Here is a 564,364-nt window from a genome sequence, read left to right as displayed (position 1 = left end):
GAGTAGTACTAGTGATAGGGATCCTTCTCCTGGTCTCAGTCAGGGGGTGCTAGGGATAGCAGCGGTGGAAGATCTGGGAATGATTTCCCAGCCAATTGTAGGTCCCTGATATCCATAAGCTCCATACTAGCTGATGCAGGCATTTGCCCACTGTGTCATCAATGGAGCCACCCTTATCACAGTTGCTGGAGCTGCTGTGCTGCTCATCTCTTCAAATAGCCAGTTCCACCATTTCCTGTGTACTGCTGAAAACATTTGCCCTGATGGAGAGGCTGGGCAGGGTGTTGCTGTGGGCCAGTGCAGGTTGGGCACAGCTGCCACATTGTATCCCATCATGTTGGTGGCACCAAGCCTCTTTGTGTAGGGTGGTTCCAATTTGTGGTACCCCTTCAGCCCCAAGACATTCAGCTATGGATGTTCCAGCAAGCTGACAAAGTATAATTGTGGCACCAGGTCCAGGTCCAACTCACATGCTGGCTGCTGCTGTATAGCATCCTCATCTAGATGACCACCAAGGACTACAGCATGATCCAGAGAGAGGTAGATTCAAGGATGCAGGGACAAGTACAGGTGTGTGGTCTGGGGAAGTAGCAAAGAAGACCCTCCTGGAGCACCTGGGCCTTTGTCGTTTAGCTCAGATCTGGACTCCCTCACTTCATCTTCACCTTCCTTCATCATGGTTAAAGCTCACTCCCCTCCTAACAAGCTCTAAGGATAGGGAAGAAATAAGGACCCCAAGAGAAAAAATCTACCTGTGAAGGGAACCACAGGCAAGAGGGAAGATCTTTTCATTTCCAGCCAGCAAAAATGGTCAAGGTGTTGGCAAACTGCACAACAGATCCCACAGCAAATAATCCACTTGATTTTTTTTTTTTTAATGTGCTGGATTTTTGGTCTTGTGGGGAGAGAGATGGTGGTGACAAAAAAAATTAAACTTTTTAGATTATGGTATAATAAGACTCTAGAAGGAGACTCCCTAGGTGGATGAAGGAGAGTTGCTGCCCCTTTATGTCTATGTACCTCACAGCTCACCATGGGTTTCCCTGCTCTGGTTTCTCTTGCCATCCTTCAACTCATTTCCTCATCCCCTCCTAAGAAGCCATCTGACACACACCCTGTTCTCTTCCTTCTGTTTGCCTTAGCACACAGCTGGGGCACACTGACCTTCATGGAGTTTTGCCAAAAAGCCAAAGGAAAGTAAAAAGGAATTTATTATTGAAAGTACAAAATGATTAAATACAGTGATGTTTCCAGAATTCAGTTTTCTGATCTTGCTGGGACTTCATCCCCATCAAACCAAAGATAACCTCCAGTCCCAGTATCCCCCCTCTTCCCATTCTTAAAGACTCTACTGTAGCTTCTGATCAACTTTTGGAATTCCTTTTAAGAAAACTCTTGTCTACAAATACTCTAGTATTTTATGAACTTGGAAGCTGGTTTATAAGTTACTTACTATGGACAGATCCTGTGTGAAGGGCATTAACACAGTAGGGCCGGTGATACCACTAGCTATAGTGTACCAATGAGGAAACACTGTTTGAAAAGTGAAATGATGCATACGTCTAATCCCAGCTTGGGAGGCTAAGGCAGGAGGATCATAAGTTCAAAGCTAGCCTCAGTAATTTAGCAAGACCCTAAAAAACGTATTGAGACCCTGTCTCAAAATAAAAAGGGCTGGGAACGTGGCTCAGTGGTAAAGCACCTCTGGGTTCAATCCTAGGTACAAAAAGAAAAAAAGATGAAATGACTTGTTCAAGGCCCATTTATGGGAGACAGAAGAGTGATGACTTGAACTTAGTGCTCTGCCTAGAAGCCAATCCATGGCAGTTTCTTTTTTATTGAGACAGTTCTAGCTTCATTGCCCAGGTTGGCCTTGAACTCATGATCCTTCTGCCTCAGAATCCTAAGTAACTGGAATTATAAGTATGAGTCACCAGGCCTGGCTCCTAAGGACAGTTTCTAAATTCTTGCCCATCTGAAGCACCCCTCTCAAGACACACACATGAATCTCAGCATGCAGGATTTATAAGCCTACCCATTTACATTTAAAAACAACATAAGCATAACATGCATGATAACTACTAGTCCAAATTCAGCAAGAAGAGAGTCAATCACATGAAAATTCCTTCAACAATTGAATCCCTCACTTCTCACTTTTGAAGGCATTCTGTGCCTTCTGTCCCTTTCCTTATCTTGCAAGCCAGTGGAGACTTCAGTAGGATGGCTGTATACCTCTGAGCTGTGGAGCCAGAGGAGAGCCTCTGCCCATCACTGCCCTTAGAGTCCTCTGCCCTGGGAGAAGGAGGGAGGGATGTGGGAAGATCCACACCTGCACTTGGAAGTAAGGAAGAGATGGAGACACCAGGACCACCTACCCTTGGCACACTAAAAAGCTGGCATGCATGGGCATCAGCCTTCTCTGGAAACAGTCAAAGGTGAAGATCTTTTTGGTCTCAACAACAACAAAAAAAATGCCATGGGAATGGCTTATAGGCAGAGCACTAAGTTCAAATCATCACTCTTCTATCTCCTTGAACAAGTCATTTCCATTCCCCCCCCCCCCACCTGGGGAATGGAGACTAGCCATTAGTGTAGTGGAGTGGCTGGCAAATGGAATCTAGAACATGCTTGCAGGGAGAGTTCAGCAGAAGGAAGATGTCCAGGCCTGGGGTTGGGGAGAACTCCATGATGTTCATATGGTTCAGGATGTAAAGGGGGAGAGGATAAGGAAGGAGTTGTGCTAAAGAGGAGAGGGAACTGGGCTGGAGGTATAGCTTAGTAGTAAAACACTTGCCTAGCATGTGCAAGGCTCTGGATTGGAGGTCCAGCAAGGCAAAGTTTAAAAAATAAAAAATAAAGGGAAGAAACAGACAGACAGATGAGTATATAAAGAAAGAACAGTATTGCAGGTCTTTCAATCTTTGCCAGGTGGCTTTGTCCAGCTGCCCTGGTCGTGTGTGTGTATATGCCAGCCCCACTGATACTACCTAGGATGTGTGCCCTCTGGTCTGAAAAGAACAGCAAGCCTCCTTCACTTACCCCTCCCATCCCCCAAAAAGGCTGATGGACTGATGGTCCAGTTCTTTATTTAGAAACCTGATTGTTGAAGAACAAGGTGGGTGGTTCCACACCCCACCCTCTTTGCTGGGATTGTGTCCGAGGTGATGTGCAATGGTCTCCCATTTCCTCAGCGACAGAGGTGAAGGCTCCTGGACTCAGAAGCACAGATTGTAGACGACAGTGGGAACAGGGAAAGGGGAAAGGAAATCCCAATTCAATCCAAGAGATGGGGGGAAAAGAAACTCCACACAGCAACAGGGTAGGGGTGGGCAGCTACTTTCTTACAGCCTGCTAAACTGCCCTCCTATTTCAAAAGATCTCACTAGGTAGGAGGAGGGAAAAAAACAAGTTGGAAAATGATAGCAAGGAAAGCTGAGGAGGTAAGGTATGTGGGGGAGCCTGGGAGAGCAAAATCCCAGGCCTGGTGAGGTGTGAGGCAGCTGGGTAGCTCCAGCAGCACTCACCCCACGCCCTCCACACCCCAGAGCTGGGGGCTCAGACATCCACAGCTCAGCTCCTCTTCACCGTTTTGCCTTCAGGGCCCCAGGGGTGGGGAGATGAGGAGACAGGGCCACTCAGGAAGACTCTGCACTCTTTGGAGGGTCATGTGGTGGTAGTTTCAGAAGTCAAACTCGTCAAGGTCCCCTGTGCCTTCTCCACCTTGAGAGCTCCACACACGGCGATAGTTGCTCTCCAGCTCTTTCTGCCGCTGGCGCTCTTTATGGGCTTCTTCAGCTCCCTGCACCTGGCGAGAGGGTAGGGGTGAGCAGGAGATACTGTCTGCGAACCAAGGGAAGTGCTGGGTGCTTCAGGATCCAGAAAGGTCCTAAGACTGGCAGTGATGGAGGCAGGGACTGGGAACAGACTCCTAAGGGACTATTCCTGAATGGCAGGCAGCTCATAAGCAGCCAGAACATTAGCTCAGCATGAGGCAAGATTGGGACATTCCAGTGTGACTCTAAACCATACTCTCAGCAGCACAATGTGCTAGGAGAGGGAAGGCTGGAGTTGGGGACTTTGGGGTAGAATGCCTCACCAAGATATTGAAGAAAATCTCCTTGAGGTTTTTTGTGTCCTCATCAGTTAGCCAACGTGCATCCTCCTCAGTCCCTTCAGCCCCAGGGCGGACAATTTTGATCTCAATTTTCCCTGTAGAGGAGCAGTATGGGTAGTGAGGAGGGAAGGCTGGGAGCCTAAGGGCAGGTCTCCTGCCCTTAGGTTCCCAGCTGAGGTTTCCAGTCCACCTTGACCCAGCCCCTCCACTTCAGTGGCAAGCCCTTCCAACAGCTCTTAATCAGCCCGCCCTCCAGGGCCCACCTTCAGCTGTGAGTCCCTCCCTCTCCAGCAGTTCTTTCACCAGCCCCTCGATTTGTTTCAGCTGTGGGTTTTCCCGTTTCATCTCGAGGACAGTCAGATCCTGATTGGGGCCTCCGTGACGGAGCTTGGTGACCCGGACCCGGACTCTGTGCTCAGGATCCTCCTCTTAGAGGGGGAGACACACAGGGAGACACAAAGCAGAGCCGTGACTCCAGGGTTAGGGGCTACGGTGGTCACCTCTTCCTAAGCCATGAATTGGTTTTTGTGGCTATTATATCTCAACATGTAAGTGAGCCAGGGCTCAAAAAAAAAAAGTGTCCCCCAACCCCCACCCTGGTCATCACTGCAGCCTTCTTTCTTCCCAACCCAGCCAGTAATTCTGCCCATCATCTATAGGAAAATGTCTTGTGTTTTCTGAAAGCAAATATCAGGCTACCTGCACCAACAAAGAAGTTTCATATTAAGGAGCAGGTTGGAAAAATGTAGTTTGGTTCTCCACATTCTGGGACTTTAAAGACCTTTCAATGTTTACAGAGTGGGGAAGGTCTGAAACTAGAATGTTCCACTTGAAATGTTTGATCTCCACACCTACAGAACCTGTGGAATGGACACAAGGGGATACGAGAAGGAAAAACTTAAAAGTGTGTACAGCCTGGTGGCTTGTGTGCCATTGGACTTGCCTATTCATACCCTGACAGCTGGGGCCTCTTCTAGTGTAATCCTAAAGTTAACAGGCTTCACAGATTGTGGTTTTTAGCATTTAGGCTCATAGCCATGCAGGTAATATCTATGTGCCAGCCAGAGTGGTAGGCTCTGGATGCACAGGATGCACTAGAAATCAAGACAGACATGCTTAAAGGTTGCTTTCCAAAAGCATGACTAGGAGGTAACCATGCAAAGGGAGGATGGTGGTAGGAAGAAGGCAATAGTGCAAACAGGGTTCCAGAAAGTAGGAAGACAATGTGCACCCTCAGAAGGGAAAGAACATGGTGTCCCTTCAGGAACAGCACCAGCTGAGGGATAGAGATAGCCAACCCAGCTGCTCCTTCTTGTCTGACAGCTCTCACCTGTAGGGTGGGGTGATGGTGGAGGCTTTTTTGGGACAACTCTCCTTTTCTTGTACTTCTTCACCAGTTCTGGACTCTGTTTTTCCTCCAGCTTTTTGATGAGTTTGTTGAGTGTGGATGTCAGAGCCAGCATTGCCCGATCTCGTTCTGACTCCTTCTTCAGCCCTTCTGGGTCCAGCTCCTTTTCTGTCTGAAATGCCCAAGAGAGGGCAGAGAGTTAAGGGTCTGGGGAGTTGAGGACAGTGAGTCTCCCTTCTGCAGGAGATTCTAATAACTGGGTCTCATCCCTTTCTCTAGTATCTCTTCCCTATCACCCCCTTTTAATTAAGTAAACAACCATCATGTTGAAGTTCCCTGTCCCATGCCCTGAGCTGCACTCGGTGTCGTGCTATCCTGCCCCACAGGAGCTGGCAATTGTGAAAGCCTCAGGAATAAGAGCTGGACTTGCCTCCTGGATGATATTCTCCAGCTCCCGCTCCATGCCAGCCTTCACCTCTGAACGGAGCCGCTCTCGGTCTGATGGGAGCAGTATCCCCTCCAGTTCCTTCTCAAATTCTCCTAGTAGCTGCCTTTCATCCTCATCCTCATCTTCATCTTCATCATTATCCTCCTCTTCTGCCTCACCCTGATGTTCTGTGTCACCCTTTCCTTTCACTTCAGGTTCCCGTTGAGGGGCTTCCAAAGCATCATCCACAGGCTGCTCTTGGCCTGCATTTGGTTTCCCCTGAGTGGGGAGAAGGAAATAAGACAGTTTTGGGGTTTCAGTAGCAAATCATAGGGGAGACAGACAGTGGTGGGTGTGGTTGTGGGGGACTCAGGAAGAGGGAAGTACAGCAGTCAGCTCTGTTAGGCCCAATTCAGGTCCAGATTGCAGGAAGGGGATGTCTTCAAATGTTCCTGACCAAAAGGTAGGGTCCACCTCTTCATTAAGCAGGTGCCATACCTTTTTTGTTCCACCTTTCAGCTCCTCTATCAATCGAATCAAGTCTGCAGGACTCCGAATAACTTTGACCTGTACGTTGTTCTGAAAATCTGAGATGAGAGAATATGTATGGACCTGTTGTGTTTTAAATTCTCTTTTGATTCCTAAGGAGAGTCAATGACAGACTAAAAAGAGAGGGGCATAGTGTCTGCCTCTGAGTGCTACCTGTCTGATAATTAAGATGGCGCAACACACCCTACAGGGAGTACTGACCTAAGATGGGCTCAGCAGGGAGATGGATACTAACAAGTTCCTAAGTCCCCAGCTCTTCCACAAATTTCTGAGGTCCTTTTGTGAAAACTCTGGCTTTTAGGACTATAGAAGAGTTTCTGGGGCTTAAGGGCTCTTCTTCCCTGGACCTTTCTCTCTCTCCTTTCCACAAATATTAACCATTATCTGTTCAGTTCTAGGCATTCTATTATGAATTACAGATCCAGGTCAAAGTCAATGAGTGGTGGAGCCTCTGAGCTTTGCTATCTCCTTCAAACAATATTGCTGTCCACAACAAGTACTAACTCAGGTACAGGTGAATTCCCTGGGGCTGGAAGTAGTTCAGTGATAGAACACCAGCTTAGCATGTTTGAGGGCTTGGGTTTTAATCCCAACAGCACCCCCGCACCCCCAATTCTTTTTTCCTGCTGGCCTGCCTGTCCAACCTCCCTCCAGGGGTTTAGCTGTATCTTCCACTCCCCACCCTTAGTCCTGTCAATCCTACATTACACTCAAGCATAAGCTGGGTTGACTCACCATCAGGAGGGCCTGGAGCTGGATCCACTGCAGCCTCAAGGTTCAGGTCTTGCTCCTGTTGATGAGAAAGATCTGATTCAATCACAAAAGCTAGTTTTGCCTAGCATGTTCTTCAGGCAATGGTTCTGAGGCTATCCTTACATCCCTGGACAGATGTAGGTCACCTCATTATGATCTCCTCTCAAGGGACCCTCCCCATCCCAAAGCCTAGGTTCAGGCTCATAAAAGAAGTAGTTGGGAAGCTGGCTCTCACCTCTGCCTGCACCTCTTCCCCTCCTGGGGCTGAGTCCTCTGATTCATGAAGCATCTTCCAAAAATCAGATTCCTTACTGTCATCCTTGGTTGGGCTTGTACCTGGGGTACAGAGAACAGGAGGAAATCTGAAAGGAGGGGAAAAAGGAAGGGAGAAAATAGGATGGGGTATGTTCCCTCCTCAATTGCCAAGGGGTTAGAACCCATGATAATCTTTTAACCCAGCCCCATCAGTCAATACAGGTCAGTAAGGTTACAGGAAAGGAAGAAGTAGAGGTCAGTTTCATGGAACAGGTAAAATCAGGTCTTACCTGCTTTATTTGAGGGCACCACCTCAGACTTGGACTCACTCCACATTTGGGAGTCCAAGTCTTGCAGCTCCTCTGTATTTTTATCTTCATATTGCTTTGAGTCTACCAAAACACAACATGCAATGGATAGGGACACATTCTTATCTTCTGCCTGACCCTCCCTACATCTCTTTCCTCTTCCAATCACTCACCAGCTTGTCTCTGAAGGTAGGCCATATACTCCTCAGGTTGCAGGGAGGGATGACAGAGAATGGCCTGTGGAGCAGCACTGGGTGGAGGACGGAGGAGAGGGTGGGGGCAGAGCCGAGGAGTCCGAATGGTTAGCACGTAAGAGCAGGACAAGGGCTCATCCACACGATCGATGTAGTCCCCAGAGATACTTGCACCCTCATCACAGAGGAACTACCAGGACAGAAGGGAAAATATATTGTAATTACTGCCAATAAATGGCTTGTCCTTGGAGTAGCTATCTTTTATTAAATGCTTCTTATGTGTCAGGCACTGTGCATACATTGTGTATGTGGCACTTTACATAGATTAACTCATTTAATTGTCACAAAAACCCAGTGAGGCAGGTATTAGTATCAACTTTGTAGCTTAAGAAGCAGATTTGATGTGGGGAAGAAACTTGTTCAGATTGGCTGGTAAATGGTAAAATGGGAATTGAATTCAGGCAGCTTAACTATAGATAACCAACCAATTTTTGTTTTGCTTTCTTTACATAAACATATAGAGAAGGGCAGGCACGTGCACACACGTGCGGGTGCATGCACACACACACACACACACAAAAGGAATTGAACCCAGGGTGCTTTATCACTAAGTTACATCCCCACCCCGAGACCCCCTTCCCCTGCCTTTTTTTTTTTTTTTTTGAGACAGGGATTTGCTAAGTTGCTGAGGCTGACCTCAGACTTGCGATCCTCCTGCCACAGCCTCCTGTGTCACTGGGATTACAGTTATGCCGCACTGTGCCTGCCCTGCTCTTTTCCTTTTTATATTATTTAATTTTTTTTTTATTTTTACAGACTGCATTTTGATTCATTGTACACAAATGGGGTACAATTTTTCATTTCTAAAGTTGTACACAATGTAGATTCACACCATTCATGTAATCATACATGTACACAGGGTAATACTGTCTGTCTCATTCTTTCTTTACTTTTAATAGTTACTTAAAAAAATTACAATGGCCATGCCAGGGTGGGTGTGGTGGCACATGCTATAATCCCAGTGGCTGGGGAGGCTGAGGCAAGGGAATGGAAAGTTTGAGGACCATCTAGGCAATTTAGTGAGACACTGTTTCAAAATTAAAAAGTAAAAATGCTGGGAATGTAAGTTAGTAGTAGATTACCCTTAGCTTCAATCCCCAGAACACCACCCCCCACCCCCGTGCAAAAAATTGTAAAATTGCTGTCCTAATTCTGCAATGGCAGCATAAGGGGCTATTCAGTCCTGCTTCCTAGTGAAACTTCAAAACTGATAAAAATGTAAAACACAAAACAAAACATCTCAAGTCCTTGGAGATTTCCCTAAGGACATACAACAAATGATGAAATGTTTTAAAAAATCTACTGAATCTTTAACAGTAGGAGTTTGTGGCACTTAAGCCATGATCTATTCCTTCCCTACCTCACAGCTCGGTCTAATAGAAGCTCCACTCCAAGTGAGTATGGTCAGAAGAATGACACCTCCTATTTCTTCCACATCCAGTAATGGATGTGGTATTTCACCAGGAGGCATAGGCTGCCAATATTTCTCAAATCCTCACCAGATTCAAGTTGCAGCGACTAAATTCCTGGCAAAAGTGGTCCAGAGATCAAGGGTTTCCTTCCTCCACCAAGCTCCACTCTTAGAGCAGAGGTTTTATCTCAAGTGCAAGAGGATAAGAAGCCGAGGACCCTGATTACATTCACTTGAGCTCACTCATAGGGTGAAGGTTTCATAAAAGAAGATGCAAACTGAAAGGAACACAGGCTCTCATACCTGCCCAGTTCCTTTCTCATAAAGCAGGAATGTCACTCCAAGAGAAGCAAACTACTGACCCTGACACCAGCTCCATAGCATGGTCTCAGATTTTGCCCAGGGAGAGAAGCAGATCACAAGAACAGGGAGCTCTAAATCTGTCCAAAGGACTGAACTTTAAGTGAAAAAGAATAGGAAAATTCAAGGTTGCCAAGATAATTCAATGGGATTAATCTTTTGAACAAATGGTGCTGGATCAACTGCATATCTGCATGTAAAAGAAGGAAGGTGGGCCCCTATATAATACTACATGCAGGGGCTGGGGCTGGGGCTCAGTGGTAAAGCATTTGCCTAGCATATATGAGGTAATGGGCTCTATTCTCAGCATCACATAAAAATAAATAAATGAAATAAAGGCCCACTGACAACTAAAAAAAAATATTTTAAAAAAGAAACCTCTTTTCTTAAAAAAATTCTACATGCAAAAATTAAATGGATGGAAGATGTAAAATTTAAAACTCTAAGATGAAAACATAAGTGTAAGTCTTCATGACTTTAGATGACACTAAGGTTGAAAAGAGACAATGTCAAAAGCACAAGAAACAAAAGAAATAAGTAGATAAACTGGAATTCATCAAAATCTAAAGATTTAGAGGCTGGGGTTGTGGCTCAGTTGTAGAGCCCTTGCCTGGCATGTGTAAGGCACTGGGTTCAATTCTTGGCACCACATATAAATAAATAAATAAAATAAAGGTCTACCAAAAACTAAAAAAATTTTTAAATTTTTAAATAAAAAATGTTAAAAATTAAATTTTAATTTTTAATTAACATTTTAAATTAAAATTAATTTTTAATTTAAAAAATTTTTTAAATCTAAAATTTTGTGGTACAGAGGGTACCATGTGAATTTAGACAAGGTATGGTGGTACACACATATAATCCCAGGGGCTCGGTAGACTGAGGCAGGAGAATCTCGAGTTCAAAGCCAGCCTCAACAAAAGCAAGGTGCTAAGCAAGTCAGTGAGACACTGTCTCTAAATAAAAACAAAATAGGTCTGGGGATGTGGCTCAATGGGGGTCCAGTGCCCCTGAGTTCAATTCCTGGTAACTCCCCGCCCCAAAAAAGGATATGAGTTTATAACCCACAGAATGGGAGAAAATATCTGAAAATCACCTATCTGATAAAGAACTTGAATCAAGATATAAAGAATGCTTACACCTCAATAACAAAGAGACAAATACTCAAATTAAAAAATAGCCAAATTATCTGATTAGACCAAACAGTAACTCATTGAAAGCTGTTAAAATATATTAATATCACATAAGAGACTTTCAAAAATTACTAAAGGAGGTACTTTATAATGTTAAAAGTTTCAACTTTGGAAGAAGTTAATTTTAAAATTGTATGTAATTCTTTATCTTGTTCTTGTCTGTCTCTCTCAATTTACAGTAGGTATTTTTTTCTGTTTTGTTTACTGAAATATTCCTAGCAACTAGAACAGTGCCTGTCAGAGAGAAGCACTTCATAAATACTTGTTGAATAAATAGCCCAAAGACACAAAGAACAATTGGCAGTGTAAGAAGGAATAACTGAACGACTAATAAGGAATAATGCACAAATCCATAATTATATCAGAAGACCAATAAAGATACAAAAGATTTGAGCAGTGCAATTACCAATTAACAATTATGATCTATTAAAATGCACAGCCTACACAGTAGCCAACATTAGAGTACATATTCTTTTCAAGCACAAGAAACATTCACAGAAATTGATGTATATTACACTGTACTACAAATCACAACAAATTTAAAAGGACTCAAGTTAAATGGTACAACTTATCTGATCACAATGTAATTTAGAAAGAAAGCAATAAAATATAATTAGAATAAACCCAACTATTCAGAGAAGAAACTTATACAAAATTCACAGTTCAAAGAAAGCAGGGGTGGGGATGTATGTAGCTCAATAGCAGAGTGCTTACAAGCCTAGTATGCACCAGTCCTGGATGTGATCCCCAGCACCACAGAGGAAATAACAAAAGTAAAAATAATACATCAACTTTTAGAATTTAAAAATTACTGTTCATCAAAGCTAGGGAACCAAAAAGAGAAAGAAAAAGAAAGATATCTAAAATCTGATCAAGACCCCAGATCTACCAATTTACAGAAAACAACAGGAAGACTGAAAAATATGTTAAAAGAAATTCTGAGGATACAACCAGCAAAACCAGACTATGGAAAATTACTGTATTTCACCATGTAATTGTCACCAATTTTTATTTTGAAAAAAAAAAAAAAAAAGGAATGCAACCATAATTATATGGTGCTTTTTGTGAGAAAAAAAAAAAAAAAAAACCTTTTTCTCCTCCTGAAAACTCTTTCTTCAGCTCTGTTTTTATGATCTTTAAGTGAATACAATCACTTTCTACTTCAAGCCACAGAATAGTCTTTATATTTAAAATCAGAAAGAAATGCTTTGCACATTAATGTATTGCTGGCAGATGAACTGGAGAGTTTAGCCATTGTGGGAAGATGCGAGTCTCACCATGTCATGCAACTTATGCATGGCAGCTTTGCCTGCCCACCTGCTCCCTTTGCACCTATCTCCACTTGAGCCTACAGCTCTTCATTAGGTTGGGTGACAATACTGTTGGTATTCCAGTGCTCTAAACCACCTAAGATAGCTTTCGCAAATGCACTTAGACTGTGCATCCACTAAGAAGACAAATGCACATCCATATGCCACTGGTGAATACATTGCTGCTCTGTTTACCTTTTAAGTGGCTGTCAAACAAACACACCATGCCATGGTTATGCAATTAAGGGTTATAAAACAATTTTTTGGACTGAAAAAACAGTGCTACGATTATGTGGTAAAATACGGTATAGGGCAAAATTTCTTCAACAAACTGTGAGGAAATAAGAAAAGATGGAGGTGCTATCAAGATATAAAAGGAGACTTAAAAGTCATAAGCACCCAATATATTAAATGGACCTTATCTCAGTTGTGAGTCAAAGAAGCCTACCAACCTATATGAGATAATTAAAGAAACTTAGAAATATCACATATTTGATGATTGTAAGAAATTATTAATTTAAAAAATCTTTTCTTTGTATTTTTAGTTTTTTAGTATGATATGGCATGTACTTAAGTTTTCAAGAGTTCTTAAGTAGCTGAGACATAGGTACATGCCATCATTCCTGGTTTTATTTTCTATATTTTTTTTCTTTAATTCTTCTTCTTTTTCTTCTTTGTGGTACTAGAGATAAAACCACAGGGCCATGCACATGCTAGGCAAGTGCTTTACCACTGAGCTACATCCCCAGCATTTCTATAGTGGTTTAGAAACACAAGCTTTAAATATACATAACCTACATCCAGAAATAATACTTAGGATATTTACACATGCACAGATATGCCATATAATGTTTTTTGTTTTTGTTTTTGTTTTTTTTTTTGGTGCCAGGAATTGAACCCAAAGGCACTTAACCACTGAGCCACATCCCAGCCCTTTTTATTTTTTGATTAATATTATTTAAAAAAAATTTTTTGTTGTCCATGGACACAATACCTTTATTTTTATGTGGTGCTGAGGATAGAACCCAGTGCCTCCCACGTGTGAGGCAAACACTCTACCACTGAGCTATAACACCAGACCCCCCCCCAGCCCTTTTTAATATTTTATTTATAGACAGGGTCTTGCTGAGTTGCTTAAGGTCTCACTAAGTTGCTAAGGCTGGCTTTGAACTTGCAATCCTCCCGCCTCAGCCTTCCAAGTCATAGGAATTATAGGCATGTGCCATTGTGCACGGCCAAACATTTAGTTTATACAATAATCTTTGTGATAACAAAAGATTGGAGGAAAAACTATTTCAATTAGTACAGTAACAGTGACAGGACAATGTAACATGTAATGGAATATTATGCAGTTGTTAAAACAAATAAGAAAGCATTAGATGTATTGCTCTTGAAAGAGCTCTAAGAATTATCATCAAGGGAAATAAAAACAAGGAAAAGAATAGTGTATTTATTATATTTGTGTGTAAAGAGAGGGAAAGGAAATCAGAATCTTTATTAATAACCACTTAGAAGCAGCCAAAAAGAGGCTAGAAGATGACATGAAGAACTAAGAGCAGGGGTTCCCATGTGGCAAAGGCAGGCTGGGAAATAAGCAGATGAGAGGTAAGTCTGGGCAGGATACTTTTCACTCTATGTATCTTTTTTATACTTTCTGGGTTTTATATTATGGGAAAATAATATCTACTTAATAATTAGATGAGGAATTTGAAATAGCCACAAAAACTTGTCAAGAGATACATAGGTAGTACTTGGAGAAAATTTTATAAGAGAGTTATTAGAAAAGAAAAGCTAAAATTGAATAAGCTAGACATTTCAAAAAGTTAAAAAACAGCAAAAATAAAGTAAAAGGAAAGAATATAAAGATTAGAGTGGGGGCTGAAGGTGTAGCTTGGTGACAGAATGCTTGCCTAACCTGTACAAGGCCCTGGGTTCAATCCCCAGCACCACAAAGGAAAATAAAAGAAGGATCAGAGTAGAAATTCATAAAATAGAAAGGAAATACAACAGAGAAGTTCAACAGAGCCAAAAGTTGTTTTGTTTTTTGCTCTTGGGGGGTGAGGGGTGGGTACCAGTGAACGAACCTAAGGATGCTCAACCTCTGAGCCACATCTCCACCCCTTTTTGTTTTTTATTTTGAGACAGAGTTGGAACTCGTGATCCTCCTGCCTCAGCCTCCTGGTCACTGGGATTACAGGCATGTGACATCCACCACACCCAGCTGAAAAGCTGGTTCTTTGAAGAGACTAATATAACTGACTAAACTTCAGAGGTTAACCAATAACAAATGAGCAAGGCAAAAATTATCCATGAGGAATGAAAAGAGGAACCTAATAATAGATGCTATAGAGGTTAAAAGATAATAGATGGATATTACAAAAGTTTTATGTTAATAAATATGAAAAATCAGATGAAAAAGACAAAAGTCCTAAAAAATTTAACTTATTAAAACTGGCCTAAGAAGAAATAGGAAACTTTGAATGTTTCTAAAACTACTAAAGAAAACGAATCAGGCACTTCAGGAAGCTGAGGTAGGAGGATTCCAAGTTCAAGGCCACCTCAGCAACTTAGCGAGACCCTCAGTATTTTAGTGACTCTTTCTCAAAAGAAAAAAGAAAAAAATGTTAGGGATGTAGCTCAGTGGTAAAGTGCCCCTCAATTCACAAAGAAAGCACAGGCGATGACTTTACAGGTGAATTGTAGCAAATATTCCAAGAATAAAAAGTTATAATCTTACAGTCTTCAGAGCATAGAAAAAGTGCAAATGTTTTTAAATTTACTTTTTAAGGCTACCATGACAATGCTTACCAAACATTTGGTGTTTTATTTATTTATTTATTTATTTTTTGGTTTTGTTTTTTTTGGTGCTGGGGATTGAACCCAGGGCCCTGTGCTTGCAAGGCAAGCACTCTACCAACTGAGCTATATCTCCAGTCCCTTACCAAACATTTGAAGAAGAGTATTAAGAAGGAAAATTATAGGTCAATATCGCTCATGTGCTTATATATAAAAGTTTGTGTTTTGTTTTGTTTTGTTTTGTTTTGTGTTTGTTTTGGTACTGAAGATTAAACCCAGGGGCACTCAACCACTGAGTCACATCTCCAGCTCTTTTATTTTATTTTACTTTATTTAGCGACATGGTCTCACTGAATTGTTTTGAACTTGTGATCCTCCTGCCTCAACCTCCTGAGCTGCTAGGATTGGTACAGGCATGTGACACCATGCCCGGCATAAAAATCCTTTTAAAAATTAGCAAATTGAAGGGCTTGGGTTGTGGCTTAGTGGTAGAGTGCTTGTCTAGCACGATGTGTGAGGCACTGGCTTCAATCCTCAGCACCACATTAAAAAAAAAAAAAAGAATAAATAAAATAAAGGTATTGTGTCCGTCTACAACTTAAAAAAAAAAAAAAAAAGCAACTAAGCTGGCACAGTAATCCCAGAGACTCAGGAGGCTGAGGCAAGAGAATTCCAAGTTCAAAGCTGACCTCAGCAAATTAGTGAAGACCTGTCTCAAAAACAAAAAGGTCTGGGGATATGTCTCAGTGGTTGAGCACCCCTGGGTTCAATCCCCAATACCAAAATTTTTTAAAAATTAGCAGATTGAATCCTGGGAAATAGGAAAAGAATAATCAAGGATACTATATATGACCAAGTTGGGTCCATCTCAAGAATGAACATTATAAAACCTATAAATCATTTAACTTCAAATTAAAATAGGCTCAAAACGTGGAGGAAAAATTAACAAAACTGCCAAATCCACCATTATAGTGCAAATATCATCATACCCCTTCCAATAATGTTTGACCAATTCAACAAAAAATTAGTAGAAAATTTGAACAATATGATAGCATCATTTGTTTGTTTTGAGACAGGGTTTTGCCATATTTCCCAGTCTGGTCTCAAACTTCGAGGCTCAAGAGATTCTCTGCTTCAGTCTCCCAAGTAATTGGGACCACAGGTCACTGCACCCAGCACTGATTAGAATCTTGAACTGAATTAGAAAAAACACATGCTTTCAAGCAAGAACACAACATTTTAAAAAATTCATCACAAAAAAAGTTTCAACAATCATCAAAGAATCATTGACAAAATGGCATAACATTATAAAATCAATAGCAATCTTATAAAAATAACAAAAACAAAACATATTTGTTTAGAAATATAATAAGCATAATTCTAAATAAATTCTGATCAAGGTCAAGATGAAAATGGAAGTATCACATGTCAAAATTTGAGAGCTGCAACCAAGAGAGTACTTAGAGTGAAATGCATAGCTATAAATGTATAATTAAGAAAGACTAAAACTAGAGAGTTGAGCATCCTGCTCAAGAAGTTACAGGAATAGGGGCTGAGAGTATAGCTCCGTGGTGGTGGGATGCGTGCTTAGCATTTGCCCAGCCCTGAGTTCAATTCCCAGTGCTTGAGCTTTGCAAGTGCGCGTGCACGCACGCACACACACACACACACACACACACACACACACAGTTACAAGACTAGTTGCAACTCATAATACAGACAAAAGAATGATCTCTATGATGCATAAAGAGTCTATAAATTGAGAAGGAAAAGATCAATAAACCATTAGGAAAATAAGCAAAGAACATCGATGGTTGAAAGAAAGGAATAAAGGGGAGAGAGACAAATAGCTCTTAAACATGAGTAAGATCACATCTTTTCATAAGAGAAATGCATATTAAAACCACACTAAGAAATAATCATCTTATATCTAACTGATGATTGGCCAAAATCCAAAAATTTAAAAATATACTAGGTTGGCATGGTTATACAGAAATTGGCATTCTCATACATTGCTAGAAGGACAGTAATTACCTAAGCAGGGAAATTTGGCAGGATATATCAAAATTACACAAGTCTACTTCCAGGAATTTAAACTACATATATTCTGTAAGTAAAGGATTATTCGCTGAAGCACTTTTGTGTTAATAAAAGATTTAAAACAACTTAAATGTCCATCAAAAGGGAACTAAAGATAAATGAAGGTACAGATGTATAACAGAATAGCAACAACTGAATAAAAGAACAAGGAAGGTTTTTATATATTGATCTAGAAAGAGCTCAAGAAATGCTTGTAAGTACACCTTAAAAAATCTCTAAGAATAGAAAAGGAAACTAGCAATGGGAGCTGGGGAAGTAGCTCAGTGGGACAGCATAAATTCAGCATGCATGAGGCCCTGGGTTCAATCCCTCGAAATACACACACACAAACCTACAATGGTAATCCTTCTTATGAGGATGAGAATAGGCTGATGGAGTCAAGGGATGTTGAGATTTTTCTCTGTATACTTTTAAAGTATTTTTACATTTGAGCTATGTGAATGTCATACCTATTTTAAAAATTAAATATGAAATTTTTAATTGTTAAAAAATTTAAAAAGCTAGAAAGAGAACAAAATACACAGAAAAAGGAAGGAAATAAATATAAAATAGTGAAGACATTAATATAGTAATAAAGAGACAACAGAAAGGATAAACAAAATCAAAACTGGTTCTTGGACTAATAGAAAGTTACAAAGAGTAACAAAAGGAAAAAAGGTAAAGTCGACATTAGGAATGAAAAAGTGGAAATAGCTGTAAGAACAAATTTTTAAAAAATAAAATTACTATAATTTTATGCTAATACCTTTGAAAATTTAGGCAAATAATGACTTTTGAAATTATAAAAAGCTTCATGATATAGCAAACCTAAAAAGCCTTCATCATTAAATAAATAAGTAGTAAAAATTATATACAATATAATAGTTCTGTTGTATACTGTGGGGATGGGGCAACCTTAAAAGAGTTCTATAAGACTCTGAAGGAATACATTAATCTCTGCCTTAGCAAACTATTCTCGAGAATTGAAAAGGAGAAAGTTCCTCAAGGTATTTTATGAAGTTAATATAACCCGATACTAAAACAAATAGGATAATATAAGAAGAGAAAATTACAGACGAAATTTACTTATGAAAATATCCATAAAAGCCAATTACAATATTAGGACACTGAATATAATGTCTATTAAAAATATTTCATGACACCAAACTAAAAAGCTTCTGCAAAGGAAAAAGAGTCTCTCCAGAATGGGAGAAAATATTCTAAAACTATACATTTGACAGGGGGTTAATATCCAGAATATATAAGGAACTCAGACAACACCAAATTTTTAAAAAAGCAAATAATATGATTAAAAATAGGCAACAGACCTAAATAGACTTCTCAAAGAAAGACACTCAGGGCCAACAAGTGTATGAACAAATGATCAGCATCACTAATTAACTGGGAAATGCAAATCACAATGAGGTATCACTTCTCTCCAAATAAAAGTTATTATCAAGTTGGGCATACTGGCATGTGCACATGTGAGCCTGGATGACTTAGCAAGACCCAGTCTCAAAATTTAAAAAACAAAACCAAAAAAACAGGTTAGGGATGTAGCTCAGCTATAGAGCACTTGAGTAGCATTTGCAAGGCTCTGGGTTCAATACCCAGTACCAAAAAACAAAACAAACAAAAAAACCCCAATAAGGTACCTATAGGTTTGAAACATTTATGTACATATACAAGACACAAATAAACAAAAGCTATAAGATATCTAGGACTAATCTTGCATAAGATGTACGAGAGATTTGTTTTTATTAAAATAATCCCTTGCCTTTACTCTATGTACAAACAGAGAAACAACATGTATCCCATTTGTTTACAATAAAAATAAAAAATAAATAAAAAATAAAAAAAATTAAAAAAAAAATAATCCCTACCATCACCCCCATATTAATATACTCCTCTGTGATATGTACTTAACCTGTTAGAGTGTTTATCCTGTTTGTTGTATTGTTTACTTAACATCTATCTCCTGAGGGCAGGACCAAGTCTCTCAGTCATCCTTTTATCTCCAGAAATTCAACCATCTTTTCATTCTTTTTTTTGTGGGACAGGGGGACAGGATACCAGGGATTAAACCCTGGGGTAGTCAACTAGTAGCCACACACCTAGTCCTTTTTATTTTTCATTTTGAGACAGGGTCTCACTAAATTGTTTAGGCCTAAATGGCTGAGGCTGGCCTTGAACTTGTAGATCCTCCTGCCTCAGCCTCCTGAGTCACTGGGATTATAGGCAAGCACCACCACAGCCAGCTCATAAGCAGTTTTCAATCCTCCTCTTCCTTGAAAGTTCAGAGCCGTCAATACCATGTATCTTTCTGAGGTATGTCCTATCTGGGTCCCATGTCACCATAGTGTCCTCTTCTTGGAGAAGCTCTTTTATGCCAATGCTTTCTATGATGGATTCCTTAAAAATTCTGTCCCACTTTCCTTTTCCATTTTCTTGAAGGATTTCATGGATATCCATAGCTAACATCACAATTGAGATGATGATGACTCCCAGTTTCTGGCCTCTCTCTTAAGCTCCAGATCCTGAAGATTCAGTTTTCTCAGAAACCTCTACTTGGATGACTGACGGTCACTAGAAGTATCACATTCAAAACCAAAGTCACCTTGTTCCTTTTACCAAACATACTCCTCACTACAGCTATCTCAGTAAGAGGAATCTATCCAGGAATCATTCTTGACTCCTCCCTTTTTTCTTTTTTTTGGGTGGTGGAGTACTAGGAATTGAATTCAGGGGTACTAAACCACTGAGCCACATCCCCAGATGTATTTTGTATTTTTATTTAGAAACAGGGTCTCACTGAGTTGCTTAGTATCTCACTTTTACGAGGCTGGCTTTGAACTTGAGATCCTCCTGCCTCAGCCTCCTGAGCTGCTGGGATTATAGGCATGCACCACCATGCCCAGCTTGGCTCTTCCCTCTAATGCTATTGATCTCCTCTCTCCCCAACAAATCTCTCTCTAGAAATTCACTTCTTCATTCCCAAACTACCTTTATTTCTCACCTGGATTACTATAGTGTCTATAACTAACCTATCAATCATTTGCTAATACTCCATCTAGAGTGAGTCTTCAAAACCAAAACTGAATATGTCATCATTAGGTTTACAATACTTTATTGGCTCTCCACTGTCTCGTGGATATCCAAATTTCAGCTACAGAGCCCCCATGATCTATGACCTGTCCCCTAACGAGTGTCCAGACTCATTTTCTACATCTCCTTCCTGTGATTATCCCTTCTGTGGACTCCTGGGACAGGCCACTGGCTCCTGCCCCCTAGGCCTTTTGCACTTACTGTACCTTTCACCTGGAAATCTTCTTACCCTCTTTTGCCCCATTACATCTGCTGGGTTAACTTCTCATTCTTCAGTTATCAGTTCAAAAGTCATTTCCCCACAAAGACTTCCCTTTACCCTAGACTCAGTTCTTCTATTGTATGCTCCCTCGATGTGCATTTCACTGGTCACAATGTTTATCCTGCTTAATTGAGATGGAAGCCATGGGTATAGATGAAATCCTTCAAAGAAACAGTATGTGGTAAGGAAAGGGGGACAAAACTTTGAGGAAGCCATTATAGAAAGCATAGGCAGAAGGGAGCTTCACCAAAAAGACAATACTACAATGATATGGGGTCCAAAAGGACATATCTCAAGGACACACAGGACCATGATATTGATCTTTCTCCTAAAGACAGGACTAGGGCTCTCAGTGAACAGGGTATGTGTTCAATAGATACAAGAAGATATGGTATTTGGCCTCAGTTACCAGCCTACCAAAAATATAAACACTGAAAGAACTCATTAGAATGCAATGAAGTTAAGTGATATGACAGTCATGTACATGTGTGGATGCTGGCAAGTATATAGATGTGGATGTCTATATGGGAAGCAACTAAGGAACATGGCTTTCTGGGTTAGTCAAGAAAGGTGACATATGAACTAACTTACCACTTATTCCATTCAATCAATGGAAAAGTGGACACTACTTGGTGTGCGGCACCACTGCAGACACTGAGGATATAGCAGAAAATAAGAAACTGTCCCTTCCTTCCTGGACCTTATTTTAGTAGGGCTATGCAGAGACAGATATTAAACAATTTCAGGTAATGATACGTGCCTTGAAACATTATCATTGTAAAACACTGTAGCTGCTTACCAGGATAGGAGTTTAAGTGTGTGTGTGTCTATCAGATCCCCCTGTACAGACGTCATTTAATTATATCCTGAACGAGGGGTTGGAGCTAGCCTTTGGAAGATTTGTGGGATGACTGTTCCAGGCAGAGAGAATAATGAGACACATTGGTTCAAAGGACAGAAATAAGGCCAGTGTGGCAGAAACACAATGAGTATTTTTATCTCCAGCCTATATCTTATCCCTGAATTCCAGAGCTGCAGGGCTAACTGCCAACTGAAAATCACTACTGGGATGTCTAACAGGCATCTTGACCTTCATACGTCCAAAGCTTAACCTAATTTTCTTTCCTCAACCTGCTCCTTCACACTTCAATAAGAGAGAATTCTATCATTTCACTTGCTCAGGTTAAAAACCTGGGAAATCATCCTTAACTCTGTCCCACAGTCAACCCATCAACAAATTTTATTGGCTCTACCTTCAAAATACATCTAGAATCTGTTTCCCATCATTTCCACCACTGCTACTACCCCAGTCAATGCTAAAGCAGTTGGATATTATCCTTTGTACAAAGTGGAATCACTGAAGGTTTGTAGGACTGAGTAGAGAACAGACAAGTGCTTCTAGCAATATGTGAAGAGTTAAGAGCCAAGTGATAAATTTTTGCAAATATTACACGATGGATGATATCACATTGATAGGGGAGAAAATTTATACCACAGATACTGGCAAAAGCTGCAAATCAGGGCTTCTCCCCAACTCGAGGATCTGGGTGTTCAACACTTGCCAGTTCATAATTGCCTGTTCAAATCTGTATTACAGAAAATGATTGGTGACACGAGGCTCTCTACAGGTGTGAATGTTTGTGACTATATTATAATCACCTGAACTTTTTCCACCATATAGCTGCTTGACGGCCCGACCTGCCTGCCTCCACTCAGTTAAGGACCACCAGAGTAGAACTGCTTGTTACGAGGTTACTGATAGTGATACAGGTGAGAAATGAAGACACCAATCATAAGAGAAGAGAATTTTAAGAAATACCTAGTCAATACCATGAAAGGGCTTTGTTATCCACTCTGAGAGAACCAGATTCCTTTCTTTCATCTTACTTCTTAGTTTGTAATTACAGACACCAGCACATAATTGCTTGTGCAAAGCAAAAGACTGACTGTTTTGTTAGCCATCTGTCTTCCCCTCTAGACAGTACATTCCATGAGGGCAGGGGTCTTGCCACTGAATCCTCATAGCTGAGACCAATGCCTCAATGCCCAGGTACACAATAAAACTTCTGTGAAGAGTTGTTAAATGAAATTCAGGCCAATGAAGCCAAGCAAGATGGTGCAGGCCTGTAATCCCAGTGATTCCAGTAATTCTGGTAGGCTGAGGCAGAAAGATCGCAAATTTAAGGCCAGTCTCAGTAACTTAGTGAGACCCTGCCTTAAAAATTAAAAATAAAAAGGACTAGGGATATAGCTCAGTGACAAAGTGCCCCTAGATTCAATCCCTGGTACAAAAAAAAAAAAAAAAAAAGCAGAGGACAATGAAAGAGGAAGTGTCAGGACTGACATTCAGATTTACAGTTGATGTGACAAAAAGAAGGAATGTGGTTGAGGGTACATTAAGAAGAGGAGAGGATCTGGAAAATGTTGACTTGAAGTACCTCTGAATAGACAGACAATGGCCTCTAGCTAGCAAGAAAATGAGTCTTAAACTTTGGTTTCAATCTCTAAGAGAGACCTTCTCAACTCAAGATGTAACAACACCTCCCTCCCTTAGAATGTGGATTGTCAAAGAGGGAGAATCAATTTCCCTCTCTCAAGACTCACCCGAACCTCAGCCTCCCTGGGCCTTCCATTGAGGTCACACTTGGACCCATTACCATAGGTCTGGCTGTGGTAGCGTTTCAGTCGATGCTGCTTGGAGGCCTGGAGAAGACATCAGGCAGGAGGGAGGGGACATGAGAAAGTCAGCAAGGTGGAAAATGGCACTGTGCCCCCACAGGGACTTTGAGAATCCAGGCCCCAGGGAACTTTGTCCTGATGGCCACTAAGCCCCAAGATATACATCCTCCCCTTCTTGTCCCAGTTCTCAGTCTGCAGCCAGACCCATTTCTCTCCCAACCCCACACTCCTGCCACCTTGGCTGTCTCATCATCCCAGTCGAAGGCCGATTGGTAATAGCCGAGATAGAGGACATCACCTTTGATCTCTGAATCTGCAAGAGAAACCACAATGAAGTGTGTCATTTTATTTCTTTTTCTCTTTCTTTCTCTCTCTCTCTCTCTCTCTCTCTCTCTCTCTCTCTCTCTCGTACTGGGGATCAAACTCAGGGCCTCATGCAAGCCAGGCAAATACTCTACCACTGAGCCACATCCCCAGGCCCACGCCATTTTCTCTTAAGAGGATTAGAAAAAACACAGTCAGCCTCAAAATAACTTGGTGAGTGGTCAACAGAATAGGAAACAGTATTCTGAGAACCCAGATGAACACAGGCCTCAACTGTATGAGTTTTTCAAAGCATAGAAATTAAAAGTACTGTTAAATATCAGCATATGTTTAAGGATCTTATCCTTAGTAAATCTTTGATAAAAATGAATGGAAAAAAAAAAAAGACTAGAAGAGAAGGGAACTGGGGAGGCAGGTCACTTTCCACATTAGGGTGCTGAGGACTTAGGGAAAATATAGGAGTGAGTCACCTTCCATGTGATACTGCTGGATGTGGCGTCCATAACAGAATTCATACGTCCACCAGTCCTTGGTCTGACAATTAAAAAATGAACAATCAGGGAGACAGAGTGCAGATGCCTTCTTGGAACCAGAGTCTCCTGGCTGATCTACTTCTCATCTCCCTCTACTTCCCATACTCATTTTCTAGACTCTCAGTGAGCCAGGAAAGCTGTTTTCTTTCCATGGTTGGAGACATACCTCTAAAATCTATTTTCTACCTATAGTCTTTCCATTTCCATTCTTCTGTTTTAAATATTTTTTTAAAAAAATATTTACCCCTCCTCATAAAATAAGAAATTATGGTATCCTTGAAGCATTCAGACCAGGGAAACAGAAAAAGCCCCCAAATCAAGTATTACTTGAACTTCTACCACATTTCTTGCACTATTTTAGCTACTGGGGACACAGCTTTGACAAGATAAATTCTCTGATCTCATTAGTGCTAGTTTTCAGACCAACAATAAACAAACTGATGCACCTAATAAGATGATTTTGGATAATGAAGAGTGATATGATGAAAATAAAGTAGGACACTGGGGCACAGGGTAATAGGACTGGTGGTAACTTTACCACTGGGTTCTCTAATGAAGGGCCTGCCCCTCCTATACACACTGACACTCTTTAGGCACCTCAATCTTGGTTTAACCTATATTGAGATATTTTATCCTAACTCCTATATTTGGCAAAGTGTCATCAGTGATTATGGAATCTTTGCTTCTTTCTTGTCTGTATTACTATGTCTAGTCTGACAAAAGCCTCTTAACTCCTACAGGTCCCTTAGAGCCGGCTACACTGTTCTCGGATGGGCTGTTAATTCCCAAGCCCTCATTCCATTCATCTCAATTTCTTTCACCTTCAGCAGGCAGGGAGCATCTCTCATTGGGTTCAACAACTCAGGGATCCCAGGCCCTTGGTAGGCAGGTGCCTCCTCCTCCCTTTCACGCTGGAAGTGAATAGCTCCAGCTGGCAGGCGACACTCATAGCGTTGTTTGTACTTAGAAGAAACAATCACCACGTCCGAAGCTTGGCTCTGGGAAAGAAGGGAGGGTCGCGGGGCAGGGAGGCAAAGAGAGGCTGGGATCAGAGAGAACAACGAGATCCCTCTTCAGACCCTGGGGAAGAGCCCAGTCGAAGACAAATCCTCCATTTGTACTGGTGTGGGTGTGGGGTGTGTGTGTGTGTGTGTGTGTGTGTGTGTGTGTGTGTGTGTGTGTGTTGTGTGTGTGTGTGCGTGTTTTGGAGGCGGAAGGGGGTACTCCCACTTATCCACCTGGGCGGAGTCTCAGTGTTTTCTTGAGGAACTGGAACCTGAGGCCCACAGAGGGAAGCCCCACCCCTCCCAGTGTTGGGTCCCCGGGGGAATGGGTCTGCTTGAGATCCCCAAGTGCCACCGTAAAAGCCCTACCTACGTTTCCTGACTCCTTTAGTCTCCTACTCCATACTCCACAGTTGCCATTCCTCCTCTACCTTTCCCCCTCTTCCACTTCTGCTCAGGACCCTCGCCCCTTCTACGTCTCCTCACCTGCCCTCCCATGACAGGCAACGGCAGGATCTCTATTCCATATCGCATTTCACTCAGTTCTTCCAGGTTCAGGCTCCCAACACCGCTGGTCAGACTTGCTGGTAATAGGAGACCCAGAAACAGCAGCCCCAACAGACTGGACAGCAGCATTTCCGCCGCCATCTTTCGTTCCCGTTCTTATCCCAGTCACTCCTTCCGCCCTAAACCTGGCAGCAGCTTCACCACGCCCATTGGCGTTGCAAGCTCTCATTGGCTGTATGTTCTGTCCCTCTTATGAACCCTATTCCCATTTGTAAACGTGGCCTCAAACCCTTGCGGGGAGGTGGATCGCGACGATTAGCAAAATCAATTGCTGCGCGTGATTGGTCAGAGAGATCAACCAATCATCAACGAGGTTAAACCCCCACCCTCTCAATCGGTTTCAGAGAGGCGTGGTCTATGCTCTGGGTTCTTTTAAGCAATTTTTCTCTGGCCTCGCCCAGCTGTCATGCGCATTTCTTCTTAGTTTTTCAGACTTTTCTTGCAATGTATTCCTCCCCCGCCGGGCGGAGTATTGAGGCGGATGGCGGGGGATGTGGAACACCCCTGAAAATTAGTTAATCTTTTGCAAGTCAATTACTATACAAAGCATACCATTTTTCATATATACATATTACTTTAGGGCAATCAGATAATTTGTGTCAACACCTTTCTACACTATCCTGCAGTTGTCCTCCAATAAAATTATCTTAAAGAAATAATGGAGCTTCCAGGTAGAGAGGGTGTGGGGGTTAGGGCCTGGATAGTGTGGGCGAATGCACCTATTATTATCCAGGCCACAAGGTAGAAACCTGCAAGAATGAGGAGGAAAAGGAGTAACAGCAGCAACATTTTGGAAACTGTAAAGCAAACAGGAGTGGTAACTGGTTTAGCAAACCCGAGAAAATGGATTCCTAAAAAACGATTTAAAAGAGTATGAATATAACTTTGGAAAACCTTCTCTGGGGAATCTCACCAGCCCAAGAGAAAAATTCCAAAGATACTCTTATGAGGATTTTCTTAATGAAATAGACAATGAATCCTACCATTAAGCCCTTGGCTTTTATGCCACAGACCTCACATAGACTTTCCGATCAGTTTTTTTGTATGTTTGTTTGTTTGTTTGTTTGGTACTGGGGTGCTTCACCACTGAGCCATATCCTCAGCCCTATTTTGTATTTTATGTTGAGACAGGGTATCGTTGAGTTGCTTAGTGCCTCACTTTTGCTGAGGCTGGCTTTGAATTCGAGATCCTCCTGCCTCAGCCTCACGAGTCCCTGGGATTACAGGCATGCATCAATACGCACAGCTCCAATCAGCTCCAATAATTTATAAATTTAATCTCCCTTACCTGAAATGCTCAGGATCTTCAAAAATATTTCAGATGATGGGGTTTTTTTTTCAGATTCTGGAATATTTTCAAATCCATAATGAGATATCTAGGGAATGGGATACAAGTCTAAAAATGAAATTCTTTGTTTCATATACAATATATAAAATTACCTTAAACACATAGCCTGAAGGTAATTTTCTTTTCTTTTTTTATGTATATGTATATTCAGGTGGACACAATACCTTAATTTTTAAATTTTTATGTGGTGCTGAGGATAGAACCCAGAGCCTTATGCATGCTAGGCGAGTGCTCTACCACTGAACCACAACCCTAGCCCACTGAAGGCAATTTTCTACAAATATTTTTACTGCATCTACATTTTGATTGCAACCTGTCATATGAAGTCAGGTGTGGAATTTTCCATTGTGACATTATCTTGGCACTCAAAAAGGTTTGGATTTTGGAACATTTCAGATTTTGGATTTTGAGATTAGTCATGTTCAAACTGTAATGTCATCATTTTACAATTCTAATGGAATAAATGATCTAGGCAGCAGTTTTCAATAATGCCAAAAACATTAGGTAAGAGACTTAAGGGTGAATCAAGCTGACACTATGTGGATACACTGATAAAACTTAACATTGTGAAAGGAGAAAACCAGTGCTTCTTGATGTAATACATTAGAAAGTATAGTGGATATTGTGATGCATTCTTGTAATCCCAGCAACTAGGGAGGCCAAAATGAGAAGATCATGAGTTCAAGGCCAACCTGGGCAATATGGCAGGACCCCATTTCAAAATGAAACAAAACAAAAAACAGTAGGAAGTACATACCATTATCTATGAAGGACTCTTGTCAAAAAACCAAGACTAATATAACCACCAGTTTACAGGAAATATGAGAAACAGGAGATTGTGTTAAATGACACCACAGAATGTAATAAGGAGTAGGATCAGTGTCCCAGTTTCTTCAATAAATATATTGCAAAGAAACAAAAAAGGGAGGAGAATTATTATGCATTAAAAGAGAATAAACTAATACAACATATAGGTTTGTTTTGACCCTAAGTCACACTATTTATAAAGAGACTTTGAAGAATCTGGGTGTAGGTCAATGGTAGAGCACTTACCTAGCATACGCAAGACCCTGAGTTCAATCCCCAGTGCTCACACCCCCCCCACACACACACCCATACACAATTTACTTTCATGAATCAATTAGGGAAATTTGGACACTGGATACTATGTGATTTAAATAAATTAACACCCATACACAATTTACTTTCATGAATCAATTAGGGAAATTTGGACACTGGATACTATGTGATTTAAATAAATTATTAAATTTTGTTAGCTGTAATAATGGTTATTAAGGTTATGCTTTTTGAAATGATCCTTAACTCTTAGAGATACAAATTAATGTCTGTCAATAGAATGGTATAATGGCTGGGATTTTTATTAAAATAATCCTGTGGGAGTCTAAGGGGAAGTTTTGAGGTATAAATAAGACAAAATTAAACATGTTTTATCATGGTTGAAGCAGTGGACAGGTGCATAGGAGGTTCATTATACTTTTAACTATGTCTGAATTGTTCCGTTTGATTTTTTTTCTCCAGTACTAGGGATTAAATCCAGTGCCTCACTCAAGCTACACAAGAACTCTACCACTATTATAGTTTAGATCTAGAATGTTCCCCAAAGGTTCATGTGCAGCAGTGTTCAAGGGTTAGGCTCTTGGGAAGGGATTGGCTCATGAGGGCTCTGATCTCAATAGTGGATTAAACTGTTGGTGAATTCATATTTGATGGCATTATTGGAAGATTGTGGAAACTGTAGGTGTGCCTAGTAGAAGGGAATGGGTCCTTGGGGGCCTGCCCTTGGAGACTACATCTTGTCCCCAACTCAAATCTCTCTCTCTCTCTCTCTCTCTCTCTCTCTCTCTCTCTCTCTCTCTCTCTCTCTCTCTCTTTCTCTCTCTCTCTCCATCTCTCTCTCTATCTCTATCTCTCTGCTTTCTGGATGCCATGAAGTAAACAATTCTGCTCCATCATGCTCTTTCAGTCTCTGCCATGATGCTCTTCCTTAAAACAGCCTCACAGAGCCTGCTGACCATGGTTTCAAACTTCTGAAAATGTGAGCCAAAAATAAATCTTTCCTCCTTTAAGTTATTTTTTTCCAGGTATCTTCATAACAGAAACAACAAACAGACTAACATGGAACTATACCCCCAGTCCTTTTTATTTTATTTTGAGACAAGATATCCTAAACTGCCCAGGTTGGCCACAAACTTGTGATCATCCTGCCTGAGCCTCCCAAGTAGCTGGGAATACAAGTGTGTACCACTACACCTGGCTTAAATTTTCTTTTAAAAATCTCAAAGAAGGACTGGAGGTCATAGCTCAGTGGTAGAGCACTTGCCTAGCATGCCCAAGGTCCTGGGTTGGATCCCCAGCACCACAAAACAAAGAAACAAAAACCTCAAAAAGTAGTTTAAATTTAGTTCAAGATAAGATTAATGAAGTCAAAGATTGATCAGAAGAAACTATCCAAAATGAAACACAGAACAACAAAGAATGAAAGAGAGAATAAGATATATGAAGAGAAAAGTGAAAAACCTAACCTAATAAGAGTTCCAGAAAGAGAATAGAGCAAAGATAATAGCTGAATATTTTCCAGAAATAATGAAAGATACAAATCAACACAGATTCAAGAAGTGTAATAAATTTCAAGCAAGGTAAGTATTTTTTAAAGTCTGTATAGGGCTGGGGTATTATAACTCAGTGATAAAATGCTTGATAAGCATGCACAAGACCCTGGGTTCAATTCCTTAGCGTGTGCGCACACACACACACACACACACACACACACACACACAAATATATATATAGACAGAGCACAGTGAAACTGAATAATACTAAAGGACACCAGCAGATCTTAGAAGCAGCCAGAGTGTGGGTTACATGGGCATATGACATATATCAAAATTTCAATGATACATCTAATTTCAGGTGTGTTAAAATATGAAAAAGTCCATATATTTGAATCAATGATATATATGCAACTTACAAAGAAGAACACCTAAAGGAGAAGAATACAGAAAGACTAAAAAGGTAAAAAATATAATATAAAAATATAATACCATACAAACTATAAATACAAAGAATTTGGGTTTTTTTTTTCATTTTTTATTTGTTTGTTTTGTTTTGTGGCAGAGACAATGCAATGTTTTACCAAACTAATTCTATGGTCTCCTGATCACACAGATAAACTATCTTGACCAACATTTCAGCCGTTTCTTGGGGCCACGTGATTGAGTTGAGTTCTGGGCAATAAAATGTGAACAGAAATGAAGGATATTGCTTCCAGGCCTGCCTTCTAAAATACTCTGAACATTCTTCCACATTCTCTTCATCTCCTACCTGTAGGCAACTCCCAAAGACATTTTGGCAGTTACATTTTGAAGATGGTGGATGTTTGTCAATCTAGTCCCTAAATGAATGCATGGAGCAGGGCACACCAACACTTTCACTTCCTACACGTACCAGACTCTGTAATGAGAAACGAAAAAACCCCTGTGTTAATTCACTGAGTGTGGGATCTGTGATTACCATTTCTAACCCTAACAAATATAGATATTGATAAAGGAAGTGGAATACTGCTGTAACAACAGCATTAGCTTAGCATCCAGGTGGCTGGAAATGATAACATGGAGATTCCAGGGTTGTCAATCAATTTGTGTCAATAAACGAAATTTGTGTTAGGAAAACAGAAACATTTCTATGTATTTCAAATATAGGGAATGTAATACAGATAGTCATTTCAGAAAGGGTCACAAAGGATGGAGCCGTTAAGATGACTTTAAAAATTAGTAAAACAGGAAGTCACAAACATAAGAGAGCAAAAGGGGAAATGGTGTTAAACCAAGTTCAAGATGACTATGCTGCTGAGGCTGCTACTGCTTTTAAACTAAGTTTCCTGAACAGAAGCCCAGGAGTTCCTTGTCAATGTCACACCACGGCAGCTGCAGTAACTTAACAGGACTTAAAAGGAAATTGGACAGGAAGACAGAGAAAATTTCTTACCAGACAGTGGGGAAGATGTAATGAAAGAATAAATGTTGAACTGACAGACCACAGACTCTTTCTGGAACATCATGTTATGCAAGGACAAAATATTTAGTAAGCTGGTGCCTGTAGTAACACAAAAAGCACACCATATGCTCTTGAGCCTAGAGCTCTAGGGGAATGGGTTGGAAAGAATCAAATGGATAGCATGTATCAGCAAATAATGGCTGCATTACAGACAAAAAGATGAGCTTAGGAGGGAACTGGCCTTTTCCCTTCCAGCAAAAATAAATCACATATCCAGAAACTTTGGACCTTGAAGTATTGGAAATGCAATTGTTTTAAGATCCAAAATAGTGGGGGAAGAAAATCAAAAAAGCCTTTAACCAAAAAGGCTTACCCAAATTCGACCTTGTAGCAAAAGATAGATTGCAAATGTGTCTTCTCTTAAGAGAGAACAGCATAGAAGTGGGGAAGCAAAGAAATAAGGCAGATTCAAGAACTATTCATAGGAAAGAGCTCTGGATGTTATTATTATTAGCAGTAAGTGGAACTGATTCAAAGTAAGTAGCTCAGAAACTAGAAAATTTTTTGTTTGTTTTAACAATCTTATACAGGTATAGTTGACTTAAAACACACATGTTTAATGATTACCATTTGAGTCTAAATATATGTATACACTCATGGAATAGTCACCAAGAACAAGTTAAGGAAAACATCTATCCCTCCTGAAAGTTTCCTATAATTTTTAAAGTATTTTTTTAGTTATAGATGGACACAATACCTTAATTTTATTTATTTATTTATTTATTTTATGTGGTGCTGAGAATTGAACCCAATGCCTCACACATGCTAGGCAAGTGCTCTACCACTAAGCCACAACTCCAGCTCATCCAATAAGTTTTTGAAGCATTGTATTGCAAAAATGTACAAGTTAGTACTAAGAATGTCTTTGACAGTTCAAATGTAAAACAAGCACAATGCTTCATGATGGTTAATTTTTGCAGTACTCAGGATGGAACACAGCCTTGTGCATGGCAGACAAATGTTTTACCAATAAGTTACACCCCTAGTCCTGTGACTGTTTATTTTGTGTCAACTTGATAGATCTGGGGGTTGCCAGAAGCTGGAAAAACATTATTCTTAGGTGCAGGAGTGTTTTTGGAAAACATTTGCATTTAAAATGGTGACTGAGACATCGACTGACTGTTCCCTGCCACCAGGACCCCCAGACCAACTGACTGCACCCTATCACCGGAACCCCAGACCGATTGATTGCAACTGGCCTCCAGGATCCCACAACCACACCAAACACACCCGACCTCCAGGACCCCTGCCTGACCACAGCCACACCCTGAGCTGCAGCTCCCCATTTGCCAACACATTTCGAAGCCAGAGCGGCCATCTTGGATAATCCTGGAAGCTGTAGCTCTGATCTTTAGGTGGGGCAAAACCCATCCTGAGACGCCTGCTGGAGGCTTGAAGCTTATTGTCAGGTACTTCTCATGCACCAGGCCACTGAACTCTGGGAGGTTTCATTACTATATGACTGTTATACTGTCGATTTTCTTTTTTCTCCTTATTGAAAAATTTTAAGTTTTTATTTCTTTACTGTTCTTGCTCTATTTTCCTTTTGTTTACCTGTCCCCTCAGGTCTCTCTCTCTCTTTTTGGCATGCTAACATCCAATTTCTTTTGATTACACACTCACCTTTTCTATTATCTAGAACTTCCGTATATCCTCTTCTTATCCCATTAACAGCCACATTCTACATCCCTCTGCATCCTCTTTGTCCTCCATTTGAAACTGCAGACCTTATTGCAAATGTGTTTGTTTTACTGAAGATAATATTTGAACTCATTGTGTTTATTATGACAATTTTGTTATTGTCCTCATAGGGGCTATTTGGTCTAGGATTGCATAGTGTCTGAATTGGACACTGCTAATATTGATCTCCCCTTAAAGAAAGGGTTTTGGAAATGTATAGGGCCACTATAAGACTTTAGGAGGAAATCTGCAATACCCCAGATCTGCACTGCTAGAGGGGAAGATACATGAACAACATGAAAAAACAAGGGAAGAAAATGATCCAAACAAATCTAGATTCTATATTAATAGAATCCAATGACAGTATGGTAGAAGAAATGTCAGAAAAGAATTTCAGATTATACATGATTAAGATGATTCATGAAGCAAAGGATGAGATAAGAGAAGCAAATGCAGGCAATGAATGATAATACCAATAAGCTGAAAGAGCACCTACAGGAAGCAAAAGATCATTTCAACAAAGAGATAGAGATTCTCAAAAAAAAAAAATGGAAATCCTTGAAATGAAGGAAACAATAAACCAAATAAAAATCTCAATGGAAAGCATCACCAAAAGACTAGACCACTTGGAAGACAGAACCTCAGACAATGAAGATAAAATATTTAATCTTGAAAATAAAGTTGCCCAAATGGAGAAGATGGTAAGAAATCATGAACAGAATCTCCAAGAACTATGGGACATCATGAAAAGACCAAATTTAAGAATTATTGGGATTGAGGAAGGCACACAGATACAAACCAAAGGAATGAACAACCTAGTCAATGAAATAATATCAGAAAGTTTCCCAAGCCTGAAGAATGAAATGGAAAATCAAATCAAGAGGCTTAAAGAACACCAAATGCACAAAATCACAACAGATCCACACCAAGGCACATTATAATGAAAATGCCTAACATTCAAAATAAAGATAGGATTTTGAAGGCCACGAGAGAAAAACATCAGATTACATATAGGGGGAGACCAATACAGATAGCAGTCGACTTCTCAACCCAGACTCTAAAAGCTAGAAGGGCCTGGAACAACGTATTTCAATCTCTGAAAGAACATGGTTGCCAACCAAGAATCCTATACCCAGCAAAACTTACCTTCAGATTTGAAGATGAAATAAAATCCTTCCACGATAAACAAAAGTTAAAACAATTTACAAATAGAAAGCCTGCGCTACAGAATGTTCTCAACAAAATATTCCATGAGGAGGAAATGAAAAACAAAAATGTAGGTCAGCAAAGGGAGGAACTACCTTAGAGAAAAACCACTCAAAGGAGAAACCAAGCCAACTTAAAAACCAAAAACAAGCCAAATGACTGGGAATACAAATCATATCTCAATAATAACCCTGAATGTTATTATTGGCCTAAACTCCTCAATCAAAAGACATAGAGTGGCAGAATGGATTAAAAAGAAAGACCTAACAATATGCTGCCTGCAAGAGACTCATCTCTTAGAAAAAGACATCCACAGACTAAAGGTGAAAGGATGGGAAAAAACCTACCATGCACATGAACTCAGTAAAAAAGTGGGGGTTTCCATCCTTATATCAGATAAAATGGACTTCAAGCCAAAGTTAGTCAGAAGGGATAAAGAAGGACATTTCATACTGCTTAAGGGAACCATAAATCAGGAAGACATAACAATAGTAAATATTTGTGCCCCAAACAATGGTGCATCCCTGTACATCAAACAAATCCTTCTCAATTTCAGGAATCACATAGACCACAACACAATAATTCTGAGTGACTCTGATGCATCGCTGTCACCACTAGATAGATCTTCCAAACAAAAACCAACCAAAAAAACCATAGAACTCAATAACACAATCAATAACCTAGACTTAATAGACATATATAGAATATTCCATCCATCAACAAGTGGATTCACTTTCTTCTCAGCAGCACACGGAACCTTCTCGAAAATAGACCATATGTTATGCCACAAAGCAGCACTTAGGAAATGCAAAAAATAGAGATACTGCCTTGTGTTCTATCAGATCATAATGGACTGAGAATAGAAATCAATGATAAAATAAAAAACAGAAATTACTCCAACACCTGGAGACTAAATAATATGCTATTGAATGAAACATGGATAACAGAAAACATCAGGGAGGAGATAAAAAAATTCTTAGAGGTCAATGAGAATGACGATACAACATATCAAAATCTCTGGGATACTATGAAAGTGGTACTAAGAGGAAAATTCATTGCATGGAGTGCATTCCAGAAAAGAATGAAAAGTCAACAACTAAATGACCTAACATTACAGCTCAAAGTCCTAGAAAAAGAAGAATAGAATAACAGCAAAAGTAGTAGAAGACAGGAAATAATTAAAATCAGAGCTGAAATCAATGAAATTGAAACAAAAGAAACAATTCAAAAAATTGACAAAACAAAAAGTTGGTTCTTTGAGAAAGTAAACAAAATAGACAAACCCTTAGCCACACTAACAAAGAGAAGGAGAGAGAAAACTCAAATTACTAAAATTCGTGATGAAAAAGGAAATATCACGACATAAACCACTGAGATATAGAACATAATGAGAAGCTACTTTGAAAATCTGTATTCCAACAAAATAGAAACTACTGAAGGCATTGACAAATTTCTAGAGACATATGCTCCTCCCAAACTGAACCAGGAGGACATACACAATTTAAACAGATCAATATCAAGCAATGAAATAGAAGAAGCCATTAAAAATCTACCATCCAAGAAAAGACCAGGACCAGACGGATTCTCAGTCGAGTTCTACAAGACCTTCAAAGAAGAACTCATTCTAATACTTCTCAAAGTATTCCAGGAAATAGAAAAGGAGGGTACCCTACCAAACTCATTCTATGAAGCTAATATCACCTTCATACCCAAACCAGAAAAAGACACACCAAGGAAAGAAAATTTTAGACCAATATCCTTGATGAATATAGATGCAAAGATCCTTAACAAAATATTGGCAAACCATATCCAAAAACATATTAAGAAAATTGTGCACCACAATCAAGTGGGGTTCATCCCTGGAATGCAAGGATGGTTTAACATCTGTAAATCAATGAACATAATCCATCATGTCAATAGATTTAAGGATAAGAATCATATGGTTATATCAATTGACACAGAAAAAGCGTTCTACAAAATACAACACCCCTTTATGCTCAAAACACTAAAAAAATAGGGATAGTAGGAACATACCTGAACAATGTAAAGGCTATTTATGCTAAGGCCATGGCCAACATCATTCTTAATGGAGAAAAACTGAAACCATTTTTAAAGGGAACTGAAACTTGTTCCCTTTAAAAATGGGAATAAGACAGGGATGTCCTCTTTCACCACTTCTATTCAACATTGTCCTTGAAACTCTAGCCAGAGCAATTAGGCAGACTAAAGAAATTAAAGGGATATGAATAGGAAAAGAGGAACTTAAGCTGTCACTGTTTGCTGATGACATGATTCTATATTTAGAGGATCCAAAAACCTCCTCCAGAAAACTTCGAGACCTCATCAATGAATTCAGCAAAATAGCAGGTTATAAAATCAACACACATAAATCTAAAGCATTTTTATATGCAAGCAACAAAACAGCTGAAAGGGAAGTGAGGAAAACAACTCCATTTGCATTACCCTCAAAAAAAAAAATAAAATACTTGGGAATCAATCTAACCAAAGAGGTAAAAGATCTCTACAATGAAAACTACAAAACATTGAAGAAAGAAATTGAGGAAGAACTTAGAAGATGGAAAGATCTCCCATGTTCTTGGATAGGCAGAATAATATTGTCAAAATGGTCATACTACCAAAAGTGCTATACAGATTCAATGCAATTCCAATTAAAATCCCAATGATATACTTTACAGAAATAGAGAAAGCAATCATGAAATTCATCTGGAAGAATAAGAAACCCAGAATAGCTAAAGCAATCCTTAGCAGGAAGAATGAAACAGGGGGTATTGCAATACCAGAAATTCAACTATACTACAAAGCAATAGTAACAAAAATGGCATGGTATTGGCACCAAAATAGACAGGTAGATCAATGGTACAGAATAGAGGACATGAACACAAACCCAAATAAATACAATTTTCTCGTAATAGACAAAGGTGCCAAAAATATGCAATGGAGAAAAGATAGCCTCTTCAACAAATGGTGCTGGGAAAACTGGAAATCTATATGCAACAGAATGAAAATAAACCCCTATCTCTCACCCTGCACAAAAATCAACTCAAAATGGATCAAGGACCTTGGAATCAGACCAGAGACCCTGCATCTTATAGAAGAAAAAGTAGGTCCAAATCTTCAACTTGTTGGCTTAGGACCAGACTTCCTTAACAGGACTCAACATAACACAAGAAATAAAAGCAAGAATCAATAACTGAGATAGATTCAAACTAAATAGCTTTTTCTCAGCAAAGGAAACTATCAGCAATGCGAAGAGAGAGCCTACAGAGTGGGAGAAAATCTTTGCCACTCATACTTCAGATACAGCACTAATTCCCAGGATATATAAAGAGCTCAAAAACCTCTATATGAAGAATACATATAACCCAATCAACAAATGGGTTAAGGATATGAACAGACATGTCACAGAAGAAGATCTACAAGCAATCAACAAACATGAAAAAATGTTCACCATCTTTAGTAATAAGAGAAATGCAAATCAAAACCACCCTAAGATTCCATCTCACCCCAATTAGAATGGTGATTATCAAGAATACAAACAACAATAGGTGTTGGTGAGGATGTGGGGAAAAAGGTACACTCATACATTGCTGGTGGGGCTGCAAATTAGTGCAGCCACTCTGGAAAGCAGTGTGGAGATTCCTTAGAAAACTTGGAATGGAACCACCATTTGACCCAGCTATCCCACTCCTTGGCCTATACCCAAAGGACTTAAAATCAGCATACTACAGAGATACCGCCACATCAATGTTCATAGCTGCTCAATTCACAATAGCCAGACTGTGGAACCAACCTAGATGTCCTTCAATTGATGAATGGATAAAGAAACTGTGGTATATATATATACAATGGAATATTACTCAGCTATAAAGAATAATAAAATTATGGCATTTGCAGGTAAATGGATGAAATTGGAGAACATCATGCTAAGTGAGATAAGCCAATCTCAAAAATCCAAAAGACGAATGATCTCACTGATAAGCAGATGATGACACATAATGGGGGGTGGGAGGGGTGCAAGAATGGAGGAAGGTGGGTGGGACTGTATAGTGGGAAAAGAGGGGTGGGAGGGGTGGGGGGAAGGAAAAAAATACCAGAATGATTCAAACATCATTACTCTATGTAAATGTATCATTACGCAAATGGTATGCTGTTATTCCAAGTACAAACAGAAACAACAAATGTATCCCATTTGTTTACAATAAAAATAAATTTAAAAATAAAAAAATAAATTGGTGACTGAGTAAAGCAGATGTCCCTCACCAAAGTGGGTGAGCATCATTCAGTCCCCTGAGCAACTGAATACAGTGAAAAGGTGGCAGAAGGGTAAATTTGCTCTCTCTTCTTGAACTGGAATATCTTTCTTCTCCTGCTCTGATACATGAGTGCTCCTAGTTCTTGGGCCTCTAGTCTCAGACCAGGACTTACACAATTGGCTCACCTCATTCTCAGGCCTTTGGGCTCAGAATGGAACTATACCAATGATTTTCCTGGGTTTTCATCCTATAGGTGACATATTGTGGGATTTGTGAACCGCAATAATCATGTAAGCCAATCCTTCATAATAAATCTTTCTATTATCTCTACATGTGCTATTGGTTCTGTTTCTCTGGAGAATCCTAATACAGCTCCCAAATTTCCACATACAGGAAGTAGGCTCTAAAACTTCTATGGCCCCTGAGGAGGGAACATTCTCTAGTTCACTTGAGATGTGACTATGGAGATTAGTGACTAAGGAAGCCTCTACCCACACCAGGAGTGGATCCATGGGTTATAGGGAAAACAGACAACAATGTTTATTCAAATAACAAAAACAGAGTTTAATGAGAGAAGTTAAACCATAGCAGGGAAGGCTTTGAGTCAGTTTGGGCCCAAACACTCCCCCTGACCTCCCCACTCCAGTTTATACTGTGACACCAAAAAGAAATTTTATGTCATCCAGGTATGGTGGTGCATGCCTGTAATCCCAGCAACTCAGGAGGCTGAGGCAGGAGGATCAATAGTTCAAAACCAGCCTCACCAAAAGTGAGGTGCTAAGCAACTCAGTGAGACCCTGTCTCTAAATAAAATACAAAATAGGGTTGGGGATGTGACTCAGTGGTTGAGTGCCCCTGAGTTCAATCCCTGGGACTGCACCCACCCCCAAAAAAGAAAACACAAAGTAAAATAGCAAAGATAAATCTTACTAAATCAATAGCAACACTAAATGGGAACAGATTAAACAATCTAATCAAAAGGCAAAAATTGTTAGAGTGGATTCAAAAAATCCAAAATCCAAATACATCCCAGAGACACTTTAGATTCAATGATACATGTAGATTGAAAGAAAAAGGATGGAAAAATATATCATGCAAGAAGCAGCATCAAAAATCTGTAGTGTCACAGAATGGAAGAAAATCTTTGCCACCTGCACCTCAGAGCATTAATGACCAGGATATATGAAGAACTCAAAACTTAACACCAAAAAAAAAAAAAAAACCAAATAACCCGATCAATAAACGGGCAAAGGAACTGAACAGGCACTTAACAAAGAAGAAATACAATTAGTCAACAAATAAATGAAAAAATAGTCAACATCTCTAGCAATTAGAGAAACGCAAGTTAAAACTACACTGAGATTCCATCTCAATCCAGTTAGAATGGTAATTATCAAGAATACAAGTAACAAAAAATATTGGCAAGGATGTGGGGAAAAAGGTACACTCATATATTGTTGGTGGAATTGCAAATTGGTGCAACCACTTTGGAAAGCAGTATGGAGATTCCTAAGAAAACTTGAAATTGAACCACCATTTGACCTAATTATCCCACTGTTGGTTTATACTCAAAGGACTTAAAATAAGCATACTACAGTGACACATTTACATCAATGTTTATAGCAGCTCAATTCACAATAGCTAAGCTATGGAACCAACCTAGATGCCCTTCAAAGGATGAATGGATAAAGAAAATGTGGTATATACACACAAATTAATGTTACTCAGCCATAAAAAAGAATGACTTTTATGACTTTTGTCAGTAAATGTATGAATCTGGAGACTATCATGCTAAGTGAAATAAACCAGTCCCAAAAAACCAAAGGCTGAATGTTCTCTCTGATTAGTGGATGCTAACACACAATGGGGGGTAGAGGATAATAGAAGTTAAATGGATTAGACAAAAGAGAATGAAGGGAGGGAGGGAGGGGATAGGAATAGGAAAGATAATAGAATGAATCAGACATAACTTTCCTATGTTAATACATAAATCCAAGATGGTGGACTAGAGGGAGGCTGCATTTCTTGTGCCTCAGTAACTTGGGATTCAAGCAGAGGAAATATTTCTCTGCAAGACAGTCATCGCTGCCCACAGATTCCCTGCTCTTTACCACATTAGTCCACCACAATCACCTGCCATCTGCCAGCATATCACCTGCCTTTTGAGTGCAGTTCACTCACTGACTGTCATCTGCCTGTCATCTGCCATTTGCTCATTTGCCTACCTCTTGCCTGTCCATCACCTGCCTTTCATCTACCTATCCCTCACTGGCCAATGACCACCCACCAATCGCCCGCTGTTAGCCTGTAGACTGCCCACCAGCAGATCACCTGCTGACAACTGTTACCTAGAAGTCCATTGTCACAGTACCCACAGGTTTGGTTACACATAGCTGCCACCATCTTGGGACTGTTGTCCCAAGGTCTGGGGACTCAGGCCAGGGCCTGGAAAAATATTGGGGTACCTTCAGGTCTGGATGCACCTGAGGTCTTTAGCTTGTTGTGGTCGTGGCTGCCATCTGGCTGCCTATTTGCAGGGTTGCTCCTTTGTGTGAACGCATCCTTGGTGGTCTCTCTGCAAGTTAAAAGGACATTGAGATATTGGGACTGCAGCAAGACAGAGCCTGGGGAAGCTGAAGCCCAGGTCCATCAAATCACAGCTGGTTGTGAGGGCCAGTCTGTGTCTGGCAAACCTGTAGAAAGCTGGAAACTAGCGGCAGTTCCCTGTGGGGAGCAGAGGTTGAAGAAACTGTAGAAAACTGGGCTCTCTCCAGTTCAGTGAGTCCTAAGGTATGCAGGAATGGAAGGGGCCAGCTATAATGGGTGGGAAGACTATAAGAGGGTGTAAGGGCATCTTGCTATCGGCTCATCCACCCAACAGGTCTGGTGCCCACTGGACGGGAGCTAACATCGAACTTCAGACAATACCACCTATTGGTGGAGAAGGGAAGCTGAGAAAATTTTTGAAAACCAATGGAAGCAATCCAAATATTTTTTATGCATCAATTTATTGAGAAATGGGATGTCTGAATAGTATATGACAGTTTGTTGTGTATTCTTATGTTTTTACTTTTAAAAAAAATCTGTGCTTTTTTTTTCTCTCACCTACCTTCTCCCTGGATTCTTTCCCACTTCTCTCATACTAACAGCCAACCTCTATTAATTCCTCCCTCACTCTTACTATAAATTTTTACCTCTCCCTCTTCTCGCTCTCCTTCATAAACATCACATCTTACATCTTACTCTACTTCTGTTCTCTCATTGTCCAACATTTGAAATGGTAAAAGTTCAGTAAGTTTGCTAAGAATAGGGGAAAACCAATTCAGATCTCAGCTGATTTCTCAACTTACTGTTTATATTGTAGACAATAATTGAACACTTCACTTTTGTCTACTGTGACAAAACTGTAAATGCCTTAATAGGAACCATTTGGTTTAAGGAGGTGTATCATTTGCATTGTATGCTGTTAATATTGATCTCCCCCTTAAAGGTGAGATACTGGTAGCCTTCAGGGACACTATACAACTACAGGGTAGAAACTATACTGCCTCAGATCCATAGATGAAAAGACACACAAATAGCATGAAAAAAACAAGGGGAAAAAGGTGCCTCAAACAAACCAAGATGTTCCAATAATAGAATCCATAGGCAACAAAGTAGAATAAATGTCAAACAAGAAGTTTAGAAAATGCATAGATTGATCTTTGAAATAAAGACTGGTATTGGAGAGAAAACACAGAAGTGAAAGATCACTTCAATAAAGAGGCAGAGATTATAAAAAGGAATCAAGCAAAAATCCTCAAAATGAAGGAAACAATAAACCAAATTAAAAATTCAATGGAAAGTATCACCATCAGACTAGACCACTTGGAAGACAGAACAATGAAGATAAAATGTATACTCTTGAAAATAAAGTTACTGCACAGAGTAGATGATAAGAAACCATGAACAGAACTGTCAAGAAATATGGGATAACATGAAAAGACCAAATTTAAGATTTATCAGAATTGATGAAGGCATGGAGATACAAACCAAAGGAATGCACAATCCTTTCAATGACATAATATCAGAAAATTTCCCAAATCTAAGAATACAATGGAAAATCAACTACAAGAGGCCTACAGGACCCCAAATGTGCAAAATTACAGCAGACGCACACCAAGGCACATTATAATAAGAATGACTAACATACAGAATAAAGATAGAATTTTAAAGGCAACAAGAGAAAAAAATCAAATTACATATAGGGGGAAACCAATTCGGATCTCAGCTGATCTCTCAACCTAGACCCTCATCTCCAGGAGGTCCTAGAATAACATATATCAAGCTCTGAAAGAAAATGAAGCCAACCAAGAATTTTATATCCAGCAAAATTAAGCTTCAAATTTGAAGATGAAATTAAAAACCTTCCATGATTAACAAAAGTTAAAAGAATTCACAACTAGAAAACCTGTACTACAGGATATTCTAAGCAAAATATTCCATGAGGAGGAAATGAAAAACAACAATGAAAGTCAGCAAGGGGTGGAACTACACTAAAGGGAAGGTCAATCAAAGGAGAAACTAAGTCAAGTTAAAAACAAAAAATTAACTGAAATGACTGGGAATATAAATCAAATCTCCATAATAATCCTGAATGTTAATGGCCTAAACTCATCAGTCAAAATACATAGACTGGTAGATTGGATTTTTTAAAAATAGACCCAACAATATGCTGTCTTCAAGAGACTCACCTCCTAGGAAAAGACTTCCACAAACTGAAGGTGAAAAGTTGGGGAAAAACATATCTCTCACATGGACTTCATAAACAAGCAGGGGTTTCCATCCTCATATCAGACAAAGTGGACTTCAGACCAAAGTTAGTCAGAAGGGATGAAGAAGGACATTTCATATTGCTTAAGAGAATCTTACACCAACAAGACATAATAAACATAAATATATATGCCTTAACAATGGAACAACTACATATATCAAACAAACTCTTCTCAATTTCAAGAATCAAATAGACCACAACACAATAATAGTGGGTGACTTTAACACACCTCTCTCACCCCTGGATAGATCTTTGAAACAAAAACTAAACAAAGAAACTATAGAATTAAATAATACAATTATGATTTAGATTTAATGGACATATATAGTATATTTCATCCATCATGGAGTGAATACACTTTCTTCTCAGCAGCACATGGATTCTTTTCTAACATAAACATATGTTATGCCACAAAGCAACTCTCAGCAAATACAAAAAAAATAAAAATACTACCCTGCATTCTATCAGGTCATAACAGAATGAAACTAAAAATCAACAATAAAATATAAAATAGAATCTACTCCAATACCTGGGAACTAAATAGCATGCTATTGGATGATGAATGGATAAAAGAAGAAATCAAAGAGGAAATAAAAAATACTTAGAAGTAAATGACAACACTGATACAACATATCAAAATCTCTGGGACACTGTGAAGGCAGTGCTAAGAGGAAAGTTCATTGAATTGAGCTCATTCATTAAAAGAATAAAAAGTCAACAAATAAATGACCTAACATTACATTTCAAAGTCCTGGAAAAAGAAGAACATATCAATGCCAAAAGCAGCAGAAGACAGGAAATAATTAAAATCAGAGCTGAAATTAATGAAATTGAAACAAAAGAAATAATTGAAAAAATTGACAAAACAAAAAGTTGGTTCTTTGAAAAAATAAATAAAATCAATAAACCCTTAGCCACACTAAAAAATATACAGAGAGAACTCAAATTACTAAAATTCATGATGAAAAATGAAATATCACGATGGATATTTCTGAAATACAGGAGATAATTAAAAACTATTTTGAAAATTTATACTCAAATAAAATAGAAAAACTTGAAGACATCAACAAATTTCTAGAGACATAATCTACCCATACTGATGCAGGAGAACATACACAATTTAAACAGATCAATTTCAATCAATGAAATAGAAGACCCCATCAAAAACCTACCAACCAAGAAAAGCCCAGAACCAGATGGATTTTCAGACAAGTACTGTAAGACCTTCAAAGAAGAATTAACACCAGTACTCCTCAAATTATTTCATGAAATAGAAAAAGAGGGAACTCTTCCAAACTCATTCTATGATGTTGGTATCACCATTATATCAAACCAGACAAAGACACATCAAGGAAAGAAAACTTCAAACCAATATCCTTCATGAACATAGATGCAAAAATTCTCAGTAAAATTCTTTATGAAAATCACATACAAAAACATATTAAAAAGATAGTGCGGGATTCCGCCTTTGGGTCCCCTTCTTCCACCCGGGAGAAGTCTGCTTTTCCTTTTCTTTAATAAAGCTGCATTTTCCACTCTACATTTGCCTCGGCGTGCTTCTCCGGCGTTATACTTCAACACCTGAGGAAGCAGGACTCGTCACCGGGTAAAAAGCGGTATCAGATTTGGAGGTTCCACCGAGATCTACGCCGAGGTAAGTGAGCTTTTCTCTTCACGCACCCCAATCTGTCCGAGGTGCATCTTTCTGTCTCTTTCTTTCTGGAGGGCAAAATGGGCACCCGTCGGCTACTTAAATGCAACTAGTGCAGCCGCCATTCTTAAGACTCGGGTGAGAGGTTTCTCGGCTCAGGCAAGTTTCCAATCCCCTGCTCTGCAGGCATGTTGGGGCTTTGCTGAAGCCGTTTCCTACTTTTCTGTCCAGGCCCGGAGCGCAATTGCCGTGAGTACACAGTGTCCCTAGTCCTGATCTGCCCAGGATGCGTGGAGGCGGAGGAAAGGTTGGAGCAACTGCGGGGTTCTCGGCCCGGGCTACTCTCGGGTGGATCCCAAAGGTTCCTTCTCTGGACTCCCCCTCCCGACAGCCCTAAGGGGTATCCAAGGTGATCAGTAGACAAACGGCACCGAGGGAAAGCGCCAATTACATTTGCCTCCGTATGGGCCGCGCAGCACACCGCACACATCCATTCCCTCCTGGATGTTTTCCCTTCGCTCGCCGATCAGACATTAAACATTCAGATAGTAGGATCATAGGAAAATCAATAGGAAAGTACTCAGGTTATCTTTGTTTGCATATTTAACCTTTGTTAGTTTGTTTAAAGTTTTCCTGTGCTTAAAGGTGCTCAGTGTGTTCTAAGCTGCAAGGAGGATGTATACTTTAATTCAACCCCTCCCTTGAATCCCTCAGAGAACAGGATATTATATGTCTAACAATCAATAGGTGTCCCCCTCACCCTTTGGAGATCCCTTTAGTCTACAAAATAGGCAAGAAGATGTACAATTCTTCTTTTGTTGTAGGAATTTATAGTGGCAGGGAGGAAAGCAGTAATGCCCTTAAGTCTGAATCCTCCAAGGGTCTCTAGCACAGGGCAAACTAGAGCCCCAGCACTTTGCCAAAGGAGGCCAGAAATACTTTGGCAAAGCCAGGTAGTGAGAGACGGGTTTTCTGGACCGGATTGAAGCTCAAACTTAGGGAGACGTCCCTGCACATAGTCTCCGGCGCGGGCGCCTGAGGTCTATTTTTCTTTTCTTCCACTTAGATGGGAGCTTCACTCTCAACAGTATTGCCAGGTTCACCACTAGCCTGCATACTGAAAAACTGGGACAAATTTCACCCACAGACACTCAAGAAAAAGCGCCTCATTTTCTTCTGCCGCCAGTCCTGGCCTCAATACAAACTCTCTGATGGAGAATCTTGGCCGCCAGAGGGAAGTACAAATTTTAATACCATTTTACAGCTTGATAGATTTTGCAAAAGGGAAGGAAAATGGTGTGAGGTACCTTATGTTCAAATCTTCTTTATTCTAAGGGAAAACCCCAAATTATGCCAACAATGTAAAATAGATTCAGCCAGAACCACTACTCTAAAGGAAGAAAGCCTTAAAGAGTCACCTACTGAGGGAAAGGAATTTTCTGCTAAAGTCCATCAGCAGGCCTCCTGTCCTCCATACCCTGGTCCTTCTCCATCTGCCCCAATGGACAGATCAAATGTACTACCTCTCCAGGAGATGCTGGGAGGAGAATTTGGACCAATTAAAGTATACAACCCCTTCTCCCTCCAAGACCTAAGACAGATAAAAACAGACCTAGGGAAATTTTCAGAAGATCCAGATAAATATATTGAGGTGTTTCAAAACCTATGCCAGGTGTTTGACCTCACCTGGAAAGATATTATCCTGTTACTTAACCAGACTTTAACCTCCAATGAGAAGGAAGCCACCCTGAAAGCAGCTGAACAATTTGGGGATGACCTACACCTTGCTTATGCCCCAGGAGCCCAAACTAGATCTAAACCCAACTATCCATCGGGAGCACAGGCAGTTCCAAGAAATGACCCCGACTGGGACCCAAACGATGAACAGGATGCTTGGAAGATCAGACACTTCCAGATGTTAGTCCTTGAGACCCTTAGGAGAATCAAACAGAAGCCTATTAACTATTCTAAGATTTCTGAAATTACACAAGGTCCCGAAGAAAGCCCGGCTATTTTCATGGAGAAACTCAGGGAGGCAATGAGAAAACACACCACCGTGGATCCTGAATCCACAGAGGGCCATTTACTTTTAAAGGACAAATTTATCATTCAGTCGGCCCCAGACATTCGGAGGAAATTACAAAAATTGGCATATGGCCCTGATCAATCCTTAGATGATATCCTCCGACTTGCAACTTCGGTTTTTTATAATCGAGATGTAGAGGAAAAGAAGGAAAGAGAGTGTAGAGACAGAAGAAAAACTGAAGCGCTGGTCTTAGCCCTAAGAGGAGTTAGCTTCCCGGGTGATGAAGAAAGAAAACGGAATGTACCTCAGGCCACAAGAGGGATTTGTTTCCGTTGTGGAAAGGAGGGACATTTCAGACAGGAATGTCCCCAAGCCAAACGGCCACCACCAAAGCCCTGCCCCAAGTGTCAAGGCAACCATTGGAAAAGTGACTGTCCTCAGGGGCGTAGGTCCTTGAGACCAGACTCTTCCACACAGGCCTGACGGGGCCCGGGGCCAATTCTAATGGCTCCCATAACTCCTATCACTACGCATGAGCCCCGGGTATGCTTCTCCGTAGGGAGCCAAGAGGTCAACTTCCTCTTAGATACTGGCGCTAGTTTTTCAGTGCTCACCTCTTATCCTGGACCTCTTTCCTCTAATACTATAACGGTGCAAGGGGTGTCTGGACGGCCTATTACCAGAAAGTTTACTCCCTCACTGAGTTGTGAGTGGGATGGGATGATGTTTTCTCATGCATTCCTGATAGTGCCAGAATGCCCTACCCCTCTATTGGGAAGGGATTTACTTTCAAAACTTCAGACTTCCATTACAATGAATTTGGGACCACAAGGATCATTATGTTTACCTCTACTAGAATGTGATATAAACCCTGAGGTATGGGCCACTGAAGGCAAGATTGGACGGGCAAAAAGAGCAATCCCAGTTAAAATAGTCTTAAAGGATCCCTGTGTCTTTCCACATCAGAGACAATACCCGCTACGCCCAGAAGCAAAAAAGGGTTTATTAAAAATCATCCAGAACCTCAAACAGCAGAAACTTTTAGTACCTTGTAACAGCCCATGCAATACACCAATTTTGGGAGTTCAAAAATCAAATGGGGAATGGCGTTTAGTCCAAGACCTCAGAATAATTAATGAAGCAGTTGTTCCCCTCCACCCAGTAGTTCCTAATCCATATACTCTGCTATCTGAGATTCCAGCAACTGCCGCTTGGTTTACTGTGTTAGATTTAAAAGATGCCTTCTTTTGCATACCTCTGGATTCTCAGTCTCAGTATCTGTTTGCCTTTGAGGAACCAGATAGTGGATCTCAACTAACCTGGTCAGTACTCCCCCAAGGATTTAGAGATAGCCCCCACCTATTTGGACAAACTCTAGCTAAGGACTTAGCAGAATTCAAAGATAAGAAGTGTAATGTGGCATGTGGAGACCCTAAACAATTATACCCAAACCGCCCTCCATGATGTTGGAGAAAGCATTTCTCTCCTTAATACAGAAGTGACACTCATGAGGAAAGCTGTCTTACAAAACCGGATGGCTTTAGACATCCTCACTGCAGCCCAAGGCGGTACTTGTGCTATTGTTAGAACTGAATGCTGTGTTTACATCCCTGACAACTCTAACAATGTAACTAACATCCTTAAAGATTTACATTCTCAGATAGAGGCCATGTCCTCTCCAGACTCATCATGGGAACAAATTCTTAGTTCCTGGTTCTCTGGTACCTCCTGGTGGAAAACATTATTAGTCTCTATAATCATCATCATACTCATTGGTGTGTTCCTATGTTGTGGCATTTACTGTTGCATTAATCTTATCCCGGTACTCATAACTTCTTGTTTCTCTTATAGACCGCCCATCTCTCAAATGACCCTCCAGCCTATTACTCTTCAACCAGACTTTTACCATGGACCCCTCGATCGACCCGATTTCTAAAAAGGAACTCCAAGCTGCTTGCCCCTCGCCGTCCACTTTCAGCTCGAAGAAGTCAGAGCGGTCATCGACCCCCTTCCCCAGCAGCATGGAGTTCCTAAAATTAGAGGGGGGAATGAAGCCAGAATTGGGGACAGGTAGTTAGTGTAGAAATAGGAAATCGGGTCAGATCAAGAAAATGGAGGCCATAAAGTCATCTGCCCCTGGAAGAATGGAATGTCAAGGATCTCCGGAGCCCATTGATTACCAAATTTACCTGCCCTTGTCAGAGACAACAGGCAGGAAGATGCTAATTAATGCCCCCTGGGCCCTTGCCCATCTGGGTCACCTTGACCCTCCCTCTGCCCCATCCGCTTTTCGCTTTTTACATTTCAAAACCAGGCCTAATCCGGTAGGCAGGAAGGGAGGAGACAAGGGGGAAAGAATGGGAGAATGAAACCCATAAAAAGAACGAGATTTGCTCATCCCACGGATTCCGCCTTTGGGTCCCCTTCTTCCACCCGGGAGAAGTCTGCTTTTCCTTTTCTTTAATAAAGCTGCATTTTCCACTCTAAAAAAAAAAAAAAAAAAAAAAAAAAAGATAGTGCACCACAATCAAGGGGTTCATCCCTAGAATGCAAGGTTGATTCAACATATGGAAATCAATAAATGTAACACATCACATCAACAGACTTAAAGACAAGAATCATGATTATCTCAATAGACACAGAAAAAGCATTTGACAAAATACAGCATCTCTTCATGTTTAAAACACTAGAAAAACTAGGGATAGTAGAAACATATTTCAACATTGTAAAAACTATCTATTTTAAGCCCGTGGACAACAACATCCTAAATGAAAAAAAATTGAAAGCATTCCCTCTAAAAACTGGAACAAGACAGGAATGCCCTCTTCTACCACATGTATTCAACATCGTTCTTGAAACTCTAGTCAGAGTAATCAGACAAAAGAAATTTAAAGGGATACCAATAGAAAAAGAAGAACACAAACTATCACTGTTTGCTGATGACATGATTCTATATTTAAAAGATCAAAAAATTCCACCAGAAAACTTCTAGAACTCATAAATGAATTCAGCAAAGTAGCAGGATATAAAATCAATACCCATAAATCAAATGTATTTTATACATAAGCAACAAATCCACTGTAAGAGAAATTAGGAAAACTACCCCATTCACAATAGCCTCAACAACAAAAAAAAATACTTGGGAATCAATCTAACAAAAGAGGTAAAAGACCTCTATAGCAAAAACTACAGAAATTATCTCCTGAAATACAGGAGATAATTAAAAACTATTTTGAAAATTTATACTCAAATAAAATAGAAAAACTTGAAGACATCAACAAATTTCTAGAGACATGATCTACCCATACTGATGCAGGAGAACATACACAATTTAAACAGATCAATTTCAATCAATGAAATAGAAGACCCCATCAAAAAGAAAAAAATTAAAGAAGACCTTAGAGGATGGAAAGATCTTCCATGTTCTTTGATAGGCAGAATTAATATTGTCAAAATAGCCATACTACCAAAAGTTTTATACAAATTCAATGCAATTCCTATTAAAATCCCAATGACATTCTTCATAGAAACAGAAAAGGCAATTATGAAATTAATTTGGAAAAAATAAGAGACCCAGAATAGCCAAGGCAATCCTTAATAAGAGTGAAGCAGAAGGCATCACATCACCAGACCTTAATACTATAGAACAATAGTAACAAAAACAGCATGGCACTGCACAAAAATTGACAGGAAGACCAATCGTACAAAATAGAAGACACAGAGACAAACTCACATAAATATGGTTATGGTTACACTAGGCAAAGCTGTCAAAAATATACATTGGAGAAAAGATAGCCTATTCAACAAAAGGTGCCGGGGAAACTGGAAATCCATATATAACAAAATGAAATTAAACCTCTATATCTCACCCTGCACAAAAATCAACTGAAAGTGGATCAAAGATTTAGGCACTAGAACAGAGACTCTATACCTAATAGAAGAAAAAATAGGCCCAAATCTTCATCATGTCAGCTTAGGACCAGACTTCCTTAACAAGACTTCTAAAGCACAAGAAGTATAATCAAGAATCAATAAGGGATGGATTCAAACTAAAAGTTTCTTCTCAGCAAAGCAAACAATCAATAATGTGATGAAAGAACCTACAGAATGGGAAAAAAGCCTTTACCACATGCACCTCAGATAGATAACTAATCTCCAGGCTATATAAAGAACTCAAAACACTTAACACCAAAAAAACAAATAACCCAATCAATAAATGGGCTAAGGAACTGAACAGACACTTCACAAAAGAAGAAATACAACTGATCAACAAACATTTGAAAAAAGGTTCATCATCTCTTGCAATTAGAGAAATGCAAATCAAAACTACTCTAAGATTTCATCTCATGCTAGTCAGAATGACAATTATCAAGAATACAAACAACAGTAAATGTTGGCAAGAATGTGAGGATAAAGGTACACTCATACATTGTTGGTAGAACTGCAGATTTGTGCAACCACTTGGGAAAGCAGTTTGGAGATTCCTAAGAAAACTTAGAATGGATTCACCATTTCACCCAGCTATCCCACTCCTCCGTTTATACCCAAAGGACTTAAAATCAGCCTACTACAGTGCTGTAGCCACATCAATGTTTATAGCAGCTCAGTTCATGATAGCTAAACTATGGAACCAACCTAGGTGCCCTTCAATAGATGAAGAAATGTGGTACATGTACACAATGGAATATTACTCAGCCTTAAAGAAGAATGAAATCATGGTATTTGCAGGTAAATGGATGGAACTAGAGAATATCATGCTAAGTGAAATAAGTCAATCCCAAAAAACTAAAGGTCAAATGTTTTCTCTGATAAGCAGATGCTAATCCACAGTGGGGGGTGGGTTGGGAAGATTGAAGGAATTTTGGATTACACAGAAGAGAGTTGTAGGGGATGCACCCTGATGGCGGCTACACCCTCGTGACAACCTCTTCCTCATACGTGGCACTGCCTGATCCACCAACAGTTTACCAGGACTTCTTTGTACTGCCACTCTCCCCCGGAAACTGAAAATGTGTTCTTACCCAGCAACTCCCTGATTGGCCTGCTCATCTCCAACCCCTACTGTCTGGGATTGGTTAGCAGCAGTTCCGTGAACGTGATCAACTCTTGCTTGCCATTTAGTCCTTTGGGACTCTCTCCCTCATGAATTCCCTGTGCCTTGCTGACCTTTAAGCTGATTGGTTCCCATCTAGCCCCCACCCTGTATAAAAGCTGTGTAACTTCCTCAATAAACGAGTTCCTGCTGTGCTTCCTGCGCTGACAGACCTCCGGGCTCTGGTGGGTTTCCATTGCCGCCGACACTCATCATCCTGCTCCGCCCCGTATTCTCCTCAGGCGGGCCCTGAGGAGATACATCGGACCTTGTTGCTCGACAGGGAGCAACAGAGAGTGAGGGGAGTGGTAGGGTGGTGGGGATGAAAAGTACAGTAGAATGAGACAGACATTATTACCCTATATACATGTATAAAAAAATTAAAAATAAATTAATTAAAAGAAAGAATGTAAAAAAAAATTATATAAATACACCACCAGTGAAACTGCACATCATGTTTAACCTCAAGAATGGGATCCTGGGGCTGGGGAGATAGCTCAGACGGTAGAGTGCTTGCCTTGTAAGCACAAGGCCCTGGGTTCGATCCCCTGCACCAAAAAAAAAAAAAAAAAAAAAAAAAAGAATGGGATCCTAATTAGAATAAGTTATACTCCATGTATGTATAATATGTCCAAATGCACTGTCTTGTCATGTATATTTTAAAATAACAACTTTTTAAAAATAAATCTGAAGTGTCTATATTAATGCCAGATAAAATAGACTTAAAAACCAAATGCATGACTAGAAATAAAGAGGCACATTTTATAATGATAAAAGGGTTAATCCTTCAGTAATATGTAAACATATATATCTAACAACAGAGTTTCAAAATGCATGAAGCAAAAACAGACAGAATTGAAACAAAAAATAGACAATTCAAAAACAAGTTTGGAGATATAAATACTCAACTTGCAGTAATGGATAGGAGAGAAAGGCAGAAGATCAAGAAGCAAACAAAAGACTTAAACAACATAATCCAGCTAGACTTCACAGCTACATGTATAACATTTGACAACAGCAGAATACGTACATTATTCTTCAGTGTACATGGCATATTTTCCAAGATAGATCATAAGCTAGACCAAAAAACAAGCTTCGATGCATTTTATTATTAGTAGTAGTAGGAGGAGGAGGAGGAGGAGTAGAAATAGTAGTACTACTACTGGGGATTGAATCTAGGGGTGCCTAACCACTGAGCCACATCCCCAGCCCTTTTATATTTACTTTGAGACAGCATCTCCCTAAGTTGCTTTGGGCCTCACTAAGTTGCTGAGGCTAGTTTCAAACTTGGAATCCTTCTGCTAAAACCAGCTTTCAATACATTTAAAATACTCAAAGAATACTTCAATATTTGAGAGAATATATGTCATTAGACAATAATGGAATGAAACTAGATATTAATAACAGAAAAATTGGGCAGAATCACAAATGTGGAAATTAAATAACACACTCCTAAATAAACACGGGTAACAGAATTACTTGAAAATACTTTGCAATCAATGAAAGTGAAGACACAACACACAAAAACTTAAGAAATGCAGCTAATGCGGTGCTTAGAGGTAAATTTATAGATGTAAAAAACAATACTAAAAAAAAGAAAGAACTCAGAGCAATAACCTAACCTATTAATAAACTAGAAAAAGAAGAGTAAACTAAATCCAAAACAAGAAATAAGAATATAATAAAGATTAGAGCAGAAGTAAATGAAATGGAGAAAAATAAAACCCAAAGAGTTGAATCTGGGGCTAGGGATGTAGCTCAGTGGTAGAGCACTTGCCTAGCATGTGCAAGGCCCTGGGTTCCATCCCCAGTACTGCAAAGGGTGGGAGAGCTAGATCAGAGGTTCATTCTGTGAGGTTAAAAAAAAAAAAGAAAGAAAGAAAATCCTTTGACTAGATTTATTGTTTGGATGTCACCTCCAAAACTCATGTTTGAAGTTTAATTGCCACTGTAATGGTATTAACAGTGGGAGATTTAGGAGGTGATTACATCACAAGGGCTGTGCCTTCACGGAGGGATTAATGCTGTTAATGGTGGGAGTGGGTTAGTTATTGTGGGCATGGGTTCCTGTTAAAAAATAATGACTAGGACTTGATTTCCTCTCCTTGTCTTGTATTGTTGCTTGCCCTTCCACCATGCTTTGAGGAATCATGGAGCCCCTTGCCAGATGCTGATGCCTGTTCTTAGACTTCTCAGCCTCCAAAATGGTGAGAAAAATAAACTTCTGTTGTTTATAAATCACCCAGTCTGTTACAGCAGCAGAAAACAGACAGATATTTGCCATGAAAGAGAGAGAGAGAGAGAGAGAGAGAGAGAGAGAGAGAGAGAGAGAGAAAAGACTCAAATTGCTATACTCAGGAATGAAAGAGGGAATATTACTACCACTTTTACAGAAATAAAAAGGATTAAAAAGAGTAACTTGGGAGGCTGAGGTGGGAGGATCATAAGTTAGAGGCTAGTCTAGGCAACTTAGCAAGACCCTGTCTCAAAATAAAAAAATTAAAAGGAATGGGTCTTTGGGTTGTTGTTCAGTGGTAGAGTGCCCCTGGGCTCAATCCCCAGCACCAGAAACAAAAAACAACAACAACAAATATTTATATATATATATATATATATATATATATATATATATATATTACTAAATACTACCAAAATAGATAACCCAGATAAAATGTACAAATCTCTAGAAAGATGCAAACTGCCAAAATTGCCTCAAGAAGAAATAGAAAATCTCAGTAGACATAATGTGCAAAAACATTGAAATATTAACCAGAAACTTCCATGAAGAAAATTCCAGGCCATATGGTTTCTCTGATGAAGTCTATGTGACTGTTTTAATTATTTTTTTAAAAAACACCATTTCTTGGGTCTAGGGTTGTGGCTCAGTGGTAGAGTGCTTATCTAGCATGTGGGAGGCACTGGGTTTGATTCTCAGAACCATATATAAGTAAATGAATAAAATAAAGGTCTATCAACATCTAAAAAATATTTTAAATAAAAAAACACCATTTCTTTGCAAGCTTTTTAAATAAATAGAAGAGGGAACTCTTTCAAACCAATTTTTATGAAGCTAACACCACCCTTGTTATTGTTTAGATATGAAGTGTCCCCCAAAAACTCATGTGTAAGACAATTCAAGAAAGTTTAGAGGTGAAACAATTGGGTCTTTAGAGCTTTAACCTAATCTGTCCATTAATCAACTGATAGGATTGAGTGGGTGGTAACTGTAGGCAGGAAGGGTGTGACTAAAGGAGGTAGGTCACTGGGGACATGCCTTTAGGGTTTATATTTTGTCCTTGGTGAGGAGAGTACTCTCTCTGCTTCCTGGTGGCTGTGTACTGAGCAGCTTTCATTCACCACACCTTTCTGCCATGATGCTTACTTCACTTTGGGACCAGAGAAATGGAGTCACCCATCTATGGACTGAGACCTCTGAAACTGTGAACCAAACACACTTTTCCTTCTCTAATTGTTCTTGTCAGGTCTTTTGGTCACCGCAGGGGGAAGAAAAAAAAAAAAACTGACTAAAACAACCCTGATGCCAAAACCAGATAAACACAACATAAGAAAACTATAGACTAATCCTTTTATGAATACAGATCCCCACAAATCCTCCAAAAAATACTGTGAATCCAACAATATATGAAAAGGGTTATATAGCATGACCAAAAGTGACTTATGTCAAGAGTGCAAGGTTGGGTTAGCATAAAAAACAAATTAACATAATACATGATCTCCATGGAAAAAGGAACAAAAATACACAATCATCTCAGTAGATAAAAAAAGAAATTGACAAAATTCGATACTTCCTCATGATGAAAACATTTAAGAAACTAAGAATAGGAAGGTATCTAATTAAGCTGATAAAAGTCATCAGGCTCCTCCTACTAAACCCACAACTAAAATTAGACCTAATGGTAAAAGAAAAAACTGGTATTCCCCTACTGTCAGGAGCAAGATAAGAACTTCTGCTTTCATCAGTTTTTTCAATATGGTAATGAAGAGTCTAACCAGGGCAATTAGACAAGAAAAAGTCATACAAGTCATATAGATTGGAAATGAAAAATTTATAAACTATCTTTATTTGCAGATGACCTGATCTGATTTGTATAAAATCCTAAAGAATACACTAAAAAATTCTATTAGAACTAATAAATAAGTCTGACAAGGTTGCAGAATACAGAAATCAATTATAGTTCCATACACTTGGCAATGAACAATCAAAACATGAAAGTAAAAAAATAATTCCAAACAAATGGGCCTAACAGACATTTACAGAACATTTCATCCAATAATTGCAGAACACACATTCTTCTCATTAGCACATGGAACATTCTCCAGGATAGACCATATGTTAGGACACAAAGCAAGTCTCAACAGTTTTTTTAAAAAATCAAAATCAGCGCACACCTGTTATCCCAACCACTCAGGAGGTTGAGACAGGAGGATCACAAGTTTAGGACCAGTCTCAGCAACTTAAGGAGATCATCTCAAAATGAAAAGGAGCTAGGCATGGTGGTACATGTCTGCAATCCCAGCGACTCAGGAGAGTAAAGCAGGAGCATTACAAGTTCAAGACCAGACTGGGCAACTTAGTGAGACCTGTTTCAAAATAAAAACTAAAAAGGGCTGGGATGCCACTCAGTGGATTTGATCCCCAGTATGCAAAAATAAATAAATTAAAAGGGCTGGGAGTGTAGCTCAGAGGTAGAGAGCCCCTAGGTTCAATCTCCAGTACCAAAAACATTTTTCAAGATCAGTATGTGTATTCTCTGACCACAATGTAATAAAACTATCATCAACAAAAGGAACTTATAAGTTGTACAAATACATGAAAATTAAACATTTTCTTGAATGACCAGTGCATCAAGGAAGAAATCAAAGGGGAAATTTTAAAAATTCTTGAAACAAATGACAATGAAAACACAACATACTAAAACCTGGGGAAAAGTAACAGGTGCCTACATTAAAAAAGAAAAAGAGTGGGGGGGTGGAGCAAGAGAAAAATGGAGGAACTTTGAATTATGTAGAGGGAAATGAGAGGCAGGAGTAGGAGTGGGTAGGAAGATGGTGGAATGAAACAGACATCATTATCCTGTGTACATGTCTGATTACACGAATGGTATGAATCTACATCGTGCACAACCAGAGAAATGAAAAGTTTTACCCCATTTGTGTACAATGAATCAAAATGCAGTCTGTAAAAATAAAAAAAAAATTTAACTGTTTTGAAAATTTTAAAAAAGAAAAAGAAGTGTAATGTACAAAGCTGCTCCCCGCACCCTTTCTGTTGCAGTCATTTCCCGGCCTCCGGAATTCAATTGCTTCACTTACCTTGCCATCTTTTCTCATGCTTTTCTCTCCCCCTGACTCACTTTCTTTCTCCTCCTTTCTTTTCCACTCTCTCTAGCCCACGCCCTCTTTCCTTTCTCTTTTCCTCTCATTTTCTCTCTTATCCTGCAGGGAGACATTCTGTTTGCTTAATAAACTCCCTTTTGTGATTTCCCGAGTCCAGCGTGGTTTTCGTGGGATTCCTTACAAGAAGAAAATCTGCAAATAACTAATGGTGCAACTCAAGGAATTAGAAAAGCAAGAATAAGCCAAACCCCAAAACACTAGAAGGAAGAAATAATAAAGGTCAAAGTAAAAATAAAATAGAGACTAAAAAAAATACAAGAGGTCAGCAAAAAAAAAGGGTTTTAAAAATTTTTTTTAGTTTTAGATGGACACAATATTTTTATTTATTTTTATGTGGTGCTGAGGATTGAACTCAGTGCCTCACATGTGTGAAGCATGCACTCTACTACTGAGCTACAGTCCCAGTCCCCAAAAGGGTTTTTATTTTTTTAAGATAAAATTGGCAAAATTTGAGCTGGGGTTATGACCCAGTGGTAGAGCTCTTGCCTAGCACATGTGAGGCACTGGGTTTGATCCTCAGTATCACACAAAAACATACACATATAAAAAATAAAATTTTAAAAATGTTCCTGTTTTAAAAAATTTGGCAAAATGTAGCTACACTAACCAATAAAAAAGACAATAAATAAAAGCAGAGATTAGAAAATGAGTCATTACAACTGATACCACAGAAATACAAAAGATCATTAGGGACAGCTATATACCAAAAAATTGGAAAACCTAGAAGAAATGAACAAATGCACAAAACTCTGGACACTTATGAGCTATCAGAATTTAACCATGAGGACATAAAAGAATCTGAATAGACCAATAACAATGAACAAGATTGTATCAGTAATAAAACCTCCCAACAAAGAAAATCCCAGGACTGGATGGCAACACTGTTGAAGGGCAATTCTTCTCAAACCACTCCAAAAAAATTGAAAGGGTGGACTCTTCCAAACTCATTCTACAAGCCATTATTACCCTGCTAACAAGACTAGACCAAGAACATGACAAAAAAAGAAAACTGCAGACCAATATCCCTGATGAACATAGATGTAAATATTCTCAACAAAATACTAGGAAATCAAATTCAACAGCACATAAAAAAGATCATATGTAATGAGCAACTGGGGTTTATCCCAGGGATGCAAATGTAGCTTAAAATACCCAAATGAATAAATACAACATATCACATCAACAGAACAAAGTACAAAAACTACACAATTATCTTAATAGACACAGGAAAAAAAACATTTGACATCTTTTCAGGATAAAATTTCTTAAAAAATAAGTATAGGAGGAACATACTTAAACACAATAAAGGGCATATACGAAAAACCCACAGCCAACATCATAATCAATGGGTAAAAGTTAAAAGCATTTCCTCTAAAATTAGAAAGAAGACAAGGTTGTTTTCTCTCACCACTCTTACTCAATATATTATTGGAGGTCTTAACCAGAGCAATAAGGCAAGAGAAAAGATAGTGGGGTATCCAAATAGTAAAGAAGGAGATCAAATTATACCTGTTTGCAGATGACATGTTTATTTGTTTCAGACTGAGTCTTGCTACATTCCCTATGTTGCCCAGGCTCACCTCAAACATGAGTCTCCTGCCCCAACCTTCGGACTAGTAGGTAATACAGGCATATACCACCATACCCCACTTGATGACATGAATGTATATGAAGAAAAACCTAAAGAATCCACCAGAAGACTGTTAGAACTTACAAATGAATCTGATAAGGTTGTAGGATATAAAATCAACATACAAAAATCATTAGATTTTTTTTAACACACCAGTAATGAAATCGCTGAGGAAGAAATGAAGAAAAGCAATTCAATCCACACATAAATTTATCCAAGGAACTGGATAACCTCTACAATGAAAATTATAAACACTGGGGCTGGGGTGATAGCTCAATCGGTAGAGTGCTTGTGTTGCGACCACAAGTCCCTGAGTTCGATCCCCAGCACTGCAAAAAAAAAAAAAAAAAAAAAAAAAAAAAAATTATAAACACTGATGAAAGAAAGTGAAGAAGACACCAAAAAATGGAAAAGAAATGTTTACAGGGTTGGGGATATAGCTCAGTTGGTAGAGTGCTTGCCTCGCAAGCACAAGGCCCTGGGTTCAAATCCCCAGCATTGCAAAACAAACAAAAAAAAAAATGTTCACAAATTGGAAGAATTAATATTGTTAAAAAGTTCATACTACCCAAAGCAATTTAAGGATTTGATGTAATTCCTATAAAAATACCAATGACATCTTCAAAGAAATAGAAAAAAAATCACAAAATTCACATGGAACCACAAAAGACCCCTAACAACCCATGCAATCCTGAGCAAAAAGAACAAAGCTGGAGGCAATTACTATACCTGACTTCATACATCAAACAAAACATCACACTGTATCCCACAAATATATATAATTGTTATCTGTCAAATAAAAATAAAACCTTTTAAAAATATAACAAAGTGATAATAATCAAACCAGCATGGTACTGGCATAAAAATGGTCACATAAACCAATGAAACAGAATCAAGAACACAGAAATTAATCCATGTATTTTTAACAAATTGATTTTTGACAAAGGCAGCAAGAACATTAGAAAATGAAAAGTCTCTTCAATAAATGATGCTGGGGAAACTGGATATCCATATGCAGAAGGAAAATACTAGATCCCTATCTCTCACTTTGTAGAAGAAATCAGCTCAAAATGGATCAAATAATTAAATGAAAGACCTGAAACTACTAAAATAAAACTTAGGGGAAATGCTTCAGGATATTGATCTGGATACAGATTTTTTTGGATATAACCCTAAATGCACAGGCAACAAAAGCAAAATTTGACAAATGAAAGTACATCAAACTAAAAACCTTCTATACAGCAAAGGGAGCAATCAGCAGAAATAAGAGAGAATCTACAGAATTTAAGACAGTAGTTTCCATTCATCCAACAAAGGACTAATTTCTAAAATTCATAAGGAATCAAATCAAATGAAATAATAATAATAATAATAATAATCCAATTTTTAAATGGTTGAATAATCTGAATATACATCTTGAAAGAAGATAAGCAAATGGATAATTAGTATATGAAAAAATGTTCAATATCACTACTCAACAGGGAAATTCAAATCAAAACCACAGGGAAATATTATCTCACCCAAGTTAGAATGGCCTTTATCAAAAAGACAAAAAATAATAAAATTCTGGGGCTGGTAGAGCATGTGCAAGGTCTTGGATTTGATCCCAACATTGAAGGGAAAAAAAATAGCAAAAACAATAGCAAACAAAAACAAATCCTGGCAAGGATGTGAAGAAAGAACTTTCATATACTGTAGTTGTGAATGTAAACTAGTACACGTATTATGGAAAACAACATGGAGGCTCCTGAAAATAACAAGAGCTAGAACTAGAATATGATTCAATAATCTCACTACGGGGTATGTATCCAAGGGAACTGAAGATATATTCAAGAAATATCTGCATTCACATGTCTCTTCAATATAATAACTTCAGTTCCATTGGAGAACTATTCATTATAGCCAAGATCTAAAGTCAACCAAGTGTCCATTGACAGATGAATGAAGAAAATGTGATACACACACACACATACACATACACACATTGGAATACTATTTAGCCATAAGAAGAATGAAATTTTGTCAGTTGCAGTAATATGGATGGAACTGAAAGACATTATGTTAAATGAAATAGGTCAGACACAGAATAACAAATACCACATATTCTCACTCATATTTAGAGGCTAAAAAGATGATCTCACAGAAGTAGAGAATAGGATAGTGGTTACCAGAACCTGGGAAGGGTGTGTGTGAGGAGAGCGAATGTTTAAGAAGCACAGGGAGCAGTTGGATAGCAAGAATAACTTTGTACATTCTATATAGCACAGTAGGATAATTATGGTTAACAAGAATTAATTGAATATTTCAAGATAGCTAGTAGAGAGGATTTTGAATGTTTCCATCACAAAGAAATGATGTTTGAGGTGCTAAATATGCCAATAACCCTGATTTGATCATATACAATGTATATACACATAACGAAATGTCACACTGTTCTCCATATTATATACAAGTAGTATGTATCGATTAAAACAATTTTAAACAAAAAGCAAAAATATAGAAAGTTGAAAGGAGTTGGGAGTGTGGTGCATGCCTGTAATCCTAGCAACTTGGAAGCTGAGACAGGAGGATTACAAGTTCAAAGCCATTCTCAGCAACTTAACAAGGTCCTAAGCAACTTAGTGAGGTCCTGCATCAAAATAAAAAAATAGAAAGAACTGGGGATGTAGCTCAATGGTTCAATACATGGTATAAAAAATAAAGAAATAAAATAAAGTTGAAAGGAAAAGGATGTAAAAACATTTAAAATAATAATAATTAAATATAAACTGTTATGGCAATATTAACATCACATGAATTGAGTATACATTAGGCAGGACATGGTGGCACATGCCTATAATCCTAGCTACCTGGGAGGCTGAGGCAGAGAACTACAAGTTCCAGGCCTGCCTGATCAGTTTAAAACCTGTCTCAAAATGAAAATGAAAGGAATTACAATGTAGCTCAATGATAGTATGTTCATGGATTCACTCTCAAGTACTGCAAAAAAATCAGATTATACATAAAAAATTATTAAATACATAAAGGTTACTTCATGATATTCAAAGCTTCCTTTTAAAAAAAAAGATAATTTCAAAACTGAATGCAATTATTTATATTGCTTATCTGACTTTCCCAATTACTGCAGGAACTTTTGTGTTTGGTTCACTGCTGTATCCCCTGGCAACTGGAACAGTGTCTGACACATAGAAGGCACTCAATAAATATGTGTTGAATAAATTAATAAGTAGCTCCAATACATAAAGCAGCAAGTGACAGAATAATAAAGCATATGCACAAATCCATAATTATAGTGGGAGACATAAATTTGTAAGGATACAGAATATTTGAATAGCATGTTTAACAATCATGACCTAAGGGACATACAGAAAGCATGGTAACCAACAATAGAATACACAATCTTTTCAAGCATAGTTGTGGCTCAGTGGTAGAGTGCTTGCCTAGCATGTGTCTCAGCACCACATATAAATAAATGAATAAAATAAAGGTCTATCAACATCTAAAAAAATTTTTTAAAAAAGAAATAGTCAAGAAATGACATATACTGAACCATACATGAAGTCTCAACAGATTTAAAAAGATTCAAATCAAATGTAACGAGTTAGTCATAACTTAATTAAGTTAGAGTCATAACAAAGAGATAACTAAAATAAATGCAAATGATCAGAAAAGAAGAAATTTCTAAAACCCAATTGGTTCAAAGTAGAATCATAACATAATTAGAACATATACATAATAACAGAATAATATTCCATTGTCTAGATGGAAAGACTTATTTATCCATTTACCCACAGAAGGGCATTTGATTGTGTTCAAGTGTTGGCAATTAATCCCAAATTTTCTATAAATGTGGAGTCTTTTGTGTGAACATAAGTTTCAACTCTTTTGGATTATATGGGAAGATTACTGGATTATATGGGAAGAGTATTATTAGTTTGGTATGAAATCACCAAATTATCTTCCAAAGGAGCTGTATCATTTTGTAATGAAAGGGAGTTCTTGCTCTATAGCCTGGTCCACACTTGATGCTGTCAGTGTTTTGGATTTTGCTCATCCTAATAGGTGAAGAGTGATATTGTTATTTTAATTTGCAGTTCCTTAAATATATATGATGTAGAGCATCTTTTAAAAATACTCCCTGTATATCTTTTAAAATGTGGTTACTTGTTTTCTTACCTTTCAGTTTTAAGTATTCTTTGTGTATTTTGGATACCAGTTCTTTATCAAATATACCTTTTCAAATATTTTCTCCCATTCTGTGGCTTGTCTTCTCATCCTCTTGAAGGACTTAGTATTCTTGAATAGAAAATACTCCCTATACTGAGTTGTGGTATAGATTCAATGCAATCCATATCCAAATCCCAAAAGGAACTTTTGAGGAAATTAACAAGACTATCCTAAAATTTATATGGAAATGCAAAGTTCTCTTAATAGCCAATCTTGTGGGAGGCAGTTACTAGGGATTGAACCCAGGGGCACTCTACCACTGAAGTACATCTTCAGCCCTTTTTATTTTTTATTTTGAGACAGGGTCTCACTAAGTTGCTGAGGCTGACCTGGAACTTGTGATCCTCCTGCCTCAGCCTCCCAAATTGCTGGGATTACAGCAGCACTTGGCTTGGTCAAAATAATTTTTATTTTTTAAATTTTTTTCCAAAATAATTTTTAAAAGGAATAAATTCAGAGGATTTACCCCAACCCATTTCACAACTTAGTATAAAACCTCAATCATCAAAATTGTCACCAGGGACTGGGCATGGTGGTGCATGCCTGTAATCCCAGAGGCTCAGGAAGCTGAAGCAGGAGGATGGTAAATTCAAAGCCAACCTCAGCTACTTAGATTGTAAGCAACCTAGGGAGAACCTGTCTTAAAATAAAAAGGGCTGTGACTGGGGCTCAGGGGTTTAGGACCATTGGGTTCAATCCCTGGTCACCCCCCTAAAAAAAAATTGTCATCCACGTGGCTGGGCATGGTGGCACAGGCCCATAATGCCATCAACTCAGGACACTAAGGCAGGAGGACCACAAATTTGAGGTCACCTTCAGCAACTTAGCAAGAACTTCTCCCAAAATAAAAAATAAAAAGGACAAGGAATTAGCTCAGTGGTAAAGCACCCCGGGTGTTTCATCCACAGAACCAAGAAAAAAAGTTGTCATCAACTTGTATCCACACAAAAACCTCCACATGGATATTGATAGAAATTTTATGCTTAGTGCCCAAGACTTGAAAGCAATCAAGATGCCTTTCTGTGGGTGAATGGATAAATAAGGTATAGAACATCCAGACAATGGAATATTATTCCATTTTTGTGTATATGTTCTAATTATTCTATGATTTCTACTTTGAACCAATTAGGTCTTGTGAAATGTATTCTTTTCTAAATATTTGTGTTTATTCTGTGGGCGCCTGGGAGTATAGTTCAGTGGTAAAGCACTGGCCTATCATGCAGGAGGCCTTGCATTTGATTCCCAGTACCAACCCACAAAACACACACATACACACACACACACACACACACACACACACACACACAAACTACAGCACTGGGGTAATACAGGCATACATACAGATAAATGAAATAGATTTGCAAGTCCAAAATAAATCTTCAATTGATTTTTGGCAAAGATGCCAAGGTAATTCAATGGAAGAAAGGGTAGACTTATTAACAAAAGATACTGGGATAATGAGATATTCACAAGCAAACTTTTCATACTTGACACACACAAAAGTTAAAACAGATCACAGACCTAAAAATACAAGGTAAAACTGTAAAACTTCTGCCAGGCATAGTGGCACACTTCTATTATCCCAGCAACTCGGAAGGCTAAGGCAGGAAGATCACAAGTTCAAGGTCAGTCTCAGCAATGTAGTGAGATCTTAAGCAACTTAATGAGACCCTGTCTCGAAATCAAATATAAAAAGGGCTGGGGATGTGACTCGGTGGTAAAGTGCCCCTGGGTTCAATCCCTGGTACCAAAAACAAACAAATAAAACTATAAAAATTCTAGGAAAAGTTCTCCATGTCTTGGGTTAGGTAAAGATTTATAGATATGACATGGAAATACGACTCATACAATTAAAAATTCTTAAACTGGACTACATAAAGATTTAACCTTTTTGTGGAGAACAGTTCTTTCCCTTTTCTATCACTTTCTTGTAATTATCAAGAGTAACAGAAGAATGTGCTTGGAATACAGTATCTTGAGATAGGGAGGGATTGCTTGCCTGAAACAGTCAGGCCTTGTTCCTGTCCTGCCTGGAAAATGTAGTATTTTGAGATAAGGAAGAACTGCCTGGGATAGCCCAGGCTTTATTTCTACCTCCCTTGGAAGCAGGACATCCTTCGAAACCTTGCCAGGTAAGTCACATGGACCCTGAGGTATATATAGCACAGGTGGGTTACCTTTCCAGGTCCTTCAGCTGTGGTGTCAATGGGGATGCATACAATCAAGGTTTCCTCAGCACCTGATACCTTTTTTTTTTCTTTTTCTTTTTCTGCAGTTTTGCTGTTCTGGGTTTGAACCCAGAGCCTCTCAAGCTAGGCAAATGCTCTACCACTGAGTTACAGCCCCAGTCTCTGGCAGCTTTCTTGAGTCTTTTTCTAAAAATTTTTTTTTCATTTCACTGTTTTTCCATCCCCACCCCCTCCCACCCCTTTTTCCTCTGCACCATCCAAAATTCCTTCATTCTTCTCTTCGTCCCATCACCCCACATTGTTATATTTTGTCATACACTTACCAGAGAAAACATTTGGCCTTTGGTTTTGTGGGCTTGGCCTATTTCACTCAGCATGGTATTTTCCAACTTCATCCATTTACCAGCATATGCCATAATTTTATTCTTCTTTATGGCTGAGTAATATTCCATTGTGTAAATATACCACAGTTTCTTTATCCATTCGTCAATTGAAGGGCATCTAGGTTGGTTCCACAATCTAGCTATTGTGAATTGAGCTACTATGAACATTGATATGGCTGCATCACTGTAGTATGCTGATTTTAAGTTCTTTGGGTATAAACCGAGGAGTGGGATAGCTGGGTCAAATGGTGGTTCCATTCCAAGTTTTCTGAGGAATCTCTACACTGCTTTCCAGAGTGGAGCACCAATTTGCAACTCCACCAGCAATGTATGAGTGTGCCTTTTCCCCCACATCCACGCGAACACTTATTATTGCTTGTGTTCTTGATAATAGCCATTCTAATTGGAGTTAGATGAAATCTTAGGGTGGTTTTAATTTGCGTTTCTCTACTTACTAGGGATGATGAACACTTTTTCATATATTTGATCACCTGTATATCTTCTTCTGTGAAGTGTCTGCCCATTTCCTTAGCCAATTTATTGATTGGGTTCTTTGTATTTTGGGTGTAAAGTTTTTTAAGTTCTTTATAAACTTGGGAGATGAGTGCTCTGTCTGAAGTGTGTGTGGAAAAGATTTTCTCCCACTCTGTAAGCTCTCTTTTCACATTTTTAATTGTTTCCTGTGCTGAGAAAAAACTTTTTAGTTTGAATCTATCCCATTTATTGATTCTTGCTTTTATTTCTTGCGCTATAGAGGTCTTGTTAAGGAAGTCTGGTCCTAAGCCAACATGATGGAGATTTGGGCCTACTTTTTCTTCTATTTGGTGAAGGGTCTTGGGTCTAATTCCTGGATCCTTGATCCATTTTGAGTTGAGTTTTGTACAGGGTGAGAGATAGGGGTTTAATTTCATTTTACTGCATATGGATTTCCAGTTTTCCCAGTACCATTTGTTAAACAGGCTATCTTTTCTCCATTGTAAGTTTTTGGCACCCTTGTCTAGTATGAGGTTACTGTACTTATGTGGGTATGTCTCCATGTCTTCTATCCAGTACCATTGATCTACCTGTCTATTTTGGTGCCAGTACCATGCCATTTTTGTTACTATTGCTCTATAATAGAGTTTAAGGTCTGGTACTGTGCTACCTCCTGCATCACCTTCCTGCCCAGGATTGCTTTGGCTATTCTGGGTCTTTTATTCTTCCAGATGAATTTCATGATTGCTTTTTCTGTTTCTATGAGAAATATCATAGGAATTTTAATTGGCATTGCATTAAATCTGTATAGCACCTTTGGAAGTATGGCCATTTTGATAATATTAATTCTGCCTATCCAAGAACATGGGAGATCTTTCCATCTTCTAAGGTCTTCCTCAATTTCTTTCTTCAGTGTTTTGTAGTTTTCATTGTAGAGATCTTTCACCTCTTTGGTTATATTGATTCCCAAGTATTTTATTTTTTTTGAGGCTATTGCAAATGGAGTTGTTTTCCTCATTTCCCTTTCAGATGTTTTATCGCTTATGTATAAAAATGCTTTAGATTTATGCGTGTTGATTTTATATCCTGCTATGTTGCTGAATTCATTGATGAGGTCTAGAAGTTTTCTGGAGGAGTTTTTTGGATTCTCTAAAGAGAGAATCATGTCATCAGCAAACAGTGACAGCTTAAGTTCCTCTTTTCCTGTTCATATCTCTTTAATTTCTTTAGTCTGTCTAATTGCTCTGGCTAGTATTTCAAGTATGATGTTGAATAGAAGTGGTAAAAGAGGGCATCCCTGTCTTGTTCCCATTTTTAAAGGGAATGGTTTCAGTTTTTTTCCATTAAGAATGATGTTGGCCATGGGCTTAGCATAAATAGCCTTTACAATGTTCAGGTATGTTCCTACTATCCCTATTTTTTCTAGTGTTTTGAGCATGAAGGGTGTTGTATTTTGTCAAATGCTTTTTCTGCATCAATTGAAATAAGCATATGATTCTTATCCTTAAGTCTATTGACATGTTGGATTACAGTTATTGATTTATGGATGTTGAATAAACCTCGCATTCCTGTCTAAAATATTTTTTGTCAATGGACCTTTATTTTATTTATTAATATGCAATACTGAGGATTGAACCCAGGGCCTCACACATACCAGGCAAGCACTCTATCACTGAGTCACAACCCCAATCCAGCTTTCTTGAGTCTTGGGAGACTCACTCACAATGGATCTTAGGCTTCTGTTGTCCCTTGCTGTCTATGAGAAGTAATAAGCCTGCTCCAGGTAACTTGTTGAATATGAGTGTCCTGTCTAATTAAACTGAGTCACCCTTGTACCCAGTGCATGGAGAGCCTGCTTCACAAAATTGGCATAGCTTTCTCTGCTTGTGCTGGTTGGGAAGGCAGCAGCCTCAGACTCAACATGGAGAACGACCCCAATTGATATCATGGACCTGTCCTTGCTACGAAGTTTTGCCAGTAACCACATCATTGGTGACAAGAACCACGTGTCCATCCAAATGAACATGGCCAAGGTTGACAAAGTTATGTGCAGGTTTAACTGCCAGTTTAATATGTAAGCTATCTCTGGAGTTATTGGCAGGATGAGTAAGTCAGATGACTCCATTCATTCAGGCCAGTAGCATCATCTCAAAGAACTTCTGACTAGAGAGAATTGTGAATGTGGAATATTTGTCATAAATAAATAGAAACAAAACAAACAAACAAACTTTGGCACAGTGAACAGGGAGGGTCTGACAGACTGTAGCTTACAATCAAAGAGGAGGCAGTCACTAATTATCTACTAGTACCTGGCCTAGGATAGAGTCCTCAGCCTGGGGGCACAGGGCTAGACAAGCAGTTAGATGATTGATGAGAAGGAAGGGTGATAAGTGGGACATAGGTCATAAACCCAGACATACTCCTGCAGATGTGGGTGAGCTGAGTGGGCCAGAAAGAAAGCAATGCTGGATTCCCTGTTGGGTATTTTCATGATTGCTCATTGCAAGAGCTGAGAACTTGGAAAGTGAGCACTCAGATAGATCCTGAGTTATGGGAAAGAGGGACTCAAATGGACTTTGGGACATTTGAGAGGGAACTAACCCACACAATGTGGATCTTTACAAAAGGATACTCACTATCCAAATGAGGGACATGGAAGCAGGCCAGGGAAGCCTGACTGGTGTATTTGTTTGATAAAGGAACATTGCAGATCCAAATGCATCTGTCTCAATGGTGCAAATAGGAATGCGGCCAAGGTCTTTGGGTCCTCACTGGAGGACAATGGCCCTATACTTCTATCAAAATAAAGAGGAAATAAAAGGTGAATTCAGATTTTTCTGAGATTCTTAGATACTGGAGTCCACATGAGAGTATTTCCATTTCCCTTAGGAGAAAAAATAAACTGAAGACGGTGACAAGTTTTGGAATGGATGTGGTGACTAACACATGATGCTTATCTGGCTATTGACCTTATCTGCTTATTGGTGGGGCCCTGTGGGCCATTCTGGGTGCCAGTGACTGAGATTTCCACCACTGACAGCATTATAGACGTTGAAATTTTGGCTGCGTGTGACACAGGACATAAACACCACTTGAGGGGTATGCTTCTTACAGCTAAGAACACAAGCCACAGTAGTGGCATGTATCCTCTCCTGTTTGCGCCTAAGCTAACCAAGCACTTGTGTGTTATTCAACAAAGGCAGTATTGAAAGCAGATCCTTAGCAGGATGTGGTGGCGCACGCCCGTAATTCCAGTGGCTATAGAGGCTGAGGCAGGAGGATCTCAAGTTCAAACCCAACCTTAGCAAAAGGGAGGCACTAAGGAACTCAATGAGACCCTGTCTCTAAATAAAATACAAAATAGGACCAGGGATGTGGCTCAGTGGTCAAGTGCCCCTGAGTTCAATCCCCAATACAAAAAAAAAAAAAAAGCAGATCCTTCAGCTGCTTTTAATTTTAGTTTTTTGAGATAGGGTCTTGTTATGTTGTTGAGGCTGGCCCCAAGTTCCTGAGCTCCAGTGATCCTTCCACCTCAGCCTCTCAAGTATCTCAAGGACTGTGCTACTACCCACAACTGATACTCCCTTTTTGAATGGCAGGCCCTTGCTTGCTGGTCAGGCTCAACAGAACTCTATAATCAAATGGAAACAGTACATTCAAGATGGGACCTTAGCTGGGCATGGTGGTGCAAGCCTATAATCCCAGCTATAGGGAGACTGAGATAGGAGAATTGCAAGTTTGAAGCCAGCCTGGGCAACTTAGTAAGACCCAGCCTCAAAATAAAATAAAAAATGGCTGGGGATGTACCTTTGTGGGAAAACATCCCTGGGTTTAATGCCTAGTACCACACACACACACACACAAAAAGATGGGACTCAGCCAGGACTGCAAGGGACTAGTAGTCTCCATAAACAAATGACTAGCTTACCAGGAGGGATGAAGCAACCCATAGGGATGATCTGGCTCCTTCTGTGACTACCTGGAGTCTAAGATTCAGAGTCATGTCTACCAGAATGTAACATGGTTTACTCATGACTTTGCAAAACAATTAACAGATGAGGTTCACCAGCTGGGGCTGCCATCTGACCAGTGACTAGTCATTTTTTTTGTTTATTTGTTTGTTTGTTTGCAGTGCTGGGGATTGAACCCCGGGCCTCATGCTTGCAAGGCAAGCACTCTACCAACTGAGCTATATCCCCAGCAACCAGTCATTTTTTGACACTGGACACAGATATTTTGCACAATGGAAGAACTACATGTCAAACTACGTATAGTGATGATGGCCATGCAGGCAAACTTTAGCACCACATTTTGCCAACAGCCTAGCCATCTGGTCAGAAGAATGGCAACTGAATGACTGGAATACTAAAGGTCCCCTGTTGAGGGCCATCTTGGACAAGATGGCACCTGGCAGTGAGACAAAGGGCGCTGGCTACCAAAATAAGGTAGTACCCAAAAAAGGCTGCTTGCTGTTACTAGTTCCTTGGAGACTTATGACATGTTAACACCAGGCTCAAGGATTGGCTATCTAATATCAGGCCATGCATGGACAGCTCATGATTTATATAGTGTTATGCTGGCATTCCTCTGCATGCTCTCCTGCATGAGAGAAAGCTTTGTTATAATTGGCTGATGAGTTAGGAGCCTGGGGGAGGAGAGAGGGAGAGAGGAGGAGAAGGAAGATAGTAGAGAACAAAGGAGACAGAGAAACAGGGAGGACGCAATAAATCTCGTCAAACTAAAGATTAGTGGTGTCTCCTTTCTCCACGCCGGTTCCGCTGGATGGAACAAGTGGTGGCCTGTACAGGGAACTTCTTTCTCCTTCTGCATCCTCCCAGGTAAGTAACTTAAGGTAAGCTATAGGAAAACTAAGTAACTTAAGGTAAGCTATAGGAAACTAAGTAACTTAGGGTAAGCTATAGGAAACTAAGTAACTTAAGGTAAGCTACAGGAAAACTGTAGGACAGCCTCCCGGAAATCTCTAGACAGAATGTATAAGGGGGAGGCCACATAGCCCTGGTAAAGGAGGCCACATAACCCTGGTAAAGGGAGGCCACATAACCCCAGTAAAGGGAGGTCACATAACCCCGGTAAAGGGAGGTCTCATAACTCCAGAATGGGGTCTCAAGTGTCAAAGAATCAAATGATAAGAATCATACAAGATGTACTTAAGGCTAATGGGACTGCCGTACTGCCGTAAAATGATCTACTGTAACAGCATATGTAACCACACTGGCCAAGGTTAGTCCTTGGTTTTTGGAAGAGGGAGTCCTAAATATTCCACAATGGGAACATCATAAAGAGGATCTTATCAAAGCAGAAAAGCAATCCCCGTTACCTAGAGGTACTTTTCCCATGTGGCAGCTCATTAAGGAATGTCTAACATCTGAGAAAGGCAGAATAAAAACTTTAGTAGAAGAAGGAAATATGTGTCTGGAAGAGATAAAGGAACAACTAAGTGTAACTTCTCATAAAGAGGAAGAAGAGGAGGAGGGGCTTACCAGGGAGGAATTAGAAAGAGCATCAGGGACACGGTCGCCCCCATGAGTTATGTCAGGAAGGAACACCAATCCCTTCCTGGAGGCAGCAGCTCCCCCCCAAGCAGCCTGTCCCCTATATCCCCCAAAGTATCCTTGGGAGGAGTTAGCTCATGCTATAAATCAGATGGGTTTTTCACCATGGGGAGAAGAAACCCCCATTAAAGAAAACTCAGCAGTCTCACAATTCTTCCCTGTGCTAGAGACCAAAATAGACAAAGATTCCACCAACCTCTGGATTTCAAAACAGTAAAAAATTTTAAAGAAGCAGTAGTTGGGGCTGGGGTTGTGGCTCAGTGGTAGAGCACTTGCCTGGCACGTGTGAGGCACTGGGTTCAATCCTCAGCACCACATAAAAATAAATAAATAAAATAAAGGTGTTGTGTCCATCTTAAAAAAAAAGAAGCAGTAGCTACGTACAGTCCTCAGGCCCCATTTACAATTAGTTTGTTGAAATCAGTATTGGGACTAAATCTAGTGCCGGAAGACTGGAAAAGGACTAGGCAAAAATTTACCAGGTGTTACCTGCCCCATTCAAGCTGAAGGACAAACGGGGACTAAGGAACTGGGTTTTTTGGAGGGGCCACTGAACCATTAAAGATAACATGGAAATCCAATAATCCTATCTGGGTCCCCCAGTGGCCCCTTTCTAAAGAAAAAATAGGGGCAGCCCAGGAAATAGTTAGTCAACAATTAAAGGAAAACCATATCATTTCCTTCCACTTCCCCTTGGAATACACCCATTTTTGTCATAAAAAAGAAGTCTGGGAAATGGTGACTCTTGCAAGATCTGAGAGTCATAAATTCCAGTATGCGAATTATGGGCCCAGTGCAACTGGGTCTCCCCTCATTAGCTGCTGTTCCAAAACATTATCATATCATCTCTATAGACATAAAAGATTGTTTCTTTTCCATTCCTGTTCATCCCAAGGATAGCCCTCGATTTGCCTTTTCTGTTCCTTCTTTAAATAATGAAGGGCCTAATACTAGATACCAATGGGTGGTCCTTCCCCAGGGAATGGCAAATAATCCCACTATGTGTCAAATTTATGTTGGCCAGGCTATATCACAGATTAGGCAGAGTTGTGAAGAACTTTATTGTCTCCATTATATGGATGATATTCTTTTGGTTCATAGGGAACAGGAGACTTTATTAGGGGTATTTGACAATATTATTGAAACATAGGAAAATGGGGTTACATGTGGCCCCAGAAAAGGTGCAAACCCACAGCCCTATTACCTTTCTAGGACATCAAATATTAGATACCTGTGTTAGGCCACAAAAAATTCAATTAGCCACGGAATAGCTTAAGACTCTAAATGATTTCCAAAAATTATTAGGTGATATAAATTGGATAAGACCAAATTTGGGAATCACCACTGGTCAACTTAAGCCTCTGTTTGATATTCTCCAAGGAGATTCAGACCCTACATCCCCCAGAAATTTAACTCCTGAAGGTAGAAAAGCCTTGAGGTTAGTAGAACAAGCTTTAAAAAAAATGTTCATAGTGATAGAGTTGATCTATCCTTGCCTTTTAGCCTCATAGTATTAGATTCTGAATATACTCCTACAGGTCTATTGTGGCAGACTAGACCCCTGATATGGATCCATTTGCCAGTGTCCCCCAAAAATGTTGTTTCCTTGTATCCTGTGATGGTGGCAAATCTAGTTGCATTAGGACTTAAGACAGCCCTTCAAGTTTTTGGAGTTCATCCTCAGACAGTTATTGTCCCATACACAGCAAAACAGATTGAAATACTAGTTAACAATAATGAAGATTGGGCAATTGTCTATTGTTCCACCATGGCCACATTTGATAATCACTTGCCAACTTCACCTATTGTCAGCTTCTTCAAAAGACATCCTGTTATTTTCCCTCAGGTTGTTAAGTTTCAACCTATCCCAGCAGCAAAAACAATCTTTACAGATGGCTCCTCCTCCAGTACAGCTACAGTAGTTTCTGATAAAGTAGAGACTATTATTACTTCTCATAAGTCTGCTCAATAAACTTAACTAGAAGCAATAATAACTGCCTTACAAACATTTCCTGAGGAACCTTTAAATATTTATACTGACAGTCTCTATATTGCCCAGCCTGTGCCACAGCTTGAGTCAGTTGGACCCATTAGTCCTCAATCTACCTTACAACAATGCTTTTACCAAGTACAATCTCTTCTGTGGGCTTGCAAAGAACCTTTATATATAGGCCATATCAGAGCACATTCAGGCTTACCTGGGCCTTTAGCTCAAGGAAATTCTACTGCAGACTCAGCTACTCGAGATCCTCATGTATTTAATATTGTAGAAGAAGCAATTTCCATAAAGATTTTCATGTCAATGCTACTACTCTCAAAATAAAATATAACATTACAAAAGAACAAGCCAGAAATATAGTAAAACAGTGTCCTGCCTATGCGCCTCATTTATGTGTTCCTCATTTTGGAGTCAACCCTAGAGGACTCCTTCCAAATCATCTATGGCAGATGGATGTCACCCATATCCCCGAATTTGGTACTTTAAGATTTGTACATGTAACTATAGATACCTACTCAATATATATATTTGCTACCCCCATGATACAGGGAGGCAATCTCTCTCTCATTCAACTAAGGTGCAGTCAAAAGCAAGCCTATATAGAGGGAAGTAATACACCTGTTTATAGTTACACAGGGTGCGAGGCCAATTTCACTTCCTTTTATCAATCTTTCCCCCCTACTCCTGTATGTGTCATGTCTCTGTTTGTGTTCATTCTGTCTAACAGTTCTAAGTTTAATATTAACATTACTAATAACAATGATAATGATACTGAGGTCCTTAACTGCGCTAACCAAGAGTGTTATGTATCTAGTTGTTGAAATGCTTCATTGTTTCTTCTGGCTGTGATTGCCAGGATTCCTAAATTTATTCCAGTCCCAGTGACCTTAAATCATAATGAGTGGAATTTTCTACCCGTGAGAGCAAAAAGAGACTTTGGTATCTCAGCTATTATAGCCATCGCTGTTGCTGCGGCGGCTACTGCGGCTGCTGCCACTGCTGCTGGACTTGCCCTAGGAACTGCTATTCCTACTGCTCACGCACTCAACAACTGGTCATGAGCCACTGCCGAAGCATTGACAGCCCAGGAAAACATCAGTACACATCTCACCACGGGAATCCTGATTCTAACCAAAGAGTGGACTTACTACAAGAACAAGAGAACATGTTGACTGTTATCACACAGAATGGCTGTCTAGTGCATGCCCAAGCATTATGTGTTACCCCTATACTCTATTCTAATATTACTGCTGCTGCAAATCTGTCCAAACAGCTTGAAAGCATGCTTAATGGAACATGGACTAAAGAGTTTACTAATTTGACTACTCTATTAAGAAATTCTATATTTGTGATAAATAGTACTCAGGTCAAGGTCCCGGGTATGCCAGAAGCCATTAGTTTCTTACAGTCAGCATTACAATTTGGAAAACTAAAGATGGGAAGTTTTGCTCTGATGGAATTGTTGTTCTTGCTTTTATTATTGCTGCTCAGATATCTGTTGTCTCTAAGGAGTCATGAAAGACAGCAAGCCTTAGTGGTACGGCAAGCCCTTATGGCCATGGACCAAGACTCTGATCCACAGATTTGGTTCTCCCAATTACAGGGCTGGTAGTCAAAGACGGGTAAACACAGGGTAGACTTTATACCAACCTAAGACAGGGATCAAAGCATGCCAACAGCTCTTTGACTCCCAATGATGGGTAAGGATAAAGTCTGACTCTGGCACCTAAGACAGACACAGTCACTCTCCTTTTCTTTTAATAAAATAAAGGGGGAGCTGTTGAGGGCCATCTTGGACAAGATGGCACCTGGCAGTGAGACAAAGGGCGCTGGCTACCAAAATAAGGTAGTACCCAAAAAAGGCTGCTTGCTGTTACTAGTTCCTTGAAGACTTATGACATGTTAATGCCAGGCTCAAGGATTGGCTATCTAATATCATGCCGCGCGTGGACAGCTCGTGATCCATATAGTGCTATGCTGACATTCCTCTGCATGCTCTTCTGCGTGAGAGAAAGCTTTGCTATAATTGGCTGATGAGCTAGGAGCCTGGGGGAGGAGAAAGGGAGAGAGAAGAAGAAGGAAGATAGAGAGAGAACAAAGGAGACAGAGAAACAGGGAGGACGCAATAAATCTCGTCAAACTAAAGATTAGTGGTGCCTCCTTTCTCCGCGCCAGTTCCGCTGGACAGAACAGACCCCCTGTGTGGAGACAAGGACTATTGTAACAGCTTACTACCTGAAAAGGACAAAATGTGTCACTCATATGGATGCAGAGGCTGAAATGACAATGAGAGAAACATGTTATATTTTTGGATATCCCATGAGATTTCACTCTGACCAAAAAACATCCTTCACTGTCCAAACAACATGACAATGGGCACACTGTCATGGAAATGTGATACATTATACCCTGTCATCTGAAGGTCAATGGAGTTTTGAATGATGGAACATCCATCACATAGCAACTGAAGAAAGAACATCAAATGGCCTTGTGGTGGAGTGGGACACCTGTATGATGAGGGCAGTATGGACATTAAGTACTTATCTTCAATGCAAGGGAAATACAACCCTGCAGTGCATGGTGAGAAATACTGAACTTGGTGGGGATTGAGGTGGACCAACCGATTAAACCACACCTTCAAAATTCCAGTATCCCCAACCATTCTTTCTTTCTTTTTGCTCTTTGGAATGTATGCTCTCAGGGTGGTTTGCAGTTTAGGTCACCATAGTACCCCAGACATAGGCTTTCAACTCTAATCTGAATATGATGCTTCCCACCCCCTCACTGTGGCTTCCTTCCATGGGATCTTTCAGGGTGGGAATTGGGACCAAGGAATATTAGGGTGCTGGAGTCCCTTTAATGGTACCAAGGACATCTGATCCTTCCATTACCAGATACATCAGGTTTGTACAGGTTGAGAGCTCTTTTCCTGAACTGAATGACTGAGTCTAAACAGTCTGGGTCAAGAAACAAGGACAATGGATGCCCACGGGCAGTAGCTTCAGACAGGAGCAGACAGGCTGGGTCACTACACCATTGCAGCCCAACCCCTATCTAATAGGTAAGAAATACCTGAGACCCGCGGAGGACAGGTGAGGCATAACCTATCAATCTGCTTCTTTGTCAAGGATGAAGCAGCAGAGGCGTGAAAGCATAATGCTCTCATTAAGTTCTCCCAAGCTGTGACCACCTGATGAAGTAAGTGCTGGATTTGCCATCCCAGAACCAGAGTGTTCTTCTCTTCGTGCCAATAGTAAACCACATCAGTATTCCTAATACCACAATGCTTCTCAACAGAACCCAGGCCCTGGATTACTGAGTAAAGATCTGGCACCCAGTGTGTGGGACAGAGCTAAAAGTGCCCTGTTATAATTTAATCAATTCTGTGGCAGTGTCGCAACCACAACTTCCTGTTTGGGGCAGTTCCTTCTCATTTCAGGATATTACTTTCCCAGTCCATTCTATAGTTATTCTTGAGAACTACAAGCAAGATATGGAAGAAGACTGGGCAGGTTCAAGGCTACCTGGAGAACTGTCCTTCAGACCACTCCCCACCCAGACATCCCCCTTAGCAAAGCTAGTCCATTTCATATGCCCATAGATCACCCCAATTCTGAAGGCAGAGGTTTGTCTTCTCAAATCCTTGTGACACCTTCACTGACATAGTCTCAAGGGAGTACAAATAAGTCATAGCCAGAATACATTTCACAGTCCCAGGAGAACCAAGTAGTACTAATACCACCAGCAGGTCAGCCAGACCTACCCGAAGTTGTGGCCTAGCCCAGGTTCTAGTGATTCTGTGAAAAGGTAGGTTAATTAAGTGGTCCAGGTGGAACAAAAGATGGAGGAAGGAAGAAGCCACAGGGTGTACAAACTCGACTCTTCTGGAGCAGTTGAATATATTGCTGCCACTATCACCAGGGGATATCAAACTCCCACTCCTTTACTCTTCCAATGTGGAAGCCATTCTCCAGGGAGTTTCCAGGTCTTCAGTGTTGGACTTGGGCTGCATCAGGTCAAAGGATCCTTCAGGCACCCACTCCCACCTCATCTACGCCTGTGGGCCTTCTTTCAGAACACTCCGTGTCTCAACAATGCTTGAGGTATTGCTAGGCATGGTGGTGCATGCCTGTAATCCCAGCAACTTTGAAGGCTGAGGTAAGAGGATCATAAATTCAAGGCCAGCCTGTGCAAATTAGCAAGACTCCCAGCAACTTAGCAAGACTGTCTCAAAATAAAAAATGAGAAGTACTGGGGGTGTCGCTCAGTGATAAAGTTCCCCTGGATTCAATTCTGAGTACTGAAACAAACAAATAAAACAGTGCTTGAGGAGTTTATACAGGTACAACAGGTGTTGACAATCCTACATACTCCCTCCCAGAAAGTCTAGAGCAATTCTGTTGTTTGGAGCAATGTTCCCGAGGGTGTTAAGGGATTTCTGCTGGAGTGCCAAGGCAGCGGCAGTGAGGCAGTGGGCACTGGCTCCTATGTGTGGTAACAAAGATCTCATAAAGGACAGAAGCCCAATCAGTTAACACCTTCTGTCAGGACCCAGGAAAGTCTTTTGTACAGCCACAGACTGCTAACCCAGCGAAACTTCTCACTCCCATGCTCCTATCTAGGGACTTTTCCAGTGAGTCTGCTTCACGTTTTGCATTTCAAAAGTCACCATTAAGAAAATGAAACAAGGGCTGGGGAGATAGCTCAGTTGGTAGAGTGCTTGTCTTGCAAGCACAAGGCCCTGGGGTCAATCCCCAGCACCGCAAAAAAATATATAAAAAAATTTAAAAAATAAAACAAGGGGCTGGGGCTGTAGCTCAGTGGTAGAGCACTTGCCTAGCATGTGTGAGGCACTGGTTTGATCCTCAGCACCACATAAATAAATAAAATAAAGGTATTGTGTCCATCTACAACTAAAAAAGAAAGGAAAGAAAATGAAAAGAACTGTATGGTGGCCCCTGTCTGTAATCCCAGCTACTTAGGAACCTGAGGCAGGAGGATTCAGAGAGTTGAGAATTTGGGGCCAGCCTAGGCAATTTAGCAAGACCTTGTCTCAAAAGAAAAGAAAGAAAAAGGACTAAATATGTAGCTCAGAGGTAGAACATTTACCAAGCATGTGCAAGGCCCTGAGTCCAAACCCTGACCCAGTGCCCTTTCTCCCATGGGGGAGAAAAAAGAAAAGAAAAGAAAAGAAAAGAAAACACAAAAAAACCAGATGCAAAAGAATGCATATTTCATGACTTGGTTTCCACAAAATATCCGGGAAAAAGCAAATGTTCAGAGAAAGAAAGCAGATCACAGTTTGGCTGGGCAGGGAGTGGGAGTGGCTGTTGACTGAAAATGGGCACCAGGAAAACTTTTGTGGCAAAAAATGTTCTAAAATTGTATTGTCGTGATAGATGCACAAGTGCACATCAAATAAAAACCATAAACTCACCCTATGTGCATATATGACTACACTACCAACCAGTGTAATTCTACATCCTGTACAATGAGAATGAGAAATTATGCTCCATTTATGCCTGAGGCGTCAAAGTGTATTCTACTGTCATGTGTAACTAATTAGAACCAAAAAACTCATACCCATTTCAAGGGAGAACTTTATAGCTTGTAAATTATATCTCCATACAATTATAAAAAATATTTGCCAATAAAAGATTTTGAAATAGAGGTGGGGAAAGGAACGATAGTAGAATGAGACAGACAGTATTACCTTATGTATGTGTATGATTAAATGAATGGTGTGAAACTACATTGTGCACAACCATAGAAATGAAAAGTTACAACCCATTTGTGTACAATGAATCAAAATGCAGTCCATAAAAATAAAAATTTAAATAAGAAAAAGATTTTGAAATAAAAGATGAAAACTAAAACTAAGTCTTAGGCAAGTCTATAAGCATCTAGGAACTCACATTTGGAAATTTAAACTATAGAAAATGTAAGAAATAGCCAAGCAAGATGGTGCATGCCTGTAATCCCAGCAGCTCAGGAGGCTGAGGCAGGAGGATCAATAGTTCAAAGCCAGCTTCAGTAAAAGTGAGGCACTAAGCAACTCAATGAGACCCTGTCTCTAAATAAAATATAAAAAGGACTGGAGATATTACTAAGTGGGTGAGTGCCCCTGAGTTCAATCCCCAGTACCCAAGGAAAAAAAAGAAAGAAAATGTAAGAAGTGATTAGTACAAAGCTAGAAAAATGGTCAGTCTGGGGGGGAGAGCAGGGCTAAGACTGGAACAAGGCATGTGGATGGATTTATGGAGTGGCTGGCAAAGTCCTGTCTTTTAACTTGGATAATGATTCTTGGAATAACTCAGGAAGTTCTACATGTGATTTGAGTTTATTCTTTTTGTAAGGAATCCCACAAAAACCACACCGGACATGGGAAATCACATAAGGGAGTTTATTAAGCAAACAGAGCGTCTCCCTGCAGAGTATGAGAGGAAAAGAGAAAGGAAAGAGAAAGGGCGTGTGCAAGAAAGAGTGTGAAAGGCGAGGAGGAGAAAGAAAGTGAGTGGGGGGGGGGGTAGAAAGCAAGAGAGAAGACGGAGGTGAAGTTATCTTTAAGAATCCCTCCGGGCTAACAGGGGACGAATAACGGAGAAGGATACTTGCAAGCTGACTGATGAACCAATAGCTAGCTAGGATGTTCACAGACTGACAGTAGTTGGGAGGCGGGGAAATGGCTGCAACGGAAAGGGTGGGGAGAGCAGCTGTGTACATAACACTTTTTTTTTTATTATTATTTTTAATTTGTGTGCGCGTGTGTGTTGCTGGGGATTGAACCCAGGACCCTGTGCATGTGAGGCAAGCACTCTACCAACTGAGCTATATCCCCATCCCTGTGTTTATTCTTTTAGAGTTACATTTTTAAATTCATAAAAAGATTAAAGGAGGCTTTATTTAAGCTGCTAGATGCAAAACCGATGTAACAAAATCAATCACATTTCCACATACCAGCAAGAAATTATGAAATTAAATACTTAAAGAGATATTAGCTGGGTGTGGTGGTGCATGTCTTATATTCCCAGCTACTCAGAAGGCTAAGGCAGAGGATTTCAACTTCAAGGTCAACCTGGGCAATTTAGCAAGACCCTATCTCAAAATAAAAATTTTTAATAAAAGGGCTGAGGATCATAGCTCAATGGTAGAGTACTTACCTAGCATTTGCAAATTCCTGGATTCATTCTCAGTACTGGGGGGTAGGGGGGAAAAGATGTTATTTACAAAGGCATTCAGTAAATAATCACAAAGACATAAAGAATCCTGTAAATCTATCAAAACTGTGTAAGATTTCTGGGGAGAAAACTGTAAAACTTTATTTTCAGTCATTAACAAGATCTACAAAAAAACCCAGGCATGGTGGCACACACCTGTAATCCCAGCAGATTGGGAAGCTGAGGCAGGAGGATCCTGAGTTCAAGGTCAGCATCAGCAACTCAGCGAGCCTCTGTCTCTAAATAAATATAAAAAAGGGCTGAAGCCGTGGCTCAGTGGTTACGTGCCCCTGGTTTCAATCTCCAGAACCAAAAAAAAAAAAAAAAAAAAAAAAAAAAAAAAAAAAAAAAACTACAAAAAGTAAAAAGAAAGTGAAAAGATACTAACTTCTTCTTTGACTTTTGAGTTACTATATCAAAATTTCCAAAGGTATGATTATTTTGTTAGGCTATTTTTGTTATTGATTTATAATAATATCAATAATTTACACTATCAAAGTTGGTTAGAGTATGTGGCTTTCTATGGTATTAATCATTCGTTTATGTTCATGAATTGGAAGATTAAATACTTTAAATACTAAGAATATATTAGTTCTGCACAAATTGAACTATTGACTAAAGTGAAATCCCAATTAAGTTCTAAATTATTTTGGTTGATCCTAGCAAATCAATTTTAAGATACATGTGGCCAAAAATGCCATGAAGATGAAGGACAAGATGAAAGAACTTACCCTACCAAGTATCAAAACATCTTATAAATGTATAATTAATTAAAACAGTGTAATATTGGTGCAGAGAAGGATGAATGAAGAGAATAGTGTAGGGAGTCCAGAAACAGACCCTTGATAGATGACAGGAAAGCATTGCAGATAAACCTTTAATAAATGGTGCAGGGACAAGTAAAAACCCATGAGGAAAAAACATTAAACCCTAAGCCACAGTTTAGATCTGGAATGTTCCCCAAAGGTCCGTTTATTAAAGGGTTGGTCTCCATCTCAGCACTACTGAAAGATGATGGAAACTTTAAGAAGTGGGGCCAATTGGATGTCTTTAGGACATAGGGGTGTGCCCCTAAAGGGGATTAATGGACCCCAGTCCCTCCCCTTTCTGGCTTTTAGTTTTGTACCACCACAAGCACCCTCCATGATGTGAGGCCTTATCAGAAACTCAGAAACAATGGGGTCACAGTGGTGCTGTAATCCCAGCAACTCAGGAGGCTGAGGCAGGAGGATCTCTAGTTCAAAGCCAGCCTTAGCAAAAGGGAGGCACTAAGCAACTCAGTGAGACCCCGTCTCTAAATAAAATACAAAATAGGGCTGGGGATGTGGCGCAGTGGTCGAGAGCCCCTGAGTTCAATCCTTGGTACCCAAAAACAAAAACAAAAATGGGGCTAACTGATCGTGGACTGAAACTTTTAAAACTATGGGTCAAAAATAAACCATTTTTCTTTATATATTGATTATCTTTGCTACTTGTTATAGTAAAACTATCACACCCTACTTCACATCATTAATAAAAATCAAATCCAGGAGTATTATAAAACTAAGTAATCAAGACAAAACTCTGAAGTTTTGCAAGATAGTAGGAAAAATCTCTTCACAAACTCTACACCAAAAAGCACCACCTATAAAGGAAAAGGTGTTTTACTTTATGAAATTAAGAACTTTGTCAAAAGCTACCATAAAGAGATTAAAAGAGCCTGATGTGGTGGCACACAGCTAAAATCCCAGTGACTTGGGAAGCTGAGGAAGGAGGATCACAAGCTCAAGACCAGCCTCAGCAATTTTAGTGAGACGCTGTCTCAAAATTTAAAACAATTTTTAAAAAGGACTGGGGATGCAGCTCAGTGGTAAAGTGCCCCTGGTTTCAATCCCTAGTAGAGAGAGAGAGAGAGAGAGAGAGAGAGAGGAAAAAGAAGAGAAGCCTTAAAATTGAGAAATGTTGCAATGCTTGACCTTGAAAGGACAAGTATTCATGATATATAATGAACTCCTATTACACTGAAAATATAGACAACCCAATAGAAAATTGAGTGAAACATTTCAATAGACATTTTTTGAAGTGAAAGAATACAAATAACAAATAAACTTATGAAAATATTCTTAGCCTCATAAATAATTAAGAAATTAAAAATTGAGTAAATGGAGAATATCATGCTAAGCAAATAAGCCAAACCCAAAAAAACAAAGGTCAAATGTCCTCTCTGATATGTGGATGCTAATTCACAGTAAGAGGGGAGGTGCTAGGGAGGAACAGTTACTTTATATTAGGTAGAGGGGAGTGAAGGGAGAGGAAGATGTATGGGGGTAGGAAGGAGAGGAGAGTGAGACATTATTACCTCATGTACATATATGACTGCATGACTGATGTGATCCTACAATGTGGATAATCAGAAAAATGTGGAATTACACTCCATTTATATATGATTTATCAAAATTATACTCCATTTATATATGATTTATCAAAATGTATAAATGCATTCTACTGTCATGTACAACTAGTTAGAATAAATTTTTAAAAATTGATATCAGAGTGACATTTCATTAACCCAGTAAACAGTTCAATGGTCTTACTATACCAAATGCTTCAAGGGCATGAAATAGTTGGAACTTGCTTATATTGCTGGTAAAAGTGTAAATTGGTGCAACCACTTTGGAAAACAGTTTGGCATTACCTAAATAAAGTTGAAAATGGCTTTCATATGACCTAATCATCCATTCATGTATACATACGCCACCCTGAGGTAGTACTTGGAGAGAGTGTAAATTTATATAAATTTATATAATCTTCCTGGATGACAACTTTGTATTAACTATTCAAACTTAATATGTACATTCTCCTTTCATTTAAAAATCCCATTGTTAGGGCTGGGGTTGTACCTCAGTGGTACACTCTATAAAAAAATAAATAAATACAATAAGCCATCCCCAATTGGAATTTAAATTTTTAAATTATAAAAGACTTTATTGAGAAAACTGGAAAATTTGTATACAAACTGTATATGAACTAACTGTGATTATTTAGGAGAATGTTCTTGTTTTTAGAAGATATATATGGAAGCATTAGGAGTGAGGAGTCACAAGACTTGCAATAAGAGAGAAACAGAGAGGATATATTAGTATTAGTTAAGGTTAAATACCATCATAGGATAAAATGCTGAGATAGAAGAATTAATATGAAAAATTAAAATTTTAATTATTATAATTCCATTATAAAAATACATTTAATTTTTTAAGTGTGATGGTAATGCACTAAAACAATTCCTCAATACCACCACTAAATTAGTAAGTAGATACTCGCTTTCTTTCTTTTTTTTTTTTTTGGTACCAGGGATTGAACCCAGGGAAACTTAACCACTGAGCCCCAGCCCCAGTGCGCGTGCGCTCTCTCTCTCTCTCTCTCTCTCTCTCTCTCTCTCTCTCTCTCTCTCTCTCTCTCTCCATATATATATATATATATATATATATATTTTTTTTTTTTTTTTAATTTAGAGGCAGGGTCTTGCTGAGTTGCTTAGGACCTCCATAAATTGCTGAGGTTGGCTTTGAACTCACTATCCTCCTGCCTCAGCCTCCCAAACCACTGGTCACTTTCAACTCGCCTAAGTAGAAGAGTTATTTTTACATTTTTACTTTGAGTTTACAAGGTGGCACATGCCTATAATCCCAGCAAGTCGGGATTATGATCAGGTATATGATCAGGTAGGAAGATGTCAAGTTTGAGGCCAACCTGGGTAAATTAGCAAAACCCTGTCTCAAAATAAAAAGCAAAAAGGACTAGTGAAGAAAAAATAAAGGCAGAGTGGGAGTGGGGCTGAGGCTCAATGGTAAAGTGCCCCCAGGGTTCAATCACTAAAAAATAAATAAATAAATATTTACTTAGAAATAATTTCAAAGTTAGAAATTTGAAGAATAATGTAGAGCACTCCCACGTGTCTTACATCCAGTTTTCACCAATTTTTAGCATTTCACCAATTTTTAGCATTTGTTATATTTGTCTTATCAGTCTCCTCTCTGTATATGTAACTTTATGTAATTTATAATAAAATTAATAATTATTAAACTAACATCAATTTTCTACTTTATCATAAGCATATTTTATTTTATATATCTCATACACATTATTATTTACTTTTTCTGCACAATTGGAGAGTAGGTTGTACACATCATGCCACTTTATCGCTTAACATTTTAGGGTATATCTTCTAAGAATAAGGAAATTTTCTTAGATAACCATAATGATCAACTTCAAGAAATTTAACATTTACCACTTATATTTTCTCCCATTACTGGGGATTGAACCCAGGGTCACACATATGTTTGGCAGATACTTACCACTGAGTTACGCCCCAGCCCTCTTTTGAGACGGGGTTTCCCTAAATTGTCCAGGCTGGCCTTTTGTGATCCTCCTGCCTCAGTCTCCTGAGTACCTGGAATTACAGCTGTGTGTTACCATGCCTAGCTCTTTATCTTTTTTAAAAAAATATTTTTAGTTGTAGATGGACACAATTTTTAATTTTTTTTATCTTATTGGTTCTAATTAGTTGTACATGACAGTAGAATGCATTTATACATTTTGGTAGATCATACATAAATAGAGTATAATCTCTCATTTTTCTGATTCTACACATTGCAGGATCACATCATTCTTTTTATTTTTTTTAATATAGTGCTGAGAATTGAACCCAGCGACTCACACATGCTAGGCAGGCACTCTGCCACTGAACCACAGTCCCAGCCCCCCCTCTTTATCTCATAACAAAGATAAAACACTAACTTTTATCTAATCTATCATCCACATTACAGTTTTCTCACTTGTCCCCAAAAGGTCCGTTATAGCTTTTTTTCCCCCCTTGAGTACAGAATCCTTTCTAGGATACCATGATGCATTTAGTCTTTTTTAATCTGGAACAACTTCTCTGGTTTTCTTTGGAAAATGACATTTTTTTCAAAATACAGATTAGTTCCATATATATAAATATTCTTCATCTGGGGTCTTCATATTTAGAATCAAGTTAAGTAACCCCAGGCAGAATACTGCATAAGTGATTTGTGTCTTTCTCAAGATTGTATATCAGGAGCACACCATATTTTTTTGCAACTCATTGGTGACATTAATTTTGACCATCTCACCAAAGTGCTATTGAGGTTTTTGTTGTGTAGTTAGAATTGTTCCTCTTGCAACTAATTAACCATCTATGGAAAGACACTTTAAACTATGTACAGGGCTGAGGTATAGCTCAGGAATAGAGCCCTTGCCTAGCATTCATGAGAACCTGGGTTCAATCCCCAGCACCACAAAATTATAAATAAATAATAAAGATTAAAATAAGCTGGGCTCTGTAGCACACACCTGTAATCCCAGTGGCTCAGGAGGTTGAGGCAAGAGGGTTACAAATTCAAAGCAACCCTTAGCAAAAAGCAAGGTGCTAAGCAATTCAGTGAGACCCTGTCTATAAATAAAATAAAAAAATAGGGCTGGGGATGTGGCTCAGTGGTTGAATGCCCCTGAGTTCAATCCCTAGTACCCCTCAAAAAAAAAAAAAAAAGATTAAAACAAAACATGTACAAATCCTACTTCTAATCAATCCACCCCAAGAATTAGCATTCATTGATGATTCTTGACCAAACCAATTTTCGTTTTATTTATTTTTGTGGTAGTAGGGATTGCATCCAGGGTCCCTTTACCACTGAGCTACATCCATGGTCCTTTTTATTTTTTATTTTGAGACAGAGTCTCACTAAGTTGCTGAAGCTGGCCTTGAACTTATGATCCTCCTGCCTCAGCCTTCCTATTTCGGGGATTACAGCATGCACTATCACACCAGGTTCCCAAATCAATCTTTACTATGATGGCCACAAAATGGTTATTTTCCAACTCTGAGAATTCCCTCCATGTTTATTAATTGACATTCTCCTTCCCTTTCGTTCACTTAATTTAATTATGTATTACCAGTGTGGACTCACAGATTTCTATTTTTTTAGTGTGGACTTACACATTCTTATTTTTCAATGGTTCATATTTCATTCCTACCCTAGGTTATTTTGGTGTTCAAACTGTCCTAGATTCAGTCAGTGCAAGCCCCTTCAAGCTGGCTCCTGTGTGTGTCCTTTTGACATACTCCTACCACTTCTTTTTTAAAGCACTTCATTGATTTCTGATATTTCTGGTTTTTCTGTAACTTCTTCTGTCTCAACCCTGGGATAAGACCTGGAGTGAGTCCAAGAAGGTCTACTCTTTTTTAGTGGGAAAGGTATTGGAAGATCTGGGTATCTGTTGTTCATTGTTACTGGGGTGACTTTACTTTTAGGTTCCTTAGCATTTATAGCTCTACCATTTCGGAGCATTTCTCCTTGTAATGTTGACACCACATTATTAACACAGCCTTCCTTTCTAAAAGTATCTACTTAAACAATTGCTCCTGTTGCTCTTAAAGATCTGTCAGCTCTGCATGCTGGAACATGCTGTTAATCCTATCCATTCAGGAAACTGAGACACAAGTTTGAGGCCAGCCTCAACAACTTAGCAAGACCTGGTCTCAAACAAAACAAAACAAAACAAAACAAACAAACATAAAAAAAGACCTGGGCTGTAGCTCACTGGTATAGGGCCCCTGGCTTTTCAATCCCCAGTACTTTAAAAAAAAAATGACATTGGTGATATTGGAAGATTACAAATGGTCACACATATTTTGCAGCCACACTAATCAAGAAGTACAGCTTAACCACTACTTGAATCTGGATTAGCTTGATGACTTGCATATATAAACTTATATGCATATATGTCTACACACATGTATATATACACATATGTATGGAGAAATAACACTGTATGAATTACAAGCAAGACCTCAAAAGGTATAGCCTGAAATAGCCATATAATGAAGTCCTTTCTCTGACGATGAAAGTCCACATGAAGAGAGTTCAGCCAACAACCAGCACCAACCTCCCATCATGCAGGGAAGGCAATTTGTATCATCTAGACCCAGTTGAGCTGCCACACGGCTGCAGCTGCATGTGTGAGCCCAGACAACATCAAAAAAACCACCCAACTAAAACTTTTTGAATATTTTCAAACTCTGATAATCATTCTCACATATTTTAAGTGTTTCAGTGATATATTTATACTGCATATTTTCATTATGTTCTTTAATCTGTATACAGTGTACAGATAAGTATACATTTCTGTATTTTCATAAACTAAGCACATTTAAGTAATCATCAAAATGGGTTGCAAATATTTTCTCAGTTTGACATTTCACAAGTTTGTTTAGAGTAATTTCTTCACTTAAGTGTTGTTTTTGTTTTTGTGGTGAGGAGCATGAACCCCAGGACCCTATGCATGCTAGGTAAGCACTACACCCCTAGACCCTTCAAGTGTTTTTATATAGGCAAATTTATTAATATTTCCCTTTATATCTTGCTTAGAGATCTCCTCTCAACTCCAAGATTGTAAACAAAATAAAACAAAACAAAAACTTGATTTCCTTTACTACTTTAATGGTTTAATTTTTAACAGAGTATTTGATAGATTATTTTAGGAAGGTGGGATTCCCCCTTTTTTCCCAGCTGATGAGTCATTCATTTGTATACAATTCATTAAATAATTCATCCTTCCCTTCCCCCGTATATTTTCATCATGTTCTACATTTCTTACTATGTTTTTTTTCTATTAAATCTTGACACATCTTTTATGAGGACTACAGAAGCACAGTTCTTTGATTCTGGACAATGTTTGCTTTCTATGGCCTAAGGCTTGACAGCAGAGATACTACCAAACAGATTGCTCCTTGGGGTTCCCCTGCTCCTGGCAAATCTGCATAAGGGGCAGTTAGGGAAAACAGGCCCTTGAATTATGCTTCTCTCTTGAGTGTTTGGTAGGCAGTGGCGGTTGCCAAGGCGGGAAGTGAGGTGGAGTGGGGAGGGGAGGGTGTGAATCTGTCTTTGTCCTCCACGCAGAGTGCTTATTTTCCAGGGCTTGTTTCCTTTTTTTATTTTTTTAACTTGTTTTATTTATTATTTATTTATTTATTTATTTATTTATTTATTTATTTATTTTCATTAACTTCTTTTCGACAGTGATAAATATTTTCTTTAAAAATTCTTTTCATACATGTATATGTATGAAATCTACCATTCTTCCCATCCCCACCCACCTGACCCCTCAACTTATCAGAGATAACATAGATAACATTCGGCAGGGCTTTTTTCCTTTATCTCACCCTAACCAAACCTTCCTTGAAAAGGCATTGTAGTGCGTCCACCCTCGCCCAACGCCCTATTGCCCATTCTTGCCTACAAGCTCTGAAGGAATGGGCAGTAGAATGGCTCTGGTTGGGGACAGGCAGTTGAGAAGTCAAGGTCTGGGGGCGAAGGGATGCGGAGCTAGGAGGGAGGACCTTCCCGCTTCGGCTCAGCGCCGGGGCAATCTCCTCTGAGCCCACCAGAAGGCGCCGCGGCGCTCTCATTCCCCGCGCGGAGCCTCTGCCGCAACAATCCAGGGAACCGAGCAGCGCTGCGCCGCGGTGTGAAAGCCAGGCGGCGGCCTGAGCCCTCAGGCCCTGCAAGTGGGACACCTTTTCAGGGATCCTCAGCTTTGTTCCTCGAACTGGTGCGACGGGTTCTTAATTTCTTTTCCCTCAGCAGGAAACAACCAGAACCACCCGCGCGCCGCGATCTACAAAGCCCCGAGTGTCGAAGGCAGGAGGGGTCGGGCGCTCTCCGGAGGCAGGAGGATCCCTCACACTCTCAGGCACGCCCAGCTCCCGCATCAGGCCGTCCCCAGCTCCATGAGGACCCCCAGGCCGGGGCTGAGAGCCCGGAGCAGCTGGCACCGAAATCTCGCGGCGGCCTTAGAGCGTTAGACAGGTCAGTGCCCAGGCGGGATGCGGGGCCGAGGTGGAGGCGACAGGAGACACGCTCGCCCGTCCATCCTGTCCCCCGCGCAGCTTCCCAAGGCCAGCCAGGGGGTCACCTCCGCCCGGACACCCAATAGAACGAGCGTGATTCTGCATTTTTCCTGATGGGCAAGGTGTGGAGCCGCCCCTCTGCAGCCCACCCCAGCCCAGGTGATGCTCGGACGGGGGGAGGGGGGAAGGGCGGGCGGCGGCATAGGGAAGTCCCCCGCTCCAATAAAGAGGTGCTTTTCTACTTATACATTGCGACGTCGAAGTCACCCCATCCAAGTGTCTCTCGCATCAAGATGCCAGACATTGGGTGCGAGAGGAAAACGAGATGCGGGAGAAGGCGAGAAGAAAGGAGACCGGGAGACCCTTGAGGCCGAGGGAATGAGGGAAAGGGTACCGGGAAAATGACTCGCGATTAAAATCCTAGTGCGATGTTTGGAGAGCGCCCTTGGGAGCCCGCAGGAGCCTCCGAGGTCGCTAGGGTCAAGGACTCCAGCCCTCACCATTCCTCCGTGTCTCACCCTCCCTACCCCCAACCCCAGGATGCGGCTGGGCCGCCGGGCCCTCTGCGCGCTGGTCCTGCTGCTCGCCTGCGCCTCGCTAGGTCTCCTGTACGCGAGCACCCGAGAGGCGCCAGGCCTCCGCACCCCTCTTGCTCTGTGGGCGCCCCCGCAGGGCCCCCCCAGGCCCGAGCTGCCAGACCTTGTCCCTGAGCCCCGCTACGCACACATCCCAGTAAGGATCAAGGAACAAGTGGTGGGGTGAGTGCGGACAACTGCAGCAGCGGCACAATGCTTGCTGGGGGTGGCCTGGGGAGCTTTTGTTTCCTCGGCTGCTGGGCTCTGATGCCTCCCTTCTCCTGAGTGGTTGTGTGGAGTAAAGTGGGAGGTGGAGCAGGTGACTGAAGCTTGGGCTGGGGGAATATTTGTCTTCCCCTAACCTTGTCATGGCAATGGGAATGGGAGGATGTGCAGGCAGAGGAAGGCCCTGAAAGACTCTCGGATGTCCAGGTCAGACATGAAAAGAGATTCCAGAAGGGTTCCTTAATGATGGGTACCACTATGTAGGTCCTGAAATCTACTAACTGATTCTATTCTATACCCCTGTGAATCCCAGATTTAAGGGATGAATCACAGGCATGATCCCCCACTCCTGGGGACTATCTGAAAAGCAATGTTTAAAGGAACAGATATTCGATGGGCAGAGTAGAAGGGCCAAAGTACTGGCCCTGTGGGTTTTGTGGAATGAGTGTCACTGTACTCTGAAGATTCCTCTCCCCTCTTCAGGTTGTTGGCTCAGAACAACTGCAGTTGTGAGTCCAGTGGAGGGAGTTTCCCCCTTCCCTTCCAGAGACAGGTCAGAGCCATTGATCTCACCAAGGCCTTTGACCCTGAGGAACTGAGGACTGCCTCTGCTGAGAGGGAAAAAGAGTTCCAGGCCTTCCTTTCAAGGTACCAGGGGAAAAAGAGAGCTGGACTTTTTGGGGAAGGGTGGGGGAGGGTGGGGGAGGGTTGTGGTGACTGCGCCAGGAAAGTAAGTCCCTTTCCTCCTGACTCTTCCTCCATCCTCTTCTCCTCTGTCCTCCCCTCCTCCAGAAGCCAGTCCCCAGCTGACCAGCTGCTCATAGCCCCTGCCAACTCCCCTCTACAGTATCCTCTGCAGGGCGTGGAGGTTCAGCCCCTCAGGAGCATCTTGGTGCCAGGTGGGGAGGAGGATAGCCTGGGTCACCATGAGGGTGGCAGTGCCCCAAGGTTGGGTGGAATGGGAGGTGAGGACTTCTGATGAAAGGGAGCTTGAGGAGGAGGTGGGGGAGAAGGGATTCTAGGGTGGTCAGAAATTACAGAAGACTATAACTGGGGAGGTTTGGGGGAAATAATCTATTATTTGCTAACTGACCAAAGGTTAGTTGGATATGTAGGTTAGGCTATGAAAGAGATACCACTTTGATGGGAGGAAGTAAAAAAGCAGTTACTTTAGGCTGTGTTATGCAATGCCCCGCTGAGGCCTCAACAAGATGGATGGGTGAAAGTTCTGTGCTGCGTGGGGTGAAAGTTCTGTGTTGCGTGTGGTGAAAGAGGTGAGAGAATGGAGCAAGAATTCAGAGCTGTCTGTGTGGTTCTGATCCTCCATCATTCCTCCCAGGGTTGAGCCTGCAGGCAGCTTCTGGTCAGGAGGTATACCAGGTGAGAGAAAACAAAACAAGGAGATCAGGTGGGCATGAGAATGCTGGGAGGGAGACAGGGCCACCAAGGGTGGGATGGAGGAATTAGGGAGACAAGAGGTGGATCTAGGGCTTGACCCTGCACTTTCTGATCCCCTCTGCCAGGTGAACCTGACTGCTTCCCTGGGCACCTGGGATGTGGCAGGGCAAGTGACTGGAGTGACTCTCACTGGAGAGGGGCAGCCAGATCTCACCCTTGCCAGCCCAGGGCTAGACCACCTCAACCGGCAGCTACAACTGGTCACTTACAGTAGCCGAAGCTACCAGACCAACACAGCAGACACAGGTGTGAGACCTGGATGGAGGTAGGGCAGGCTGGATGAACAGAAAGGGTGGAGAAAAGCTGCTGTGAGCAAATATCACAGGGTGTGGGAGGTACCCGGGGAATGACTAGAGCTGCCTGGCCACACAATGGGTGTTTCAACAGGGCAAGCAGGGCCAGAGAGAGAGAGAAGGGGCCTTTGTTCATCTGGGGCCAGAGCAGGCTAGAGAGAAACCTGAGTCTTGGGTGTTTCCCACTTCTGGCCAACCATGGCAGGCCCCAGGAAATGACCTGCTTCTTGAGCCAGAAGTCTCAGGCTCTATTCTCAACCCATCACTTACTAGAGGGCAAAGATCTTTAAATTCCAGAACTTCCAGAACTTCCATTTTTCCTCTAGCAAAAGGGGCATAACAGCCCTCTTCTCCTCTCCAGAGTTTTTTTCCTATCTTAGGGCCTTTGCACTTGCTGTTCTTCAGCCTGGACTGCTCTTCTGCCAAGATTTTTGCATGACTGGCTGCTTCTTATCATTTACATCTAAGCTCAAATGTCTCCTCTTCACTATTACTTTGTCTTATTTTCTGTCCTATACTTAACAATATCTGAGCTTTCTTAACTATAGACAGACTAGGTTCCTATCAGCTTTGTGTTGTGTAAATGTGGGCAAACTACTTTTCTGTACTTCACCTTCTTTTTCTGTAGTAGGAATCTACTTAAGGATGCTATCATGAGGATTAAAGTAATTCACATATTTAGCATAATTTTAAAGTGTCTGGAACATAGTAAATGCTCAAAGAAGTTTAGTTTTTAACTAACACTTTTTCATTGTCTTTCTCCCCACCCATTAGGAAGTTCCATGGGGGTAACAACCTTGTATTCTTGTCCACCAAGGCCTAGAAAGGCAGGACAAAGAGTAGGCACTAAAATATTACCAGATGGAAAAGAATGTTGTCCCAACCTTAAGGGCCCAATCCCATGTCCTTTCTCCCCAGTCCGGTTCTCCACCAAAGGACATGAGGCTGCCTTCACCATCCGCATAAGACATCCCCCCAATCCCCGGCTGTACCCGCCCGGGTCTCTACCTCAGGGAGGTGAGAATAGTGGGGGTAGGGAAATATAGTCCAGCCTTGGTGGGAAGCAAGTTGGGCTGGTGTGGGCAAGGAAGTAGTAGGTCCTGCCCTGGTGGGGAGTAAGTTGGGACAGGGTGACTCTAAGAAGGGTTGTCTTCCTGCTTCTCTTCCCCCATTCTTCTTGTCTGTATCCAACCCTATGCCCTCGCAGCCCAGTACAACATCAGCGCTCTGGTCACCATTGCCACCAAGACCTTCCTTCGTTATGATAGGCTGCGAGCACTCATCGCTAGCATCCGCCGCTTCTACCCCACCGTCACCGTGGTCATTGCTGACGACAGCGACAAACCAGAGCGCGTTAGCGGTCCCCACGTGGAGCACTATCTTATGCCCTTTGGCAAGGTGCGTAGTCAGCAAGGCTGAACTGAGGCTCAAGAAGACCTTGGAAGGGGGCGTTCCCTCAGTCTGCAGCCAGGGTAGTGATTCCAGGACCACCTGCCTCAGAATCCAGAGGGTGCCTGTTAAGCATAAGGATTCCTGGAATGTGAACTCTGAAGAAGAAAGAATTGTGCCTATTTTATTCGTTCTGCATTCTTAGAATGATGCTTATTAGGTGGGGCTGGGGAGATAGCTCAGCTGGTAGAGTGCTTACCTCGCAAGCACAAGGCCCTGAGTTCGATCCCCAGCACCAAAAAAAAAAAAAAAAAAAAAAAAAAAGAATGATGCTTATTAGTACCTACCAAGGCGCTCAGTAAAATAATTAAGGAATGAATGTACGTAGGAATAAAATTAATTCCGAGACCCTCCCCGAGAACACTGACTCAGAACCTCTGAGAATGGGGTCGGGAATCTGCATTTTTTTTTTAAAACCTAGCTTCTGATCATTGGAAAGTTTGGAGAGGTGCACAAGCTTTTGCGAGGGGTCAGGGGAAAGAAGACAGAAAGGTGGCAAAGGGCAGTCTTATTTCTACAGATGCTCCAACTGTACACACCTCTCCCGCAGGGCTGGTTCGCAGGCCGGAACCTGGCCGTGTCCCAAGTAACCACCAAATATGTGCTGTGGGTGGACGACGACTTTGTCTTCACAGCGCGCACGCGGCTGGAGAGGCTTGTGGATGTGCTGGAACGGACGCCGCTGGACCTGGTAGGGAAGGGGCCGGGGAATGTGGGTAGGAGAAGAGCCTTAAACAGGCTAGGGCTACGGTGGGAGAGATGCGGTTGAGAACCGCCAGCCTTGGGAGAGAGTCCCACGAAGTAGAGTATGGGGGACGGTCTGCATTCTGTAGGGGTGAAGTAGAAAAGGATGTGGCAAGGAAACGAACCGAAGGAAAGGGAGCACAGGCCTACCCTGTTGGAGTCCTGGTCCCACCTGGAACCATCCTCCCATTCCCGCAGGTTGGGGGCGCAGTGCGGGAGATCTCGGGTTTTGCTACTACCTACCGGCAGCTGCTGAGCGTGGAGCAGGGCGCCCCAGGCCTCGGGAACTGCCTCCGGCAACGGCGTGGCTTCCACCACGAGCTTGTTGGCTTCCCAGGCTGCGTGGTCACCGATGGCGTCGTTAACTTCTTTCTAGCGCGCACCGATAAGGTGCGAGAAGTCGGCTTCGACCCGCGCCTGAGCCGCGTAGCACATCTGGGTGAGTGGCGCCCCCTTCCGGCAGGGCCTTGGGAGAACACCCACACGCACACCCCACTAGGCTCCTCGCAAGCCGTCACGGAGGGCATGGCGCTTTCTCCCTACCCACTCCTTAAATTACCCAGGGTACCCTAGAGCAATTCTGCAAGGATTCACCAATTCCTGCACCCGGGCGAGAGACAGAGTGCCCAACCTATCCTCCCGCCCCCCACCCCGGGCATTCTTTTGAAACTTCTACACCTAGCACACCCGCTGGGTCCGCTCCGAACTTCTCCATGGTCACCGCCTTTTACTCCACTCCCAGCCGCTCTGCCTGGTTCAAATCGCACTCCAAGCAGCCCATGAGGTACTTATTCAACCTCTTTCCATTTCAAAGCACAAGAAAATCAAGCTGTTTTACACAGAGTATAACCAAGACCCAGAAGAGTTAATTTACATGCCAGAGTTCTTGGAAATTGAGTTTTCATAGGCACCCTCAATACCCTAAATTTTAGTTTTTCCTTATGGGTTGACCTTCTGCACGCTCAGAAGCCCTCATTATTTACTCCCCTCCCTTCCAACCCCAGAATTCTTCTTGGATGGGCTTGGTTCCCTTCGGGTTGGCTCCTGCTCTGACGTCGTTGTGGATCATGCATCGAAGTTGAAGCTGCCATGGGCTTCAAGGGATGCTGGGGCAGAGACTTATGCCCAGTTCCGTTACCCAGGATCACTGGATGAAAGTCAGGTGGCCAAACATCGCCTTCTCTTCTTCAAACACCGGCTGCAGTGCATGACTGCGGAGTGATGGCCACTTGGGCTTTCCCCCTGTCAGGCTGGGCCTGTCTCCTTGTCCCTGCCAGGATTGTCCAGCCAACCCCTCCATCCAGTGAGCACTCCGCTGAAGATTCCTGACCACCTTGCCCTTCACCTCTCCCCTTCAGAACCTGATCCCAAATAGGGGTTTGTCCTGGTGACACCCCTCCTTTCTGTGAGTGCCCAGGGGCCTGAGGAGCCATAACCTCTCCCACAGCCAGTGCCAAGTCCTCCCCCCACCCCATTCCTATGGGGCAGGAAATGGGGGGTGGTAATTTTTCCAAGTGCCAAAGAGCCCAGGAGGACTCTAAAACCCTGAAGTGGAAGCACTCTCCTCTTGCCTCCTTGAGACTGAGGGGGTGAGAAACCTCCCAATGTGCAATCCCAAGGCTGTGCCTCCCCACCCCCAGCTCGGGATCCAGGACTCTGTACCAGCTCCAGCCCACCCCCACAGAGACAACTTGTGACTCTGGAGTTGGGTGGGGCTGGTGAACACATGGTGAAAGCCATTTTTACTTGTTTCTCTGTGATGCTGTGGGCAAGGAAGGAGGGGCACTGGGGGGCATGAGACACCCAGACCCACTTCATGGATCCCAGAGGGTCTCAGCTTCATTTTATTCATTACATTAAGTAAGGGGCTCAAGGATCATGGCCCTCTTCACATACATACACATATACACATCATTGGGGACCTTCATATTCCAAGTGACCTGGTCAGATCCACACCGTGCAAATCTTAGGGCCAGTAAGTTCCTGGAGGAGAGAGTGGACAGGTTGGGAACAGATTTAGTAGCCCTTCCCTCTGGAGATTTGGCAGTGCTTTGAGTGGCATACCACCCATTTCAGAACCTTAGTTCTTCAGTTCTTCACTCATAGTTTGTCCCTGTCTCCCTGACTTGTCTTGAATCCACTAATCATCTCTTCCCTACCCCTTCCTTGATCTTCCTTCTTTCCTGAAACTAACTCTGGATCTTCAGGCACTCTCCTGCCCTCCCTTGCCTAGTGCAGCACCTCCTGGCTCCCACTCCTGATGCTGCTGCCCCTTACCAGTCTGTCCAAGGCATGAGCAGCTGCATCCTGGACACTCACAAACAGCTGTTGTGGGGTCACTCTGTCCAGGACTCCTGCCCGGGCCAGTGTCTCCAGCACAGAGGCTGTATAGGGAGAGTTTCAGGCTCTGGGGCCCTTAATCCACATTGTATCCTCTTCCCTCCCCAAGAGTCCAGTTATTCTCTAGTCACCAGTCCCTCCACCCTCCATACCACTCACCATTACATTGAGCTAGAAGAAGGTGGACCCCCACATCCCTGCATCGGCTGACTAGCTGCAGGGGTAAAGCAGAAGGGTTAACTCCCAAATCAGAGAATATGAAAAGGATGATAATTGGTTTTTACTCAACCTACTTCTTCCCTCACCTGTGCCACTTCCCTGGCCCCAGCAGCATCTGCAAAGGTGACACCACTGAAGTCTAGGATCACAACCCTGACAGGCTCAGCAACTAGAATGGGAGAAGACAGGAGTACCAAGATGCCTCCATGGGTCCTGCCCAAATGTCCCTCCCTGTCACCCTATCTTACCTGTGTCAGGTAGGCCATCTGGCTTTGGTGACTCCTATAAGTTGAGAAGAGTAGTCACCACCACCCCAGAAAGAAGCATGAATGTACACATCTCTTGAGCACAGGGATCCACCTCAGAACATATTTGCCTCGAATCACAGAAAATTCACTTTCCTCCTTGGCCAAGTTCCTTACCTTGCTTCCTTCTCCAAGCCTCAGATGCCACTCCAAGATGCGGCGAAACTTCCCAAGAGTCCCAAAGTAGAGTGGTGTTGGATAACTCAAGATACAGAGACCTGGGACCTGAAGGAGCTAAGAGGGAGAGGGTCACAGAAACATCTAGGTCTAATCTTCTTTACCTTCTTTGGTCAAAGCCCACCTTGCGGCTCTCTTTGAGTGGCCTGTAGAGTTCTGTCCCCTCAGCCAGTCCAAGCTCCAGGCACTGCACCCTAGAGAAGAAGCTGGGATCAGATTTCCAGCCTAATCTGGCCTGACCAGAAAGTTACCCCTGCACCTGGTATCTCCCCTCCCCTCATCTCAACTCTGCCCATCTCTATGCCCACCTCTGTGTACGGCAGACCACCATCATCATGGAGAAGACCACACCCACGGCCAGACCCAGGTCCACATTCAGTGTCACTACAGCTAACCATGTGACCATCCACACAGCCTATAGGACGTGAATAGGGGTGAACTGCCCAGAAGACTGATCCAAGGGCAGTGATTACTAAGGCAAATGAGGGGAAGGGAGGACCCAGAAGAAAGTAGGAAGTATGACAGAAGGAAGAAACAGGATCAACTCACTGATATACACCTCAGACCATGTGCTGTTTGGGAGGTTGCAAATATTCCTAGGGGTTCAAACCCCACCCTTTCCCTTGTTTCTAAGTAAAGGGTTTTAGGAGGTATGTGTAGTAGTGCAGGATGGGTTGAAGGACTTAGGACCAGGACAGTTAGCACTGGTCCGTGGTAGAGGCCAGGATACTGAGGATGTTGGGAAGATGGGAGGGGCAATCCAGGGTAATGCTGCCATTTCTCACAAAGTCCACGCGACTGATGTGCCATAGCTGTGGAAGTTCCTGCATCTGGAAGAACATCTGGCGCATGCTGGAGATGTTGATACAAGCCAGGACAGCCTTAGGGTAGAGGAGGTGAACTGACTACCACAATGTCCAGGAATACACCACCACTCCTGGTATGACCATGCTTCCTCAGTCCCTTACCTTTGGCAGATAGTAGAAGAAGGGCCCCAGCCACAGCAGCACTGAAAGGACAACTATGCAGGAGAAAAGGCCTGCCAGCTACAGGGAAGGAGGGATGGAAGCAAGGAAGGCAGAGAGAAGATTGGTAGATACCCCAGTAGCATCCCTCACCCCCATGAGAGAGCTGGTCTCTCTGCCTGCTCTGCTTCATCTTCCTCAGAAGTTCCGCTCCTCCCAAACCTCCTTCCACATGGGTAGCCCTCACTCCTCAACCCCCTTCTTGATATTCAGCTACTGACATCCCTCCTTTCTCTTTATTAACTGTCCATCATTCTCCAGACTCTTCTGATGTAATGTAGCTCATATGTTTTGTTTCCTATTTTTATTTATCTATTAAGTTTCCTATTTTCGTAGCCTACCTCCATCTTAAAAGTCACTGTTGAATCACCCTATAGGCAGGCACCAGCAGAGTAAGGGAAAACAAAAATGTTAGGGGAAGACTGATATGTGATACTTCTTTCTAAAGAAAATGTCCTCATGGGGGAAAAAGAGAATTTCATCTCTTAAATTTGTAGTTTAGTATTGTTTTTATTTTAGATTACATCTGGAGCACCACAAACTTTTTCAGTGTTTAAACTCTGCAAAGGTCTTTATGGAGACTTGTTATCTTCTATCTCTCCTCTCTATAATCCCATTCCCTCACTCATCCTCCCTCTGATTCCCATCCTCCTCTCTATATATAGATGCTACTAGGATATCTACCAAACTACTACTTGTTTTTCCATGATAGCCATCCCAGCCTGAATGTCTCATCCTTTCTCCTCACCCAAGGATACCCTCTTACCTGTGTATTCCCACCAGCATCCACTAGTAGGCTGGTCGTGGCCAGTGAGGCAGAGTTGGGAAAGCAAGAAAAGAGGGAGGAGATGAGGTTGGAGACACCATGGGCCAAGAGCTCCTGGAGGGATGCAGTGAGATGAAGAGAGAGACAAAGGCATGGGGGGAATAGGCCAAAGGGTTATCTTCTAAATAAGGCTGGAGTCCACAGCTGGAGTCATACCTGATTGGGGTCAATAGTATAGCTATACTTGTCTGCATACATGGAGGCCAGGGAGGCGGACACAGCAAAAGTAACCAGTGCAATGGGCATCGAATCAGCCAGAATCCTGGGCAGCTCTGCCAGGCTAGGGAGGAGGGGTTGGGGAAATCTGGAAAGGGAGGGATCCCTGGTAAGGATAGGTTGGGTACTGCAGGGAGATAGGGAAGGTAGAGCAAATAGGGTGGGGCAGGACAAGAGGAGATACTGGTGAAAGAGGTGGGAGAAAAAAGTGCCAGAGTCTTTTCATTTTCTCTTACCCTCCAGGCAACAGCCCCACTATCTGAACATTATATCTTGTGTCCAGGGAAGAGGTGAAGCAGAGCACGGAGGCCAAAAGCACCTGGGGAAGATACCACATTGGGGCCTAGGAGGAGATGGGGCCCATGGCAGAGGCTAAAAGGGGCTCAGCATGAAAGAGGGTCACAGTGCAGAACTAGGGAGTGTTTGGAATGGGTGCCTCACAACTCATTTAGAGTGAAGGAGTATGGGGATAGGAAAGAGAAATGAAGTAGGCCTGGAGTTGTGGCACAGTCGCAGGGGGTCCTATGAAGGTAAAGGATATCAAGAGAGCAAAGTCATTTTACGCAGGAAGCTGGACTATATCTGGGCATATGTGGGGAATCTGTGGAAACACGTAAACGTCACCGTGTAAATCATGTGAAGACATTTATTTAGTTGCAAAGAGAGCAACCTAGGTGGGGAGTGGAAAGGGAGATACCCTGTGAATTAGTGAAGGATCTTGTGAGGAGAGGTGAGAGGAGGTGCTGAGGCAATTGAGACTGCAAGGGGGCTCTTCAGGGAGGAAGAAGGCATTCTAAAAGAGGTCTAGAGGGGACTCTATGAGAGGAATGAGTGCGGATTGGGATTCTGCAGGGTCAAAGTGTTCTGGCAGGAGGCCTGGAAAAGTACAAGTGTGTGAAGGACCTCTCGCTTATGATCTCTCTGCATCCCACAAGGGGGCGGCAGCAGCCAGTTCCTACAGGATAGGCAGGGTACTTGTGGGGGCGAGCAATCCGGTCCCTAGGCCATCCTCACCATGACGACTTCCCCTGGAATCGGGGTGGGTAGCCTGTCTCGGAATCTCACGTTCAATTCCTTGATGGGCACAAGCAGTGCCAGGCTGATAGCCGATATAGTCAGTTCGGCTGGACTGCTCCGGGGCAGCGATGTGAGCACAGCCGCCAGCGTCTGTGGGCAGGGGTCGTGAACAGAGGGCCACGTGCCAGGTTTGACTGCCCCTTTCCCACCCCAACGCCCACCTACCAGACCAGACAAGGTCCTCTCTCCCCGATGCCACCAGAGCTTCTACACCTACAGCGCCCCCAAGTAGCCAGAGTTCTATAACCTCTTTCCTTCCTCCCGTTCACACACTAGCCCTTCACCCTCATCTTTTTTCCCTTTTCGGGTTTCCCGCTTCCCCCGAGACCTCTAGAAATCTCCTCTGCTGTTTTCCCACCCCCACCTTGAAGAGAGAGAAGCAGCCGATCTGACGCGGAAGAGACAACCCTAAAAGGCTTGGAAGCTGGGACACAAGCACGTGCAGCGCGGCCCCGCTGGTCAGCGCCTTGACCACAGGCTCCGACAAAAAGGTGGACAAAACGCCGAGCTGCAGCATGAACATCCCCAACTGTTGGGGAAAAGATGTGCACTTACCTACAGGAGCAGGAGCCGACCTCCCAGGGAGCAGTGTGCCAGCTTCCCCGCTGCACCCCTGCCCAGTTGGAACTGAGCAAGAAATTTTCCCTCCTCTCTTCCCTTCTCCAATTCCCCTGGCCCTAGCGTGGCTCCATTCCCCCAGGGGCTTCTTGGGCTCCTCCCTCACCATCAGCGCCCCACTCCCAAAGGCCACTGCCGCGGCCACCCCAACCCGCTGAGCGTCCAACTGCTCCTTCTCAATTCCGCTCAGGTTCCGGGTGAGGGGTTCGGGCACCAACCGCTCCACTGCAGAGCCCGTCATGAGGCTGAGTACAGCGAAAGTTCCTGGAGCCAGGGAACAAACGCAGAGATCACCAATTGTGTTGCCTCAGGCGGGCAACACCCCAGGCTCCGCTGTGTGAAGCCAGGGATGCTGCTGTCTGACCTAGCTCTCCTAGAAAGCTGCTGCCTGCATTGAAGACTGTGGGGCCATGAGCTGCCAGGAAACCGTGGGGAGGGACGAAAGGAGAGTGCAGCAGCCAGCAAAAACTGCCCGTCTGCAGACTCCGGGTGAATTCTTTGCTCCTGTGAGGGACTGTGCATCTCTTCACCTTCAAGTCCTGGAGATGTTCGTGTTAACCAAATTTCATGAGGAGAAAAATGTCCAAGTAAACTCCCTTGTCTGTACCCACTGCAGCAAGCATGCCTAGGTCAGAGTTCTATGGCAAAGTGGCATGCAGAGGAAAGGGAAGGTGGAAGCGGTGAAGAGGGGAATCGAACTCGGAGCTTACAAGAAAGACCCTTCAAACCCTGTCCATTCTCACCCCAAAGAGGAGAGAAGTCATTAGCAGTCCCTAGCCACTCACCTGTGGACAGGTGTCTTCCAGTGCCCAGCAAGCTGTAGATGAGAACGGGAAAGAAAGAAGTGTACAGTCCGAACACCGGAGGTACCGAGGTCAGGAGGGCAAAAGCCATTCCTGGGGGAGAAGTAGAAGTTGAAAGGTCTGCGGGAGGGGTGGGGAGGGTTCCAGGACAGCGCCGTCTCTGGCACCAGGGATACTAATAAATGCATGAGGGAACTGAAGGGGTTAATGGGCCTCAGTGGGAGGCCCTGAGGCAAACAAGGTCACAAATCAGTGTCGCCAAGCTTCTGGGGGGCAGCCTTGTGCCTCTCTTCAGTTCCCTGAAGCGGAACCAGTCCAAAACATCTCGTCTCAGTCTCGCAGGGTTGCGCAGATGAGGGGAGATGGGGGTAGGGATCCGATGAAACCTCACAGTCCTTCCCCAGAACTTGGTCTGAGGTCCCTCTCTCAGAACAGTAGCCTACCACCTCCCTCTTGGATTCCCAGATTCTCACGCCTCCTCCATGAAGCCCTTTAGAGCTTGGGCTCTGGACAAGCTGGTGTTGGAGCCTCTCACCCTGGGGTACATGCACGACTCCCACGGTCACTCCGGCCACAGCATCCCCGAGCAGCCAGGCCCGCCAGCGGTAGCGGGGCAGCCAGCGCAGCAGGGGCAAACGAGTCATCAGCAGGCGCCACGCCCCCGGCCGAGAACAAGCACGGGCCGGTCTCCTCCACAACCTGAGCCCTGACCAGCGGGGCTCAGTCCGTAGCTCCTGCTCCTTCTCTGCGTCCCCAAAGAGCTGCTGGAACCCAGCTTCGGTAAGGGGCTCCCTGAGCCTGGTGCCCAGGGGGTACTTAAGGTCCGAGGCTTCTCCTGGGCCTGAGCAAGTCCTAGCACCCACTAGCCCACTCATTTTGTCCTTGGCCCCCTGCAACTCCTCACGGTCTTAAATACCCCTTCCTCTGCTTCTGGAGTCCCGCCTCCAAGAAGCAGGGTCCAATCCGGCCTTGGAGGACGCCATCTCTCAGGGACCTGCGGGTCAGCCTTGGGAGGGGAGAGCCCTCACTTTAGGCGTTTCCTCATACATCCTTGGCTGGATCTGACCGCTTTCCCTGCTGTGAGGGTGGCTGAGGAAAGATGTAGCCATCCGAGATAGGCCAAAAGACAAGCGAACTAAACAACCACTCTTAGACACTCCTGAGCCTTTTGATTCCCGCCCACCCCACCCCAGCCTTCACCCTGGGTTCCTTTCACTATCTGTACTTTAAGCAGAGAAAGAGGCAGGCTCCTCTGGGGTCACTGGTCCTTTCCTGACGGGCTGCATTTTCACAGTTCCAGAGTAAGAATGTTCAGCACTGGCTGAGATCCCCAACCCAGATCTAAATCCTCATGAATCACAGTCTGCCACAAGAAAGTATAAGGGGCTTTATTGGCTTCAACGGTTTCACAAATTACTGAAATGGGAACAGCTACATGTATTAGACAAAGACAATGACAGAACTACTACCCCACACCTCTGGAGGGAGTGGCTGGGTCTAATTTAAGCGAAATGGTCAACTAATAGGAAATTTTATTTCTTCAGTGTCAAAACAATGAAAAAAAAAAGCTCTGAAGCACTGTTTATTACAGTTAGGTGCTATTCTCAAAGTAGACACTCAAAAATACATGCATGGTTAAACTAAGTACAATGGGGTCAACCACACACCTTATGTATCCCTGTGAACCATAAAGAAATAAAAAGGTTCTAAGCTCCAGAATCCTGCTACTTGCTGCTATCCCCTCCTCCATTCACAAGAATCTTTGGCACCACTCCCCATCACCCTCTGGTCCCCCATCCCTGACCCCAAAGCCCCAGGGGTGCGGTGCAGAGAGGGCGGGTCTCACCTCTTCAATTCCTCCTATTGTTCCCCAGAAATCTTATCTGGGTCTTACGTCCTGTCTCCCCATTACAGATCCCTCCCCTCATTGTCAGCTAGAGGGATCTAGGGCCCACAGGGAGACTCCAGCATCTCCTCACCCTCCCACCCCAGCAGTCTATTGTCTGCTGAGGAAGCCCCAGTACACGTGATGGAACCCAGGGGACAAATGGACATAGTGGACACACGGATGCACAAGGACCAGAACAGGGCATGTGTATGTTTGGTTCTCTGTATGTTTGGCTTTCAGACTAGGAGCTGTGCCAGAAGTTGGTAGGGGTGAATACCCCTTTGGACTCTACACTCTTGGATCTGGGTTTGAAGAAGAATCCCTGCCTGCTCAGCATGGACATGCCCTATGACTTCCCAGAAAGCAAAGATGACCCAAACCAGAAAGGGGTCCAAGACACCAGGCTCTTCTTCACCTTCCCATTATACATCAGCAGAACACAGAGGCCTCAGAAGGAAAGGTACACTGGGTATTTGTGCTTTAGTATCTGGGTATTGGGGGAATGGAGGGAAGTCACAGGACACTGAATCTTCTGGTGGGTCTAGACCAGAGGGTGCCTGGGAAGGAAAGAAGAAAGGAAAATATATAAAAAAAATCTAGGGTTTTCTAGTGGCCTGAAGTCCCAGGTCTGGTCTGTGAGATGCTGCAACGATAGGTAAGGGACAAAGATAACAATATCTTTTATCTTACACCATGTGCCCTTCTCCTTTCACCAGACCCCTCCTAAAATAAGGGGGGCCAGCTGATCTTTTCCATAACACTTCATAGCCACTGCAGTTTCTCCTTCCCTCTGCCAAGACAGCAGCCGCAGTGATATAACAAAACCTTTATTCTCAGAAAACAGAAAAAAAAATCAAAGCCAAAACCAATAATTTCTATCTGGCTCCTGTACCAGTCTTCCCTCTGGACCACCCATATATTCTCCTTTTGGAGGGACCATGATGCATGCATAGGGGTGGAGCTGAAAGATCCTGGGTTCCTTGATCAGAAAGAAGTCCTTTAGGGTCTAGGTACTGTCCTCCAAGTTGACATCTTTCCCAGCCTTGCCACCCTCCAGACATAATAAGAAGGAGGAACTCTGGAATGGCACCGGAGGATTGCCCTGAAATTCCTTGGGGAATAGGTGGCTGAGTCCACACTACCCCGTGGCCTTCATCAGTTACAGCTCATCTTCATCCAACTTGGCAAGTCTGGCCTGGCAGGGAGGGGTGTTTGGAGTTGGAAGAACTGGATAAGAGTCATGGGGTGCCTGGGGGGTGTCACTGAGGGCCTAAAGAAAGATTCAAGTCAGAGGATCAGCAAAGACCAGCAATCCACCCTCACTCCTTTCTTATCAGTTTAAGCCCCTAGGCAAGTCACCCCCACCCTTACCCCAGAGTTAAATCAGAGGGATAGGAAGTAGAAAGGGGCACATAAAAGGTGGTGGAAAAAAGGAATGATATGGAGGGGGGTTGGGAATCCAGGTACAAGAGAGGCCCTCCCCATACAGAGAATTGTGTTCCTTATACCTGTGTTTCCAGGGACAGCGGGGCTCTGGCCACTTCTCCTTTGGGCAACAACAGCAGGGAGGGGAGAGAGCCATTAATGGGTGTGTGCATGCTGACTTGAGACCGGTTTCCAGGCCGCATTCTCCCAGGGCTCCCTACCCCAGGCCCTCCCAGCCGTCCCAGGCTATTGGTTTGGCTCTCCCGTCTCTGGTACTCAATGGGTGACTGCAATGCTGGGGCAAAGAGAGGAACAGAAAAAAGGTTACAGCAGAGACAGGTCCCTTTCTTTAAGAGCTCTACTTTTGTCATCTTCCCATTTTGCCTTCCCTCCTTCCTGAGGACTGTTAGTCAATGTAAAGTGCTTGGGGCTTTATAGGATTCTGAGTTAACAAATCTTGAGCTAATATTGGAAAAGTGAAAAACTGGGATCAGAAGGTAGGTGTTGGAGATTGGATGGTGAAGGACTGAGGGGGTCAAAGGGCTGAGGGAGTGTTTTGGAGGAGGGGGAAATGAGAGCCTCACCATTGAGAAAGTCCCTCTGGCTTTCCAGGATCTGAGCCACTTGCTTGATCCAGGCCTGACTGACTGCAGGGTCTGAAGCCTGCAGGACATAGCGCTGGATCCCACCTTCTGGCCCTCTGGAGGTCAGCGCAAAGCGGCAAGGGTCACCTTGGAGGTTCCCCTCCAGTCCCAGGCAGCTCACCTGAATTGGCAAATAAGAGAGCGTTCCCAGCTTCTTCAGACCCCTCCAACAAATCCAAGAGCCAGACAGTGTCTCAGAGACCTGGCCCCATTCCAGTTGTCTTCTCCCCCACCTTAATGCTGCTCTTATACACATATCCAGGTTGTGTGCCACCTCGAGCTCCTCCACCCAGAGCCTCACTGAAGATGATGATTTGCTCAAAGAGGAAGACACGCCTCTCTCGACCCCGGGACGAGAGTAGCCCCACAGCCTCAGGTTCTGTAACCCAAAATGTGTCCTGGCCCAAGAGCTTCCCTTGAGCAGTCAGTTTGCCCTGGAACCAAAGAATATGATCTTTAAGAAAGCTCAATAGGAGGAAAAAGGCAACTTTCTGCTCCTCCCTCCCTTCCTTCCCCAGTACTCCCAACCAATTGTGGTATCAGACCCAAAGAAGATAATTCTCCATAAGGACCTTCAGAGTGCCAAGACCAAACGTGAAATCACTGGCCTGCTAGTCTCCTGCCCCACCTCCATACCTCAAATCCCCGAAGTCTCCCCAGGGTCATCATATCATTGCAGCGCTTGGGCACAAAGCACATGACCTCTACCGCTTGCTGGGATGCAGGTGAGAAACAAGCATTGTTGGGCAAAGAGAGGCATTGTTGGAAAAAAGTTTCCTCAACCAGCTGCTTCTTCACACATCTCCACACCAACTGGCCTCTCCCTAAAACCAGACAGCTCCAAACCACCCACCAGGCTGGGGGATCTCCCAAACATGGTATGTCCTTGAGGATCTGGAGGTTCTTACCTCCAGCTCTTCAGTATCCATCCCAGCTCTACTGTAATACTTGAGAAAATCCTAAGATATAAAGAAGAAATGCTCAGGGTGGTCTTGAGGACACTGTCAAATGCTCTCACAGCCTCTCCTGAGGACACAGAGGAGGACCTCCAAGAAGTATGGGGAGCCTTAAGAACCCTGGGGAGACAGAGAAAACTGCTGCCCCAGTCAGCTGAACCCCAAGGGAGAAGGTGATCCTGACCTTGAGCAGCAGTTGGTATTTCATGATCCGCTGCACAGGTTTGATGAGGAGGTCATTGAGCTGCAGGCGGTGCCCCAGCTGCTGCCTGAGCTCCTGGGGACAGGGACAGAGTAGTTATGCGCCTGGAAAATCTGGTCATGCTGATTCTGTCTTCCTCCCCCAAGGCACCTCAGCCACTGACCTCAAAGTAGCTGTCCCCAAACTCTGACACCACATGCTCTGACTTGGGTTTATTCTGACAATACACCACATACATATGCAGCCGACGCTCCTAACAGGAACAACACAGAAGAGAAAATAGGGTTAACATGGAGAAAGTGCACTTCTCCAGATCACCCCAACCCATTCCCCAGCCCCTCCCCTCCTAAGCCCCACCCTCTGGAGCCTCACATGTTTTATGAATAGTTGAGCCAGCCATTCAGGATCCTTCAAACACCGTTGTAGCTCCTGCAAAAAATAGCTGGAAGGGTTGGTAGAAAAAGGCAAGTCAAGTACTTTTTAGACCACTTACCTCTCTAACACATCCCCGGTTTCAAGTTATGTGTCCTAGTTGTGCTCCCTACAACTCCAGTCTTTGGTCTCGTATGATGGGAGGTTGGGATACAGAGACTACAGGATGAATTGTCCTTTCCCAGGACCTGGCTCTCAGGGCTCTACCACTCACTCTCGGTGCCACTCATAGATTTGCTGGATGTTCCCAAACACAATCCTGTCACGACCTCGAAGATTCTCCGGGACCCCCTGAGCAGCCATGGTGGCCATGTAACCCTGTGGGAAGGTTGGGGTGGAAGCATGAGAATGTAGCTCCAGTCCTGGTGGTTTCCCCAAGCCCAGGAAGTCCAGAAGTAGGGAGGACTGGGAGGGTGAGAAAGCAGAGCACCAAGGCATCTCCCAGGCAGAGGGAACTGGGCAGGTGGGCTAGGACTGGAAAGGGATAAGGGAACTACCTCCACAATCTGCCCCAAGTCGTCCACGTACATTTTCTCTGTTTCTACCAGTTCACTCAGGACATACCTAGGAGGGAAGCAGGAGGGTGCCATCACTTCAGAGTCTGGGCCATCCTTGGTTTAACCAGTTCACTCTTGGACTAGAAGCCCTTTCATCACCACAGTCAACCTCAGAGGCATTCCCTTTTACAGTCTTGTGGAAGTTCTGCAACTGAGGTGGGGGTAGGGACACTTACATACTCCTTTCCAGAGCCGCCTTTTTCTGTTCCTCTTCACTTTCAGGGGCTTGGGACAAAGCCTCCTCTTCAGGTGGCTGGAAGGAAAGAACATCCTAGGGTAAGAAAATGAATGCCTCTTGGGTGATGGGAGCCTCCCCATACCCATTTCTTCATACCTGTATCTTATCTCCAGGGCCCTCCAACAATGTGGTCAACAAGGTCAGTTCTGGCAGCTCCTCTCCTGTGGCTAGAGCTGGCTCTAGCATCCAGTTCTGAGGCCAGAGTTCAAATGTCAGAAGACAGGGACAATAGCTGGGTCTCCTAATGACCAATGACCCCAACCTGCCCACTCTCCCAGTGTCATGCAAGGATGTCTTACATGCTTCTTGGCACTCCCTGCTCACCTCATATGGTCCTGCTTGACCATCATCTGCCTCAGTTTCCACACTGAGACAATGTTTGGAATTATCCAACCATCTTCTCAGGCTACCAGCTGGCCCCGGAGGGCCTGGGGAACATGGCCCAGAGCTGGGACCAGAGGGGACAGCCAGACCAGAGGCAGCAGAAGCTGATACACTCCCCTCACTGCCAGCAATGGAATAGGATTCTAAGCAGGGGGGAAAAAGAAAGGAGGCAATAGATACTGCTCCAGCTCCAGACTCAGGGTCTCCAGGGAACTCCCAGGGTCTCCTCTCCATGACAGTCAGCCCCCTCTCCCAGGGTTCAATCTCTTGTCATCTTCATTTGAGTTGGCTAAGATAGAAATTTCACCAGGGTACCCTGGGGAGGAAGGACAATAAACATCTGGCTCTCTAGGCCTGGACCCTATTACATGTGGAGGTTCCCCATATCCTCAGTATAGCACAGATATGGGGGTGGGGGCAGCCATCTGGGCAGATACTGGAAGCTGGGGGTAGCCATCTGCTCTCCTACAACCCTCCCCTTTCCTATGGGTACAGACTATTCTCTGGGAGAGGGGTGAGGAGAAAAAGAGCTAAGAGTCCACCTGTCACCCCCAGATCCCTTCCTCCTCCAATTGCAGTAATCACTATAAGAAGAAAAGACCTCTGCAGCCCACCTCCCAACACGTGCACCCGCCCAAATGAGGGGGCCAGTGAGGAGAGCTCATCAGGGTTATCTTTGACCAGCTATTGAGAAGAGTTGTGATTTGAGTTTTTATAAAGCCCCTTGTAGGATCCCCTCATTCCTCAGTCCTCCATTTCCTGCCCCTCTTCAGAAGTAGAATCCCAGTAAAATGATTTGAGTGAAGATACACCATTTTAGGTCCGAGGGGATTGTGGGTGGGTTTTTCTCATACATAATTGACTATAAGAAAGAGATAGGAGTTTCCTGTCCCTTCCCCAATTTTCGTAACTTGAACTAATACAAATCTGAAGGCCAAAGAGGACTTACAGATCATCTATTAAGTCACTTTCCTGGAAAACACACCTAAGCCGCTAGGGCCAGGATAACCAGATGCCCAGAACCTCAGCCCGCACCCCCCTCAACACTGGACCCCTGTGACCTCGCACTCACCACGTCCCCCCGGGGCGAAGCAGCAGCCGCATTTTGCCAGCACTTTTCGAATCACACGGGGACAAGCACAGCGACCCCCCTTGTGCCCCCCCCGCATGGCGCCCGGGCCCCCCCGCGTCCCCCACCCGGGCCGGCCATGCAGGGGGAATCACGGGGGGCGGGGCGGGGACGGCGCAAGGCGCACACCCCCCCTCCCTCCTACCGGGGTCCAGGCTGGGGGAGGGGGACAGGGAGAGCACAGGAAGGGGGTGTCCAGGAGTAGACCGAAGTCTGGTCTGGAGGAGGCTGGGGTTCTAGAGAGAGGGTGGCGCGGGGCCTGGCCGCGGAGCTAGGCGGGGAGGGTTTCCGGAACCCTGTAGGTGCGGGGCCCAGGGTCCAGATGTCCAGCCAGAGGGAGGGATGGTGGGGGAGGCTGAGCCGGGATGCGGCAGCCGTTCCAGCTCGATCTCCGGCCTCTGATTGTGGATGGCTCTAGGCCCGGGCGGGGAGGAGGCGGGGGCCGATTCCCCGAGCCACCGGCGCTGCGCGGGTCCGGGTCAAGCGGCGAGCGCAAAACAGGCCAGGCTGCGGTGCAGCTGGGGGGAGGGGCTTCTGCGGCCCTGCTCCGCCTCTCTTGCGCGTTACCCCCTCCAGCCCCCTCCAGGTTTCCGCCCCAATCCCTCCGCCCCCAGGCACCACCACTTTTCCACTCCACGTCCCCAGCGGCTCCGCCCCTCCTCCCCAGTCTGGGCTCCCCCGCACGGGTTTCCCCTCCCTCCGGCTTCTCGGTCCGACTGCACAGCGTGGCGGCGGGGTCTGCCCGGGTTGCCCCTCAGTCTCTGCATTGGAGAAGGACTCGGGTGATGGGTGCTTGTCTAGGGTGAAGATGTCTTTGGGTTGGGGCTCTCCCCGGCCTCGCGGGGAGTAGGCCAGTCCCCGCCCGGTAGGGGGTACGTGTATGGGGAGCTCTTTGTAGGGAACTACCCAGGTGCCGCCCTCTTGCCAGACCCTTCTTTCCTGCAGGCCCAGGGACTCCAGCTAAGACTAATCACCAATTAAGGCGAAGTCCTGGAGCCTGGGCTGGCGAGGAGCCAAGGGTGGGGCGCGGGGGCACTCCGCCTGCGGGGGCTTGGGACTGGCCGAGGTGGGGGACACACATCAAACTACAGGGCGAAGAGAAGCGAGGAGGTCTCGGAGATTAAATGGGTCTCATGCAAATTAGATGCAAACCTTTATGCTAATAAGAGCAGAATATTTTTGAAATCGCCTCTTGGCGCAGGATGGCAAACTGTGCCCCACCCCATCCCAGTTTCTTACCGGGCTGCGGAGCCCAGACGAGGACCTCACGTTCGCGCTCCCCTCTCTGATCACCCCCGGTACAGTCACTCTCTGGCTCGGTACACCCCGGCCCTAGGAAGCTTCTCTTCGGGGGCTGTGGGGACAGAATGACTGTAAGGAACCCTCCATTCTGGGTAGCCTTGATCTCTCCTTCTTCTTCTCTCTCCTGTCAAAATCCACTTTGTTATGAAAGGGTCTCCGAGAACGTGGCTGTGTCCCTCGTAATTAAACTCATGGATCCTTGAGTCTGTTCCGAAGAACTCTTTTTTGCGGGTAAACTGAGTTGTGGGGTGCAGCCCTTCTTAAGGCCCCTAAAGACCCCCGACCCCGCAACGGTCCCCCCTTCTTACCCCCTCCTGCCCGGGTACGGCGCATGCGCGTAGCATGCCCCCCATGACCCCCAGTATCCGGTCAGTGCGGCCAGGGGTGGGGCGGTCCGGGGGCTTCATGCTGTACCCCTACTCTGCTTCAAGTTTCAGGGCCTAGGGGGCACGGAAGCTGGGGGGGCTCTGAAGCCTGCGCGCGTCCGGGGAGTTCCAGCTGCGGAATCCGCCCCCTGCCCGACTCCGCCCCACTCCCACCCCAGCCAAACTTCGCAAAAGGGGGTAGGGTTGTTCCTTTCTCTACAACCATAGTTAAACAAAACAAACCCCTCTTAATCCCGACTTCAACATCGATGCGTGGCCCAGGACTTCTTAGTGTTCTTAGAGCCCACTAGTTACATCATGTAACGCAGAGTCCTCAAGAGGCTGTGAAGGCACGAAGGGATTTCCTCACCATCCCCTTCCCCTTCTCAGCAGGAGGTCCCGCTCCCCATCCACCCCCACCCTCTCCATGGAAGAGAATGGGTGTGGCATAGAGTTGCATATTTTACTTTATTTTTATTAAATTAAAAGCTACAGTCTGGCGGCGATTCCAGAACAGGGTAAGGAGGCTCCTTATAGGGGGCAGAGAAGAGCGAGAGAAAGACAGACTGACAGAGACACAGGAGTGAAAGGACAAGGTTAAAGTAGGAGAACTGTATCTTATGAACACACAGCTGGCTCCATGGGGATGGGGGACTCACATTAGCCCAAAGTGGAGCAGTATGTGGGGGCGGGGGTTCAAGTGACGCACCCAGGTCCTTTCTCAGCTTGGTCACTGGAGCACAGCACATACCAGAAGCCAAGGGCAATGGAGGGGCAGGGAAACTAGGAATATGTACATGGGGAGCAGAAAGCAGAGCCTTGGAGACCAGCCTCAGACATAAGGGAGTGGCTCACGGGGCACTGAAGCACTTGGCCAGTGGGGGATAAGAGAGGGGATTGCCCCTTTCCCCTCTGAACTCCCTCCCCAGTCAGTCAGGTCCCCGACATGTGTGGAGTGGGGGCAAGGGGAGGGAGGAGAACAGAGGCTTCCGCTGGGTCCTAGAAGAGGAGGATGGCAGGGTCTTGGCATTGGGGCTGTCCTTCAGTCATCTGTGATACCCTTGGCTCTCAGTTCCTCTTGCACCCGGGTCAGGTAGGTGGGATCCGGGTACCCAAACCTGGGAGCAAAGAGAAATGAGGGTCAGGATTCGTTTGGCTTGTTCATTTTATCCACATGCCCACAGTCATTCTGGGCCACTCAGTGGAGGCCCCATTCAGACTCCTCCCTGCCTCCCCTGAGGGATCTCCAAAACCAAGCCCAATTCTGCATATTTTGGTAGATTAAACTGGGTACATCAGGACCAGATTGAAACTGGGATGAAAGAGATGGTTGAAGAGTTTGGTGTGGTCCTCTCCAGTTAGGAGGCTTCCAGAGGGAGGGGTTTGATATTGTTTCCTCAGTGGAAATACAAGGGGAGAATCTAAGAGGAGGGAAATGAAGAGGAGTCGCACAGTTGGGGTCCCCCTGTGCAGCTGGTCTTGTGGTGGATGTCGTTCCAGGTGATGACATTTGGTCTCCCTGTGGTCATGGACGTGCCAATAGTGAAGGTGAGACGCTGGTCAAAAGCCTTGCGGAACAGGGTCAGCACCTTGTTGCCCTCAGGGCAATCCGGGAGGTAGGCCACCCTTGTGGTGCCAGGATACCGAACTCCTGGGTTTGGGTGTTCAGCCTTGTAGGAAGAACAGAGTGGAGAGTGAGCAGCTGAACTCCCTAAGGCCTAGATGCTAATGGGGGCGGGGGTGGGGTGGGGTGGTGTTCCTGGTCAGCCTTCTGTCTATGCACCCTCAGCTGGTGCTAACAGGCAACAGCAGGCTGACAGCCTTCCATAGAAGGAGTGACTCTCAGGTCTGGGCAGCAAAAGCCTGTTTCTGGACATAATCCTTATTGTTAAGAGGTTCTTTTGACTGTCACAATCCCTCAAGCCTAAATTCAGCAACAAATGGATTCTCAGAAGTAAAAAAGGTAGCTGGTCCTTAGGACTCTCCAAATAACTCAGCAGAAAGGTGAAGACAGAATAATTTATCTTTCTGCCTTCCCTCTTTCACCTAAAAACACCCCTTATGTTTCTGCCACTTTCTAACTTGCTCCATTTCTCTATTTCTCTTCTTCAGAGCTTCCTCATCCCTCTGTGAACCAGAATTGGACATTACTCTTTTGTCCAGCAGAAAGATACTTGGAGGCTCTAGACCACTACTGTTTTTACCTTTCACTCTCATCAAACTTTTAGTATCTCATAAATCTGGAACAAAGAATATTCCCAGTTGTGAGGACAGTCAGATCCCTTCCTGTTGTGCCTGCCTACACTGGCATTACCATCTGGCATTACAGATTTTACCACTGTCAAGAATATTTATCAACAGTCATGTTCATTAGGGAAAAGTATGCAATTTCTTTCACTCATACCGTTTTGGGTTGTTTTTGGTTTGTTTGGTTGGTTTTTTTTTTTTTTTTTTAATTGCAGTTTTGGTTTTTTTATTGAACCCAGGGCCACTGAAGGTTGGGCAAGCACTCTATCACTGAGCTATACCCTCAGCTCTCACACCTGATTTTTATGTGTGCCTTGGGGTCATGAAGAAAGGTAAAGCTGGGCTTCAAGGGGATTGAGTGGGAAGGCATACTGGGAGACAGCAGAACTACATCACTTCTAACAAACACACTCATTCTTACCTAGTTTTCCTAGGTCAGAGACAAAGCTTAGGGAAACCAGTGGGTAAGGGCAGGTTTTCTTACCCCCTGGACACCGGGCGGGAAGACGTACTGGATGACAATGGTGCCGTACTTCTCATAGCTGGGCAGTAGGAGGGTGGCATCCTTGGAGACCAGCATCCTCCCATTCTGGGGCTGGTTGCCCACCAGCTGCCCATAGAAGCGGCCGCACATGGGGCAGGCCTTTTTCACCTGCAGCGCCCGGGTGATGCAGCCCTCGCAGAATGAGTGCCGGCACTTCTCCAACGTCTTGGCATTCTGGATCTCCCCCAGACAGATGGGGCAGGTGCTCTCCTGCTCTTCTGCCTCCTCCCGAAGACGGGGAGGAAGAGGAGGGGGCAGGGGAGGAGGAGGAGGGGGAAGCCCCCGTGCCCCTGGGGGCAGGAGTGGGGCTGCTCGAAGAGGGGGTGGGCCTGGGCGGTGCAGCTCAGGGTGCTCCCCACCACCCCCCAAAGCCAGGCAGCCCATAAGCTCCCCCTGCCTTTGAGCTTTCTTCAGCTCTTTCTCTGCCTCTTTTAGAAGCCCCTTAAGAGCCTTCCGGGCCAGGTAGAGCCCATTGGGAGGGGCTGGGGGAGGGCCCTGTGGGGAAAGCTGGAGAACATAGATGTCAGAAGTCTCGCCATCTATGAGGATGGACACTCGGTGCTCTTCCCGAAGCCGGGCCAGCCGGGCTGGGGTCTCTTTGCTCAGGAAGTCCCACACAGGCTTGGAGACAGTCACTTTGTTCTTGCAGGTGCCTCCACAGGCTGCCATTCTGGACAGGACGAACGACACTGCCCCCAGGGTGAAAGGGACTCAGGGTGGGGGGGTCCCCATTTGACACATATAAGTGCCTCCTACTTCAGGTTCCTTCCAATCCACACATTACCTCTAATGTCTCAAAGTCCAACCCCCAAACCCTCCCCCAAATTTATTTTCTGTCTCCCATGTTCTGGCATCCCCCTGAAGATCAAGAAAGCTTCCATACTTTATTATTACTTAAGCCAAGCATCAGTCTTGGTTCTTCTTTCATTTCTCCCATAATCTAGAAACAACTGTCCAGCCCCACCCTCTAGGTAAAAAATGGGAGGGAGACTTTTGACTGTTTTTTGCTCACTTTGATCCTGAAGAGCTTAAAATTGGCATGCAGGCTCACTCACTCTTCCCCTGCTCCCTACTTGTAGGTTGTATGACCTGTGGGATGGGAAGGAAAAGGAGGGAAAGTGAGAAATCCATTCTCCAACCCCCACAGGCCCCAATCCAGCAGCCCATGTAACAGACAGGAAACTGGGTGTAGGTTAGTGGGAACAGGATTACTTGGAACATTTGAGGAAACCAGTGTAAGGGTTGAGGTTCTCTTGGAGGTGGGGTCAGGTACCTGAAAAGCCCATGGAAGATGATGGCAGCAGAAATCCCTCTGTTTCTACACTCAGCTGACCAGGGCTGGAGTGAGGGGGAAGGTAAAGGGCTATGATGGCAAATGTGATCACTTCCACCAGCCAGCACAAAAACAAAACTCCTTGCCCATTTCCTCTCTTCTTCCCTGCAGTATTCTGTGCCCTGCCTCTCTCTCCCCAAGATGCTACAGGAACTGCAACAAACTAACCTCCCCCCAACCCCCAGCTCTGAAGGGAGGGTGGGGGGAGACTTGGGCACAGATAAGAGAAGTCAAAAAAGAAAAAGTCCATATAGATGGAGGCCATTCTTGCCACCTTTGTCAAATCACATGAACAGGAATATTATTCTTCCCAACTCCTTGACCTGTTCCACATTCACAAAAAATTCATCCCCTGTTGTTGAAGGGGAGCCTTGAGAGCTAACTCAGTCCCTTCTGCTGAAGTCTGTTAGGATGCCAACAAAGTGGTATCAGCCCCTGCAATAACAAAGTTCTTACTGTCACCTTTTAAACCCAGTGCAGGCAATGCTGCCTGTCAGTTCCCTACCTGCACTTTGAGGGGGTGGGGCTCAGTTGGAGGGGCATGATGTTTCCCCTGAGTCCAGGTAAGTTCAACTACAGGAGTGTCCCCACAACACCTCTGAGTGCAGCTCAATTAGAAAGCGGTGCCATTAGTGTGACCTCAATTTCCTGACTGATCCAAAAAGAAGCCACCGTCTGTTTGTGCCTCCATGATAGTCCCCTCAAGGCCATATGCCCCTCAAGATTCAGAAAGTGAAAATGGAATCCTAGAGTCTCAGCCCATACTGTTTGTGCACAGTAGGACGCCCCCTCCCCATCAGAGGGGACCCAGAATGTAGGTGTCCTAGCTCCAAGTCTTGCTGGCACAGTAGAGGGAGGCGGGGCCACGTTTAGGCTGAGTCCGTGATTCCAATGGGGCAACCCAGGCCGGACACCAGGCCAGTCCCTTCCTACAGACAGCTACCAGTGGCAGGACAGCCGGGAAGGGCAAGGATCCCCAGGGGCATCCACTGAGGCAGCTCCCCCCTCCCCCCACGACCTCCTCCAAGACCCGACCCGGAACCAACTCCCCGCATCCCACTCGCGGAAGCCCCCGGAGCCCCACCGCTGGGTGGGGGTGCACGGCGAACCGCCTGCGGCCCTCGGAACCCCCAAATGGAGGCCAAGGCTGGAGACTGCTAGAAAGATGATCAGTCCGGCCCCAAGGAGGGCCCAGGCGCTGCGTGGAGGGGAAGAGGGCGGAGGCGGGGGTGCAGGGGGAGCGGGGGGCTTGCGAGAGGTGCGAGCGGGGTCCGGGGGACACGCGGTGGGTGTGGGGGGCGCCGGGCTCACCTACCTCTCGTCAGCGCCGCCATTGCCGGTCACATGACTGAGGCTGTTGCTGGGATGACGGTCCGGGCCTTAGCAACAAGGGGGGGGGGAGACCCCGAGAAGGTGGAAGGGGGTGCAGGGGGTGCAGACTTTAGGAACTGGAGGAAGGACAGCACCCCCTTTCCTTTCGCAGGTGATAACCATTTCCTTTGACTCCTTCTACTCGGGGGCCCCTGCCCTTCCGCCCCAAAATAAAAATGGAGGCGCAGTCCCAGTCTTTGGAGGGAGGGGGTGGTGTCATGGAACCGAGGGTAGGAGGTTAAATCCCTTAGAGACGCCACCCTTCTCGCTTGCCTCTCCTGGAGGAGCCCGCTGCCTTTTCTTTCCCAGTTTCGTGGCAGCTTTTGGGAATTGGTGGTGGATGGGCGGGTGGGCAGTGTCGGTGATTTGAAAGGATGGGCAATTTTTTTTGAAACCCTTTTGCTAGACGGGCCTTTGAAGAACAATGTAAGACGGGAAGCCTTCGTGGAAAAAAAAAATGCATTGGTACTACAAAACAAATAAACCCCATTACTAAACTTCAATCGCGCCCTCATCTCTTGCCTCTTTCTAGATTGTAACCTTTTATGACCCGCCCTCCACAACCTGCTCTCTTCAGATAGACCTTGCGTGCCTTTCTTTCTTTCTTTCCACAAATAGGGACACTGAGGCTGGAGCAGAATGGGAAGTGAACAGACCTTTTTTAAACGGCTTGGGTTGGTGGTGTCAAGTGTATGGTTCAAATAGAGTTAAAAATTCTCAAAGGAAAAAAAGCTCTGCTCTGCTTCCCACATCAGAGCAGTCTCCGCCCCCAGTCCAACTCACTTCCCTGGGACCACATCAAGCCAGGTTTTTCCACCAACCGAAAGACCTCCTCAACCAAGACTTACTGACTCCCAGACTAGCAACAATCTCCAGTTATCCACCCTTTTTTTCACTCCCCGCTCTGGTCTGGAGGGCTGGTCACTCCTGTCATTTTCCCAGGACCCTGCTGTCCTCTAAGCAGAGAACAGCTTTCCCAGGAAGCCTGGGAGAACACCAAATTCCTTGTTTAGCTCGTGCCCTGAAAGGCCCACTCACCTTTACAAAGATGATTAAGCCCAGAGCCCTGGGGTGTGAGGGCTACATGACCCCACTCCTCCCTGGCCCCCACTACTGCTTAGCTCTCATGAAATTTATTTTCCATTCCCTTGTGCCCCCTCACCACCTTTTTAAAGTTCATAGCCATATGAGAAATCTACATCTTTAGTTAAGGGCCCAACACCTTGAGAACCAGAATACTTCGGTTGGTATTTGCACTCCTAAGCATAGGATTCCTCAGAAAACCGGGGGGGAGGGGGGGGATACAAAACATTTCTGTGAAGGATTTTGGATTGAATAATTTATTTTCTGTGTTGTGATAGTAATGGGAGTAAATACACAGGATATTTTTATTAATTAATAAAACAAAGACAAAAAACAGAAGCAACAAAGACCATAGTGCCCATGATACATCAGTTTCATGGTCAGAAAAAAGAGTTTTGTTTTGCTTTCCTTGAAATGCTGGGAATTGAACCCAGGGCCTCACACATGCTAGGCAAGCACTCTACCACTGAGCTTTCCCCTGGCCCCCAGAAAATCCAGTTCTAAAAAGCAACAGCTGCTGGTGTCACAGAGTTTTATTGCATTCAACAGGGAAAAAGTAGATGGTAGGAATGGAAAACAGATCCAGCAGGCCCCTGCAAAAAGGTATTATGGGGGATCCAACCCCTAACTGGGGACTCCTCTTGCTACCTCCTTTGGAAAAAAGATGGAAGGCAAGAGAGAGCTTCTCTCTAATGACCTCATGACTTTTGTGAAATCGATCAGTCCAGTCAGACACTGAGAAAAGCAGCTTTGCATCCCCACAGGCCCATCTGCTAGTACCTATCTTTATGTCCAAAAAAAAGTGGAAGCCTCCAGGAGAATGGGGGATAGCAAGATGGATGGGTGCTGTATCCCCAAAGGCACTGGGGGGAGGGGAGGACAGTCTTTCTATTCTCATCTGGGTCCTCTACATTCTGAGAATATTATGCATCAAACTCAGCTATCTTTGGAGGGGGCTGGGTGGCTGAGTTATGGCTCTGACTCCTCTCTGGGGGTGGAGAGTGAAGATGACAAAGAAGGCCATCTGTCCCCTGGGAGACACAGTAGCAGTATAAGAGAGAACAGAACAGAATGATAAAGCAACTGGAAAAACTCTTTGAGAAAGGGCAGAGGAAGGAGGTATGCTAGGTGCACACATCCAGGGAGATAGGGAGGTCCCCACACTTGAGACCTCCATCCTCTTGAAATGACCAGAATTGACCCAGGTAGAGATATTCCTTCCTATTGGAAATAAATATTGGGGACAGCTAGGCAGGAAGAAAAGAAACTTATCATGGGGAATAAATCCCATCATCCCAGCCACCAGAACTGGCCACATACCCTCTTGCAGGGTTCCAGCCCCAGGAAAGGCCATGAGGTACTGGGATAGCACAGCAGTAGTCAACACCTTCACCTAGACCTGAACACTTCTGGACATCTCCAGCTCCTGTGACCAGAAGTGCAGATGGATGGAGGTGGAAGTACAGTGGGAGAAGAGACTGGAGAGTAGTCAATTCTTGACAGACTCTCTCCAATTCCCTGCATAGTCACAAAAGTCCTCTTAGGTCCCGCCTCTGTGAGGTGCCAGTCTGCTGACCACTCCCCACCCTATTTCCATGTGTCAGATTGGCCATTTTTCGTCATGTGTGTGCAGGCCTGCACCCACAGCTGTAGTATTCTGAAAGTCCTCCATCCCAGGGCCCACCAGGAGGGAAGCATGCCACAGTGAGTTCTATAAAGTTAATAGCAATATTCAGACACTCTCAGTTCATCTCAACAGCAAAGTGCATCCACCGTAGTTGCTTGAACCAGGTCCATCTGTCCAGTCAGGTCCTGAGGATGGCAAACAACCCCCTGCCCCCAGCTCCTCCTATTTTATAGAAACAGGATATTTTACAAAGATCAAGGCACTTAGGAGAAAGTCAACAATACCTCTCTAATGAAGCAAGAGGGCTTATTGGGGTGGGGGAAGGAGAGAGGGAAGAAAAATGGATAAAGGGGAGAAAGAACAATGTATATTTCTGGGACCAGGAAGAACCTATTCAATGGAATGGAGTTATATGGATGGAAGGAGCCTGCAGCATGAATTTAGCAAAGGAGAAAGAGAAATATTGGCCAGAATATCCACAATTCCCCCAAGCCTCTCAGAAGCCCACCACCTTTTGAACATAAAGCAGCAATCACCACAGAGTCAGGCAGGCTCTTAGGCAAAGATGTTGGTAATAAAATCCAGGAAACGCTTGGCATACTGCTCCGGATGGACAGTAGAGATCTCTGCCCCCGCCTGTGAGAGGAGATATGGATCAGTGTGTCAGTCCAAATCGCCACTTTCCTCATTCCCCATCCCCCAACCCATCCCACCCCATTTTTCTCCTTTTGCCATTCCAGAAGCTCTCTTCTCAAAGCATAATCATTACAGGATAGGAAAGGCTTTGGGAAACTCACCCCATGCTTGACAGTTTTGGCTGCATGAGCTGCTTTTTTCTTGGCATCATATTGTGTTAGGATGTCAATGAGGCCCATGAAATATACCTCCTTCTGGGGGGCACCTGGGGAGAGACCAAGGATGAAAAGTTATAGTTCTAATTCCCTTCCCCAGGAACCAGTCAGTTTGTTTTGAAAAGCGAATCTCTCCACCCACCACCATAGTCTCTCTCCCCAAGGACAATCCTCCCTCTCCACCCTCAAAATTTCAGGATCTCTCTCACCCTCAGCACTCCGGATGGCATAGACATCGATGAAGGACTCAAACTCTCCAGGGCCCAAGGGCCGATGGGAATGAATGTAGCCTCCAATACCCTCAGGGAAGTACCATAGGAGCCCACCAGAGCAGGAGGTCCAGTCAGGTTACAGTCCCCATCCCACTCTGACTCATCTTCCCGTATGGGCCCTTCCTCCTCTGGTTCAGAGCCCCGGATGATGTCGTGGATGCCCAGTAGAAGGCTATAGTCCATGATCTTCAGTTGCACTAGAAACTGAGACCCATTGACAAATCAGACACCCCAGATCTCCTTCACCACTTCCAGGTACCACCCTTACAACTCTACTCTTGACTTTCTGAGGCCCTCTTAGGGAAAGGGCAGGGTAAAAATTGAGGCTGGAGTGTACTACTGCCCTGTAGTACCTAAATATCCTGAAATCTAAGATCACCCTTTTACTCATTCCAGCCACCCCCTCCACAGGTGACTCTAGATCATGTACCTGTCTCATATCCAACCCGCTACATGCAGAGGACCCCAAGAATAAGGAGAAAGGAAGAGCTCTCTCATATTGTGAATGGAAGAGACAACTAAAGAGGGAAAAAAAAAGAAACAAAGGCATTTCCAAGCACCCCAATTATCACCTCCACATCTCTCTTTAACTTCTCCAGAAATACTTTCTTCTCCTCCTCACCAATATACACTTTCTGGTTCTTGTTGAGGAAGTCTATATCCTTAAGGGTAGGCAATTCCTTAACCTAGAACAGGGAAAAAGATGTCTTGGGGTCCCCTCCCCAGGGCTTGAAGAATCCTATCTCCAGGACTCTTTACCTCAGTAGCCTTGAGAGCTCCTATGTTTACTGACTTCGCATTGTGATGCTTGCCCAGGCTGTCACTCAGTTGTACCCCACATCATAGTTCGTTGTTTTGTTTTGCAGTACTAAGGATTGAACCCAGGACTTCATGCATGCCACTGAGCTATCACCTCAGCTCACACCCCACCACGTTTAGTTAAGACCCTCTATGATGAATTTTCTTCCTCCTTCAGCATTTAGCTACTTGAATACAAGAACCCAGAATAGGAGATGGAGGGTGAGCACTTTGCTCTTAAAGTATGGCACCCCCCGACCCATGCACAAACCTATGTGGAATAACTATGCCAATGACAACACAGTTGTTCTTCCTGCCCCTCCCAAACCATCCCGGATCAGTCAAAATTTATATCTCTCTTCTTTTCAGTGGAAGAGGGCCTCTTTGTCCTAAGAAGATCTCTTTCATTCATCCCCATCCTTTACCCTATCACCTAAAATGAGTTTCACCTTTTCCTTATCGCTGGCTTCCCGGGATACTAGGGAACCCTGTGGAGAGACCCAAAGATCAAGTCAGCACAAGTGGCTAAAAGAACAGAACCCAGCACCTAAGATAAGTACTCAAATCCACAGCCTTCTTTCCTGTAAAATGAATCATCCAATGCCCTCCCAGTCTCTTCCCCATTCTCAGGCCACCAGGATACTCCCCCAAATCCTAGCTAACCTGTCCTTACCTTGAGGTCATACTTCCTGTGCACAGGAAGACGGTGGCTAAACATATTGCGCATAACAAGCATGTAGCTGTCTTCATTGTCCACGCTGACTCGGTACATCCCCAGGAACTGAGGCAGCAGTGTGTTGCCATGGCACTTCACTATGTACTAGGGTGGAAGGGGGTGAAGAATAAGGGACAGGCTGAGTAGCAGACACACAAATAGCCCAGAGATGGGGATACAAACACTACCCTTCTAGGATGGGGCAGAAAACTTCAAGTAGAGAGGTTATAAGAAGATCAAAAGTAGTGGGTGCTTCCTAAAATTGCCTCAAACAGTTTCTGAATTACCATCTCCACTGATTTCTTCCATCTATATAATGTCTCTTATTTTTGTGAGGGTTGGGTGTGTACTAGGGATTTAATCCAGGAGTGCTCTACCACTGAGTTACACTCCCAGCCATTTTTTTATTTTTACTTTTGAGACAGGGTCTAAGTTGCCACTTCTGGCCTTGATGATTCTCCTGCCTCCCTAATGTCCCTTAATTTTAATTTCTTTCATTTGACCTGTATCATTCTTTGAGATAAGGAAGACCAGGTTTCCTTATCCTTGTTTTAGGCCCTCCCAAATGCAAGTAGTCAAGAACCAGGATTAGAATTTATATCTGCTTATATCTGCTTATCAATGAAATTATTTCTAGGCCAGTGTTCTTGATGGGCTAAACTCCTGTAGTATAAATGCTTACATGATGGCCTATAATTGGGATTCTTAAAAAAAAAAATTTCATTTTCAGAACTGGGGCAACGGTTCAGTGGTATAGCACTTGACTAACATGCTTGAGGCCTTGAATTTAATTTCCGACACTGCAAAAAAATATATATATACAAAAGACAAAAGAAACAATTCCTCTTTCAATGCTTACCATCTCTCAGTTTTGCTGCCTACTTTTCTTCAAAGCCAGCTTTCTCAGAAAAATTATCAGCAATCAACTGATATATGAATCTATCATTTATATATCAAAACACTGAACTTGAATTTATACCCTTATTTCCCCCTCTTATGCCTCCCCCAAATCCCTCACTTGTCAAATCCAATAGGTATTCTAGTCATTGTTATATTTCAACTGTGTGGTACCCGATCTTGTTGACCAGTATCTCCTTAAATTGCTCTTCACTCTTAGCTCCCATTGTACCACTCTTGATCCTGATCCTGTCTTCAAATCCTTTATGGAGTATACTGGGCATAAATAATGAAAAGTGCCCATCTATTCTTAGCCTCCTTAGGTTCTGTCTTCAACCTTCTTCTCATCTTACTCCAATACTTCCCTTCAATAATCTTACCATTTACCTAAGTGATTTTAAGTAGTAATAAGTGATTTTAATGACCACTTACTTACTCGTGTACAACTCCCAAACCTATACTTCTAGCCTGCTCCTCTTCCTGAATTCCATACTGGTACCCCAGGACATCTGTATCTGAATGAACTACAGAAACCTAAACTCATCATGTCCAAGTCAGAACTACCTTCCTCCAAAAACCTGTTCCTTTTTCTGTTGCACAATTCTTGATAAATGGAAGCCCTAAAATTTAGAGGTTCCCTTGCCTTAATTCACACAATCTTCTCAGAGATCTTCCTTAGCTACTTCTGCTGACTTGGTCTTTGGGTCTCTCCACAGGATTCCCCCCTAGTGTCCCAAAAAGGCAGCCATAAGAATAGAGTGATACTACTCATTTCAGGTGACAGAGTGAGGGATGGTGGGTGGGGTAAAAAGATCTTCTTAGGATAAAGCAGGTTTTAAACTGTAAATACCAAATGAGAAGGAACACATCGAATTCTTCTGTTAGATTAATCATAAATACATATGCTTTTTTTTTTTTTTTTCTTTAACTCCTAGTTTTCTTTTTCTTTCTTTCTTTTTTTAATTTGGTACTAGGGATTGAACCTGGGGGGTCATTCTACGACTGAGCTACATCCCAACCCTTTCTGTTTTTGAGTAGGGTTTCCCTAAGTTGCTGAGGCTGACCTTGAACTTGCAATCCTCCTGCCTCAGCCTCCTGAGTCACTGGGATTACAGGCGTGCACCACTGTGTCCGGCTTAAATTCCTAGTTTTCAAAAACATGATATCAAGTGCTTCTGGGGGAGATAGTTTGTAGGGGGAAAAAGGGATAGGAAGTGTCTGTGTGCTCTGGCAGCTGAGTTATGTATGAGTAGGGAGGAGAAGGATGAGGAGGAAGAGGAAGAGGAGGAGGAGGAGGAGGAAAAAAATGGAGCTGGAGAGAGGCCTGACCTGGTGGTAGTTGGAAAGGTTGCTATGCATGTCAGCAATGTCCTCACTGGATACTTCCTTGATGACTAGAGTTCGATCATAGGAGATAAGAAATCGGCCATCACTGCCTTCACTTCATTTGGGGGCTTCGGGTAAGAGATACCTGGAAACAAAGAATAGGCTAGAGGCTCTTCCTTGTGCTTTATATGGACATACAAATCATAGGATAATGGCCACCCAAATGCTTCTGAAAGTGAGTAAAACCCTGGGAGATTCACTGGGAATTCTTAATCTGCTATCCACATATGGACTGAATTAAACTGAACACATAATTTTAGTGTATCTGTATTTTTTCCCAAGGACAGCTTCATTTGCTTTCATTAGATTTTTAAAAGATGTCTGTGACCACTAAAAGATAAAGAATCATATTTGCTGAGGCTTTTGTTTCACCGAACATAACTCTCCCAAGGACTCCCAGTTGCTAGGGATCACCCTCCCTTTATAATATACTCTCACCAGGGCTGGGGTTGTGGCTCAGTGGTGGAGCATTTGCCCAGCATGTGTGAGGCACTGGGTTCGATTCTCAGCACCACATATAAATAAGTAAATAAAATAAAGTTCCATCAACAACTAAGAAAAAATAAAAAAACACTCTCACCAAATAATCCTGGTCATCAATGCCAAATCGATCACGGAGGTTCCTGAAGACCTGGGGACAGTACTCCTTGAACTTGAAATGACTGGGCAGATTTTCTCTGTAATAAGTGTTTTCAAGACAAGACAACAAAGTGTCAATGTCACCTTGCATTTATATAAGGCTTGGCAGTTTATAAAGTACCTTCCCACTTTTTTTGGAGGGGTGGGATACCAGGGTTATAATCCAGAGGAGCTTAAGACTGAATCACATCCCCAGACAGTTTTATATTTTATTTTGAGACAAGGTCTCAATAAGTTGCTTAGGGCCTTGCTGAGTTACTGAAGCTGGCTTTGAATTTATAATCCTCTGCCTCAGCATCCCAAGCCACTGGGATTACAAGCATGGGCCAATGAGCCCAGCTGCACCTTTACACTTATTACCTCATTTGATTCTCATAAAACCCCATACGGTACTTTAAAAGGCACACTGCTCCCATCTTAGAGAAGGGGAAATTGTGTCTCAGGGTAGTTGACTGACCTGCCCAAGTCACATGGCTAGTAAGTAGTATAAATAGATCAAGGATCTACCGTCCATCCAAATAGGAGCATTCCCCAAATCTTAAGCAGATTAAAGACTCTAAAGTTGATAATAGGTACCATTGTTTTGAATGGTAAACACTAGGGGTGCTTAGAGGACTAAAGTACTTCTTTCAAGGAATCCCTATTAGAAGCTGATGGTAATGCATATGGATGTATTTACTCCATAAAACTTCAAGGCTAAGGGAAAGACAGCACTGGTAAACATAAGGATGAAGGCAACACTGGAAATTATTTTGTTTTTTGCACAAAAATAATTTCTGCATTGAGAAGAATGTTAGATCATATAATGTTTTTTTGTGTGTGTGTGTGTGGCACTGGGGACTAAACCCAGAACTCACACATGCTGGGCAAGTACTCTACCACTGAGCCACATCCCATACCCTAGACCGTAAAACTTGTAAGTTGACTTCTAAAACCTTTAACTCACTGAATCTTTTAAAAATTATTATTTTTCTAGGAGGTTGCCATAAGAAGGGCAAGGATTCCCCCCACTTACCTGTGGAAAAGATGATTATTGACTTTGATCTTAGAACTAGCCTTAAAGTCATCTGGCAGCAGCATCACTGGGGGAGGCACCTGGCTGAGCTCATTGATCTGATAAGTCAAAACATGAAGAGAGGGCGTGGAGAGCACTTAACACACTGTGCTGGGCAGGAGTCAGAAAAGGGCAATTCAAACATTTTTCATTTAAAGACACTGGCTGTGCATATGCTTAAAGTGAGAGAATGTGTCTAATCCACTCTGCTGCCCAAGAAGGACGGTGGTAAGCAACCCTCACACTCCCTCCCCCGTGGAACTTCATGCTCACAACAGGAATTTTATATTAGGCAAACCCTGTAAGCAACTTAGGGCTATTTTCAAAGCTGTGAGGAATTCTAGAAAAAAAAAAAAAAACTCTGCAGACTCAAAACAAAGTTACATGTTTTCCATTACTTTAAAAAAAAAAAAAAAGCATTTTTTAAAAGTGCACAGAGAGTTAATGGCCCTCTTGAGGGGATAAAAGTAGCAAGAAAACCGAAATGTCCATATCCTACAAAAGGTATCTGCTTTAAAACAGGACAGTCCTTCCAGAGCACTCTAACCCAGTTCTCTGCAGCAGGTGCCCACCTGCCTAAGTGTAAGGTAAATGAAGAACAGCTGATCTCAGAGGGAATGTCAGCCCTCAGAAAATATGAGCTCATTAGGTGTCTATTCCTTAAAGTTAAAAGTCAATACACAGCCCAAAAGATACAAGCATCACATGCTGTTCCCTACTCCCAGGATCTGCAGCCTGCTAATTCACAGTAGATAGGGGGGTTCCTGTATTTAGGTATCCCAAGGAGATGTGCTTTCTATGTGGTGTTGCTATAGCACCTTTTTCTGCCTTTAATAGTACATGTACCACATGACTCTAATCATCAGTTTATGTAAGTACACCCCCCAAGACTGTGAGCACTTCATGGGCAGGGCCTGTTCTCATCGTGTACATTTCTTGGGTGTGAAGCTAGCACAATGACCCCCACTTAGACCAATACCATCACTCCAGGCAACAATGGATGTATATGTGTGTGTGTGTGTGTGTGTGTGTGTGTGGTGTATTCCTGAGTTGCACTAACTCAGATCAAGGCTCAGAGTCGGGAGCTTCTCTGAAATCCTGTACCTCTGGAAGGGAAAGGAAAGTTGTGAAATGTTTATTAACTGAATAAATGAATGCCTTGCTTATTCTTGCTTGATCATTCGAGAAAGGTTATGAATTGCAGTCTAACCTAAATCCACACGCTGCAATGCATGTAACTCCTCCCATTCTCGGTAGAAAGGAGGACAGAACATATTCCTCTAGGAATAAAAAAAAGTCACTTGAGATTCCCAGCCTAAAATTTAGCTATAGCTTTTCCTGCCCCTCCTCACCACCTGCTAAGCAGGCTGAGTCATCACTAAGGCATATGTTCAAGGAAGTTCTCCATTCCAGATGAAGTAGATGTGTGTTGGCTGGAAGGTGCCATGCTGGAGCTCAAGTTTATATACCTAAAGAAGCTGAGGCAGGTCTTACATGTATTTCCCCCAATCCTTACCAAAGGAAAAGCCTTCCTTAAGCTTCCCACAGGGATGGATGAGTCACCTGAAAGGGACACGTGCAGAGGCAGTCCTTCCTCCATCAGCCTTGCCCATATCAAGGGCCTTAGACTAGATACTTGATAATACACATTACACTGGGCAAGCTGCAAATGCAAAAGGGGGCCAAATGACCCCAAATGACACTCTAAACTACAAATTTAAAATGTGATAAAAAATGCATTCATCTGCACCCCCTTCCACCTCCACAAGCCCGCCTTTAGGATAACAATTTAAGGAAACAGACTACTAAAATATCCCCTGCCACATTAAGATCACTGAATCCCTCCCACTCCAGATCTGAGGGAAAGGGGGCAGCCCAGATAGAGGCCTCCTCAGGAAAGGAGATATACTAGCCTTCTTGGTCTCCTCCTGATCCCAGGCCATACCCTTTAGAGCACTATCCTTCTACTAAAGTTCATCAACATTGGTGTCTCTGGGACCAGAGCTCCTCAGCCTTTTCTTTGTACAAAAATGACCCCTACTTATACCAAAGAACATCACTCCAGCCAGCAATGAGGGTGCAGTTAAGACCAAATGCATATATACATTAAGTACTGAAGTGAGTATAATCTCTAGGCTCAGGGTGGGGTGGCTGCTCAGAAATGCTGTACCTCTGGAAGGGAAAGGAAGGGACAAGCAGGATTAGAAGGTTCAAAAACCCTGGAGCTTTCCCTAGACAAAGCCAAGGCTCCAAAGTCAAGGACTGGAGCTAGAAAGCAAGGTGGAAAGGAAAGTGAATAATCCCCTTCATCCAGCTACTCTGCCCCACCACTCCCTTCTACACACCAAGACCTCACCAACAACAAACTAAAGAACCACTCCCCCAATGTCCCTCCAGCGGGAGCCGGATTACGGCCAGTTTCCGTAGCCTGGGGCCGAGGTTGGACCTGGCGTGAGAGCCAGGGAAGAGGAAGCTGGATTTCAGGTGGAACTCTAGTAGAGGAGTAAAAGGCGGAGGGCAAGACTAAAGTCTACAACCCGAAGGTAGCCTGGGGGTACACCTGGGGGTAGTTGGACAGGGACCGGGACGGCCCAGGGGGGTGGAAGTGGCAACGCGAGAGGCTGGGAATGCTGGAGCAAGGAAACAGAGACGCCCCAAGGTGCGGGAGGGACTTTTGCCAGGGTTGCGAGGGCTAGGGTTAGTTCTCACCGAGTGGGCTACGCCCCACAGGAACACGCCCACCAGCGGGTCGGCAGCCCGGAACACCTTCACCTTCTGCTGCACGAAATGCTTCTTCTTGGTTTTGGAGGCGAAGCCGAAACCCGGGCCTGGGCCCGCTGTTGCCGCTGGTGCGGTGGCTGGCGGGACCGAGGAAGACGCCAATAGTCTCCCGCGCACCCGACTGAGTGGAAGCAGGAGCCGGTCGCGATCCCGGCACCCCGACCCCGGAAGCGGTGCTTACCTGCGCCGTCGTCACGTGACCGGAGGCTGGACCGCAGGCGCGCGAGCGGGGCGGGGCGGAGCTCTCGCTCCGCCCCCTGCGCCCACTTGCCCAATGTCTGCGAGCTGGTGTGTGCTCACCTGTTTCCTGCCCTGTGCGTTGGAGCCCAGGCTCTCAGAAGACATCCCCGTATCCCGCCAGGGTCTACCTGAGCGGTCAGCTGAGCGGTCAACCAGGCGGCTGAAGGGCATCCTGTGCCGGCCTGATTCACTCCCAGGTAGGGGACTTATTCGCTGAAAAGTCACCGTTGTCCGGCTTTACCCGGTTTCTAATGAGTAACCTCCAGTTAGGCTAACGCGAAAGCTTTTCCTTACCAAGTAGGAATTGGGTAGGAGACAATATGGGAAATCCGAAATTCTTACCAGTGGCCACAAGCGTCTTTAAATTCGTTCATTCTTTCATCTATTGAACAAGTATTTATTGGTCACTTACTTGTACCCAGTACTGTTCTTGGGGCTCATTCTCCTTGGATTGAAGCAGGGAGATATGATAGTTCCCTCTCTAAAGGAGTTGGGGGTTTAATGCTACTAGCCGGCGGGAGGAAAGCAACATTCGAGATAAGTGCTGCACTAAAGTTCTGTAAGAGACAATGCTAATGACAGAGAGGACAGTGGAACTCCGCAGGGAAGCCTTGGAAAACAACGGAGACTGTGTGCTGGGTATGGGAAAGCTGGATAAAGTTCAGAACTAGGAGTAAAGTTCAGAACTAGGAATTAAAAGGCTCTCTGGGAAGAGGACGGTATTTTAAAAAAAAACCTGGAGATGGGAAAGAAATAATCTGTTTCTGAGATGTAAGTAGTAAGGTAGAACTAGAACTTGAGAACCAGCGGGAAGAAGCAAGGTTAGGGAGGGTAGGCACTGAAGGTCCTTCAAGTAGTTTTTAATCTGTTGAGTGTGCTTTTTAGAAGAACCATTCAGGCATCATTTTGGAGGGTGACTGGAGTGTGGCAAAAGTTCATACACAGATGGTGAACTAAAGCTGTGGCTGTTGGGTTGGGAGAAGGGGATGTAATTTTTTTTTTTTCTTCCAGATACTGGGGATCAAACCCAAGGCACCTTACCTGAGCCCTTTTTTTTGAGAGTGGGGGGGTACTGGGGATTGAACTCAGGGATACTCGACCACTGAGCCACATCCCCAGCTCTATTTTGTATTTTATTTAGAGACAGCATCTCACTGAATTGCTTAGTGCCTCACTTTTGCTGAGGCTGGCTTTTGAACTCAGTCTCCGGAGCCACTGGGATTACAGGCATGCACCATCATGCCCAGCTATCACTGAACCCTTTTTAATTTTTATTTTGAGAGAGGGTCTCACTAAATTGTGGAGGCTGGCTTCCAACTTGAAATCCTCCTTCTATCTTGGCCTCTTGAGTCCCTGGGATTACAGACATGCACCACTGCACCCAGCAAAGGGGATGTAATTTAAAGAACCAGTTTGATGTCGATTTGAAAATTCATAGTGGATGTGGGGTTTGGGGGAAAAGGGAGACATTGAGGGTGAGTCCCAGTCTTCTGGGTAAATGAGGCAAGATGGTGTGAAAAAGAGCAGTTTTGGGAAGACAAGTTTAGTTTGGAATATGTGAGTCATCTGAGGGCAACTGGACAGACATATGGGCCCAGAGTTCAGGAAAGTGATCTGGCCTAGGGATACAGATTTAAGAATTGTGGAATCTATGGATGTGTATGACATCTCCCAAAAATAGTAAAGAAAGAACCAAGGACTGAACTCTGGGATAGAGCAAGCATTTAAAGAGGCTGGTGGAAGCCCAGGACAGTGGCACACACATTAAATTCCAGCAACTTGGGAGGCTGAGGCAGGAGGACCACAAGTTCAAAGCCAAACTTAGTAACTTAGCAAGGTCCTAAGCAACTTAGTGAGACCCTGTCACAAAATAAAAAATAAAAAAGGGACTGTGTGGCTCTGTGGTTAAGCACCCCTGGATTCAATCCCCAGTACCAAAAAAAAAAAAAAAAAAAAAAAAAAAAAACAGAGAGGCTGGTGGAGGAAGACTCAGAAGGGGTAGGCAGAGGTCAAGGAGCCAGGAGAGCAAGGTCACAGAAGCCCAAGGAATAGTTAAAAGAAAAAAGGAGTAGAGCCAGGCGTGGTGGTACATGCCTGTAATCCCAGCGAATCAGGAGCCTGAGGCAGGAGGATTCCAAGTTTGAGGCCAGCCTCAGCAATTTAGCAAAGCCCTAAACAATTTAGTGAGACCCTGTCTCAAAATAAAATATAACTGGGCACAGTGGTGCACGCTTGTAAGCCCAATGGCTCAGGAGGCTGAGGCAGGAGGAACACAAGTTCAAAGCCAGCCTCAGCAATTTAGCAAGGTCCTAAACAATTAGCGAGACCCTGTCTCAAAATAAAATATAAAAGGGCTGGGGATGTGGCTCAGTGGTAAAGCACCCCTGGGTTCAATCCCTGGTACCAAAATAATAATAACAATGATGATGATGATAATAATAATAATAATAATAATAATAATTTAAAATAATAAAAATAATTTAAAATAATAAAAATAATTTAATAATGGGGATGTAACTCAGTGGTAAAATGCCCTGGGTTCAATCCGAGTACAAAAAAAAAAAAAAAAAAAAAAAAAAAAAGGAAGGAGAGGAGAACATAGAGAGGTATAGCACTGAGAAATCCCTGTTTTATTTGGTAAAAGGTAACCTTGGAAAAGCAATTTGAGCAGAACAAGAGCCAGCAAGACAGGTTGAGGAATGATCAGGAGGTGAGGAAGTGGGGATAGGAATTGATATTGTTTCTGGAAATTTGGGGAGTCTCTTATAGAGAAGCACACAGCAAAGTAGGGACTCATGGTGCGGGACACCTTAAAAGGAGAAATGATTTGCGACAGATGTTACTGAAGAATATGCAATTGATCCAAGCCTACAACACTTTTTCAGAGTGGTGGGGTGGAATTGAACCCAGGTGTGTTCTACCACTGAACTAGTCTGGTTTTTTTTTTTAATTTTTGAGACAGGATTACCCAGGTGTCTGTGGTCTGTCTGTCTGTCTCTCTCTCTGTTCTCCTCTTTCTTTTTCGTGGTGCTGGGGATTGAACCCAGGGCCTGTGCCTGCAAGGTGAGCACTCTACCACCTAAGCTATATCCCCAGCCCAAACAGGGACACTTTTTGGGGGGGCAGGGGTGGTACTGGGAATAGAACCCAGGGCCTCATGCATCCCAGGTTAGTCTCAAATTTGTGATTCTTCCACCTCAGCCTTCAGAGTTACTGGGATTATAAGTGTGTGCCACCATGTCAGGCCACTTTTAGTTATATACTGGGGTTCTAAGTAAATAATCTCAAGACTCATGTATCTAAGGGCTGGGAATATAGTTCAGTGTTAGAGCATTTGCCAAGAGGCAAGAGTAAAGAATATGCAAAGACCCTGGGATCAATACCCAGCATCCTAGGGTGAGGGAGAATTAAGTACCTAGAAGAGATTCACTTCAGTCCAGAGAAAAGAAATTCATCACCTGTCAGAATGAAAAATGAAAGGATAAATGCAGATATAGGTAAATATGTAGGCGTGTATGTGGTGGTTGAATTTCATGCTTGATCATATCAATTTTCCTTTTGAAGCAGATGATAAAGTTGCCTGGGAGTGGTGGATGGGAGATCTTGAGGTGTGAGGGTTTAAGCTAGTTGCTCTGGAAGGCAGGAAAGGGAACTGAGCAGGGATGCACAGGAGGAATACTGAGCAGAACTGAAGGTGCAGATGTGTTTGTAGTTCTTCATATTTAGTTGCCCATTTTCCCCTCCACCATGAGGGATTGAACCCAGAGCTTCATACTTGCTAGGCAAGTGCTCTCTATCACTGAGCTACATTCCCAGCCGTGCCCCACCCCCCCGTTTTTTGTTTGTTTGTTTGTTTTTTACTTTTGAGCCAGGATCTCACTAGGTTGCTGAGGCTGGCCTAGAACTTGTGATCCTCCTGCCTCAGCCTCCTCAGTTGCTAGGTTTACAGGTGAGCACCACCCCATTGAGCTTGCCCCAGTTTTCTGGTTATATGCTTTTCTCCATCTTAGAAGCTTTGATTGATGAGCAGAGAAAAATAGTGGTAGATGATGTTGGAACAGAATTGAGCTGTTAGCAGGGGAGGAATAGTGACACCCTGGAGCGGGGAAGGACTTGATTCTAGAACTGAGATGATGGGGTCAGGGTAAAAGATTAAGAGACCAGGATACTATTTTTTTATTCAAAATTATAACATCCTAGATATCCACCAACCTAGGTATCTGGAATAGTTGACAAACTATAGGATAATATGTGAAAAATTATATTTGGATTTTTTTTTTTTTTTTTTTTTTTTTGGTACCCAGGGATTGAACCCAAGGGCACTTAACCACTGAGCCACATCCCCAGCCCTTTTTAAAAACATTTTATTAGAGACAGGGTCTCACTGAGTTGCTTAGGGCCTCATTAAGTTGCTAAGGCTGGGTCTGAACTCCTGCCTTAGCCTCCCCAATTACTGGAATTACAGGTGTGTGCCACCACACCCAGAAATTACATATGTTTTAATGAGATAAATCAGTATACACTGACATGAAAATATTTCCAGGATATGATCAAGTGAAAAAAAAAATTGATGTGAATATGTAGAAGAACATCTGGAAGGATACATACCACGGTGTTAAATGCCATTATATGCAAGAGTGATCAAGAAGAGTGATAAAGAAGATTTGCAACAACACATGGAGTCATCATTGAATTTATTTATTTTAAAGGTATCTATGTACACCAAGTAAATACACACTGGGGTTTGTGCAGTTTGGTTTGTTTTCCACGATGGCATGCAACATTTTGGCAGATGTGAGTGGGAAGGCCAGGTGCCCCTTGTGGTGACCCTGGCTTTCTGGAAGGGATGTGGTGAATGTAGAGAACAGGAAGAGGCGGAGGAGGATACAGTGTGAAGCTTCTGGTGGAAGGTTGTGCGTGTGTTGTTTCTTATTTGTGTAAGTGAATTATATTTCTCTTACATCTTGCTAAAGAGAAGGCTGCTCCTCTGTGTCACCTCTCTTTGTCTGCCCTACACCTTCACATCTTCTTATATATTCTTTTAAAGAATCATTTGGTGGGAAGATTACATAAAATTTCCTAGATTCTAAGTTTTCCTGCTGGCAAATACTAAGTTTGCAGGTGTGCTGGTACCTTCCTTCTTCTCTGACTGGGTCTGGGATAGCATGGCTCATCTACCTTACCCCATCTCTCTCTTATGAGTTACAGGTTTGGTGAAGGGGAGCCAGATTGTACCCTCTTCTTCAGAGCAGTCATTTTCAAACTACTCTATAGAACCCATGGGGTCTCTTAGGACTTTTCCAAGGCTCTTCAACTAATGAAGCATTTTCCGCCCCCCAAAAAATAAATAAATAAATAAGGGGAGGAAGAAAATGCGAACTGTCTAGGTCTGCATTATTTATCTTCCCACCCCCACTCCTTTTTTTTTTTTTTTTTGTAGTGCAGGAGATTGAACCCAAAGCCTTGCACATGCTAGGCAGTCTCTACCACTGAGCTACATCCCTAGTCTGTTATTTTTTATGTTGGAGTTCTATATAAGATTTATTTTGAAAAGTGTTTGAAAATCAGCAGTTTGGCTTTATTTCATACCCCTCTGATTTTGTCCTTAACTGCTAAATTGCTCAACAGGTAAAGGGAACAAGGACTCTTTCCTTTGAAAGACTCATAGGCCCTATCTCTGTATTTACCAGCTGGCACTGGCACTGACCTTCTTTCCTAACTTAGAAGAAGCCAGGTGATGGGCTTCCCTGATGCTGAAGGTTTCTATCTTCTATCATAGGTAAGACTGGATATCTGAACACCAGACTTCACTTCTTGGTTTGGGCTACCTAGTGACCTTCATCCCTGTAGTTACCTGAAAAACCACCTTAGCACCATGTGGAGGGAAAGGACCATCTGGAACTCAAGCAACCATCTTCTTAACTGTGGGAGAACAGGGGTACATGGGCTGAGAATGACTGGGGGAATGGCCCTGGGTCAAGCCCTTGGGCTCTGCCACCTCTGGAAAATCTGCCCGGTCTTTCCCTAAAGTGCACTTGATACTACAGAGGGACATTAAAGAAGGAACTCTTTATGGGGAACAACTTATACTAGAGGAAAGCCAGGATCCATTTTGAAATGAAAGCATCTGAAACAGCTTTTTTGCCAATGAACTGGAAGTCCCCAAACCAAAAGGTAAAGATGGAAAGAACATGTAACCCAATATGGGAGAAAGGAATTCAGCTCATTACATCAACCTGAGGACACTGTGACACAAATCACTTAGCAATTTTCCACCCTATTCAATCCCCAAACCCAAGGAAGCAATCCTTCTGACTATACTTGCCTATAACTATTACCACAGAAAGATGAGCAGCCATTTGGCAGACTGTGGGAAGGGGTCTGCCTCTTTAATTTTTCATAATATTCAACTTTGGAGAATATCAAAAGGGGCTTGGACAAGAAAGGAAAATGGTCACTTGAGCAAGCCATGGTCTCCATCTGGGAAAAACAGGAAGAAAGAGGCAAAAGGCAGACTTTGTAGGACAGAGGTAAACATTTGGAATCCCTTGATTTAGGTGAGGGGAGTATGAAGAATTTACTAGCCCTTCCATTTCACCCTCCCCTGTGCTATACATTAAAGAGAAGGGAGGAAGAGCCTATTTCTCTGTCTTCTTAGGATGCTAAAACATTCTTCTGCTTAAGGCTTTATATGTATGTGTATGTGTGAGAGAGAGAGCGTGTGTGTGTGTGCGCACGCGTGTGCATGCATGTGCACACGTGTTTGTGAGAGAGAAGGATCACAGCCCTCTAGCTCCCATTTCTCATTTTATCATCTCTGTGTCCTCTGCTCAGTGACTAACACCATTCAGTGTGAGAGATGAATATATGAGAAAGAAGAAACATTCCCCCGCCTCCCTATTGCCCCAAATAAGGAGGATAGACTATGCTTAGAAATTGCTAAATACATCATTAGATACTTAAGAGTAGGAGAGAGAGAAGAGATACATAGCAGCAGCTTCTGATATATAGATACAGAGTACAAAGAGATACATAGTAAGTGAGAGAAGACATCAAACAGTACAGTCCAACAAAAGGGGTTGGGGAGGGAATTAGTATCAGAGACCACAGGATTGCAGCATGCTGAGAGAAGAGGCCTCAGTCCCTCTTAGAAACTGGGGAAGAAAGAGAAACAGTATGTGAGGAACCAGTCTGCAGTCCAGCAGCTGTGGAGGAGCAGGTGGTATTTGCATATACTTAGTTCATAGTCCTGTTCCTGTATCCCACTACCCTCCTGCACCTTCTTCCACACCCAGGAGTTTCCCTAATCCTCCTTCCCTATTCCTATTTCCCTGCTTTTCATGTCTTTCTGCCTATGTGTGCCTAGCCTGCTATCCTGGGAAACCCCTGGAGAGGACTCAGCTTGGATACAGCCCAGGAAGAAACTGGCCATGTTCTCTCATTTCTAGTTCTCTAAGGATCCAAATGGATGACAAAACAGTATCATAGTGCCCAGTTCTGGGCCCTAAAGCAATTGTGATAAGAAGCCTGGTGATACACAAAAACCTGTGCTAGAGGCAGGGTTAGACTCATGGGGCATTTCTAAAGATTGTTGGTGGTATATGCAGATATGAGGAGAGGTGATAGGTGTGGGAGTAAATTAAACATCGCCTTTACTGAAGATGTCTTACTTTTGAAAATCTCTTTCCATCCAAGATTACTTTAGAGTGGAGGTAGAGGAATGTTTGAGATGATCTCCCAAGGTCTCCTATTATCTAAGATCTGTGACCAGTGTGTGGTCCTACATGGACAGCAGCCCTTGCTCACATCTTCTGACATGCAGCAGTGACCCCTAGTGGTATACAACAGTACTGTGGTTGCTATTATAGCCAAAGGGAAAGCATTCAGTACAGGTAAGGTCAGTATCCACACCACAAACAGCAGTTGGGCAGATATAGCCCCAGCAGGGGAAAGCAGGAGTTGAGAGTTCACTATATAGCAAATGTTTTGAGATGGTTAAAAATTTTTAGAAAAAGGAGATCTAGAGGCTGTGGACAAGAAAGAAAGCCATCTGAGGCCAGAGCTACCTGAAAGTGCAGGTTATATAGCCATTGGTGTGGGAGGTTAGCTGGCTGCTGTCTCTTGGTGGAGAGGGAAAAGCTTGGCCTGGTCCTCAGCTTCATAGCCGCAGGGCAGGTCACTCCTGGAGGAATAGAGACACCATAATCAGCTACATATAAATAAAAGTATTCCTGTCATGGTCACTGCTCTGATAGCATTCCTGTGAGATAACAGGGCAAGGGCAGGGTCTACTTGTGCTTTACAGGAACATAGGGAAATGCAAGGCCAGGGATATGTAAATGATTTGCCAAAGATCACAAAGTTCCCAGTGCAGGGAGAGACCACATCATCAGAAGTCTACAGCCCATAACTAGCATGGGGAGAGGCCACAGAAGGGACTGGAGGAGGGGAGTGTTCTACACTGAGGTACAGGAATGCCTGGGATCTCCCCAACATCCAGGGATGGCAAGAATGATCCTCATTTCCTCCTGCCTCCCCTCAAGGCTCCAGAGACACTCTTAAGCAGGGCAGAGGGAAGTTTAATCATTTCTTCTGGTGCCACTCAGAGAACCCAAGGGTAATGGGGCCTGGTATACCTATTGTCGTTGATATCTGTGGCATTTCCTGAAGAGATCATCATTGAGAACACAGGGTTAGAAGAAGAAGAAAGGAAACTGAGTATTAGGAATGGTCTCCCCAGATTTTCTCCCATCCTAACCCCTTAGAGAAAAAAGTAAATTGGGGCACTCTATCCTCAGTTACATAAGCTGCATCATTATTTTGTTTGAGAAAAGAGAGGGACAGGTGGGGAAGGTGGAGACAGGCACAGTCAATAATAGAAGGAATCCACTTCTAAGATCTGAGATCTGAAGACATGGCTATATACACACCCATATCTCTCTCTATATATAAATATAGATATAGATATAGATATATAGTAACGCTAGGGATTGAACCTAGGGCCTCATGTATGCTAGGCAAGCACTCTTACCACTGAGCTACATCCCCAGTCCTATGTATCTTTTTATTTAAATTAAGCCCAACACATGAGAAAGGTTTAGTTAGTGTTATAAAATGGGGTCACTTACTTTTCTCATACCTCCCAACTTGGACTGGAGTTCCCAAAGATCACTTACCATTGTCCATGTTGGCCTTCTGGTAGGAAGCCAAGGGGCCACCAGAAGATGGGGCTCCACTGCTGGTACAGGAGTTAGCAAAGCTGGGTACAGGAGAGAGATGCACCCATTGGATTGGCAACTACCCTCCACTATTTTTTTTTTTTTGTACTGAGCATTAAACCCAGGGGTGCTTTACCACTGAGATACATCTCCAGTCCTTTTCATTTTTTATTTTGGGACAGGGTCTCACTGAGTTGCTAAGAGTATTGCTTGGTTGCTGAGGCTGGTCTCAAACTTATGATCTTCCTGCCTCAGCCTCCCAAATCATACCCTCCACTATTTGTGGACCACTAATCCACATTCACTCTCAGCCACAGAGCCACGCAACCTTCCCATCCCCAAGAACAGAGGACAATAAATAGAGCAGACAGGGAGAACAGATGCCTACCTTCTAATACCTATGATTAGGCTGAGAAAGATTTAGAAATTAAACTACTTAGGAAAATAATTTTCAACTAGTAATTGACCCAATCCCATGCCTTCCAGGGTTCAGAGAGCTTTAGGTTCAGACTCCAGCCCACACCCATGGTCACTCACTACACATCTGAGGTGGAGCTAGGTGTGGCTTGCAGGTACAAATTCTGATAGTTCTGGAAGAGGCTGTTGGTATAACTGATGCACTCAGGGCTCCGGGTGCCATAGGGGTTGGTGGGAGATGATGCTGGATAGTGACCAGGCCGCACAGGTTTGGCTGTGAAAGAGAGGAAATGACCATGAGGATGCAATTACCCTGGTTCCTGAAGTCATTTTGCTGGGGCTGAACCAAGTTGCTTGTAACATGGTTCATCACTTTTTTCTTCTTGAGGGGTGGGGAAAAGGGTCTAGAAGCAATACTTTAGCTGCCTGGCACACAGGAATTTACTGAATTTGCTTCAGGTGGTAATCTCAGCATGCACGGTGACATCTACTCACCAATCTGGGCAGAATGGCCCCTCTTGCCCGAGCTCTTGTACCGCACAGCCTCCTTGATGCGGTCTACCTCTTGCTGGTACCGGCGCTTGTCCTTCATGGCACCCTCCTTGGCCTCCTTCAGTGCACCCTCCAGGGCCTTAACTCTCTCAGCCGTAGCCCTAAGTCGTTTTTCCAATTTAGGAAGCTCACAACGCAGATCTGCATTGTCACGTACCAGCTGTGGGGTGAGCCGAAGGGAAGAGGCCAAAAGAAAGCAGAGCAACCCAAGATTGAGTCACCCAGTGGTGTGTGGGGTGAGGGGTGGGGAAAGAGAATAAAGAAAAATCAAGTGTCAGCGAAGATGGAGACTACACTGTTTCTTCAAAAAACCTTATTCCCTTTATGTAATATGCTATTCTATCCAGTTCTTTTCTTCATACATCATTTTCTAGGCAGCAAAACCTGGCATCTCTACTACAGCCCAGAATTCTGCCTTAACTGGACACTCCTCTCTACCATGTATCACAGCTTGTGCCAGACCAATAGCTTCAGGGCCCCCATGGAATGAGGTACCCCTTCCCCAGAGATGGATGTGTGGGCATGCAAAAGGCAGGGCAGCAAGAGCATGGCCACAGTCTGGAGGGTGGACATGGAAATGAGGAGAATGGGTGCAGGCAGGTGCAGTGCGGAGCAGGGGCAGAAGCTGGAATTCAGGAGCCTCCACACACATCCATATACACATGGGGCCCCACAGGAAGGAAAGAAAATGTTTGAGGTCTCACAAACATTTGTGTTCATTCCCTTCACATTCAAGGACTTTCTGAGCTGTCCTTCTCCTATTTCAATTAAGCTAGACTATGGTAGCAACCACCTTGCAGCCAGAAAAGACTCCCTGGTCCTTCCACACAATGAGTGGGGGCACTACAGACTGCAAAAGGAGCAGGGCCTTGGAGGATATCAGGCAAGTCAGCATAGCAGGGAACACTGGGAGTACAGGGGAAGAACTAGAGCCTTCCATGCAGCTTTAATATGGACAACTTATGGATTTTAATCAATGTTTGTTGTGATAAAGTGTAGCTTAAAAAATTGTCATTAGGGCTGTGGCCCTGGCAATTAAGATTCTATCTTAATTTTTACATCTTTCTCTTTTTTCTTCCCATTCTCCTATCTGCTGATGTAGAACACTGTGGTAAATAAGGCCTCTGTTCTTTGGGAGAGCAGTTTTTGATATTTAGGACTCAGAAGAGGCAGAAGCTTCAATGAAGGAAAAGCAAATGGTCTCTGGTTATTTCTTGTTTATTCATTTGGGTTTGGGGGGGCGCTGTTAAGCAATTTAATATGCATTTGGACAGAGAGGTAAAGTGAACACACAGGAATGAAAATAGAATGACAGAACTGATTAAAAATGATTCCTGGCTATGTTTCAACTTTTCTATAATGTTGTTACATTGTTTTATAATAAAGGAAGGAAAGAAAGATGGTAGTAAAGTCCTCTGGAGGCCCAAATAAAATCAATAATCCCTGCAGATTAGCACTGGGCTGCAGGTTTGGAAATTCTTTACAAAAAAGATGTACTAAGTATTTACTATATAAGCTGGGCATCATACTGAGAGGAAAAGAAGGCAAAGTTCTAGGCTAGTGAGAATATGAGTTAGCTGGAATTTTAAGGAGGATTTTGGGGAGAGGTACTAGAGATTGAATACAGGGGGCGTTTACCACTGAGCTACATCTCCAGCCCTTTTAATTTCTTATTTCAAACAGGGTCTCCCTAAATTGCCCAGGCTGGCTTTGAACTTGCAAGCCTCCTGACACAGATTCCCCGGCTGGGATTATAGGTGCCACTGTGCCAGCCTTAAGGTAGATTTAAAAGGAAGAGAATGGAGTCTGGCTTGGGTTTTCCAGGACCCTGCACATGCTAGGCAAGTGCTTTACTACTGAGCTACAGGCCAGCTACAGGGTTGGGGCTTCTTTTACGAGTCAATTGAAGAAGGCCTTGGAGACTGCAGAGGGTCTCCAGGCTCAGCTCCTTGTTACTAGTGCAGGTGCTCCTGTTGTGCACACACCAAACATTTCCTGTCCTGACTCCTCTGGACTGCCCTTTTACCTCCCCAGCCCATACCTTTGAAACCCAGTCATCCACCTAAGGAACCGCAGCAGGAAGGAGGGGGACAGAGAGGCAGCAGCTTAATACACAGTAGTTCTGACTGGCTCTGACCAGGGGCTGGTTGAGCCATCTCAAACACATCATTTAATGTCCTATATGGTTGCCCCAGGCCTATGCAGATGGAGTTCCCTTCATGGGAGAAAGTCCAATTCCCCTGCTACTTTTGTCTCCCTGCTTTTCTATCTCTAACTAAGGTCTGATATACGAGTACTCCTCTTTTTGTTTTTTTTCTTTTTTTTCTTTTTTTTAATTCTACCACAGAGCTATACCCCCAGTCCTCTGCTATTCATTGTGTACAGTTAAGGCCATATGCCTCTTCAACCTCTGTCCATTTCAACCTCTCCCTCCAATTTAGGCCTAGGGAACATTCTTTGAACAGAAGTGGGTCAGAAACTTTGAGAAGTGAAAACAGGAATGAAAGAAAGAACAAGGTAAAAGTGGGACCAAATATGATATAAAGACAAGATTAGTAGAGAAAAAAAAGTAAGGAAAACACACAACTAGATTTTCCTAAATCTAAGGGACTTCCAAGGATTTGGGTATCACTTCCAAGGATTTGGGTATCATAAGGGACTTGGCCTCAAAAGTTCTCTTTACCCCTTCTCTGCATTCTTACCTGTTTGTGAACCTTTGTAAGTTGTTCCAGGTTGTTCTCAAGAAAGGAAATTTTCTGCTTTTGGGAGTGAATCCCCCCACTGTCCTCGGGCTCCATTTCTGCACTCTGATTAAAGATGGAGAGAAAAATGTGGCTCTCCTGAGGCCAAACTAGTCCCACCCAGGCCAGGCCAAGCCAATTCCACAGGGAACAGCAGGGCTGCAGAAGTCTGAAGAGGGGAGGAATATATGGAGCTGATAAGATGAGGAGGATGTCACTCACTTTCTTGACTCTAGTCGTGACGTCTTGAACGAACAGTTTGCGAAGGTTGTGGAGGGTCTGGAGTTCCCGGGCCTGGAAAGAATGATGAAAAATTGGGGATAGCAAGACACCAGGTCTGCCTACTCTCTCCAAAACTATTGGAAGCTTCAGTCTATACAGTCAAGTGTCACTCATCCCTTAGGAAAGATGTGTTCTGATTACGCCACAGACTAACTGCAAAGGAGAAAGCAATGTGGTAGGGAAGAAATTGGGGTAGGGGATGCAGCCCTACCCACCCTGTTAACTTGGTACAGAAGGAAACCACTCACAACTGTCTCCTCCAGACCCTTGAGGTCCTGCTTGGACTGCTCATGTCGCTCGTACAGAAATCTACAGCAAAAGAATAAGAGAAGGAAACAAACTTTCAAGACTCTCCTCCTCTCACCTCCTACTCCACTCCTTTTATCTATATTTTACTATTATTTATTATATGAGTTACTCATGTTTACTGTGCCAAAATTAGAAAAGAATTTTTAAAAAGTTAGAATTTTTTATAAAAAGTCATGATTCTATCACTTATAGATTAAACTACGATGAACCCTGGGTCCATCTTTGCACATTATTTTTTTAAATAAAAATTTTTTTGGTACTAGGGATTGAACCAGAGGTCCTCTACCACAGAGCTACACCATCAACCCTTATATTTTGGGATATATTCTCACAAAGGTATCCAGGCTAGCTTTGAAGTTGCCATCCTCCCTCTGTAGCCTCCCAAGTAGCTTGGATTACAGGCATGTGCCACTGCTCCCAGCTTGCAGAATATTATTTCTAGGCATATATATCCACATACAATTGGTGTGTGTGGTGCTGGGGAGTGAGCCCAAGGCCTTGTGCATGCGAGGCAAGCACTCTACCAACTGAACTATATCCCCAGCCCCACATACAAATTTTTATCAGATTAGACCATTCATACTGCTTTGTAACACTGCAAGCCATTTGCCATCCATGTCAGCTAATCCTCAGCTGCACTTGTTTCTGATGGTCTCCATTTTTCTAAACCTTTCCCACCCCATCATATTTGCTTCTTGTGAGTCACTGCATCACAGCTATGTGTGTGACCTGCTTCTGCAAGTGCATCTGAACAGGTCAGAGCCTAAATGGCACAGGCCTGCAGACAAACCCCTCACTCACGTCAGCTCCTGAAGCTTGGCGCTCTTCTCATGTTCTTCATTTTTCAGCTTCTCATAGTCAGCCTGAAGTTTCTCTAACTCTAACTGCAGCTTCTGATTCAGACTACAGAGGGTCAGGGGCATGAGAGAAAAAGACATTAATGACGAGGAAGGAAAGACCAGCCCTTCAAATTGTGCTTTCTTCTTGCATGAGGGAGTCCAATTAGATATCTATCTTCAGATATCAGGGGCAGACTCAGGTCATATTTACATGACAGTAAGGAACCCTGAGCTCTCTAACAAGGGCAAAACGTACAGGGACTAGTCCTTAATGTTTGTATCTCCTGCATTTGGGCTGTGAAGTTAAGTCATTGTTGAGGGAATGACACATAGAAGTTAAAAGAACCTGATCCAGAAGGATCATTTGAGTAGGCACAGCAAGGTAAGTGGGCCCAATGGAGACTTGAGCCACCCTCAGGGACCCTTACTCCTTTGAGCTCATCAATGGTCTTCTGCTTTTCATTGATCTCATCCCTGAGCCGGGCCAGCTGCCGGTGATGAGCTTCCCGGTGATTCTCCATCTGCAGCTCCAAGGCCTTCTGCAAACAACCCCACCCTATGCTCAGAGCCAGACTCCTAGACATGCATTCCATGGGGGCCAGCACAGCCCTGGCCAAGTCCCAGTCACCCACCGCCCAACCTCCCCACTCGCCTTCACTTCGTCTGCATCCTGAGTGTCTGGCTCCTTGTCCTTCAAGGCTACTTCATTCACAGTTTCTAAGGAAAAGTGGGGAAGACATCTTACATCAAACCTACCTCCTTCAGAAAAAAAATTTATGTTGTGACCAAAATTCCAGGCAGGTCAAGGGATGGGCCTGCAGGGAAGTTCTTCAAGATAGGACAGTCCAATTTGATATAGCAGGAAAAGAAAACAAGGGAGGGTATAAGGTGCTCATAAAATGAGCTATATGTTAAAGCCTGACTAAATAATATATGAGTTGGCACTGATGATTCAGGCTGATGCTTTGAGTGAGTGGCTGCTGGGTGTTTCTACTGATGTTTGTGACTTTCCCTTCCTGACCCTTTGGAATCTCAGATCTAGGATGGCTGTGACAGAGGTCTAAGAAGGCCTCACCCTGGGCCTGGAGCTTGGCCAACTCATCACTCAGGGAGTCATAGGACTCTTCCAGGTGTCGCTTCTTCAGCTCCACACTCTGCATGTATTCCGTTAGCGAGCGGATCTTAGCCTCATGCTGGTAGAAGAAAGGATGGGGAGAAAAAGAAAATGGAGTAAAGCACAAAACTCTAAGCAGCACCACCTCGATGAACTCCAGCTCTACTCCCAAGCCCTCTCTCCCTGCTGCACCATCCATGTGGATGTAGGGCTAGGGGCCATTCCCATGGAGACTCTTCTTTAGAGCCTCAGCTCAGACAGCCATACTGCCTGAGCCTCCATTTCTTCAGCCTGGATCTTACTCCCTTGCCACCCAGCTCTTCTGTCCTTGACTTTCATATGATGCTGATATTAAGGTGAGTGTTAAGAGTTTTACCCATAACCACACAATAGCCTCTCTCTCTCCTCTCAGGACTCACCTGTGAGATGAGGGAGCTGGCAGGATGAGAGCTCCCGCCCAGTCACTTCCATCTTGCGATGACATTCCACCTGGAGGTTCTCTAGCTGACGGCACCGCTTGACTACGGACTTAACCTCTGATTTGATTTTGCTGATGTAGAGTCTGGCCACAGTGAACTCTTCCTCAATGGCCCCACTGATCTCCACTGGCTGAGGGTGGGCAGAGGAGGAAGAGATGCTTCCCTGTGGTACAGAAGCCTTTACTCTCTCCTTTCTACCTTCTGCATAAACCCACATGCACAGGGATTCAAGTAGGACAAGTATTTTCCAAGGACTTTTATCAGCTATCACCTGGCATTTCATTCTAAGACCCTCTATCTACATTTAAAGATCCATTTCTGATAATCCTCCTCTTCCATCTTAAAAAGCAATATGATTTTCTGTTTCTTCCTATTTATTTTAATTTTATTTTATTTATTTTGAGGCAAGTATCATCATGTTGTCCAGACTAGTTCTAAATTCTGGACTCAAATAATCCTCCTTCCTCAGCCTCCAAGTAGCTGGGACTACTGGTACTTGCCACCATGCCTGCTTGATTTTCTTCTGTAGACAAACTGATATGCTTGATTACCCAGGTCAGTCCATTCTCACTGCACAGATTTGCATATGTCATTCCTAACTCTGTGCTCCACTTCTCGATCCCACCACTGGCACACCTCACTTCTTTGTTTGTACCCTTTAGAATGCATCTTTTCAGTGGAGGCTACACAAACCTCTGTTTGTATTTGTGAGTCTAGTCTGAAGACAGGTTTCTGAGCTCTTTGGGTCACCTTTTGAGGTACCTCAGAGGATCTGGATTGTCCCCTCCAGTGCCCAGTGCAAAAATGACCTGAACTAGACTGCCGTTTCTCTCCACTCACCAGCTTTATCTCCCCGTTGCCCACGATGACACTGAACTCACTCAGGTCCTTCATCAGCCCATTCAGCACTTCAGCAATTCGTTTTCGTTGGTGTCCACTGACCTCCTGGAGTCGCTGCAATTCAGACTCCAGGGACAACATGGTGGCCTGGGGAAAGCCCCTCAGGTCATTCCCATTGCCATCCTCCTGCTTCCCTCCCCAGCCCGAACAGAGGCCTCTCATTTCAACATGGCAAAGCACAGTGGCATGGTGAGGGACAGTGTCATAACACACTGACATAACACAGCAGTACAGAGATGCAAACACCACACAGCCCAAAAGGAATCAGTGGTTCCCTTGGACACTGATGGTGTTTTGAGGTCAGGGAGCCCTTAGACCACTGGTAGGCCACTCACCACCTTCTGGGACAGCTCATCCACCAGCAGCTGATTCTGCTGGCTCTTTTCCTCCACCTCCTGGGACTTCTGGTCATAGTTTACAGCCAGCTCCTCCAGGGCCTGTAGCACTTCTTTCACCTCATCTTTTGCAGCATCATTCTCTGACTGCAAGTGGCTCAGCTCCCGCTGGACCTTCTCATTGTCTCCTCGAGTGGACACCAGCAGCTTCAAAGGAGAGGAGGGGCATGTGAGGGAGCAAGCAGTTAATGATCACTTCTATGGGCCTGGGGGAGCCAAGGCCCCCCACAAGGCAAAAGTCAAAAAGAAGTAGGCATTAAGCTTCACAGAAATTGGGAAACAGAATAAAGAAGCACCTGGACTCCAACAGCTGTGCTTTAGTAACAGCCCAATGAAGTTCTCAGACTGCTACAGTTTGGGGTGACTAGCCCCTAAGCAGAATGCCCCTTCTTTCATCTGATTTGTGTGCGTGTGTATATGTGTGGTGTTGGGGATTAAACCCAGGGCTTTGTGCATGCTAGGCAAGCACTCTACCAATTGAGCTATATCCCCAGCTCCTTCTATCTGATTTTAAAGAGGCCTTTTTCACACTTTTCAAGGATGAACACAAACCCCTTCCCTTTAGCATCTTGCCCTCTCGCACTACCTCCTCCTGGTCCAGCATTTGCTGCTTGAGTTTTTCAATGAGCTGGCTTTGCTGGTTGATCTCATCATCCTATTGGAAACAAGGGAACACAGTGAGGGAACCCACTCCTTCTAGTTTAGAGTTCTAGAGCTTTGTGGGAAAGGCAGGATCCAATAAAATTCCAGGTAGTTTAGGCTTTGAGTTAGAAAGCTCATATGCTCAAAAGAGGTCTTTTCCTCAGCTTCTTTCTCTGACCCCAGCACACTCTAAATTCCTTTCTTCCAGGATATTGATATAACCTTGACAATATTCAGCAAAAATTTTAAGTATTCACATCTTTCAATGTAGAAATCTCACTCTAGCATTCCATTCTAACCAAATCAAACAAAATCTTGTGCATAAAAGGCAGTCATTTCAGAGTTATTTATAATAGTAAAACAAAAAACCACAAGCCCTGTAATAAGTGAATGGTTAAATAAGTGGATCCTTAGGCAGTCATTTAAAAATATTTTTAAGTTGTGCATGGTGGCCCACACCTGTAATCCCAGCAGCTCCGGACGCTGGAGGATTGCAAGTTCAAGGCCAGCCTCAGTAACTTAGCTAGGCCCTAAGCAGCTTATTGAGACCCTGTCTCAAAATTTAAAAAAAAGAGCTGGGGATGCTATCCCACTCCTCAGCCTATACCCAAAGGACTTAAAATCAGCATACTACAGAGATACAGCCACATCAATGTTCATAGCTGCTCAATTCACAATAGCCAGATTGTGGAACCAACCTAGATGGCCTTCAATCGATGAATGGATAAAGAAACTGTGTATATATATATATATATATATATATATATATATATATATATATATATTACACACACACACCAATGGAATATTACTCAGCTATAAAGAATAATAAAATTATGGCATTTGCAGGCAAATGGATGAAATTGGAGAACATCATGCTAAGTGAGATAAGCCAATCTCAAAAAACCAAAGGATGAATGATCTTGCTGATAAGTGGATGATGACACATAATGGGGGGTGGGGGGGCAAGAATGGAGGAAAGAGGGACTGTATAGAGGGAAAAGAGGGGTGGGAGGGGTGGGGGAAGGAAAAATAACAGAATGAATCAAACATCATTATCCTATGTAAATGTATGATTACACAAATGGTATGCCTTTACTCCATGTACAAACAGAAACAACATGTATCCCATTTGTTTACAATAAAAATAAATTTTTTAAAAAAGGGCTGGGGATGTGGCTCAGTGGTAAAGCACCCCTGAGTTCAACTCCCCAATGCCCCCCAAAAATATTTTTATGAAGAATTGTTAATGGAGTAAAAATTGTTCATAACACTAAAAATGAAAAATAAGATGTAAAATTATATATACAGTATATCTCAATTGTATGATGTAGGCATAGAGGAAAGCATAATGTTAGTATTATTTTTGAATGGTCAGATGATGGATGGTACCAATTTTCTATATATTTTTATTTATTTTCCACATTTTCAAAAATGAGCATTTATCTCTTTTAAAATCAGAAAAAGGCAGAATAAGCTAAAATTTTAAATCCCATGCCTCCTATCTATTGTGCCCTGCCTATGCCTCACCTTGTCATCAAGCTGCTTATAGAGGCGGCGGATCTCCTCCTCATATTTCTGCCGCTCCTCAGGTGCAATACGCACCACAATGGATGAGTTGTCATTCACAGGGGTCTCCCTCACAGAGTTCAGCCCCCAGGGCTGCATCCTCCCCAGCCAAACGCTCTGTCTCAGGTACATTCTCTCCTGGCAGAGGGGCAGAACAAGGGGGGAAATAGGAGAAGAAAAAGTTACATGCACAAGTCCAGTCCCCCTCACTCCAAGTCTTCATCTCTCTCCCAAGTAGACTTTCCACCTTTTGGGGGTTCCAGTGGGGTAGTCAGTCCCCTTATTCCCTTCCCTCATGACTGCTGCACTGCACTTTTCCAGAAACACAGCCCTCCTTCCTGAAGACAGCCTGGCCCTAAATACAACCAAGCAGGGCTGTTCCTCCTAGTGTCTCTCATCCCCATAGAATCCCCATCTAACCATTGCGCCACCGGCTCAGCTCTGCCTCCAGCTTTGCAATTGTCTCCTTCTGGGCCTTAGTCTTCTCCTTCTCCTTCTCATATTTCTTCTTCCACTGCTCAGCAGTCAACTCCAGATTCACTGAGGCAGTGTTCTTAATGGTTTTTGCCCTGGGTGAACAGAAGAAGAACAAAGAGATGAAACCTGTGTGAGGCCTGAGTGACACCTGAGGGAGAAAGCCCCAGGGTGTGAAAAGGGACCTGGGCACCAGGTGTCCCTCTGGGGACTCTGCTACTGACCGCTGTCCAAACATCAGGGTGGACTTGGTCTCTGCATCATTGTAGCTGGAAGGTGAGCAGCAGATGAACATAGTTGTACGGCAGTTTCCTCCCAGAGAGTCCTGGAGAATCCGTGTCATTTTGCTATCACGATATGGAACATAGCTTTTCTGGGAGAGGAGGGACACCATAAATTAGAAAAATAAATTCAAAAGGAGATCAGAAAGAACAGTGGTGATACCTAAGGATCAAGCAACCCACAAGTTGGGGTATAATTATAGAGTGGCACTGTGAGAAGGTGGGGAGATGAGGTGCAGTTGGAGTGAAGGGGACCAAGGAAACACTTACAGTGCCCTCTGCTAATGCAGAGATCACATTCCCCAGAGCAGACAGTGACTTGTTGATATTCTTTGCCTCATCCAGCACAGCTCCCTCTGCTCCAGTCTTGCTGACCTGCCAGGGCATTAGGGGACAAGTGTGACAGGAGCAGCTACAAAGATTGTTACTACCTCTTTTCCACTTGAGGACCCAGTTCAAAAAAGGGAAGGGAATGGAGAAGAGGACAAAGTAAGAGGTGTTAGCCAGAATCAGGGAAGGCCCTTCCTCCATTCCACTATACTCTCTTGCCAAAGGCCACTCCTACTCCCTATTATATAATTCCATTTATTTGAAATATTCAGGACAGGCAAATCTATAGAGACAGAGTAGATTAGTGGTTGCCAGGGTACAGACAGAGGGGAGAATGAGAAGTGACTATTAATGGTGATAAAAATGTTCTGGAATTAAATAGTGGTAATGGTTATACAACCTTGTGACCACACTAAACCCACTAAATTGTACACTTTAAAATGGTGAACTTTCTAATTGGGAATCTCAATTAAAAAAAAATTTTTTTAGTTGTAGATGGACACAATATCTTTATTTATTTTTATGTGGTGCTGAGGATTGAACCCAGTGCCTCATATGTGGTAGGCAAGCACTCTACCACTGAGCGACAACACCAACCCTGAATATCTCAATTTTAAAGGTTTTTGTTTTGTTTTGTGTTTTGGTACTAGGAATTTAATCCAGGGTCACTTAACCACTGAGCCACATCCCCATCCATTTATATTTTTTTTATTTTGCTTAGGGCCTTGCTAAATTGCTGAGGCTGGCCTTGAACTTGTGATCCTCTGCCTCAGCTTCCCAAGTCAGGGATTACAGGTGTGTGTGCCACCACAGCCAGTTTAAAAAAAATTTTTTTTAATTATACAACAAGTGACCTCCCCACAAGGCTTTCTTCCCTACCAACCCATAGGATTCCAAACCTTCTCACTCCCAGCCAGGTCCACGAGATACAGCTTCCCACTGAGTTTCTGCTCAGTCTCCATGTTTTCCTGCTTAATGTTGATGAGGAAGATGCTGTGGCTTCGAGAGCTGTGTTCATTCATGTCTGTAGGAGCAGAGGAGAAATGAGATCTGTATCAACCCCTGTGAACCTGCAGCCCTCAGTCCCAGCTTCTACTGGCTGCCATTCTCACCCACTGAGAGAGAAGGTACCTGCCAGGACCAACCCTGCCATCTCAACTCCCAGGTAGTAGGCTGTACACAAAGGGGCCCCTCTGCTGAAGGACAAGGCCCTCCCTTGCTTGCTTGTCCCCCATGGGACATCGAAGAGATGCATGCCCCTAGATTCAAGATCCCCACTCACTGGTGACAGCGACATGACGATTTGATTTCCCTTCATCAATCACATCCAAAATCTCCTCCGGGCTGGACACAAAGCGTTCAGTACAACCCTGTATGGGACAAATAGACAGTGTCCCATAAACACTGATCTGCAAATTAAGTTGCCTGCACACTTACCAAGTGACCTTTCAAGATGCTATCTTTTGGGCTGGAGGTGTAGCTTAGCAGTAGAGTACTTGTCTAGCATGTGCAAGGTCTGGGTTTGATTCCCAGAGCCTCCAAAAAAAAAAAAAAAAAAAAAAAAAAAAAGCCATCGTGACCAGGCATCCTGACTTTTTCCTAGACCTCTTAGCACATCTCACCCCTTCAACTACTGGGTCACTGATCCACCCACCTCCCTCACCCCCATTCTCAATATACTGATTCCACACTAGTGTCACACCCACTCTCACCTTGACAAATGGTACTCGGTTCTTGTCCTCGTGCACAGAAAGGTTTGTCTTGGTCACTGAATCAAGATAATGCAGTGTGAGCAAAATCAGCACTTCCACCCCACCCCTCTGCACCCTGTTGTCAACTTGGATGGTGGTTTCTTCTATGTGCTAATCGGAGGAAGGCTTCCCATTGAAGCCCAAACCTCCCACATTCCCACTGAAGGCTCAGTTCCTCCTCCTCTGTCGCCTCCTTATCCTCTGCTGGGCTCCAGCTGCGGGTTCTCTCTCTTCTTGAGCTGTGTATGTATAGATCTGGGCTTCTAAGCTCATTTTCTGAGCTTCCCAGTTTTTAGAAATTCTTGGTGAGTGGAGTTAAAGGACCTGGGTATGAGGGATATATTGTATGCCAAACAGCACCTAATCCCCAGAGCAAGCTGATCTTCCTTTCCTCACCCTCCTCACACACCCTCACCCACTGAAGCTAAACACTCACCATCCAGAAGGTCACGAATTTTATCCAGGTAAATCTCAAAATAAGAGACCTGGTTAGGGAGAAAGGAGTATGAAGTGAAGAAGGCTTATCTTAACTCTAATGTAGGAATTCCAAACTAATGTGACCCACTCAAAGGGTAATGGTGGGTGGGAAGAACAGGAAAGAACATCTTGATGGAGAAGAATGGAGGTAACCAGAGGGGGAGAGTGATGTTGGGAGCCCAATATCTTCAGCAGGCTCATTCTAGACCTTCTCCTCCCAGTCCCCATCTGAAGATGCCCAGCTGTCATGCCCTGATCACCTTGATGTGGAACTCAAGGTTCTCATCCATGGAGTAGATGTGGTTGAAGATATCTCGGGCAATACGAGGAATGATTCCCATCAGCTGGGGGTCATGCAGCTTTCCCTGGGGAATGAGGATATGCCAGTAGAGACTGAGACTCAGGAAGGATGAGACAACTTAAGGTATGCAAGTGAACACAAAGGTAAGAGGTGATAGGAAGAGCATCCTAAGGTAGGAGATGGTCATCACCATGTCTACCTTGTAATGGAAGGAGATAACTGAGCAGTCCTTTGGACTTTGATTGCTGCTACTTTTCCAGATCAAAAGACTACTGGAACAGTGGAAAGGAGATAAACTGCACCAGATTGAAGGGATTCAATTAAACTTCCTTTAAAACATTGCCCCTCAGTTCATTCTCTGTACCCATTTGATCTGAACCAGGCAACCTCTGATTCCTAGATCTGCCCCCACTGAGAGTCCTTGGTCTTCCACTAGCATTCCTAGCTCCTTACCCCAATAGAGTCAGAACCCTCACCTCCATGGTATGTGTTTTCCCTGAAGATGTCTGTCCATAAGCAAAAATCGTGCCATTGTAGCCAGCAAGGACATCTGGAAGAGATAGCAGATAAATAGTGCAAGTAGAGGTAAGTGAGATAGGGAATGAGAAGCCTGAGAAAATACATTCTAAAAAGACATCCAGGGCTGGGGATATAGCTCAGTCGGTAGAGTGTTTGTCTTGCAAGCCCAAGGCCCCGGGTTCAAATCCCGAGCACCGAAAAAAAAAAAAGTCTCCTTTGGGCTAGGGAGACAGCTCAGTTGGTAGAATGCTTGTCTTGCAAGCACAAGGCCCTGGGTTCGATCCCAATACCACAAAATAAATAAATAAATAAATAAAAGACATCCATTACCTTTGACAATCTGCATGGCACATGCATGATAAACTTGCTCCTGAGTCGTATTTGGGGGGAACACACGGTCAAAGACATATGGCTTCCCCTGGAGTGAAAATAAGAGATGTCAGACATCAGCAGGAAGAGTGGGAGGGAGAAGAAATGCCATAGACCCTTCCATCAGCCTGATAAAGGTACCCCATTCTTCGATCCTCCAAATACATGGGAAATATGGGAGTTGAGAGAAATTGGAGAGAGACGCAACTGGAGGAGATCCAAGATGGTGGACTAGAGGGAGGCTGTGTTCCTTGTCACTCCATAACTCAGGTTTCAAGCAAGGATATCTGTTTCTTGGTGAGGCAGTTTTTGCTGCTTATCAATCCCCTGCTGTTTACCCCAATTGTCTACTGTGATCACCTGCAGTCTGCCAGCATATCGACGCCTTTATGGGTGCAGATTGCTCACTGTCAGGCACCTGTCATCCGCCATTTGCCTGCCTCTTGCCTGTCCATCGCCTGCCTTTCACCTATCCAGCATCCACCACCCAAGGTTCACCTCCCGATCGTCCAACAGCAGTCAGCAAACTGACCTCAGACCACCAGTGAAGCACTAGCTGCCTGCTGTCTCCTGGAAGTTCACTGTCAACAGTACCTACAGGTTTGGTTACACATGGTTGCTGCCATTTTGAGACAACAGCCAGGCCCTGTAGGACCCCTGGCTGGACTGACTGAGCCCCGTCTCCAGGATCCCTCAGCCTGACCGATCACTCCCTGCCTCCGGGGCCCTCACATAGACTGCTCCCTGCCACCAGGAACCCCATACCGACTGACTGCGCCCTATCACCAGGACCCCAGACCGACTTATTACACCCCGCCTCCAGGATCCTGCAACCAGACCAACCACACCACCCCAGGACCCCTGTCTGACCAACCATACCCCGCCTCCAGGACCTCCAGCCGACCACGCCCACACCCCCGAGCTGTAGCTCCCCATTTGCCAACACATTTGGAAGCCAGAGCAGTCATCTTGGATAATCCTGGAAGCCGTAGCTCTGATCTTTAGGTGAAGCAAATCCCATCCTGAGATGCCTGCTGGAGACTTGAAGCTCACTGTTAGGTACCTCTCATGTATCAGGCTACTGAAGACTGGGAGGTTTGAATACTATATGGCTGTTATAGTGTAGATTTTCTTTTTTCTCCTTATTGAAAATTTTTTAAGTTTTTATTTCTTTACTTTTCTTGCTCTCTTTTCCTTTTGTTTAACTATTCCGAGTCTCTTTCTCCCTTTTTCGCATGCTAACAACCAACTTCTTTTGATTACACTCTCACTCTTTCTATTATCTAGAACTTCTAGATATTCTTTTCTTATCCCATTAACAGCTACATCCTACACCCCCTGCATCCTCTTTGTCCTCCATTAGAAACTACAGACCTTATTGCAAATCTGTTTGTTATACTGAAGATAATAATTGAATTCATTCTATTTATTTTGACAATAATGTTAATGTCCTCATAGGGGCTATTTGATCTAGGATTGCATACTGTCTGAACTGGGTACTGCTAATATTGATCTCCCCCTTAAAGAAAAGGTTTTGGAAACCTATAGGGTCACTATAAGTCTATGGGAGGAAACTGCAATACCCCAGATCTGCACTGCTAGAGGGGAAGATACATGAACAACATGAAAAAAAAGGGAAGAAAATGATCCAAACAAATCTAGATTCTATATTAATAGAATCCAATGACAGTAAGGTAGAAGAAATGTCACAAAAGGACTTCAGATTATACATGATTAAGATGATTCATGAAGCAAAGATAGATAAGAGAGCAAATGCAGGCAATGAATGATAATACCAATAAGCTGACAGAGTACCTGCAGGAAGCAAAGATCACTTCAACAAAGAGATAGAGATTAAAAAAAAAAAAAAAGGGAAATCCTTGAAATGAAGGAGACAATAAACCAAATAAAAAACTCAATGGAAAGCATCACCAAAAGACTAGACCACTTGGAAGAAGAACCTCAGACAATGAAGACAAAATATTTAATCTTGAAAATAAAGTTGCCCAACAGAGAAGATGGTAAGAAATCATGAACAGAATCTCCAAGAACTATGGGACATCATGAAAACCAAATTTAAGAATTATTGGGATTGAGGAAGGCACACAGATACAAACCAAAGGAATGAACAACCTATTCAATGAAATAATAGCAGAAAATTTCCCAAACCTGAAGAATGAAATGGAAAATCAAATACAAGAGGCTTACAGAACACCAAATGCACAGAATCACAACAGATCCACACCAAGGCACATTATAATGAAAATGCCTAACATACAAAATAAAGATAGGATTTTGAAGGCCGCGAGAGAAAAGCATCAGATTACAAATAGGGGGAAACCAATACAGATATCAGCAGATTTCTCAGCTCAGACTCTAAAAGCTAGAAGGGCCTGGAACAACATATTTCAAGCTCTGAAGAACATGGTTGCAAACCAAGATCCTATACCCAGCAAAACTAACCTTCAGATGTAAAGACAAATAAAATCCTTCCATGATAAACAAAAGTTAAAACAATTTACAATAGAAAGGCTGCACTACAGAATATTCTCAACAAAATATTCCATGAGGAGGAAATGAAAAACAAAAATGTAGATCAGCAAACGGAGGAAACTACCTTAAAGAAAAATCCATTCAAAGGAGAAACCAAGCCAAGTTAAAAACCAAAAATAAGCCCAAATGACTGGGAATACAAATCATATCTCAATAATAACCCTGAATGTTAATGGCCTAAACTCATCAATCAAAAGACACAGACTGGCAGAATGGATTAAAAGAAAGACCCCAACAACATGCTGCCTTCAAGAGACTCAACTTATAGAAAAACACATCCACAGACTAAAGGTGAAAGGATGGGAAAAACCTACCAACACACACAGACTCAGTAAAAAGCGGGGGTTTCCATCTTTATTTCAGATAAAGTGGACTTCAAGCCAAAGTTAGTCAGAAGGGATAAAGAAAGACATTTCATACTACTTAAGGAAGCATAAATCACGCAAGACATAACAATCATAAATATTTATACCTCAAACAACGGTGTATCCATGTACCTCAAACAAATCCTTCTCAATTCCAGGAATCAAATAGACCACGACACAATAATTCTGGGTGACTTTAACACACTACTGTCACCACTGGATAGATCTTCCAAACAAAAACTAAACAAAGAAACCACAGAACTCAATAACACAATCAATTACCTAGACTTAACAGATATATAGAATATTCCATCCATCAACGAGCGAATTCACTTTCTTCTCAGCAGCACATGGAACCTTCTTGAAATAGACCATATGTTATGCCACAAAGCAGCCCTTAGTAAATGCAAAAAATAGAGATACTTCCTTGTGTTCTATCAGATCATAATGGAATGAAATTAGAAATCAATGATAAAATAAAAAACAGAAATTATTCCAACACCTGGAGACTAAATAATATGCTATTGAATGAAACAGAGAAACACAAACTGTAGAAATGAAGAACAATTCATTAACAATAAAAAGTACCTCAAAGTTTAAAAATATCTTCCTCAATAAACCATTTGTCTTTATATGGAAAGGTCTTCAAGACAAATTAAGTGAAAGATGCACGGTTAGCAACATAAGCATAGCATGTTCCCTATAGTGTAAATGAAATATACACTGAGAGCTCTTGTGAAATGGATATATGAAATCAGAAATATAGGTTTCCCTTTAAAAGGGAATCAGGGGCTAAGAGGTATGGCTCAGTGGTAGAGTACTTGCTTGGCATGCATGAGGCCCTGGGTTCAGTCTCCAGCATTGAAGTATATAAAAGTGTAGAAGCAAATCATTCATACTAACGAGTGCTTTGTTAATTCAGGTAATATGTTGCAAGCTATATTAATTGATAAGAAAACTAAAGATATATATATAATATATAGAATATGTGTGTATATATTATATATACATATATATATTTCTTTTTCTTTTTTTTTTTTTTGTGTGTCAGGGATTGAACCCAAAGGTGCTTAAGCACTGAGTCACAGTCCTTTTTATTTTTTATATTCTGAGATAGTGTCTCACTAAGTTGCTTAGGGCCTTACTAAGTTGCTGAGGCTGCTAAGGCTGGATCCTCCTGCATTAGCCTTCAGAGCTGTTGGGACTACAGGTATTTGCCACTGCCCTAGCTAAATATACAAAATATTTAAAACTCGGGGAGCTAAACCAAGAAAGTATTTGACATCTAATCATATTAAAGGTCAGATCCTTGCTAAGATTAAATGTTTGTTCTCTGAGTGACAAATTTCCCAGTAGTGTTTACCTGCCAGTCAGTATAAAGAGACTATAACTTACTTGTCAAATTGTATAACTAGAGTTCATCTTCATTCAACTGAAATTTAAACCTCTAGATCTACAGATGCCAGAGTTTGGAAGAAATGTTTTAACACATTATGGAAGGCCATAAAATTTAGCTAAAGCTTGACATGTGGCTCTAGGTGTATATTCCATCAATATACACAAAATTTTTTCCTAGAAGGAATTATGCAAAACTCTAGACAGTGGTTACTGCGAAGAGAAATTGGGAGAGAGGAGATTTTTGTTTTTCATCGTGTATCCTGTACTTTACATTTTTTAAAACTATTTAAAAGTATTATATGCAAGATTTTTTAATGTCAAACATAATGAGAAAATAGTGTAATCATATGTTTTCTTGTCTTAAAGTTTTGTTTTGAGACAAGGTCTTCACTAGGTTGCCCAGAGTGGCCTCAAATTTGTGATCCTCCAGGCTCAGCCTCCTGAGTAGCTGGGATTACCAATCTGTGCCTCCGCACCTAGCTGTTTTCTTCTTTGCCTAAGGAAAAACAAAAACTGAGTTTCTTTGTTTCATGGCAATGGGGATTGAACCCAGAGGTGCTTTACCACTGAATGACATCCTCAGTCCTTTTTATTATTTATTTTGAGACAAGGGTTCACTACCCAGGTTACCCAGGTTGGCCTCAAACTTGTGATCCTCCTGCTTCAGTGTCCTGAGTAACTGGGATTACAGGTGTGTGCCACTATGCCCAGCATAATAAATGTTATTTTATAAATATTTTAAAAATTAAATCTGGCTTCTGGAAAAAAAAATCAGCCAGAAGTATGTATACAGTCTCTTGGCAGTGAAAGTCTCTAAGGCCCAAGAAACAGCTGGGGTGTAGTTGTAGAACACTTGCCTACAATGCACAAGGCCCTAGCACTTGCCTATAATGCACGAGGCCCTGGGTTAGATCCCCAATACCATCAAAAAAAAAAAAAAAAAAAAAAAAAAAGATTAAAGCCCAAGAAATAGAATCCACAAAGGAAAAGATGTTGGAAAGGCACTCTCTATAATGAAGGAAGTACGTAAACTGACAGCACATTTCTGAAGAATCATTCTATTTGGATAAAGAAACTGTGGTATATATACACAATGGAATACTATTCAGTCATAAAGGAGAATAATATTATGGCATTTGCAAGTAAATGGATGGAACTGGAGAATATCATGCTAAGTGAAATAAGCCAAGCCCAAAAAACCACAGGCCAAATGTTTTCCCTGATAAGTGGAGAATGATATATAATGGGGGGTGGGGAATGACAGAAGTATGGGGGAACTTTAGAATATGTAGAAGGAAATGAGAGGGAGGGGGGTATGAAAAATCATGGAATGAGACAGACATCATTACCCTATATACATGTATGATTACACGAATGGTATGAATATACATTGTGCACAACCATAGAAACAAAATGATGTACCCTGTTTGTGTACAATGAATCAAAATGCAGTCTGTAAAAATCAAAAGTTAAATTTAAAAAAAATTCCTAAATGTCCAGGATGCTCATACTTTATCAGGATTCCAGTGCAGAAAACACATTTTACAAAACGCTTGATGAAGCACTTAAAGTTGGATGTAAAAGGATGTTTACTGCAGTGGTCTGTGTTAAAGAAAAACTGGGTCAAGCATGGTGGTACATATCTATAATTCCAATACCTGGAAAGCTGTGGCAGGATGATTAAAAGTTCAAGAGCAGCCTGAGCAATTTACCAAGACCCTGTCTCAAAATAAATTTAAAAACCAGGTGTAGTGGCACACACCTGTAATCCCAGCAGCTCAGGAGGTTGAGGTAAAAGGATTGCAAATTCAAAGTCAGCCTCGGCCACTTAGTGAGACCCTAAGAAACTTAGCAAGATTCTGTCTTAAAATATAAAAAGGGCTGGGAATGTAGCTCAGTGGTTAATTGCCCCTGGGTTTGATCCCCAGTACCAAAGAGTAATTAATTAATTAAAAATAAAAATAAAAAATAAAAAGGGTTAGGGATGTTGTTCAATGGCAGAGCATTTGCCAAGTATGTGCAAGGCTCTTGAGTTCAATTCTTAGCACCACAAAAAAGAAAGGAAGGGAGGGAGGGAGGGAGGAAGAGAGCAAGAGAGGGAGGGAGGAAGGGTAGAAAGAGAGGAAGGAAAAGTAGAAGTAATTCAAATATCCATCAAGAAGAGGCTGGAGACCAGCACAGTAGTGCACATCTGTAATCCCAGTGCCTCAGGAGCCTGAGACAAGAGGATCTAGCAATTTGGCGAGCGAGGCCCTAAGCAACTTAGCAAGATCCTGTTTCAAAAACAAAAACAAAACAACAGAGAGCTGGGGATGTAGCTTAGTGGTAAAGTACCCTGGGTTCAATCCCCAGTACAAAAAAAAAAAAAATTTTTAAAGAGAGGCTGGAGTGTGACTCAGTGGTAGAGCATGTTTAGCATGCACAAGGACTTGAACCCTGAGTTCAATTCCCAGTATCACAAAAAAAAGAAAGAAAGAAAGAAAGAAAGAAAGAAAGAAAGAAAGAAAGAAAGAAAAGAAAGAAAGAAAGAAAGAAAGAAAGAAAGAAAGAAAGAAAGAAAGAAAGAAAGAAAGAAAAGAAAGGAAGAAAGAGAAAAGGAAAAGAAAAGAGGTTGTTATAACTTAATTAAAATGAGTGGTATTGGGTCAGGTATTGTGGCGCACACCCCAGTGACTCACAAGGCTCAGAAAGGAGGATGGTAAGTTGGCAAAACTCTGCCTCAAAATAAAAAATAAAAAGTACTTGGGTGTGGCTCAGTCATAGAGGACCCCTGGATTCGATCCCTACTACGACACACACACAAAAAAGATTTGTGCATTGTATGTAAATTATAACTCAAGAATTGCTATCATAAATATATCATAAATTGATGTTATGCCAGGCGTGGTGGTGCACACCTGTAATCCCAGCTGCTTAGGAGGCAGAGGCAGGAGGTTTGTGAGTTCAAAGCTAGCCTCAGCAATTTAGCAAGTTCCTAAGCAACTCAGCAAGACCTTGTCTCTAAAATATAAAAAAGGGCTGGGGATGTGACTTGGTGATTAAGTGCCCCTGGGTTCAATCCCTGGTACCAAAAAAAAAAAAAAAAAAAAAAAAAAAAATCATATCAATAGGAGTCTGTTTAAATAAATTATGGTATATCTCTACAACAAATTATACAGATGTTAAAAAGAATGAAGTAGACCTTTATGTGTTGATATGGAAAGATCTCCAAGACTCAATGGTGAGTTAAAAAAAAAAAGCAAGGCACAGAAGGGTATATAAAGTATGCTGTCATCTATATAAAACAAAGTACAATTTTTTTTTTTTTTTTTTTTTTTGGTACTGGGGATTGAATCCAGGATTGCTTTACCCCTGAGTCCTTTTTTATTTTTTATTTTGAGACGGGGTCTTACTAAATTGCTGAGGCTGGCCTCAAACTTGCAATCCTCCTGCCTCAGCCTCCTGAGTCCCTCGGATTACAGGCATATATCATGGCTGGCAACAAATGCCTTCTGAAAGGAGAACTAAGTGACCAGGGAAGAAGATAACAAGAAGGAACTTTTCATTGACCATCTTTCTCTGTCATTTGAATTTTGACACCTAGGCATATAAACCTTATTCAAAAATTAAATTAAAATTTGTAAGCTAGGCATGGTGTCATGTGCCTGTAATCCCAGCAACTCCAGAGGCTGAGGCAAGAGGATCCCAAGTTCAAAGCCAATCTAGGCAACTTAGTAAGACCCTGTTTCTAAATAAAAAATAAAAAGGACAGGGGATGTAGCTCAGTGATAGAGTGCCCTGAGTTCAATCCCCAGTACTACAAAAATAGAAAAAGAAAACCAAAAAATAATAATAGAAATAAATAATAATAGAAAATTAATAAATAATAGAATTGCTAAAATTAAAATTGTAAAATAATAAATAAAACTATTTTAAAATATTTAATGGGGTTGGGGATATTGCTTAATGTACAGCACTTGCCTAGCATGTGTGAGGCCCTGGATTCAATCTCTGGTATCACCAAAAAAAATTATAAGAAAATTGTAATGAGCTCATTTTCTTCAACAAGGCTCCTGAGCTGCAGATGCAGAGATGCAGATCTTGTGAAGACCTTGATGGCCAAGACCATCACCCTCGAGGTGGAGCCCAGTGACACCATCGGGAATGTCAAAGCCAAAATCTAAGACAAGGAGGGTGCCCCATCTGGCCCACAGCATCTGATATTTGCAGCTGATGTTTGCCTAAATAGCTGGAGAATGGCCGCAGTCTCTCAGATTACAACATCTAGAAAAAGTACAGTCTGCACTTGGTGCTTCACCTTTGAGGTGGCATCACTGAGCCTTCCCTGAGCTAGCTTGCCCAGAAGTACAACTGTGACAAAATGATCTGCCACAAGAGTGGCAGGTGGGGGGTGCCCACCTGCACCCCCGTGCTGTCAACTGCCACAAGAAGTGTGGCCACACCAACAACCTCCATCCCAAGAAGGTTAAATAAGCCCCTCCATTGGCTTCTTTCCCCAAAGGAGCCTAAGTCCCATGCATGGCCTTGAGACTTCAATAAAGTTTCTCTTACATTGGACTGGAGTAGTTAAAAAAAATTGTGATGAGTAAAATAGTCATGAAGTTTTATTAGTAGATAAAATGGATTACAAAAAATACATAGGGCTGGTATATAGCTTAGAGATAGAGTACATGCTTAACATGTACGAGGACCTGGATTCATCCCCAGCACTAAAAAATGCTTTTAATTACACACACACACACACATATGCATATGTATATATACATATCTACAGACACATGTATATATGTACATATCTACACATGTATATACACGTACACACATATAATTTGTGATATATTTTTTTAAATTTATATATATATATACACACACACACACACACACACACACAAGAATAAAACTAACATCAAATTACTTAGGGTGGTAAGATTTGGGGTGACTTTTAATTTCTTCTATAATTATAATATACCTCAATGTTTTTCCCACCTAGTGGCCAAGAACCAAAAACAAATAAATGGATCTATCTCAGGGCAATGACACTTATCTTTTCTCCACTGATATCTCTATCCATGCTTCATGAAGCCAGGCATCCAGCCAAAAGGGATTAAATATAACTCACAAGTCAGCCTTGCCCCTCCCTTCTTACCTCCTGGGAACATGGGCACCAACACACCCACATACACACACACATTTACTCAAAACATTCCTAGTTGTAGGATTCCAGAAAGCTCCATGGATGCATTAAAATGGAGGGTGCTCTCCAAATGCTGAAGCCAATTATTGCCTGAGGAGCCCTTTTTTCTTAGCCAAGGCTGGGAAGAAGGAATAGAGCAGAGAGGGAAGAAAGATGGGGTTTTCAAACCTGTGAGGACAAGAAAAAAAAAAAAAAGAAAAAAAATCCAAGAGCTAAAACTAGTGCATTTAATAATCTCATGAGCAGGAAAAGACATGTGAAATACCTTGTGATTTCAGGGGTTCTGGAAAGACCTCCTACTTCCCTTCTCTTGGTTGGGCCCTTAAATTCCAAAGCTAGCTCTTCTTTAAAATATTTATTTCTGTTAAAGTATAATTTTTTAAAAATTTTCTATGGATTACTCTCAAGATGAATTATTTTTTCTACTCTGATCATGAGAATAACTAAGCCAGTGATTTTCTACTTTTTTCTACCTCTAGACTAATCATATGGGAAACACCACCCTTATTTACATCTTTCATTATTACTCTGAATCAAACTCTAGTTTTATGGTGGGGATTCTTTATCAGAATGTGGAGGAGTATACATTTAGCTAGCCAAAGTTATTTCTTTTTCTTTTCCCTTTTTTTAAAAAATTTTGAGATAAAGACTCACTAAGTTGCTTAGGGCCTCACCAAGTTGCTGAGGCTGGCCTCCAACTTGCCTTGGCCTCCCAAGTTGCTGGGATTACAGATGTGAGCCATTTATATCCAGCCCAGCAAAGACCATTTCTTATGTCCTTCTCTCCTGCCTCTGCTCAGGTCACTTCAGAGACTGTGGACCACCATCTAGATCCAGTTTACTGAACGCAGGAATTATTTCCAGATCCCCAACACCAGAGTCCCTGGCCCACAGGATACTCTTCATAAAAATATGTTGAATAAACATAGATATTTATGAAGAAGAAGATACTAGGAACCTGGAGGTTTGGATGAAACTACATGTAAGAGGGAAAAGTGTTAACCACTTTCCAGTTTTTAGCTTGTAGGAAAACAGCATAAACAATAATAACAACATCTAACTTCCCATCCCACATTTTTTTCTTTGAGACAGGGTCTCACTATGTTGCCCAGGCTTGTCTCAAACTTCTGGGCTCAAATAATTTTCTGACCTCTATCTATTGAAGAGTTGGGACTACAGATACAAATCACCATGCTGGGCTCAACATCTAACTCTTATTGAGAGTTTATTATGTGCCTATCACTGTTAAGAAGGTTATACGCATTATTTCATTTAATGATCACAATAATACCATTTTATAGATAAGGACACTGAGGTCAGTTAGCTTGCCCACAGTCACACATCTAAGAAATGGTAGGGCACAATTTTAAATCCAAACAATCTGATTCCAGACCCATACCCAAAGTGATCAGAGAACTGCAATGTCAACCCTGCATAAGATCCTTATCATGGCTTTTCACTCCCTTCCCTTTTGGGCATTCCTCCAAGTATTTCTGGATGGAACTAAAGGCATTCATCACTCCCTTTTTCCAAACTCAATCCCATTTTCAGAAATATGCAGTTCTCCTACCCATCCTTTCAGAGGGCCATTCTCGCCCTCTCCCCCTTCAAGTAATTGAATACCCTGCAAGTTGGCACAGTGTCAGAGACCAAAAGACCTGTTCCATTAGAAATACTCTAGGATTCTCTCCACCTTTTAGGACTGTTCCCGAAACAGCTATCTTTCTCAGCCCTGCAGGCTTGGCACTCCTCATAGCCTTCTCCAGAGGCTCTCTCTTTGTCAATCTGGGCTCTGTTCGCCTTTAACCTACTCCTTATTGTCTTCTTGTCCATTTGTGCAGGAAAGGTCCAGGAATTTGCTGTAGTGTTCCATCATGTGTGCTGATTGAAGCTAATGGGGGACCTAAGATCAGGGACCCGAAGATGAATAAGCTGTTCAACTCTCAGTAAAGTACTTGGTAGAACCCAAACTTGAAGCAGCAGCCTCGATTTCCATGGTGACACCCTTAGGGACTGTTGCTATGGAAATTCTAGAGAGACACTAGCCACAGTGATCATTACTTCCCCTCTCCATTTTCCTTAATGAGACTCCCCCAAACTCTTTAGATATCAAAGGAATCCAAGGCCACCCCAAACCAAGCAAACTTTGTTCCAATAACCCTTCAGGTTCAGTGTAGCTTTTCTAAACAAGGTATTTGATGGTCCTGGTTTCTTGCATATTTAAGAACCCTCTTAACTTTTGGGAGTCTCGAGGGAGGTAACCTGTGGACATTTGAATGAAGGAGAGGGAGAGGGAGTGTGATTGGGTGTGTCTATGTGTATTCTCAATGTCACCTCCTCCAGGTCTGGCATGGATGCAGCAGCACAGACAGTAAGCACTGGGATACTGATGAGAAAAACCAATGCAGAGAACAGCAGATACTTAAATGGGTTCAGTGAAAGAGTCACACTGGATTCTAAGTGTAAAAAGAGCAAAATAAGACATATACCACACAGTGACCCAGACATCCTTCCACTATGACTTAGGCCATTAACTTTGGCTACCCCCAGCCCCCAAATTTCTGAGAAGTCAGAGGAGTGCAGGAGAAAAAAGGTGCACACAGCTGTCTCTCCAGCTTATCCTTCTAACCCTCCGCAAAGAGAACAAAGCCCAAGAACATAAGGGCCTCTGAAGCCCAAGCCAGCCGCAGTGCAGCAGAGGTAAAGGGAAGAGCTGTCACAGGAAGAAGCAGGGACTGGTTGTGGAGAGGTTATTTTCCCTTTCTTTCACTCTTCCCTTATCTTCTCAGACATCCTGAAGCAGCTTCCTCCACTGTTCCTCAGACAGTTCCCCGAACATTGGGCCCCAAAGAGATCAGTAAGAGAAAAGAGGTAGGAAATGTCATTCCCTGGGATCCTCAAGGATCTCCTCAAAATCATGTCTTCTGCCAGGCACAGTGGTACATGCCTATAATCCCAGAAACTTGAGACTAAAACAGAAGGATCACAAGTTCAAGGTCAATCTCAACAACTTAGTGAGGACTTCAATAATTTAGTGAGACTCTGTCTAAAAAATAAAATAAAATAAAAAGGGCTGGGGATGTAGCTCAGTGGTAAAGCATCACAGGGTTAACTCCCCAGTGTAAAAAAAAAATATGTCTCCTAAAGCCCTCATTCAACTGAATGAGGAATTAATAGTAAGTCGCAGCTCCAGGGATATTGCCTGAGACAAAATGGCCCCCTGTAAGCATTTATTTTTAGTGAGACTGACAGGATAGCCAAGGCAAGGGAAGATACAGAGTAAGACAAAGGTACAGACCCACAAACATCAGGCAAAATAGACAAGGAAATATCAGCTGTGCAGCTAAGATAGAATCTGAACTGACAGGGGCCTGGGCTTCTCTCCATCTCTTCTCCATCCCATCTCCCCCAGTGTCTCTCCTGTTTTGCTGGACTGATTGGACAGGTCAACACCTCATCTCTCCTCTCAACATGTCTCCCTAACTTATCCCACACACCAAGACAGCCCAGAAAGCTTATAGGAGTCATCTCAGACTTACTGGAAAATCCTTCCCAAACAACCCTCCAAAACAAGGAAGTTACACTTAAAGTAGAAACCTTTTGTGAATTTGATTCCCATAACTAGCCCCCTCCTGTTTCTCATCCTTTATATCTCAAGCAGACCTCAAACTCCAACTCCCATGGCTTGTTGTTCTGACTACTCAGAGAGGGGCCCCCAAGGGTTGATACGAACTTTCTTTTAGACTGGCCAGACTAGACTGACCAGACTGCAAGCCCTGAGGTCCTTGAGGCAAAAGAAATAGAGATCCTCTTCTTGTGTCAAACATACACTCACACACACATACACACACACACTCACACATACATCTATAAACATACATACAAGGCAAAAGTACCACTGGAATTCAGACAGTGGGTGAGGGTGGAGACAGGCTGGGGGTGCGGGCTTAGAGCCCTCCCTAAAGCATGTGTACAAAACTCATTACTGACTCAGAGGGCCCAGGCATCCTGCCCCCTTTTCCTTCATTCCTTTAACAAGCATGTTTCCAGGTGCTTTTGTGCTAAGTGCTATGGATCAAAGATATATAAGAAGCACCTCTGACCTTGAGGATTGCCCTCATACATGCCCCTCCTTCTCAGACTGGCAATACTTTCCTAGCCCAGCACTCATCAAGCCCTACAGGATTTGACCCCAGGTCTTTTTACCCCACACACAGCCTGGGAATGGTGGAGTGAGCAAGGCCTAGAAACTCCCTTTGGGACATCACACAAGAAGGTTCAGAACAGAAATCTAGGAAGGCAATGCAATATGAAGAAAAGGTGATTTGCAGACTTGGATTCAGATCTATGGATTCTCAGCATGACCTTGAGAAAGTCATTCAACTTATTTTGGCCTCAATCTCCACATCTGTAAAATGGAAATATCAATGCTACTTCAGATTTTTTCAAAGATTCTACACTATCCATACAGTAATAAGTCAAGGATAAATACTAGTTCTCCTTCTAAAGATCTCCACGGATAGGGGCTGTCATGATGAGGTAGAGGTCAACTGCTACTTTTTATTGGATCATCAAGAGGAAGGATGAATAAGCAAGTATGCATTACAATCTCAGGGTTTGGATATATTTACTTGGGGATGATGGCTGGGGAGTCTGAAATTCTCTTCCTACTGTACCTGGGATAGAAAGGCAGATGGGTCCTTAGAATTCCAGAGGCTTCCCCCCAAACTGGGTGTGGCATCAATGTATTTATTTCCCAGAAAACCCTTCATCAGTCCTGCCCCAACCCTTAAGTACAGACTGTAACTACTTCAAGGGACTATAGAGGACTTGGACCTACAGCCCATTCCCATTCATACTTCCACAGAGACCCTGGACTGCCCACCTCCCTTCTAGCCCATCCACTATCTTTCCCCTTCTTTATTGGGAGGCAGGGGTAAAGACCTAAGCCAATAACAAAGGGAAGATGTGCTTTCTCTGGGGGAGAGAGAAAACATCAGAAAAACACGGGGCTGGCTCCAAGAGGTAAGGAGGTGGCAAAGAGCAGCAAAGGGGAGTTGGGTCTCCCGATGGCCAGAAAGGAGCCCCCTCCCACTCTGCAGAGACTTGGCTGCCGGCCTGGCCAGGCCACACCCAGTCATCCTGATGCAGGCGAGAAAAAGGAGGGGCTGCGGCGAAAAGGATGGAGGTTGAGCAGCGGGAAGGAGGCGCAGAATGACAGGAAAAGGCTAAGGCTCTGCGGGGAAGAAGATTCAGCCTCCCGCCCCCTCCCCGAATTCCGTCCTGGAGTAGCACTCACTCCGATAACGACGCTGTCGTCCCCTTGGAAAATTGGGATGAACTTGTCTCCCCGCAGGATCTCTGCCTGGTTCAGAGGCCGAAATCGGCAGAGAACCTTGATGCTGCATTCGTTGTTCGTCTCCGCCATGGTGGTCGCTGGCGTAGAACTGGGGCACTTCTCAGGTTGCAGAGGTGGTGTGTGCTCGGAAGGAGGGGTCGCTCAGCTGAAACCGAGACGGAGAATAGGTGCTCAATCTCTGAGGTTGAGAAAGCAGCTGGGTCGCCCGGACGAGACGGGGGAGCAGGGCTGGGGAGCGCTTTCTGGCTACTGCAGCTCTGGGATGCGGGCAACCTGAGCGTCTGGTCCTCTCTCAGCTCTCCGCCTCTCCGCCCCTTGCGCTGCAGCCGCGCTGCGGGCCTGGGCGGGGCGCGACCGAGCAGTTGGGGGGGGCGGGGCTTCCTTCGTAGGGGGCAATCCGCTTGTTTTGGACCGAAAGGTGGGGCCTGGCCTCAATCCTCGCATTCTTCCCCCGTCCCTAATGCTCGAAAATAACCTTGCCTTCACCCTTTCCCTACCCGACTCGCTCACATCATTCCACCCCCACGCTCTCGACCTGTTTGTTCCTCTCTCAGACTCCACCTCCGGGAAGGAATGGAGGAGACTGAGGTGGGCCTGTTGCCTGTTTAGGGAAGAAGAAGGTCCACAGGACTTTCAGTCCCTTTATTACAGTGTATCCCCCAGACCCATTACAGTCCTCTCTCCAACTTGGGAACACATTTCTCATTCCCCCTCCCCCAGCCCATTCCACAGATGCACAAAAGCTGGACTCCTAACCCATTCTGCCTTCAAAGACAACCTTCCAAACCTCTGCGGAGGTGGGTATCCAGATTCCATTGCCAGGGGAAAGTGTCAAAGGAGGGTCTGCTACTCCCTTCCTCTTCTACATCCAAAAGTGCACTCTCTTCTCTTCACAACGTACACACCAGGTCCCTAGGTTGAGGCAAGACAAACTCCCATTCTGGATTATCAGAATTTAAAAGTACACCATATTTTCATTTTTGCCTCCTAGGTGGGTTGGACTAGGATGGATGATGGGCCAAGAGTAGCGGGATGGTGATGAGGAGTGGGTGAGGCTTAGAGGGACTTGGAGAGAATCTCTAGGGCAAACATCTGCATTTGGTTTTAGGTAGGCTTAGGCACCGATGTGAATGTGTTTCTAGGCCCTAGTTACCATTGGATAGGGTCGCTACACAACAAGCTAGTCCCTTTCTTCACTGCTTCTCCCCTTTCTCTGGAAAAACAAAAACAAACAAACAAAAACTCCCCAGAGATTCCTTGTCCTTCCTGCACCTTGGGTCAGACTCCTGCTGCAGCCCCTGGGCAGAACACCCAGGAGCTAGCCAAATTGATTTTTTATCCAGAGGTGGCTAAATTGATTTTTATCCACATCACAGTCCTTTCTGGCCAACAGAGAAGTGCGACTGCCAGAAGTTGAGACTAGGTGAAGGGGAGGGGCAGGGTGATGGGAGAAGGGAGGAAGGAATGGAGGTTCTGGCCAGTATATAAGGTCGCTTAGACATTATGGGGCAAGGGTAAGAGACTAATGGCCTGGCCAGAGAAGACCTAACTCAAAACTCAATGAGGAGCTTACCACGTTGGGCCTATACCTCTAATCCACCTTGAATCTTACAGAAACTCGAAGGAAGCAGCTGAATGAGAAGGCAGCTAGGTCTGTGGGAGAAAAGGCAGAGGCTTGGCGAGGAGCCAGGAGAGAGAACACAATGAGTCCAAACTCAGGAACTCTACAGTCATTTGGTTTGGCACTATTTCTAAGGGTTGCAGCCATCCTGTAAGCTCAGGAAACATCCTAACCTCAGGTCCTCAGGCCTGCTACAAGGTTGGTATCCTTAACAAGGAAGCTGCAAAATACAGTCATGAGGATCACTAGTCAGAAACAAACGTTAAATGGGTGTGCCCCCAACCTCCAAAGAACAATGTGGTGAGTTACATAAAGCTGAATTTGTTAAGTCTCAAAGGACTTTTAAGAGTTTGTCCTTTTTTTTTTTTTTTTTTTTTTTTTTTTTTTTTTTTGTACTGGGGATTGAACCCAGGGGCACACAACCACTGAGCCACATTCCCAGCCCTTTTTTGTATTTTATTTAGAGACAGGATCTCTGCGTTGCTTAAAGGCTTGCTAAGTTGCTGAGGGCTGGCTTGGAATTCGTGATTCTCCTGTCTCAGCCTCCTAAACCTCTGGGATTACAGGCTGCTGCACCACCACTCCCAGCTAAGAGTTTGTCCTTTTATTTTTCTACCAAGTAATGGTGGTAATGTATTTACCAGGTAAATAAAAAGGTAGCACCACTTTGTGTACCCCTCTCTCTTTTTTTTTTCCTTCTTTTTTTTGCCGGTGCTGGGGATCAAACCCAGGGCCTTGTGCTTGAGAGGCAAGCAGCCTGCCAACTGAGCCTATATCCCCAGCACTTGTGATCCTTAAGAAAGGTTTGTTATTTTAATTTTATTGAACCATGCAATTCAGAAGTCTGGGAACTATAATGAAATGATTAAGAGGATGGAGAATGTTCAGACAGACTCAGAGCTGTCACTTTATCCATTTGTGAACTTAAGATAGGATACCAGACTTGAAAAACAAAAACAAAGCAGTGTACCTAGTTAAATTTGAATTTTAGGAAAACTACTTTTTTATGTGTCAGTATGCCCCAAATATGGGACAAACAGAGCAAAACCAAACAAAACACCAATACTAGTTGTTTATCTGAAGTTCAAATTTCAACTAAGTGTCCTGTATGTTATCTGACAGCTCTAATTTAAGAAGACTGCTTAACTTTTCCATTTCAACATACACTAAGCCTTAACTAAATTTTACTTACTACTATTGTTTTGAACCCCTGCTGACACGACACGACTAGGTGATTTTATCTCGTCACTATTTCTAGGAGCCAATACGGGAATTATAAAAGTTGCCTTCACAAACTGAGGTAAAAATTAAAAGAAAATAAGTTGTATGACAATAGCCTCCCTAAGGCGCGCTATTGTCGTTCTCCACCCAAGCCCCAAAGAACCAGGACTACATATCCCACAATCCTAAGCGGCGACCCCTCGCCCATTACATCATTGCTTGGACTCGCTCTCGCCAATCCCAGCGCTCCAGGGGTGTGGTAGTGGGTTGTTCTCGCGACTTTTGCTTTACCCTTCTGGTATGCTATTCCTGTCGCGAGACTTCCCGCTCCTCCGCCACTCCCTTTGCCGCCGCCTTAGCTGGGGACCCGGACCCAACCTCTCCCCTACCCGATCACCCGCCCCGGCTCCACCGAGGCTCCGGTCCCCCAGCCCCGCCTCGCCGCCGCCATGGCGGACCCTAAATACGCCGATCTTCCCGGCATTGGTGAGTACAGGGCCGGCCCTGGCTCCCCAGGACCGCGCCCCCGACCTCCCAAGGACCCCTAACAGAAACCAACCCGCGACCCTTCCCCCCTGCAGCCCCTCCTCCGCCCCAAGGGCTCCCGCCGCTCGCCTTCCCTACCGGCTGCAGCACCTTCCGGACTCCTCTGACCTGACTGGGCCCGGCCGTCGGACGGCGCACCAGGCCCCCCTTTGCGGCAGTAGCCGGTTTTCCTCGGCCCAGAAATCGTCTCAGGGTGCTTACCACTTGTGCCCGAGTGTTTCTGCCATCCGTGTCAACACCGCCCGTGCCTCCCCAGATCTCCCAATAAGCCCTCCCATCCCTACCCTGGACATACTCACCAGACAACTTGGTGACGGTCTTCATCCTGCCAAAGGAAGAGATTTACTGTGGCATGACCCTTCTTGTGCCCGATGGAACTTTTCTTTTGGGGGACCTGTGTCTGCCCCTCACTCCCCATGCACAAGTTGGAGTGTACCCTTTTGTGCTGCCTGCCTGCCTTCTCCGGGTGGGGGTTGGGGCACAGAACCTTAGGAACTAAGGTCCTGAGTCACTCTCAACCAATATCACAGGGGCCCTAATTCGAGGAAGGCCCTCACCTACCTTGAACAAAATGATTACCAAGGACCCTTCCCGTCCAAGTTCAGGATAACATCTTTGTTATCACATTCACTGTTTACCCCTTAGGTCCCATTTGTACCCGCTGTCACCCCCCACTTCACTGAGACAAGGAAACTAACATGCCATTAGTAGGGCAGATGGAGAGGAAAGGACAGAATCCTGGTATCACAGAACCCACCTTCTCCATTAGCTTGTTAGATGGAGTGGGGTAAGAGGTTGGTGGATGCTAGGTAGTGAGGTTGGTGGTCACTGCTTCTACCTGCAGGCCCAGGAACGAACCAGATGTTTATGAAACCAGCGACCTACCTGAGGATGATCAAGCAGAGTTGATGCGGTAAGACTATGTGCTAGCCTCAGGATTCCTTAGACTCTGACGTCTCTTCCCCAGATAGATCCTTTCCCTACTCTGGCAAGCCACCACAATAAGTGGGTATGCCAACCCCAGCCTGGGTGGTATGTAGGTTGCAGAGCTTGTAGCCACCAATGAGCAATGCCAAAGGAGAGTCAAGTCCGTGAGATTACAGCTAATAAGATCCGTTTGCAAAGCCCTGATTCTTCTGGTCCTTTTAAATAAAATTGAAATATCTCAAAACTATTATATTTGGGACTAGTAACTTAATTAGGCTTTTGGGTTCTAAACCATTTCAATGAGTCATAAAGCCTGAGCATTTATAATCTGTTTGATGGTAGAAAGTAGGCCTTTTATTTCACTATTTCACTCAATATATGTTTTACTGGTCAAGGAATAAGAAATGATTTGGAGATTCTAGAAAGATAAGGATCAGAGCCAAGTAAATTTGAGGGAAAACATGTCTTTCATATCAGCAGAGGAGAGGTCATGGCAGCACTTTCAAATCCAAGAACTCTGAGGATGATGGAATTAGCTGTGGATACATTTTAACCATGAGGAAAGCACTTAACATTGTTTATTGAATATGTTCAATTTGTGTTGATTTGTTTTGGTTTTTGGTACTGGGGTTTGAACCCAGGGGCACTTAACCACTGAGCCACATCCCCAGCATTTTTAAAAATTTTTCTTATTTTGAGACAGGGTCTCAATAAGTTGCTTAGGGCCCCAGAACGTTGCTGAGGCTTACCTCAAACTTTTGATCTTCCTGCCTCAACCTCCCAAGTCATTGGGTTTATAGGCATAGAACACCAAACCTGGTTTCTGTGTTTATTCTTTTTTTCTAGATGTTGATAGACTTTTATTTTATTCATTTATTTATATATGGTGCTGAGAATCAAACCCAGTGCCTCACACATGCTAGGCAAGCACTCTACCACTGAGCCACAATCCCAGGCCCTCCTGTGTTGATTTTTGTGCAATGCAGAGGAGGAAATGTCCCTGCCCTCAAGGAGCCTCAGACTAATGGGGGGATTAGGATACATATGAGAAACAATGGAAGAATTGAGATGGATACATATAGGAAACAAGAAAGAAAAAAATGAATGGAAATTAATATAGTAAAACTATGTAAGTGCCAACAAAGACAAAGATCTGTGAGCATTTCTATGTTTTAGGTTTTATTTCCACAGAGATCTGAGCTGGGGTCACATTGATGCTATGAAATAACAGTGAAGGTACAACCATTGGTCATGGAACAGTCTTAGTATACAGGCCCAGCTGGTGTGTCTTTAAGTCCTGTGGCCACGTCTGTGGGGCTGGTTAGTTCTGGGGATTGCTGGTTGCTGACTTATAATGTATGGCTTGGCGTACTCACTTATTCCCTATTTGGTTCCCCATGTGAAAGTGCTTACTACATTGTAGGGAACACCTTCCCTGTCCCTTCTCTCAGTGGTATGTTCCTTGTGGCTTCTGTACTTGCTGGCATGTCAATCTGTTCCCCAAGCTTGAGTATCTAGAGATAATGCATATGATGTTGTTGCCCAAGGACCTGAGTATGCACCTGTCACTCCAAGAGGGTACTAGTGTGAGAGGAACCTGCCTCTATCCTCACAGCGGTAGCAATGTGTGTGCTGTTACTACCACAGTTTAAAGACTGCTCTCCCTATGCTTAGGATCCTTGCCTATAAAATATCAAGACTTCATGGTGAAATAATGAACAGAACTCTGTCCCTTGTCACTAACTGTGATTATAACGGATAGTTGTCACATCAGTCCCCTTTGCAAACAAAAAAGTACATTTTAATTTTCCTTTCCAAGATACTTGGATAGTTCTTAATAAAAAGAAGTTGGTGCCCATTCTAGTTGTGGAAAACCTGGATGTGTAGCTCTGAATGTGTGGCTCTTTTCTCTCCTCTATATCAGAGCAGCCTATTTTAGTAGCAACTAGTACAGTGACTGATGGAGAGGGCACACCACGAGAGTTTATTTCCTGTGGTATGTGCCCAGGATGCCAGTGTAGTAGTGCCCTAGGAGCTGGATGGTTAAATACAGGAGTTGAGTTGCCTCCATCAACCTGAGGCTCAGCTAAGTGACTCACCATCATTAGAGAGTAGCAGGTGGAATGGGAAGACCTTCAGCTGCTTGAGGAGCCTGATGTTTCCTATGTCAGCTAATATCTCTGGTTCCTGCATATCCCCATGGCCCTAGGAGAACAACTTTCAGGAAATCAGCTGAGTAATGGCCTTATTGCTGCTCTTAATACTCAAGTAATGTGCAACTGAAGGAACAGTGAGTTGTATTCTTAGCCAGCCAGAAACATTGTAACCATGAGGCCTGAATTCTCACTAACAACCTGTCTCCTTATCACTTACCTGCCCAAGGTCTAGCACAAGTAGCAGTGCATATGAAATATGAGTTTTTCAGTTACCTTCTTAATGCCTGGCAAAAGCATTTTCTGCCTTGGTCTCCAGATTATTTCCAACTTTTATCTTTTATTTGTTTATATATGTATATTTATTTATTTATTTAGTACCAGGTATTGAACCCAGGGGAGTCACATTCACTGAGCCACATCCCCAGCCTTTTGAGACAGGGTCTCGCTAAGTTGCTAAGGCTGGCTTTGAACTGCAGTCTTCCTGCCTTAGCTTCTCGAGCTGCTTGAATACAGGTGTGCACCACCATGCCCAGCTATTCAGCTTTAATTTATTAGCATTTTTTTTTCTTTTTTCTTTTTGGTACTGGGGATCAAACCAGTTGCTCTACACTGAGCTACATCCCCAGTCCTTTTTACCTTTTAAGACTGTCTTGCTAAATTGCTGAGGGTTCTCTCTAAGTTGCCAAGGTTGATCTCAAACTTGTGATTCTCCTGCCTCAGCCTCCCAAATGACTGAGATAACAAACATGCACCACTACACCCAGCTAATTTTATTATTTAAAAAAAAATAGGTAGTACATGCACGGAAAACAAAACAAAACAAAAAAATTCAAGGTGGGGTAATGAAAACTCTCCCTTACCTCTGCCTACTACCACCACTCAGTTCTCTTCCCTGAGATACCAATATGGCCAACTTATTGTGGAACATTTATGGAGAGTCTCCAGATTTTTATTTTAAAGGACTATCAAGTAGTGTTGATGCTCACTGTCCTTTAGCCTCCTTTCTCTAGTTTCTTCACTGCAGAAGAAATTGAACTACTGAAGCAAATAACGTCTTCTAACATCCCCTTAAAGATCTTAATTGCAAGATAAATATAAAAGTTTTATTATTCCCATAGTGGAGGAAATGGGAAAAGAAAGTAGTGAAAGATTTCAGTTTTTCTACAGTAGATCTTGATTTTTCTCCTCAAATCCTTTAAAACAATTTTAGCAGGAAGTAAAATACTCTAAAGCAAGAATGGATAAGAAAACTGCACAGACTCACCCTTTCCTTCATGATCAGGGAAAGTCTCTCTGCATTTCAGATACTCCCAGGTTGATAGAGCAATAGGCTTATTTGGAAACTTTTCTTAAAATGTCTTGTTAGGAAAACTAGTTCCCAATGGAATGCCCACTGCCCCCAGACCCACAGCCCTGCCTTGGGTCAGTGAGGCATTCTGCTCATGGCTTTTGAACTACTGGAGTTGAGGGGCATAAGTTAAGAAAGCCTCACTAGAACAGATTTGTTTCTCCCTTTACTGTGTAACTACCCCCAATGCCATGTAAGAGAGAGGAGAATTAACTTGCCATGGTTTGGTGGGGTCCCAGCAGAGGCTGCTGGATACTCCCCAGTCTGAGATGAGAAACAGGTTTTCTTCCTTAGAGTTTAGAATATCTAGAGAACGCTTGATTGTGTTTGTTGACTGTTGGCTGCACTTGAACTTAACCTGAGTTTTTTCCTAATGCTTCCCCCATCCTCCCTCCTCACCACCCTGCCTGGACACTAGTTTGCACAAGTAAGACCATTCAATGCTTCTTCTTTGCATGTTTTTTTTTTCATCTGCCATCTCGCATGCAATGCTCTGCCACTGTGCAATTGTTGCTAGCTAATCGTTTTTAATTCCAATGAGACCCTAGCTGGGTCACTGAGGAGCTTGCTGGCCTTATTATTGAGATCATTAATCAAGGTTTAGAAACACAACTATGATCCATATATCATTGTCTCTTCCCCCTTGTGAGGTCTGAAGAATAAGACTGTCCAATGGAGGATGCTATAGAAACATGGAGGCTATGAATGCTTTTAAATGAGGCTATTTAGGGACCAGAGTTAGAAAGGGGGTACCTTTTTCCTCTTGAGACTACATGGAATTAGATTTTTATGGAATACTTTGAACCATTCTAGACAAGGGTAGAGAACAAGGGACAGCCAAAGTCTTCCCTTCTTAGTTATATGGAATTATTCCTAGGGAAAGAATCCTCATTTTAATATTGTACCACGCTAGGCCTTTAGAGAAAAGTAAAGAAGGATGGGAAGGAAGTATTATATTGCAGTTCTAAGATAATATTTGTGTATGTGTTTTTTGCAAGTCTTTCTGTTTCTGCACCCCTCCTTTAGAAATGGATGAATGGTCAGCATTGTGTTGGTCCATCCTGGACAGGTTTTATTCTTTAGCTTTCTCCACCTTCCTTGTCATCATGGTTCTGAAGTCTCCCTGCCTGCAGTGTTGGTGTAGAGCTTGAAGAGGCTCATGGGCAGCAGTGGCCTCTTCCCCTGCCTGATTAGAACCTCAGGTCTGTCCTCTGTGCCCAAACACTTAGTCAAACAGCTCTGGGGAGTCTTGGAGTCCATTAGTGAGAGGGACTGGGAGTCTTGTACCAGGTAAGGTATTCAGAGTCAGGGCACTTGAAATTTTTCTGTCAAGGTGACTGTAGTGTATTAGGTTTCCAAGGTGACTGTTACTACACCAAGTTACAGAAATTTTGCACAAAATTTCATTATCCCTCAACCCACCCATAAGATAGACTTGGAAGTGGTATGTACTATTTAAAACAATATACCACTTTTCCTTTTCTTCAATTTTTTGGTCCTCCCCATTGTACTCATTCCTTCTTGTTTGAACTTGAGTTTATGGCCCATTGTCCCCCTAACCCCTTGAGTTTCTCCCCTGCTGGTTTTAGCTTGGTGAGACAAGTCAGAAATAGTGCATAGTGTGTATACCTCCTTTGTGTGTCTGCATGTGTGCACCTGTGCGTGCTTAAGCCCACTGTGTGTGAAGAAAACCCAGCCTAGACCACAGGACCTGGAGCCACTTCTTGCCTGGGCTAAAAGAGGAGCATTGCTGGGATGAACCCTGGCATTGGCCAGGGACTGGAGGTTGAGAGCCAGTGTATCTGGCTGAAATTTTGGGGTAGGGAGCACTTGTCTTTTCACACCATGGGTTTTTCATATATATGTAACCATCCTCAATATTCCCTCCTTCCATCTGCCTATCAGTGGAGCTCCAGAAAAGCAGGACATGCAACTGGATTTCCCCTGCCAGCAGTCTAAACCAGTGTTGTCTAGAATCAAGACCTTATCTCTGTGGCCTGAACTAAAATAGGCCTTTTTAAAAATACTCTCGCCTTTACCCCTTGTCAATCCTCTAGCCCCTGTGAGACTTATAAACAGGGGGTTGAAGAAACATTTTCTGCCATAGGCTAGTAGCTATGAATCTTGGTGTCCTCTGGGCTGTTTGTGCTAGTGCATCATGGCAGAATTGCTCTGCATCACTCAGAACTGCTGGGTGAGTTACCAACCACTCAGGCTGAATACAAGCACACCAGACTATGAGAGGGAACCCGGTTTTGCCCTGCCTCTCTGGCAGCAGAAAATAAGAACAAGGCTGCAATTGGGTACCTTCATGTTTCCTTATACTCACCATCTGTACCTGACATATCTTGTTCTGCCTGCCTTAAAGTTCTATTAGACCACCCAGAGGAGTACCTTTTGACTTGATTCGGCCATCCACATGTCCAACTTTTCACAAGTAGAAAAACCAGGAGACAGGAAGACTTAGACATGAACTAGTAAGGGGAAATTCCCTAGCTTGCAGAATTATGAACCTTCAGTCAGCTACAGGTCCTCAGAGTCTCCATATCCTCTGCCTCCATATTCTGCCATTTCTATAGCTTCCCCTCTATCTCAGCCTTCTCTTCTCACACTTCCTGTTCCATGCCACCAGCTTCTAACATCTAACTCCTAGTTCTCAGATGATACTAAATTGCTGCTGTTAATGGCAAAGCTTCATGACATCCTCACCACTAGAGAGAAACGGGTGTCATGGTCTTCTTTCCCTTGGGGTATATGATGACATCAGCTAAAATTTCTTGGCCCCCAGATTTTGCTAGACTTCCCTGGGGCCCTGTGGTATGGTATATTTGAATATTGTCATATAGTGCATGTGACAATTTTGCTAATAATAATTTTGTCTTTTTTTCCCCCTCCCTCATCCCCATTCCCCAACTCCCTCTCCTTTTAACTCTTTTGATTTCTCACCTCTGGGGAATCCACAAGGAGCTGGTAAGAAGCCTCACCTTTCATCTGCTTTTTAACGGGGTGTGCTGTATGGGCAGTTATTTTTCTGTCCTTTTGTCTCTACTAAATCTTTCATCCCTCTATTCAGTCCTATACCCAGCTGACAAACTTTTTGCCATCTCACAGGTCACTGTAATGACACTATCCCTAACCCATGCCCAGATCTTTAAGACACTGATGGAGCAGATGCCACTAGAGGACTAGTGTGTGCCACCCACCTGAGTCCCCTGAGGCCATAGCCTCTAAGAAGCTCACAGAGGATGCCAGTGTCAAATAGCCCTCCTGTCCAAGTCATATTCATACAGCAGGGAGCAGTGGGAAAAGTGCTGTTCATTTCTCTGACCTGTCCAGAATCTCTAAGCTTTACCTTTCAAGTGTTGACCATTTTTTAAATGCCTTTCCCCTGCTTTCCTTACTTAGGAACATAAATAAGAATGTAGGTTCTTATCTGTGTAGCACCTGCCTATAATAATGGCTTAACAGATGGTGGCTATGATTTCTTTTCTTGGCCTGTAGATTATGCCTCTCATTCCTTATTTATTTATTTGTTTGTTTTGTGTGGTGCTAGTAATAGACCCCAGACCCTTGAGCATGCTAGGCAGGAGCTCTATTCTCAGCCCCTATTTTCTTTCTCTCTCTTTTTTTTTTTTTTGGTACCAGGGATTGAACCCAGGGTACTTTACCACTGAACCACATCTGCACCCCAACCCTTTTTATTTTTAATTTTGAGACAGGGTCTCACTAAGTTGCTGAGACTGGCTTTGAACTTGGAATCCTCCTGCCATCAGTCTCCTGAGCTGCCTGGGATTACAGGGTGTACCACCACACCAAGCCCATTCCCCTTTTTAAAAGGATTTAAAAATTTAAAGATTTCTATCTCATTGGCCTTGATCGGGGCTTTCATGGGGAAAAGCCCCATATTCGTGTGTGTGTGTGTGTGTGTGTGTGTGTTACACAACTGTGTGTATGTGTGTGTGTGGAATTGGGAATTGAACCCAGGACCTTGTACATACTAAGCAAGCACTTTATCATTGAGCCACATCCCAGTCCTTTAAAAATTTTTTTTTTTTTTTTTTTTTTTTTTTTTTTTTGCGATGCTGGGGATTGAACTCAGAACCTTGTACTTGCAAGGCAAGCACTCTACCAACTGAGCTATCTCCCCAGCCCCTAAAAATAAAAATTTTTTATCTTCTTTTTTTATTTGAAACAGGATCTTGTTATGTTTTACTGCCAAGGCTGGCCTTGAACTTGAGTTCCTCCCATCTCAGCCTCCTGAGTAGTTGGGATTACAGGCCTGTGCCACCAGGCCCAGAAGAGCATATTCTTTTTGTTTTTAATTTTGAGGTAGGGTCATGCTAAACTGCTGAGGCTGACCTTGAATTTGTAATCTTCCTGCCTTAGCCTCCCAAATTGTTGGATTACAGGTATGCGCTTCCATGCCTGGAGTAGAGGTGGCATACTCTTGATTGTCAATTTTAGAGAAAGTGGTTGTCTATACTAAGCCTGAGTTCTTCTCAGTTTATAGAGACCAGAGACCATGCAACTATTTGCAAATGGATGCTTTAGGTATACATTTTAGAGAGTGTTATTATTTTTCCAGGGGAGGGTGGTTCTTTTTCATTTATTATTTGTTTTGGGGTACCAGGGATTGAACTCAGGGGCACTCGACCACTGAGCCACATCCCCAGCCCTATTTTGTATTTTATTTAAGAGGCAGTCATCTCAACTGGATGCTAGCACCTCGCTTTTGCTGAGGCTGGTTTTGAACTCAAGATCCTCCTGCCCCAGGCCTCCCAAGCCACTGGAATTACAGGCATGAGCCACCCGCACCCAGCTCTTTTCAGTTTTGGACCCAGGACCCCAAACATACTGAGCAAGCTCTCCACTACTGAGTTACATCCCCAGGCCCTCAACTTGTGATCCTCCTATCTCGACCTCCCTAAAAACTAGGATTACAGCCTGTGCCACCATGCCCATTTCAGAGAAGGTTAAAGAGAAAATCATTTGCACTTTCACGTGCACTTTGAGCCCCTTTTTTTCCCCCCAGCTCTATAGCTCCTGCCCTTCCATCCAGCAGCCCCTGAAGAAGAGGGAGAGATTTAAAGTTGATACTTGCTTCTTACCATTTTTTTTGTGGGGGGATACCATGTACGGAACCTAGCGGCAGTTAGCCACTGAGCCATATACCCAGCTCTTTTTTTTATTTCGAGAAAGGGTCTTGCTAAGTTGCTTAGGCCCTCACTAAATTTCTGAGGCTGGCTTTGAACTTGCAATCCTCCTGCCTCAGCCACCTAATCCACTGAGATTACAGGCATGTACCACCATGCCCCACTTACCCCTTTATCTTTATTTTTTTTAATCTTTTTTTTTAGTTGTAGATGGACACAATGCTTTTATTTTATTTATTTTTTATGTGGTTCTGAGGATCAAACCCAGTGCCTCACACATGCTAGACAAGTGCCCTACCACTGAACTACAACCTAAGCGCCCCTCCCCCCACTTATCTTTAAAGCTGCCACCCACACTGATTTCTTCTCTAATAGCAGAAGGTGAAGGACAGACCCTTCCTCTGTCTGCTGCTAGCTCTGTGATATACATCCATTTCCCCCTTTCCCCTTCTCACATAGCCACACAGGCAGAGGCTCTGTCCTCACTGCAGTTTAAAATGGACAGAGTTGGCCTTAACATCCAGAACAATTAAATCAGCATTTAAGAGGTGGGTCCAGACCATTTAAAAAAATAATTATTCTTCTAAGTGATTCTAATGTGCAACCAGTGTCAAGAACCATTTTCCCAGGTGAAGGAAAGAAGTCAGTTTGCCTTCCTCCTGTGGAAAGTGGTGCTATCACCCCTAAGAGAAAGGGACTCATGAGTCGCCTTTTACCCTTTCTTCAATGCTGTACTGGAGCTGAGCTGTCAGGCTTCTAACTGAAGGAGGGATGTGAATCAGAAGTGCCCAGTCTTGGTGTAGTTATTGGAATTTGAACAGAAAATTGATGTCTATTAGGGGGAAACTTCTACTTCAGTTTCTGGGGTACAGTCTCTCTTATTCTCTCAGCTGTGTTCTCTGCTATGCAGAGCTTCAGCTCTTCAGGTGCAGAAGAGGGGCTAGGGAGAAAGCCAGTGCCATAGCTGCTCTGTGAAGAGGCACTGCAGTATCTCCATTTCAGGGCTTAAATGTGCTCATGGCAAGCAGCTATTGCTTGTTGTAGCTACTAAGATATCCCATAAGCCTTTGTCTCTTCTCCCTATCCCCCCTAATTGGCTGACCTCACAGCAGTGTGGAACCAAGCTTCTTAAGCCTTCTGCTGGCCTTCCTTTCTATCTAAGAGCTGGTGTCATATCTTTAGCAGGTTTAAAGTCCTAATACTCACACTTAAGAGTTATTGGCCTTTCTACCTGCCTTCCTTCTTCTATCCTCCAGCAAGAATGGGAGGTTACTCATTCGCAAGATTCACTTTGGGAAGGGGAGGTTAAGAGAGGGTCAGGTTGGTTTCTTGCCTTGAGTGCATGGTGTGTGTCAGATAACTGGGAGGGGTGGGGGCAGGGAGGCTTATGTACAAAGTGGGTGGAGAGGTTATGCTGCCTCTGTTCCCAGCTGAATCAGGGTGTTAATATTTATACAACTGAGGCTCCAAATTTACCAGGAAGCTTCTGTTTCCTAGGTTGAGCCTGGGTCGGCAGTTTGGAACAGAATCACCCTTCTTTCCCTTTGGAACATTAGGGCCTAGTTTCCTACTATGTGCAGAGTTTGTGGGATAGAAGAAGTTCTAGACTGGGAATGAGTTAACCCCTGGCCTGAACTACCTATTCCTTCAGGAGGAGCTGACGAGCACAAGTGTGGAGCACATCATTGTCAATCCCAATGCTGCCTATGACAAGTTCAAGGACAAGAGAGTGGGGACAAAGGGACTTGGTGAGACTGGGCTGGAAGTTGGGTGAGGGGAACCCTATAGGACAAGCATGAGAAGTGGCCTTCTGTCCTCATACCTTAATGAATTTTGCTCTGGGGAAAGGGTACCTCAGGGAGATCTCTGGTGGAATCCTCAGTCACCTGAGACCATGACTGCTCTGGACCTAGATTAGGCCCTCAGTCCCATCTTCTTTTCTTGGCAGATTTCTCAGATCGCATTGGAAAAACCAAGAGGACAGGATATGAATCCGGAGAATATGAGATGGTTTGTTGTGTGTGTGTTGATGGGAATAGTGTGGTGATCCTGTCAACAGTCTAGGGATTTTAATAGGGGATGAAGGGGTATAGTTAGAATTCTGAGTTTCTCTGATTGGATTCCTCAGGAACCTAGCAGGATACAGCTAACCATGTTCTTCCCCCCTGCTGTTTGTTCTAGAGCATCTCCAGACCTCTGGGCTATCTCCATATCTTTACTGGGGTGTTGAGGATTCAGTGTGGGATATGATACCTTATGACTTAGGCCCAGGGTTTGGATAAATTCTGGAGGCTTCCTATAATGGGAGGTGTAACATCAACCTCCATCCTTGCTCTTTAGCTTGGAGAGGGTCTGGGAGTGAAGGAGACACCTCAGCAAAAGTACCAGCGACTACTGCATGAAGTCCAAGAGCTGACAGCTGAAGTTGAAAAAATCAAGGTAACTGTATACTCTTTTCCTCCTTAGCTCTGTAGTGACTTACATAGCAGAGGAGGACCTCACAGCAGGAAGAGAAAAGATTCCCTAAGCTCCTGGATAAGGACATCACGGTTTTCAGAGTTTGGGAATACACACACAATCTACCTTTAGTGCTGTTATGTAGGAAGTTTGCTATGTGACTTCTGGCCACAACTATCCTTAAGGCTTTTTTTCCTCCCTTGGGGTACTGATGGTACCCAGGGATGTTCTACCACTGGACTACATCCCCATCCCTTTTTGTTTTTATTTTGATGATAGGGTCTCATTAAGTTGTCCAGGCTGGCCTTGAACTTAGTGATCCTCCTACTTTGGCTTCATGATTGGGATTATAGGCATGTACCACCCTGCCTGACATTCTTATCCTTAAAGCTGTTGATCTTTCTTTTTTTTTTTCTTGATTCATTCCTGCCACCCCCTCATTTGTACCTTTTTTTCACACCAGACAACAGTGAAGGAGTCAGCCACTGAAGAGAAGCTGACCCCAGTGGTGCTGGCTAAACAGCTGGCATCCCTGAAGCAGCAGCTCGTTGCTTCACACCTGGAGAAGCTGCTGGGACCAGATGCCACAATCAACCTCACTGACCCGATGGAGCTCTGGCTAAGTGGGTGCTCCACTTCATTGGAAATCATTACTGATTGGAATTATGGAGGGACTCGGCCAGCTTCTGATAGGGAAACTAAGGGGAGAAGTAACCTAGCTGTTCTATTATGCCAACTAAGGCAAGAGAGAGAGTCATCCTTCAAGTCATGATATTACTTGGTCTCCTGACCCAGGCGCCTACTGCTGCAGCTGGAAGCAACAAAGAACAGCAAAGGGAGTTCAGGGGGAAAGACCACCAGTGGGACCCCGGCAGACAACAACCTCGTCACTTACGAACTACATTCTCGGCCTGAGCAGGACAAATTCTCTCAAGCTGCCAAAGTAAATATGTATATTGTATTGGTTGTGGGCCAGGAGAGATGTGACCCTATAGATTTTCCTGCATCCCTCTGAAGGATCAGACTCTGGGGAGAGAGTACTGGGAACACTTCTGGGCCTTCTTGATGTCTCATTCTCAGTGTTTCCCCTGCCCATCTACTTGCAGTTAGAATTTAAAGATGGTGGCAGGGTTTGTTCCGGGAAAGGTGTCCCTTGAGGCAGGGGTGGGGAATGGCATACAGACAGAGCTGGTTCTTATTCCTCCCACCTTAGCAACAGAGAGGTGGAATAGCAAATCTTACCTTCTTCCTTCCCCTAGCTTGCAGAACTTGAGAAGCGTCTGACAGAGCTGGAAGCAACTGTACGCTGTGATCAGGATGCTCAGGTCAGGTGTTCTCCTATTCTTAGTCTGAGCCTTAGATCTTGCACCCTGAGCCCTAAGGTCTACATAACATTCCACACAAAACCTGGGAAGATAGGAAAGGGCTTCAGTTACTGGAATCAACCAGTAGGTTGCCAGCTAGAACCAGGAGAATGGGAGAAAGCATAATCACATAGAGATAGAAGGAGAATTGATTTTCTATCTTTCCCTTTCCCCACCAGATCCCCTTCTGCAGGTCTGCAGGAGCCTGTCTTGGTAAGTGTGACAAGAATGGGAATATTGGATTATAGAGGGGATTTGGGGGTTGGGTCGTGAGAATTACTTTGGGGTCTGTAGGTATATAGGAGAGACTTCTTCCTAGTCTTTTCTTTGGTGATGCTTGTCCCATCCTTCCTAGGAGACTGTAGAGCTGTTGCAGGCAAAGGTGAGCGCCTTGGACCTTGCAGTTTTAGACCAAGTAGAGGCTCGGCTACAGGTATTAAGTGGAGGGCAGACTGGATTCTGGGTATCTTGGGACTTTGGAAGCCCAGATGCCCTCATTATCAACCTCAAATCTGCTTTCAGAGTGTCCTGGGGAAGGTGAATGAGATTGCCAAGCATAAAGCCTCTGTGGAGGATGCAGATACACAAAGCAAGGTCAGGAAAATACCTTCTCCATCTTCATACCAATCAACTCTCTTGGGTTCTCCCTCCAAGTGGTAACAGTGAAACATGAGAACACGTCCTCAGCTCCCATGAGCCTCTGTGTGTGTGTGTGTTGTGGTACTGGGATAGAACCCAGGACCTCATACATGCTGTGTAAGTACTCCACACCAACCACCTACCCCAGCCCTCCCATGTACTCTAATTACCTGAGAACAGGACAGTGCTTGTTAATCCTACCTCAGTCTAGTGAAGTAGCAGTCAGAGGGTTCTTCACTGTCTACTTCAGCCATTGTCTGTCATGTCTCTCAGGTGCACCACCTATACGAAACCTACAGCGCTGGAGCCCCATTGCTTCCACCCTTCCTGAGCTGGTACAGAGACTTGTTACCATCAAACAACTGCATGAGCAAGGTGAGAGGCCAGATTCCAGTCATTCTGGGAGTTGAAAAGGTGAACCACTTTTGTTTCCCCTCTCTCATCTTGGATTCTAGTTTCAACCATACCTTTCTTCTTTTGTAGCAATGCAGTTTGGTCAGCTCCTGACACATTTGGACACTACCCAGCAGATGATTGCCAGTTCTCTCAAGGACAATTCCACCCTCTTGACCCAGGTGTGTGCCCCTTTATTGATTTGATATCACTTTCTTCCAGCATGTAGAGACTAGGTTCTCTAGCTTTCTCTCACAGGATTTTGCCTTAGCCTATTATGTAGCATGGTGGTGTGGCAGGGGCTTGGTATGAGCTTTCATACTGTTTTTTCTGTAGTTGTGGGACCTTTGACAACTTAATTAACCTATGAACCTTCATCGGTCCATGTGGAGATTGTACCTTCCTTAGAGCTATGAGGATCAGGTAAAATAATATAGGTCAATTGAGAGAAGGTAGTTGACGTTTTTTCTTACTGTTTATCTCTGTGGTCAGAGTGGCTTTACCTTTCCTGGATCCTTTTCCAGATACTCTGAGCACAGTACATTGGGAAAGAATGTAGACTTGGGTCCAACCTGGCTCTGCCACTTCCTTTCTGACCCTGGACTGTGAGCCTCACTTTCATTCATTCATTCATTCATTCTTTTAGCAAGCCTGGAATATACCAAGTCCTCAATTTCCATTGGAGACACTATTCTCAGTGTTGGAGGGAGCATTAAAGTTGGGAGAACATCATAGGACCCTCAAGATAAATGAAAAATCATAAAAAGTACTTGGTATAATAATGTTTCTCTAATTTTGAACCAGTGAAACTCTCACTTCAATAAAATCTCATTTGGTTCTCATTGCCTAAAAAAGATAACTCTTTGAAATCAGGATGAAGTTTTTAGGGAGTCTTACAGACCCCTGAGCTAGGCCCAGGGTACGCCAAGGGTAGTGTGAAAACTTGCAATAAACATTCCCCCTCTGGCATGGTGGCACACACCTGTAATCCCGGCAGCTTGGGAGGCTGAAGTAGGAAGATCACGAGTTCAAAGCCAGCCTCAGCATCTTAGCAAGACCCTGTCTCTAATTAAAGATACAAAAAGAGGCTGGGTTTGGGGCTCAGTGGTTAAGTGTCCCTGGGTTTAATACCTGGTACCAAAAAAAAAAAAAAAAAAAAAAAAAAACATCATCTCTGGGGACCTTAAGTTATTTTTCCATTTCTTTCTCCTCTTAAGAGAATTTCTTCTGGAGATTCCTCATCCAGGTGAGCACCTAGACCCAACAAGTATAAAACCTCTCTACCCTTCTTTGTAGGTACAGACAACCATGTGTGAAAACCTGGCCACAGTTGAGGGGAATTTTGCCAGTATTGACGAGCGGATGAAGAAGCTGGGAAAGTGAGCAACCTTTGGGAGGTGGAGATCAAGGGTTAACCCCTACTCCTCTGATATTAACAGCTTACACAGGGTTTCCCTTCATTATAACTCTCAAAATCCCATCCCATTTGACACTGGGGCAAGGGTTCTTCTTGCATGTGGGGTTTATACCCCTCCCCTGATCAATACAGAGTGGTAGCTGGGGGATATTAGATGTGGGCTCCCCTTAGGCCCAGGGGAAGAAGACATGGGCCCAGCTATATGCCAGCTCCTGGCCAAAACTGCTTTGCCTGGTGTGGGGGAGGTTTGGGCCCTGGCCTCCAACACAGCTTTTGTGGCTGACTATAATACTGTACAACTGTTTCTGACCATTAAATGCTGTTGTACTCTGTGTAGCCTCTGCTATATTTCCTGGGGAAGAGGCAGCACTGAGACACAGACATTCAGAGCACAATAGGCAATCTAAGCCACTCTCTACTGAAGACGGATTTCAGTTGTAACCTGTTCTTACCAAAGAACTAAATAAAAATGAGTACAGAGCCAGAGACAGAGTTTCAAAATATTCTCATCTGTAAATTAAGAGTGTCTCCCATAGAAAAGCAGTGGAGGCCCCATAGGGCAAGTACAAAACAGAATTAAAACTCCCAAGGGTCTTGTCTTTACAAAAGAAAAGGCAGGAGGCAGCCCCTGGACAGCTGGTCATGCTGGCCGCTCCGGTTGGACCACGTGCATAATCCTCAGTCGCATCATCACAACGTCTCTGAGCATTTTGATGGGGGGAGAAGGGGCAGTGTAGTGTGTATGGGAGGAGAGGCCCAGAGGGCTCTCTTTGCCCCCTTACCCCCTTTTTATATCCCAGAGGAAAGTAGAGGGAACCTGGCTATACCTTGAAATGAGGCTATGTGTTTCAAACCTGGGGACAGGGGTAAGAGGGGATCTGTGCTTTGAGCAACCTGAGCCAGAGGCAGAGGGGTGTTGAAGAGATGAGGGGAAGATGCATGATGCTTATTGCTTTGTACCTTTCACTGGGAAGGAGGGCAGCAGCCAACAGTAACTCACAGGTTTGTAAAACTGAGCCTGCTGGCTTTAAGAAGGGAGGCAATGAAGTCGAATTAAATATAAAAGAGTCATTTGTGCAAAAATAACTTAAATAAAGACCTGGGGAAGGGGGGTGTTCCCCTTAGCGCCTGGTGAGGAGAGGGCCATATGCTACCCCCCTAGGCCTTTTTCAGTGACATGGCTTTGGGGGGGAGGGGGTGAGCTTCCCTACCCCCTGCAATGGCTCAGGATGGGATTGTAGGGGAAGGGGTTGCATTGTGCTCTGAGTGGGGAGTAGTGCCCCCACCCACTGTCCACAGGTGCAAGTGGCTGGCAGGGACTCCCAAGGCTCAGCACTCAGCTCTCCCCAATCAGGGTCAGATCCAGCTCCAGGTATGGCTGCTATGGGGCCAGTTTCCTCCTCTGTTTTTGGCAGGACGGCCAGGGCGGGCCCGGGGAGGCAGAGGGACAGCCCGCTATACCAGAGGGGAAGTTGAAAGAAGGGATCAATCAACTAGGTATCAGGAAGTCTTTTATTTTTTCCCCATTCCACTAAGCCTCCTTTTTTCCTGTCTCATCCCTTACATATTCCTACCCATACCCAAACCTACCCAAACACAAAACACTTACTCGGGTTGTAGGGCTGGGTTCCAAGGTAATATCCTGGCGGGAGCTATTGCTGTTCCGGGTAGGGCTGCAATAAGGGGCACAGATGATCAGGAACAGCTCCCCAAGCACCAGGTGAATTTCAGAAGGTTGGGTGGGAAACTTTCTACATTTGGATAGTAAAGGCATAATATCCTTATTCATATTCAATAAATATCTGCCCTTTTTGAAAACCAAACCACTATTTGGACATTTCTATAATCCCAAGAAGGTAAAGCCAATATAGGGGCGGGCCTAACACTCACTTGTATTTTCTCCTCCGGCCACGACGAGACTTTCTGACTATCCCCAGGGGTACCTGAGAAAAGATGGACCGTATGTATGGGAAAGTGAGAAAGGGCACAGGGTTCCCAGGCTTTCCTCAGAGCCCTAGAGCTGGGACCTCCATCACTGCACTCACCTTTAAGGTCCTCAGAATGGGGCCAGGAAGGGGTGGATCCTTGGGCTCAGCACCCCCTTCAGCCAGCTCCCCATTATGCTGCCAGTGGTGGGTCCTTCTTGGGGACCGTTCCATTTGTCCATTGAAGCCACCACGTGTCCCCCATTTGAGGGCAGTCGGCTAGGCTCACGTCTGCTGCCAGGCTTTCGGCCTCGGCTCGGCCTGGCCTCACCATTAATGCCCCTAAGTCCCCCTCCTCCCCTCCGGCCCGTTTCCCTGACCCCTCCCAGTGAGCAGCTCAGGGACTGGGGGGTCGGGAGAACCATGGGTGGGGCTAAGGCACTGATGGGGAGGCCGGGCAGGCTCCGGTTCAAGGCTGAGGTGGACTCTCAGGGGGCAGACAGGGGGCTTCTGGCTGCTCTGGAGGAATCTGCTGGCAAAAATAAGATCTCAGTCAGTCTCAAATACAGTCCTCCTTACTCTAACCTCAGCTCTTAATTTCCAGTTTGAGAAGATTTTTCTGACAAATACCCATCCATGCCATCACCTGGAGACTCTGTAGCAGGCAGCTAAGGGACTAGAAGCCTCTGAGAGGGGTGGAGGAGCTCCCCCCCCAGGGAGGAGCTGCAGCCCAACTGGCCAGAGAGAAGAGAACCAGGAGGGCTGCAACAGGCTGGGGAGGGTTCCAGGGCTGCTGGTCAGTGAAGACAGGTCACCTGTTGAGAGATCATAGTCAGGAGTCCCTCCCTGGGCAAACCAATTAGGCTAAGCAGATCCTAATATTTTCTTTACCCAGTGGTCAAAGATTTTCTTCCTACATCCATCCAACCTCTGCTCCTAAATTTTTACTGCTTCTCTTTAAGAGTCCTTCTTCAGACTCACCCAGCAGGCTGGCACTCAGCAGAGGGCTAAGGAGTTGGGGGGTCTCCCTGAGTTGGAGGGGGCCTTGCCCCAGAGAGGAGGCCCCCGGGTCAGTAGTTGCCATGGTGACACTGGAGGTAGGTGGTCCAGGTTGGGGGGCACTCAGGACACAGGGCTAAGAAGAGACAATGGTTATAGCACTTAATACTTGTAAAGTATTTCACAGACTTAGTACTTTTTCACCACAATCTGACTGAAGCTCAAGTGAGGCAGGCTATGCTTACTACACACAGAATGCATCCTAGCAGCCATCCTATCCCCAACCAAACTAAGCCTTCCCAGAACATCTGAGAACAGCTCAGGTGTGAAACAGAAGCCTTTGATTCCCAGCGCCCATCTGATTCTACTTCTTGTTCTACCCTACCCACTCATCCCCTATCCTCACCTGGGGGGGTGTCCCGGAGGGGGGATCCAGGCTGGCAGCCAGCAGCGCGGAATTTAAAGCTATGAGGGTGGGGGGGGGCTGAAAGGGGAGGAAAAGCAGGGGGGGGAGGTCTCCCAAACCTGAAAATGGTTCCCCACTTGGACCCCCAGCTCCCTCTGAAGATCCCTCCCCATCCCCAGCTGTGGCGGCCCAGGGCCAACAGGGGCAGGAAAGAGGCAAGGAGGTTGCTAGGAGGTGCAGAAAGGGGGTGGCAAAAGATCTGAAGGGGGTGGTGGAAGCAAGGAAGCTACCAGAAGTGAAGGCCCTTCGGGCTCGCCTGGGGCTAAGGGAGGGCCAGGTCCACCTGGTGGGGGTAGCAGGGGTTCAGGAGGAGGTTGTCCTCCTCCCCCAGCCAGCATGCCAAATAACTGTGGCTGAGCAATGGAGAAGGTGGAGGCTGCCCCAGATTCAGAGGGAGAGGCAGGGCCCCCAGCATCCCAGGAAGCCAGCTCCACTCAGTGCCAGGCCCTGCTCAGGACTGGGGAAAGGGAAAGCCTCCCCACCAGACAAGGGAGGCAGAGGGCAGGCTGGGCCCGCCCCCATCCCCAGCCCTTCAGATGGGCTTTGAGCACAGGGCTAGGGACTATGGGGGCTTTGGAGGCAGCTGGTGGGGCAGGGGCACCTGTAAAAGAAAAGAGATTCAGCTTAAAGGAGGCCCTTTTCTCCCAGCAAAGAACCCAACCTCCTTGCCTCAGCCCAGAAAACCACTGAAGAGCTCTCTAAACTTTCCCCTAAATGCCCTTACTGCCTCTATCTTCAAGGCTAAGGGCTCCACAAACACTCACATACCTGGCACACTGCTGAGGCTGCCACTGGTGGTCCCAGGCAGGGAGGGCTGGATGGGGTGCCTGGGCTGGGGAGGGCTCCCTGAGGAGAGGGTTGGGGGAGGAGGAAGGTGTGCATCTGACCCCAAAAGGTTAAAGCTTCCATCAGAGTGGGAAGGGCCAGGGGTGGGGAGTCCCAGCAGGGACAGCACAGAAGGGAGAATTGGTGGGATGGCTCTGGAAGAGGAAAGGGCTGGGGGACAGGAGCAGGGGCCCGAGGACGGCTCCTTCTAGGGTTTTGAGGACTTCCCCTTCAAGCAATCGCAAGACAGTTGGGGGTCGGCGGGGACGACGCTGAGAGGGACGGGCTGATGAGTGGTGGGAAGCTGAGGGTGCCTGGGCACGGGGCCTTCGGCCCTGTAAAGTGCTGGGAGTGGGGAGTGGGGGATGCTGTGCCTTGGCCGCTGCAGAGAGTAGGCTGCTAGCAAGGAAGGAGGGTGCCCCAGGCCCCTCCATAATGGGGGCCCCTCCCAGGGGTCCCAGGACCAGGGCAGGTGCATAGTGGCTGAAGACACTGGTGGCTGAGTGGCGGGGCCAGGGGGGCCAGAGGGGCCAGGGAGATTATTGCTTGGGGGCAGGGGAGGGGTGTTAAGGCATCACTACAGTGGAAGAGAGGAGGTTCTGAGGGTGGTGAGGAAGAGGCATGAGGGCTGGAGGAGAGCCCAGGTCAGAGGGCACCAGGCTGGATCGGAGGGTGGCTCCCCAGTTGTAAGAAGGGGCATTGAGGCTGATAGCAGGTGGAGGAGGTGGGGCTGGAGAGGGGGCATTGCCCCTTGGGAGGAAACAGGGGCTGCTGCTGCCCCCAGAGGGAACTGGATCAGGAAGCCTTGGTGGTGGGAAGAGTCCCCCAGGGCCTGCTACAGATGGGAAGGCCTGGGGAACTGAGGGTTGCTCTTGGGGAAGGGAGCCAGGACCCCCATTAAGTGGAGTTGTAGAAGGAACTCTACAGGAAGGGCGGGAAGAGGGAGGCCCTGGGGACACAGTGTGGAACATTTGGGGGCTTGCTCCCTCTCCTGCAATAAAAGAGAAATGAAGGGTTAGCCTGCAGCTTCCTTATAAGAACTTTGTTTTCTATTTTCCACTCCCATCTCCCCCAAATTCCCAACCTCCCCACCCAGCTCCACCCTTCTCCTTGTACCCTCCCATCATTCAACTTCCAGACCCTTAGGTTTTCCTCAGTCTTTGGTAAAGGGGCAAAAGACTCACCAGGAGAAGAGTGTGAGCAGGTGGTCTCCATGCTGCGGTACAAAGTTGCCATAGCAACAGCTTTCCGCCGGTGGTTGCACAGCTTGGTCATGTCCTCCTCTGATGCTGGCCCCACCCCAGCCCCACCCAGGGTCACCGGGGCCAAAGGGTCAAAGTTGAAAACCTATAAAGTAGAAGGCATGAGGAGGTGGAATACATGAGGAGGGCTACCCATGGTCAGTGATTGCATTAAGTCTTTTGGCATATCCCTGTACTCTATGCCACCCCTCACAACTCTCACCTTGGGGACATTGAGTGGACACTCCAGACCGCACTTACAGGTCCCATCGCTAAGGAGGTAGCTCCGGGTTTGCTCCAAGGAAGACAGCTCTGTGCCACTTGGGCTGGAAGAGGACAGTATCAGAGAATATGAAGTTAGCAGTGTCTCAGAAGATAACTCACTAAAAGACAGTTCCCAAATTAAAGATCTTCCCAGGAAAAGCAGAGAATAAGGAATATGAAAAGAAACAAAAAGAAGGAGAATGGATTCAAAGGCTCAGAAATAACAGAGTAAAATGCTGAGGAAGGGAGGAGGAAAATAAGATACCAAATATCAGAGCTTTGAGAGGATGGGTAGAAGAAAGAAAACCTAGACAACCAGGCAGATAGGTCTTGGAGAACTTCGAAGATCTATACCTGATATAGAGCACAGCACCCTCTCGCACACAGCGCTGCCAGCCGATGGGGACAGATGTGGCCACAGGGCCCCCAGCTCTGTCTGCTCCACTGCTCTCATTGCCCCCATTCATTGTGTGTAATCAGCTCCCGCGTGCCTGATAACACAGACATCCATGTGGGCATTAGGAGGATTAAACTGGACTGGATACCTGAGGGAGGACTCCCATAAGGCAAAGGTTGTGGGCAGACCCAAGGAAATTCAGGAGAAGCTTCAGAGTGGCAAGGGGAGCCCCTCCGAGAGCTGGAAGGGAGAATGAGTAAAGAGTTCTCTACCATACCACCCTACCTGAACATCTCTGCAAACATTGTGGGGTCCAGTCTAAAGCCGGGGCTGCCAGCTTAGCCCACACCTGCAACCGTAAGAAGTGAGAAGGGGCTGTCAGAAATCCACCCAACTTGAGAGCACCACAGCCCAAGACACTCTCAAAGAAAGATCCTTAATGATGTTAAGTAAATGCCTATAAAGATCTCAGGAATCTGCTGGCCAAGTCCACAACCATCCTTTTCAAGCCTAGCTCCCACACAGCAGATGATCCGTGTCTCAACTCCTAGGGACCCGAGAATCTGGCCCCATTTTTAGACATATGAAGGGCCAGGTCCCTTTGTCCCATTAGGGACATCTACCTCTGTGTGTAGAGTGTGGGCAAATTTCTATAATGGCAGGCCACTAGGAAGTTGCCCAGTTTCTGGCCCCTGCTGTTCTCTACCCAGGAAGATCATATAAAAAGTAGATTGCCCCACAGGTTACCAGTTGCCTGCTGGGGTGGTACCAGCAAACAATCCCCCATGCTTGATCCATCAGACAATCATTGATCTAGTTCGTTTTGGGGCTTGAGAGAGGTTAGAATCACAACTCTGTCTTCTCTTAGGATCTTAAGAAGCTCTTGAATCTCCCTCAAGCCTAAGGCATAGGATCCTGAACCTCCTGTCCCGCTGGCCTCCAATTAGCTCCAAGAGATATTCTCCTCCGATAAGTGGGGATGTCCCTCAACCTACAAGTATTCTCCCCAACCTTGCCATCGCTACCACCCTACACTGACGGCTTCCAAACTTTCCCTCTCATAACAAGACGCCCTGTCACCAGACTGCTTCCCTCAGCTTGGGGAGGAGGGGAAGGCGCACGAAGTAGGAAGGAACTTGGGGAGAGGGCGGGCGGAGGGTGGGCGAAGCACTAAGGGAGGTAGGTGAGGAAGGCAGAAGTCAGGCTGTGAGAGGGAGAAACAGCGGGGGCAGGTGAGGGCGGGGGAGTAGGGATGGGGCCGGGGAAAGGGGCCAAGAGGACGCGGAGGGGGCAGAGGGGTACCGACAGGAGAGGAAAGGGGAGGGGAGGGGGAGGGGCGGGGTGGGGGGGCCGGGCCCCGCACTCACCGCGGCCCATGGTTCGGCCGGCCCCGCCCTGCGCAGTCGCGGCCCAGAGGGTGAGTGGGAGGGGGGTGGGAGGAGGGTCGGCGGAGCCCGAGCCTCCGGTACGGCCCGGCCGGTCCTAGCAGGAAGCGCCGCCGCCGCCGCCGCCGATCACCGAGCGGCCTCCCGCGCATGCGCATAGGGGCCAGGGGCAGCCCTGGGGATTCCGTTCCCAGAAGGCACCGCGCAGGCTGCTGCCGCCACCGCCGTCGCTGCCGCCGCCGCCGCCGCAGCCGCCGCCGCCGCCGCCGCCACCGCTGCCCGGACGGGAGAGGGGCGGGGCCGGGCCCCCGCCCAGCGGACAGCAGCGAGCCAACAGGAGGGGCCGCAGTGCGCATGCGGGAGCGCGCCTACCACTCCCCCACAACCTCCCATTAATCCCCAAGAGAACAAACACCCCACGCGCCCCCCCCCCGCCGCCGTTCGCGGAAGGATCTGTGCCTCTTCCCAGGCCACTGGTGGCCAATCCCAGCCTTCCCCGGGGAGGGGCCCCTTCCAACGCCACAGTTTGTTGGGGGAGCCAGGAATGCCAGATCCGGGAGGGGCCGGCCCAAAAGATGAAAGTCGCGACTTGTCCTGCCCCGCCCCAAAGGCTTCCCGGGTAGTGTGCTGGGACTTGACCCGCCTCCCCAGGTCAACATGTCACAACACGACCTCGGCCTGTCAAGTCACATGACCTCTGCCTGTCACTGACAACCTGGTCTGTCTTTAGGCCAGAAGAGACCATCTGGTCCAATACGCCCCCATCTCCATTTACAGAAGGGGAAATGGAGGTCTAAAGCAGCGGGGCAACCTGGCCAAAGACCTGTCACTACTATACCATATAGTCACAACCGACCTTGGGACAGTTGTCCTTAGACAAACTCTGGCTGCCCCCGTGAGGGTATGACAGGATATGTAAAAGGCCACCACATGGCCTGTTTTCAAGGCAGAAGAAAAATATCTTGCATTGTGCTTTGTACTTTTAAGTTGTCTCCAAGTGCACAGTTCTCTCGTTTTACTTTCACCACTAGTTATCTTTAATTCTCAAATGAGAACGGCAGGATCCCTGGGCAAGAGAGAGAGAACTGAGACTAGACTGGTCACCCAGTCCAAAGCAGTCCTGCGCTGAAGTGCACGCATGTCCCTGGCAGAGAGGCTCTACTGAGAGGTCACGACCCTAGACACCTGGGAGGCAGGAGACCGGTACTCAGTCTAGTAGGGAGTCACAGGACTTATCTGGGAAAATGGGAAGGGAGGGTCGTGATCTTTGGTGAAGGGCAGCAGAGCACTATCAGCGGGGTGGGTAGAAGCGGGAGGAAACCAGAATTGAATCTATTCGGATTAGCAACATGAATTCTGGAAATATCCAGGGCTAGTCAGAAACTCCAAGAACGAAGGCAAGGGTACTTTTCTGAGAGAAGTGAAAAAGGACGACCACGGGGTTTCCAGTACCTCGGCATCTTTCGGGGGTATTAGGAGGCTAAAAAAGGAGACCCCTTTAAGAAAACTCAAGATGTCAATCCATGTGGCTGCAAACTTTCCAAGAAGGGAGGTTCAAGGACCTAAGTGCTCATTAGCTAGGGAGGGGTCAAGGAAAATGGAAATCCCTTACGGAGAGAGTAAAATAGGGGTAACACTAGGTGGACAGAACAGCAGTTCTTGCGGGAGACGATGCGATAAGATTCCACAAGGCAGCCTAGGGGCGGCCACGGTTGAGAGCCGTTGCAGCCGTGGGTGCCCGGAGCTGGCGCCCCGCCCTCTCTTCTCTCCCCCACCCCCCGTACCTCCCACCACCCTCGTTGTCCCCTGCGCGTGCGCGCACAGACACCGGTTGCCAAACATTGCATCATCCCCGCCCCCCTATCCTCCCCTCCCCCCCGTCACACTCCCCTCCGCGCGCGCGCATGACTCACCTACCTCCTCCGCGAAGCCTCGTGACCCAAAGCCACTTCCGGGTCCAACGCGACGTCGACCCCCAAGCGGGAGGTAGCGATGAGGGCGGTGCTGCAGAGCTGCTGAGTGGCGGATATGAGGGAAGAGGCGGGGCCGTTGCTCGCGTGCCGCTTTCTGATTGGTAAAATTCTGGATCCCGCCCGTGGGAGGAGGGCAAGGCCATCATAAAAGATCACGGCTCCGAGGTTCGAGGTCAAACTTGGGTGTAAGGCAGAGCATATCATGTTGAAGATGAGCGGGTGGCAGCGACAGAGCCAAAATCAAATCCGGAACCTAAGGAGAGAGGCGAGTATTGACTCCCTGTATACCCTTTGCCTTTCTATCCTCGAGAACTCGATTGTTCCCTCAAAAGTTCGGTGTCGCTCTTTAGAATATGGCCCACCTCCTGCCACAGTGATCTTAGAAACCGTCTGAGGGATTGGGAGAATTCCTTATTCAGGAGTTGTGTTTATAGGCCCCTCTTAACTTTAGGCGATAGGATCACCCCAACCTCACCGGAGCGTGGTTCCTGCTCAGTGCTACTGAAGGGACCCCTGCTGCCCTCGGGAAAATTCATTCTCTCTGTAGCCAACTCCAGGCCATCTCATTAGGCCTGTCCAGTGAGAGGCGGGACAGCAGGACACACCCCTGCTCCGAGATTGGGTGACCTGTGGCTCAGTCTGTATCCGCCCTTTCGACACTGCTGGCATTCCCCCTACCCTGCCCAGTTCTTTCAGCTACAGCACCTCGAGTGGGTCAGCATGTCCACTGAGGTAGTTGGGGATCCTGGACTCTGCACAGAATTTTTGGGAGGAGGGGTGCCGATGAACAGGGAGAGATGGGTTTTCCCTTTTTCCCCAGAGGTCCCTGGGCCTCCCGCACAAGAGAGCAGCTTGGATCTCTTTAAACGTGGGAAGCCATTTGGGTTTTCCCCAAAGTATTGTCCTCCTCCTGGATCGATCGATCCCTTCCTTTACCCACCCCCATTCTGTCTCCCAGCTAATCTCTGCGTAACCATTGCATCAGGCCCGCCCCACTGTTTGGTTTTGTAGCCCTCTGGCCTGGAGCTCCACTGCTGATGAAAGCCAAGTCCCACACACTAGAAGGCAAGGAAGTGTTCCCTTGAGAGGACAGCCCTGCAGAGAAACAATCGGAGCAATATTGCGTCTCCAGCCTCCAGAGACAGGCAGCTCTGGGCTTAGTCTTCCCTTTTCTATAAGTGAAATTGGGTGGGGGGAGCTTCAATCATTCCTAACATATACTTAATGAGCACCCACTATGTGCCAAGCAGTTTGGGGCTAAAAGTGTATTTCTAAACAAGAGAAAAAAAATTCTATACCTATAAAGCTCTTACATGTCAGTGGTAGCCATTATTGACATGGAGAAAACTAAAACAGGAAAAGAAATGTTCAGGGTGACTGGTTTTTATCAGTTGACCAGGAATTACCTCACGGAGGTGACATTTAAATGAAAGGCCCTAAACCAGGCACAGTGGTGCACACCTATAATCCCAGTGACTCTGGAAGCTGGGCAGGATGATAGCAAGTTGGAGGCCAGCCTCAGCAATTAACTAGATGCTGTCTCAAAGTAATAAAAGGGCTGGGGATATAAACAAGTGGTAATGCACTCCAGGGTTCAGTCCCCAATACCAAAAAATAAATATCTTAAGGAGGCAAGCCAGTGAGCCATGCAGATAAAATGGAAGAGCTAGAGCAGTGACCCTAAGATGGGTATCTTTAGGAACAGGCCTCTAGGGTGAGAGTGACCTATGAAAACTCAACAATTTGCAGACAAATGCTGTAGGACCTTTCAAGCCATTTTGAGGACATTAGTTTTTAATATGTGTGAAATAGGAAATCATTGGAAGATTCAGAGCAAAGAAATGGCTTAAGTTTTAAAGGGCTGGAGATATATAAAGAATGAGGATTGCCAAGTTGGAGGCCGGCCTTGCCAACTTAGACCGTCTCAAAATAAAAAAGGTTGGAGATACAGCTAGGTGGTAGAGCCTCTCTGAGCTCAATCCACACTACAAAAGAAAAAAGGGTTTCCTAGTGTTCTAGATTGGATTGTCAAGTGTGAGGGCAGAGGAATCAAGAATGATTTTGAGATTTTTGCATTAACCATCTAGAAATGGGGATGACCCTGGAAGGGAAAGTTCAGGAGATTATCTTTGGATATAAATCCTAAATGCCTGTTACACATGCAAGAGGAGATGGTAAGTAGACAGTAGATAGCAGAGTTGAAGGTCCCAGACTGGAAATGTACATTTGGAGAATATCAGTGTAGGAACAGGATTAGGAAAATGCCACTAGTCCTTACCTGGCACATTTGAGTTCTGCCTTAAATTTAGAGAAACTGATTTGGCCAGAACTTTACTATTATGTAATCAGGACTACAAATGTCACAACTAAAAATAAAGGAAGCAGAGCTCTCTTCTGTCCTTGGAAATGGTTATAGAACCTTTTAACTAACTATATCCCACAAGACCAGAAAGAGGGACCAATAAAAGTTAGAAGAATCTGCCTCTCTTTCCAAAAATGGCTAACATTTATCTTTGTTCCCACAGTGTTCCAGAAGGAAGTGTATCTTCATACATCACCACACCTGAAGGTAGGTAAATTTCACCCAACTCTTTCCCAGAACCAACTCTTAAGGAAAAGCTACTTAGGCTCCCTTTGCTGGGATCCTAAGAAGTTATTAGAAGACCCAGCCTGAGGCAGGAGAGCAAGGTTTGAATCTGAGCAAGCTTTTGTTATCAGGACATGTCCATCCTAGCCTGCCCCATAACAACATGGTGACCAAATCACTATTTTTAGAGCATTTCCTAATTGAAATCTGGCTCTCCAGGTCAGCCCTAACAAAGACAATTGGTTTGCCTTGCTCATCTTCAGTCTCATCTAAGTTAGATGGACTCAAAGGATCATTTATCCAAACTCCCCACACAGAAAGGAGCACAAATGGCCTGGTAATAGCCCCTTAAAACTACCTTCAGAGTTCCCAAGTGGGCTGAGGACTTTCATTAGGATCTCCTCTAAGAATGTATGTTCAGTTAAGTGTCTGTTATCGCTATTAATCTCTGCTGTTGTAGCATTAAAGCAGTCATAAACAATACGTAAATAAATGGATATGTTCCAAGAAAACTCTTTATCTATAGATTAGTTTGCCAACCTGTGGTTTAGACTTTGTTTGCCAAGTGGAGCTTTTATCCTGAGTATGTACTTTTTCCAGAACCTTATCCAACTGCAGAGATGGCAGCTGAGTCATTGCCTTTTTCCTTTGGGACGGTGTCCAGCTGGGAGCTGGAAGCCTGGTATGAGGATCTGCAGGAGGTCCTATCTTCAGATGAAAATGGGGGTACTTATATCTCATCCCCTGGAAATGAAGAGGTGAGAATGCTAATTCTTAAGGGGAGAGGCCGAGTTGTGGCTCAGTGGCACAGCACTTGCCTAGCACGTGTGAGGCACTGGGTTCGATCCTTAGCACCAAAAAAAATAAAGGTACTCTGTCCATCTACAACTGCAAAAAAATTTTTTTAAATAAAGTGAAGGAGATATTACCTTTGCTTTCTCTACTAATATCCACCCTTCCTTTCTTCATTTCTTTGAAGGAAGAATCAAAAATCTTCACCACTCTTGACCCTGCATCTCTGGCTTGGCTGGCTGAGGAGCCAGGACCAGCAGAGGTCACAAGCATCTCCCACAGTCCTCGTTCTCCAGACTCCAGTCAGAGCTCCCTGGCTCAGGAGGAAGAAGACGACGACCAAGGAAAAACTAGGAAAACGGAAACAGAGTGGCCAGTGGCCAGTCCGGGCAGGAAAGCAACGCATGAAGGAAAAGAACAGGAGAATGAAAGGAAAGTGGCACAGTTAACTGAAGAGAATGAACGGCTCAAGCAGGAAATTGAGCGCCTGACTCAGGAAGTAGAAGCTACACGCCGTGCTCTAATTGACCGAATGGTTAATCTGCACCAAGCCTGAACAATTGGGACCATCACTCCCCAACTGGGGCCACTACCGACCTTACCCTGAAGTGGCTACTGACCACCTTTACACCAGTGCCAGGGATGTGACCCTCAACCACATGTCCAGTAGGGAAAAGGCATGGGGGAGACAAAAGAAAGGGTCTCAGGTTGTATAGAGATTGTACATTTATTTATTACTGTTCATGTCCATTAAAGAGACTTTCTATGAGCCTATAAGCCAAGTTCTCTCACTTTTTCTTCTTGCCTTTAGGAGTTTCAAGGGGTTTCCCCTCAGCTAGAGCCAGCTGTTTCTTTAGATCCAAGAGTTTAGCACCTCTGCAGCAACCTGGTTCTTGTCCGCCTTTGTGCTTTCAGTTCTCGGACAATGCTGCCCTAAGAAAGGTGAGTGGGGGGAGTAACAGTGAGACCGGGAAACAACCTGTTTAGGAGTCAGCTTTCCCAGTCTCCCAGTGGGCTTCAGCTTCATACCTGTTTTGTCACTTCATCCATCAGCATTTGTATCTGCTGTGGCCCCACTGTTTTAACAGTCTCTACAACTGCTGGCTTGTGGGATACTTTTACCTGCAGAACAACAGGGTTGTTATTGCTGGCTGCCATAAACATCCCCTGAGCTCCAGTTTTATGTAACATCTCTAGAAAAGTGATTACCTTTAACTCCAAGGACTCTTCTAGCTAAGACAGGAAAGAAAAACTATAAGGAAGTAGCAGTGTCAAAAGATGAAAAGTGTGATGAGTGAGGACTACTTGGGGAAACTAAGGAGATGCTGCTGTGACTGTTGGGTGAGGGCACACTCTAGCTTTCTCACCTGGCCCCCTCCAAAGCGCTGCCTCAAACTTTCAATCTGGTCATTTTCCAATTTTGGAACAAAGGAGTGACCTGTGAAAAAGAATTCCAGAATCATTCACTGCTTACATATAAACTCTACCAAACTATATAATGGGTCTCTCCAACCCTACTCTTGACATTTAAAACTCCTTAATGCTGCCAGGTACCATGGCACACACCTGTAATCCCAGATAGTACATGTAAGGAAAGAATCAAATGAAGGAAATGGAGAGTAACAGTAACACAGGTTTATTCCAGACGAACCTGTGGAGGAGGGCCCAGTGGAGACTGAGACCATCTGCTTACAGCCTGGAATAGACATGAGAGGTGGGGGCGGATTTTTGCAGTTGGGGGTTGTGGGGAAGGGTCCTTGTGGTGTCACTTTCATAATGAACTAGGTGTTTTCAGGATTTTAGTCCCAGATAACAATTTCTTAAGATGACGGAGTATTTGCAGTTTTTTTGTTTTGTTTTGTTTTTGGTTCTGGGAATTGAACCCAGGGACACTCAACCACTAAGTCAGATCCCCAGCCCTTTTTTTGTATTTTATTTAGAGACGGGGTTTCACTGAGTTGCTTAGGTCTTTGCTAAGTTGCTGAGGCTGGCTTTGAACTCACAATCCTTCTGTCTCAGCCTCCTGAGCCACCAAGCCCAGCCTGTTTGTGGTTTCTTTGCATGACAGAAGACTACTCTCTGGGGTTTAGGGCAGGCTGAGTCACAGTGACTGTGAAGTGATTCTTCTACAATGGAGGATATATTTCAAAATGGCATTGCCTATGTCAAGTTCTTACTGATAATGCAGAGGCAGGAGGATTGAAAGTTCAAGGCCAACTCAAAAAATAAAGAGCCAAAGATGTAGTTCAACAGTTGATCACTTGTAGATCACTTGGATGAGTGAATGGACCTGGGATTCAATTCCCAGTACTGCCTCCCTGCCCAAAATAAAAGTCTCAGAAGGAACATAACACTAAACAAATACCTATTGGTTAAAAAAAGAATTCAGAAAAAGCATTCACTCAGAAAGTCCAAAATATTAGTAGGGTCAGAGAGTATGTAAACCATTTAATGATGCTAAGTCAATCCAGAAGTTTTAGGGTGTACTTTGTAATAATCTTGTGTCAAAGAGAAATAGCTACCCTGAATTCTCCCTGCCTTGCCTGCCTGCTAGTATTTGAAGACAAGGTGATCACAGTATTTCTTCAAATGGTTGTGTATCAGTTAGATTTTATGTGCCAGGTAGGTCTTAGCATGAAAACAAATAACACTGAACTTACGAATCAATACCAAGGACCTTATATCACAAGCAAACCCAACTGCAGAATGGGGAAGGGGTTCAGAACACCTATAACAGCCTCTTGCTCCAAGCAAAGAACAAGAGAATGTTAGGTCTTCTCTAACCCCACCCCAACAGTCAATGGTAAAAGCATGAATTTTGAGAGTGGCCCTTCTAACTCTTAGGAGACCTACCATGCCAATCTGGTGCCCTGCTGGTAAGGTACACAGGAAGTTCGTGAGAAGGACACTGCAGGCTGGAAGTGGGAGCTGCAGCTGTGTCTGGATGGTGGCGCTAACCGTGGGCATAAAAGGCTGGAGCATGATGGACAGCAAGGCAGCTATGTTCACCGCCAAGCCTGTCACTGTGCCTGCCCGCTGCCTTGGGGAGAACAGAGATTTAATCAAGACCTCAGGGAGGACACAGCCTATCAGTCACCTAATTTCTGTAGCCAGTCCTACCCCTTTAACATACCTGTCAGCTTCAGTGCCTTTAATCCGCTTCCAGGGCTCATTCACCTGAATGTATTGGTTGCCATGTCGAGATATGGTGAGGATACTGCGTAAGGCATCCCGGATCCTGGAAGAGAGGAGGCAGGCCAAGGTGTATGAGGCTCTCAACATGCTAGCAAATCACTAAGAGGCAGAGCTATCAGGGTTACTTACCGAACCTTCTCCAGCAGTTGGTGATAGTGTCGGAGCTCCAGGGTAATATGGGCCAGCAGTCGCTGATCATCAGGGGTAAGCACCATCTCAGGCACAGAGCCCCCAAAAAACTTAGACACAAACATCCCAGCTCTTAATGGAGATAGAGAAGGAGAAGAGGAGGAAAATAAAATTTATTTTGTCCAGTATCTTTATAGATATTTGACCCAATTTCCACAACTTTTCATTCTCTCAGGATTCCTTCCCAAATAAAAATGCTTCCTGGCCCCTCAAACTCAAAGGTAAGGTTTAACCAATTAAGCCTCTATTCTCTCTCCCCTAAGAATGTGACTCTTCAAATGAAGAAACCTGATCAAGTTAAGCAATTATACATTTTGCTTTTAAGTAAATTTTAAGAATGATCAAGTTGAAATTTCTTGAAAAATATTTTTAGTTGTAGATGGACAAAATACCTTTATTTATTTTATATGGTGCTGAGGATTGAACCCAGGGCCTCATACATGTGAGGCAAGCACTCTACCACAGAGCCACAACCCCAGCCCTCAAGTTTAAATTATTATGTGTTAATTGCTATTAAACACTGTAATGAAGACTATCTGTTGAACGTGGTTAATGAAAAAACCTGAAAGGGTAAGTAGTACTGAGCTAAAGGCCCAGGGCTCAGAGAGAGAAACAGAAGTCTAAGCCATCAAGAATATTTCTTCAGACTGCAGAATCACTGTGATAGGGACAAAGAGTAGAATGTGAGCCTAATGTAACAACTTTGAAGAGTAGAGCAGAAGCCTCCTATTATTACACTGAAATAACCCTTTTCTCAGTCAAACTTTTTAGTGGCCTACAAGTGAACCTTTTTTTTTGAGGCAAAAATACATCTTCATTTCTATAAAGAACATGAGAAAACAATATGTGAAAATCCCTCTGTGATATTTTTTGCTAAATCTCTATTTCCTGAAGCATACCTTGCCTATGTGCTGGGAGCAGAGTCCAACTGACAAATCAATTTTCCAAAGTGTCCTTCCTATCCTGCACTGTCTCCTTCCCACTTATTCTCTCTACATTCTTATCTCCTGAGGGAGAATTGGCCCCATTTCAGCTCTTATGCTGACTCTAGCCCCTCACCAACTCCCACCTGTTGATGAAGTTGCCCAGGTTATTAAGCAGTTCTGAATTATTCTTGAGCAGCATGTCTGTCCAGGAGAAGGCACTGTCCTGGCCCTCAGGCCGAATGTATAGCAGATAAAAGCGCCAGATGTCAGCAGGGATCCCTGTGTCCTGGGCCATGTCTCCAAACACTCCCACACCACGGCTCTTAGAGAATTTCCCATCCTCATAGTTCAGGTACTCTGGACAGAGAATGAGAACCATCTGTTCAAATAACATTCCCCTCTCCAACCCAGTAATTCTTCCCTTTCCTTTAACATTAATGGTGGATGTCCAATAATATCACTGATCTGCATTGGACTTGGGAGCCGTTCCTAGTCATTCTGGGCTTTTTTTCTCTTTGCTCATATGTAATACAGAATTTTAGCTTTGGGTTTTTTCTTTCTTCAGAATCTTATTTCCTTACTCTGGATGAAGTTCTCAAGTTTTAATTATTCCCTGACTCAAGACCAAGCATCTCACCAGGATCTTCTTCCAAATACTGCCTCAGTCCTCACTCCCTAGGAACTGCACATCTGCTTTCTTCTAGGGTACCCACCTGTAGCAATGAGGTGCTTGACCAAGGTGTAGTTGTCCTCAGCTCCTAGGGCTGAACAAGGAAAGACTAAGCCATGGAATGGAACATTGTCTTTGGCCATGAACTGGTAAAGGTCCACCTAAGGAATATAGTTGAGAGAGATCTGAGACTTTCTTCAAATTCCAAAAAAGACAAGACAGATACCCAGCCATACATGTCCTCCCCATAGACAGGCTAAGCAAGAACTGCTCACTTGCTCTGGGTTCTTCCACCATTGCTCCCACTGGTCTGTGTAGTTGGCTGTGATAGACAAGTAGCCAATAGTAGCATCAAACCAGACATAGAATACCTAGAGAGTCAAGAGAAGGGAAATAGTAGGGACCAACCCAAATTTCAGACTGAAACAAGATAATGAATAAATGTTAAAGAGTTTTTACCTTGTCCTCAAAACCTTTTAAGGGTACAGGAGTTCCCCATTTCAGGTCTCGGGTTATACAGCGTGGCTTGAGGCCATCCCGAAGCCAAGAACGAATGATAAACCGGGCATTAGGTGTCCAATCACTGCCAGGCAATGTCTTCCCCAACCATTCCTCTAATCTCTTTTCCAGCTGAGATGGCAGACAGAAGGCAGAATTAGGACAGTCTCATACGTGGTTAGCATAAGGATAAATAAGGGGCTGGGGATATAGCTCAGTTGGTAGGCCCTGGGTTCAATCCCTCCTGGCGCAGCCTCCCAAGCTGTTAGGATTACAGGTGTGTGCCACTGTGATCAGCAACAGATTAATATTGACCAGAAAAAATAAATAAATCAGAGGAAAACATGCATTTATGCTTATTCTTCTGTAGGAACTTCCACTTTTTATGTCATAAATTTCTATCTAAAATATTAAAAAGTTAATACCACTTTTTTCAAAAATATTTTTTTAGTTGTTGATGGACCTTTATTTTATTTTTATGTGGTGCTGAGGATCAAACCCTTTACCTCACACATGCTAGGCAAGTACTCTACCAAGTGAGCTACAACCCCAGCCCTAATACCACTTTTGAAATCAAAAACATGTTGAAGGGATGCTACATGGAACTCATCCACATAAATACTATACTGCTGCTAAAAGAATGAAGCAAACTTCTGAAGCCTGACAATACATTCCATTGGCATGACTATGAGGACTAGACACACTCACATTGCCAACAGAAATGCAAAATGGCACAACACTTACTGAGGAAAAACAACAAACTTGACAACAAACTTCATATACATTTACCCTTAACACAACAAACGATCACTTTTAAAGAATTTATCAGGCTGGGGATATAGCTCAGTTGGTAGAGTGCTTGCCTTGCGAGCACAAGGCCCGGGGTTCAATCCCCAGCACAGCAAAAAAAAAAAAAGAATTTATCCTAAAGATAAACATCCAATAATGCAAAAATACATATGCAACATTATATGTAATTACAAAATACTAGAATCTGCTTAATAATGACACAGAAAATGGCTGGGGGAAAAAAACCCTATGATACCACAGAATGGAATACTGTGTAGTTATTAAAAATAAACTGGGCTCTCTGCTCCTCCCTGTTCAACAGCCACTTCTTCTCTACTCGTGCAGTGCCAGCTGCGTCCCTTGAGACACGATGGTGAAGGTCGGAGTGAATAGATTTGGCCGTATTGGGTGACTGGTCACCAGAGCTGCTTTCAACCCTGGCAAAGTGGATATTGTTGCCATCAGTGACCCCTTCATTGACCTCAACTACATGGTTTACATGTTCCAGTATGATTCTACCCATGGTAAATTCCATGGCATAGTCAAGGCTGAGAATGGGAAGCTTGTCATCAATGGAAAGTCCATCTCCATCTTCCAGGAACGAGATTCCGCCAACATCAAATGGGGTGATGCTGGTGCTGAATATGTTGTGGAGTCCACTGGTGTCTTTGCTACCATGGAGAAAGCCGGGGCTCATTTGAAGGGTGGTGCCAAAAGGGTCATCATCTCTGCCCCTTCTGCTGATGCCCCCATGTTTGTGATGGGCGTGAACCACGAGAAATAGGACAACTGTCTCAAGATTGTCAGCAATGCCTCCTGTACCACCAACTGCTCAGCTCCACTGGCCAAAGCCATCCATGACAACTCTGGCATTGTGGAAGGACTCATGACCACAGTCCATGCCATCACTGCTACTCAGAAGACTGTGGATGGCCCCTCTGGGAAACTGGCGTGATGGCCGTGGGGCTGTCCAGGGTATCATCCCTGCATCCACTGGAGCTGCCAAGGCTATAGGCAAGGTCATCCCTGAACTGAATGGAAAGCTCACTGGCATGGCTTTCCATGAGCCCACCCTCAACCTGTCAGTTGTGGATCTGATCTGTCACCTGAAGAAAGCTGCCAAATACGATGACATCAAGAAGGTGGTGAAGCAGGCAACAGAGGGCCCCCTCGAGGGCATTCTGGGCTACGCAGAGGACCAGGTCATCTCCTACGATTTCAACAGTGATACCCACTCCTCCCACCTTCGATGCTGGGGCCAGCATTGCCCTCACAACCACTTCGTCAAGCTCATTTCTTGGTATGACAATGAATTTGGCTACAGCAACAGGGTGGTGGACCTTATGGTCCACATGGCCTCCAAGGAGTAAGAGCCCGTGGACTATCTGCCCCAGCAAGAACACAGAGGAAGAGAGAGGCCCTCAGCTGGGGAATCCCTGCCCCTAACTCAGTCCCTCAACACACTGAGAATCTCCCCTCCTCCTAATTTCCATCCCAGACCCCCTGAAGAAAGGGAGGGGCTTAAGGAGCCCTACTGTCACATACCATCAATAAAGTTGTACCCAGCAAAAAAAAAAACTGGTTGGCCACAATGGCACACACTTGTAACCCCATCTACTCAGGAGGCTGAGGCAGCAGAATCACAAAACTTTTTTTTCTTTCTTTCTTTTGTACTGGGGATTCAACCTAGGGGCACTTTACCACTGAGCTACATCCCCAATCCTTTTTATTTTTGATTTTGAGACAGGATCGTGCTAAGATGCCAAGGCTAGCCTTGAACTTGCCATCTTCTACAGGAGTGTACCATCACATTCAGCAGGAAGATCACAAATTTGAAGCCAGGATGAGCAACTTAATGAGATCCTGTCTCAAAAATAAATACAGCTCAGTGGTACAGCACTTGCCTAACATGAGAGAACCCTGTGTTTAATCCCTAGTACCATAAAAAAATACAAAAAAGGATGAGGAAATCTGTGAATGAATACGGAGTGATTTCCAAAACATACCATTGTGAAAAATGCAAAATTCAAAAGAAGATATACAGTAAGCTATCTATTAACTTATTTTGGTAATATGACTTCACTGAAGAGGGAAAAAACTAATCAAATTTTGAACACATTACCTGACTTAATACCTTCAGTATAGGGAAGAAGTCAGGACTGTCAACAATTCTAAACTCTTTTGAGTAAGTGTTTTGGGTTTTGTTTTGTTTTGTGGTACAATGGATTAAACTCAGGGCCTTGCACATGCTAGGCAGGTGCTCTAACAGTAAGCTAACCCCAGCTCCTAGTAGATTTTTTGGTAGAGATAAGGGAGAAGCAATTCTGAAATTGTTTTAAGTCTACTATGGGATTGAGCAAATGGGTCAATGTGCTGAAGCTTTTTGGGAACTTGGTAACTTACTGTGGAAGAAGGAAGATATGAATATTAAATGAGATTAAAGAGGACAAATTCTGTAGGGCTGAAGTGAAATTTCAGTATGAGAATGAACCTAAAAGAAATGTCTAACTCTCTTTGCTGCAAAAGTCTGAAAACAAAGATAATTCAGTAGCAATGAGCATAGCTACCACTTAGATTTTAGACTACTACCGTTCCTTACTAAAACAAACCAAAGCTTTGTGGCATTATGGTAATTCCATGATGGAAACAAAATGAACCTAGAGTTATTTTGTTATGCCTGAAAATAAATGTTTAAAAAGTGGTGGGAGATCTCAAAAACAGAGAAGACATCTCCCATTGGCCAAATAAGGAGAGTAAATAAGAGCCCCCCATTGGTCAAATAAGGAACGATTACAGCATGAAAATAATTTCAGGGCAGAAATGAATTATAAACCATTTAAAAAGACAGGAATCCATGAATCTATGCTGAAAGTAAATAAGATAACCAAAAAAGTGAATGAGGGAGGAAGGTAAATGTGGAAAGGAATGGCAGAGTTGGAAATTCGTCAGGATAAACATTGATTCGGTGCACACAGAACAAGGGAACATAATAGAAGCAGGCCAGAGTCTGCTACCATGGCCATGACCCAAGGTAACTAATATGAGCTTGCTGACTGGAAATAATGTAAAAAGCAGAGCTACTCAGTTAAGGGAAAGCACTGAAATGACAGATTTTTGGCTGCCACCCATACGCAAGACTCTGAGATCATGTAGCAGAAGCAGAAAAAGGCTAACGAGAAGGAGGAAGAAGCTAAGTAACTTTGAGGCTTCATGTCTACCCTCTTGCCCTACAGCTGTTCCTGACCAACCTCACCATGCTATTTCCTCCTGTAGTATGCACAGGTCCCAGAACTCACAGCAGGTCCTTTGCCACAAATCCACAGAGTTCCTTCTGTGCTTCCTTCCCCTTAGGTAGCTATCCTTTCTTCCCCTGAACCACTCCTGGAGGGTGAGAAGATTAACCCTTCCCAGTGGTTTTTATTTGTGGGGACTTACCCCAAAATACTAAGTTTTGTAATTAAAAAAAAGAAAGAAAGAAGCCAGTCATAGTGGTATATGCCTGTAATTCCAGCTAGTTGGGAACCTGAGGTAGTAGTACTGCAAATTCAAGGTCAGCCTGGGAAACTTAGCAAGGTCCTGTTTCAAAAATAAAATTTACAGTGACTTAGGAGACTGAGGCAGGAGGATCTCAAGTTTGAAGCCAGACTCAGCAACTTAGTGAGACCCTGTCTCAAAAAATAAAAAAGGCTGGGAATTTAGCTCAGTGGTAAAGTATTCCTAGGTTTAATCTCCAGTACAAACAAACAAATAAGTAAATAAAATAAAATTTTTAAAGGGTTGGGGTTATAACTCAGTGGTTGAGTGCTTGCCTAGCAAGTACGAGACCCTGGGTACAATCTCCAGCACCACACGTACAAATTGGCTTAGGTAAAAATGCTAAAAAGATGCTAAATTTAGAGTCAACATTTTGTTCATGAAGAGTCAAGTATTTGCATGATCTTAAGTGCATTCCCACATACTACTTGTTAAGTTGCAAGGGGGAAAGTATTAATGATACAGTAGAGAAAATGAATATTTTTTTCATTTTTATGGTACTGAGGATTTAAGCCAGGGTCTTGTGCATGCTAAACAAGTGCTCTATCACTAAGCTATATCACCAGCCCTTTTTTTACTCTCAAGTTGTTCTCAAACTTGTGATCCTCCTGCTTCTGTATATGGGTAACATATTTATTAAAAAAAATTAACAGCACCAGTGAGGGGACAGATGGCCATCATGTGTCTCTAGAAAGGATACAATAGGGCTGGGGATATAGCTCAGTTGGTAGAGTTCTTGCCTCCCAAGCACAAACACCCTGGGTTCAATCCCTAGCACCACAAAAATAAAAAGGATACAATATCCTTTATGCATATTCTAACCAGAGGATGCAAAACATGAACCCTATCATGAGGGAATATCCAACAAATCTAAAATGAGGAATGTTCTATTTTGAAAAGAGGGTCAGGACCTGCAATCTTTTTTTTTTTTTTTTTTTTTTTTTTTTTTGCAGTACTGGGGATCAAACTCAGGGCCTTGTGCTTGCAAGGCAAGCACTCTACCAGCTGAGCTATCTCCCCAGCCCTCTGCAATCTTAAAAAATGTCAATGTCATAAAAGACAAAAGTGGAAGAAGTGTTTAAAATCAAAGGAAACTACAGAGATTAAAAACAAAGCAAAACAAAACACTAAATGCAACACATAATTCTGAGCTAGATCCCATACCAAAGGAATAAAATAATGCTATAAAGAATATTGTCTTGGCCCAGCACATTGGTGCATGCCTGTAATCCCAGCAGCTCAGGAGGCTAAGGCAGGAGGATTGTGAGTTCAAACCCAGCTTCGGCAACTCAGTGAGGCCCCAAGCAACTCAGCAAGACCCTGTATCCAAATTAAAAAAAAATTAAAAAGGGCTGGGGATGTGGCTCAGTGATCAAGCACCCCTGGGTTTAATTCCCAGTACCAAACATATATATACATACATACATATATACATATATATACATATTGTCTTGCGCATAGTGGCACACACCTGTAATCTCACTGCCTTGCACGGCTGAGGCAGGAGGATCTCAAGTTCAAAGCCAGAGTGGGCAACTTTCAATTTTTTTTTAATGAAAATGTATCGGGTTGGGGTTGTGGCTCAGTGGTAGAGCACTCACCTAGCATGTGTGAGGCCGTGGGTTCATGAAGCACCACACAGAAATAAAATAAAGGTATTGTGTCTGTGTCCACCTCTAACTAAAACAAAATATTTAAAATAAATGAATATATATCTCAGTTGGGGATTATCTCTGTTAGCAGAGTGCTTGCTTCGCATGCACAGGGCCCTGGGTTCAATCCCCAGTACCACAAAAAAAAAAATAAAATAAATATATTTCTCAATATAAAAAAAAGGATTGGGGGTATAGGTCAGTGACAGAGTGCTTGCCTAGCATGTATGAGACTCTGGGTTCAATCCTATATTTTAGTGGGATAATTGAAAAAAATTAGAATTTGGGTGGCCCATTGACAAATAAATTAATATGAAATTTCCTGATGTTAACTTCACTATGGGTATCCAAAAAAATGTCTGGTTTTGAGCTGGGGCTGTAGCTCAGTGGCAGAGTGCTTGACTCAAATGTGCGAGGCACTGGGTTCGATCCTCAGCACCACATAAACATAAACATTTAAATCCATCTTTATTTAAAAAAAAAAAAGTCTGGTTTCTTGGAAACACATTGAAGTATTTAAAAATAAAGAGACTATTACATATATAAAGAGGAAGGAGAGGAGGGAAAGAGAGGAAGAGAGCAAATATGCTAAAAACAAATGGAACAAAATCATAGCTGATTCTGAGTAATGGGGAGGCAAGGTTCTTCTGGTTAAACAACATGAGCTTCTTTGTTCTAGCAAGTTTATTTTTACCGCTTTTTTGCAAGCTTGAAATTATTTCCAAAAAAAAAGTTAAATAAGGAGCTGGGCCCAGCAGCACATGTCTGTCATCCCTGTAAGCCCGGCAACTTGAATGGCTAAAGCAGGAGAATCACAAATTCTAGCCCAGCCTCAGCAACTCAGTGAGACCCTGCCTCAAACAAAGAATAAAATAAAAAGGGCTGGGGATGTAGATCTGTGGTAGAGTATCCTGGGTTCAATCTCCAGTACCAAAAAAAAAAAAAAGTTTATGGGGGGAGGCAGATTTACTAAGGTAGAAAACTGGTCAAAACATATTATTTGTCAGGAGTAGTGGCACACACCTGTAAACCCAGCAACTCAGGAGACTGAGGCAGGAAAATTAAAAGTTCAAGGCCAGTCTGGGCAACTTAGCAAGACTCTGCCTCAAAATAAAAAAATCAAAATGGGATGTAGCTCAGTGATAGATTACCCCTGGATCAAATCATAGTATGGAGGGGCCGGGGGGGAACATTACAAAAGACACATTAGAAAGCAAAAGCAAGCAGGTTGCAGAAAAGTGTAAATGTCATGAACCAAATTGTGTTAAGAGAAAGCAAGAGGAATAAACATGCTTTTATATGCACAGGACATTTCTGATTGGATACAAAAGATGCACAGTAGTAAATATTTCTGGCAAGTGAACCTGGGGCTTGATGGATTTAGGACTTTTGCTTTGTGCCCTTAATCTGTCTTATCGCTTCACAACAGCACAGGTAATTTTTAATGGAAATAAATAACACTCGAGAGTGGTTAAACATCCATATTTGTGGCTAAGGTAGAGGGACAGAAGCAGCCTTCTGAAGACTAAGTTAAAGGCTCACTTACCTTAGGCAGGTCCAAGAACAGATGCTGGGAGGACTTTACCACAGGGCAGGACCGGCAAACCTTACATTGAGGTTTCTGTGAAGGGAAATTCCAGAGAAGGGGTGACCCAGGGTGAGATAGACAGGATCAGGAGCACAGGCAAAAGCGACACAGAGGGAAGAGTGCCTCAGCTGCCCGCTAGCTGAGCTTCATGCTCACACCCAGACCACTCAACTACTTGGGCTTCTTGGAACTTGGGAAACTCAAATTTGAACAGTATAACATTTGTTCTTCAGAGTTTCACATTTCTGTTTCATCGCTTCAGAGTAGGAAAAAGCATTCTCTAAGCACAAACTAGTACAGAGCACTGCACCGTGTGAGAGGAGAAAGGAGCAAAAAAAAACAACATGTAGCTCCTCTCCTTGAGGTTACAGTCAAGACAGGGAGCAATGGTTTGCTTAAGAAACAAACACAGATCTTTATAAAGCAAAATGTCAAAAAATACCAAATTGTGTGGGAGAAATTGAATATAACAACAATGAAGGGTAACAGCCATAGTATTAAACAGTTAGGTGGAGACAATCAATGCAACTTTCCAGTAGTTTTCACCTCCTGGAAGCGTGTGTGTGTTCGAGCACGCATAGCAGCTATCAGACAGGTGTTAGTTACTGGGGATTAAACCCAGAGGCACTCTCCCACTGAGTTACATCCCCAGTCCTTTTCACTTTTTGAGACAGGGTCTCAATAAATTGCTTAGGGCCTTGAACTTGCAATCCTCCTATCTCCATCTCCTGAGTCACTGGGATTACAGATGTGTGCCACAACAACCGGCTCACCTGGGGTTTTGAAGGTGAGAAACTGTAACTCTCTCAGGACCTCACTCCTGAATTCCACAGGCTTAGATCCAACTACCTACCTGGATGACTACAGGTATCTCAAACTTAGCAAACCCAAACAGTATCACTGCATTTGGTATGAAGGCATTTTCTCCTAATCTTGCCCATTGTCAGAGACAGCACTAGCATCTATCCAAGCTGCTCAAGTCAATTTTTCTTTTCTCCCTGTCCGGCACCTTTTTTTTTTTTTTTTTTTCTTTTTTTGGTGGTGGTGCTGGGTAACCCAGGACCTCACACATGCTAGGCCAGCATTCTACCACCGATTTATATTCCCAGCTCATATCAAAAATTTATAAATCATCTCTTTCTTTACTCCAAATTTCAGAGTAACCAGCACTATAGTTATGTCCAAAATATATCACAAGTCTATTTATTTTCACCATTTCTTCTGCTAATTAAATAGTCTAAGCCAGCATCATCCTATTTTTGGATTTTAGCTTCCGAACCCTTCTCCTCACTTCTCTTCACTTCCCTTCCATCTGTTTTCCACAAAGCAGTTTATCGTTCCATAAGCATAAAATCTAAAACTCCTGCAATGGCTTAGGAGGCCCTGGTAATATTGCCCCCGCCTTTCTAAATGACCTTATCTTAATCTATCCTCCTTCTCCTTCACTATGCAACAGTACACTGGTTTTTCAATTCTGTCTTTTGAGCTCTGTTACCTGGATCTGAAATGTCCCTCAAAAGCCCATTTGTAGGGCCAGGGATATAGCTCAGTTGGTAGAGTGCTTGCCTTGCAAGCACAAGGCCCTGTGTTCAATCCCCAGCACTGCAGAAAAAAAAAAAAAAAAAAAAAAAGCAGCCCATTTGTTGAAGGTTCTGGTCCCCACTGCAGCAATGTTCAGAGGTAGGCCTTTGGGAGGTGATGAGATCACGAAGGCTTTAACCTCATCAATGAATTAATCTTCATTGATAGATTCAGCCTAATAGGCTACTGGAAAGCGGTATAAACTGGAAGAGGTGAGGCCTAAGTAGGTCATTGGGAGTTATATTTTGTCCTCAGTTTCACTCTCTGCTTTCTGGCTTCCATGCAGCTTTGCTCCACATCATGATGTTCTGCCTCATCACAGGCCCAGAACACAATGGAGTCAAAAGACCATACGCTGAAATCTCTGAAATTGTGAATCAAAATAAACCTTTCTTCCTTTCACATTATTTATCTCAGGTATTTAGTCAAAGCAACAAAAAGCTGACTAACAGAGCCTTTACATTTCCTGGTCCTTCAATTTGCAACACTCTTAATACCACCTATCACCTGGCTTGCTCCTTCTTATTCTTCAGTTCAACTCTCAGTTCAAACGTAACTTACTTCAGAGGCTTTCCCTCATCACCTAACTTAAAGCCCACTCTCCCGCACATATTCCTGGCAGTTTATCCTATATTATTCCTTGTTTAGTGTTGGTATCCTTCCCACACTGGATAAAAATTTGTCTTACTCACTTCCTTGTCCCTAGTCCCTAAACTGTAACTAGCCTGTACAGATTTAAAAATGTCTGCCAAATTGCCAGGTGCACGTCTATAATCCCAACTTCTCAGGAGGCTGAAGCAGGAGGATTGCAAATTTGAGGCCAGATTGCACAACTTCACAAGACCCTGTCTCAAAAAAAAAATTTTTTAGAAAGGGCTGAGTGTATGGATCAATGACAGAGTGCCTGCCTAGCAAGTGCAAGGTCCCAACTTCAATCCCCAGTACTATAGATAATTTTATAAAAATAAAATCTTTATGAATAAGTAAATAACAAACCACTAAATGTGAACTAGAAGACAAGGGCATTTATAGAAGAGAGAAGGCTCTAAAGTAATGTAGATCAGGTGGCCCAAATCAGGAGCAAAGGTTGGAAGTATAAAAGCAACCGTGTATTTCCTAGAACAATGTTAAGCATGTAGTAAATACTCAATATTTTCAAATGAACTGAATGATGAGTTGCTGAGATGGTTTTGGATGCTAAAATAAAAATCCTGGGGCTGGGGACATAGCTCAACAGTAGAGCACTTGCCTAGCATGCATAAGCCCCTGGGTTCAATTTCCAGTAATACACACACTAAAAGATCCTTAATGGGACAAAACTGGGAGTCCCTTAAGATAAATATTTTTAGTTCACACCTGTAATCCTAGTGACTCAGGAGGCTGAAGCAGGATGATCACAAGTCTCAGGTCAGCCTCATAACTCAGCAGAGCAATTTAGCAAGACTGTCTCAATATGAAAAATAAAAAAGTTCTGGAGATACAGCTCAGTGGTAGATCACTCCTGGGTTTAATCCCCAGCATCACCCCCCCCCCCAAGAATTGCTTCCTTCCATTTCCCATGAAACCTTCCTCATACCTTGAGTTCAATGGCATTGATGAGCTTGCCACACTTGTCACACTGATCACCCCTGGCCTCTTCATAACCACAAAAGGGACATATTCCCTCCACAAAGCGATCAGCCAGGAAACGGGCACAGCGTTCACATCGCAGTTGTTCCACACTATCTTGCAGCACAAAACCTCGTGCCAGCAACCGATGGAAGATATCCTGGGTGATTCTGGCAAGGTAAGCAAGACATAGGTAGAGGAAATATGCATACCTCCCTCCTGCCTTCCAACCAGGGACCCAAATTCATTCAGTCCAAGCACCAAAGAAATCAGAAAGCCTATCAAGGCAAAGGCCATCCATTCCTCCATCCATTCATTGTTAGAGTCTTAATGGATAAGTCCACAACCCTCATACCTATTCCCCATCTGCCCACACACAATCTCTTCCCTCAGCACTTAAGAATTTATTTTTGTTGAATCCAGACTATTTGCTTTCTCTTCAAGACTGTGTCTGCTCTTCAATCAGTCCTGGTGCTGAATTGCACAGTACCATCAGCTGGCAGCATGTCTGCTACATAGCTTTTGTAAGGGCAAATATTATTACAAGTGTATTTTTTTTTTTAAGATGTTGACAGACATTTTATTCATTTATTTATAGGTAGTGCTGAAAATCAAACCCAGTGCCTCACACATGTTAGGCAAGCGCTCTATCACTGAGCCATAACCTCAGCCCACAAGTATATTTTTATGAATGCACACAGGTTTGGGAAGTAATATCTTAAGACTCTAAGGCAGCCAGAGAGGAAGGAGGCAATGAAGGAAGGCAGGTAAGTCCCATCTCTACTCTCCCTCTGGTGCTCCTTCAGCCCCTGGTCACACAATGAATGCCCTCAGGAAAGCCTGATAATGCCCGTGACACATTGTGGGGCAATGTTCAGATCCTGAATTCAAGAGGAAATCCTAGACATCACCCTGGTTCCTTCTGTCTCCATGATATTCTCACTGCCTCAAACCCCAGTCTTCAACCCCCAATTTCTGCCTCATGTGAGGAAACCTACTTGGTCTGCTGTGGAGTGGTGGTACGACCAAAAATATCAAATGAGATATTAAACCAGCGGTAGATGTCAGCATGGATGTTATGGTACTTGTCACAGATTTCCTGAGGGGTTAGACCCTCCTCCATAGCTTTGGTCTCTGTTGCTGTCCCATACTCATCTGTCCCACACAGATAAAGAGTGTTCCACTGGCGGAGGCGAGAGTACCTGGAAGGGAATATGGTGGTCATGGGGGCCCAGGTTAGACTTTGCTCCCAGGATCCTTAAAGTTCCCATCCTTTAGGCATCCTATTCCCTTGGAGCCCACCCCTCCCTCAAGAGATCTCTCCAGCAGCTATCTCTACCTGGCAAAGACGTCAGCACTGAGCACACAACCAATGATGTTTCCAAGGTGAGGGACATTGTTGACATAAGGGAGTGCACTGGTGATAAGCACATTCCTTTCCCCAGCCACAGGCAACCTGGTAATGGAGGAGGATGAGAAAAAAACAGAGGAGATGCCAGGGTCAAGAAAGACTGAAAAATGCACAGTTCACCCAAACACGACCTTGTTCAACTGTCACGGGTTTCCATACATCTGAAGTCTTTTCACACATGAACCCACAGGACCATAAGATTCCTTACAGTTGCAGTATTCACAGTGAGCACACCTCATGTACTGCTATATACATTTCATTTGCCTCATTCCAGCACTAATTTCTGTCCTTTTTACTGCTGACATTAGCTCATTCTCAGATCAGAGGTTCCCAAATATTCACAAAACTCCAGTTCCTAGGCTCTGTCCAACCATGTTCACTCACTACCCACAAAAAGTTCCCCAGTGGGAACCTCTTCTCCCATGTGCTATGTTAACAGTACCTCAAGACCTAATTAAAACCAACAGGCACCAGCTATTGCCTTCATAGCCACTATCTTCTCCATACTTTCCCGGGATCATTCCTAGTTATGCCACTCAATCAGCTGACTAAAGTCATTCAACTCAGTATTCCTTATTCAGAGTTCTTCACCCTTGAAAGCTCGGCTGCATATATCCTCCCCTTTCCTTAGCACTGACAACTCCTCAGGGCTTATGTCATCTTTCTAACCATTCTGAGCCTACAATCACTGGTTCCCAATACCCTCACATTACCCCCTTCTTTCCAACTGCTGCTACAGTCCTCATCAGATGGTCCATCTGCTCCACAGAACATTTTATGGTTAATTTCCTCGGCACAGGTATCGCTAATTTCTCCTGCACTGGCCTTTCTCCCATATCATGATTGTTTCTGAAATCCAACTTAAAAGTTTGCTGCTTTTAGAAGACCTTCTTTCACTGATAATTGGCTTCTTATAGTCCTTGTATCCTGAGACCCTAATCACTTTGTACCATATCATGTAGCACTCCTTTGGTGTTACCCTTTCACTTCTTTCTCATTATGAGAGTGCTGAGTACTATGGCAGATATATAGATGAGATAAGGAGGCTACTGTGTAACTGCTACCGAGGTCTATGAAGTGGTGAAATACAAAGTGCCAAAAGGTATTTTTATTCTTGTGTTTTTGTGGACCAGGGATTGAACCAAAGGGTGTTTAACCACTAAGCCACATCCCCAGCCCTTTTCATTTTTTATGTTGAGACAGGGTCTTGCCAAGTAGATTACTGCTAAATTGCTGAGACTGGCTTTGAACTTGTGATCCTTCTGCCTTAGCCTACCAAGCTGCTGGGATTACGGGCATGTGTTACTGCACCTGGCGCAAAAAGGGTTTCTTTATAGGCAAATAGGCACTATAGCCTAAAATTAAAATAAGATAGATTAGTTTGACTATAAGGTCTTAAATGTCAATTGTCTCCTCCTCTACTGTTTTTCCCCCATCAGTACTGAGGATCAAACCCAGGCATGTTAGGCAAGTGCTCTAAAACTGAGCTACAGCCCCAGCCCTCCTCAAGTTAAGCATTTAAACACGTTAGCCTATATAAACACATAAGAAAAGCTGGCGTGATAGCACACACCTGCAATTCCAGTGACTTGGGAGGCTAAGGCAGGAGGACCATGAGTTCAAGACCAGCCTCAATAACTTATCAAGGCCCTAAGTAACTTAGCAAGACCCTGACTGAAAATAAAAAGAGTTGGGGGTGTAGCTCAAAAATAAGAGACCACTGGGTTCATGCCCCAATATCAAAAAATAAACACCATCTCCTATTCTTTGTGAGCTCTCACAGTATTTAGCACTAAACTAAATCCATAATACTTAAAGAAATACTCAAAGGTGTAACAAATCCCACCATTATGTACAACTATAATGCACCAATAAAAAAATGTGGAGGAGCTGGAAATGCGGCTCTGGGTAGAGCACTTGCTCAGCATGTGTGAGGCACTGGGTTCAATTCTAAGCACATTAAAAATAAATAATAGGGGCTGGGGAGATAGCTCAGTCGGTAGAGTGCTTGCCTTGCAAGCACAAGGCCCTGGGTTCGATCCCCAGCACCCAAAAAAATAAATAAATAAATAATAAAGGTACTGGGTTCACCTACAACTAAAAAAATTTTTTTAAATATGTGGAAATTGGGGGTGGGGTTGTGGCTCAGTAGTAGAGTGCTTGTCTAGTATGTGTGAGGCACTGGGTTCAATTCTCACACCACATATAAATAAATGAGTAAAATAAAGGTCCATCAACAACTAAAAAAATTTTTTTAAAGTGGAAATTTAAAAAAAAGAAACACTCAAAAGGAGCAAATAAAGGAAAGATGAACTTTCACAATTCATCCAAATTTTATCAATAGCTACTGAATGCTTGGCCCTATGCAAGCAGCTGAACCCCTAAAAGAAAAGACAACCCCTACCTTCGATAAACGTATAGATTAGTAAGGAAAGAGACACATAATGAGCAATCACAACACAATATAATAATGGGAGTTCCCAGATAATGAAGCCCTTAAGACTGTCTTGTGCTCTATAAAGAAGGAAAAATTAAGCAGCAGTGCACACTTGTAATCCCAGTTACTCAGGAGACTTAGGCAGAAAGATCACAAGTTTGAGGATAGCAGAGAAACCTAACAAGACCCTGTCTCACATTAAAATTAAAAAGGGCTGGGGATAAAGCTCAGAGATGGAGCATTTTCCTATCATGCTTGAGGTCCTGGGTTCAAGCTCCACTGTTGAAAGGAAAAAAAAAAAGGAAAGGACAGAACTACTCTCTGGAAGAAGAGTTTATACACTAGCAGTAAGATGTAGGTAATCCAGGGATAAAGAGCAGCAAGCAAAAAAACACAAGAGTTAAGGAAGTATGCTATCATCTCAACCCTGTTTCCCTCTCAATACTCATCTTGGACTTGGCATGTAGCTCAGTGTGTGCTTGCCTGCCATGCACACACATAAACACAAAGTCCTGGGTTTAATCCCTGACATGGGGTGGGGATGGGGGGCTCATCTTGATCCATTTGCTCCTCGACCGACCAGCCTCCCCTAGTGCTTAATGAATTCCTTATAAGAGCCAAACTCTCTTGCCCCTCAGGCCTTTGCACACTGTTTCCTCTGAAACACTCTTTAACCACTCTTACCCTTGCAAGTAACTGTTCATCTTGCAAGAGTTTACCTTAAACATCACTTTTTAAGACAGACCTCTAAATTATTTCCCTTTGATTTTTTCTCTTATAGGATCCTATACTTTTCCTTCACAGAACTTAATAGATCCATGAGCGAACAAGGCCTGCCTACTTTGTTCCCCTTTATCAACAATTTCTACTTATAAAACCAAGCCCCACTCCTTGGTGCCTACTCACACTGGATTCTGCTGGGGCCGAAAGGAGGGCAAGCTTCCCAGGCCCTTTTCCCAAGCAGTCACAGCCATAGCAATCTCTTCCTCAGATAGGGTAGCCAGCTCCTCCTCCTATAAAGAGCATATAGAATCCCTTACCAGGTGAGGGAGCACCACAAGGTAAAGAAACTCTCTTTGCTCTCCAACAATTAAAGAAATTAGACAAATACTCAACATTTTTCTCCCAGTCACCTCCCACCTCAGGTCCCAGGGCTCTGTGAAGGTTCCCTGTCCTGTTTCAAACCTCAGGCTCATTGCTGACAGCCTTCTCCTCAGGTAGGCTGGGCTGGGACTGCTTTTGGAGGTAGGGCCGGAGAGCTAAGACACCCTGCTGTTTCAGCACAGTCTCTGCAGCTCGCTGACATGGCTCCTGAGTACTCAGAGTCTGGAACCAGCTACGCAGGGCACCCAATTCCTCTAAGGTTATGGGAGAAAAAAAGAGAATCAGTAAGCACAGAACCTAGATTGGGCAGGCAAGGGTGGATCGCCTCACTTTCTTTGAAGGTTTCAAAGGTTTCTCCGGTTGCTTTCCATAATTCCCTCAGCCATCTTCTGCTACAGTTGCCCTGTCAAGCTGCATCCTGAACCGGGTCCCCAATATTCTACTGTCTGTTCTGTAACCCCTACACCAAGTTCCTGGGGTTGTGGGGTAAAGTGATATGCATAATTCTCACCAGGGAGGTAAGCTGGGTCTTGGAGTAATGGATATAGCGCTCCCCACAAAACAATGTCAGCTAGAGATTCTGTTTCCTTGGTTGGGAAAAGAAAAGAAAAAGGTACACAGATAAGACACTGATTTTTTTCCCCCAACAATAATATATAATATTCATTGAAAAACTGCTATGATCAAGCACTGTGTTAAGCACTTCATATTATCTCAAGGCTCAAAATAACTCATTGAGACACAGAGATATTCATAAGTATTAATGTTATTTCCATTTTGCAGATGGCAAAAATTGAGTATTAGAGTTTAAGAGATTTGTCTTAAATAGCAAATTACACTACTAATAACAGTGTTGGGGTTTGAACACTCTGAAGACAATCTTCCCTCTTAATCCTTACACTATAAACCTTCCCCACACCCTATCTCAAGACCAACTCACCCCAGCCAGGAAAGGACAGTTTTGGCGACTCAAGCTGTGGTCAATGTGAGTCAAGGCTCTCCGAAGTGGCCCAAGAACATCTTCCCCCTTCTTGCCTTGGACTACTAAGTAGTACAAGGCAGCAGACAAGGTTGGCTAAAATTAAGAGGGACACAGATCAGGGTGGCCATGCAGGGCAAGGACCTACCTGCCATTCCCTGTGCCTTAGTCCCACCTGCAGCTCTGTTGCTTCCCATTCTAGCCACTGGTTGGTGAGGTCATCTTGCTCCCAGCCAGATAACAGAAAGAAGTATCTGCCCAGGGAGAGAACAAAAGAAGGTGAAATTAAAAGGACCCATTAATCTAGTCTATTTCTCACCCCTCAGTGAAATAGTGGTTGCAAATAAAGCCACACAAACAACAGAGGTGTCCTCCCTTGTAATCGAGGACCAATACTGACCGGCAGATTGCAGTAGTGGAGAAGAGGTAGTTGCCACTATCCAGTTGCAAGACAGGGACCTTTGGCTGGGTCAGGAACGGGACCACACACTCTGATGTAGTAGAAAATGGGTAAAAAACAAGAGCGGGTGCCACAGGAAAGAGAGAGGGAGAGAAAGGAGGAGGAAAAAAAGGAAGAAATACTTTGTTAACTTAGGACAACTATGCATTGTTCCCAGAAAAAGAGAAGTAAAATGGGCAATATCAACCCAGAAGGTCTAGGATAGGACCACTGAAACAGAGTTTCATAAAATGCTGGAGAGGCCAGCAGGTGTTCAGCTGAGACTGTCAGCTGGAAATAACAGATGGGATTGCAGAGAGGAGGTGGTGGTATAGGGACAGTGCTGCAGTCAAAAACTGTTAACTGAAAGCAACTAGGATACCTTGGGAAAGATCTGAGGTCCCGATGGAAGGACAGAATTAAGAAAATAGAGGACTGACAAAAGAACCGCTTAAGAATTCTTAAGCTGGGGGCTAGCACGCCTTTAATTTCAGCAAAGCTAAAGGAGGCTAAGGCAGAAGGATTGCGAGTTCAAGCCCAGCCTCAGCAACTTAGCGAGACCCTATTTCTAATAAAATTTAAAAGGGGGGGGGCGGGCTGGGGATGTGGCCTGATGGTTAAATGCCCCAGGGTCCAATCCCTGGTATTTAAAAAAAAAAAAAAAAAAAGAGTTCTCAAGCTGGGAATGAGAAGAGAGAGTTGAAAAGATGTGTATGCATACAAGTACCTGGGTGTCTTGGGAGTGGGGGTCCTAAAAACAACAAAGAGGTTCCTGGAGACGCTTAAGCAAGTGAATGGGGGTGGGGGGTGCCTGATAGGTGTGAAGGAGGGTTAGGAAGGGGAGGCCAAGTTCGGGATGCAGCAAGACGAAAGAGAGGAGAATGGAAATGAGGAAAGAGTATAGAGAGGGTAAATAACTGTTAACGGAGTGACCAAAGGAAGGAGATCGATGGTACATGCCTAGGGATTCACGAAAACAAACGCCGAGTGAGCGTCGGTCGTGTTTCGGTCCCGCCCCTCCAACCCCATCCACTGCCCACCAGCACCAACTCAAGTACCTTCGGGGCCCACAGTGCTGATGAGCAGCTCTGCTCTGCCCCGGACCCTCCCGGCCGCGGCCAGCACCGGCAGGCTCCCCGGGGCGCCCTCGCTCACGAACAGCTTCATTTCCAGATGAAGCCCACGCTGATGCAACCGGAACCGGCCTCCCGCCTTTGGGTTGACGGCCACCGCGAGGCACCCCGGGAAATGAAGTTCTGTCTTAAGAATCGCCGGCGGTCGACTCCCGGAAAGTGGACTATTTCTTCCCGTCATGCAAAGCTGGAAACAGGAAGAGGCTACCATCGAGACAAGGGAGGCCCTAAATGCAGTGCTAGCGCGGCAGTTTTTTGGTGGGCGGGTCAGAAACTTCCCTGTTGGGGTCCCGCACACCTGTATCTTTTTTTTTTTTTTTTTTTTTTTTTTTTTTTTGTAGATGTTGATAGACCTTTATTTTATTCATTTATTTCTATGTGGTGCTGAGAATCGAACCCAGTGCCTCACACATGCTAGGCAAGCGCTCTACCACTGAGCCACATCCCCAGCCCACACCTGTATCTTTTAATGCAGACTGGGGCTGCGTCTGAAACCGTGGCTTTTTGTGGTTCTATAGTTGTCGAGGATGAAGTGACGATTATGACTTCAGCTACTCGCGATCGCTGACTCTTGATTCAAGTTATTAAAGATTAAAGTTTTAGAGTGGGCAGTTAACGATGATCTTACTTTAGTGATAATCTGGAAATGAGTGTAGATATCCTACCAACCAAAAAGGTTATGGCTCACTAAAATTGATTTACATCAGCCCGCAGTTCTTATACAGTTAGACAATCCCATCAAAGGAAGAGCAGAGCTGGTGCGATGGCGCAGGCCTGTAATTCCAGCGGCGAGGGAGGCTGAGACTGGAGGAGTTCAAAGCCAGCTTCAGCAATTTAACTGAGTCCCTGTCTCCAGATAAAATACTTTTTTAAAAAGGACTGGGGATGTGGCTCATTTGGAAAGTACCCCTGAGTTCTATCCCCGGTACAAAAAATAAATGAAAAGAGGAGGGCATCTTTAAGAGAAAGGTCAAATTGAGGGGAAATGAGATGGTTTCACAATAAGTATATACTATGCTAGGAAGTACGTATAAGTAACTGAGAAAGCGACCCTATTCATCTTCATACCCCTTTAAGAATTGTGTGTGTGTGTGTGTGTGTGTGTATATAATTGTCATGTATTATAATATAGTTATATAAGATTCATTATATAACACATAATGTTATATGTATTATAAATGTTTTATATATATATATATATATATATTTTTTTTTTTTTTTTTTTAAGGTATGTGGTGGGCCTGGGGATTTAGTTCAGTGATAGAGTGTTTGCCTAGCATGTACAAGGCTCTGGGTTGGAGCCCCAGCCCTGAAAAAAAAAAAGAAAAATGGAATAACACCTAATCGTTTTAACCAGTTTAAAAAAAAAAAAAATACCGAATAGTACTTATAAGCCAGGCATTGTTCTAAGCACTTTACATACATTAATTCGTTTAATTCTTAAAAAAAACTATAAGATCCTGGATCTTTTGAAGTTAAGCCATAAGCAGCTGTGCAGAGGAGGCAGGGGGTGTAGTCCAATGGCAGAGTGCATGCTTAGTATACAGGAGGCCCTGGGTTCCGTGTACAGCAGCATCAAGAAAAAAAGAAGAAGCAGCTTTGTCGTTTTTGGTCAGGCTATTTGAAACACCCTGGTAACTTTAAACTTCCATGTAAAAAAATTCTATTACCCTGAGACTGCCATGTTGGAGAGGCCTCATGTAGACATTTTGATTGACAGTTCCACATGATCTCAGCATTCCAGGCAACCCCATCAAGGATGCTGGACGTGTGAGTGAAGACTTCCAGAAAAACCCATCTATCCCTGAAAAAGACCAAGTGAGCTTTCATGAACCCATTTTACATGGGACAGAAGAATCATCCAGCTGGGTTCTATTCACACATTTCTGCCCCATAATCTTATAGCTTTGTGAACTCTAATAAAATAGCCGTTGTTGAAATACAACAAACAAATATGAGATAGTTTTTTCATTTTACTAATGAGAGAACTGAATCACAGGTTACTTTGTGTCAGGAACCCTATAAGATATTGAAAATATAATTATCAACAAATTAGTACGGGCTACTTTGGCAGCATTTATAGACTTCCCGGAAAACAGGAAATCAAATAAATAATCATATGAGGGTGTATTGGATATTTAACCCATTTTATTTTGAGACAGGATCTCAATAAATTGACTAGGCTGACTTCTAACTTGTGATCCTCCTGCCTCAGCCTCCTGAGTCCCAGGGATTAAAGGCATGCACCACCATGCCTGACTTCTAATAATCGTTAAAATATGTTGATAGTTATAGCAAGGTATATAAAGTTTGCAGTGAAAGAGGCTTTATTGTGCAAATGAAATTTCAGCTGAGATCTGAATAATAAGTCAGAGTTAAATAGGCAAAGACTGGAAGACTGGAGAGGGGAAATGTTTTAAGCAGAGGAAATAACATATGCAAAGGATCAGAGATCTCAGAGCCCTTTAGGTATGTGAGGAATTAGCATAAGGCTGCAGTGTGGAGTTTCTGGTGGGGAGTATGAAAAGGCTAGGCAAGAGTGGGAAAGTCTCAGCCAGATGCTGTGGTGCACACCTTTAATCCCGTGGCTCAGGAGGCTGAGGCAGGAGGATCACAAGTTCAAAGCCAGCCTCTGCAATTTAGCAAGGCCCTAAGCGAGGCTCCCTGGCCCAGGAGGTAGGTCCAGACTCCTGGGAACGTCACAAAGGAGGGATACCCAGCCCAGGCAGTAGTTCTGGATCAAAGGGAACTTCTCAGAAGAGAACTGCCCAGCGAGACTTCCCCACTGGGTGAGTCTTCCCCGCCGGACGAGGTTTTCCCCACCAGGGTGGTAGAACCAGAGTCACGGGCCCAGACCACAGAGCCCCAGCCCGTAGTCTAGTCCCCCTTTGGCTAACCATCAGTCAACAAGTGGAGGCACCTCTGCCCACTAGCAGGGAATATACCCCACCTGAAGGCCACCACCCCTAGAGGGGCAACTCCTTGTGGAGCACTGCATTATCAAGTTCCTCCAGGACTTCAGGCTACTGAAGGCTAGGAGGTGAGTTATTGGAAATCTACAGGGACACTATAAGTCAATAGTGGAAATTTGCAATATCTCAAAGTTTCACTAATAGAGGGGTAGATACCTGAGCAACATGAGAAAACAAGGGAAGAAAATGTCCCAAACAAACCTAGATGCTACATCAATAAAATCCAATGACAGCATGACAGAAGAAATGTCAGAAAGGGAGTTCAGAATGTACATAATTAAAATGATCAGAGAAGGAAACGATGAGATGAAAGAGCAAATGCAAGCTTTGAATGATCACACCACTCAACAGTTAAAAGAGCAAATGCGGGAACAAAAGATCATTTCAATAAAGAGTTAGAGATACTGAAAAAAAACAAACAAACAGAAATACTTGAAATGAAGGAAACAATAAACCAAGTTAAAAACTCCATAGAAAGAATAACCAATAGGATAGAACACCTGGAAAACAGAACCTCAAACATTGAAGACAAAATATTTAATCTTGAAAACAAAGTTGACCAAACAGAGAAGATGGTAAGAAATCATGAACAGAATCTACAAGAATTATGGGATATCATGAAAAGGCCAAATTTAAGAATTATTGGGATTGAGGAAGGCACAGAGAAACAAACCAAAGTAATGAACAATCTATTCAATGAAATAATATCAGAAAATTTCCCAAATCTGAAGAATGAAAATCAAGTTCAAGAGGCTTATAGGACTCCAAATACACAAAATTACAACAGACCCACACCAAGGCACATTATAATGAAAATACCTAACATACAAAATAAAGACAGAATTTTAAAGGCTGCAAGAGAAAAGAATCAAATTACATTCAGGGGAAAACCAATATGGATATCAGCAGATTTTTCAACCCAGACCCTAAAAGCTAGAAGGGCCTGGAACAACATTTTTCAAGCTCTGAAAGAAAATGGATGCCAACCAAGAATCTTATACCCAGCAAAACTTACCTTCAGATTTGATGATGAAATAAAATCCTTCCATGATAAACAAAAGCTAAAAGAATTTACAAAAAGAAACCCAGCACTATAGAACATTCTCAGCAAAATATTCCATGAGGAAGAGATGAAAAAAAACAAAAGATGTAAGTCAGCAAAGGGAGGAACTACCCTAAAGGAATAGCCAAATAAAGGAGAAACCAAGTCGTGTCAAAAAAACAAAAATGAGGGGCTGGAGATATAGCTCAGTTGGTAGAGTGCTTGCCTTGTAAGCATAAGGCCCTGGGTTCGATCCCCAGCACCACAAAAAAAAAAAAAAAAAAAAAAAAAAATGAGCCAAATGACTGGGAATACAAATCATATCTCAATAATAGCCCTGAATGTTAATGGTCTGAACTCATCAATCAAAAGACATAGACGGGAAGATTGTATTAAAAAGAAAGATCCAACAATATGCTGCCTGCAAGGAACTCATCTCATAGAAAGAGATACCCACAGAATAAAGGTGAAAGGATGGGGAAAAACATACCTTGCACATGGACTCAGCAAAAAAGCTGGAGTATCTATCCTCATATCAGATAATGTGGACTTCAAGCCAAAGTTAATCAGAAGGGATAAAGAAGGACATTTCATACTGCTTAAGGGAAACATAAATCAGCAAGACATAACAATCATAAATATCTATGCCCCGAACATTGACTCATCCATGTACATCAAACACCTGGAGATTAAATAATATGCTATTGAATGATGAATGGATAACAGAAGACATCAGGGGGAAATAAAAAAATTCTTAGAGGTAAACGAGAACAAAGATACATAATATCAAAATCTCTGAGACACTATGAAAGCAGTACTTAGAAGAAAATTTATTTCAGGAGCACATTCAATAAAAGAAGAAAAAATCAACAAATAAACGATCTAACACTACAGCTCAAAGCCCTAGAAAAAGAAAAACAGAGCAACACCAAAAGTAGTAGAAGACAGGAAATAGTTAAAATCAGAGATGAAACCAATGAAATTGAAACAAAAGAAACAATCAAAAAAAATTGACAAAATAAATAGTTGGTTCTTCGAAAAAATAAACAAAATTGATAAAACCCTTAGCCACACTAACAAAGAGAAAGAGGGAGAAAACTCAAATTACTAAAATTTGGAATGAACAAGGAAATACCACAATGGACATGATTGAAATACAAAACATAATTAGAAGCTATTTTGAAAATCTATACTCCAACAAAATAGAAAATTCAAAGACATCAACAGGTTTCTAGAGACATATGAATTACCTAAACTGAACCAGGAGGACATACACAATTTAAATAGATCAATTTCAAGCAATGAAATAGAAGAAGTCATCAAAAGCCTACCAACAAAGAAAAGTCCGGGACCAGATGGGTTCTCAGCCGAGTTCTACAAAACCTTTAAAGAAGAGCTCATTCCAATGCTCCTCAAAGTATTCCATGAAATAGAAGAGGAGGAAATCCTTCCAAACTCATTCTATGAAGCCCTGATACTTAAACCAGACACAGACACATCAAGGAAAGAAAATTTCAGATCAATATCCTTAAAGAACATGATGCAAAAATTCTTAACAAAATTTCAGCAAATCTCATACAAAAATATATGAAAAAGATAGTGGACCACGAATCAAGTGGGTTTTATCCCAGGGAAGCAATGTTGATTCAACATCCAGAAATCAATAAATGTAATTCACCATATCAACAGACTTAAAGTCAAGAATCACATGATTATTTCCATAGATGCAGAAAAAGCATTTGATAAAACACAGCACCCCTTCATGCTCAAAATACTAGGAAAAATAGGGATGGGGGAACATTCCTTAACATTGTAAAGGTTATCTATGCTAAGCCCATGGCCAATATCTTTCTAAATGGTGAAAAACTGAAAGCATTCCCCCTAAAAACTGGAACAAGGCAGGATGCCCTCTTTCACCACTTCTATTCAACATTGTCCTTGCAACTCTAGCCAGAGCAATTAGACAGACCAAAGAAATTAAAGGGATACAAACAGGAAAAGAAGAACTCAAACTATCCCTATTTGCTGATGACATGATTATATATTTAGAGGAACCAGGAAATTCCACCAGAAAACTTTTAGAACTCATAAGTGAATTCAGTAAAGTATCAGGTTACAAGATCAATGCTCATAAATCTAATGTATTTTTATTCATAAGTGATGAATCCTCAGAAAGACAAGTTAGGAAAACTACCCCATTCACAATAGCCTCAAAAAAAATACTTGGAAATCAATTTAACAAAAGAGGTGAAAGACCTCTACAATGAGAACTACAGAACACTAAAGAAAGAAATTAAAGAAAGCTTTAGAAGATGGAAAGATCTCCCATGTTCTTGGATAGGCAGAATTAATATTGTCAAAATGGCCATACTACCAAAAGTGCTATACAGATTCAATGCAATTCCAATTAAAATTTCAATGATGTACCTCACAGAAATAGAGCAAGTAATCATGAAATTCATCTGGAAGAATAAGAAACCCAGAATAGCTAAAGCAATCCTTAGCAGGTAGAGCGAAGCAGAGGGTATCGCAATACCAGACCTTCAACATAACTCCCAAAGCACAAGAAATAAAAGCAAGAATCAATAACTGAGATAGATTCAAATTAAAAAGCTTTCTCTCAGCAAAGGAAACTATCAGCAATGTGAAGAGAGAGCCTACAGAGTGGGAGAAAATTTTGCCACTCATACTTCAGATAGAGCACTAATTTCCAGAATATGTAAAGAACTCAAAAAACTCTACACCAAGAATACAAATAACCCAATCAACAAATGGGCTAAGGAACTGAACAGACACTTCACAGAAGAAGATCTACAAGCAATCAACAGACATATGAAAAAATGTTCAACATCTCTAGTAATAAGAGAAATGCAAATCAAAACTACCCTAGGATTCCATCTCACCCCAATTAGAATGGTGATTATCAAGAATATAAGCAACAATAGGTGTTGGCGAGGATGTGGGGAAAAGGTACATTCATACATTGCTGGTGGGGTTGCAAATTAGTGCAGTCACTCTGGAAAGCAGTGTAGAGATTCCTTAGAAAACTTGGAATGGAACCACCATTTGACCCAACTATCCCACTCCTCAGCCTATACCCAAAGGACTTTTTTTTTTTTTTTTTTTTTGCGGTGCTGGGGATTGAACCCAGGGCCTTGTGCTTGCAAGGCAAGCACTCTACCAACTGAGCTATCTCCCCAGCCCCCCAAAGGACTTAAAATCAGCATACTACAGTGATGCAGCCACATCAATGTTCATAGCTGCTCAATTCACAATAGACAGATTGTGGAACCAACCTAGATGTTCTTCAATTGATGAATGGATAAAGAAACTGTGGTATATATATACAGGAATATTACTCAGTCATAAAGAATAATAAAATTATGGCATTTGCAGGCAAATGGATGAAATTGGAGAATATCATGCTAAGTGAGATAAGCCAATCTCAAAAAAACCAAAGGATGAATGATCTCGCTGATAAGCGGATGATGATACATAATGGGGGGTGGGAGGGAGGGCAAGAATGGAGGGAAAAGAGGGGTGGGAGGGGTGGGGGGAAAGAAAAAAATAACAGAATGAATCAAACACCATTACCCTATGTAAATGTATCATTACTCAAATGGTACACCTCTACTTCATGTACAACCAGAGAAACAAGTTGTACCCTATTTGTTTACAATAAAAAAATTTAAGAATTTTAAAAAAGAAACAATACAATTAATCTGTTATTTAGTCTTAATTTTCAAGCAATCCATAATCAACATGCTTGAGCTTCTGATACTGCTACAATCTACATAACCAGAACTCAGTAATGTCTAAAGTCAATGAATGTTTCTAAAAACACGTGTATACTATAAACCTAAACCTAAAACTTCCTCTTAAAAAGTCTACAAAAAAAGAAGGAGAAGAAGAAGGCGACAGTGGTGTGGTGGTGGCACATGCCTGTAATCCCAGTAACACAAGAGGCTGAGACAGGAGGATTGCAAGTTTGAAGTCAACCTCAGCAACTTAGTGAGACCCTGTCTCAAAATTTAAAAAATAAAAATAAAAGGGCTAGGAATAGGGGCTGGGGGTATAGCTCAGTTGGTAGAGTGCCTGCCTCGCAAGCACAAGGCCCTGGGTTCAATCCCCAGCACCCAAAAAAAAAAAAAAAAAAAAAAGGGCTAGGATGTGGCTTAGTGATAATGCACCCTTGGGTTAGTATATAAAAATTTTTTTGCTAGGTACATGCCTGTAATCCCAGCAACTGGGGAGACTGAGTAAAAAGGGCTGGGGATGTGGCTGAGTGGATTAGTGGATTAGTGGCTCTGTGTTCAATATCCAGGAGAGAGAGAGAGAGAGAGAGAGAGAGAGAGAGAGAGAGAGAGGGAGGGAGATAAAAGCAAGTAGGTAGGCTGGGGCTGTAATTAGTGGTTGGGTTCAAACCCCAGCACCACCAAAAAAAAAAAAAAAAAAAGAGGTAGATATGGAGAGATAGAAATGGAAGTATTTAGTAATCAGTTGAATCAATGTAGGTGGTGAGGAAACTAGAGAATTGAGGCCAACTGCTGTTTTCTGACATGCGCAATTGTGCACACTCTGAGCACTCCAGCAGATGCTAGTACTTCCTCTTTCACAGTGATTATTAGCACACTGTATTCGAATTGTTTTCAGAGACAAGGGACCCTTTCCATAATAACTGACAATGCCTAGTGCACTTATGATAGTAAGCATTCAATAAATATTTATTGAATTTAAGTGTGATTGAATAGTGGTACTGGAAGAGAAACAGATTTGTGGGGAAAGTTGATATGTTCAGACTAGTATATACTGGGTCCTGTGAAATATCCAAGCAGAGTTTTTTGGTGGACAATGGATTAGACTGGAACTCCAAAGAAAGATCTAGAGATATGGTACTTAGCAGGATATGGAAATTGAGAAAATAAGACCACCCAGGGAGGGTGTATAGAGCTCAAAGGACACAGGATCTAAGACAGGCTTCTGTGGTTTAATGAACAGGCAGAGGAAGGTCCTTTCTTATACCACAGAAAATCAGAAAGGTAAGTGACACCAGCAGAGTGTTGGTAGGAAGGGTCAGTTGAGTTGCCTGCTGCTGAGATGTCAAGCAACATAAGGACTGCAAAGTGTTCATGCATGTGTGGGGTGACCCTAGAGAGGAGAGACCTTGGAAAGATAGGAGTGAGAGGAAATGAAGACCCTATAGGTAGGCAACTCCTTCAAGAAGTTAAGACCCTAAGATGCAAGAGCAGACAGACAGACATAGGGTAGTAACTTGAAAGCCTGGTAGGGAGAGGTTTAAAGATGGGAGAGACTGGATGTTTAAAGTGAATGGGAACCCAGTGTGATGGCACACACCCATAATCCCAGTGATTTGGAAGGCTGAGGCAAAATTGAAAATCAAGGCCAGCCTCAGCAACTTAACAAGACACTGTCTCAAATTTAAAAAAAAAATAAAATAAAAAAGGGCTGGGGATGTAGTTCAGTGGGAAAGTGTCCCTGGGTTCTATTTACAGTACAAAAAAAAAAAAAAAAACATGAATGGGAACTGGGCATGGTGGCACACTCCTGCAATCTCAGCTACTTGGAGGCTGAGGCAGGAAGATCAGGAAGTTGAGGAAGGAGGATCACAAATTCCAGATCAGCATGGGCAATTTAACCCTGTCTCAAAATAAAAAATAAGGACTGCAGATGTCTCTTAGCAGTAGAGTGCCCTGGGTTCAATGTTAAAAAAAAATAAAAAATAAAAATGAAAAATAACAGGAATTAATCAATAAGGAGAAGAACTAAAGTGCAAGAGAGCTACCTTCAGAGAAGGAAGGAAAGGTTGGAATTTCAGCACTTAACAAGCACCAAATGAGCCTAGGGGTGCATCTCAGTGATAGAATGCTTACTTAGTAAGGGTTCAATCCACAATACTGAAAAATAAAAAAGGAAAAAAGAATTAGATGAATGAATAAGTGGATGAAGATAGTCATATTTTGGAAGAGGGAAGGGTTCTCCATATGTTGAAAGTAGAGCAAAAGTAGAGGAAGGAGCCCAGTACTGATCATCCAACCCTCAAATCATGTCAGTGGAGGACAGCTGGCTGTCTGATGTCATCAGAAGGGAGGGGCACTCACTCTCTACCCCACCTCTCCAAACCCAAACAGAAAGCTTCACACTGTGCAGTCGAAAAACAGAAGGAAAAAAGAGGAGTGGTCAGAAAGTATGGGTTCTGGGCTGGGGAGATAGCTCAGTCGGTAGAGTGCTTGCCTTGCATGCACAAGGCCCTGGGTTCAATCCCCAGCACCACAAAAAAAAAAAAAAAAAAAAAAAGTATGGGTTCCAAACTGCTGGCAATCCAAGGAGATCAGTTCCCACTTTCCACCAGAAAGAAGCCGACATTAGCTCCCCATCTAATTGTCAAGTGTTTCGTACCAGTTGTTCATAGTCCCTGATTCAACTGTAATTAATAAGTTTATCAGACCATCAGTTAAGGTCTCCTTAAGTTCCATGAGGGCTCACTCCTCTTCTGTCATCTCTATCTAACACTTCACTGCTCCTTGCATCCATTCAGTCCTTGGTAAAATTGTTGAATGAGTGAACCTACACACTAAAGTTGGGTGCCTTCCCCAAAGGGCTGATGCATAGAGGATCATGTCAAGGTTCTCCCCTCTCAAAAACATGCCCTAGATTGGGAGTAGGATGATATTTCAACTCTGAATCCCTCTGTATTTTCCTAGCCACTTTCTCTTGATCTTTCATTTGGTCTTACTGTTTCTCTTGCTCTGTTTGTCTGTCTCTATGTCTCTCTGTCTGCACAGGAAGCATGCAGCCTTAGGTCTGAGGTGACTGGTTAGCGGAAACATTGATGCCTGTGCAAATTTAATAAAGGGTCACAAACGTTTTTGTTATTATCTCTTGTGTATTTCCCTGCATTTATGTCTTGTACTTGATTCTTCCTCCTCATTTCCTTTCTGTGTCCAGTTCAAGATTTCCACCAGCACCCAGGATCATTTCCTCCTGTCCCTGAATCTTCGGATGGATCCCACAAGGTATGCTCGCAGTAAAATTCATAAGCAAGGTCAACTCCTTTGATTTCCTGCCTTGCTGGCCACACAACCCTACTGACCACATCCTCTCTCACCTTACTTATATACTTCCTCACCAGACACATCACCCAGAAGTTCTCAGCCCCCTAGGCCCAACTGACCCCCAATCCAAGTCCTCTGCTTTACCTTCTTTTCTTATTAGGGTGCTTCTGTCTTCACCTTCTCCCCCTACACTGCTCTTAGAACCATGTCCTTCTGCCTAGAAGCAGCCAGTTCTGTTTCCTTCTGTATCTCCAACTTCCCCTTTTCCCACAGGTGACAGAGCTGACCACAATGCTATCTGGCCGGTGGTGGCCAAGTACCTGGGGGAGTCTAGGATTGGGGGCCAGAAGCCCCTCTCAGGGATCCCAGCTGTGTGCCCTCTATGCCTTTACTTATACTGGGGTAGACGGCCGGCAGGTGTCTCTGGCTGAAGGCGACAGGTTCCTACTGCTTCGAAAGACCAACTCAGACTGGTGGTTGGCAAGGCGCCTGGGAGCACCCTCCACCTCTCGACCCATCTTTGTCCCAGCTGCCTACATGACAGAGGAATCCATCCCTTCACAGAGCCCAGCCATCATTACACCCAGTCAATCCCTCTGGACTCCTGGTAAGTAAGCCCTAAGCCCTCCCCCATCACCTTCCTGTCTCCCTAACTTTTGGGGGAATTTTTTTTTTTTTTTTTGTATTGGGGATTGAATCAGGAGTACTCTACCACTAACCTGCATCTTCAGTCTGTTTGTTTGTATGCTTATTTATTTATTGGTACCAGGGATTGAACCCGGGGAGCTTAACCACAGAACCACATCCCCAGCTCTTTTATTTTTTATTTTGAGACAGGGTCTCATTAAGTTGCTGAGACTGGCCGTGAACTTGTAAACCTCCTGCCTCAGCTTCCCTAGTGGCTGGGATTAAAGGCATGTGCCCTTACCCCTTGGAACTTCCCCCTAGCTTCTGCTGGTCCCTTTCTCTTATCTCCTTTTCACTAGCCTATCCCTCATCCCATTGCCTCCACTACTAGTCTCAAGACTTCTGGGTCTCATTATTTTCCACAGCCTCCCTCTAACCTCCTTAAAGACCAATCATGATGGTGGAATGAGACAGACATCACTACCCTATGTACATGTATGATTACACGAATGGTATGAATCTACATCATGCATAAACATAGAAACAAAAAGTTGTACCCTATTTGTGTACAAGGAATCAAAATGCAGTCTGTAAAAATAAAAAAAAATTTATAAAACCCACTCATGATCATAACTCTCCCCCATTTCTGTTTCCAGGGCCAAAGTTGTTTCATGGCTCCTTGGAGAAGGTGCACCTGTCTCAGGCACACCAGCCTACATCAGAGCAGCCTCCTCCACTTCCCCCACAAATGTGTAGAAGCATCAGTGTTGCCAATTTGAGGCCCAGCCTCCTGAAGCCCCTCCAGAAGGGGCCAAATGGAAGATCCCTCTCACAGGAAGACTTGCTGTCAGAGACCAGTGCCAACATGGTGAGTCACAAGCATGGCCAGTCCACAGATATTACAGCTGGGCCCTATTCTGGGAATAAGGGTAAATAGGACAGAAGCATCCATATCCTCAAGGGACTTCCCTGGGGGTGACAAACATAAATAAATAAGATAACCCTTACTGATCCTGGTGCTGATAGAGCTACAGAAGAGTAAATGTGGTAGAGAGTGACTGAGGTAGTCTGAGAAGGCAGCAAACAGGAGGAGGAGGAAGAGGAGGGCAGTCATAAGGCAAAGGAAGACATGAGAAGGGACAGCAAGTAGCAAAGGCCCTGAGGGGACAGGGAACCTGGCACAGTAGAAGGACTGAAAGAAGAGCAATGGGCCATCCTCTTTCTCCCTACCAACTAACTCCTACTGGCACAGGGTTTTTCCTATATCGTGTTCTTGCCAGCTGGGACACCAGCAAATCCCCTCTGGAGCTAACTCCCTGACTTGCTCCCTCCCTCCCTCCTTCTTGCTAGTGGGTGGAAAAAAACCCTCCTCCCAAAGACTGCCTTAGCAGGGGTCTCTCACTTCTTTTGGTCTTCTTTTACCCTGCAGGATGTAAGGGTGGGGTGTTCCTCTCACCCCCACCCCCAACAAAAAGCCTGTTCCCCTTTCCTGCGGCCCTGGGCGGGGGTTGGGTGGGGGAGGAGGGAAGTTGGTAACAGGAAGTGAGGAGAAAAGCAAAGAAGACTGTGAGAGAGAGAATTTTTTAAAAGCAACTGACTGTGGATTCTCTCCCTGTACCTCGGTCACTCAGGCAGGGAGCTGGTGGTGAGAAAATGGTGGGGGAGGAAGGAGGAGGTGATAGGGGGAGAGAAGATTGGGGAGGGGCACAGGCAGAGAAAGTACCTCCTTCTTCCCCCTTTCCTGGCAGGCAGGACCCCAGCCTTTCATGTCAGAGGCCCCTGTGTACTGTAACCTGGTGGACCTTCGCCGTTGTCCTCGGTCCCCACCCCCAGATTCTGCATGCCCCCTACTGCAGAGGCTGGACACCTGGGAGCAGCATCTGGACCCCAACTCTGGGCGCTGCTTCTACGTAAATTCGCTAACCGGCTGCAAGTCCTGGAAGCCCCCACGCCGCAGTCGCACCCGAAACACGGTGAGACCATTCCTCCTACTTGTTCCCTTGTCCCCTCAATCTCCTCCTTTCTCCCACTGAACCCCAAGGTAATGTGTTTTCTCTCTGTGGCTCTCAAGAGATCAGAAGAATCAGCAAATTATGAGAAGGATGCTGAGTGTGGGTTGAGGTGACATCTGACTGAAGCTTTATCTCCCCCTCCCCAAACCCAGAACTCTGGCTCTATGGAGGGGACCCAGACCCTGAAGAAGAACAATGGTGTTCTGCAACCTCAGGCAAAGGGCTCAGGATCTGACACAGGGACTCTGGAACTGCTTGACCCACAGGTGAGGACCCTCACAACCTCCCAAAAAACATGCAGAAAAAGTTCACTTTTTACAGTTTTTTCTTATGCAAGACATTTTTCTTCACTATACACCTTGCCTCTCACCCACATTCTCACCCCTCTACCTCCTACAGCCAAGGACCCCCCAATTTAAGTTTCCTCCACCTGTTTCTTCAATTCCCTCCCCCAGGGTTCACCTTGCCTCAGCCGACACACCTCCCAGTTTGTCCAGTCAGAGCAGCCTCCAGCTTTACAGCCTCCTAGAGCTCTGCCACAGCTTCTGGACGACCCCCATGTGAGTCTTCCCATGTCCTTTAAATAACAAAATTCTCCCTGCTCCATCCCTCAATTCCTGCTCCTCAAAAACATCTTCCTCTTTTTGGGGTATCATCTCTTATCCAGCCCCCCACACGTACACAACTTCAAGGGATCTCACTCCTGGGAGACCCCTTAGGGAAAGCCTGGGGCAACACAGGATGATTTACAGATACCACTCCCTTCCCTTCCCAGGAGGTGGAAAAGTCAGGCCTGCTCAACATGACCAAGATTGCACAAGGGGGCCGCAAACTCAGGTGAGAAGAACCCGAAATACACCAGGGATCAGGGTTAGGGTAGAGCAGGGTGTTGGGGGAGCGCACGCCCAGTGAAATTCTCGAACGACCTTTTCACAACCACTACTGCCCTCCCTCCGCCCACGCAGGAAGAACTGGGGCCCGTCTTGGGTGGTGTTAGCCGGTAACAGCCTGGTGTTCTATCGAGAGCCTCCACCGCCAACTGCGCCCTCCTCAGGCTGGGTGAGTGTAAGGAGCCGGCGCCGGAAAGTTTGGGGTGTACTTCTCCTGTGGGGAGAGGTGGAAAGGGCGATGCAGAGGCAGGTAAAGAAATGAAGAAGCCTCCCACCTCCTTGAAACCTGTCGTGTAAGAGGGAAGCAGTGAGGGAAACAACCCCATGACTTCAGTTTCTCTCCTAATTGCTAGGGGCCAGCGGGTAGCCGGCCAGAAAGTAGCGTGGACCTGCGTGGGGCGGCCCTGGCACACGGCCGCCACCTGTCTAGCCGGCGTAACGTCCTGCATGTGAGTGTGGTCTCCGCAAGTCCTCAAAGCCCACCCCAACCCAGGACGCTCCCCTAAAATCTCCCTAGGACTCTTGATCTCAGCCTCCTAGCTTTTGAGATCTTTTGAGGCTCTTGCCCACTGATCCAAGCCTTTCCCCATCCGTTCCCTAGATCCGCACAGTCCCTGGCCACGAGTTCTTGTTGCAGTCGGATCAAGAGACAGAGCTGCGAGCCTGGCACCGCGCGCTTCGGGCTGTCATCCAGCGGCTGGTTAGAAGGGTGGGAGACCGAGGGGAGGCTCAGGCCAGGCAGGGACCGAGGGAGTAGGGTAGGAACTGTAGGAGCTAGGGCTGTGGGGGCACCGTGTAGAGACCTGGCCTAAGAGGTCTGGGACTTTGGGCCTTAGCAGGGGATTAGTGTCTCTTTTGCAAGCCAGAGACGTAGATTTCTCTCCTCTCTTTCCCAACCCCCTGCTTGGCCCACCCGGTTGTCGGCATCCAGGAGCGGGAGAACCCGCTGGAGCTGCGTCTGTCGGGCTCTGGACCTGCAGAGTTGGCGGAGCTGAGCGCCGGAGAGGACGAAGAAGAGGAGTCCGAGCCAGTGCCCAAGCCGTTTCTGCGGCTCAGCGGCCGCCGCAGCTCCAGTATGGGGCGGGGGCGAGGGAGAGCGAAGAGAATTCTCGGTCCTGCAATCCTGCTCTCACACTATAATTTTACCTGCCTCCAACAGGTCGGTGTCCTGAAGGTACTGAACAGAACCGTGTGCGGAACAAGCTGAAGCGGCTAATCGCCAAGAGACCGCCCTTGCAAAGCCTTCAGGAGCGGGGTCTGCTCAGGGGTGAGGTTGGCTAGGATAACTGAGGGGCCTGCTCCTTTGTGCCTGCTTTAGTGTTTTTGCAAGCACTTTTGCATTCCTGATCTGGGCACCAGCCCATTTTTGGGGGCTTCTGATTGTTGGGCAACCTAGGGTGGGGTGGGGGTATACCTTCATGCCCAGGTAGGGCACAGACAACAGGAGGGCCAGTCCCACTTGGGGTGAAGACCTGACTTGGCTGAGAAGAGTTTTCTTGAGTGACTTGGCCCTGAATTCCCACCTCACTCTACCTCCCCAGACCAGGTATTTGGCTGCCAGTTGGAATCACTGTGCCAGCGGGAAGGAGACACAGTGCCCAGCTTTGTACGTCTCTGCATTGCTGCTGTGGATAAACGAGGTCATTTTCTTAGTCTCCAGAAACTCCCCATTTAAACAGGCCAAGGCCTAGAATTCCTACCTCCTCCATTCTTGTCTTTCTACTGTTCTCTTTCTCCCTCAGATTCCTCAGTGTGGCCCTCACCACACACACTTTAGAATAGGAATTCTTATCTGCTCCTTACCTCATCTCCTAGGTCTAGATGTGGATGGCATTTACCGAGTGAGCGGGAACTTGGCAGTGGTTCAGAAACTTCGATTTCTGGTGGACAGAGGTGAGAAGGCTTGTAGGCAAGTGATGGTACTGAGAACATCATGCCTCAGAACTGGGGGTGGGTACTGAGTAAGGAAGCTGGAGCTGCATGTCTTAACTCCTGATCTCTTCTCATCCATGTTGCAGAAAGGGCTGTCACCTCCGATGGGAGGTATGTGTTCCCAGAAAATCCAGGACCAGGTACTTACATGGAATGCCCCTGAGACCCCTTAAAACTTCCCCCTGCCTTCCTCGTTCCCAATGGATTCCCCCATGTCCTGCTCCTGGGAAGGTTGTCTCCATTCCCACCTTTGCTGTCTTGTCCCATGGTGGACCCTCATAGCATTCTTGTGGTCAACTTTGGCTGGATTTCTCAGAACTTCTGACCTTTCAGTCTCTAGGTCTCTCTGGCCCTTGATGAGCTCAGAACCCATTTAGCCTCCTTTTCCTTCTAGAAAGTCGATTAGATTTGGACAATGCTGAGTGGGATGATATTCATGTGGTCACCGGAGCCCTGAAGCTTTTTCTCCGGGAGCTACCCCAGCCTCTTGTGCCCTCAATGCTCCTGCCCCATTTTCGTGCTGCCCTAGGTAAGTGTTGGAAGCTTTGGGTAACACCCTTGTGGGTATATGTGGTAAATAATAGAATTGAGAATAGAGATTTCCTTTCATTCTGACCACAGATGGAAAGTAACTCATGTGCCAGCTCCAATTGTTTAGGTTTTTTTGTTTTTTGATTTTTGTTTTGGAGGTGGGGTATGTATGAATATTTAGAGTTTTTGGGTTTTGTTTGTTTTAGTTTTGTTCATGCTGGGATTGAACCCAGAGCATGTCAGGCAAGTGCTGACCACTGAGCTATATCCCCAGCCCAAGAAACTTTTGTGAATGTTCAGAGGACTGAGTTGAAAAGAATTCTGAAGCTGCAAAGGGGCTACATGAAAAAGAAAGCTTCAGTGGTAAAGTGCCTACTTAGTATGCGCAAGGCCCTTGGTTCAAGCTCTAACACAACATCAACAACAACCAAAAAAAGAAAGAGAGAGAGAGAGAGAGAGAGAGAGAGAGCGCGAGCGAGAAAGGAAAGGAGGGAAATTGTATTAGATTAATGATATCTTCCATAAACATGAGAAAGTGAATTTACCTAGCATGTCCTAGCACCTTCTCTAATCTCACTCCCATGCTCTTCCCATCTCTCTCTCTCTCTCTCTCTCTCTCTCTCTCTCTCTCTCTCTCTCTAGCACTTTCTGAATCAGAGCAGCGCCTCTCTCAAATACAAGAATTAGTAGACTCAATGCCAAAGCCCAACCGTGACACTCTGCGGTACCTTCTGGAGCATTTATGCAGGTTGTGAATACTGAACATCTTTGCTCATGCTGGGGAGGGTGGAGTGAGGCATGCATCAGGAACTCTGTTCTTTTGGGGTGGAGATAGATAAGTACTCAAGTTTACTGGACCAGTTACGCACATCAAATCTTTGGATAGCTCTGAATCAAATGGGGGAATGGGATGAAGATAAGCTCAAGGATGCTGTGAGAGAAATAAGGGAAATCTTATCTTTTCTTTCCCTCTGATTTTTTCATCCACTGGGGCATTGGTGATGGTTTGTTAGACTAGCTGGGCCTGGTCAGTGACTTCTGAAAGGGGATGACTATTTGAATTAAAGCTTCCCAAATCATTAGCAGAAAGAATACTAAGAGCCATCCCTTAACTTGGGAAACAGGCTATTACATCCTAGGTTCTATTTTCAGCTTGTATGCTAAAGGTTTCTCCACTGGTCCCTCTCCACTTGCCCTGAGGTTCTGCTCTTGCCCTGAGGTTCTTCACCATATAGAGGGTCCCAGAATGAGTCCTTCAGTGTTCAAACCTTCAGGGTTAGATTGATTTGAAGTAGTGAGCTGCTGTCTCATTTCCCCTTCCATTGGCCTTTTCCCCCAGGGTTATAGCACACTCAGATAAGAACCGCATGACCCCCCACAACCTGGGAATTGTGTTTGGACCAACCCTCTTTCGACCAGAGCAGGAGACATCTGACCCTGCAGCCCATGCACTCTACCCTGGGCAATTGGTCCAGCTGATGCTCACCAACTTCGTCGACCTCTTCTCCTGACTCAGGCAAGAAAGAGGACAAGATTTCCAATGATCTTTAGGCTAGCCTTTTGTGTGTGTGTGGGGGGTGTTCTATTTTGAGGATATGCCTTACAAACCCTGCCTCCCAGATAGCAACTCCTCCATCTTCTTGAGTCTGATCTGAGGGGTTGGGATTGGGTGAGGGAAACCTCTGAAGAAGACAGTGGGAGGATGAACTCCCACTTACTTCTTGCTCCCCCTTCTCAAGATAACACATAAGCAGCAGGTTTTTTTTTTTTTCTGATGCAGTTCCTTTATTGTCAGGAACAGTGTCTTATCAGAATTCCTCTCCACAACCATACAGACTAAATACAGCCCCCTCCCCAAATCTTCCATCCGTGGTGCATCTTCTGCAGAGGGCTTGTGGCTCCTTTCCCCAATCCCTCTGGAGGGATGGAAGGTCTTAGGAAATGAGGGTCTTATGGATGGTATTCTTCCCCTTTAGGCACTAGAGTTGAGGAATTGTGTCTCTCCCAGGCAGGGATCCCAGTAAAACACTCATGTTGCCCACAGCCATGTTGGGGGGCCCAGAGGAAGGTGGGGTGTGTTCAGAGCTGTCTCCCTGATCATGGGAAGGGGGAGGACTCAGCCCCTGGGCCTCATCCAGAATAGCCACAAAGTCCAGCTGAGTGTTGTCAAGATCAAGAGAGTCCAGAGGGTTACACACCTGCCCTTCAGGAGGAGGATATAAGGCAGGACCTGCTCCCAACCTGCCTACTTCAGGATGGCCACAGCTGGGGTTGGTTCCCCCTGCCTTGAGGGACCCATAGCAAGTAGGCAATGGAGGCAGAAGCCGGGGTGGTGCTGCCGCCCTATGGGAAAGTCCTGTTTGTTCCCACAGCAAAGTTTTCATGCGGATGAATGGGTAGGGTAGGAACCTGACTTGTGATTGGGTAAGTTGGGTGCAAATCCAGGTCCATATGTGGCTACTGGAGCTTTGGTAGGGCTCGGACTAACTTGAGAACCCTCCAGAAACTTGGAACTCTGGTAGGAAGGTTCCTGGACTGGGGCCTCTCCCCTACCCCCACCCTCCCAGAGCAGCTCTTGCTGAGACTGAACATAATTACAGACAAGCTGAGCCTTGAGCTGTCCAGTAGAATGAGTGGGAGAATCAAAATCCAGACCAGACTTGGGTTCTGAAGGAAGATAATCAGGGGGTGGCTGGGGATAGGGACCTGTTTGGGCGTACTGGGAAGGAGGAGGCTGGGGGTAGTGGGAGAACGGGGGCTGTGGGGCATGGAAGTCCCTCCCTGGGGTGGGCATTGAGGCAGGGTGCCAGTCCTATGGAGTCAGACCCCACTGGGCACCCTTGTTCTGGCTTCACTTGTACTTGTCCATAATGTTCAAGTCGAGGACACTGACTGTAGGCTCCACCTGGAGTCTTAGGCTTGGGAATAGCCCAGAATGTACTGAAGGGAACTCACCCCCATGTTTCTGGAGTGGGGTCAGGATAAGAGACCTGCTGGGGGCAGGGACTAGGGCCCTAGTTTGTAGGTGGACCAGGCCCAAGAGGCAGGGAAACCTGGACCCCTAGCTCCATAAGGCTCTGCTGCTACCCCTTCAGGTCCTGCCATATCCCAGAGTATCATCAGATGAGAAGTCCACATAGGGGTTCAGACCACTACCCATCATGGAAGTCCCACACCTCTGACTCCTCCCGTAGCCCTCTAGTATCCATGGCGATATTCTCAGTGATGCTGGGGGGCTGTGGTGAATAGACAGAGGTTGGGAGGTGAGGATCAAAGGTCCGTCCTCCCCCGCCACAGTAGGGGGTATGTGGACACAACCCAGGCTCTTGAACCGCTGGACTCTGGCTGGAACAGGGCGGTCAGCAGCCCGGCTGGGTCACGGCCCTACGGGTGACCCCTGCATTGGGGTTGTATCCTGGATACTCGGCTCGACTTCTCCAAGAAGGTGCAGGGAGACCCCCCATACCGATCCAGGCTGGGTGCTGCTGTAGGTGGGGTACACACCCCCCCTGGCTGAAGCGTATCCTTGCCCGGAGCAGGTAGTGCTGGGCAGGCATGAGGCCAGGCAGGGAGGATGCCCCATTCTCTGGTGGGGAGCCAGGGGGGAAAGGGGAGGCAAGGGAGGACGGCGGCTGACAGTATAGGCAGAGCTGATGCTGCTGGAGCTGCTGCTGCGGCGATCAAGAGAGGCTGGGGGACCAAGACGGCGGGACACAGGGGTGCCTGCAAGTGACAGGAAGAAAAAGGCAGGGTGGTCAGAGGCCCCTTGAATTTCACCCATGAGACAACCTTGAGGACAAGGTGTCCTAGGCTCCTTAACTCTACTCAGTTCTGTCTCCTCTCATACCCATTCTTCTGGGACACCAGGGATTCAGGCCTGCTGTGAACAGTCATACAGGTTGTGTGTTGCACAATCCTAGGGGACAACATTCACATTACAGACTTTCTATGTCACAATTTTCTTATAGATGGCAGAAAAAGTATCCTGAGGAAGGGGACCTTTTTCTAATTGTTAAAATGTGCCATATGGCAGCACTGAAGGGTGACTTCCTCCCAACCTCAGGGCAGGTCCAGTTCTTAGCCCAGTAACACCTCCTACACCCCCATCTCACCAGTGTGGGTCAAGCTGGGCAGTTTGAGACTCCGGGGCCCTACTGCCGCAGTTGATGGAGCTGGTCCAGCCTGAGGTTCTCAAGGCGGCGAAGAGTGGACAGTCCAGTGCCAGCAATGCAAGGCCCCTCATACCAAGCTGGATAGGTCCTCGGTGCTGCCGCCTGCATTGCCAGCATTTCCACGCCACTGTCTGTGTTGGCTGCACTGCCTGCAGGGGAGTGGTCACTGCTGCAGGAAGACTGTGCCCAGGGCTGGGTTGTGGCTTCTGCGGAGAAACACAAGGGCTGAGGGAGGCACCCTTTCCCCTTCCCCACAGCTTCTTCAACTTTATGAGCAGCCGAAACTTGTGTCCCAGTGACCACCAGAGCTGAGGGAAGGTGTTCAAGTGTAGAGAGAGGGCGAGCAAGTGAGGAACTGAGGGAAATTGCAAGAGATGTTTTAGAAGACCCCGGCTGGAGCATAGACTGCTGGGGTGCAAAACTGTTGCTCTTAATCTATGACTTGGGCAATTTCTCTGTGTCGGAGTTTCTTCATCTGAAAATGGGAAGAGCAAGTTCCTTTCTCTTTTATTATTTATTTTTTTAATTTTTGTGGTGCTAGGGTTTTAACCCAGGGGTACTCTTATCACTGACCATATCCCCAGCCTCTTTCTTTTGTATTTTGAGATAGGATCTCACTAAGTTGCCCAGACTGGCCTCAGACTCGTGATCCTCCTGTCTCAGACTTCCGAGTAGCTGGATTATAGGTGTGTGATACAATAAGTTCCTTTCTCATTAAGTTGCTGTGAGGAATACATGAAATTATGCACATAAAAGACTTGGAAAATACAAAGTGATGCTTAAGAGTGAGTTGTTGACTCACTTAAAATAATTCACAACTCTAAAATCCACAGATTTGGGGTAGGTCAAAGAGCAACAACAGGATGAGAGAAAGGCAGACAGGTCACAGAAGAGTGGTTTAGATGGGAGGAGGTGGTTCAAAGGGGCTAGAAAGAGATCAGCAGGGCAGGCTGGGGTATGGAGGCAGGTTTGCCTGGGCTGGCTCACCATGGCACCCTCTGGCACAGTCAGGTCTGCTCTCCTCCCTGATGGGACCTCCTTCCCGCTGCTCCCTCTTGGGCTCCACTGTGGAAAGGGATGGTGCCCGAGGCAAAGGGCCATCCCCTCGATGTCTCTTGGTCACATGGGCATCAGGACCATGCACTGTCTTGACATGTTTTCGGAGTGAGCTGGGGTCTGTGTAGCGTTTGGTGCAGCCAGGGAGCTTGCACACATACGGCTTCTGTTAAGTGGAGAGTGAAGATGGAAGACCAAGGGATTAGAGTGGAAGAATGCAGGATTAATAAGGAAGTGATAGCAAAAGGGGCAAGAGAGGAACACACAGCATCCAAGGAGCTAAGAAGGGTGGGCGCCCTTGGGTGAGAGTGAGAGGTTTAAGGGAAGATTTAAGAAAACTTTGCCTGGGCCCAGATCTAGGAAAGATGAGGAGGTGAATCCAGGGTTTTGAGGCCTCATAAATTCAGGGGTTGAAGGGGTTTGGGATCTCTTCTAGACCAGTCTGTTTGTTTTAGGCTGATCTCTTTACTGGTTAAAAAGGTAGGGAGAATGGCAAGTGAAAATTCTTGGTTTGTGTGTCTTTCTTCTTTACTTTCTTTCTTTTCTTTTTTTTTTTTTGGTACTTGGGATTGGACCCAGAGGCACTTTACACTGAGCTACACCCCGGCCACTTTTATTTTATTTATTTATTTTTAAAAATATTTTTTGGTTGGCAATGGACATTTAATTAATTAATTAATTAATTTAATATGTGGTGCTGAGACTCAAACCCAATGCCTTGCACATGCTAGGCAAGCGCTCTGCCACTGAGCCACAACCCCAGCCCCATTTTATTTTTTGAGAGACACCTCACTAAGCGCTGAGACTGGCCTCAAACTTGTAATCCTCCTGCCTCAGCCTCCTGAGCCTTGGAATTACAGATGTGCAATCACCATGCCTGACTTGAAATTTGTGGTTTCAGAAAGGCACTTTCTGCATGAATTACATGGGCAAGGGGAACTCTCCTCTTTTGAGTGGGTGCTGGGCTAAGGGATTTTCTTATGGGGACCTCTCCCCTGAGATGGCTTCTCAAGTGGGGAGGGTCTCTTAGTTGAGACATTCACCTCATTAGAGTGGGTCCGATTCTGATGCTTGGCACGGTCCACTGGCATTGCTAAAGGCTTTACTGCAGCCCTCGTGCTCACACATGTATGGCTTCTCACCCGTGGTGACCGCAGATGTGTCTTCAGGTTTTCAAGGCGTGAGTATGACTTCCGACACCTTCAAACTGAGGGATAGAGCAAAGGGTAAAATGACAAATTCTTAAACAGAAGGACACAGAGATTAAAGGAGCCCTAAATCTCAAATGGACATACATTAGAGAATATAGTTCAAAATGGGAAGCACTGGGGCTCAGAGAATTCCCAAAATTAGGGAATAAGGGAATGTGAGAGCTGAAGGAACAGAAGCAGCTGAGGCACTTTGCCCTTAGGGGTGTGGCAGTGAGAATGAACTGGTCTGGTCAGGCCAGAGCAGGGCTTCCCAGTGTAGACTCTTAGACTGTTATAAATTGGGTTAACTGGGAAATAGGCTCAAGTGAATGTCTTATATCTTCGATGCAAGGCTTAACTATTAGGCAGAGTACTAGGCACAGTCCTGAGGGCCCACGATACTTTAAGGGACTCATAAATATACTTAATTTTTTTATTTAAATCAAGGGAAAAATGAGCTTTTAAGTTCAGAAAATGTTTTAATATATATCAATATGTTATCTTTGTATTGATATAATCATAAATAGACTTAACATTTATGGCAAAAGGACCTATGAAGGCAAGTCTTCCTTAGACCCTATCTTGATGGGGAGCCATTTAGGAAGAGACTTGACTTGGAAGGAGTGCCTCCACCGTGCACTTGTGTGGCTTCTCGCCCGGTGTCTGCGCATGTGCACCACCAGCATGTACTGGGCTTTGAAGGGCTCAGCTCCTGGAGCAGCCCCCCAATGGCACAGCGAACTCCTTCGTTCCCCATGAATGTGTTCACTGTTGATATGCTGAGGGAAAAGATACAGAGGCTTTTCAAGTTCTCCCATGTCCCCAAAAGTCGCAGAGACAGCTGCCCTGGCTCCGCTATGTCCTCCTCAGCTCTACTTTGTGGGGGAAGAAGGGGCAGGAAGACATCATATCCCAAACCTCATGCCTTCCAGCTCTCTGAAGTAAAGCTAATTTTTGAGCTTTTGCCTACTCAAGTAAGCATTCAGCCTTTGACCTCAATATCTTGATTCCTACCCTCAACCAAACTCCACAATGTCCCACTCAGAGTCTCTTACAGACTCCAGCCAGTCATTCCTGTTACCCCCTCAGACTCACGTGCACCAGCTGCTCCTGGGAGTCAAATTCCTGGCTGCAGCCATCCCAACGGCAGTCAGTCTCATATACAGACTCAGGCTCAGGCTTTTCCTCTCTGTCAAGGTCATCCCGTCCATCCAGCATCCCCATCAGGGGATCCTAGGATAGGAGAAGCAGTGTTATAGTGTTATACCTACCTGGGTGACAGCTTTTGTTTGCTCAGGTCTCAAAGGTAAAGCCTCTACCCCCACTTTACCTGTGTGCCTGTGGAGTTGGGGCTGGACATGTCGCCTTCCAAAGGCTCCTCTGGGCACTTGCCAACCAGCATGTCCAATTCCGACTTCAGCTTCCCCAAGGGAAGAGGTGAGGGCGATGAGGGTAGAAGTAGGCAGAAGGAAGGAGCCCAGCCAGGTCTTTCCGTTCTAACTGCCCCCACCCAAGCAGCAGGAACCCCTGGGTGTGGAAGGGACTTCCTTCTCAGACTGCATTGGTGAATGGGATGGGCAATAGGTGGAATTTCATCTGGAAGAGCCTAAGTCAACCCTAAGGAGTGAACCCCCTCTACTTTTCTGGCACTGAAAATTTTTATTTACCCTGTCCTTCCTTTACTTTTTCTCTGTAAAGTCACCAGCCACCCACCCTGACCTAGGAAAAATCAGGTAGCAATATGGGGAGTCTCACCTGGCAAGTTGGGGGGGGTCCCCGGGACTGGGGATGAGGCATCATCCCACCCCGGGTGGAGTCATGACCACAGGGCTGCACCCCAAAGGAAGGTGAGGTCCCTTTTTGGTGATTCATCTGAGGTGGGAATCCCAGAGATGGGCTGAAGAGAGTAGAGGTAGCAGTTACTGAAGACTATCAGAAAATCTTTGAAGTCCTTGGACAATTTAGAGGATTTCTGGAAGACTTGATATAGGCTGTGGGTCAAGGCCCAGCCCCAGGGAAGTTCACTTCAATGACTTTGAAGTGAAAAGGATTCAAATTGGGTTGGAAGTTTGGGATGACTTGAGGCTTTTTAATGGTTTTCATTGGAGTCTTAGAGGCCTCTTAGCCCAAGGGCTATCTGTACCTCATGGTGCCAATGGAGAGATGGCCATAGGAACCTCCTGGAGATGTGCAGCGGGAGTTGATGAAAGCCACAAGGGAGCTGGGGAGGTACGGATAACTGTCCTGCAGGTCTAGGCTGGCATCTGATAGAGGAGAAATGGACAGCGCCCGTTTCTTGGTCAACTTGACAGCAGTCCGTGGAGGAGGAAAGAGTGGCCCTGGGTTAAGAGACAGAGGAGATAGATGTGATAAGGACAAACTCCATGCACTCAATCTATGGGTCCTCTCAGCAAAAAAATAATACCAACTCTGCTTCACACTACTGATTCGAGTTGTGAACACTTGTGTTATTCTTGACCTCTTGCACATCTCTGGAGCATTTCCTCCTCCAAGTTAGATCCCTGCCCTCCCACTTTGTTCTTCAAAACAAGTCCCGGAGGAGCAGAAAGGGAAGAGGTGTTCCCTGAGGACTCACCTTCAGTGCAGCTGTTGGTCTCTCTGGCTGGCACATAACTATGGGGACCCGACATGAGGTTGGCTTGATGGCAAAAGGACAGACCAGACAGTCCTAGGAAAGAGAGACAGCTGGAGCAGGAAATGGGAATGGAGGACATAGGACTCACCTTGAAGCCCCAGGCAAAACCTGACCCCAGATTCCAAGCCTATATAACAAGGAGCCTCAAATCCTCCTATAAGATAGGAAACTGGCATGGGATAGGGAGAGGACTGAGAGGGACCTGGGGTTGGGTGAAACATCCACCAAGTTATTAAGGTTCAGGGATTGGTAAATACACTGACCTTCTGTCCCCATGCTGGGGGCCCCTTGACTGGGGAGGGGTCGGAGACAGCATGACTCAACATAGCTACTGACTGGTGGTGGGGTCATCGAGTTGAACATGATGACTCAGAGGAGGGTGTGGGGACACTGCAGAAAGGGAAGGTGGAACTGCAGGTTATAAAGATGGAGGGAAATAGAGAAGATCAGATGATAATCTCAGGCACAGAACTCTTGACAGCCTGTCTCCTGTGCCTCCAGTCCATCTAAGACATACGCCATGGAAGTCAAGTTGAAAAAAATATCACTCACCCAAGGAAGGGATAAAGAGAAACATCCCAAAGAGGCAGAGGCTGTCTTACAATCTTGGGGATCTTTTTGGGAAATGGGTAGAAGCTTTGCCTGGGTGATCTATCTATCTATCTATCTATCTATCTATCTATCTATCAATCTATCAATCTATCTATCTAGCTATCCATCCATCTGTCCACCCACCCACCCACCCACTGTGTGTGTGTGTGTGTGTGTGTGTGTGTGTGTGTGTGTGTAAGGGGGATGTTAAGGACCTATTGAGTCAGGATGAGTTTCAAGTGATTTTTATACCATATACCAGTTTTGAGGACTGTGATGGGAGAACTCATGTGGAGAGTCTGACTTCATGTGTTGGGCTGCTCTGCCTGTTCCTTTCTTTCACTTGCCCCTGCCCCAGGACAGTGCATCTGCAATCTCTGCAGTGTCCAGCAGAGGGAGATCTCACCACAGTCCAGACAGGCTGGTAGGGCCAGGAGAGAGCTTAAAGGATCAATCTGCCCTTAGGAGAAAACGGTAACCGGGGAATAAGGTTTCAGAAGGGAGCTTCTCAGGTCTGTTAGGTACAAGGGATGCAAGCTGATGTCATTCTGGGGTGGTTTGTATCTGGTTTCCTTTTTTGGGAAACAGGAAATAGACTGTGGGGGAAGCCTTCAGGAGAGTGAAAAAGAAAAAAGTCACCATCGATTAGAAAAGAGTGGTGAGGAAGAAGAGGATGCTACGGTCGCTTTTCTCCTCAAACTCCAGTTTTTACTCCATTCCTGGTTTTCCGATCTACCGGGAGTGAGGGTGGGGTGGGGCGGGGTGGGGTGGAGAACGGCCGGGAGCTGGCCGGCCAGCGCGGTGGGTGATCCCGGGATGCTGGGATTTAGGGTGAGGGCGGGGTAAAATGGGGAGTGGAACCCGGACCCTACGACCCAGCCCGAGCCCTGCAGCCTGGGCTGTACCCTTCTTAACTCCTCCTTTTCCAGCTGAGATCCGGATCCTGCATCCAAGACCTCCCAACTCGACCTTGGCAATAACGTTAGGGGCGGGGGGCACAGCTGGCTGGCAGCTGGAAGAGGGGGGCACTTCTCCCACCTCCTTCCACTATGACTCACTCAGGGGAAGGAAGAGGGCTCGCAAACGATCCCCCCAACACTAGAAAGACTCCCCCAAACGTGCCTCCTATTATCTTCCTACCCCACTACCAAACTGCCGAGAAGCCGTGATGGAAATGGGGTAGCATCCCTCTTCGCCCACGCGTGCCCAGCCAACCCGAATCTCCCGTTCACACTATAAAAGGAAAATGTCGCTAACTTTTCCAGTTTCAGTAGTTTTTCTCTGGGGTATGGGTGATAGTCTGGGATGGGGCAGGGAGTCCTGGGGTTCCTCTGCCGGAGCCCTGAATCTTCTTCGGTGTCTCCCTATTTTCTCAAGTCCTCCTAGTAGCCCAGCTCCCCAACTCCCAGGAGTCGACCCCGCCCCCTTCTCCCGGTCCCGCCTTCCCCGCCCCCGTGCCTCCCCGGCCCACCCAAGTTGCCGCCGCAGGCTCCGGCTGCAGACGGCTCCGCTTCCCCCGCCCGACCCGGGAGCCCAGTGGAGCGAAGAGTTAGTGGCGGGCGGGGGTGAGGGGGTAAGAGGGGGCGGGACACATTCTTCCCTCCTCCTCTCAGCGCATCCAGAAAGTTGATAGAGGCGCTCTGGGCTTGGGGGCACTATTGGAGAGTAGGGAATCCCTGTGTGGTAGGTTGAGAAAGAAAGATGAATCCAGTAACTAAAGGGAGAGAAAGTGACTGGGTAAATAAAGTACGTCTATGGGGAGGAGGTTCCCGGGTAAGTCTTAGGTTCCCGGGTATCTTGATTGGCTTCCTAAGGGTTAACCCTTGCAGACCCCCGGGAACCCCCTAGTGACGTCAAGGGCGGGGTCTGAGTCGTCGGGCGGGGATGCCGAGGAGATAATGGGGTGGGGGGTCCTCTGGACCCCGCCCCCTAGGGAAAACCATTCTGTTCTGGCCCTTACAGCTCCCCCAGAAAATCTCCCAGCCTTCTTCCTCTATTGGAAGGAAAGATCCATCCCATTAAGACCCCACTTCTTCAGTCCCCTAAAATCCTCAGTCTCTACGGGGTCCTTTCCCCCTAATCCTGTCCCTAAAGCTAGCTGCCCAGGCCTGATTGTTTCGGGGTCATGGGGCCTGAAAGAGGCTTCAGAGCGGGGAGTAAGGGCAGGCAGGGTGGTCTGAGCCAGAGGAGGGGCCTTGGTCCCCAGCTCCCGTTTGGGCGGGGGACCAATGGGGATACAGTGGCCGGCAGTGGCCAGTCGTCCCGCCCAGTCCCAGTAGGGTCTCCCTGCGGGTGGCTCTAGCTGCCCTGGTGGTCCTGAGGTTACAGGGTCAAGACAAGGTCTCCCCATCTCCTCTTAGGGCAGTGCCGACAGCCCGTGGGACTCAGGAATCCGAAATTCCTTGGGGTTTGTCTTAGGCCTAGACTACACCTTGGACATTCCCCTAGTTCCCTTCCTAGTCCCGAATGCACTCCTCTTCCCCAAAATGGAAGCATCTGCGGGCACATCTGTCACAGTACAGGTCAAGGGTCCAAGGCCAGTGGTTTTGTTGCCTCTCACGACTCCCTATCCCCACCCCACCTAGAGCTCCCTCCTTTGTGGTTGGTCCCCTCCTCTTAGAAACACTGACTTCTTCCTGCCGGGCGCTCAGAGACACACCTGGAGTTCCCTCTCTACCACGCAGACCTCCAGCCTCTTCATCCCAACCTCAAGAAAGGAAAATGTTTCTAATATTGTGGGAGGGGCAGAGATAGACAAAGAGACCCCAGGTTGCCTGAGACAGACACACAAACTGTCAGAGAGAGAGAGAGTGAGAGAAGAGATGGAAAAGAAGACACAAATGAAAAAATTCTCCAAACTTTCTAATATCCTATGCCAGCTCTCCCACCCCATTTTGTCTCTGCGCCCCACGTCTCCCTCATGGTTGGGATGAATCCCTCGGCATCAGAGCATCCCCTCCTGCCCCCTCCCCCACAGCTCCCAGGTGGTCCCCCGCCTGCCCCCCTTCTCACCTCCGTCTGGGCGCAGGGCTCGGGATGCGCGGTCCAGGGCTAGAGTCTGGGTTGGGGGGTGCGTGGTGGGGAGGGGGGGTGGACAGGGCCACGGCAGCGCAGCCTCAGTGCCACCCCACCCCCCCAACCTGGCCCCCAGCCCTCCCGCCGGCCCAGCCCGCCGGGCCGCAAGCCGGGACCACCCGCGAGAAGCGCAAACTTTTTTTTCCTTTTGCAAAAACTTTTTCTTGCTCTAGCCGCTGGCGCTCTGCCGCTCTTCCCGCTCGCCCCTCACCTCCCTCCTATTTCCCTCCCTATTGCCGTTCTGGTAGATGAGGTGGGGTAGCTGGAAGCGAGAGAGGGGGTGCCGGGCTTATTGCACCCCCAGGACCCCCAGGATCCTCCCCCTCCCTCGAGGGACCCTATACTGCCTAACAGCGCCCCCCCCCCCCAGCTCCGGGTTTAACACGCTTCTGGTGGTTGGCAGGAAATCCCGGTATGGATTCCCGGGTCAGCCGTCAACGAGGATCCCCTGAACCAGAGCCAGGAAAACACTTGAGAAAATTACTGCGGAGCGAGGAAAGAAGAAAGAAAAGTTCGTGGGAGAAAGATAACATTGGAAGGTAGGGTCGTCGACTTTGGTGTTAACTGAGCACTCTATCACCCTCTGGTTTATCTGCCAGTCCCATCCTTTGGATAGAATTTGGAGGGGTTGGAACAGAGTTGGGGTTTGAGCAAACTGAATTAAGGGGTTGGCGGCTGTGGCCGAAGGTTAGGGATCTACAGAGCCTAAAAGAAGGCAACACTGACTGAAGTTCTGGGTTCAGGGTGTGTGTTCACAAGATCACTAAGGAACCCTTAGTCTGAAGCACCTTTCCAGAGGAACCCCTCTCTCCAACTTCTAAAGACTGCAGCCACCTCCGCACCTCTCCTGATTGCGAACTTTCTGCTCTTTCAGACTTTCTGCTCCCTCTGCTGGCCGTTCTGGCACTTGACACCTTCTTGGAATCTGGGAGAATGCAGGCACCCCGGAGCTGAAGAGGGCTTGACAGGTCTCCCACCATCACCGCCACGAAAACCCAGTTAGGAGCCCAGATAGCAGGGCGTGTGAGCCCAAAGAAATGGAGGGCACACTTTCGAGGCTGCTCATGTCTAGCGGTAGTGCCTGCTGCCGAGGGGTGCCCTGTCCCTTTGGATTAGTGTAGCCATAGTAACTGAATGAAGGGGAGGGGGCAGCTATTTCTGTCTCTGGTCTTTCTGATAAAGAAGAGAAAGCATGATGGGGGGAAAGGAGACCCTTTCCCTTTATGTCATCTCTCAGACAGACCTCTCACATCCTAGCTCTGCCTCCAAGAACCACCTCCTTGAGTCTGGAAGATTAGTGGGTTAGCAGTTCTACTTGAGGGTCAAGACCAAAAGAAAAGGTGAAGCTAGGGGCAGGCCAGGGACGGTACAGCTGGGTAGTGATTCTGGGGCTGGGGACATATAAGGAACTCTGTTTGAGCCTGCCTCCCCACATGACTAACCCAGACCACTCACAATGGAAGGTCAGGGACCTTCACCCTGCACCCAATTCAGTCAGGCTGATCAGTGGTCATTGAAAAAGAAGAGACCCAACATATGCTTCCTTCCCAGATGTATACCCCTTCTTCCAGAGGAGCTGTTTAGAACACACTATAGATCAGCAATTCTTAAACTTTTTTTTTTGTTTGAAGACCTTTCTATGCTCTTCAAAATTATTGAACTTTTTTTTTGCATGAGACTTAGATCTACCAATTCATCATATTAAAAATTAAAACAAAAAATTATAACACAAGAATACACAAGTTCACATTCCATTAACAGTGATGTCAGAAAGATGATGTAATTGCTTATCACATTCTGGAAAACTCCATTGTACAATTTTGAGATAATGAGAATAAAAAAGACAAAATAACATCTTAATATTACTATGAAGATAGTTTTGGCTTTGTGGAAATCCCAAAAGGGTCTCAGGGTCCTCCTTGAGGTCCCCACATCACACTTTGAGAACTATTACTCTGGACCATCATCTCAGTACTTCTTCATGATTCATGTTTGTTGATTTGCTTTCTCTTTTTTTATTAGAAAAATATAAGCTGGACACAGATACACCTGTAATCCCAGCGGCTTGGGAAGCTGAGGCAAGAGGATTATGACATTCAAAGCCAGCCTAAGCAATTTAGCAAGACCCTGTCTCAAAATAAAAAAAAAATAAAAAAGGGCTCAGGATGTGGCTTAGTAGTTAAGTGCCCCTGGGTTTAATCCCCATAACAATAATAATAATAAAATAATAATAATAAAATAATAATAATAATAAATGTTTGTTTCCCCAGGGAAAATCAGAGAACTCTTAGGCTCAGCATCCCTTTTTCCTGATTCCCATTTCTGGGGTTCTCCTAAACACCCTCCTTTGGCACCTTGTTCATCTCCCTCTTGACCCTCCCTTAAAGCACTCAGCAATCCCTGTCCTTGGCTAGCCTGTTTGCCCTGTCCCAAGCTTGCTGGACCTTCTGCTTCCTCCTTCTCTTTCTTGAGGACTTACTCTTCTTGGTAGAGACTAAGTGATTTTTCTCTGCCTTCTCCTTCCCTCCCTCCCCTACTAGCTCCTGCCATCTTCTTGCAGAGATTGGGGTAGAAAATCATGCTGTCTGGGTAGTCCTCTTTAGAGGAAATACTTTACCCATTTGCTCACATATCAACCAGCCTGAAAAAAAGGCCAAAGTCTAGGACAAGAAAGTGTGAATTTGGGTCACATAGGGGTCAACCCAGTCATACTGCCAGGTGGCCTGTTGGATGGAGATATGGATCAGGAAATCTGATGCCTCCAGACACAGATGCCCTTTACTTAGAACCCCCAACTTGATCTCTTCTATCTGAACCCCCAGGTCCCGGTCCTCTCGCTAGCTACAGCCACAGGCCTCCACCACCATATCTGGCACATCCGTCTTGACCACATTGCCATTATGGTCAAGGTAGAGGATAGAGAGAGGCCTTCGGGCAGTAGGGACACAACAGGAAGTACCCTCGGGCCAAGGATTGTTGGCTTTTAGGAGGCTGAAGACAGCAGAATGGAAGGAGGCAGCAATGCCAGGGCTGCCAGCCAGGTGGGGTGGGCACTGCCCACTGCAGTAATTCAGCTGGTAACCTTCAGGCTGCAGGATCCAGTCCTGCCATCCCAGTTCCTGGAAGTTTACATAATGGTCTCGCCTACAGCATAAGGGGGTTTCAGCCTCACAGGTGGGGGTCCTCCTCCTGGCCCGGCCTGCTCCAGGCTCATTGATGCGAATCTTAAGCTCCAGGAAGGGCTGCTGGTGTCCAACTGTGTCCAGGAACCACCTCAGAGATCCAGTAACTGTGTTGTTGCCTTCTAGGGGTCTGCAGTCCAATTGGAGTTTCAAGACACCAGATTCCTCACCCCTGAAGCCACTAGAGGGCAGAGTCAGGGCATGCCAGCCTGGGGTAGTGATTTGGTGCTCTACCAGGAGGGCCCGGGATCCTCTGCGCCTCCTCTTTGGGCCCCATCGGAAGATCCTCAGGTAAAGACTGCCAGGAAGGGTTCGGAGCACATGCAGCCAAAGACGGGCACGGTACAGGTAGTAGGACCGAAGAGTGGACAGGTGGAAGGTGAACATGGAGCTGCAGGTTGAAGTGGAGGAGTCTGCCCAAAAGACAGTGAAAGAAAAATGTGAGAAGAGATAACTCTCCTCTGAAGCTCCCCAGAGCTTGCCCACTGCTCTCCCTCACACCCACTTTTAGAAAAAGAAAAGAAGGGACTGCCTTGTGTCTTAACAACTGTTCCCTGCCCTAACTCCTTTGTCTACTGCCACACCCCACTCCCTCTGCCTCTCTTCTAGGCTTACCTTCTCTCTCCCTTTCTCTATCTTCTCTCTACCTATGTCTTTCCTCACCCACCTGTGATGGTAGCAAAGCTGATGACCTCCTCCCCATTCCCTGGAGCCACACTCCCAGGCTGTAGTCTCCGAAGGGCTCTGGTCAGCGCTGCCTGGGGTGGAGGATGAGTTATTCTAGGACGACTGGTCAGGTGAAGCCCCTCCAGGATTTGTTGTTTGGCTAGCTCCAGGACCAGAGCTCGTTCTGCTTGAGGTGCCAGTGTTGGGCTCTCACAGGAGGGACATGCAGATCTTGTGCCCTGTGCCCATATTAGTACCCACAGCAGCACCAACCAGAGCTGGACATCTGGGAGCCCCATGCTCCTGGTGGATGACCCTGGGTCAAAAGCTTGGATGGCAGTTGCTCGTCTATTAAGTCTGATTGCCTGGGGGCCAATAAGGGCTCAGCAGCGCCAAACAACAGAGCCACAGCTACCCTTGACCAAGGGTAGGGCTACCTGTCTTCTATGACCTGGGACTCAGGAAGGCTGTAAGTGGATCGTCCGATGGGTAGCTATGTTTGACCCTCACAGTTCATGTCTGGCTACTGACCTGGGGCCTCTTTAGAGCCAAATGCCTGGGGCTTCCTCACCTAGTGGTCAGCCAGCAGACCTACCCTCTGAACCTTAGGATTGGCCAGCTGTGCTGCCCATCAGGCTCCTGCAGGGGGTGAAGGTCCCCCCCTGGAGCTCGGGTTTCACCATCTGGCTGTGGTGGCTTGAGGCAGGGGCATGGCCCCGGGGGTGGGGGGGGACAACGTGGACACACATGATGCAAGAAAGAGGATGATTTCACATGCTCAGTTCCCAAGGTCTGGGACTCAGAGGAGGGACTCCATATGAGCCAGGTGGGGAAGGGCAGTTTTCCCCCTAGTCCAGTCTTTCTATTTTTCCAGTCACCACTCTGGCAGCAGTTTCTGTAAGGCAGCTGTTAGTTCCATGGTTATTTCTCTGGGGTCTCTGGTCCAGAAGAATTATGGTCTATTTCTAGAACTTGGGACTGGAACAGGAGTGAGGGGTTAGGGGGTGGTAGGAGAACGGAGTCCTCCTGTTCAAGCCAAGGTGGCAGTGCCACGGGACATAAAGTCACCCCCTGACCCTGCCTGTGCTGTCCGCCCAGAGTCCAGTTGGACTGGTGCACAATGTGGAGGAGGGCCAGAGCAAGGTGTGGGGGACGTGCTACTGTGATGTCTGGGGAAACCCAGAGAGGTGGGGGTGATAGTGACGCAACCTTACAGCAGGGCAGAGTCCATCAAGGCTGGCAGAAGGGCATGCGACTTGGGAGGGCCTGTATCCAACTGCCACTTTCTTTCAGGGTGCTGTAGGAGTTGCCTAAGTTTGAAGTATCCAAGAAGTGGTGAGAGGCCTCTGTAAATGGAGTTGGGAAATGGGCAGTTTAAGAGCTTTTGAGAACAAAGTAAGAGTACAGCAACCTTAGTTCCCAGTCTCAGTTCTCCTTACTATACTTCACTGATTTTTAAAAAATTTCTTCTTGAGATGAAGTTTTGCTTCATTACCTAGGCTGGTCTTGTACTCCTGGGCTCAAGTGATCTTCCTGCTTCAGCCTCCTGAGTAGCTTGGACTACAGAGTGTATGTCAGCTGCCTAGTCTTAAATGACTTTAAATAGGAGTAGAAAGAACATTTAACAGGATGGGCCTCAGGCTAGCTTTTCTCAGTCTGCCCCAGTTTCTTCAAGAAGCTGGGGGAGGTGGCAGTGAGAAAACTGTCAGGAAGGTAGTGTGATTTGGAAATGTGTCCCTACACCACTTATTCTTCTTCCTGCTGTTCAGTTGGTGGAGCTGTCCAAGAGAGTTCTAGTTCTGGACCAAGGGAAAGGGGTCGCATGTTGAGGGCTGGGTCTCACTACCACCAGTGTCCACCATGTGGCAGTGCTGCGCCACTGGACAGCAGCTGGTTTATAAGTGACCAGAGCTTCCGAAGGACTGCTCTGGGGAATCAAGAGATGGGAAGTGTGTGCCTTACCTTCTCACTGTGGGAGACCCTTGCCTCCCCCACAGTCAGGGAAGAGCTGGTTCCTCTACTGTCCCCCACTGCCAGAGAGCAAAGGTTATATCCTTAGGAATGTATCACTGCCACCTTTGGTTTTAGACCTCATCACACTGACAATGTGGCAATGGAACACAGTGTTTGGTGCCAGACTTTTCTTAGAAACTTAGGGCACCATGTGGAAAGGAGAGAAAAGAAGGGACAATGAGACTCTTAGATGCTCCTTTCCACCCTGCATTTCTCCTCAGGCCCTGAAACATTCAAATCCTTTGGCTAGTACTTTCCCAAGTTCCTAACTCCTTTTCTGTTCGTTGCTTCAGGTGAGTAACAGTCTTCTAGCCCCTGAGATCTGAAACATGAGATCGCAAAGGGAGTTGTCTGTCCATGGTTGTGCCCAGAGGGACTTACCTGTTGATGACAGGAGACAGAGTCATGGGAAGTAGCAAGAACTGGCTGCGGGAGTTATTGACCCCACATCTCCACACCCTGTCAGATGCCCCCAATTTCCAACTCTTCCCACCCTCTTGCTGTTACGCCTGGCCTGGCCCTACCTCCCCATTGACACTTACGTCAGAACTCAGCTATAAATATGCTCTTAGCATCTTAGTCACTTTTCCCAAGAAGTGCTCCCAGGTTATAAATACCCCAGCCATCTGCCTTCCTGCCCGCCCTACCACCAACCTGGTAGGGGGCTGGGGGTAGCGATAGGCTTGGGGGTTGGTAAGGAAGTAGCAGAAGAAGGAGTACTTGTCTTGCCCAAATGAGAACAGCCTGAAGGAGTCAGAAGGTAAGGGCTACAAGGCTCAGGAAGAAAATGTTTGGAAGAAAACAGACCTACTCTTTCCCTTTTTTACAAAAAGCAGAACCAAAAAATAAAGGGAATAATATGGATCCTGTATTTATTTAAAAATATACTATTTTGTTCATCATGGATTTTTTGCATTAATTTTGACATTTAAAAACCATTGCAGGCTGGAGATATAGCTCAGTTGGTAGAGTGTTTGCCTCACATGCACAAGGCCCTGGGTTCAATCCCCAGCACCGCAAAAATAAATAAATAAATAAATAAAATTGCATTAAAACATTGCTTATGTTCATTCATGAATTTTTTGCCTGCTTCTTAAAATTCTGGTTCCAAGGTGAGTACCTCACTTCACCTTATCCCAGTCTCAGTCCTGGGGATTGAAGGAAAGGAGGTTAAATCTGGGATAGGAGTGAAGTAGGGAGACACTGGTAGAAAGCAGGAGAGATACCAGAAGACCTCCTTAGATGAAGGTCTCAAGTCAAAGGTGGGATGACTTTCATGGGTTGCTCAGGAAGCCCTACAACTCAGACATACAGTCGTCCAGGAGGTCCCTCTCCGATTTTCTCCTCCAGCATTCCCATTCCAGGGACCTCTTACCTGATAGGAGGGGGTTATAAGCTGAGCAAACACAGACATCACGTTCCCCAAAGGACACATGAGATTTGCGCAAACTCGGCCTTGGGCTGCAGACTTATCGACCCCATAGTTCAGGGCTGTTCAGCCAAAGAGAGGAGATGATAGGGGAAGAAGGGCAAAGTCTAAAGAGGACCTAGTCTCTGAGCAAATGCCACCCTTCCTCATATCCCAGGCCTTCCTCTTTTCCCACTTGAAAAATCTTTATCAGTTCCAGTTTCTAGGCAGGACTCCTGGATGGAGCCCTGTGGGTAGATGAAAAGAAGACAAGCCAAAGGTCCCAGCAGCCAGCCTAAGCATGCCTCTGCCTCCCACCATGTCAGCTTACTTGACTGATGATCAATCTGTCTCATTTCTTGGAGTGAGTACAGAGAGAGGAAAGGAGCAGGGAAAATCTAGTTCTTTATTAGCCATGAGACCATCAAAGGATAGTTCTGGGAGGATGGAGGAGGAATCCTGGGAGAAGAGGAGGTAGGAAGTATGAGACAGGTACAATAGCTTAGCCCTGAGGAGTTTATGTAAAGAGAGTAGGAAGTTAGGCTCTGTGTCATCCGGGGTGGTAGGGTGTTGAGATAGAGGAGCTCTCTCAACTGACTGTGTCTGCTTCATCAAGAGGATTAAGCAGAGGAATTATTTATGAAGCTACAGGAAGGGTTAAGGGAACCAATGAGGGATATTGAAACATCGGTGTCAAAACAGTGATATCAGAAACTGAGGCAGAGCTGAAGCCATGGAAGGGGGTAGTCAGTTGGGATCTATAGCCACAGTTACATAGAATCATGGCATGTGGGTAAACAAGTAGCAGGAATTAGAAATAGTCTGACTTCTGACTCCTCCTATTTCTTGGTTTCCTGCTTGGGTCTCCCTTTGTTAAACCCAGCAGGAAACTGCAAGGTATGGAGCTCAGGTGAGGTTGCTCAGGTGAGTCAGTCTTCAAGGGCACAGTGCAGGGCAGAAAAGGACAAAGAATGGTAGGGGGCGGTGGTGCATGCCTATAATCCCAGCAGCTCAGGAGGCTGAGGCAGGAGGATTCAAAGTCAGCCTCAGCAACTTAGTGAGAACCTAAGCAATTCAGTGAGACCCTGTCTCTAAATAAAATATTTTTTTAAAAAAAGGGTTGGGGATGTAGCTCAGTGGTTAAGCACCCCTGGGTTCAATCCTTGGTACCAAAAAAGAAAAACAAAAGGACAAAAATGGATGAGAGTGTGCAGAGAGCATTAGCAGCCCACTTAGGCAAGGGTCTCAATACACAGAGGGAGTAAGTGTCACTTCAGAGAACAATAATCTTTGGTGAATCCAAGGAAGGGGCTTTTTGGAGAGCCAGCCAGAAAAATCAACTATCCTGGAGTGGGGACAACTATCCTGGAATGGGGACCATCAAGTGGTAAGGGCAGAAAGGTATAGTAGATAATGGGGTTGATTAAGGGTGAAGTTTGCATGGAAACCAGAAGGCATTGCTCATGGTTGGAGGTGGATCAGAGTCCCTGGTGTGGGGTTTAAGCATGAAGAACATGTTGAATAGATGATGCTTTATGAGAGAGGTTACTTGTCATGAGGATAGAACAGTGATTCTTCTTAGAGGTAGATCTCCTCAAGTCAAAGATGGGATAATTTCCATAAGTTGCTCTGGAAGATGCAGTCCACATTCTAGATAGAGGCAGGACTGGAATCATTCCTTCTTTGAAGAAGGACACCTCCGTGAGGGCATATTTATATTTGCTCATTCCACGTTGGGCTACTACATCCCACAAAGACTAACTGCACCCACAGGTCTCAACGACCATGTCAGGTATGTCAGTCTTGACAATGTTGCTGTCCCTGTCATAGTAGAGCAAAGACAGGGGACGCCGGGCTGTGGGCACACAGCATGAACCCCCTCCAGCAGTGCCAGCAGCTGTGTTGGCTTTGAGCAGACTGAGCACTGCAGTGTGAAAGGAGGCAGCAATGCCAGGCATGCCTGCCACATGTAGTGGGCACTGCCCTGTGCAGAAGTTCATTGCATAACCCTCAGGCTGGATGATCCAGTCGTGCCAGCCAATCTCACGGAAGTCTACAAAGAATTCTTGTCGACAGCACATCCTGGACCCTCCCTGGCAGTCAATGCCTCGACGGTGAACCCGGTGCTTGCCACCAACTCTTACCCGGGCTGACACAAAAGGTCTATGGGTAGTCCCACCCAGAATGATTGAGTTTGGGGCTACTTGGCCTTCAGGTACTAGTTCCAGGGTAAGGTGCCCTTGGCTGCAGGCAGCCTGAGCTTCAGGCCCCAGGAAGAGCTGGTGCCAGCCAGTGGTATCCAACTCCAGCAGCTGCTGAGTAGCCAAGGTGAGGTTGGGGTCGTGCGAACTCAGCACAAGGACCCTCATGTTCATAGTCCAAGTGGTATTGGGAGGGAGCTGTATAAAGAACATGAGGCTGGCCTGCAGGATCTCCATGCCATCAGAAGTTCTATCAGAGAAGTGGAAATCAAGACGAGTCTGGTTGATGTTGGCGAGGCCTGTGGACACAAGAAGACCCAGTCATTACAGATTTCTAAGTGTCAATTCTAACTCCCTATTTCCAGCATACTTGAACTCTCTGTAGCACTTAGCATTTGCTATGATTTGAATGTGTCCCCTAAAGTTAATGTGTTAGAACTTTGATCCCCAATGTGGTAGAGCTGGGAGGGATTTGAGTCATGGAGATCAAATCCCTCATGAATTGATTAATGCCCTTATCACAGGAATGGTTCCTTATAAAAGGACAAGGTTATGATCCCCCAAACTGCCTTCTCTTTGTCCTGCTACCAGGGAATAATGAAAGTAAGAAGGTCCTTAACAGATGCTGGCCCTTTAATTTTGGGCTTCCCAGCCTCCAGAACCATGAGCTAATAAATGTGTGTTCATTATAAATTACCCCATTTGTGATATTCTATTATCGCAACACAAAAGGGGCTTAAAAAATTGGTAATGAGAACGGATTACCAATTTTAACAAATTGGGCTATAACAAATACCTGAAAATGTGGGAGTGGTATTGAAACTGGGTAAGAAGAATTTGGAGAGGCACACTAGAAAAGGCCTAGATTTCCCTGAACAGCGTGTTCAGGGAAATTATAGAGAGGGCTCTAAAGAAGAGGAGAGCTATAGGGAAACTGTGATAGAGATTACCTAAGGGCTCGTGATCAGAATGTTGGTAGAAATATGGGAAGGAAAGGTGCAATTCTGATGAGGTGTCAGATGGAAATAAGAAATATCTTACTGGAAACTGGAATAAAGACCATCCTTATTACAAAGTGGCAAAAATTTTGTATTGTGTCCATATTCTATGGTTTCATGGGAGGCAGAAATGAAGAGTAATGAGTTATCTGGCAGAAGAAATTTCTAAGCAAAATATTGAAGATCAAGGTGTGCAGCTTTTAGGGCTGGGGTTGTGGCTCAGTGGTAGAGTGCTTGCCTAGCATGTGTGAGGCATTAGGTTCAATTCTCAGTACTACATATAAATAAATGAATATAATAAAGGTCCATTGACAACTAAAAAAATATACAAAAATTTTTAAAAAGATGTACAACTTTTAAAAATTGCATATAGTAAAATGAGAAAGAAGAGGAATGATTTAAAGATAAAATTTATAATTAAAAGGAAACAGGACATAGAGATTTGGAAAATCCCTAACCTGGCCATGTGAAGAATAAAAATGAGGCCAGGCACAGTGGCTCACATTTGTAACCCCAGCTACTTGGAAGGCTGAGGTAGGAAAATCACAAGTTCAAGGCAGTATGTGCAATTTAGCAAGACCCTGTTGCAAAATAAAATTTAAAAAATAAACTGGCATGGTGAATCAGTGGTAGTTGGGGCTTGTGCAAGTGCAAGGCCCTGGGTTCAATCTCTGGTACCAGGGGGAATAAAAGACTCCATAAGGTTGGTGGTACAGCACAATGGTAGGGTGGTAGTGGTAGAGTGCTTACCTAGTGTGGGCAAAGCCCTGGATATGACTGCCAGCACCACAAAAAGTGTTCTGTTTTGTGCTAGTATGTTATTTTAATAGATAACTGAAATAAATTAGTATCAGAAGTGGGATGCTGCTCAAACAAAAATCTAAAATATGTAGCACTGGCTTTGGGACTGAGTGTCAGGCAGAGGTTAGAAGGATAAGAAAGAGATTATTGGTGAAGGTAGCAAGAACCATGAAGAAATTGCTGTTGGAAGCTAGAGAGAAAGGAACCTGAGCTGTGTATTGGCTATCACCTACGGTAACTTGGAAGCCAGAAACAATATCTAACAAACTTGTGAATTTAGCTAGAGATATTTCCAGGCAGAATCCTGAAAATGCCAATTAGCTTATTTTAGCTGCCTATGATAAGGCATTTCAGGAGAGAGATGAACTAAAAAAAGGAACTGTTCAATTTTCAAGTAGAATTTAGAGAAAATATTTCTCAAAGGACTTGCTAGGTTGAATATTAAAACTCCTTTTTCTTCATCCCTTCTTTATCTGACAAAAGGTTCTCAAAGCAAGAAGTGACCTCTGTATAAAAATCAAATCCAGGGCACTGCCAGTTAAACATGGCCTCAGAGTAAAGTTAAGAACCAATAAAATGTCAGCTGTAAAACCCTTGGTTAAGTTCTAATATCTTATTGAGATCTAGAATTTAAGGTGATGTTCTGTAGACTCTCTCAACTAAACAAAAGGGCTTCTAAGAATCTTCAGGGTGTTGTCCCACAGCACTGACTTTGGCCTAAGTGTTTGTTGTCTTGATAGAGTGGGTGCCTTTTGTCTAGATTAGTAGACCACAATTTATTTATTTATTTATTTTTTGCGGTGTTGGGGGTTGAACCCAGGGCCTTGTGCTTGTAAGACGAGCACTTTGCCAACTGAACTATATCCCCAGCCCCACAATTTATTATTTTAGAAAACACACAGAGTTTTAAAGAGAATTTTTTTTTTTTTTTTTTTTTTTTTTTTGTGTGTGTGTGTGTGTGTCGCTGGGGATCGAACCCAGGGCCTTGTGCTTGTAAGGCAAGCACTCTACCGACTGAACTATCTCCCCAGCCCGAGAATTTTTTTTATAGTACTAGAGATTGAACTACCACTGAGCCACATTCCCCAGTCCATTTTATTTTTCTATTTTGATATAGGATCTCACTAAGTTGCTTACATCTCTTTAATTTGCTGAGGATGGTCTCAAACTTGCTATCCTCCTGCTTTACTGGGATTATAGGTGTGCATCACCAACCTGGTCTATTATGTCTATCTTGTCCCTGCCTCAGCACTGTATGTTTAGGTGTGTAGTAGGCAGATATTTGTTATTTTTAGGACATAAGCAGTGGTGATAAGCAGTGGTGTTAGTTTAAATGTTTAATAACTGGTCTCCATGGGAAATTTTTTTTTTTTTTTTTTTTTTTTTTTTTTGCAGTGCTGGGGATTGAACCCAGGGCCTTGGTGCTTGTGAGGAAAGCACTCTACCAACTGAGCTATATCCCCAGCCCAGGAAATTTTTTTTAAAGACCTAATTTGCAGTGTTTGCCAACTTCTGTAGTATAAATTCTCCCACAATGTCTGATCTCAAGCTACTAATATGATGTCATTGAACATGGAGTTGTGAGAAGATGTTCACAATCAACTCTAATGAGGCAGTATGATACTATGGAGGGTCCTGCCACCTGAAGAAATTTACCAGAGGGAGCGTCATGTATTTTCACCTGATTCAGATGATATGCTCCTGAACTTCAAGCCTGGTCCTGATACCATAGTGGGATGAAAATTTTGGGGAGAGGAACTGAGAGGCTGTGATTGTATTTTCTGTGTGGCAGGGACAGGAATTATTAGGGACCAGAAGGCTGACTATATATATTGGCAGTCCCCAGTGAACAATATCTCCTGATTTTCATGCCTTTGACTAGTTTCATCCTACACTGATTCTGGGCATGGTAACAATGACTTGTTTGGTCAATGGGACATTGGTGAGCAAGGTGCATACAGGAGTTTGAAAATCATTTACACACTGAAATTGTCCCCTTGGAATCCAGCCACCATAGATTTTTTTTTTTTTTTTTTCATTTTACTTTTTTGGTACCAGGGATTGAAACCAGGGAAGCTTTACACTGAGCTACATCCCCAACCCACTATATACATATACACACACATATATATTTTTAAAAAATTTTTAAATATTTTATTTAGAGACAGAGTCTCACTGAGTTGTTTTGGGCCTCACTAAATTGCTGAGGTTGGCTTTAAACTCTCCATCCTTCTGCCTTAGTCTCCAGAGCCACTGGGATTACAGGTGTGCACCACCGTGCCTGATCAGCTACCATGTTTTAAAGAAACTTGGGCTAGACTACTGAATGATCTTAGGTTTTGTGGGGAAAGGCTGTTATGGACTTAAGTATCCCCTTGAAATTCATATGTTGAAATCCTAACCACATTGTGATAGTATTAGGAGGTAGGGCCTTTGGGAGGTAATTAGGTCAAGAGGGTGGAGCCCTCATGAAGAGGATTAGTGTCCTTCTAAAAGAGACTTCAGAGAGCTGTCTTATCCCTTTTTGTCATGTGAAGTTAAAGAGAGAAGAGGTTCTCGCCATAGTTACCTCATGGGCAGGAGCTGAGTCTTCTATTTCTTGCTCCCTTCTATTTCAACATTCTAAAAACTTTATCTGTATTAGCCCATTTAATACTCTCAGTTATCCTCATCGTACACATTTACAAAGAAGAAAACTATTAACAGCCCAGGTCATGCAGCTAATAAGTGGTTGAGCAAAAATGTGAATCCAGGTTGTCTGGCACCAGAGTTTGTGCTGGGTCTTGAAGTGGTAGAGCAGTAGGTGCTACCTGGGTTAAGGGACCAGAAAGGGAAGGGTATTTCAGACCTAAGTAAAAACTTGCAAAGTCTCAGTTTACATTCTGTTTCTCAGGTCCTGTCTCAGAATTCCTGATCTTCTTTCCAGATGCCCATTAAATTCTTCAATTACTCCCTCCTCTATGGAAGAAACTCTCCCCCTTTATTCTCTATCCATCTTTCTGAACCTTCTTTTGAACCTGTTCTGATATGCAGTACATGGAGACATGAGGTATAGAGAAGTCTTGTAGTCCTGGTGATCTACTTTTTTTCTTTTTCACCCAAATGAGACATCTGGAGGAAGCAGGAGAGAATGGAGGAACTGGATCCTGGAGCCAGAGAAAGTACAGACTCCATAGCAAAAACCTCTGGGTCCAGGCCCAGGAAATGTATGAGTTCACACCATTGCTTGTGGAAGTTTATGTGGCATATACAGAGAGGAGCCAGAGGAGAGGAGGGCAAGACATTTCTTAAGAAGTGAAATTTACTAATGTCAAGCTGTTCTTTGGTCAGGTGTGAGCTATCAGAGAAAGTTGGGGTGAAAGAATGGGATTAGGGTTGCAGTCTGTAGGAAGTAGGAGTTGGATGACTTGATGGAGGAAGTCAGGGTGAAGTTGGTGGGGAGACTTTTCCTTTCCTTGAGAGATCAGGTTTTGGGGCAGAACTGCAGACCTGGAACCCACCTGTCTCAGCAAAGCTGATGATCTCATATTCTTGTCCCCTGTCGTCCTCCAGAAGTGTTCCCTGGGGGGGACCACCATGGAGGCGTTGCAGTGCAGTCCTCAGAGCAGCTCTGGCCACAGGACGGCTCAGCGTTGGGCGCTGGCTGAGGTGCAGATTGTCCAGGATGTTTCTCTTGGCCAGGTCAAGAAGCAGCTCCCGCTGGCTCCCCAGGTCCATGATGGGCCCCTCACATGCTTGGCATTGACTGCCACCTCTGAGATTGGCCACTGTAGCTGGAGTCAGAAGTAGAATGGTCAGGAGCAATGAGGGGGTCATTGCTGGGGGAGATCCTCTTTGAACAACACAAATCCAGGACTCAGCGTCTCAATAGTTGTGGTCTCAACTTTGTCCTAGCTGCCAGGGGCTCGGGGAGGAATGTGTCTGGCTGGCATGACTCCTTTTTGCAGGTGATAAAGCAGCCAAACAGCTAACTTGAAAAACGAAGCCAGTTACAGGTAGAACTTGGCAGGAGCTGCCAACACTTAGTCAGTGAAAGTGCAGTGTGGGGGATGTGAGGAGAGGTTGGTTTGTTTAGGGAAAGAGATGTCACTGGGCCAATGTTGAGAGACACTTATTACCCATGTGAGCTGCTAGGCCTGGGGACAAAGGTTAGAGATAAAATTCCTCTTTAGATCACTAGCCTTGCTGGGAAGCCTGGGTGGGAAGGGAGTGATTAGAGATTTTTAGAGTTTTACTTTGGAGGCTGATGCAGCGGGATTTCTGGAGCCCAGGAGTTGCAAGCCAACCTGGGCAACAAAGCAGGAACCTGACTTAAAAACGAAACCAACCAATGAACCAACAAACCACAAACAGTTAAAGGGTGACTCTCAAACAAGAAGGGTACCACTCAGGTCACTGTCGCATGGGTAACTGAGAGCTGCATTCTTCACCAGATGCTTCTCTCATTCTCCCTCCATAGATCTCAAAGCTCTCAATCTGAGAGTTAAGGTAAGGAGAGGGAAGGGAAGTATCCTAGCCAGGTTTTCTGTGTCCTCAGAGGGATGTCTTAAATATGGGGAAGAGGCTTAAGATCTAGAGTTACTCATCTTCTGGAGTTTGTTCAGCCTAGGAAAAGAAGTTTTGAGATTTCTCAGAATTCATAGCTCTCTTCCAAAAGTCCTAAGTAGTGGGTCCCTAGGAAAAGGGTTCTGTTTCCATAGCTGGGTGTTACCTGGCAAGGGTGAAGGGTGGAGGTAGGAGCACAGGCCTTTCAGCCAGATGGCCTTGGCTAAAATTCTCTCTCTCTTTTTTGTTTTCACTGTGCTGAGAATCAAATACAGGACTTTGTACATGCTAGGCGAGTGCTCTACCACTGAGCTACTTCCAAGCCCTGTCTCTTCCATTTATTAGCTGTGTGACTGAGTGTTACTTGATCTGTCTTGCTTTAGTTTCTTCATCAGAGAAATGGAAAAAATGATCATTGAGAACTAAAAAACAAAACCAAAAACAAAGACCCCGACAACCCTGCAATCCATAATTTTCTTTTTGATAACTTATCTGGTGGCTAAACACGATGTGAATGTAAGTGTTCATGCTCTTTTAAAAATATGCCACTGAGACTTTTCGTACAGGTTAGACTTCAGAACTACTTGGTTGTGGAATACTACCCTGGGGATATATAACATACAATCAATGTACCATTTTGTTTTTCTAAAACTTGAAAACTTTAGGTCAGGGGAGTAGTTCAGTGCTCCTAACATGCAGGAGGCCCTGGGTTCAACCCTGGGTTTAATCCTTAGTACCAAAATAAATAAAAAAGAAAATGAAATAAAACTTGAAAATTTCTGAATTCTGAACTATGTCTAGCCCTAAATATTTTGAATATGTTATTATAGATTTGTAATGATGGTCTCAGTCAAGTTTTGAGAATTTATGAATTTTGTAAAACATTTACAACAGTGGTTGGTATAGTAAATGCTTAGTAAAAATTATTATTCTTGTAACAGATTTGTCTGTGGGCAGAGTACTCTCATCTATGCATGTGCTGAAGAAACTTTGCCAATATTTGCTATTTAGTATGCTCCTTTCCTGCATGCAATACCCCCACTGCCATATGAATAATGCAGTCACTTAGCAAATCATCTCTGCTGCTCACCATTAAATTCCTAGATCAGTTTTTGATTTGTAATACACCTGTTTAAAATAGATTTATTATATGAATAAATGTTACAATCCAGGCTACTTCTCAGTTACACCCAAGTCCCCTAGACTGGGTATGTGTCAGTCTCTTGGCTCTCTTCTACAGGGCTAATTTTCTTTTTTCACTGGGACACAATAGATTTAGTAGTTTCTAATATAAATGTATTTATTTATTTATTTTGCAGTGCTGGGGATTGATAAATGTATTTATTTTTAAAATAGTAGCTTTATGAAAATATAGTGCATATATGATAAAATTCACCCTTCACAGAATTAGTCACAGAATTGTGCAACTGTCTCCATTTTCTAATTTAAGAACTTTCTTTTTCTTTCAAAGTGCTGGGGACTTTGGAACCCAGGGCTTTTATGCATGCTAGGCAAATACTCTAACAGACCAACGTCTCCAGCCCAAGAATATTTTCATTACCCTAAAAGCATACCCTGTACCCATTAGCAATCTCTCCTCATTCCAACCACCCAATCTAAAGAGACTGATTATCTCTTAACATTTTAATTTTTAAAAAGAGATGGTGGGGTCTCACTATACTGCCCAGGCTGGCCTGTTGCTCCTGGGTTCAAGTGATCCTCTTTCCTCAGTCTCTAGAGTATGTGGGACTACAATTGTGAACCACCTTGCTCTAAGATTTTAATATTCACAATGCATTCTGGGATGATAACCTTATCTTGAGTTTGGGGGAGATAAGTCCGTTGCTATTTATTTTATGTCTTTACTATAGTATGTAGTTTCCAGACCCCTCAACTCTTTGGATGACTTCAGCTGTTCCTCTTTTCCCAGTGAAGCTGAGGAATAATCCCTCCTGAATTAGGGAAAAGAGGTGGACAAAATAGGAGAAGCAGAGGCAGGCTCCTCTCAGGGATGAATGCCTGGATGATTCTGCTTTAGTTGTTCTTCAGTTGCTGCACTTGCCCTAAAAAGACTTAGGACCATTTCACTCTGTATCATGGAACAGCAGGTACTCTGCTATTTTCAGTTAAATTTCTTTTCTTTCTTTCTTCCCTTTTTTTCCTTTTCTTTTTTGTACTGCGGATTAAACCTAGGGATCCTTTACAATTAAGCCACATCCCCAGCCTTTTTTATTTTGACTCAGGGCCTTGCCAAATTGTTTAGGGCCTTGCTAAGTTGCTGAGGCTGGCCTGGAACTTGTGATCCTTCTGCCACAGCCTCCCACAATGCTGAGATTACTGGCATATGCCACTGAGCCTCACTACATTTCTCTTTCTTTTTCTTTTTGGATACAGGTCTCCCTGTGTTGTCCAGGCTCATTTTGAACCCATGGACTCAAGTAATCCTCCAGTCTCAGCTTCTGAGTAGCTGGGACTACAGGAACATGCCACTCTTATCTGGCTTTTACACTTCTTCCCCACAGTTACATATATAAGTGTGGAGTGGTTAAGATCAGGCTCTGAGGATGAACTGCTTTACTTCAAAGTCTGGGAATTGGGCTGAATTACTATGTCTCAGGTTTCCTCATCTATAAACCAGGTATAATAATAGCATCTAAGGTCTACAGGATTAAACAAAATAATAGATATAGAATGCTACACATTCTATATTATACATACAAAGACTATGCAAAATTAGCTATTATTTCCTGGCCATCACTGTCTCCTGTCTTCAACTTGAAAACGTGGAACTTACTGATACTTGAGAGAAAGATAAACTCTTTTTTCCAAGAGGGGCTGGGAATGTAGAGTTAAGCAGTGGTAGAGTACTTGGTTAGTATTTGTGAGGCCCTGGATTTGATTTGATCCCCAGCAAAACACACACAAACACACCAGTAAAATAAAAAAGAAAAATGAAAAGAAAAATTTATGCCTCTATGGCTTTGCTGGAACTTCCTCTCTTCCTTCTGTGGTGAACTCTTATTTATGTTTTTCTAGGTTGGCTGACAGTTCACCTATAAGTTTCTCTGTAGCTTACCCAGTCTCACTTCTGTTTCCACAGCACATCGAAACTTCTTTATTATAGCATTTACATTATATTACATTTATTTATTTATTTATTGCTTACCGTCATTCCTGTCACATAGTCAATACGTAATGGTGGAATTACATCAATGTAAACTGCACGGCTTCTTTGAGGGAGTTGGTCACTAAATTATCCAAATGCTCATAATCAATAACTTGACTGATTCTATCTAAAATGGATAGAATGGTGGAATTCAGGATGACTACTAAGAAAAAGAACGATATTTTGAGGAGTGGTGATGACAAGAATGAGACAGTGTTTCTCCCAAGTCAGTTTTTTCTTTATTTATACAAGTATTTATTGAGTATGTGCTCCTTTGGGCGAAGTTACTGTCCTAAGTGACCGGCTGTTTTGAAAAAGCTCTGTAACTGAAATTCCTTTCAGTTATCATTATTGGTATTATGTTTAAACCAAACGTGGTTCTAAGTCTTGAGTTTCGGGTGGACTAAGGACCCTAGAGGATCTGGTTGGAAACATGACCACACACCGATAACTTAGAGCGGGACTGACAGTCAGCAAACCTCTCCTTAGCGCACGCGTTGAGCGTGAGTCAGTGCCGGCGGGCGCGGAGGAGCGCACACAGGAAGAAGAGTCGCGCGCAGCGCAAGACGCGATGACGACTACGCCGGACGTGGTGACGTACCCCCGCAGGCCGCAGCGGGGGGCGGACTCTGGGCCTTTCTTCCCCTTCTGATTTTCCCCCTCCCCCCTTTTCTCCCTTTCCGGGTTGGTTCCCCCCTTTTCTTTCCCTCTCCCCCCCTCCTTCCCAAATCCCTTTTCCCTCCCCCGCCCCGGTCCCCCTTGCTCCCCCGCCCTGGGCCCCGGGGAAACCCCCTGCAAGAAGAGCCCGCCCCCAGAAGCGCGCCGCCGCCGGCCGTCGGGGCCGAGCCGCAGCCGAGCGGCCGTGGGCCGGGGCGGCGGGCGGAGACGCGGGCACCCTCCCTGCTACGGCCCGCGTGAGGTGAGGTCACCTCGCGGCCGAGGGGGCGGGCGGCCTGTGGGGCGGGGGCGTGGCGACCTCTCCGGCGGGTGGATGGGCGGGCGGAGGCCTCTCGGCCTGGGTGCCCCACGCTGGAGCTGCGGGGCCGGGGGCGGTGGGTCAGGGCCGGAGCCCCGGGGAAAGACCGCCCCGAGGTCGAAGACACCCCGAGTGTGCGCCGGGAGCGCAGGCGAGAAGCGGGGACCGCGGGGCAGAGGGCGGGGGTGCTGGCGCCACCTGTGGCCTGTGCGGTGGGACCTAAAAACTGTTGCGCCCTTGGCAGTGCTTGAGGGTGACTAGCTTCCATGTGTTTCTTGGGTGTCCGTTTATCCTTCGAGCCTTGAGAAAATGAGACGGAGAGATATTGAAGTGTTTCAACTCCTGCGGGTGTCCCTTATAACAGGGACAAGGATTTGAGGAGGCACATGCTAGGAGATGTTTCTGGAGCTAAGGAAAAAAAAAAGTTGGGCCTACACTAAGCTCATAACTCATTCTTCAGCCCCTGAAAACCCTTCTCAATTCAGTTTCTCAAAAGGCTAACATTTTTCAGCATTTGTGAGCATTGACTTATAACTCCAAAGAATATTTACTCAAAGTAAATTGTTCATGGGTAATGATTAGAAATGACCCAGTAAATGACCCCAGAGCTGCATTAAAACCCAAGGAAGAAAAGTGAGAAAATTTAAATTCAGATTTCAGTTGGATGAATGTACTAATACATGTTTTTTTTCCAAAGAGGCTTCGGAAGCCTTAGTCCTAATGTCCGTAAGGCAGCATGGAGACTTGGGTGGAGGAAGGTGACAGGCTCTTTATATTTTATTTTATTTTCATATAGTCACATTGGCACTTGAGTCAGTTGTTTGTGGTTCCTCTTTTCCTAATGCATTTCCCCCCTTTGTTCAATATGCTCCCTTTCCCCCTTTGGAGTCCTGTACAGCAGGACAAAAATAGAGGTGGAGAACTGTAGCTTAGGTTAATTCGGTTCACTTTTTGTATTTGACTCCATGTTCTTTTCCATAAGAATTTAGAGGAGAGAGAACTTTTCTTGAAGGTCTGATGAACTCTGGCAGCAAAAGTTAAATTTCAGAGTTGCAGTGCCAGTTGTCTTTGTGTCTACTAAATGATCTGTAGAGCGTCACAATTTAAAACAAAAAATTTAAAATATATCTAATAAAAATATCATGCCTGATATTTTTTAATGGAAAGGAGTCTTAAGAGATGGCTTCCTTTCTTATTCAGAATAAAAACCAGTTGTTATATTTGCCTTTAAAAGGGTTCTATATCTGTAGCATGTCTTTCCTCCAGCATATGCACTGGCCTCCGTTTTTTTTTTTTTTTTTTTTTTTTTGTGGTACTGGGGATCAACTCAGGGCCTTGTGCTTTCCAGGCAAGCACTCTACCAGCTTAGCTATCTCCCCAGCCCTCCTGAGCATTTCTTGAGGACCCTAGGTGCAGTTCTACCTCAGAGACCCTGTGCTTGTACCTTTTGGATCACCTTTCCCTTATAAACAGCCTGTCTGTCCCCTCACCTCCTTCAGATTTTTACTGGTCTCTCAGTAACAGCGACATTTTCTTGGCTACCTGAATTGCAAAGCCCAGCCTCACATACATTTACATAATTCCCTTTTCCACTTCTACTTTTCTGCTCTATTTTTTTCCTTACCCCGCATCAACCTATAATGTTCTGTATATTTTTCCCCATAAGAAAGTAAGCTTCAGAAAGGAAGATTTTTTTTTGTAATTGCTACATTGTAATTAATATAACTTTGGCCCAGCACTTGAAGTGCAGCAGTGCTCAACAAATTTTTTTTGTTGACTGACTAGGTGAGGAGTTTTTTCTTTTATATTTTTGAGATAGGGTCTTGTTTTAGCATCTGGCCTTGAGCTTCTGATCTTAGGAGTTCCTCTGCCTCAGCATCTGAAATAACTGGGACTACAGGCATTGGCTTCTGAGCCTTGCATTGTTCTTGAACTCTCCTTGAGTAAGTTTCTGATTATGATTGGTTGTCCTTGAGGTGTGGGATGGGTATTCACTAGGATTTTATAAAGTACTCAGTGAAAAAGTTGAGTTTTTTTTCTGTTAGTTCCTGGGATGTTTCTTTTTTGACAAAGGCTGTGTGTATTCAGATCACTGAATGAAAAGGAAAGGCAGAGAGGAGAATGGAGTGTAGAGATCTTTGGTGTTGGTGGTCTTAGATCTTGTGTGGCTAGAATTTTTACATAGGCTGGGCTCTTCCTCTGAGATTGGTTCACAACCTGCTGAGACATATTTCACTATCCTTACCTCTTTAGCCCCAAGAAAGCTGAGCAGACTAGTTTTTACCGAATTTTTCAATAGACTGAAGATATTAATATATAGTCCTGACCTTATGGGTTAGTCATTCCTCATTCAGGTAAATAACAGTTAAGCAAAAATTTATAAGAATAGCTTTCTTTAGTGATATGGAGTGTTTGGTTTTAGAGCATAGTTATTTTTTTTTAACATTCATTTTGGGGAGCATTTTCAGCTACTAAATTAATCTACATTACATTTGAAAATTTATATTTATATATATGTACACATATACATACACACATAAATTAGATGTTAATAGACTTATTTGTATTCATTTATTTATATGTGGTACTGAGAATTGAACCCAGTGCCTTAGGCTTGCTTAGCATGCACTCTACCACTGAACCACAACCTCAGCTCCTACATTACATTTGAGAATAAAAGGAACAGGCCCTTTGTTATGTTATGTAGATTATCCCTCATTTATGTTTTTCTTCCTTGATTGGTGCATTTATTATCTTCATTGCACTTCTGGCTAAGAGTGTACTGGATGAGATTTTTCTTTGGGGCAGTCCTGTCTCTTCTTCAGATAACAAGGCAGAGAAGGAGGTATTTGTTTGTTTGTTTTAAAAAACCCTTTGTAGGAAGGTTGTGGCAAAGCTATGTCTTTTTAGTAAACATCTTTTAGAACATTGAATGCTGCCAGGTGTATGAGAAAATAGCTGTGGGACTAAAAAGTTGGGAATCTGGTATGCATTTGACTGGATGTGGTTCTGATATTACTGTAAAGAAATAACAGCAGGGAGTTGGGGTAGTGGCTCAGTGGTAGAGCACTTGCCTGGCATGTGTGAGGCACTGGGTTCTATTCTCAGTGCTGCATGTACATAAATAAAATAAAGGTCTGTTGACAACTAAAAAATATTTAAAAAAAAAAGAAATTACAGTAGGGGGCTGGGGTATTAGCTCAGTGGTAGAGCCCTTGCCTAGCATGTGTGAGGCACTGGGTTTGATCCTTAGTATCACATAAAAATAAATAAAGATATTGTGTCCATTTATAACTAAAAATATTTAAAGAAGTAACAGCATCAGAAGTATATGAGGGACTGGGGAGATAGCTCAGCTGGTAGAGTGCTTGCCTCACAAGCACAAGGCCCCCAGTTCCATCCCCAGTACCGCCAAAAAAAAAAAAAAAAAAGTATATGAGTTTTTGTTTTGTGAATAATTTCAGACCCAATTAGGCAGATTGGGAAAAGCTTCTACCAAACTTTCTATTGTCTGTTTTTAAGTCCTTTCACAAAATCTCTAAGAAATTTTTCTCAGGCCCCTGGGACACTTAAACATCTGTGTCATATTCTCACCTCTATTAGATAAGTACTATTTACTAACAATGCTTTAGTGTACATAGCAATTTCTCAATGACTGTGATACTTATTACTGTCAGATCTCTTCATGAAGTCATAAGGGAAGCTTTCAGGAAAAAGATTTTGAGGAGGAGGGAAAAAGTGTTGAGTTTTGGTTATGTGGTTTCAGTAATTACAAAGGAGAGAATTTTGTGGAAACAATTTTTTAAGAAAGGTTTTTCTGAGCCTCTTTGTAAGATTGGGTAAGAACTCTGTCTCTGTGGAATGTATTGCCAACTTACAAGTAAGAAAAATAGCTAGACTCATGACTTGAAGATGTGTGCATGAACACAGTTGGTGGATCTAATTTTAGAGAACTTCTTCATACACAGTGGCCTGAGTATTTTCCTTCTGCCTGAGTATTTTCCTTCCCCTGTATCCTTTTTACCCTCTGTGTAGAAAATATTCCACTTGCTGGACGCAGTGTTGCATGCCCCTAATCCCAGCAGCTCTGGAGGCTGAGTCTGGAGGAATGTAAGTTCAAAGCCAGCCTCAGCAATTTAGTGAGGCCCTAAGCAACTCAGAGAGATCCTGTGTTAACATAAAATAGAAAAAGGCTGAGGATATAGCTCAGTGGTTGAACGCCCCTGGGTTCAATCCCCAGTACCAAAAAACCAAAACCAAAAACCATTCCACTTAACAGTCTTTTAGTGACTTTTTGTATTGGGGATTGAACCCAGAGGCACTTAACCACTGAGCTACATCCCCAGTCCTTTTTTAAATTTTTAAATTTTGAGACAAGGTCTCACTAAGCAGCCTCGGTCCTAAGTTACTGAGACTGGCTTTGAACTTGTGATCCTCCTCAACTGTGTGCCTCAGCCTCTGAGCTGCTGGGATTACAGGGTGCACTACCATGCACGGCTCATGGGAAACAGTTTTTAGGCCTTTCTGGGTATTTTCTTGGAGAAAAAAATGGAGCTAGTTTTTAAATGCTCCCAGAAGGTCTTTTTCCTAATCTTTTTCCTAATCATTTTTCTCTTTGCATCAATGGTATGTCTTATAGCTTTCTTGAAGACCTCAATCTTTTGCAGCAAGCAAACACTATAGTTTGTACCTGGCTCTGGAGTTCCTAAAGTGATCAGCTTAAGGTTCTTGTCATTCATATTCATGTGTGTATTTGTGTATGTGATGCTGAGGATCCAACCCAGGGTCTTGTACATCCTAGGCAAGTCCTCTACCACTGATCTATACCCCAGCTTTGTGTTTATCCTACAGAACTAGAGGTGTAAGGTAAGTAAGGTAACCAGCAGGGTTTAAAGGAACTCACTTGATTCTTTATTTTTGATGCTGGGATTTTTCACATGCTAGGCACTTACCTAGCATTGAGCTACATCCCCATCCTCACTCAGTTCATTTTGAATTGATACTGATGATGAGTTTGTAGTGGGAAGAGAAAGAGAAAAAGTTGATCTGTAGACCAGATTCTATCTTGATCTTTTGGAGGTAATTTTGCTCCTACTCTTAGTCTTCTGTTACAGTTCTTATCTAATGTAGAGAATAAACTGTTTTAACTTCATTAACTAGTTTCCTCTAATGCTTGGTCTGTTATCTTCCTTGGGTATATGTTTTTGGTATGTTTCATGTTGATAGCAACATTTATACTACAATTTATTATCACTAATGATCAAAACAACATTTCATATCTGCAGAGCACTTTCTCCTTGCTAAAAGCTCATGAGCGTTGAAACACTCATGAGCTCACTGAGCCTTAAAGCAATGCCAATGTTATATTAAAAAACTGTTTCAAATATGCATTTCATGTATTTGTTGGGGCATTATTTGTGTTTCAAGTCATTTGTAAGAATTTATGCAAAGTTTTGGTATTATTTATTGGTGTCAAGTAATCCTTGGTGCTTTGGAGAAGGGTAGTACAGATTTGTGGAAAAATTTTTTTTTGTATTGGGAAGTGAACCCAAGGGCACTTAATCACTGAGCCACATCCCCAGCCCTTTTTTGTATTTTATTTAGAGACAGGGTCTCACTGAGTTTCTAAGCGCCTTGCTGAGTTGCTGAGGCTTGCTTTGAACTCAAGATCCTCCTGCCTCAGCCTCCCAAGCAGCTGGGATTACAGACAGGCGTACACCACCTTGCCCAACTGGTATTTGTGAAAGCCTTTGCAGGTTTGATAAGAACTGGGAGGAATGTAATCAAGGCAGTGACAATCCGAACTTAATACTGGATATGTTTAAAATATTTTCTCCCTATCCTGGGACATTGTACTTCTTATCCTGTCTTTGTGATTCTGTGAGAAAAGGGTAGAAGAAAATTTAGAACAGTGATCAGTTTTCGAAATAAGTGTGTTGTGAGTGGGTAGCAGGTGAATGTACATCATAAAAGAAGTAGTTATTTACTGTTTTGAATGCAGTTGTAGAGGCAGCCATAGCAGCCATCAAAATCAATAGGAAAACTGGGCACAGTGGTGCATGCCTGTAATCCCAGAGGCTGGGGAGGCTGAGGCAGGAGGATCGCAAATTCAAAGCCAGCCTCAGCAACAGCGAGGCACTAAGTAACTCAGTGAGACCCAGTCTCTAATACATTATAAAATAGGGCTTGGGATGTGGCTCAGTGGTTGAGTGCCCCCGAGTTCATTCCTTGGTTACACCTCCGCCAAAAAAAAAATCAGTAAGAAGAATGTGGCAAACCTTATAAAATCTAATGGACCTCTTGTCATCCTTTCCTTCTTGTTTTTCTGCAGCACTTCTCTGCAGCTTTACTGTTGAGCTACACCCCAGCTCCTTTATTTTATTTTAGTTGTAGATGTACACAATACCTTTATTTATTTATTTATTTTTATGTGGTGCTGAGGATCAAACCCAATGTCTCACATGTGCTAGGCAAGCACTCTACCACTGAGCTACAACCCCAGCCCTTTTTATTTTTTAGTTTGAGACAGGGGCTTGCTGAGTTCCTGAGACTTTCACTGTGTTGCTGAGGCTGGCTTCAGACCTGCAGTCCTCCTGCTTTAGCCTCTGGAGTTGCTGGGATTATAGGTGTACGTCACCACACCTAGCTTTTCTTGTTCTTAACTCTAGTGACATAGCTTTTGGAGAAGTTTTTAAGAATATGGTTTATAGCTGTGCTTAGTGATGGGTGCCTTTAATTGCAGCTATTTGAGAGACTGAGGCAAGAGGATCACAAGTTTGAGGTCAACTTGGGCAACTTAGAAAGCCTTGTCTCAAAATAAAATTTAAACAAACAATAAGAAGGGTCTGTAGATATAGCTTAGTGGTAGATTACTTGCCTAGCATATGTCACCAGTATCACTTGGATTCAATTCCCAGTACTGGGGACAAAATATATATATATCTACATATCTGTATGACTTACAAAATCCTTTATGATCTGGCCCTTGCCAACCTTCTGAAACTTACCTTGTGCTACACTTTCCTTTTTATGCCTCAGCCACAGTGGCTTTTCTGTGCCCTAGGAGCTTTGTACTTTTAAATACTTATGCTTTATATTAGAGTCTCCCAGGTCTTCACCTGCTTTACCTCCTCAGTCTTAACTCATCATTCCTTATAGATCTTCCCTGTGCACCTTATCCAAAATCGTCAACCTTTAAAGTTATCTTGTTTGATTTTTTATCCATAGTCTGACCCATACATACAACTTAAAACCCATGAGAACAAGGACCTTGTTTATTTTATTAACTATTATATTTCTAATACCTATAATAGTTTCTCCATGAACATGTATTAAATGAATGAAATTTGGGTTCCTGGCTCTATCCCAGATATTTTAATTTAGTATATTTAGGAAGAAGCCCAAGTATTTGTAGTTTAACATTCCAGATGTTTCTGATGTCTGTGGTCAGTTGTCTTGGATGACATTTCAAGCTTTACATGGTGTAACACTCTTATCCACTCTGATAACTTCACTTAGCATCTATTACTGAAAACTGACATTTTGTGGGTCTGTCTCCAGTTCTGATCTCTCTCCTGAGCTCCAGACTCGTTTATTCACTGGTCTCTTGAACATCTCTATTTGGTTGTTACACAGTACTTCAACCTCTCCTTCAAAATGAATAAAGCAAAAATAATTTTTCAGGACTGGGGTTATAGCTCAGTGGCACGTTGCTTGCCTAGCATGAATGAGACCCTGGGTTCAATCTCCAGCACTACGAAACAAAACCAAAAACAAAACAAAACAAAAATTTGCCAGGCACATCAATTCTTTCTCCTTTGAATGATACCACTTAGTTGTATAAGCCAGAAACTTGGATGTTAAACTTGAGTCTGTCTTACCCTTTACTATCTGGTGGTTATAAAGTTACACAGACTCATGTCTTTTTTTTTTTTTTGTACTGGGGACTGAACCCAGGAGCACTTTTCCACTGAACTACATCCCTAGTCTTTTTTATTTTTTGAGGTGGGTGTTACTCAATTGCTGAGAGTCTTGCTAAATTGCTTAGGCTGGCCTCAAATTAATAGTTCTCCTGCCTCAGTCTCCCAAATTGTTGGGATTATAGGTGTGCACCATCATGTCTGGTAACTCATATCTTCTTTTTCTTGGAGTGGAGATAATGTGGTTTGAGCCCAGGGTGCTTTACTACTGAACTACATCCTCAGTCCTTTTTATTTTGGGGACAGGTTCTCACTGAGTTGCTTAGGACCTTGCTAATTTGCTGAGGTTGGCTTTGAATTTGGAATTCATCTGCCTCAGCCTCTCTAGCGGTTGGGATCATAGGCACGAGCCATTGTGCCTGGCTGCGACTCATATCCTCTTAAGTCTTATCTCCATATTCATTACCACTTCTTCAGTTCAGAAGACCATCATCTCTCATTTCTACAACTGTTATAGCCTTTAACTGACCTCCCTGCTCTAGTCTTGCTCCTTCAAATCTTTCACTTAGTTTTCTACCATCCGCCAAAGAAAATTGTTGTTTTCTCCTGCTTAAAACCTCTTAATGTCTTTTTCTAGGTTCCAGTTCAAAAGATAGGGTTTTGCTGGCCACTTTACCTTACCTGCCTTATATTTTGCTGGTACTCCTTTTGTTCTCAGGGGTTGGCTTCAGCTACAGATCACATTATTTATTCTTTTACCATCCTTGTTCTCTAACCTTGCTGCCTTCAAATACACCAGGGTTTCTCCTTGAACACCTCTCTACCTCAAAACCACCATCAAGTAGAGACCATTACTGGATTAGATCATGTTCTGAAATCCTTTAAAGGCATCTAAAACCTCTCACTATGCCTTTTTGGAACCAATTTCCACAAAGTCTTTCCCTCTGTACTTTCCATTCTGAGTTTCTGCTCACACTGAAGTTAAAATTGCTAGGATCGTGATCTCTGTAGTGCCAAAAGAACTCTTCAGAGCTTGTGATTTTGTTTTATTCCTCTACCAGCTGTAAGGAAAAGAGAAATGGTTTGAGGCAAATGTTCCAGACTTGGTCTAAATTGTGATTTTGCCAGTTTTACCTCTCCTACCTAGTACTGCAACCTAGAGAGATTGTTCTTGAATCTGAATATAGGATAGCAATGTATTAAAGCCTCAAGTAGCAGAAACCCTGAACTCAGTTTTTGCCTTTGTTGCCTGTACCATCAAAGTTGTGCCTTGTACAAAGCCCTGGGTTTGATCCCCGGTACTGGGGAGAAAAAAGTTGTTTTGTATTTCATGCCAGCTGTATTTTTGACCATGAAGAAATAGGATTAAGAGGTCTATATTTGTAGTATTTCCCCTGAATAATGTGGAAATATTTTTATTTTTATTTTTTAATTTTTTAAAAAATATTTTCATTTTTGAGTAAGTATGGGGATTGAAAAATTAAGTAGATTTGACAAGTATGAAAGGAGAACTGTTGAAAGAATACAGATCTGTTTGGTTTTTGTATGAGGGAGTAAAATCAGCCACATGATTAAAACTTAACATTTTTAACTCTGTTAGATGTTATCTGAGGCAGCTGGGCACTGTGATGCACACCCATAAATCCAGTGACTCAGGAGTCCGGCAGGAGGATTGCATGTTTGAGGCCAATCTTGGTAACTTAGGGAGAGCTTGTTTCTAAAAAATAAAAAAGCTGGGGATGTAAGTCAGTGGTAGAGTGCCTCTGGGTTCAGTCCCAGTCAGTACCACCACCACCAAAAAAAAAAAAAGGAAAAAAAGTTTTAAGGCTTTGTTGAGTTACCCTCATTAAGTCTGTTTCTTTCCCCTTTTTCTTTCTTTCTCTTAAATTTTTAAATTTTGGGGGGGGTTTAGATGGACACAATACCTTTGTTTTTTATTTATTTTATGTGGCACTGAGGATTGAACCCAGGACCAGATGCTGTACCACTGAGCTACAACTCCAGTCCTCTTTCTTTTTTGGTGGGATTTAACCCGGGGCCTCACACAAGCTAGACAAGTACTCTACCTCTGAGCCACATCCACAGCCGTAATTCTGCTCATTCAGTCTTCATATGCAAAATGGGGTTGATGGTCTGCTTCCTTTTAGTGTAAAAGAAAACTGACTTTTAGAGTTATCCTTTAGGTTAGATACAGTAATACTTCTTGATACGTATATTAGTTTGAAATGTAAATATTTGCGATTGAAGCTGCACTTAATGGATTCTGAGGCTAGGTCCAATATTTTATTCTACCTGTATGTAGGTAGATTATACAAAAGAGGGACAAAAAGTATCTGTGGATATTAGTATACACACTTTGCAAGTCTCTTGGATATATTTACCCCTGTTTTGTTACCACAGTCAGCAAGCATAGCCTACTTAACAGAAAGACAGGTTATGTTAAACATTATGTAATTATTAGTCTCTAAATAATATTCTCTAGTGCTGTTAAAACTAGAAACAGTTTTATTGTCAGACTCTGGTTCTTTATTTCTGGTTGTTCTATTTTCCTCTCTCTGCCTTTTCTCTTTGGAATTAATATTGCTTTCATAATTGTTTTTCTGTCTCTTAGTTTCTCATTGGTTGGGAAGTAGCAATTTTTTTTTTTTTTTTTCAATTTAGTGGACTGGCTGGATCCAGCTGTAGTATCTATTCAGATCTGTAATTTGTTCCAGACCGTGAGAGTCTCTTCTCTTGTCTTTATTCTTTTGTTGTTGTTGTTGTTGACATGAGTTTTATTCATTGTCTACAGTAGGGGACTGAAATTTAGCCTTATCCCATATACTTGTGGTTGACCATATGAAGTCCTCTGGAAAGATGATATGTTTTCAATTAAGAATTGTTGGGGCAGGTGCGGGGTGAGAATAGAGAGAATCATGGGTGTTCACTTGCCACTCTTTCAATTTACCAACCCTTCTTTTTTCACTTAACACCAATGTAATCCTGTTACTTAACTACTTTGGAGCACTGTGTACCTGTCATAGAGTATTAGTTTAGAAATCAGAGAAACGTGGTTTGTTAGTCTATCTTAGAGTAATATATGTTTTCTTTTAGGACAGTACTCTTCTCTTTTAAAAAAAATTTAAAATATATTTTTTAGTTGTATATGGACATGATGCCTTTACCTTGTTTATTTTTATGTGGTACTGAGGCTTGAACCCAGTACTTCATACGTGCTAGACAAGTGCTGTACCATGAGCTACAACTCCAGCCCCAGGACAGTAAGTACTCTCTTAAAGAGTTTCTGGATCTTATCTATTTTTATATAGGAAGAGGGTTTTTCTTTTCTTTTTTGAGGAGTGGGGTACTAGGGGTTGAACCCAGGGGTACTTTAGCACTGAGCTACACTCAGCCCTTTTAAAAATTTTTAAAAATTTTTGAGGTAGGGTCTTGCTAAATAACTAAAGGTCTTGCTAAGTTGCTGAGGCTGACTTCAAATTTGCAGTCTTCTTGCCTCAGCTTCCTAAGTCATTGGAATTACAGGTGTGTGTACCATGCCCAGTAGAAAGAAGGATTTTTTTTTTTTTTTTTTCATTTTGTTTTCAGTTTACTTTCTTAAAATGTTCTTTATCTGCTTTTGCCTGCAACTTGAGACATATTAATGATAATGTGGAAATGCATGAACTTTATTGTAGTAAACACACATTCAGGAAAACCAAAATAAAAACTATGAAGGTTTATTTTTAAAGTATAAAGAAAAAAAGTGTTGATGAATCCAGGTGGATTAAGCCAATATTGGAACTAAGATACTAGACAATAATAATTTGAAAATTGGGAAGTTAAAGATTAGAATTAAAAGACAGGCTATTGATTAAATTTATCTTTTTTTTTTTTTAATTTATTTTTTTACGTTTACATAGGGTAATGATGTTTCTTTTTTTTCCCTTCCCCCCCACCCCTCCCACCCTTTTCCCTTTATACAGTCCTTGAAAGAAGGATTTTTAATCAGTATTACAGAATTGGTTCCAGAGTAAGATGTAAGGTCAAGAAAATTCATAAAAAGCAGTCTTTCATTTACTCAAACATTTAATAGGTGCTTATTATTTGATATGTTACATGCTAGGAATACGAGGATAAATGATACATTGTCCTTACCTTAATAAGCTTGTGACTTATTGATGATTACAAAAAAGTAAATAAACCACAAGGTAATAAATGTTACAAGGAGATGATAAAAATATGAGAGTAAAGAGGAGGGATAGTGAACTCAATGGCCAATTAGATTCAGCTTTACAGAAGAGGGTAAAGTTTGAGTTGTATCTTAATTCATTGATTCAACCAACATTTAAGTGTCTACAATTCTAGGTACTAGGGAAAAAAAACCAACAGCTGACCACTCCTTACCTTTGAATTCATACAAGTCAGTCAGCACAGTAGTCTGTAGTCTGTAGCACAGCACTGTAGTCTGATGAGCACTCAGAGGAATGCACAAGGGTAATTTGGAAGCACAAAGGAAGTCTGTCAGGGGATGAGGCTCCAGCTGAATCTTGAAGGAATACTAGAGACTAGTTAGGTGGAGAAATATGCGGAAGAAAGTTGTGGGGAGGAACTGCATATGTAAGGGTGGAGGTGTACAGCATAGTAGCATGGGGCCTTTGCCAGACTGCAAGGTGTAGGATATAACTGTACATGGGATGTTTCTGGGGATTAGAGAAAAGGCTCTATAGATAGGGGCCCATTCTTGAAACTCCTAATAGGCAAAAAAGTTTTGAATGTCTTTTTTTTTTTTTTTTTTTTTTTTCGGGTGCTGGGGATCGAACCCAGGGCCTTGTGCTTATAAGGCAAGCACGCTACCAACTGAGCTATCTCCCCAGCCCCTTGAATATGTCTTAATCTATGAAATAATTTGCTTTTTAAAAAAAGATTACTTAATGGCAATTTGATGACAACATTACCAAATAGATCAGAATCAGGGAGTTCAGTTAGATACAATGCCAGTAATCCATATAAAAAGTCCAAGTGTTCTTGTAAATGCCCAGTGATGAATGGATTCAAGTGATATTTAAGAGATAAAATCTGTTAGATAGACATGGAGATGTGTGTGTGAGAGAGAGAGACAGAATAAATGGTGGTAAGAGAATGAGTAGTGGTAAGGATGACCCTTGGATGACTTCTAGTTTTCTGGGTTCTAAGACAACTTAGACAGTGACATGCGAATGAGGGAATATAGGAAAATGCATGTTTGGGAATAAAAAATTTAGACTGGTTGAATTTGAGGTACCTGTGGAATCATGGAAATAAATGCCTAGTAGGCATTTGGGTATGCTAGTCTGTAGGTGGAGAGAAGACTTGGGGGCTGAAGAGAGATTTGGGAATCAGCAGTGTACATTGAATTTGAGTTGATGGATTTGGGTTAGCTAAGGGGCATGAAGAGTGGGTGGAGGAGACAGCCTTGGAGAACACTAGCAGTTAAAGGTGTGGCTGGTTGAAATGGAGCCCTGGAAGAAATCAGAGGAGGCCAGAAAGATGGAAAGCTAGTAATGTGTATGTGATGAGAACTAGGAGAGTTTCAAGAAGGAGGAAGATAATGTTATCAGATGTGGAAAGTTTAAGTCTGATAAAGAAAGGAAAGAGCTCACTGGATTTGTTACTTAGGTCATTGATAACTTTAGGGAGAGCAAAATCAATGGAGTGATAAGGACAGAGGCCAAACTCCATTGGATTAAGGAATAAGTGAGAGGCAAGAAAAATGATAAGCAAGCTCTGCCTTTCAAGGTGACGGCAATGAAATGGAGAAAGGACAATAGTGAGAGGGAACATGGGGTTCAAGGAAGTGTTCCCCCCCCCCTTTTTTTTTCTTTTTGGTGGTATTTGGGATCAAACCCAGGCCTTGTGCATGCCGGGCAAGAGTAGTACCACTAAGTTATATTACCAGCTCTCAAGGAAATGTTTTTTTAAGATGAGAAACTCAAGCATATTTGTATGCCGAGGGCAATGAACAAGACAGAAGAGAGTGGTGATTATCTTGTGACATTCTTGAGCGTGTAGAGGAAAAGTAGAATTATTATCATCGTTATTGTCTCCTTCAGTAAGATAAGAAGGATAAGGTCAAGATAGAGTGAGGAGAAATGTTTGGTATCTGAACAGAAAATTTGAGGGAATCCCTGCCATAATTATTACCTTTATATTCCCTGTGATGTAGGGGACTTACTCTATTGGGGTAGAGGGCTGGTGTGTTAACCACTAAGGGTTGGTAGTATTTTTTTGAGAAGAGAGGCAAATTTGAATAGCTGTTGAGAGAATGGGTGGGATAGCTGCTAAGAAGTCTTCTATGGCTAGGTAAACAAAGACATGGTGGGCTGGGAGAGCATTCTAAGCACATAGAATAGCCTGGGCAAAAACCTCAAGGGTATTAAAGAATGTCTTTATGTATGGAGCAATATTTTGAATGACTGGAGAAAAGGCTGTATATAGGACTTTTTGTTTTATTAAAATATTTTTTAAAAAACCAGAACATCTATTGCATGATTAATCACTGAAATTCTCAGGATAAACTAGATGCTGCTACAGCTATAGGGCCTGCTTTTTAAAAATGTTTAAAATTTTATTTATTTTATTAGAGCTTTATGGTTATACATAGTAATTGGGTTAAGGCCTGCTTTTTATGGTGGACTTTAGAAGTTATGTTAAGGAATTTGGAATATTTTAAGGCAAAGGAAAGCTTTTGAAGGTTTTTTTTTTTTTTTGTTACGGGGGTTGAATGTAGGGGCATTCTAGCACTGAGTCACATCCCTAGCTCTTTTATTTACTTATTATTAATATATTTTTTAGTTGTGGGTGGACACAATACCTTTATCTTATTTTTATGTGGTGCTGAGGATCGAACCCAGGGCCTCATGGTGGTAGGTGAGCATGCTACCTCTGAGCCACAACCCTAGCCCTTTATTTGTTTATTTTTTATTTTGAGATAGGGCCTTTCTTAGTTACCCAGGCTGATCTTGAACTTGGGATCCTACTGCTTCAGCTTCCAAAAGAGCTGGAATTATAGGCATGTGACATGGTGCCTGGCAGAGCCTCTGGAGATTATTATTATTATTTTTTTTGGTACTGGGAATAGAACCCAGGGGCACTCAACCACTGAGCCACATCCCCAGCACTTTTTTGTATTTTATTTAGAGACAGGGTCTCACTGATTTGCTTAGCTCCTTATGGTTGCTGAGGCTGACTTTGAACCTGCGATCCTCCTGCCTCAGCCTCCCAAGCCACTGGGATCATAGGTGCTTGCCACCACACTCAGGGCCTCTGAAGATTTTTATCTGAGAACTAGGATGATTTTTTTTTATTTTAGAAAGAAAGCTATGGTGGAAATTTTGAGAAAAGAGGATTTAGAGTAGAGGGAGAGGTATTGGTTGGGTGACTCTTATAGCTCATGTAATATATTAAAGTTAGGATAGAGTGGGTTATGTCAGTTAAGAAACAACCACAAATCTCAGAACCTTGAAACTATGTTATTTCTCCCGCATGCTACATGTGTCCATCAGGGATGGGCTAGTCATTTAGTTCAGAGACAAAGGATGGCAGGACAGCCACCACTGGTGCATTGCCTCTTCCTTTGCTTGATGTGGGAGAGAGCTCTGAAGACTTTGTCCCATTTATTAACTGCTCTGCACAGAAGTGATGGGAATGGGGAAGAGAGGACAGAAAATGAGAAGATCAGATGGATCTAGGAGATGGTGCCAGAATTTGGCAGTTGTTTAAATGTGGGAGGAAAGGGAAAGAACTATGAATGGATGACTCTCAGATTTGTTTTGTATTACTGGGTTGGGTTGCTAACTGAGATAAGTAAAGGACAATTTTGTGGGTAGGGGAATATTGGTAGAGCATTCATGTTTAGAAATGTCTAGCAGCTAGTTGTCTAAAGGTATCTGGAGCTCTGGAGAGAGGCAAGATTTGGGAGTACTCTCTGCACATGAGGGGGTGCAGCCCATCATAGGGAGTGAGATCACCCAGGACAAATTTGGTGACAAGAGAGCTGAGATGGAGTCCCAGGAAATATCCTAATTTAAGGACCACTCCTGACCTGATGACATTGTATCTTTTTCCCCCCTTCTTCCTCTCTACTGGGGATTGAACCCAGGGGCACTCTACCACTTAGCCACATACCCAGCCTTTTTAATTTTTTTATTTTGAAGAAGGGTCTTGCTAAATTGTTGACTGACTTTGAGCTTAGGATCCTCCTCAGCCTCCTGAGTTGTTGGGATTACAGGCATGTGCCATTGTGCTGACTCTGACTTTGGATCTTAATGCCTTTTTGTGTGTGTGCTGGGGATTGAATTTGGGTGCTTTATCACTGAGCTACATCCCCAGTTCTTTTTATTTTTTTACTTGAATCAGAGTCTCCTTAAGTTGCTAAGGATGTTAATTTGCTGAGGCTGGCTTCAGACTTGTAATCCCTGTCTGCCTCTCCAGAGTTGCTGGGTTATTACAGGCATATGTCTTTGTGCTTGGTGCCTTTTGTTTTGTTTTGTTTTAGGGCTGGGGATGTATCTCATTTGGTAAAGCTCATGCTTTACTTGCATGAGGTCCTGTGTTTGCTCTCTAGAACTGTAAAAAGAAAAAAGAAAAAAAGATTTGACATTTTTTGGATCAAGATAGTTTATATGTATTCCTTCCTAATAAGTAACCCACTAGTGATTTTTTTGAGGAAGAAATAATAAGGAAATAATAAGGATGATTTTTCCTCATTTGACATGTTCTTTAGAGTATGTTAGGTCTTAGGTATTTGTTATTGGACCTTAGATAGGATACATTTTAATTCTTTCATTGACTTTGATATGTTGGAAATTTACAGAATTTTGACAAAATAATGTAGTCTTCTTAAAGTTAGCTGCCAAGACACCAAAAAAGGTTAAAAATTTTCCACATATTTATTTATAAGATAAGTGAACAAATAATATGATACTATCATAGTAGAGTGATCAACAGCATGTATTAGATCATTTAATCTCCAAAATAGTAATTCCCATAGAGATACTGTTGATTCTTTTTTTTTTTTTATTTCTGATTCCAACTATTTATGTGGAAGAATTTCAAACTATAGGAAAGTAAAAGGAATGATACCATGTACCCCAGTATGACCTTTACCTGTATTTACTAATTGATAATATTTTGCCACATTTAGGGGCTTGCTTTCTCCCCTGTGTCCATTTTGCATTTTCCCTCCCTATACATGTATATACACATACTTTTTTATTGTGTTATTGTGTTTTAGGAATTTTTATCAGTGTATTAGGAAAAAAATTACCAACATTAGGACACTTCACTCCCAGATTTCTTAAGCATATATTCACTTAAGAATAAGTGTTTTCTATATTACACAATGCCATTTTCAAACTCATTATCACAAAATATTTTATAGTGATACATGAATATAGTACATACATTTCCTTAGTTATTGCAGCATGCTTTATAGCCCACATTTATTCAAGTATCATGTGTTACATTTAATTGCCATGTTTGTAGTGTCTTTGTGCCTGATTCAGAGCAGCATCTTTTTTGTTTTTCATGTCATTGTTTTGTTTTTCAGTACTATGAATTGAATCTAAGGCCTCATACATGCTAGGCAAACACTCTAGTGCTGATCTATACCCCAGCCCTTTTTTTTTGGTACCGGGGATTGAATGCAGGAGTACTCAACCACTGAACCACATCCCCAGCCCTACTTTGTATTTTGTTTAGCAATAGTGTCTCACTGAGTTGCTTAGCACCTTGCTTTTTGCTGAGGTTGGCTTTGAACTCGTGAGCCTCCTGCCTCAGCCTCCCAAGCCACTGAGATTGAGTGCATGTGCCACTGTGCCCAGCTACCCCAACCCTTTTTATTTTTTTTTTTAGTATACTTTTAGTTATAGATGGACACAATACTTTTATTTTATTTATTTAGTGTGGTGCTGAGGATTGAACCCAGTGCCTCACACGTGGTAGGCAAGCAAGCAGTCTACCACTGAGCCATAACCCCAGCCTATACTCTAGCCCTTTTTAAATTTTATATTTGAGATAGGGTCTTGATAACTTGTCCAGACTGGCCTCTAACTTGTGATCCTCTTGCCTCAGCCTCCTACTAGTTAGGATTACAAGCATATGCCATTGTTCCTGGCTTGTCATTGATATTTTTGAAGAGTCCAAGGCCAGACCATCTTGAATAATATTCTGCAGTTTGAATTTGTCATTAGATTCAGTGACAAGAATACTCCCTAGGTGATGTTGTATATACATAATGTCTCTTCGTGCAGTTATTGGTGATGTTAAGTTTGATCACTTGGTTAAGTTGATGTCTGCTAGATTTCTTCATTGTAAATGTGCCTTTTTCCTCTTTGTAATTAAGAAACTATCTCTGAAAGCCAGACATGTTGGTGCATAACTGTTGTCCTGTCCATTCAGGAGGATCACTTGAGCCCAGGAGTTCAAGACCAGCGTGGGTAATATAGTGGACCATTGTCTCAAGAAAAAAATTTTAAAAAGGAGGAGGAGGAGGAGAAAAGAAGAAAAGAAACAGACAATCTTTGGGTTAATTTTTTTTTTTTTTCAGTCCAGGGGATTGAAGCCCAGGGCCTGTGCATGCTAGTGCTCTTCCACTGGACTGGATCACTAGCTCTATGGGATGAGACTTTATCTTTTTTTTTTTTTTTTTTTTTAATTTTTTGTAGTTGTAGATGGGCAGAATGCCTTTATTTTATTTGTTTATTTTATGCGGTGCTAGGGATCGAACCCAGTGCCTCATATATGCTAGGTAAGCGCTCTGCCACCAAGCTGTAGCCTCAGCCCCTGGGATGATACTTTTAAGATTTTGTGATTCTTTTTTTTTTTTTTTTTTTTTTTTTTTTTTTTTCTTTTTCAAACTATATTTTATTTTATTTTTATTATATGTTTTTAGTTGTGGATGGACACAATACCTTTATTTTATTTTTATATGGTGCTGAGGATTGAACCCAGGGCCTCATATGAGCTAGGTGAGCACTCTACCACTGAGCCACAACCCCAGCCCCAAGATTTTGTGATTCTTATATTACCTTTTCCCCAGTGGCACTGGCATGTATTGATGAGCCTTGTCTGAATCTGTTATTACATTGATGGTTTCAAAATGTTCATTCTCAGATTACCTCATTCCTCGTACATTTGCTAGTTAATATTGTTTTATAAGGAAAAACTTAACTTCCTCCTTTTTGAGGATCAATAGAATGATATTTTTAAAAAAGTTACAGTCCTTGCTGTCAGTATTAAAAGTCCCAATAACATCGACTGTTAAAAAAATAACTAAAATTGTCCTCAGTTTAGTCAGTGGGAGCCCTTTTGCAGGGGTGGAATTGAACCCAGGGCCTTGTAAATGCAGGCAAGTGCTCTACCACTGAGATTTGTCCCCAGCCCTTTAAAAAAAAATTAAATTTTTTTTTGTGGGGGGTACTGGGGATTGAACTCAGGGGAACTTGACCACTGAACCACATCCCCAACCCTATTTTGTATTTTATTTAAAGACAGGGTCTCACTGAATAGCTTAGCATCTTTCTTTTGCTGAGGCTGGCTTTAAACTTGTGATCCTCCTGCCTCAGCCTCCAGAGCCACTGAGATTACAGGTGTGTGCCACTGTGCCTAGCCTCTTTAAAAATTTTTTATTTTGAGACAGACAGGGTCTTTCTTAATTGCCCAGGCTGGCCTTGAACTTGCCTTCTGTCTCGGTTTCCTGAATGCCTGAGATTATAGATGTGTGCCACCACATCTGACTTCCTGTGTCTTTTTGATATGTCCCTGTCAAGTTTTCATCATTTCCTTATACTTTGGCACATACAAGATGCTATGAGCTCATTTTGTACTTTACTTGCCACAGACATGAAGTCAATAGTTTCTGAAAGAACTTTGATTTCTTTAGTGGGGTTCTTTATAGAAAAGTTGCCCCTCATTCTTTTTTTTTTGGTATTGGGGATTGAACTCAGGGGCACTTAACCACTGAACCACATCCCCAGTTCTTCCTTTTGTATTTTATTTAGAGTCAGGGTCTCACTGAGTTGTTCAGGGCCTCACTGAGTTGCTGAGGCTGGCCTTGAACTTGTGATCTTCCTGCCTCAGCTTCCTAAGCTGCTGGGATTACAAGCATATGCCATTGCACCCAGCTACCTCTCATTCTTTTTTAATTAATATTTTACTTATAGATGAACACAATACCTTTGTTTTACTTATTTATTTTTATGTGGTGCTGAGGATTGTAGCCAGTGCCTCACGCGTGCTAGGCAACTGCTCTGTCACTGAGCCCCAACTGCAGCCCCAACATCTCATTCTTAAATATTTTCCTTTTATTATTTATGGGATCAGTTATTTCTAGTAAAAAATATTGAGTAGATTCCAGAGTTGAGATGCTTTGTATCTTCCCAGATATAATAAAGTTATCTAAGCTGATTATTTCACAGAGTGAAGTGAACTATAGGCAGCTGTAGGGAGATGAGATATTGCATAGCAGGTTGGCATTGTATTGCTTTTCCCCCTGCTATCTTGGTGGTGACTTGTGAAAGTGAAAATAAGTATGCATATCCTTGTTTCTCTTATGTAGTCCAGGTTGTAGTCACTTAGGAGTTGTTTCAGTCTTCTTCATATATTTTATGATTCCTGAGATTGCCTATTCTTGTGAATGTTAGGTAAAAGTACTCTACCACTGAGCTACATCCCCAACCCTTTATATTTTTTATTTTGAAACAGGTCTTGCTGAGTTGCCAGGACCGGCTTTTAACTTGCCTTAGCCTCCCAAGTGGTATGCATTGCCTTGACTGGCTTATTTATTTCACTCTTTTTATCTTGGACTGTCTGAATTAAAATCATCTTAGCTAGGAAACTTCTAAACCTAGTCTTTCTGTATGTTGGGCTTTGAATCTGTATCTTGAATTCCTTTTTAAAAAATTTTAAATTTGTTTTAATTAGTTATACATGACAGTAGAATGCACTTTGATGCATCATTTATAATGGAGTATAATTTCTCATTTTTCTGGTTATACATGATTTAGAATACCATCGGTCATATAGTTATATATGTACATGGGTAATAATGTCTAATTCATTCTATTACCCTTCCTACCCTTATGTGCCACCTCCCTTCCCTTTCCTCCCCTCTACCTAAAGTAATTTTTTTCTTCCCTCCCCCCATAGTGAATTAGCATCTGCATGTCACAGAAAACATTTGGCTTTTGGTTTTTTGGGATTGGCTTATTTTGCTTAGCTTCATGTTCTCCAGCTCCATCCATTTACTGGCAAATGCCATAATTTCATTCTTTAAGGCTGAGAACCTTTAAGACTGATTAATATTCCATTGTATATATGTACCACATTTTTTAATCCATTCATCTGTTGAAGGCCACCTACATTGGTTCCATAGTTTAGCTATTGTGAATTGAGCTACTATAAACATTGATGTGGCTACATTACTGTAATATGCTAATTTTAAGTCCTTTGGGTATAAACCGAGTAGTGGGAGAGCTAGGTTAAATGGTGGTTTCATTCCAGTTTCTCTGAGGAATCTCCATACCGCTTTCTGTAGTGTTTGCACCAATTTGCAGTCCCACCAAAAATGTCTGAGAGTATCTTTCTCCCCACATCCTTGCCAACATTTACTGTTGTTTGTATTCTTGATAATTGCCATTCTGACTGGGGTGAGATGAAATCTTAGAATGGTTTTGGTTTGCATTTCTTTAATTGCTAAAGATGTTGAACATTTTTTCATACATTTTTTGATCGATTGTATTTCTTCTTCTATGAAGTGTCTGTTCAGTTTCTTAGCTCATTTATTGAGTTTTTTTTTTTTTTTGGTGTTAAGTTTTTTGAGTTTTTTATATATCCTGGAGATTTTGAATTCCTTTTTATATATATTTTACATATTGGTCTGTGAATACAATATAAGAAACTGACATGAAGTTAGGGTGTTTATTATATTGAACATTTCTGTTGGAATATGGTTTCATGGTTCCTTAAGAGGTCTGATGTTTTAGAAAATCCAAAATAGAGTTAGTCTTAGAAGCCAGGTGTGGTGGTGTGTGTTTATGATCCCAGCACCTTGGGAATCTGAGGCAGGAGGATCTTAAGTTTGAGGCCAGTCTCAGCAACTTAGGAGATCTTGTCTCAAGATAAAAATTAAAAAACTAGGGATGTAGCTCAGTGGTGAAGGTTCCCACCTGGGTGTAATCACCAGTACCACAACAAATAACAATAAAAACCTTAGAATTGGTATTTGATACAACAAAATCACTTATGGATTCAACAGTTTGAGAATAAATGTACTGCTTTTTAAAAATTTCTACATGAAATAAGACTTGCCTGTCCCATTCGTAAAAAAAATTTTATTCTGAAGGTGAAGCTTATCAAATCTATTTGTTTTCATTTGATGTGGAGACATAAACATGGTTTGTAAGGAAGTTGATGAGGTGTTAATATGTTCTGTTCATATATTTAAAGTCCTGCACAGTATCCCTGTGGGAGAAATATAGAATATTTTTTTGGAGGTGAGGGAAGTGATCATTTCCAGAAGTCATAGAAAAGTCTTTGAATTAACACCATTGCTAACCTGTTAGTTGAGTATATGACTTATATATGTATCATTTTATGTAAATGACTGCTGTAAGATTGCTTAAGAGAATAGCTGCCTGGCAACATAAAAGTACAGATATTAAAATGAATTGCATGCCTTCCAGCTATTTCTATTACTTGGCTAAATTTAGAACTATGTAGAGCTCTTGTAGAATTGAAATCATTGGGGATTTTAATAGTTAAGACAGACAGTATTCAGCTTTTCAGAGTAAGGAAGAAGAAAGGTAGCTTCAAATTAATTTTTGCACTGGACCCAAGTCACTTAATTAAGACATAGCATTCAAGCCAGGCATTCTTGGTGCACACCTGTAATCCCAACAACTTGGGAGGATCCTCAGTAGGAGGATCACACGTTTGAGTCCAGCCTCAGTAATTTAGTAAACCCTAAGCAATTTAGCAAAATCTTGTCTCAATATCTAAATTAAAAAAAAAAAAAAGGACTGATCAATCCCAAAAAACCAAAGGCTGAATGTTTTCTCTAATATGGGGATTCTAACTCACAGTAAAGGGGGCAGGTAGGGAAGAGTAGAAGTACTTTGGATTAGACAAAGGGGAATGAAGGGAAGGGAATAGGAAAGATAATAGAATGGATCAGATATTACTATCCTGTATGCATTTATGATCACACAACCAATGTAATTCTACAGCATGTATAACCCGAAGAATGAGAAGTTATATTCCATATATGTATAATAGGTCAAGATAAATGCTACTATCATGTATAACTAAAAGGAATAATGATGACTGGGAATGTGGCTCAGTTGTTAAGCATCTCAATTTCAATTCCTGGTACTTAAACAAACAAACAAATAAAAAATTAGAGTCCAGTGAAATATCAAAACTGTTGTGAGAATTTTGTTTGACTACTATGTTGTTGAAAGATTGTTAAAATCTGAGCTCAGAGTGGTTAAAGAGATTTTTTTTTTCTTTCCAGGTGAATTGCTAGAGACCATCCACTACCTTTTCCCAGTGTCTCTCCAAGTTATATTTGATAAATACTTTTCTTAATAGTCACCCTGGATGGATGAGGCAATACATCTCAGCTATTAATCAGGTGAGCATTACACTTGGGTGCTATGGGAATTTTATGATGATGTTGGAATTTTTTTGTGAATTCAGACTAGAGTTTATATAGGATATTTTGGCAAGAAGCTTAATTATTCCATGTGTATTTTACTGTACATGACATGTGAAGAACTGTTGATGAAGTCGGGTAGGACCTCAACACAAGAAATGGCAGATAAAAGGAGTGGTTACTTTTTTTTTTTCTTTTTTTTTTTTGTGGTGCTGGGGGCCTCGTGCTTGCGAGACAAGCACTCTCCCAACTGAGCTATAGCCCCAGCCCTGGAGTGGTTACTTTGAGTAGCTAAATGTAAGTTAAAATAGAATAGTATTTTATATATAGTGAATATGACGTGTTTAGTACCTGATTTGGTAATTGGAAAAGTATTTTCATTACTGTAGCATGACGTTTGGACAAAAATGCACAAATTTATTATAAACTAGCAAGAAAAATTCATAAAAATGGAGCACACAGTTATTGTGAATCTTGATTTATACAAATGGAAAAATTAGCTGCCCTCAGTGGCTGAGTGGATTTACTAACAAACATTTTGAGGGGGTTATGGGATGATTTCTTATTTTCTTTTTTCTTATCTCCATTTATGAAGAACATGTTTCTTCTATAATTGGAGAGAGGAAACATCGTTTTAACAGTTTTTTTTTTTTGGGGACCAAGATTGAACCCAGGAGCACTTAACCACTTAACCGCATCCCCAGCCCTTTTTTATATTTTATTACAGGGTCTAAGTTGCTTAGGGGCTCACTAAATTGCTGAAGCTGGCTTTGAATTAGAGATTCTCCTGCCTCAGCCTCCTGGGCAGCTGGGATTACAGATGTGCACCACCATACCCAGCATAGTATTTAAAAAAAAGAAAGAAAGAAAGAAAGAAAGGGATAAAGGGGCTGGGTGCTGTCGCACACATCTGAAATTCCAGTGACTTGGGAAGCTGAGGCAAGTTCAAGGATACCATGGGCAATTTGGTGAGACCTTCTCTCAAAGTAAAAATTAAAGAAGAAGGGACTGGGGATATAGCTCAGTGATAGAGAACCCCTGGGCTCAATCCCCTATATTGCAATAAATAAATAAATAGAAATAAAGGGGTTATGAATCAACTCTAAAACTTGCAAGTACTCTGGTTATCTTGTTCTCTTCCAGTTGACTTGTTCTCCACCACAGGATTGGTGGTCTGCCTCTAATTAGAGGTGGACACTACCTATCTCTAATTAGGCAGTGTGTTGTTTCCTGGATTTTGCAACTTTTCCTTTGAGTAAGTGCTTTCATTTTGTATAGCATCTAAAGTTTTTATAGAATAAATTCATTATACTTAATCATTAATCAGTTAACTTCCTCCCTCCCTTCACCTTTCCCCCTCTCCTTCTCTTTCTCTTGCAGTGGAGCTTGAATCCAGGGTCTCTAGCATGCTAGGCAAGCAAGTGCTGTGCCACTGAGCTACATCCCTGTCCTAGCTTAGCATTTTGATGTCAAAAAGTGACCCTGGCAAAATTTCAAGAAGTCAGTATTATATGGTTTTCTTAGAGTTAATACTTAATTTCATGGCTAGGGGTATAGCTCAGTGCATATGCAAAGCCCTGTATTCAATCCCCAACACCCCTCACCCCCAAGTAACCCAAACTTAATTTTAGCATAGATTGTCCCTTGGGGTGACAAGAAAGAATATTGTTTTTTCCCACAGGTCCCAAGTACTTTGGATTATTTGTAGGCTAGGTATTATTCTGGAGTTGTTGGATTTTGTGTGTGAGGACCTGGCTAGTTGTGAGGATAAAACATGATCAGTTAATTAATAAGATAGAATGGATTAAAGTTTGTGAGGAAAAAGAAAACAAAGGTGGGGGTAGATCTCCTAAAAATCAAAGGGAGATCAGTAGAGGAGAGACCAAGGAGCGGGAGATAAAGAGGGAAGGGGGTATGTGTTGGGGAGTGATACTAGTTACATTATATTATTATATTGTATGCATGCAAGAATATGTAGCAAATCCCATCAATATGTACAACTATAATGCACCAATAAATATGTGGATAAGAAAGATATAATGAATTAGAACCCGTGATATAGACAATTGATGTCAATTGTGTATTACAAATAAATGCACGAGAATAGAATAGAAGAGAGAAATCAATGTAGAAAGGTTTCATGGAAGAGGTAGGAAAAGAACTGTTTTTTTTTTTTTTTTTTTTTTGTTTTTTAATACGAGCTCTTAATCACTGAACCATATCCCCAACTCTTTTTATTTACTTTTTTGAGACAGTGTGTCACTAAGTTGCTTAGGCCCTTGCTAAATTGCTGAGGCTACTTTTGAACTTGAGATTCTCCTGCCTCACTCTCCCAGGCTGCTGGATATTCGACCACACCTTTTTTGAACTGGGCTTTGAATATGGATAATGAACAATATTTCTGCTATCATATTTCAGATACATGCATTGGGATTTTAATTGGAATTGTATTGAATCTGTATAGCACTTTTGGTAGTATGGCCATTTTGACAATATTAATTCTGCCTATCCAGGAACATGGATACCTTTCCATCTTCTAAGGTTTTCTTTAATTTCTTTCTTTAGTGTTCTGTAGTTCTCATTATAGAGGTCTTTCACCTCTTTTATTAGATTGATTCCCAAGTATTTTACTTTATTTTATTTTTTTTGAGGCTTTTATGAATGGGGTAGTTTCCCTAACTTCTCTTTCTGAGGATTCATCACTTATGAATAAAAATGCATTAGATTTATGAGCATTGATCTTTTTTTTTTTTTTTTTTTTTTTATTGTGAACAAATGGGATACATGTTCTTTCTCTGTTTGTACATAGAGTAAAGGCATACCATTTGTGTAATCATACGTTTACATAGGGGGATGTTGGTTGATTCATTCTGTTATTTTTTTCCCCTTCCCCCCACCCCTCCCATCCCTCTTTTCCCTCTATACAGTCCTTCCTTCCCCCATTCTTGCCCCCCTCCCTAATCCTCACTCTAACCCTAAAACTAACCCCTCCCACGCCCCATTATGTATCATCATCCACTTATCAGCGAGATCATTCTTCCTTTGGTTTTTTGAGATTGGCTTATCTCACTTAGCATGATATTCTCCAATTTCGTCCATTTGCTTGCAAATGCCATAATTTTATCATTCTTTATGGCTGAGTAATATTCCATTGTATATATATTCCACAGTTTCTTTATCCATTCATCAACTGAAGGGCATCTAGGTTGGTTCCACAATCTGGCTATGGTGAATTGAGCAGCAATGAACATTGATGTGGCTGTATCTCTGTAGTATGCTGATTTTAAGTCCTTTGGGTATAGGCCAAGGAGTGGGATAGGTGGGTCAAATGGTAGTTCCATTCCAAGTTTTTTAAGGAATCTCCATACTGCCTTCCAGAGTGGTTGCACTAATTTGCAACCCCACCAGCAATGTATGAGTGTACCTTTTTCCCCACATCCTCGCCAACACCTGTTGTTGCTTGTGTTCTTGATAATCGCCATTCTGATTGGGGTGAGATGGAATCTTAGGGTGGTTTTGATTTGCATTTCTTTTATTACTAGAGATGTTGAACATTTTTCCATATGTTTGTTGATTGTTTGTAGGTCTTCTTCTGTGAAGTGTCTGTTCATTTCCTTAGACCATTTGTCGATTGGATTATTTGTAGTCTTGGTGTTGAGTTTTTTGAGTTCTTTATAGATTCTGGAGATTAGTGCTCTATCTGAAGTATGAGTGGCAAAGATTTTCTCCCACTCTGTAGGCTCTTTCTTCACATTGCTGATAGTTTCCTTTGCTGAGAGAAAGCTTTTTAGTTTGAATCTATCCCAGTTGTTGATTCTTGCTTTTATTTCTTGTGCTATGGGAGTCCTGTTGAGAAAGTCTGGTCCTAAGCCGACATGTTGAAGATCTGGACCTACTTTTTCTTCTATAAGATGCAGGGTCTCTGGTCTGATTCCGAGGTCCTTGATCCATTTTGAATTGAGTTTTGTGCAGGGTGAGAGATATGGGTTTAATTTCATTTGTTGCATATGGATTTCCAATTTTCCCAGCACCATTTATTGAAGAGGCTATCTTTTCTCCATTGCATATTTTTGGCCCCTTTGTCTAGTATGAGGAAATTATATTTGTTTGGGTTTGTGTCCGTGTCCTCTATTCTGTACCATTGATCTACCTGTCTATTTTGGTACCAATACCATGCCGTTTTTGTTACTATTGCTTTGTAGTACAATTGAAGTTCAGGTATTGCAATACCCCCTGCTTCATTTTTCCTGCGAAGGATTGCTTTAGCAATTCTGGGTTTCTTATTCTTCCAGATGAATTTCATGATTGCTTACTCTATTTCTGTAAGGTACATCGTTGGGATTTTAATTGGAATTGCATTGAATCTGTATAGCACTTTTGGTAGTATGGCCATTTTGACAATATTAATTCTGCCTATCCAGGAACATGGGAGATCTTTCCATCTTCTAAGGTGTTCCTTAATTTCTTTCTTTAGTGTTCTGTAGTTCTCATTGTAGAGGTCTTTCACCTCTTTTGTGAGATTGATTCCCAAGTATTTTATTTTTTTCGAGGCTATTGTGAATGGAGTAGTTTTCCTAACTTCTCTTTCTGAAGATTCATCACTTATGTATAAAAATGCATTGGATTTATGAGCATTGATCTTGTATCCTGCTACTTTACTGAATTCACTTATGAGTTCTAAGAGTTTTCTGGTGGAATTTCCTGGTTCCTCTAAGTATATAATCATATCATCAGCAAATAGGGATAGTTTGAGTTCTTCTTTTCCAATTCGTATCCCTTTAATTTCTTTGGTCTGTCTAATTGCTCTGGCTAGAGTTTCAAGGACGATATTGAATAGGAGTGGTGAGAGAGGGCATCCTTGCCTTGTTCCAGATTTTAGGGGGAATGCTTTCAGTTTTTCACCATTAAGAATAATATTAGCCATGGGCTTAGCATAGATGGCCTTTACAATGTTAAGGAACGTTCCCACTATCCCTATTTTTTCTAGTGTTTTGAGCATGAAGGGGTGCTGTATTTTATCAAATGCTTTTTCTGCATCTATCGAAATAATCATGTGATTCTTGACTTTAAGTCTGTTGATATGGTGAATTACATTTATTGATTTCCTGATGTTGAACCAACCTTGCATCCCTGGGATGAAACCCACTTGATCATGGTGCACTATCTTTTTAATACATTTTTGTATGCGATTTGCTAAAATTTTGTTGAGAATTTTTGCGTCGATGTTCATTAAGGATATTGGTCTGAAATTTTCTTTCCTCGATGTGTCTCTGTCTGGTTTAGGTATCAGGGTGATATTGGCTTCGTAGAATGAGTTTGGGAGGGTTCCCTCCTCTTCTATTTCATGGAATACTTTGAAAAGTATTGGAATGAGCTCTTCTTTAAAGGTTTTGTAGAACTCGGCTGAGAAACCATCAGGTCCTGGACTTTTCTTTGTTGGTAGGCTTTTGATGACTTCTTCTATTTCATTACTTGAAATTGGTCTATTTAAATTGTGTATGTCCTCCTCGTTTAGTTTAGGCAATTCATAGGTCTCTAGAAACTTGTTGATATCTTCGAAATTTTCTATTTTGTTGGAATATAGATTTTCAAAATAGCTTCTAATTATGTTTTGTATTTCAGTCGTGTCTGTTGTGATATTTCCTTGTTCATTCCGAATTTTGGTGATTTGGGTTTTCTCTCGTCTTCTCTTTGTTAGTGTGGCTAAAGGTTTATCAATTTTGTTTATTTTTTCGAAGAACCAACTATTTATTTTGTCAATTTTTTGTATTGTTTCTTTCGTTTCAATTTCGTTGATTTCAGCTCTGAGTTTAACTATTTCCTGTCTTCTACTACTTTTGGTGTTGGTCTGTTCTTCTTTTTCTAGGGCTTTGAGCCGTAGTGTTAGGTCATTTATTTTTTGAGTTTCACTTCTTTTATTAAATGCGCTCCATGAAATAAATCTTCCTCTAAGTACCGCTTTCATAGTGTCCCAGAGATTTTGATACGATGTTTCTTTGTTCTCCTTTACCTCTAAGAATTTTTTAATTTCCTTCCTAATATCTTCTGTTATCCATTCCTCATATAATAGCATATTGTTTAATCTCCAGGTGTTGGAGTAATTTCTGTTTTTTGCTCTTTCATTTATTTCTAGTTTCAATCCATTATGGTCTGATAAAATACAAGGAAGTGTCTCTATCTTCTTGTATTTGCTAACATTAGCTTTGTGGCATAATATATGGTCTATTTTAGAGAAGGATCCATGTGCTGCTGAGAAGAAAGTGTATTCACTCTTCGTTGGATGGTATATTCTATAAATGTCTGTTAAGTCTAAATTATTGATTGTGTTATTGAGATCTATGGTTTCTTTGTTCAATTTTTGTTTGGAAGATCTGTCCAGTGGTGAGAGAGGCGTGTTAAAATCACCTAGTATTATTGTATTGTGGTCTATTTGGTTTCTGAGATTGAGAAGGATTTGTTTGACATACATGGGTGAGCCACTGTTAGGGGCATAGATATTTATGATTGTTATGTCTTGCTGATTTATGGTTCCCTTAAGCATTATGAAATGTCCTTCTTTATCCCTTCTGATTAACTTTGGCTTAAAGTCCACTTTATCTGAAATGAGGATGGATACCCAGCTTTTTTGCTGGGTCCATGTGCATGGTAAGTTTTTTCCCATCCTTTCACCTTTAGTCTATGGGTATCTCTTTCTAAGAGATGAGTCTCTTGCAGGCAACATATTGTTGGATCTTTCTTTTTTATCCAATCTGCCAGTCTATGTCTTTTGATTGATGAATTCAGGCCGTTAATATTCAGGGTTATTATTGAGATATGATTTGTATTCCCGGTCATTTGACTCATTTTATTCATTATTTGCTTATTTTTGACACAACTTGGTTCCTCTTTATTTGAGAGTTCCTTTAGGATATCTCTTCCCTTTGCTGATTTGCTTCTTTGTTTTTCATATCTTCTTCATGGAATATTTTGCTGAGAATGTTCTGTAATGCTGGCTTTCTTTTTGTATATTCTTTTAGCTTTTGTTTATCATGGAAGGATTTTATTTCGTCGTCAAATCTGAAGGTAAGTTTTGCTGGGTATAAGATTCTTGGTTGGCATCCATTTTCTTTTAGGGCTTGAAAAATGTTATTCCAGGCCCTTCTAGCTTTTAGGGTCTGGATTGAAAAATCTGCTGATATCCGTATTGGCTTCCCCCTGAATGTAATTTGGTTCTTTTCTCTCACAGCACATACAAAATAAAGATTCTGTCTTTATTTTGTATTTTCATTATAATGTGCCTTGGTGTGGGTCTGTTGTAATTTTGTGTATTTGGAGTCCTGTAAGCCTTTTGAACTTGATTTTCCATTTCGTTCTTCAGATTTGGGAAATTTTCTGAAATTATCTCATTGAATAGGTTGTTCATTCCTTTGGTTTGTTTCTCTAAGCCTTCCTCAATCCCAATAATTCTCAAATTTGGCCTTTTCATGATATCCCATAGTTCTTGGAGATTCTGTTCATGATTTCTTACCATCTTCTCTGTTTGTTCGACTTTGTTTTCGAGGTTAAATATTTTGTCTTCAGTATCTGAGGTTCTGTCTTCCAGGTGTTCTATCCTATTGGTTGTGCTTTCTATGGAGTTCTTAATTTGGTTTATTGTTTCCTTCATTTCAAGGATTTCTGTTTGGTTTTTTTTCAATATCTCTAACTCTTTATTGAAATGGTCTTTTGCTTCCTGTATTTGCTCTTTTAACTGTCTATTGGTGCGTTCATTCAATGCCTGCATTTGCTCTTTCATTTCATCGTTTGCTTCCCTTATCATGTTGATTATGTACATTCTGAACTCCCTTTCTGACATTTCTTCTGCCATGCTGTCATTGGATTTTATTGATATAACATCCAGATTTGTTTGAGGCATTTTCTTCCCTTGTTTTCTCATATTGTTCAGGTATCAGTGGACTGCAGAGATGTTGCAGATTTCCTCTATTGACTTATAATGTCCCTGATGATTGCTAGTGTATCCCCTCTTATCCTTCAGTAGCCTGAAGTCTTAGAGGAAGTTGATACTGCGGTGTTCCCCTAGGAAGCTGCCTCTCTAGGGGTGGTGGTCTTCAGGTGGGGTATATTCCCTGCTAGAGGGCAGAGGTGCCTCTACTTGTTGACCAATGGTCATCCAAAGGGGAACTAGACTGCGGGCTGAGGCAATGCCTGTTTGGGCCTGTGTCTCTGGTTTTACCGTCTTTGTGGGAAAACCTCACTCGGCGGGGAAGACCCACCCGGTGGGGAGGTCTCGCTAGTCCGTTCCCCTCCTAGAGGTTCCCCTCAGTCCACAACTACCGCCTGGGCAGGGCAGCCTTCCCAAGCAACGTTTCCAGGGGCCTGGACCTACCTCCTGGGCTTGGGAGCCCTGCCCTTTGCAGACGAGTCTCCTTAGGTGGCCCCTCCTCAGAGAAGCTGCCCGAAGTCCTGGAACCTTCGCTCCACCCGTCAGCTGGTCTCTGTGTAGCTCTCCTGGGCCTGGGAGCCTCACCCTTCGTAGACGAGTCTCCTTAGGTTGTCCCTTCTTAGAGAAGCTGCCCGAAGTCCTGGAACCTTCACTTCGCCCCTCAGCTTGTCTCTGTGTAGTTCATTCAAGAAAAGGTGCCTAGGTCCCTGGACCGGACCTTGCTATGCACCTAATCTCTTGGCTATGCGACCCGCCCTCTGACCAGTCACTTGGAGCCTCGTACATATGTTCCAAGCCCCAGTGACCCGTCGCTCGTCTCTTCCTCCAGACAGCCACCTGGTGCTCTGCGTGGGCGCTTGGAGACCAAGCCACTCACTGCGTACCTCCACCTCCTCTGGGCAGTCCCATCCCCGTTGCTCAGGCGGTTGCTGGATCCAGACAACTCGCCACCTGGGCAGGGCAGCCTTCGCAGGCAACGTTCTCTTTCTCTGGCAGCCACTCTTTCTCTGGCAGCCGCTGGAGCCCTGGCAGATCGCTTCAAAACCAAGCGGTGTGTCGCACAACCTCCTTTGCAAAGTTCCCCGCTTTCTGAGTTCACTGCTCCAGCGGGGGAGGTGTGTCTTGCTGCCTGGGCAGGGCAGCCTTCGCAGGCAACGTTCCCAGGGGCCCGGACCTCCCTCCTGGGCTTGGGAGTCTCACCCTTCGCAGACGAGTCTCCTTAGGTTAGAGAATCTGCCCGCGGTCCTGGAAACTTCAATCCGCCATTTTTCGCTCCGCTTCACTGTCCGTGTTTACCGCTCCGGCGGGGGAGGGGCGACCCGCCGAGTCACTCTACTTCACAAAGTTCTCTGCGTTCCAGGGCTACTGCCCCATCGGGGACGCCTCCCCTATGGGAGAAACTCACCCGGCGGCTTTGAGTTGGTCCCAAGTCACTATCTCCTCTTTTGAATCTTGAGTCCTGGAGCAACATGAAATGCAGCCGCCCTCTAGTCCGCCATCTTGAACCTCCTGAGCATTGATCTTATATCCTGCTACTTTACTGAATTCACTTATGAGTTCTAAAAGTTTCCTGGTGGAATTTCCTGGTTCCTCTAAATATGTAATCATGTCATCAGCAAACAAGGATAGTTTGAGTTCTTCTTTTCCTGTTTGTATCCCTTTAATTTCTTTGGTCTGTCTAATTGCTCTGGCTAGAGTTTCAAGGACAATGTCCAATTAAAATCCCAATGACGTTCCTCACAGAAATAGAGCAAGCAGTCATGAAATTCATCTGGAAGAATAAGAAACCCAGAATAGCTAAAGCAATCCTTAGCAGGAAGAGTGAAGGAGGGGATATCGCAATACCAGATCTTAACTATACTACAAAGCAATAGCAACAAAAACGGCATGGTATTGGCACCAAAATAGATAGGTAGATCAGTGGTATAGAATAGAGGACACAGACACAAACCCAAATAAATACAGTTTTCTCATACTAGACAAAGGTGCCAAAAACATGCAATGGAGAAAAGACAGCCTCTTCAACAAATGGTGCTGGGAAAACTGGAAAACCATATGCAGCAGAATGAAACTAAACCCTTATCTCTCACCGTGCACAAAAATCAACTCAAAATGGATTAAGGACCTTGGAATCAGACCGGAGACCCTGCATCTTATAGAAGAAAAAGTAGGTCCAAATCTTCACCTTGTTGGCTTAGGATCAGATTTCCTTAATAGGACTCCCATAGCACAAGAAATAAAAGCAAGAATCAATAACTGAGATAGATTCAAATTAAAAAGCTTTCTCTCAGCAAAGGAAACTATCAGTAATGTGAAGAGAGAGCCTACAGAGTGGGAGAAAATTTTGCTACTCATACTTCAGATAGAGCAGTAATTTCTAGAATATATAAGAACTCAAAAAACTCTACATCAAGAATACAAATAACCCAATCAACAAATGGGCTAAGGAACTGAACAGACACTTCACAGAAGAAGATCTACAAGCAATCAACAGATATATGAAAAAATGTTCAACATCTCTAGTAATAAGAGAAATGCAAATCAAAACTACCCTAGGATTCCATCTCACCCCAATTAGAATGGCAATTATCAAGAATACAAGCAACAATAGGTGTTGGTGAGGATTGTGGGGAAAAAGGTACACTCGTACATTGCTGGTGGGGCTGCAAATTAGTGCAGCCACTCTGGAAAGCAGTGTGGAGATTCCTTAGAAAACTTGGAATGGAACCACCATTTGACCCAGCTATCCCACTCCTTGGCCTATACCCAAAGGACTTAAAATCAGCATACTACAGAGATACCGCCACATCAATGTTCATAGCTGCTCAATTCACAATAGCCAGATTGTGGAACCAACCTAGATGCTCCTCACTTGATGAATGGGTAAAGAAACTGTGGTATATACATATACAATGGAATATTACTCAGCCATAAAGAATAATAAAATTATGGCATTTGTAGGCAAATGGATGAAATTGGAGAATATCATGCTAAGTGAGATAAGCCAATCTCAAAAAACCAAAGGACGAATGATCTCACTGATAAGCGGATGATGATACATTATGGGGGGTGGGAGGGAGGTAAGAATGAAGGAAGGAGGGACTGTATAGAGGGAAAAGAGGGGTGGGAATGGTGGGGGAGAAAGAAAAAAAGTAACAGAATGAATCAAACACCATTACCCTATAAATATATGATTACACAAATGGTACACCTCTACTTCATGTACAACCAGAGAAACAAATTGTACCCCTTTTGTTTACAATAAAAAAAAAAAATACATGCATTTTTCTTCCTTCCTTTGTTTGTTTCTTTTTGTGGTACTGGGGATTCTTCTCAAGGCTTCTCACATGTTAGACAAGTGCTCTACCACTGAGCCTACTACTCCAGCTAATGCGCTTTTCTTTTTTATAATTTTTTTTTTTTTTTTTTCCAGTAGAAACAGGATCTTGCTATTTTGCCCAGGCTGGTCCTGAACCCTGGGCACAAGTAATCCTCCTCCTGCTTTAACTTTTGAGTAATTGGGCCTACAGGCATGTATCACCACACCTGGCTACTCAACTGTATCATGGAAAATTTCAGGCATTCAGAAGTAGTAAGAGCAGGGCATGGTACATCATGCCTGTAATCCCAGTGGCTGGAGAGGCAGGTTTAAGCATCATGGACATAGACAGAATAACTAGTGTGAAATATCCACTTAACGTATATGTATTTACAGTGTAGCACTCAGCATTGGATTTCATTTTAGCCTTGTTCATTCAACACACCATTAAAATGTGTGTTCTTTTTTCTTCTCTATAAGCAAATAATTACAGCTAATTAACTTTACCTTAGCTATCAAGGAAGTCTTTCTGGAGGAATAAAGCCTTGAAAGATAGTAGGGCAGGGGAAATTCTACATTAGCAGCTCTTGAACTTTTTGGTTTATGCCTGGCCTCTTTACTATTTTAAAAATTATTATGGACCTGAATGAACTATTACTTATGTGGGTTATATTTATCAATTTTGAACTCTAGCCAGGGTGGTGGTGCATACCTCAAATCCCACCTACTCAGGAGGCTGAGGGAGGAGGATTGAAATTTCAAAGCCATACTCATCAATTTAGTGAGGCCCTAGGCAGCTTAGACCCTGTCTCAAAATGAACTATTAAAAGAACTGGAGGGCTGGGTTTGTGGCTCAGTGGTAGCATGCTCACCTAGTGTGCATGAGGCTGTGGGTTTGATCCTCAGCACCACATAAAAAGTAAAATAAAGTTATTAAAAAAAAAAAAAAAACGACAACTGGGGATGTGACTCAGTGGTTAAGCACCCTTGGGGTTCAATCCTTAGTACCAAAAATTGAACTCTATTAGAAGTAAAACTAAAAAAATAATTTAAATACTTCCTGATTAAATATAATAACAATAAATATATCTATAACACTGTTTAAAAAATTGTTTTTAAGTTGGGGTTATAACTCAGTGGTAGAGCACTTGCCTAGCATGTGTGAGGCACTGGATTCAATTCTCAGCACTACATATAAATAAATAAAAAAGGTGCATTAACAACTACAAAAATAACTTTTTTTTAGTTGTTGTTGGACTTTTATTTTATTTATTTATTTATTTACAGTGCTGAGAATCAAGCCCAGTGCCTCACACATGCTAGGCAAGCACTCTACCACTGAGCTACAAACCCAGCTCTATAACACACTTTTTTTGAAAAAATATTTTGTTTTATTTGTAGGTGGACACAATACCTTTATTTTATTTTTATGTGGTGCTGAGGATTGAACCCAGAGCCTCATGCATGCTAGGCAAGTGCTTTACCACTGAGACACAACCCTAGCCTGTATAACACACTTTTAATTAAAATTTTTTTGTTTGGATTTTGTCTTTGCAGTTTTGGGGATTGAACCCAGGGTCCTGCACATGTTAGGCAAGTGCTTTGTCACTGAGCTATATTCCTTCCCATAAAAAGCTTTTCTGGAACAAAAAATTTGGTGAGGTGGGAGGAACATTGTTTTTATTATTTTGCAAATCTCTATAATCTCTGAATTTACAGAAGACAACTGGATTCTTATGTTAGCATCTACAGTCAGTCTATTGCAGAATGTCATTTTAGTTAAAGTATGTGAAGAAAATCCAGCTTCAGAGATACATAATTGGAAATGGGAGGAATATTTTAATATTCTCTTCAGGTAATGATGGTTATTCTTTTTGATACTATAGCCAAAGTCTACAAGTGGTATCTTTTTAAAGGCTAATTGAAGTGTTGAATGTAAAACTATATAATGAACTTTTGTATTTGGCACTACTAAAATTCATTTTTGAGTCTGGGGATGCAACTCAGTGGTAGCAGAATATGTGCCTAACATGGGTGAAGTTCTGAATTTGATCCTCAGCACCACAAGAAAAAAAAATTTGTCTATGTTGTACATTGAATATTTCTTTTACCCTCTTTTACACATGTGTGATGTGGAAACATGAATTGATGAGTTGGAAAATATTGGTTCAGGGTTATATAGACCTTTCAAATGTTCGATGTATTTCATTGTTAAAGATATATATAAAATTGGAGCTGGGATTGTGGCTCAGTGGTAGAGAGTTCGCCTAGCATGTGTGAAGCACTGGGTTTGATCCTCACCACCACATAAAAACAAACAAATAAAATAAAAGTATTTGTCTGTCTATAACTAAAAATATATATATTTAAGTAAAAATATATACAATTACATTAATCAAGAGTACCACCTTATTTCACTGATAAGTGGATGAGGACACATAATGGGGGGTGGGAGGGGTGGGAGGGGTTAGTGTTAGGGTTAGAGTTAGGGTTAGGGAGGGGGGCAAGAATGGAGGAAGGAAGGACTGTATAGAGGGAAAAGAGGGGTGGGAGGGGTTGGGGGAAGGGAAAAAAATAACAGAATGAATCAAACAACATTACCCTATGTAAATTTATGATTACACAAATGGTATGCCTTTACGCCATGTACAAACAGAGAAACAACATGTATCCCATTTGTTTACAATAAAAGAAATAATAAAATAAAAAAAGAAAAAAGAAAACCTAGGTGAGGAAATTGCAAAAAAAAAAAAAAAAAGAGTACCACCTTTAGGAAAGTCTATAAGTATTGAGAAGCTATCAAATTCATAGAAGATGCATGTTTTTCAAAATTCTGATTTCACTTAATGGAATTTTATCAAATTCCATTTGAACGATATCAAATAACATTATTTGTTTGCCAGTAATAGGCTTACTTCTTTCATTTCTGTGAAAAATACAGCCACATATCCAAATCTGAATAACTGTAGTTTGCCTGTAGTTGTTTATTCAAGTAAAATGCTACATGAAAAAAGCTAGGGCAGCTTGAAGTTCAGTTACACAAGTACTTTTCCCTGAGACAGTTGTACTTTTGTTTGTAGCAGAAGCGTTTTGTACTTACCATTTTGTTATGTAAAATACTAAAAAGACTTGAACTCAGAGGTGGAAATTTAATACAGTGAATTCTACATATGTGTGAGTTGTATTTCTGAATTCAACCAACTGCAGATTGAGAATATTTGAGGAAAAAATTGTGGCTCTATTAAACATGTACATACTCTGTTTCTTGTCATTATTTGCCAAAAAGTACTTTATAACAATTATTGATATGAATTTCCATTATATTAGTTATTATAATCTAGAAATGATTTAAAGTATGTGGAAAGGTGTGAAGATTATATGCAAATACTATGCCTTTTTTGCATTTTATTTATTTTTTAAAAATTTTATTTTTACAGACTGCATTTTGATTCATTGTACACAAATGGGGTACAACTTTTCATTTCTATGGTTGTATATGATGTAGATTCACACCATTCATGTAATCATTACTATGCCATTTTTTATAAGGCACTTGAGCATCTGTAGATTTTGGTTGGTGAGGGAATGGAGCAATGGGTAGAGAGGTGATCCTAGAACCAATCCCTTGAGGATATTGAAAGGTGACTAAAATTATTTTTACTGCTTCATCCAGGACATTCTTAAGTGAAATTTATACTTTTTAAAAAACTGGAAATGTAGAGTAATGCTTTGATCATGTGAAGACACTGATAACTTCACCTGCCAGTGCTTTTGTCCATGTGAAAAAAGCAAAATAACATCTTATTATTAATTGAAAAATAATATCTTGATAGTGTTATGAAACTAGCTTGACTTCTTAGACCTCCTGAGTTCTCTCTCTGAGAACTGCTGCTCTAGATAGAGGATGTGTTACATATCCGGAGATACTGAGATGAGACAACGTAGAGCTTTCTAGGTCAACTATGAGTGATCTGTTATATCTGGAACTCGGGGTAATATGGTGAGAGAAAAAAGGTAGTCTGGGTCCAGATCACAAAAGGATGTTAGCATTCTGCTAAGGATAATATTGTTTCTTTTATAGGCAGTGGGGAATTATTTAAGGAGATAAGTATTTTTTTTTTAAGGAGATATGTGTATGATGGGTGACACCATTGTATTTATTTGATTTTTTTTTAAGGATTTTTTTTATTACAGTATATCTGGTGGTAAGGAGGCTAGTGGAATAGGATGAAGTCCTAAACTAAGGCACTGACTTGGTCATGTAGCCATAGAAGGTCAGATTGTACAGACCAGTGCAGGGCTCAGATTATGTCCTTTCTAAAGCAAAACTGAGCTTAGCAGCATCTTACATGCAGGTGGAATGTGCAGGAACATGACTAACTGCTTCCAGCTGCTTTTAACTTCCAAGTTATAAGCTGCTCCTCAAATAATCTTGTTTGGATGGTTTTCTCTGGAAGGACATCTGATCAAACACCAGTAACACCCTAGAATTCCATTTGCATAAATGACTTCCAAAGATAATCACTATTCCAACTTCTGTTACCTTAATTAGTATTACCTGTATTAGTATTTCATATTAATAGAACCATATGTACTCTTCTGTGTGTGTTCAACACTGCCTTTGAGATTAATGAGTGTATTTTCATATACATTATAGCAATGGTTTATTCTTTTATCATTGCTATGTAATACTCCATTATCTGACTACTGCCATATTTTTTCTATTGAGTTGTTTGCAGGTTTTTTTTTTTGGGGGGGAACTGGGAATTGAACCCAGGGGCACTTAATTACTGAGCCATATCCCTAGCTCTTTTTGTACTTTATTTAGTGACAGGGTCTTTCTGAGTTGCTTAGGACTTCACTAAATTGCTGAGGCTGGCCTTGAACTCAGGATCCTCCTGCCTCAGTCTCCCAAGCTACTGGAATTACAGGTGTGCATCCCCGCATCCGGAGCGTTATCCCAGATTTGAACTGTTATGAGTAATACTACTATGAACATTTTTTTGTGCGTGGGCGGGTACTGAGGATTGAACTCAGTGCCCTCAACCCCTTAGCCACATCCCCAACCCTATTTTGTATTTTCTTTAGAGGGCCTCACTGATCTCACTGAGTTGCTTTGTGCCTTGCTTTTTGCTGAGGCTGGCTTTGAACTCATGATCCTCCTGCCTCAGCCTCCTGAGCTGCTGGGATTATAGACGTGTTGCACTGTGTCTGGCAATACCTTTATTTTATTTATTTATTTTTATGTGGTGCTGAGGATTGAACCCAGTGCCTCACACATGCTAGGCAAGTGTGCTACCACTGAGCTATAACCCCAGGCCCCAGCACCCCGCCTCCTTTTTTTTTTTTTTTTGTAACAGAGATTGATTGAACCCGGGGCACTTAACCACTGAGCCACATCCCCAGCCCATTTTAATATTTTATTTAGAGACAGGGTCTTACTGAGTTGCTTAGGGCCTCACTAAGTTGTTGAGGCTGGCTTTGAACTTGGAATCCTCCTGCCTTAGCCTCCCAAGCCACTGGCCTATGAACATTTTTGAACAAAGTTTTTATACATGTAAGACATGTATACTCACTTCTGTTGATTATACACCTAGGGGTGGAGTTGCTAGGTCATATAAGCATGTTTAATTTATGTATTCCTAGTTTTCCAAAGTGGTTATATTCTCTTACCAGCAAGATATGAGAGTTTGAATGTAATATGTCTTTTGACTGCATTCAGTATTATCAGACCTTTCAAGTTCAACTAATCTATTGGAGGTGTAGTGGTGTCTTTTTGTAGTTTTAGTTTGCGTTTCCCTGGTGACTTGATGTTGAATCATTTTTTCATAGTCATATAGGTCTTTTAAGTATCCTCTTGTGTGTAATGCCTATGTAAGTTTTTTTGGCCATTATTTAAATTTGTCTTACTGTTTGATAGACATTCTCTATCAATTTTGAATGTGAGTCCTTTGTTAGATGCATAGCTTTGCACATATCTTCTATGGGTATTTACACATGGGATACACATGGAAGCAGATAGATAAATCTGATCATTTTGCTGAAATTGCCTGGCATATACCTTAACAGTGGAGGGTAGTTCTACATATTGTTCTTTACATATTCTAGTTGCCCTACATGTTGGGAATATAAAGACTGATTTTCAGTAGCTCAATGTGATGTTTTGAATTATTCTCAGATGATTGTGGATATTTCTGTTATCTACTGCTGTGAAACAAACCACCCCAAAACTTAGTGGCTTAAATCTATTTATTTGCTTATGATATAAATGGTTTGGCAGTTTGGGCAGGGCTAATTTGGCACAGTCTACCTCGATTCTTTATGGTATTGACTGGTTTTATTTATAAGTGATTTTGGTCATTTGACAGATTGACAACTGGTTGGACCTGAGTAGTCTTACTCACAGGTCTGGCATTGGACTAGAGCTGACAGCTAGGTTGCTGTGGGGTCTTCTGCAGTCTGTCTTGGCCTGTTTGCATGAAGACTAGGTCCCAAAAGGGTGAGAGTGGAAGTTGCAAGGCCTCTTGAGGTCTATGCTCAGAAGTTGCAGTGTCATTTAAGCCTCACTCTGTTGGTCAACGTAAATCACAAGGGCAGATCTGATTCAAGGGATAGGGAAATGAACTCTGCTTCTTTTCCCCCCTCCCCACTTTATTTTGGTACCAGGAATTGAACCCAGGGGTGCTTAACCACTGAGCCACATCCCCAGCCCTTTTTATGTTTTATTTTGAGACGGAGTGTCACTAAGTTGCTTACGGCCTCTCTAAATTGCTGAGGCTGCTTTGAACTTGCATCTTCTTGCCTCAGCCTCCTGAGTCACTGGGATTACATGCATGTACCACCACCCCCAGCTCACTCTGGTTCTTTTATGGACTCTGTTCTCAGCCTTACTGTGTGGCTCATTAGTCATTTAGAGTTATTAATACGGGCCTGAAATAACTCCCTCCCCAACCAGGTACTCAATGAGGGCAGGGAGGGAAAGACTTGATAGCAGGAGGTATTTAGATTATAGTTGTCTTTTTTTTTTTTTTCTTCTTTTTGGCGGGGCTGGGGATCGAACCCAGGGCCTTGTGCTTGCAAGGCAAGCACTCTACCGACTGAGCTATCTCCCCAGCCCCTATAGTTGTCTTGAGTAGACAGTGTTGTGTTTTTTTTTTTTTTTTTCTTTTTTTCTTTCTTTCTTTCTTTCTTTTTTTTTTTTTTTTTTAAATAATGTGAAATAAGAATCTTGGGCAAGGCTGAGATGTCAGTAACCTGTCAACCTATCAGAGTCAATCAGTATAAGTTCTAGGTGAGGGGATAAAGTCAACACAATGAGCCCCTTGCCCTGAGTTTATTGGGCCTCTCATTAAAGTAGCTGTCATAGCCCTTTATTTTAGAGAAAAGTAAAAATCATTGTTCAAGATTCAGCTGATGTTAAAAAGTATTTATTATTGGGGGGGAAGTTTACTTTGAGTATAGTTGCACTACTGAAAGTGACATGTGCTTGGTTTTCAGATCACAGTGTTTTGGGTATGCCCAATTGTCACAGTTGTTCAGATCTTTCAAAATTGTCTCCAGGTGACTAGAGGCTATTATACTTCTCTGAGTAAGTTTAATTAATTGCTTTGAGTCCCAGACAAGTGAATTTGTTAACTATAGTTTCTGATTTATCTGTTGCCCAAAACAGTGATAATTTGATAGGAATAGGAACTCAGGTGGCATTTTATTGCAAAAGATGGATGTTGTCTGCTAAATACATCTGATTAGAAGTCTACAATACAGTATCTGTTTTTCTGGTGATAGGGTCAATATTAAAGCTTTATAGAATGTTCTACTAGTCAGATGTCTGAACTGAATCATCCCGTTCCTTTGAGGTTATCTTCAAGGCATTTGGAGTGCTTCAAGAACTCTTAGCAGCAGTAATTCTTTCACAGGTGTTTGCATCTTGGGTGTGTTTAACCTAAGTGGTTCTGGGCCGTGAGAACTTCTCATTGTAATGATGGCAGTCAGATTGTAGTGATGGCAATTGCTTTTTTTTTTGAGATGATTGAATTTGGACCCCACAGAACCATAGAACTGTTGTGAGACATAATTGCCATGTTATTTTCTGAGTGTAAATTTCACCTTCAGTGAAAGGAAGGAAGATTTCTGAGTCAGATCGTTATAATGAAGGAGAGAACACATAGTTGATAACTTGATTATCTTATTGACTATATAAATAAGATTTAAATACCATAAGAAGCCCAATTTACCTCAGAGGAAAGTATTTAACTTTTTAAGTGAATCAGACAATTAGAAAACCATTTCAGTGCTTATTTTGTGTTACACACTACTTGGCATTGCAGGTATATATGTGAACAAAATGCCTAAGATTTCTGCCCTTTACAAGCTTACATTTTTGTCTGGGAAGATAGGCAGTTTTTCAGTAAGTAAATAAAATACATATAGATTACAGTGAATCCTATGAAGAAAATAGATGTGGTATTGTGAGAGAGAGCAACAAAGGAGCAGTGGATTCTTCAGATTGAGGTGGTCAAGGAAGACCTCTTTGTAGTGACATATGAACTATTCATTGAAAGGGAGGCAGAAATTTCATTTCTTTGAATGAGCAGAGTATCAGAGGCCACAACAAATACAAAGGGCTTATGTAGAGAATTTGGTTTGGTGTGTTCAAGAATAGGTCAGATTTTACAGGACTCTATTGCATGGATGACAGCTGGTTGAATGAGGAAGCTAAATTATCTGATTTACATTTTAAAAAGATAACTCATATATTTCTGGGACAATGCTTTGCAGAATGCTAAAGGTAGAAGAAACTAGTTATGTTAGTTACGAGACTGTTGCATTTTATTAAAAAAACTACAAACTATTAGGGAGTTATGGAGGATGGAGAGCAGAAAGCAATTAATTAAACTTCTTCCCCAATGTATTCCACTTTTAATTATGATAAAATTATGATAGGGTAAGAAAGTCATTCTAGCAATAAATGCTAAAGTATGTTTTGAGTAATGTTGCTCCTGATATCTCTTAAGTTGGAAAGTCATCTTTTGGTGTGGTGTGGCTCTCAGTGTGAGCCTATTGTGTCCACTTAAAAATCACATATATTGGGGCTGGGGAGATAGCTCAGTCGTAGAGTGCTTGCCTTGCATGCACAAGGCCCTGGGTTCGATCCCCAGCACCAAAAAAAAAAAAAAAAAAAAAAAATCACATGTATTTTGGCATGACTTGAGGGCTGATGGGGAAAGGGAACTAGTAATTTCTTTTTTTAAATTTATTTTTTGATTCATTGTACACAAATGGGATACAACTTTTTTATTTTTCTGGTTGTACATGAAGTAGAGTCACACCATATGTGTAATTATATGTGTACACAGGGTAATGATGTTTGTCTCATTCCATTATCTTTCCTTTCTTCCATCCCCCACCCGCTCCCCACCCCTCATTTCCCTCTAGACAATCCAACCTTCCTCCATTCTTCCCTTACCCACCCCCCCCAACCTCTGTTATGTATCATCATCCACTTATCAGAGAAAACATTTTGACCTTTGGTTTTTTAGGATTGGATTATTTCACTTAGTATGGTATTCTCCAGTTCCATCCATTTACCTGCAAATGCCATAATTCGATTCTTCTTTACGACTGAATAATATTCCATTGTGTATATATACCACAGTTTCTTTATCCATTCGTCTATTGAAGGACATCTAAGTTGGGAAACTAGTAATTTCTTGGCATAGGGGAGAACAAGTTATTTCACAGGAAAAAATTCACCATATGGGTTGTGTTTTATGACCACGGTTAGTAGTAAAAAGTGGAAGGGCAATGTCCTCTGACTGTCCCTTTCCAACCTTAACCAGCCACCACATGTCCTGATACGAAACCCTGAGGTTGCAGGAAGTATAAAGAATTGGAGAAGTGTTTTTCATGGCAATCTTTGTAAGGTATCAAAAGGTCAGAATTTAGTTGATGTTTTATTTGTGGAATAGAATTGTAAAACCAAATGGTGTATTGGAGAGTTCTTCTCACTTCGGTGTAAGAACACAGTAGGGCTTAGGTGTTTCAAGGGCTTACAGGAATTCAGACTGACTCAGGCATATTAAGGTTTCTAATGGCGACATTCAGCATTCAAGGATTCTAGGCCTTCCAGGCTCCTAAAGTAGATTCAGCACCAACAAGCCTTCAGGGTCTTGTAATAGCAATAATAATGAATTTTGCAAATGGGGTAAGGATATAATAAATTATGTGTTTTTTCTGTTTCTGACTTTTCTTCACTTCTACTTCTCACCTATAAGAGAGATTCTAGATCAGCTTACTTAGTTCTAGACTTGTATAAGAATGAGTAAAAGGGGCTGGGGAGATAGCTCAGTCGGTAGAGTGCTTGCCTTGTAAGCACAAGGCCCTGGGTTCGATCCCCAGCACCCCCCCCCCCCAAAAAAAAATGAGTGAAAAGGAGCTGAAGAATTCCAAGGAGTTAAGACTGGGTTATTAATTTATGTTAGAAAGCAGACCAAGAACTGCTTACAAGAAGAGGGGGATCAATAGAAGAGAAAGAGCCTAGTGAATTTTTTTTTTTTTTTCATTTTTAATTGTGAATTGAGAATGGGAATGACTATAGAGGATTCAGGGCAGGTGTATAGTTATGAGAAACACAAGTAAAAGGAATTGTGAAATAATTGTGAAATAAAATATTAAGAGGTGCTGCTGTGGATTTGAATTGAATCTATTTTCTTTGAGGGTCTCAATATATTAAAATTTAAAGTTGCTTTAACTTTTTTTTCTTTTTTTTCTTTTTCTTTCTTTTTTTTTTTTTTTTTTGAGGTTAGACTTGTTTCTCATATGTGATGCCATTCCAGCACTGGACTCATGGAGGCTGAACATTTATTCAGGTAATAATAGGTAACATTTAAGAGCACTTTCTGTGTGCCAGGCAACAAATTTAAATACAGTACCTGCATTCTCATTTAATGTGTACTTAACCCCATGGGGTTGTAAGTATTATTGTATCCATTTAATAGATGAAGAAATTGAGATTCAGGGAGGACATCAAAATTGAATTCAGCTGAGTTAAATAAAGTCTTTGCTGCAGTTGAAGTGAGAGATTTTGGTGGTTTGGGTCAGATGATGTCATTTGTTCATTGGCCATAAATATCATGAATGTAAAGTGGTTTTGATTGAACTTCACCACAGTTTCCCACTAGTGAGTATACCATACTTTTGTTAGTCTTTAAAACAGAAGACAAAGCAGGCAGTTATGCACACCTGTAATCCCAGTGACTCAGGAGGCTGAGGCAGGAGGATCGCAAGGTCGAGACCAACCACAGCAACTTAGCAATGCCCTAATCAACTTAGTGAGATGCTGTCTCAAAATAAAAAATAAAAAGAACTGGGACTGGGGATGTGGCTCAGTGGCAAAACACCCCTGGGTTCATTCTCCAGTACCAAAAATAAATAAATAAACAAATAAATAAATAAATAGTAGACATATCTTTGGTAAAGAAATATTCACCTTAGGATTTTTTGTTTGTTTGCTGCTTCTTGTTGTTTTTGTTTTTTGTGGTACTGGGGTTTGAACCCAGGTATGAACCACTGTGTCTGACCCAATTTAAAATTTTGAACCTTGAAACTTTTCTAGGGCTGGAGGTATAGCTCAGTGGTAGAGCGTGTTCTTAGCATGTGAGAGACCCTGGATGCAGTCCCCAGCAACAAAAAAAAAAAAAAAACAGAAAAAACAACTTTTCTAATTTTTTATAAAGTAGATTAAAAGTTTTGAAATAGTTTAAATATAAGTGAATATCTTTATAAGATAAATATAACAAATTCTTAAGAGATGGTTAATGCAGATAGCAAAAGTCTTTTTTTGATTTCTTCTTTCTTGAGATGCTTTTAATAGGTACTTTCAGCTTTAAGGAACCTAACTGAACCCAGGGGCACATTGCCATTGAGCCACATCCCCAACCCTTTTTAAAACTTTTATTTTGAGGCAGCATCTCACTAAGTTGCTTGGAGTCTTGCTAAATTGCTAAGACTGACCTTGAACTTGTGATCCTGCTGCCTCAGCCTCCTGAGTCACTGGTATCAGAGGCATGTATCACCCTTCCCTGTTATCTAATTAGGGTTTCTTATAGGAGCTTTTTTGTGCATCAAAATGCTTGTTTACAGATCACATTGCAGTATTTGTCAAAGTATAGAGAAGAAATGGGAGGGTTTCTGACAGTACCATCTGAAGAGCAGTCAAAAATGAAAATTGTCTCTGAAATGATAATGTAAATTAAGTGGAAGTATTTTTAAGTTTATAAAAATTCAAATTATATGCTACCTTGAGTGATTTTCCATATATCACCTTGCCAAGTGTTGTGTACACTCAGCTAAATTAAAATTGCTTTTAGTACTTATTATCTTATCAGTTATTGAATGGCCAGCATGAGCATGTTGTGCCCTATTTCCCTTTCCCCATCCTTTTTAAAAATCAGCTTTATGGAGGTGTAATTGACATACAGTGAACTGTCTACATATTAAAAGTGTACAATTTGCTAAGTTTTGACACTTTTGTATACCTACAAAACTATCACTACAATCAAAACAATGAACATTTTACCCACAAGGTAATGAGTATACCCCCACAAGTTTCCTTATCCCCATTTTTAATCTGTCTGTCAAACTCTTTGGATCTCCAGGTAACCACTCATCTACCTAATGTCACTATAGTTTAGTTTGCATTGTCTAGAATTTTATATAAATGGAATCATATGGAGTATAGTCTAGCTTTTTGCACTCAGTATAATTATTTCGGAATTCATCTATTTTGTTGTATATGTCAGTAGTTTGTTCATTTTTATTGCTGAGTAGTAATCCATTATATAGATATAACACGATTTTTTTATCCACTTGCTGATGGACATTTAGATTGTTTCACATTTTGGTAATTACAAATAAGACTTTGGTATAAATATTTGTTGTAAGAGCCTTTCTACTTTTTAATTCCCTCCATGTAATCTCTAAAAAATTGAGGTAAAATTCATATAGCACACTTAGCAGTTTTAAAGTTGCATTTTTAAAGTTGCAATATTTACAATGTTGTGTAACCACCAGCTTTCTCTATTGTCAGAACTTTTTCATTATCTCATAAATTACCCTCTATCCATGAAATACTCATTCCCTGTTCCTTCATTCCTTTCTTGATAACCTCTAATCTGCTTTCTTTCTTTATGGATTTGCCATATTAAAGGAATAATATAGTATAAAAGGGATCATGTAATATTTGACCTTTTGTGTCTGATGTTTTTCACTTAGCATAATGTTGAAGTTTATTAAAATTGCAACATATCTGTATTTTATTCCTTTTTATGGCTAAATAATATTCTGTTATATATACACAGACATGTGCGTATACATACATGTACACACACATACACACACACACACACACATATAAAACTCAAAACAGATACTGTACCTGAATATGTATAACAGCATTATTTCTGATACCCAAAATGTAGAAACAACCCCAGATGTCTACCAGTTGATAAACAGTATTTGTTTGCGTTTCCACTTTTAGTTCTTTTAAGTATATACTTAAGAGAGGAAATGCTGGGCATACAATAATTCTTTGTTCAGCTTTTTGAGGAAATGCTGAACTCTCTTCCGTAGCATTGTGTAATTTTACAATCTAGCAGTGAACAAGGATTACTATTTCTGTGTATCCTCAATACACAGAAATAACCCTTATTTTTAAAAATAACCTTTATTTTTAAAAAAAGATTTTTTTCTTCTTTTGCAGTGCTGGAGATCGAATCTAGGACCTTTTGCATGTTAGGCAGGCACTGTGCCACCGAGCTACGTCCTCAACCCCTCTATCATTTTTTTACTATGGTCATTCTAGTGGATATAATGTGTTAGCTTGTAGTGCTTTTGATTTGTATTTCCTTAATGACCATTGGTGTTGAATATTTTTTTAGGAGCTTCTTGGCCATTGGTATATGTTTGCGTTCTTGGCTCATTTTCTAAATTATCTTTTAATATTATGTTGTAGGATACATATGGATATTAAAAAGGTTATTGTAGTGTGAGACAAATTAGGATATTCATTACCACCTCACATTTTTTTTTTGTTTTTTTGGTGTGGTGAGGAGTATTGGGAATTGAACCCAGGGCACTTTACTACTGAGCTATATCCCTAGCCCTTTTAATTTTTAAATTTTGAGACAAGGTCTTGCTAAGTTGCTGGGGCTGGCCTTGAACTTGAGATCCTTCTGCCTCAGCCTCCACCGTAGCTGGGATTACAGACATGTGCCACCATACCCGACTCATCTCATATTTTATAAAAAGTAAATTTTATTGTTTTTGTTCAAGGTATACATAAGAATTTTAAAAATATATTCAGGATGATAAACCTTTGACTCCTGAATTTTTTTTCCACTTTTTAGATTGTCTTTTCACATATTTTTGATCACAAAAGATTTTAATTTAAATCTAATTTTTTTCCCCTTTGTTGCTGGTTCTTTTGTTGTCAAATCTCAGAATCCATTGCCAAATCCATGGCCATGAAGATTTAGTCCTATGGTTTCTTTTATGAGGTTTTATAATTTTAGTTCAATTTAGGTTATTGATTTATTTTCAACCAAATTTTAAATATGGAATATGGTAGGATATAACATTATTTTGCATGTGGTTATCCATTTGGCACAGCACCATTAGTTGAAGAGACTATTCATTCCCTATTAAATGGTGTTGGCATTCTTGTCAAAAATCTCTTGGTCAGGCTGGGGTTGTGGCTCAGTGGTGGAGCACTTGCCTAGCATGTGTGAGGCACTGGGTTTGATTCTCAGCACCACATATAAATAAACAAACAAAATAGAGGTCCATCAGCAACTAAAAACATTTTTTTAAAAAATCACTTGGTATTGCCTTGCATGGGAGCTGAAGAAATAGCTCCTTTTGGAGAGCGTTCGCCTAGCATGCCGAAGGACCGCGGTTCAAATCCCCTGGCCAGAAGATGACAGGAAAAAAAAAAAAAAAAAACTACGAAAAAATTTTCAATATGCCTTGCATGCACAAGGCCCTGGGTTCAGTCCCCAGCACCGCAAAAACAAACAAACAAACAAAAAACACCAAACAAAAGAAAAACCAAAACAACAACAGCAAAAACCAATCAAACAACAACAACAAAAAACTTGGTCAGCCAGTCATGGTACTGCACATCTATAATCCCAGTAAATAGGAAGGCTGAAGTGTGAGGATTATAAATTTGAGGTCAGCCTGGGCAACTTAGTGAGACCCTGTCTCAAAATGAAAAATAAGAAGACTGGGGATGGATGTAGCTCAGTAGTAAAGTGCACCTAGGTTCAACCCCCCAACTCCCCCAACCCCGCCCCCAAAAAAAAAAAATTGGTCATTAAATATTTGGTTTTCTTTTTGGATTCTCATTTCTGTTGGTCTCTGACTGTCCTTATGCCAATATCACATTGTTTCAATTGTGGTAGCTTTCTAGTAAGTTATGAAATCAAGAGGGTGGATGTGAGAGTGATCTGGTTGTGACTTATGTCACCCCATTGATCACCAGGATTGATTCTGCTGACCTGGCTGGTTAGGTGGGTGTCACCCTTCCTCCCACACGCACTCCATGTGCTTCTCTCCTAAAGTTGTTTGCTTGGTGGAAGAGGGGAACTTTGCATGATAGAGGAAGACCATTCTTCTGTTGGTCAAGGGTATATGAGTAGCTGGGCTTCCTTGCTAGACCCTCTAAACTTTCAAGGTATGAGTCTTTCTATCTTGCTTTTCTTTAAAAATTTTTTTTTAACTTTTAGTTGTAGATACCTTTATTTTAATGTGGTGCTGAGGATCAAACCCAGTGCCTCCCATGTGCTAGGCAAACACTCTACCACTGAGCAACAATCCCAGCCCCCTACCTTGCTTTTCTATTTCAGTATTGTTTTGACTCTTCAGGACCCCCTTAGTTTCCCATGAATAGCTATAACTACCTATGTTAAAAAAGGAAAAAAGATTATGTCCAAATAGGGATGATAATTAACACAATAATTTAAAGCAGTGTAGTTTGATTAATATCATGATACTTAATTATAATAGTATATAAAATCTTCATACCTATATAGCTCATTTCCTCTTTTGTAGTCATTATTAAATAAATTACATCTTTATACATTACATCATCATACAAAAAAAGTATAATAATATTCTGTGAAGCTTTTACCCAGTATCTTTCAGTGGTAACACTGCATAACTGTAGTATAATATTAAAAGTAAGAAGTTGGGGCTGGGGTTGTGGCTTAGTGGTAGAGTGTTTGCCTAGCATATGTGAGGCACTGACTTCGACTCTCAGCACCACATATACATAAATGAATAAAATTAAGGTCTATCTCTTGTGCTATGGGAATCCTGTTAAGGAAGTCTGATCCTAAGCTGACATGTTGAAGATTTGGACTACTTTTTCTTCTATAAGATGCAGGGTCTCTGGTCTGATTCCAAGGTCCTTGATCCATTTTGAATTGAGTTTTGTGCAGGGTGAGAGATGGGGTTTAATTTCATTCTGCTGCATATGGTTTTCCAGTTTTCCCAGCACCATTTGTTGAAGAGGCTGTCTTTTCTTCATTGCATATTTTTGGCCCTTTTGTCTAGTATGAGAAAATTGTATTTATTTGGGTTTATGTCCATGTCCTCTACTCTGTACCATTGATCTACCTGTCTATTTTGGTACCAATACCATGCCGTTTTTGTTACTGTTGCTTTGTAGTAGAGTTGAAGATCTGGTATTGGGATACCCCCTGCTTCGCTCTTTCTGCTGAGGATTGCTTTAGCTATTCTGGGTTTCTTATTCTTCCAGATGAATTTCATAATTGCTTACTCTATTTCTGTAAGGTACGTCATTGGGATTTTATTTGGAATTGCATTGAATCTGTATAGCACTTTTGGTAGTATGGCCATTTTGACAATATTAATTCTTCCTATCCAAGAACATGGAATATCTTTCCATCTTCTAAGGTTTTCTTTAATTTCTTTCTTTAGTGTTCTGTAGTTCTCATTGTAGAGGTCTTTCACCTCTTTTGTGAGATTGATTCCCAAATATTTTATTTTTTTCGAGGCTATTGTGAATGGGGTGGTTTTCCTAACTTCTCTTTCTGAAGATTCATCACTTATGTATAAAAATGCATTGGATTTATGAGCATTGATCTTGTAACCTGCTACTTTACTGAATTCACTTATGAGTTCTAAAAGTTTCCTGGTGGAATTTCCAGGTTCCTCTAAATATATAATCATGTCATCAGCGAACAGGGATAGTTTGAACACAAGCAACAATAGGTGTTGGCGAGGATGTGGGGAAAAAGGTACACTCATACATTGCTGGTTGGGTTGCAAATTAGTGCAACTACTCTGGAAAGCAGTATGGAGATTCCTCAGAAAGCTTGGAATGGAACCACCATTTGACCCAGCTATCCCACTCCTCGGCCTATACCCAAAGGACTTAAAATCAGCATACTACAGAGATACAGCCACATCAATGTTCATTGCTGCTCAATTCACCATAGCCAGATTGTGGAACCAACCTAGATGTCCTTCAATTGATGAATGGATAAAGAAACTGTGGCATATATATACAATGGAATATTACTCAGCCATAAAGAATGATAAAATTATGGCATTTGCAGGCAAGTGGATGAAATTGGAGAATATCATGCTAAGTGAGATAAGCCAATCTCAAAAAACCAAAGGAGGAATGATCTCGCTGCTAAGCGGATGATGACATATAATGGGGGATGGGAGGGGTTAGCAATTAGGGTTAGGGTTAGGTTTAGGGTTAGGATTAGGGAGGGGGGCAAGAATGGAGGAAGGAAGGACTGTATAGAGGGAAAAGAGGGGTGGGTGGGGTGGGGGGGAAGGGGGAAAAATGGCAGAATGAATCAAACAACATTGCCCTGTGTAAATTTATGATTTACACGAATGGTATGCTTTTACTCCATGTACAGAGAATCAAAATGTATTCCATTTGTTTACAATAAAAAAAAAATAAGGTCTATCAACGTCTAAAAAATTTTTTTAAAAAAGTAAGAAATTGGTGAAATTTAGAGTTTATTTCATCAGTTTTACATGCACTTTGTGTGTTTTGTTGTTCTGCACAATTTCATTTTGCCCATTGTTGACTGCTGTCCAATAATTCCTTCTGTTACCATGGGTATTTTGTTGTTTATTTGTTTGTTTGTTTTGGTATTGGTCTTTTAACCCAGGAGTGCTTTACCTCTGAACAATAGTCCCAACCCTTTTAATTTAATTTAATTTAATTTTGGTACTGGGAATTGAACCCAGGGTCACTTAATCAACTGAGCCACATCCCCAACCCTTTTTATTTTGAGACAGGGTCTCACTAAGTTGCTTAGGGCCTTGCTAAGTTGCTGAGGCTGGTTTTGAACTTGGAATCCTCCTGCCTCAGCCTTCAGAGCCACTGGGATTACAAGTGGGTGTCACCACACCTGGCTCTCATGTTCTTAAAAAGAGGGAATGGAGATTAAATAGAGCTCAGGCCGAAAGATGCTTAATAGTGTTCAGTGTATGTTGAAGCCCAGCTATTCCTGGAAGTTTACAAATCAATCAAATGTGGGCTTAGAGCTAGAAATAGGTCAGCTATCTTAGCACAAGATTATGGTGTGAAGATTTTAGTGACAGCTTATACGTGATAATAGATGCTTTCTTGTTAAGGGTTCTCTTGGGATGTATTGGTAAATTCTGGGTATCAAATGCTTTTTCTCTATTCTTTATGTTTTTCTCAAAAGATTGATCATATTGTGTAAAAACCACAATTTCTGCATTTAAAGGGAAGAATTGACCAGTTAAAGGCTTTCCATTCTAAGTGCATCTAGCTTAGTAATTCTCCTTTGATTTTTATTACTTTTTTTAGGGCTTATATCAAAGTTTGATGATGAAATACGTACACTAGAATTTCTTAAAGATTTATCTCTGTATTTCAAAGCTGTTCTAATCTATTTAAAAATCTCTGTTGAATATGGTATTGCCAGAGGACTGCTCAAATATCTGAAGAAAATATTTCTTTGGAGTTATTTTCTGTAGTTAAGCCACATTTCAGTAACAGGGTGACTTTGAACTCTGGTAATCTTCTGCTGGAACTGCTTCTAATTGTGCCTGTCTCATTAATACAGTTTTGTTTCTGTTCTAGTCTATTACCTCTGCTGGATGAACCAGTGATGTAGTTTAGAATATTACTTAGGTATTTTTGACAGTATCTATTATGATAACTTGTGAATGGTTACTCCCTTATTATTTGTTAGATGAATGACTGCCTTTCATTGAGTTACTGGTTCAGTAAACTCCCTCCTTGTATTTCACCCAAGATCTGTTCTTTTCTGTCAGTTTCCATCCTTTTGGTCATTTTATTGCTTGTTTGCATTTCTTCTGGAAGAAAAAAAAAAGAATCTGAAACCATACTGTTGTTTATGAGTAAATGATTTTTAAAAAAAAATCATATGAGAAAAGTTTGCAAAACTTGGTTAAAATGAGATTTTGAGTTACTGATGATTTTATTTTTCTATTCTGTTTCTCCCTGCCATCTCTAGGGGTAGATTAGATTTTTGCTGGTTTTTATTTTTCTTTAAAGCCCTGACCTACTTTTCTCTCTTTAATTTGTAGCTAGTGTTGTTTTACATTTCATTTTAATTTCTCATCTCTATGACTTTTTTTCCCCCTCCACATGGAAGCCTTTTCTTCTTCTCTAACCCTTAAGTAGTATTATGTCTTGAGGCCTCTGCTTTTCTTCCAACCTTTTGTGGTTGTTGCTCTGCCACTTTTCTCACCATGAGTTCTCCTTTTATGGTCCCAGTTGAAATTTAAGGTTTCAGCTACTCCCTGAGATAAGTGGTTTAGATTTCTAGTTCCACCTATGTAACTGCCTTTTGGATATGTAGATTTTTGTCAGCCCACGGTTACATCACATTTACTATGTATTTAAAAGAACTTTACTTCTTTCCTTCCTTCCTGCTCTCTTCTGTTCCCTTCCCTCCTTTCTTTCCTTCTTTCTTTCTTTTTATGTTTTTAAATTTTGAGCCCAGGGGCTTACTGAGTTGTCTAGCCTGCTCTTAAACTTGCAATTCTCTTGCCTCAGCCTCCTGAGTAGCTGGGATTACTGGCATCTACCACCATACCTAGTTTATCATCTTTGTTTTCAAACTGGTTTCTTCTTTAGTATTCCTGTCTCACTGAGTGGAAATATCATCTTCCATCCATCTCAGACTTTTGATATCAAAGCTTTTACACTTCTATACTTTTCTTTTTGGTACTAGGGATTGAACCCTGGGGCACTCAACTACTGAGGCACATCTCCAACCCTTTTTTTGTGTTTTATTTACAGACAGGGTCTCACTAAGTTGCTTAGTACCTCGATAAGTTGCTGAGGCTGGCTTTGAACTTGTGATCCTCCTGCCTCGCCTCCCGAACAGCTGGGATTACAGGCATGTGCCTCTGCACCTGGCTAAAGCTTTTATACTAAAAAATGATTGAGGTCTCCAAGGAGCTTTTATGTAGGTTATACCTATAAATATTAATTAATGTATTAGAAATTGAAATTGAGAAATTTAAAAACATTAATTCATTTAAAAAAAATGGCAGCATGTACAAGGTCTTGTGTTTGGTCCCTAGCACTGCAACAACAACAAATAAAGAAAATAAACCCATTACATGTTAACATAAGCAAATTTAAAAAAAAAATTGTAGTTGTAGATGGACGGTGTGCCCTTATTTTATTTATTTTTATGTGGTGCTAAGGATGGAACCCAGTGCCTCATGCAGGCTAGGCAGGCACTCTGCCACTGACCTATAGCCCCAGCCCCTAAAAGCAAATTTTTATGAAAGGTAATTTTTCTCAAAACAGCAACAACATTTTTTGTAAATTTTACTTGGTTTATGATTATTTCCCTCTGCCCCCAGTGCTGGGGAGGGAACTCAGGATCTCTGGAAGGCAAGACAAGTGCTTTGCCAACAAGTTTTTTTTAATGATGGGGTTAATAGAATGCGGTTAGATTCTTACCTCTTCCTTTCATTAAAGTTATTTGCAATATTACATGTTATATAACTTCTGGAAAACTCTACCATATACCTAGCATGACAGTGAAAAGGACAAACAAGGTCACTGTGAAAATGTTGCCCTCTATCTCATGTTACCAGTTCAGTCTCTTAACTCCTGGTCTCAAATGATCCTACCACTTCAGCCTTTGGAGTAATAGTAGACGTGCTCCACTGCTCCTGGCTAGAAATATGTGTTTTACCTTGCAGGTCCCTAAGTCTTAAAAATTCTATCTCCTTAGTCTCCCTGCTCCACTACTAGGGATTGAACCTGGGGTGCTTTGCCACTGAGCTACATCCTCAGCCCTTTTTTAAAAATTTTGAGACAGGGTCTCAGTGCCCTCAGCCTCTCTAGTTGCTGGGATTGCAGCTGTGTGCCACCACCTCCTTAATATCTTTTGAGGCAGAGTCTCTTCATTCCAAAAGAAGTCTTTTTCGTTTTTGCATTGCTGGAGATTGAACCCAGCACTCATCATTTATGCTAGGCAAACCCTCTACCACTGAACTACATTCCCATATTCCATTTGTCAATTACACTAGGCAAGTGCTCTACCACTGAGCTATATCCCCAGCTCCAAAAGAAATACTCTTGTTATTTCATTTTATAGGTGAGGAAATTAAGGTTAAGAGAGATTAACTTTCCTCAGGTCATGTAAGTGGTAAATATGAAATCTGGGTCTCTACTTCTCCATTTGGCTAAAAATTATTTGTCCTTGATGATCAGGTTTGTTAACCATCTTGGAAGCCTTACCTGTGGTCTGATTTAGTTGCCTTCTTCCTTCATTGCAACTCTAGTTAGTACTTACATTATAATTTACTTGCTTATCAGAAAACTTCATTTTGTTGGCACAGGAATATTGCTTCCCAGAATATGTGTCTCTAAAACAAAGTGTATATTGAAGTCCTCAAAATATAATATCACTCTGGGCCTCCCAATCTTGTTCATTCTAAGCAAACAGGACCTTTACTTTGGGAGGACCTATAAAACATCATATTATTAAATCTTCTAAGTGTTTAAAATAGTGACCCTAATCTTGTTGAATTAGTTTAATGAAGCGTAAACGAAAAATGATAATTATTTAGTTAAATGCTTCCCAGGTATCTAAGCATTATGTCTTTATATTAGCTCATTTGATCTGTACAGCTCCATAAGATAGTTACTGTTACCTTTGTTTTATAGGTAAGGGAAACTGAGGCATTAAGAGGTTAATAACTGACCTCAAAATGACACAGCCTGTTGGTGGCATACCTAAAATCAAATGTCCTGACAATTACAATATATAGAATCTTCTCTATCCAAGATCCCATAGTTAAATTTCTTGTTGGGATAAAGTAAGAATAAGAGGCAAAATTACATAGCACAACTCTGGTGTATTGATCTTTTAGGAAAAAGCTGATTTAAGATAGAATTTTTTAAAAATATGGTCTTTTTTTTCCCCCCCCCAGTAATGGGGATTAAACTCGGGTTCTGTACCACTAAGCTATATCTCCAAGTCTTTTTTATTTTTAATTTTGAGACAGGGTCTCACTAAGTTGCCCAGGCTGTCCTCAAACTTGGAATCCTCCTGCCTGAGCCTCCTGAGTTGCTGGGATTACAGTTGTGCTGTACCATGCCTGGCCATGTGTTTTCTTTTTTCTTTCTTTTTTTTTTAATTAAAAAAAATTTTGTTGTTGTTAATGACATTTATTTTATTTATTTATACATAGTGCTGAGAATCGAACCCAGTGCTTCACGTGCTAGGCAAGTGCTCTACCACTGAGCTACAACCCAGCCCCATGTACTTTCTTTTTAAACCATATTTTGGTTATGAATAAAAGCAGATTTCATGTTGTCTTCTATTATAAAATCATTATCATAGTTCTGAGCTTTCTGCCCAATTAATTCTACTTTAATAGTGAATAACACCAAGAAAAAGCATCACGTTTTAGTCGTGACTTATGAGGATGATATTTTTCTCTTCCCAGTAAGTTAGATTGTTTGATTCTAGAACTCTGTTTCCTTTATTACAGAAATATATCTGAATTCTTTCTTTTTGGTGTTCCCTCTTTGTGCTCAGTTCCCCAGTCCCTTAAGCATTGCAGTGGATGTTTGATTTTGAGAATGTTAATTAGCTTCTGTAATTGCACACCTTGAAGCATTTCTAGACATTTGCAGCTTTGTAATTTTGTTCTAGAATAGGATGTGTTGGAGCTTGTTGGCTTTTGTGCCCCCCCCCGACCCTTAAAGAAAGCTTTGAATTCTGTTCAGAAAAGATTTGTATTAATCCATGTAAGTCCAATCATGGAATTTAGGGCTCTTGGGATTTTATTTTGCCAATGCCCAGGAATATCATATGTGTCTTGCATTTGAGATCACCAAGAGTTTTTCTTTAAGATGATGCCTTTTGTTGTAGATGAGCTTCAGGATCACACCAATATGGGCGATGCATTCTTAACGATAATAAGTCTTTGAGTAAGTACCCTGGTTAGTTTTGAGATTTGTGTAACAGAGAAGCACATCTGCAACATATCGCCCTTGTTAACATACCTTAATCTCAGTTATGTCTTGCAGGATATATTGCTGGGGTATCTTTAACCAGCTACCTTTCTACATTTAAGTATCTTATGTAAAATGTACCATTTAAATCTATTTCAAAATAGTTTTGATTCTGAGTCATGTATTTCTTCTCTAATAGTCTAACCTTTGGTTTGGAAATGAATTTTCATCAGAGATATTTAAGGACATTTGATAACCATATGTTTTCATGACTGTGATGGATGTAGGAATAGTTTGTAGACTTGTTTTGAGTTTTTAGGAGTTAGTAGAATTGACCAATGAGGGGATGGGGATAAAAGCATGAGGAACAGAAGAAAAGGTGCATTTTTTTCTTCTGTGCTATTTGAACAACTTTTTATTACATCTCATCATATTTGGAGCTTAAAACCAGAGCCTCATTATAATTTGATTAATTGTATTATACTAGTAACCTTTTCTGTTGGGACTGTACATGGGAAATTACAAAGTAGTATTAGTATCCCTTTGTAGACAGCTGAAGAAAAGAAGTTGAAAAGAACAGAAATGTCTTTACACTGAAGACGTACTCTAATGTTTTCTTTAATTTCATTTTTAAGGAAACTCTCCTGAACCTTGAAAAAGCAGCTAGGTATAGTAAATGTGTATAAATAATTTCACTTTCTCATTTTACCAAACTTGCTTACAAATTATATATATTTACTTATATATTGATGTTGGGATATCAGATAACCAATCCATTTTTTTTGTATGTGGATAATGGCTTATTTAACAGATATATTCTTTTTAAAATATATACGCAGAAGTGGAATTACTGGATTAGAATGTGCATTTTAGTGGAAGGAATGATTATAAAAAAAAAAAATACCACCAAACTTCCATGGAGTCAATGAAGGAAAACCTTAAATTGAGACCCCTGAATAACTGTATCTTTGTTACAGTTTCTCTGAAATTGGTTCTACTTGTTTGCATTTTTGTGTCCCCTTTATACCCATATTAAGAATCAGAGTGATGGTAGGACATATAATAATAGATTTAGTTTGTTACAGATTTGCTGTGGATTAGGCAACCCTGTAAAATAATTTTGAAAATTATTTAATCACATTAAAATTCTGTGAAAAAGGTTTTAACTTGCTTATTTTATAGTTCAATAAAGTTAGACTCAGGACTGGGGAAGTAGCTCAGTGGTGGAGTACTGGTCTAGCATGTGTAAGGCCTTGGGTTTGATTCTCCAGCACTAAAAAAGAAAAAGGGGGGGGGGGGAAAGGAGTGAGACTTAGAGAGATGGTTACTTATCTGCAATTATTGAGCTGGTATGTGACAGGACTTGGATCCAATAATTTATGTTTACGTTCCATGGCAGTGTATAAATGGAAGTCCCACATTCCAATCAAGATTTTTGGGGGGAGGGTGTACTGAGAATTTAACCCAGGAACAATTTATCACTGAGGCACACCCTCAGGCCTTTTTATTTATTTTGAGACAGGTCTCACTAAATTGTTTAGGGCCTTGCTAAGTTGCTGAAGCTAGCTTTGAACTTGTAATCTTCCTGTCTTAGCCTCCTGAGTTCTAATCAGACTTTTTAAAGATTATTATTATTTTGGGGTGCTGGGGAACCCAGGGCCTTGTACATGAGAAGCAAGCACTCTGCCAACTGAGATATTGCCGCTTGCCGCCGACCAGCGGGACAAATGACACATACTCTTCAGAAGTTCATGAAACAGCTTTCGCTTTGTTCGGATAACACCCTCAATATATAAGCAGTCTAATGTATATGCAATTGTAACCAGATATGTCCTTCCAATCCTATTAAAGGTCAAGTGATCACGAGCTCAAGCATACATGTAAGATATATCTGTCTACGCGCTAGGCGGCTGAACTAATTATTATACAGCCAATGGTAAATGCTTCCTGTTTTTCTCAAGGCGCATTCAGCACGCCTTTGGCTCTCTGCCAGTCACCATCTTTGTATGCATGTGGCGTAACCCTGGGCCCCAGGTCTCGCCCGCCACAAGATATATCCCCAGCTCCAATCAAAATTAAAAACAAAACAAAAAAAAACTGTTAGAAAAAAAAGTTTCTCAAGTATATTTTTATAATGACCTAAAAAGGTCAGGTTGAAATTAGATTTCTTAGAATCCTCAGAGTTCTGAGATAGAATGCAGTAGTGCAGAGACATTCCACAAGTCTAATCTCTGTTTACAGCCTTCTCATCATTTGTCCCTTACCTGCCATTCAGGCCACAAAATAAGTACAACAGTATTTATTGGTCAGTAGGAGGACAGAGTTTGCGAAGATACCTGCTGAAGACCTTGAAGAGGGTTTGTGGGGCTGCTTGCCTGGGTGATTCTGGAGTCTAGTTAGAAGTAGAGTCAGGGTTTCAGATAGGTATAACCTCTTGGTCCCGTGGATAGCTTGCCTGAGGGGATGGGCAGATCAGAGTAGGATCATAGTGATTTTGTCTGCAGGGTCTCATTACCAAGATCAACAGTGGTACTGGTGCCAGGACTCAAATTGAGGTCCATTTGACTAAATACTGTGTCTTGTCTTGTGAGAAAGCCTAAATTACAGAATTTACCTGTGTGGTGTGTAGAGCAGGGATGGAAAACAGTTGATCTGACCATGTTAAGTCATACTCAGAGAAGTACTCTAAATTAACCATGTTTAAATGAACTAAACTATTTCTCCTTTAGTATTTACTGTTGAGAATTTAAAAACTAAAAAAAAGAAACTTTATTCCAAGTGCATCTAGTCTTTGTGTAGTTTAAGATGAATGACACAGTTAAGAGATACAGCCAATTTTTCTTCTTAAGATAGACGAGGCAGGAGCATATTGGTTTGTTTATATGTTGGCCTGCATTTTATACTGAACAGGAATTTCTTTGGTACCATTTATTTTGCTTAGTTTGGATAAAGTAATATATAAAAGATCAAACTATATTTTCTTTTGTATTCTAAGTCATACTTTTATGGGTAGATAAGTCATCATTAAGAGTTAACCTGAAATGGTGTTTAAATTTTTAGTTGTCTGAAATTGATCTCAAACTTTTGAAGAGAGAGTAGTTTTTTAAAAAAAAAATTTTGTGAAATCAGGGGTGCTTTAACCACAGAGCTACCCAAACCCTTTTTTTGAAACAGGATTTGCTAAGCTGCCCAGGCTATCTTTGAAATGGGGATCTTCTTGCGTTAGCCTCCCAAGTTGGTGGGTTTATAGGCATGTGCTCCTCATGCCTGAGTGGGAGAGTGATATATATTTTGATGACCATGAGGAAATCAAAAGTGTAGAATGTTATTTGTTCATCATGCACATCATTGAGTTGATGGAGTACATCTGCGTTGTGGTCATTCTGGTGGTTCTCAAGATACCAATCTTAAGATTGATTGTTCAGCCATACTGTTCATCAGACCCCATTTTTAAAGCATTTGGTAGGCTGAAACCTGCACAGTGCATGAGTCCAGAATTGGGACTATCCTCATCTAATTACAAAGTCATCAGTCTCTCAGAATTGGAGTTTAATTTAAATCTGGAGGACAACAGTCATAGCTTCTGTTCAGTTTTTAGACTACCATTTTTATTGATGAGTAAGAATCATGTTGTGTTTACATGTATTGCATGTTAGGGTCTACTAAAGATAAAAAGATGAATAGAAACATGTCAAGTAGTATTGACATACATGTACCCTCAGTATTACAGGCATAATTAGAGAGTAAAAGCCTAGATTTGTGTTAAGCCTAAAACTTGGTGGTATAGAAAATAGAATTTTAACCCCCTTCTAATTTTTTTTTTAAACATTCTTCCTACCAGGTATGGTAGTACAAGCCTGTAATCTCAGCTACTTGAGAGGTTGAGGCAGAAGAATTAAAGTTTCAAGCTTAACTTGGGCAACTTACTGAGACTCTTGTCTCAAAATAAAAAATTTTAAAAGGATTGGGAATGTGGCAGAGTTGTAGAGTGCCCCTGTGTTCTATCCCCAGTACCACAAAAACAGAAATATGGTGTGCTTTCTTCATTTCAATAACTACTGTTGCCAAGTAGTACTATTATTTGTTAGCTCTCATTAGCAGATTTGCCAAGTTCCTGAAAAATATTTGATTTTTGAAAAAGCATATTAGATTTTGGCTTTTGATTTCAATTTCAGCAGCTTCCATTTTTGCAAAGGACTTGGGAATTTGTTCACAGAAAAATCATTTTCTCTGTGACTTCTGATTTCCCTCACCTAGGCTTTCTAGCTTGTGGTCTATTTTTAAACCCTGCTGCTGTGTTCTGTATTGCGGCAGTTCTTTTCCTGAATTATTTATCATTGTTTAGAGCTGAATGGAGCAGTATGTTTTTTTTTCAGTGCTGCTCATTAGGACCCACGTGTCTGTCTTCAGCTTGGTTGACAGATTTGGTTCATGTTAAACCCCTCTGGCCCATTCTGGGAAGGCTATGAGGCAGTGTGGGAAGAGGCCACTATCTGTGATATACTTAAAATAATTCAGACTTTTTGTTGTTATTTTGTTTCAGGAGCAGTGGGATAGAGAAAAGCTATGCTTCCTTTTTCCTTTATAGTCTGCTCAAAGTTAGAGATTGGATTATGCTGGCTTTTCTGATGACATGTATTTTTTGTTACATTGATGTTGTTTATTTGGAAAAGGTAGGGGAGCAACCTCTATGAAAGGCATGACATTAACTGAAGATTCCTTGTAGGTGTAGGCCAGGCATGTTGGTACATACCTATAATCCCAGTGACACAAAAGACTGTGACAGGAAAATTGCAACTTCGAAAACATTCTGCGCAATTTAGTGAAACCCCATCTCAAAATAAAAATGGAAAAAAAAAAAAAAAGGCTAGTGATGTAGCTTAGTGGTTAGAGCACCTGTGAGTTTCAATCCCCAATACCCTACCACATGCATACATGTACAAAGATTTCTTTTAGTTTTAAATTTAACCTGGGTGTTTGTGGACACTTGGAAATTCCCTGGTTTGGGGGTATGAGTTTGTTTTATTTGGAAGTTTTTTTTTTTTTTCATTGACTATTCTCTCATCATTTCGACTTGGAAGAAAGATGGTAAGATCTAACAGCAAGGCAATTGTTTCAAATGTTATTCCTTTCCCATTTCTGTTTTGCAGTGCATCAAAACTGCTGTTTCTCTTTTGTCTTCATTCTGTATTTTTTTCTGCATCCTATCATTCATGAAAATTTTTTTTTCTTGATATCACTGGCTTTTTTCTGTTTGATGTGTGAGAACTATCACTTAACGTATTCTTTCTTTAAATATTTAACCCTTGACTATCACTACAGGCAGAAGGGAGGGTAAATTGTCTATCATTGGAGCGCTGAAGAGTATGAAACCTTGTTTGCCTGCCCTGCTTTGTTGGCCATTTCTGAATTTGCCTGTACCTTTTTAAAAAAAGTAATGGTATTGGAATGGTGGTGAGTTATTTTTATATTTTGAACCGGAACAAGCCTTTTGGTCCTTTGTAGCTGCTTCTAGTTAAGTTCTGCTGGACCAGAAACTGGTATCTCACTGTCTAGTGATTCTTATTATTATACTTTTCATTCTCCTTTTTTTTTTTTTTTTTTTTTTTTTGGCGGTGCTGAGGATTGAACCCAGGGCCTTGTGCTTGCAAGGCAAGCACTCTACCAACTGAGCCATCTCCCCAGCCCCTCATTCTCCTTTGATAGTGACTCTTCGATGCATATGTTCCATACATCTCAGTAGGACCTTAGGACAGCCCTTCTCTCTGACTGTTCTCCTTACATTAACTTTTCTTTGAATTATGTCAGCCAAGTTGAATAAGACTAAATTTACTATCTTTGCCTTGTGTTTTTGCTCCCTTCCACTTTACCTTGACTCTCCCTTTGCAAGTACATTTCCATGATTTCTTGAAAAATCCATTTCAAAATTATATTATTGGGCTGGGGATATAACTCAGTTGGTAGAATGCTTGCCTCGCAAGCACGAGGCCCTGGGTTCAATCCCCAGCACTGCAAAAAAAAAAAAATTATATTTTTAGGAAACTTCCCATGATTCAAGCTGCCCAACTCTTATTAATTAGTATGTATTCTTATTTTTTTTGTATTAATGAACCTTTTTAAAATGGTACTTGTGATTTAAAGTGTAGCCCCTACACTTAAGAGTTGTAGTCTTAAGGATAAGGAGAAATAAGAAGTGAATGGATTTGTTTTTCTGTCATTATTTCAAATTTCTATTGCATTTAAACTTCACATATATTTTTAAACTCCAGATTTTGATGATATTAGCAAGAGCAAGGATGTTTTTTTCTGTGGAGTCTTACGAACTGTTGCCACTGCTCTCAGCACCTGGTAGTCACCTGTCTCATCATGGGACAGCTTCATCGGTTAATAGGGTATCAATGTAGGGAAAAAGAGATCATAGGTATTAGGGATTCTCTGTTTTGTGTCTTTTAGAAGAGGAAGACTAATGACTTTATCATCTTAACATGAGATTATTTTTTGGAGACTAAAGATTGAATGTATTAAAAAAAGACATGCTAGGTTTCTAAAGTAACCATCCACGTTTTCTCTGCATAATAAAGTTGGTCCATATTTGTACTGTAATGTTGGGAGGATGGCTTACTTGAGCATAAGTCTGTTCCTGATAACCTAATGATTTAATTTTACATTCTTTCTCTCTTTTTTTTTGGCGGGGGTGTATACTAAGGATCCAACTCTGGGGCACTTCATCACTGAGCTACATTCCCTGCATCCCTAGTCCTTTTTATTTTTTATTTTGAGGTAGAATTTCACTAAATTGCAGAGAATGGCCTTGAATTTGGAATGTTCCTGCCTCAGCCTCCTGAGTCCATGGAATTACAAGCTTATGTAGCTGCACCTGGTTATACAGTCTTTATTTTTTTTAAGCTTAATTTTTATTTGTTTTATTTTCTCTTTTTTTTATACCTTTTAAAAATATTTTTTAGATGTTGATAGATCTTTTTATTTTACTCATTTATTTATATGTGATGCTAAGAATTGAACCCAGTGCCTCACACATGCTAGGCAAGCGCTCTACCACTGAGCCACAACCCCAGTCCCTATACCTTTATTTTTTTTTGTTTTTATGTGGTGCAAAGGATCAAACCCAGTGTCTCACACGTGCTAGGCAAGCATTCTACCATTGAGCTATACTCCCAGCCCATATTCTTTTCTTAATAAAATTGAGTTCACATCAGTTTACAAAGTCTTTTTGGGGGGGTGGGGGCGGGTAACCAGAGATTGAATTCAGGGATACTCAACTACTGAGCCACAACCCCCGCCCTATTTTTTTTTTTTTTTCCTGTATTTTATTTAGAGACATGGCCTTGCTGAATTGTTTAGCACCTTGCCATTGCTAAGACTGGCTTTGAACTCGAAATCTTCCTGTCTCAGTCTCCTGAGCTGCTGGAATAATAGACGTGTGCCACCGTGTCTGGTTTACAAAGTCTTTTTAGGTGACTTTAAGAACCAGAATCACATATTATCTAAGGGCAGTTAACCTAATTTTCTAAGCCCCTGTGACAGTTTGCATGGCAATTGGGTTTACCCTAGAGATTTTAATTCAAAACTAGGACCCTCACCATTTAGGAAGTGGAACTGTAACCAGGTGTGGCACACACCCGTAATCCCAGCTGTGTAATCATAGGCTCTGGCAAATGGATCACAAGTTAGAGGCCAATGTGAGCAACTTAGGTGGAACCTGTTTCAAAATAAAAAGTAAAACAGACTGGGAATGTAGTTCACTGGTAGATAGAGCACTTGTCTGGCATGTGTGAGTTCCTGGGTTCAACCCCAGTACTGTCAGAAAAAACTAAAACAAAACCAAAAAAAAGAACCTGTTGAACTGTTTCATTTTCCTGACACAGTCTGAATTCATTTGATGGCAAGAAGAAAATCCCTGAGGTTAATTATTTGTCTGATCCTTTGTGTTAGAATTGAATAATTGTAAATCAGTATCCTGGCACTTGTACTGCCTTCTTAGCTCCATCCAAGTCATGTCAGGCAAATCCTCAACTTTGGCACTATTCAGTGTGCAAAGTTAGCAAACGGTCCCCAAGTCCACCCATTACACCTGGCTCCAATTGCAGAGTTTCAGGATCTCCAGGACCACCCTCAAGTTCAATAAGTCTCTAGAAGGACTCACAGAACCCACTAAAGCTAGTATACTAAAGTTACAATTTATTTTGGCAAAAGGATATAGATTGGGCTGGGGAGATAGCTCAGCTGGTAGAGTGCTTGCCTTGCAAGCACAAGGCCCTGAGTTCGATCCCCAGTACCGCAAAAAAAAAAAAAAAAAAGAAGAATATAGATTAAAATCAGCCAACGGAAGAGGCAAATGGGCAGAGTTTGGGAGGGTTCCAAATACTAAGCTTCCAGTTTTCCTCTGGAAGTCTGTGACTTCTCAGTGGAGTCATAGACAGTGTTAATTTCACCCATCACTGATGTGTGATAATACATATAGAGTATTGCCAACCAGAGAAACTTACCTGAGTCTTAACCAGAGTTTATATTTGGGTTTTATTGTGTAGATTTGGTTGACTACCCAGGTAGCTGATCTTTCTTGATGTCAGAATCATTCTGACACCAGGAAAAGCCCAACCATAAATCATATTGATAGACTAGCTAGCATGGCTTGGTCCCCAATAAACAGACTCTTATCAAGAGAACATTCTAAGGTTACTTTCCAGGTGCTGAGGGGCAAGCTAAGGGTCTAGTTCAGGATTAAACCTCTTTTGGGTGAAATCCTTTATTACTACAAGGTGTTTAATTTTCAGATCTAATTAAGAGGGAGGGGAAGAGAACCAATTTAACTTTTTTTTTGAACCACAGAAATTTAAATATGTATTTAAAAATTTTTTTTGAAGTAGATCCAAGTTAATAGACCTCTTAGGCAACTGAGAGAAGCAAACTCAGATCATCTGTTGTGGAACTTTTTTTTTTTAAGCACTCTTAAAATGGAATGCCAGGGCTGGGGATGTAGCTCCAGTGGTAGAGTGCTTGCCTAGCATGTGTGAGACACTGAGTTCAATCCTCAGCACCACATAAAAATAAATAAAATAAAGGACATCGACAACTATAACTAAGAAATATTTTTATAAAATGACTGCTAATATGTATAAGCTTGTAATAATTAACAATAACAATAAAATCACAGAAGAAACAAGTCATTGTAAATAATCGATCCAGACCCACAGAAGTTTTAGATATAATAATAATAATGTTATATAATCTTATTCTTATTTTTCTTAGTATAATTTTGGTTTTTTGAGACAGGATCTCATAAAGTTGCCTAGCCTGTCCTTGAACTTGATATCCTCCTGCCTCAGTCTTCCAAGCTAGTATTACAGGCATGTGTTATCATGTCTGACTTAACTATTTTTTGATGTTGGGGAATAAACCTAGAACTTCACACATGCTAAGCTTTACCACTGAGCTACACACCCCAGACATGGGTATTGGAATTACTGGATTCCCAAATAGGTGGTAGTCTTCCTGAAATGAAGAGACAGAAATTTTGAGAAAGCTAAAGGAACTAGAATTTATAGAGCAGAGTACAGATGATTTTCAGTTTATGATAAGGTTATGTCTTAATAAACCCATCATAAGTTGAAAATGTCCTAAGTATAAAATTCATTTAATAGTACTAATTTATGGAACTCTATAACTTGCCAACACAATATTATTGTAAAGTATTGGTTGTTTACCCTTGTGATTGTGTAGTTTACTGGGAGCTATGGCTGACTACTGGTATTGGGGAACAAATTCAGGACTTTATGCATACTTGGTCTACCACTGAGATACATCCACAGTACTTTTTAAAGTCTTGTTTTGAGAGAGATTCTCACTAAGTTGCCTAGTCCTAGTCTCAAACTTGTGATCCTCCTTCCTTAGCCTCTTGAGTAGCTAGAATTATAGGTGTGTCATTGTGCCCAACTTGAATGTATATTTCTTTTACACTATTGTAAAGTTAGAAAACTGTAAGTCAAATCATCATAAGTTGAGTATTCCATGTTTGAGAGAGTTTCACATGAGAGAGTTACAGATTTCTGCAGAGGGTTCCCCTAAACCTGCACTTTTTAATTTAGTAGTCATTAGCTACATGTGTATCTTTAGTTGCACTAACCACAGTTTAAGTGTTCAGTAGCCACAATTTCATTATCACAGAAAGTTCGTTTTAGCAAAGTACTCATCAGTTCATGGGAGTGAGGAAGCTACCCAAGCATAGGAAGACTATTGGAAAGGATTAGTCAAAATAGTTCATGGACAACAGTGCCTTTAGTATTTTGTATTTCCACTAGACAAAATAGAAACAAAATAGTAATACCTGGGAGATTGAGTTAAGAGTCCTTAGAATGGTATTTCCTATGTAGTGATATCAAATTAGCCTTAGTTTAAATGCTGGACAAGTCTAACAAAACATGAAAACATGTTTCAGAAAGATCAGATTGTTTCCAAGTCACTGAGTCACAAAACAAAGTCCAAAATGAGTTAAAGGAATATTTAAAATCCCAGAAGTTAACCAAGTGTGGTTGGCTAACTACTCGAGAAGCTGCCTTGGGAGAATGGAATTGCTTGACCCAGGAGTTTGGGACGAGCCTGGGACCTCATCTCAAAAGTGAAAGAAAAAAAAAAAAAAAAAAAAACCAAAAAACAAAACAAAACAAATAACCCGCTAGCAGCCAACAATGTAAAATTTAATTTGGCATCCAGTCACAAATTATCAGCATACAAAGAAGCAGAGAATACAGTTGATAATGATAAAAAAAAGTCAATAAAAATAAATCCAGAAAGGACAGGTGGCAGAATTAAAAAAGGGCATTGTTAGCAGTTAAAATTATTATGTATGTTTAGGGAAACATGTTGAGACATGGGAGAAAAAAAATGATCAGAACTTCTAAAGATGAAAACTACAATGTCTAAGATGAAAAATACAGTGGCCAGATTGACAACAGATAGCACTTTAGAATAAAAGGTTAGTGAACTTGAAGACATTGCAAAAGAAACCCATCAAAATGAAAAATAGAAAGAAGACTGAAAAAAAAAATAAATGAACAGAGTTATCAGTGAGCAGTAAAACATCAAGTAGTTTTAGAATATGTGTACTAGTATCTCAGGTGAGGAAAGAAAATGTTTGAAGCAGTAGTATCTGAAATTTTTCTAAATTTAATGAAGACTGTGTAAACACAGATTCAGAAAAGCTTACTTATGATTTTCTCTTCATCACAGATCTTAAACAGTTTAATTACAGTGTGCCTTGTTATCTCTCTTTGTGATTTTGTTTGGGTTCTTTCAGCTGTTTGGATTTGTGGGAACCCCAAACAGCAAAACAACAAGGAAAGATATAACAAGGCACATTTTAGTCAAATTGCTAAAAACTAGTGATAAAGTCTTTTTAATTTCTTTAATTTTTAATTTTTATTTATTTTTTTGGTGTTGAGGATTAAACCCAGGGCCTCATGCATGCTAGGCAAACACTCTACCACTGAGCCACATCCTCAGCCCCTAGTGATAATGTCTTAAAAGTAGATGGAGGAAAAACATGTAGGGAGAAGAACCAGGGTGTTATAGGCTGAATTGTGTTTCCCCCCTACTCCCGCAAATTCACATTAAAGCACTAATCCCCAGTACCTCGGAATATGACTATATTTGGAGATAGAATCTTTAAAGAGAAGATGAGTTAAAATGAGGCTGTTAAAGTAGACCCTAATCTTTTTTTTTAATTTTTTATTTTTGGTACTGGGGATTGAAACCAGGGGTGTTTAACCACTGAGCCACATCCGTGGTCCTTTTTTATATTTATTTATCTTGCTGAGTTTTAGGGCCTCACTAAATTACTGAGGCTGACTTTAAACTCATGATTCTCCTGCCTCAGCCTCCCAAGCTGCTGGGATTATAGGCATGTGCCAGCATTCTCTGCAGGGTAAGCCCTGATCTAATTTGCTGCACTTGCAAGGAAAGGAAATGTAAACACATGGAGGTACACCAGAAGCACAGGCATGCATGAGGAAAGATATGGGCATTCATGAGGAAAGGCAGCCATGTGAAAGTCAAATGGGGTGACCACATACAAATGTGCCCACACCTTAGTCTTAGACTTCTGACTTCTAGAACTGTGACAAAATAAATTGTTTGATGTTTAAGCCACTCAGTCTGTGCTATTTTGTTTTGGCAGCCCTAGAAAACTAATGTATCAGGTAAGAATTACGGCAAACTTTTCATTAGAATCATTGCAAGCCAGAGATATTGGAGGGATAATGTTATAAGTGTTAAATTTTAAAAAACCCGTACCGGGGATTGAACTAGGGACACTCAATCACTGAGCCATATCCCCAGCCCTTTTTTGTATTTTATTTAGAGACAGAGTCTCACTGAATTGCTTAGTGCCTCGCAGTTGCTGGGATTGGCTTTGAACTCGCAATCCTGCCTCAGCCTTTGGAGCCGATGGGATTACAGGCATACACCACTGCATCCAGCTCTAACATTTTTATATGGAGTGGAAATACCTTTCAAAATTGAAGAGGAAACTTCAGAATAGACGAATCTCTTAGAAAGTGCATTAGTTGCTCAAGACTGAGAATTAGGAGAAAATGGATGATTACTAATGAGTATAGGTTTCTTTTAATATGAAAATGTTCCAAAATTAATTTTAGTTATGGAAATATAACTTTGAATATACCAAAAGTCATTGAATTGCACACTTTTAATGGGTGACTTGTATGGCATATGACTTTTATCAGTTAAAAATGTAGATGAAGTCAGGTGTGATGGTACATTCCTGTTATCCCAGCTACTTAGAGGGTTAAGGTAGGAGGATGCAAGCCTGGGCACCTTGGCAAGACCCTGTCTCAAAATAAAATTTTTAAAAGGGCTAAGGATATAGCTTAGTGGGTAGAGTGTTTGCCTACCATGTACAAGGCCCTGGATTTAATCTGCAGTACTGAAAAAAAGTTGTAGCTGAAATAAAGCTTTTTTAAACATACAGGAGGTGATAGAATTCATCACCATCAGACTACTACTACAAGAAATGTTGAAGATAGGAGAAGCTAAACCAGATGGGATTTTAAATCTGCAGAAAACAAAATAAGCAGAAATGTGGAGAAGATATATTAGGTATTTGTTTGAAAAAAGTCATTTTAAAATATAATTGGGGTCAGGCATAGTGGCACACACCTGTAATCCCAATAGCTCAAGAGGCTGAGGTAGGAGGATTGTGAGTTCAAAGCCAGCCTCAGCAACTGGTAAGGCTCTAAGCAACTTAGTGAGACCCTGTGCTAAATACAATACAAAATAGTGGTGGGGATGTGACTCAGTGGTTGAGTGCCCCTGAGATTAATCCCCAGTACCCTTCCCCACCCCCCAAAAATATATATAATTGGGGCCTGGCAGGAGGCACACACCTGCAATCCCAGTGATTCCAGAAGCTGAGGCAGGAGGATGTCAAGTTCAAAGCCAGCCTCAGCAACTTATGAAGACCCTAAGCAATTTAGTGAGACCCTGTCCCAACACATAAAAATGACTAGGGATGTGACTCAGTGGTTAAGCGCCCGGGATTCAGTCCCTGCTACTCCCCACCACAAAATATGTATACACACAAACATAAGAGTAAAATTGGGGCCGAGGAATAGCTCAGTGGTGGAGTGCCTGCCTAGCATGTGTGAGACCTTGAGTTCATTACCCAGCACCACAAAAAATAAATAAATAAAAAAATATTTTAGCCAGGTGTAGTTTGTATGCCTTATAATCTCAGGCATTAGGAGGCTGAACCTGTAGGATCTAAGTTTGAGGACAGCCTCAGCAATTTAGTGAGGCCCTAAGCTAACTAGTGAGACCTTATTTCAAAATAAAAAAATAAAAAGGACTGGGGATGTAGTTCAGTGGTAGAGTTAAATCCTCAGTACCATAAAAGAAAGAAAAGACAAAAAGAAAAAAAATTTAGATTACTCAAAATAGAACCAATAAAACTGATGGGTATGGTGATATGTTCCGGTAATTCCAGCTACCTGGGATGCAGAAGTAGGGGTCCCAAGTTCGAGGCTATCCTAGGCAATTTGTTGAGACCCTGTCTCAAAATTTAAAAAGAGGACTGCTGATGTAGCTCACAAGTAGAGCCCTCTTGGGTTCAATCTCCAGTATGGTTAAAAACAAAAAACAAAAAACCTGTGTTGTGGGATTTATAACATGTAGAAATAAAAAGGGATGGTAGAAGTTGCCCCCAAGGTTGGGAGACATGAAATAGAAGTATACTTTACTAAGGTTCTTATAACATGTGAAGTGGTATATTACATGAAAGGTAGATTGTGATGTGTTAAGTGTATAACATAAACCCTAAAGAAGCCACTTAAAAGAAAAGTGATATAGCTAATAAAGCAATAAAGAAGATAAAATTGAATCATAAAAATGCTTAATAAATCTAAAAGATGTCTGAAGCACACAAAATGAATATACTGTACAAACAAAAACAAATGGTAAGAGGGTTGATTTAAATCTGACCATACCAATAATCTTATTAAATGCAAATGATCTGAACACCTCACTAGGTAAAAATTAACATATCACATTTGAAAGTAAGATGCAACTAAGTGTTATCTACAAGAAACCCACTTTAAATATATATAAACTCATATTGAAAGAAGGGTAAAATGACATATACCAGGTAAACACTGTTTAAAAGAAAGGAGTTATATTAATATCAGACAAAGTAGATTTCAGAGCAAGGCATATTACCCTGACTATAGAGGCTTATTTCATGATGACAGAAAGGGTCAGTTCTTCAGGGGACCTAACAATCATAAATGTTTATGCATTTAGCAAGAACTTCAAAAATACATAAAACTAAAGGTAATAGAACTGAAAGGAGAAATTAAGAATCCACCAGTATAGTTGAAGATTTCAACACCACTCTGTAAATGATAGAACAAGTAAAACAAAAAACCAAAAAACCCAATAACTTACTTAGTTGACATTTACCAGTTACTCCAACAAAAGCATTTTAGACATTGTTTTTTAGTGTTCATAGTGTTTTCACTAAGATAGATCATATTCTGAGCCATAAAAGATGTTTCAGTAAATTTAGGGTTTAAACTATATAAGATTCAATACATTTAGGATTTAAACTATATAAGGTACATTGTTTTATCATGAAGGGATTAAATTTATAACACAAGTATTTGGACAATCCCCAAATGTTTGGAAGTTAGACACACTCAGAATCAGACATTGGTCAACAAAGAAGTAATAAGGGAAATTAGAAAATATTTGTAACAATGAAAATGAAAACATGACATAGCAAACTTTGTGGGATGTAATTAATGTAGTACTTAAAGGTATTTTCTGCATTAAATTTTATTAAGAAGTAGAAAGATGTAAAACCATTGACCAAAGCTTCCACCTTTAGGAATAAGAAAAGAAGAACAAACTAAACTCAAAGTAAGCAGAGGGAGAGGAAATTGTAAAAACAGAGAAAATCAACCAGGTACAGTGGTGCATGCCTGTAATCCCAGCAACTAAGCAAGGCCTTAAGCAACTTAGTGAGACCCTGTCTCAAAATAGGAAAAAGATCAGAGCAAAGGTTAGTGAACTAAATGGCAGAAAAGTGATAGGAAAAAGCAGTGAAACCAAAACTTATCTTTTTAATTAATGAAATTGATAAACTTAGCAGACTTCCTAGGAAAGGAGGAGAGAAGACTCATATTACTGGTATCAGTTATGAGGGAACATCACTGATGATTTTATAGGCATTAAACAGTAATAGAACACTATGTACAATTCTATGCCATTAAATTGGCAATTTATGTTAAAGGATCAAGTTTTTTTTGTTTTTGTTTTTGTGTTTCTGTGGATGAAACCCAGGACTTTGGCCTTGCTAGGTAAACAGTCTACTACTGAACTACATCCCCTGTCCTAAGGGGACAAACTGCCAAATGTCAGTCCGTTCACAAGCTGCTTCTTAAATTTGTCTGGAAGCACAAAAGGTCTAGATTAGACAAAAGAAAATAGGCTGTAAAGACCTATATTTGTTAGAAAAATTATAGTTTAAGAACTTTCCCAGAGACTCAGATGATTTTATTACTGAAGTCTACCAATAATATATGGAAGAAATATCATTTCTACAAATAATTTTTATTTTGAGTGGATATTGAGGATTGAACCCAGGGGTGATTTGCCACTGAGCCATATCTCCAGCCCATTTATTTTTATTTTGAGAACAGGGTATTGCTGAATTGCTGAGGTTGTCTCCAACTTGGTATCCTCCTGCCTCAGCCTCCCAAGTTGCTGGGATTATAGGTGTGCGCCACTGTGACCATCTCTATAGATACTTTTAAAGAATATATAAGAGAGAACACTTATGAATTCATGAGCTCAGATATAAGAAAACTATGTACCAAGATTCCTTATGAACATAGTTGAAAAATTCCTTAACAAAGTTTTAGTGAATTGAAGCCAGTGAAGTATAAAAAGGGCAATAAATACTATGTCTAAGTCAGGTCTATCCCAGAAATTTAAAGTTGGTTTAGCACTAAAATATTATTTTTAGTGGTACTGGGAATTGACCCCAAGGCCTTGCATATGCTAAGCAAGCACTCACCACTGAGCTACATCCCAGCCTATTTTTAAATTTTATTTTGAGACAGGGTCTCACAGAGTTGCCCAGTTTTCAGTCTTCAGCACCAAAACAAACAAACAAACCTAAAAACAGAAAACAAACCTGAATGCTTGTTACTTAGGTTTTCTTTGACTCTAGACAGTCATATTGGTAAATTTAGGGTAGTTTTGTCCTAATTGTTATAGGTCTGTGTATGTTTGTGTGTGTGTGTGTGTTACTATTTTTTTCTAAACCCTCATTCAGCATTGAATAGAGTTAGTGATGGTGAGTATCCTTGTATCTTTTTTGACTCTAATGCCTATTATTCTTTCCCATTAAACTTAGTAATAATATTAGCTGTAACTCGTTAAATGCCTACTGTGTGCCAGGTACTGTGCCATTGATTTTTTTCTACTATGTAATATTTTTGAAGGCAGCTGGAATTCCTTCATTTGATAGCTGAGATTCAGAGAGGTAGAGTAGATTTCCAGTTACATGATTAGTGAGTGGAAGGTCTGGGAATCAGTCACGGTTAGCTCTTATGCTTCAACTTGAGGAAAACCTCTCAGTACTGAAAAGTAGACAGTCTTGATAAAATGAAGTGCGCATATTTTCTTCATCTGTGAATTCCCCATCTGCTGTGTGGTATAGAAACAGCACATACTTCCTTGGTATTCACCATCCATAGACCTTACTTGTTGCTTTCTTTTATATACTGTTGATGTGCAGAACTGTTTTTTTAATTTTAATTATGGCTTAATTCAGAATATGTTGGATTTATTACATAAGCAGATTTCAAAATCATCTTCAGCTTCCCATTCTATGTAACATTTTTGTTTTTTTAAACATTTGATGTATGTTTATTTGCCATCCAGATGTTGGAGAAGTCTTGGAACTTATCAAGCCTCATATCCTCACTCTTCTTTCTTTTCATAAACTTTCTTATCAGAGAATTTAAACATAAATAGTAGTAGAGAATAATCTAATGAAACTTCATGAATTCAACAGCCAGTTTAACCCAACCTTCCCCCTTTAATAATTTTTTTTTTTTGTAATGGGGATTGAACATTGAACTCAGGGACACTCAACCCCTGAGCCACATCCCCAGCCCTATTTTGTAATGTATTTAGAGACAGGGTCTCACTGAGTTGCTTAGAGCCTTGCTGTTGCTTAGGCTGGCTTTGAACTCCCAATCCTCCTGTCTAAGCCTCCCAAGCCTCTGGGATTACAGGTGTGTACCACCGTGCCCAGCTTAATGTTATTGAGATGGAGTATTTTGTTTATTTTTAATAGCAAACTTACAGAAATAGCACAGAAGACAGCATTAAAAATGTACCTGAATGTAGGACAACTCAATTAAAAAAACAGCTGGGTGTGGTGGCTTTGCCTGTACTCCTAGCTGCTTGGAAGCTGAGAAAGGAGGATCACTTGAGTCCAGAAATTAGGGGCCACCCTGGGCAACATAGTGAGATCCTTTCTCTTAAAAAAGAAGAAACATAACTACAATCCCAGCAACTCAGGAGGCTGAAGAAAATCCCATGTTTGAGCCCAACCTGGGCAAGTATTTAACAAGATCCTGTCTGAAAATAAAAAGAAAAAGGGCTGAGGATACAACTTGGTGGTAGAGTACCACTGGGTTCAATCCCTAATACCACAAAATTAAAAAAAGAAAAAATATAGAATGAATGAATGGAATCAACCATATGCTAAAAATGCTGACATTATCAGAAAAATTAAGAAATTTATTTATAAAAATTGAACTACTGAAACCTGTTCACTAAAATATTTTGATTTACATTCATGCTGTCCCCCCACATTTATATTAAAAATTTATACAGAAATGATAAAAGAAGAGCTTCCAATACTTCTGTTCCTTATTTTTTCACTTGCAGCCATATACTTAGGTACCTTTTGTTCTCACAGAAAAAAATACAGATTGTTAGCACGACTAATAACAGGAGGAATTTAGTGTGTATGTGTGTGTCTTAAGAATGAAGTATCCTATCCCACTCCTTGGTTTATACTCAAAGGACTTAAAGCCAGCATACTACAGTGACGCAGCCACATCAGCATAGCAGTTCGATTCACAATAGCTAGATTGTGGAACCAACTTAGATGTCCTTCGGTAGATGAGTGGTATATATACCCAATGGGATATTACGCAGCCATAAAGAAGAATAAAATTATGGCATTTGCAGGTGAACGGATGGAAGTTGGAGAATATCATGCTAAGTAAAATAAGCCAATCCCCAAAAACCAAAGACTGAATGTTTTCTCTGATAAGTAGATGCTGATACGTATTGAGGGGGAGGGGATATGGGAAGAATGGAGGAGCATTGGATTGTGTAGAGGGAAATGAGGGGAGGGGAGGGGGCGGGGGGAAGGAAAGATAATGGAATGAGACAAACATCATTACCCTGTGTACATGTATGATTACACGACTCTACTTTTGTGTACAACCAGAGAAATGAAAAGTCTTGGGGCCGTGGTTGTAGTTCGGTGGTAGAGTGCTTGCCTAGCATGTGTAAGACACTGGTTTCAGTTCTCAGCACCACATAAAAAAAGGTAAAATAAAGGTATAAAAAAATTTAAAAAAGAAACATTGTGCTCTAGTTTTTACAATGAATAAAACAAAATGAAGTATTTCTCTTCATAATAGATTATTTTTTCTTTCTTTCTTTTTGTGGGGGAATCCTGGAGATTGAACTCAGAGGCACTTGACCACTGAGCCACATCCCCAGCCCTATTTTGTATTGTATTAGAGACAGGGTCTCACTGAGTTGCTTAGTGCCTCACTTTTGCTGAGGCTGGCTTTGAACGTGTGATCCTCCTGCCTCAGCCTCCTGAGCCACTGGGATTATGGGTGTGTGCCACTACACCTGGCCCATAGTAGATTCTTGGGCGTGTTCTGCTCATGTGGCATGTAAGCTGGAAATCTTTTGGCATAATTGTTACAGGTTTGGCAAGGTTAGTAAATAGGTTGTTGTCTTCACAAAACTGAACAGATAGGCCTCACTTGCCTCCTGCCAGTTATCAGTAGCCCTGTAGATCTGTTTGGAAGGCCTGAGTAATTGCTTGCACTACACATTGGAAGGGCCATTTGCAAATCAGAAGCTGAGTTCAGTGAACTTCTGATAATATCTAATATTATAGAATACCACAGAACCGCACATGTAAAGATGAGTCTCTTCACCCCTTCATTAAAGAGCATACTTTTTGCTAGCAGTTTTTGTAGCCAAGTTGGTTTCTGGGTGATAATACCACTGGTTGGTTAGTAGGCAGTCTGTGCAAGATATAGTGTAGAGATGTTTTTACTTATCCCCTTCTTCTAGTGCTCTGCAAAAGCATCACTGGCATTAGAGAGCAACTATAGCATGTAGCATGATGCTAACACAATTGAAATAAAGTTGGAATATTTTAAAGTAAGCTTGCATATGTTGTTTCACCCAAAAGTACTTTAGCATCACCTGTAACTAAGATTTTATAAAATATCATGCTGTTATATTCCACAAAATTAAGAATACTGAGCCATTCAATAGTCAGTTCGTGTTCAGTTTTTTTCTTGGTATCAAGGATTGAACCCAGGGATGTGTAACCACTGAGCCACATACCACCCCCCCCCCCTTTTTTTTTTTGAGACAGCGTCTCACTAAGTGGCAGAGAGGTTGCTCTGGAACTTGCCATTCTCTTACCTCAGCCTCTGGAGCAGCTGGGATTACTAGGTGTGCGCCACTGTGCCTGACTTAGTTCACTTTTACATAATTATTTCTAAGATACCATTGTATGAATATGGATCCAAAGAAGGTTGATAAATTTAAACTTCTTAGTTGAACAAATTGTAGGAACCAGAAAGTTCCTAAGTATTTATTTGTGGATGCTGTGGTTGAACTTTTTTTTTTAATACAATCTAGAACAACATTTATTTTAATTATGGTATTGCCCATTTTAGAACTTCATGATTTGTTTTGTGCCCAGTTAATGAGGTTCCACATATCCTAGTTGTGTAACCTTGTGAATAACTAAGATTGTTAGTTAGCCGTAAGTTCATTTTTGGGCATTTTCTTTCTTTTAAAAGCATATATTTAATCCTTCATGGATTAAAAGGCATGGAAAGACCTAAATATCCTCATTTGCTATTTTCCTTGTCATTGTCATTCTTTATTTCATGTAGTTCAGTACAAGAATGAATGTTTTTAAAATACCCAATTATAGAATCAGTTCATAGTTATAAAAGACATTTTGGAAAATGCCAGTGTCAAAACTATATAAGAAAACATCAACTATGATCTCAGTATAGACACTTACATTTTTTGTATTTATTTTAGTCCATTATTGCTTATTTTCAAATATTTTTCTTTACAGTTAGTCAAATTTATGTATATGGTACCCCCGACCCCAGGACTGAATATAGTCAACTGTAAGTTCTCATCTCATAGACCTATCTGTACTTACAACCATTTGTATTCTCCTTGAAATGCTTTTCCATTTGGCTTCCAAAACACCACACTTCCTTTTCTCTTTGACCATTTCTTTTCAGTTTCCTTTGCCGGTTCTTTTGTACCCTCTTATTTATTTATTCATTTATTTTCCTTCTTAGTACCAGAAATTGAACCCAGGAGCACTTAACCACTGAGCCACATCCCCAGTCCTTTTTAAATTTTTATTTTGAGACAGGGTTTCACTAAGTTTCTGAGGCTGGTCTCGAACTCGAGATCCTCCTACTTCAGCTTCCTGAATCACCAGGATCACAGTTGGGCACCATAATGCCTGGATCCAAACCCTTAAAAAAAAAAAAAAAAAAGTGAAACATTTCAAACATACAAAATAAATAGGATAGTATAATTAACCCACCAGTACCCTTCAAGAACCATCAATACTCCATTGTTTAATTTATAACTCCATCCATTCTTATCCCCTACTTGACGATTTTTTTCTTCTTATTTTTTAGTTTTATTTTTTGAGTATAATTTACATAGAGTAATGCTCATCTGTTTTATGTAAAACCATTCTCTAAATTTTTTTTCACTGCTGGGTATATAACCTTGGGACTGTCACATGCTAAGCAAGCACTCTACCACTGAGTAACTTCTCTGGCCCCCAGTTCTCTAAAATCTGAAAAATATTACATTCTCGTAACCTTCACCACATTCCAAATATAAAGCATTTCTATCACCTTAAATGGTTTCCCTTTTGCCCTTTGTAATCATTCCTTACCCTTACTTCCAGACCTTAGAAATCCCTAATGTATTTGTTTCTGTAATTTTGACTTTTCCAAATGTCATGTAATTGGAATATATATAAAAGTTTTTCAGATTGGTTTCGTTTTTTTTTTTCTTCTTTTGGTACTGGGGATTGAACTTAGGGGCACTGGACCACTGAACCACATCTCCAGCCCTATTTTGAATTTTATTTAGAGACAGGATCTCACCAATTTGCTTAGCGCCTTGCTTTTGCTGAGACTGACTTTGAACTCATGGTCCTCCTGCCTCTGAACTCATGGTCCTCCTGCCTCAGCCTCCTGAGCCTCTAGAATTTCAGGCCTGCGCCATCACACTGGGCTCAGATTGGTTTCTTTCACTTAGCATAGTGTCTTGGAGATTCATCTGAGTCCTTTCTTTTTATTACTGAGAATTCCATTGTATGAATGTACTGAATTGTTTATGATTCACTGAAGAATAGAGACTTTTTTCCCCAGGTACAAATAAAGTGGCTGTGAACCTTCTGGTACAGGTTTGTATGAAAGTAATTTTCATTTAACTAGGGTAAATAAATAGCTGGGAGTGGGACTGTTGGGTGAATGTATGTTTAACTTAATGAGAAGCAAAATGTTCCCTAGAATGGCTGTACCAATACATGAGAGCACTAGTTACTCCTTATCTTCACTAGGATTGTCAGTATTTTATATTTAAGTCTTCTGCCCATTTTAAAATGGGTTGTTTTCTTACTGTTGAATTTTGAGAGTTCTTTATATATTCTGGATACAAGTTATTCATTGGATGGATGATTTGCATATATTTTCTTCCATCTGGTGGCTTATCTTTTATTATCTTAACAGTATCTGTTGCAGAGCCGAAGTTTTAAATTTTGGAAAGGTCCAAATTGTCTTTTTTTGTGATGTTGAAGATCAAACTCAGGGTCTTGCACATGCGAGGCAAGCAGTCTTACCACTGAGCCACATCTCCAGCCCAATTTTTTTTTTTTTTTTTTTTTTTTTTTAAAGGAGTCATGCCTTTGGTATCTTGTTTAAAAATCTCTTGCTTCATATCAGGTCACAAAGATTTACTCCTATGTTATCTTCTAAACATTTTACAGGGCCTGGGGATGTAACTCAGTGGTAGACCTCTTGCCAAGCATTGTCAAAGTCCTTGGGTTCTCTACCCACTAGTGCAAAATAAAACAGAAACCTCCATCACTTTATAGTTTTATATTTTATATCAATGATCTGTTTGAGTTAAATTTTATATAAGGTATAGGTAAAGATACTATTGTTTTTATATGGATGGCCAGTTTTTATACCATTTGTTGAAAGTCTTCTTTTTCTATTAAGTTGCCTTTGCACCTTCGTAAAAATTAGTGGGTGTGTTTGTGTTGAGTCTATTCCTAGATTCTTTTTTTTTTTTTGGTGCTGAGGATCGAACCCAGGACCTTGTGCTTACAAGGCAAGCACTCTACTGACTGAGCTATCTCCCCAGCCCCCCCTAGATTCTTTTTCTATTCCAGTTTGCTATGTGTATTTTTCTTCAACAATTCCACGCTCTCTTGATTTTTGTAGCTTTTTAAATTTTGTCGTCTTTTTTTTTTTCTATTGGAGATTAAACCCAGGGTCCTCAACCACTGAGCCACAACCCCTAGCCCATTTTATTTTTATTTTGAGGCAGAGTCTCGATGAGTTGCTTAGGGCTTCAGTAAGTTTCTGAGGCTGACCTTGAACTTGTAATCCCCCTATCTCAACCTCCCAAATTGCTGGAATTATAGGTATGTGCCACTGTGTCTAATTTTTTAAGACTTAACTTGAGTACTGTGATTCCTACACCTTATTCTTCTTCAGAATTATTTTGGCTGCTTAACTTTGTCTATCCATAAAAATATTAGAATTAGTTTGTATATTTCTACAAAAAAAATCTTGCTAGGATTTAGGATGAAATTGTACTAAAAATCTATGAATCAGCTTGGGGAGAATTGACATCTTTACTGTGTCAAGTTTCTAGTCTATAAAAATAGGCTGGGGGTGTAGTCACTCAGTGGTAGAGTGTGTGCTTAGAATGTAGAAGGCCCTGAGTTCAGTCCCCAGTAACAACAACAGAAAGATACATTTCCTCATTTATTTGGGTCTTTGATATCTTTTATTAATGTTTGTCAATTTTACTATACAAATACTTTATATATTTTATTAAATATGCAACTAAGCATTTAATTTGTGGAACATAATCATAAATGGTATTTTAAATTTTAGTTTTCAGTTATAATTGCTAGTGTATGGAAATTTGATTTGGCAATGTTGACTCTATGTCCTATGATCTAGTTAAACACATTTTCTTACCCTGCCCCTGGCCCCCAATACTGGGAATAGAAACCAGGGGTGCTTTACTAGTGAATTAAATCCCCAACTTTAAAAAAAAAAAAATTTTTTTTTTTTTAGTTGTAGATGGACACAATACCTTTATTTATTTATTTTTATGTGGTGCTGAGAATCAAACCTAGTGCCTCACACATGCTAGGCAAATGCTCTACCACTGAGCTATAGCAACATCCTCCCATCCTCTTTTAATTTTTTATTTTGAGACAGGGTCTTCATAAGTTGCCCAGACTGACCTTGAACTTGTGCTCCTCCTGCCTCAGCCTCAAGTGACTGGGATTACAAGTGTGAGTCACCACACCCATCTCACATTTTTAATTTTGAGGAGTTTTATATGTTTTGTTTTGATTCCTTGGTATTTTCTGTGTACACAATCATGTTGTCTATGACTAGGAACATGTTTTTCCTTCTTGCCAATATGTATGCCTTCTATTTCTTTTTCTCACCTTATTGCATTGGCTTCATCTTCAGTTGAATAGTGACAGTGAACAACCTTGCCTTTTTTCTGATCTTATTGTAATTTAAAAAAGCATTCATAATTGCAGGTTTGTTATTCTTGGTCTATATTAGACTAAGAAAATTTTCTTCTATTCCAACTTTGCATTTTTATTATGGATTGATGTTGGATTTTGTCAAATGTTTTTTTCTCTGTCAGTTGAAGTGATCACTTGTTTTTTACTTTTCCCTTTTAAAATATATAAAGTATTTGTATGGTATTGGGGAGTGAACCCAAGGGTGCTTACCTCTGAGCTACATCTCCAGTCTTTTTTATTTTTTGAGACAGGGTCTTGATAAGTTTCCTAGACTGGTCTTAAACTTGGGATCATCCTGATTCAGCTCCCAAATAACTGGGATTTGAGAGTGCACCACCATACCCAGCGTGTGTTTTCTTCTTCAGACTGATGCTGGTGGGTTACATTGATTACTTTTCAAAAAATGAGCCAACCTTGTATTCTCAGGATAAACCTCTCATGGTTGTAATGCATTTTCTTTTCTTTCTTTCTTTTTTTTTTTATTTATCACTGGACTTAATTTCCCAGTGTATTATTGAGACATTTAGCTTGGTTTGTAGTTTTCTTAAAATATGTTTGTTTAGTTTTAGTAAAAAGATAATTTTGGCCTTATACAGTGACTTAGAAAGTGTTCCCTTCTCTTCTGTTTTCTGAAGAGATTACATAAAATTGATATTATTTCATCTTAAAGTATATGCTAAAATTCACCAGAGTAATAAGCATCTGGGCTTATAGATTTCTTTAGTAGTGATAGGGTTATTCAAGTTATGTATTGCACCTTGGGTAGCTTTTTTTTTTTTTTTTTAAGATTTGCTGATTAGATTTTTAATAGTGAACCAATTTTTATTTCATTTTTATTTGTTCTTTTTAGATATATATGACAGAGTATTTTGACATATTATACATACATGGAGTATAACTTATTCTAATTAGGATCCCATTCTTGAGGTTGTACATGATGTAGAGTTTTACTGGTGGTGTTTTATGAATGAACGTAGGAAAGTTATGTCTAATTAATTCCACTGTCTTTCCTATTCCTATCCCCACTCCCTTCCCTTCATTCCCCTTTGTATAATTCATTGAACTTCTGTTCTTCCCCTTCCCCGCATTGGGTAACTTTTGATAGTTTGTGATTTTCAAGGAATTGGTCTGTTTTAAATAAGTGATTGAAATGTCCACAAGATCTGTAGTGATGTATTTTTCATACTTGTTATTAAATATGAAATATTTAGTATTATCTTTTCACTCTCCTTTGCCAGTCTTGCTAGAGATTTATCAACTTTCTGGATTTTTTTCAAAGAAACAACTTTTGGTTTCATTGACTTTTTTTCTCTTGTCTTTAGTTTTATTGATTTCTGCTTTTTATTAGTAGTCTTCATTCTGATTGCTTTGAATTTGTTTTATTCTTTTTTTTAAATAAGGTTTTTTTGTTTTGTTTTGTTTTGGTACTAGGAATTGGAACCAAGGGTGCTTTATCACTAAGCTACATACCTCAGTACCCTGCCCCCCCTTTTTTGCAACAGGGTCACGAGAAGTTACTGAGGACCTTGCTAAGTTAATGAGGCTGGCCTTGAACTTGTGATCCTCCTGCCTCAGTGGCCCAGGTTGTTGGAATTACAGGTGTGTACCACCATGCTTCTCCCTCTCTCTCTCTCTCTTAATTTCTTAAGGTGAAAAGTTAGATTAGTATGGAGACCTATGTGGAGATATGTCTTAGCTTTGGCTGCCATGATAAAATACCACAGATGAGGTAGCTTAAACAGTAGTAACATTTCTCATGGTTTTGGAGGCTAGAAAGTTCAAAATCAAGGTCCTAGCAAGATAGGCTTCATTTTAAAGCATCTCTATAGACTTGTAGGAAGCTGTATGCTCACATGATCTCTTCTTTGTGCATGAGGTAAAGGAGAGAAAGAAAACTTATTTTCTGGTGTCTTCTTGTGAGGTCACTAATTATTCAGGGTCCTACACCTTATGACCTAATTTAGCCTAAATTGCTTCCTTAGAGGCCCAATCTCCAAATATAGCCACACCTGGTGGTTAGGGCTTCAACATGAATTTTGGGGAGACACAAACAGTACCAATATACCAAATATAGAAACCAAGTATTTGCCATGTAGTTTTCTACCTTTATTCCTGGTGCTTCAAGTTTTATTGTATTAACCACTTTTGCATAGACACACATTGCTGCCACAGTGTTGGAATCAAACCCAGGGCCTCATGCTAGACAGGTGCTCTGCTACTAAGCTACACTCCCAGTCCTATTTCCTTTCTTTTGGCCATTCTTCTAGAGCAGGTAGGTCTCTTATAAAGAATTATCTTAGTTTTCCTCTATCTGAGAATATCATTATTGCATCTTTACAGAAGGATTTTCTCTCTGATGAAGACTTCTGTATTTGGACAACTTTAAAAATGTTCTAATTTCTTCTGGTCCTTATGGTTTCTGATTTAAAAAATGAAGCTATTTAAGTCATTGTTCCCTTAATAACTAATGTATTGTTTTTTGCTAGTTGCTGCCAAGAATTTTTTAGTTTTTTTTTTTTTTTTTTTTTAATAGTTTTTATTTGAATTCAGGAATGGGTTTTGTTGTATTTAGCCTGTTTGGGGATTTGACTCTTGTAGTCTTTTAGTTTACGCATTTTGTCAAATTCGTGGAGTTTTCTGCCATTATTTCCTCAAACATTTTAGCACACTTTGACTTTCCATCTTTTCTCTCTCTCTCTCTCTCTTTCTCTCTCTCTCTCTCTGTCCCTCTCCCTCTCTCCTCCCCTCCCTCCCTTCCTCCTCCCCCACCTCTCCTCCCCTCCCCTCCCTTTCACTTCCCTTCCCTTCTAGCAGTCCTTCTGCCTCAACCTCCAGACTAACTGGTACTACAGGTATGTTCCAGTGTGCCCAACTCCTCACCACTGTCTTACTTTCCTCTTTCTGGGACTCCAGTAGAGTGAATTTTAGACTTTTGGGTGTTATCCCACAGAGCCTTAATAACCTGTACCTACACACCCCTTTCCCCCACTCCCTGTTGTTTTTTCTGTTGTTCAGATTCAGTATTATATTTGGTAATTTCCCTTGATTTGTCTTCAGATTCACTGAGTCTTTCCACTGTGATTTCTGCCCTGCTATTGAACCCATATGTTTATACTTCAGTTGTATTTTTCAGTCGAGGTTATCAAGCAATTAAATCCAGTATCTGTGTCATCTTCATATTTTGACCATTAATCTCTTTTCTTATACAAATTGAGATTGTCTTGATTCTAAATACAACAAGTAATTTTAGATTGTGTCCTGGAAATTTTGATAATTTTATTATGAGGGTCTGGGTTTTGTTTAAATTCTACAGTGAACGTTGACTCTTATTTTAGCAGATCTTTTATCCAGATGGGTTCAACTTGAAAGTTCTGTTCAGCTTTCTTTGGTTGGTGATTCCAAAGTCATCTCAGTTTTTAAGCTTTTTACAATGCTGGTTTAGATTTGCCGTGGATGTGCACCACCAAGTAACTCATCTAGATTAGTAAGTAGTTATTCTTACAGTTTAGAATGTCCTTATGGTTATATTTTAGGAAATACATATTGAAATTTTCTAGAGATGAAGAGTCATGAAAACTTTTTAAATTGTTTTGAAAAATATTATACATGCACCTATGTATAAATTTGTATGTGAATTTTGTAGATGAATGTTGTACTATTTTTTTTTTTTTTTTTTTTTTTTACAAATTCTCTGTATGTTATAAACTTCCCAAACAAAAATTTGGAGGCAACAAAGAAATGTAGGTCAAAAACATGTCATTCTTCTGCTTAAAAAACACCAATGGCCTCTCATCTCATTAAATGTAAAAGCCCGTTTGTTTCAGTGGTCTATTTGACCCTCCACATTATATTCTAACTCTCAGTGACTTCTTATCTCATTTACTATGATCTTTAATGAATCTATCTAATATTCTTAGAACTTATCATAGTGCCTGGCCCCTAATCAAAACACAAGCACACAACAAATATGCTTATTTGGTTGAATGACTAATTGTGTCTTTGTGACATTTTTTTGCTCTCCTCAGGTTACCTGTGCGCTAGCCATGTTATTTTGTGCCATTGCAGACTTTTTTGTGTGTACCATTGCAGACAACTGGAAAGGTTCATTATTGTAAGGGATCCCAGGGAAACCATGCCGGACACGGGAAATCACATAAGGGAGTTTATTAAGCAAACAGAGTGTCTCTCTGCAGGGTAAGAGAGAAAATGAGAGGAAAAGAAACGGAACGAGAAAGGGCATGCGCAAGAAAGTGAGAAAGTGAGTAGGAAAGAAAGATGAGGAAAGATGACAGGGTAGCTACAGTAAAGCAATTGAATTTCGCTGGGCTAACAGGGGACCGATATGGGAGAAGGATATTTGCAAGCTGACCGATGAACCAATAGCTAGCTAGGATGTTCACAGATTGACAAGTGGTTGGGAGGCGGGGAAAATGGCTGCACCGGAAAGGTCGGGGGGAGCAGCTTTGTACATTACATTCCCCCGTTTCTGTTTTTATAAGAAAATCTTTTGTTCCCCAGTTCTTTCTGAAGCCTTCTCTCTCCTTCCTGCCTAAGTGACTGGGTCTGGTTTTGCAGGTGAGATGTAAAAAGTCCATTCTCCCAGGGGCAGTCTTCAACTTGCAGACTTCCAGAGGCAGATGGTTTTCATGGACTTCATTTCCTCGATTTGACTGATCCCCCATCTCTACACTAACCGCCTGTCTCCAATTCTGGCTTCATTCACCCCTCTAATTTTAGGAACTCCTTTGCTGTAGGGCAAGGGGGTCGATGACCACTCTGGCTTCTTCGAGCTGGAAAGGGGCAATGTGGGGCAAGCAGTTTGAAGTTCCTTTTAAGAAATCGGGTCAATTGAGGGGTCCAAGGTAGAAGTCCGGTTGGGGAAGAGCAGGTTGTAAAGGCATCTGTGGATGGGTGCTTCTGTGAGAGAAGAACAAAAAGATATGAGTACTGAAATGAGATTGATACAATATAAATATTGCAGAATCTGGAACATGCCAATGCATATTATAAAGATGACAGAAGTCAATAATTCCTCATCAGGGGGTGGAAGAGCTGAGAAGTTGTTCCCATAACAAGGCCTAGCAAAGGCTGGAGAGGACAAGGCCTTTATTTGGGAACTTTGACATTGTCCAGGTTATCGGGAATGTAAACACAACAATTATCTCCTGTAGTAATAGAGATTGTTACTTATTTCTTTGGATTCTTGAAATTAGGATCTGAGGAAGGCCCTCAGTGGTAGAGCACTTGCCTAGCATGCATAGGGCCCTGGGTTTTATCCCAGTACCACAAAAAGAATTAGGACCTGAGGTTGGAGTTATAGATCAGTAGTAGCATACATGTTTAGCATGCCCCGAACCCTGGGTTCAATCCTTGGCTCAAAAACAAACAAACAAAAAGAACAAACTTGAAGGTTTTAAATTTGTTACTAACAGCTCTAGCTAGCATACTTTCTAGAATTATTACTCTTCTGTCCTTGGAATCACTTCCTTTATTTTAATCTATCCTCATTCCCATACTTACATTTTCTTTTCTTTTTTTTTTTTTTCATAATTTTTCTTAGTTGTAGAAGGACACAATACCTTTATTTTATTTATTTGTTTTTATATGGTGCTGAGGCTTAAACCCAGTGCCTCACACGTGCCAGGCAAGAGCTTTATCACTGAGCTACAGCCTCAGTTCCCATATTTATATTTTCTATTTTCATTTTTTTAACTCAATATTGTCAATAAGGTGCCTTCATTATTTTTTTATTCCTTCAATTTATAACCAAAGTTTTCTCCACATTCTGTAGGGGCAAATAGGGCAGAGGAAACAGATAGCTACTAGTATTACATGCTGCCTGCCTTCTGTCCCAAAATGAAAAATGATTTTGCTAAATATAGCTCACTGGAAAGAGAATTCTCTGTAATTAGGGTTCGTCTTTGTTTTACATTTCTAAAGTTGAACCCAGTAGTTTTTAAGCTACTATCCTTAAAAAGCTACAAGGCGTCTGACCTTGATTATTTTGCAGGTGAACAAATGGAAAGGTAAATTTAAAGGTGAACTTTTAGTCTGGTACGTACTGCAGATCATTATTCTTCACCAAAAAGACTTTATTTTGGCATGAACATACGCAGCAGAGAGGAGCTGTTGCTGTGTCTTTAAAAGCTATCATCAGAGCAGTGTGGAGGCAGGCATGCCACTGAACTACTTGAATGAGAGCAAGAAGAGGAGGTGGGAAAGGGTGCTTTTGCAGGCTCTGTGTGTGTGTGTGTGTGTGTGTGTGAGAGAGAGAGAGAGAGAGAGAGAGAGAGAGAGAGAGAGAGAGAGAATGTGAGAGAGTGACTGTTGGCAGAGCTCTGGGTGACACCTCTAAGAACAGCTGGGCCATGGTCTGCTTCAGAGCTGCTTGTCAGAGCAATTAGCTTGTTGGAGACGCTGCATCAAGGATCACTAGCATTTCATTCAAGGGTGAAGGGGGCGGGAGGGGACTGTGGGCGGGGAGAAGAGGCACAGGTTTCCAAGAAGGAATTTCTTCCGGCAAAATTCCGGCAGAACAGATTCTTAAGATGAGGTCTCCATTAATAATGTGAGCTTTCTGATGGTGTAAGTGCTGATCCTCCATTTGGGGTGAGTTTTGGATGGTTTTCTTGCTTTATGTAAAAGTCCTTGAACTTCACAGGCTGGGAAGGAAGAAGCTACAAAGAGTGGTATCTTTTCTGTCTTGGTCTATTTATCTCTATAATAAACAGTAGGGACATTAGAGAATTTTCAAATGTTAAATTTTGTGAGGGTTTTGTGGGCATTTTGTTCTTTTTTAATCTTTAAAATATTTTGAAAACCAGGTTTGCTAGAACTTTTTCTTTATTCAGATTCTACCTCTTCCCTGGCTATTTCAAGCAGTACTTCATTCAGATTTAGCTTATGAGAACAGTGGTGATTTCTCTTCTCTTTGGTGATGCTGTTGACGCACATTGCAGGAAGCAGGGAATCCCCTATAAATATCCTTCATTGTGTCATTGCCCAGCTATCCACACCCTGCTGGTGAATGTGCTTCTCTGTCCTATGTCTTTATGTAACTGTCCCCTAGTCTTTAAATGTAATAAGAAATATGTTGCCTTTGCTTTGTCTAGGAAGCTTTTGTGATTATAAACATCCTAGGAGAGGAATTTGTTAAACCTTTTTACTAAAAATGCCTTTTTATGTATTGAGGCTATTGTATGAATTTATTCTGGTTTTATCACTTCTTATTTTGGATTACTTGTTTGTTTGCTTGTTTCTTACAATTGACTTGTTTTTGTTTGCCGGCTCTGGTTTATAAAGAGTGCAGAGATGGGATTCCCTCTACCTCCAGTGACGTAGTGATTTTGTTTGCAGTCTTTTTCTTCTGAGAGGGAGGGAAAGGAGAGAAGGAAGAAGAAAAATTCATCTGAAGCGGTGCGTTCTCCTCTATGACCTGATGATGATAAAACTAGGTACCATTAAATAGAGCAGAAGGCAAAGTGGGATGTTTTAATGATAGGGGTGTTGTTTTGTTTCCTTTAGCATAGGCTCAGACAGAGAAAGTCATAATTGCTGAAGCAGGGTGCCTGAATTAACCCTGTAAGTCCTGATGCTAATGGATTTTGCCTAACTGCTTTTTCTAAATATGGAAGGAAAGGGAACTCATATGCAGATTTCTGGAACCTAGGATCCATTAATAATTCTCGGTTGAGTTTTCAAATTTGGAGTTTTTCTACTTTATTTGCACTTATCTTGATCAGACAGCTTGTATGTTGTTTTTCAGATCTCAAAAATAGGTAGTTATATAAAATTCTTTGCTATTGTGGTTTTAGAGTAAAAGATTATGAGTGCATGTAGCCCAAGTAAACCTTTAGGAGCAAAATGTTAGGTGTACTCCTAGGTGTGAGCATAATAGCCCAGCCCATCTTTTTTGATTAAATGTTTAGGCATCCACTTCCTTTTATGCAGCTCCATCTTAGTACTGCTGATCTTTGGAGGTATGCCTGCAGTTTGAAAAACTCAGTAGGCTAGAGCCTAGGTAAATTTAAGAGTTGTGCATTTGGATAGTACATGTGGAGATGTACCTTTAAAAACTTGCTGGCTTATTTTCTATCTTGATTTTCTTTTCTGTTGTACTTCCATTTATTCTAAATTCTTTGTATGAAGTAAAAAGAGTAATAATGTTTGCTTTTCAGCTTAGATTATGCCGTCCTATTTGCTATTGTAGCTCAATTATATTAATATTATTTCAACCATAAATGTTTCAAACTAACAAAATCTAATTTTATTTGGAGAGAAGCAGTGTAGAGGGGAAGGCTGGAGGAAAGGAAAATAACCTCGGGGTAAATGGAGAGCATTCCAGAAGAATAACCTATTTAGAAGATTGCCAGAGACTGGAGTTACAAGGTTAAGAGAAATTCCTTCACATCTTTGCGTCTTGATATTGCAGCATATATGTGAATAATTTTTTGTTGGCTTTTCAGGAAACCCCTGTGGTGGACAGTCCTCATTAATCGTTGCTGGGAGACTGCTCTGACGTCACTGGGAGCAGTTCCCGTCTGCAACTAGAACAGGAATAGCCTTTGAGGGGGAAAGAACTGATGTGAAATTAAAAGATGACAGTTCTGTTAACTTGGTTTTCCTTCTGTTTGGGGGTGGTTGGGATAGACTACAATCTTTCTTAAATGTTTCAGTCATTACCAAGGGAAGGCTTACCAGAAGATCATTTGTTTTGACCAAAAGTGCCATCTTTTTAAATGTTTTCTAACCATCAAGGTTTTAGAAAAAGTTGAGGAAAAAAAGCTGTTGAAAGTTGCTAGAGAAGATTTCAGTTTCCTTTTATCCTTCATTTATTTATTTTTTCTTTCTTTTAGGGGGAGGAAGGAATGATCAAGGGCAGTCTTTGCAAAAGGTGCTTTAGCATCATTCTAGGATAATTTGAAATATGATATATGTAGGAAGAACATTATGGCAAAATTGATACGAATTATTTCTGTGCCCCAAAGTTACTATACTTACTTAATCCTTGCTGTTGTCTTCCTAGCTGCTGCTTCCTCTCCCCCCACCCCCCAACAGTTTTATATAGCCTGTTAAGAGCTTCTCTTGAGAAAAAGCATACTGATTGAATGCTTGGACTCTAGAGTGCATATCAGAGCTTTATCCGTTGCTGATTCAATTACACAAATTACTTAACCTCTGCATTTCCTCATAGGTAAAATGAGGATGATGATAACACCCACCTAGGAGGGTTGTTTTGAGGATTAAGAGTTATTATATATAAAGCCTTTAAGACAGTTTCCATTTTGAAGACTTAGTTAGTATTAGCCATGATTATTAGTATTTAGAAATTAAATAGGGATATACCATTTGGTGACTTCAGATCACATGTAATTTTTTAGGAAACCAGAAGAGAATTTTGAACCATTTAAGAGACTGTTTAAAATGAATATTAAGTATGATGTAAACATTTCAGTTTTACATTGATACAGTTGATTCTTTTAGGAATTATCTTTTCTGATTTGATGCCCAAAGGCCAAATTGTGAATATATTCACTTAAAAAGGATAGCAGCTCTAACCTTTTTTTTTTTTCTTTCTTGATCATCATTGATCTTTTGATTTCTACAGATTGTTGGCTTGGAGTTTTGTTTTGTTTTGTTTGTTTTTTACTTTTTACTGTTGCTTCTGATCTACTTTGAAATCTTAGATCACTGTCTTTGATGTCCACCTCTGAATCTTTGTTATTTCTGCTTTGCTCTGTTGAATTGATGTTGTGATGGTCTTCTTTTTTCATATATTTGTGAGACTATAAGATTTATATGAAGTACTGTGTATGAAGATTCCTGAAGATTACTAGAGTGAGATTTTGGTGGTTGGCATTGAACTCTAGGCCTCATGCACGCTAAGCATACATTCTATTACTGAGCTACATCTCCAACCCAAAAAAATATAGGGTTTTAAATGGGCCAAATATCAGATCACAAACACTAGAAGATCCAATATCCTATTCCCTCTTATCTTTCAATTTCATATTAAAAACTTAGAGTGGCATTCTATTTTTTGTTTGTTTGCTTTGAAGCTTTGTGTGCGTGCTATGGGAATGGCAGGAAGATGAACTGAAGAAAAATTAGAAGTGAGAAGCAGTACTGTGGGACCTGGGAAGTGGACATGACATGTTGGGGGATCATGGTAATTCTCTAAGAATTAATATGAGAAACACCGATTCTGTTAAGGGAAAATTTTTTTATCTTAAAAACTCTTGAATACATTTATCTTGGAGAGTTGATGAGAATTGTGAACAAAGATTTAGGTACAAAGATGTTCTTCATAGTATTATTTTATTATTAAAAAATTAACAACTGCCAGGCCCAGTGGTATACACTTGTAATCCCAGCGACTTGGGAGGCTGAGGAAGGAGGATTGCAGTTTTAGAGCCAGGCTCAGCAACTTGGCAAGGCCCTAAGCAAGTTAGTGAGACCTTGTCTCAAAATGAAATATAATAAAAGGGCTAGTGATGTGGCTCAGTGGTTAAAGCATCCCTGGGTTCAGTCCCCAGTACCAAATAAGTAAGTAAGTAAATAATAAATAAATAAAATTTAAAAGATAAAAATTAAGACTGCCTAAATTCCCAATAATAGGGAAATGGCTAGCTAATTTATGATACATGTATGTCATAGAATATGACTTTATGTTAAAAGTAATTGCAAATGGAAAATGGTTGTGTATGGATACCAATTTCATACAAATATGGAAATAAAAAGTAAAGGTATACCTCTAAACATTAATGGCAGTAATTGCTGAGTTATAGATTATGAGTGTTTTACTTCCTTTTCTGTAGTTGTATGTGTTTTCTTTAAGTATAAAGGAACTTTTACTTTTCTAATCATAAAAGCATTTAAAAATTTTAAATCCCTACTCTTAATAACTGCAAGTAAATTTTTAGAATGTGTTGAATGTCATCACATATAAATTCCTGAGCAGTGTCTGGAACATAGTAAATGCTCATATAAATGATAACTACTACTACTATTATTTTTTGAGGAAGATAGCCTCCTTGTGGTCAGAGCCTAGGGTTTTCATATTGGGGGATAACATCACTGATAAAATGTCTGAATAGTCATGTAGCTTCTTGTCCTTTGGAAGTCAGTAAATATGCATTTCTTCTTTACCTACTAGCCCAGAATCTTAAACAAACAAACAAAAAACTATAGGGCTACAGTGAAATTCTGTTTTGTTTTTTGTTTTTGATCATATGAGGGTATAGAGGAATTTTGATGTATAGAGAGGGCTAACAGTGACTTTCTTTGCAGTACCCCCCTCTACTCACATTGAATTGGAGGCACTTTCCCACTGAGCTACATCCCCAGTCTTTTTTATTTTTTTATTTTGAGACATGGTATTACTAAATTGCCTAGGTTAGTCGCAAACTTGTGATGCTCCTGTCTCAGCCTCCCAAGTTTCTGTGATTAAGGATGTGTGACACTGTGCCAGCGCTAACTGTAACTTAAAAACAAAAAAAACAGATTTAATACACTTTATGACTCCCACTAAAAGTTACATCTATCCCCTTTTCTGAGTTGCCTCCTTAAGCATTTCTAGAATATTTGAAACAGAAAAGATTTTCTCAGTTTCAGGAATTTCTGAAATTTTCTGCCTGTTGTTGCTTATGTTAGTCTGTCCTTGTGGGTTCCTTGGAACTCAGTGCTAACAAAGAGATCTAGACATCCATCTACTTTGAGTTTGTTTGAGTGCTGAGGCAGGCATGTAAAATACTAAATTCTGTATGAAAAAAACATTGTGGCAGTAATATCAGAGATTCTTAACATTTGACCATTTTTTATATCCACTGTAGTTTGGAGGGGTTTTTTTGTTTGTTTTTTTGGCTATACTGGGATCTAGGAAAGGCACTGTGCCATTGAGCAACATCCCAGTCCAGCCCTCAATCCATTATAATAGTTCTTAATGCAAATTGTGGTCCCCAATTTAGGATGATTTGACTAATGCTGTTTTGACTTTATAATGGTGTGAAAATGATGTGCATTCAGTAGAAATGGTGTTTTGAATTTTGATCTTTTCCCAGGCTAGCAATATGCAGTATGATATTCTTTCAAAAAGCAGGTAGGAGGATTGCAAGTTCAAAGCCAGCCTTGGGAACTTTGTGAGACCCTAGATAATTTAGCAAGACCCTGTCTCAAAATAAGAAAAATAAATAAAAAGGGCTGGGAATGTGGCTCAATGGTTGAGTGCCTCAGTACCCCCCCCCAAAAAAAAATTAATGAATTAATTACAAATTTAAAAAACAGATTTTGCATGTGGCTTATTGTTTAAGCACCTTTGGTTTCAATTCCTGTGGCAAAAAAAAAAAAAAAAGTGAACCCCAGCTCCCAGTCAACCATGTGTTCATGAGGGGTAAACAACCAATACCCTACAGTGTACCATGATGCTAAGTTGTGATGAGTGTTAGGTCAGGTGTATTATATACATTTTCTACGTAGGATATTTTCAACTTACAGTGGGTTTATTGGGATGTTACCCCATTGTAACTTGAGAAGTATCTGTATAAGAGACTTATACAATAAGTGAAAGTTCATTAAATAATCATCAAAAGAATGACTATGGCCTATTAATTTTTTTGTGTGTGTGCCAAGACCATTTTGTCTTTTGTAATACATAACAGTGAGAGCGGACTTAATATCACTAAACTGTGCACTTACAAATCATTAAAATTGCAAATTTTGTTATGTATATTTGTCACAAACACACACAGCATGTGAGCCAGATGAGAATGCATAATTTCCAACTAATTTTGACCCTGACTTCTCAGATTCTGTAGCGTTCTCAGCATTCATTTACCACCGTATACCAGAAGGTGGGGAACAAAGTTGCTTGTTGCAGCATGAGATATTACATCAATTATTGGGAAACAGCATGCCAGGAAAGGGGAATACCTTATAATATACCAGGTAGATTTTAGAATGTCAAAGAGCACCGCTGAGGTAAATGATGGCTTTTTGGTATTTTTTGATAGTAGTAGTAGTAGTTTATTTTTTGTTTAGTTTCCTCATCTAGTTTGCAATTATCTCATTCAAGGAAGTTTACAGCTCAGGGAAAAGAAGTAGGGTCATATGGAAGGTGAAGAGCAAGTACATTATTCCACCATTAGGGCACAGCAGTTTTTTTGTTGTTGTTATTGTTTTTTCCTCTTTAAATGTAGTGGAGGATGGTAAGAGAGAGGAGTGTAGAAAAATGACAGACACAATAGAATTTGAGGACCGTAGGAGCTTGGTGTGGTGGTGCACACCTGTAATCCCAATGGCTCTATAATCCCAGTGGCTTGGGAGACTGAGACAGGAGGATCATGGGTTCAAAACCAGCCTCAGCAATGGTGAAGCACTAAGCAACTCAGTAAGACCTTGTCTCTAAATAACATACACAGTAGGGCTAGGGCTGGGGCTCAGTGGTTGAGTGCCCCTGAATTCAATCCTTGGTACCCACCACCCCCAAAAAAGGACTGTAGGAGCTGACTGTGATTGAGCATATGGAGAATAAGGGCTTGAGCTACGTCAGTTTCTATGCTCATTTTAACATTTCAAAAAAAGTTAAGTGAAAATAAAGATCAACAGTCCAAAGTTAAAACCTTTACTTCTCTTTCTCTCTGTATCTTGTGTAATGGAAGCTTCTATGTTGTGATCTGTGCCGGGTAATAACCACTCTGCTTAAATTCTTCAGTTTATGCTGATGTTGGTTTTTCTGGCTAAAGATTCCTGAATTTTTCTACTGAAGTTAAATAAGGAAAAAGCTCCAGGGTTTTTGGAATCCCTTGTTTTTTTGCCTAGATTCATTGTCATTGCTATTCACTGCCCCCACTCCCCTCAAAAGAAAACTATTCATTTTTAGTATGCCAGAATGGCAGTAATTCTTATTTGTCTTTGGAGACTATTCTCTGATGGCATTTTCAGCAGTGTCTATGGGAAATGCTTTATTAAAAAAGAAAAGAAAAAAAAAAAAAAAGCAAGGAGACTTTCATCTTGTAGTTCTTAGTAATAGAGCCTGTTGCTATGGAGTCCTGGATCAGATTGGCTGACCTAGGAGCCAATGAGCAGAGAGAATGTAAAACATATCATCATTTAACCTTGCAAAATTCATTTTTTCAGTGGCATGGCATTAATATAATTGTATGTAGAGCTATGAAATAAAATGTTTCCAGAATAGTATGTTTTCCCCCTTTCTCAAAATTGACTGTTAAATGTGAACACTGTAACTGTATTCTTTTTTTTTTTTTTTCTTTTGTAACTATATTCTTAATGTAATTTGGGAAAAAATTTGGTAGGAAACACCTACCAGCTGTCTGTGAATTGAGCTACTGCTATAGTCATTTGGGCTTATGCCACATCTAACTGTGGTCTTGTAGAGACTGGACATGATTTGTCTTTATGTAAAACTGACTTACTTATTTTGGTAGCTTTAAAGCCAAGTCAGAAATGAGTATCTTTTTTGTTTGTTTTTTCCTTCTTTCTCTCCCATTCAGATGTGGTAGATTTCTTTTGAAGTTACAGTTATCTCATTGTTTGGTTTGGCAATAGAGGAGTTATCAACGTCGTAGATCTGGGAGATTTCACTGAACTCATTGTTGGTTCCTTGTTATAGCAAATCATGGCATGTATCTTCTCCTACTATATTGCCCTAGAGACTAAAAAAAGATTCATTCATATAAAAAAAAATTCCTCCTCTAGATTTTATAAGAGTTTTATTTCTCTTCTTAGACTTTATAGGAGCAATTCTTTCTTTTCTTTTCTTTTTTATTGTGGTACTGGGTATTGAATCCAGTGTTACTTTACCCCAGCCCCCTTTAGCAATAATCGCGCCTCGGATAAACCTCATTGGCTACGATACTGCCACTGTGCAAAGCTCCCAGCCCCCTTTAAAACAAATTTTTTTTTTTTTTAATTTTGAGACAGGGTCTTGCTAAATTGCTCAGGCTAGGCTCCAACTTGCATTCCTCCATGCCTGGTTATGTCAGGGATTCTTGACAGATGATGGTGGGTCTCGTTCTATGCTTTTTACCTTCTTATGCTTAGTTATTTACAGAACTGAAGGATTGATGGAGACTTCAAGAAGTCCATGACTTTGTCTGCATCTTTGAAGTTACTCTGGTCTCTGTGTAAAATGTGAACATTTCTTATCATCTCCTCCATCTCAGGAGAAAATAAACCTACTTTAGATTCATCTGTTAAAGAGGAGCAAAAAGTCTGTTTGGTATCTGACAGACTTCTTGTGGGGAGGTTTAGGGTAAGAATAAGGGATGCAATATAGTTTGATGGATAAACATAAAATGTTAGTTTGACAAGTTATAAGCTTATTCCTCACTTAGCTCACATAGTTTAGAAACAGATTTTGGATGGGAATCATTGATCTCTCATTCTCATCTGAGAATTGTGGAGAAGACCATGCTGGGTGTGGTGGCACATGCCCAGTGACTCAGGAGGCCGAGGCAGGAGAATTGCAAGTTCAAGGCCAACCTCAGCAGTTTAATAAGGCCCTAAGCAATTTGGGGAGACCCTGTCTCAAAAAACAATTTTAAAGAAGAACTGGGGATGTGGCTTAGGGGTTAAGTGTCCCTGGGTTTGATCCTTAGTACCTAAAAAGACCATCCTGGTCTTAATTTGGGAAAGCAGCAGACCATTTTGAGGAGACAGGGTGATATCAAAGAAGAAGCAAAAAGGAGTGGGCACTTATAATCCAGCAATTTAGGAGGCTGAGGCAGGAGGATCAAAAGTTGGAGACCAGCCTCAGCAAATTAGCAAGACCCAAGCAATTTATTGAGACCCTGTCTGAAAATAAAAATGAAAAGAATTGAGGCTATAGCTCAGTGGAATTGAACCCAAGGGCTTGTAACCACTGAGCCATATCTCCAGGCTTTTTATATTTATTTTATTTAGAGACAGGTTCTCACTGAGTGCTGAGGGCCTTAGCTTCCCTGCTTGTTGTAGTCAATCTTGAATTCTAGCCACTTAAAATTCTGTGAATATTTAAGCAAATAACTTCATTCATTTATTTTTAAAATTATTATGTGCCAAACACTGTTCTATACCCTGATTATAAGCAGTGAACAAAATAAAATCAAAAGCCCCTGTCCTCTTTGGTGTGTATAAGGGGTAGATAACTAACAAAATAAATTTGTAAAAGTATTACATAGTGACAAATGCTGAAGAGAAAAATAAGAGCAAGGATATGGGATAGAACTTATTTGAGTTTGTTTTGTTTTGTGCCTGGGTCTCGCATGTTGCCTAGACTGAAGTTGAACTCCTGGGCTCAAGCAATCCTGTCAGCCTCCTGAGTAGCTGGGACTACAGGCATATGCCACTGCACCTGGCTATATACTTGGGGTCTTGTAACTTTAGTTGTTATGGCCAAAGAAGAGCTTGTTGAATGATATTGGAGTAAAGACCTGAAGGAATTGCATATGCAAGACATGAGGTTATGTGGAGAAAGACCATTCAAGGTAGAAGCAACAGTAAAGGCAGTCACCCTGAGGTGATATTAGGGCATGAGGGAGAACCAGTGTGAATGGAATTGCTTATGTGGGAAAAAAGTCATAAGATTTGGGGTCAGAGAGCAAACTGTAGTCAGTGCATTTAAGGTCCTATAGATTAATTGAGAACTGCTTTTACTTTGAGTGAGATGGTTAACCCTTGGGGGATTTTGAATAAAAGTGTGAAATGATTAGGCACTGTTTTTATTTAGTTTTTTTTTTTTTTTTTTTTTTTTTTTTTTAATGTGGTGCTGGGGATCAAACCCAGTGCCTTGTGCATGCTAAGCAAGCACTCTACCACTGAGCCACAACCCCAGCCCACACACTGTTTTTAAACAGTCACTCTGGGTGCTGTTTAGGAAAAAACTACAAGGAAGTGAAGGTGGAAGCAGGGAGATCAGCTATTTGCTTCCTAGCCATCATGATGTAAACAGCCTTTCCTCTATAAGACCCTTCCACCATGGTGTTCTGCCTCATGTGGGCCCAGAGCAAAGGAATCAGCCAATCATGAACCAAAACTGAGAACCCAAAATAAACTTTTCTTCCTCTAAGTAGTTCTTTTTTTTTTTTTTCCAATTGTTAACGGACCTTTATTTTGTTCATTTATTTATTTGTGGTGCTGAGAATTGAACCCAGTGCCTCACACATGCGAGGCAAGCACTCTTACCACTCTACTACTCAGTCCCCTCTAAGTAGTTCTTGTAAGGTATTTTGGTCATAGCAATGAAAAGCTGATTAGCACACCTAGCATGCACAAGGTCCTGATTTCAACCTCAACACCATCAAAAAAAAAAAAAAAGAAGAAGAAAAATGGGCAAAAGATTTAAATAGACAGTTATCCAAAGAAAATATATAAGTGACTGATAAGCACATGAAAAGATGCTCATATAACCCAATCATTAGGGAAACACAGATCAAAACTATAATGAGATATCATTTCATACCCATTAGGATGGCTACTATTAAAAAAAAAAAGTTGGTGAGGGTGTGGAAAAGCTGGAATCTTTGCACACTGTTGGTGGAATGTGAAATGCTATAGTCTATGAGGATGAAGTTCCTCAAAAAATTAAAAATAGAGTTACAATATGATCTAGAAATCTCATTTCTGGATATTTATCCAAAAGAACTGAGAATAGGGTATTGATGAGATATTTGTAAATGCATGTTCATGGCAACATTATTCACAATAGCTAAAATGTTGAAGCAACCAGGTATCCATCAGCAGATGAATGGATAGCAAAATGTGGTATGTATATGTATATACAGCGGAATACCACTGGCTTTAAAAGGAAGGAGTTCTGACATGCTACAACATAAATGAGCTTTGAGGATGTTATTTTAAGTGAAACAAGCTGGTCACAAAAAGACAAATACTGTATAATTCTTTTATATGAGGCAAAGTAGTCAAAATCATAAATGTAGATGGTGGTTGCCAGGGGCTGGGGAATAGGAAAATGAGAAGTTTTGTTTAATAAGTAGAGTTTTAGTGTTACAAGATGAAAAGATGATTGTACATTATGAATTATACACTTAAAAATGATTAAGATGGCAACTTTTATTTGTTTTTTACTGTAATAAAAAAAAATTGAAAGCAGGGTGTGGTGGCGCATGCCTGTAATCCGAGCAGTTTGGGAGACTGAGGCAGAAGAATTGCAAGTTCAAGGCCAGCCTCAGCTAATTGCAAAGCCCAAAGCAATTTAGTGAGACCCTGTCTCAAAATAAAAAAGGTGGGGGATGCTGGGGGTGTAGCTCAGCATTAAAGTACCCCTGGGTTGAATCCCTAGTACCTTGAAAAATTAAAAATAAAATTTTCTTTTTTCTTTCTTTCTTTTTTTTTTTTTTTTTTTTGGTACTGGGGATGGAAACTAGGGCCTTGTGCATGCCAGTCAAGTGTTCTATCACAGAACTGCATCACCCAGCTCTTTAAAAACAATTACTTTTTTGAGGGCCTCACCAGTTTGAGGCCAGCCAGGGTAACTAGTGAGACCCTATCTCTAAAAAATAAAATAGGACTGGGAATGTAACTCAATGGTAAAGTGTCCTTGGGTTGAATCCCTGGAACCAAAACCAAACAAAAGGACACCAGTCAGATTTGATTAGGGCCCAGGGATTGAACCCAGGATGCTTTTCCACTGAGCTACATCCCAGGTCTTTTTTATTTTGAGATAGGGTCTCACTAAGTTGCTGAGGGTCTTTGCTATATCAGTTTCTGAGGCTGGCTTAAAATTTGTAATCCTCCTGCCTCAGCTCCTGAGTTACTGAAATTATAGGCATCACCACACCAGGCAAAATGTTTCTTAAAGTACTAACATACTAAGAAAAGTAGGAAGTCAGGTGTAGGAAGGGGTATGTTTGATAGATGCCAATCTTTTTTTTTTTCTTTCTTGCAGTCTTTCATAGTCTAATTCCCATTAAAATAGGCAAAGGTCTTACCTATGCAGGGTACTATGGATTCAGTATTGACTAGGAGAATGCTATATATATGATGCTAATTCTGAATAGAAATATGTTAACTCATAATAGAAAAACAGTACCAGTGAAAACAGGGGAAAACATATCTCAATTCTCTTTCTCTGCCTTTTCACTGTAAAATATAATTAGGAGAAACTCATATTTACTGGTCTATCTACTGTGTCTTAGGCACATAACTCTTGTCTAATGTCATTTTCCAGTGCCTCTATGAGATAGATGTATCACACCTATCTTACAGATAAGGAACTAAGGCTCAATTACATGATTAATAAGTTTCGGAAAAGTAGTCACATTTCTTGTCAAACTATAAAGTTCATAATCTTATTCACTATAACATGTTAGCTGCCTCCTACACTGTGGAGATGGGATGTTCTTTATTTTGATGACTGCTGCCCCTAACTTACCCTACAAGAGTGCTCATCTTTTTCCTTACAGTAAAGAGTTATTATTAAGTACAAAGGTGGTACTCTTACATTCTCCTTAAAAACAGCAGTTCTCCTTATATTATCTCTTTTCTCCCCAGTACATTTCAGCTTCAGGGTATTTCTATAGGATTTCTTGCCTATTGAAAATGTTTATTATTATTTTCATCATTGTTCTTACCTAGTGTGTATATATATTTTATTTACATGGAATACCAAGTAGGAAGATACTGCTATAATTAACAACACAATACAAATAATGTCATAAATAAGACATAATTTCTCTCTTATAGTCAAGAAATTTGGGGGTAATTAGACCACAGCTAGTCTACTCAGGGACCAAGGTATCTGTCTATGGTTTTACATCCTGGTATCATCTCATAATCCTGTATGGCTGCAGAGTGCCAGCCTTTATTTTAACAAGTTAACAGGAATTAGTGGGCTGTCTTGCTTTATTATTTGTGTTTACTAGATATGCCATAACAAAAGAACAGAGGCTGATTTATTTAAACAACAGAAATGTATTATCTCATAGTTCCAGAGGCTAGAAATCCAAGATACCTTAGTATTGGCAGGTTTGGTTTCTCCCAAGCCTTTTGTCTGTGACTTCCAGATGGCTACCTTCTCTCTGTGTCCTCACTTGGTCTTTTCTCCATCTTGTCTCTGCTGTCCCTCTATGTATCCAGATTTCCTCTCAAAAGGCTGCCAGGTTGCCTTGCACAATGATTTACTTATACCTGTAATCCCAGCTACTCAGGAGGCTGAGGTAAGAGGATCACAAGTTTGAGGCCAGCCCTGGCAATTTAGTGAGACCCTGTCTCTAAAGAATAAAAAGGACTGGAAGTGTAGCTCAGTGGTAGAGGGTCCAGGACACCATTCAGTTTTGATTAGGGCCCACCCTGCCAGCTACCTTTAACTTAATTGCCTCTATAACACTACATCTGCTTGCATCTCATGGACTAGAACTTAGTACATTTAGCTTCGATAGTGGTTGGGATATATATATATATATATATATATATATATAATTTTTTATATATATATAAAATAAAAAAGGACTGGGAGTATAGCTCAGTGGTAGAGGGTCCCTGAATTGAATCCCTGGTACCAAAACCAAACAAACAAAAGGACACCATTCAGATTTGATTAGGGCCCACTCTGCCCTACCTTTAACAGGGCTTTGTGCTTATAAGGCATAAGTACTCTACCAACTGAACTATATTTCCAGCCCTAATGGCTAATAATTTTAAAATATTTCTGATTCTTTCTTATAAAATTGAATTGATATCTAATTTCTCTGGCCAAACTCAAATTTGATAGATGACTTTGAAAGATTGTTTTAATACTAAATTTTTGCCTGAGGTGTACTTTCCACCTACTAGGTAGTGCTAGTAGCATTGACCTCTGAAGTCATCATGGGCAGAGCAGGATAGACTTAGCTGCATGGCATTTAAGATAGCAATAGAAGAAGGCATCCTGAAAATACCCTGAACAGAAGATAAATTGTGATTTTTTGTTTTTTTTTCTTCTTAGATATCTCCTCTGGTTGAGTTGGGAGCAGTTTACAAGGGGATGGGAGAAGACAGTGTGAACTTTCAAGGTCTTTTCCAGTCCTATGATTCTGTGATATTATCTACACAATGGTATTGCTTTGATAAAGCTAAAGAAAATGGAGGCAGTAGAGGACAAAGTCCCCCCACTACTCTTTTTTTTTGTTTGAAAGAGGAATAATATTTTGTTGGGGAACATAAAATGGACATTTTTGGCCAAGAATATAGAAAAGCTGACAGAATCTATAACGAGGACCTGCTAACACTTTAGTGCATCTATCAAAGCACCCGCAGTTCTCATTTTAGGGTAAGTATCACCATAATACATACTCAGCAAAGAGAGGCGGGTACATGTCCAGAATGTTTTAATCTTGTTTTTTTCTACTTTGCCTAATGAATTGCTCTGTACACCAGATAACTCCTTTGAGTTTCCTTGACCACCAGTGAATCTTTTTGTGATTATAAAACAGAGTGGTTTCATCCTTCTCTGATTGGAAAAATTGGCACAATTACTATTGTTATAGGCGTAGTAGTAGTGAAGGCTGTTGACAGTTGATTTCTGCAGTCCTTAAAAACCTTGATGGTTGTCGAGATAGCTATAACTTATGTTTCGTAAGCTGTTTACATTCTTCCCATATATTTGTTTTCTTTCTTAGAAGAGAAGGGAGCATCTGGGTACAGTGGCACATGCCTGTACTCCCAGTGGCTTAGAAGGCTGAGGCAGGAATATCCCAAGTTCAAAACCAGCCTGAGCAATTTTGCAAGGCCCTAAGCAAATTAGAGAGACCCTGTCTCAAAATAAAATATATAAAGGGGATGGGGATGTGGCTCAGTGGTTAAATGCCCCTGGGTTCAATCTCTGGTATCAAAAAAAAAGAAAAGGGACAGACTTATATCTCATTTATATCTCACTAGGCCCTTCTTTCCTGTCCTCCCAAGGGCTATTAGACATTTATCTGTTCAGGCTTGCAGTTATTATGCTGCTTTTGTTTTTGTCCTTTATTTTGGCACTGTAGTGGAAAGAACCTGGAGTTTTGGAATCATGTAGGCCTGGGTTTGAATCCTGGCTTCTTACAAATAGTTATATGTTTACTTATTATTTATTTCTGTTAGAACTCATGGTCATTTAATTACTGAACCATATCCCTAGCCCGTTTTTTTTTTTTTTTTTTTTTTAAATATTTTACTTATAGACAGGGTCTTGCTAAGTTACTTAGAGCCTCTCTAAGCTGGTAAGGCTAGCTTTGAACTCACAATCCTCCTACCTCAGCCTCCTGAGCCTCTGGGATTATAGGCGTGCACCATGCGCCTGGCTTATTAAAATTTTTTTTTTTTTTTTTGGGGGTGCTGGGGATTGAACCCAGGGCCTTGTGCTTGCAAGGCAAGCACTCTACCGACTGAGCTATCTCCCCAGCCTCTAGAATTTTTTTAATAAAATGGACATAAAAGTTTATACCTTGAGTAGATCGAGTAATTCCCTCTCTATGAACTAAAAAATTCAAAGTTATAAGGTGTGGAACCAGGTTGAAAGGAAAGATGGGAGAATTTATAAACCTAATCTTTGAATCCCCAAATATGGTCTTCATTGATATTGTCTTAAAAAAGACCTTAGAGCTTAGATCTGGGTACTCTTCCTATCCCATACTCCATACCCTAGAACTCTCCTGAGGGGTCATCCATTTTGGGACACCTACAACTTGGCTTTGGGATACCTACAACTTGGCTTTGGGATCAGAGTAGCAAATTGAAATCTTGCCTTTGCCCCTCATCTATTTACTTAAGAAATTTATTTACTTCCTCTGAGCTTTGGTTTTTTCATCTGAAAAATACCCTAATAAAGAATTATTTTAGGATAAACTGGACATAATGGCACAACCCTGTAATCCCAGTAACTTAGAAGACTGAGACAGAAGGATTGCAAGTTTGAGACCAGCCTTAGCAACCTAGACAGGCCCTAAGCAACTTAGCAAGACCCTGTCAAAATAAAAAAAATAAAAAGGGCTGGGGATGTAGTTCCTTGGTAAATTGCTCCTGAGTTAAATCCCTAGTACCACCCCACTTCTAAAAAGAAGATTTATGTTAGGGTAAAATAATGTATCGAAATAATAAAAACAAAAACAAAAAAAAAAAAAACAAAGCGATGGAAAGACTGTATGGAATCAGCACCAGGGGTCTGGTTTGGCCACATAAGAGTGGTATGACCTTGATCTGAATGGCTCAACTACATTTGGTGGGTGTGATTTGAAGTGACATATTCTTTTTTTGTTTTTGTTTTTGTTTTTTTGGTGCCAGGGATTGAACTCTCAGGGGCACTTGACCACCGAACCACATCCCCAGCCCTGTTTTGTATTTTGAGACAGGGACTCACTGAGTTGCTTAGCACCTTGCTTTTGCTGATCCTGGCTTTGAACTCGCAATCTTCCTGCCTCAGCCTCACAAGTCACTGGGATTACAGGCATGTGCCACAGTGCCCGACTTAAAGTGTACATATTCTTTTTTTTTTTTTTTTTTTAAATAAAGGAGAGCATTTGTTGGTTATCTTGCCAGTAAACTTACATAAAATTTAATTTATAAACTTTTACATAACACTCAGAGCCTAGACAGATATAGTTCTCAGATGCATACATATACCTAGTCACATATATTTAGGGTATCAGCTACAGTGTTATAAACTAAATAAGAGTTGCTTGCTTAATCAGTTACAAAGTAAACATTTAAGACTTTAATACAAGTCCTAATTCCTTTAAGACTGTTTCCCCAAGTAATAAAACGTAACAAATACAAGATTTTTTTTTTTTTTTTTTTTTTTTTTTTTTGCGATGCTGGGAATCAAACCCAGGGCTTGCACTAATTATACCTAATTTAATCACAAACACAGACTTTTTGAGGTTTACCTTCCACAAACATTCTGTGACTCACTTAAATATTCACAACTTCTTTACCTGCTTAATTTTGTCCTCTTTCATCTTGGGTTAGCACAAGAACATTACTTTAGTTTCTCATCCAGAAAAATTTTTTACCTTCCAATTTTCCATACTAAAGTATTTCTATACCTGTAACTTTTTTGTCTTTTTTAGTTTAAAATATTTTATTAAATTCATATTTTGAACAGTTCTTATGAATGTTATCTGTGCATGTAATTTACACAACAAATTTCATCCCAGAAATGGGATCAGACAATCTAGAATATGCAACAACTGTGTCTAAATCTTTTCTCTACCTGGTGGCATTCAAGGGGTTGCACCATAAGATATTTTTGAGCCTACACTTATTATTATCACAATACAGCCAACTTAAGTGAGCTTCCCACTGTCATTTGCACCCAGAGGCTTCTTTTGGGCCTTTTTCTTATACTACACATATTTATATGCAATGGAGGGGAACATTTCCATCCTTCTTTTCAGGCTTCCCTGAAGATCCATTTGCAGAGGCTGCCTACAAAACATGGTTTGGCCTTAGTTTCTTTATTTTTTTAACTTCAAAGTTCCTTCGTTTTTCCCTACCCAGTCCCCAGCATGGATCAGCATCCACTTATCAGAAAAAACATTCGGCCTTTGTTTTTTGGGGACTAGATTATTTCAGTACACAATATATTCTCCAGTTCTATCCATTTACCTACATTTACCTTTAAGACTGAGTGATAGTCCATTGTGTATATGTACCACGTTTTATCTGTTGAAGAGCACCTAGGTTGGTTCCATAGTTTAGCTGTTGTGAATTGAGCTGCTAAAGGCATTGATGTGGCTGTGTCACTATAGTATGCTGATTTTAAGTCCTTTGGGTATAAACCGAGAAGTGGGATATCTGGGTCAAATGGTGGTTCCATTCCACGTTTTCTTAGGAATGTCCATACTGCTTTCCAAAGTGGTTGCACCGATCAACAATTCCACCAACAATATATGAATGTATCTTTTCCCCTACATCCTCGCCAACACTTATTACTGCTTGTATTACTGATAATATAATACATCTTACTGGAGGGAGATGAAATCTTAGAGTAGATTTGATTTGTATTTCTCTAATTGCAAGAGATAATGAGCATTTTTTCATCTGTTTGTTGATCCGTTGTATTTCTTCTTCTGTGAAGTGTCTGTTTAGCCCATTTATTAATTGGGTTATTTGTTTTATTGGTATTAAGTTTTTTGAGTTCTTTATATATCATGGAGATTAGTGCTTTCTCTGAGGTGTGTATGGTAAAGATTTTCTCCTATTCTGTAGGCTCTCTCTTCACATTATTGATTGTTTGCTTTGCTGAGAAGAAGCTTTTTAGTTTGAATCCATTCTATTTATTGATTCTTAATTTTTACTTCTTGCACTTTAGGAGTCTTGTTAGGAAGTCAAGGCCTAAGCTGAAATGATGAAGATTTGGACCTACTTTTTCTTCTGTTAGGTGCAGAGTCTGTTCAAGTGCCTGGCCCTTTGGTCCACTATGAGTTGATTTTTGTGCAAGGTGAGAGATAGAGGTTTAATTTTATTTTGTTACATATGGATTTCTAGTTTTCCCAGCACCATTTGTTGAATAGCTGTCTTTTCTCCGATGTATATTTTTGGTGACTTTGTCTAGTATGAGATAACCATATTTACGTGGATTTGTTTCTGTGTCTTCTATTCTGTACCATTGGTCTACATGTCTGTTTTGGTGCCAATATCATGCCATTTTTGTTACTGTTGCTCTGTAGTATAGTTTACGGTCTGGTGATGTGATGCCTCCTGCTTCACTCTTCTTACTACGGATTGCCTTGGCTATTCTGGGTCTCTTATTTTTCCAAATGAAGTTCATGATTGCTTTTTCTGTTTCTATGAAGAATGTCACTGGGATTTTAATAGGAATTGCATTGAATCTGTATAACACTTTTGATAGTATGGCCATTTTTATAATATTAATTCTGCCTATTGAAGAGCATGAGAGATCTTTCCATCTTCAATTTATCTTCAATAAGGTCTTCTTCAGTTTCTTTCTTTAGTGTTCTGTAGTTTTCATTGTAGAGGTCTTTCACCTCTTTTGTTAGATTGATTCCTAAGTTTTTTTTTTTTTTTTTAGGCTATTGCGAATAACCTAATTCCCTTACAGTGGATTTGTTGTTTATGTATAGAAATGCATTTGATTTGTGGGTATTGATTTTATATCCTACTTTGCTGAATTCATTTATGAATTCTATAAGTTTTCTGGTGGATTTTTTTTTGGATATTCTAAATATAGAATCACGTCATCAACAAATAGTGATAGTTTGAGTTCTTCTTTTCCTATGCATATCCCTTTAATTTCTTTTGTCTGTCTGATTGCTCTGGCTAGAGTTTCAAGGATGATGTTGAATAGAATTGGTGAAAGAGAGCATGCCTGTCTTGTTCCAGTTCTTAAGAGGGAATGCTTTCAGTTTTTCTCCATTTAGAATGATGTTGGCCATGGGCTTTAACATAGATAGCTTTTACAATGTTGAGGTATGTTCCTACTGTCCCTAGTTTTTCTAGTGTTTTGAACATGAAGAGGTGCTACATTTTGTCAAATGCTTTCTGTGTCTATTGAGATAATCATATGATTCTTGTCTTTAAGTCTCTTGATGTGATGTCTTACTTTCATTGATTTCCATATGTTGAACCAACCTTGCATTCCAGGGATGAACCCTACTTGATTGTGGTGTACTATCTTTTTAATATGTTTTTGTATGTGATTTGCCAGAATTTTATTGAGAATTTTTGCATCTATGTTCATGAGGGATATTGGTTTGAAGTTTTCTTTCCTTGTTGTGTCTTTGTCTGGGTTTGATATATGGTGATTCCAACCTCATAGAATGAGTTTGGAAGAGTTCCTTCCTTCTCTATTTCATAAAATAATTTGAGGAATACTGGTGTTAATTCTTCTTTGAAGGTCTTATAGAACTTGGCTGATAATCCATCTGGTTCTGGGCTTTTCTTGGTTGGTAGGTTTTTGATGGGGTCTTCTATTTCATTGCTCGAAGTTGATCTACTTAAATTGTGTATGTTCTCCTGCATGAGTTTGGGTAGACATTAGTCTCCCGAAATTTGTTGATGTCTTCAACAAATTTCTATTTTATTTGAGTATAAATTTTCAAAATAGTGTCTAATTATCTTCCATATTTCAGTAGTATCCATTGTGATATTTCCTTTTTTATCACAAAGTTTAGTAATTTGAGTTCTCTTTGTTAGTGTGGCTAAGGGTTTATCAATTTTATTTATTTTTTCAAAGAATCAACTTTTTGTTTTGTCAATTTTTTTTAATTGTTTCTTTTGTTCCAATTTCATTGACTTAGCTCTGATTTTAATTATTTCCTGTCTTCTACTGTTTTTATTGTTGATTTGTTCTTCTTTTTCCAGGACTTTGAGATGTATGTTAGGTCATTTATTTGTTCACTTTTTATTCTTTTAATGTATGAGCCCAATGCAATGAACTTTCCTCTTAGTACTGCCTTAATAGCATAACAGAGATTTTGATTTATTGTATCGATATTCTCATTTACCGCTAAGTATTTTTTATTTCCTCCTTGATTTCTTCTTTTATCCATTCATCATTCAATAGCATACTATTTAGTTTCCAGGTGTTGAAGTAGCTTCTATTTTTTATTTTATTGTTGATTTCCAGTTTCATTCCATGATGATCTGATAGAATGCAAGGTAGTATTTCTGTTTTTTTGTATTTGCTGATTTGCCCTATGGCAGAACATATGGTCTATTTTAGAGAAGGATCCATGGGCTGCTGAGAAGAAAGTGTATTGACTCCGTGATGGACGAAATACTCTATATATGTTCATTAAGTCTAAATCATTGATTGTATTATTTAATTCTATAGTTTCCTTGTTTACTTTTTGTTTGGAAGAATTACCCAGTGGTGGGGGAGGTGTGTTAAAGACACCCAGTATTTTTTTTTATTTTAATTTATTTTTATTGTAAACAAATGGGATACATGTTGTTTCTGTTTGTACATGGAATAACAGCATACCATTTGTGTAATCATACATTTATATAGGGTAATGATGTTTGATTCATTCTGTTATTTTTTCCTTTCTCCCCACCCCTCCCACCCCTCTTTTCCCTCTATACAGTTCCTCCTTCCTCCATTCTTGCACCCCTCCCACCCCCCATTATGTGTCATCATCTGCTTATTAGTGAGATCATTCCTCCTTTGGTTTTTTGAGATTGGCTTATCTCACTTAGCATGATATTCTCCAATTTCATCCACTTGCCTGCAAATGCCATAATTTTATTATTATTTATAACTGAGTAATATTCCATTGTACATATATATATATATATATATATATATATATATATATATATATGTACCACAGTTTCTTTATCCATTCATCAAGTGAGGAGCATCTAGGTTGGTTCCACAATCTGGCTATTGTGAATTGAGCAGCTATGAACATTGATGTGGCTGTATCTCTGTAGTATGCTGATTTTAAGTCCTTTGGGTATAGGCCAAGGAGTGGGATAGCTGGGTCAAATGGTGGTTCCATTCCAAGTTTTCTAAGGAATCTCTACACTGCTTTCCAGAGTGGCTGCACTAATTTGCAGCCCCACCAGCAATGTATGAGTGTACCTTTTTCCCCACATCCTCGCCACACCTATTGTTGCTTGTATTCTTGATAATCACCATTCTAATTGGGGTAAGATGGAATCTTAGTGTAGTTTTGAATTGCATTTCTCTTATTACTGAAGATGGTGAACATTTTTTCATATGTTTGTTGATTGCTTGTAGATCTTCTTCTGTGACGTGTCTGTTCATATCCTTAGCCCTTTTGTTGATTGGGTTATATGTATTCTTCGTGTAGAGTTTTTTGAGCTCTTCACATATTCTGGAAATTAGTGCTCTATCTGAAGTATGAGTGGCAAAGATTTTCTCCCACTCTGTAGGCTCTCTCTTCACATTGCTGATAGTTTCCTTTGCTGAGAGAAAGCTATTTAGTTTGAATCTATCTCAGTTATTGATTCTTGCTTTTATTTCTTGTGCTATGGGAGTTCTGTTAAGGAAATCTGATCCTAAGCCAAAAAGTTGAAGATTTGGATCTACTTTTTCTTCTATAAGATGCAGGGTCTCTGGTCTGATTCCAAGGTCCTTGATCCATTTTGAGTTGATTTTTGTGCAGGGTGAGAGATAGGGGTTTAGTTTCATTCTGTTGCATATGGATTTCCAGTTTTCCCAGCACCATTTGTTGAAGAGGCTGTCTTTTCTCCATTGCACATTTTTGGCACCTTTGTCTGTTACAAGAAAATTGTATTTATATGGGTTTGTGTCCATGTCCTCTATTCTGTACCTTTTATCTACCTGTCTATTTTGGTGTCAATACCATGCCGTTTTGTTACTGTTGCTTTGTAGTATAGTTGAAGTTCTGGTATTGCGATACCCCTGTTTCATTCTTCCTGCTAAGGATTGCTTTAGCTATTCTGGGTTTCTTATTCTTCCAGATGAATTTCATGATTGCTTGCTCTATTTCTGTAAGGTACATCATTGAGATTTTAATTGGCATTGCATTGAATCTGTGTAGCACTTTCGGTAGTATGGCCATTTTGACAATATTAATTCTGCCTATCCAAAAGTACATGGGAGATCTTTCCATCTTCTAAGGTCTTCCTCAATTTCTTTCTTCAATGTTTTGTAGTTTTCATTGTAGAGATCTTTTACCTCTTTGGTTAGATTGATTCCCAAGTATTTTATTTTATTTTATTTTTTTTGAGGCTATTGCAAATGGAGTTGTTTTCCTCATTTCCCTTTCACATGTTTCATTGCTTGTGTATAAAAATGCTTTAGATTTATGCATGTTGATTTTATAGACTGCTATTTTGCTGAATTCATTGATGAGGTCTAGAAGTTTTCTGGAGGAGTTTTTTGGATCCTCTAAATATAGAATCATGTCATCAGCAAATAGTGATAGTTTGAGTTTCTCTTTTCCTATTCGTATCCCTTTAATTTCTTTAGTCTGTCTAATTGCTCTGGCTAGAGTTTCGAGGACAGTGTTGAATAGCAGTGTGAAAGAGGGCATCCCTATCTTGATCCCATTTTTAAAGGGAATGGTTTCAGTTTTTCTCCATTAAGAATTATGTTGGCCATGGGCTTAGCATAAATAGCCTTTACAATGTTCAGGTATGTTCCTACTATCCCTATTTTTTCTAGTGTTTTGAGCATAAAGCGATGTTGTATTTTTTCGAACGCTTTTTCTGCATCAATTGAAATAACTATATGATTCTTATCCTTCAGTCTATTGACATGATGGATTACGTTTATTGATTTACGAATGTTAAACCATTCTTGCATTGCAGGGATGAACCCCACTTGATCGTGGTGCACGATTTTCTTAAAATGTTTTTGGGTACGGTTTGCCAATATTTTGTTAAGGATCTTTGCATCTATATTCATCAAGGATATTGGTCTAAAATTTTCTTTCCTTGATGTGTCTTTTCCTGGTTTGGGTATGAGGGTGATATTAGCTTCATAGAATGAGTTTGGTAGGGTACCCTCCTTTTCATTTCCTGGAATACTTTGAGAAGTATTGGAATGAGTTCTTCTTTGAAGTTCTTGTGGAACTCGACTGAGAATCCATCTGGTCCTGGTCTTTTCTTGGATGGTAGATTTTTAATGGCTTCTTCTATTTCATTGCTTGATATTGATCTGTTTAAATTGCGTATGTCCTCCTGGTTCAATTTGGGAGGAGCATATGTCTCTAGAAATTTGTCGAAGTCTTTGGTAGTTTCTATTTTGTTGGAATTCAGATTTTCGAGGTAGCTTCTCATTTTGTTCTGTATCTCAGTGGTGGTGTGATATTTCCTTTTTCATCACGAATTTTAGTAATTTGAGTTTTCTTTCTCCTTCTCTTTGTTATTGTGGCTAAGGGTTTGTCTATTTTGTTTACTTCTTCAAAGAACCAACCTTTTGTTTTGTCACTTTTTTGAATTGTTTCTTTTGTTTCAATTTCATTGATTTCAGCTCTGATTTTAATTATTTCCTGTCTTCTACTACTTTTGCTGTTATTCTGTTCTTCTTTTTCTAGGACTTTGAGCTGTAATGTTAGGTCATTTAGTTGTTGACTTTTCATTCTTTTCTGGAATGCGCTCCATGCAATGAATTTTCCTCTTAGTACCACTTTCATAGTGTCCCAGAGATTTTGATATGTTGTATCATTGTTCTCATTGACCTCTAAGAATGTTTTTATCTCCTCCCTGATGTTTTCTGTTATCCATGTTTCATTCAATAGCATATTATTTAGTCTCCAGGTATTGGAGTAATTTCTGTTTTTTATTTTGTCATTGATTTCTATTCTCAGTCCATTATGATCTGATAGAACACAAGGCAGTATCTCTATTTTTTTGCATTTCCTAAGGGCTGCTTTGTGGCATAACATATGGTCTATTTTTTGAGAAGGTTCCATGTGCTGCTGAGAAGAAAGTGAATCTGCTCGTTGATGGATGGAATATTCTATATATGTCTATTAAGTCTAGGTTATTGATTGTGTTATTGAGTTCTATGGTTTCTTTGGTTGATTTTTGTTTGGAAGATCTATCTAGTGGTGACAGCAGTGCATTAAAGTCACCCAGAATTATTGTGTTGTGGTCTATTTGATTCCTGAAATTGAGAAGGATTTGTTTGATGTACAGGGGTGCACCATTGTTTGGAACACAAATATTTACCATCATTATGTCTTCCTGATGTATGGTTCCCTTAAGCAGTATGAAATGTCCTTCTTTATCCCTTCTGACTAACTTTGGCTTGAAGTCCACTTTATCTGATTTAAGGATGGAAATGCCCACTTTTTTACTGAGTCCATGTGCATGGTAGTTTTTTTCCCATCCTTTCACCTTTAGTCTGTGGATATGTTTTTCCATGAGATGAGTCTCTTGCAGGCAGCATGTTGTTGGGTCTTTCTTTTTAATCCATTCTTCCAGTCTATGTCTTTTGATCGATGAGTTTAGGCCATTAACATTCAGGGTTATTATTGAGATATGATTTGTATTCCCAGTCATTTGGGCTTATTTTTGGTTTTTAATTTGGCTTGGTTTCTCCTTTGAGTGATTTTTCTCTAAGGTAGTTCCTCCCTTTGCTGACCTCCATTGTTGCTTTTCATTTCCTCCTCATGGAATATTTTGTTGAGAACATTCTATAGCACAGACTTTCTATTTGTAAATTGTTTTAACTTTTGTTTATCATGGAAGGATTTTATTTCATCTTCAAATCTGCAGGTTATTTTTGCTGGGTATACGATTCTTGGTTGGCAACCATGTTCTTTCAGAGATTGAAATATGTTGTTCCAGGCCCTTCTAGCTTTTAGAGTCTGGGTTGAGAAGTCTACTGGGTTGAGATCCGTATTGGTCTCCCCCTATATGTAATCTGATGCTTTTCTCTCGTGGCCTTCAAAATCCTATCTTTATTTTGAATGTTAGGCATTTTCATTATAATGTGCCTTGGTGTGGATCTGTTGTGATTCTGTGCATTTGGTGTTCTGTAAGCCTCTTGATTTGATTTTCCATTTCATTCTTCAGGTTTGGGAAATTTTCTGATATTATTTCATTGACTAGGTTGTTCATTCCTTTGGTTTGTATCTGTGTGCCTTCCTCAATCCCAATAATTCTTAAATTTGGTCTTTTCATGATGTCCCATAGTTCTTGGAGATCCTGTTCATGATTTCTTACCATCTTCTCCATTTGGGCAACTTTATTTTCAAGATTAAATATTATGTCTTCATTGTCTGAGGTTCTGTCTTCCAAGTGGTCTAGTCTTTTGGTGATGCTTTCCATTGAGTTTTTTATTTAGTTTATTGTTTCCTTCATTTCAGGGATTTCTGTTTGAGAATCTCTATCTCTTTGTTGAAATGATCTTTTGCTTCTTGCAGTTGCTCTTTCAGCTTATTGGTATTATCATTCGTTGCCTGCATTTGCTCTCTTATCTCATCCTTTGCTTCATGAGTCATCTTAATCATGTATAATCTGAAGTCCTTTTCTGACATTTCTTCTACCATACTGTCATTGGATTCTATTAATACAGAATCTAGATTTGTTTGGATCATTTTCTTCCCTTGTTTTTTCATGTTGTTCATGTATCTTCCTCTCTAGCAGTGCAGATCTGGGGTATTGCAGATTTCCCCCTATAGGCTTATAGTGGCCCTATAGGTTTCCAAAACCTTTTCTTTAAGGAGAGATCAATATTATCAGTGCCCAATTCAGACACTATGCAATCCTAGACCAAATAGCCCCTATGAGGACATTAACAGTATTGTCAAAATAAACAGAATGAGTTCAAATATTATTTTCAGTAAAACAAACAGATTTGCAATAAGGTCTGCAGTTTCTAATGGAGGACAAGGAGGATGCCGAGGGTTGTAGAATGTAGCTGTTAATGGGATAAGAAAAGAATATACAGAAGTTCTAGATAATAGAAAGGGTGAGAGTGTAATCAAAAGAAATCGGATGTTAGCATGCGAAAAAGGGAGAAAGAGACTCTGAGGGAACAGGTAAACAAAAGGAAAAGAGAGCAAGAAAAGTAAAGAAATAAAAACTTAAACTTTTTCAATAAGGAGAAAAAAGAAAATCTATAGTATAACAGTCATATAGTAATGAAACCTCCCAGTTTTCAGTAGCCTGATGCATGAGAGGTACCTTACAGTGAGCTTCAAGTCTCCAGCAGGTGTCTCAGGATGGGATTTGCCCCACCTAAAGATAGGAGCTACGGCTTCCAGGATTATCCAAGATGGCCACTCTGGCTTCCAAATGTGTTGGGAAATGAGGAGCTACAGCTCAGGATGTGGACGTGGTCAGCTGGAGGTCCTGGAGGCGGGGTGAGGTTGGTCAGGCAGGGGTCCTGGAGGTGGGGTGTGTTTGCTGCGGTTGTGGGAACCCAGAGGCCGGGTGCAATGAGTCGGTCTGGGGTCCCGGTGATAGGGCACAGTCAGTTGGTCTGGGGGTCCTGGCGGTAGGGAGCAGTCAGTCAATGTGAGGGCCCCAGAGGTGGGGAGTGATCGGTCGGGTTGAGGGATCCTGAAGCTGGGGCTCAGTCAGTCTGGCCAGGGGTCCTTTGGGGCCTGGCTGTTGTCTCAAAATGGCCGCAGCCACGTGTAATCAAACCTGCAGGTACTGTAACAGTGAACTTCCAGGCAACAGCAGGCAACTGGCAATCCACTGGCGGTCGGCGATCAGTTTGCTGACTGTTGTCGGATGATCGGGAGGTGAAATTTATGTGTTAGGAGATGGATAGGTGTAAGGCAGGCGATGGACAGGCGAGAGGCAGGCAAATGGCGGATGATAGGTGCCTGACAGTGAGCAATTTGCACTCAAAAAAGGCGTTGATATGCTGGCAGACTGCAGGAGTCACAGCAGACAAATGGGGTAAACAGCAGGGGATCGATAAGCAGCAAAAACTGCCTCACCAAGATACAGATATCCTCTGCTTGAAACCGGAGTTACAGAGTGACAAGGAACGCAACCTCCCTCTAGTCCGCCATCTTGGATCTAGTCACCCAGTATTATTGTGTTGTGGTCTCTTCGATTCTTGAAATTGAGAAGGGTTGATTTGATGTACATAGATGCTCCATGTGGGGCATTTATATTTATGATTGTTATGTCTTGTTGAGGTATGATTCCATTAAGCATTATGAAATGTCCTTCTTTATCCCTTCTGACTAACTTTGGTTTGAAGTCCACTTTGTCTGATATGAGGATGGAAACCCCTGCTTTTTTACACAGTACATGTGAGTGATATGTTTTTTCCCAATCTTTTACCTTCAGTCTGTGGATATCTTTTCCTAGGAGGTGTCTCTTGAAGACCACATTTTGTTGGGTCTTTTTCTTTTTTCTTTTTTAATCCAATCTGTCAGTCTGTATCTTTTGATTGATGAGTTCAGGCCATTAAATTCAGGGTTATTATGGAGATATGATTTATATTCCTGGTCATTTGGGTTTTTTGTTTTGGTTTTTAACTTGACTTTGTTTCTCCTTTGATTGACCTTTCTTTTAGTATAGTTCCTCCCTTTGGTGGTTTTCAATTTTTTTTTTTTTTTTTTTTTTTTGTTTCCTCATGGAATATTTTGCTGAGAATGTTCTATGGTGCAGGCCTTCTAGTTGTGAATTCTTTTAACTTTGTTTATTATGTAAGGTTTTTGTTTCATCTTCAAACCTGAAACTTAATTTTGTTGGATATAAAATTCTTGATGGGCATCCATTTTCTTTCAGAACTTGATATATGTTATTCCAGAACCTCCTGGCGTTGAGGGTCTGGGTTGAGAAATCAGGTGACATCCGAATTGTTTTCCCCCCATATGTAATTTGATTTTTTTTTCCTGTCACAGCCTTTAAAATTCTGTCATTCTCTTTATAATGTGCCTTGGTGTGGGTCTGCTGTAATTTTGTACATTTGGGATCCTGTTAGCCTCTTATAGTTGATTTTCCATTTCATTCTTTAGGTTTGGGAAGTTTTCTGATATGTCATTGAAAAGATTGCATTCCTTTGGTTTGTATCTCCACACCTTCATCTATTCTGATATCTTAAATTTGATCTTTTCATGATGTCCCATAGTTCTTGGAGATTCTGTTCATGATTTCTTACCATCTTCTCTGTTTGGGCAACTTTATTTTCAAGATTAAATATTTTGTCTTCATTGTCTGAGGTTCTGTCTTCCAAGTGGTCTAGTCTGTTGGTGATACTTTCCATTGAATTTTTAATTTGTTTTATTATTTCCTTCATTTTAAGGATTTCTGCTTGATTCCTTTTTATAATCTCTGCCTCTTTATTGAAGTGATCTTTCACTTCCTGTATATTCTCTCCAATATCATCCTTTATTTCGAAGATCAATCTAACTATGCATTTTCTAAACTCCTTCCCTGACATTTCTTCTATATTGTCTATGGATTCAATTGTTAGAACATCTTGGTTTGTTTGAGGCATTTTTTTTCCTTGGTTTTTCACATTGTTTGTGTCTTCTCATCTAGCAGTGTGGAGGTGAGACAGTACAGATTCTACCCTGTAGTCTCATAGTGTGCCTGAAGGCTTCCAGTACCTTACCTTTAAGGGAGAGACCAATATTAACAGCACCTAATGCAAACGATATACCACCTTAAACCAAATGACTCTTAGTAAGGCATTTACATGCTTACTAAGTCATTTCTGTCATAGTAGACAGACATGAAGTGTTCAATTATTGTCTACAGTATAAACAGTAAGTTTACTAAAAGGTTTACCGTTTCAAATGATAGACAATGAGGAAACAGAATTAGTATAAGATGTGATATTTATGAGGGAGAGGGAGAGAAGATAGGAGTAAAAATTTATAGTAAGAGTGAGGGAGGAATTAATAGAGGTTGACTGTTAGTATGAGAGAAGTGAGGAAGAGAATTCAGGGAGACAGGTAGGTGAGAGAAAAAAAATGTAGTTTTCTAAAAAAAGTAAAAACATAAGAGTATGTAACAAACTCATATACTATTCAGACATCCCATTTCTCAATAAATTGATGCATGAAAAAATTTGGATTCAAAAATGGTAGAGGTGTGAGAGAGAGGGTGAAAAATGAAAAAGTAAAGGAGGAAAGTCTCAATGGAAAATTGAATGATTTCTTCTGTTGTTCTTCAGAAATTTTCTCAGCTTCCCTTCTCTGCCGATAGATGGGGTTGTCTGAAGTTTGATGTTAGCTCCAATCCAGTGGGTTCTGGACCAGTTGGGTAGGTAAGCCAATAGCAAGATGCCCTCACACCCTCTGCAGTCTTCCCATCCATTATAGCTGACCCCCTTTTGTCCCTGCATACCTTAGGACTCATTGAGCTGGAGAGACCAGTTTTCTCCAGTTTCTTCAACCTCTGCTTCCCCCAGGGAACTCCCCCTAGTCTCTGACTTTCCACAGGCTTACCAGACCCATACTGGCCCTCACAAACCAGCTGTGATCTGATGTACCTGGGCTTCAGCCTCCCTAGGCCCTGTCTTCCTGCAGTCCCAAGATCTCAATGCCCTTTCAGCTTTCAGAGAGATCACCAGGGATCCATTCAAACAAAGGAGCGACGCTGTAAAGTGGCAGCCAGATGGCAGCCACTACCACACCAAGTAGAAAGACCTCAGGTGCAACGAAACCTGCTTGTACCCCAATATATTTCCAGGCCCTGGCCTGAGTCCCCAGACCAAGGTGGCCAGGCGGGAGATGGTAGTGGCCACGGCAGCAAACCTGCAGACCCTGCCTATTGTCCCAAGATGGCAGCAGCCCCGTGTAACCAAACCTGTGGATACTGTGACAGTGGACGTCCAGGCAACAATGGGTAGCACATGATCCACTGCAGACTAATGGTGAATGATCAGGAGGTGGATGTCTGATGGTGGGTTATGGATAGGTGAAAGACAGGCAATGGGCAGGCAAGAGGCAGGCAAAGGGGCAAATGGCGGATAATAGGCAGTGGTCAGTGAGCCATCCACACTGAAAAACCAGGCGATATCCTGGCAGATGGCAGGTGATTGCGGCAGACGAATGGGATAAACAGCAGTGGATTGGTGGGCAGTGATGACTGCCTCACATAGAAATAGTATTTCTTCTGCTTGAATCCCAAGTTAGGGAGCGACAAGGAGTGCAGGCTCCCTCTAGTCCACCATCTTGGATCTTTGAAGTTTACATATTCTTGCTCAGCAAATATTAGCACCTTTTCCTTTTTTCCTAACTTGATAAGAAAACATTAGAAAAGTCTTCTGATTCATGAACACCTAAATATTTTGGTTTGGTTGTTTACAAAATGCCCCCGCCCTTTTTGTTGTTGATGGTGGTAGTGGTGGTAGAGTTGGTGTTGGTCCTGGAGATCAGACCCAGAACCTTGCCCTTGCTAGGCAAGTATTCTACCCTGACCTGTATGTTCAACCCCAGAATTTTGTTTTCATGATTTTTTTTTTTTTTTGAGACAGAGTTCCACTGTGTTTCCCAGGTTGACCTCAAACTTGTGATCCTCCTCCCTCAGCCATACCAGTAGCTGGGATTACAGGTATGCCCCAGCATACCTGCCTTTTTAAAAAATTTTCGTTTTCTTTTTTGGTACCAGGAATTGAACTCAGGGGCGCTTTACCACTGAGCCTCATTCCCAGCCCTTTTTATTTTTTATTTTGAGACATGGTCTCACTAAGTTGCTTCAGGGCCTTATTACTAAGTTGCTCAGGCTGGCTTTGAACTTGGGATCCTCCTGCTTCATTCTCCTGAGATGCTGAGATTATAGGCTATCCTTGGCTTTTTAACCTACCACTTTAGCCCAATGGATAGTTTGTCCCTGCTGCTTGAAGCTCGGGCTTTTTTTTTTTTTTTTTTTTGGAGTTAACATAATAGAATGTATAGATCTTAAATCTTCAGTGAATGAATCTTGACAGTTGTATTCTATACCCATGAAATCACTACCACAAATAAGAATATTTCCATCACACCTTTATTTTTCTTCCCAATCAATATGCACCCTCCCCCAAAACCCTAGGTGACCACTGATTTCACTTGATATAGTTAGTTTTTTCTTGTTCTTGAGCTAATCATATATGGGGGCAGTGCTGCTTTCTTTAATTTATCATAATAGTTTTGAGGTCTGTCCATGTTTTTGTGTGTGTCAGTACACAGGTAGTTCATTCTTTTTAAAATTGTTGAATAGTATTCCATTATATAAACATACCACAATTTTTTATCCATTCTCCTCAGCCTCTAAATTTAAATAGTTTTTTTTTAAATGAAAGTATCAATTTGGAGTAATTTATTCTTGATACATGAATTAGTAAAGGACTAGAAAGCTTTACAGAGAATTTGCTATGGGGTAAGTCAGAATTTTTAGTACCTACATATTGTCTTTTTGCTTGCATTTCCTCTTCTTGGCCATAGATTAAAAGAGAGAAAATGAAACAGTTCTCCTGTCTCTGAGCATCCCCTATATAATGTATTCCTTTTGGCCTATTGCCTAGAAAGTTGTTCATAGAGTTGATGGAAGGATATATAATATTACTGTGTTCTGGAAGGTACTGCTACCTTGGCAATCAAAAAATTTATGGGGAATATGCAGTGTTATCCCTGAAAGAAATTGCTGAATCTTGGTTTCCAATCATCCTCCCTCCTGTATCATCCTATTGCCTCACTCCCCTTGCTGCCCCCCATATATAATAGTCCCCTGTGTGCTGCTTTGTGCTACAGAATATCCTCAGGGGACATTACACCTTAGATATTGTGCTTTTTGCCTGGATGCAGTGTACAGTATACACAAATAGGTTGTAGGAAAGGGCTCATCTAAGGCCCTCCTGGGAGCATAATGTCTTTGCTTTGTTCTAGTCACAGTTAGATATAAAATAGTTCCTATTTGTTTCTTTCACATGAAAAACAAAACAAAACAACTTCCTAAGCCCTGAATTTCCTCTCTTTACTAATTAACCATCAAGAGTGGAAATTATTTCTCTTGTGTCTTTTAACTTTCTGACTTTGTTCTTGCTTTTTAAGGCTTTTTTAGTTAATTGCTTGTCCCTCAGCTGCAACTTTTACTTGTTTTCACCTGGAAAATTTTTGTTTCTAGGAATCCTTATGCCTCAAGAGTAAGGAGAGTCTTCTGCATGGAATTGCAATACAGGCTGTGACTGGGGCTGTTGCACAGTGGTCAAGTCCTTGCCTAGTGTGTGTGTGGTCCTGGGTTCAAATCCCAGCACCATTAAAAATATATACGTGTGTGTGTTAAAGGTTATTTTTGAGAGCAGAAGGGAGCCTCAGCCTAGAAATAATGGTTTTTATAGTGAGTGTATCCTTGAATAGATCACAGCCTTGGAATAAAAGCCTTGTTAGCCTCTATGTACGTTATGACAGCTTCTTTTATCCTAGAGGCACCGTGGTGAAGAAACTTAATGTGATTTGAAGACTTGACTTAAGTGGGGAATGTTTAAAGAAAGAAAGAAGATAAAGTTTGTCTTTTGTGAGAACTGAGCTGGAGGCAACATTAAGCTTGTTCTTTAGAACTGGCACAGAAAGCGCAACTGGGGCCAGTGGGAACCAATAACAGGGAGATGAAATTTTTGCCTTTTTACAGAGTATTCCCTAAAGGAATTATTGGTTTCTGGAGGTGAAGACTCTCCACTTACTGGAGGTGTGCAGACAGGTCCAAGATAACCATTTTTCAGAGTTACTAATGATTTAAAAGAACCTAATTATCAAGGACTGTGGCTCAGGAATGCTGGAGTTAAATGAGGAAGCTTGTAAGTGCCATTCCAGCTAGGAGATTCCATGATTCCTTAGTATCTTTAGTGAACTTTTCATTTTCCTCTCTGGTCTTTGACAATCTAGCCCTTTAGTTAGAGAAAGCAAGTACCAAACAAGTCATATTTCCTGGGTTTGAGTTCTGACTCTATGTTATACCAGTTGTATGACCTTAAGCAAGTTATTTAGCTTCTGCGCCTTGGTTTACTTATCTAGAAAATAGCGATATTGATAATAATATGTAAGTCATAGAACTGTTGTAAGATTAAATGAGATGCTTAAAGTACTTTATGATAGTGCCTGGTACAACATGAGCAATTAAGTTTTAGCTGATTATTATTATTCTCTCCTGTCAGATACTTCTGTTTACAAAGTTATTCTTCCCTATTTAGATATTCCACTCTGTTAATGTATCTTTTGTGACTATCACTCAGGATGCTAAAATAATAAACTTAAAAAATAGCTTAAATGACAAGATTTATGACCTCATATATTGAGGTCCAGAGATAGGAAGGATCTAGGTTAACTAATTTAGTGTCTGCATCATAGCATTAAGAATGCAGGCTTATTCTTTCTGCTTCGTCATCCCCCATGTGTTGGTAGCTGCCACAATCCAGGCATCATCTGCACATAAGACTACCTACAGCAGAAGATGCCTTTTTTTCCCCTAAGGTTTTTAAAAAACTTTAAATACATTGGGAAGCCTTTCTAGGAAGCTTTTCCTTAAAGCCACCCACCCAGCAAAGTCCCCTCATGTCTCACTAGTGATGATTGAGTCACTTGTTTCTTCTAAAACCAGTCATAAAAAGGAGACAAAATTATCACAATTGGTTTAGATAATTAAACTCTGTCCCCCAGAGCTCTAGGGTAAGGTCACCTTCCCTGATCATGTGTCCCTAGAAGGCAAACACCAAAAGAAATATGGAACCAGGCCAGGTGCAGTGGTTCACGCTTGTAATCCCAGCAACTTGTAATACCGAGAAAGGAGGATTGTAGATTCAAGACCAGCTTCAGCAACTTAGTGAGACCCTGTCTCAAAGTTAAAAATAAAAAGGACTGGGGACATAACTGTGAAGCCTAGGTGTGGTGATGCATGAATGTAATCCTAACAACTTGTGAGGCTGAGGCAAGAGGATCACAAGTTCCAGGTCAACTTCAGCAATTAATACCCTGTCTCAAAATAAAATAAAATGGACTGGGAATAGAGCTCAGGGGTAGAGGGCCTCTGGGTTCACTCCTCAGTACCACCAAAAAAAAAAAAAAAAAAAAAAGAGAGAAAAAAAATTTTCCTATATCTTCAATGAATGAAGAAAACTGTATGGCTCCTTAAAACCTGAGTTTGAAGGGCTGGGGAGATAGCTCAGCTGGTAGAGTGCTTGCCTTGTAAGCACAAGGCCCTGAGTTCGATCCCCAGTACCGCAAAAAAAAAAAAAAAAAAAAAAAAACCTGAGTTTGAATATGTGATGATATTCTGCAGGTGACTGTTGTGGAAGACCATTTACTGTTTGTTTATCTGTTCGTTTTCCTAGTTTTTTTGGCTGAGAAACAGTGCTTGGACACTGAAGTTATTTCAGGTGTTCATGTAGTGATCCTTTCCTGACCTGCATGTGAAGAAGAGCTACAAAGTTGTTTTTCTAATGTGAAGAAATATACATATTTTGTATTTAGTTCCATCCTGAAAAAAGAAATGGTCAACTGCTTTGCATTTTTCCATGTCACTTTCTCTTTCTGACAAAGAAATTTGTCTAAGGCTATTTAAACCTGGAAAGGAAAAATATTGAGAATCTATCATGTGGTATATAAAAGAAGTAAACTTATTTGTGAGATTCTAAGACATAGGATCAAGATTGAAGAAACTGATAGCTTAGTATAGGGAGCAATTTAATATAGGGAGTATAACAGTTGAGACTATTTCAGAAATAGGAACATGGTTCTGACCCAGGAGTTTTCTAAGAGAGGTTATCAGGCCTCTCAGGAAGTTGTAGAAAAGAGCTCTTCTTTGTAGAATAGGGGGAGATTATATAAGGTCATATCTAAGAGTTCCTCTAATTCTTATCTTTACTAATGTTTCCTATCTACCAGAGGTGGAAAGGCATATGCAAGTTTTACTAGTATTTCAAACTAAAGAGAATTGAGGCATGGTTTGCCCTTTAGAGTAGGGGGGTGGTAATAAACCCATTCATCATCCATACATATGTGCACAAACAAGGTCTCCTATACAGCCAATGATCAAAAAAAGCTGTGGGTTATAACTTTTTAGAAGCCTGTGGCTCTTGAATCAGTTAATTACAAAATGGAATATTGACCACCAGCATTTTCTGGGAGTTTGTTTTTTCCCTGATGAAGTTAAGATTTTATTCTCTGTTTGGACTCTGCTGAATTTCATGGCATCTGTGCCCTCAACCCTCTGTATTTAAAAGCCACCTTTCCCACTGAGCAACCTAAAGTAGATGTGGAAGTTGGGGAAAACAGGGAGATGGCACTGGGGTGCCCTCCACTCTGCTCTCTCCCTTTCTTCTTCTCCCCCTCACCCCCCACTCACCTCTCTCTCAGACAGGGTCTTGCTGTGTTGCCCAGATTGGTCTTAAACTCCTAGGCTTAAGTGAGCTTTCCCTCTCAGCTTCAGTACTGGGACTACAAGTGCATACCGTACTATGAAACATTTTCTTTTTTTCTTTCCTTTCCTTTCCTTTCCTCTCCTTTTCTTTCCTTTTCTTTTCTCTTTTCTTTTCTTTTCTTTTCCTTCCTTCTTTCCTTCCTTCCTTCCTTCCTTCCTTCCTTCCTTCCTTCCTTCCTTTTTTTTTTCTTTCTTTTTTTCTTTCCCTCCCTCCCTCCCTCCCCCTCTCTCTCTTTTCCCTTCTTTGTTTATTTCATCTTTCTTTCTTTCCTCCTTTTTTCATTTTGGTACTGGGGATTGAATCCAGTGGTGCACTGAGCTACATCCCTAGCCCTTTTTTATTTATGAAGATAGGGTCTCACTAAGCTGCCTAGGCTGGTCTTGAATTTTTATTGTCCTGCTTTGGTTTCCCAAGTTGCTGCGATTATAGGTGTTCACCACTGTACCTAGCATGAGCCATTTTCTTTTTTAGTCAGTTTCTTCCAATATTTTTCATCTCTAAATTGAGCTTTATAACTTTATATTGCATGAATGACTCTCTGCCCCTTTAAAGAGACATTTTCTAGTCCTAAGCAAACTTCTAAGACTCCTGACAAGCTACTCAGGAGCTGTGGACAAAACAGTAATCTTGCAGACTGCCTGACTTGTGTTGGATGAGGCTATCTGTGCTTCTTTCTGGGTTTTAGCTTTTAAACTTACTTGAAGAAGAGAAACATGTCTGGTATGACAGTTTTCTTGAAGTTTTGCTGTTTCTTTATTTAAATGTTTCTAAAACCATAATGGGAATATATTGAAACCCAAGAGGGTTTACAGTTTTATCTTAAAGGAGGGAAAGAACTATTTAGGATTAAAGTATAGTTAGTAACCGATGTAAGGAGAAACTTCTACAAACCATTGTTGTAACTAAGCATGTTTGATTTTACTAGTTGAAGACATGAATCTGTGTGTAGAACATCAACTTCTGTATCTTAATGTATGTTTAGAGAACCACTGGCTTCATTACAGCATTTCCTAGGTAGTGATAATGATAAAGAGTGGACACCCCTGCACCATAGATAACTCTCTACATAGATTGATTGAACCCAAAGAACAGATAGAAATGAAGATACTGCTCTCCTTTAGGAAGAGACCCAATCTTTCTGAAGGACAAATAGCTACAAAGTTCTCTTCTTTGCTTTTTTAAGCTTGCTTAAGATAAAGGAAAGAATTTAAGATCCTATAACCATTGTCTGTTTTTGTTGCTTTTTTGATGGGGAGTAGCTTGAATTTGGTGACAATGTTGTACTTTATGGTAGCTATGAAGTCTCCCTTGGTAAAATGTTTCTCTCTAGTGGTGAATAGAGTTTTATGATATATTTTTATTCTTTCTGGAGAATCTAGTGACTTCAGTGATTGAACTGAAAATGTGAGCAAATTTCTGTAAGGAATAAGGGAGGGCAGATAATGCTGATGAACCTCAAAATAATTATGCTGAGTCAGAGTCTAGACATTGTATGATTCCATTTATATAAAATTCTAGAAAATGCATGGGGCTGGGGTGTCGATCAGTGATAAGAGAGTGTGTTGAGACCCTAGGTTCAAGCCCCTTTCCTGCCTCCCCCACAAAAGAAAAAAAAAAAATCTAGAAAATTCAGATTCGTCTTTAGTGACATAAAACAGATCAGTGGCTAGCCAGAGGCAGTGGTTAAAAAGGGAAAGATTATGAAGGAGAATGAGGAAACTCAAGGGTGATGGACATGCTATTTCAAATGTAGTGATGGTTTCACAGGTGTATATATATATATATATATATATATATATATATATGTGTGTGTGTGTGTGTGTGTGTGTGTGTGTGTATAACTGAATAAATTGTACATTTTAAATCGTACAGTTTACTGTTAGTCAGTTTTACCTTAATTTAGAAAAATTAATCCAGAGGCAGCATTTATCAAAGGATTCTTCTGGGTTATAGAGAGACTAATGGGTGTGTGCGCACACACGTGTGTGTGTGTGTATGTAATACAAGTCTTAAATGTATGGTAAATATATAAATACATCTCCTGTTTAATGCCTTTGATGTTTCTTTAGGAGCCCATAGAGGCTACTGTGTTCTGTTGAAGAACATGTCTGACAGTAACACTAGTCAAGAGACCCTGGAAATAATGAAAGAATCAGAAAAAAAACTGGTGGAGGAATCTGTAAGCAAAAACAAGTTTATATCTAAGACTCCAAGTAAGGAAGAAGTTGAGAAAGAGGGTGAAGATACCAGTTTGCGTCAGGAGACACAGGTAAGAATTAGAAGCATCGTATGCACTCTTGTTAATATCTGAATAGAAGTGGGAATCTGTAAGAATCTTGTCACTAATATGAACACTTGATGCTCCTTAAGAATCCCAACCTGAAGACAGGCACGGTGGTGTATGCCTGTAATCTCAGCTACTGGAGAGGCTAATGCAAGAGAATCTCAAATTTGAGGGTCTAGCTTCAGCAATTCAGCAAGACCCTGATATCTCAGAAATAAGAAGGGCTGGAGATGTAGCTCAGTGGTGAATTCAGGGGAGTAAGGTATGGTGGTTGAGGGATGACTTGATCTCTCAAGAAATATCTCCCTGCTAGTCATGGTGGTGCACACTTGTAATCCCAGTGACTGGGGTCACTGAGGCAGGAGGACTGCAAGTTCAAAGCCATCCTCAGCACTCAGCAAAGCCCTAAGCAACTTATTGAGACCCTGTCTCAAAATAAGTAATAAAGAGAGCTGAGATGAAGTTCAGTGGTAAAGTGCCCATAGGTTCAGTTCCTAGTACTGAAAAAGCAAAAAGAAAAACATATCCCTGATGGGTTCAGTAGCATGTTCCTATAATCACAAGTTTGAGACCAGCCTTAACAATTTACCAAGGTTCTAAGCAACTTAATGGGACCCTGTCTTAAAATAAAAAATAAAAAGGGCTAGGGATATAGTTCAATGATAAAGTGCCCCTGGGCTCAATCCCCAGTGCCCAAAAGATAGAGAGGGGGAAGGAGGGAGGGAAAGACAAAGAGGACAAAATTAAATCCCTAATCCATTCGGATCTTAGTTTACTGGTTCTTGCTGCGTTTGCTGCATTTTGATATTTTTTAACTATCACAAAATAAACTATATACAAACATATTTAAGAAGTCTTAAAATGGCTCATAGAATAAATTCTTAAAACTAGAGCTGCTTATCTTCACACACAGTATTAAATTCATATCCTGGCTGTGTTAAAACCGTCAACATTTTCTGGGTCAGAAATAGTCGCTGAACGTACCACTTGGTGAATGAGTGAGAGGAATTTCATCCTTTGGTTCTCATGTTTTCCATCCAAATCCATACTGCAGTGTAGAATTACAGGCAGTAGATAGTCAGCCTAGCTTCTTCCAGGGTTCTTCTTTGGTACCCAGCCAACTGAACTCTGAGCCTCCTCTACCTGCCTGTTACAACTCTCCTTTCCATCTATGGTCACTGCTGGTTTCTTCCATTATGTAAGACCAATCTCTAAATCCTTTCATTGATGCCCAAGTGTGACTGGTATTTGTTGTAAGCCCAAGAGATAGACCCTTAAATCTAGCAAGAAATTTTGATTAAAAAGCAGGAGCAACAGCATTTTGGGGTGTCTGGAAATTTGAAACAACTTTTCAAGACAACTTAATTCACCTAGACTTGTCCTCTTTAAAGATGAAAACAGTTGCAACATAAAGGAATGAATTTTAAAAAACTCTCTGAGATATTTTGTTCTCTATCTGCCTATTTTTCTACTGTCTTTCTTAAAATTTGCCAGATCTCCATCCTGGCAGCTTTTTTCTCTATTATCTTTTACACGTGACTTGTTATTCCCCACCTGTCCTTCCAGAGTTTGTGTAGACAAGTTGACACTGTTCCAACTTTGTTTCCAGCCTCCACCAATACCAATAATGAATTTTAAATACTCAGGATGTATAAGCAATGAATGTTTAATTATGTGCTGTCATATTACATGGAAGATAATAATTAAATGAACTTTTAGATCCAACTTTTTCTATCCTCATGAGACTTATTACAAATGATGTTCTGAACTCCTATTATGTGTACTTTCTGAAAATAGGCAGTAAAGAAAGTACACCTATTGGTTTTATATTTTCTATGGGCACCTGTTTGGTGTAAAAATGTCTTCATCTGCATATACAAACAGGTTGTAAGTGGGAGTCAGAGGGACTTGCCACCCCTCTAACTTGACTTATTTTGCTGCCTCTAGAGCAGATGGAGAGGTTACTGCCATCTACTGGAGTTTCTGTTTCTTTTGCAAAGTTTTGTCTTGTCTGCCACATTGTGTCCTCTGGAGGAATCCCTTAGGGTGCTCCCTCCCCTCTACCATTTCCCAACAGAATGCAAGCCCCTTCAGCAGCACTAAAAATTCTGCTCCTCTTATATTCCTTCCATTTGCACACTGGCAATCTCCCCAAGAATCTAACTGGTGCTGTCAAGGAAGTCTGTTTTGAGTTGGAGCTGAAAAATTTTGGGGAAAGGGGACTTGCATTACTAGTAGTATTGTGTGAGATATATTTTGGGGATCAACTCACAATATCTTTTGCACGGATACAGTGCTGCAAAATGCAGGTTCTAGAATTTTATTTATAATGGGCAAGACTTCAGTTAACAAATATTGAACTTAGCTATATCTTATAAATAACCAACTTGGTATGCCTTCTTGTTCGGCTTTCTGACTTTAAACTTGTAATTTCTCTGATTCATCTACCATGCTGCTTTAGAAAGATGGTCATGAAATAAGAAACTGAATTTTTAAATTCTCTTCAAGTTTTCTGTGTCTTATTGCCGTAGGCTAGGTCCCAGATTTCCCAGCATGGTATATTGTGACCTAGTCCCTTACCTGTTCGCCATCTGCTCTGGCATTCTAAGCTTTAGTATGATCTGATTCCTTGGTCCCTGTTATAAAAAGAAACTGAAGTTTGGGGAAAGCTTGCTTTGGTAAATGCCTTCTCTGCCTAGCATGCCCTCCTTAATGTTCTTTCCCTGGACTCCTCCAACTCCTGAACCTCCTTCCAACATCTGATACCTATTTATCTCTCAAAACTCAATCCAGATGTCTTTTTTCCAAGTCTTCCTTGACAACCTTACCCACTGAAGGTCTATATTAACTAATTCTTATTATTAATGCCTTATCTTGCTCACAGAATTGTAAGTGCCATGAAGCCCAGGTTTAGGTCATTTGGGTTTAGAGTTGTATTCCTAAGGTCTAACACCAGTGCCTTACAGGCACTCAATACTTGTTAATATATGCATTTAGATGTTGCTAGGTCTGAGATGCCTCTGTTATGTGCTTCTGTCATACTTTGTGAGTACCTCTGTAATATACTTAATGTACTGTACTGTAATTGTCTATTTATCTGTCTTCTTCAACAGGATTATGAGTTCCTTTTGAAAAGGTTTGTGTCTTTTATCTCCATATCCTCTGGTAGCAAGCATAGTACCTGCTACATATTAGGCTCTCAATATGTCTTTGACTGTTTAATGCAATTACCTATTTTGAGAAATAAGCAGATCCATATATCATTAGTAGCAGTATAAATTTATACACTTCAAAGGGTAATTTAGCAATACTTTATAAAAATGTTAAGTGGACTACATATACACTGTTTATAGATAAACTTAATGATTGTTGTTTATACTAACAAAAGATCAGAAATATCCTAAAATGGTACAATTTAAGGGAGTGGTAAAATTAGTTATGGTATAGCTATACAGTGAAATACTATGTAGCAATTAAGAAAAACAGGTTAGATCTTCTGCTCTACACTATCCATTTAAAAAAAAGAAAAAAAGTTTAAAAGCAAGATTCACAGTAGTGTGTACAATATAGTATGTACAATAATATTGTGTATGTGGTTTTAAAAAAAACTGTATACACAAGTACAATAAACTTATCTATGCATTAAAAATTTCTCTGGGTAGATGTAAAAGAATTTCAATACTGGTTGATCCTTTAGGAGGGAATCAGGTATCAGGGGAACATTTGTAAAAGACTTATTGTTCATTATATAACTCCATTATACCTTTTAAATGTTTGTGCTGTGTATATGTATTATTTATTTGAAAAAGTAGTGACAAATACTGCTTCATGTTTCTGGACTGTGAATATTCCCTTGCTGCAACAGGTCTTGGCATTGACCAGCTCCACCATTTCTTACTCTTTCCATCTACCTTCCCAGTTCTCCATTTTGCATTTGTGGCAGTGTTGTTTGCTAACTAGTGAAGAGGACCAAGGAAAGAAAAATCCTCACCTACCCAAGACCATGCTGGTATTCTGCCTCTGACTTATTTCCCCTTTCCCACCCTCCAGCCTCAGTTGGACAGCCCAACCCCTTCCCCAATAGGGTGGGGTAATATTTAGATGAAATATCTAGTTTACGCAAATTACATATAGACAGAGTTTTCTTGCTTGCACTTTGTACCCTGATTATACACATGTTGATATCTCAGATGTTTAGAAATCCTATCAGTTAATTTGCTGTTCCCCTCCTCCTACCTCAAGCCCTTATTCTTCATCTTATGTGGCTTCTACCCTGTTCCTTACCCACTCTTTCTTCCCTTTGCTTGGGAGGTTTTATCCCTATCTTCCATGCCTCTTCCTTTTTATCCTCTCCCATCTCATATCTCTGACCCAGACAAGATAGCTATGAGAGTCACCACCAGGAACTTAAAACTGGAAGAATTTTCATATTCAAAGAGAGAGGCATATGGGAAGAAGACTTTTCATTCCATTTCTTCAGTGATATATAGAGACAGGTATTTTGGGTATCTCAAGTTGGAACTCTGTGATGCTCCAACATCTGTCTCATAAGGACGTTATTATAAATGATAGTTAAAAGATCACATTTCATATCCATTATGAATTAAATAGACTCCTGTATGCAGGCTTGGAGGAAAAAAATATTTCATGCTGATAGTAACATTTCCAGAAGCATCCTAATCAGGAGAGATTCCATGGTTTGTCCAAAAGTATTTTTTATCTGTCTGTGAAAAAGGCCAACAAATCAGTTCTTCCTGTTCTTTATCTTCATGGTAAATAGTGATTTGACTGGTCTGAAGTCAGTCATGGTAAATGATGATTTAACTGGTTTGAATAGTCTGAAGGCCCTTCCATGTCACAGTTACTGCAGTTGGAGTACAGTGTCAACACCAAGTGATTTTCTTCATAATTTGGCACTCGTTGGAATAGCTTTTATAGTTAGTGCTTTTATGCTGTTAGCATGTATTGCTTTTAACTTGAGTCTTGATTTTCCCCATCTTTAATATTTTCCAATCCCCTTTTAACAGAGGCGGACGTCCAACCATGGTCATGCCAGGAAAAGAGCCAAGGTGAGATTTCTTCCTTCATTGCTTATATTCTAATGTTATTAGTAATACATACCATCAACCTTTAGTTTATTCAGATTATATATAGGCCAAGTTTTCTTGCTTGTATTTTCTACCCTAATTTTGAATATGCATCACACACAGAGTTGCACGCACACATACATATATTTCCTAGTGGATGCTCTGGCTGTGTTTTTCTTCATTTCCTCTATTTCAATCATAGTCTATCTCTGATGCCTGAAAGGACACCAAGCTGGAGCCTTCTGCAGAGCCTGAGAGAATTTGGTACTGGTTGTACTGAAATACCAGTTTCTCTGCTCACCCCTGGCTTGTTTAGGAGATTGGCTGTCTGAGTTTTAAAATTCACTTTCGTGTTCTTTCTTTTCCCCCCATTTGAATTTTCTCTTAACATAAATCCTTCCCTAATTAGTAGAAATGACACAATTTTCAGATATCCTAGAAATACAGACTCTTTTTTTAATGTTTCATTTTTTACATTGGGGCAGGGAACATTTTGTTTTTAATCATTGTATGATAAAATTAGCACACCACAGATAATTTTAAGCAGAGTTATCAGGGAAGACTATATTATTATGTGATAGCTTTTTAATTTAGCTGAGAAATAATAAAATATTAGGCCTTCCTTTTATTGGGAAGATTGTCACTAGAGGTGCCCACCCACTTCCTCCAGAAAACAAATGATAGAATTTGGGAGTAACCCAACCAGTTTATGGTTTGAGTCCAAAGAAGTTTGATAAGTGGCATTTTGTCATGCCTTACATGGCCTAATCTACAGGGAAGGCCTTGATGTTAAAGTTTAAAACAGAGGGTATTCACTGCCATTTTAGGTCCTCCAAGATTTTTTGAGATACATAAGACAGTTATTATCCCCATTATACACTGAGGAAACGTGGGCTCTAGAGATTGAGTAGACTTAACAAGAACATTCAGTAGTTAATAACAGAATTAGCTTGAAGTTATTTCGTCATATTCACAAATTCTTTTCCAGTACTCCCCTAACTGGAGTATACATGCCATGTTTTTTGCTTTTGTATTCACGACAAACCTTAGTTTTATTGTAAGAACTCTCAGTAAATGTTTATAGCTAGGTTTCTAATGAGTCACTCTATAATTTTTGGCTTCAGGGATTCCTAGGAAAACAGTGATTTGCATAGTGGATTTCAGACTTTTTGAGATTTGACAGCCAGCAGAAAACAACAGGTGGATTAGCTTTTTATTACACTAAATCCCAAGCTTTATAAAATTTTCTTTGTCTTTCTCTTCATTCTTTTCCTAGATACTTCTTTTCATACGCTTCCCACCTCAGGTTTAAAGTCATTTAACATTTATTGTCTACTGTATGCTAAGCACTATTTAATGATTTGTATATTTATATATTTTATATTATTGAATTTTCACAGCAACCTTTTAGGTTTTTTTTTTTTTATCCTAACTTGATTGAGGAAAGACAGAACAAGAGAATTAAGTAATTTGCTCAGAGTCTTAGATCTTATAAATGCAAGACCAAGAGTCAAAGCTAGGACTTTTGGCTCAAGTCCATTGTCTTTCTATAGTGCTATATACTGCTGTGTATTTGCAATAAACTTTTGAGTCTGAAATGATAGCACTGGACTAGAGAGAGAAGAGGGCTAAGGAAAGTAGTTTTCCAACCATCTGTCATTTGTTTTTACATATCTGCTGTTGTAAGCCGAATTACCTTTTAAGTGAACTAGGAATTGACAAGTAGGACCTATTTGGAAAATCAAAAATCAAAACAAACAAACAACAACAACAAAAACCCTATTTAATGGAAGAAACAACTGACCGCCAGAGAAGATGTTTTCTGAATATTCACTAAGGAAATATACATAAGCATTTGTTTGTTTTTCAGTCTAATTCCAAGCTGAAATTGGTGCGTAGTTTGGCAGTATGTGAGGAGTCCTCCACCCCATTTGCTGACGGGCCACTAGAAACCCAGGTAGGTCGTTTAAAGAGTAAGTGTAGCTTTTGAGCATGGCAGTTGTTTGGTATAGTGTAGCAATCACAGCAATAACATCAGACTTGGAAGTCAGGGAAAGAGGCACTTCAAAACAAAAGCTATTGGGCTGGGGTTGTAGCTCAGTGGTAAAGTGCTTACCTAGCATGTGTGAGGCACTGGGTTCGATTCTCAGCACTGCATATAAGTAAATAAAATAAAGGTCCATCGACAATTAAAAAATATTTAAAAAAAAATAAAAGCTATTGAATAAGATAGGGCAGGGTGAGTACATGATGTATAGATCTTCATGTCTTGACCATACAGGTTAATACAGACAAGGAGATCCCAAAGATGATCCTGTTTCCCCACCTGCATTCTTCCTCTCCAGTGGTTAGAACACTTACCATCCAGTTCTTATGCCAAGAATAGCCAGTGTAACTTGAGCTCCTACTATATAGTAGGCTGTGACTGCTGGCAGCAGAAGCTTGACCTCTACCTTCTTGGTGACACAAAAACTAAAAAATTTAATGAAATATACTCTTGTATAAGATAAAGCTACCATCCCAAGATTTGCCTCTGTTGAGATTCTAAGCAAGTTGCAAGACAGTTAAAATCCTTTTTTCCTCTTTGAATATATTATTCTTTCCCCTTGTTTAAGGATATAATTCAATTGCATATCAGCTGCCCCTCTGACAAGGAGGAAGAAAAGTCCACAAAGGATGTCTCTGAAAAGGAAGACAAGGACAGAAACAAAGAAAAGGTCCCAAGGAAGATGCTCTCTAGAGGTGAGGACTTTCCCTGTCTCTCATCTGTCTTAATGCCTGGCTCTGCAGTACACGTTCCTGTCATCCCCAAACCTGGTACCCACTGGCCTTACTAGCCAAACACTTGTAGTCTATAGTGTTCTGCTGACTTGATTGCTTGGGGAGATACCTAACTAGTTTACTTTCTTTACTTTAGGGCTCACATGTCCTAGAGAGCTACTTTGCCTGCACTGGCACTATCCAGGAGAGGACAGTGTAGTCAATTCTGATTTATTTGTGCTCTGGAGTAAATGGTGACATGGATAATCAGACCCTCCAAATAACATTTGTATTTTGGTTTGGGGATGACTGGAATAGTTGTTGTTTTTGTTTTGTTTTGTTTTGTAATTTGAATGCAGACCTGCCCCTTTTGTGTGTAGGAGGGGGCACTTTACCACTGAACTACAGCCCAGCCCTTTTAATTTTTTGTTTTGAGACAGTCTTAATAATTTGCTTAGAGCCTCGCCAAGTTGCTGAGGCTGTCCTTGAACTCTTGCCTCAGCCTCCAAATTGCTGGGATTACAGGTGTGCACCACTACACCCAGGTGGCTTTAAACTTTTGAACTGGTAGCAAAAAGACATTCCATAAAAGGCAACCTTAGGATTACAAGTCGTTGATATTTGGGCATATTTGTATTTAGGGTCTAGAAAATTCAGTCTCTACTGCCCTTATCTGGAATTTATGTGCTATAGCTAGAATAAAATCTACTTTATTTTGATCAGAACATTCAATAAATACACTTACCATTCAGCAATGATAAGTGGCATTTTAGTATAATATTAATGCAACACTATGGCCCAGATTCTTCCTTTTGTGTGGGGGACTTTGGGAGGACTAGCAATCAAGGTCATTCTGGATTTTATACTGAAACCCTGAAGTTTGATTCTGTTTTCCTATTCTTATCTTCTCAATCAGGCTTTTACTTGGGATTAGATACCATACAAGGCAATTTCATGTATTTTAAATTTCTTTTGATATTGTGCTTCTAGACTCCAGCCAAGAATATACAGACTCCACTGGGATAGACCTACATGAATTTCTTGTAAATACACTGAAAAAGAATCCAAGGTAATAACACGATTGGTGTAAGAGGGAAAGGGAATACAAGGCAGCAAGATTCCAAGAGACCAAGCAGCTTCCCAGAATTTTTTCATTATGAATCTAGGATGTCCATCCCCTCCCCAAGTGTTTCTCAAGTATAGTTTTATTTTCTGTGAGGGATTCAGAATACCCTCACATTGAACTTTCGGCTTTTGGAAGAGTTGAAAAAAATTCTGTGGAAAAAGAATGCAGAGACAAAGAAATGTGAAGACTTGAGAGCACAGTGATTAAAAAGCATAGAAGAAAAAGATAATTGATTTGTACATAAACTAAATCATCATTGCTTTAAAAGCCTAGGAATAACCAGATAGGACCTAGAATAGTTAGATTCATAAGTATAAAGTATGGGTTTATATGAATATGTTGTTAACAATTAGATTACTGATATAGATCGCAAAGCATATGATTAGGAGGGGTCTAAAAACTGTATAATTGTGTTTTCTCTTTCAAAATATCAAAGTACAGGCTAGTGAGACTCAGCAGCCTCTGCATTACAGTCCATTATTGGAGTTTGGATATATCCCTCCCTTTAGCTTCTGTAGTGAACAAGTTATTTTCAATCCCTGCTTTCAGTGTCTGTGGGAGAGCTGTGTTTTGTTTTAATCTTTTTTAAACAGGGACAGAATGATGCTGCTAAAATTAGAACAGGAGATTCTGGAATTCATTAATGACAACAAGTAAGTTACTTATGTGAAATATACACTTAGAGGTGGGAGGGGGCACTGGAAAGAAATTTAGATACAATTTTCTCTTTCAACTTTCCAGTAAAGTGAGAATTTTAAAGTAATTACTGGGGAACAAAAGGAATTAAGGAGAAACAATCAGAATGGATTAAAAATATATGTGTGAAAACAGAGAGATTTTTAAGTTGTTGCATAGACATAGGTTGAAAAAGAATTAATATCTTTTTCAGCAACTAAGCCCTGTCCTGGATTTTACTATTTTTTTTTTTTTTTTTTGGGTGCTGGGGATTGAACCCAGGGCCTTGTGCTTGCTTACTATTCTTAAGTTTCCCTTTTTCCTTTGTCAGACTTCATCCAAGTGGGTGGGACCAAGGCCTTATGAAGTAGCCTTGGGATAGTAGATCAAATAATCTACAGAACTCTGAAAGAAATCTTTTTGGTTCCCACTGAGTAAATATGTATCATCTTTATGTCTGTTTCTTCTAAGAAGTGTTCTTCTTTAGACACTGGTAAGAAAAATTACAGTTGGCTATTTTTGTTATTACTTATCTTATTTCATTTTTCCCCCTGGGTTTCCCTTCAGTAACCAGTTCAAGAAGTTCCCTCAGATGACCTCATATCACCGGATGCTATTACACCGGGTAGCTGCCTATTTTGGTATGGACCACAATGTTGATCAAACTGGGAAAGCTGTCATCATCAACAAAACCAGCAACACAAGAATGTAAGGGAGAAAACTGTGAAGTGGGTAGAGTTTCCTGGGATAAACTGCTAGGGTAAAAAGAGGAAGGTATAGGATCAAGATGACTCTTCTGTGGGGGGTTGAGGGAATGGGAGGTTATATCATCAGTTCCTTTTTACAAAGCCTTAGAGACTAATTTTAAAGGCACTGATATTTTGTGAAGATCGGCCCTAGCTTTTCTTCACCTTCTTTGATAGGACCATACAACTTTGGAAGAAGAGAAATTATAGGTGTATAAAGAACAGAGGAGGAGTTGGGTTTGTGGCTGTGTGGTAGAGCACTTGCCTGGCATGTGTGAGGCACTGGGTTCAATTCTCAGCACCATATATAAATAATAAAATAAAATAAACGTCCTTCAATATTTAAAAAAAAAAAGAGGAATTCAGTAAAACATTTACTTATTTGACCCTTTGGATGTATGACTTCAAAAATTCCCTATCGGGATTGTGGAATTTAGAAGAGCTATACCTAGGAGGTCTTCTTTCTAAAAAATGGGTTTTTCCTCCCATATTTAACAATTCTTTCCAAATCACAGCCCTGAACAGAGGTTCTCAGAACATATAAAGGATGAGAAGAATGCAGAATTTCAACAGAGATTTATTCTCAAGAGAGATGATGCCAGTATGGACCGAGATGATAACCAGGTGAACAATGGAAAAGGGTGGGCCTATAGAGAAAGCCTGCAGTAAGAGAAACTGGGAAGGGAGAAGTTTGTGGGATGGAGAAAACTCAAAATATCTTAGAATGGAAATATGTATTGAGCTATATGCTAAGCTGACTTTGGCTTAATGTTGAGGAAGGACTGACTGCATTTATTGAGCTGGATGCCACCCTCTTAGTCCTGGAGAGACATGGTGCTGAGGTTTGCTGGATGATCTCATTTGGTCTAGAACTCCTTGGGTCTGCCACTGACTTCTAACTCCATGTCACTTTAGACAAAGCAAGGTCCCTCCCTGCCTCAGCTGTGATCCAGCTGTTGGTTTCATTCCTTTTTTTTTTTTTTTTTAATTTCTTTTATAACTAGGGATTTCTTCAGAAATCACTAAAAGCTATTTTATCCCACTTCCACTCTTATCCTAGCTCAGGGCTAGCCTTGAACTGGCAAAGTTGTGGTCTAATTTAACTGATTATAAAGGTGTGTCTGATCCCTTTCTGCAAACTCCTTAATCTTTTCCCAACTCCTTCCACCAAGGTGAGTGAGTTAAATTGACTTTTGCTGCTGGGAACCTCAGGCAGGATCCCCTTTGTGATTCACTTCTAGGAGAATAACAAATGAACAGTCTGTCCCAACCTTTCATTTATAGTCCTGGCTGCTGCCTTGACCTGTGTGTGGTGTACCCTTCAAATAGAAATAGTTTGCAGGTTTCCCTACCTAACTAGAGGATTTTGATCCAGCCTGCTTCTGCTTAGCCTCCAAAGAAGGTTAGAATTGGAAAGTGTGGTTGGTTAGAGACAATATGAGTCTTGCTAATTAATGATAACTATAATAATATCTAGAGTCAAAATTAGTTTTCTTGGAATATTGTATGGCCTTGAGACCAGGACCTTTCTTGCTTGCTGCTTAAATAGAGACCTTTTGAGTAAAGTGTCATTATCTAATGTGGACAAACACGCTGGGTCTGATTGAAACAAAGAAACATACAAAAAGAAAAACTGAATTTTAAAATACAAGAAAGAGCCTTTCCATCCTGATGCCCTTCTGTCCATTTTCCCAAAACCCTTTTTCTGTGGATCAGGAATTATTCAGTCCTAGAGGCAAATTGGGGCAGAGTAGAATCTGTCCCTACTGTGAACTTTTTATCTCTTAGCTTCAGGCTTGATCCATAATAGGGTAGACTCTGTATACTTTCTCTCTGTGATATTAATAATAAACATAGCATTGCTGTTATATTAAGTGTTTTCCCTGAACTAGGCTCTGTTCTAAATGTTACATGCATTATTTCTTTTAATTCTCTTCACAACCAAATGTATCTGGGTTATCGGCCCCACTTTTTACAGATAAAAAAACTGAGGCTGAGAGATAATTTAATTGCCTAACATCACATTACTAGAAGGTGACAGAGCTGAGATTCTGCCTGACCCCTCCCAGCCTATTATGCTCTTTCTACTCTGCCATTGATTTACCAGTGCTAGGAATTGGGGATAATATAGCTCCTTGAGGTCCTGTGTCTTCTTGGAATAGAAATTGTAAAATGAGAGTTAGCAGTATATAGGGTATTAAGGATAGTGAGAAGTGAGAACTGAATCTAGTCAAAGTAAAGATTCCTGAAGTTGTGGCTACCTGTAGAGACTGGTGAAAATCAGTAGCATCAGCCTAGAGTAGCAGACTCCTTGTTGCTTCATCTGCAGTTTTCAAAGCCTCTAAATTGAATGATCTATAGCCTGGTGATGTTCATTTTGATGAATTTTCTCTCAGAGATCCTTGCCTTTCTGAGCAGTATGGAAAAGGGTCCTCTGCTACACCCTCCCCGGGACAATATTCACAAGAGGCAGGTCAGGAGAGGAAAAGACAGTGATGGGGAGTTAGGTGGTAGCTAGCCAGAGGTGATCTGCCTAGATATCCCTGCTAGTCACTTCACTGCATTTGTCAGAGAACAAAGTTCTCTATCCTCCATTTCCTTCTTTTCCCTGTCTGTCCTCTCCCCTCATAGTACCTCATTTACCTTTTCCTTTCTCTGCCCATCCTTCTTTGTATTCTGTTCTCCTTTTCTCTTCTGTGTTACTTTGTTCTTTTTCTTATTCTCTATTTCTGTAATTTCTCTCTCTCCTTGCTGCCTTTTGGTTGCTGTAATTAAGATGAGAAAAACTGCTTAGGCTTTGAGTTTAGCTTCACCCTTGGGATTTTATTTCCAAGGCCTCTTTTCAGAGCTGTTTGTGACTTGGGTCTTCAGATCACAGCACTAGTGACTAAAGGGATAACGTCAGGTGCTAGATCTGTGAACCTCTTCCTCTACATTCAGCTCTGCGAAACACCTGTTTCTTTTCCCTCTCTAACTTCCTTCTATCCCTTGCTTCTATCCCTTCTATCCCTCTAAAGCAATGTTGTTTATTTTCCCAGGGCTGTTTTCTTGATCCTTACTGACTGGACAGTACCTGATTACTACAGGGAAGCAACCCTAATTCTTATAAATAGCTGTTCTTGATATCCTGGGGGGAGTGGGGAGAAGAGGCCTTTACCATCCAGAAAACCTGATCTCCCAAACTGCATGGTCAGATGTACCCAGTGAAACCTGTCCAGGACTGGAAATTTTATTTCTTTTTTTTTTTTTTTTTTTTCCATTTTTTTGATGGCAACTGTAAACTTTCCCGGTTTCTCTTCCTTGCTGGTGTGCAGTGAGCTTGCAGTACGAGGAGAACTTAACTAGCTTAATTCTGCTCATCGATCTAGATCAGAGTTCCATTGCAGGATGGAAGGAGGAGCAAGTCAATAGAAGAGAGAGAGGAGGAATATCAAAGGGTCCGAGAGAGAATATTTGCCCGAGAGGTAAGTGTAGCTTCTGAGAGTTGTCAGCCCATAGCTTTTAGCTCTTAATCTTTGGAACTGTGAATGGAATAACCCTCCATAAATGTTGTTGGATTTTTTGGGTTTGTTTCTCTTTTTTTTAAAACCAACATCAGCCAGTCCCAGATTTGACCTCTAAAATTAAATATGGCTTATTGGGAAGCTACAGGTTTTACTTGTATTATTTTTAATATGTTCTGTGTGGTGTACAAAGAGAACTGAAACTTGGAGTGGCTGAATTTGGTAAATACGAATAGATTGAAAATAGAAATGGTTTTGGCAGGACTGATGGAAGAGCCCTGAATCTTGCCTGTCAAACCCTCCTCCCATTTACCCTCTTAGATTCCCACTATTCATTTTAGGCATCTTTGCTTCTAAGTAGAAGACTTGGTGTCCATACAGGCTCTACATTCATCTTGTTTGACTAGCCTTGTTTCTAGGATATGTTGGTGATTGTTAGAGCTCTGTTCTGGCATCCATCCTCTCTAAACTCCACATTCTACATGCACAGAGGGTACCCCTGTTCCCTTCAGTTGCTACCTGAATGGGAAGTCTCCTTCTTCCTATATTTTCTTACCTTGCTTCCTAGAACAGGACTGACTTTATGGTTCAAAAGGCAGCATTAATCAATTTAGACAACTTTTTATTCTTAAAGAATTGTGGGCCATATCTAATAGACTTGGTATCCCCATATCTGTTGCCATTGCCTACCAGTTGAAAAGAAATATAGCAGAAACACAGGAAAGGGCACGAGTAGTCAAGATATGACCAAATCTCCAGAAATGTAAAGTTCTAATAGCAGCAGCATCTCACAGTCAGATTAGCAACAAAAGCTAATCTGTATACTTATATGAACACTCTTCTCCCATTCCCCCACTCTCTCCTCTCTCAGCCAGGCCAAAAATTTTTTTCTATGTATATGTATCTTTTCATCATCACCTCATTCATAAAAATATTGTCTATAACTAAAATCTGAATTCCTCTATGTACTGGTTCCATTATCTCAGGAGAGCCAAGTGCTTCTAAGGATCCTCCGTGGGGACTGATACATCACAAGTGTTCTGGCCTAAAGTCCAAGGAAAAGGAATCTTCTTACCTACTGTTTTATAACCTATTCTGAGTCAGTAAAGTCCATCCTCCAAATTATCCCACCGTATCCCAAAGAAGGTTCTCTGCTTTTACCTGCAAATAAATTGGGTGGAATGAGAGGAGAGATGTCATTTGTACACAGTTGTGACCAGTGATGACTCTAAATTGTGGATAGAGCAGGTTGGTGGATAATAATAGCAAACAATTTTATAGCACTTACTATCTTTCAGGCATTGTTCTTATACTCTGGGTAGATGAACTCATGTAATCTCACACCAGGCCTATGAAGTAGGTTACATTATTCCCCATTTTATGAATGAGATGAGGCACTTACAAGTTAAATAACCACCTAAAGTCATGTCAGAGTTAGCAAAAGAGCAGGTGTTTGGATTCAGCAGTCTGAGTCCAGAGTCCATGTTCTTAACTCCTAATGTAAAACTCGGCTTTTCAGATTAAGAAACCCCAGTGACAGCATAGCTTAGCTGGCTGACTGACACACTCCTGTACTTCACTGACACATGGAAAATGACAGTCCTTAGCAAAGCCACAGAGGTTCTGGAAGCACAAGCAGCTTATAGTAGGGATGGGGGTTAGTTATCAGCATCAATGGAATGTATCTACCTAGAGCCATAACAAAGGCAAAGTTAGTTCTTCTCTCCTTTTTTTCTCCTGATTTCTAGCCTCTCAAGCCTCTACTAATATATGTATTCTTTGTTAAATCCTTGGGATATATCACTTTGGTTTCAGCCCTTCGTAGCTCTTGTGGTAGAGGCCTTAGGAATCTCAGAAGGTCTAGATGAGGAAAAATGGCTAAAGCCCACCATCCTCCAAATATTCCATATGGAGAGAACCCTGGCCAGAGAGAATGATTAAGGGTAGAATTGTAGGTTTGGTAAGGGGCAGGTTGAGGGTATAGAGACAGGAGGTAGGCCAAAAAGAAAGGAAAGTGGCAGGAAGGGTGTTTGGATGGAAATGCTATTGCTGCAGCTTTCTCTGGAGCCTTAGCTGTGTATTGGGACAGCTGTTCAATGTAGGCTCTGCTCTGCATAGAGCCCACTCTGCTAAGCAACTGGATATTCTTAGTACCTTTTTATAAGGCTTGGGAATCCAGTGTGATGTTCACTTCACTCAGCTCAGTGACTTTGTCAGAAAATAATCCCCAATGGGAACATTTCAGACTTAATTTTCACATTTTTTTAAAGTACCTACTTCCCTAATAGCCCACCCTTCTTGGATCTCAGGTCACATTGTCTTTCATTAGGCAAGTGTAGAGGACTAAAAGGGAATAGCCATTGAGGTTAATTCCAAAAATGAAATTTATTTCTCATGCCTCCCTTTTCCCTTCCTTTGAACACACCCTTTAGGATCAAGCCCATCAATTATTATGCTTAGCTTACTCCTAGAGCAATAAATTTAGAACTAAAAGGAAATGATAGGTTAATAACTTTACATTTTCTCCTTTTCAACCTCCTCCCTTTATCAGTCTTCTTTTTAAACATTCTGTGGGAAAGCTAAAAGTACCAACTGTTCTTTACCATTAAAGGTGAGAAGTCAGATTGGGTATTGTGAATGGGTCATTCTGTCCCTGCTCCCTCTCTCCCTGTTGGTGGGGTGAGCTTTGGTTTGAGGACCTTGGGTATTCATAGCATCATGGACATCCTTTTCGGTTATGCCATGCTGTTTTCTTATAAGTTATTTTCCGTTTTCTCCCCTTCACCTAGACTGGCCAGAACGGATATCTAAATGACATCAGGTTAGTACCACTTAGCATGTTCCCTGCTTTTCATTGAGCTTTGTCAGTGAGGTTAATATAATCCTATAATGATGCTTTTATTTTTGTTGTTTTTTTGTTTGTTTGTTTGTTTATGTTAACCAACAGACTCTCCAAAGAAGCCTTTTCTTCTAACTCTCACAAGAGAAGGCAGATTTTTAGGTACCTCTGTGTGATCTATATCTCTTCTTACTTTTAGTTTTATTTTGTTTTGCTACAGTCTTTTCAGCTGAGTGGGTTTGCTCCATGCATGGCCGCTTGTGGAATAAACTTGTGGTTTTTGCAACACTGGATATTTTTACCCTTTTAAAAAAAATTGGCTCCTGCTCAGTGACTTGATTTTTATTGTGCTGATTTCATTTTGAGTCCTGAATAGGGAAGGAAACCAAATAGGTGTGTCTGGGATAGGCACTGCTCCCTCCCAAACATTTGCTGGAATTGGGCATTTTCAAGCATATATTTATAGTAAGGTAAAAGAATGGGTGTCTTCTGGCTACCTTTTCTGAGTCTGTGGAAAGATATGGAAAACTTATCCCTGATCGAGCACAAGGGATATTTTGTATCTTTAGGAAAAAATAATATATACATGTATATAAATATACAGGGAATTCTCTGTCTACAGTTTTACCTTTGAGATAATGCAGTGTGTAAAATGATCCTCGAAAGGACCTAAAGGACATGTGTGTCTTAGAATGAACTAGATAATGTCCTTTATATGATTGTCCATTACTTACCCATAATGCTGACAAAAGCTGCCTAATATTCTCCATTTTCCCACAAAGCAATCATAAGAATCTTCAATTTCTCAGACCCATCTCAAAGGGTAGAGGTAAGAGAATCCCTACTTTAGGGCCCTCTGCTGGTACCAACTCATTTTAAGTATATTCTTCCCCAGTTTAACAACAGAAAAATTATGTAGCAGAGAGACCCTGAGTTCTTAACACTATGATTTAGGACTGACCCTTTCCAAGGGGATTCAGTTTTCAAATCCTAAGTTTGATAGGAACTGTCTAACTCAGTTTACTGAGATCTCATTCCTAGTACTTTAGTTGTCCTTTCCCTGTAGTCTTTTCTAAAACTAATCAAACTGTATAGATATTGGAATGGTGAGATTTTTTACTTCTTGGGAGGGAGGATTTCTATTTTTCTGAGCCCTTTTTTTCCTTGATTATCCTACCCTGAGGTCCCCAGGCAGAGAGGGCTTTGCATTGTTGGTGTTAGCAAAGATAGATTCCTCACATTATTAGGAAGAAAAAAAAACAAACAAACAAAAACAAAATGGCATGATGGCTCATGCCTATTATCCAAGCAATTCAGGAGGCTGAGACAAGGATCACAAGTTAAAGGCTAACTACTGCAACTTAGCAAAGCCGTAAGCAATTCAGTGAGATCCCGTGTGAAAATAAATGAAAAGGGCTGGAGATGTAGGTCAGTGGTAAAATGTTCCTGGGTTCAATCTCCAGTCCAGTTCAAAAAATAAATAAATGAATTAAAAAATCCTACTCCCTAGTCTACACTTGAGGGTGGTAGATTGATCATCCCAGAATACTTATAATAAATGGGAGTTTTAAACTAATTCCTGTGTGTGAATTAATGCACAGTGCTTTATGGTTGCCAGAATATACTTTATCTGATTCATTTCTCTCAACATCCTGATTTGGTCAGCTGGTTTATAGCTAAGAAAATAAAAACAAAGAGATTAAGGAACTAATCCAAGTTTACATGACTGTTAGTGTTAAAACTGAGGCAGATTCTTTGTCCATTGTTTATTTTACTACTCCATACCAGCTCTTAACAAATAATACTCTTTCTTCTCCAAGTAGTATCATTTTTGGAGCTCTAATTCAGATTTACTGCCAAGAGTGATGCCCTTCTTCTTTGGAGTATCAGGCTACATCACATTGTGCAGCTAATAGCTTAAAGACTCTGATGAGCAGATGCAGACCTTACCTCCAGATCTCCTTTTAAGCTTCTGCTTTTCAAACTAAGCTTTAACAATTGAACTAGGTCATCTAAAATGCAGCATTATGGACTCTTAAGGGGGTAACTACTATTTGAAGACTAGTCCAGAACTCTAATGAGAATCTGATCTTCTCTTAACTGTTTAATACCTTTCTGTCCCAATGTATGTTATTGAAATAAATATTGGTACACCAAATTCCATCATCCACACTTGGAATAATTAGGGCAACTTCTCAATTCTTTGCAAGATCCTACTCCATTAATAATAAACCACAGTGAGACTTACTGCTATTTATTGCCACCTCTTCTACAGGCCTCCTTGCCCATTCGCCAGACCTAACAAACTGGACTTTTCACAGGCATTAAATCTACTTGTAAAAACTAAATCATCTCTGATTTTATAGGACTATGAGTGTAAATAATCTTTCTCCTTTACCTCCACCTCGCTAACGTACATATAACCCAATCTAGTGCTCAGAATTGAATCTGGATGGCTCTCCCTGTTATATTTTTAGTGACATGAAAGATATAATTAGAGATCAGGTTTATTTATAGAGAGAGAAACTGATCTCTTTCTGAGTACTAAACTCAGATGATTTTCAGGTTAGCCAGAAAATCATCAAGTGCTGAATGCAGTGGTATGCACCTGTAATCTCAGCTACTTGGGAGGCCGAGACAGGAGGGTTTACAAAAGTTCAAGACCAGCCTCAGCAACTTAGTGAAACTGTCTCAAAATTAAAAAAAAAAAAAAAAAAATTTTTTTTTAGATGTAGCTCAGTGGTAAAGTACCCCTGGGTTCAATTCCAAGTATCAAAAAAGAAAAGAAAAGAAAATCATCAATCTACATTTTGAGCGTTTGGCCTTCACTGCCTTAAGGAACCGAATGAGTATGGAAGTTCTGCCATTTTGGCCATAGCTTCTCAATGTATTTTGTTTAAAGTTAGTTCACCACCTCTGATAGCAAGAGAAAATAAATGGCAGGATTCCTCTAATAGTAAAGTGTTTGATTTAAATAGAAAAGGCCATTAGTTTGTCTTGAAAAATTCAGACTTTAATGTCTAATGACATCCACTGCCACTGCTGTATCTCCTTACTCCTCAGACACATTTTATTGAGTCCTCTCAGTGTACAGACCTTTGTCCATTTAGACACAGCTAGCTATTGGCTCTCACTTTAGACCTGGGGGTCTGTTCCTGGAGAATCCCTGATTTGTTTCTCTCTTGTTTTCCCTTCTGCTTTTTGCATCACAAGAGAAAGAATTAAGATTTTTAGGGAAACAGTCACCTGTTTACAATCATTGTTCAGCTATATGGAGAGAACTGAGGTAATATATACATACATCTACTTGGGGTAGCAGAGAAGGAGCACATTTCTAAGTAGTTGTGCCAGCTTATTTTTAGCTCCCCATGGTTGACTTAGCTAATAAAAACTAAAAAAGTGACTCTAGCATTTATTTTGCCCATTTTCCCTACAGTGCCTTTGGAGTAGGTGTCCTTGTCTCCTGTAATATTTACCCCCAAATACCTTTGTTATTAAAATAACTCTGAGCCTAGTACCTTTGCAGCTAAGGTGATTAGGATGAATTTTTCTGTTTATTTTTGGTGGGAGAGTGGTAAAAAGGGGGGAACCCAAACTACTGTCATTTTTGCCTTATTGTTCCCCAGCATACATATCAAAATCTGTAATTGTTGCCTTGTAGTTACCTTAGATAAGTAGATATTAGGGTGGGGGTGAGAGTGAAAAGAAAATTCCTTTGCTTATTAATTAAGAAACAGTTGCTTATTAATTAAGAAACAGTAAGAACCAATAATTTGTGTGCCTTGCCCAAGGCAATAGGAATGTGAATGTAGAAGCAACTAGGCAAAGTTGACTCCCTGCCCCTTGCCACCCTGAATCCCAAGGGTATATTGTTTGATTTTGCTGAGGACTTCAGCCTTTAGAAACTCTAGAACCAAGCCTGGTGTGGTGGCACCACCTATAATCCCAACCACTCAGGTGGCTGAGATAGGAGAATCATAAATTTGAGACTACCTTCAGCAACTTAGAGAGACCCCTGTCTCAAAATACAAAGGATTGGGGTAAATAAAAAGCTCAGTGGTAAAGCACCCTGGATTCATTCCCCAGTATCCAAAACAAAAAACAACAACAACAACAAAAACTTTAGAACAAAATGCCCCCAGATCTGAACATGGAACTTCCACAAAACAGGTTGGGTCAACTTCAGATTATCCATTAAACTCTTCTTCCAATCCCTGGAAAGGTGGCCATAAGCAGCACCTCTGCTGGCTTAGACACATGTTGTGTGGAAGATCTGTTATGGTATTTATCCATGTCATTGGCTACTCTGACTTTTTAGCAATACTTCTGGGAGTTCTTTTGTTTTAAGAACTTCTAGAAGGAACTGCTGCCTCTCTCTTCCCCACTATTTCCTGCATGTATGGGATCCCCATGGGGATGGGGAAGAGACCACAGCCAATCTCAGCATCATGTATGTGGTTTCCCATCCACCTCTGGTCCAATGTTTTAAATTAGCTACCAGTGCAATGTCTTTTAGATTTGCCTCTGTGCTCTTTGTTACTGTACTGGATCTCGTTCTGTCTGCTCCCATCAAGTCTTAGTTGACCAACCAACTAACAAAAAGCCAGTCCCTTTAATCCTTACCCCTTCTTTGTTATTGAGAGAATAGAAATGAACTCTCTCCTAGCCCTTCTGCTGAAGTGGTGGGTGGGGGGTGCTCTGACCACTGTGGTCTCTGCAGGGGGAATCGAGAAGGGCTGAGTCGTACTTCAAGCAGCCGCCAGAGCAGTACAGACAGCGAACTCAAATCCCTGGAGCCAAGGCCTTGGAGCAGCACTGACTCTGATGGCTCTGTACGGAGCATGCGACCTCCTGTCACCAAAGCCAGCAGCTTCAGTGGAATCTCTATCCTCACCCGAGGTGACAGCATTGGCAGCAGTAAAGGTGGGAGTGCAGGAAGGATCTCCAGGCCAGGTACTACAACTTCTTTTCCTTCCATGTCATGCCCTCCCTTCTTGTTTGACTTATGTAAAACATCACTAATAATTACTTTTAATGAAACATTTATCCCAGTATGGTTTTGTGGAAATCTAAAACAACCAGTGGAGGGGAATTTAATTTCTTAGATTCATTATCCTTTATTGTATCTGGTCCCATCTCTGATTTTCTTTCAAACTTTTCATCCTGACTTAAAAAAAAAAAAAAAAGATTGATATTATTTTGTATTATTTTCGATTAGGTCAGACATCCCTCTCAGCCCAGGTTCAGGTTACTTACTGTTATGAATATCATAGCTACTTTCATCCTGTGTCTCTTGAGATTATAAGAGGATTTATAGAGCACAAGAAGCCTTAGAGTATAGCTGCTTGTAATTAATTGGTAGTAGCCAGTAGACTAAAACTTAGAGTGATGCTGCTGTGGCTTCTTCTTTGGTGCTGAGTTACTGGGAAGGAGCAGACTCTCAAATGTTCCACATGAAAGCCTGTCATCATCCTTCAGCTCGTCTAATCTCCCTCCATTCCTGTGCCTCTCGAGGGCAAGAACTGTGTTCCCTTTGCTTTTTAGTGTTCTTACTTCATTACATGATACCTAGCACATGGCAGATATTCAATAAAAGTATGTCTTGTGATGAGCCAAATAAACCCTTTTCTCTTTATTTTTCCTAATAAACCCTTTTCTCATTTTTTTCTAAAAGTGTGTTATATGAATGTATAAATGTGTTGGAGAGCCTGAAAGTGAGAAAAGTAGTTGGGTAAAGGTTGTATGTGAGTTCAGCTGTGTGCTTGTTGAAGTGAAGTCACCATGTTAGCAACTTTATAAAAGAGATGATGCAAGTTGAAAAGAAAGCAAAAAAAAAAAAAAAAAGGTCCCTTATAGGACCATGAATCTGTACCTTCACAGAAAGTAAGAATTTGTGTTTTCAGCTATCTAATCAGATTTTAGGAGCTTCATGGGAGATGCCTCAATAGTTTCACATTTTGTTCAATTTGAAAAGCAAACATTTGATAGGGTCAGGGTGGTTCCTGTCCCTTGGGAGTGGAAACCTGCTGAGTGGCAGACTATGCTCTCAGCTTAAATGCATCTATGTCCATGCATGGATCTTCAAAAGACAGTGGAGGGTGGGCAGATGAGAGTGAAGAGAAAAGGCAAGGAAAAAGTAAGAGCCCTGCAGCTGGGCCCTTCAAGGGTAGTATATTCATGGCTTGTTTTTATAACTCTGGATTGGTCTCCTTTTTGCCTTAGGTATGGCACTAGGTGCCCCAGAAGTGTGCAACCAGGTCACCTCACCCCAGTCTGTCCGGGGCCTTCTTCCTTGTACTGCCCAGCAGCAGCAGCAACAACAGCAGCAACAACTTCCTGCTCTTCCACCCACGCCTCAGCAACAGCCACCCTTGAATAATCACATGATGTCACAGGTGAGTCACTAGTCATTGTCAGAGAACCACTTCTGCTCTGATACAAGTAAATACTGGAAGTATAGTCATGCCTCTTGTGCTGTGGGTAGCAGAAAGATCAATTTTTTAAAATATGCCACTCCCTTACCCATTTCTCATTTGTCAAGTTATGGGGAGAGAAGAGTAAGAGTAAAGGTTTGGCCAAAGTTCTCTTAGTAGAGTCAACCTAGGAGTTTTTTTGCTTTATACTTCTTCCTCTTCTTCCTGAGAATTGTCAGTGAATCTTTTACCCCATACCACATTTTTACTGTACCCCCTGTACCTCTATATTCTGTGTAATTAGCAAGGTGATTTTGCTTACCATATCCATACATGGCACTCAAAAAGGTCATAGCTCCCACCATAATCTGACTGAATATATTGACCCATAAACACGTATTTATTTGTTGGGGTTAAGGGGAAAAGAAATGGCACTCAATACCCTACAACACATGCCATAAGATCCACATATCCCAAAAGTTGTCTTTGTTTTATATGCTATAAAAAGGCTGTCTTTCTTTTTCTATTGCTGGGACTGGTAACTGTTGGTACTGGCTAGTTGTTTTTTGTTTTTTGTTTTTTTTTTTGGGGGGGGGGTGTTTTTGTTTGTTTTTGGGGTTTTTTGTTTTGTTTTGTTCTTCTTCTAGTTATAGATGAACACAATACCTTTATTTTATTTTTATGTGATGTTGAGGATCGAACCCAAGGCCTCACTTGTGCTAGGTAGACATGTTACCACTGAACCACAACTCCAGCCCCCAACTAGGGTTTGAGAGAAGTTTTGCTTCTATGCAGACCATGAAAGTCATCAGCCTAAGAATCAGTTCTTATTTTAAAATGGAACCTCAGCATTCTCGGTTGCAAAGCCACCTGAATACTCTGAGTAGAGCTGTGCTGAGACCTTCATTTATTCTTTTCTTCCATGAACAGAGCTTTTAATGAGTAGAACCCAATGGTTTTATACTGTTTTTGCTATAGTTTAAGGTCTCTTCTAACAGATCTTCTGTTGAGGTAGTCCCTCATGGTCCTTTCCTAGGTACAAGAAACAAGTTCCTAACACTGATACCTTAGAAACTGGGAACTCAAGTGGAAAGACCCCAGAATGACCCAGTCAGTACTACTCCATCCCAGATACTGTGAAATGATGCTAAAAGAAAGAACACTGAAGCTGGGAGTGGTGGTGCATACCTATTATCCCAGCAACTCAGGAGGCTGAGGCAGGAAAATTACAAATTCGAGACCAGCCTGGGTAACTTAGTGTGAGATCCTGTCCTGTAATAACAAACAGAAAGGGTTGGAATGTAGCTTAGTGGTAAAGTGCTCCTGGGTTCAATCCACAATACTGAAAAAAGCGGGAAAGAAAGATGAAGATCTAGGAATGCTACTTTGTGTCTGAATGTAGATCAGACTCATGTAGATCATTCCAGTCCTTCATCTTAGTACCTGAAGCAGTTTCTCTACAGTGCTTTCTTATTTCTTATTCTACTGCTGTCTGCCCCATTAAGTCTTGTTTTTTATCAACTTCCCTTACTCCTTACTAAATAAAGCATTACGTGTATATATATATATGCTTTTCTCTACCTATGTCTTAATTCAGACCTGTTCATGGATAAACTCTGTGCTTTTCCTTCTAACTTTCTCCTACTGTGCTTGTGTATTCTAGCTTTTTCAATATCCCAATGTTTTTTAGTTCTTTTTTTTTTTTTTTCTAAAAGGTGATTACTGTAATGCAGTCTTGCTCCCTTTTCTAATGCTTAGTCTTCCATCTTCTTCCACCTTCTATCTGCCATCCATAACTAAAAGTAGACAACAAGAGTGAGAGAGGAATAAAGAGATAAGAGAATAACCATTTGGGACTAAAAATTTAGACTGAATGTCCAAGTGATGGGCCCTACACCCAAAACTTCTACTTGGATTCCTCCCCTGCTACTGGACTCCCAATATCAAGGGGTGAGTCATTGGTATTGACTCCTCTTCTGTAGGAAATGTGTCAGGTTAGATGATGTGGATTGGGGATGGAAAATCATTGTTGGGGTACAGAAATCTCTTTTCCCTTAGAAGTTTGCTCTCGAGGTTACTCATGATCACAAACTCTAAACTAATCTTACCCTAGGTAAGTATTTGTGTTACAGAAACCTTTATAGTAGCTGCTAAAGTTATACCACCACCACCACTACCACACCATCTTACATATCTTTTTCCATTTTTTCTCCTTTTCTCTTTATCTTCTTTCTCTTCCTTCTGCCTCTTTCTTTTCTTTTTCTCTCTTAGCACCAGAGGCTCTGTAAACTAAAGTCATTAAGTCCAAGCAAAATTACTGTTCAATTTCTCTAATGCTGTGTAACAGTGTAAGGATGAAGGAAGTGACCACACATAGACATATCACTGTGCTTATGCTAAAGCTTTTCCTGTATAAGAAAAACTTGGAGAAAGAGTATTTACCTCTAACTCTGTAGAAGGAGGCATACTTTACCCTTCTACAAGCCTGGAGACAGTGCTATCAAGTGTGCTTTTATCCTTCTTGGTAGGCCTTCTCTCTCTATGAAGGCCTTCATCTTGTATGTTAGTGAAGCATGTGAAACTAGGGAGTCAGCTGAGGATAAAGAGCCAGTGGCTCTTTTACCAAATTGACTTAAACTAGATTGGACCTCTTGTAATGGAGCCCTCTTAATCTCTCTCCTGGTATCCTCAGGCATCCAAGGGCCATTGATCTGTCCTAGAATATGCCAGTAGGTGGCAGCCACATCCTCATAGTTCCTCAGAGGTTCTCTGACTGCAGTTTGAGGCTGTCCAAGAAGAGAACCATAGCTGAGGGTAGCAGTAGAATAACACCCCACTGCCGTAAAATAGGCAGTGAGACCCCTACCTTTTACTACTGCCTTTCCCCTGTTAGAGGAGGCCTAAGAGAGGAGCATCATTTCTCTGTTCATTATTTAAAACCCACAAGCATGAGGAAAACAGACAGACTTTTTTTTTATCACTTTACCGTTCCTTCTCCAAGGTACCTCCTCCTAGAGCAAGAATAGGATTTATATAAAACATGTATAAGAACCATCCTCACATATGCTACTAATGCTGAGCAACTGGACCAACAGTCACATTTGGAATACCATTGGCTTATGGAAAATAAGTGTAACAGTAGGGCTAACAGTTTATTTTCCAGGCTAGGAGTTGATTTTCCAGGCCTCAGCCACTTCCCTCTAGGTCACAAGGGGGCTTCTCAGTAACTTTTTCCTAGCCAACATGACTTAAATCTTTTAAATCTAGTTATCTCCTCTGCTACAGCTCCAGTGTATTCTCCCTTTCATTAATGGGTGGGAAGGAGGTTCTTCTACTTTCTAGTCTTTGCCTCCTGAACTATTAGTTCTCTTGTGAAAATCTCCTGGAGATAGTGGCAGGCAATGGTATCAATACTTCAGCCCCCATATCTACTAATACTCTAAATGTGGAGGGAGGACCCCATGGAAGATTCCAGAGGAAATCTGTTTGGCCTCTTCCTTCACTTCCTCCCTACTGCTAGAGCAAACTGGAAATGCACATCTCCAGCAAAAGTAGGTTTCAGTCTCAGCTCTACTCTGCCATATTAGCTGTGTGATCCTAGGCAAACCATTTAATTTCTCTGAGCCTTACTTTCTTAATTGCAAGTACAAGTTATCATATCTCCCTATGGGAATCTTACAAGTCAATCAGGAGACAGAGTATATATAAATATTATTTTCCTCCTCTTCCTCATCTTTCTCCTTTTCCCATTCCTCCTGCCACCGGGGGTTATGACTATAGAACTGATGAGGCAATTGAAAGGACTGAAGGGGAAAAGAAGAGAAAAAATTACTACCTATTAGTTGGTTTAGAAAACTGCATGTTCCTAATAAATAAATCCTACTGCTTGAGGCTAGTGAAGGGACTGAAGGTACAGAAACTAAAGCCAAGCTCTTTATATTTTATCCCTTAAATCCTCCCTGTTTGATTATGGGGGCATTTTTCAATCTGCCCTCACAGCCTGCAGGAGCACAGAAAATCATGGAGCAAGAGGAAGTAGCTGGAAGCAAGCATCAGCTGAGTGTTTTTTTTTCTTTTCTGCCCTTGGGAGGGAGTCAATCCCTGTGAAAGAGCACTTCCTTCAGGAGAGCTGACCTTGGATGACTTCCTACTGAAGCAGCACAAACAGCAATCCCAGTAGGCATTCAGGAGGGTTATGATCGAGCTCACCAGGAATCCTGTGATCAGAAAAAAAGGTTTTGGGAAAATCATCATTTGAAATCAGGCAGCAGACCCTGGCCCTGACAGTTCTCAGATTGCTCACAGCAGCTGCAAGGTTCTAAATGGCAGTAGGGTGGGGAGTATTGTAGATTGTTCCTCATAGGAGAAATTGCTTGTTAGAGAGAGGTGAAAGCCTATCCCAGGCATGGTGGTCAGCCTGCTCAGCAGCCTTGTGATTCATGTGAAATTTCTTTTATGATTAACCTTATTGTTCCTTCCCTTTCCTTCCCCATCTCTGCCCTACTGCCTTCCTCCATACCTCCCTTTTCTCTTCCCTTTTCTACATGCCTCTCTGCTGGTCCACAGCCAGTCCCAGCTCTGCAGCCCTCTCCGCAGCCTGTTCAGTTCTCTCCAAGCTCCTGTCCCCAAGTCCTTCTGCCAGTCTCTCCGCCCCAGCAGTACAACATGGTATAAACTCCATTCCCCCCTTTTGTCTTGTCCATGTGTGGCCTGTTTCTGTGGGTCTGTTTGGGTCAGTCTGTGATGGTCTTACAAGCATGTTGTACTTTTGGAGGTCATGTTGAAAGCTGTTCTTGAGGGACCAGCACAGGCTGAACTGTACTCCATTCTAATGGCTCATCACAGCACACCAATACCTAAATATTAGATAGGAATGCTGAATTCCCCAGAGTTTTAGTAAAGGGGATGAAATTGGATGTTGGTCTACCCTAGGCACCCCCATCACTCTGCCATATATGTCCTTCATCTAATTTGCTCCCTGGACATTTCTTGAAGAGCCCAATTTATTCTTTATAGAATGGTTCTGTACAATTTCCTTTAAAAATAAAAACACAACTGCAGATTTCTCTGGTATCATGGATAAAAACTTAAAATCCTACCTGTTTTTACCTATCTTACTGTGTCATTTTATATGAAAAGCATTTTATTACATAGTACATGCTATTTAAACTATACCCTAACTTAAATACTTTGAAGGTCTGATTTGCCTCACAGTTGATAACTTCCATTATGGTTATAGGAGCCCTCATTTTTTTTTTTTTTTTTTTACTTTATGTTAATTACACCTCTCTGCTTTTTCACTAGAATCTCCTTTTCTCCTATCTATTATCTCTATTCTGAAAAGTCCTGGAACATAGATCTTAAAGTAATCTGCAATCTAAAACTAAACTCTAGCATTTTTTTCATTTACTCCTGACCAATAAGATTGCAAAACATATCCCTGAGTGTAAACTGCACTATAGCATTGTCTTTTGGTTTCTGCTAGTTTCTTTGCAAAAGAACTGCTCTGATGCACACACACACGTGTGTGTGTGAGTAAGAGAGAGAGAAAAAAAAATATATTACTATCCAGAGGGTAGAAGAAAAGAGGAAACTAAAAAAATAACCTATCACTATACAAGTGAAAGATGGAACACCATCACTCTTGCTGCTTAGGGAAGAAGGTGAGAGAGAAGGTAATTACAATCTGGCCAGTTAGTCTTCTCCTCTAGCTCAGCCACTCACCCCGGCCTCCTTTCAGAAGTGAGAATTAGAAGTGGTTTCAGAAGGGGTGGAGAACTCTAGGCTAGTGTCAAAGAACAAAGGTGGAAATGACCTTTATTGGGAATAAAAAGATAAGCAGCAGGAGTGGAGCCCAGCAGTCCTTTACTGCTAGACAGAGCTGCAAGGCACATGAACCTAGCCACCCAGGATCCATTCAAGGTGTTATCTGGGTTCTTTATTATAAAAACAGAATCAACATAGGAGCCCTTTTTATGGTTAGGGACGTGAGGAAGTGGGAAATAGAAAAACTCTTGAAATATTTTTATTTAACCCACTAGCTTATCCATTTATTTCTTTAGATAAAAATTATGTATTATACCATCTCCCCAAGATTAATTTTAATAGCAATCATAATCAAGGTAGCCGTTGTTACCTCACATGTGATAAGGAGACTGGAGTTAGGTTTCTACCATCTGTTCAGTTCATAACAATTTAAAATATCACATGACAAAGGCTTGAGGCTAAAAAGCATTTCTCTGGGCAAAAAAAAACAGGCCTGTCCCAATAAAGAAGACTGTAGAAAGTATTGTTGTTTCGTCTTTCTGTGTTGAAGCCAAGACATGAGGCTTCCTACAACCAGGACCTGAGGCTTAGAGTTTCCAACTCTCTTAACAGGCAGATGACCTCAGCAACCCCTTTGGACAAATGAGCCTTAGCCGCCAAGGTTCTACTGAAGCAGCTGACCCCTCTTCAGCTCTATTCCAGCCCCCACTTATCTCCCAACACCCTCAGCAGACTAGCTTCATCATGGCTTCCACAGGACAGCCCCTCCCCACTTCCAACTATTCCACTTCTAGCCATGCACCACCTACTCAGCAAGTCCTGCCACCCCAGGGCTATATGCAGCCTCCTCAACAGGTAAGCAGCCCCCGTCCCCAGCTTCAGTCACTATTTCAGTTTGTCCTGTATTATAATCCTTCCTTCTTCTAGTTTAGGCAGACCAGAAGGGATATTCTCCCCAGAGTGTGCTTAAGAGTTGTCACTCTAGACAGGTGGTCTTCTTTTTGTATAACACAAGTCCTATTATATTTCAAACTGTATGGTAATCTTGTAATTGCAGGCCTAGAATATCTCCATTTACAAATTTCCAACCATCAACCCTGAGTTATTTAGTAAATTGTTTCCTCTCTGTCATAGATCCAGGTTTCTTACTATCCCCCTGGACAGTATCCTAATTCCAACCAGCAATATCGACCTCTCTCTCACCCGGTGGCCTACAGCCCCCAACGTGGTCAACAGCTGCCTCAGCCATCCCAGCAGCCTGGTAAGAGGAGCCACTGGTGTAAGAAGGTGGCTCATAGGAGAAGGGCAGAGAAAAGAGAATAACTTCCCCATTTAAAAAAATAAATAAATAAAAGGAATGATTAGGGTCCAAAGGAAGGGCCCAGGTTCTGGGGCAGGGGGAGAATAGAGTGGAGAAGGGAATTACTGCTAGAGAGTGACCTTTTAAACATTCATACTAATGTTTTTTCTGCTTTGCCTACCCCTAGGTTTACAGCCCATGATGCCTAACCAGCAGCAGGCGGCTTACCAAGGCATGATTGGTGTCCAGCAGCCCCAGAACCAGGGCCTGCTCAGCAACCAGAGGAGCAACATGGGAGGCCAGATGCAAGGCCTAGTGGTTCAGTACACTCCACTGCCTTCTTACCAAGTGGGTGCATTCTGCATTGGGAAAGATCACCCAGTCCTTGAGATGAAGAAAAGAATAGCCTCTGAGGGTCATCCATACTAACAATTTCAGTACTAAAATATGTTTTCCCCCCTAGAAGTTTTAGGGATTTTTAAAGCCTAGAGAGTCTGAGAGGAGTTTTTAAATTGTTTGGTGTTCATAAAGCCATGAAATGTGTGTATGCCTGGGAAAGCAGGATCTAAAGGAAATCAGGCTCTTTCCTGTGTCATATCCCCAAGAATGGTATATAGAGAAGGGGAAAGTGGAGAGCTCTCTGTGAGCATCTCCTTTCAGCAAATGAAGAGAATAGGAGGAGGCTATAAGAAGTAGAGAAGGAAGTTGCAATGCCCTGATCTAGTGATGATTAGGCTGTTCTATAGATGAACTATTAGTCATTTTCTTTTCCACCCAGGTCCCAGTGGGCAGTGACTCACAAAATGTGGTCCAGCCACCTTTCCAGCAACCCATGCTTGTCCCTGCAAGCCAGTCTGTACAAGGAGGTCTCCCTGCAGGGGGTGTACCAGTGTACTACAGCATGATCCCACCAGCTCAGCAGAATGGTACAAGGTGAGGACTGCCAGAGAGCCAGGGCATATTTCTCAGACTTTCAGCAACTGTTGTATCATCTTTTGTTTCTATTAGCCTAGGAAACACAAGAGTAAGAATCCTAGTAGTGCTATAAAGCAGGTAGAATATGAGGGTGCTCATATTCCTTTGTTCCTCATTGATTTAACTAACATTGCATAGAGCCCATCAGCAGAAAAAAAAAAAATTCTGCTTCAGAGGTGGATACTTTATAATATTCCCCATTTTTTTGTTTTTCAAAACAGTGGAACTGAGAACTATGTTACAAAGACTTTTGCTTGTCATTAAGAGAAACAATTTTGGAGCCACGTGCAGTGACTCACACCTGTAATCCCAGCTACTTGGGAGGTTGAAGTAGGAGGATCACAAGTTCAAGGCCTGCCTGGGCAACTTAATGAGACATATCTTAAAGTAAAAATTTAAAAAGGGCTGGGGATGTAGCCATTCTGAGATAGAATGCTCTCTGATTCAATCCCCAGAATCTCACACACACAAAAGGGATGAAGCAACTCTGAATTCTGTGTACATAAGTTTCTCTGTGTACCCGTGTATCTATGAATGAAACTTTAATGGCGCATCTATTTCTGCATCTCTATTTTTTTATATATCTAAATGTAAATCATAGCTAATAGAATCATAACCATAGAAAGTACCTTAAAAATAATCTAGGCCTGGAGTTGTGGCTTAGTGGTAAAGCACTTGCCTAGCACTTGTGAGGCACTGGGTTCAATTCCTAGCACCACATATAAATAAATAAAATAAAGGACTGTTGACAACTTTAAAAAATATTTTTAAAAAATCTAGTCCACAGTCCTTGTTTTATTTTTCTTTCTTGGTTTTTAAATGAAGAAATTTCAGGTAGGGTTGCATCCCCAAAGTTGCACAGCTGACATAGAACTCATGTCTGGGTCTAACTGTCTGCATTTCTCTGTGTCTGTCTCCCAGTATATACTTGTTTATCTATGTCTCCATGTTGTTTTGAGTTTTGTGGAGTTTTTGGGGTTTTTTTTTTTGTTGTTGTTGTTTTGTTTTGTTTTTCCCCCCCTATTTGTCTTTGGGGAACTCTCAGTTTTCGCCATTGTACATAGATCCTAAATCATACATCTTGGTTTTTTTTTTTTTAACCCATTTCTTTCTGGCACGCTCTGGTTGTGTTTCTTGTGTTACGGGAATCTGTGTGCACGCATGTGTGTGTGTTTATGTGCATGTGTATATGCCTGGTGTTTCCACACTGTTGAGAAGAGCATTTGTCGCTAACATTCCATCTTTAGCACTGATTAGCAGGTTCCTAATTGAAAGATGATCAAGTACAAATATATATAATTAACTTTGAACTGATGAGTGATTTTAGAAATTGCATGGCAAATTGGTCTGGGAATGGCTTGGAGCTGCCTCTGCTTCCCACAGGGGAGGCCAGAGGAAGCAGCAGCTGTTTGCCGGGAGCTGTTACTCCCTCTACTGCTTCACCACTCCTCTCTTCTCATCTCTCCAGCCCTTCTGTGGGGTTTCTGCAACCCCCTGGCTCTGAACAGTACCAGATGCCTCAGTCTCCTTCTCCCTGCAGTCCACCACAGATGCCACAGCAGTACTCAGGTAAGAGGATAAAGAATTTGGGAACAGCTTGGGTACTGGCAAGGGCACACATTGCTAAATGACTTGTGCTCTAGAGCTGAGAAAGGCAGAGGGTTCAGGGATTGATGAAGAAAGACCAAAGTCTTGACTGGGTTATCCAGGGGTGCTGGAGCTGATCTCTGATGAGGTAAGGATGGTTGCCCCATCCCTGGGAAGCCATATCTCTGAGTTTCTTTTACTCTGCTCTGCACACATGCACATGTGTCTGTGCATGCATGTGCTTGCTCACACTCTTTTTTTTTTTTTTTTTTTTTTTTTTTGCCGTACTGGGGATGGGACACTGAACCTAGGGCTTATGCATGCCAGGAAAGCAGTCTACCACTGATCTACATCCCCAGCTTCTCCCCTCCCGAACCCCTCTCCTACCTTGCCTCTCCATCCTTCTCCCCTCCCCCTCCCCTCCCTCCTCCCTCTCTTTTTCTGAATCCAGCATTGCACTCAAATGCCTTTGGGTTATAAAATACTCACTTGTTGTCACCTGCACTCATTCTTTAGACAGCTTTTCTCTGGCAAGAGAAGTTGAGAAAATGCTTTTTTTTTAAGTCATATCTTACATCAGTTTAATAGTTTTTAGTGTGTGCCTTATATACATTGTGATGTTTGAACTCTTACCATACTTTGTAAAGAGAAAATTAAGACTCAGAGATTATATGACTAACTGGATCACAATCCTAGAACTTGAAATTGGGACTTTTGACTTTCCATATCCTATATTGCATCCTTAATAGCACATTTCAACAGGCTTTTGTACTCTGTCACTTTCCCTCCAATGGAAAATAAATAGACCTCATGTTAAACAACTCCAGGCCCTCTTCAAAGGGGCCAGCTACCCCAAGTGAGGACGTTTATGCCATGTGACCTCTTGCTGTCTGCTTTTGCCAGAACATCCTTAACGCACTAAGTGCAGCTGCCCTTGTTTATTCCTTTCAGCCCACCCTGACACAGCAGTACACTGCAGTTAAAGAAACTTCAGGGCTTCTAGAGGGGAGTCTTAATTTAGCCTCTAATCATCCTGGTTCCACTCTATTGTGGAAATGTCAGAGTGCCCTCTTCTGGTGAGAGGGAGATATTTTGCCAGTTTCTCCCATTTAGAAATGTAATTTTTCATCTAAGGTTTTTTGCACCCTCTCTATGGTAGATACTATAGGAGTGGTTCTAGAATTATCTTGCTCATGAGAAATAATCAGTTCTTTAAGGAACAATGACTTCTGACTTCATCTAGGCTAAACATGGATCCTTACAGTCTGAGGTTTTAAATTCAGTAGCCTTTTCTGTTTATTATTTGAGTGGTCTCTTCAACTGTTTTTCCTATTCGCCAGGGGAACTTGGCCTTGAAATTCCCAGCGGAGTATGGAAATTGTAGAAACCAGCTCCAAGAACCACTGTAGCCTGTGGTGGTGCTTGGTACCGCAGGGCATTTTCTCTCCTATTTGTTAAGATAAGTGTGTGCATGTGCATGTGGGCATACTCGTATGCACATTTTTGTGTATATCCTTTGTGGTATGTCATTGGGTCTCTGGTTATATCTGTTCATATTCAAATATGAGATTTTTGAATCCAGAAAAAACAACAGAAAATAATTTTTTATTACTTCCTTGATCTAGTACTGGGTTAAGTCAATTAAAACAGCTGCTGTTCTGGAAACTGGCAACACTAGACATCTGGGCTGGGGGGATGGAAGGAGATAATCTAGGTTTTTCAAATCTAAAGAAATGAGGAAACCTTCTTCATCATTTATTTCCTTTGCTTCTTTGGAATGTGCCCAGGAATATCTCCTTTCTTCCCAGCTACCTTGATTGATCTTTGACTTTCCAACTGACCCCTTTTATGCTTTTCCTAGATGGTAACCCCTTTTATGCCTTTCCTGTTCTACCCAGGTCATCTAAGAGACCTTATTCACCACACCAGTAATTTTAAGTTTTTAATCCATATTCATGGAGGGAGTGGAGAAAGGGAAGCTTCTTCTGCCTTCATTTCCAATTTACCCTTTATTGGGAAGATAGACAACAGGCATCGCCCACAAGGACCGCTCTGTCACCTTCAGAGAACAGTCACCCGCCTTCCTGTTATGTAGCAACATGGTCACTTTTCCAAAAATAAAGGCAGGGATTAGGATTGGTCATTCCTGGAACAACTGTTCTGGTTTATTAATACATTTTTGTAGCTGCCCAGTTTACCCCCAAGCCTGGACCTTAATTCTTCCACTATAAGATTAGATATAACTATAAATACTTTTATACTTTTCCTTCTACTAAATACTTTCCCTTCTACTAAAATAATGACAGCGGGTCCCTTACAGTTACTGTAGGGATGCATGTCAGGAGAAGATGCACTCAGACATGAAATGGCAGCACTACCTGTACTCCCAACTCACAGTGACACAGCAGCACGGACAGAGTAATATGCATACAGGAATAGCCTGTCATATACTTACTGGCTTATTTTTTTAGCTGAGGGCTTTCAAAAGCTCAGACTATTCTTTTTATTCCACTTCCTGAAGATAACTCTTTCTCCCACCAAAGGGAAAAGGTACTGTTTTCTCTCCTGTAATTTAGGAAATACACCTTTGGATTTTATTTCTCTAGATGTTATTTTCCATAGGTTTGATTCCTGGGGGTAAGGAAGAACACTTATAAGTCTTCTACCTCAGTGATTTAAAAAAGAAACAAAAACAAAAAACCTACATAAAAAACGAAGCACAAATCTGCCAGACATAAATGTCATCTGTTTATATTTATATGGTTTGCTCTGCCCAATCGACCTTTCTGCCCAGGTTTAATGATGCCACTTAAAAAGCCATTCACATGTCCCCTCTCTTTTCAGAGCTTTCAAACTGAAATTGATTTCCTTATTCAGCCCCTTTCTCCAAGAACCCTTCCTACCAGCTCTCAACCCCCACCTAATTATATGGGAGTGCTGTCACTGGGCAGTGGGTTTTTGTTTTACTTTTTTATTGCCACGTCCATTATTAAGAAGTAGCGACAGTTCAGCTGCTTAACGGATGCCACCTGCTTTTGGCTTGAGGAAGAGAAGCATAAAAATCAGCTCATCAGCGGAGTAGTGCTCTGTGTCCTCGGCTGAGTGAAGGAACAATGCTCCAGGCCAGCGGGGGAGGACTGAGTGTGAGGAGGAGATCAGGATAGAGGCTGTAGACTGAGAATCCTGGCTTTGTTTTTGTTGGAATCAGAGAAAATAATATATATGGACTTTCTTCTCTCTCTCTCTCTCTCTCTCTCTCTCTCCCCCTCTCTCTCTCTCTCTCTCCCTCTCTCTCCCTCCCTCTCCCTCCCCCCCCTCCTCCCCTCCCCCCCCTTGAACCCCCAGTAGCTCCTTATGGCTACACTTTGGTATTAGAGATTCCTCTGCCTTGCTTATGCTCACCCTTGCACCCTCACACATACCCCATTTTTCCTGGCCCAGGGCATTAGGCTCAGATTATGAGCTACCTTCTCAAAAAGCTGTGGATTTGATTATTTTTATGTTGGCTCCCTCAGGTATCAATGAGGAGTTTGAATAAGGTCAATTACAATTTTGTGGAAAAGAGGATGTTGGAGTGGATGGGGCTTTTAGGTTGGGAAAATAAAAATGCCCAGAGCAACTATAGTAAGGGGAAAATTGTTAAATGCATGACACTCCACAATTGTGCAATTTTCCAGTGGCCTTTCTACAAACCATACTGATGAATACCCTGTCCCCTTTGGTAGGCATTGGGGAGATATGAGCCTATTGCTCTGACTATTTGTGTTCCCTGATTAAATGAGCCCCAGAGGGTAGGGGGTACACATTGGCTGGGGAATAGGATCTGATAGATGCCATGTCCTCTGAGCTACTCTCTCAGGCCTCTTGCTGTTTCTTTTCTTTTCCTTTTGACCAATACTGCCTGAGAAAAGAAATCACACTCACCTCCTAGCATGACTAGTGCCCAGGGCAAGAGGCTGCAACATTTCCGGTCATAGGAAGCAATGTGGTGGTGGCAGTAGTGACAACCACGGAGCGCAGAACCAGGAAAACAGCAGCATTGCAACAGATTTTCAAAGCTAGTAATTCCTACCTCCTGTTTCTCTACTACCACAAACAGGAACTCAATCTCATCAAAATTTAGCCTTGGAGGTCAAGAGCAAACCCTCTGACTGAACAATCCCCTGCAGGGATGCAGAAATCCTACCAATCCCTCCCTGGGAGAACTGTCCATTAAACTACTTCTCTCTGACTCCTTACCTTTTTACCACAAAGAAGATTTAAGACAATATTTATCTTCACTGTGCCCTTTCCTTCCTCCATCCTGTGAATTGGTAAGGCTATCCATGGTTAGCAGTGCCAATATTTCAGGGTTGCACCCACTCACCTGAACCTGTCATTGTAGCATTCAGAATGTCTGACCCTTGCACAGTCCTCCTCTGGTATTGGCCTCATTCAAAACCTCCTTATCCATTTCAGGAACTTCCTAATGGGTCTTCTTGCCACAGTTTTCCTCCTTTCACTTTCCTATATTTGGCTACTTGGATTGGCATTCCAAAGCATCAGTTCTATCCCAACACCTCTAAGGATAAAGTCCAAGCATCTTCAAACCCTGATATTAACTCTTTGTTTAATGTCTGATTCCTGAGCAGACTATTCCTTTTAGGAGGGCAGGACCAAGCTTGTTTGTTGTACACTCATTGCCCAGCCACAGGACTGGCACATTATAAATGTTCAATAAATGTTTGTTTCATAAACGTACCTCAGCTTCTGCTGCTTCCTGCTACATAGTGCCTGTGTCTAGCACCTCAAATCTTTTGTCATTTCCTAAACATGACATACATTTCCATGCCATTTCTTCTGCTTGAAATATTTCCCAACCCATCCCACCCTTGGCCAAGAAGTATTTCTGAGGTCTAGCTTAGTGAAGCAGTGCTCATTTTCTCCAGAACAATCAGAACTTCCTAACTTACCTGTAGCCCTTACTAGAAAAACTTGTACATGTCTACAGCCCTGTACTATGCCCAGACCTTTGAGCAGTCTGACCTGGGTATTTGGTAATACCCAACTCTGACGGAATAGATTAGATTTTCTACCAAGCATACCAAAGTGCCCCTCACCAGCTGAAGACCAGGAGAGCATAGGTATCTGGGACTCATCCCCCTTGCACTCAAACATCCATCCACTGGTTTGGTGAGAGGGAGTCAAAAGCCAAATCAGAAACGATTTCAGATTCCTGACAGGACACAGTTTGAGTGACCCTGAAGTGAATTGGGTACATTGCTTACTGGCTTTCCCACTCAGGGCTAACTGGAAGACTAAAATATACTTTGAATTCTCAACCAGCTGCTTTCTTCTTGCCACTCAGGAGTGTCACCTTCGGGACCAGGGGTGGTGGTCATGCAACTGAATGTCCCTAATGGACCCCAGCCTCCCCCAAACCCATCCATGGTCCCATGGAATCACTGTAAATACTACAGCATGGATCAGCGGGGTCAGAAGCCTGGAGATCTGTACAATCCTGACACTAGCCCCCAGGTGAGTCCTCCAACCCTAGCTTTGTTTTGGCAAGGAGGGGACCAGAATATTCCCAGGGAGCAATCTTTGTTATTGACTGAGCAGCCTCTTTTACACATCTTTCCCTGGATATTTTCGGGGGGAAATACAAGAAGTAGAAGAACGCATCCTCCATTAATGAACCCAAAATCTAAGGTGGCAGAAGGAATACACTCTAGAATGCTCAAAGAATATTTTAAACGAAGGGTTGCAGCTCAGTGTTAGAGTGCTCACCTAGCATGAATGAGGCCCTGGGTTCTGTTCCCAGCACCACCAAAAAAAAAAAAAAAAAGGGTCAATTTTATGTCAAAAGTGGATGTTAATACAGCTAATTAAGGGCTAAGAAGTCAGTGTGAAGGAGCAATCTGACTTTGGCAGAGTTCACAAGAGAAAATTATTTCCTGAGAGAGGTAAATTTAAAGCCACACCATAGGAATATGCAGAGAATAATGTATTATGTTTATGTGATATGTGCTCCTCTCTTCCACAGGCCAACACACAAATGAGCAGCAGCCCTGTCACATCTCCTACCCAGTCTCCAGCACCCTCTCCTGTCACCAGCCTCAGCAATGTCTGCACAGGACTCAGTCCCCTGCCTGTCCTCACTCAGTTCCCCCGGCCTGGGGGTCCAGCACAGGGTAGGGAGTTAGATTAGGGCTGGCTGCTGTGGAATTTGCCATTCACAGCCCACTTCTAGGTGGGGAGATTAGAGGGAAGCAGCAGTCAGGGAACCCACGTAACTGATTAAATCTGGGAGCTAGCTGTTTTTTTAACATCCCTGTTGAGACCAAGGACACCTACCCCTCTCTCTTACTGCCCTCAGTTAACTTATTTCAGCCCTCCTTTACATACTTGTATTTACCACCAAGTTGGGTGAAAAGAGCTGGGGGTGGAATTTATTGGACTTTCTAATGAACTAAAGAGTTTAACCTAACATCAGTACTGAGTCTGAGGTCTGAGAATGGGGGACTATGTCAAAATAGTATGGTTTTAAAAGAGGGAACACTGGGTTTGGGCTAAAAGATAGGTTTCATTTCCACCACAAACTAGCTTTATGATGTTGAGCAAATTGCATAAATGCAGAACTAGACTAGACCTTATTTTTTTGATCTATAAAATGGGATAAACATAAGATGGAAATAGTCTTGTTTGCTTTCTGACTTGACTGTCTCAAGCAATATAAAAATAAGATTAGAAACCAGGTGCATTGATGCCTGCTTGTAATCCCTGAGGCAGGAGGATCAAAAGTTCAAGGCCAATCTCAGCAAATTAGCAAGGCCCTAAGCAATTTAGCAACACCCTGTCTCAAAATAAAAAGGATTGGGGGATGTGCCTCAGTGGTTAAATATCCCAGGGTTCCATCCCCAGTACCAAAAAACAAAAAATTATTAGAATACAGTTTTAAAACTTTAAAGTGCTCTGAAATGTAATATTTTATTAGTGATGGGTAACACTTATGGTGCTTAATATGTACCAGACATTGCTATAAGTGCTTTGTTCTTTTATTCATTTAACCTTCCATCAGTGCCAAAGAGGAGAAAACATCCCAACATCACATTTCCAATAGCAGAGCCAGTATTTAACCTAGGCACTTTGGCACCAAGCTGTGTTCTCATCCACCACTGTATTACCTCTCACATGCATAAGAAACTTGAACCCTGGGTTTAGGGGTGAAGAGAATCTATATAAGAGATAAAAGACATTCACAAGGGTCTCTAGGTTTCTTCCCTGATCATCTCTGTAGGGCTTCTGTCTATGACAGCACCCCTTTTTGGGCCTCTGTCTCTCTAAGTCATCTACTTCACGCACCTAGGTGGACAAGGGACACAACGTACAAAATGGAGAAACATCATTTCTCCCCATTCAATCCTCAGGCAGATGCTGGAGAGATGGATTTCTTTGAGGGCATCATCTGTACTGGGGCAGACAAACTTCACTTAGTTTGCCTTGTCAGGCGCCCAGATTCAATGGTTCAAGGATGCTTAGGGGCTGCCTGGCAGGGGTAGTCTGGGGACAACAGTGGGAGATACAACTGAAAGCCAAGAACTTTAGGAAGCGAGATAACTCTTAAGTCAGACATTTGGGCCCTCCCATCATTGAAAAGGTAGGAATAGTATACACTATGACTCTCCAACTCCAGAGCCCCCTAAAGTTTCATAATAAAAACACTATGGAGCTCAAACTCCAGAAAACTATCTACTCTTACTCTTTAGGTGATGGGCGCTACTCCCTGTTGGGCCAGCCATTACAGTACAATCTGTCCATCTGCCCTCCCTTGCTTCACAGTCAGTCGACTTACACGGTACACCAGGTAAGGGCGTCAACCTTAAGGTCATTAGCCTTAGGGCCATCAGAACCATCCCCTTTTCTCATCTGGGCCCCTGTCTGTAAGCCATCTACTCCAACCAGCTGGTTGGACAAACACAAAATGGATAAAGCAGAAGGAACTTTATTGCCATTCCTCTACTCATTATTCCCACCCAGCTTCAGTGCCAAGAGGAAGAGGCTCTTTGTTTCTTAGTGACCACTCATTGGCCAATCTGCCTTATGGAGTGGACTCCTCAGGGTTAGGTGCTACTCAGTCTCTCAGGCAGATATTGAGAAAAAAGGCAGTCAATGTTATTTACTTGGAGTGTGTTATCTTTCAAATGTTGAAGGGACAGAGTGGATTGAAGCATGGAAACCGGGGCAAGAGACAAGCTCTCAAATCTGCCTCCACTGACCTGGGCACAGCAGATGTTGGTAAGTGTCAGAACATTGGTGAGTGACAGAAGGCCAGATCCCTAAGAGAAAGTGCCTAGCCCTCCAGCCCTTTGTTATCAGCCCAGGATGAGAGTAGGAAAGCTAGCTTTGAGTGGTGAATGAAAATGGGGCCTTTTGTGATCAAGCAAGCAGAAACTGCAAAAGTTAAGTATCTCAGTCCACCTTACTAAGCCATTCTGGGTCTGAGGCAGATCACAGTAAAAACTGGAAATAACACAGTCATGGGAGTTGCTGAGCTTCTTATTAGCCAACTGTCTCCTGGAAGCAGTCCTGACATTAATCCTGTACATCTACTTTTGGTAGTGCTAGACCTGATTTTGAAGGAAACTGATAGAGAATATGGAAAAGTAACTCTGCTCCTACAGGCATTCCATGCTATGCATAGAAGCTCTCTCAGGATCTTCCTATTTGTAGCAGTTATCTGAACTGGAAGGAAAGGAAGGGAAATTCACTTTCCAAGGGTTAAGGAGGAAGAATCTATTTGGGTCAACCTCAGTGGAAAATGAACATGTTTCAGGTTGCTCTACTAAAGATCACTAGCACAAAAATTTCCTTCATAGGAGTAACACCTTGCTGGGAGTGATGGCACATGCCTGTAATCCCAGTGGCTCAGGATGCTGAGGCAGGAAGATCAGAAGTTCAAAGCCAGCCTTGGCAACTTTAGCAAGGCCCTAAGCAATTTACTGAGACCCTGTCGCTAAATAAAATATTAAAAAGGGCTGGGAATGTGGCTCAGTGGTTAAGCACCCCTGGTTTCAATCCTTGGTACCAAAAAAAAAAAGTGACACCTTGTGAGAGAACCCAGGTATTTGTCCTGAGATCATAAGCCTGGGATTCTGATTCCCAGGCCCTTCTTGCCTATATCTTTGGGTTAGGTGAAGAGTATTTTATTTTTTCCCCTCTTAAGTTTCTTTGATCAGAGTCTTAGGGGAGGGGAATTGGGATGGTTTGGGGAGGGGAGGAAAGGGCTAAGGGGGAAAGCAGGGCTTTTAAGGACATTGTATACAGACTTAGCTGGATATTTCTTTGCCCAGCTGCTGCCAATCCTTCTTGCCCTCCCTCTCACAACAATGTCTTCTCTCCTCCCCTTCCAGTCCTGGGGCGGGTGCTGGAGGTGACAGATCTCCCTGAAGGCATCACTCGTACTGAGGCAGACAAACTCTTCACTCAACTCGCCATGTCCGGCGCCAAGATCCAGTGGCTCAAGGATGTTCAGGGGCTGCCTGGTGGGGGTGGAGGGGACAACAGTGGGACTGCCGAGAATGGCCGCCACTCAGACCTCGCTGCCTTTTACACCATCGTGGCTGTGTTTCCCAGCCCCCTGGCTGCCCAGAATGCCTCCCTTCGCCTGAACAACTCTGTGAGTCGCTTCAAACTTCGAGTGGCCAAAAAGAACTACGACCTGAGGATCCTGGAGCGAGCCAGCTCCCAATAAATGGAGGAGGGGAAGGGACTGTTACAGTAGGGTCTGGGGACAGAGTGGAGGGGACCCAGGTGGAACAGAGGCAGAAAGTAAGGAGACAGATGCTCAACTGGGGCCTAAGACATTAGGGATGAAGAGGGAAACAGACTCACACTGGCACTGGACTCCTTGCCAATCCCCTGCCATGGGTCCCCTCTTTTTCCTTGGTTGGACCCCCTCTGCTTCCCTCTCCTTCCCATCCTCTTCTATCATTTTTTAATCTCTTCTTCCACCATGAAATTTTAATTTCTTATTCTTTTGGTCAGGTAGAATTGGGAGGATTCCACACTCCCCTCTTCTATTTCCTTCTCATCTTACGTTCCCTTTCCTTTTTTGGTCTTTCTGAGTATATTTATATGGACAGAATTAAGAAAAACAAAATTGATTTTCCCATTCTCTCACTTCCCCTATCTTGTTTCCCCAAGCCCCACGGAGTTAAAAATTGGGACTCCCCTCACCCCCAGAACACTTGTATATTGTTTGTTTTGAGGTTTGTGCCACAGTAACAGACACAGTATTTAATTGCACATACAGATGTTTGCTGGGTATATTCACTGTAAATTTTATTTAATCTGGTTTTTGTTTGTTTGGGGGATTACTTGGGGGGTTGATTTTGTTTTTAAATATAAAAAAAAAAAAAAAACTGTCACTGAATTGAATCAGTCACTGTTTCTCTATTGCCACCCTGGTGTGTGTGGGAGGGTGACAGGTGGGCTGAAGACCCTGGGTAGGTACAGCCCCTATGACTGGGGAGGGTGGGTTGTTTTGTTGGGATGGCTTTCTCCCAGCACGTGCACATACATCTTCCTGACACTAAAGGTTGAGTTTTGTTGGTACCTTGGTTTTGGGCTCTTGCAACTCTGCTACAAATTTGTGGTTCATGAAGCATGTCACTTCTCTACTCTGGATCTCTTTGTCCCCAGAGTTTGCTTCCAGCCTGTTAATTCTCATTTAGGGAACTTGCAACTGATTTGGGGAGGGATGAATGAAGTCCAGAACTATCTATCTAATCTGAAAATCTTCAGGGGATGGAGAACCTGGACCTTTAGTCCTAAAGCCCAGAGAATCGGGTTCTACTTGGCAGAACTAGATGTTTCTTACAATAAAAACTACATCACCTGAACTTACAGTAAGTGCCAACATGTGTTCAACAGTTTCTGTACTGTGCAGCTGAATAAAAATGAACAGCAGAAGTCACCTGCCTGCAAGACAGAACTTCTCTTATCTGGTGACCCTCTGGACTATCCCTGTTCTGCAGCCCTTCAGAGGAGAACCATTAAAGAACCTGTAGACTACCAGGTGTGGTGGTATATGTTGTAATCCCAGCAGCTCAGGAAGCTGAGGCAGTAGGATTGCAAATTAAAGGCCAGCCTCAACAATTTAATGAGACCCTAAGCAACTTAGCAAGACCCTGTCTCAAAATAAAAAATAAAAAAGGGGATATGGCTCACTGGTTAAGTGCCTCTGGGTTCACTCCTCTATAACCGCCCCCCTCAAAAAAAAAAAAGAACCTATAGATTCATTCAGAACTCCCTTTTCAATTTCATCCACCTCTTAGAAAGCAAAGAGCAGTGGGCAGAAATGGTGAAGTACATCGCTTTGGAAACCTAGACCTGGGTAGCTCTATCTCTAACCAAGCTCCTCCAAGAGCTTGTCTAATCCAACCTCCATTGTGGTTCTTCGTCTCTCTCAAATACGAGGGATAATGCAGCACTACATTACCACCTCTCCATTACCCTCTAACATAGCCTCTTTCAGCCATGTCACAGCCCAAATAGCTGTATCCTAATGAGATAAAATTGCCAACCATATCCATGTCCTTTCACTTCCTATATTGGGACATCAGAGGTAAGACACAGAATCAGGGAATAAAAAAGAGCTATAGTTCTGCAAGGTGCAGTGGTGCTTAACTGTAATCCCAGCAACTCTGGGAGTCAGGCAGGAGTACTGAAAGTTTTGAGCCCAGCGTAGGCTCAGTGAGACCCTGTCTCAAAAAGTAATAAGGGCTGGGGGTATAATTCGGGTACAGTGCCCCTGGGTTCAATCCCCAGTACCACACAAATAAAGTTATAAATTTAATGGGGAAGGGAACATTACTTAGAGATGATTAAAAACTCCCTGTAGGAGGTAGTCATAAATTTGTCAAGTGTCTGTATCCTCACTCCCCAGACACCCTCAAATAAAAGTCCCAACCCTTTGTTTTTGAAGTTTTTCGTTTGTTTTTTGGTTTGGTTTGGTTTGGTTTGGTTTGATACTGGGAATTATTTAACCCAGAAGCATTTACTACTGAGCTACTACATCCACAACCTTTTTTTAAATTTGAGGCAGAATGTCACTTAAGTTGCTTAGGGCCTTGCTAAGTTGCTGAGAGGCTATCCTGGAACTTGGAATCATAATGCCTCACCCTTCTGAGTCCCTAGAATTATAGGTGTATGCCCAAGTGCCACCATACCAGCTCCAGCCCTTTTTTTAGGAACTCTTGTCCTTCACTTTGAGGACAAGATTTTAGACTTCTTTCTTTTAGAGTTTTGAAAAGAAGTCTTCTTTCTCTAAAAGAAAGTCTAAAAGAAGTCTACAAGACTACTTTCTCTAAAAGAGAGCAGTGGAAAGGAACAAAAGCAGTGCTATGTATTCTTTATTCCCTTACAGTATGTTCCCCTGACCACCACAGATGAGAAATCAATCTCATGTGACTGATAAGAGGGCTCCAAGAATCCAAATTATCCTTTCCTCACCAGTTCCCAACCCTTTCCTAAGACTAAAGGCTTGAAGCTAGATCAGTATTTGAGGGTATACAAACACATAGCCACAGGAAGACAGTGGCTGAGATACGTCTAGTTACTAAAGTAGCCTAGGGAGGGTAGAATTGGGAAGGTTTCGGGTCCTTCGTAAAATTGGTTTATAATTCATCTTGACTTCATCTTCAGACATCTAAAATCCCCCTCTAATAAGGCTAGACATGGTGATGCCATGTAACTTGGAAGGCTGAGGCAGGTGGACTTGCAGTTTGAGGCCAACCTGGACAACTTAGTGAGACCCTATCAAAATAAAAATTAAAAAGGATTGGGGATGTAGCTCAGTGGTAAAATGCCACTGGTTCAATCTCCAGTGCCCCTCCCACACACACACAATAAATATAATCCCCTCAAGTTATGTGGCTTGAAGACAAACTGCCCCTTCCTGACTAGCAGGTACTGACCTGCTCACAATAAGAATCAGGGAAGGACAACCCTGGGGGATGGGAGGAGTTAGGGTCCAGCCCTGCCCCAGACCTCCTCCCGTGTCCAATTTCTCCATGTCAGCTGTGCTGCTCAGCTGTCCATTTTCCTTCAGCCCTGTCAGTTCACACTGACACCAAGACAAGAGGCTAGCGGCCTACAAATACCGTCTGGGTAACTGGTGTGAGTACAGAGGCAATTGGGGGGGCTTGGCCCCCAAGAAAGAGGACCAGTCCTCCCCTCGCACCACCATCAAGGTCCCAGGGGCTCGTTCTTCCCTCCGGAGACTGTGAACTGGTTTAGGGAATTCCAAACGTAAGTTTCCTCTTCATCCTCTTTCCATTTCTAGGACTGCTCACCCCAATCCATAGTCTATTCAGCTTCTTCATTTCTCTCCTTGTCTGTGAGTAGTTGGGTTTTAGAAGGGAAATTGTTACTTTACTCCAGGATGAGCTAGGATTGAAGGTGGGGGTTGGGGTGGGGTCCAGGGAACAAAGTAAGGGAAGGAAAGGCTCATATTACTCTGAAAACCTAAAATAGCTGAGGCCTGAGGCAGGCTGGGACAGAACTAGGCATGGGCCCCAGGGTTCAGGAAAGAAGGGAAGGAAATGTATGAGTCCATCCCTCCATGTGTGCACTCCAGGATGCAAAGTTAAACTTGAAGAGGGGATGTGAGAAGGTGTGTCACATTTCTATTGCCCATGAGTAACTGTAGGAAAATGACTGAACCCAGACAGCCTTGATACTGTGTTGGGGCTATAAACTCTGGGGCTGCCCCTAGAAGGGTGGGTATCAGTGTGAGAAACTTCAGCCTATTGATTGGTCTTTTTTCTAGATCTTCATGGACTCTTTCTGTTCATAAACCCTGCTAAAAGATCTCCGTCTAATCAAAATTTTCCCAAAGTTTCCCCTTCAAGGACCACCCTACTTCAAGGGACAGGAATAAGGGAGGGAAGAATGGCATTTAGGGTTTAGATTTCATAGTGGGGTCCAACCTCTTGCAGGATGACAGAAAAGGAGGTGCTGGAGTCCCCTAAGCCCTCCTTCCCAGCAGAGATTCCGCAAAGTGGGGTGAGTCTGGGCCTCTCACCACTGGGTGTGGGTGGTTGGGAAGCCATTACAGCTTCTGAAGGAAAGTGCCTGAAATGATCCCACTTGTGTGTGACTCATTTATTGTTAGAATGCTATTCAGCACCTGCACCCCAGACCCCTAATCCTGGAGCACACTGCCTGCCCCAAGCTAGGAAAATGTCCAGTTAGCTTTAGCTCCAGCTACCCTAGGAAGAGTGAAAGTCCTTTTAACACTGGATTTCCTTCACTCCCTCAGTTACAGCGGCTGAAGCAGTTATTCAGGAAGGGGTCTCCAGGGACAAAGGAGATGGAGCTTCCCCCAGAGCCCCAGGCCAATGGGGAGGCAGTGGGAGCTGGGGGTGGGCCCATCTACTACATCTATGAGGAAGAGGAGGAGGAAGAAGAAGAGGAGGAGCCACCCCCAGAACCTCCTAAGCTTATCAATGACAAGCCCCACAAATTCAAAGATCACTTCTTCAAGAAGCCAAAGTTCTGTGATGTCTGTGCCCGGATGATTGTGCGTGAGTCATGGAGGGAAGTGGAGAGAGTGTGATGTCAAAGGCAGTTGGTGGGGAGAGGTTCTAGGAGAGAAATATTTATAATGGATAGATGGGCTGTGGCAAGATTCAGTTTATGAAAATATGATTAGAGATTGAGGGTCCCAGAAGAGGGAAGCACGGAGCTAGAGTAGACTCGGGGTACAAAGGGAAAGGGCAAACTGGATCCTTACCCAATGTTCTCCCCCTCCCAAGTCAATAACAAATTTGGGCTCCGTTGTAAGAACTGCAAAACCAACATCCATGAACATTGTCAGTCCTATGTGGAAATGCAGAGATGCTTCGGCAAAATTGTGAGTAGGCTCTGGGGAATGAATGAGTAGAAGGGAGGGCACGTGTTTCCAGTTACCCCTTTATTGGTCCCTCAAGACATCCCATACATCTTCCTGCTTTCTCAGCCCATCTCTTTTATTCTGAAAAGGGGTAAGCACTCATGGGAGAAATGGGGTGCTGGGCCCCACCTTACTACCTCTAATGTTCCCCCCATCCTATCCTACAGCCACCGGGTTTCCGTCGGGCCTATAGCTCCCCACTCTACAGCAACCAGCAATATGCTTGTGTCCAAGATCTCTGTAAGTGTCCCATATGGAACCTGAGGGAGTGGGCAAACCCCAGAGATGGTTTCACACCACTTTTAGCTTTGGAAGCCAGATTCTGAAACAGAAACATTCTATTTCCCATAGTTTTTCCCTAATATTTTTAGAGTCATTTTGGATGCAGTCAACATTCCTGTTTTAGCCACGCATAATGGCACACATCTATAATCCCAGCTACTTAGGAAGCTGAAGCAGGAGGGTAGTGTGAGCAATTTAGTGAGACCCTGTCTCAAAAAAAAAAAAAAAAAAGAGAGACTAGAATGATGCTCAGTTGTCACTGGGTTGAATCCTCAGCTCTACTTGAGAGAGAGAGAGAGAGAGAGAGAGAGAGAGAGAGAGAGAGAGAGAGAACCTGTTTGTAAACTAAGAAGAGCAAGATTCAGCTAGAACTACATGTAGCTCCAGAGGTGGAATTAAGACTGAGACCTTAATCTGCAAACTTCAGAATCTGTGTTTCTCACATGCAAAACCATTTCTGAGCAAGAACAAAGATTTTAGACTGTCCTTATCTTTTTTTTAAATATTTTGTTGTAGTTGTAGGTGGATACAATACCTTTATTTTATTTTTATGTGGTACTGAGGATCAAACCCAGGGCATGTTAGGCAAGCGCTCTACCACTGAGCCACAACCCCAGCCTTGTCCTCATATTTGTTATAGTATTATGCCAGACTCAGGGCCAGACCCAAAAGTCTGGACAACCTGGAAAGTTCCTAATTTGACAATCCTTAAAAATTTATTCATTGACAATTTGCTCAACGTCTGTTTGGAGGAGAAGCCAAACTGTGTGAGAAGCATGGGTGAAAAAGAGCCCACTGGTTGTAACACAGTTTCCACATGCTGCTCAGCTGAGCAGAAGCCAGCAGTTAAGAGACCATTCTTAGGAGCAGTGATTCCAAAGCCTGCCTCAACTCCCAAAAAATGTACAAAATTGTCTTTCCAATGTCATATAATGTTCTGCCTGGAAGGAGTTCTGATAAATATTTTTTTCTCCATTACATTACTTTTCCAGTGATTTTTTTTTTGAGGGGGTATTAGGGATTGAACCCAGGAGTGCTTTACCACTGAGCCACATCCCCAGTCTTTTTCATTTTTTATTTTGAGACTGAATCTGGATAGATAGCTTAGGGCCTTGCTAGGTTGCTGAGGCTGGCCTCGAACTTGCAATCCTCCTGCTTCAGCCTCCCAAGTCACTGGGTGTGCGCCACCATGCCTGGCTCCAGTGATGTTTTTTAAAGCCCTTTATAGTTTGATATTATGCAGCTGACCCTTCTCTAACCCTTCCCACCCCTTTCTCTCTCTCTCTCTCTCTCTCTCTCTCTCTCTCTCTCTCACACACACACACACACACACACACACACACACACACACACATTTACCATGGATTCCTGTCTACCCAATCCCGCTTCTCTCTTCTTTAGGAGGTCTGTTTCCTCCAGGCCTTTCTCTGCCTCTCCTGTAATGTCTTCTTTCACTTCCCATTTCACTAGCTGCTGCCAATCGCAATGATCCTGTGTTTGAAACTCTGCGCACTGGGGTGATCATGGCAAACAAGGAACGGAAGAAGGGACAGGCAGATAAAAAAAATGTGAGCATCACACATCCCTATTTGGTCTTTACCAGGAACTCCATGGGGCAGGTCATTTTCCCCTTTGGAAAGCTGACAGGAGCTAAACTCCTTTCCCCCCCAAATGTCACAATTCCTAACAGACAGATTTTTGCATGCAAATATAGAGGACTTTATAGACCTGCTGTAGATCACCATGGGCCTTGGTTACAAACTTATTGTCAAGGGGTGTATTTTCTCAACTTCCTTTTGAAATTGTCAGATTACCACAGAAGGCTAGGCCCCAGGTCCTTGGCATTACTGGATGACAAAGGCATGAGTTGTGCTTTTGGATTTGGGGAAAAGAATTTGTCATACCAAGTAATCAAAATTCTAGAACCATGCAAGGAGGGTCTGTGAAGATCATTCAGTCAGACCCATTCATCTAACAGACAATGAAACTGAAGCACAAAGCTATTGGCTAAGAGCAGCCTCATTTCCTTTTATAATAGAGTTTTGCTAGATTATAATATCATAGACTTGTGTTTGGTTCTTCAAGGAATTTATATCTTTCTGGACAATGAGTATGGACTAATATGGATGATAGTTACAGTTGGATCAATTCCTCAAATTGATTGAATGGCAGTAGCAAGGAGTCCAGGTCCTTTAGGAGTGTTCAACTAAAGGGAGATTTCTGAGGCCTTACAACATGATTTGACCCATGGTCCTCACTGATGACCTTTTTCTCTCACTGATAAAAATGAAGATAATGGTATGTTCATTAAGTTGTGTAAAAGCTAGGAGGGAAAACTTATATAATGAATAATATATTTTAAATTGTTACAGACTAAAAGAAAGAGCTAAAACTTATAATTTGAAATTTCTTAAAAATGTACTTATCTGTTTGAGAATCAAGAAAAGTCAACTGTAAAGAAGCAGTGATCTGGCTTTGGAATAGTTGATAAGGAGGTTGGGCACAGATTAAGAATTTCAGTGGTGTAAACTAGGACTTCCAACACCCTAGCAATGTGATTTGCTACCCTTTCTGGAAGGGGTACCATACTGTTAGGTTCTGTTCTCTTAAAGGAATTATGAAAACTGCTGCCCATTTCTCCCCCACCTCTCTCTCTCTCTCTCTCTCTCTCTCTCTCTCTCTCTCTCTCTCTCTCTCTCTCTCTCTCTCTCTCTTTTGTATTAGGGATTGAACCCAGGGGTTTGCCACCACTGAGATCCATCCCCAATCCTTTTTATTTTTTTAATTTGGAGACAGGGTCTCACTGAGTTGCTTAGGGCCTCACTAGTTTCTGAAACTAGCTTTGAACCTGTGATCCTCCGCCTTACTCTCCCAAGTCACTGGGATTACAAGCCTGTGCCACTGCACCAGCCCATTTTTCTCTTATACACTGAAATACTTTTAAAGATCAGACAGTACAATGAAGGACCTGGAATCATGGTGATGGTTTGAAGGGACTAAAAATTAGAGAAAAAAAAAACAGAAAGGACACGTCAACGGTCCCCAGCTATTTAAGGAGGCCATATTTGTTTCACATTTATAGTTCTAGAGGGCAAATGAAGACCAATAACTAAAGATTACAGGGAGACTAACATAGGTTTAATACAGGGAATTACCCCAAAAGTGCACAGGGTTACTTTGTAAGGTAGTAAACTTCATGTCATTAGCTACATTCAAGCACAATGTGGGTGACCTACCTACCAACTGTTTCAGAGGAAATCTCTGCATGAAACAGATGGTTAGACTAGATGTTTCCTCTTTCCCCTCCAACCCTAAGATCCTATAATTCTATAGTTCTCTGACCTGACTGGAGAGCCAGGGTAAGCATGGGATGGTTCCCAAAGTAACATTTCCCTAACTCTGGGACCTCCTCCAGCCTCTAGCAGCCATGATGGAGGAGGAGCCAGAGTCCACCAGACCAGAGGAAGGCAAACCCCAGGATGGTGAGTGTCAACCACCTCTATCCACAGAGATGGGGTAGGTTTAGGGGTTCAATTGTGTGTGGCACAGGGAATGAAGAGACAAGGGTTGGGTCAGGTTTAAAAATAAAGAGGTGGCCTTTCAACACAAGGGAAAGAGAATGAAGCCTGCCTTGCAGGAAGCAACAACGTTAGTTGGTGTTTCCCATCTCAGGTAACCCTGAAGGGAACAAGAAGGCTGAGAAGACACCTGATGACAAAGTGAGAATCCTTTCTCCCTGCAAGGATCCCAGTCCTCTCCCCAACCCAGGTCTGACACCATGTATGGCCTCAGCAGAAGTTCCCATCACCCTTTTTCTCGCTTTGCCACATACAGACCACACACACACACACACACACACAGCTCAAGACCTAGGAGTTGGAATGCAGTGTGTCTGAAGAATGTTCCCCAATGTGGGGTAGAGGAGCCCTGAAACTCATTACCCCCTTTCACCCCCAGCACAAGCAGCCTGGCTTCCAGCAGTCTCATTACTTTGTGGCTCTCTATCGGTTCAAAGCCCTGGAGAAGGACGATCTGGATTTTCCGTGAGAGGCCTTCAGAGGAGAGGGTGGGGAGTACTGGGGAATAAAGAAGGGAGAACTTGACTCCCTGTGGGAAAAGAAAAAGGGGAACCTCAGACTTGGATTCTATTTGGGCTGTGCCTGGGGCACACCCAGGGAGTAGTATATGATGGAGGCCACTAAATCGTAAAGGTCCCTTCCTTTCTTCCTCTCCCAGGCCAGGAGAGAAGATCACAGTCATTGATGACTCCAATGAGGAGTGGTGGCGAGTAAGAGAAAAACGGCAGGGGCTAGGGCTGGGGTATGGGTTGAGTATAAAACCTGAAGTGAGAGACTGAATTTCCCTATTGTTTTCCTTAGGGGAAAATCGGGGAGAAGGTTGGATTTTTCCCTCCAAACTTCATCATTCGAGTCCGGGCTGGAGAACGCGTGCACCGCGTAACGAGATCTTTCGTGGGGAACCGCGAGATTGGACAGATCACTCTCAAGAAGGACCAGGTAGCTCTGGTACCCTAACCCAAAACCAGGCCTGAAGGCTCCTCAGTCGACTACACTCCTTGAAGTTATTAACCCATTAATGACACTAGGACGAGCTTCTGTAACCCCAGGATCTCCTGCTCTCATCTTCTGCCTTTTCCCTCGATTCCTTTCTTAATCTCTAATACTTTAATTTTCTAGATCGTGGTGCAGAAAGGAGACGAAGCCGGCGGCTATGTCAAGGTCTACACCGGTCGCAAGGTGGGGCTGTTTCCCACCGACTTCCTGGAGGAGATTTAGGCGTGCGGGCGCCTGCAGTCGGGAAGCACCCATCCCCACTCTGGGCGGGCCCAGTGGAGGTGGGGGAGGAAAGGGACAAGAGTAACTGTACTGCTGGGGCGCGGGGTTTGGGAAGGCCCTCCAGAAAGTGCCCGGGGCTTCTGGGAAGGGACTGGTTCCCGCCTCCCTCCCCATCCCTGGCCTAGGGCCTCAGATACCTGGTGCCCAGAGCAGCCCGCATCCGCAACTTCTCGGTGCATCCGCAACTTCTCGGTGCATCCGCAACTTCTCGGTCTATCCTGCGAGAGAATGCATTTCCACTAAAGAGGCGCGGAGGGGTACCGCGGGGACGAATTTATTTGAATGTTATGAATTTTTTTTTTTTTTTTGACCAACCAAGCGCGGTAGTGTGCGCCTGTAATCCCAACGAATCGCGAGGCTGAGGCAGAAGGATCCCAAATTGGAGGGCAGCCTCGACAATTTAGTGAGATCCTGTCTCAAAAAACAAACAACAACAATAATGATGATGATGATGAAACTGGGGGTGTAGCTCAGTGGGAAAGTGCTCCTGGGCTTAATCCACAGTACCAAATAAATGAAGTTTGAACAAAAGTTAGAAAAGTTTGTTCTTTGGGGACGAGAAGAAAGCCTGCAAAGAGGTGCAGAATCCTTCCCAGCTGTCCCCAATCTCTCCATCGGGTATCAGACTTATCTGGGCTGATACTGATGGCAGGCAGGGAGACAGGTGAATTCGTCAGGAGAGGCCTCTTTTGGCAGTGAAGAAAAGGGAGCCGGACTAGAGTCACCATTCTAGCGCCCCCACTGCTAGAAGCAGGATTGCGTGCAAAGATAGGTCCCCTAGCTCTTAGTGATTTAGCCGCCGGCGGCCCTTTACATTTTAGAACCTGGCTCAGCGCCGAGTTAGGCCACCAGGGGGCGATGCAAGATCTCGGTTGGAGAGCGAAGGATGGGGACCGGCTGTGGCGGGTGGACAAGGGGAGAAAACCAGAGACACCAAGCCTGAGACCCTAGGCCTGGAGGGGGTGGGGTGCGTGCCGTCTCCATGGCAACACTTCCTCAAGTCCTCCGGGAGCCCAGTTAGCGATGCCGGGGGGCCTAACCCCTCCCGCGCGGCCCCTGCCCCAGTCCTTTCCGACAGGTACGGAGTGTGAGGACGCGGGGCAGACAGCTAACTGGCTTTTGCCGAGACCCCCTGCGGCGCGCTGTATGCAAATGTTGTTATTTGCATATGCAAATATGCAAATACGCCGGCCCTGGTCAGGGCGGCAGGTGGCGAGGAGCGGGAAGGTGTGGGGAAGGGAGCAGGAGACGAGGAGATTGGGGACCTGGGAACCGACCAGTGAGAGGCAACCTTAGGTGGTCGCTGGAATGAGGCAGGCTGAGGGTCTTGGGCTTGATGGCGTGTGGGGGAGGGTCAGCCTGGCCAGTCAGAAGCTCCTCTTCTCGTCTGCCCGTTGTCTGCCAGGACTGAGGTTGGCATCGCCTAGCAAGGTTGGCAGCGGGAGCCCGGGCACCATCTGCTGCTGGCGGAGGGAGGGCAGAGGCTCAGCTGGGCTGGGGAAGTGGAGGGCCCGGGACGAGCGTCCCCCCCCCTTCCTTACAGAAGGCTGAAGTGAGATGGGGGTAGGGAAGCACGCAAGAAGACTCGCTGCAGAACTGGGTTCAGTTTCTTGTTCCCTTTGCCCTTGACTGTCCCGGATGCGGGGAGAGGAACAGGATCATTCAGGAAGACTCAAGCAGACCCCTTTTGATCATGCTTGGGTTAGGATAGGAACAGGTTTCAGGCACAGGCACACACCACAATCACACACAGTAAACCTTTTACTCCCATCCCTCCTTGAGATCCGCCTACCACGAGTGTGTGAGGGGAGAGACAGCCAGGGCTCTGATCACCTCTATTCATCAAGCGGTCTGAGGGGCTCAAAATCAGAGGCCCCCTCTGCCTCGACCACACACACACACACACACACACACACACACACAGTGCTGAAGCAAAACCAATTTACTGGCTCATTGGGCGGCGATGCTGGTGTGGGGGTGTCGAGGAGCAGGGAGAGCGGCTGTTCTCCCCTTACACTCGGGGAGCGCCCCCCCTCCTCTTACCGAGCCGGCAGCTGTCCCTAATTAGAGCGGCGGTTTAATTGGATTTATCAGCAGTTAATAGGAAATTAAGCAAAGGGCCCGAGAGAAGGGGGGCGGGAGGAGTCGGGAAACAGGCTGTGCTGAGCTGGAAGGAGGGATATTGGGGTACCAGGGGTGGGGAGAGAAGACACAGTGTCACAATTGAGCCCCATGATCATGCTCTTCTGCTCTGTACTCTCCTCACAGATTGAGCCCTGGCCCACGGTTGAGAGAAGCAAGTCTCAGGTGAGGACGGCAGGCAAGACAGTGACCCTGTTTGAGCCCCCAGCACCTCCCATTCCCACAGCAGCAGCCTGGGTGATGGATGATGCTGCCTCATGCTGCAAAGGTCAAAAGTCTGGGCCAAGGAGCAGACTGAATTGAAAATAGATCAGAGAAAGGACCAGAGTACTGGGGTCCAAGACTCAACTTGAATCCCACCCTTCTCTACTGTCCACTCCACTCTTGAGGTGGGGGGTGTGCTCCTTGAAGTCAGAAGATTGGGCAGCAAGGGTGTCAAGGTGGGGTAGAGAGGTAGGACTCTCACTTTGAAGCCCTCCTAGGGTCCTGGGAATCCCCCAGTGCTGCCACTGTCCTCCCATGGTCCTACCCCACCTTCCAACCCTGCACCATGCCAACTGCATAAGTCAGGGCAGCAACCCCCTGGGACTGCTTGCAGTGGCTGCCCAAGGACCACACTACCCTCTCTGAAGGCCTGAGAAGAAAGCTTGCAGGCTGCCAAGATGGACCTCCTACAGGCCTCTCAGTCCACAGCCCCAGGTGCCTCCTGTCAGCATCATCTCATTACACTGCTGGGCTAACATAGGCTAACAAGGTCTGCTCTGGGGACCCTGGTGACCTCTGGGCCACACTTCACCCAGAGGAGCACAGATGGCAGCTCCTGCTTATGCGTGGGTTTGAGCCTCTAAGTGGCTGTGGGTGGTGAGATCTTTCTGTGCCCATGACAATTATGAGCACCTATACTCCTGGTGTGTCGTGTCTGTGCCCAGGGTGTGTGAGGTGTGTCTCTGTACCAGCTTTATATCCATTTCTGGGCTCTGACTTTGTGTCTGTGTCCTTGAATATACAATATTGTTGGGTTTGTCCATTTCCCACTCCCACCCTCATCTCTGATTTCCAAGCCTCAGGGTGTCTAGGTGTCAGGATGTTGATATGTGCTTTGGTGTATCTACGTGTTTATGCGCTCTTCACGCCTGGGTGTGCCCCAGCTGCATGCAAGCATGTCTCCAAGTGTCTCTGCCTCCAGGCCTGTATGTGTGAAAATCAGGAAGAGCCACTGGTGAGTGTGTGTTGCTCCAGCGTCTCCGCCTGCAGGTGTGTGTCTCGGTGACAGCGCGTGGGCGTGTGCCTGGGTGTGAGCCGCGCGGCGGTGTATACCCGAATGACAGTGTGACGCGAGCGTGTATGTGTATATGCGCACGCGCGCGTGAGTGACTGGGTGAGTCTCCCGCCCCCGCTCCTTCCTCTCCCTATTTCTATTCCTCTCTCCTCTTCCGACCGGCTCGGCTCCGCGGTCCGCATCATCTCCATCCATTATTGAAGAAACAGCCGCGTCCGCTCCAATCACATCAACACCCCAGCCCCCTCCCCGTTCCGCTCGCCTGGTGGCCCCTCTGGGTGCTGGGGAAGGAGAAAGACCAGACGCAGCGGGGGCGCCAGGCGGGAGCGGCTCATGACCCTCTGCCCCAACTAAGCCAAACACTGGGACGCCGGGGTCCCTGGCGGAGAGCACTTTACATAAACAGATGGCATGGGCGTCTTTGTCTCCTTGGTTTGCTCGTTTGCCGTACAGCTCCCAGCTCCGCTTCTGTCTGACCGATGCAATCATGATCATCTTGGAGCCTCGGGATCCCGCGTCCTTAATAGTGGCACAGAGGGTCAGGGGGCCCGGGGCTCCCGAGCAGATGCTGGGCACTGTGGTTTCCCTCCCGAGCCGCCTCTCCACATCCCACAGCTGTAGCAGGAAGATCGAGGCAGCGCTGAGGTGACGGGCATGTGGAGGTGACCGGGAGGGAGACCCTGGGCAGTGTCCTGAGGTGTCTCCAGGCTATCCCATTGGACTGCTGCAGCCTCATAGGAGCAGCAAGCCGGAAAATAGGAATAGAGGTGGGGAATAGGTGGAAGGGGAAAACAGAGCGAGGCATTTGTAGTGATAGCTACAGGGAGACAGAGAGATGTAGAGGGAAAGAGAGACACACAAGAAAGAGACAGATGCAGAAGGACAAAGCTGGGTAAAAGGACAGCAGCAGAGAGACATACACAACCAGAATATGAGAGACACAGACATACTCAAAGAGACAGAGCCAGCCAGCCAGATGGTTCGATGAAGAAAGAAGGTCAGAGGCTAGGGCAGGCCAAGTCAGAATGTGGAATCTCAGGACCTATAACCCTAGAGTGGAGACAGAGTCCCTGGGCGTCCGAGTCCAGTATGATGGGAGGAACCAGTCAGAACCTAGGATACCGCTTGCAGCCGGCAAGGCAGAATCTTCTGCGCGCTCTGGCCCCATTTCACACCAGAAGAGTGAAGACTGAGGGACTTACTGCCCTGGTGGCGGGAGTAGCGGGAGTGACCCGTGGGGAGTGAACCTATACATTCGCAGGCTCAGACTTAACTGCCCAAACACTGGGCATGTAGGGCCGGCACTTCCTCACAGTGGACACCAAAGGCCTCTCCCCCAGTTTGGGAGCCGCTCGGCCTCTAGGGGGCGCCCACGCCCAGCGCCCCGGGTACCAGCTAGCACCCCCGAGCCTAACTGCGTTTGACGCGCTGCGCCGCCTGCTCGCGGATAGGGTCCTGGTGGAATTTAGTGTTCATTCTGATCCCGCCCCGACCCCAGGACGCGCCTAATTCGTGGCTAATGACTCTGGAGGTCCCTCACCCCGGTGGGCCTGCGTGGACTGCCAGAGTCATTGTGGTGAGAAAGTGCAGGGAAGGGGGAGACTAGGGAGGGAGAGAGAAAGAGGGAGGAAGTGGATAGGGGAGAACCCAGAAGTTCTGTGTTCCAGCTCAGCCCCAGCGTTCTTGGTTCAGGGATGGGAACCAAAAAAGAGAAGGGTCTTAGGAATAGGCTCACAGAAAGTAGGACCACTAGTGAGTTAAGGGTCAGAGTTGCGGAGAGCCCATATTGGAGGGTCAGAGAGCGGGTTAAAGCCCAAGGCAGGAGAAACAGTAGCAGTTGTAGAAAAGGAGCGGGACCGAGGGTCCGTGGCACCGCATGCCCCTCTCACCAGAACTCAGAAGAAAAGGCAGAGGGAGGAAAGTGAGGGACGCAGAGCAAAGGAGCGCCGGCAAGAGCCAAGCATCCCTCCCGGTGTCCCGACTCCCCAGCTGTGCCACAGAATGCCAGATGTGCAGCCCAGCTGGGCGACCGCTCCAGCTAGAGCTCCGGGATTGATTTTTAGCCCCAGAGACTGGCGGGCTGAGGGCCGCTGGGTGACAGGACACCTCCTCCCTGGCCCAGCCCTGGAGGTGCAGGCGCTCAGAGAGGGTTCTGCGCTGCTGAAGGCTCTGACATTCCCGTCAGCACCCCTCTTCCACCATCACACCCCCACCACACACACACACACACACACACACACACACACACACACACACATCGTAGCGAGTCTCTGTCTCTTTGTTCTCCCCATGTCTCTGACACTTTATCTCATTATCCGCCGGAGGGAGGCGGAGAGCCCCGGACCCCGCAGCCTAATTACAGCCGCACTTGTCAGCGCCGGGTGGGCGGGGGAGGTATCGAGAAAGGAAGGGAGTCTTCAGGAACAGCCTTCTTCTCCTTTCTGGTACCCCAAGGGGCCCAGCGGCGGGTGCATAGCTCACCCCTGCCGGTGCAGCCATAGGGCGGGATCCAGAGAATAGAATTGGGAGACCTCGGCAGGATCCCAGCGGCAGAAGCGGGAGCTGATGGTGGAGTTTAGCGTGGGAGTGGGGAAAGCGGATGAAGCTGGCTCCTGCGTCCCCAAGACTTCCAATTCCCCAAAGATGGGGGCGGGGAGCCTTCTCACCCTGGCAGCAATAGCATACACCTGAATTGGCTGAGCAAGAGGCAATCACTCTGCAGTTCTGTCTCTGTGCCTTGTTCTCTTTCCTACTTCATCTTTTCTATCTTTGCTGGCTGTTTTCCTCATTCCATTCTCTTCTTGTCCCACAACCAGAGACAGAGGTGGAGGGTGGCCTCTTTGCTGGTGGTGGTGGGGATCCATCTTCACTTCTACCCCAGGTTGGCAAGGCAGTCAAGTCTCTCAGACTCCCAAACTGCCACAACTGACCTTCTATCCTGATTCAGATACACCTGACTTCCCCAGCCTCCAAGCACTATTCCAGGCCAAACACAACCTGGAGAAACTGCTCACAACAAGAGGAGCCTGGCAACTCTAGGGAGGCCATCTGTCCCCCTCCTCCCACTACTCTGGGATGGGGCAGAATCGGATCATCAGGACCTGGTAGTTCCTGGGTGGCTCTAGGGGGTAAGGGGTGTCAAGAAAGTGCTGCAGATGCCCTCACTAGTCCCTGGTCCCTTCTGGTTGACCTGTGAACAGTTCTACCTGTATGTTGCAGAAGGTCTGTCAGTTTGTCTGTCCCACTTTTGCATCACTCTTTAGTCCCTTGGTGCCTGTGGGGCCCCTCCTTCAGAGGCCTAAAGCCCCAAGTATGATAGTGTCCCATGGGCCAGGGTGCAGACACATAGAGGAGAGAGCTGGGGAGCAGAACCTTCCTGACTCCCCAACAATTCCTCTCTACTTTGGACCTAGAATTGCCGGGCTTAAGCGAGCTGGGTGGGGTGTGGTGAGTCTGAAGAAGCCAGTGGGCTGGGCTAGGCTGACCCCTCCCTGGTGGGGGGTGGACCCCAGGAGAAGGAATAGAGCAGAGCCACAGGAGAGCACCAGACACTGGAAAGGCATGATGGCAGGAACCAGTCTAGGGGCCCGCTTCTACCGGCAGATCAAAAGACATCCAGGGGTGAGTTCGGTCCTTAGAGCTTGGGATTCTAACTACTAACTCTCATGTTGTCCTACCCACAAGTCCTCCAGAGCCCTGCCTCCTGCCCAGTTCTCCCAGTGCTCCAAATCATCCTTTGGGGACACCCCTTCCTAATCTATCCCTGTAATATGCCTCCATGTCCCTGGAAATTACCTTGAACAGGTTTGCTGAGGGGTAAAAAAGACCACAGCTTGTAAGAGGTGCTAAATCCCCTCTCCCAGAAAGGAGGGAGAAGGAGACCTTGGGTGGAGGTTTGGCAGGCAGAAAAACTGAACTTGTAAAAGTGAATGGGAACTATGAGGAGGGGGCTGACCCTGAAAATGCCTTGTCTTCCCTGCAGCTCATCCCAATGATCGGTTTCATAGGTCTGGGCATGGGCAGTGCTGCGCTCTACTTGCTTCGACTCGCCCTACGCAGCCCAGACGTATGGTAAGGGTTGGGCTTGGGACTGCAGGCAGGGGTCCTGAGTGGGACAAAGTAAAGTGGGAAGGCATGAACCTTTCTGGAATGATGAGAATGGGTGGGCCTAGCAGGGATCCTAAGGCCCTTTACTTCTGACATTATCATCTGGTTGGAGCCCTGACTTGGGAGACCCCTCACTCCTTGGTGGCTTGAGGACTTGGTGGGTTTCTGAGCTAGCTGAACCTGTGCAGCTCCAGCGGCCCTGCTGCCATGGCAACACTGCTCTGCTGTGGCCAGCCAGGCTTTTGGGTACCTTTGTGTCCTCGCAGGTGGACTGGGGGTGTGGTTGGGTGAGCTACTGGGGGAGCTGGTGCTAAGATCTAACACCCTTCCGGGAGACAGCAAAAATTTAGATTCCTGATTCCTTTCACAAGTAAAAGGTTCACCCACCCACTGAATTGTTTGAATTCAAGACACATCACTGAAACCCCTGCCCCTTGAGAGCTCTGCCCAATTCCCAAGACTTTGCTCTGAGGGGTTAACCTAAGGTAGAAGGAAGCAAGGGGTGGGTCCCTGTACTGGGTTGTCTTTTGTCACCAGGCCTCACTCTGACAATGGTGACAAGCTTGTCTCACTTGTCAGCACCTGCTAACATGCCCCTTCCCCTGTCAGTCTCTAGGAAATGGGCCTCCAAGGTAGGAGACAGGGAGGGGTGCTAGGGTGGGGGCACAGCACTGGCTAGAACTCAGGTTCTGAATTCCTGGCTCCCAGGTTGGAGACCCTAACCCTCTCCTCTCTTCCCCAGCTGGGACCGGAAGAACAACCCAGAACCCTGGAACCGTTTGAGCCCCAATGACCAATACAAGGTAACTCTAGGTGACTCTGGGGTTGCTCTCCCATCATTCACCTCCTGGTGCTTCCCCTATGGGGCAAAGCAGGCCTGTCAGGACAACCCTCCTTTCCCTCTCCTCTTAGTTCCTTGCAGTTTCCACTGACTATAAGAAGCTGAAGAAGGACCGGCCAGACTTCTGAACAGACTGGGCTCACGAGTTCCATGTATACCACAAACTCATTTCTTCCATTCCCTGCTCCCAGACTCTGGGGCGTCAGTCTGGCCATTTTGTCAAGCTTCTGCTTATACAGGCTGGGTTCCCACGCAGAGAGAAAGCAACTCCACCCCCACCATCCTCCCTTGCTCCCAGCAGCGGAAGTGTCTCTGACCCTTGGATCTAGTCCCACTTGGGGGAGGGGAGTCAGGGGAGTCAGGACGGCAGGCAGCAGCTGGGTTCAACCCAAAGGGCTCCAGTCAGCCCCTCTGCACTCCAACCCCATACTTGCAGGGTGTGGTGCAGGCTACGTGTTGAGCGTGGCTGACGTGAGCCAACAAGCAGGGACCTCGGAGTGCCAAGCAACGTGGCAGGTCCCACGTGAGCCCAGGCTGAGTGCCTGCCCAGGGGTGGTGCTGCTCAGGCTCGAATGGGCTCGTCGCCTATGCAAAGCCTGCCTAGGCTGGGGCACCCATACCATGCTACATGCTCCTCTCTTGCCCAAGCCTGCTGCCTCCCATACTGATGGCACCCCCTCCCTGCATGTACCTGGCCCTCCCCCTGCAGCTTCCCATGGCTCCTCTCCCCTCCCCTCCCTTGCTCCCCTCTGTCCCAGGGGATCAAACAGAAGCAGCCGTGGGCAAAATACAATTTCATTTAACAAATTGAATTTGCTGCGCCTGCTAATCACGTCTGGTGTCGGCTCTGATCAGAGACAGAGAGGAGGCTGCAGCCTCCGGGGGCCTTGTGGTGGTAGTGGTGGTGACGGTGGAGGGAAGGGAGAAATACACTTTGAGGGAGTCAAATCACCTGCTGGCCCAGGGGACCCCTCCCACAGTAATAGAAACTCAGGGCAGGTGAGCATTTTATTAGATTTAAAAACAGAGAGTGTGCCTACCCAACCCTTCCTCTGGCTCAGCTGGGTAACTCTCCCACCCCAAGAAAGAGCAAGAGTCTATATAACACTGATAATGGCAGAGGGTTAGGCAGAAAGCTGGAGGTAGAGTGGGGCTCCTACTAAATCTAGTTACAAAAAAGAAATCTCAGCTACAAATTCTGGGAAGGGAACTATACCTCCTCCACCAAAAACTAGAATGGTAAGTAGCGTTCCCTTCCACTGGCCCAGGTGAGGTGGGGGTGGTAATTTCTAGTCTGTGGGCCTTGATTCCCAGGTGTTTTCAGCGTTCATCAAAACCAGGCATGGGGAAGGCCCTGGCGAACTGTTCCACCCTTTGTCTGAGGTTGGCCAGATGCTGGCTTGTTTCTGGGTCCTTGAGCAGGAAGGATTTGAAATCCTGGAGCTTGGCTAGAGTGGTGAGGGAAAAAAAAAAAAAAAAAAAAAAAGATTAGCACTGTAGGGAAGGCAGTGAGATCAGCTGAGGAATGGAGCAGACAATGCAGTAAATAGGCTGGCTAGGGGACTGTGTGCCTGCTCACCAGTCTTGTTCTTCACCTTCAAACCGATGTTGACCCCTTCATCAATGAAGTCCACAACTCTCCGGAAGTCATCCTCACGGAACTGCCGAGAGGTCAAGGCTGGGGCCCCTGGGAGAAGCAGAAGAGAGGATTAGCATAGGTAAGGTCACCCAGTGTGGGAGCCCTTCCTTCCTCAAGCGCCAGGTCTCACCAAGCCGTAGGCCCCCAGGGGTGATGGCACTTCGGTCTCCAGGACATGTGTTCTTGTTGGCGGTGATGGACACAAGCTCTAGCACCCGCTCAGCCCGAGCCCCATCCAGGCCCTTTGGCCGAAGATCTACCAGCACTAGGTGGTTGTCAGTGCCACCTGAGGGGGTTAATAATCAGGGAGTGGTGAGTCTTGGACCCCTGCTTGAGGCTATAAAAGCCCTCACCAGCCCCTTGGCTCACCGGACACCAGTGAGTAGCCTCGCTCTAGCAGGGCATCAGCCATGGCCCGAGCATTCTTCAAAACCTGCAGGGAGTACTCCCGGAACATGGGGGTACAAGCCTAGGAATAAGACAGTAGCACCTGTGACCCCAGGCCTGGACCCAAGTCCTACCCCTTCTGCCTCTTCACACACAGCATGGTTCCAGGACTCCAGCTTTGACACCTCCCATCCTGGCAGTTCCCATCCATCAGCTTCAACTTCAGTTAGCAAGGTGAAGCATCTAAGTATTGGGGCCAATGTCCCTCCACCCCCATAGGGCAGGATCCCCAACCTGTTTTAGGGCCACTGCTACTGCAGCAATAGCATGATTGTGTGGGCCCCCCTGCAAGGATGGGAACACAGCAAAGTTGATTCGGTCCTCAAATGTGTAAGGTATCTCCCGGCCAGTCTTGGGGTCCACAGACCGTACCCCCTTCCGGTAGAAGATGAGTCCTGACCTGTGTGGAAGGTGAGTGGTTAGAATCTAAGCTAAAAATAAAAAGATAAGGATTTGGGGATATCAGAGGAAGTTGGCTGGCCTGGGCTCTCGAGGCCTCTGAGTCCCCTCAGTTGTCCTTTGTACAGTGGATTCCAGTGGTGGAGGGGATCAGTCCCTCATTCCCACTCACAAATCCCCTGCCAAGGAACAGCCATCACAAGCAAGAGAAGGAGAATCATCACAGATTGAGTGGAAGTCTTCCAGGCTATAGGTAGGAATGAATGAATTCTTAGACTCAGCCCAGAGCAGGGTGTGAAGGCAGGGAAAGGCAAGACCTGATCTCAGGGAACCTGACCTGGCCCCTCGAAGAGTCTTGTGAGTGGTGGTGGTGACAATGTCCGCATGCTTGAAAGGTGAGGGGATCACCTTGGCAGCCACCAGGCCACTGATGTGGGCCATGTCTGCCAACAGGTGTGCCTTGACTTCATCACACACCTGGACAGGTACAGAGACAGGCCTCAGCCTGGGGAGGGCCCAGACAGGCATTCCCAATGCTACCCCCAATCTCCCCACCAACCCCTTGGACAGTGCCAGTACTCCAGCCCCCCACCAACCTCTCTCATGCGGGCATAGTCAATGAGGCGAGCATAGGCACTGGTACCAGCTATGATGAGCCGTGGTCGGAAAAGTCTAGCAGTCAGTGCCAGCTGGTCATAGTCAATGAGGCCGGTTTTGGGCTAGACAGACAGATAAACAGCTAAAGGCCTGAGATGGCAGCAGTGCTTGTTTCTCCTTGACCCTGAGGGCTGCCTGGGAGAACCAGGGTCTGGGCAACTACCCCCTATACCCTAGAGCACTCACATTGAGTTTATAGGGCATAGACTCAAAGAAGATAGATGTGGCAGAGATCCGTTTGACGTCGGACATGTAGCCATGGGTGAGACTAGGAAGTGAGAAGAAATAAGGAAGCCTCAGAGTGTAAAAACTCTCAGACTTCCTCACTCCCTCCCTACCCATCTCCACAGGTCTCTGTCCCCAACTTGCTGCATCTCATTGCTCTGTCCACTCTGTGGTGGACACTGATGTGACTGGGGTCTTATCTTCCTCATCCACTATAACGTGCTGGACAGGGACAAGTATGTCTCATACATATGGGACACAATAGATATGCAGTAACTCCTTTGCCACATTAGTACTGCCTACAACCCAGTATCTGCCCCATCCATACTCACTGGCCCCCATCAGGCAGGTCCAACCCCATGAGTCGGTCATGTGGTTGCAGAAGGGCGGTGTAGGCAGCCAGATTGGCTGGGGACCCTGAGTAAGGCTGGACATTGACTCCCCACTGTGCAGGATCCAGGTCAAAGGCTTCCAAGGCCCGGCGCTGGCACAGCAGCTCAATTTGATCCACTACCTCTGCTCCCCCGTAATACCTGCCATGAAGAGAGGTACATAAGGGCACACAAAAAGAACTCTAGACCAGCAGCAAAGACTGGGAAGGTCACTGCTCCATAAACACTGAAGGGTACAGGAAGGTTCCACCACTGGGAGCACCATCCCTGATGCTGCCCTCCAGCCCTCTGGTACCTAGCCCTCACCTCTTGCCAGGATAACCCTCCGAGTACTTGTTGTTCAGACAGGACCCCAGGGCCTCCAGCGCAGCTCGGCTGCAGAAGTTCTGGGGTGATGGGGGGGCAATGTCAGAAGGTATTGAGTCCCTTCCCCTGGACCCCACAGCCCCGCCCTGCCAGAGCCCACTGGCTGCAGTGGGTAGTCAGGCTGTACAAAAAGCTGTTAATTCTGAGTTCTTTGCCAAACATAGGGCAGGGCCAGAAGGAGCACTCTCAGAAACTCAGCTGTCATGATGTTGTTCCAGTAAGGTCACCTGTGCACTCAAATTTGTGTTCCTGGGCTCCTCTTTCCTCTTGGGAGGCAGGGAGGGAATAGTTGAGGCTGTAGGGACCCTGGAAGGCTCTGGAAACTCCCTAATGCCCAAATATCCATAAACTGGCCTTGCCTTTGCTTCAGAGGAGAGTAAAAAGAGGGAGATAAAGCCCAGTAGAAAAGCCCTGAGTCTGACAGGGAGATGTGAAGAAATACTGGTAAGATGACTTGTTACTCCCTGTACCCACCCCTGCCCTGTCTCCCCAGCTCCCACCTCTGAGGCAATAAGCTCCAGGCCACGACACTGTCTGTCCTTCTCCTTCTGTAGTAGTTCCCACATCTCAGGGTCACTGTCTGACAGACTCTCCTGGCCTGTCCAACCTGTGGTTGCTTCTCCAGTCTGAGCCTGGGCCACCTCGCTGTGCTGAGCTCGAGCAGCCATCCTGACCAGTTGGCCACATCTTTGCAGAGGCTGGGGGCGGGAAAAGCCATGGTTAAATATAAATTGTCCAGACAAATAGTCTCCCAATCACCCGCAGTCATGCTTATAGGGCCCTCTGGCTCTGTACCAGGCAGTCAGTTGTCCAGCCAGACTATTCCGGTTCTCTCCACCCCCATCTCCACCTTTAAAAGCCAATTCTAGATCCAAGGTTGAGATCAATGTCCAGAGGGGTAGTTCTGATTCACACCACTCACCTCACCTCAGAATCTTTCTCCACCTCAACCCATGAGCCACTCTGCAAAGCCACAGGGCAAATCTTGTCCTCCGGAAGCCCATGTCTCCCAAATTCAGGAGAGAGCCAGAGATTCCAGAACCTCCCCACCCATAGGAACAAGAAGGCCTTTCTTCAGGGCCTCCACAAACTGATACCCCAGTCAGGAGAAGAGACCAAGTTGACAGGGGTTAAGGCCACAGGATGTAGAGGTGGTTTCCAGAGCAATGGAAGTGGGAGGGCAGACTTGTAGCAGTCCCTGGGAAAGAGGTGTTGGGGGTGGGAGGGCATCAGGGGAGCGGGTGGACCCGCAAGGAGGCGCAAGCCCATATCCTGTCCCCCTAGTCACCTCACAACCTTTACACTTCTTTCCAGCCTTTACACTTCCTTCCAGCCCACGCTGCGGCGGGACCCCTGCCTGATGAAAACTGTGGGGCTCGTTGCATCATCTGCATGGTTCAGGGCTGGCGGGAAAGGCTCAGCTTGCGGGTCGAAGCCGAGAACCCACTCGTTAGCCAGCACAGGGTCTGCTTGGCAGCCGGCGCTGTCCTCTCCCTTAATGCCACGTGAAATGGGCGGTCACGAGGCACGGGGCATCTGGCCGCCAGAACGAAGAGAGAACCCAGTTCACCCCACGCGCACCCAGGAGTTTCTGGGATTCCCTAGTTACGCATCCGCTGAGGCCCCAGAACACGTGCAGTGTAAAAGCCAAGAGAATTCGAGAGTTTGTGAATGGGCACTAAGGTAGGAAGTGGGGCTAATCACTGGTCACCCAGCCTCCGGAGCCCCGTTCTTACCCGAGCCACCCAGAAGGGAGAGAAGGGCAGCATCGCAAGCCCACGTCGCAGAAGGTCTAGTCACTAACTAGGGTTGGAGAGTAGCAGGAGGTTGGAAAAGACCGTTCGGAGAGCGCATGCGCGAGAACGACCCGAGAAGCCCGTTAAGGGGAGGGGAACACGCGTGCGCAATGGTGTCGCCTTTGTAGCCTTTTGGGAATTGTAGTTTTTCTTCTGCCTCATTCCACATCTGTAGCCTCAAGGCTAAAGGACCTTGCTTGAAAGAAAAGAGGTCCTGGGCTGCTGCATCTCCTTATTATCCTAAGATTTTCGGGGTTTCTTTTTCCTGTCAATTGTTAAGGCAAGCGTTTATTGGATACCTACTGAATATCTAGTAGCATTACGCTGTCTGGGAAATCCAGAGACTCCCATACAAGATAGAGAGCTACAGTGCAGTGGAAATCATTGTGGTTTCAAAGGGTGGGAGACTTGAATCCAAGTTCCAACTCCAGGACTGTATCACATTAGCTTTCTGTGCCTCAGTTTCTTCATTTGTAAAGTCATAATAAAATATCATGTTGTGGGGATTAAATGAGACTTTGTATGTGAACATGAGCTTCCATGGATTGTCCTTCTCTTCCTCTGACTCACAAAACTGCTTCCTCTTCCAAAGCCATCTTCTCCTCCTCAGATAGCTGAGAGGAGAATGAGGTGTCCCCTCCTGTTGCATTTATTCTATTTTGTTACCTATTCACTTGATATTCTGTACTCAGTGAGTCCTCTTTATTTATTTACTTACTTATCTATTTATTTATTTTGTGTCACTGAAGCTTGAACCCAGGAGGCTCTACCATTGAGCCACATCCCCCCCTTTTTATTTTGCTTTGAGATGGAGTCTCTCTAAATTGCCCAGTCTGGTGTCAAATGTACAATCCTCCTGCTTCAGCCACCTGAGTAGCTGGATTACAGGTACAGGATTGGTCACTGTGCTTGGCTGTAGAACTTCCTTTTAGTCTTACTGCATCTGGATAAAACCCCTGAATGAGGGACTCATTGATATCTTCAACAAAAGATTTCCAAATGACTGGGGGAAGGGGTGCTCTCCTCAATGAATTTCAAAAACACCCCCAAACCTCTCCTCAATAATTCTGATAAGTAGAAGTTTTGAAAACCATTGCATTACACAGCAACATTACACATACACTCATTCAATAGGCATATTGACCTACTTCAAGCCAGTATGCCATCACCCTGGAGATACCAGAAGGGCTCACTGATTATTGGGATGTCAAGAAGTGAACAGGTGACAAAATTCAACAGGTGCAATGTGACTTTTATTATGGCTTTACAACTGGGGAGACTGAGGCCTAGATAGGCTAACTTGTTGATTCTGTTCATTCATACCTGCATCTCATACCAGGCCTCAGAAGTCCCTCCTTAGATCTAACTTCCTTCCCACTAAGCTCAGCTTTCCCAGGTGTTCCCACTAATAAGTCCTGTATAGGAAGGGCTCTTTGCTCTTCTTCCTCTAGTCTCTGACCCAGAACCTCTCCCTATCTTCCTTCTTTCACTTGATCCTATTATTCATCCATCCATCTGATATTTACTTTCTGCTCACTAACTTTTCCCTCTCATGCATGCCTGGGACTCACTGTCAGGCTGGAACCAGTGGGAAATCCCTTGGTGAGCACTGATCTCTCCCTGTGGGCATCTTGACCCCGGACTCCACGGAAGGAAAGCAGGATGAAGAGGAGTTGTTCCTCTGTGCCTCAGCTTGTCTGCACCCCCTCTTACCCCAGTCAGGGGGGTCCCAAGGGGAGGGGGGTTGCTGAGCTGAGAACCGCTAATGAAGACTCAGCCAATTAACGCCCGGGCCAGGGTTGGGGGCAGATAAAATTAGCAGCAGAGGCTGCAGAAGGGAGCGGAAGGCACGGGTGGAAAGGGTGGGCAGCTGGCTGAAAGGGGCTGTGTTTGCTGGCGGCTAGCAGCACCGATGAGGCCCCGCCCTCCAAACCCGCGCTCATCCCTTCCCCCATCTCGTCATCCCAACGCTCCCTCCCTCCTTCGTCCGTCTGCAAACTCAGCGCCCACGAAATTAGGAAGGAAAAGGAAGATCGATGACTCCAGATGCCGCAAACACTGTTCCCCCTCCCTCCCAACCTGCCGCCTCCCTCCAGCCCCGCGGAGCTTAGCAGGTTGTCAGCGCTCTGCCTATTCTGTTCCTGAATCTCCCTCTCGTTCAAGGTTTTATACCTCCTTACCCAAGTCATCCCCCATAGTGCGTTAGTAGTTCCCACTCAGGTCTAGTCCCCATTCTATCTGCAATAGCTTCCCTTCGCTCTCTGCGGACAATCCCTACCCCAGGCAGAGTTCTTACCCCAAGGGTCTGGCACATCTCTCTGCGCTTCAGTCTTGGATGACCTCCAAGGGGCTAGCTCTGTCAGTCTTTGCCTCAGTCTACCCGTCAGCCGCGGATGGAGGAGGCCCTGGCCAGGTCTGTACCAGACAGAAACCCACAACTACCCCCCTCTTCCCTACAAAGGTCTCACACAGACACTATTGGATTTCACTTTATTTTGTTCCCTTTCCCGTCTGTTTTGGCGTAGAAAAAAAATATATATCACCGAGAGGAAGCAGTCAGAGAGGGCAAGTGGAGCTGGACTGCAGGGACAGAAGGGAAGCAAGCAGAGGGCAGGGACTGGGCTGAGCGCCCCTGCTCAGGAGTTCTGCTTCTGCGAGGTTGGGAGGAAAAGGGACAGGCAAACGGCAGGCAGAAAGGGATAAGAATAGGCCAGGGGTTTAATAGACCTTTAGGGTCTTTACGAGGGGCACAGGGAGGACAAACGCTTGGGGGCCAGAATGTCTGGGTGGGATAAGTGTGCCAGGCTAGGCGTTATTAAAGCTGTTATTAAAGCTACGGGCAAAGGGAGTGCCCAGCCCAGCGCCAGAAGCAAAAAGGGGATTCAGTGTGGACTGGTGGATCCTAACTTCACCTCCAAACCCCGCCCATTCTAGGGCTGCGCCCTTATCTCTCCGCGTTAGGGTGTATCTGGGATAGGGGTACTCCAGCCTCCTGGGCACTCCCCCTAAGGAAAAAGGGAAATAGCCTGGCTGATGGGTTCACAGAGGGCCGTCCCCTCCGCCCTACTCCCCAGCATGAGTGGAGGAGGCCACAGGAGCGGAGGGATACAGGGAGAAGTACCACTTACAGAGGCTGGGATTTGGGATGCTCAGTGCCAGGGCCAGGGGAACTATCCAAAGTAAGGGTGTTCGCTCTGGAAGTTATAATCTGGGCACACCTTCTGCACCAGTTTGTAGTCAAAGCTGAGGAAGGAGACGAAGATACAGATGACTTTGAAGGGCTTGGCACACAGCCAGGCGGCCTGGCTCTGTGTGTGCTCAGTGAAGCACACCTGCGACGGGTCGTACAGGCACGGGCGGTGCTTGCGAGCGCGGTTTGTCTTCTCATACTCCACGTGGCAATTGAAAGCGCGTGATTCTTTGGTCCCCGGCACCCCCAGAGCGCCGCCCAGTGAGCCTGCCAGTGCTCCCCCAAGGGTGCCCCCAAGCCCCGGTCCCGCCGCTGCTGCCGCCATCCCCAGCGGGGGCCCCAGCCCAGGAAGCACCCCCTCCAGGGCCAGTGTAGACTGTAGAGGGTGGGAGGCAGGCCCAGGCAGCCAGACACCCCCGAACTCGACACGTTTGGAAGGTGGCACAATACTGACACTGAGGTTACCCAGACTAGACGAGTTGTGGCGGAAATACACACTGAAGGTACCATTCACATGGTCCACGATCTTGCCGGTCACCAGCAGCGAGAACTTGAGGGTATGCACCCTAAAGTAGAAGTCCCCCCAGCCGAAGATCTTTTTGGCTCGTGCGGCTTTGATGGATGGCTTTCTCTTAGTACGCTGCGCCGGCAGCGCCCCGGTCACCCCTGCCCGGGTCAGCGCCCCCGTGTGGTTAGCTGGCCAGGCCCAGCTCCAGGCACCAGCCAGGCCCAGGCCATCAGAAGACCTGGACGCTGGGAGCTGTTGGCCAGGGGCACCCCGTCCTGGTGTGGCTGGGCGCAGCTCCAGGTACTGCGGCCTTCCGGACTCCGGTATCTGGGCACTGACCACCTGTGTAGGAACAAAGAGGAGGGAAGAGAGAGAAGCTAGAGTGGGCCACTCTGCCTGAGCCCTACCGTGGCAGCCCTTTTCTGCACCGCTAGGAGATCACATGGAATCAAGCAGTCCTCCGCGGGTAGTTCAGGAGAGAATGTTGGAAGCCTTGTGGTCTATCTGGACTCATTTTCTGTATTTGTGAGATGACCTGAGAATCCCTGTATTTCTCACTAAGCTCCAAAGTGAGCCAAATGCCAAACCCAGAGTGGACATGGGTGTGAGTAGAGAGTGGGTCCCAGAAGACTCCTTCTTTCCTAAGCTGGCTCCTGGATGGTTCCGAGTAATGGGCCAGGGAAGAGCTGGAGTGGAGCATGTGAGGCCGTGACCACCTCAACGTACAGCATCAAGAAAAAGGCGGGAAGACCTCCCAGCTTCTACCGAGACTAAAGCCCCTTTCCTGGCCTCAGCCCTGACTGCTCTGAGGGGAAGGGCTGCTATGAACCGGTTGAACTATGGAGAAGAGTACAGTGCGGTGGGTTGAGGCTTGGGGCATAAACGGACGCCCCTCTCAGTCCCCAGCGCTCGCTCTTGCTGTGACGGAGGCTGCTTGACCGCCCTTCCCTGGGATGGGAGAGGACTGGAGGAGCTGCCCTGCCCGCCCCACCGTCTGTGTCTCAGGTGGCGGCCGATCTGGGAGACAGCGCGGGCGCAAATACAAGATGGATCGAGAGGCGGGAGCGTCCGGGCCAGGCCCGGGCCATCAATTATCTGGGTGGTGGTGTTGGGGGGGTGGCCGAGAGTGAAGGAGACGGGGAGCGAGTGAGAGGAAGAAATATGGAGATGCAGCTCCAGCAGGGAGAGCGGGAGGGAGAGGAGCCGAGATGGTGTCAGAGTGTGTCAGTCAGCCTGTGCTAGCTGCTGCTGTGCTGTTCGGTGTGGCCCTGACTTCCTTCAGGTCCCTGTGGGGGAGACAGTGCTGTGTATGTCAGTCTGGGGTGGTTTGTGCTTCTGTTAGCCTGAAACAGTGTGTATCTTTCTACCCAGAGTTGCTCTGGTGTGTCTGCATGGGGTAGCCTGTATCAGACTGATAGAGACTATATAGGGATCAGTCTGTGGTGGTTGGTGTGGCTGCGGTGATTCTGTGTGTCTGTATGCCTATGTATATCCGTCTGAAGAGGCTGTGTGTGTTTGTATGCCTGCTTGTGGTGGATGTACATCAGTTGTGGTGACTTGTGTACATGTGCCTGGGTTGTCTGTGTGTCCATCTGTGTGTTGATACAAGTCAGGCTGTGTGTGTCAATTTGTGGTAGTAGTGTCTGTGGTTGTTGTATGTCTGGGTATGCTATATGCCAACCTTTGATGGTCTAGAGGTTATCACTTTTTAAATGTGAGTTCCTATCATCCTCTGACCATGTCTCAAGCACTTTCTAGGGTGGGTGTACCCACAGTTACAGTACAAGTATGGTCTGTGTTCCTCTGTGTGTGTGAGAGAGAGAAAGAAAAAAATTATAGATGAGGGAGGCACACTGACCTGCAGGCTGAGAGTTCTGGGTACATAAGGAGGACTGGGCAGTGTGGGTGTCCCCTCTGTTTGCACACACCCACGTGTACACAATATGTGTCCGCAGGGGACAGGAATGCAGAGCCAAGCTACTGGGCTAGAATGTCTATCGTCTGGTCCCCGTCCCTGCAGCGCTGCGATCCCAGGTTATTAATGCTGCCGCCACCCGCTCGTCATACATATTTATCGCCCCCCTCCTCCCTCCTCCCATGCAACCCTCCTCCCAGCCCAGGTGAGGGGGGCAGGGACGGCAAGAATGATTGACTCAGACAGACAAGCTTGAGCTGGCATCTAACACCCGGAGGGTGGGTTTGAGAAGGGCTGGGAGAAGGAGTCCTAGCATGCAGGGAGGGGCAGGGAGAAGAGACTTCCCAAGGGAAGAGGACTGAAGCCCAAGAGGTGGGCTCGAGTCCTGGAAAGGGCATTGGAGGAGGGAATAAGTCTTCTCAGGGAAGGGGTGCATTATCGAACTCTGACCCCTAATGTTACCCTTCGGAACCCAACTGCTGCTCTTTCCAGGAAAGTCTAGCGATCCAAGCCCCTTCCCCAACCTCCCAAGCTATAATCCCAAATGCACTCCAGTACATCCCAGCACCCTTAAGTCCTGTACCTAGACCTGACCAGGGCTGGTTCAGTCCAGCGACTCCTCAGAGACAGGGATTGGGGGGAAAATGGGGTTGGACAGGATAGGGAGAGGTGCAAGGATGTACCCCCACCTCTGATACCAGACAAATTGCTCTCTCTGCTTCTGTGATCCTGGCAAATCCCTGGGCTTTGGACACTTGCACCCCCCACATACATGAAGGGCCGGAGATAGCTCAGATACAAGGGAAGAGTTGAGGGGAGGAAGCCAAAGCAGCCTTGGGTGGGGTTAGACAGGGAGCGCTGAGAGTCTGTGAGGAAACGAGCCGAGAAATGGGAACATGGAATAAAATAAAATAAAATCCTCCCTCTGGCTTCCTCGATCACCAGCACTCTCTCTCTCGCTCTCCCTTTTCCACTATTTTTTCTTTTCTCTCCCCACCCTTCTCTCACTGTTTCTTCCCCCACTTTGTCTCTTGTCTCTAATTTCTATCTTCCAGAATTCTGTTCCCCCTCCCCCGTTTCTATCTTTAACTGAGGCAGTCTTCTGTCCTTCAGGTTGTCTGTCTCCAGCAGTGCATGTATGTGTGTGTATGTGGGGAGGGAGAGGAACTAGATGGTAAAGGAGTTCCTCTTTGCTTAGAACCCTTCTCCCCTCCCCCGACTGGGGGCAGAAGCAGGGTGTTGTCTGAGGTGGGGTCCCCTTGCTGCAGAGCTGGTTTAATTAAGCTAACTGGGCGCGGTGACATTTGCAGAGGGGAGAGGCTAGCACTGCTGCCAGCGCACGGTGGCGGGGGGTGGGGGGAGGCATGTGGTGGCTAAGGGGCGAGTGTCTGCAGGCTTCTACAGGCCCACTCGGTTAGGAGCCATGCCAGAGGCAGTAAGCCCACACACCTGAGGGGAGTTGAGGGCACCTCTGGCTATGGAACAAACTCCGATGGGGGAGAGAGCTCTTTTGGGATGGGACCACTGGGAATGGCTGGGGGAGATCAATCTGTCAGCCCCCCAGCCGCATTGCAGGGTGCACCTCCCCTGGGTCAGTTGTTTCTCTGCGCGGGTTAGGCAAAGTGTTCAGGATTTGACTGGGGGAGGGAACAGCGCCCTGTGGTTGAGAAAAGAATGATCCAGGCCTGAACTGGGGAGGGAGAAAGGGCATACTGAGCCCCCGCACCTAGAAAGAGGCAATGCACCACAGTCAGGGTGGGGTGAAGTCTGGCTGGGAACCAGGGATAGAGAAGGGGGTAAACATGGCAGTATAAGGCGAGGACTGAGACAGAGATGGAACAGGACTGGCATTGGGGACTGGGAAGGCACAGCAACAGAATTCAGAGACAAGGATGCAACGAGGATAGACATGGGGACAGGGATGAGGAGGAGAACAGAAATAGTGGACAGGCACTGGACAGAGACATATCAGATGTGGATGCAGATGGGGTGTGGATCAGAGGAATGAAGAAGGGATATAGAAAAGGATGGTAGCCAAAGTGGGATAGGTATGATAGATGAGGAATGGGCAATGGGGACGACAGGTATGACGATGGAACTGGGAATGGAGAGATCGTAACGGGGACAGGGTAGGGGCATAACAGAAATGGAGGAAGAAGGATGGTTATAGAGAAGAAACAGGGATAAAGGTAGATTCAGAGACCCCAGATGGGGATGGCGGAAGCCAGTGGGCACTGGAAAGGGAAATAGAGGACAAGGAAAGTGACTGGAGACATGGACAGAGATGGAAGCTGAGGACAGGTATGAGAGAAGCCAAAGGAAAAGGCAGAAGGCCAGGCAGGATCAGGCTTTGGGAGAGGCCCGGAAGGTGGAGACGAAGATACCTTGTTTCAGATCCTACTACAGCTTGCTGGGGCGGGGGACTGCGGGTGGGGCGGGCTCTGCCCTTGGGCCGGGTGCCCCTTCCCCCTCAGCCCCGCCTGCCCGCCTGCTCTCGGCCTGCCGCGCAAGGCTCACCGTTATCTGAATTTTGATTTTATTTTATTTTATTTTATTTCCCTGCTTCCTAGAGCCGGCGCGGTCCCCCCGGGAACGGCCACCCCCCGCCCCCCGCCCCGCGCCTCACTTTATTATTGCAATAAATGTGCCTATAAAGGCGCCGGCTCGGGGGCGCGGTGGGGGTTGGGGGGGAGCCGCGGAGCGGGGATGTAATTTCCCGAAGCCGGAGCCGGAGGGGGAGTGGGCGGGGTGGAGGTGGAGGAGGGGCAGGCGGGGGAGAGGGGGAGACTTGCCAATTTCCAACGCTCAAGGCCGCACTCCTTGCTCCCCATCCCTGCTCCTCAGCTCGCTCCTCAACGCGCCCTTCGACTTCCCTGCACCCAAGGGAGGATCCCTGCCCCATGACAGGCCCCCTCTCTGTTACCTTGTCCCCCTCCCGCATGCCCCCCTTGAGTTACAGGGGCTCTGTCCGAAGTTCCCCATCTCCTTGCCAATTACTCCATCTCTAACCCCTGTGAGGGACCCCCACTTATCTGTTAGCTTTCAAGGATTATTTTATCGTTCCCCAATTACCTGTTTTTTGGGGTCCCTCTTTGCCTCGCTTCTGTCCTTCTTACCTTACCTTTTTGTCAGTCACCTCCTCCTGGATCTCTAGCTCCTCACCCATCCCAATCTATGACCCTCTAAATTCTCCTTCCAGCGGCACCCCTCCCATTCAGAATTTGGGGTTTTCACAGGAGGTTCTGACCCAAGGGAACTGTCACAGCAGCCCCCTCCCCTGTGTCCCTAGCACAGCTGCCACCCCTGATTACCCCCAAATCCCCGCCAGAAGCTCTGGGCCCAAGCCCAGGCTGTGCGTGCCTAAGTGGCCCAGCCAGAGATTAGCTGGGGGGCTAGAGGAGGGTAAGGAGGTGGGAGGCGGTGGCTGGACCAGGGGTTGTGGCCAGCCAGCTCTGAAAGACTGGCTTTGGGGCCTAATCCTTCCCTGAGGCAGGATAGAGCTGAAAGGTCCCACAGGGCCCCACCCCTGCCCTCCCCCAGCTAATTAGTAATTAGTGATTAGTGATTAGTGACTATTGATCGCCTGCTGCTTCTCCCAGTAGGCAGTTGCTTTGGCAAGGAGTGGGGGAAACAGAGATAGAGAGGGAAAGAAGGAGTCAACACTGTATTAGAAAGATCCTGAAGCAACCACAGCAGAGAGGCTGTGGAAGCCAGAAGTCCTAGGCCCTGAGAGACCAGGATCCTAGAGCAAGAAGGAAGGAGACAGAGAACTCCTGGAGTAAGGACTAGGTGAAGAAGAGGTCGGGTGGTGCTTGATGGTTAGGGTTTCCCAAAAAGCTACTCTAAACTGTCCCCACCAGCTTCTCATCCAGTGTCAGCCTCACCTTTCTCTACTCCCAGTGCTGGCACTGAGACATCCCTGAAGGCACACACACACACACACACACATAAATCACATTCACATATATGAACATATCTGTGGCTTACAACCCCATTATACTCAACTTCACTCAAAACCACAAACACACAGATGCACTCAAAAACCCCAGATTCATGTACAGACAACATATGTGCTCCAGTATGAAATGCACTAGAGTCCCTGGGGCCTACACATGTGCACACACCGTATCACAAATGCACATAAACACACAAGGCAGGTATTTAGACACATAGACACTTCTCTACACACACTTGCCCATGCACAATCATACATATTCACACACTCACAGTATGCACGCACACACACACACACACCATACATAAACAGATCCTCACAAGCACACAAACTGGACTAAATGGCAGATAGCTCTCTCCCTCTGACTTCAACAAGGAGACCTCACAGCTGCAGCTCTCACATACACTCAAATAGATCGCATCGCTCATATCCTCACTCTCACTCTCCCTCAAGTCTCCACCAGATGTTTCATTCCCCTTCAGGGGGCAAAGGAAATTAAACCAGATCTGTCCACAGGGGAGTTTATTTGATGGGGAGAATGGAGAGGAGAGGGGAGGAGGTAGAAATGAGAGGCAGGACAGTGTCATCGCTACCACCTCTTGACTCTGTGCCTTCACACATGGGTGGTGGTGGGCCAGACACCTTTCCATAGACCTCTAATTTAGAGTTGGGCAGCAAATCCAAGTCTTCCACCAGTGGAAGCAGTTTTCACGGAGGGGGTTCCTCAAGGTCACCAAGTGGGTCTGGGAGAATACAGAGCTCTATTGGTAGCTTCACTGGAGTAGCCCCTACCTTGCTGGAGTTGCTGAGGGCAACTGGGTTGGGCAGGTGGGGGTTTAGGTGTTGGAGAAGAACCCTTTCCAGATTCCATAGGGACTGGGGGTTAGGGCTTAGGGAGTGAGGGTTTAGAGAGTAACCTGCTTGCCCCCAAACTAGGTAGGTCACAGTTGGGTGCAGGAAACAGGGAAGCCATGGACTAGGGAGGCTAATGGAGGGGGAAGCAAGGGCCTAAGCCCCCTTTGTGGGATACACACCTGGGCACAGATAACTGCACTGTGAAGCAGGCACTTGCACTCATCCATGTAAAGTCAACATCACTACCCTGGCACGTCAGTATACACATGAACCCTGAGCCCCAGGGCTAAACACCCAAGCCTGGCTTCCCTGGACACATGCAGGCACACAGTTCATACGTTGACCCACACACTATACCAGCACATACAGCACACTGTGTACATGAGCTGAAGCTTCCAAGTAGAGAGAGAGGCATGACCAAGTCTGGGTCCCCTTGGCCTCTGGGTCCTCTCCCAGGAACCTCAGGGAAAGAGGCAGCAGAGAGGAGTGGGGGCAGGGAGGAGCAGCCCCCATCGCGGGGAGAGAGAGGGGGTGTGTCTGTGAGGCTGTGCAGGGGAGATGGTGTCTCCGCGGGAAATGCTATGGGAGACTGTAGCCAAGTTCAGCCGTGTCCGTGTGGGTCCGTGTGTGCGCGTGTGCCCGGGCCGTGTATGCTCCGAACACAGCGCCTACCTGGCATTGTGACAAGTGCAGAGAAGAGAAATGGGAAGGCGTGGGTGGAGGGGTGGAAGGACAGACAGACAGTGAGAAAGGCGAGCGAGGTTGGCGCGGAAAGACAGCAAGGCTGACACCCGGCTGGCTTGTCTGTCTGTCTCGCACTCCCGCTCTGTCTGGCGCACTTGCGGGTCGCGCTTCGTCCCCTCCCCCGCCGCGCCTGAAGCCGGATCCGAGCAGGGCCTCCACCCGGCAACCCCCACCCCAACCCTCACCCAACTTGCGCTGGGAGAGTGTCAGTCCTGAAGCGAGCAGTCTGTCCATCCGCTTCGCCCACGCCGCGCAAAGTTGGGACGCTTGGAGCTGGGGGCGGGGCGGGCGCACAGATCCTCTAGTACTCTGGGACCTTCGCGTCGAGGACCCCAGCGCTCGCGCCTCAACCCTGCCGCCCTTACCTTCCTAAGAAGCCAAGGGCCAAAGAGCAAGAGGAGCCATTCCGGGAGCAGTCGCATCTTCCCGGGCGGCCGAGCTGGGCGGTCAGGGCGGGTCCCGGGGCGAGCCGGACAGGGCGCGGGGCTCCGGGCTTCGGGGGGCCGGGGTGGCTGCTGAAGCGGCGGGAGCGGGCGGCGCGGCCCGCGGACTGAACGAGAGGAGCGGAGCGAGGCGCTGGGGGCGGGGCGCGGGCGGGGGAGAAAGTTGGGTCTGACTCGGGCGGGCGGGGGGGCGGGGCTCCGCGGAGCTCCAATCCGGGCCGCGCCCCGCGCGCCCCCTCCCGCCCAGCTGGGGGCACCGAAGGTGACTTTCACCCCGACACGCCCCAGACACGCCCCTGGTCCAGGTGCGAAGCTAGAGGGTTGAGGGGCTTAAGGGCCGCGCCCGCGAGAGGCCGGTCTGTGCCGAAGAATAGGGAAGGGCGTGGGACCCAAGGCTCTGGGACTGTGGTGTAAAGGGGGCACCGTGAAGCAGGAGTCTGGCGAGGTTCAGCGAGGCTGCAGGACTAGGGCCCTTCGATGTCCCGGGGCCCTTCTATGTTCCGGGCCAAGGTGGGTCCCGGGGCAGGAGCAGGGCAGGGGCCGAGGTGAGGGCGAGTGCGGCTTCAGGCGGCTACCGAGGCGCGGCCGGCCGCTGACGGGGATGGATGGGCGCCCCGCGGCTCATTCGGCCCGGAGATGAGAATCATTGATCACGGACGGAAACCCCATCACGTCTGTCAATAGGGCTGACAAACGGGGCCCGCCGCCCCCACCCCCGCCCCACGGCACCTCTGCGGTCTCTGGACCACTGGGGTAGACTGGCTCATTCACCCTTGTCCCTAGGCCCCCCACCCACGCTGACTCCTGCACCTTTTAGCTCTCCCCCGCATAAGGACTGGACGGTAAGTCCCGCTCAGTGCCGCCTGCCCAGCCTCTTGATGTAGTCTATCCCTTCCCTCCCACTGTCCCATCTTTCACCACTAGCTCTTCTTGATCCTTGTCCCCTTCCCTGTCTGTTTCTGTCCTTGTCTCTGTCCCCAGCCTGTCTCTGTTCTCATCCTCTGGGCTGTTTCTTCATCAGCGCCCTCCTTCCTCTAGTCTCTGTCTTCCCTGCCCAGGGAATCTTCAGCTGTCAGCTGTTGCTACGCACTGAGGCTGAGGTTGTGGTATGACCAACACCTAGACAGTGAGAGACATGCAGAGAGACAGGACCATACCCCAAGACCTGAACACACATATGCAACCTTTTGGCATGTTGCAGATGCACTGGTAAGGCTTACCACAAGGTAGAGGTGAACACAGACACGCAGAGCAAAATATATTCACACAGAAACTAGCACACACAGAGATGTACACCAACACACAGATGGACACATTTGGTTTACACACAGGAGTTCACAGTGATAGAAAAATGCAAGGTTGGGCTGAGAGACAAGTGTACCCAGCCAGGTCCTCAGCACTTCTCCCCCTTACCTTAGCAGAGAGGCAAATATCCACAGATATGGACATACACACAGGTGAATGCTGGCACTGGCAGTTCAAAGAACAAGCCCAGGCATATACAAAGAAACAGACAGACAGATATGGGATGTGACAGACAAAAAGAGAGTCAGGGAAAGGACAAAGATGCCGAAAGGATGAAGCAGAAGTAGTAACACCCAGGGAGACAGAAACCAAGAAGCAGGGACTTGGGTACAGGCAGAGAAGAGAAGTGAGGAAGGAAGGGGCAGAGGTGTTGAGGCCTAAGGTTATATGATCTCAACCAGAACTCTGGGTCCCAAGTGCTGAGTTCTGGGGCACACCCAAGCCTAGGGTGCCCATGATAGAAGCCCATCCCAAGATCCTGAACTTTGGGAGGCCCAATTCACCCCATCATTCTCCTTTTGTTAGTCTCAAGTCACCTCATTCTCTCTCTGGTTAAACATATGTATATGCACACAGGTGCATGCAAGGTACCGTGGGCGCGCACACACACACACACTCTCTCTCTCTCTCACTACTCCTTGTCTCTGGGTCTTTGCCTGTGTCCCTATATCTTCCCATCTCTGAACCTATCTATATCAGTCTGTATTAACCTCTGTCCCTGGCTTTGCCCATCTCTGTTCTGTTTTGTAGGCCCCCTCCCACCTTGCTGGATGGGGAGTTTGGGAGGATCACTCCTGGTGGATATCCTCTTAGCCAGTCCTGGCCAGCAAAGGGAAGATGACGACCAGAGAGGTGTGCCTTCTAAGCTGCAGCTGGGGGCCCTTCTCCCTCTGCCCAGGATTTTTAGGCGACAAGCAGAGAATCAGTGGCTCCCGCGGGGGCGCCAGATGCACGGCTGGCAGAGGGAGGGGGTGAGGGGTGGGGCTGGTAAGCAGGCGGGCACTGTGGAAGAGAAGGGAGCTGGCTGGCAGAGGGTGGAGGGGGTGTGGCAAAATAGCCCGAGGAGGAGAAGTGAGAGGCTGTACTGGGTTCCCCGCAGGTGCATAATTAGTGTGTTGAGGAGGGGGCTGTACTGCGTTTCAGGATAAACAGCGCTTCCGGAGGTTCTAACGCCACCTGGTGGCCATATAGGGACACAAGTCTCTCAGTAACAAGGACACCTCTTTTTCCCAGGAGGTTTGCTCCTTCCAGGACCCTACGTGTCCTGGGAAGCCAGGAAGGTGGGGGTGGGGAAGTGGATCTCAGAGTGGAGGATGAGGTTGGAAATGGAAATTTCAAGGCTAAGAAGGAAGGGGAGGGCTCTTGTTTTTGGAGGTGCCTAAACCCAAAAGCTTTTCCAAGGAAGGAGGAAGCCAGGAGGAATATCCTGGAGAAGTTAAACCAGTAAGGGAATGAAAGACAGTATTCCCTTTGGAAGTTGGATAAGAGCTCATCAGGCATTTGCAGCCACCCTTCCTGAGCTCATACTTGCTGTTGTGGGGGAGAGTGGGTTTCTAATCCTCTCTCAGTCCTGGGTGGTGTGAAGCTGTGTTTTTTCCAAGAGGCTCCCTTCTCTGAGCAAGGACAACTTAAATCATCTCTGTCAACCCATAGAATGTCTGAATGGTTGCTGAGCTGGATCTGTTGGAGGATAGTGGGCCTGGCAAACTGGTCTGTCCAGCTCCCTTCAGTCCTTCCTGCTTAAATCCAGGACTTTACTCTTGGCATCTGATCAGTCTCCATGAAGTCAGATGTCAATACTTTGAGAACAAATGTGGACAGAGAATGCCACAGGGGACCATTTTGAAGGCCTGGAAAGCCTTCACAATCCAATGTATTCATTCCTTCTAGTGGGATTTCTTACTATGGGAAATAATATAGGCAGGAGGGGTAGTGGTGTCCAAAGGAAGTGGTAATGCAGAGGAACAGATCTTGGAGTTAGTGTCCTAGAGCCAGTGGGAACACGAGATTCAGAGCAGTGAAGTCACTGCCTCAAAGTCACATATCCAGGAGAAAAAGGTCCTTCCTGCCAAGTCCAGTACCACCCTGCTCTCCCTGCTATAGCAAGATGGAGAGGGAAGGGGCTCCAGGAGAAGGGATCTGCCGGCAGGACTCCCAAGCCTGCCTTCAGTAAAGATCATGGCTCCCCTGGTGGCTGAAGCCCAAAAGTGCAGCCCCAGCCCACAGTCACATTCCCAGGCAGACACAATCGGCTTTCTCTCTCTCTCTTTCTCTCTCTCTCTTTTTTTTTTTTTTTTTTTTTTTTTTTTTTTTTTTTACAATTTTATTTATAACAATATCTGTGTTATTTAGTTGTAAAGGAATTCAGCAAAAATTATTAAAACGTTCATGTCCCCAAAACGGGGCTGCCCACTTGCCCTTCCTTAGTGTGCCCCATTTCCTCATCCCCAGGGGAGGGAGGTTGGGGGGTCTGTTACCAATGAAGGTTTCTAGCCCTGGGAGCCATTGTGAGGGCACTGAAGAGGGGGGCCTGTTTGGGAGGTTACTGAGCATGGTCATCTCTGAGGTGCCCCTAAGAGTGGGGGCCGGGTCTTGGGGCATCCTGCCCAAGAACTTAAATCTCCATTTGTCCCTTCCTACTTCAGCCAGAGCCAAATCTTCTAGACAGGGGCAGCAGAGAATCTACCTCCCCAGAATTAGCCCCAGGGACTTGGGAAGGGAGGAGCTGAGGGGGAAGGAGTAGGAGGACCTTCACAAAGTGTCTTTGTCAGGGGTGCTGCACCACCAGATCTCCCAGGGGGGGGTGCATTTTGGTGGGAAAGGAGGTGGGCTCCCTCATACCTTTAAGTTGCAGGAGCCCCCAGAGCCCTCCCTGCCCCCAACAAGGTAGCATGGGGGGGGTGCTGAGGAGCAGGCAGGAAGGAGGAGAATGGAAAGAGATAATACTGTGCTCGCTTGCTCACTCACATATAAAAAGTAATTCCTTCATTTTTACATTTATACATCCGGCAGGGCCGGGGAAGGGCTGGCTGGGGAGGGGGCTCATTGAAGGACTTCTCTGGCAGGGGCACTCTGGGGGGAGTCCGATGGAGCAGGGCCCTATGCCAAGGGGTCCCCTATCTCGTCCTCAGGGCCCCGGCCCAGGAGTTCTCGCTTCTCGTCCGTGCTGGCCAAGGAGTGGCGGCTGCCGTGGCCCCCCATGTAGAGTGTAGCATACACAGGGTTGGTGAAGTTGGTGGGCTGCAAAGCAACAGAGGGTTCAGGTGGGGCTCAGGGGCTGGGCTCTGTGGCCCAGGTTATCCCACTCCCTACCTCTGACCCATCATCCAACCTGATACCCTTAATCACTCTACCCACAGCCTCTTAGCCCTACCCTGGGAGCCTCCCCAATCTCTCCTCCAGCCTACCTTGTCAGGGTCCAGGGCAAAATCAGCATCCAATAGGCCCCCAACATCATCAGGCTCTCCGCCTTCGTACATCTTGTAGGTAGGGTTCCCAATCTCCACATTCATAGCTCCATTGGTCATCCGCTGGTGCTGAAAGCCCTTAGCCCTGGGGAAGGGCAGGAGTGTAAGAAGGTAGAGATTCTGGGAGTGTGTGGGGGGGTCAGACTGGGTGGCAAAGCAATGTCCAAAACTTTCTAAACTCCTGGTGGCTCACCCTCGGACTCGCCGCTTATACCAGAATACCACTCCAGCCACTAGAAGCAGCAGCAGCAGCAACAGGAGAGGAATAAGGATGGAGGCCATATCTGGAGGGAGGACATGGGAAAATGAGTCAGAAGGTCAGAAGGCTCTGACACCCTGCTCTAGGACCCAGCAGTCCTGCCTGTCACACCCTATGCCACTTACGTCCAGGCTGCTGTTGACTGACGACCTGCTCTTCACACCGTGGTCCTGTCATGTGGGGTGGGCACCTGCAGGTAGGAGGGCAGAGCTGAGTGGACAGGAACTCCACAACTGCTGCTCCAGGGAAACTGGGTGGTCCTCTGCTCAGATTTGAGGAAAGGAGTGATATTGTATGTCTGGGATAAGACTCAGTCCCAACTCACTGGCACTCAGGCATCATCTTGCTATTCATGGTACAGGAACCGCCATTGCTGCAGTGGCCAACACAGGTCAGACAGCTGGGGGCCACCCGGCCATCGGTGCAGCTGTGGGAAGGAGTCAGAGGCTGGGGCTGGGGCTGGTCAAGAAGCGTGTGAAGCTAAGGAAGTGTCAGGATAGGGTTGCAGGTGGAGGAACAGGGATGGGATCAGTAGGATGGAGGGTATATGGCTGGAATAGGGTAGAATCATGGAGGCAGGGGCCCACTCACTTGCAGGTGACATCCCCAGTCTGCTTGTTGACCACACAGGCTCCTTGGAGACAGCGGCTGCACTTGTTTACCTCACACCTTGGTCCCTCAAAGTAGACAGTGCAGCGACATTGCTGGGAGCCATCTGCAGCCATCTGGCATGTGCCAAAGTTCTCGCAGTAGCCAGAGCACTCCCCTACAGTTGTGAGTGGAGAGGAAGTACCTTATACCCCACCCTCGTGGGGCCCTCCCAAGGGGTGGCTGGGCACCTGAAAGGACTCCTTTGTCCCATGGATGACTCCCACCTCCTCCTGGGTTTCCTGCTATTCGCATATCACAAGCTCCAGGGCACAAGGATATTCCCAGAGCATGCTAGCAGGGCTCTGTTTTTGCTTGAACAGTTCTGAGGTCCAGAGTGCTTACTACCTCGGGGAGGTGTGCCAACACTTTTCTGAGTAGCACCAGCAGCCTGGGCCTGTCTCAGCTGCATATGGTCTCCCTCCCCTGAACTTGCCTCCATGGGTCCTGGCTCCCCTCTTCCTCCCCTGGGGCCTGGAGATGGCTCACTCACGGTACTGGCAGCGGTCACCCAGGAAGCCAGGTAGGCATCGGCACTGAGGCTGGTTGCCCTGGTTGACAGTGCAGGTGCTGTTGTTGGCACAGTAGCCCGCACACACCTGCTGGGTGCATTTGGGGCCTGTGAAGCCCGTGGGGCACCGGCACGTGGGCATGCCTGGTGGGAGAGAATGTATGAGTGGAATTGTGGCTTTGGGGACCACCTAGCCTTATAACAAAGGAACAGGGCTTGGAGGACCTGGGTGGGAGGCAGAGACCAGAGGGACTGGATGCTGGAGCTGTAGAGAGGAGGCAGGAGGCCAGGCAAGGTAGGCAGGAGTTGGGCATCAGCTTGGGGTGGAGCCAGAGGGGTGGGAGCAAGGGACAAGGAACAAAGAACAGTTCTGGGCGTGGGCATACCAGAGGGGGAGGCAGCACAGGTGCCCCCGTTGCGACAATGCTCCCAGCATTGGTCCAGCTCACACTTGTCACCTGTGTAGCGGGGCTGGCAGCGACACTTGGGCTGCCTCCGTGCATTGAGGAAACAGCTGCCCCCATTGAAGCACTGCAGATTGCAGGTTCCAGGTCGGGGAGCTGCAGGAGGGACTCATCAGAGGGCAAAGCCAGGGCAAGGGGAGAGGAGGACTGGGAGGTCAAGGACCTGAGGGAGGAGGGTCCTGAGGCATGGGATGGGGCACTGGGGACAGGTGCGAACGTACCATCTGGAGGGGGTGTTGGAGAGGGTATAGGCACACAGGTGCCATTGTCCAGTCGCTTCCCATTGGGACAGGTGCAGACAGGCCCACTGGGACTCAGCAGGCAGAGCCACTCACATTTCTTGCGGTCACAGGGGTTGGTCACTACAGATGTGGGGGCAGATACTGAGCAGGGCCCTTTCCTGAGCCCTGTGGACCCAGAATGCTCCCTTCTTCACTTAGACCTGAGGTCATGGCCTAGAGACCTGGTACTACCAGACCTTCCCTTTCTGACCCCAGGCTCTTCCTCTCCCTCACCTTCAGGCTGCTTGTGCTGATGGTACAGGACCACATCAGAGGCGTGGCTCAGGCCACCTGTCAGGTTGATCAATGGGCTGTGTCCAAACTTATGGATCTTGAAGACACGATTATTGATGTAGGTGACACCATAGATGTAATCCTCGAAGACATCAATACTGAAGGGGTGACTTAGGCCTGGGGGAGGAGGTGGAATCAAGTGAAATCAGAGGAGTCTTGGGTCTTGGTCATATCCTTCAGGATACCAGTCCCTGTGGTTCCCAGGTACTTCAAACTCCAAACATCCAGACCAAACTGTCCACATTCCACCCCCTGTCCTTTCTTTTTTTTTTGGGGGGGGGTACCAGGAATTGAACTAAGAGGCACTTAACCACTGAGCCACATCCCCAGCTCTTTTTTGTATTTTATTTAGAGACGCGGTCTCACTGAGTTGCTTAGGTCCTCATTAAGTTGCTGAGGCTGGCTTTGAATTCTCAATCCTCCTGCCTCAGCCTCCTGAGCTGCTGGGATTACAGGTGTGTGCCACTGTGCCTGGCGTTTCCCACCTATCCGTTCTATGGCCACTTCTGACAAAAGACTTCTGGGGTCATGGTTGACTTCTACATCTTATCCCCACATTTTAAGTTCTAACTACCACCTCTACTGCCTCTACACAACTTGATACTTAGTGGTAGAGTGAATGAATTGACCCATTGGCCAGAGTCAGGTAGGTACAGGCCTACAGGACTGTTTGGGGCCAGGCTGATGAAGGATGGAAGCATTGGAGTGAGGTTTTGAGGTTCAGTGGGGAGGTTGGGGGCCTGAGGACAAGGCTGCTGCTGGGCTCTGACCTCGCTTGCTGTCAGCAGCCACGATGGGGTCCGTGCCATTGAGCCGGATGCTGCCGATGACTGAAAGCTTGGCATCTGCCCAGTACAGTCGTTCGTTGTGATAATCTACAGCCAGGCCTGGGGGAAGGCAGGGAGTGCTGTGAGGGCTGAGTCTCTGCTACATCAGAGGTGAAGACTTGACTCAGTGTCCAGGACAGTGCATCCTGATCACATGACCACTCCCAACCACCTATCTGGGAAAAGCGTCCACAAGCCCTTTGCCTGGTTCCAGCCCCAGTCAGCACTGGCCTTGGAGAGTCTGCCCTTCCCACAGCACCACCCCTGCCCAATGGACCTGTGGGCCACTGAATGTTGTCCTGCACCAGTGTCTCCCGAAGGGTCCCATCCATCGCTGCCGTCTCAATCTTGGGGTGGTTCCCCCAGTCTGACCAGTACATGGTGCTGGGGAAGGAGAAGGGGTGAGAATGGGTCTGACCTGAGAGCCAGAGGAGGCAGAATGAGGTGAGACAGGGTGTGTGGTCTGGCACAGGGACTGCTGGATTTCAGGAGGAGGGTGCACTGTCTTCCTCCCACAGAGAAGAATGGGAGACGGCGTCTGACCAGGTGAACACCTTCTACTCTAAAACCACAATGTGCGGAACCACAGATGTGTAAGTGAGCAGAGATGTCCCTGGAGCAGAGGGGAATTCCATAACCTGGGTGCCCTTGATAGCCATCCAAGTGGAGGTCGGGTGCCTACCGAGCAGGCCCTGCTGGAGTCCCTGGCAAATGCAGCACTGGTTAGGGCCAGGGCTGGGGGTAGCTTGGAAGACTGGAGTGCCTGAGGACTCTGCCTCTCAGGCTGGTCTGGAAGGGCATGCTTGTGGATGCTGGGCCCATGCCCCCAGCCCAGGGACTTCCTACCACCAGCCCAGATGCCTCCCCCCTAGGACCCTTGCCCACCCCCTTAGTGGGTCCACCACAATGGCGTGGGGCTCGTCAATCATGCCCGAGATGAGCGTCTTGCGGTTCTCGCCCTTCATTTGTGCCACCTCAATCACGTCTCGGCCAGAGTCAGTCCAATACACGTTCCCGGCCACCCAGTCGATGGCGATGCCCCTTGGCATCTTCAGCCCTGAAATCTGAATGGGAGTCTCAGGCTCAGGGGCCACCACTTTTGTTTTCCTGCCCATGATCCCACCCCTGGGCCTGCCATTCTGCCCTGTGAAAACATTGCCCCACATCAATCAGTCCCAGGTTTCAAGGAGATGCCAGGCTTGGACATGTTTTACCTCACTAAAAAAAAAAAAGACTACGAGACAGTTATTATTACTGGAGCTGGGGATCGAAGACAGGGTTTCTTGCCTGCTCAGCATACTCTACCACTGAGCCCCTGCCCCAAGTAGGTATTATTAACTCATTTTATTGATGAAAATAATGAAGCCAGAGAGTAAATGGGCCAAGACTGACACAGGTAGCAATGATGATCAAGAATCAAGGGCTCTAGGACTGGGGAGATAGCTTAGTCGGTAGAGTGCTTGCCTTGCAAGCACAAGGCCCTGGGTTCGATCCCCAGCACCACACACACAAAAAAAGAATCAAGGGCTCTCATGCTGAGGGTCAGTCTGCCCTGCTGCCCTGGGCTGCCAATGAGGCTGCGGATCTCACTATCATCAGCAATGTACAGGACCTGGTACTTGGAGCCTGGAAGGGCAATAGGCTGGAGCACAGGCAAACACTGATACAATTATCAGACTGCTCTGTCTATGCCTCAGAACGTAATCCTCACCACCGCTGCCTTCTAGTCTCACCCTTTGCCCCCTTCTGCTGTCCTTTTCAAATTCTGCTCTGAACTGTCTGCTCTAAGGAGCTCTTCCACCCAATCCATGTCAGGCTGGGTACTCACATTGAGGTGGGTGACACCCCGGTCAATCTGTCGCCGGTGTCGGTTGGAAGTGGTAGGAGGTGCAGCAGGTGGCAGGCTTCTATAGGAGATGGTGCCTGTGTGCCAGTTGGTCCAATAGACACGGCCGGCCTTGACATGGACATCCATGGCATCGATGCGGACACTCTCATCACCTTGGAAGGCCTGCTCGTAAGCGGAATGGGGATGCCCAGGAAACAGGCTGCGGATCTCATTGTCATCAGCAATGTACAGGACCTGGTACTCAGAGCCTGGAAGGGCAATAGGCTGGATGTCAGGTGGGGATGAAATGCTGCTGGAGGCCAGGGCTATGGGCTGGGTCTGGTACTAGGAGGAGGGTGCCACCAGTCCAGCCCTTATCACCCTAGCAATATCTTCTGTCCTAATTGACCATCTGCTCCAGCCAGAAGAAGATGCTCATTCTCCCAGTGCTGGGCCAGAGGGCTTCAGCCTAACCTCTGAACATCCCCTCTTCTCTGAGATGATCTATTATGACCTCCTCCTTCAGAAATCTGTCCCTGCCCCTCCAGCCTCAAGGACTTCTGCCTCCTCCTGGCCTCTAGATGGCATCACTACACTCTCTGACTCATGCTGTCTGTTAGGTGCTTGTTGGTGCTCACGCATGTGGGAGTTTATGTGCATGTCCACAGAGGGGTATGAGTGTGCACAGGTGTGAGAGTGCCTGGCTGTGTGTATCTATGAGCTCATGTGCATGGAGGGTATGTGTGTGCACAGGAATGTGTGTAGGTGTTTGCATACAGGCATAGGGAAGGCACAGTGGAGGGCGGGCACATGTGGCAGTATAAGTGTGCCAGAGTGACTCTGAGTGTGTGTTCCTCCTGGGAGTAGTCAGGGAGGAACATGTGTGCCATAGGGGAGTGCCCTCCCTGCTGAACTTCAGAGTTAGAAGGCTGTGCCATCTGCTTATGCCACACCGTGTCCAGGATCCTGCATCTTGGGTCTGGGGTTCCATGCCTGGGCAAGGGTGTGTGGGGGGAAATGTTGCATTCCAGGCTGGCGCTATTTTGTATCCTGGTGTTGCCTGGTCCCATCCACCCTTCCTGCCCTCTCCTGGCTCTGTACCTTCCGCTTTGCAGGTATTGTGTGTCTTCATGAAGTTTCGGGCACAGCTGCAGAGGTGGCCGCCCTTGGTGTTGTTGCAGAGCTGCGAGCAGGTGCCGAAGCGCAGGCACTCATTGATGTCTGGGGGTTACATAGAAGGGTCATGGGGAGTCCGGTCGCTGGGGCTTCTGTCCCCCAATCCCAATTTCCTACCCTGGCATCCGGGCTGGCCTGGCACAGTGTGGAAGCCTGAGCGGCAGGCACAGTAGGCGGCTTTCTCAGTACGCACACAGCGTGCCTCATCCCCACAGATGCTGGCATTGGTGGCGCAGCTGGTCAGCTTGGGGTCTGTGGGGGATAGAGAGTGGATTCCCTCCCGGATCCCCTCCTCCCAAGCCCAGCCCCACCATGCCATGATTGGGTCTTACCGATGCTGCAGTCCTCCTCGTCAGAGCCATCCCCACAGTCATCAAACATATTGCAGCGCAGCGAGGAGGAGAGGCAGCGCTGGTTCCGGCACAGAAACTCCTTCTTGTCTTTGCAGTGGGGGATCTGTGCTGTGGGAGGCTCTGGAGAGGACAGGGGGCTTCAGGCCCTGGGTATTTGCCACACTGTCCCTTCCTCCCAGATGGACCCCATGGATACCAGAGGGTCCAAGCCTGGCTGTCTGTCAAGCTTGCAAGGGGAACTGGTTAATCATTAGATTCCAGCCTCCTCCTCCAGATGTAGGACATCAGAAGCCTCTTCTCCCCAGGAGCTTCTCTCTCACAAGGAAGGCCCTCAGGCTCCCAGCAATTATCCTCCCCAGCTGCTCACTGGCCCCCTGCTCACCACAGTCCTCCTCATCAGTCCCATCCCCGCAGTTGTCAGTGCCATCACACTGGCGCCCGATCCACAGGCAGACACGGTCGTTCTTGCAACGGAAGGGCCGATTGGGAGGGCATACAAACTGGGCTGCGGCAGCCAGGAGACAGCAATTAGCCTTGGGTTGAGGGGTAGAAGGCCACGGCAGGCCACTGGGGAACTGGGGAGCCTGGGAATCCCACCCTCCCCCTGGAGCCCATCCCTGCCCTGACATGCCCCAAATCTCACCACACTCCTCAGGGTTCTCATCCGAGTTGTCCCCACAGTCGTCCTCGCCATCGCACTTCCAGGCCAGAGGCTTGCACAAGGTGTTGTTACACTGGAACTCGTCCAGAGGGCAGGTCCGCACTGGGAGCCAGGGGGAGCAAGGAGAGAAGAATGAGCCAGGGGCTGCAGGTTGCCCTGCTAGGATAGTGCCTAGAGTCCTCCTCCACAGGTGGGGCTAGGCCCAGAGGAGTCACCAGAAAAGCAGTGGCACAGCTAGACTAGACCCACATTTCATTTCTACCTGGTGGGCAGAAGGGCAAAGGTGCCTCCTATGGTAGTTAGGGGAGGAGAGGCCATTTTTGTCAAGTGTCCAGAGGGGTTGGAGGGCACTCTGTTTGGTGGATGTGGCAGGGCAGGCGGGCCTAGTGTTTTTCTGTGATAGGCACAGAGGTGCAACAGTGGGTAGGAGACCAGGTTCAGGTCCCTGTCCTCAGCCTACCAGGGCAGAGCCAGGATGTCTGCCCTCAGAGTTGGGGTCCCTATCCCTCAACTTTCTCTCCTGGCAGACTTCATGCTGTCCCCTTTTTCTGCTGAGCCCAGGCAGGTCTGCCAGGGGCAGGGTCTGGTTCATTGTATCAGGGAAGGAAAGTGAGCAGGACTTGGCTTCTCAGGGCAGCAGACTGGTAGGAACTTGTGTTGGTGGTGGGTTACAGGGACACAACCTGCAGACTTCTGCTGGTTCTCAGCCCAACTGAGCCCAATTAGGTGCCACTGGAGAGAGTACCACCTGCACAAAAATGCACCCAGCAGCCCTGAGTCTTGTTTAGTGCTGTATCTCCAACACCTACAATGGTCAATAAATAACTGTTGCATGAATAATGAATATGGGGAAGAATGAGAGAACTTGGCCACACGATGGGATGGGGATGTGGGAGGGCCAGGAGAAGGCAGGCTGGAGGGGCTCACCGCCAGTGCCGCAGGCCTCCTCATCACTGCCGTCCATGCAGTCAGCATCTGCGTCACAGCGCCAGCGCAGGGGGATACAGTGACCACTCTTGCACTGGAACTGGTCCATGTCACAGCGGGGGGTGCAATCTTTCTGTGGGCATGGGAGCCAGCAGCCTGGTCAGCTTGGCACCACTGGGGCCCTGCTCTGACTCTTCTGAGGCCTCCTTCTTTCTGGTTCCCCACCCACCTCATCCGAGCCGTCTGCACAGTCATGGTCCCCATCGCACTTCCAGCGCCCAGCGATGCAGCGGCCATTGGCACAGGAGAACTCACTCTCAGAGCAGGGCCGAGGGGCTGGGGAGGGACAGGGGAGAGACAGATCCCAGCAGGGTGGGCACAGGGACTCAGCCCTCAGCCAGCTCCAAGTCCTTGGAAGTGATACTCTGGAGCCCAAACCCCATCCCTGTGTCCTTGAAGGCCACAGGTGACTGGTGTAATAACTAAGATGCTCAACCGATCCTGGGCAGAGCCAACTGACCGCCCTCAGGGGACAGTGCTTACCCCACTGGGAACAGACACGTGGGAGAGAGCATGGGCCCTTGGTCCTGCCTTCAGGGCAGGCTGTGTGTGGGGAGGGTAGAGGAGGAACAAGACCACTAAGACAAGCACTGGGTCTGGGGAGAGGCCAGTGAAGGATGATGGGCAGAGGCACAGAGGGGATGGGTGGGCTCTGGGGCAGAGACAGGGCACGGTGGGAAGCAGGGCACATCAGAGACACCTACCTCTGCAACCCCAAGAGGACAGTGTGAAAATGGAGAGAAACATGAGATGAGGTGAAATGGCACAAACTCAAGTACACGACATGGAGTGGGGTGTGGTGAGGCAGGAGGGAATTCTGACCCTTGCCCTGGGAGGGGGCCCCTTGCTCTAGCCCAGATGGGTGGCCGTAGGGGCAGGTGTGCTGAGCAGGGAGGTGCAGAGGCCTGGGGAGGGTGAGCAGTGGGCAGGCTGGGGCAGGGTGTGGCACATACTGCAACTCTCCTCATCTGAGTTGTCCCCACAGTCGTTGTCATAGTCGCACTGCCAGCGGCCTGGCACGCAGCGGTTGTTCTTGCAGCGGAATTGGTATGGTTCACAGGTGCGCTCATCTAGGGAAGGTGAGATGTGGTAGACATTGGGACAGTCAGGGATGGAGTGGCAGGTAGATATTATGATCACAGGTGGGTGTGGTTTGAGGGAAGCTCAGCTCTGGGAAGCCCAGGCTGTGGTGTGACATGTGGGGTCTACAAAGAGGTTAGGGATAGAGACATGAGTTCGTGTGTGTTGGGCGGGACATGGGGGAACAGCTGCTTTGGGAAAGGAAATGAACAGGTTCCTTAGTGTGTGCAGAGAAGATTCTGCACAGGTATGTGTTGATGAGGTGTGGCGGGGGCATGGAAGAGGGGATTAGGAGGTGGTGGGCATGGAGTGGGAATGTCCCACAGCAGGCAGGAAGCCGGCACAGGGCCATGAAGAGACATGGTCAGCATGCAGCCCAGATCTCTGACTGCAGGTGGGCACCATGCCACCCCACCCTACAGATTGCCTTCCTCTGAAGTGGGGGTGGGGCTCACCACACTCTTCCTTGGGCTCATCTGAGCCATCCCCACAGTCATCCTCTCCATCACACTTCCAGCGTGCTGGGATACAGCGGCCTGAGTCCTTGCAGCGGAACTCATCCACTCCACAGGTCATTTGGGCTGCAAGGGAGGGCAGGGAGAGGGTTAGGCCTTTCCAGAAGCCTGCAGCTGGGGTGGGAGTGGGCACAAGGGTGCACATGTGCAGGTGGTGGCAGAAGCAGACACTTTGGGGGATGGTGGGCTCCCCAGGAATGCCAGGCCACTCACTGCAATTGGCAGGCTCGTCACTGCCGTCCACACAGTCATTGTCCCTGTCACAGACCCAGACGCGGGGTATACAGCGCTTGGTGATGGAGCACTGGAACTGGTTGGGGGCACAGGTCACCTCAGCTGTGGGGTGAGTGAGAGAATGAGGATCTCCCCTTTGTGCCCCCCAGCTCAAGGTCACTGTCCTCTCCCTCTTCTAAGCCCTGGTCCTGGTTTGGCCAGCAATTTCTTGGGAGGAAGGAACAGTTTATCTCCAATTTTAATGCTTTTTCTTTTCTGGATCTGTAATATCTCCAAGAAAGATAATTTTATGAGCAAACCCGGTTACATGGATGATTGGCGTTACCCCTCTAATAAAGTAACCGGAGCACACACCTGTAGTCCCAGCAGCTCAGGAGGCTGAGGCAGGAGGATCAAGAGCCAGCCTCAGCAACTTATTGAGGCTCTAAGCAACTCAGAGAGACCATAAAATATAAAAGGGCTGGGGATGTGACTCAATGGTTAAGTGCCCCTGGGTTCAATGGCTGGTACCAGAAAAAAAAAAAAAAAAAAAAAAAAAGGAAAAGAAAAAGACATAGTGGGGAATCAACGTGCATCCTGTGTCTGGCTTGCTGCCCAGCACCCTGGCCCCTATGGCCTGAGGCACTCACGGCAGTCCCTCTCGTCCTCGCCATCTCCACAGTTGTCCTGCCCATTGCAGCGGAAGATGCCAGGAATACAGCGGTTGGTGTTGGTGCACTTGAACTGACTGGGCAAGCAGACGTGGATGTCTGTGGGGGCAGTAGGAGGAGAGGGTAACTAATGGCAGACTGCTCCCTCCAGGGACAGAGAGGGGGCCCAGTTCCCTTTGTGGACAGGTATGGGTCCGGGGCATTGAGCAGTAGGAATCCAGCCTGGATAGAAAACTGCCATTGGCTAAATCTGCCTTGCTCTTAAAACCCCCAAATCCTGGGGAAGGAGGTTAGCTAGTGGCTGGGCAGCCACTTACCACAATTGGCCTCATCACTATTGTCCTGGCAGTCATTGTCCCCATCACAGATGAAGGCAGGGTTTGTGCAGATGCCTGTTGAGCACTGGAACTGTCCTGGGCGGCACTTGAACTCGGCTGCCGGGGAGGTGAGGCTTGGCGTCAGAGGAGCAGGAGGCGGGCATGGTCAGGACCCTCCCTGAGCACTGCAGCCTCCACCTCTCTGGCAGCCAGTGAGGCCCCTTCTGCCACCTGCACCCTGGGCACTCACGACAGTCTGGAGGCTCATCTGAGTGGTCCCCACAGTCGTCCTCAGTGTCACACTTCCACCAGAAGGGGATGCACTTGTCGTTCTTGCACACAAACTGGAGGGCAGGTGGGGGCAAGAGGGGTTGGTGGGCTCTGGGGAACTCAGAAGTTTTTCTTTTGAGGGGTTAGGATGCTTCAAGGAAGTGGCAGGGTCAGGGTGTTTGGGTGGAGGTAGACTGGATGGGAGGATGAGATGGGAAGAGAGCAGGAAGACTGGGCAAGGGGGTGTCTGCTTGGGGGAAGGTGTGTGGAAGTCAGGGCTGGGGGGATTAGTGAGGGAGGGTCGTGGTTAGGGTGTGGAGGTGTCTGTGTGTAGTGACAAGTATAAATGTATTGCTGTTGGGAGACAAGAGGTTGGTAAGAAATGTGGGGGTGTTTGCATGGGAAAACCAGGTGTGTGAGGACATTAGAGCAAGTGTTGGGGTCCAAGGAGGATTGGGGGGACTGGTGTGAGGGGTCAGGGAAATGGGGGTCCAGAGGAAAGCCTCACCTGGCTTGCAGTGCAGTTGGACACACAGGTGCGTCCATCGCCACCCAGGTAGAAGTTGGTGGGGCAGGCACATTTGTGCCCACCCCCAGGAGACAGCAGGCACAGGTTACTACAGCCACCATTGTTGACCTTGCAGGGGTGATTGGGAACTGACAGAGAAAAGGTGGTTAAGGGGCAGTTGACTGCCTGATTTATGACTTCCCAAGTCACTGGCCTCTGGCAGATTGAGGGCAGTATTCTCTGTGGAGTTTCTAGTCTTCTGAAGGCTAGCTGGCCAACTCTATCCTGGGTAGAGATGGACCTCAATCTCGCCTCTTTCAGGAAGGAGCTGGAGCCTGAGGCAGGAGAGGACCCTCTCAAGGTCCCAAGACCAGGCTGGGTCTCAAACTGACATCCTGCAACATCTTTGCCCTCCCTTATGGCCCCTCCCTGCCTCCTGGGTCCTACTTTGGTGCTCTGCACCCAGACCCACCCCTCTCTGGACTCCTTGACTGGCCTCAGAGCCTAATTGCCATAGGACTCCATGATTAGGCTGAACCTCTCATGAACCCAACCATATTCTATTTACACCTTTGGAATCTCCCAGTACCTAGCAAAGAGTACTCAGTCAATGCTGGAGAGGGGATAAGCAGAAACTTCCACTAACCTGGGCACCCTGCCCCTTCTGGGTCTGCACACTACTCTGGGGCCCTCTGTACCCAGCTTACCCTTCTCTGATTCTGTCTCTTGCTCACTTACCATCTGGTTGGCGCAGGGCATGGAAGACATGCAAGTCCATGGGCCGGTGCAGAGTGCTGATTAGGAGAGTCTTGTTGGTGCCCGTGGTTTTATGGGCTCGGTTGATGGACTTTGTCTCCCAGTCAGTCCAGTAGACATAGTCCTCAAACAGGGTCAGTGCAAAGATGTGTGGGATGTCTTGGCTTAGCACTGTGGGGGGCAGCAGACAGGCACAGCAGCAGTCAGCTCCAAATGCAGACAGAATACTTTGCCTACTTGATCTCCTTAATCCCTACCTAACCATGCAAGGTGGGCATGAGCCCCAGTTCCAGATGGGTCTGTGGCTTCTCAAGGTTGCAAGCTAATGAGTGGCAGACTTTCCACAGAAATTCCTGTTCTACATAGTATATGGCTCCTCTTAGGAAGTAGGGAGTGTTTCCCTGCCCCAAGCTTCCAAACCCCACCTCTCTGAGTTGCTATCCTCAGCTATTCCTAGGAAACGCCTCAGTTTCTCCTTACCAAGGAGCTGGATTGTGGCCTCCTGCCTGAGCCAGTCCTGGGGAATGCCCTGAGTACTCTGAACCCCTATTTGATGGGTGGTGTCCTTATACCATACCCCATTTTGTTTTGTTTTTAAATTTGGTACTAGGGATGGAACCCAGGAGTGCTTAACTTCTGAGCCACATCCCCAGCCCTTTTTATGTTTTATTGTAAGACAGGGTCTCACTAAGTTATTTAGGGCCTTGCTAAATTAGTAAGGCTGGCTTTGAACCTGTAATCCTCCTGTCTCAGCCTCCCGAGCCTCTGAGATTATAGGTGTGCACACTGTGCCAGGCTACCCTCTGACTTTTATGCCCACCCCCAAACCTGATCTCCTGTCACTTCAGGCCCATGTCCCCCTAGGCCTGCTATGCTTGGGCAGCCTCAATGGCACACTGACCGACATGGCGATTGGAGCCATCCAGGCTGGCAAATTCAATGTAGTCCTCGCGGGCATCAGCCCAGTAGATACGCTCGGTGACATAGTCCAGTGTCAGGCCATTGGGCCACGTGATCTTGGTGTCCACGATGACGCTGCGGCCAGACCCATCCATGCCAATCCGGCCAATCAGTGAGTGGTCACCCCAGTCTGTCCAGTATAGGTACCTGGCAGGTTGGCGGGCAGTGAGCCTCAAGAGGTCCAGTGCATGGTCCTACTGGGAGCCTGCAGGGAGCCTGGGCCTGGACACCTGAGGGTATCACTTTTCAGGGGCTTCCCCCACCCTCCTTGCTCACATACCCATTCTGCACGTCCACCACCAGAGCCCTGGGCTCACGGAGACCTGAGCTGACCAGCACTGTCCGATAGGCTCCATTGAGCTTGGATACTTCGATGGTGTCCCGGCCTTTGTCACACCAGTACAGGTTGCCCCCGACCCAGTCCACAGCCAGCCCATCTGGGTTGCTGAGACCTGTCCTGTGCAGCACCTGCAGGCAGGGAGGGACAGGGTAGGAGGAGCCCTGGGTGACCTGGGTAGGACCCTCAGCTTCCCATTCCTATAAAATGGGGTAGGGCTCCCTCTCCTGGCCTTGTTGGGAGGATCATGGATGTAAAATGCTCGTTCCTGGGCCTGACACTAAGTGGGTGTCAGCAAGAGCTCCAGCAAAGTGTCTGGATGACCAAGACCACACCCAAGGCCCACAGTGCCTGGAGTATAGGTGTAAGGGAGGTCAGGCATAGGGGGACTTTCTAATAACTAGGGAAACCTGGGGAGGGCAGTGAGGAGAAGGGCAAGAGGAATCCTTGAGCCCTCACGCTCTGGCCTTGGGGGAGGGAGAAGTTAGGATAACAGAATCATGCAATCTCTCAGTGCAAGAGGGAGAGGGAAATAATTCTGGTAGGTAGGAGGGGAAAAGAGGAGATGATTTTAAAACAGAGTCATCTGGGGAGTAGGACTGAGGTCACATCTGTGGGGGCCCAGCATGTCAGCTGAAGGAAGACTGCCCCTTGGTCCCACCTGCACATTGCTTCCATTAAGGTGCATCCTTCGGATCATACTGCCCTGGGTTGTTACATCTGTCCAATAAATCATCTGCTCTCGGTAGTCAAAGTCCAAGGCAACAGCATTGTTCAGACCCTGGATTTGGAGAGTGGGGAGAGTGGAAGAAGTCAGTTATGGCAGCAGGGTCAGGTTTTGCATTGGGGGGAGGGGAGACGTGCAGTCAGGAGATGTCTAGCTGGAGAGGCAGTAGTGGTGATGATCATATGACCAAGTGGGAAGTGGTGGGGAGGCCATGCTGGGCAGGGTGAGGAGGGCCTGGGTTTGGGTACCTGCTTAAGCAGTGTGTAGTTGGAGCCATCCAGGTTGAGCTTGCGCAGGTAGTACCGGTTGGCGAAGATGAGAAATGGCTCCTCTTCTGGAGGCAGAAGATCTTGGCTCAGTTCCCAGCTTGGGCATGTTCTAGCAGCCCTGGTCCCCCAGCCAGCCTCAAGCTCTGCTGTCCCAGCCCTCCCTCCACAGCCCAGCTGCCTGGGTCACCTCATGTCCTCCAAGTGCCCATCTCACCAGTCACAGCTTTGCAGCTATGGGGGTCACCGCCACGCGGGGCATAGCCCTCCACACACAGACACTTGTAGCTGCCATGGGTGTTGATGCAGCGCTGGCTGCAGGGGAAGGTGGTGCTGCACTCATCCACATCAGCACATGTCCGGCCGTCATCCTTCAGCCGGAAGCCAGGGCGACAGCGGCACTGTGGACACAGGGAGACTTGGGCTTGGGATGTGGCAGGGGTCTGGGCCTCCCACTCAGGAGACCCAGAGTCAGAGGTCCTCTTGACCTGGCCTTGCCACAGGGAGGCAGGTAGCACGCAGGTACTGACCCGCCCTGCTAGAGGTCCTGTCCTGGATGTTTCTCTATCAAGACTGATGCCTGGGCCTCCCCAGGGGTGTCTGGTGAGCAGCATTGGACAGCATCTATAGTGTGTCAACTCTCCCTTCAGGCTGGCCTCTCCCTTGAACTCCCAAACTGTTATCTGTTGCCTACTCGAAATCCTCTCTCTTCTCTCACAGCTCTTATCTTATCTGTCAGCAAATCCTGCTCACTGCACCTTCCAGGTAGACACAGAACCAACCAAGCAAAGGCTTCTGCGTTCACTGCTGCACCCCCAGAGCCTGGGACACTGGCTGGCAGAGTGGGCACTCAATGAACACTCAATGGGTGGATGAATGAATAAATTAGGAGGTGGAGCAAGCAGCTTTGGTCAGGTCTAGGAAGCCCCACCTGGGGGCTGGGCATACCTTGAAGCCAATCTTGAGGTCCTCACAGTCCTGGCTGCAGCCACTGAGCTTGTGGCTGAGACATTCATTGACGTGGCAACCACGTTCGTCTGAGCCATCACCACAGTCGTCCTGGCCATTGCAGAGCAGTGATTCGGCCACGCAGCGCCCACTGCTGCACAGGAACTGTGATGAAGCATTGCACTTGTGCTCTGTGGAGGGCGGAGGTGGCAGGTCAGTGAGTCACAGGCTTCTGGGGAAAGCGGGAGAGAGGGGAGCCCCACACTGGGCCCACCTGGGCTGGTGCAGTGTGGATTCTTGGGGGCCTCATCACTCTGGTCATGGCAGTCATTCTCGCCATCACACTCCCACTGGCGGGAGCTCAGACAGCGACCATTGGCGCAGCGGAACTCATTGGGGCCACAGGTTGGGTATTCTGGGAAGGAGAGAGGGGACAGTGAGGTTGGTGTCCTGGGCATAGCTCAAGCACAGCCCAGAGCAGGGCCCAGCCTCTCATCTCAGCCCTAGGGCTTACCACACTCAGGGGACTCGTCGGAGCCATCTGCACAGTCACGGTCGTGGTCACACACGAAGTGCTTGGGGATGCACTGGCGGTTCTGACACATGAACTCACGGTCATCGCAGGTGCTGTTGTACACTGCAGACAGAGGCAGAAGGCCCCTCAGCTCTGCCCAACAGCTGCTGGCTGTCCGCCACCCCTGACTCTCCTGTGACTCGAGTGGTAGAATGGACAGAGTACTGCATGGGGAGTCTGGACCTCTGAGCTTAGGGGGTCCCACTGACCGGCTATGGGACCCCTGCTCAAGCACTTTCTCTCCTCTACCTCAGTTTCCCCCATTTGAAAAGTGAGACCATGGTCATTTGCTGCCCACCCACACCTCATGACCCCTGCCACTCACAGCAGCCAGCTGCAATGCTCTCGTCCGCACCATCAGCACAGTCCTTGTCACCGTCACAGAGCCAGCGCTCAGGGACGCACACATGGGTGCCAGGGCAGGAGAAAGAGGAGGGTCCGCATGTCTTGCCTTCTGTTGGGGCAGGGAGCCACCGAGGGACTCAGGGTCAGGCAGAGTGGAACGGGCAGCTGTGGGGACATGCCCCATGGCTGTGGGGGCCCCTCTGCAGGGGTGTGTGTGTGGTGGGGCACATCCCTCCCTTGACACCTCCCCCAGCCTGATCCCAGCCACTGCTCACCACAGTGAGCTGCCTCATCTGAGCCGTCCCCACAGTCATCACTGCCATCACACAGCCACTGTTTGGAGATGCAGCGATGGTTCTGGCACTCAAACTGGGCCTCTGAGCAGAACTTGTCTGGGACAGTCAGAGGATGTAATTAGATGGTGGGAGGGGAGAGGAGGATGGTGCTCAGCTGGGGAGGCAGACGCCATGGGAAGGACGGGAGAGGTGCCCACAGCAGCCCTGTCGGGGGCTCAACAGGAATGGAGAAATGGTCCATTTCTGAGCCTGAGGGTCAGGTGGTGAGGTGCATGGCAGAAGGCACTGGGTACCCTTCTCCAAGGATGGTACTTCCTGGGAGGACTAAGAGGCAGGGCCTGGGCACAGCCTTGGTGCTAGGTTGAAACTCTAGCCCACAGGTGCTCTGGCTCCCACTTGGTGAGCAGGGTATTGCTGTCACTTACTGCAGTGGGTCTCGTCCTCGCCATGTTCACAGTCGTCTTCCTTGTCACATGTCCAGCTCATAGGGATGCAACGTCCACTGGGGCAGGCAAAATAATTGAGGGGGCATCTGGGGCGCTTCACACCTGGAGGGCAAGGGAGGTGTGAAGCCACTGCTAGCCTCAGGGGCTGCTGCCTACCACCCAGCTGCCACTGGCTGACCTGGGCAGTCACGCTCATCGCTGTAGTCCCCGCAGTCATTGGCACCATCGCATACCCAGCTGGGCGCATAACACAGGGAGGTCCGCTCGCAGGGTTGGAAGAGTACACCCTTCACACCCAGGCGGAAGTAGCTGCTGCAGTCAGTGGCACCTGGTGGGGGGTGATGAAGGGTGACACCTGGTTCCCAGCTGCCGGCCCCCAGTGCCTTCATGTATTTCAGAGAGCTGAAACACTGTCCACGCTGACAACTCACTGCCTTGCTCCCTGAAGCCCAGGGAATCCAGGAGCAGGAAGGGGCAGAGGAATGTTATGAGGACACAGGGCAGGGGAGAGCAACAGGCTGAGGTTCAAGGAGGCACTGGTGGGGCATTACTTACTGCAGTTCATCTCATCTGAGGCGTCTTCACAGTCCACGAACTGGTTGCAGCGGCTGGAGTTCCCAATACAGGTCCCATCCCGGCAGCGGAATTCACCCACACCACAGGCAGTCTCTAGAACAGCGCCACCCAGTACTGTCAGGTCAGAGTTCCTTCAATGGGGGCCAGGAGGACCTGGCCCAAAGAGCTCCTGGCCCAAAGCACCTACTAGGACTGTCTTCAGAGTGCATGAACTAGATGCCCAGTGGCCTGGGACAAAAGCTCAGCCAGGGCAAGGGCCAGGCGGAGGCTCAGGTTCCAAGGGAGTGAGGTCTGGGCCTGGGGTGTGGGAGTGTCCCACTTACTATTGCAGGGAATCTCATCAGAGCCATCCCCGCAGTCGTCTGCCCCATTGCACCACAGCATGTTGGACACCAGCGGCCATTGTTGCATTGACGGAATGTCTTCTTGCAGCGGCGGGAGTCTGCAGAAGGGGGAGTGTCAGAATAGGCCGGGAGGGGCCTCTACAACTGTGAGCACAAGCTCACTGCCAGCCATAGGCCTGGTCCAGGCCAATGGTGCTTCTGCCCTTCACCGAGCTCCCCGGACCTCCTTCTCAGACCACGGAGTTGGGTCACAACACTGACCAGGGGCCTGGGGGAGGACCAGGGCCGTGGGCCTGGAAGTGGAGGGGCTGGTGTGGGATCCTTACTGCAGTAGGATGGCTTCTCGTCAGACTTGTCCTTGCAATGGGAGACACCGTCACACGTGAGGCCGAAGTTGATGCACTCACCGTTGGCACACTCAAACTCATCTTGGGCTCGGCAAGAGGAATTCACCGCTTGGGGGGAAGATGGGAGGAGCTTCATAAGTCAGGGTCCCTGCCTGAATGCCCATATCCCTCTCCCCTGTGGACTGGGGTCACTCTCAGCGCCTTCTTGGCAAAAAGTTTCAGGGCCTGGGTTGGAGAGTCTGGGAGATGATCCCTTGTGGGCTAGTGTTCCCAGCAGCTCCTTCCTCAGCCCCTCTTCACTCCCTCACCTCGGCAGGTGAGGTCCTCCTGGAGGATTCGGCCTCCTCGGCAGGAGCAGTTGACATGGCCTTGGTGGGGTGAGCAGGCACAGGTCCTGGCAGCCCCCATTGTTGATGCGGCAAGGGGAGAGTTCACCTGAACAGGGATGGTGAACACAAGCTGCAGAGTGTGCTCTGCTGTGCACACACCCAAGGTGCCCCACCTAGCCCCTGAGTCTCTGGATGGCCACTGCAGGCACAGCAGTTCACAGCAGAAGGGGCAGGTGCCTTGAGAGGCCAGGAGGGGATGTTGGGGTGGTGAGGTTGCAGATGTGTGTGCTCCTACATGGGGCACTCTGGGCTTTGAGGTGCATCTCAGGGTGATTCTAGTCCAAGGAGCCTTGAGATCACAGTAGTGGCCCCAGAGCGTGTGTGAGGAGCAGGTGAGGGGCCTGGGAAAGTAGTGAATCTGGGTGTGGGTCACCTGGTCAGCTAGGCCCAGCATGGGCATGGGCATGGCATATGCAAGTGCATGTACAGGCTGAGGGTGGGCATGGGCAGTGCCGGGCATGCCTATGTGCAATCAGGTACTGTAGTGTTATGGTGGCTCTGTATGGGGCAATGACCAGGGCATGTGCTAAGGTGTCCAAGGATGAGAACTGGGGGAGGCGTGGGTGATATGTGTGTGTGCACAGATGTCTTGAGGGGTCCGGAACAGAGGAGTGGCAATCGTTTTAGAATTTCTTGGGGGCAAAGGTATATATAGGTGTGTGTTTGGACAATGGAGACCCTGCAGGAGCAAGACCAGGTTGTTTGGTGTGTGTGTGTATGTGAGTATGTGTAGGCACAGTGAGCAGGAAAGTAAGGCTGGTGACGGTGGCCCCACTCACAGCTGTTGGTGTCGTTGGCCACAGCGATGATGCCCATTGGCTGCTGGGGGATGTCCACACGCAGCAGCTTCATGTCACTGCCTACATACTTGTTGGCCCGCTGCACTGCCCGCCGCACCCAGTCAGTCCAGAAGATGTGCTCCCCGTACACGGCCAACCCGAAGGGGTGAACTGGCTCTGACTTCAGGATCACCTATGGAGACCGCAGCTTCACTGTCACGGTGTGGCTCAGGCCTCTCATCCGACTCCGCCTCTGGGTTGGCGGCAGGGACTAGGAGGGCCTGGGAAGCCACAGAATGGGAAGGACCCGTGGAGGCATCTTGCCATTTCCTATGTCTAACTGATAAGGAAACCAGGCTCTGATAGGGCTCAAGAGAGTTGCCCAGTGCCAGGACCCCGTGGGACTCATCTCTTTCTGCTCTTCCCACTGCGATGCACAGCTACTTTTCTGGTGCCTGTGACTGGGCAGACTGGCTGCCCCCTGACCCTGGCCTCCCCGTTTTACCCGCCTGCCTGCCCCATAGACTCACATAGCGGTGGGAGCCGTCATACTCGCACCGCTCAATCTTGTCCAGGGTAGCATCGGAGAAATAGAGCTTCTCTGCACGGTGGTCAATGGCCAGGCCATTTGGTGTGCGGATGTCTTTCTCAATGAGAGTCAAGACGTTGGCTCCAGACAGGGCTGCCCGCATGATGCTTGGGTGCTGCTCATTCCAGTTGGTCCAGAACATCAGACTGGGGGGAAGAGGAGCACAGGGCTCAAAGAGTCTGCCTTGGAGAACACAGGCCAGCTGTGAAGACAACTAGAACCCAGGGGCTGGCCAGGGAGTGCACCAGACCGCAGTGCATGAGAACCTCAGAGCCACAGAAGCCAACATAACACTGATGTCTGGAAAGGGATGGCTACTGCACATACAATTCATCCACTATATGGTCAGATCTGATTTACTCTGTGTGTATGTGTGCGCGCGCGCGTGCGCACAGGCACACTATAGTGTCTGTGACTTAACTGTCTAATTCGCTGAGATGAGAGATCATGTAGCCAAGTGAGTCAGGAACTCGGGTTCCAAAGCTGGTTCCACCACTTAAACCAGGTGGGTGCCCTTAGGCAACTTACTTCACCACCATGAGCCTCAGTTTCCTGAGGCCTCAGGGGCCATTTAGTATAACACAATGTGACAGTGTAGTCCATCCGTATTAGGTGGTAAGTCCTGGATTTTTGTTCCTCTAGATACACACTCACTTGGGCCTGGGCTGGGCAGGGGAACCAGAATTTCCAGTGCTTCACAGACAACCCTTATGCAACACTGGACTCTGAGAACCACCAAAGGACACAAGAGCCAGTTCTGTCATTTAATTTTCCAACAGGACCTGTCCTTGCCTCCTCCCTCTTTGACCTGGCTGCTGCTCTTATCACATAGCTGGTGAACTTGTCTCTTCAAATCTCTCCAGGTCTCACTGTTTACTCCCCTGGACCAAGTCCCCCACCACAGCTGAACTACTGTCTCCTCTGCTAGGCCATGGAGGGAAATGATGCTTCTTGTCTCTTAGGGAGATACTGGCTGCTCCTGAGCCTCTGTGGGCTCATGAGGACAAGGCTGTAATTGTAAAGGCCTCATCCTGGAGAAGGGCCAGGAGTTCTTGATGACCACGGAATCAGGGTGGGAGTTTGGAGGGAGGTGACATCTCCCTCCAGCTTGTCAAGAGAAAATGGTTGTCCTGGGACAGCAGTTACAGTCCTGCCCTTGACTTGTGAGAACTGGACTTGACTTGTCAGTCCCCACCAGGGACTTTCAGATCCAGCCCAGATCACACTCACTGTGTGGAAAGGTCACACTCACAGGAGGAAAGTCACCTGTGATCAACAAACTTACATGTGTAGGGATTACATGTGACACCACCATGGCTTCTAAGTTTGGTGAAGCTGCTCCGTGTGAAAGTGGGGTGGAAAGCTGAGGAAGGCTTTCCTGGGACAAGCAGTCAGCAGCCAGGAACACGGCAGACTTTCTATCTATCTGACTGAGTTTTCTGGGCCCTCCAGTGCCCCAGTGCCAACTTCTGGGCAGACTTGGTGAGGAGGTGGGGTCATCAGAGCCTCTGCTTACCTCTGCCCCTCGATCTGGCCCACACTGGCTCCTTCCAACTCCCCCAAAGTGTCTGCTCCTTCTAGCCCCCTGACCCTGGCCTGCTCTTTCTCTTTGGGTACCCTGTACCCTTTCCCAGCTTCAGTGCACTCAGACTAGGGCTCAGCACGGCCTCTGTGGTGACATCCTCCCTGACATCCAGCCAGGGCAGACTCTGGGCAACACAGTCACTAAACTCCCTGCTGCCTCACCTTGAGTAGAACACCAGAGGCCCCATCCCTTGTTCCCTACTGAGTCCTCAGCACATCCCTAATTCTCTGAAGCCACTTACTCAGTGAACAACAGAACTGACTGACTGAGGGGAAAGGAACTTGGTGGGTAACCAAGAGGTACTTTCCCCTGGGATGGGGGGAGGCAGGCAGGGGAGCCCAGAATGATGGTCTCTCCATGGAGGCTCCAGGCCCATGAGGGATAGGCCTTGCAGCCAGCCCAGACAGGTGAGGTCACCAAGGGTCATGGCAGGGAAGCCTGGATCTTCGTCATCAGTCATGTCCCTACAAGCCAGACAGGCTGAGGCAGGAGGGAACAGAGGGCCCTTGTGCTGGGTCAGCTGTGCCAGGCAGGCTGGGCTGGGGCTGGACTAGAATTACATCAGGGTGAGGAATCTCGGTTCAGTACACTCACCGTTTCTATGTAGTTGCTTTTGGGTTTTGTTTGTCCCTTAGTTTCCTAGTAAAGCTTTTTGAAAACATTCCAAATGCTTCTGAATCAGGGGAAAAAGTGTTCACATGTGGGCCAGGATTGTCATGGTGTGGGGTAGCTCGTGAGAGACCCACACAGCGGGGTAAGGCCTGTCCCCACAGGAGCACAGAAGAAGTGAGGACCCCAGGTAGACCCTGGGGGACTGGGGAGCACCCACCCATAGGGGATTTTCTTCAAGTTCCTGGCTTACCCCCTTGCCTTCTTTGCAACCTGACCCCAGCTTCCTGGCCTGCCTATACCCTGCAGAATTGGGACAGTCCCCTTGTTGTCCTTCCCCACCTTCAGTTTTCCCTCCCCCAGGCTTTGGTTCAAAAGGTCTTTTCCTATGCAGGCAGCCTTCCCTTGACTTTCCCATTTCCAGGTTCTATGCCAAGCACAGCCTCCATGATGCCTCTCAGTCCCTGTCACAGCTCGTGCCATTGCCCATGAATATGACTGCTCTGCCCAGCTTGGGGGCTTGAGCAGGCTCAGCCTGTGGATTTCACATTCCTGGGGAGCAATGAACATTCTTTTTTTTTGTACTGGGGATTGAACCCAGGGGCACATAACCACTGAGCCACATACCCAGCCCTTTTTAATATTTTATTTAGAGACAGGTCTTGTTAAGTTGCTTAGGGCCTCACTAATTTGCTTGAGGATGGCTTTGAACTTGTAATCCTCCTGCCTCAGCCTCCCAAGTTGCTGTGATTCCAGGCATGCACCATCGAGCCTGGCTCAGTGAACACTCTTTACCTGAAATTTTGAGTCCTAGAGCACCAGAGGACATACTCTGTGCCTTGAACTTGGCAGACCAATGAATGAATCACAAAAGCCAAAGTGGCCTTCACAGTCCCTGACCTCCCCTTTGGTTCCAGCACCTGAAATATTATTCTTTACCATATCACAGATGATGAAACAAGCTCAGTGAGGTTTTGCAGCTTGCCTGAAGTCACACAGCATAGAAGGGCGGAACCTGGGTTGCAACCCACCTCTCCAACTCCTGCATCCCCAACCTGGGGCTACCTGAGACAGTTTCTGCTGCCCTCTCAGCCCACCTCTCCCGATCCCCAGGCCTGGCAGCTCACTTCTGGCATTCATCCAGCACGAAGGCCCGTGGGTGGTCATCTCCAGACATTGTGATGACTGTCTCTCGCTCAAAAGCCCCTGGGCGCGTCTGGTCCACTGTGTGGCGGGTGATGGTGGATGTTGTGTAGCTTGTCCAGTAGAGAGTGTCCCAGCCACGGTGATAGGCTAGGCCTTCCACAGAGCCCACGTCTGTAAAGAGACAGAAGCAGCCATGGTTGGGAGCGGACCAAAGAGCACAGTCAGAGGGGAGCCTGGGCAGGAGCTAAGGCCAATGGCCTGAGGTACTGGCTCCCCTGACTGGAAGGGGGAATGTGGGGTATGGGGTGCAGCACAAAGGACTCGGGTCCCCAAGGTCCTTTAGTACCTTGACTCCTCCTTGACCAGCTTACCATCACCTATCCAAGTGATCCACAGTCCACTGCCTAACCCTTCTCCCTGTCACTCCACTCTTGGGCGACTTGGCTTTTGTGCGGTCACACTTTTCAGGAGCTACTGATTCTAACCACTGGGGTGCAATGTGGGCTTCAAAAACTTGACTTCTGCTTGAGCAGGAGTGGAAAGCTTTCTACTTCAAAAGATCTGGACTGAATTGTGTGGTAAAGGAGACATCTAAAACCATGATGCACTACGAGAGACAGAGCTGAACAGTGGTGCCGGAGGAAGACTCAGGTCAGTGGCTTCCAGCTGTACGACAGAGCGGCTGCCGAAAGGCTGTGCTGCACTGTAGTTCCAACAGCCTGAAGGGAGGGCGGTCCTGCCAGTCTCTGTGATCAAGCCACAGTCACAGAGTGTTGAGTTTAGCTTTAGACACTTTTTGTTTTTTCTGGTGCTGGGGATAGCACCGGGGTCTTGTGCTTGCTTAGCACACACTCTACCACTGAGCTACACACCAGTTACACCTGTTTAAAAACAGACATGTGGACAGAACTTAGAACAGATAATGTCCCTGAGAGAACAAGTTTTCTCTGCTGCGTGTGCAACTCATTCAGCTCCTGGCAGGTATTTATGGAACAAATGACTGAAGGAATGAATAAATGAATCAAAGGACTAGGCTAGCCAGCCTGCAATAGAGAAGATGTAGGGGGACAAAACAGCAGTTTTTGAAGAGCTAAAAGGCTGTCATTATAGGACAGTCCTATGACTGACTGTGACCATGCTTGGGCACATACCAATCCCCTGTGCCCAGCTAAGCCTTCACATGCAACATCTCTGGGATCTTGTCTCCTGACAGGTGAGAAAGTTAGGGCTTGGCATGAGTGGGAAGCTCACCCAAGGTACTGAAATGCTAAGGGACTGGAGTTGCACCTTGGCCCGAGTCTGCAGCCTATGCTCTGCACACTGGACTCTGCCAGGGAGAACTCTGGTTGTTGTGGGCAGCCTATGGGCAGAACCAGGCCCCAAGGGGACCACCTCTGACTCCAGGTACAGAGAAACTTTGAAGTAACTGTAATAACAGTGATCCAGCTGGCCCTTAGCTAGGGACCTGCAGCAGGTGGGATTTAGAACCAGGGTAGAGTGGGCTGGCTGATAACTGTGAGTCTATGCTGACCACCTCACCCCCACTGCCTGGGAAGACTTGGGGTCTGGCTCACTCTCCACAATGGTGGTCCTCCCGGAGCCATCATCGTTGATCTGCTGGATGTTCCCAAAGTGAATGTCACTGAAGAAGATGCGATTAGGGGTTCCTGGGGAGGTCCCTGCTCGGTAGTCAAAGGCCAGGGCAATAACATTCTTCATGTGCTCAGGGTCCTCAAAGGGCTGCACAGGTGCATTGAGGTTGCGCTCATCTGACAGGTGGATGCTCTTGAGGATGGTGCGCTCTGAGTAGAGCAGGTAGCCAGCGTACTCACGACAGGACGCCCCATCTTCTGCCAGCATTCCATGGGCACAGGCACAGGCCCGCTGTCCACCACCCCGGTACAGACACAACTGCTGGCACCCGCCATTGGCCACCGCACACACATTGGTGCCTGCGGGGAGAGGAAGTTACAGAAGGCAGGGCCCACCTTTGGGAAAGGCCTCTGTCAGCTAAGTCCAGTGGAAATTCCATCCTGCTCCTCCCCAGCTCAGACAACCCTCCGGGACCCAGAGTCCAACATCCAGATCTGTTCTGGAGCTTAAACCTTTCTTTCACATCCTGGGGTCCTGGGAGCCCCCAAGTAAGTGCCCTGTGGTTCAAACCTCTCTCCTAGGCCCTCTCAAACCTCTGCTGGCCTCTCCTCCTAGCCCAGCATCTTGCCTCACCTTTCTGCCGATCCCTGTTGAAGACCTTGATGTCTTTAAGCTGCACCCCAATGCCAGTTCGCAGGGGCACAGAGTCTGTGGCATTGTCTTTGCTCCCTCGCTTGATGGAGCCATTGGCATGAGTCCTGGGGGAAGGGAAGGGTATGAGCAGGGTGTTGATGAAACCAGGAGGGAGGGAACAGATGAGAGAAGGCAGGACAGAGCCCTCACCTGTCACTCCAGTAGATGAAATCCTCAAATACAGACACTGAAAACATGTCCATGTTGTTGCTGGACAGGACCACCTCACGGTTCTCACCTGTCTCCAGGTCGATGCGCTCAATTTTGTCCATCCGAGCATCACACCAGTATAGCTTCCCATCCTGCAGGCCAGAGGTCCCACCTTACCTCAGAACCTCACTCCCCACCAACTCCCATATCCCAGGCAGCAGAGTGTGTGGCCTGCATGGGACCCTTAGTTTAGCTTTCCCCCACTTCCTCCATGTCCTCCTGCCCTCTGACCTGCCCAAGATGCCACCCTCTAGGTGTTCCTCTACTCCCCACTTCTGAGTGATCCTCCCATCATCTTAGGGCAGAGGAGACCTATTCTGGGTCAGGGCTCGGCTAGAAGACTCCATAACTCTGCCTGGTCCATGTCTTCCCCCCTGAATGGGGCTCATCACAAGGAAATTCAGAGTGGTAGAGCAGAGCCAGGGGATCTCCCATTAGCTGCAGGGCTGAGTCTGGGTCCAAACCTGATAGTCCACTGAGATGCCATTGGGCCAGCTGATGCTGACATTGACCAGTACCACTCGCTCTGTGCCATCTAGGCGAGACCGCTCGATACGGGGGTACTGACCCCACTCAGTCCAGAACAAGTATCTGCAGGATGGAGGTGGAAGTGGAGGGTCAGACCCCAGTCCATGCAGGAGAGGAACCTCATCAGTGACAGTGCCAGACCCACACCAGCCTTTCTAGCTCCTCACCCCTTTTCCGGGTGGACAGTGATGGCCCGGGGCTTGTCTAGACCCTGGGAGATGACTACGTAGCGGAAAGAGCCATTGAGTCGGGCGACCTCGATGACATCAAAGCCCTGGTCTGTCCAGTAGATGTTGCCTGAGGAGGAAGTTTATGGGGCTCAGGGAGGTCAGTGGGGACATATTACCTGGTACCCCTCTACCCTTAGATCTCCTTGTAGTTCCCCATTGGTCCCTGCCTACTCCTTTTCCTCTTCTTTTGAGGCTCCCATGTCCCCCCACCACCCAGTCCTCTGTCCCACCTTGAGACCCTGGTCTCTCCCAGTGCTTACCTGCCATCCAGTCCACTGCAATACCCTCCACACGTCCAATGCCATTGGTTACCACATCCTCACGCCATGTCTGGTCCCGCTTGGCCCGACTGATGGTGCTCAGGCCCATGTCCACCCAGTAAATGGTGTCATTTTCTGGAGGCAGAGGAGCCAACAGGGGATGCTCAATAAGATAGGGACAAAGAAGGGGGTCAAAATCACATAGGAGGTCAGGGCAGAGGTGCAGAATTGCTGGAGGCATTTGGTGTTTGGAAGGCAAGACAGTGGGCAGTGGGGCAGCTCAAGTAGTTCTTCTCTTCAAGCCAGTGCAGGCAGCCTGTCACTGGGTCTCAGAATGCACCACCCACAAAGCTCCTGGGCCATGTCCCATTCCCTCACTACCAAATGGCTCACCAGCATGGAAGTCGATGCCAACAGCCAGTGAGGTCCCCGACACTGGGACCAGAGCATCTGACTTGTCATTAGGATCCAGGGGTATTCCCCGGATTCCCTCATGCACAGAATACAGGAGAAAGGAGCCCACACCTGAAAAAGAAGGACACTTCAGGCATGGGCCTTGCTGACATCCTTGAAGCTTGGCTCCTGTCACTCTCAACATGTTATATGCATACCTTATGATATATTCCCCAAGCCATCTCCCTCACCCACAATATACACACACACTGGCCTGAGGCCAGGAGCCTGGAGCTCGGTGGGAAGGACAGCAACCTGGCCAGTAAGGCTGGAAAACAGGGCTCTGCCAGACCTCTAGCCACCACTAGAGGGCAGCAGAGACCCAGCCTTCTCTCCATGTGCTCTGCCCTCCACCACTCCTCAAAGGCCCTTAGGGAGAGTCTGGGAAGATGGGAACAGAACCAGCACTTCAAAATCTAGATTTCCAGTTTAGTGCTCTGCTGATCTTAGTTTCCTCTTCGTCCTGACTCTGCTGTATGCCACATCTTTTCCCAATACCTGAAACTCAAACCTTCCTAGCAGCTGGCTAGTCTCCTGAGTTAGTTTTATTCCCTTTTGCCCACGTCTTAGGAGGCACCACTATCCAGGCATCCCAGAATCAGCCTTTGCCTTTATCCTGTTGACAGAGTGTGGTCCCAAAAGAATCCCTAAGTGGGCCTTGGTTGCTAAAGCTCCACAAATAAAAAAGGATGAATGGTTGGTCAACTGAGTTTAGAAAACCCCAGATACTGGAGTTCTTTCCTGAAAAGATCTCAGTACACAAGCATATTCAAGGCCCTGAAAGTTGTGCAGTAAAAATATACTGTCCAACTTTGTTCGATTCAGCATTTGTTTCTGTAACATCTCACCACATCAAAGAGGGAGGTTCCTGGGAGCGCACTTTGGGAAACGCTGTCCTGGGGCAAGCTTGTAAATCAGTTAGCAGGTTCTTGTGAAATGTCTCTGAGTCTCACCCCTTCCCTTCAACCCAGCGGCTCAGCCCAGACCAGGCCCCATCTCCACATGGGGATTACTCCTAACAGCCTACTAACTGGTCTAACTGCCTCGGTTTCTCCCTCCCCCATCCTGTGGGCTCTCCGCCATCCGGTTAATCTTTCCCAAACATCACTTTCCAGGCATTACTGGCAGAGAACACATAGGAGACCCACCCTCCCTCACAGCCTTATCACCAGGATTTCCCACACCCTACCCGCCACTCAGCTCAGGGCCCCTGCACACACCCACTTATTCCTCCTGAACTTTGGTTACTTGGCTTTAGCTATACCCCTTGCTTTGTGCATAGTCCTATCTACTTTTCTTTTTTCTGTGTGTGTGTGTGGGGGGGGGATTGAACCCAAGGCCTTGTGCAATGCTAGACACATGATTTACCACTGAGCTACATCCCCTCCTTTGAGCCACATCCCAATCCTACCTGTCTTATAAAGCTAGCTCAGAGCACACCTCTTCCACCAAGCTGGCCTACCTCTGCCAGCTGGCATCTACTTCTCCAAAACCTACTGCAGGCACTGGACAGTCATAGCCATTTTATGGTCCAGCTTCCCTGACATGTTGGCCTCATCTTCTGGCTCAGGCTACAAAGCACAGGTATAGGAACTTCTGTCCCTGAGATTCCCCCACAGCACCCACCACAATGGGGTTTAAACTAAGCATCTAGCCCAGAAGGCCCTTGATAATACATAATGAATATAGTCTTGACACCAAGGTAAGAAGAGGAAGCTGTAACCACTGTAGGATAGGAAGAGTCAGGGCTGGGGACCTGGGCCCAGGCAGGGAAGAGAGGCTAAGCACTGACCCTCGCAAGCCTGCTGGCCACTTCGGAGGCTGTAGCCAGCTGTGCACATGCAGGAGCGGGTTGTCTCTGATGTGGGCAGGCAGAGCTGGGAGCAGTCACCATTGTTGACACTGCAGGGGTTGCTGCCCTCATGGTCTGGGGGAAGCAGGCAGGAGGAAGAGAAATAGGGTTAGATGGCCCTCTCAGAATCAGGCTCAGGCTGATCAGGGATGGTCACCACCTTCACCTGGACCCAACTCTCAGGTCTTCTGACCTCCCAGGCCTGGACCTTGTGACCAGGTGCTAATATAAACCTTTGTGAGAATGAGGAAAAGAAAGCCCCGTGGGTGGTGAGTGGAGCTTAACCCACTTTCATCCCCATTCATTCTTTTGTCCCACTGTTCTGGCAGGCTGCTCCTGGTGGCAGCTCCGAAGCTTCTCTCTGGCCCCCGACTCCCTTGCCTGTGAAGCCCTGGACTCTGGGGCTCTTGTCCCCAGTGCTCACCCAGCTGGATGCTCTCATCATAGACCTTCATGTGCATCACCAGCGTGGTGCTGTTCCGCAAGACCACGGACCCCGAGCCGTCAGCCTTGTTGCACGTGCCCATTTTCTCCGACACCTGATCTGCCCACCACAGCTTGTCCCCTGGGGTGGCAGAAGGGAACAAGATCCTTAGGGAGGTACCACACCTAGCTTTCCTGAAGGGCTTGAGGCCCTGGAGTCATCAGGCCTATCACAGGGTGACCCACAGACCAGCACCCTGCTTCTGGCCAGCCCTGCTCTCATCCCTACTCCCTCCCAGGCCCTCACCCATGATGGCCAGAGCAGTGGCCTTGCCCAGCTGGCTCCGCATCGTCTCAATGATCTCTAAACCACTCCCGTCCAGGTTGCAGCGGTTGATGGTATGGTTCCCCGAGCTGATCCAGTAGAGCTTGCTTTCAGGGAAGTCGATAGCCAGGCCTGCAAGAGGAGGGTGTCACTTCCGGGGAGCCTGGCACCAGGGTAGATCCAGGGCTGGGAATGGAGCATGTGGAAAGGGCACGTGGTTCTGGTGGGGAGGGTGGCGAGCACTAAGCAGGGGACTGGTGTGGGAAGGGGCAACTGAGCATCAAGTGGAAGAATTAGGGAAGGGCTGCAGAGACAGGGAGGGCAAGCTCGTACCCACAGGACCCCTCTGGCCACTGAAGAGCAGGGTGCGATTGCTGCCATCCATGTTGGCCATGCTGATATTGTCGCCATCAGTCCAGTAGAGCTTCCTGGAGAAGGGTGCCGAGAGGTGAGGGTCAGAGTCTTTTCTTTCCTGTCCCCACTCCCACATCCCCAGCCCTGGGCCCTGGACTGACCCACGCAGTGGGTGGACAACCAGGCCATGAGGCTGCTCCAGGCCCTGCACCACTGCATTCTTGAAGGAGCCGTCCAGTCGGGCCACATTGATCTGCTTCTTGTTGGTATCGTAGCTTGTCCAGAACAGGTTCCGGGACACCCAGTCCACAGCCAGCCCATGGGCATTTGGCAAGTCTGGGGGAACAAGCAGAGGGTTGGTGGTTGGGTATTTGCAGGGCATAGGTCAAGAGGGGAGCTAGAGTGGTTTCTGGAGAACAGGAATCAGGAAATCTCAGGTTGAAGCACTGAGAGGAAATGGAATTAGAAAAAGGAACATCAGGTCTAAAAAGACCTGGGGCTGGGGTTGTGGCTCAGTGCTAGAGCGCTTACCTAGCATGTGTAAGGCACTGGGTTTGAGCCTTAGCACTGAATACAAATAAATCAATAAAATAAAGGTCCATCAACAACCAAAAAATAAAAAGTAAAAAAATAAAAAAAGACCAGGGAGCAGGGGCTGGGGAACAGGGTCAGCAGCCAGGACTAGGGGGGCTGCACCCACTAGTGGAGGGGTCAGGGCCAGGACAGAACCTGCAGAAACAACCGTCTCCACGCCTGTGCCATTGATGAAGGCCCGCTTAATGGCTTGTGTCCTCACGTCAGACCAGTAAACACGCTGCTCCCGAGCATCGTAATCGAGCACTGTGACGTTGTCAATGTCAGGCACCGTGAAGGAGATGATGTAATTGTAGTAGGGGGCGTCCAGATCCACACCCCGGATTTCCATCTGACGTGCGTACAGCAGAAACTTCTTAAATTCTGTGGGTGTGAGGCTAGTCACTGAGGGTGGTCCCCTGCCTCCAGGCTTCCCATCCACCCAATTCAGGTCTGCTCCTCTTGAGGTTCCCTCTGCCCTTGACTTTGGGGAAGCAGTCCTGCCAGATGTAGACTCCTGACAGGATTATAGCTTCTTATCCCAGTGCTTATCTCCTGGGCCCCTCCTTCTGAGACCCTCTCAGCAGGGACTCGACCTTCACTTAAACCAGGGGTCCCAAGTGCCTTAGACCTCCCCTTCAGCCTCAGTTTACTCCTGGTCTGAGGAAGGGGCTTCCCTACCATAGCAGGTGGTGTTGTCCTTGTGGAGCTTCATGAGGTGGGGACAGGCACAGGAGACAGTCCGGTTGTAGTTGATGAGGCACAGGTGGGAGCAGGGGCCCCGGCCCCCATTGGCTTCACATGGATTGGGAGCTGTGGGTAGGGAAGGAAGAAAAGCAGCAAAAACATCTTGTGACTTGTTGGTCCCTACCTGGCCTTTCTCAGCTGACCTGGTCCCTCCTTGCCCACTCTCACTTCCCTGTTGCAGCATCTGCTGTTGCTAGACCTTTGTCTGTTGCTAAAAGACTGGCTCACCCCTGCTGTCCTGACGGAGGCCCCTCCTCTTTCATGCCTGAGAGGCCCCAGGCCTCTTACCCATGGGCTGCCGGGAGGGGTGATACACTTGCAGGTCGAAGGGCTGGGTGTTGGTCCTTTGTACCACGGTGACATTGTGGCCGGTCCACTTGTTAGCCTTGGCCAGCGTGTTGGTTCGCCAGTCAGTCCAGTACACTTCCCCCCCATACAGCGTCACTGCAAATGGGTGTGATAGGAACTCGTGTCCCCGAAGCACCTCCATGTGACCGGAGCCGTCGTAACGGGCTGAGTATATGGCATCTGACCTGAGAGTGTGGTCGGGCAGAGTGAGGATGCTGGCTGAGATGGCAGCCTTTAGGACACCCTGCCCGGGAGCACCCGCCCTCCTATGCCAGGCCCACAGCCCTCCCAAATGAGCACACGGGGGCACTCCCTCTTCCCAAGGTCTGCCAACCATCCAGGGAAGGCAGGCAGAGGGACAATGGTGTGGGAACCTGGCAGGTCTAGGCTCCTACTCTCCCATGCCCCAAGGGAATCTTCTGGCTCTCTTCTCCCCAGGACAGCCATTGGCACATGGAGCTTTGGTACAAGTGAGGAAAAGCTGCCCTTTCTGGACAGACCAACTGGGAAGGCTCCCTTGTTCTGGGCAGACAAAACCCCAGCAGACAGCGCGGATTGTGAATAGAGAGAAGAGTCTGGCTTAGATAACTCTGGTAACCCTGCTTCTGTCCTCTCCTACCTGCCTCCTCTGCTCATCTGTCTCTCACCACAGTCCTCTTCCTGCTGTGCTGAGTCCTTTGCCATCTGCTTCTGGTTCTAGATCCCCTGGACCTTCTCACTACCCTCATCCCTGCAGGTCTTGGTGCTGCTGACTTGGCCTCCCCAGGGCTTGGTGGAGGACACTGACCTGGCGTCGATCCAGAGGATGCGCTTCTCCAGGTAGTCCACAGTGAGCCCATTGGGCCAGCCCCCAGAACCAGTTTCCCGGTGAACAGTGCGGCGCCCTGCCCCACTCATGGAGGCTGCCTCGATGCGGGGCAGGCTGGCATCCCAGTCTGTCCAAAACAGGATCCTGGCAATGGGGAGGGGTTAGGAGGGCCAAAGTTGGGGGCCTATGGTAGGACCACAGGTAAAAGGTAGAAGGGGGGCCAATTGCACTAAGGAGACAGGTGTCCTTGGCCAGGCTGAATTGAACTTTAGGGGGCCCATAGGCAGAGGAGGGCTGGGTAGGGTCCTTACCCATCCCGGGGATCCAGTGCAATTGCCCTTGGGTGTTCAATGTCACCAGCCAGCAGAGTTGTCCGGAGGGTTCCATCTAGCTTGGCCACTTCAATTTGGTCCAGGTTACTTTCCACCCAGTAGATGTTGCCTGCAATCCAGTCTACGGCCAGGCCCTCGGGTGTGGCCAGGCCATACTGTATTACAACCTCGAAGCTGGTCAGGGCTGGAGAAGAGGGTTGTGGGGAGTTAAGAGTCTCCTGGGTTGGGTGGGTGAACATGCGAATCCTAGAACTCCTTAATGATCCACCGTCAACCATGATACCTCTACTAATTCTTCTCATTAGCCCAGATCCAACGGTGGACTTCCCAACACCCCCATTCTCCTTGCCCAGACACCTCAACCGATCAGGAGGTCAAGTAGAGAGGAGAAGCCTGACAGTGGGGAAGCCACCTTCTGCATGCAGCTCTCTAAAGGGCTAACCTGGGAGGTCGTCAGAGAGGGTGGACAGACCTGGACTCAATGTGAGGACAGTGTTTTCTAGAAGTCAACTCACAGAATGTCCTGAAGATTTTTTAATGCTAATACATATGTATGTACCTCATTACTTAGAAGTTGTTGCATAGTGTGAAAATTATCATAGCTCACTTAGCCATTCCTGTTGATGGATTTGAGATGGTTTTAAGCCTCCTTTATTATGGACAACAGATTCCTTTAGTAAAATGCACCTTTTCTGAATCTGCTTAGATGTCATTTCTAGGGGATCCTCCTTGACCACACAATTTAGAATGGTCTGTCCTGATCACTGCCGTCTTCCTATGGCCCATTCAGCAGGTGCTCAATACTGAGCCTGCAAAGGTTTAGGCTGCCATGGGACAGAAGGCTCAGGTACTCTACCCCTAACTGGCTTTTTCCTCTCAAGCCTGCAATTCCAGGACTTGGGAAGCCAAACTCTAGGTCACTCTGAAGAAAGGTTGATCATTTTGTTAATTATCAGGCTGGCAGCTCCACTGACGATAATTATGGGGCATCAGGCACCGAGACCCACAGCAAAATTTAACCCAATTAACAGGAGTGTGGGGGGATGGGCAGCTAAGGCCTCTGCCTGGGGCCACCTGGATCTGGGTCTGTGGCCCCAAGTGTCCAAGTGGCCTATCTGTATGCAACCGTGGCATTAGTCCCAGGCATGGCCAGGGAGTCACCTCCATTGTCCAGCAGCTTCCCGCGGTAGATCTTGTCCTCCACCACATCAGTCCAGTAGAGAGCACTCTGACTGAGGTGGAAGTCCAGGGCAATGGTGTTGCGCAGGCCGGGCACCAGGACACTGTAGTCCCCTTTGTGAAGGTCAATGCGCCGGATCTCATGGCGGTTGGAGAAAATGATGAATGGCTTGAAGGGGTCTAGGGTGGGAGGGACGTGATGGGGTCAGTGAGGGACTTGTTACTGCCTTTGTTTCACACTGTCTAGGTACAACCAGGGTCTCCGTTGGCCCTGGCACTAGGGCCCAGAGGGAAAACTCAGCCTTTGGCATTTGGCCACCCTAGCCCAGCCCACTGCAGATCAGGGGCCTGCCTTGGCCTGCCTGGCTGCCCCGCCACCCTTCACCGTGTCTTACCCAGGCTGCGGCAACTCTCGCCGTCGGGCTCCAGGACCCAGCCCTCATAGCAGGAGCACTTCACACTGAACTTGTTCTGGTCACACTTTTGGCTGCACTTGAGGTGCTTGGCACAGTAGCTCTGGATCTGGCAGGTGTGATTGTCAGGCCCCAGTTCCATGCCCAGAGGGCATGAACATACAATGCCTTCACCAGGTGCCACCGAGCAGTTGTGGCTGCAGCCACCGTTATTCAGAGAGCACTGGTCTGGGTGGGAGGGAAGGCAGGGGACAGGCCCAGGGTCAGAACTGGAAGGAGGCTGCTGAGCCCCAAGTCCCGTGCAGGGGCCCAGGACCAAGCCCTGGCAACCCTCCCACGGCTCCCTTCTGCATTCCTGCCAAGCCTCTGTCCCAACGCTTTCCAGGCTCCCTCAGAGTCAGGGTTGGGACCCCAGCACCTGACACCTGGGACCACCCGTTTGCTTCTCCCCACTTCCCCCTCTGGTCGGTGTTTCCCTGTCCCTTCTCAGGCTTGTAGTTGGGAGCCCAACTTTATGCCTCTTTCCTGGTGTGGGGTTTTTGGGTCCAGTCCCCTTTCCCCTGGCTCTCCTAGTTGAGGTGATTTGGGTGGGTGTGGCAGGGAATATTCTGCCCTGGGTCCTCTGACACACCCTGTAACCGCCAGCCTTGACTGGTGTGTCAGCAGTTTCTCAGCCAGTCCCAGCCGGCCTTATCTCCTTCTCTTCTTTCAAGGAACCAGGTCCCTGCCTGGTTCGGAGGGCAGATAAGGCTTTTCTGCTCTTTACCCCAAGTCATGTGGTGCGGCCTTCCTAAACGCCCCCGATTCCCCCGACCTTGTTTCTTGGGAACTTGAATGTCCACTCTCCTCCCCACCTTCTCCATCATTCGGAAGTTCTGCTTGTCCTCGGGAACCCAGTTAAATCTCCACCTTCCGCAGACGCCTGCACTGACCATCAGCACACTGCCCCGTGCCTGCATCCCACAGGTCTGAGCCTCCCTGCTCTGTGGCATGACTGTGGGCAGGTTATTTAATCTCTCTGTGCCTGCCTCCATTTTCTCAACTGTGAAATGGAGATGTAATGGTCCCTGCCTCCCAGGGCTGCTTTGGAGTAAATGCTGTAAGACTGTGAGACACTTGGCACCAAGGCACGATGAGCCCTAAGTCTACACAGGCCATTGGTGGCTGCTCTGGGTGCTGCTGGCTCTTAGCTCCAGACTCCTCCCGACTCCCCTGACCCGGGGTCTCACCGCAGAGCTCGCCCTCATCCGAGCCATCTCCACAGTCGTCGTTTCCATCGCACAGCTTGTCGGGAGGCAGGCAGACTGACGTGTTGTTGGCACAGGGGTGTGAGGGTGGTCTGCAGGCCAAAGACTCACAGTTCTCCTCATCTGAGTTATCTTCACAGTCGCTGTCCCCATCACACACCCATGCTTTGCTGATGCACCGAGCTGAGAAATGGGTGCAGTGTGAGGAGCCGGGACTGGGGAGTGGGACTCTACGTGCCCTTCTTCCCAGTCCTGCTGGGCTTCTCTAATAGAGTCATCACTGAAGTGCCTTGGGGTCCACTAAGAACCTTGAGGCTTTTTCTGTCAAATTCACATGGCAGCAAAGAAGGTAGGAATCTGTAGGAAGTGCTGAAGCTCAACTCTGGTCAGGGTTTTGGTTTCCAGGGCTCCTTGTACAGGCCCTGGGCCCTTCACACCTGCTTCAACATGTGATGCCTTTTGTGTCATGATGTCCCCACTCCCACCCTACACAGTAGTGCTGTCTGCCTTGCCATTGCTCTACTCTCTAGATGCTCTGGTCCTGCCCATATTACCCCCTGGCAGGTTCCCTCCAACTCTTTTCACCTGAGTCTTTGCATCCAAACTTGACATTTGGGTCACAGACATGGGTCACTCCCTCACAGCTCTTCTCATCACTGGAATCCATGCAGTCAGTGTCCCCATCACAGCGCCACCTCAGGGGGATGCACAGTCCATCCAGCCGGCACTGGAACTCATCAGTGTGGCAGCCACCGGGGGGTCTTGTGGCTGCAGGGGGACAGGGGAGGTCACTGGGAGGGAGAGGAGCTCCAGGTTAGCTTCCCCTGCCCCTCCCACTATGCCCAGCCTGGAGCTGTGAGCAGAGGCAGCCTGGAGAGTCCTGTGAGCCACACTGATGCCCCTGGAAGCACCGACTTGGTACCAGAGTCAGATGTTACACCTTCTAGGACCCAGGGACCAGCTTGTCTGATGTCCCCATTTTATACCTGTGATTGCAACCGAGCAGGCGATCTGCCAGGTCAGAACTCAAACGCCTCCCACCTTAGCCTGTTTCCCTCATTCATCCTACAAACATTTCTTGAGTGCTGGCTGTACACCAGGCACTGTCCCAGGTGCAGGTTGTGACCAAGACAAAGTCCTTCCCCCAGTGGAGCTCAGGTTCCAGTGGGGAGGAGACAATGAGGATGCACACGGATCCAGGTGGCGACGCAGACAGTAGAGACAAAGCCAGGTAGGGCTCCAGCTGGGTGGGATGATAGTTTAGATAAGGTGAGGGGAGGCCCCTGGGCAGGAGGCACTTGAGCAGAATGAAGTCAGCACGAGCTGCACGGACACCTGGACACACACCCCAGGCAAAGGGAACAGCCAGTGCCATCTCTGAGACAGGACTACTCCACACACTCAAGAAATGCCCAGGAGGCCGACTGAGCTGGAGGGATTGACACTGGAGATGAATGGCAGGAGCACAGGACAGAGGTAGGAGAGGGGGCCCTGCAGGCCACCAAGAGGGCTTTGTCATTTATTCCAGCTGTGCAGGGAACCAGAGTAGGCTTGAGGCCAGTGCTGGGGCAGGACAAGCTGTTCCATCAGGATGCTCTGCCTGCTGTGCCAGGACCTGACTGGTGGCCAGGAGTGCAGCAGACGTACCACCCACGTAAGAAGCACACATGGCTGGGTGCTGGGCTGAGCTTCATCCTCAGGCCACTGCGGCCCCACGCCTCCACCTTCCCCACCACAGATAGGCTGATGCTCTCATCTCAGTAGCAGCCTCTGAGCTTGCTTTCCTTCCTTGGGCCCCTGAACCTCTTTGCAATCCAATCACCTTCCAGGTTTGCCTTCCTAAAGTGCCTCCCCTAGCATATCACCTTCCAAGGTCCCCAGCGCCACCCAAAGAAGCCTCTGCCTGATTCTGCCCTGTCGTTGTAATCTGCCCCCTTTGAGGACAGCCTCATTGCCTGCTGTCCCTGCAGGGGCCTTCTCCGCAGTCTGACTGCCCACCTGGCCCCACCATTGCCTGTGGAAGTGCTTAGGTTTCCCTTAGTCTTTAACTACAGGCGTCTCTGGCACATTCCCCTCCCCAGTAAAAGTTCTAAGTTTAATTCCTTGCCACCTCCTTTTAAATGGTCCCAGGCCATCCCAGGCCAGAACCAGAGTTAACCATCACTGCCAATTAGGGCACCCCTGATGCCAGGTGCCAGGCCTCACGAATCTCATCTCATTTCACAGCAGAGGAAGCCCAGGTTGAGAAACCCACCTGTTCAGGTTTGCCTGGCTCAACCAGAAGGGTCAGGGAGCTCTTTCCCTATACCACAGTCTCCAGGGGCCACTTTTTTGGACCTCAAGGCACTAACACGTGTCCCCATCATTGAGACCTTTTCAGAGATGGCTCTGGAGACTCAGTTACTGTTTGCCAAGCCTCCTGTGACCTTCCTGGTCCTCCTTCTCAGGCTGGGCTCATAGCAGGTGCTCAAAGTTGATCAGTACTCCTACCACTTGTGTGGGATCATGCCTTAACTCCATAAAGCAGAGTTTGTAGGCTGGCAGGCCATGGGCCAGATGAGGCCTGCAGGAAGGTTTTAGTCTGTGGTGTTTTTTAAAACTTTTAAAATCAACTGCAGTGATTATGGGCTGAATTTAGTCCATCATACCTACAAATGGCACCTTATTTGGAAGCAGTATCTTTGCCAATGATCAACTTAAAATGAGGTCATTAGGGTGGGGCTTAATTAACAACTGGTGTTCCTATATAAAGAGAAAATCTGGACCCAGAGGCAGACACACGGGGAAGACACCATGTGAAGGGAAGGGGTTGAGGCATCTATATGTCAAGGAACACCAAGAGTCACCTGCAAATCAGTGGAAGCAAGGAGACAGGCTGGACCAGTGCTCCCTTCCAGCCCCAGAAGGAGCAGCCCTGCTGACAGTCTGGTCTGAGACTCCCATTCCGAACTGTGAGACAATGTATTTCTGTTGTTTAAGTCACTCGGTTTGTGGTCTTTGTGATAGTACACTATGAAACTAATATGCCAGTGTTAAAAATCTGGTGGATTTCGCACAAAAATCTGCATTTCTGATTTTCTTGAAGCCAGGGCAACTCTGGGTCTGCTTCTTCCATGGCAACAATCAGCCAGAACTAAGAGACAAACATACCTAAAGAGGGCCTGCGCAGCTCCAGGAAACAGCCCCCACACCCCCGGAGGCGCTGGAGGCCTGGGCATCTGGAGCCTCACTGAGCCAACCCCTCTTCCCTTCAGTTCCCTGTGCTCACTCATCCCTACCTACTAGCATCCTTCTTTCAATTTATTATTTGCCAAGCACAGCCCTGTGCCGAGCACTCTTTACGTGATCTCACTAAACCCCCATATCAGCGCTGTGATGTCAGTGCTATTATTACCCCCCTTGGCAGAGGAAATTCAGAACCCCATGGAGATTAAGTAGCTCACCCAAGGCCACTCAGATAATAAGCTGCAGAACTGGAGCTCAAACCCAAGGCCGCCCAACTGCAAAGCCCATGATCTTAGCAGTATGTGGCAATAATTTGTTGACAATCTCCCTCTCCCACAGGCCTGGAACTCCTGAAGGACAGAGACAGCCAGGTCTTGGCTATCTTGGGTTCTCAGATGCTGACCAACCCACAGTGGGGTGGGCAGATGGACGGATGGGCCAAGGGGCCAATGCCGCAGGCATGATCTCACCCCGCCCTGCTGGTCCCCAGGTGCCCACCCTGATTGGTGCAGTTGGCATGGGTCTCATCACTGTAGTCCCCACAGTCGTTGTCCCCATCACAGGTCCAGTGCTCAGGGATGCAGCGGCCGCTGTTACACTTGAACTGGGTACTAGAGCAGGAGTGGCTGCAACCTGCCTCATCACTGTTGTCCCCACAGTCATTGTCTGGGGGGAGAAGGGGAGAGGCAAGAAGGAGGTCAGCAGAGCAGCCTTGTCTGTGACCCCAGTTTGGCTCCCTCCACCTCCTCATTCCCATCCATAGACCCCCCCAACCTCCCACTCAGAAAATAACAAACAGAGAAGACACAGAAACTGCATAGACTGCAGCATGCACCATGGCCCGCGGGGCAGGGGTGGGGAGGGCTCCAGGAGGGCCCCTTCCTCAGTCTCAGAAAGGTTGGGGGTGGGGCAGGAGATGTTGCTTTCTCTTTTCAGTGGGGTGTGGGAACAGGGTCTGCTTGCTTTGGAGGGACGGGCAGGGCTTTCTGTGATTTGGGAGGCAGAGGAGGCAAAGTATAGGTAAGACCTCTGCTGGGCTGAGGAGGGTTTCATCAGGCGCCAGCCTGAGCGTGGGAACCCTGGGCACCATGACTGGGTGCTGGCTAACAGGGGCCTGCCTGCAGCTGGGAAGGTCAGGAGCGTCTTCTGGAGAAGGAGTCTGAGGCTGGCTGAGTGGGCCCTGGGCTAAGAGCTGCTGAACTTCCCCCACATCCACAGGACACACAGGAAGGCTGGGGCTTGGCTGTACCTCTTGGGTTGTGTTCTTGTTCCTTTTACAATTGAATTTGCTTCCCCAACTCTCTCATCCCCCATGTCCTGGCCTCCTCACCACCTCTCTGTCATCTCTGCCCTTTCCGCTTCCTTCCCATTCACTGTTTTCTTTCTCCCTCTGATTTTTCCTCTCTCTCTCTCCTCTCTGCTGCTCTTCCTTCACATTTGAGCAGCTCTGGGCAGGGGACCTGGGGATCCTGGGGAGCAGCCAAGGCCAGCTGGGGCTCTGGGGTGATGGTGCATGTGCTTCTATGCACTGACCGGCAGGCTCAGGACAGGTCTTTTCGTCAGAGCCGTCCCCACAATCCTTCTCTGAAACACAGAAACCGCCAGGGCAACCATTGGCACAGAAAACTCAGCAAGGAGGAGGCCAACATGGCGCTGACCCACCCATCTGCACATGAGAGCCAGGGCTGGAGCCTCTGGGCCAGCACGTCACAACACCACACCAGACACGACAGGGCCAGAGATGGCATACACACAACAATCACCTGTGCACACATTTACACACATGGAGGGCCCTGCAGCTCAGGGCTGACATCACCTGGTCCATGGCTGACTGCCAAGTGGGCTCCCGAGCCTGAAGCCCAGAGCCTGGGGGTGCCCCAAGGGCCCCAGGAGATGGGGGGGTTGCAGGGAAAAGGGAGTCAGGCTCTCCTTGCTCTGCCCCTTTGGCCCTTCTTGCTTATTTCACCCTGGCCCCTAAGCCCTGCCAGAGGGTGGGCAGCTCAGGCCCTACCCGGAGCAGGAATGGTGCTAACGGATGATGGGTAGGGCTCCCTTCAGTCCACCTTGGCATTTCTGGTTCCTTTTTTCTTCCGGCCAACCCAGCAAGACTTTTGCATACTGGAGGAAGCCCCAGCTCTTGACTCTAAAGCCTCTTTCCTTCCCAACCAGGATCTGGATGTGGCTTCTAGCTTTCCTAGGAACTGGGGCAGGTGACTGGAGGTAAGCTCTTACCATTGTCACATCGCCAGTTGATGTTGATACATCTGCCATTGTTGCAGGTAAATTGAGTCAGGGGGAAGCAGGTAGGATATGCTGTCAGGGAGAAAGGACAGCTGAGTCAGGTCCTCATGATTATACAGCATCCCTATACCAAAGAGTGGGCCCATAACTAGCAGGTTGTAGGCCAGTCAGAAGGGAAAGGAAGGCCAAATGCTTAGCAGGAAACTGGTCCCTCACTCCTACCACTGATACAGGCCCTGGGCTAAGGGCTTTGTGCGCACGAGCACCCTGAGCCCCCATCAGTGCTGTGATGTCAGTGCTGTTATCAATCCCATTTTACAGATGAAACTCACTGAGGCCATGGAGATGAAGTAACTTGCTCAAGGTCACCAAAGTATTAAGGTGCAGGATCTTTCCAGCCCCCAGTCCCAGGGCACGTGGTCATGGGTTTCCCCTGCCCACCACTAGGCCCAGCCTGGCCTTTCTGCTGTCTCTCTCACCACAAGAGGCTGATTCATCAGAGCGGTCCCCACAGTCATCATCCAGATCACAGGTCCAGGAGATGGGGATGCAGCGACCACTGGCACAGGAGAACTGGTTGGGTGGGCAGGTGCGAGCTGGGGGATGGGGGCAGGTATGAGTGCTCACTGTCCTGACCTTCTCTGAGTCCTTTTCTTCCCTGACTATTTGCCTTTACTCTCTGCCTTCTGAAGTCCTGATTCCTCGGGGTTCAACACTCTTCCTCTTAGAGAAGTTCAAAACCATCTACGTGGTCTCATGTGGACACCTCGTCCTGTCTCTCAAGGGGGCCTCTTGTATCCTTCAGGAGAGGATTGCCCTGCTCCTCTTCATTCTGGAGTTTCCCTGCCCCCACGGGGCCCTGCCAGCAGAGCCAGCCAACCTTCCTGGAAGGGGCACACCCGCCCTCTCCCAGCCTCTATCCCCTCTACCTTCAAGGTACTGAGCTTTGTCATTTCTCCCCGAGGCTTCTCTGTCTCCCCAGGCCTGGCTGCTCAACTACCCTGCCCCCATTCCACACCTGAACAAGTTGCGTTGGATTCGTCCTCACTGTTTCCACAGTCGTTGTCCCCGTCACAGAGCCAGCGGTTGGGGATGCATCGGTTGTTCTCGCATTTGAACCGGTCTGAAGGGCAGGTGTGCTGATCTGGGGAGGGGACAGGTGTGGGGTGAGTGAGAGGGTGTGACCCCAGTTTTCTACCTGCCCAGTCAGGGACATGTGCTATCAGAGCCTTCTGCCTGCTCTCCAGCAGGTGAGGGGGCCGGGGGACACTCACGGCAGAGAGCCGGTGCCTCGTCACTGTTGTCCAGGCAGTCGTTGTCTCCATCACATTTCCAGCGCTCCTGGACACAGCGGCTGTTGGCACAGGCAAACTCGCCTGGCTGGCACTGGGGTGGGGGCACGTAGGATGGGTTCGCTGTGGGCACCACAGGAGTGTGAGGGGGAAGGTCAGACCCAGGTTAAGCCCCCTGAACGTTGTTTGTTTTACTATGTTTTATTATTATTATTAATATTATTATTATTATTAGTGGTGCTGGAGATCAAACCCAGGGCATGCCAGGCAACCACTCCACCCCGGAGCCACATTCCCAGCCCTTTACTATGTTTTAATAATACGTAGAGTAATTATTCCTAGTACATGAATCTTCACGAACAAATTATCTGGATGGAAGCTACAATTCTTTCTCAAGAAACACTGTTGATGTTTACTCAGTAATTTTTGTACTTTGATGTAGCCAAAGAATAAAACAGCTTCCAAGAGAGTCCCTACTTTTCTCACTACCAAGCAGGCGTATCTCTGCAACTGCTCTCTGTCCCTTCCCTGAACTGCCCCTTGGAAGTCATCTCGGGGATTCCCAAGGCCCTGCCCTGGTCTCTGGACCTTTTATTCACAGATGCATCAACCCCTCCAGTAGAAGTGAAGACAGGCCCCAGAACTCTGCAGGTTCCACCCTTCCCATCCCCAACACAGATGCTGCACATCACCATCTGTTTTAGCCTCTCAGCAGTGAAATCACTGAGTCCTTTGTCTATGTTCACATTGGTAGGCACGAGAAGCCCAGGACTCCAGCATCAATCCCTCTCTCCCAGGCCCTACATCTCTGCACTTTCCATTTCTGACCCAATCTCACCCAACTCCAACTTATGAAAACTTCCCTGGGCCCCATGGGTGGCTATTTTCTCTCCTGTACTCCATGGACAACTAGCCTGAGGTTAGTGTGTGTCCTCCTTGCATTTCACTAGTGCTTCCTGTCTATTCTTTCCCTTCTTTTCTGAAAAAAATCAGTGTTGACTTTCACATTATTAGACTATGACAACCTCTTCTTGTACAGGGCTCCCAGGTTGCTGGTGACTTCAATGTCCACCAAGATGATCTTTCATTACCCTGGCCCCTCAGTTCCTCACCCTTCTCTGCTGACACTCTCCCTCTATCTGACTTTAGTCACTCACTCTTAGCTGGACACTAAATTCAACTAACTCTTTTCACTCCTGGGACTCTGTTGTAAGGAAACCATCCAGAAAATGGGAAGACAAGATGAGAGGAGTGGCAGAGTGGGGATTAAGAAATGGGCTGTGCTAGGCATGGTGGTGCATGCCTGTAATCCCAGTGGCTCGGGAAGCTAAGGCAGGAGGATTGTGAACTCAAAGCCAGTCTTAGTAACTAAGCAAGGCCTTAAGCAACTCAGCAAGACCCTGTCTCTAAATAAAATATTAAAAAAAAAAAAAAAAGAGCTGGGGATGTGGCTTGGTGTTTGAGTACCCCTGGATTTATCCCTGGTACCAAAAAAAAAAAAAAAAGAAGAAGAAAAAGAAATGGGCTCTGAGTCAGACTTATGTTTGAATGCCTGCTCTTTGTGCCTTGGTTTCTTTATCTGTGAAGTGGGGATAATAAAAATACCTTCCTCACAGGGATGTTTTAAAGGCTAAGTTGCTGCATGAGAAAGACTCATAACAGTGCCCTGCACATAGTATGTGCTCAATAAATGTTGGATATTGTTATGACAACAAAAAAAATTGGACATAACTTAAACATTCAACAGTAGAGAAATGGTTGGACAAAATATGGGACATTACTAAATGAAATATATTTTAGCCATTAAAAATGCTGCTTATATATTCATGACATACTGCCAAGTGACAAAAGCAGGACACGGAACAGCATGTGCAGCACAATTCCATTTAAGTAATGCAGAGAGAAATGTTTGGGAGGATGCTCCCCAAAATGGCAACAGTGCTTATCTAGAGGTGGTAGAATTTGGGGTGATTTGTACTTTCTCCTTTATATTTTTCTATACTTTATATATTTATTTATTGCTATAATGAACATGGCCCACTTTTATTTTAATTTAAAACATTTTTTTGTTGTACAAGGGATCAAATTCTTACCTACTGAGCTATATCCCCAGACTCCACTTTTATTTTTAACAACAAGGCTATTTAAAATAATGCAATAAGGGCCAGGGATGTAGCTCAGGCCTAGCATGTGGGTTTGATCCCCAGCATTGCAATAAAAAATAAATTAAATAAAACAATAGTAACATGGAAAATGTTGTGACACATATAAGCAGAAGAGGTCAGGCACAGCAGCTTGTGCCTGTAATCCCAGAGACTCAGGAGCCTGAGGCAGGGAATCTCAAGTTCCAGGCTGGCCTTGGCAACTCAATGAGACCCTATCTCAGACAAAAAAAAAAAAAAAAAAAGGTGGTGGTGGTTGTAGTGGCTGAAGATATTTCATATACAGCAAGATGATAGCTGTGTAAAAAAAAAACCAGTATAACCCATCTAAAAAGGATGGTGTGTAATTTACCACCATGTTAACGATATGGTAGTGTTTGATGGTGGGCTCAGGGTTTTTTTGCTCTCTAATTTCCAATATTTTGAACTACTATCATTTTACTTTAATAATGGGGAATTAAAGTTAAAAGAAGTTAAGAATATCTTCTTTCTTCCATAGTTGTCCTGTTTCTCACTTAGTTTCTCCTGATCTTCATAACTTCTCACATCCCTCCATCACCAGGGCCCTTGACCCCCCTTCTAGTCCCAGAACCTTCTCTCAGCCCCATGCCTACAGGCCCCACAGGGTCCCTCTGCCTCTCCTGCCCTCGCTGTGACATCCTTCTGCTGGGGTCTGCTTCCCACCCTATCCCGTCAGGCCCCTTGTACCCAAGCAAGTGACGCCGTCTGTGTCCAACACTTGGTCCTCAGCGCAAGCACACTGGCGGCTCCCAGGGGTGGCCAGGCACAGGCTGCTGCAGCCACCATTGTTCACCCTGCATTTGTTGGTACCCACTGTTGGGGAGAAGTCAGGGGAGGGATGCAGGAAGGAAAGAACAGGGATGGGAGCAGCAGGATTGGGAAAGATCAGGAGGGGAGGTGATGGAATTGAGGAGACACATAAAATGAGACAGGAAAGAAATATCAAAAGGACAAAGGGCATGTTGACAAGGGCAGGAAGACAAATGGGAACAGAGTCAAACTGGGTTGGGAAACTTCTCAGACCGTACCCCACCATCTAGGTACCACTCTGCCCCCAGCCCCAGCCAAAGGGGGTACCTTGCTGCTGCTGGGCATCATACATGCGGATCTCAAAGATTGGGGGACGCTCGCTGCGCAGAAGGGTGACAGTAGGGGGTGCACCTCCTGTGCCCCGTTCTAAGCGGTAGACACTGCCACTCCGGTACTCAGTCCAAAAGAGGTAGTTGCCATGGTGACACAGGCCAAATGCATGGTTCAGTTCAGGACCCTCATATACAATCTAGAAATGGAGGGGATGTTTCTGAGGAGCTGGGGAGACAAGTGGGGATGCCTGAGGGAGGTCTGGGGGCATAACTGTTACATAAGCTCATCTGTTTATGTTTGGGGCCTTGGTCTTGTTTTTCCCATTAGCCTGGGTGCTCTGGCTAATATGGGTGATAGCTCTGCACACAGTGAGATGCTAGACCCTGAACCTACAGGTAACTCTGCAAGGGTGCTGATGGTGAGATTGTCCATCCTGTCCTCTCTGGGGCTCATTCATATTCATTTAAATCCCCCCACTCCATACACACTACTGAGCAGGTAGCCAAAATTCATCCATTCATTTCTCCACTCAATAAACATCTATCATGATATATAAAGGGCCAAACTGTGGTAGGCATTCAGAGAAGAAAAATACATGATCTTGACTTGAGCAACCATGGCCTCATTGAGGGCGCACATGAGTAATTCAGTGGGGAAGAGGAGCTGGGGTGGATTCCCAGACAGAAAGAGCTGCATAAGCAAAGGCTCAGGGAGCAGAGGCACTACCATATGTGCTAGGAAGTACAGGCTGTCTAGCATCGCTTGTTCAAAAAATGTTGTAATATGGGGAACAAAGGGAGAAAGGAGGCCACAGAAGTAGTCTGGGGCCATATCATGAATAGCCTTATATACCAAGAGTTTGGTCCAACATCAGGCACACATATGACTCATGGAGCACACAACCACCCAAATGAACAAGTATCCACATCTGCCATCCCTTGGTGTCTCATACTTTAATGTAGACACACTGAAGTGTGCTAAGTATGTGCAATGGCTGGACACAAACATACACTGACATGGGTAATCCTCAGACAATACAATACAGGAAACACAAACACACAGGTATACACGACTACAGACAAACATACATGTTTACAGGTAAACATACATGAAGCACACCAGCCAGCTCACATAGACACCAATATATTCACACACAGCCTCATGCATGTATAAACATGGTCTAGTAAGGCACACATGCCTGCCCACCTTCCGGTCTGTGCCATTGAGCAGGATGGTCTCAATGCGGTCATAGAAGGCATCTACCCAGTAGAGGCGCCCAGCTGGGATGTCCAGGCTTAGCCCATTGGGCCAAAGCACTGTCTTGGAGGTGACAAAGACATCTCGGTGTGAGCCGTCCATCCAGGCCCTCTCCAGTCGCCCTCGCCGACTGTCCTTGGGGTCCTCCTCCCAGTCTGTCCAGTACATCCACCTGTGGGCAGCAACTGGTCAGCACCATATGGGTCACCTATGCCATTAGCAGTCTTTTCTACAATCCTAATTCATGAGTGGTGCCCAGAGCCCCTTCCAGGGGTCTTTCTGCCCTGTTCATCCCTGGAACACACAATGCATTCATTTATATCTCTCTATTCAATCAACATCTGTTGAGTGTCTTGTGAAAGTGGGCATAGTTCAGGCACTCAGGGATGCAGCAGACACCAAGTTAGCCAAGGTCCCCACTCCCATGGAGCTCACATCCCATGAGAAACAAGTCAATCAAGAAAGTCATGTCATGGTAGAGTGCTTGCTTAGCATGCGTGAGGCCCTGGGTTTACACCCAGCACAACACACAAAACAACCAGAAGTTCACATCAGAGAATGATAAAGCAGGAAGGAAAGAAAACAGTGATGGGATGGAGAGTGGCCAAGCAGCAGCTGGGGGAACCTTAGCAGGGGAAGCCTTCTCCATGGAGGTAGTGTTTGAGCTGAGACCTGACATGGAGAAGGAGTCAGACCTGCAGTAATCTGGGCATTCCTGGCAGAGGAAATCCAAGAGCAAAAGCCCTGAGGTAGGAGTTGCTGGGGTGTCTAAGGAAGAGACAGCAGGCAGTGGGGACAGACTTCTAAATGTAGGAAATGAGGTGCAGGTGAGGTCAGATGAGTGTCACGCAAACCTACAGGGCCCTGAAAGGCAGGGCCATGTGGACCTGATAAGGAACATGGGTCTCATTCTAAGGGTAAGGGGAACTAGTAGAGGACTCTGAGCTAAGAGAGACAGGATCAAATTTCTATTGATGTGTTTAAAGCATCACTGAAGATAGGTACACCTGCTCCTCTTTCAACCTCTCTTCTTGCTTAAGTGGCCTACCTCGGTTGCCCTCCCGTTTCACTCTCCATCTCTTTCCCCATTTCTCTGAGGCCCAAACACTCCCAGTTCCTCCCATCCCAAGACTGAGAGGACTCACCCATTGAGTGGATCCACCACAATGGCCCTGGGGTGCGTCATCTTGCCCTCGATTAAGGTCTTTCGGGTCTGAGCAGCTTTCTCCAACCTGGCCACACTGATGGTCTTCTTAGGCCCATCATCCGTCCAGTACAGATTGTCCCCCATCCAGTCTACAGCCACACCTTCCACATTGTGGATGCCTGCAGGGGTTGAGGAGGCCATGAAGAAGCCACAGAGGAAGCTCCAAAGTGTCTGCCTCTGACCCTGCAGGACACAGGGAGCTGGGAGCAACCAGGGCCAGGCGGGGAATGTGAGAAGCACCTGGTGCTCTGGATGGGGAGGGGAGGCTGGAGAGGGGAACCACTTGTGTGGACACATCTGTGTTAGGCAGAATCACTCAAAACTGCACTTGGTGGCCAGGAGACATGTGGCTGATGTGGGTTTTCACACGTGGGTAAGTTGGGACCTATGCATGTGTGGACAGCTGAGGCAATGTGACATGGCTCTGGGCACAAGTGTGACGCCAGATCCTAAGCCTAAAACTCCTGAACTAACAAAATGAATAAATCAGGAAGTGATTTTTTACTTAGCCAAAGGTTTCATCTCAAATGTCCTTTAAATAGCAGCTCTCTTGGCATAGGGAACCCCAATCTTTTCCTGATGAGGAGTTACTTTTGATTTCCCCACAGTCTTATGATTGCTGACTACGGAGGTTCTCTGAGCTGCACTGGAGAGTGGGGGAGCAGGGCAAAAGGTGATAACTGGTCTCAGCCAGATCGACCAGTTAGGGAGTCAAGCGGGGCTCAAGCACAGATTTGGCATGGAATCTGCAGAACCCCCAGCTTCCATGTGCATGGTATTCAGAGGACAGGGAATGGCGGACTTGCCCAAGCAGCTCAGATGAAAAAAAAGTAGATGCTACTCACAAAACATAATTTTCTAGGGACATTTAAGGGTGCAGTTTTTGGTGGCTGTAAGATCTAGCTGCATAGACCTTGTGTGTGCACACATGTGTGGGTGTGCCCTGCTCTGCTTTAGCAGGCCTGGCTCTGATTCAGGGCCTCAGGCCTCTCCTGGCTGTGTGCTGCGTGCAGCTCCAGGGCTCTGAGCCAATGGCAGAGAGACCCTGAGTTTTCCCAAGGGCTGGCAAGGACAGCCCACGCTGCCTAACCCATCCATCCTCCTGCCTCTTTTCAACTCAGCCAAGAAGGGGGTCACATGGGGGTCAACCTGTCTATCCCCTTATCTCCATGCCAACCAGCCCAGACAACCACTCAGCAGGAGACTCACTAGGCTGACAGGGCATGGAGAAAGAGATGTCTAGGCCCGAGATTACTTCCCCTGGGTACCATGTCCTTCAGGAGTCCTACAGATGCCTCCAACTGTGGAGGCCCTTACCATCCTTCAGGATGGTCTCCCGCTCGGTGCCATCAATCTTCTGGCGGCCAATGAGGTAGCTGGTGGTGTCAGCAAAGTAGATGAAGCCGGTCTCTGCATGGAAGTCCAAGGCCCGGGGGTTCATGAGGTTCTCGATGGGGATCATGTGCTCGTCAGGGACCTTGGCCCCCATGTCCATGCCTCGGATGATGCCTGGTCGGCCCTTGCCATACACAAGGAATAGCTCATGCTCTGGCTCTAGGGAAGACACAAATGGGCATAAAGTCACACACACACACACACACACACACACACTTCTCAGTCTGAGGAGTGCACTGCCCTGGCTGTGCAGGGTCATGAGACATGGGAAAAGTGGGGTTCTAAGTCAGAAGAACATGCACTGACAAGTATGACTCTGGGTCCAGGGTCGTTGTGCCCTGATTTTGACTCACGCACTCAGGGTAGGAGGTGGAGGAAGAACAGCATGTTTTCAGTAAGTATCCACTGCTCAGTAGTGACATTAGTGGCCTAAAAGGAGTACCTTCAAAATATGTTGGAAACTGATGACCTTTCCCCACTTCCTCTGTTACCATCCTAGTCTAAACCACATCACTTCTTGCCCACACCACTGAAATAGCCTTCTGGCTACTTCCCTACTGCCCATCCTCCATCTACTGTGATTTTTACACAATGTGAGTCCAATCACGTCATTTCTTTTCTCCATAGTCACCACAAGCTTCTCATTCCAGTTAGAATAAAACCCAGTCTCTCCCTCCCTGTCTCCTTTCACTCACACCACTCAGCCCTGCTGGTCTCTGTGCTGTTCCTCTAGTACACCAAGCTCACACTGGCCTCAGTGCCTTTGCATGTTGATCTCCTCTGCTGGAAATGCTCTTCTCAACATGGCTGGCTTTCTTACTTCACAGAGAACTTGGCTCAAATACCACATCCTCCAGAAATCCCTCACTGTCATCACTAACTCTATTATCTGTTTTATTATCTTCATACACCTATTTCTATCTACAGTTATATTTATTTATCTGTCTCTCTGGCTAGACTGTAAGTTCCACAAGACCAGGGATAACATCTACCTTGTTGAATCCTCAATGCCAGAACAGTACCAAACACATAGCGAGTGCTCACTAGATATTTGTGAATGAATGAAAGATTGCAATTTATAGACTTCTACGGAAGCCAAGTGGGGCAGTAGGAAAGGCCTGGTTCAAGTCCCGGCTCTGCCTTCACTTCATCTCTCTGCATCTCAAACAGAAGCAGCAGGCTGTGAGAGGTACATCTGAGGACACCCTCCCACTCCCAGCAGACGCGCCCACCTTTCCCTGTCACTCACTTTTGCAGGACTTCCCATCACTGCCCAGGCTGAAGCCAGAGCGGCAGCGGCAGGTCCGTGCCTTGTGGCTGTTGGCCAGCAGGCAGATGTCAGAGCAGCCACCTGGCTTCCCATACTGGTCGTTCTCGCAGGCATGGCTCCGTACTGGGGACAGGGAAGAGCTGTCAGGATCCCTTAGAGACCCTAAGCCCAGACCCTCAGAAATCTTTCTGAAGTCTGAATACACTTCCTGCTGCTGTGGTCCTTGGTGTCTACTGTCCCATTTTAGGATTTGGAAGAGACAGAACTGGGATACCTCTGTACTGCCAAGACTTAACCTTCAGTCTTCTCTCAGGAGGTGGTTTCAGGGGACAGTCCCAGTTTTGCCCACAGCCAGGTGTTTCTCCTCTAGCCCAGCAAGGAACTGGGAGGGGCAGAATGGGAGGAAAGGGCTCCAGGAGGCTAGGAAGGGGCCAGGAAAGGAAACCTGGGGCGAATGACTAGAAGAAGCACTCATGATATGAAAGAATAGGGGCCCCTATGGGAGGGTCCAGAGAGAGGCTGTGAGCCTGAGCTCAGAACCCTTTCAGCATGAAGCCAACTTTGGAGGGGCCATTGGAGCCTGCTCACCTCGGGGCTGACGCCGCTGGTGGTAGATGTGAAGGGCACCACCCTTGTCCACACGAGTGACTACCTGGTACTCAGTGCTGTTAAAGCGGTTTACACGGATCACACTTGTCTTCTGCTGAGTGTTGGCATTGTCTGAGTTGGTGGCGTAGAGATAATTCTCAAATACAGTCAGGCCATACAGGTGCTCAATCTGAGATGGCAGACGAGAGTGGTCAACAAGAGACTAGAAGGTGCTCCTCATCTGCCCCTAGACAGCTCTGCAGCTCTCACCCAAACTCAATCATCTGCTTTTCCAAATTTGCCCTACAGTTTTGTTTTGTAGCTGCAGTGCTAGGGATTGAACCTAGGTTCATACATTTGCTAGGCAAGTACTCTATCACCAAGTTGGATTCCTGGCCCTTTTTAAAAACTGTATCTTATTTTGAGACCCTAAGTTGCCCAGGCTAGCCTCAAGCTGCCTAAGTAACTGAGATATAGGTGTGTGCCACTGCACCCAACTACCTTACAGATTTTGAACTCCACACTTTATTCCTGTCTTTTTCAGTTGCTGTATCCTGTTCTGGAGATATATGTTTACTAAGATCCCACTCATTCTTCACATCCTTCTGAAATCTGCTAACAAGAGATGTACTCTCCTTCTACGCTGTCTCTCTGGTGACACTCTGCTATCCAGGATCTGGTGTGTAATTACTGACTTGTCCCACCTACTCTCTGCAAACCCCTGGAGGGCAAGAACCATGTCTCTCATAGAATTAGGTGAACGGAAGATGATTTAATGATTTTAGGCTGAGTTAGAGTTGGACCCTAAACTCTTGAGTCCAGAGAACAGTCAGCCTGACCCTAGTCCCCAGATTTAGGAGAGCTGAGAGGACACACCTGTCCCATGCAAGCCCTATAAAAATCCCCACTGCCTTTATTGCTTACCCAGGGTGGCCAACTGTCCCAATATGCTCAAGAGTAGGGTTTTCTGGTTTATAGGATTTTCATGGCTAAAACCAGGGCAATCCCAGACAAACTGGTATGATTGGTCACCCTAACTATCCCAGAATAGAAGTGTCAAGTGTTATTGCTCAGTTGTATGACCTTAGGCAAGCCACTAAACATCTTTGAACCCTGCTTTTTTTTTTTTTTTTTTTTTTTTTTTTTTAATATTGGCCAAAAGGGGAATAACCCACCTGCTTGCTCACCTCCCGGGGCTATTTTAAGGATCAAATATGAAAAGGGAAATAAAAGGTGTCTCTAAAATGACTATTCCCATCAGTGGAAGCCATATCCTTTCCCCTCTCTGAAGTGCTCCTGCCCACATAACTCCCACCAAGGACTTGGGGGCAACCATGTTCCCATATTGTCTCCCATTTACCAGAAGGCCTAGAGATCAGTTCCCCTGCAAAAACTTCTTCCTTAACAGAAGGCCCTGGTTAATGTTCCTCACAATAAACTCAGACAAAAGCTCCCTCACCAGGATACCCTGGATGATGGTCTGCCGGCCCTTGCCCTCGTAGTCCACCACTTCAATGTAGTCCAGGTAAGCATCAGCCCAGTAGACAAGGCGGTTGACCAGGTCCAGCGTGATGCCATGAGGAAACACAATCTTGCTATCAACCAGCTTGGTCCGGTTCTGCCCATCCATGTCACAGCGCTCCACCTTTGGGATCTGCCCGTAGTCAGTGAAGAACACCTTCCTGTGGGCAGATGCACGTTAAATGGGGTCTGGACACTGGACGCCCTCTTTCCTACTGTAGCATCTGCCTCCCCACTTCCAGGGCCAGAACCCCTGCCTGCTACTCTCACCCCATAGCAGGATCCAGAGCGATGCCTTTGGGGTTGTAGAGTTCCAGGTCGAGCAAAGTGACACACGTGTCCCCATTTCGATTACAGACAAAGATCCTATCATCGATGTCATCCACAAAGTAGAAGTTGCCCGTCAGCCAGTCAATGGCCATCTGTTCCACATCTGGAGAGTGTGAATGAAATAGCTATAGAGACAGGTCCTCCCATAGGTACCCCCTCCCCCAACCAATAGTATCTCCTCTCTCAGCTCCTATGGGTCCTATTAGCAGCATCATACTTGGTCTTATTTCTAAGTCATCTTTGCACATATATGGACTCTGAGTAGACTTGACATACCCCCATTCTCCAGGTTGGGCTCAGTTTTGCTGTAAGCAGGGGTATTGGGTAAACACTGGCTGATGTCAACTAACATGCTTCTACAACTCCAGCACATCCTTGAACAGGAACTATTTTCCTGGGGTACCAAAAGGTAGAGTGGACAGGTTCACTAGTTCACTTCAGTTTTTTTTTTTTTTCTTAATCTGCTTTTACTTGAGATAAGAGCTTCCAAGCTAATGAAAATACCACATCTTTGCCTTTGACTAGACTTTTGTCTATTTCATATGGTAAGTCTAGCTATCTTACACTAAACAGAAGAACCGACCAAAAGCTATATATGTTGTATAAATTTTTAAAATGGAAAAAGCAGGATGCACATGAATAAATCCAGTTTTGGAGAAAAAATTTCTTTTTTTTAAAATATATTTTAGATTTTGATAGACCTTTATTTATTCATTTATTTATATGTGGTGCTGAGCATCAAACCCAATGCCTCACACCTGCTAGACAAATGCTCTCCTACTGAGCCACAACTCCAGTCCCGAGAAAAATATTACAAAATATGGATCCACAGAGATTGAAAAGGAAAGTCCACGGTGTTACAAGGTGGGAACCAGTAACATGGCCAGATTTCCTCTATTCACTCCACACCCCTGTTTCTTCCATGTTCCTATTGCTCAAATTCCTAAGGAGGATCAGGAGGAATGGGGAAAAAAATACAGGGCTGAAGGAGAGAGCCTACTGGGAGGGTCAAGAAAGGACACTGAAGGTCACCTGGGGAATGGCTCAGAAAGAGAGGGGGCTTCAGGAGGGTGAGAGTTGGGGGAGAAGATGGAGCCAGATGCTGCCACTCAGTCAGAGCCGTAGTTCTGAGGATATGGAAGAGGCCCAGAAGGGACAAAGAAGGGAGGGGTAAGCAAGGATGATGGGACATCTAAAAGGCAGGAAGTTTGGGGACAGGGACCTCTGCTGGCCTCCTCTGGACCCCTCCTCATAGGACCCACTGGCTTCTATCCTCCCACTACCCCTTCTAACTACCACCAACAGAAGTAATGCCTCTTGCAAACTGGGAAATTCCTACCTTAAATGCCACTTCCACCAATTTCCCCAAAAGGTAAGAAATCTTTGGCCTATCTGCCTTTAACTGAAAGTTTTCCCATACTCAACCCTAAGTAGGGCTTATTCTGTGTCCCCACAGCTACAGGTATAATGACTTCAGTTCTGTTCAACTCCTCCCTAATCCCCCCTCCTCCCCACAGGGATTCAGGGGTTGTTTCCTAACAGTGGTGGGGAGGGGAGCGGGGTGGCAGGCGGTGGGGCAAAGGGAACAGGAACATGGCTCCCAAGGAACTTGGCTGGCGGGGTCACTGACTCACAGTCACAGGACTGAGGCTGGGAGGAGGAAGGGAAAGAGCCAATTGGAGGCCCTCATCAAACCAGTTTCCTCTTCAGGTCCCCTCTGGTAAACCCCACCCCAAGATGATTGGAGAAAGAGGCCACAGGGATGAGGTGTTACCCCCAAAATGCTGACACATACCCAAATCCAGCCACTCTTTCTTCTGGGCCCCTAATACTGTCCCATCCTGGGAAGAGAGGGCAGACTAACCTGGGGAGGCCCAGACCAAGGAGGAAGAAGGTCCAGGCTACCAAACTGCCCTACACACTGTTACCACAGAGAAACAGATTAAAAGGAATGCCCTGGGCATTTTCCAAAGGAAACTGAAGGCCCAAAGTTGGGGACCTGCCTGCAGCACCAGGCAGCCAGCAAGGCAGCTCAAAGTCAAACAGGGCTGCGTGCCCTTTACTTGGTGGGCACGGCAGGGGTCTGGGGTTGCTGGCCTGTGTGCACACTTCATCAGTCAAGCTGTTTTCCCAGCACCAGCTGGCGCATATGTCCTCTCCAACTTCCTGAGGCTTCCCTGAGTCACTGCCCAGCCCTAGGGCTGGCAACACCCTGCCCCTGCTCCCCTCCTCCCCTATTCACCCTTCCCTTGGCAAGAGGAGGAAGAAACCTGCAGAGATCTAGTGCCCCCATCCCCAGAGAAGCTCCATAGTCATCCCCACAAGCCTCAGGAGGTGGCTGACCCGAGAGCCTCCCTCCTGGCCTGGATTCTCTCCCGCTTCCAGGAAGGAAGGAGGAGAGATGGTTCCTACTCTCAGAAATTTACCCTTGGCTTGTCTCCCCTTCCACCTCCCCAAAGGCCAGGCAAGGGCCCCACTCAGCAGGCCGGTGAGGAGTTGGCAAGAACTGGAGTCCCTGGCCTGCCTGGCCTTCCCTTTGGTATTTTTGCAGCTGGAGACTATTAGTTGTAAGCAAAAATCCTTTGTTATCCAACCCCCTCCACCACATTATTTTCCTCTCTCCTAAAGTTCAGATTCCTCTGCCTGCCCCAACACACACACACACGCGCGCGAGCGCGCACGCACACACACACACACACACACACACGGCTACCATGCCAAAGCTAACATAGAAAGATTGGGTCAAATTGGGAGGGAATATTTTTCCTCCAGAGCTCCCCCAGACTACATGGGGCCATTCCCTATTATCCTCTGGCTTGGGGTTCAGATGGAACCCTGGGCTTTGGCCCAGAGGCCCTAAGCATTCTGGCTTCACAAACCTAGAAGGTAACTATCCACAGGGGAAGCTCAGGCCAAAGACTCCCAATCCTTCAGACAGGAGAATCTCAAATAAATCTAAGGGGAGGGAGAGACCCTGTGTTGAAGGAGGAGTTTGGTAGTGGTCTCGTGGCAACATAAAGAGGGAGGCTAGGGGGCAGGAGAGAAACATGTGAGTCAGAGAAGAGACCATAGGTGGTGCATGATGTTACAAAGGACTTCAATTCTAGGCCCCAGAATAGACCTGGAATGTGCATTTGCAAGTGCTGAGCCCTCCCTGCGACCCTCAACTCAATGCTGGACAGGCTCTACTCCCCACAATTCCAGTATCAGCTTCTCCAGCATCCATATTGTTCAAGAAGTATTTCCCAGAAACACAGGCCCCCATCAGATTCCCAAGAAGGCCCTACCAGTTATAGGATTCCAGTTATTTTCTCTAAAATAAGGAAATCTGGGGGAAGCACAGGGCCTTTACGCCTCGAGAAAACATTCCCTAACACAGCCAAAGATTGTAGGATATGTCGCAAGGTCTGGGAATGGAGAGGGAGAATCCGCTTTCTATGTTAGTCACCCCCCCCAGGGACCATGTTAAATTCTAGCCCTTATTCCAGGACCCCTACTCCTTCCATTCCTGTTTTGCTCTAGGTTCAACCACTGTCTTGGTCTGAATTCTGGTTCTGTCACCTCCAACTGTGGAACTGTGGGCCAGTTATTCAATATCTCTGTCTCAGTTTCCATATCTGTGAAATGGGATGGTACATTAATGGCACTTAGCTCAGGGCCTGTAACATAATAAGCACTCCACACACAGGCCACTGAACTCCTTCACACCAACCCCATCTTTTCCCACCTTCTCCACAAAGTCTGTGCTTCTAGCCAGTGCTCTGTGGCCTCCTGGTAAAGGCAGGCCTTGGAGACCAAGGGTCACTGTTCTTCCATACCAGCTCAGGTTCCCAGAGGAAGCCTATCCCACGGAAAAGCTTTCCCTGTTATAGGCTCCTCTGGTTTCAGTGGCTTCTTTAATCACAGACTGTTCACCTGACTACAGATAATAGGAGGGCAGGACATTGCCTTTCATCTCTGTCCCCAACACTGGACTCACATATATTGATTCACTTAACAAATGTTTACTGAATACAGAGTCCTCACTTTGTTGTCCTAGAGCCGAGATACCACTTTTTCCCTTCCCTTCTGCTACCTGGATCCTCCTTCTCTGACCTTGGGCTGCCCCAGGACAGTGGGAGAGGACAGTCTGTAATCCACTCAGGGATCTCACCCAGAGGGTTGGGAGGATTGATCAAGAATCTGGGGACTCAAAGGTAGAAAGGAGAATGGGACAGGCCTGGTGGAAGCTCTGGTAGATGACATGGCCTGCCACTGCCGTTGCTGCTGCGCCCTGGCTTCAACTCTTCTTTGTTCCAAGGCAGAGCTTAGCCACATAGTCACCCTTTGCTCTGGGTACCCTTTCGGCCCCTTCTCATACTTCCAGCCTGGAGTTTATGCCCTGCTCCCTTCCCCTAAACTGGCTAAGGTCACCAAGAGGATTTCATCCTGGATCCCAAGGATGAGATGCCAGGATTCTACACCACCCGTCTTAGGGTCTTTGCACTATTGAGAAATCTTTGTCGGGCTCTAAAGCATGTCCGTCTTGCTTAAGTTACTTCCTTTGGCTTGAAAACAGGGAGGAGGGTGCTAGGGGCAGGCTGGGTGGAGAGGCAACTTCAAGGAGACAGCGGGGGAGGAGAGGACAGGGCTGGAACTGGGCCGGGAGACACAGGGCCGACCCTGGCTGGAAGAGGAGGAGTGAGAAGAGGCTGTTAGATGATTAGGAAACTGGGAAGGGGAACAGGGGAACAGAAAGCCAAAGTGCCAGGTTGCAGGGGGCCCGAGGGCCAAAGAGTAGGGTGGTTAGACATCCCCCTCCCCTATATTCTGACACCCTGTGGGTCAGACAGACTAAGGAAGTAGGGGTACCTTTCACTTAGTCTGGAAGTGCTCTGTAGGCAAGGGAGGGGGGCTGAGAGGGCCTGGGGTTCCCTCAGCAGTGGGGAGACAGTGCCCCTTCCAGTTCATCCCAAATTCAGAGGGGTTACTCTTTGCCCCTTCTTTGCCTCCCTCTAGACAAATCACTAGCCCATTTCCTGTTGTGATTTAAAAAACACACACCAAAAAAAAAAAAAAAAAAAAAAAAAAAAAAAGAGGCAGGGAGAGAAAAGTGAAGTTGGCCAGCTGGACTTGGGGACCCATTTCGCAACCTTGCTGCTTGCAGCTTAGGGGCCTTTTCTGGGCCTCCACACCCACCTCCTTCTTCTCCATGCACGATGGTGCAGGGAGGGAAAGCCCAGGAACCCCCAAGACCCTCCAGACCATCCTTTCTAACACAGTCTAACAATGCTAGGTGATTTCAGCAGATTCCATTTCCTTCCAGTTCTCTACAACCACAGATCCTCCCTTGCCACACTCTCATCTTCTCAGGGCCCTATTCTTACAATCCACCTCACTCTTCCTATAGTGGAAACATCCTCAGGGCTGAAGCAGAGAACAGGCCAAAGGAGCTCAGCTAAGGAAGTGCAGGGCTGGGGAGGACAGGAGTCAATAGACTTGACCAATAGCCCTGGCCAGGGGCAGCCCTGCAGAACTCCCTGGGGGGCAGGGGGAGGGGCAGTGTGGTTAGTGTGGGCAGGCCAGGTCCTAGCTATGTAACCACCAAGTCTGTCGATCCCTCTGGGCCTCAGTTTTCAGAACCTCAGACTTTTGTATATTACTTCCAAAATACTTGCCATGTGTATGTATGGTTTGCATGAATATTTACTATTTCTTCAAATCAATTTGCTTTTCTGATTTTGCTGAATCCTAAACAATCTATGAAACCATAAATATGCTAGTTATAGGAGCTTCCTAATAATATTATAAAATAAAAATATAACAATAATAATTTAAAAAAAGAAACCTTGTCCATGTACCACCTAAAATTAAGGTATAACCTCTTTGGGAAAAGCATTATTGAAAACTAAGGGGCTAGCTGGGCATGGTACACACCTATAATCCTAGTAACTCAGGAAGCTGAGGCAGGAGGATCTCAATTCAAGGCCAGACTCAGTAACTTAGTGAGGTCCTAAGCAACTTAGTGAGACCCTGTCTCAAAATAAAATATAAAAATAGTTGGGTTCAATCCCTAGTATCAAAAAAAAAGAAAAGAAAAAGAAAACTAAAGGGCTTTTCTTCTCTTCCAGCTCTGACCATCAAGGTTTCCAGTCATGGATTTAGAACCACATAGGCTCCCCATCCTGCTGGGATAGCAGCAAGTGGGGGGATGTACCCTAATATGTAATCCCAGGTAGGAGGGGAAGAGAGGACTTCCTCCCCAGTGCAGCTCATTAAGACCCTGGGACTGGGGGAAGAAGGGTCAGCAGCCCAGGTCTTGGTGGAGGGTGTATACTCTGCAGGGTCCCCAAGAGGCCTCCTGAGAACTCTCGGGACTCAGAGCAGATCTGGCTCTTATGCCCCAGGACTCCTATGAACCAGGCTCACTTCCTGGCCTCCTTCCTTTTTTCTATTCTATTTCTGTTTCCAGAGTTTTCTCTGGGGCAGACTCCCCCTCTTCTCCCCACAACAGCAGGCTGGCCTCACTGGCTCCAACACCTCTCAATTGTCAGACTCTTGCCTCCAGGGGCCCACCCTCCTATGTGGGGCTGAGGAGGGGTCTAACAGAGGTCACATTCACAGCAAAGAATGGGGTGATCGCAGGGAGAGAAGAGAAAGCAGGAGAAAGCGAGAGCCTTTTTTTTCATCCTTCAGGGGAACTAATTACAGGCCAGCAGCCCACTACAGCAGGTGAGTACTTGGCCCAGCCACCCCACACTCCAGGGTAGGCCTCCTCATGGGGAGTGGGATGAACTGGGAGTGGGGGAGGGTGCTAGGGAGAGACACTTCCGACATCTTCAGCTCAAGGCCCATAATTAGTTTGTGGGATGAGAGCAAAACAACCATCCTCAGGGTGACAGCCAGACATTCTGGCGTCAGGGGTGTGGGATGGGGGCAGGGCAAGGAGGAAGGGACAGAAGTGAAGGCAAGGGGAACCCACTTATTCACCCCTCATTTACCCCAGAACCTTGGTCTCTTCCAGACTCTCGGACTCTGCCCCAGAGGGGCCCCCATGAACCCAGCAGACTGGAAGGCAAGGCGGATCTGTTTGCAGAGGGAGGAATATCTTCCCAAGGTTAATTCCTGTGTTTCCTGGGGAGGAAGTCAGGAGAAGCGACCAGGCCAGAGCAGAACTGAGAAGGTTCCCATCAGGGTACCTCATAGCCACCTACCCATAAAGCCTATTGTGTGTCACTGAAGCAAGGTCTGAGAGGAGACTGCTGGATCTATTTACCCAGTCATGCCTATTGAGTGGGGTGGTAGACAAGGATAGGAGGAGGGTAGCTGTCTCAAGGGGTTCTGTCTCAGGCTGGGGAGATAGCTCAGTTGGTAGAGTGCTTGCCTTGCAAGCACAAGGCCCTGGGTTCAATCCCCAGCACCGCAAAAAAAAAAAAAAGGGGGGGGGGGTTTCTGTCTCAATCCCACCCTAATGGAACCCTAATGGCCATAGGGTTCCTTGAGTTTCCACCCCTTAAGAGCTTGGTAGTCTTCGGCCCAGCACCCCAAGGACCCATATCTGATTAAAGATGAGGCTTTGATGCCAAAGGCCCAAAGACACCATCTGGAATGCTCTGGAGGAGTCACAGGCGGTGGTGTGGATCCTATGATAAAGCCACAGAGTGAAGGGCTCCTCTGCTCTCCACTACCCCCAAAAGGATCCTTTCTCTCTCCCAGAATGAATCCCTAGTTACCTCCTGGGATCTTTTTTCTTTGGGGGATCATTATAGGAACCAAATCAAGAAACTTAAAGATCTCTTAGAGGGACTAAAGATGTAGCTCAGTGGTAGGGCATGTGCTTAGTATGCAAGAGGCCCTGGGTTCCATCCCTAGCATTGCAAAACAAAACAAAACATCTAGAAAGGCCCAAGGCTCACAATTCTAAACCTCATGTAAGACTTTTCACTTCAGTTTATCTGATCTGGACAGAAAAGCAAACCCATTATGCAGATTAGGTAACCAAAGCAAATAGGGAATTCTGGTTTACTCAAGGTCACCGATCAGTTTACCCTGGGAGGCAGGGGCAGATCAACCATAGGCCAGATTCTGCCCCTTGGTCCTGTGGGGAATTTTGTAGAAATGTGATGATACCACATGTTGACTCTAAAGCTGTTTTTGTTTGTTTGTATAACCACATCTGAGACGAGAGGGACTGCTCCAGGAAGAGGATCTACTCAACCCCTCTTGGGCCATGACACCCCTTCTTCAATCCTAAAACTACAGAGTCTTACTCCAGGTAGCTCTGCCCACCATCTCACTGATTGTCACAGAAATAGTCTCAGGGTCTCAGTGCCTACCCTACAGCAGGAAATCTTTTTGGCCATGTCACCAAGGAAAAGAATGGAACATGGAAAATGACCCAGCCAGGACCTGGCTCGACTGTCCCTCATCCACAACTTAACAGGGCTCTCCCAGGCTCCAGCTCCTTTCCATAGCCTTGGCTCCTTCTGTATGGGAAAGCCCCTCTGCGGTCTAATCAACACTCTTCTCTCAGAGAAGGGACAGTCCCTGGTCTCCGGAGATTGACTATTCATTGCCCCCTCTGCCCTCCCTTCTCCTCTGAGACCTCCCTCAGTCCTGGGCCAGAAATGGGAGAGCCATCTAGAGACAGCTTAGAGAGAGAGAGGAAGCTCACCATGGCCCTGCCATTGTGTCTAGCTCCTGCCTCAGCCTCAGTTAGTGGCTTCTTGATTAGACTCCTGCCCTTGACAGGGGTCATCCTCTCTATACCCCCCAACTTGCCCATCTCCCCTGCCCTCCCCTGCCCTCCCCTGCCCTCCAAGCTGGGAGTGGCTGACTCACGGTGCAGACTGAGGGAGATGTTGATGGTGTGCTCATCAACGAAGCCCTTCAGGCCAGGCATGCGGGCACACTTTAACTGTGTCTGGGCAGCACTGTCCCCAACATGCACCCAGCATACGGTCTCATTGGCATAGCTGAAGTCCATGGCTGTGGTCTGTCGTGTGCTGGTTGGTGTGATGGTAGACACTTGAGCCCCACTCAGGTAAGTAGCCAGGATGTTCTGGGAGTTGGCGATCAGCAACACAGGAGGCCTATCTACTGGCTCTGGAGATGGGGTAGAGAAGGATCAATGCAGTTAGGGTCCTTGAACTTGTCAGTCCACTACCCATCAAGGAACTGATTAAGGGTGCCTGGCACAGTGGCCACAGGTAACCCCACCCACCATTCTTGGCCTTGCAGGAGCGGTTATCTGGCTGCAGCAGGTATCCTTCAACACAACCACACGTGAAGGAGCCATCTGTGTTGGTGCAGAGCTGGCTGCAGGTGCCATACACTGAACACTCATCAAAGTCTACCAGGAAAAAGGAAAAGAATATAGTCATTTCCACTGTATCAAGAGGAGTGTGGGTGCTCTTAGACACCACCAGTGTGTCCATTCTTATAGCTACTTTGAAGGACAATTTGGCAGAATCAATTACAGTATAAAATGTTCAAACCTTATCACCCAGAAAGTATGGTCTTGGAATCTACTCTAGAGAAACACTATACATGTACATGTCAGGCAGCCACTCGATCCACAAAGCTTTTTTTAGTATATACTATGTGCCAGGGAGAGGAAATACACTGGTGAATTTGACTTTTTTATTTTATTTGTAATCCTGGGAATTGAACTGAGGGACTTCAAATGCTAGGCAAGTGCTCTGCCACTAAGATACATCCCCAGCCCCTTTATTAATTTATTTTGAGACAGGGTCTCACTAAGTTGTCCAGGTTGGCTTTGAATTTCCAATCCTCCTGCCTCAGACTCTGGAGTAGCTAGATTACAGGCAAGCATCAATACCAGTGAATTTTAAAATAGACCCACATCGTTGACTTCATGAAACTTATATTCTGCTAATAAATGGAATACTGTTGTTATAATAATAAGGGAAACAAAAGATGAAGTACATATTGCAGTGCTAGTGCAGTTGGACATAACTGATGTCATTGAAAAAAAAAAAAAAAAAAACAGGCAGAGAGGGGCTGGGGATGCAGCTCATTGGCAGAGCCCTTGCCTGGCATGTGCAAGACCCTGGGTTCAATTCCCAATATCATACACACACACAAATTAGATAAGAGAGGATAGATTATACAGGGGGTGGGGCAGTAATTTTAGAACGATCAGGGATGCCTTCACTGAGAAGGGGACATCAACAAAGACTTGAGGGAGGCAAATTTAAAACAGAAAAGTTTGCATTGTTTGTAACAGAAAAAATGGGAACATCTTACTCATCAATAGGGAGAAGGCCAAGTAAACTGTGGTAATAGTTACACGTCACAGTGGTTTTTGAGAGAACGAGGTAGATCTCTACATATTAACATGGAAAAAAACTGCTGGAACACACTGGAGTGAAAAACATCATAAACCATACCTAGAGCATGGGGTCTATGTATGCAAAAAAGAGCATACACATAAGTAATATTTCCGATTAGATTTTCCTTGAGTGCATGTAGATACAGAGATGCATAAAAGAAGGTCTGCAAAGTTAGACAGCACACCAGTAGCAGAGTTGCCCTCCAAAGAGATGGGAAAGGGACCAGAATTGAAAAGGATTTGTTAAAGGAAACTTTGTTTTTATCTATAACGCTTTAACATTTTTACAAGAAAACTCACATATGACCTATAATTTTAATATGAATTTATAAAAGTCTGGTAGAAACAAATGATTAGCCATGGCCTGAACTCCCCCTCTTGCCCCTTCCTTCTTGTTTCCCCTACTCAGGCCAGTCCCCAGCATGCACTCATGCGAAGGTGAGCACAGCCCACATACCTTTGCAGGTCTTGCCATCCGCCTGCAGCTGGAAGCTGCTATTGCAGTAGCAGGTGGGCCCGTTGAGTGTGGGGACACAGTGATGCTGGCAGCCCAGCCGAGAGCAGTTGCCCCGGAGCTCTGCGTTAGAGGCAGGAGAGACACACACTCAGGCCCTGAGACCAAGCAGTCACCCCCACCCCATGGCAACCTTCCCCCATCTCCAGTTAACCTTGAGAAACCACTTTGAAGGGCTGCAGTGTCTGAGAGAGAAGGGGTCTTAGGAAGGAAACATGTACCATATTTTACAAGTGAGGAAATTGAGCCCAAGGAAGACCTAGGACAGGTCCAAGGTCACATACCCATTTAAGGCTTAGAACACACTTCTTCCTGCTATGGCTGCTTGGGACCACCTGTGTCGCCATGGGAGGTGTTCTAGTACTTTGCTGGGGTCAACAGGAAGAGGGGACAGTGAGTTTTATCCCTTTCATGTGTCTTTGGTTTGCACTGCCCAGGGATTAGAATGTTGGCTTCAGCTGAGGGTGAAAAGCTGGCATGGAAATCATGTGGTCCGGGCTCTGGCCTGGAAGCACCCCTCCAATCTGTTCCTTGAGCCTCAGGGGCCTCAGAGAGAAGACCCAAGGTCCAGGTGGAGGATGGAGAGGAGATGCAAAACTGGTTCCCTCAGGATCCCTTTCTAATCTTTCTTCTGCTACTGACCCACTTCCACAGGGGAGACAGAAGGGAGAGAGACAGGAGGGGGGAGAGGTGGGAGAGCAGTTGCCCCCCCAGACCAGCGACCCAATTAATGGCCTTGCGTGGGGCCAGGCGGCTGGGCCACAAAGATCCCTTTGTCCAGCTGCCTCACACCCCTGCCACTCTCCCCACCTAGGAGAGAGAGCTGCTGAGATGCTAAGGCGTTTAAGGCACTAAGCCTGCCAGGAAGCACTGGGATGGGGGGCCAGGCCCCAGTTACTTTCTCTTTCCCACTTCCACCAGAAAACCCAAATGCACTGCCTGTCCAGCCACCCCCTAAGGGGGAAAAAATGTCATTTTCCTGAAAAACTTAGAAGGTTTTTCTTCTGGATATGGGAGGTGGGTAAGGAGGCCCAAATTTTGTGGTATCAGAGAAAGAAGTTCAAACCCCAAGTCTTAGAGGTTCTATGCTCTTTTCAAAACTAAAAAGGTATTCAGAAGGAAGCAAACTTGCATACATACCATCTGTAAGAAGGGGTATGAGTGTAATTGCCCATAGCCCCTAAGCCCTTCTACATCCCTTCCCAGGAGCTTCAGATGAAATCGACCAAAGGAAAGGAAAAAAAATCTTCCAGAAACTCTCTTGCTCCATACTCCCTGCTCAAGTGAAAGGATCCAGATGTGTCTCCTCCCACAGGCAGATGTTTTCTGACATGCATATGGCACAAAACACAGGCCCAGCCCTCCACTCCACAAATGCCCCTCCCCTAGTTCCTTGCTCAGGGTTTCTCCAAGGCCAGCTGCTTCAGGCTCAGCCTCCAGGACAGCAGACAGAGGTCACCTTTCCCAGACGGGCAGGGCCAAGGGCTCTGTCACTCCTTCATCTCAGATTCCTTCCCAATTTCTCATGCAGTGACCCAGAATCTTCATGGCCCCCAGGGGCCTTCAGGGGAAGACTACAGAGCTTGTGATCTGAGTCACAGGTGGGAAGAAATCTGACTTATCATACTACTGTTCCCTCCTCAGATTGGATGGTTTCCCATCCATCAACGACCTCCAAAATGTGGACTGTCAGGAAAGGAAAAACCAAAGCAGCTTTTGAACACTTCCTAGACCTGCATTTCCTGGGGGATGACTTCCAAAGCACTGGCAGGGCAGTGATGAACAAAACCAGACCCTAACCCCAGCTTCCATCACAGCACTTCTGCTTCTGTGTGTTCACACTAAGGATCACACAGAAAACCTTTTGAAAAAGGATTCCACTTCTGAAAACCTAAAAAAACAGTGATCTTTCATTTTAAAGATGAGAATCTAGCGTCTGGAGAGAGGAGGTGACTTGTCCAAGCACACACAGCCACAAGGAAGTGCCTAGCCAGGGCCCATTGCTGAGGCCCACAGGGCTATTTGATCAAGCTCCATGCCCAAGGGGCCCAGATAGCAAGTCTGGGCAGGGGACCAGGATTAAGCTTCATCTCCACTGAAGGCATAAGGATGGTCCTTTGATGGCAGGTATCTCATCCCTCCAGATGCCAGGTTGAGGGTTCATGCATTCACCTGAGATAGAAGGGCATGTGAGAATCCTTACCTCGGCAGTGGGGCCCCTCATCTGAACCATCCATACAGTCCTGGACCCCGTTGCAGAGGCGGGACATGGGAACACACAGCTCAGTGCCCAGGCAATTGTGCTCATTCGGCTGGCATCGCTGGGCCTTACTCTGTGGACCTAGGGGCAGACGGAAGGGCTGGCATGACCAAGCTGGCTATGGCGGCTGTCTAGTCAGCTGTTCACTGGGGGTAGGTGGAGGGTGGGGTGAGTTGAGACTAATGTTTCAGACACCTAAATTTTTTAGATCTTAAGAGGCCTCAGGGCTGGTTAGACCCTTCCATCAGAGCTTTCCTCCACCATTCCCAGCAGTGGTAACACATCTGGGAAAAGTCAGGTGGAGAGGGTAAACTATGCCTTCAGCAAAGGATTCACTCCTCAAATGCTCTATCCTTGAGAACCCCAATGCCTCAACAGTCAACACTCAGGAGACAGGCTGAGGTCAGAGGTGAAAGGTTTTGCTGAGCTAAGAGGAGAACATGAGAAGCTCAAATGATAAAGAATGCTTTTCCATAGCTCCCCAGGGCATGGAGCTTAGGGAGCAGCACCAAATCATTTAGAACTGAACTGTGCATATGAAGCACCATCCATATGTGGCTATTGAGCACTTGAAATGAGATTAGTACAAACTGTAAGTAGAAAATATATATTGGAGGGCTGTGGTCATACCTCAGTGGCACAGTGCTTGCCTAGTATGTGTGAGGCACTGGGTTTGAACTTTAGCATCACATAAAAATAAATAAAATAAAGGTATTGCGTCCATCTACAACTAAAAATAAATAAATTAATTAATTAAAAAATACATCCTGGAGTTTGAAGACAATATTAAAAAAGACAAAAGATCTCTAATAATTTTCAGTGGATAATACATTGAAATGATAATACTTTGCATATAATGGATAAAATACTCAAATTAATTTCACCTCGTTCTTTCTGTCTCTCTCTCTCTTTCTTGTACCACAGGGGCGCTTAACAACTAAGCCACATCCCAGTTCTTTTTCATACTTTACTTAGAGGCAGGGTCTTGCTGAGTTGCCGAGGCTGGCTTTGAACTTAAATCCTACTGCCTCAGCCTCCTAAACCACTGGGATTACAAGTGTGCACAACTGCACCTGGGTGTTTCTCTTTCTTTAATGTAGCTACCAGAGGATTTCAGAATTGCATATCTGACTTACAATACATTTCTCTTGGACAGCACTAACCTAGACTTCCAACCCAGAGCAATAGACTGGTGGAAGGATTTGGGAAGGATCAGAGGCTACAGTCAACTGGTATGGGATACCTCTGGTACTTTCACAGTTGCCAGGAGGAAGGGTAAAATGTTGAGACCATTGCCATCGGCCCCCAGTCAGGCAAGGTGTGAGAGTGTGCACATGTTAAGTGCAGATCCATGTGGGCCTGATAGGAGTCTGGACCCACAAGTGAGGGGTGGGTGTGCAGTGGATAGTGGCATGTACTACACCCTTCTTTGAGTGAGTCAGTATGTGTCTGTTCCAGTGCAGGTTGTTTCTGCATCCACGTTTGAGTGTGGACATGGACTGTGGGAATGTGTCTGTGCCTTTGTCTCAGTGGGGTTGGACATGTCAGATGGGTATTTATGTGACCATTAGGGGTCCAGGAGTGTCTATGAATGTGAACATGGGGATGTGAATATGGTGGGAATTGCACCAAACTGAAGAAAGAAGGCATAAAAATTCAGATCCAGCCCCTCTGAAGGGCTTTCTTTACTCCCAACACTCAAGCACAGGGTCAGAAATGTGGGGGGTGAAGGTGTCATCACCTTCAGGGCAAATACCCCTGGCCCTGAGTCCTCCAGGGTAGGGTGTGGGGGTGAGGTAGGAAGAACTGGTGGCCCCCTTTCTGGCCCTAAAATTACCACTGATAATTATGGGTGGGAGTGTGAAGAAAGGACATGGGATGGGACTGGAGCAGGATAAAGCCAAGGATAGGACAGAGACCAGACTAGCCAAGAAGGGGAGATAATGAAGGTGGAGACCCCAGAACTCTGCCAGGACTCTGGGGTCCTGCCAGCAAGTCCTCCACCCTCATTGGCAGGGTGAAGGCTGGGTGGGGACCTTTCTCCCAGTTTAAACAGCTGCCTCTGATTACACCATTTATTGCGGGCAGGAGAAGACAGGGTGGCGGGAAACAAGGATGGGGCTTCTGGTACAGAGGCTGAGCAAAAATGTGTGGCCTTTGGCCTGGGAGCCTGAGGACGCAAAGGGTACCTGGCAGGGCCTGGAGGTCATTTATCAAGGGTCAGGGAGGCTCAAAGCTGGGAAGGAGAGGGAGAAGCTAGAAGGGACCATTTCATTCTGGCAAAGCTGCAGCCCAGCGGACACTGTCCAGGACAAGGCTCCGGGGGTAGCAGCCAAGGGAGAAATCTAAGGTGCCATTTCCACATACACCAGGCTCTGGGCTAAGAACTCTGAAGAGGAGGGAGAGGGCAGTTTTAGCTGTGTCATGGACAAACATAGTCACAGAACAAGGTCCACACCAGGCTAAAGAGCAGTTGTCCTCATCCCAAACGTCTGCTGAAGGAAAGGGATAAGTCAAGGACTGAGGGAGAGAATCCAGAAATGGTACTTACAAATCTCGGGGGCCTCATCAGAGCCGTCTGGGCAGTCCCTCTCACCATCACACCGCCAGCCCTTTGAGATACAGGTGATTTGATCTCTGCAGGCAAACTGCTTGGGACTGCAGGTCTTAGGGGCTAGGGGCAAGGAAGAAAAGGAGAATGTAAAGGAAGGGAGGAGGCCAACTCTGAGACTCCAAAGCTCCGGCGGACTCCTCCTCTTTACCCAACATCAGTTCCAATGGCAGTCTATGTGCCTGGGGGCTGGGGGGTGCTGTGAGGTGTTCCACGACACTACTGCATACTCGTGGCAGGGGAGGGGAAGGATCCAAGGGGAGCTTTTACTGCCTCCCCAAGTCCTCTAGGCTGGCTGCCTGTCCAGTGTGTCCCTGCTCCCCCGCTGGGTCAAAGCCCTTGCTGCTCTTGTTACTCTGACCAGACACCAGTACTTCTGGCTTTGCTGATTAACGGTGATGGCAGGGGACACTGAGGCCTTTGCTGCCTTTACTCTTCCTCTCATTCCCATTTGCATCCTAGCACTAACCTCTTAGGTTAACCTCTCTACTTCTCTGCCCTCTAGGACACTCCTGGTCCTTTGACCCCAGTCATCTCCAGTCCCTAAGTGCCTGACCCCCAGGTGGGGCTGTGTGTGTTAGGGGGGGTGCACTTGGCACCCAGCATAGCTCAGAATGTAATCTGGAGAGGGACAGAAGGACAAGGTGGACTGAGAGCTTGGCTTCTACTTCTACTCTCTAAAGACATGTCCTCCCTTGCTAGTTAGAGCTGGGGTGGATAGGGGGCTCTCTGAAGATATCTGAGGTAAGAGGCATCCCAAGATTGCTCAGGATGTTAGACGGAGAGCAGAGGAAAGGGGTTGGCTGGCATAAGCCCTAGGAGCTAGTTTTGGCCCTGCCGACCTGTAGAGCTACTACCTCCTGGCCCTACCCTCCCACCCCTGTCCCCACCCATCCACACTCCAAAAAGGAATGAGAATGGTAACAGTTAATTCTTAATATTGTGGGCTAAGTATGTGCCGGGAACTGTGGTAAACCAGTTCTTTCCATGTATCATCTCATCTAATCCTCTCCACAGGATGACAAAATAGGGACAGTTAATACCACCACTTCACAGAAACTGGGCCAGACTTTCCTGGGGTCACACAGCTGCAAGTGACAAAACCAGTCCTCAACCCAGTTCAGTTGACTTCACTAGTGCAGCCCATCCCAGGCTCCATTCCCCCGGGTCCTCAGGAGCCTCCCACCCTGACACAGTGCCCTCCGCCCAGATCCTTCACTCCAACTGGACAGTGTTCCCAGCCTCCAGGTTCCTTGTTGATTTTTCCTCAGATTGTGTTGAGTTCATTTCTATTCCACTGGCACAAAGTGAAGGCCAGCTCTGTGCCAGGTACTGTACTAGGTGCCGGGGTGCCCAGGAAGGGTGATATGCCTACTCTGTCCCTCCAGAGACACAGTTCCCAGGGAAGACAGCTGTGCATAGCTAACACAAACTTGGGCAGAGACAGAAGTGTATGGAAAGTGTGTCAGGGCCCCGAAGAAGGAGGGAGCCTGCTGGGGGCCACACTGAAATGTCCTCCCTCCCTAACCCCCATCTCTGGCAGAGGGGACTGCACTCAGGCCCCTGGCCAGAACCAGAGCTAAGTTCAGGAAACACATCAAGGATGGCCAGGCCAGGGCCCCCCTCTAAAGTCCCCCTCCCTCCCCCCACCCTGAGCTGGGAATAAAGGCCCCTTGAGGAGGTGGATAATGCCGAGTTCATTGCCCCACTGGGCCAGCTGTGAGGTCTTCCCAGGAAACACAGCCCCCAGCCTAGTTAGCATGCGGAGAACCATACTTCCCTGGCCAGCCAAGCCGCCACTTGCAAGGGGGGGGGGGGCTGCAGTGCGACTTAGAGGCAGATGGGATGTTTGGAACCCAGAAAGGGACCTCCAGGCCACCCCAGACCCCACGACACTTCTTCCCTTCCTATCCTGGGACTTAACTCATGCCCCCTGCCCCTTCCCAAGGTAGAACTTGCAGTCACGCACTGAGGTCACTGGTTGGTCGCTCTAACCTCCCCTCCATTCCATGTCCCAGTCATGGTTCCCCCCTCCTTTGGCCCTCAAATAGTCTCCCCACTGTCCCCCACCCCCATTTTTGGCCTGAACTCTACAGAGGAAACAGCAGCTGGCAAACTCCGAAAGCTGGAATGAGAGATTCACAAACCAGATGTGCTCTTGCAGAGGGAGGCGGGTGGGGGATGGGAGCAAGTGAAAGAAGAGGAAGACTCAGCCCCTGTCCCATAGCAGCATCTCCTTGGCCCCAGGGCAGAGGGGTTGGTGGGTGCACATCTCCCCAGGACCAGGGCAGCACAAGGGTCATAGAGAGATAAGTGAAGGAACTTCCTTCTCATCAACCTTAGTGGAGAAAGTCCCAGGAATCTCTTGTGAAAAGGCTGAGGCCTGTCTTTGATTTCCTTCAGGGGGAGAGGGGAGGAAAGAAACACATAACCTACTTTGGGGCAGTCTCCACAGTCAAGGGAAGTCTTCTCTGTGCTGGGAAGGAGCTGGGGTGGGGGTGGGGAAGAAAACTTATAATCTGCTTACAGGCAAAGCCGGTCCTTTGCCAAGCCTTCTGCCCCCTCAATCCACCATCCAGGAAACCCACCTTGGTGGCCTGCAGCTTCAATAGTGGGCAAAACAGCCCTAAGTTCAGAAGCAAATAATCATCTCCCCTGCCTCCCCCCACCTCATGAGAACAGGGCTTCCCAATGACCTGAGCTAACACTTCTAGGTGGTCACTGTGCGCCAGCCAGCCAGTCACAGGTCTCAAACACTTTGTATGTACTAATTCATTTAGATCCTCAAAACCCAGATGAGGAGACTGAGAAGTGATTAGTAACTGAGCATGTGGAGACCCGTTAAGAAGAGAAAAAAACGGTAGGGAGCACTCTGGTTCTCTGGCTCAGAGTGGGAGAGGGATTGTAGAGTGTGGCCTTTAGGGCCCCTAAGAGAGGAGGAAGACATAAAGGAGACAGACAAGGACAAGAATGTGTCAGAAGAGGGGTGAGATATGAGGAGAAGAGGAGAAGACCAGAGAGGGAGGAGAGCAAGCTAGGCTGCAGGAAGAACACCAGGACACAGGGCCCGTCTGTTCTCAGCTTTGCCTGGAGATGAATGTGACCGCCATGCTAACTTGGCCAACACCCTGCCCCCACTCCCAAACCCAGGCACCCAGCCCAGCCATGGCCCCCAGGGCCACCAAGCTGGAGCCAGGGCAGGAGGTGTGGGCTTGGGTGTGCGTCCAGACACAACACAGACCCCACTGCCCTGCCTGGGCCTTGGCTGTCATCCTCTGTCCCACTCTGGAAACTTGGGGGTGGGGAGGAAAAGGGAGGCAAGAGAAGAGAGGCTGAGGGGAGAGCCCAGGCCTCTAAGGAGTATTCTCCAGAGGAGGGGTCTGGGTCTTCAGTACCCCTCTGGAGCCTCAGATGAGACTTTTTCAAGGATGAGGTGACCTGAGGCAGAAGGGCAGAGGCTCTTCCTCGGAGAAGGGTGGGGGATGTTTTCTAAAGGGAACCAACCTAAGGGAACAGAGGAGCCAGGGGTGCAAGAGGCTGGGGGGCAGAATCTGCAGGAATCTGACCTTTCAAACATACGGGGGTGGGACAGCAAGGGCCTCTCAGAACCAAACGGAGAGCTGTTCACTGAATTTTATGTATTTTGGGTGTTACCCGGTGGCTCCTTCCCGCAGTTCAGTGAGGCTCAGACACATTTTTGTCATTCCTGAGTCTGGGCCTCTGCTTTGCGGCCTGGACAGATGGACAGATGGGGTGACTTGGACCGCCAGGAGAGGAGAAGGGTCTCCCCTTCCATCCTGAGTCAATATTGACTCAGCAGGACATTAGCCCGACCCGTGACCTCCCTATCATCTTTTCCTTTCCCCACAATAAAATCCAGACCCCTCAAATGCCTGCAAAGGTCAGCTTATCTCTCACTGGACCGTTATAAGTCCTCCCTCCATACCCCTCCATGGCCTATGCTCACCAGAAGTAAAAGCTCTCAGTTCTTGACCTACTCTCCACATCTTCTTCAGGTCTCAGTCAGGAGGAAGTTCTGCCATAAGTCTAAACTCCTTCCTTCCTTCTGAAATACCTCCTCTCCCTCTTAGCCCACAAAAGGTATCAAGTTTCCTTCTTTCAGAAACATTCTAAAACCCATCCCAAAATTAGTAGGGAAGAAGAGAAAAGAGCTTGAAGGAAAGTAAAGAGGGAACTTCTACTGTTGCCTAGACAATCTAGATCTGGTCAGAGAGAGGATGAATAACTCCAAAATGGTGATGTAGGAGCTAGGGAAGAAATAGGAAAGCCGAGGAGAGACTCCCTATCCTAGGTAGCTTTTGAGATACCAAGAAGCCTGAATGGAAGTGAATAGAGACAGGTGGAAGAAGTAAGACGAGTGACAGACGGAAGAGAGAATGTCAGGGCAGAGAATGCCAGGAAGGCCAGGCAAATAAGAGATGAGCGAAAAGGGCGATAGAGAAGTTCTGGAAGGCCAAGACAGCATCCGTGTGTCCACAAAAGACAGAGCCAGGCACAGTGGCACAAGCCTGTAATCCCAGTGGCTCAGAAGGCTGAGGCAGGAGGATCCAAACTCAAAGCCAGTCTTGGCAACTTAGTGAGGCCCTAAGCAACTGGGGATGTGGCTTGGTGGTTGAGTGTCCCTGATAACAAAAAAAAAAAAAAAGACTGGGAAGTAGGCAGGCAAAAAGATAGGAAGGGGGCTCAGCCCAGTCGTTGCCAAGACAGTGACATTTGTCCTGGGATGAACCCAGAGAATGGCTACCTCATAAAACTCTGAGCAGGTTGGGGGGCAGCATATATCCTGGCTTGGAGAGACAGAGTCCCAGTACTAAAAGTGTCACTGTTTTCTGGAGACCCACTGCCTCCTACAGCATGGGAGGGAGGACAGAAGGAAGCTAAGATCTTTAGCCAGGGAAGCCAAGGCCTGGGAGAGACTCTTTTTTCCCCAGGAGAAGCAAGAGGGGTAACTGCTCTCTTCCCTCACCTCTATCTCAGGGAGGCCTTACGCCGGTGCCTGAGGCCACTGTACCGGAAACACTCCAGAGCCAACTGCTTCCTTCTCCAAACAATGCAGGATCCTGCTAACCAAGCTGAAATCTGGGACAGAACACAGGAGGGCGAGTTCCCTGATGCTCACACTGGCACCACCAAGTCAGGGACCCTTTTGCAGTTTGGCTCAATGGCACCAGATTGACCAAGGACAGCAAACCTTTCACCCAGAGCTGGAGCACCAGAAAGGTGGGGAGATCAAGGGGTGGGAAGGACCCTCTAAGAAGAGAGTACTGAGGAGGCTGAAATTACAGCAGGAAGGGAAAAAAAAGTGGCCCTAGACTTGCCTAAGAAGGGCTTCCTAAAGGTAAAGAAGGAGGTTCATTTTTTTGTTGTTTGGGGTTCTTTGGTGCTGAGAATCCAACCCAGAGCCTCAAGTATGCTAAGCATGTGCTCTACCACTGAGCTATACCCCCAGCCCAGAAAGGAGTTTTGAAAAGTGGGGGATGTGTACAGGATTTGACTTTGGCCAGGACCCTGTTCAACATCTTTGGGATGTCCAGTGATGGGGGAGCAGTAGAGGATAAAAAAACTTGGAGAAAATGGAGAGGGAACAAGATTGGACAGAAAAGAAGTCTTGAGAAACAGCCCCAAACATCAAAATAATCCCCAATGAATTTCTTATCCATTCATGCTTTGAAAGATAAGGGTAAAGAGAGATGTTTAGGATATGGGTCTGAGCAGGGAGAAGAGTTTGGAACCTTCCTCGGGGAGCCAGGAGGCTAACCCCAGCCTCACAGATCACTTCAATTGTCCACTTTTTCTAGAAGTGGTAATATATCTGCTCAAGGGGGTGTGTGGGGTTGGAGAGAGGAAGTCAGCCTTCTTCCCCGAGCCATTTCTGCCTGGGGGTGCCCTCTCCACTACAAAATATCCCCTGATTGCAGCAGGGCCCTCAAAAATCCCTCTTCCTATTCAATAGCCCATCTTTTTCCATCCTCCCCAGTAGCAAGTAAACTCAAGTTTGTCTGCTGGGGGAATGCCATTCTCCCCCAAAAGAAGGGGACCCAGGAGGCGGTTTCAGGCATAGAGAGAAAGCAGCAAGATCTGGGACAGCAGGAAGAAGGAAGGTTAGATGTTAAGTCATGAGGTAGGCCAGGAGACTTTCTTCTCTGGAAAGTTTAGAAGTAAGTTCAGTTTCTGTGCACCTGGAGGTAAGAGGGCAGGGATATGGACAAGGCGCTACCTCTGGATAGAGGAAGACCTACATTTCTATACAGTTCTCCTTTCCTACCCGCCAAGTATTCATATTCCTGTTTCAAGGAGAGGAATACTGGTGTGTCTTTGGGGAAGGGTCCATTCCCTAGGACTTTGGATGGAGTTTGGTCTGAGCTAGGGAGACAGAAGTAGACAGGGCAGAGATTTTAGGAAAGGGTAGAGAGACAGTTAAGGAGAACATGTCCAGCCTCCCTCATCTTATTACCACTGACCAACTCACGTGTGGCAATTAGGACCCCTTTAAAACTTTTACAGGGCAGCTCTCTAGGGCCCATTCCTGACCTCTTTATGCTTTCCACAGAGACTTGCTTGCTTCTGCCTAACTGCATCTGCCCTTCTTCATGGGGGTTCTGATGGTCTTTCTCTCTTGCTCAAAAATTTTTTTTTGTCTTTCCCTCCCAGAAGAAGTTGCACACAAATATCAGCCTCAGTTTCTCTTCTCCCCTCTCAGGGCTAAGAACAAGAGGAAAATATGAACAAGGAATCAAGGGTAGAGGGTGGTGGGTGTGTGGGCTGATCTGTAGGATTTTCAGGGCAGACCCTCTTTTCTCCACTTGGACAGCTAATCACTCAGAATGGTGGGGGGAGAGAGGCAGACAGTCTCCAAGATGGCATTATTGAGGGTCACTGAATAAACTGTTTTTCTGGACACAGCTGCTTCCTGACCCTCTAACCCTCTTCTCCCAATTGAAGCAAATTAGGGAGAGGGGATGGGGTGGGGGTAGATAATCTGGTTTCATAGAAAAATTTTCCCAGTCCAAGCCTGGCATGATTTAGAAGACAGAGGAGGGGTGTATGATGGTAATGAGGCTGTTTTGTCCCTGGGTGAGAGGGAGATGACTGGAAGGGATGAACCCAGCCCTTTTCAAGTCAGGGACCCAACCCAACCCAAACCCATGACCCCAGCTTAAAGCTTAGGCAAGGCTTTAACTGGTGACTCACAAGTAAGAGGAAAAACAGTTGACAGAAAAGGGGGAGAGGGGACCCCATTTCCCCAAAAGGATACAGTTCTAGCCCAAGACTAAAGGCAGTATACAGAGTGTGTGAGTGAGATGGGGTGGGGTTGGGGTTAAATATGTTTGCTTAAGGAGAGAGGAACTGGTGTGGGGGGAGCATAGCCATAACCCCCATCAACCTCCAACTCTCCTTCCAATCCAAACTGTGATCAAGCCAGAAGTCAGGGAGAAAAGAGTCTCCTCATACCCTCCTACCCTAGCCTTCCAGGCCGTTCTCCAGCCCCCTTCCCCAATGATGACATCTGACGTCTTTTCATCTCAAAGCTCCCAGGAATTAAGAAGGGAAATTCAAAGTCACATAGGATCGCTGCCCTCCCCTGCACCCCCAACACAGCCCTTACCCAGGCTACTGACAGAGGCCCTGAGAAAGGGAAGTGCCCACTTCGGAACCTAGGCGGCCAGCCCTGAATTTTGGACCCAGGCCTCCAAGGCTGCGGGGGCGATTCCACACCCAAGCAGGGGGCCCTCCCTCTCCCCACCCACAGCCTTCTCGGCGGGCCTGCCTACCCTCTGCCCAGCAGGGCACCCTGGCCCCGCTTCCCCTTCCAGCCTCCAGAGGCTACTGCAAAGGGCCCCCCGCCCCCTTTAGCTGCTATACATTGCAAATATGAATTCCTTCACAATTCAGATGGGGGGGTGGGAGGGTGGAGGATGTAGGGGAGGCGGAGGCCCTCCCCAACCAGAGATAGGAAGAGAAGGCCTCTCAATCCTGGGATCAGAAAAAGGGGGAGTCTCTTCTCCCTAACCAGGCCTCCGGTCTTTGTTTGGGCTGGGGGCTCCCCCGAAGCATCATTTGCCCAGGGCCCCCATCTCCCAAATTGGACCCCCATCCCCGCCCCCAGTCGGGCCGCTGCTGTGTCAGCTGGACTGGGATAACAAAAGGCACCCCCTCCCGCTTCTCTCTTCCCCATCCGTACGCAGGAGTGGGGGCTGGGGAGGGGATGCCCCCAGGGGTCCAAGGGGGCCGCGGAATCTCACTCACCATCGATAGCGGCCGCGACCAGAGCTGAGAGCAGGGGCAGCAGCAGCAGCAACGTCGGGGTCAGCATGGTGTGGGCTGATGCAAGCAGCAGCCCCCTCCCCTCTGGTCCTGCTACTTCTCGCCCTCGCCCCCCCCAACTGGGGGGTCCCCCTTTATCCTCCTCTCCTCCTCTTCTCTATTTTTATTCTTTCCTTCAAGCAAAGAGCACCAGGGTGTGGGTGAGGAGGTAGAGTTCCAAGCCACTCGGGAGGGCCTGATGATGGGGGTGCGCCCCCTGCCCCCAAATCCAAATCCTTTACCCCCTGCTTTACTCCTCGCTCCTCTTTACCCCCTCCCCGGGCGAAGCTCACAGCCCCATCTCGGAGCCGCCTCCGGCTGCAAAAATGCACAATTGGGAGGAGGCGGGGTGGGGGGTGGGGGGCGTGGACCGGGTGGGGAGCTTTTGGAGGGGGCCTGATGGAGCTCTAGGGGCGCCCCTCGTTTCCGCCTCCTCACAGTGCACGGGCCTGGAGCTCGCACCACTGTTCCCCGGACTGAAGTGCCGCGGGGGGGGGGTCTGAAGGGGGAGAGGGAGGGGACGGAGAGAGGAGGGAGGGAGGGAAGGGGCGGGGAAAGTAAAGGGAGGGGGAGAAAGAGCTACGCGGCAATCCTGCGGGTGCGCATGCGCCGGTTTGGCGCGCTGCCCTGGGGAGGGGGAGTCAGAGCCGCGACAAGCTCGGAGTTCTGGGAAGCTGTCCGAGAGTGGGAGTCCCGGGG

At 44.3% G+C, this 564,364-nt stretch overlaps 21 protein-coding genes, 1 non-coding gene and 3 pseudogenes across 69 annotated transcripts; 9 read left to right on the top strand and 16 right to left on the bottom strand.

Annotated features, from left to right (window-relative positions):
* Window positions 1–3,069: 3,069 nt before the first annotated feature.
* Os9 (OS9 endoplasmic reticulum lectin) lies at window positions 3,070–25,737 on the bottom strand. 2 transcript variants are annotated; one of them, XM_047548531.1, is made up of 15 exons: window positions 25,551–25,737; window positions 24,882–25,058; window positions 23,998–24,061; window positions 23,440–23,516; window positions 23,129–23,227; window positions 7,928–8,138; window positions 7,737–7,838; window positions 7,427–7,527; window positions 7,174–7,228; window positions 6,388–6,476; window positions 5,893–6,168; window positions 5,445–5,634; window positions 4,378–4,542; window positions 4,097–4,209; window positions 3,070–3,805 (listed from the first exon to the last, which is right to left on the bottom strand). In XM_047548531.1, the coding sequence occupies exons 1-15, from the start codon at window positions 25,710–25,712 to the stop codon at window positions 3,680–3,682; spliced, it is 2,007 nt and encodes a 668-aa protein (XP_047404487.1). In that variant the 5' UTR covers window positions 25,713–25,737; the 3' UTR covers window positions 3,070–3,679. The 2 variants fall into 2 exon arrangements, with proteins under 2 accessions (XP_047404487.1, XP_047404488.1); XM_047548532.1 differs by lacking the exon at window positions 4,378–4,542.
* A 63,597-nt stretch (window positions 25,738–89,334) lies between these two features.
* B4galnt1 (beta-1,4-N-acetyl-galactosaminyltransferase 1) lies at window positions 89,335–96,342 on the top strand. 3 transcript variants are annotated; one of them, XM_047550609.1, is made up of 12 exons: window positions 89,335–89,471; window positions 89,551–89,772; window positions 90,353–90,571; window positions 91,097–91,261; window positions 91,406–91,512; window positions 91,953–91,993; window positions 92,137–92,317; window positions 93,283–93,381; window positions 93,572–93,762; window positions 94,364–94,504; window positions 94,756–94,996; window positions 95,562–96,341. In XM_047550609.1, exons 3-12 carry the CDS (start codon window positions 90,354–90,356, stop codon window positions 95,777–95,779), a joined length of 1,602 nt encoding a protein of 533 aa, XP_047406565.1. In that variant the 5' UTR covers window positions 89,335–89,471; window positions 89,551–89,772; window position 90,353; the 3' UTR covers window positions 95,780–96,341. The 3 variants fall into 3 exon arrangements, with proteins under 3 accessions (XP_047406565.1, XP_047406567.1, XP_047406566.1); XM_047550611.1 differs by lacking the exon at window positions 93,283–93,381 and having other exon boundaries at window positions 95,562–96,342; XM_047550610.1 differs by having other exon boundaries at window positions 89,414–89,772.
* LOC124983375 (solute carrier family 26 member 10-like) lies at window positions 93,088–103,053 on the bottom strand. Of its 9 annotated transcripts, none has more exons than XR_007108413.1 (21): window positions 102,699–102,952; window positions 102,146–102,256; window positions 101,512–101,624; window positions 101,107–101,271; window positions 100,680–100,832; window positions 99,902–99,984; window positions 99,606–99,753; window positions 99,390–99,503; window positions 98,567–98,644; window positions 98,384–98,479; window positions 97,907–98,013; window positions 97,723–97,792; window positions 97,539–97,655; window positions 97,365–97,398; window positions 97,203–97,285; window positions 97,057–97,111; window positions 96,835–96,941; window positions 94,801–96,540; window positions 94,353–94,501; window positions 94,013–94,029; window positions 93,089–93,878 (listed from the first exon to the last, which is right to left on the bottom strand). XR_007108413.1 is itself a non-coding variant. In XM_047550607.1 (18 exons), exons 1-18 carry the CDS (start codon window positions 103,036–103,038, stop codon window positions 96,502–96,504), a joined length of 2,058 nt encoding a protein of 685 aa, XP_047406563.1. In that variant the 3' UTR covers window positions 94,719–96,501. The 9 variants fall into 9 exon arrangements, 1 of the variants encoding a protein (XP_047406563.1); XR_007108416.1 differs by having other exon boundaries at window positions 101,467–101,624; window positions 102,146–102,177; window positions 102,699–102,781; XR_007108417.1 differs by having other exon boundaries at window positions 93,090–93,878; window positions 101,467–101,624; window positions 102,699–103,053.
* A 482-nt stretch (window positions 103,054–103,535) lies between these two features.
* On the bottom strand, window positions 103,536–111,791 carry Arhgef25 (Rho guanine nucleotide exchange factor 25). 4 transcript variants are annotated; one of them, XM_047551484.1, is made up of 16 exons: window positions 111,629–111,791; window positions 111,258–111,372; window positions 108,830–109,032; window positions 108,602–108,697; window positions 108,444–108,520; window positions 108,208–108,274; window positions 107,925–108,028; window positions 107,651–107,720; window positions 107,442–107,531; window positions 107,261–107,353; window positions 107,029–107,079; window positions 106,757–106,834; window positions 106,354–106,554; window positions 106,061–106,241; window positions 105,560–105,771; window positions 103,536–104,608 (listed from the first exon to the last, which is right to left on the bottom strand). In XM_047551484.1, the coding sequence occupies exons 1-16, from the start codon at window positions 111,725–111,727 to the stop codon at window positions 104,474–104,476; spliced, it is 1,872 nt and encodes a 623-aa protein (XP_047407440.1). In that variant the 5' UTR covers window positions 111,728–111,791; the 3' UTR covers window positions 103,536–104,473. The 4 variants fall into 4 exon arrangements, with proteins under 4 accessions (XP_047407440.1, XP_047407442.1, XP_047407441.1 ...); XM_047551485.1 differs by lacking the exon at window positions 103,536–104,608 and adding an exon at window positions 104,863–105,321 and having other exon boundaries at window positions 111,629–111,789; XM_047551486.1 differs by lacking the exons at window positions 111,258–111,372; window positions 111,629–111,791 and adding an exon at window positions 109,962–110,564.
* Window positions 111,792–112,134: 343 nt separating this feature from the next.
* Window positions 112,135–117,351, bottom strand: Dtx3 (deltex E3 ubiquitin ligase 3). Of its 4 annotated transcripts, none has more exons than XM_047547928.1 (6): window positions 117,125–117,351; window positions 115,750–115,814; window positions 115,489–115,565; window positions 114,417–115,146; window positions 113,138–113,355; window positions 112,135–112,803 (listed from the first exon to the last, which is right to left on the bottom strand). In XM_047547928.1, the coding sequence occupies exons 3-6, from the start codon at window positions 115,515–115,517 to the stop codon at window positions 112,728–112,730; spliced, it is 1,053 nt and encodes a 350-aa protein (XP_047403884.1). In that variant the 5' UTR covers window positions 115,518–115,565; window positions 115,750–115,814; window positions 117,125–117,351; the 3' UTR covers window positions 112,135–112,727. The 4 variants fall into 4 exon arrangements, with proteins under 4 accessions (XP_047403884.1, XP_047403886.1, XP_047403885.1 ...); XM_047547930.1 differs by having other exon boundaries at window positions 114,417–115,165; window positions 117,125–117,349; XM_047547929.1 differs by lacking the exon at window positions 115,750–115,814.
* Window positions 117,352–118,549: 1,198 nt separating this feature from the next.
* Pip4k2c (phosphatidylinositol-5-phosphate 4-kinase type 2 gamma) lies at window positions 118,550–129,445 on the bottom strand. The gene is given in 11 exon segments (XM_047548674.1): window positions 118,550–120,526; window positions 120,688–120,791; window positions 120,951–121,049; window positions 121,052–121,217; window positions 121,586–121,699; window positions 122,261–122,299; window positions 122,485–122,631; window positions 124,753–124,894; window positions 125,382–125,486; window positions 126,464–126,561; window positions 129,212–129,445. Coding segments are annotated over 10 exon segments (1,062 nt in total). The 5' UTR covers window positions 126,529–126,561; window positions 129,212–129,445; the 3' UTR covers window positions 118,550–120,445.
* A 5,481-nt stretch (window positions 129,446–134,926) lies between these two features.
* Kif5a (kinesin family member 5A) lies at window positions 134,927–168,486 on the bottom strand. The gene is given in 30 exon segments (XM_047548673.1): window positions 134,927–136,677; window positions 137,590–137,705; window positions 138,160–138,187; window positions 138,700–138,782; window positions 139,279–139,432; window positions 139,654–139,870; window positions 142,413–142,517; window positions 142,674–142,745; window positions 142,982–143,042; window positions 143,844–143,947; window positions 144,313–144,420; window positions 144,534–144,598; window positions 144,957–145,085; window positions 145,427–145,604; window positions 146,315–146,461; window positions 146,710–146,916; window positions 147,356–147,424; window positions 148,942–149,049; window positions 149,051–149,118; window positions 149,401–149,549; window positions 149,679–149,827; window positions 150,006–150,110; window positions 150,965–151,089; window positions 151,348–151,435; window positions 151,778–151,833; window positions 152,253–152,301; window positions 152,554–152,658; window positions 153,071–153,144; window positions 153,444–153,531; window positions 168,292–168,486. Coding segments are annotated over 29 exon segments (3,099 nt in total). The 5' UTR covers window positions 168,421–168,486; the 3' UTR covers window positions 134,927–136,677; window positions 137,590–137,626.
* On the top strand, window positions 161,824–162,271 carry LOC124982186 (ubiquitin-60S ribosomal protein L40-like; annotated as a pseudogene).
* A 2,987-nt stretch (window positions 168,487–171,473) lies between the features above and the next one.
* Window positions 171,474–188,081, top strand: Dctn2 (dynactin subunit 2). The gene is given in 15 exon segments (XM_047549791.1): window positions 171,474–171,679; window positions 172,586–172,662; window positions 182,975–183,071; window positions 183,272–183,333; window positions 183,664–183,762; window positions 184,244–184,379; window positions 184,382–184,403; window positions 184,576–184,723; window positions 185,040–185,264; window positions 185,500–185,577; window positions 185,667–185,738; window positions 186,057–186,075; window positions 186,078–186,158; window positions 186,267–186,358; window positions 187,473–188,081. Coding segments are annotated over 15 exon segments (1,332 nt in total). The 5' UTR covers window positions 171,474–171,642; the 3' UTR covers window positions 187,560–188,081.
* Mbd6 (methyl-CpG binding domain protein 6) lies at window positions 188,082–195,462 on the bottom strand. Its single transcript, XM_053743391.1, is given in 28 exon segments — window positions 188,082–188,997; window positions 189,000–189,048; window positions 189,203–189,266; window positions 189,484–189,536; window positions 189,639–189,793; window positions 189,796–189,887; window positions 189,889–189,996; window positions 189,998–190,047; window positions 190,165–190,187; window positions 190,190–190,333; window positions 190,500–190,653; window positions 190,924–191,109; window positions 191,111–191,164; window positions 191,166–191,332; window positions 191,335–191,406; window positions 191,409–191,531; window positions 191,534–191,584; window positions 191,752–191,955; window positions 191,958–192,035; window positions 192,038–192,274; window positions 192,277–192,372; window positions 192,375–192,437; window positions 192,440–192,799; window positions 192,993–193,155; window positions 193,273–193,375; window positions 193,668–193,804; window positions 193,996–194,059; window positions 195,078–195,462. Coding segments are annotated over 26 exon segments (2,985 nt in total). The 5' UTR covers window positions 193,781–193,804; window positions 193,996–194,059; window positions 195,078–195,462; the 3' UTR covers window positions 188,082–188,974.
* A 1,755-nt stretch (window positions 195,463–197,217) lies between these two features.
* On the top strand, window positions 197,218–201,224 carry Ddit3 (DNA damage inducible transcript 3). Its single transcript, XM_047550167.1, is given in 6 exon segments — window positions 197,218–197,333; window positions 199,594–199,637; window positions 200,256–200,413; window positions 200,635–200,802; window positions 200,804–200,855; window positions 200,858–201,224. Coding segments are annotated over 4 exon segments (504 nt in total). The 5' UTR covers window positions 197,218–197,333; window positions 199,594–199,637; window positions 200,256–200,275; the 3' UTR covers window positions 201,004–201,224.
* Window positions 201,159–224,303, bottom strand: Mars1 (methionyl-tRNA synthetase 1). The gene is given in 23 exon segments (XM_047550168.1): window positions 201,159–201,321; window positions 201,324–201,353; window positions 201,356–201,380; window positions 201,477–201,569; window positions 201,815–201,885; window positions 203,297–203,487; window positions 203,581–203,685; window positions 203,772–203,903; window positions 204,901–205,114; window positions 205,471–205,588; window positions 205,703–205,798; window positions 205,887–206,057; window positions 213,447–213,521; window positions 216,646–216,847; window positions 217,676–217,879; window positions 218,017–218,133; window positions 221,432–221,538; window positions 221,711–221,883; window positions 222,141–222,216; window positions 222,570–222,704; window positions 222,784–222,862; window positions 223,009–223,099; window positions 224,106–224,303. Coding segments are annotated over 23 exon segments (2,700 nt in total). The 5' UTR covers window positions 224,215–224,303; the 3' UTR covers window positions 201,159–201,235.
* On the top strand, window positions 207,147–208,239 carry LOC124983169 (glyceraldehyde-3-phosphate dehydrogenase-like; annotated as a pseudogene).
* Window positions 224,304–235,115: 10,812 nt separating the features above from the next.
* Arhgap9 (Rho GTPase activating protein 9) lies at window positions 235,116–243,021 on the top strand. 7 transcript variants are annotated; one of them, XM_047550015.1, is made up of 18 exons: window positions 235,116–235,228; window positions 235,541–235,874; window positions 236,551–236,762; window positions 237,643–237,867; window positions 238,059–238,172; window positions 238,362–238,466; window positions 238,682–238,743; window positions 238,872–238,965; window positions 239,150–239,245; window positions 239,398–239,496; window positions 239,728–239,869; window positions 239,956–240,063; window positions 240,338–240,436; window positions 240,612–240,689; window positions 240,815–240,868; window positions 241,123–241,257; window positions 241,902–242,007; window positions 242,599–243,021. In XM_047550015.1, exons 2-18 carry the CDS (start codon window positions 235,559–235,561, stop codon window positions 242,768–242,770), a joined length of 2,217 nt encoding a protein of 738 aa, XP_047405971.1. In that variant the 5' UTR covers window positions 235,116–235,228; window positions 235,541–235,558; the 3' UTR covers window positions 242,771–243,021. The 7 variants fall into 7 exon arrangements, with proteins under 7 accessions (XP_047405971.1, XP_047405970.1, XP_047405972.1 ...); XM_047550014.1 differs by lacking the exon at window positions 235,116–235,228 and having other exon boundaries at window positions 235,381–235,874; XM_047550016.1 differs by lacking the exons at window positions 235,116–235,228; window positions 240,338–240,436 and having other exon boundaries at window positions 235,381–235,874.
* A 37-nt stretch (window positions 243,022–243,058) lies between these two features.
* Gli1 (GLI family zinc finger 1) lies at window positions 243,059–254,307 on the bottom strand. The gene is given in 32 exon segments (XM_053743389.1): window positions 243,059–243,264; window positions 243,266–243,610; window positions 243,612–243,645; window positions 243,647–244,026; window positions 244,028–244,309; window positions 244,311–244,358; window positions 244,360–244,431; window positions 244,433–244,551; window positions 244,554–244,636; window positions 244,638–244,723; window positions 244,725–244,760; window positions 244,763–244,884; window positions 244,887–244,982; window positions 245,372–245,416; window positions 245,419–245,503; window positions 245,505–245,545; window positions 245,548–245,616; window positions 245,619–245,637; window positions 246,419–246,442; window positions 246,444–246,653; window positions 247,531–247,569; window positions 247,571–247,635; window positions 247,638–247,688; window positions 248,304–248,336; window positions 248,339–248,456; window positions 248,773–248,910; window positions 249,008–249,097; window positions 249,433–249,574; window positions 249,821–250,016; window positions 250,274–250,366; window positions 250,597–250,723; window positions 253,937–254,307. Coding segments are annotated over 31 exon segments (3,294 nt in total). The 5' UTR covers window positions 250,697–250,723; window positions 253,937–254,307; the 3' UTR covers window positions 243,059–243,231.
* A 1,847-nt stretch (window positions 254,308–256,154) lies between these two features.
* On the bottom strand, window positions 256,155–258,378 carry Inhbe (inhibin subunit beta E). Its single transcript, XM_047550022.1, has 2 exons — window positions 257,849–258,378; window positions 256,155–257,594 (listed from the first exon to the last, which is right to left on the bottom strand). Exons 1-2 carry the CDS (start codon window positions 258,144–258,146, stop codon window positions 256,837–256,839), a joined length of 1,056 nt encoding a protein of 351 aa, XP_047405978.1. The 5' UTR covers window positions 258,147–258,378; the 3' UTR covers window positions 256,155–256,836.
* A 2,472-nt stretch (window positions 258,379–260,850) lies between these two features.
* On the bottom strand, window positions 260,851–269,185 carry Inhbc (inhibin subunit beta C). The gene is made up of 2 exons (XM_047550821.1): window positions 268,769–269,185; window positions 260,851–263,768 (listed from the first exon to the last, which is right to left on the bottom strand). Exons 1-2 carry the CDS (start codon window positions 269,082–269,084, stop codon window positions 263,026–263,028), a joined length of 1,059 nt encoding a protein of 352 aa, XP_047406777.1. The 5' UTR covers window positions 269,085–269,185; the 3' UTR covers window positions 260,851–263,025.
* Window positions 269,186–273,708: 4,523 nt separating this feature from the next.
* R3hdm2 (R3H domain containing 2) lies at window positions 273,709–445,246 on the top strand. Of its 24 annotated transcripts, none has more exons than XM_047551798.1 (29): window positions 273,709–273,898; window positions 297,404–297,523; window positions 319,590–319,652; window positions 377,971–378,294; window positions 401,841–402,040; window positions 405,975–406,064; window positions 407,083–407,124; window positions 409,013–409,099; window positions 409,758–409,884; window positions 410,893–410,971; window positions 411,622–411,681; window positions 412,271–412,411; window positions 412,965–413,073; window positions 415,818–415,913; window positions 418,742–418,773; window positions 418,900–418,953; window positions 423,512–423,744; window positions 425,014–425,186; window positions 429,771–429,872; window positions 431,583–431,825; window positions 432,105–432,231; window positions 432,458–432,618; window positions 433,049–433,203; window positions 434,714–434,814; window positions 440,180–440,349; window positions 440,858–441,005; window positions 442,581–442,678; window positions 443,025–443,109; window positions 444,225–445,246. In XM_047551798.1, exons 5-29 carry the CDS (start codon window positions 401,876–401,878, stop codon window positions 444,563–444,565), a joined length of 3,219 nt encoding a protein of 1,072 aa, XP_047407754.1. In that variant the 5' UTR covers window positions 273,709–273,898; window positions 297,404–297,523; window positions 319,590–319,652; window positions 377,971–378,294; window positions 401,841–401,875; the 3' UTR covers window positions 444,566–445,246. The 24 variants fall into 24 exon arrangements, with proteins under 24 accessions (XP_047407754.1, XP_047407752.1, XP_047407755.1 ...); XM_047551796.1 differs by lacking the exon at window positions 377,971–378,294 and adding an exon at window positions 367,091–367,200; XM_047551799.1 differs by lacking the exon at window positions 377,971–378,294.
* On the bottom strand, window positions 315,824–315,900 carry Trnaa-ugc (transfer RNA alanine (anticodon UGC)). The gene has a single exon. It is a non-coding gene; the product is annotated as a tRNA-Ala (tRNA).
* LOC124984161 (uncharacterized) lies at window positions 371,714–371,921 on the bottom strand (annotated as a pseudogene).
* A 2,688-nt stretch (window positions 445,247–447,934) lies between the features above and the next one.
* On the top strand, window positions 447,935–455,317 carry Stac3 (SH3 and cysteine rich domain 3). Its single transcript, XM_047550532.1, has 12 exons — window positions 447,935–448,125; window positions 448,815–448,881; window positions 449,138–449,402; window positions 449,634–449,731; window positions 449,938–450,010; window positions 451,523–451,620; window positions 453,468–453,534; window positions 453,725–453,771; window positions 454,010–454,095; window positions 454,289–454,340; window positions 454,432–454,569; window positions 454,750–455,317. The coding sequence occupies exons 2-12, from the start codon at window positions 448,816–448,818 to the stop codon at window positions 454,846–454,848; spliced, it is 1,089 nt and encodes a 362-aa protein (XP_047406488.1). The 5' UTR covers window positions 447,935–448,125; window position 448,815; the 3' UTR covers window positions 454,849–455,317.
* Window positions 455,318–461,831: 6,514 nt separating this feature from the next.
* Window positions 461,832–464,089, top strand: Ndufa4l2 (NDUFA4 mitochondrial complex associated like 2). The gene is made up of 4 exons (XM_047551407.1): window positions 461,832–461,950; window positions 462,312–462,400; window positions 463,179–463,239; window positions 463,349–464,089. Exons 1-4 carry the CDS (start codon window positions 461,891–461,893, stop codon window positions 463,403–463,405), a joined length of 267 nt encoding a protein of 88 aa, XP_047407363.1. The 5' UTR covers window positions 461,832–461,890; the 3' UTR covers window positions 463,406–464,089.
* A 183-nt stretch (window positions 464,090–464,272) lies between these two features.
* Window positions 464,273–469,271, bottom strand: Shmt2 (serine hydroxymethyltransferase 2). Its single transcript, XM_047551406.1, has 12 exons — window positions 469,139–469,271; window positions 467,903–468,100; window positions 467,343–467,422; window positions 466,977–467,177; window positions 466,606–466,687; window positions 466,359–466,481; window positions 466,100–466,239; window positions 465,598–465,763; window positions 465,286–465,385; window positions 465,047–465,202; window positions 464,857–464,964; window positions 464,273–464,725 (listed from the first exon to the last, which is right to left on the bottom strand). The coding sequence occupies exons 1-12, from the start codon at window positions 469,169–469,171 to the stop codon at window positions 464,598–464,600; spliced, it is 1,515 nt and encodes a 504-aa protein (XP_047407362.1). The 5' UTR covers window positions 469,172–469,271; the 3' UTR covers window positions 464,273–464,597.
* Window positions 469,272–471,678: 2,407 nt separating this feature from the next.
* On the bottom strand, window positions 471,679–480,934 carry Nxph4 (neurexophilin 4). Of its 2 annotated transcripts, XM_047550554.1 has the most exons (3): window positions 480,731–480,934; window positions 472,327–473,238; window positions 471,679–472,203 (listed from the first exon to the last, which is right to left on the bottom strand). In XM_047550554.1, exons 1-2 carry the CDS (start codon window positions 480,785–480,787, stop codon window positions 472,369–472,371), a joined length of 927 nt encoding a protein of 308 aa, XP_047406510.1. In that variant the 5' UTR covers window positions 480,788–480,934; the 3' UTR covers window positions 471,679–472,203; window positions 472,327–472,368. The 2 variants fall into 2 exon arrangements, with proteins under 2 accessions (XP_047406510.1, XP_047406509.1); XM_047550553.1 differs by having other exon boundaries at window positions 471,679–473,238.
* A 4,142-nt stretch (window positions 480,935–485,076) lies between these two features.
* On the bottom strand, window positions 485,077–564,123 carry Lrp1 (LDL receptor related protein 1). The gene is given in 91 exon segments (XM_047548687.1): window positions 485,077–485,353; window positions 485,521–485,665; window positions 485,774–485,864; window positions 485,965–486,029; window positions 486,165–486,266; window positions 486,431–486,605; window positions 486,981–487,142; window positions 487,385–487,558; window positions 487,684–487,824; window positions 487,978–488,154; window positions 488,808–488,924; window positions 489,142–489,248; window positions 489,750–489,928; window positions 490,693–490,961; window positions 491,794–491,913; window positions 491,986–492,120; window positions 492,201–492,341; window positions 492,604–492,726; window positions 492,865–492,984; window positions 493,810–493,942; window positions 494,039–494,145; window positions 494,823–494,939; window positions 495,405–495,530; window positions 495,678–495,800; window positions 496,328–496,447; window positions 496,666–496,782; window positions 496,916–497,009; window positions 497,444–497,592; window positions 498,182–498,370; window positions 499,101–499,306; window positions 499,440–499,627; window positions 500,158–500,277; window positions 500,472–500,557; window positions 500,707–500,890; window positions 501,438–501,628; window positions 501,712–501,852; window positions 501,952–502,074; window positions 502,337–502,465; window positions 502,632–502,748; window positions 503,078–503,200; window positions 503,277–503,426; window positions 503,654–503,767; window positions 503,998–504,069; window positions 504,072–504,116; window positions 504,345–504,473; window positions 504,674–504,740; window positions 504,742–504,800; window positions 505,534–505,726; window positions 506,064–506,268; window positions 509,444–509,633; window positions 511,037–511,414; window positions 511,689–511,813; window positions 511,899–512,050; window positions 512,423–512,549; window positions 512,654–512,783; window positions 512,977–513,111; window positions 513,370–513,501; window positions 515,222–515,356; window positions 515,706–515,846; window positions 516,012–516,161; window positions 516,363–516,457; window positions 516,545–516,719; window positions 517,113–517,340; window positions 517,638–517,769; window positions 517,992–518,236; window positions 518,839–519,003; window positions 519,171–519,375; window positions 520,353–520,550; window positions 520,766–521,011; window positions 522,013–522,213; window positions 522,616–522,798; window positions 525,754–525,921; window positions 527,488–527,568; window positions 527,976–528,092; window positions 528,515–528,640; window positions 528,771–528,911; window positions 531,659–531,784; window positions 532,049–532,250; window positions 533,261–533,483; window positions 534,457–534,637; window positions 535,836–536,072; window positions 537,163–537,306; window positions 537,772–537,961; window positions 539,231–539,453; window positions 539,563–539,725; window positions 548,443–548,706; window positions 548,825–548,953; window positions 550,413–550,532; window positions 552,673–552,810; window positions 555,281–555,403; window positions 563,609–564,123. Coding segments are annotated over 91 exon segments (13,632 nt in total). The 5' UTR covers window positions 563,676–564,123; the 3' UTR covers window positions 485,077–485,212.
* Between the last annotated feature and the right edge of the window lie 241 nt (window positions 564,124–564,364).

This window comes from Sciurus carolinensis, chromosome 4 (genome assembly GCF_902686445.1).
Source record: "Sciurus carolinensis chromosome 4, mSciCar1.2, whole genome shotgun sequence".
NCBI lineage: Eukaryota > Metazoa > Chordata > Mammalia > Rodentia > Sciuridae > Sciurus > Sciurus carolinensis.
Note: the sequence above shows the minus strand (reverse complement) of the source record. Positions and strands in the feature narration are given on the sequence as shown.

Bases quoted from the DNA above. Each gene is read 5' to 3' on its own strand.
- Arhgap9 (XM_047550015.1), top strand. From the start codon at position 235,559: ATGCTATCTGGCCGGTGGTGGCCAAGTACCTGGGGGAGTCTAGGATTG. The intron at 237,868-238,058 runs GTGAGACCATTC...CCCCAAACCCAG, and splicing joins GCAGTCGCACCCGAAACACG to AACTCTGGCTCTATGGAGGG. The intron at 238,467-238,681 runs GTGAGTCTTCCC...TTCCCTTCCCAG, and splicing joins AGCTTCTGGACGACCCCCAT to GAGGTGGAAAAGTCAGGCCT.
- B4galnt1 (XM_047550609.1), top strand. From the start codon at position 90,354: ATGCGGCTGGGCCGCCGGGCCCTCTGCGCGCTGGTCCTGCTGCTCGCC. The intron at 91,513-91,952 runs GTGGGGAGGAGG...CATTCCTCCCAG, and splicing joins CAGGAGCATCTTGGTGCCAG to GGTTGAGCCTGCAGGCAGCT. The intron at 93,382-93,571 runs GTGAGAATAGTG...ATGCCCTCGCAG, and splicing joins CGGGTCTCTACCTCAGGGAG to CCCAGTACAACATCAGCGCT.
- Inhbc (XM_047550821.1), bottom strand. From the start codon at position 269,084: ATGACCCCCTCATTGCTCCTGACCATTCTACTTCTGACTCCAGCTACA. The intron at 263,769-268,768 runs GTGGGTTCCAGG...TTGTGTCCACAG, and splicing joins CATCAGCTTTGCTGAGACAG to GCCTCGCCAACATCAACCAG.
- R3hdm2 (XM_047551796.1), top strand. The intron at 441,006-442,580 runs GTAGGGAGTTAG...CTTACTCTTTAG, and splicing joins GCCTGGGGGTCCAGCACAGG to GTGATGGGCGCTACTCCCTG. The intron at 442,679-443,024 runs GTAAGGGCGTCA...CAAATGTTGAAG, and splicing joins CGACTTACACGGTACACCAG to GGACAGAGTGGATTGAAGCA.
- Arhgef25 (XM_047551484.1), bottom strand. From the start codon at position 111,727: ATGAAGCCCCCGGACCGCCCCACCCCTGGCCGCACTGACCGGATACTG. The intron at 108,029-108,207 runs GTAGTTCCCTTA...ACCTTCCCACAG, and splicing joins ACTTGGGGCAGATTGTGGAG to GGTTACATGGCCACCATGGC. The intron at 106,555-106,756 runs GTATGGAGGTGG...CTTTGGTTCCAG, and splicing joins GGAGACTTCGGGGATTTGAG to GGCAAACTGACTGCTCAAGG.
- Dtx3 (XM_047547928.1), bottom strand. From the start codon at position 115,517: ATGCCAATTTTAAGCTCTTCAGGATCAAA. The intron at 115,147-115,488 runs GTGAGCAAAAAA...CGTCCTGTCCAG, and splicing joins TTAAGCTCTTCAGGATCAAA to AATGGCAGCCTGTGGAGGCA. The intron at 112,804-113,137 runs GTGCGACTCCTC...CTTTGCTCCCAG, and splicing joins TGCACAGGGGGACCCCAACT to GTTTGGGTACCCGGATCCCA.
- Nxph4 (XM_047550553.1), bottom strand. From the start codon at position 480,787: ATGCGACTGCTCCCGGAATGGCTCCTCTTGCTCTTTGGCCCTTGGCTT. The intron at 473,239-480,730 runs GTAAGGGCGGCA...GTTCCTACACAG, and splicing joins GCCCTTGGCTTCTTAGGAAG to GTGGTCAGTGCCCAGATACC.
- Ndufa4l2 (XM_047551407.1), top strand. From the start codon at position 461,891: ATGATGGCAGGAACCAGTCTAGGGGCCCGCTTCTACCGGCAGATCAAA. The intron at 461,951-462,311 runs GTGAGTTCGGTC...TCTTCCCTGCAG, and splicing joins AGATCAAAAGACATCCAGGG to CTCATCCCAATGATCGGTTT. The intron at 462,401-463,178 runs GTAAGGGTTGGG...TCTCTTCCCCAG, and splicing joins CTACGCAGCCCAGACGTATG to CTGGGACCGGAAGAACAACC.
- Stac3 (XM_047550532.1), top strand. From the start codon at position 448,816: ATGACAGAAAAGGAGGTGCTGGAGTCCCCTAAGCCCTCCTTCCCAGCA. The intron at 448,882-449,137 runs GTGAGTCTGGGC...TCACTCCCTCAG, and splicing joins CAGAGATTCCGCAAAGTGGG to TTACAGCGGCTGAAGCAGTT. The intron at 454,096-454,288 runs GTGAGAGGCCTT...TTCCTCTCCCAG, and splicing joins AAGGACGATCTGGATTTTCC to GCCAGGAGAGAAGATCACAG.
- Inhbe (XM_047550022.1), bottom strand. From the start codon at position 258,146: ATGGGGCTCCCAGATGTCCAGCTCTGGTTGGTGCTGCTGTGGGTACTA. The intron at 257,595-257,848 runs GTGGGTGAGGAA...TCTTTTGGGCAG, and splicing joins CAGCTTTGCTACCATCACAG to ACTCCTCCACTTCAACCTGC.
- Os9 (XM_047548531.1), bottom strand. From the start codon at position 25,712: ATGGCGGCGGAAATGCTGCTGTCCAGTCTGTTGGGGCTGCTGTTTCTG. The intron at 23,228-23,439 runs GTGGCAGGAGTG...TGTCTTCTCCAG, and splicing joins GGGATGATGAGACAGCCAAG to GCCTCCAAGCAGCATCGACT. The intron at 7,528-7,736 runs GTAAGACCTGAT...TCTGTACCCCAG, and splicing joins GGTGCCCTCAAATAAAGCAG to GTACAAGCCCAACCAAGGAT.
- LOC124983375 (XM_047550607.1), bottom strand. From the start codon at position 103,038: ATGAGTGGGCTAGTGGGTGCTAGGACTTGCTCAGGCCCAGGAGAAGCC. The intron at 97,399-97,538 runs GTAAGGAACTTG...CTCAACTTATAG, and splicing joins GGCTTGGAGAAGGAAGCAAG to GAGTCACCAAAGCCAGATGG. The intron at 97,286-97,364 runs GTAAGATAGGGT...CTCCCATTCTAG, and splicing joins AGATGGCCTACCTGACACAG to TTGCTGAGCCTGTCAGGGTT.
- Shmt2 (XM_047551406.1), bottom strand. From the start codon at position 469,171: ATGCTGCCCTTCTCTCCCTTCTGGGTGGCTCGG. The intron at 465,386-465,597 runs GTTGGGGATCCT...TCTTATTCCTAG, and splicing joins TAGCAGTGGCCCTAAAACAG to GCTTGTACCCCCATGTTCCG. The intron at 465,203-465,285 runs GTGAGCCAAGGG...TAACCCCCTCAG, and splicing joins AGGCTACTCACTGGTGTCCG to GTGGCACTGACAACCACCTA.